Raw genomic sequence first — 576,716 nt, 5'->3', positions numbered from 1 at the left:
GTTGTTTTCTTTTATCATCCAGTGTGTTTACTTGTAGATTTATAGGCACATTCTAGTTGCCACAAATGTGGGAAACCATGCAGTCTATGTTTCTTAGGGTCTGGCTTATTTTCTTAATATATTTTTTTCTCCAAATCTTTTCAAAACTCTTTTATTTTCTAATTTTGAAAGTAGATTTTTTTATTCATTGTATTGTTAATATAAAGGTATTGTACAGAGGAATTACACGAGTCAGGTAATGAAGACATTTCCTTTCTTACAGTGTCTTCCATGTCATAGAGTGTCTTCCATTCCAAAACTCTTCACTGAAATAGAAAGGGAAAGATCAATACCAAACTCATTTAAATCCAACAGAACACTCGTTCCAAAATCTGAAAGGGACTCATGAAAGAAAGAGAACTATAGACCCATCTCTTTGATGAACATCTGTGCAAAACTGCTTGATAAAATTCTGGCCAACCTAGTTTAACAACTAACCAAAAAAATTATACACTATGATCAAATGAAAATCATCCCAGGGATGCAAAGCTGGCTCAATATAGGTAAGACAATATATGTGACTCAACACATCAACAAAAACCAGGACAAAAACCACAAGATCATCTCAATTGATGCAGAAAAACAAAACAAAAAACATCAAAAAAGCAAACACACACACACACACACACACACACACACACACACACACACAAAACAATAACAACAAAACCCCACACACATTTGACAAGATCCACAACCTCTATGTGATAAAAGCTCTGAAGAAGCTAGATATCATGGAACATTCCTCAAGATAATAAAGGCTAGATATGATAAACCTCCAGCCAGCATTGTACTTAATTGTGAAAATTTAAAATTATTTTCTCTAAAATCAGGAACAAGATAAGGATCTCCATTTTCTCCACTCCTCTTCAATATAGTACTGGAATTCCTAGAAGAAAAATAAGCCAAGAAACAAAAACATAAAAAGGATCCAAATATGGAAAGAAGTAAAACTATCTTTTGGAGAAGACATGATCCTGTATTTAAAGAATCCTAAAGATTCCTCCCTCAATTCCTTGAGTTGATCCTTAACTTTGGTAAAGCAGCAGTGTATAAAATCAACCCACAAACGGGGCACCGGTGACTCACACCTGTAATCCTAGCTATTCAGGAGATTGAGATATGAGGATTACAGTTCAAAGCCAGCACAGGCAGAAGAGGCATGGGACTGTTATCTCCAATAAACCACTAGAAAACCAGAAATGGCATTGTGGCTCAAGCGGTAGAGCACGCTTGCCTTGAATTGAAGAGCACAGGGACAGCACCTCAGCCTAGAGTTCAAGCCTCACAATCAACCAGAAAAAAAAAATCAACCCACAAAAATCAATTAGCCAGTGGCTAATGCCTATAATCCTAGCTACTTAGGAAACAGAGATCTGAGAATTGTGGTTCTAAGCCAGCCTGAGCAGGAAAGTCCATGAGACACTTATCTCCAGTTAACCACCAGAAAACTGGAAGTGGTGCTGTGGGTCAAGTGGTAGATCACTAGCCCTGAGCTGAAGAGCTCAGGGACAGAGCCCAGGCCCAGAGTTCAAGGCCTATAACCAACTAAATAAATAAATAAAATCAATGTCTTCTTTGTATGCTAAAAAATAAGAAAAGAGAGACTGAAATTAGGAAAACAATTCCATTTGTAATAGCCAAAAGCTCATACAACACACACACACACACACACAACAACAACAACAATAACAACAACAACAACAAAACACTAAGAATTAACCAAAGATGTGAAGGACCTCTATTGTGAAAACCTTAAAAATCTCAGCATTGTTTATCAGCAACAACATCGATGCCAAGTAGGCTAGTCTTAGTTACTCTAGGGTGTTGGTAAGGGAATATTATGGCTAACAGCAGTAAAATAGGAGAAACTTGATTAACCAGTTCTATGGGAACTTAAACTTCACTACGGGAAATGAATGGCATGCCATTTTGATTTTGCAGTCATTTGAAAGGTTCTTAGTGTGTTGCAAAAATGAATTACTGTTATTGCAAAGCTCATTTGTAAAGGAAGATAAGTTCATCAAAACATTCAGTGATCTTGACATGATTTTGCATTCAAACATGTTTCAGAGAAGTGGCTCTGAGGAGGCACTGTCCATAGAAGAAACCAAGCCTCAAAGGCAGGGCTAAAGGAGAAAGAAAGAGAAAATAAGATACTAGTAATGTTTCTGTAAACAATGTTGAATTTGATCTTTCAAATGGTCTAAACTAAGAATTGAGTTGCTTGGCATTGCCTTTCAAGTTTATGCATGTTTTTGAAGACACACTTATTTTACATACATCTTTATCGGGCCGTGGATGTATTATAGATCAGTGGTTGAACAGTAGCTTAGCATGTGCAAGACTTTGAGTTTTATCCCCAGAATGTCAAGAAAATAATTTCATATATGGATTTTCATTGCTTTGTTACCCTAAAATTAATTGCTACTCTTTGCTTATTAAATATTAATATATTAATATAACATAATACATTAGATATATGCATAGGATATAAATTGATTCTATACTTATAAATTATACATAAATGCCCTTCTAAACATTTGTAGTTAGAAATGAAACCCTTTAGTATTGTTTTTCAAAATTAGTAAATCTACTTCTAGTAGATAGTAGTTCAAAATAAATATTCTTTCATGTTTTTATTTTCTAAAAGAAATGCCTGAGAGTTCACAGGGGAATTTTTCATTTTACAATGAAAACCAAAAGACTAGGGAATTTTTGGCTTATAAACATTAATAAAAATGTGTATTTTGCATAGATTAGTTTCTGTAACAATAAAACAATTGATGAGCAAGCATTCCTTTGGAAAAGCCTGACAAAAATGAATTAACTTTTAACTTGCAACAATTTTAACATACATACTTACTGTTGGTTCTTTCATTTAGGAGAATCCCAGATTTCCTAGAGTCCACATAAAGAAGACGTCCTGGAAATGTTCCACACTTGGAATCTCATCCCTCATACATGTATTCTCATAAAAAAAATCTCACTATGATTCTCAGGTTGTTCACAGAGTGTTTTCAGTAATCATGATTATTTCCTAGCTAAAACATTGTGGCTTAATCTTTCTAAACAAAGTGGGATGTGTGCATGACTGGAATCATACATTCTGGAAAATCAGTTTGGTAGCTAAAAGGCAATGCAAAGGAACTCAATTGTTAGTTTAGACTATTTGAATGATCAAATTCAACATTGTTTACAGAAACATTACTAATATCTTCTCTTTCTTTCTCCTTTAGCCTTGCTTTTGAGGCTTGGTTTCTTCTATGGGCAATCCTCCTCATTACATATAATATCCCCTTCTTCTCAGTATACTACCAGTGATACTGCTTTAGTCTCTCTGTCTCTTTCTCTGTCTCTGTCCCTCTGTCTCTCTCTATCTCTTTCTCTTTGCAGGGTCTCTCAAGAATGTCTTCAGTCTCTTTTTCGCTATAATCACAGTTTTTCTCAGCCTCCCTCCCTTCTATTCACACAGTCTGTCTCTCTCCCCCTAGGCTAGCATCTGATGATGAATTACAGACACTATAGTTTCAGGAATGATTTGCCACCTCTACATGGGTATCATTAGCACCAATAAAATCACAATCCAATTATGTTAAATTATTGTTTTTCTAAACAATACTCATTCTTACTAATTAACGACTTGTGTTCCTAGAGATATGATCTGCTAAATGAAATTTACATTTATTCTGTCTCCTGTAGCATGTGTTTATTAAACTTTTGGATGTTTGTTTGCCCAGTTATGTGGGAGTTGGAGGTAGGAAGATGCAAATCTGGATCAATGCTGGAAAATCCAGTGGCACATCCTATCTGAAAAACAAAGCAAAAGGGCTCAAGTAATTAAGTTCTTACCTAACAGTTGCAAAGTCTTGAACCTAAATCCCAGTAACAAAGGGGAACAAGTTTTGTTTTGTTCCAGTTTGCTTGAATTGTTTATTATACAGACTCACTGAATAGCCAGTGCTGGCCTTATAGTCAGGATCTTCCTGCCTCAGTTGCTTGAGTACTAGGATGACAGTCATGCTTCACCATGTCGAGTTCTATTTATTAAGGTTTTGCAACTACAATCTAATTTTTTACACCTTGTTCACAATATTTTTCCCAGTTTTCAGACTGTTTTCAATAACACAAACAATGCTTCAGATGTATATTACTAAATATGCAATACTAGCTTACAGAAGACAAGGTTTTGCTGTTAAAGAGAGATAGAGAATAGGTGACCTTTACTATAGCTTTAGCTTTTCATAAATTTCTTACAGCACTATTATTCTATGTACTACTATCCTATAGTAGGGATAGACACTCACACAATGTCTACAACATTAAATTAAATGTTTGGTATTTATCAGATAACAAGAGAAAAAATGTGTCTAATGAATTCTTAGTTAAAAAACATATTAATAGGTTAACATATTCTATTGTAAATTAAAACGGTCTTCAACAATCAAATGCAGTGGCTTATTGTGATTCTAGCATTTGGGAAGCTGAGCCAGGAAGACTGCAAGTTCATGACTATCATGGGCTACAGAGAGAGAAAGATGGAAAGAAAGGGAGAAGGAGGTAGAGGAGAAAAAGAAGGAGGAAGAAAGAGAAAAAGAGTGAGAAAGAAGAAGAAAGGAAGGATGGAAAGAAGGAAGGGAAGACAAGAAGGAAAGAAGGATAAGAAAAAGAGAAACAGGGAAATAAGTAAAAGAAAGCAAGACTTTGTTTTTGCTTTTTTTTCATTTGGGAGTTTTGTCTATGCATTTCTTGATTAGAAAGATCATAGACAACTTAAGGTCATCAGAAGTAATCTAGAACCCATGAGAGGCATGAGATGACCTTGATATGACATCTAAAGTAATTTTAAGTTTGAAAAAATTTTTAAAAGGAATATAACTCATAGTTTATTACTACAACCCCAATATTGCTATCCCATCCAGGAGTATTAACAATGAATATTATTGAAATGGCAATAGCATTAAGTCTTTAGTATTATTTTGCATTTAATATTTTGACTAGTGTATTTTATCTAATGGCTATTTCAAAAGCTTTTTACCTGAGCTTCACCTTTATTTCTAAAGTTTCCCAATTTATCTGTGAGATGCCAAACTTGCTCAACAGCTTCGTCACGGCACCCCATATTTACAGACAAGCATAAGGCTTCCTCCAGGAGCGTAGATATTACACACTGTCTTCTAAGCACATTCATTCAGCACATTCTCTGAGGAAATACCAGTCTAATATGTTCTAGTTCAAGACAATATATCTTCATTTACAAAATCTGATTAAAAGGCTCAATAATGTTCCTTCTAACAAATCAATTTACTTTAAACAGATCCTTTGCTAAAACCTCTATAATCTTGCCTAAATTTTAAAAATATACTCACCCTAATACTGTTAATGCCCTTAAAGACTCCTATACTTTAGATGCCAAATCAAGGTCATCTCATGCCTCTCATGGGTTCTTGATTACTTATCATGACATTACATTGTCCATGATCTTTCTAAGCAAGAAAAACATAGAAAGAAAATGTGGACACTGCTGGCTACATACTGGAATCTCTTGGAAATCAGTCCTCTTATAGCTCTTGAGCCTGTTACCATGCATCTATTTTCTCATTATAACTTATGCCACGGAGTCAATGCCCTGTAATTTGGTTGTCACAATGGAGTACCCCTTGATACAAAATGGATTCCATGGCTAATTCGCAGAGTCCAATTACGAGAAGGAGTGATTTCATCAGTCCTCTGTTCCTTGCCAGAGACTCAGATGTTCACCCCCTTGGCTAGCTGGACTAAGTTAACACCTAGTGAACAACAATGGGCATTCACTGGCTGAACAAATGGCACTGAAGCCATGGTAACTGGTGATCTGTGGGATATTGCCACTCTCTGTTCTTAGCCAAGAAGTCCTTGATAAAAAGTGGAGTCCAATTGATCAAACTTCAGCACTAAATGCCAAAGGCAACAAATTGGCCCATCTGAATATTTTTTTTGGGGGGGAGGGGTCCGGTCGTGGTGCCTGAACCCTGGGCCTGGGCCTGGGTGCTGTCCCTCAGCTCTTCAGCTCAAGGCTAGCGCTCTACCACTTGAGCCACAGTGCTACTTCTGGCTTTTTTCTTTTTTGCTTATGTGGTGCTGGGGAATCGAACCCAGGGCCTCATGCATGCAAGGCAAGTGCTCTACCACTGAGCCACCTTCCCAGCCCTCCATCTGAATATTTTTACATATGACTAGTCTGTTGCTTAAGAGTGACTCATTCAGCACAAATAATTCAGAGACAATATTTTTCTCACAGAAATACAAAATACAAATTAAAGTTGCACTTATCTTTACATATGCTATATCTAAAATGGAAAGCATCACTGTGGTATTCATTTCCTTCTCAGATCTAGATTTACTACCATAGAAAGGGAACAAGACACATGGTTCATGCTCAGAAGGCTTTGGGCCTTTTAGACTTCTATACGCCTCAACCAGATGGTGTAACCAAGAAGTTTAAGGTTCTCTTCAAAACTTGTATCTTAGTTACAAAGTGACAAATTGACTTTTAATTAGGTGTCTATCTTGTCAGAACTTAGCGTCTTAATTCAATATATCTTGACCAACTCATACTCATACAAACTTTATAAAACCTTCCCATGCCATTTCCTAGAAAAAGAGGATATGTTTCACCTCCCTGTACATAAAGACTTTTATTTATGAGTCACTTTAATAATGTCTCTTCCTTCCTTTATAGCATTTCAGTTCTACCCCCAGACCATAAAAGCTGGAATTCATATGGACAGTGCAGATTCTCTTGGGATCCATTAGCCATAGACTACCCCAATGACCAGACACTTGAACATCTGGCACAAGACACAGCTGAACCTGAACTTCTACCTTTGAAAACACCATGTTCCATATTCTCATTATAAGAGATGGGTAGTTAACCTGGGCTCACCGTCTCATCTTTCTACTAAATTAAAATAAGTGTTTAAGAACCAACCGTACATTCAAAATAAACAAACAAGAAGATAGAAAAAAATCTCTTTAGTGAAGGGATATCTTATTCAGAGACAATAATAGAATCAATACTTCATTGCATAATAATGAAACCAGACAACCCCTCTTAGTAATAACAAATGTCAGAAGAAATATTTTGGCACATATTTCTAAAGACTATTGTTATTGTTACCTATTATTTCTTTAAGCAATTTCATCGCTGCACCATCTAGAAGCTTAAAGTCTAAAAGTTAAGCATTCTTTCAATTAAAACACGCAAATGTTGAATTTGATTGATATGGCTAAAGATCTCACCATGTGAAATGGAAAAAAGTGTTATATTTTCTATACGTCACTAAGTTCATGCTTTAGATGAAGCAAGAAGAGACAGATGAACAACAAAAAAGTACTATGAATAGTTATTTAATGTAAGTTTCAAATGACATGGATCTTTTGTAAAGGGAAACTCAAAGGAACAGGGAAATCTCCAAGTGATCAATGGTAAGAGTTTGTTGAAGATGTGGATAGTTGGATAGAAATACGAGTGGTTAAAAAAGGAATATGAGGACATATTACTAAATTATCCCGAACTCAGGAAGGCCTAGTTTTTCAGATCATTTTCTTGTATATCTTCAGAGATTAAAAAAAAAACATTTTTATGTAGCTATGAAAAAAAAACTACTCTGGAATTAAAAGTATTATGAACTGTTTTCAGAGAAGTCTACTTAAGAGGAAAAAGAGTGAGAGAATTCTTTCCAGTTTCTGTGACCTGTTTCAGGCATTTCTTCAGTTGTCATGTTCCTGTATTTTACAATAGTATATTCGGAACCCTGTGTGTGTTGCAAAGGGTCAATGCTAATTAGCTAATTAGAGTGAGACTCCACCTACAGGCTCTCAGGAGTTCCAAAATCAGCTGCAAATATTTCAGTTGGCAAACAACTGAACATGCTCAAAACTGCATGAAACTAAATCAAACCATGATAATTTTAAACCTAGCATTGATTCAGGTGATCAAGAGCTTGAGCTCACTTCCCAAGAATGAACTAAATGTGTTTCCAACAAAATACAAATGTGTATTCCAACTGATACATCAGTAGAAATAATTATATACACCAAAATATAGTTTATGGAAGAATCCCTCTTTTCACCCATGTGGAAAAAACTATGGACTCTTGAAGCCCTTCAGGCTGAGTCATGATCATTTGGAGCTTAAATATATCAATATTATATTGTACTGTACAGTTAACACTTTTGCACCTAAAAACTACTTGATTCAAATGATGTTTATAAATAAAACTTCTGGTCTAAATATACCACAAAAGCAAAAAAATTATTAAGACCCATACTGCTTGAGGTGTCATATAGAAAAGACTATCACAGTTTCTCTATCTAGGTAAGCTCCTCTGTTCAGGCATTTGCTGCCAGAGGTAATTTCTTCAAGGACAGAGACCATGACCTCACTGATGCCTTCTTGCTTTCCTTCATTTGATAATAGGAACTCTGTTATATGGCTGAGCTTACGGTTTTCTTAGCTACTGACCACCATACTCTTCCACAAGGCATAGTACATCCCTACATTCCTATAGCTTACAGGAAAGATTTGTGGGAGTTCAAATGTACATCCTTCTAAACATTAATGAGAATTAATATTTACTCTAGAAAGCTATTACCTCATGTTGACTCCACTGAAGAAGAATTATTCTTTCCTCATCTCCTCCCTTACTCCCTTCTACCAGCTATCCATCACAACCTGGCCAGTGCATCTCAGACTATCACTATTGTGACTGTATTTGCCTTGGTGACAGCTAACTTACCAAATACCTTACTAAACATTCATTGGGCTATAGCTTCATGGATTTGCCACCTTGTTCTCCTCTATAGTATTGTATAGTATTGCTGAAATATATATATATATATATATATATATATAGCTGACATTTTTAATACATTTTATAATACTCAATATATTGTTAGAAATGTCAGAAAATTCATACTTGTTTTCTTGTCTACTGTTACATAAATGAACAACTTGGTTATAGACAGGAATATTCAGACTTTTGCTTTGGCTTATTTTCTTACTTTTTATTGTTTCTTCCTTTTATTTTTCTATGAAATTAAGGACAGCATATTTCCTACTATTTAGAGGACTTTACTATTAAAGCCACTTAAATACTTCAAATAATTGATCGGAAAATCGATGCCAAGAAGCATCAAGGTATCAATTTCATGTAGTTCTCCTCTATATTGTTGTCTTTTGTTTTTCTTAATTCTATTGTCAAGGTGATGTACAGAAGAGTTACAGTTACATAAATAAGGTAGTAATTACATTTCTTGTCTAATTTATTAACCCCTCCCTTATTTGTCTCTCTCTTTCCCTCCCCTGCAATCTTTCCCACAAAGTTGTACTATCATTTCCAACATATTATCTTGTGAGTATTTCTGTTGCAAACGTTTCCCTTTTACCCAGTTTAGAATACTTAAATAAAGGCAAAGTCAGTTCCTCTTCATGAACAGAAATCTGTAGCTCAAACATTTGTTTTATAGGGTTCTCATAGTCCCAGTTCAACTATCAATCCATCTTAATTTCCAGTTACCAGATAGAAAGTGATTGCTCCTGTGTTCTGAGCCTATGAAATATCAAAGTATGTAACCAATTCATAAAGAGCTCTGAAACCCAATTAACTCTGTCCCATATGCCACAGTAAAGTGCCTGTGGATTGCTGCTATGCTGACCCCCAGCACAAGTCTTCATGTGGCCCATGCAGAGAGGCTTCTCCAGTTGGAGCCATAAATGCCAAGTGGCCTTTCAGCCACTTGAGTGGCATTGTGTTGCATATTGCCATCAAAATTTATGTTTAAATTTATAAAGCAATTGTAAATGTCCCATGTGTCTTGACAGACTAAGCTGTCAACTTAGGCCATCTGTATTTAAAGAATGAAAATCAATTAATGTAATCTAACCACGGTGAACACTAGAAAATTTATGCTTTGACTTCTTACTCAGTTATCATTCTGGTCACAAAATTACACTCTGATTTTTTCAGTTAGAATATATTACATATATTTGCATATTTACTGCACAGAGTAACAAAGGCATATGTGTTTATGTAAGAATTGGGTTATGGTATATAAAATAGAAATTACGTTTCAAAAATCTTCCTCTAATGGCTCCATAGATTGTATCTCTTCTTTCTACATTTTTTTCTGCTCTCACTAATAAACTCTTACATATGTCCCAGAAAGAATTATCTTACTGAAATTGCTACCTACTTTACAATATGGTTTATATTATAAAAGACTATAAAAGTCTACAACCAAATTTAACTCACAAATGTTTAGAAAAGAAGTAAAATTTGATACTGATTTTCTCTCAATTATTTGTGAGAAAACTAAATAGTTAACAAAAATGCTAAATTTATATGTATACCATATTTATAGGAGAATAAGGAAAATCAAGGTTCCAAGCCAACTTTGGGCAAAAAAAAGGTTTGTAAGACTATTTCAACAGAAAAGGTTGAGTATGGTGAGTATATGTTTATCATCTCAGCTGTGGCAGGGAGTACAAGCAAGAGTATTGTAATCCAGTCTGGCCCAGGCAAAAAACAAGATTCTATTAAAAAAATAAAAAAAGGAAAAAAAAAGACTTTGAAACAAGGCTCAAGAAATAGAGTGGCTGACAGTCATGCACTCTAATACACAGAAAAAAAATAAACTAATGCATTATAGACCATTGGATGGTATTTAGAAAAGTCAATAAAATGGGCAAATGAAAGATATTACTCGTATTGTAACTAATGCATTTATGATTTGTTTTGTGCTGATCCTGGGACTTGAACTCAGGGCCTGGGTACTTTCCTTGAGTTTTTTTTTTTTTTTTTTTTTTTTTTTTTTTTTTGTCGGTCGAGGGGCTTGAACTCTGGGCCAGGGCACTGTCCCTCAGCTCTTCAGCTCAAGGCGAGCGCTCTACCACTTGAGCTACAGCACCACTTCTGGTTTTCTGGTGGTTTGTTGGAGATAGGAGTCTCATGGTCTTTCTTGCCCGGGCTGGCTTTGAACCGCGATCCTCAGATCTCAGCCTCCTGAGTAGCTAGGATTACAGGTGTGAGCCACCAGCGCCCGGCTTCCTTGAGTTTTTTGCTCAAGGATAGTGTTCTACTACTTGAGTCACAGTTCCATTGTCTGAATTTTTGGTGGTTAAGGGTCTTACAAACTTTCCTGCCACTTCTGGCTTCCAGCCATGGTTCCCACTTTTCAGCCTTCTGAATAGCTACGATTATAGAAATGAGCCACCAGCACCTTGCTTCTTAACTTTCATAGCTTCTTGGCATAGATGGGGCCTTTAGATATGATGATCACTGAGACATTGCTTTCCCTCTAGCCCAGCTAAAGAAATAAAAGTGTATTTATGGTGTGTCATTATTTTGGAGCATTATTAGTGACCAATTTTGCCCTGCTGGGGACTGAATACCAAATGTACTTCAATCTCCAAGAATTGCAATCGATTGACTGGAATAAATTTAGTAGTGAATGAAGATCAGGGACATCATTCTAGATGAAGTCTTAATTTCCATATGGCCAAAAATCTCTATGCTTTTTGTTTTCTCAGTTTTCAAGATCTGTTATTATATTGCCTGGGCTTATAATTAACAGTGTTTCTTTTGTGACTTCTGACATAAACACATAGAAACATGTTGCTAATTCTTCTCAAGGACTGCCTGTCAGGTATTTCTTGGGGGTGCAGGGAGTGAGCAGGGTCTAGGCTCAGCAATTCTATAACAACTCCTGTGCTCCCAGAAGGCACTTTTACCCACAATAGAGATTTATTCACAAACTATATTATATTATATTGATATTCTTCATTCTGTCTAAAAATACTGACATTTGATACAATGGGTTTAAAGAAATGGTGATTTAATGGTACATTTTCATATGTAATTTAAGGAGAATTGACTTTTTAATGGATTTGTTCTATCACAGAAAATAAGTCTTCCAATGTACCCATGTATGTTTAAAAATTATATTTCTATTATCTGTAAGTAGTTTTACAAAAGGGTTACTACTTTGCATATCAGTTTGTGAGTATGATGTATCTTGATCAATGTCATCCTTTATATCATTCCAACCTCACCATCCCCTCCATTTTACTTGCAAACAATATGCATTGAATATTATGACTACATTCTGCCCTCTCCCATTCCTCTCTTCATTCTTAGATCCTCTCTCCTTAATTACTGCTCTTCTCGCAGCTCAAGTATCAGCTTCCTAACATTCATTTCCTTAGACTCTGTGTTAGTTGTTCTAAAGAGTTACAGCATTTAAATTCTCCACAAACTGAATACCTACCCATGTTTTTTTTTTAAATTTTATTTTATTTTATTTGTGAACATAGTGTACAGAGGGGCTACAATTACATGGGCAGGATAATGCATACATTTCTTACCAAGCATTGCAGCCTCCTCCTTTGTTTACCCTTCACCTCCCTTCCCCGCCTCCCCCCTCCCCCCAACCAATTATACCCCCCTCCCTCCCCCACACCGACATTGTAAAGCTGGTTTTGACATGACATTTTGTACTTCTCATTGTTGCAACAGGTCCACCTGAATCCTTAAACGACTTGTTTGTCCCCATCTCCTCCACATGTTATACTGACATTAAATATAGTGAAAGCGGGGTTACACTGTGGGGGAGGGACATACAAAGCAACAAAGAAATAATCTTATAAATGCGTTAGAAACACATGCATGAAAGAAACGAAAACATTAAAATACATATTTAAGGGTTCATTTTCCTAACATCACATTATCTGACCTTTTCCGCTTGACTCATACCTATACTAGATATTGCAAATAAGGGAAACCATGGGACCTATGCTTCTTTGGGCCTGGCTTACTTCACTTAATATAATTTTTTCCAAACCTTTCCATTTCCTAACAAATGGGGAAATGTCATTCTTTCTGATGGAGGCATAGAATTCCATTGTGTATATATACCACATTTTCTTGATCCATTCATCTACTGAGGGGCATCTGGGTTGGTTCCATGTCTTAGCTATGGTAAATAATGCTGCAATAAACATAGTTGTGCTGGTAGCTTTAGTGTGGTCTTGTTTGTAAACATTTGGGTAAATGCCCAAAAGTGGGATTGCTGGATCATAGGGGAGATCTATGTGAAGTCTTTTGAGGAACCTCCATACTGCTTTCCAAAGTGGTTGAACAAGTTTACATTCCCACCAACAATGAAGTAAGGTTCCTTTCTGTCCACATCCCCTCCAGCATCTGTTGTTGTTAGAGTTCTTGATTTTTGCTGTTCTAACTGGAGTGAGGTGATATCTCAATGTTGTTTTGATTTGCATTTCTTTTATGGCTAGGGATGTTGAACATTTCTTCATGTGTCTATTGGCCATCCTTCTTTCTTCTTCAGAGAAGCTTCTCTTTAAGTCTTTCGCCCACTTATTTATTGGGCAGTTGTTTCTTTGAGGATTTGTTGTTGGGGGGTTTAATTTTTTGAGTTCCAAGTATATTTTAGATATGAGACCCTTGTCCGTTGTATGGCTAGTAAAGATCTTCTCTCAATCCGTGGGTTTTCTATTGATCTTGCTAGCTATGTCATTTGCCCTGCAGAAGCTCTGCAACCGTATGCAATCCCATTTGTCCAACCTTTCTTTGATTTGTTGTGCTTCCGGGTCTCTATTCAGAAAATTTCGGCCTGAGCCAAGGAGACCTAGGGTTTCTCTTATTCCATCCTGTAATGTTTTCAGAGTGTCTGCTTTGAGTTCAAGGTCTTTGATCCATTTGGAGTTGATTCTGGTGCAGGGTGATATATAAGGATCTAGCTTTAGTTTTCTACATGTAGTTAACCAATTTTGCCAGCACAATTTACTGAAGAGGCTTTCTTTCTTCCATTCTATTGTTTTAGCTTCCTTATCGAAGATTAGATGGCTATAGGTCTGTAGGTTCATTTCTGGGTTTTCAATTCTATTCCATTGGTCCTGAGGTCTGTTCTTATGCCAATACCAAGCTGTTTTTATTACTATGGCTTTATAGTAGAGTTTGAAATTTGGTATTGATATTCCTCCAGCAGTGTTCTTTCCGTTGAGGAGCGTTTTTGCTATTCGGGGTCTTTTATTTTTCCATATGAATTTTTGGATTGCCTCTTCTATTTCCTTGAAGAATGAGGGTGGATTTTTGATAAGTATCGCGTTGAATTTGTAGATAGCCTTGGGAAGTATTGCCATTTTCACAATGTTAATCTTGCCAATCCAGGAGCATGGGAGGTTTTGCCATTTTTTAAGTTCTGTGTTGATTTCCTTTTTCAAGATTTTAAAGTTTTCATCATAAAGGTCCTTCACTTTTTGGGTAAGTTAATTCCTAGGTATTTTATTTTTTGTGGGGCTATTACAAATGGAGTTGCTTTCCTAATTTCAGCCACACTTTTCTCATTGTTGGCATATAGAAAAGCCATTGATTTTGGGGGGTTAATTGTATAACCTGCTACTTTGTCAAAGTTTTGAATCAGCTTGAGTAATTTGGGAGTGGAGTCTATGGGATCCTTTAAATACAAGATCATGTCATCTGCAAAGAGGGAGAGTTTTATTTCTTCTTTCCCTATTTGGATCCCCTTTATGTCTGCATCTTGTCTTATTGCTGTAGCTAGGCATTCTAATACTAGATTGAAGAGAAGTGGAGAGAGTGGGCATCCTTGTCTTGTTCCTGAGTTAAGAGGAAATGGCTTTAGTTTTTCACCATTGAGTATAATGCTGGCTGTAGGTTTGTCATATACAGCCTTTATTGTATTGAGGAATGTTCCATGGATTCCTAATTTTTCCAAAACCTTCATCATAAAGGGGTGTTGGATCTTGTCGAATGCTTTTTCTGCATCTATTGAGATAACCCTGTGGTTCTTATTCTTGCTCCTGTTGATGTGATGAATAATATTAATTGATTTGCGTATATTGAACCAGCTTCGCATCCCTGAAATGAATCCTGTTTCATCATGGTGTGTAATTTTTTGGATGAATTGTTGAAGTCGATTGGCCAAAATTTTGTTGAGAAGTTTTGCATCAATGTTCATCAAAGAAATGGGTCTATAGTTCTCTTTCTTTGATGAGTCCCTGCCTGGTTTTGGGATGAGGGTTATGATGGCTTCATAGAATGTGTTCGGTAGTGAGCTTTCTCTTTCAATTTCATTGAAGAGTTGGAGGAGTATTGGTGTGAGCTCTGCTTTGAAGGCCTTGTAAAATTCCGCTGTAAAACCATCTGGTCCTGGACTTTTCTTAGCTGGGAGGTCTCTTAATGCTGTTTCTATTTCAATGCTTGATATGGGCCTATTAAGCTGGTTTAACTCATCTAGGTTTAGTTTTGGCATGTCAATATTTGCTAGGAAAAGGTCCATTTCTGTCAAGTTCTCAAACTTATTAGCATAAAGTTTTGAGAAGTATTCCCTTATAATGTTCTGAATCTTGGTTGTTTCCGTAGTGATGTTTCCATTCTCATCTCTGAGTTTATTAATTTGGGTGTGTTCTCTCCTTTTTCTGATAAGGTTTGCTAAGGGTCTGTCAATTTTGTTAAGTTTTTTGAAGAACCAACTCTTTGTTTTGTTGATTCTTTCTATAGTTTTTTTGGATTCTAATTCATTTAATTCTGATTTAATTTTGATTATTTCTTTCCGTCTACTGGATTGGGGTTTATCTTGCTGCTCTTTTTCAAGGAGGTTTAGATGTGTCATTAAATTGTTAGTTTCCGATCTCTCCAATTTGTTGATGTAGGAGCTCAGAGCTATATACTTGCCTCTGAGTACTGCCTTTGCTGTGTCCCAGAGGGGCTGGTAATTTGTGTGTTCATTTTTGTTGAATAGCATGAACATTTGAATTTCCTTTCTAATCTCTTCCATGACCCACTCATGATTCAGCAGTGTGTTGTTCAGCCTCCATGTGATACTGGACTCTCTTCGGTGGCTTTTGGTGTTGAGTTCTAATTTTATTCCCTTGTGGTCAGAGAGAATGCAAGGTATAACTTCAGTGTGTCTGAATTTAGACAAGTTTGCTTTGTGGCCTAAAATGTGGTCTATTTTAGAAAATGTTCCATGTGCTGCTGAGAAAAACGTGTATTCTGATGCTGCTGGGTGAAATGTTCGGTAAATGTCTGTTAAGTCTAGTTGATCTATGCAGCTGTTTAGATCTGCGGTTTCTCTGTTGAGTTTGTGGCGAGTTGATCTATCTAGTGGGGAATGTGGTGTGTTAAAATCCCCAACAATTAATGTCTTTGGATCTATATGGGATTTGAGGGAAAGTAGTGTTTCTTTGATAAATTTGGGTGCTCCATTGTTTGGCGAATAGATATTTAGAATTGTAATATCCTCCTGAAGGAGAGATCCTTTAATTAGTATGTAGCGACCTTCTTTATCTCTTCTCACGAATTTTAATTTGAAGTCTATTTTATCTGATATTAGGATTGCAACTCCCACTTGTTTATGAGGGCCGTTTGCTTGGTAGATTTTGTTCCAGCCTTTAACATTGAAAATGTGTTTGTTTTTACGGGCAAGATGTGACTCCTGCAGGCAGCAGATAGAAGGGTCTTGTTTTTTAATCCAACTAGACAGTCTATGTCGCTTAATTGGAGAGTTCTGTCCGTTAACGTTAAGAGATAGGACTGAGAGGTATTTGGGAGTTCCTGCCATGTTATCCACCTTCTTGGGGGCTGTGAAAACTGGGTTCTTCTTAAGGTTCTTGGATTCTCAGTTTGTGTGCAGTTTCTTGGCCTTTGTTGCGTTCTTGTTGGTTTTCTATGTGTAGGACATCTTTAAGAATCTTTTGCAGGGCTGGTTTGGTGGAGATATATTGTTTCAATTTTTCTTTGCTATGGAAGGTTTTTATTTGGCCTTCAGTTATGAAGGAGAGTTTAGCTGGGTACAGTATTCTTGGTTGATAGTTGTTTGTTTTTAGGGCATGGCATACGTCATTCCAGGCTCTTCTTGCTTTGATTGTCTCTGCTGAGAAATCTGAGGTTATTCTAATTGGTTTCCCTTTATAGGTGATTAACGTTTTCTCCTTGACAGCTTTAAGGATCTTTTCCTTGGTCTGGGTTGATCCTGTGTGGATTATAATGTGACAGTGGGATGTCCTATTCTGATCTGGTCTATTTGGGGTTCTAAAAGCTTCTTGTATCTGAATAGGCCTATCTTTTTGTATGTTTGGGAAGTTCTCTGCTAGGATCCTGTTAAACAAATTTCCTAGACCATTAACTTCTGTTTCTAGGTGCTCCTCTACACCCATTATCCTTAGATTGGGCCTTCTGATGGTGTCTTCCAGGTGTTGGATAGATCTATCATTTTTCTTGGACTTGTCTTGGATGGTTGTATGTTCTTTCTCTATAATATCTAGGCTGTCTTCCATCCCTGAGATTCGATCTTCTGCATGGTCTAACCTGCTGTCAAGACTCTCTACTTTGTTTTTTATCTCTTTTCCTTCTAATTGGTCAGCTTTGATGGCTTCAAGTTCTTTGTTGAAGCTCTGTTGTAGGTCTTGTATGAATTTCTTTACTTCCTTAATTTGGTGTTCAGTGTTTGTGATTGGTTATGGTTTCTTTGGACTCCCATTCCTTCTGTTGGGTTCCATTCAGCATTCCCTTTGTGGTCTCCCTGACTTCCTTCAGCTCTTTGTTAATGGATTCCATGAATGCCTTTAGTGATCTTTGTGTATTCTCTACCTGGTCTCTCAATTCCTGAATTACTCTTTGATTAGCTTCCTCCCATCTGTGGGATTCCTGCAGTTCTCTTTCTTCCTGTTCTTGGGATTCCTGCAGTTCTCTTTGAGTGTTCTCTGCCTGCTCACGCCATTCCTCCCTTTCTCTTTGAGTATTCTCAAGTTGTTCACGCAAATCCTGTATCAGTTTTTGAGTAGCTTCCTCACGCTTATGATATTCCTGTATAAACTTCTGGGATGCCTCCTCTCTCTCCCTATCACGCTCATACAGAGTCCTTTGTACATTGTCAAACTTCTCATTTATCATGTTTGCTATTAGTGTTTGTAGAGCTATTTGGGAACTCTCCTCTGGATTACTCTTTACCTGTTCTAATCCCTGATTATCAAGATTGGGAATTGAGATACCCGAATTTGCCATTTTTCTTGTGTTTTTCCGGCTTACTCGGCCCATTTGAGATGAAGATTGCACCAGTTTTGTGCTAGAACACTATCTTAAGGGAACCATCAACCAAAGTTTGCATTTGTACAGTCAATAGTCTACAGATACAATCTAGTTCAACAGATACATCTATTCAACATCAAACAACTATATGTTAAAGGACTTCGAACCGCAGAAAAGAATTTGGAAAACCAGAAATTATTAGGATTAGGGAGAGATGTGGGTAAAAAATAGGAATAGATTGGTGTGGGGAGGCACAGGGAGAGTTAACTATGTCCTAATCACAATGCAGGAAATGGGTTGGGTAGGATGCAAGTAGAGAGAGAGAGAAAAAGAAGATACGGAAAGGGGAATAAAGAGAGACCAGAAAAAACATAGAAACGTAAAAATTAATGTTATTATAGAGGTTAAAAGACCATCTATTTAGAGAGGAATGTGAATATGTTCAGAGAAGGGGAGGGACATAGAGGAGATGTGAAAAACTTTAAGGATGGGAAAGGGAGAAGAAAAGATCAGAAGTTCAGTAGAGCTAGATAAAAAACAAAAAGATAATTAAGAAAGAAAGAAAAAGAGAAAGAAGACAAGAAAAGAAAGGAAAACGCTCATTCACGTATTCCTAAAATAAAAATTATAAGATGAGAAAAAAAAAGTTACTGGAAAACGATTATTTTTTCAGAAGAGGCAAAAATTAAAAATTAATAAAAGTTTTAGAAGGGAAAAAATTTATATATATATATATATATATATATATATATAAGGAAACAAAAAACAAAAAACAAGCAAAAAAAAGAAAAGAAGAAGAAGAAGAAGAAAAAAAAAAGTCTTTTGATTTTTTTTTGGGGGGGGGGAGGAGTGGGAAGAATCCTGTATCTCCCTTTTGTCTGTAACCAGTCTCTTGTTGGATTCTCTGGTCAGCTTGAGGTCCTGTGGCTTGATTGGTTTCTTAAGTCGGTTGGTTAGAAGAGGCAGAAAAATGCTCTGCTTTACCCAAGATTTTTTGAGATCCCCCTCCCAGGTTAGTTTTCTGGGAGGGTGATCTGCTTTGAGAATCACAAAAGAGGGGGATGTGGTGGTGAGGCTAGGTTCTGGGTAGAGTTGAGGCCTTTCAACAAACAGTAGCTTTTCCCTGGGGCTATTTTGTGATAAAGCTCACAGCGCCCAGCCTGGAGCCATTCTCAGGGTTTCTGTTTTTCAATTGATTGTGGTGGCTGCTAGAGGGAGGGGCAGCCTCTGGCTCTGGTTACCCAGTGAGGCAAGGCACTCCAATGGCTGGCACCTGAGCTGGGTGACTTTTCCCTGGATGGAGCTGAGTCTGGCAGGTCACTTCGCCGTTAAGTTCTTGTGACCTGCTAAATGACTCATTTTATTCCAAGGCCTGAGCTGGAGCTAGCAGCTCCTCCGAGCTTTGTCGGTATCCAAGATGGAGATCACCGGTGCTGGGGGGGGAGAGGTGGCCTTCCCTCCTCTGCTCCCTGAGGAGTGAGGACGTTGGGCTTGTAGTTACGCCGAGTCTTGGATCCTGGGTCGTCTCTGGTCTGCAAACAGCAGGATGAAGATTTCCGCTCCTTGTCGGTTCTTGTTGGTGTTGAGTAGAATCCGCTCGTCCGCTGCGTCTGGCTCCTTCGTCCCCGACTCTCTGTGTCTCAGGTATCCCCATGTTGTTTTTGAAGATGACTATTTTAATAAAAGTTTATACTCAGTTGTATATTTCTTCCTAAATACACTTGGTAAATTTCCATGTTGAACCAATGTGTTATTCTGTAGCTATTATGCTGGGTCAAAGTTTCCTTTGGTTCATTTTCAAATTAGGTAATGAAGTTATCTGCAAATAAGGACATGCATTTTGTTTTGTTTTAAAAGTAGAGTGGCTGCTGAACAAGCATGAAGTACTGACTTCAAACCTCAATACCATCGAAAAGGATGAAGCTATAGAATTTTATCACAATTCATTTTAATTTTCTCAAATATTTAAGTAATCTAAATTCAAGAAAAATTAAATCAGAAAGTGAGATAAGGCTTGCATATATATATATATATATATGTGTGTGTATATATGTATATATGTGTGTATATATATGTATATATATATATATATATATATATATATATATATATATATATATATATATATAGTTGTTGTTGTTGGTCATGGGGCTTGAACTCTGGGCCTGAACACTGTCTCTCAGCTCTTTAGCTCAAGGCTAGCGCTCTACCACTTGAGCTACAGTGCCACTTCTGGTTTTCTGGTGGTTTATTGGAGATAAGAGTTTCATGGACTTTCCTGCCCAGGCTGGCTTTGAATTGAGATCCTCAGATCTCAGCCTCCTGAGTAGCTAGGATTACAGGCATGAGCCACTGCGCCCAGCTAAGGCTTGCTTATATATTTCTTCCTTTGGGGGGGGGGGGCGGTTGTGGGGCCTAATCTCTGGGCCTGGGTACTGTCCCTCAGCTCTTCAGCTCAAGGCTAGCTCTCTACCACTGGAGCCACAGTGCCACTTCTGGCTTTTTTTCTTTTTGCTTATGTGGTGCTGAGGAATCGAACCCAGGGCCTTATGCATGTAAGGCAATTGCTCTACCACTGAGCCAACTTCCCAGCCAAGGCTTGCCTATATTTTTAAGAGGCAGAGATGAAACAGTTTATTGAGAAAAAATATCATTTGGTGCTCCTACACAAAAACATCGTGGAAATCCTAAACTTCATAAAGCTTTAGAATTCCCAGCATTCTGTGCCTTTACCAGATACAGATACCAACCAGTGCAGCATACTGGAAGAATGATAATTCCACTGGGATAGTGTGTGAAATAGCTTTCCTCTTCTGATCTTCCAATACCATTACTATTTACAAATTCCTGTCTTTCAGATTTAGTCAGGTATTTCTTAATTTAAATTTGATAATGATAAACCAAAATTGAAATGCAAAACATACTTTTTAACATATACCATATTACTTTGTTATAGATAACAATATAATATATGTCTATATATGAGATAAATGCAGAATACAGTTTTAAATACCATTGAATGTCTTAGAGGAAATATCTTAGAAAGCACTTTGAAATTGTTGCCTCTCCCTTTTTCATTCTGTCTTTATCTGTACATTTACCCTACTCAGGGACTAATATTCACCATCTTGTGAATTCCTCTTTTCTCATCTTATTTGACTTCTCAGTGTTTCTTTTCTTAATCTTTGTAGCTGATGCCAATTTGCTTTCATATTTTTAAATTACCAAGAGCCTCAAGGCTATCTTTGGCCTTTTTGTCTATTTTTATTTCTCCCTACAAATTTTATTTAGTAGTTTGGCTTTAAGTGCTACTTATAATTTTTGTCAGTCCTGAAGTTTGATCTTAGGAACTCACTTGCTAAAAATGTGATCTGTAGCCAGGTGCCAGAGGCTCACACCTGTAGTACTAGAAACTCAGGAGGCTGAGATCTGAGGGTAATGGTTCAAAGCCAGGGCAGGCAGGAAAGTCCATGAGACTCTGATCCCCAATAAATCACCAGGAAACCGGAAGTGTCACTATGGCTCAAGCGGTAGAAGGCTTGCCTTGAGCTGAAGAGCTCAGGGATGCCCAGAGTTCAAGCCCCATGAGAGACAAAAAAAATGGGAGGGTATCTGTAACTTGAGCCATATTCCCAGCCTTAGCTACTCATTTTTTACTTCTGTGTCTCTTCATGCCTAATATTTCTCTAGATTTTAGAAAGAAGTGTATCCAATTAGCTACTTTATGCTTCCACTTGGCTAAGTAGCAGGCACATCAAACTATGTGCCTGAACATTTCATTTTAATCTGCTTTCCCCAGCATTTATCCAAGCCAAAGAGCTAGAGATCATCCTCCATTTCTTTTATTCTATGTAATTTTTACTCTATATTATGTACTGCCCATGTAGTGAGTGCTTTCTTTTGTCTTCCAAATGAAGGATAATGATTAATATGACATAGATCCTTACTAACTATTCATTGAATGATGAATAAAAACAGAAGGCAAACCTGTTTCTATGTACTCTTAAACTATTGATGAGAGGTTTTGGCATATCATATAGCATTGTGTTCATATACTTATATAAAAGTGCTTTAGAATTAGCCAATTGAAATTATTCTTATTTGCATATTAAATTGGTATTATTATTCTCTATTTTTTCAGGTGTGTTATTTTTGGCTTTCCCTGCTTGGTGGATTTCCTGGCATTTTATGTTATTTCTCGATCTTTCTTTCCAGTTCTATGGATAATTTAAGAAAAATTAGCCATTTGTGGAGACACTAAAAGGTATCCAGAAAAAACAAAAGGCATATATAATTATTCCGGGTGGACTTTTAGTATTTCTGACAGCACAGGTTAAACAAATAGTTAACAAATTCAATATAAAAAACTTCAAATTGCTTATTGCAATTCTTCATGAATGTCTTCTGTGTCTGCTGAAAAATATTATAAAGTCAGTTGACTATTTTTATTTAAACCATAAACTTCTCTAATTAATATTAAGGAGTGAAAAGACACTTCTTCTATGAAAGAAAACATACTTTGATAAGTCCTGAAATATTTTAAATATTGACTCTCTGTCCTCTTACCTGACATATGCCTTAGTAGTAAGCACAATGAGTATCTGTTATTGCTATCTTCTTGGCATCCTCTCATATAAGAAGGCAGTTCTGTCTCCCACCTGGTGGAGCCTATCGTAACCTGGCTTCACTTTCTCAATTTCATGGCACATATGAACAACAAAAAGTCCAGTCAATTTACTTTTCAAGGATTGATATAAATCTTGGGAAAGTGATGCTATGAGCTTTCCTCTGGCATGGTTACATGCAAGTATAATCTATCTATATCTGATGATGGCAAAGGAACAAACTTCCTGAGCATGGAACCATCAGAAAGCAAAATTGAGCAAAGAAAAGGCACACAAAAAGAGACAGATTATATCATATTTGATTATATTCTTTGAGTTCCTGGATCCAACTATGCCTTTATGACCCCTTGATTTTTCTGTTTCTGAGCCAACATATTCTGTTATTCAAACACTTTAGATACTTGCAACTAAAACTTTTTTTACAAACACAACAAAAATAATGAAAAGTAGAAATTTGTGTAAATAGATACAGAATTATTTTACGTATTTACTGTTACATATGTTCACATTTTTTTCACAAATTGCATTTGAATTTTGGGGGGTTTTGCTTGGAACTAACTTTAAAATGTGTCATAAAATTGAAAGTGAATGACCCAAATACAATCCTTACATTGCTGCCTTATAGTCTAGGAATTGATATATTATGTTACTAATGGTACTAGTGAATGCACATAATTTTCTTAATACTCCTATTGTTTCTTCATCTACTTTGTGGTCCCTTTACTTCAGGCTATTGTAATTTTCTTTTTTTTATATTATTTATCTATTGTTTAATGCACATTTGTAATTTCACATGTGACCAACATGTTGATGACTTCCATAATAGTACCTTCTCCCTTGATTTCCAGAGTTCCATACACAATTACTACTCAATATCCTTTCTTACATAAGAGTATAATTTTGTTCCATTATTTCTTAGTCTCATGTGAAATCATAATTAACATTATTGGGTAAGTATCAAGAGAGAGGAAAAGTGAGGAAGTAGCAGCTTTAAAACCTATTAGTGCACAAAATGGTGCTCATTAGGGGTTAGGAATCCTACTATGTGCTTGGCTAATAACCTAAATAGCAACTCAGAGGAGATAGGGTTTATAAATTAACTCTTCTCCCCTTGGTCCCTTACTGATCTCCTTCCACCAGGTAATTAATTTTAATATAAATGGAATAGGCCTTAGGTGGCGTGGTAACTCATTTCCTATTTCCTCTTCTCCATATTTTTCTCATCTTTTGAAGCTATCTACATCAGAAGTCCCCATGCACAAATTCTTACAGTCATAGACATTCATTTCCCAAAGTACTGATAGTTAATTGAACAATTTCCCACTGAACTACTTCACCAGTCATTTTCTGTTGTGCATCCCTAATTTCACTAAACTTCTCATACTATTCCTGAAAATTGCAGTAATTTTCCTTTGATTGATGACACTTTACCAATGATGGCTTCACAGAGCACTTCCTGGGTATATTAAGAAACATTTTATACATAGTATCTCAGCTTACACCTGTAATCCCAGATACTCTACTTGCGAAGCAAAGATCTGAAAGATCAAGATTCAAAATAAGCCCGGCAAAAGTTAGAGAAATTTCATTTCAATCAATAAGCCAAGTGGTTCACATCTGTAATCCCAACTCAGTGGGAAGTACAGGTAGTGGTGACTTGATCTCAGACCGGAATAAAATGGAAGTCCATTCCAAAAAGTAACTGAATCAAAAATGGCTTGAGATATGGCTGTGGTGGTGTTGCTAGAGTGAGTGCCTACTATCCAACTCCATACCCTAAATTCAAACCCAGAATTTCCCAAAACAAACACAAGCAAAAACATCTTACATACTTCATTAATGATTTATATGGTTAATATTTTCCTATTTAAGCTCATTCCCAACAAATTTTATTTGATTTATGTGTTCACTCCTCCAGGTTAAGAGATACCTGCCCTATTCTTAATATCTTTAGCATGGTGATAGAAGAATATAGAAGATCCTTTCAAAATATGGCTGATTACATTGATTTTCTTTCTTTCTCTTTTCTGTTTCTCCCTTCCTTCCTTCCTTTCTTCCTTCCTTCTTTCCTTCCTTCCTTCCTTCCTTCTTCCATTCCTTCTTTTTTACTCTGTTTAAAGACACAGTCTCTTTAATCCAGTCTGATGCTAGATAATCCAGTCCTTCTGACTCTACCTCCTGAGGGCTGGGATTCCATACTTGTTTCACTTTGTTTCAACTTTTATTTAGGACCACCATAGCCTATCACCTCACCAGAGAATAATCAAGGAAATTATGCCTATTAACAGTCAGTTTCTCAATTTCAGCATTGTGTTTAGGAGTAAAAAGTTGCTTCATGGTCATCATCCTTTTCATAAAAGTATTCTTGAGCTGAGGGCTATGTAATGTTATCCTCCAATTCTATGCCTTTGTAAGATTCACAAATAATCTTTAATCATTTTAATTCACATTGTAATAAACCCATGCTGCTCCTTTTGAACCTCATGTATGTTCAAATTTAAGAAGCTGTGTACACATTGAGATATTCCTTCTATTTGGAATATTCTTGTCCAAGAATCTATTCCTCATCACTGTTTTACTCTGCTAAATCATGGGGTAACCCCAAAGACCTGCCCACATAAAAACAAATGAACAAACAGTAACTTTTCTATGTACTCTTCAATGTTTCCACGTAACACTTTGGAAATAGCTGCCAACATTCCTGCCCCCTGCGGTCTATAAATCCTTCTCTATTCTTTTACTTAATTTTAATAAATTTTAACAATTAAAGGATGTCAAGTTATACTGAAATATATCTATTTATTTGTTTTCTTATTCTCTTTCTCATTACTAAAACACAGCTTTTTGAAGAAGTAACAAATTTGTTTTTATTCTTTATTTTATTCCTAGAGTCTAGATTAGTAAACAGAACACAATATTCCTACCATAGTTATTTTTAAAAAAGAACAACTGAAACATCACACCCGCTTCTACATTGTTCATGAATACTGTGAACAATAACTTTTTATGTTTGAGTCATTATGTTTTCAATTCCGAGTTTCCAGTATACCACAAAGATATCCCTTTCCCTCTCTTACTTCACACACACACACACACACACACACACACACACACACACACACACACACACACACACATTCCTCTCTATTCTTAGATTTGACCTCTGTAGGTTCAATTTACTGATGAAAATTATTCGGAACAATAATTATCTTTTGTCATTATTCCCCAAGCAATATTTTATAATGACTATTTATAAAGCATCTATATCAAATTAGATATTAGAAGTAACTAGAGATAAAGTATAGAGGAGCATATGTGTAGGTTATATGCACAGATGACAGCTTTTTATAGTAAAGACTTTAGCAACTGTGGATTTTGGTATCACTGGGTTCCTGGGGAAAATCTCCCATGAATAAGGAAAGACAACTGTGTAAATATAATAAAATTCCAATTTCCTTCCTATTTTAATATACATGTTATCTTCTGAATCATGAGAGGAACATCGCTGATAGTTTCCGTAGCTAACTATTCTTCCTTTATTTATATAACTTACTTTTTGATATATCCATTTATATTTTCCTTATTAAAATTCTTCTTTCTTATTTTATTTCTTCAATATGATGATAGACCATGCAAAAATATATCCCCTCATTAGTAGTGAGAGTGACATGATCTCTAACATTCTAATAAAAGACTACAATTTTATTAAGAAAAATGTGTGCTCTTAGGCTTCATCCTATGATTATTGTTAAGATGAGAAAAAGAACTATTTCTTTTATTTTTTAAAGTATACTGCCTAAGTATGACAAGTATATCAAAGCAAATGATTCATATATAGGTAAAGAAATGACATTCACAGTCTATTTCAATAAATATGAAATCTAATGTAGAGAGACTGGAACTGAGCATGGTAGTTGGCAAAGTATTGGTCAAACATATCAAAGGTGATGAACTGGTAAATAGTAGACACATGTTATACTTTATACTGCATAGACACTCCATTCATCAGAAATTCTTCCTGGCATTTGTCTACCAAATTTAAAAATATTTTTATATATTTTGACTGATATTTGAAGCATAGGATGTAACATTATGAGTTATACATGCAATTTTAAACTAAATCTTTTTCCAAATTGGAAGTAGACTCTTATACCAATATTTTAAAAGTATCCTTGATATTTGTTAAAAAGTAAAAATTAGAAGGTGGAAGTGGAAATTTCATATATCCATATATAGAATTTGGAATCAGTCTTCTTAAAAAAAAATAAGTATTTCTGACTATGAGAAGTTGGCTAAAGCATGGATTGCCCAAAAAATATTTACTGTGTATAAAGAAGGCTTCTAATGATGACTGGTTTGTGGCTTCCCTATGCTGCTTTCTCTTCTGTTATAAAATATTAACAGTAATAATAATAATAGCATTTAAATAATACTGTTGTTGAAGGATGAAAATATGGTAAGAACTAGAAAATGAAAAGTGACAGATTAGGTGTAATGCAAGTATTTGAATAGAAAAAGTATATAATATGTGCCAATTAAGAAAAACCAGAACATAACAAACCATGCACACATATTAAGTTCAGCAGAATAGGGGAGTGACTCAAATTGTGAAACACCTGCGGAGAGTATAAGCCCCTGGTTTCAAACACCAGTTGTTTAAAAAAAAGACCATGAATTTAATGAATTATGTAAAAGGATAAATATTTACATGTATGTCAATTAGATGCCAAAATGAGTTATAGGATGCTGAAACTACTTATTGAGTATGCATCTTTAATGTAATTAAAATATATTACATTCATCTTAAATTAATTATCCCTCAAAGAACAGGACAATTAGTGTTTGCACATTCTCATATATCCATTTCTCTGCAATTTGGAAGTTTGCCTCAGTATGGTGATTTTTGTCAAAAATATGATCAAATGAGAAAAGAAAAGAAAGAAAAATGACATCAACTGACAAGAACCTGGAATTCATTGTATAAATCAGGCTGCTTTGAGCTCAGGATTCTCAGTCTTCCAGGGTGCCCTCAAACTTCGATGATTTGAATTGTTCAAAGAAGTTCAGTGGATTTTTAGCTTGTAAATAAATTCAAAGGTAAAATAAGTGAAAAAATTCTATCAATTTATACAATCAAATTTTGATTAAAACACTCTGAAAAATTTTTATATATGTACAAAATGCAGTTTCATTTAACATTCTGAAAACATAGGAAAGATCTGTAAAATGATAGAAAATGTTACAAATGAATATGTGAAGATTCAATTTTAAAATGTATGAAATTACATGTAGAAAATTATGTATCACAAATCTGAGTTTCAAGAGAAACATGCTCTAGAGAAAGAATGAAAGTCAATAGACTATAGATGACTAGGAAATCAGAGTGCATTATATGTATTTAATTCTTAGGTAATATTTTTTATAATGAAGACTTATTCTTTAAATAATCACATTTTTATTAATTAGGCTCATAAATTTAACCTTGTATATCTTTTTTTTTTTTTTTGGTCCCGTAGTGGGGCCTGAACTCTGGGCCTGGGCACTGTCCTTCAGCTCAAGGCTAACGCTCTACCACTTGAGCCACAGTGCCACTTCTGGCTTTTTTCTTTTTGCTTATGTGGTGCTGAGGAATCGAACCCAGGGCCTCAGGTATGCAAGGCAAGCGCTCTACCACTGAGCCACCTTCCCAGCCCTAACCTTGTATATCTTATCAATAAAAAAAAAACAATTTTAAAGAAACAAAGTGGTTTACTTTAGTCAAGGAACATTGATTCAAGTTACCTTGTATGGTGTTTCAAGTGGAAGGAATTACATGGGCTTATTTTATAATTAGAACAAAACAAAATCATGAATCAATGTATTTTACATTGGTGGAGTCCATTGGTAGGTAGGTGAAACCTTTTCTAGAGATTTCAGATGTTATCATATAGCCTTATTAGATTTACGGCTGTTATACACTATGTGGTAACCTATAGGTCAGTCAGACAAGTTTGGTGATACATCCCAACAGTTCTATCTAATTTTATCTAGTTAGGTCACTTACAGTTTGATAGCAATTGGCTAACAAAGAAACTAATGGAGGACTAAGGTAATATTAGTTCTGGAATGACCTTGTTTGTGATCATTTGGGTAAATGTCCAAAAGTGGGATTGCTGGGTCATTGGGGAGTTCTATGTGGAGTCTTTTGAGGAAACTCCATTCTACTTTCTGAAGTGGTTGAACAAGTTCAAAAACAAGGTCATAAAAAAGCTACCAGCAAAGGTCAGATAATGTGATGTTAGGAAAATGAACCCTTAGATATGTATTTTAATGTTTTTTTCTTTCATGTATTTGTTTCTAATGCATTTATAAGTTTATTTCTTTGTTGCTTTGTATGTCCCTCCCCCACAGTATAACCCCTGCTTTCACTATATTTGATGTCAGTATAACTTGTGGAGGAGATGGGGAAAAACAAGTCATTTAAGGATACAGGTGGACCTGTTGCAACAATGAGAAGTGCAAGTTGTCATGTCAAAAACGAGCTTTACAACGTTGGTGGGGGGCGGGGGGAAAGGATTGTGGGGGGAGGCTGGGAAGGGATGTGAAGGGTAAACAAAGGAGGAGGCTATGTACACATTATCCTGCCCATGTAATTGTAACCCCTCTGTACAGTATGTTCATAAAAAATAAATAAATAAAATTAAAAATAAAATTTAAAAAAGCTACCAGCACAACCATGTTTATGGAAGCATTATTCACCGTAGCTAAGATATAGAACCAACCCAGATTCCTCTCAGTAGATGAATGGATTGAGAAAATGTGGCATATATATATGCCACATATATATATACATATATATATATATATAAATAAATAAAATGGAATTCTAGGCATCCATCAGAAAGAATGGCATTTATGGTGCTCCAGTGGCGCAATCCCTTAGCGCAGTACTTATAAGAAAGAATGGCATTTGTTAGGAAGTGGAAAGACTTGGAAAAATTATATTAAGTGAAGTAAGCCAGGCCCAAAGAAACATAGGTCCCATGGTTTCCCTTGTTTGCAATGACTTGTTAGGAAATGAAAAGACTTAGAAAAACTATATTAAGTGAAGTAAGCCAGGCCCAAAGAAACATAAGTCCCATGGTTTCCCTTGTTTGCAATGACTAGTACATGTCTAGGACAAGCAGGGAAGGTCAAAGGCTATGTATATATGACTATATGAGATGATGTTAAGTGAAATGAACCCCAAGACAGGGACACACGTGTTTTGTTTTTTTGTTTTTTTGTTCTTTTTTGCTATTGTTTTTAATGTACTTATAATGCACTATGCAATTCTTTTGTTCCTTTTGTATCTTCTTCCCCGCACGGAATAACCCCTGTTTTCACTGTATTAGATTCCCGTGTTCTGCATCTTGTATATGCATTTTTGTAATTTGGGGAGGGAAGGGATATAGCGGAATGCTTAAATAGGGATGCAGATTGACCCATTGTAACGATGAGATGTACAGGACACTATATTGAAAACAAACTTTACTATGTCGGGGGTGGGGAAAGGAGGGATTGGGGAAGTGGGGAGAGATGGGATGGTAGGGGAAATACAAAGGAGGAGGTAACAATGCTTGATAGGAAATGTACTCATTATCTTACTCATGTAACTATAACCCCTCTGTACAGTATTTTTACAATAAAAATACATATAATAAAAAAGAAGAAAAGAAAGGAGTGTCACAAAAATCTAACAGAGGGGGTGAATTTTATCAAAATATATGTTTGGCAACCTCACAATATTAAAACCCTTTTCATAATTAGTAAATGCCAATTAAAATGAAAATTAAAAAATAGTTCTGGATCTACAATATTCTCTATCTCCACAATCACCCTGTTCTTCCATTTGGCTAAGGTCAAATACTTCCGACTTAAATAAAATGTGTCTTCTTCAGAGAACCTCAGTTTGCCATCTTATTTTTTTACCTTAACTTTTGCATTACTTCTCTTGTGTATTCATTTTCAACCTTGAATAATGAGCTACTTATCTCCAATAGTACTCCAACAAAATCTAAAATAGCTCCTACAGTTAGATACATTCCTGGAAACTCATAATGAAGAATTCCTTTAGTCTTTAATAAGTTTCTAGCCAATGGAATATAAGTAGAAGTATCTTGTGGAAAAATCCAAGAATTTTCTTGAAGGTAGGTATATAATTATTTCTTTCCAAGCATTTGCTTGATAGTATAAAATAATCAATTAATTAAACAGAAAGAATGACCTGGAATCTGATAAAAATAGATTGTGAGAGCAGTCATCAGATGTTTACAACTAAATGAGAAAGATTACAACTACATTAAGTCACTCCGATTTAGGATTTTCTGTTGATCATATATTAATTTTTATTCCAAAATAAAATTGGCTGGCAGTGTTGAAGTATGGGCAAAATTAGTCACACTGATAACTAAAATTGAGGGAAATTTATGGGAAAATAATTATTATAAGAAGTTTTTACCTTGAAAATTAATCAGCGTATTTGTCAAAACATATTTGTATCAATTTACTCATTCCATATGTGTGGTGCTTTCTGTTTATTTGTAGGCTTAAAAACCTTACAGCAAGAATTGCAATCGATAATTTAGAATACAGCAGAAACTAAGAAAAGAAGGGAAAGTGAAATACAGAAGAACAGCAAGTTGATTATAATTTTCCCTTCAGGTTTAGATATGCAAAATCATTCTTCATCTAGTGAAGTGTTTCATTCAATCTGTGCAATTGTGAACAAAGGAGGCAATGTAAGTTTTGTTGGTCTCCTGCACAAATAACCTTTGTATCCTCTTTAAAGAAAATAAAAACACAAATTTACAAATACAACATTGAGTGTTGGAGGAGTTCCTGAAGAGAGAAAACTATATAAATGTTTAAAAGGCTACCACAATCCGAGGTCTTTATTTCTCTCTGCGCCACCAAATTCCAGAGACAGAAGTTGATGAAAAAAAAACAAACAAACAGATTTACTTGTTACCAGATAGTCCCATCTTATTTTCCTGTCCAGTGTGAGAGGGATTCAGGCAAAATCTTTAAGCAGAGTTTACTAAGAAAAGAGTGACAGCAAGTAGTCTCTAGGGAGAGAAAAATGTCATTGACTTTAGGGCTTTAAAAATTCATTTATTTGAGTGTCTATGAGAAATCTCTGTCCTTAGCACCATATGTGCATATGTGTGTGCAGATCTATATGCATATATGTGTGTGTGTGTGTGTGTGTGTGTGTATTTTCTTACTTTACTACAGTGTCACAAGCCAAGGAATGTTTATAAAACTTCAATCTACAAGTACCTACCTGACCAATAGGTATGGTTTATGAGCTTGGTTCTTTGTTTTGTCAACTTAAAGATCTATGCTCTAACACCATTTGCAGGTTGCATACCTAAGTCTTGAATAGTGCCTCTCATTAATCATTATGTGGACTCAAAAAAACATCTTGTGACATCCCATTGATCTTTGTGGGCTGTTTTGATCTTAATAGATGGTGATCACCTATGAGTCGGAAAGTTTAATTGTAATGGGTTTCTCTCAGAGACCTTGTCACCCCTTCTTCCTTGGCCATTGCTTATGTCTACCTGCTACCTGTCATGTTCAAGGCCAGAAAATCTCCACTTTGAAAGGTTGTGTGAGTTTGAAGGGCTTTTAGGAGTTAGGCTAGGATAATGCAAGGGTAATCCCCTCCCACACACTGGGTGTAGAGATCAGGCTGTGATCTGTTCCAAAGTTATTTCTACCATAGAGAACAATAGTTTTCAGGCTGTGCCTTGCCCTGAGTGATTTCATTTTATAATATGACAGTTCACCCCATACTGAGTGCAAATGCTGAGGCAGAATGATTCTATGTCTTGCTTTTGCAAGTAAACATCTACCATCTGTCCAGCACAAATCATGGTACAGATTAGATATTTTCTTACACTTCTACATTTACAGTATAAATATGTTTTCTGCCTTCAAAGTTGTATTCTCCTCTATCAACCCTTCATTCTGTTTCCATGGATGTGATGCATTGACTCCTCTTCAACAAAAAAAGATTAGAGAAACAAAAGAAAAGGAGAGGAATTTAGAGACAGTGTAAATAAACCCATGACATTATCACCTTCATTACCTTTAATGGGAGAAAATCGTAAGTTATCAAAATCAATTATAGTAGCATTTTTGGCAGTAAACTAGAAAAGTTTCAGTGCATTACAATTGAACTATGGTATAACCATGAATACCCTTATTTAGAGTTACTGTATTAATTTCAAGTATTTTCATAATTGTGTTTTTGTATATCTATATTGCCAATAAAATACTTTTTTCATATATACTTTTATTGTAAAAATACTGTACAGAGGGTTACAGTTACATAAGTAGGGTAATGAGTACATTTCCTATCAAGCATTTTACTTCCTCCTTTGTTTTTCCCCTACCATCCCTTCCAGCTCCACCTCTGCAACTGCTCCTTCCCCCTCACCCTGAAGTGGTAAAGTTCATTTTCAACATAGTGTCTTGTACATCTCTCTGTTATAATGGATCAACCTATATCCTTATTTAAGCAGTTTGTTATACCCCTTCCCCTACCCAAATTATAAAATCTTATATACAAGATGCCAGACAAAGGAATCAGATACAGTGAAAACAGGAAAACAAAAGAATCACACAATGCATTATAAGTACGTTAAAAACAATAGCTAGAAAGAAAGAAAAAACACTTGTGTCCCTGTCTTAGTGTTCATTTCATTTAGCATCATCTTATATGGTCACATGTACATAGCTTTTGATCTTTTTTGCTTGTCCTAGACTTGAAATAGTTATTGCAAATAAGGGAAACCATGGAGTCTATGTTTCTTTGGGCCTGGCTTACTTCATTTAGTATAAACTTTTTCCAAGTCTTTCCATTTCCTAACAAATGGGGCAATGTCATTCTTTCTGATGGAAGCATAGAATTCCACTCTTTCTTTCTCTCTCTCTCTCTCTCTCTCTCTCTCTCTCTCTCTCTCTCTCTCTCTCTCTATATATATATATATATATATATATATCTCACATTTAGAGCCTGTTTATTAATAGTTTTTGTAATGTTTATCTCCTTAATAAAGTAGTACCTTTTAGTTCATGTGTAAAGGAAAAATAATACAAATGACTGTCACCATAGACTCTTTTATTTTTATATTATGTTAATATTTTGACTAAATTATTCTCAATTTTTTGATAAATTAACTTTAAGTAGCAAAAATGAAATTGTACAAAAAATAAAATGAAGGAGGGGGTAACAAGTTCAACAAGACATGTACTCACTGCTTGAGAGATGACAGAGTTGGGACAAGGGGAGAGCAGTTGAAGCATGAATCGGGGAAATGGGGAGAATTCAGGCAAAAATTCATTGTATATATCACAGAATTGAGAAAAAATACATAACCTAGAGTTAAGCTAAGTAAGGGAAGGGGTGGGTTGGCATGGTGTATGAGAATGCTGAAAGAGCTGACAATGATCATGATAAACTGTATTCATAACTGTTTTGGTGAATGACAGCTCCTTTCTACAACTATGTAATGGCCATAAAACGTTTCAAAAAAATGTACTCACTACTTTATGTATGGTAACTGTAACCCCACTGTCCATCACCTTGACAATAGATATTTTTAAACAGTAACTTAGGTAGTAAAGTTAAATGAATACATTTAACCTTCACACAATTCCCTATTTTCATAATAATAACATGATTATAAAACTTACCATGTAGTAATAAATTGATTTTCATTGTTTAAAACATAAATTCAAAAGTTTATGCATATGAAGACTTAAAGAACTCTTCAGTTTGGATTAATTTATATTGATTTGGCTTAAAAGATATAGTAGTCTATTTATTAAACAGTTTTTTCTACACTTGTAATCAAGTGACTAGAATAGAAACAGAATACATTTCTGATAAAAAAAATAAGACTGTGACATTCAGATCAATGTTTAACTAGTGAGCAAATGTCCTATATAATCCAAAAGAGAATATAACAAAACAGTTAAGTATATGAGCATTACTTGTATCAAAACTTAAATGCAGTTATATTCTTAAATTCCATATGAAGTTTATTAGACATAATGCTAGGTCTTCTTCAGTCTTCTTTATAAACATCTAGGAAAACATTAAAGATTGGTTTAAATGTGAATGCAAGAAGTACTATTATTCAATTAAAGTGAACATTTAGATAAGTCCATTGAATTCAAAGGGTACAATTAACTTAAGTTCAGAAAATTCAAACTCTTGGTTTGTCCAGAGGACCCTTAAAAAAAATTAAGCCGGCCATCAGTGGCTCAGGCTTTTAATCCTAGATACTAAGGAGGCTGAAATCTGAGGATCTTGTTCCAAAGCCAGCTTGGACAGGAAACTCCATGAGACTCATGTCCAATAAACTACTCAGAAAACTGGAAGTGGCACTGTGGTTCAAGTGGTAAAGTGCTGGCCCTGAGCTGAAGAGCTGAGGGATAGTGTCCAGGCCCAGAGTTTAAGCCCCATGACCAACAATTAAAAAATAAGTAAATAAATAAATAAATAACAGATTAAAAGCAACCATATACAAACACTGAATATAACAGATGTCTTATACAATACTGGTTGGTAATAGCACTCTGGGCCTGGGCACTGTCCCTCCGCTCTTCAGCTGAAGGTTAACACTCTACCACTTGAGCCACTGCACCACTTCCAGCTTTTTCTGCTTATGTGGTGCTGAGGAATCAAACCCAGGGCCTCATGCATGCAAGGCAAGCACTGTACCACTGAGCTACTTTGAAAGTACATTTGAATCACTAAAATAACTACATTAATAAAGTATTAACTAAAATAGCTAGTTTAATAAAAGATTAACTAAAATAACTAGATTAATATTTTAAGTAATTTGAGAAATAATTATCAATTTCAAAGAATATAATCCTTTGAATTTGTCAGTATTTTGAAAAGATAGGGAAAAATGTGACTTTCACTCACATAATTTAGGAAGACTTATAACAAAGTCTGCTGTATGCACATATCTGCTTGAATCAACTCACAAAAACATATTTAAATTATTTCAACTTAATTAGCAAGGAAGTTATGATACTGGCTCATACATGCAAATCAAAGTTCTATTTCAATATTCAGTGTGTTCAAAAGACAGTTTTTTAGTATATGTCAGTTGAATAAAGACATTTAGATAGAACAACAAACTTTTTTCTATAAACAAAATCGTCTTGAAATTCTAATGTAAAATACACTTCAATGTAAATTAAACTACATTAAATTAAATTCATCTAGAAAATCTAAAACCCTTATAATTAAATTGTCCTCCTCAGGATAGCTCTGATGAAACCTGCCTGCTATCTCAGTACTTAGGAAATATAGGCAAGAATGTTACCTCAGAAACTAACTTAGGCTACACAGCAAGATCCTATCTCACTAAGTATAAATAAATAAATACATAAATAAATAAAAAGAAAAAGGAAAAAAAGAGAAAAAGTGAACAAATGAATGAGTGAATAAATGTTCTTCACTTTAAAAATCATTTAGTGTCCCTTTTTTTCTATTAGAAATATAAATTTCTTTCTTTAAATTTTGGTCATATATTCTTTATTTTATGGCAATTAAGGATGAAGAACCACCTACCCCCCCTCCCACACACACACAGGTTAAATTCCACGTTAGTGAGAATGTTTCAGTATATTTTAAAAAAATATGCCCCCAGCTACTAGTAGTCCCTATTTTGTCTTCTGCAGTGACCTCTAAATATAGATACATTTTTCATAAGCCATATTTTAAATTGTTCCCTTTCAGATATACTCAGCTACTTGCTGTGACTACACACAGTGAATAATTGTAACACAATGTAAATTCCGCCTTGTCTGCTTTTCCAAATTTTGTGAAAGTTTTCATCCATGATCACACACACACACACACACACACACACACACACACACACACACACACACACACACACAGCTTTCATGGTGAGAAAGAGGCCTTATGAAAGAGAAACAAATAAGTACATTTTGCAGAAATATCATTCTGAAGACATTTTGGCAGAATGTTAAGGCTCCAACGCTTGGACAAGGAGTTCAATGGGAAATAGTAGCAGGGTGCAGTAGAGATGGATGGTTTTGAATAATGTGCACACTACATGACTGGCTGTTTCCTGCAGCATGAGAGAGGCAGAAGTAGCTAAAGGCACTCCCGGATTCCTATTTTCACCTATTTGGGAGGATATATTTCAATCAAGCACAAGAGGAAGGGCAGATTGCCCATCTTGATGGAGACAAGCCTCCTTTCAGACTTCCATTACCCAAGGGAGATAGAGAGGCTTGCTTTCAAGATAAGATATGAAATGGGAAGGTGTCACAGAGTTATGCTGCAACATATTTAAGACCTTAGCAAATTGGAATCAATTTTGGGATGAAATCAACATATTTTGCAAAACTTGTGAGATATATTTTTTAACAAATACTTTAACTTTCTACCAAATGATTAATTGTAGGTTCAGAAATTCTAGGCTTTTTCACAGAATTCTGTGAAATATTTGAGTTGTGGATTTTTAATGTGCTGATAATTTCTTAACGTATTATGAAGTTTTATGAAAGTTTTGTTTTGTTATGAGGGAGTACTGAAGTTTGAACTATGCAGAAACTAATCCTTGAACTGTATTCTCAGCTTTCTTTTGTTTTATTAATTTCATATATATATATATATATATATATATATATATATATATATATATATATATATATATAGTGTTTTAGTTTTGCCCAGGGCTAGACTCAGAGACCAGGATCCTCTTACCTAAGACCTTCCAGATAATTTAGGGTTATAGTTGGGAGATTTTTTAAAATTTTATTCTGTGTGTGTGTGTGTGTGTGTGTGTGTGGTATTGGAATTGAGCTTGGTACCTTGTGCTTTCACTTGGCTCTTTTGTTCACTTGAGCTATGCTTCCTTTTCTGACAGAGAATTTATCTCATTCGCCAGAATAGCTAGGACTATAGATATTGACCACTGGCACTCGCACTGTTTTTTTCCAGAGCTGGCGTCAAATCAAAATCATCATATTGATGTCTCTTGAGCAGTTGAGAATATACATTACACAACTCTGCCTGACTATCATTCAGTGGAACTCTAGAGATCATATATGGAACTCTGAAGATAATTTAAACAATTTTGAAATTGGGGACTACATTGATTGAATTATACTTACAAATACTAGAATTCTAGAAAACTAGAAATCAAATCCTGAAAGATAGAGAGGATCAAACATGAAGCATTCTATACTAATCATCTTAGATGCTTGGGGGTTTTCATACAAAGCCTTAAGGCTTCATGTCTGTCAGTAGATTCTCACCCTGCTTTCCTTTGTAATAAATACCCTTAAAGACAGATCAAGGCATTTTTGGTACCAAACAACATAATGTGATTGATGTTTTTCTTTATTAAATAAAAACCTTATAGCTATAAGGTCTGCATTTTAGGAAAGACTAATACTGGTGGCATATGTGACTGCAGATCAGTCTGTGTGGATAATAACCCTTACAGTAAGCATAATTCAGTCTTTGAAAACATTTTGTTTCCACAAGAATATAGGAATTAAGGCATGAAACCATTTGTAGAAAACATCAGAGTTGCAGACTTCTTACATTTATCTTCTTATTTACATATATCTGGAAGCTGATGCCTTCTCTGATGAGTGAAATAAACTTGGTTGGGACAGGAGAAAGTGATGGATACTGAGGACAAACTAAAGATATCACTGCCACACTCATTTTCAGTCATATGAGAATATAAACACAATGTTGACAAATCTATTTTTTTTTCATTTTTTCTCCAAGATGAATTGGAAATTCTAGGATTCTCTAAGAATATATAAGAGATTTTTTTCTGATCAAAAGTGTACTTCTTCAGCTCTGCTATATGAATCTATCAGATAGTTTATGAATTCATGAGATTGAGAGATGCATAATTAATATACAGGAACCTATGAGCGAAGTTTCATTTATGTCCATACCACAGTTAAAGGGAACACATCCTTCTAGATGAAATGGACAATTCATTTATGCACAATGGAGGATAGAGACTAGGAAATTGTGCCTCCAATCCAGTATTGAACTCCTTTATCTTGAATATTTCTTAGTACGTTAAGACCCAGAGTCAGTCAAATAAAACTGCGTTATCTCTCATGAACGGGAGTCAAGTTACTGGTCTACGATTAGAATCACAGTGATGCAGGCTATATGGTGAAACAGATGCAGCCCACTGGAAGTGAGATTAAGCCTGTGTTCCATTGCATAATGCAGATGAGACACCATGGAGGTCAAACAGAGGAAGAGAAGGAGCCATACTGGGCTCAGACTGAGAGACTGAAAGAATTTACAGGCAGATCATCAAAAGACAGCAGACTATCTGGAAGCTAGAGTACCTGGCAGGAAGCAGTGGCAACTCCCCCACCAAGTCTGCTTCACATTAAGATGCATGTTTCACTGTGCACATTTCCAATCCTGGCCGGGCAGGACAATCTCAGTCTAGTACAGAGGTTAACACGTGGCAATATTTTTATACTTTCTCTTAATACTAGGTTCTGAGAAACATATAAGTATGAATCTACAAATAAAAATCTAGGTCAGGGGCCAAGGACTGTTTTTTGTCTTTTCACTCTTCCTTTTTGGTTCAATTTATCATCAGTATATTTGATACTCTAAGGACTTAAAATAAAAAAGACAGTAGGTTTCCTTGTTATTTGTTATATTTAGAAAATATATGTTCAGAGTCCAGACTTTTGAACAGTTACATGTGTCTTGGATATGAACCAGTGTAACTATGTTGAGTGAAAAATTCTTACTTCATGGGACAATTTGCTTAATATTCTAAAGCATATTGTAGTGAATTTAGTTTTGTTGAACTTTGAAGATATTTTATGAACATATTCTTGTATCATGCACCATTGTTAAATTCTGAGATGGAGAAGTCATGTACTCCTAGACCTCTCTGTTTTCAGATCAATGAGATAATTAATCAGAAAAGTATGATGAAGCACTGTCAGCATGAGAATGAAATGAGTGTTGTTGGGGTCCTGAAAACTATATTCTTTTTTACTTAGTAGCCTTAGAAAATTCACAACGGCAATTAAAAAATAATCCTTCAATATTGTATAATAAATGTTTTATTTTCTCTTCATCATAATATTGTTTTTCTGGTTTGCTGCTTGATTTTGATGAACTCTACTATGTTCCATTAGGAAGAGCATAACACACATTATCACAGACTGAATACGTTAACCAGCAGAAATGTATTGTCCAGCAGATCTGGGACCTAGAATTCTGAGATCAAGATTTAACAGGGCAACCTTCTCTTGAGGGTACTGGGAAAGACCTGTTTTAAGCTACTCTCCCAGTTTCTGGTCATTCCACTGTTTGAGACAGCAAAACTCTAATATTTGCACAGCACTTCCTGTGTTCAAGTCTCTGTCCAAATATCCTTTATGTAACAATAGTGGATTGTAATCCACTCCACTCCAGTAAGGCCTCAGCTTAACCATTTACAACTGTGATGACCCACAATATTTACAAATAGGGTCATATTTTAAGATATTGGGATTTAGACTTCAATATATGAATTTGAAGGAGATAATTCAAACACAACCCTTGTCTAAACCCTGTTTGCTTTGTAAAATGGCTTAGTTCTCCCCTAAAATATCTTACTCTGAATCTGAATTTATGTGTAAATATTAACAGACAGATTCAGAGCCATGTATAATTTTGTAAACCCAGGTTACCTGGAAATTTTAATAATGAGGGAAAGAGTGTTCCAGCAATCTAAGTGATGCAAATAAGAGAAAGAGATGAGTATATGGTGTTACAAGATCAAGTTCAGAGAAGTTTTCTTATTTTTTTACTTGTGAAAATACCATACAGAGGGGTTACAATTACATGGGCAAGGTAATGAGTACATTTCTTATCAAACATTGTTGCCTCCTCCTTTGGTTCCCCTTCCACCTCTCCCCACTCCTAACCCCCCATCCCCAGGCCAAACATGTAAAGTTCATTTTTTCAACATAAGGTCTTGTACATCTTGTTGCAATGGGTCCACCTGTATCACTATTTAAACAATTTGTTTTTACCCTTTCCCACCACAAATTATGCCAACATCAAGTACAGTGAAAACAGGGGTTATACTGTGGGGGAGGGACATACAAAGCAACAAAGAAATATATAAATATGTTAGAAACAATATCAAGAAAGAAAAAAGAAACATTTGAGTCCTTATCATGAGGTTCATTTGGCCTAACATCAACTTATCTGACCATTTCTGCTTGTCTGAGACATACTAGTTATTGCAAATAAGGGAAACCATGGGGCCTATGTTTCTTTGGGCCTGGCTTACTACACTTAATATAATTTTTTTCCAAGTCTTTCCATTTCCTAACAAATGGGGCAATGTCATTCTTTCTGATGGAGGCACAGAATTCCATTGTGCATATATACCACATTTTCTTGATCCATTCATCTACTGAGGGGCATCTGGGTTGGTGAAGGATGGCCAATAGACACATGGAGAGGTTTTTTAGTAACAACAATGCATGGCTAGATTTATGATTTTTTTCAAAACTCACTTTAAGATTTGACTGAAGTATTTGTTTTTCAGTTATACTAGAGATTTGGTCATTCTTGCATGGTTTCTTGCAACAGAAGGTCAATGACAATACAAAACTATTCAGTTAGATTTATTCAGACTGAAAGAAGTATCAGTTCTCCATTGCTCATCTTGATTTGTCTGATACTAGGCATTATATTGAAATGGTTAGAAAAGTGAGAAAGACATACTGTTTTATTTATGTAAAAAAGGGGATAAACTACAGATCCTATACATATGTGTTGGTAAGTTACCACAAAGTGATTGACAGATGTTAATAAGAAACCTATGTTTCATTATGATTGATTTATCATACTGAAATACAAGACATAAGCTTTGCATTATAGCAAAAACATGTTACAGAAAGTATACCACAGCAGTAAAAGTGAAAGTTAGAGCGGATAGGTGGGAAAACTTGTTATTTTGGTTACTTTAACATGAGTGGCACATTTTAAGAGGTAGCATAATTATTAATAAAATTTATACATTGTTAAATATCATAAACTGTGTCTCTCTATTTGGTAAATAATATTTTGTACCCTACCATTTTTAGGTGCATAGTGAAGGCTGGTATAGCTATCACCAATTCTGTAGTTTGAGAGCAAAAATGATAAATCAAAAATTAGCTGTAACAAAGGCCTAATCAATCTGACATTTTCATAGAGATTATTAGAGTAAATAAATATAATTAGATACCCATATTTAAATGCATGAAAATGGTGTAGAAGATTTTTTTAAAAATATGTAGAGTCATAGACTTTGAGGAAATCAAGACAAAATGAAGATAAAATGTTAGAATTAGGGCAGAAGGGGACGAAAGAGAACCGAGTGAAGAGTGTAATATTGTTAGGGATAGTTAAAAACAAAGAAACAAAAATAAATGTAATCACCTCCATGAACAAACTAAAACAATCCTCTTGACATAAGCAAATTGTATTGGAGATTGACTTGATACTTTAGGATAGGTGAGGAATTAAGTAATATGGAGAGATTACAAAGAATGCAAAGGAACTAAATAGGTGCTTTGTGCCTGGCTTTTTTTCCAGAAGGATGAAGGATTATCTACCCTGGAGTTAACGTTTTTACAGAGAAGGAAGGTGAACAACTGTCAGAGAAATCAAAACAAAGGCCTGATTGAAAAAGTATGAGAAATTAAGTGGCCATAAATCACTATGTTCAAATAGGCTTCATCTAAAACTTCTGAAGGAGTTAAAGAGCAATGTAGCTAAGCTACCACAAAAAATGTATCAACACCTTCCATCAAAGGGGAGAGTGATGAATGCCCATCCATCCTTAAGAATAATCCATTTGTTACTTGGAAAGTTAGGATGTAATAAAAAAAAAACACAGACTTGTCTAGAATTATTCATACTCTTATATAAGAGTATATTTTCCCTTGTGTAAAATGTGTACTTTTATATTTAGTTTATTTTTTCTGGATTATATTCTTGTGTATATGAACGTTATTATCTGTTTTGTTGCTGTTGTTGTGTTTTATTTCTGAATTAGATTTCGTGTTTTCTAACCTGAATATTATTAAACATTACTTATTACACTGACAGGTTACCAAGGAGAAGATTGTAATCCAGCCTAAAGTAATTCATGGCCGCATTTGTTGTGTGTCAACTTGGTTTACTCCCTAAGCAATGACTTCGTCCTTATAACAAATGGTGGGGCTTGAATACTAAACACCACACTCTGATAAATTTGGTTTCCCAAAAGTCATGCATGTATTTATTGTGACTGAGAATTTTCTCACAGTTTAGATATCTTTTTGTAAAGTTAGGTCAACTCTATAATGCTCAAACAAATAAATTAATAAGTAGCCTATGAGCTTGTTAAGGTTTCTGTGATAAATTCAACCAATGAGTGTGCAAGCGATGGTAACTTTGTTCAGTTCCAAGCAGATGGCCACAGGCCAAGTCTTCTCATAGTGAACTTTAAATGTGAACTATCCAAGGAAGGAGGGAATTCTTTTATTATGTTTACTTTACATTGAAATTTTAGAAGAGGACTTATAAACTTTGATGAATTGTTCTTATTTAAGACTGTGAATGTATGGTATGGACTGGTGTTTCTGGCAAGTCTCATAAAAATTATTTCATTGGCTTCAAAGTCTATGAAATCTGTCTACCTCAAGAATGAGTGCATGTCAAAAACCTGTGAAATCAGATCTTTTAATTTTTTTTTATTTTTGAGTAGGCTTTCATAAAGCAATTGATTTTTAAAGGCTAAAGGATAAGAGAAAGGATTCAAAGTTCATTTCTCTTACTTATCCACTCAGGATTTCCAAGGACAGCAAGGACTGCAGGGAATCTCCACAGCCACTACCTCCTCTCAAGTACTTCCTCTGGGCCATGCCACAACACATCCTTTGTGCTGTTTAATGGTAAACAATTATTCCTTGACAATTTGGAAAATTCATTTTCACTTTACCTGGATCATATCTCTCTAAGTTTGGCACAACTTAAAAGATAATCATCAGTCTTGAGAGAGGAAGACTAAGCATGGGATGATAAAAAGGGGAAAATGCATCTGAATATAGTAAGGGTGGGTGTAAAGGAAACCTACTTTCAGCGTTTTTGTATTACTGACTACTTCGAAAATTAAACAAAGGAATTGACTCAGTTATCAGTAAAAGGTGTATATATTTTTGTATAATTTCAATTACTTATGTCTACAAATAACTATTTCCAAATTAAGAATCATTGATTGGCTAATATGTTATGCTAATAACTACAATTAATTTTAAGGTGATTGTGCTGGGAGTTCTTACTTTTAAAAAACAGGTATTTTGGAATGCTGGGTGTGTTCTTTGATATTTTATCCATTTAAATCCTTCTGCTTCCTTTTGTATCAGATGAGAACTGAATCTATTTCTATTGTTAAAAGCAAGTACAGAAATCCTAGTTATATTAAATTGGAGACCTGGATATTTAAAAAGAAATTTTGAAACTACTCTTATTTAATACTTTCATGAATTGATGTCTTCATGTACTATTAGAATTTATCTTTTTTCATTTTTTTATTTCATGAAGTTACTATAATATATATCATATATATGATTTTCATTTTGCTTAATTTTTAAAATATGTTACTTTATGAGTGCTTAGTGAAAAATAGAGAATAAATACCTTGAACAGACATAGTGAGTTTATTATTTTACTTTGTAAAATATGATTTCTAAGAAAATATTTTTCCCTAAATGTTGACCTATTTAGAGAGGCAGCATCCTAGGCAAGAGCAGAAACATGATGCACAGTGCTGGGTTCATAGCCTGACTCCTTCTCATCGGTCTATGACATTGAACTTCTAAATTGGAGCATCTAATTATAGGGGCTATCACTTCACAAGATCCTGAGTGTCTCAGGTGAGATACACACACTTTGCCGAAGTGTTAAACTACCTGAGATGTCCTATAAAAATGAACTTATTTTAATTTGAAAGAGTGTTTTTAATGAGATGGTTGTAGAAATACAATTATATCCATTAAAATTGATTGCAATTTCTCTGAGCAACAGAAAACCTTAATCTCCACATTTATTTCTTTTTTCTAATAAAGACGTTCAGAACAGTTAAGCTGAGGGGTGAGATCATGTCCCATGGGGTCAAGATCCTGGACATCTCTGTTTTTGTTAGCCATCTTCTGCTTTCACTTTCCACTGAATTTTCCAGAAGACTACTCCAGCTTGGGCCAGCTTCTCACTTAAGAAGGAAAAAGACAAGGATACATGCTATTGTTTAAGGACAGTACTTTTTGTTAATCTCCTAAACTCCAGAATTTAACCATGTGCCCATCTTAGCTGCAAGTGCAATGCCAGGTAACTATTATATTTTGGATCATTTGTATTTCATCCTCTCTTTTTCCTTCCTTCCTTCCTTTCATTTTTTTCCTTCTTTCTATTTTTTCTTTATTTTTTTTCTTTCTCTCCTTTCCTTTCTTTCCATCTTTTCATTTTTTTTTCTCAATGCTAGGGCTTGAACTCAGGATCCTTACACATAATTGTCAAGTGTTCTATCCCTAAGCTACCTCTCCAGTCATGCCAGACCTCTTTACCTAATTAAAATGTCAAGCTTCTTTAATAAGAAAAGAGAGAATGCATATTCAGTCAATTACCAATCCCACTAAAAAGATAAATACTTCATTTTGTAAAAAGGATTAACTAAATCTATATGAAATAAAATACGGTTACTTTGTGACTTAGTGATATATGAAAGAGCAGTCTTTTGTTTTCCCAATGGTCATTAATCCCTCTAATCACTTAATAACTGTGAAATTTTATGTTATATCTTTCTCATTATTCTCTTCTTTTATTATAAATAATTGAAATGGTTCATTTTTTCTGGAAGGCAAGCTCTCTGAGTCTTTCATCTTATTTAAAAACTCTTTCTCTGTAACTCAATATCTCTCATATCATATTCTAATCAGAACACTTATGACACTATAATCATTAATTATATAGCTTATATCCTTTATTAGAAATCCTTGAGGTAAAGTACTCCATATGACATGTTTTTGTAACCTCACACTTTAGCACATTCTTGAACCATGGTGCATTCAATCATTCTTGTCAAAAAAAAAAAAGCAGATGAATAGACTATGTGAGGTAATTTAATGTGAAGTAGAAAGTAGACCATTTATGCAATTGTTAAATGCATATAAATTAGGACTCAACTATTAGATACATCATATATATTTAAAGTATCTCATTACCTAACAAGTCTTTGAATTATTCTTTTAATTTGGTATAGACAAAAGAATGTAAGTAGATTAAAAATATTCTTGTTTTCTCCCTTCTCTTCCTCATCAGAAAGGAGAAGAATTTCAGTATCATCTGTAATTAAAGTAATTCTCCAATTCTATACCTTTGTTCTTACTTCTGAAAAAATGGACAATAAACATCTCAATACCCAGCTTCTTTCTTAACATTATATGAGATTGAAGGATTCACTTGTTTCAAGTGGCAAGAATGGTCATCCTTTTTCATTCTTGAATTTCGATGGAAGACTTTCAGGGTTTCACCATTAAACTGATGTTAGCTGTGAACATTTAATGGATTGCCTTTGTTTCCTTGAGGTAGTTTCCTTCTATCCCTAGTTTATGGTGAGATTTTTAACATGAAAATATGGCATCTTTTATCAAGTAATTTTTCTGTACTTATGAAATAGTCATGTGCTTTTAATAGCCTCACAGTTAATGCAGTGCATCATTTTCTATTGGTTTTCAATATTGAACTAGTCTTGCTCTTCATGGATAAAACTCATTTTTCATTGTGCATACTATTTAAAAACTTGCTTTTGGGTTCAGTTTTCTAATATTTTCTAAGGACAATAGGGTATAGATCTCTTCATAAAATGAGTTTGGAATGGTCCCTTTATTTTCATTTTTTCAAGTTTGTGCAAGTTTAACAATAATTCTTTTATTTAATTATTTTATTAATTGTGAAAATACCGTACAGAGGGGTTGCAATTACATGAGCAAGGTAATGAGTACATTTCTTATCAAGCATTGTTGCCCTCTCCTTTATTCTTTTAATCTTATTAGAACCCAGAGGTGACACTGTTTCTGAACTTTTCTTTGCTGATAAATTTAAATAATGTTACTAAATATAATGTCTTGTTGTTAGGACATAATTCTGGATATCATTACATAGCATTCTTTTTTGATCTCTCTCTCTCTCTCTCTCTCTTTTCTTTTTCTGTCAGTCATGGGGCTTGAACTTTGGGCCTGGGCACTGTCCCTCAGCTCTTCAGCTCACAGCACCACTTCTGTTTTTCTTGTGTTTTATTGGAGATAAGGGTCTCATGGATTTTCCTGCCCTGATCCTCAGATCTCAACCTCCTGAGTAGCTAGGATTACCAGTGTGAGTCACTGGTGCCCAACTACTTTTTCTATCTCTTTGCTTTTGGTCAATGTGTCTCTTTAAATCTAAAGTGATTTTCTTGTAGAACACATATAATTGAACCATATATTTTTTAATATATTCAGCCACTTATAAAGCAGATGTAGCTATACTTAGATGAAACAAAATACTTTGATAAGTCAAAGACTATAGTAAGAGTTAAAAAAGATGCTATATAAGGTTTTAAATGAAAATTCATAAAGACATTGCAATAGTATAAATATACATACAATTTATCCTTTGAGCACCTAATATATTAATTAATAATTGTCAGAACTGAAGAGATAGATAGATTAGAATATCAATATTTAGCTTTAATTTTTTTGCTTTGTTTGATTTGCATTTCTCTTTTTCCGTTTCTTGAAATCGTGTTTTTATTCATTATTTTTTATTCATGATATCCCTGAAACTGTCTGCTCTGTGTATAATTTCACTTTCAGCTTTTACTTTTGTGTAACACTATAAGTACTTTCTTCAAGGTTAATATAGAGCCAATATGAAACATTATAATTCATTATCATTTAAATATGACATAACATGTTCATACAAAGCTTCTGTGTTACAGGTTTAGTCCCTAGTTGATGGATCAAACCATTGAGAGTCGATTGGATCATTTGATCTCTGATCTAAGCAATGGATTAAACCCTTGGTGGATTAATACTATTAAAAGTTTGTTTGTGGTGGGGCTGGGAAGGTAGAAGGTGGCTCAGTGGTAGAGCGCTTGCCTTACATGCATCAGGCCCTGGGTTCGATTCCTCAGCACCACATAAGCAAAAAAGCCAGAAGTGGTGCTGTGGCTCTAGTGGTAGAGCTCTGGCATGAGCTGAAGATCTGAGGCCCTGAGTTCAGGTTCCATGACCGACATAACAAAAATTGTTTGTAGGACCTAGTCAGAAGTAGTAGATTATGAGGATGTTATTTCAACTTGAATTCCCTTATGGATTTCTTGTAAGGCAGATAAAGAAATGAAAAAAAATCTCTCAGTTTTTTTTTCTCTGGAGAAAAATCTTTATTTTTCCTTCAATTTGGATGGACAACTGAGCACTGTACTTTTAGGTATTTTTTTCTTGTTTCCTTCATTTCCTTGCTTCATTTCCTTCCTTCCTTCCTTCCTTCCTTCCTTCCTTCCTTCCTTCCTTCCTTCCTTCCTTCCTTCCTTCCTTCCTTCCTTCCTTCCTTCCTTCTTTCCTTCCTTCCTTTTTTTCTTAGTACTTGAACATTGTTCTAATTTCTGGCTTGCATCTGATAAGCATCTTGTTACTACTTGTATGGAGGATATTTTTATATTTGGCAAATCTTTTAACTCTTTCTGGTTTCTAATTTTCTTTTACTTCTTGTAGTATTATTTTATTGCTTCTTAGTGTAGATTTTTAAATTAATTTCATCTGTGGTCCTCTGGGCTTCCTGGACCTTAATATCTATTTCTATCCCCTGATTTTGGAAGTGTTCAGCCATTTCCCCCACATGCCCAGCTTGGCTTTGGTACTATCTTGTTTTGTTTGAATTGTGCTTTTTATTTTGTTTGTTTTGTAGTTCCTTGACTCTGTGTTAGGAAATCAATTCCCCAGTTATCATGAAGTAACTTTGTGCACAGGAAATTCTTCAGTAATCAATCTAAACATGTTATCTTCTGGCATCTCAAACCTTTTGGACAGCCCACTGCCATTTTATCCTTACCAGCCCCTAGGCCCCTAGAGTACACCCCTTTTGCTCACTGTTCTAAAACAGACAAAGGAGAAGCCACACTTGGTGAATTAGAAAGTTAGAGACTTTTGACTCAACTCCTTTGCCCATAGAGAAGGTGCAAGTTGATTTTTGATGTTTGTTTGTTTTAGTCTGATCACTCTGCACTTGGTAAGGTAATTAGAATGGAGAGGTATTTGTAGATACTATACGTACTTGTTCAAATACTCTCTTATTTCCAATGGTTAAAGACTTGTAGAGAATGCTGGGGCTTGTCAGTGCTGCAAGACAGGCAAGACAGAAGCCAGATCCTTGAGCAGACCCTCAATAATTTGGAACTTTGGATGTGTAGCTAACTTTTTTTTTCTCCCTAGAGGAGAGCAGTGAGTTCTTATTTCTTACCCAGATATAGGGCTATGAACTGGGATGAGAGCCCCAACAGGTCATACCCCTATGTATGTTTTCTTTAGCTCTTACAAGTACTTGCATGCAAGATCCTGTCAAAGTTCCTAGACAGGTGATACAAAAGCCATTCTTTCAGGAAATACCTGGAAAAGTTGGAATGCTTGAGGCAGAGTCAGCATTTTATCTCCCCAGGGAGAAACTAGTAGCTGAGAAGTTTTCTTTCCATCATAAAGGCCAATGTTGTGCCATAGTAAGGACTGTCCTGAAAGTATGTATAACTTATGATATATAAAATTATTTAAGGACTTCACAAATGGGACTTACACACACAGCAAATATAAACATGACCATTTTGTCTCAAGAAAATTAGCTGCAGAATATGACCCATTACCATTCATATCACATTCACACTTCTCTGTCCATATGCCCTTTCCTTACTACTCATTTGAGGGTTCTTGAACTAACATTACAAAGCTGTTTCTTAAATGTGTCTCAAGTTTCCAACTCCAGATAGCCAGCCCTGAGAGCCTTACTTAATCCTTTTGCTTTGTCCCAACACAATGTGTACATAGCTTTCGTACATATTTCCTATACTACCGTAATTTTTTTTTTTATCAAATCCAAGCCCTTTGGCTACTACATTTAAATCGTAAGTTTCTTCCTCCTCCCCAAGCATATCTTCCTCTTGTCCCCATGAATCCCTTCTGGGATATGAGTGTACAGAATGTTACCTAGTACCCACAATCCCTCATCCTCATATTAAAGTTATGTTTTATATGACAAAACTAAACTTTTTGTTCTTTTCTTCCTTTAAGTGTGGCAAAGTGTTTCCCTCAGATGTTAAAGCCATCACCTTCTTTCAGATAAGATGACTAATGTCTCACTCAGGAACGTCAACCCTTTTTGTTCTCACACTCTTGGAAATGAAAGCACACCCAGATCTCCTAGTCATTCCTCCTATGACACTTCTCGTTTTCACCAGGGGATAATGGGCCTGATACATTGACCTTGGGGCCACATAGGCATTTTCCTTTGTCTCTTTCAAAAAGTAGATCTAATTTAAAAGCATCCTTACTTGGAACAACACTGATTCACAATCAGTCCTAACTGCCCTTCAATTATCTCTTCTGTTCCTACAGAGAAGAAAACAGAGGAAGTACAATTCCCAGACACCTTCACACATAGGCTTCTGATTCAGGTACAATAATGGCCAGTGTTTATGCAAATCCTGACTGTCCCTAAACCTAGTTGAAACAATGGATATATGATATATGGGCATATCAAAACTACCAAGCTGTTACGTGTATTGTTCACATTTGGGAAACAGCATTTCAGAAATATGAAAAAAAGTCAAAATTACTAATCAGGTTGGTGAGTAACTTTCAATGTGGAATGGACCATAAGATTCTTGAATAGTCATAGGCTTGCTGGCATCCTGAGTAACCAACTGATGGCGTCGTGAATGTTTCTTTAAATAAAGATCAAAAACTTAAATCCATTTAGGAGTCAGACTGTAACATAACAAAATAAAATAGGCATGGTACACCAACAGACAATGGTAGTTCAATGACACATTGCACTGCTATGTTCAATGTCTGATAACTGCTTCCATGTAGCATTGTGGAGACTAAATTTTTAATGTACTAATATCAAGAATGTTATTTTTAAACGGCTTGTTTTTTCCCATCTCCTCCACAAATTATACCGACATCAAATATAGTGAAAGCAGGGGTTATACTGTGGGGGAGGGACATACAAAGCTACAAAGAAATAATCTTATAAATGAGTTAGAAACAAATGCATGAAAGAAAAAAACATTTTAATACATATCTAAGGGTTCATAAGGATACAGGTGGACCCGATGCAACTATGAGAAGTACAAGTTGTCATGTCAAAAACAAAATTTACAACTTTGGTGGGGGGGGGGAGTCAACTATGAGAAGTACAAGTTGTCATGTCAAAAACAAAATTTACAACTTTGGTGGGGGGGGAGTCGGTGGGGGGCCGGGGAGGATGGGAAGTGATGTGAAGGGTAAACAAAGGAGGAGGCTGCAATGCTTGATAAGAAATGTACTCATTATCTTGCCCATGTAATTGTAACCCCTCTGTACAGTATGTTCACAAAAAATAAAAATAAAAAGTAAAAAAGAATGTTATTTTTTAGGTAAAATCTTCAAACCTTAAATGTTAGTTAATGGTTATTCAACAAATTTTAACCATATGCTATCCTCAAAACTCAGCTAAATCTTATTTCTGGTTCATAAGTGATATTTTCTGGCCATTTGTTTAAACAGAATGGTTCAAATATAGAGATAGATATTATTTAAAGTTGAAAAAAATGTACTTAGTCCAAACAAGTTCCTTTTTTTAAAAAAAAAAGTATTCATATTACAAAATGATGAGTCAGGAGCTAAAACAGAAATACGAAGAGTCAGAAATATGAAGAGTAGGGGCTGGGAAGTTGGCTCAGTGGTAGTGCGCTTGCCTTGCATGCCTGAGGCCCTGGGTTTGATTCCTCAGCACCCTATAAGCAAAAAGAAAAAAGCTGGAAGTGGTGCTGTGGCTCAAGTGGTAGAGCCCTACCCTTGAGCTGAAGAGCTGAGGGACAGCTCCCAGGCCCAGAGTTCAGGCCCCATTACCAGACCCCCCCAAAAAAAAGAAATATGAAGAGTAGGTCCTTTTAGATAAAGTGTGTGTGTGCATATGTGTGTATGTTTTGTGCATTCTTATATGTTTATCTGCTTCCCGTTTACTATTGTGTGATCTATTCTGCTGGACCCTCTGAAATCCTGAGCTAAAATATTCAGCCCTTAAATAGTTTTGCTCAGGTAGTTGTCATGATGATGAGAAGTCTGATGTGGCAACACAGAAAATTGAAACCTGAGAAGCTGAGTCATTGAAATGATTATCTGATTAGGTGGCTAGAACCTGTTGGGATTGGCATATGGGAGATATTTGGTAAGTTTTATAATATTGTATATAGGGTTAATCAGATGATTTAGGTGGGAGTTCAGAAAATCCGAGTGCTAATAGGAAAGTAGCCAGTAAAGACTGTATTCAAGAGGTTTCAAATGGGAATGTGGACCCTATTAGAATTGGACTACAGACAATTCATATTGCCATGAGGCCAATAGTTTGTCTATATTTTGTCCATAACCTGTGCCTTTGTGGGAAGCTGAGTTTAAATTCACATAATCATGGTTATTTTGTTTTAAGTGATGAAAAATAGAAGCAAAAAAAATAGTTTACTTTAAAAACTAAACAGTGTATATACCTTTTAGGGACAAATATCTGCTTGTAGCTACATGCCAAACAGTTAACTTTTAAAGACTTAAATTTGTATATCCAGACTAGGAAGTGACTATTATTAAGTTCAACATTGTTACAAGGCAAATTATGCAATACCAAACATTACTCAATAATGACTTTAGAGTCATGATTTCCAAAAAAGTCGGCTTTAGGGATCATCATGACAACTGTCCTTTATTTGTACTTTTATTTCAAGAAACCAAATTATTATTTTAACTAACATAGAGAGGCCAGCCACATTAAAATAAGTTGTTGCAGAAATATTCTAAGAGGCAATATGGGGTGAAGATAGTGAATATATGCATTTGTTTCAAAGCAAATTATGTTTTTACTTACAGAACATGTCCACCATTGACAATGGCATAACATTGTAAATGTATACAATTAAATTACTAAACTGAAATCAACGTAATATGTTTAGTGAATCAGATTCTACTCTGTTCATAGCAGATTGACAAGAATATCTATAGAGAAAAGTGGTAACTTTCATATATGTGCACATAAAAATAAAATGATGTGTTTTATAAACTACTAAATCTATTTTCATAAAATTTGTAAACTAATTCACCTTACCACGGTGAAAGAGTATACAATTTCATTCTGCCTAGGACATCTAAAACTTTATATTTACAAGTGCAATATATAGGCCATGTACCTGTAACCCCTCTATACATCACCTTTACAATAACAATTTTAAAAAATGTGTGTTACTGATGAATTACTTCTAGCTCATGAAAATCTGAATACATAGAGAACTAGTCAGAGAAATGTCACTATTTTTTTAAATGATATATATATGTATATATATATTACGTAAGGAAATGAGTACATTTTCTACCAAGCATTGTTACCCCCTACTTTTTAATTTCTATGTAAGATTCACCTCAGAATCAATATATGGTTTTGTTTGCTCTGAGTATGTTTTGTTTTTCTTATAATGTCAAGATCCATGGACTCATAGTATTTGTCCCTTTTCCTACTCCCTAATATTTTCAAGTGGCTTAGTACAGTTTTATCTTAATTTTTGCAATGTTCCTCAGCAGAAACTAGTCTTGTTATCCTATTCTCTGACAACATTCATTGACCCATATGCTTTGTCAGTTCAAATAAACTGTTAGATCATTCTGTATAAAACATGTCTGCTATATTAAGACTTCATTGCTAGCTCTACAAGCAATGCATCTCCAAATGAAGAAACAACTTTTATTATTTTCCCACTAATGGTATTAGTTGAAAGATTCCCATCATGTTGAAATAAATCCTTTGATAACTTTTAGTGGCATGAATTTTTATTAATGTTCTTTTAAAATAATTTTTCGCTCTTTATTTTACTTGTTAGAATCCATAAAAAGTTTGTTCATTTTTTTCTTTTTAATTTTCCTTTGTTAAGATTTACCTATAAATATTTTTTTAATTTACACAAGAAGGATCTAGAGACCACACAGAGCCAGTATGTTTTCTCTGCATTGGTATTCCTTTTAGTCTTTACCTTGTACTTCATATCAAAGCCATAATTGTTTGCCAGCCAGCAAAATCTAATGGCTCCCTCTGGTCAAAAGCTGTCAACAGCAATCCATCCAGTGGGGGCATTGCCTGAAACAGAAAAGCATCACATATGGCTGTATTCCTTGATGAGCTATATTGCTTCTTTGTCAAGTCAAGACATAACAGTTTCAGAAACAAATCCATGGCTACTTGCACATAATAAAGGTAGGGCACAAATATATCTTTAATTCAGGCTAACATATCATTTCTGAAGACTCTTTCTTCCATTTCATTAGTGTTTATAATTAAAAAGATAACAAGATAACCCAAACATTTACAATGCATTTTTTTTCTCCCTTGGATTTAGCAATGTGGCAATAAGTCTCTTTCTTAGATGCCAGACCATGATTTATTAGGTGTCCAAAAGTAAACCCCAACTCCACAATGTATAAAGAAAACAGGCTTCAAATGATCAGTCCAGATTTCCTGCTAAGCATAAAGACTGCTAAATTCATTAGGATTCCAACAAAGAAAAACACTTCAATATAAGGGAAAAAAAGACACAATAAAAACAATATTCTGTAAGTATTAAAGTGCTATTTAGGAAATTCTGATGCGGATGATTTCTTTAACATTTGTTTTATCATGTTATTGTGTAATCCTACTGACACAGTCCAATATAATGACTCTTAACATCAGACCAACTATTTAGCTTCACGCTGTGTTTCCCATCCAAACTAATTAGAATTCTTGTCTTCTTAAAACATTTGCACTCTTGGCATTCCAGTGGTTTTTCCACTCTTGTCTGGGCCTTTTGGCTATTTCAAAGTCTGAATGCATTATATTGCTGCAAGGCTTTTGTGCTGGTTGGTTCACTCTCACCTGAATGCCAGAATTCTTTTTATCATTCCTCAGAAGGAAACCAAAGAAAAAATTTTCCTATTATCTAAATTTAGAGGCATCCAAATTTAATCAAATTGAAAACAGACAATTCACTCAGTAGTTTACATTCATGCTAGAATCCACAGCTTCTCAAGCATCTTTATAATTCTTCTTATACATCTAAGATTAGAGTAATACGTAAAATATGTGGCTAAACTTAATGCATCTAAAAAGGATGAAGAACAGGGTACAATGTAAAAATGGGAAGTTTCACTTTTCTGTCTTTACAAGACATAGAATATAGTGAGATTGACAGTTCTCCTGAAAAAGGCTTTTATAGCATTTTGCTCAGTAATTTCTTCATAATATAAATGCTGCCATATATCATGGTTAGGAAACTCATCTCCCATATAGATACATTGGAGACTTTATAAGACCTTTAAAAAATGCTTTGATTCTACTTCATAGGCAATTAAAAAAAACTGACAAGTCCATTTGGAATATGCCAAATTTTAATGGCACTAGTTCCCCTACAGGTAAATTAAAAATAGTAGAAACATACGGTCTCAATTCAAATTTGTTAAGAATGGTTTTAGCTAAGTAAAATCATGGCAACATACTTGATATTCCCATAGCCCATAACTCGAACAATTTTTTTATGTAAGGATTCTACTACTTGGATATAAGTAGCATGATTTTCTCAGAATTGTTTAAGTTATTTAGGATCTTTTGTGGTTCCATACAAATTTTAGGATTGATTTTGCTATTTGTATTGAAACATCATTGGAAATTTGATGTTGATCGCATTAAGTCTGTAGATCAGTTTTAAATATGTAGCTATTTTAACAAGATTAATGTTACAAGCCCAGAAAGAATAAAATTTAGTAAAATATAACTTTGAAAGATATCTAAGAAGTTTAGATAACTAAGACAGATTTATGCTTGAATTGTTTTATTACCATTTGTTTATTAAAATTATAAAATTAATTTCTTGCTATTTACATTTATAAAAATTTAAAAAAGGAGTAAACTTAAGGCCAAGTCTTGGGTGATTTTAGAAACAAGTTATATTATCCATATACACATAAAATAATAGAAAAATAAAATGAAGTATCTCATTATCAAAATGTATGTTATAGTTATAATGGTTTTTGTATTGATGATAAAGCTTATAAGATTAGAATACAGGAAAAATATTTAAAAATTGTACACATGAAAGCATTTATAGATGAGATTAATTTATAATAATTTGGACCAGATAGTTTATCATTATTTTATAATATAAGTTAAATTTTTAAAGAAAAAATAACTTAAAGTAAAAATTAAAATACCTTTTAAAAAGAAGTTAACTATTTTAATTCTGCACACTTTAATGTATTTCAGTGGGTTTTTTCTAAAATTTCAGTCTCTGCATAATTATGTACATATTTTCTTTAAGGTATTTCAGTAAGAAAATTTAGGATTGAATATCTTTTTTATTGTAAAAATACTGTACAGAGGGGTTACAATTACATGGGCAAGATAATGAGTAGGATTGAATATCTTTAAAATAAATTAATACATAGGTCATCTTGATGTTATATCACTTCGTTGTGCTTTGATTTACTGCATAATATTACCTACTATGAAGATGTAACTTCACCAATGATTATAATGAGAATATTCCATCTCAGTCAGTAATGCTTTTACATTTGACCTTTATGTCATTGAATATATAGAAAGCAGGAAGGAAGGAAGGAAGGGAGGGAGGGAGGAAAGGAGGGAGGGAAAAAGGTGTTAAAAGTATCATGAAGAAGCAAACATAAAATCAAAGGTCAGGATGCTCTTTCAGAAACTACTATAGTAATTTCAAGTCAATGCCATTAAAAATGATACCATGAAATAGAAATTTTAGAAACAGGCCACATAATGATTGCAAATTTGATGTAAGAAAAACAGCATCTTAAATCAATGAGTAAAAGTACTTATTCTGAATCATTTAAAATTCTAAATAGGTTAGAAACCTAAGAATAAAATACAAAAATCATACAACTGGAAGAAGAAAATGTAGGTGAGTTCCAGTTAGGAGTTTGCCATGTAGAACACTTAAAAATTTTACAAACAAATCTCCAACACTGCAAAGTATAAAATCAAAATAGAAAAAAAAACTTATAGTCTGAATAACAGAAAGAAGTAGTATGTATAAGTAATACATTAATGCTGTCCAACAATAAAGAAAAAAGCAAAATATAAACATAGAACAAAGAGATTATAAATCTAAAGGCATTTATATCTGAAAAGATGTTGTGCTTTCTCACAATAAAATGGCAAGTGAAGGCTGCACTAAGATCCAATTTTTCACATATTACATTGGCCAAAATCCAGACATTTAGCAACATCCCTGTGGGTAAGAGCAAACAAAGCATTCATACAATGGTGACAACATGTTAAATATAGCATGTTTCAAATCATGCGGTGGAAAAAAAATAGTAATATCTAACAATAGCTCTTCATGCCCTATGTCCTGGTAATTCTACTTACAAGATAACATCCCGAAGATACAATGATTATAAAGTGAATCATATGGTAAAATCTAAGTAGTAAAAACTGGCAAAAAAAATTATTAATATGAGACTAGAATTGGTTGAATAAAAGAAGTAAAGTAGGGGCTGGGAAGGTGGCTCAGTGGTAGAGCACTCACCTTGCATGCTTGAGGCCCTGGGTTCGATTCCTCAGCACCACATAAGCAGAAAAAAAAAAAGCTGGAAGTGGCACTGTGGCTCAAGTGGTAGAGCACTAGCCTTGAGCTGAAGAGCTGAGGGACAGCGCCCAGGCCCAGAGTTCAGGCCCCACCACCGGACCCCCCCCCAAAAAAAAGAAGTAAAGGAACAGAGTACTATATAATGATGAAATAGTAAAAGGAGGATATGATGAAGTAATGGGGAGTTTTATCTCTATGCAATTGTTATATAAAATAGACTCTTTTTTTTTTTTTGCATAAACTGTCCTTAAACTTTGATCCTCCCAATTCTGTTTCTGAAGTAGCTAAGTAGCTAAGATTAGAGGTTGTGTTTCTGTACCAAGCTATAAATCATAATTCTTTCCTATCTCATCACCTACCTTGGCAAACAAGAGCTCTTACTATTTTACTACTAGTTGCATTCATTTTCGACACAACCTCAGCATGTGTTTTTAGAACTTCATTCTGCTTAAGGCTTCTGCGTGTTTGAAAAGTTATTAGGTCTAGGTACTGTGATGATGATGAAAGTCAGTTTGGCAATAACTTTTTTATAGAGACTTTGAGAGCCCAGGTTTACTACTTACTAAATGGTGCTAAAAATGAAGTGTGTACCCTTTATAAGAATTACATCTTTTTGCTTAAAGTGTGATTCTTATAAAAATGATGCAAGTGATTTTAATAAAAAGGCTACAGAAAAGGGAAGCTATAATCAGCCCTCCTTTTCACTCTGACCCCATCTGTTGTAAATGAATAAAAGCACAAATTGGGTTTTATGCTGAACACTTTAAAGTTAGTAGTAGTTTAAAATTATATATAAGCAAATGAAAACCAGAAGGAGACTTGGAAACTATATGAGCCTATGTGCTTGAAGACACAAGTTTCTACCAGGTGACTTTGGTGAAGAAATATAGGGAACAAAGTGGCGAGGTTAGAAAAGACATGTTCCTGGATTGAAGATCACTTGATCAGTCTGTGGAACAGCCTATGAAGAGCTATCCATGAGTCCTGAACAAATGGAAACTAGAAAGTTGTATAATCTATGTACATATGACCATATAAGATAATGCTAAGCGAAATGAACTCCAAGATAGGGACACAAGAGGTTTTATCTTTCTTGTTGTTATTTTTAATATACTTATAATGTGTGATTTTTTGTTTCTTTTGTATGTTCTTCCCCCATGGTATAACCCCTGTTTTCACTGTATTAGATGTCAGTGGCCTGCATCTTGTATATACATTTTTCTAATTTGGGGAGTGGAAGGGAAATAACAGAATGCTGAACTAAGGATACAGGTTGACCCATTGTAGCAATGAGATATACAAGATACTATGTTGAAAACGAACTTTACAATTTCAGGTGGGGGGAGGAGGTGGGGAGGAAAGGGATGGTAGGGGAAAAATAAAGGAGGGGTAACAATGTTCAATAGGAAATGTACTCATTACCTTATTCATGTAGCTGTACTGTAACTCTACAGTATCTTTACAATAAATATATATATATTAAAAACTACACAAGGATAATTTTTATATAATAATTATAATTTTTTATATAATTTTTTATATAATGACTTTTTTCTTTTCATTGTTATCATTAAGTAGTTGTACAAAGGAGTTGCCATTTAACAAAACAATTTGTGATTACAATGCAGCTTAATAAATGTTATCTCTTTCAAACTTCTTACCTATCTCTCTCTTAACTATCCCTTCCCCCACTCTTCTTAATTTTGTGGGGTATATATTGGATTCTTTAACTGTTTTCTTTATTGTTTGTTTAAGAAGCTTTTCCACATTCTATCATGTTCTTATACTTCCTGTTTTGAAATGTTGATACTTTGATGTCAAACTCTAATTTTCTTTATCCTTAACTGTAATTAGGACTTATCAAAATTATATGAGTAAATAAAACAGGTTGAATTTTTAAAATTATACTGATAAGTTAAACTGAAAAGTAAGAGAATTCTGAATTTTTGTTTTTTGTTCTTTTTTTCTTTTTAAGTGGGCAAAGAGGGGCCTAGAAAGGGAGGAAGAGTGAACAAATGTAATCATGGTATTCGGTATACACTACACTATGTGGAAAATAAACTATGCAACTTGTGAGCAGGGACAGGAGGGGAAATGGAAATCCAAAGAAGAGAAGACACTGTCCAAAAAAGAAATATATTCATTACCTGAATTACAAAATGATATCTCCTCTATAGAACAACTTGAAATAACAATAAAGTTATATTTAAGAATTTCAGAGTATTCAAATTACTACCACCATGGTTATACCAATATATCCTTTGGTATTGTCTCTCCAGCATACCTGATTGAGATGAGCAGACTAGGCTGAGAACTATAAGGTGGAAGAATTGAGTTGATCACAATTGAACTCGAGCAGAGAGATAGAGAGACAGATAGAGAGACAGAGACAGACAGAGAGAGAGAAGTCTTTTAAAATGTTCTTCCACTATCTAGAAAGCCACTGGGTAAATGTCCATACATGTAGAAGTCCTATTCATTTAGTATCTCTAAGTGGTCTACTCTGTGCCTTTGGAGGTTATCTTTGACCTCTCCACACCACCTGCATGTCTGCATAAGAAGTGTGTGCTTTTTAAAGAGCTTGTCTTGATATGGACATATATCAAGTGCTGACAGAGATGAATTGAGTTTACCTTACTCATAATCAATTTGGCACCTGATCACAGTCACTATAGTTTGTATTTTTGTTTTGTTTTTTTTTTCCTATGTCTCATCTCACTTGAGAAAGAGGAAACTAGTTCAGAGCAGAAACCTGGGATCAGTTGCATTGGCCTTTTTTCTGCTGACATTAAATCAGGACATCTAAGTTCAAAAGGTGAGTGAGGCTCTGGTTACTGAATTCTGACCTAATACTTTTTCCTTCTGATTTAGGATAATGAGGAAAAAATACACTCACTTTTTATTTTGAAAATTCATGTAGCACTACTGTTCTTAAAGAACAGTATATTAAATGTATTAAAGAATTCTAAAGTGTAAGGAGGATAGAAAGGGTATTACTTTCAGATGTAATTAGTTGACAATCTTGGGACATTTAGCTTGTGGAAAAAGCACTTCTCATATTTTTCCTACACTAGAGAAACTGGCTGAAAAGGAAAAAGTAAAGAAAGTTAGTTTTCTCTTCAGAAATACACAAGTAACTGAGATAATTTAAACTCAGGAAGATGAATCTGAAGACCTAGAGGGAAAACAGTACGTAATTTTTAATTGCTGAAATTACTGCAGATTTACTAAAGGACCCTATGTAGTGTACATTTGAAACTCTGCTGCTAAGTTGGCAGCATTGTTTCTTGTGTACTGACTGTCTTTCTGTTCCATCTCAACCCAGTAGACAGCAACTTCTCAACACCCACTTAGAAGAGGAATATGTTCTATTTTGGGTAGTTTGAGAGAAAAGACAGGAGGAGTCATAGGTAGAAAGACTTGAAGGAAGTGGGAAGTTTGAAGAGAAGCAATTAATAGGAACTGTAGGGAACCACAGATGAGCAGACCCTAAGCTCAACCCCCTTACAAACCTCAGAAGATATTCTCAGGATCTTGAAATCTCTACATATGAAAGGTATTTCAACCCGATACTTATATCTTTTTTTTTGAAGGGATAATTTTGATAGCCCGGTCAACTTGAATCTATGTCATCCATACATATGTGTATGACATGAACTCCAAGAAAAATAAATGCAATAACTTGTTTCAACCGTCCTGCCTTGATTTGGCTTGTATTTTCTCTTGCTCATTCTAAGTTTCCTGATTTTCATGGTAAAAGGAAGATTATTCCCCCTTCTATTTTGTCCCATCTACTTTTAAATCACTGAATCTATTTATCCTTGTTCTATAAAAGTATACTATTGGGAATGGTATAAAGTGCTCAGTAATAAAGTGCTTGACTAGTATGCATATGGCTCTGAATTTAATACCCATCATTACTAAATAAATAAACAAATAGGACCCACTAATGCCAATAACAATATTGAAAACACTATATAAACTATACTATACACTTTATAATTATAGCAGTTCTTGTCAGATGTGAAAAAAATTTTCTTGAAGCTTACTCAAAGTCTAAATTTTGGGGAGACACTATAATCTGATTTCTTGTGTCCCTCCAAATCTATAGCAGGATTCCTAACCCCAAAGTGATAATATTAAAAGATGGGCCTTTATAGAGTAACTAGGTCAAAGATTATAGCCATCAAAAATAAGATTACAGTCCTGTACTTATTTTCCCTTCTATTGTGAAAGACTTTTGGGGAAGGAGCCATTTATGAACCAGAAAACAAGTCATCTCATACATCAAATGTGCTGAATCTTTCATCTTGAATTTATAGCTTTCAGAACAGTGAAGAAGAAATTCCTGTTGCTTATAAGCTACTTGTCTACCCCATACTTTGTTATAGCAACTTGAACAGTGTAAGTCATCAAAGTGACACTAGAACACATGCCCTGTACCAGCAAGGGAAGCATTCATCATAAACAGAGTAAGGCTCTGGTAATATCTATTTTAGGTTTCTCAACATTTTTTAATATCATGGCATGTTGTAATGAATGTTATCCTCCTGATACATCTTAAGCACCTCCCAATATTACCAAACTAAAGGTTAAAACTTCTTTTCTTGTGCCAGTGCACAAAGAAGATGAAGAATCTTCGAAGCAATTCCAGCATATTCTCAGTGAGGACAAACCTTAGAAATCAGGGCAGTTTCCCATTCCTTCCTTCCTTCCTTCCTTCCTTCCTTCCTTCCTTCCTTCCTTCCTTCTTTCCTTCCTTCCTTCCTTCCTTCCTTCCTTCCTTCTTTCCTTCCTTGCTTCCTTCCTTCTTTCTTTCATTTTGTTCTTGTTTTCTTTTGTTCTTGTTTTCTCCCAGATTTTACTTTGGATTGTGGTTTTTCCTATCTATAGGTTTCTTTTTTTTTTCCTTTTTTTTAAATTATGAAAATACCATACAGAGAGGTTACAATTACATGGGCAAGATAATGAGTACATTTCTTAGCAAACATTGTTGCCTCCTCCTTTGTTTCCCCTTCCTATCCCTTCCTATCCGCCCCCCCCCAACAAAAGTTGTAAAGTTCATTTTTCGACATAACAACTTGTACATCTCATTGTTACAATGGGTCCAACTGTACCCCTATTTAAACGATTTGTTTTTTTTCCCTTCCCCACCACAAATTAAACCAACATCAAATACAGTGAAAGCTGGGGTTTCTTTAGAAGCTGAGATTCTTGGTACATATCACATATCACTATGTTTGGCAGAAGTGTTTGTTGTTGTTGTTGTTGTTGTGTTTTGTTTTGTCAGTTATGGAACTTGAACTCTGGGCCTGGATGCTGTCCCTGAGCTCTTCAGTTCAAGGTGAGTGCTCTGTCACTTGAGCCACACTGTCACTTCCAGTTTTCTGATGGTTAATTAGAGATAAGAGTCTCCTGGACTTTCATGCATGGGCTGGCTTTGAACTGCAATCCTCAGATCTCAGCCTTCTGGGTAGCTAGGATTACAAGCATGAGCCACCAGTGCCCGCTCAGAAGAGCTTTGTTGTTGTTGTTGTTTTTTAATATAAAAGTGTTTCACAATGTTCCAGTTATAAGATATTGAATTAGGGTTTTGGTTGAACATGTGACCCATTATAATTTTCTCAATAGATAGATCATTAGTCCTACAATACACTGAAATATTCTACAAACACCTCATTCTAACATGTATGAACTGTAACTGTTTTCTTACTTTACAAAGGGATGTTTGCTGATGTGTGTAAGCCAAACATCTCCTTTCACATTATTTGTTTATATAATACATACAATCACATATATCCTTATAAAAGACAGATAAAGGAAAGTTAGGAACAGACAGGGAGAAGGAGGCTATAGAAAAACACTGACATTAGAGGATATAGCCATAGGTCAAGGGGTACTGACAAGCACCAGAAACAGAAGCAAGAAATGGCTGGTTCTCTAGGTCTCCACAAGAAGAACAATTCTGACAACACTTTATGTGTTTTTGAGCCAGTGGAGCTGATTTCTGACATTGGTCCTGGCAAATTGTAAAGAATGCATTTATGCTATTAAGAGCTAGTCGACTTGTGATAATTGATTACAATAGCTAAATGTATCTACGCCTTAATTTAGCATATTCATGCAGAACCTCTGAATATTCAGTAGATTTCTGATGCTAAGGAAGTTATATGAGGTGGGTATTTCCCAGTTTCTTGGAGGAAAGCCTATATTTATAATACAACTATTTGTATACATCCTCTAATTTGAGGAAGGTCAGGCACAACTGTTTAATTTTATATACAAAGTAAACCAATCCTGTTACTTTCTCCTATTGTGACCACTCACTTACAACACTGATTCGCATGGATCCTGACTAACCTTCTGTTTTTATCCCCTTAGCATCTATAACTGAAAAGTACCTGACTATAGGGTTGTGACTGGAGGTGGATACTGAATGTCAGCATTTCATGTTGCTTTTCAGTTGAAATCCATAACCTTGAAGAATAAGACAGTCTCTGAAGGGTAAATTAGACAACACCAGCACTTCATGCAAAGGATCCATAGTAATCTCTTTGGTAAACAGTCTCAGGCAGAATTGATTTACTGTTCTGCCACTCCTGATTAAATGTTGAATCTAGTCTCACCACTGACTCCTATCACCACCTCCTGCTCTATTGGTCTTTGGATAATTATGTTGACTTATCCCAGTTATTGGAATAGGTCCAGAACTCAATAAAGAACTGAGTATGTTCCCACTGGATCCAGAGAGAGTATATATCCTTCCTCACGTCGACAAAGATGCCTGCAGTATTCCTCATCATATCTAAACTCTTCCCAAACAAAATCCTCCTCCCCCATATTACAGGCCACTTTTGTCTCTGGGACTGAAATGGTAATCAGCAATAGCAAAGTTTTCCACAGTAGATGAAGCAGTTAGCACAGCAGCCTGCAAAGGCAGTTTGTGTGGGATTAGTCCACTAGCTGGAATCCCTATGAGATTCTGATCTGCATAGAAGAGGGGAAAGAAGACAAAGATATTTTGGCTGAAAGTAGAGTATAACTAAACTTCTTCTAGTTGGAACACTATAAGAAATACCATAGCAACAAAGGCATCATAAATTTGGAGAAGTAGTGTTAAAAGGCACAGTGGCACACATGAATAATATCAGTGACTCAGGAGATGAGAACAGGAAGGCTAAGCTTTGAGGTTAGACCCAGCAAAAAGCTAGCATGACTCTCAATTAACAGGAGAGGAATGGTGGATCACATTTGTCAACCTCACCATGCCCAAGGTATAAATAGGACAAGCATGGTTCTACCCAGCAAAAAATAACTAAAGTATAAAAGAACCGAGACTTGCCTCAATGGTAGAACTCTTATCTAGAATGAAGTCCTGAATTCAAACCTGAGTACAAAAAAAAATACATCATAATTCCAAAGAGAGGCTGTTTGATCAATAGAGTGGTTTATTCTTTAACCAAGTTATAGTTTCAGTAAAAGTAAAATCTACTTTATTTATCTTCATTTGTAATTGTATTAATATATTTTGGGTGGTGTTGTCCCAATTTTGCAATCTTTTAATGTTCCAGTTGCTTCCTGTTTAAAAATTCCTTTTTAAAAATTACGCGCAGGTAGTAAATAAAACTGACTAAAATTGTGAAAGCAAATAGAATTAATCACTGTGGCTGTTAATTTTCTTTTTTTTTCAGCCACCTCCTCATACCACAAAATAATATTATTTTATATTACTCATATTTAGTCTCACATGTTTGAAGTGTGAAATTAGTCAGAATGAGATTGAATTAAGGCAAACCAAGAAATTACAGCACATTTATCTTATATGAAATAATATATCAGAATTACCAAAAATGCCAAAGCTTCATTATACCATAAACAATCGATGAAATGACAAAATTCTTTGTAGGAAATTCAGGCTACAAGAATGTGATTATCAAATTCATGCCTTGGTTATGCATAACTAATTACACTTAAAAAGACTGATGAAAAACATATTTGATCTTAGTCTACTAAGAGCACTTAAAAAATACTCCTTTTCCCTGAGGCACAATAAGTGATAGATGTCTGTCAAAAAAATTATGTAAGCACCTTGAATACCAAAGGCACAATGACTACCAAAGAAAAAAAGAGGGTTAAATTGTTTCATTTTTACTTTTTTTTCTAAGTCTTTTATCTATGTCTTAGCTCTGTCATTCAGGGCAGAAAACAACTGTACTGAGATGTGAACAATAGTGAAAGAACTGGGCCACTTCACATTTTCAATGTATAGTTACACAGTATATAGTTACCTCATTTTGATTTGCAGCACGGGAGTAATGAGTTAGTTTTGTTAATGCCTCTGTTCTTCTGTTTTGTTTTCCTTTTCACACTTGAGTTTACATTTACCACAATGTCAGAAGGATTTCTTCTAACACTTCACTTTTTTATACTACTCAAGTGGCCTTCTGTATGTGATAATCACCATGTTATGACATTAAAAGTCTTTTCATTATATTTGATTATTTTATTTTTGTTCCTATAGTGAATCTTCTTTAACATGAGCTCTCTCATGGGCCTATGGTTAAACATACAAAATTCTCTTTGATTCAGATAAAATGAAATTGCCACAGAAAAAAGAATAAAAACATAAATGTGATAAAACTTCTTAAGATTTCATTTGAATTCTAATTTCAATTTTATTGACAATTTTACTGTAAAAAATGGCTTAGCATTTAAGTTTAGGCAATCAAAAAGGAAAGTTTTAGAAAAGATTATCCTAAAAATGGAAAATTTAGAAGACACATAGAATTATAGACAGGCATGACTTCTCAATATTAAATAAAGAAGCAATCATTAATTTAAATAATAGTAAGCAATATGATGGAAATGTCATTTTCAAACCTCCTAACAAAGAAACACGGAAGCCAGATAGATTCACTCCTAAACTCTTTGAAACTTTTAGAGAATTAATAGCAGTGCTTCTCTGGTATAACCCCTGTTGTCACTGTATTTGACTCCGGTGCCCTGCATCTTGTATATACATTTTTCTAATTTGGGGAGGGGAAGGGAAAAAAACAAAATGCTTAAATAGGGTTACAGGTTGACCCATTGTAACAATGAGATGTACAAGATACTATGTTGAAAACAAACTTTACAACTTTGGGCATGAGGGTGGGGAGGGAGGGAGGATTTGGGGATGTGGGGAGGGAAGGGATGATTGGGGGAAAACAAAGGAGGAGGTAACAATGCTTGATAGGAAATGTACTCATTACCTTACCCATGTAACTGTAACCCCCTCTATACAGTATCTTTGCAATAAAATATATGTATTTAAAAAAGAATGACTTACCCTTAATTTCTTTGCTCTATTCCCAGATGTGATTAAACTGAGTAGGCCCTCAGAAAAAAATTTTATTTGCACATCAGCCTGAGAGGACAATTATGGAATAGAAAAGATTTTTTTCAGTTGGAGAGATTTGTTTATAGTATTCATAATAGTAGACATGCTATATTCATAATTTGTTTTTTATTCAAAATAATTCTTCTTGAATAATTATGCTTATTTTTATGAATAAGTAAAATCATATCTGACTTCAGATTCTGAATTGATTTTATTCTGCTGAGATATTGCCCATCAAGGATTTAGAAATGAAGAATCCAACAAATAGATTATAACCCTAGGAGATCCTAAATTCTAAATGAGAAAAAAATCTTAATTATTTTTGAGATTTAAAATGGGCATTTATGTAGAAGGATTTCTAGAATATCAAGTAGATTGCTTTCACTAATAAATAAGCATTTCATTTTAGTTTTGAACATTGTATTATTTTCCCTCCTGAGACTTTCATAAGCTTATTTATTTGTGTGGTTATTTTAAAATGGATAAACTGTATCCTAGGGACATCTAATTTATTTTTCTTGATTTTGGGCCCCATGTTTATTTATATATCAAATCTGATTCTCTCCATTTTTTTTTGGCAGTACTGAGATTTGAACTTAGGGCCTGTGATTGGCAGCTGGGTGCTTTACCAATTGAGTCAAATCTCTGGTCCAACTGTCTCTTTTATCTAGATTTTTTAAAGATATGTTTTTCTAAAAATGTAAAAATCATGTCAGTTAACCAGAAAAGGAGAAGATCCTAGTCTATCTTTAAATTAATTGTTATTTACCATACAATTTGTGTTTACTTACTGTGTATAATATAAATTTACTGACATGTATGTTGTGTAATAGGAAGACTAATAAATTCGTTAGCTCATAGTTATCATTTTTATAGTAAGCACAATTTATATTTAAGAAAATTCCAGACAACAGGCTTTGAATTGCACCAATGGATAATGTCTTGGTGTGCAGTGTTAAGTAAAAAATAAACAGTAATATTTACATATCAAAGCAAGGATCAGTAAAAGTTAGAGATATGACAGATCTGAGAAAGTGTGTAAGAGTAAGAGCAATATAATAGTATTTATAATTTACATCAAGGGGTAGAAATGTTTATATACAATTGTGTGTGTATGTGTATTTTAATTTGGGTATTTTCCTTAAGGAAATCTGTAAACAGATTCCTTGGGTGAGGTTTCTTCAGTGACGTCCATGGGTCTTTCCTTTCAATTTCCAAAGAATATGATTTAAATAATTTGGTCAACTTGTAAGAAAGTTACAGCATCTGGTTTAAACTCATCTATCACGCATAGTAATGTGAATAAATGGAGACATTCATCACTATGCACACAACAGAAATTGTGTTCTCCTATTGATATAATTAAATACTCATAGAAGCCTAAATGCATAATAGCTTCCAGACCCTTTGTTTAATGCCAAAAATCAATGGTTCAGCTTCCAATGAACTCGATAGGCATATGTTCCTAGTCAGAACCATCATGAACCCTCTCCAGTTTCTAAACATTTATTGCTGGTACTGTAATAATAAACATCTTGCATTTATAAAATGTAATGTTGCCTAGAATTTTTCATTTTTCAAGAATGTGGAGCACAATATCTAATGGCTCTCATATGTCCAGTGTACCCTTGAACAATTTGTCTTCGGAGTGGAGTGTTAATCTGACACCTCAAGGACAGACCTGTTTTCAGAGGGACTTAAAGAAAAGCTAGAAACATTCATAGGCTTCAATAACTACTGAAAATCCTGATGAATTGTGCCTGGGATCACTCAGAGTTCTGGATCCCATTGCTTCATGCCATATTTTGCTTAAGTAAGAATTTTTAAAGACGCTAGTAGATTATTTTTTGGCTCAGTGCCAAATACATATATACTAAATACAGTTACTATATGTGCAAAAACACATAAATATAATCAAACTAACGTTGACATTTATAGTCCAATTGTTTTGTTTTCTTTTGAACTCAGAGAGGGTGTATGATAGTAATGGACTTTGTATTTGTTTGACTCAGTTGCATCTGATAACCCCATAGCCATGATGAAACTAGTAAGTACAGTCTTTGATCATGAACACAGAGGGGCAGAGAAAAATTTCTCCCGTAAAGACAAATCTAAGAAATGAATATCATGTCAAGTGTAGTACATTAGACATAGGATATTTTCATTAATTAAGCTATTTCTCAAAAAACTAAAACCAGAAAATGTAAACATTCTTAATGGTGTTATTCAGCTTGGAATAAAACTGCAGTATTTAATTTATTCAAAGGAATAAAATACTGCTGCCTGTAAAATAGACTTAATTGATAGAGAAAGGGGAAAATATTGGCATAAAGCTGAAAAGCACAACAAATAACATTCATACTGGACTCCATGTTTGCTTTCCTAATTTGACATGCATGATTCATCTTAGCATAACTGGGTAGCTTGAGTGAGGCTGAATATTCATATCAATATTTGACCTCTGGAAATATTTTATACAGGTGTGAGAATAAAACAAAAGGCAAGTGAAATCCATTTGGCTCACACACAAATTTTAGCCAATTTCTTTAGGACCTGTTTTTTATTTAAGAATAAGTTAGTCATCCAACTTTTGCCTTCACAATATTTTTTATTCATTCTCTGTTCCTTTGCCCAAAGAAATGATTCAATGCTTTGAAAAAAGTGGCAATGCCTTAAATGGAAAAATCATCATGACCACTAAATTTTTTAATCACAATAATAATTTCCAATACTAATATGCTAGGATATTTTATTCTAACCATCAAACATATATAGACACATTTATATAGGTATCAACTTATATGTATGTATATTATATATATAGACAACATGTATATACCTATGTACTTATATGTATGTATATTATATATATGTACATTACAATGTTTCCTAAGTAAACAAGAAAATGAAGAATGTAGAAAAGCCCTCTATGTGGACATTTATTCCAAAGAATTTTTAATGTTCTACATAACTATTCTGAATTTCCAGATTTTTTTTCTTGTTTTTTACTTGTCAAGAACTTCTTCTAAGGGATCTCATGACGTAACGGTAGTACATTTGATTCCAAGAACTTCATCTAGGCTGGGCTTGGTGGCTCATGCCTGTAATCCTAGCTACTCAAGAGGCTAAGATCTGAGAATCATGGTTCAAAGCCAGCCTGGGCAGAAAACTCCATGAGACTCTTATCTCCAATAAACCACTCAGAAAACCGAAATAGGTATTGTGGTTCAAGTAGAGCACTTGTCTTGAGCTGAAGAGCTGAGGGATAACACCCAGGCCTAGAGAAAAAGAACTTCTTGTAAAAGCCATATTTTTCTATATTCTTTCTATAATAATCATCTATTCTTCACCGTTGGTGAGGTGATTACTCTTGGGTAAGAGAGTAAACTGAATTGTTACATTTGCTGTCTTGATATTGACATACAATAGATGGGTATTTCACATTCAACTACCAAGCATTAACCTCCACCAAAAGGAAAAAGAAAAAGAAACACAATTTATAAAGTAAATATACAGTATCTCCCAGTTAAGGTTCCTAAGAGAGATGTTAGAACTAGGGTTAGAGGTCTGATGATCTGTTTTTATTTTTTTAACAGGTTGTGTTAAAATTTCAAAGATTCTTATATACATGTATATTTCACAAAAAATGAAAAATTATGATACTCATGACGTCCTAACACTTCATTTGCTTACCATTACTTGAATGTCCTAAAAAATGCACAATAACATTTTAGTGATCAAATAATACTTTACTGGCTCTTTAACCATTATTTATGTTTAGATTATTATCCACAGATTTGGTCCACTTACAGCTGATACTTTGAATCTTGATCACTTGCCTTATGCAGTTGGTTCTTTTCTTTCTTTCTTTCTCTCTCTCTCTTCCTCTTTCTTTCTCTCTCTCTCTCTCACTCTTTCTTTCTTTTTTGTCAGTCATGGGGCTTCAACTCAGTGTGGGTGCTGGGCTTCAACTCAGTGTGGGTGCTGTCCCTTAGCTCTTCAGCTCAAGACTAGGGCTTTACCACTTGAGCCACAGTGCCACTCTGGTTTTCTAGTGGTTTATTGGAGATGTGGTCTCATGGATGAACAAATTTACACTCCCACCAACAATGCAGTAGGTTTCTCCTCTGTCCACATCCCCTCCCCCAGCATCTGTTGTTATTAGAGTTCTTGATTTTTTTTTGGGGGGGGAGGGTCCAGTCGTGGGGCCTGAACTCTGGGCCTGGGCACTGTCCTTCAGCTCTTCAGCTCAAGGCTAGCCCTCTACCACTTGAGCCACAGCGCCACTTCTGGCTTTTTTTTTCTTTTTGCTTATGTGGTGCTGAGGAATTGAACCCAGGACCTCAGGCATGCAAGGCAAGTGCTCTACCACTGAGCCACCTCCCCAGCCCCTAGAGCTCTTGATTATAGCCATTCTAACTGGGGTGAAGTGTTATCTCAATGTTGTTTTGATTTGCATTTGGCCATTCTTTACTCTTCAGAGAAGTTTCTCTGAAAGTCTTTAGCGCAGGTATCTATCGGGCAGTTATTTCTTTGAGGATTGTTGTTGGGGTATTTAATGTTTTGAGTTCCAGGTATATTTTAGGTATGAGACCCTTGTCCATTGTATGGTTAGTGAAGGTCTCCCAATCTGTGGGCTTTCTATTGACCTTGCTAGCTATGTCCTTTGCCATGCAGAAGCTCTGCAACTTCATGCAATCCCATGAGACTCTACATAGAGCTCCCCTATGACCCAGCAATCCCACTTTTGGGCATTTACCCAAATGATCACAAACAAGACCATACTAAAGCTACCAGCACAACTATGTTTATTGCAGCATTATTCACCATAGCTAAGATATGGAACCAACCCAGATGCCCCTCAGTAGATGAATGGATCAAGAAAATGTGGTATATATACACAATGGAATTCTATGCTTCTATCAGAAAGAATGGCATTGCCCCATTTATTAGGCAATGGAAAGACTTGGGAAAAAATATATTAAGTGGAGTAAGCCAGGCCCAAAGAAATATAGGTCCCATGGTTTCCCTTATTTGCAATAACTAGTGTATATCTGAGACAAGCAGAAAATGTCAGATCAGATGATGTTAAGCAAAACGATCCCCAAGATAAAGACACAAGTAGTTTTTTTCTTGCTACTGTTTCTAACGTACTTATAAGGTACCATGTGAGCCATTCATCTACCGTGGGGCATCTGGGCTGGTTCCATATCTTAGCTATGGTAAATAATGCTGCAATAAACATAGTTGTGCTGGTAGCTTTAGTATGGTCTTGTTTGTGATCATTTGGGGTGTACAGTATTTTCACAATTTAAAAAAAGAAAAACAAATGACCACTGCTAATGAAAAATATATATATATATAAAGGTACCATGTGATTTTTTTTGTTGTTTTGTATCTCCTTTCCCCATGGTATAACCCCTGTTTTCACTGTATTTGATGTTGGTATAATTTAGGGAGCAGAAGGGAAAAAACAAATTATTTAAATAGGGATACAGGTTAACCCATTGCAACAATGAGATGTACAAGATGGGCGGATGGAAGGGGAAAAGAGGGGGGTTTAGTTTTGGAGATGGGAAGGAAAGGATGGTAGGGGAAAACCAAAAGAGGAGGCAACAATGCTTGCTAAGAAATGTACTCATTTCCTTGCTCATGTGATTGTAACCCCTCTGTACAGTATTTTTACAATAAAAACTTATTTTTAAAAAAGTCTCATGGATATTTGTGCCCAGCTTCGAACCGCAATCCTCAGATCTCAGCTCCCTGTGTAGCTAGAATTGCAAGCATGAGCCACCAGAGCCAGGCTAGTTGTTTCTTTTATATTAATTCTAAGGTGTGAGAATCTGGGTCAAGGAGAATAATCTCTTTTGCCAATGTTGGAAACTGAAGAGAGTGATAACAAAATGACAATATCATCAAGTCACATGCATAGAATTTGACTTATTTTGGAAGTATTCATTGCAATGAAAAATGCAATGGACTAGAAATCCACTATTATAAAGAAAATAGTCATATAAATGGAGGCTAATATTGGATGAATTCAGCAATTACTTTTTATTTTTGTTTTTTGTTGATCATGGGGCTTGAACTCTGGGCTAAGGAACTGTCCCTCAGCTCTTCAGTTCAAGGCAAGTGCTTTACTGCTTGAGCCACAGCACCACTTCTGGTTTTCTAGTGATTTATTGGAGATAAGAGTCTAAACGCACTTTCCTGCCCAGGCTGGCTTTGAAAGGCGATCCTCAGATCTCAGCCTCCTGAGTAGCTAGGATTACAGGCATGAGCCACTGGCGCCCGTCTTGCAGTTACTTTTTATATATTGCAGTACTTCTCAATCTAGCTCATACTTAGATCTTAAGTTTTTATGATGCAGTCCTCTGAGCAGAGGTTGCCTGCCTAGCCTCAGTAAGAAAGCAGTGACCGTGTGTCTGAAAGAACTCAAAAGGAATGTCTACCTCTTAAATTTCACAAAGGCAGGAAAGTCACTTGTAATATTTCCTACTTTAAAAAAAGTGATATGTCTGTCTGTCCCCAGAATTAATAGGTAACTTACTGCATATTAATATGTAACAGTACTTTAATAATTCTAATAGAAGGAAAAAACCTCAATAATAATATAGAAGATTTTTACTACAATTTATATTAAATTTTTTATTAAAAAGAAAGAAAATGACTTCCTAATATTTTTTCTTTTCCCTCATTGATTTTTTTCCTTTTTTATTGTGAAAATACTGTACAGAGGGTTACAATTATATGGGCAAGATAACGAGTGCATTTCTTATCAAACATTGTTGCCTCCTCCTTTGTTTACCCTTCCCATCTCTTCCCATCTCCCTCTCTCCTAACCCCCTTACCCCGTGCCAAAGTTATAAAGTTCATTTTCGACATAACATCTTGTACATCTCATTGGTGCAATGGGTCCACCTATATCCCTGTTTAAACAATTGTTTTCTTTTTCCTTCCCCTCCACAAATTATACCAACATCAAATACAGTGAAAACAGGGGTTATACCATGGGGGAGGGACATACGAAGCAACAAGAAATATGTTATAAATATGTTAGACACAATAGCAAGAAAGAAAGAAAAAAATATTTGAGTCCTTAACTTGGCGTTCATTTTGCTTAACATCAACTTATCTGACCATTTCTGCTTGTCTCAGACATATACTAATTATTGCAAATAAGGGAGACCAAGGGACTTATTTTGGGGGGGGGGGCCTATATTAGTTCACTTAATATAATTTTTTCTGAGTCTTTCCATTTCCTAACAAATAGGGCAATGTCATTCTTTCTGATAGAGGCATAAAATTCCATTGTGTGTGTATATATATATATATATATATATATATATATATATATATATATATATGTGTGTATATATATATATATATATATATATATATATATATATATATCACATTTTCTTGATCCATTCATCTACTGAGGGGCATCTGGATTGGTTCCATCTCTTAGCTATGGTAAATAATGCTGCAATAAATATAGTTGTGCTGGTAGCTTTAGTATGGTCTTGTTTGTGATCATTCAGGTAAATGCCCAAAAGTGGGATTGCTGGGTCATAGGGGAGCTCTATGTGGAGTCTTTTGAGGAACCTCCATACTACTTTCCAAAGTGGTTGAACAAGTTTACCCTCCCACCAACCATGCAGTAAGGTTCCCTTCTGTCCACATCCCCTCCAGCATCTGTTGTTATTAGAGTTCTTGATTATAGCCATTCTAACTGGGGTTAGGTGGTATCTCAATGATGTTTTGATTTGCATTTCTTTTATGGCTAGGGATGTTGAGCATTTCTTCATGTGTCTATTGGCCATCCTTCTTTCCTCTTCAGAGAAGATTCTCTTTAAGTCTTTAGTGCACTTATCTATTGGGCAGTTGTTTCTTTGAGGATTTGTTGTTGGGGGATTTAATGTTTTGAGTTCCAGGTATATTTTAGATATGAGACCCTTGTCCTTTGTATGTTAATAAAGATCTTCTACCAATCCGTAGGCTTTCTATTAATCTTGCTAGCTAAGACCTTTGCCATGCAGAAACTCTGCCATTTCATGCAATCCCATTTGTCCAACCTTTCTTTGATTTGTTGTGTTCTGAGTCTCTCATTGATTTTTTTTAAACGGAGTAAAGTATATGTGGTATATGTGAAAAAATATAAACTTCCCTCTATACATATAAAGGCCTGTACAATATCAGCTTTTCATAGAAGATGATGGATCCAAACATTGCATTTGTATGTTTTCCTGTAGACTTTGAATAGTAACAAAACATAAAAGATGGATTAAACAATGTAAATATCATCTTACTTACATTTATTTGGTATTATTCATCATTTCAAAGAAAAACTAGAAAGGTCAATTGGGAGGGCACAGTATTTTCTGGGTTTTAGTACTAGAAACATTTTTCTTTGCATTTTGTGCAATGTAAATAAGGAATTATCATCTCAATTTCCTTCTCCAAAGAGAAAGACATCCATCCCATAGCCTCATTGGCATTCAGGAAATAGCCCGAGGAAGAAAGAGAGAGAGAGAGAATAAGAGACAGACAGACAGACAGACAGTGATAGAGAGATAGTAGATCCCAGATTGTGGTTAAGGGACAGTAATAAATTTTCTATTATCTATATAACAAGCATTGTTAGCATAATTACAGAAACTAAAATGTACTTCATAAAGACTAATGTTCCTACTCTAAGATGGCTGATTGGAAAGTATTCTTGGCATCTAAGTGTTCTAAAAACTAAAAACTTTCTAATTTTTTGCTGTCTGTGTTTAAAACATTTTGTTGATTTGTTGTTAAGACATCACTATGTGTGTACTTCTATTTGATTCAATATAGTCCCAAAACTAACACTGAAAACAACTCAGCAAAATAATAGCAAATACTTCCCAGACATTGTGTTCATGTGAACCTTAATATTTATTACTAATAGAATGGAATATTTATGGCATCAAAAAATAACAATTGCTATTTGTTTATTTATGCTTACATAATACACTTATGAGTAAGTAATTAGCATGTTTCTATTTTTAGCTTTAAAACAACTAAAAAGCATAGTATCTTTACTTTGAGGGAAAATGAACATTTAGTCTATTTTCCAGTGTACTGACTTAATGACTTAACTCCATAAAAAGTGATAACAAATATGAAATATGAATATTCTTCTATGTAGATAATAATTATCAAAAGTCGAAAATAACTTTAATCAATTATTTTTTACTATACTTCCAATGGATGAAAACACGTCATTAATTCCAGTGAAGGAGTTTGACAGCTATTACAAATACACTATTATTCCATTACTATAACACATGCATTCAAAGACATGTCATTCTGTTTATACTGTTTACATTTAGAATGAAGATGTTTGCTACATAAGAATTATTTGATGGCTGTTCAATTTGTTTATACTCTCAAAGTAGGTCATTTCTTAAAATAATGTGCTTAAATTGTACAAATTTAAGATTACATTGTTTGAACGTAGTATTTTCAGTTTCCTTTATTTTGATGCTAGGATAACAAGCAATTACAAAATAATTTAATATAATACAATACAGTATGGTGCTTGAAAATTATACTTAGTACTTTTTAAACTTCTGCTTTTACTGGCAAAGGAAAATAATTCTCAAAACTACTCCCAAGGTAAACTAGAAGTCCAATGATTTTTAAGGAATTCTTAACATCCTCATTTTCAAGGTAATGAAGAAATACCAAACTAAAATTGTTCATGTATACTTTAATGTGGAAATGGATGGTGAGTAACTTTTTCCACAGGAAGACTTTTTGTTCAAAGACCAGCAACTATGTGTGAGGGAAAGGAGGCAGGCAAACAAAAAGTTCTTTCCTGTTTAAAAGGTCTCTGCTAGTAACCTATCATATATCTACTATAGACCAACTGGAAGGGAATGAACATTTATACAATATATATAATGTGGGGGTGGAACAACACCCACACATAGAACAAGTATAAAATAAAATAAGTGGGCTGGGAAGTTGGCTCAGTGATAGAGCACTTGCCTCACAAGCATAGGGCCCTAGGTTCAATTCCTCAGCACCAGGTAAGCAGAAAAAAAGCTAGAAGTGGCACTGTGTCTCAAGTGGAAAAGCATTAGCCTTGAGCTGAAGAACTGAGGGACAGTGCCAGACCCAGAGTTAATCCCCCATGACTGACAAAATAGATAGATAGATAGATAGATAGATAGATAGATAGATAGATAGATAGATAGATAGATTTAAAAAAAAAGTAATGACAGAAAACGTAGTCATCATGCTACTATAAATAACTAAAAAATGGCATTTCTGGGGGTCTTAAATAAAATTAAAGTTCTGTATTCTTAATTCTTTAAATGATTGAGCATATTAATTCTTGCTCAATAAAAACAATATTGTCTTTGACATTTTATTCAAATATTCCAATGTTTTAAATTGATTTTGTATAGTTAGTGTCAACTATAGTAATGACCAACCTTCAAATGTTTGTGATATAAACACGGCAGGGATTTATTTGTTGTTCAAAGAATGGTCCATAGTAGAAATTCCAGGAAATGATTTCCCTGTTGTGACTCAGGAAATATTGAACCTCCTAGGACATCATCATCTCCTCCCTCTCCACCAGTGTGAAGAAGGTTCATAAGACTCCTTTAGAAGCCCAAGTTTAGACACTGGAAGAACTTTGTAATATGGCCACATCTACCTTTAAGCAGGCCAAGGAAGCAATGAAGTGATTGGCTTCAATTCTATTCTGTGAGGAAAAAACAGAAGGAAACACACACACACACACATACACACACACAGGATTTAATTAACCAGTTTGTGATATTTACTACAGCTTTTATTAAAATTATTGTTGCCTTGACTCTCAGTCTCTGATATTACTGGCATCATTTGGCCTATCTTTGAATGCTTTTCGTTCTTTGTATAAGAAAGCTAAAATCTTTTCAAGATTGTTTAGTGAGTGAAACAAGTCCTAATGTTGCTGCATATCTAATAAAGATAATAAAATTATATATAGTCACGTTTTAGTTTTTTTCATTTTTTATTGTCAAGATGATGTACAAAGGTGTTGAAGTTGCATAGGTAAGGTAATAAGTACAATTCTTGTCAAACTTGTTTACCCCTTCCCTCATTTTTCTCCTACTTTCCCTCCCCCCCACAAGTTGTACAGATCGTTTCCAACATATTGATTTGTGAATTTCGCTGTTGCATTGGTTCCATCCTTGTCCTTTGTCTCACCATTCTGTTGTTCCCCTTCCCTTCCCTAATTCAAATAAATGTATATACACTACCAGGGCACCAGAATCAAATATAGTGACAATGGGGGATATACCATAGGGGAAAGAACATACAAAAGAAACAAAAAAAATCACATAGTACATTAAAAACAACAACCACAAAGAAAAACCTCTTGTGTCCATGTTTGGAGTTCATTTCACTTAGTATCATCTTATATGGTCATATGTACATAGCTTTTGAGCTAGACATATACTAATTATTGCAAATAAGGGACCTGAGTTTCCTTTGGTCTGGTTCACTTCACTTAATATGATTTTTTCCATGTCCTTCCATTTATTTACAAATGGAGCAGTGCCATTCTTTCCAATGGAAGCAGAGAATTCCATTGTGTGTGTATGTCTGTGTGTGTATAAATATATGTGTGTATATATATATATATATATATATGTATATCACATTTTGTTGATCCATTCATCCACTGAGGGGTAGCTGTTTTAGTTCTATGGTGAATAATGCTATGATAAATATAGTTGTGTTGGTAGTTTTAGTATGGCCTCATTTGTGACCACTGAAGTAGGATTGCTGGGTCAGAGGGGAGCTCTATGTGTATGTAGTCTTTTGCTAAACTGCTATACTGCTGAAAGCCATACTGCTTTCCAAAGTAGTTGAACAAGTTTATATGCCCACCAACAGTGTAGTAGTCTTCCCTTTTGTCTACATACCAACCAGCATCTGTGGTTATTAGATTTCTTGATTATAGCCATTCTAACTGGGGAGTCACATAAATTATTGTCACATAAATTATTCTGTCACATAAATTATTCTCTGTTAATGAAAACTGAATATATGGCCAATATACAGAAAAATCTTGTTATCCTATTTACAGATAACACATTTTTGAAAGAATATCATTTCATTTTTAATATGAAAAATTCTTTACAATGTCTCTTACTAATAGGGAGTTGGGGGCAGCATTCAAGCTTTGAAATGAGGATTTCAATCACAATTGCCCCAGATAAGTACTTTACCATTTGAGCCATACCTCTTTTTCTTTTTGAAATAAGCTTCCACTTTTTGCCTGGGCCATCCTGGAACCAATATGCTCCTCATCACAGACACCTGAATAGTTAGGATGACAAGTACACACCACCACACCAGGCTATTAGTTGAGAAGGGTTTCCATAATCTTTTTGCTAATCTCTTCTCCTGAGAAGCTGGGATTATAGGAGTTGACAACTGGATTTGGCAATAATAGGATTTCCAAAAGATATTCATTGAGGAAAATCTGTGTACATATGAGTTTCTAAGTTTGACACATAGTGCTTTGTGTATACATATAAATAAATTATATTGTTTGTAGTTTTATGTGCATATATATGTCTATATGTGTTTGTATGTGGGAATATGCACATATATATATACACATCTGTGTGTATGTATGTGTGTGTGTGTGTGTGTGTGTGTGTGTGTGTGTGTGTCTAGCTCCTAACAAGACTTCTACTAAACTATCTGGATGGAAATGCTACATTTAAATATATGTATGAGATAGCAAAATCACAAGTAGATGTTAAATGTGTATTTTAAGTGTTCTTATAATTCAGATATGAACATCAGACTCCCCAGACTTCTCACATACATACTGAATAATCTTGTATACAATCATAACATAAAGAAAGATAAGCAAAAAAGTCAAAGTATATGTGTAATTAGAAAACAATTTCTGGTTCCAAGGTAGAAAAGCTCAAGATAAGCCTGGAAACACAAATGTGAGGCAGAACAGTTTATGGCACTCCTTTCTGTACCATCTTGTTTTAGAAGACAAACAACACATTTGAGAGAATAACGGTGAAGGCTGGAGTAAAGTAGTGGCGGGTCAATCAAGGGTCAAGCTCTGAATTTCTATGTATTCAAGCCCTACTTCATATTACCAAGGAAACAGGAAAAGCAAATCTAGTGAATAGTGACATGAATACACACATAAAAATGTGTGTATATGTATGCGTGTGTGAAGTACATGCATCTCTCAGCATTTATCTTATAGTAGGAAAAAAAGGAAATCTGATAATCCCCAGAAGAGAAATCACTTTCACTTGATAGAAGTAAATCCTCAAACCCTTTTCCTCTTTTTCATTTTATTTTAAAATCGAAAGTAGCTGAGTAAAACTGAGTAAAATGTTTAAACTCAACAAGTCAGATTATGAATACAATCCTTTCTGATAAATGCCACGCCTCTCTAGTGATCACTCTTCTAGGACATCAAGAAATACTGAAACAAAGCAAAGCCAACAAAGAGATGTCTGGAGTGCTAACATCAGCACTGATGGATGAGAAAGGTTTTGTTGAAAGGTTTTTTTTTTTGTTTATTTGTTTAAAGAATGTATTTAGAACATAAAGTTCTAATTGCTGTAAAACAGCATATAAGGAAATTAAATTCCACATAGAAGGCTTTAACACAATGCTGACAATGTTTCTGCATATCCACACAATGTGGTAACATGGGATGACAAAAATCAAGTGGTTTTTCTCCTGCCAGACAAGACCTTGCTGACACATCCCACAGAATAGTAGGGTTTCTTTCTGGCTTATTATGCTCATTTGCCTGCACAATCAATATGTGGTCTCTGGTCTGAGTGCTAAACAGCAATGTCAGTGGAACGACCTATGGGAAAGCTTTTTACATTATAAAAATTTAGAGTTCATTGACAAGGCCAGACAAACAAGTTCTACAAATGATGAACACTGTATGAAAGGAACATACTGCAATCTGTGGCCAGTTGCAAGGTTTTGAAAGGTGATCACTGCTAAGGAGAAAATTGTTTCTCTTGCAGTAGTAACTGACTTTGAAGAGGTCACAGAAAAAGATAATAAAGTTTTGGGGTTTTTTCACCCAGAAAACAAGTATTACCATTTCAAACAAAGCCATAGTGATGAAGAGGAGTGAAAAAACTGGACACCATTAGATTCATTAATATCAAACACATTGTTCAACATAGATAGGAGACCCTCTCTGATGTCTCTTTTTACACCATTCAAAAAAATTTCAAACACAAAGATTCAGTATAATTAAAGTCCCGTTTTGCATTGATTTGAACATTTAAAGAGACTAACAGAGCTCCAAAAAAAAATGTTCCAGACTGCTCAGGATTGTCAACAGTGACAAGGAAATGAGGAAGAATTCAATTTCTCTGAAGTTAATCTCTTAATGAAAATCGTTCCACTTTTAGCTGTCTCACTGATACCATTGCACCCTGAATGACAATTACTCCTTTATTTTGTTTCTCTCACTGCTTCTAAATTTGTTTTTAGTTTTAAAATTTTACTTCAACTAATTACAGTTGTTTTGAAGAAAGGTTCAATAGACACGTGTGTGTGTGTGTGTGTGTGTGTGTGTGTGTGTGTGTGTGTGTGTGTGTGTGTGTGTGTTTTGGTCCTGAGGATTAAGCTCAGGGTGCTATCTCTGAGCTATTTCATTCAAGGCTAAAGCCTTGTTCACTTGTTCACCTCTTTTTGCCTTTTTTTTTTTTTTTTTTGGTGTTTAATTAGACATGAGTGCCATAGATTTCCCTGCCCAGGCTGACTTTGAACCAGGGTCCTCAGAGCTCAGCTTCCTGTAATTACAGGTGTGAGGCATAGGCATCAAGCTAATTCAAGAGACTTTAATAACAAAATACTTCAGATTCTGTGGGACATATGTTCTCTGCTACAGTTACTTATCTCTGCCCTTGTAGAGCAAACAGAGATAATATTGAAATTTATGTTTGGTATGGTCATAATAAAATTAGATTTTAAAACTGAGATAGACGAATGAATTTTTCTCTTCAAGATGTACTTCGCCAGCTTCTGTGATATACAATTTTCAAATATGGTCACCATGAATTAAATTACCTCACTTTCTACATAGGTGTGCTGTACCTGATGCTAACTGTAGCATCTAATCACTTTCTCCTTGAATCAGAGGTGTATTTAGTGATTTACTTTTCACTATGACAGTGCAACAGAAATCATGCCATGAGACCTCTCAGTCTAGATGATAAAAAGCTTTCCATCTTCTGCCTGGCCCTCTTGCTCTTGAATGCTTGCTATTGAATGCTTCCTACTTGAAATTAAGGATGCTATGATACATCCACGGATAAATGATAAAGTTACGCCAGTAGACATCTCCAGCTGCTGGCCATCAATGACAGCTATCTGCATGAACAATTTAGGATATCCAATCCAATCACCTGTTTAGCTAATCATAATTCCAGATTCCATTGGATTGTAATAGCATGAGAAATCCTTTGTTAAAACTCCCTAATTGGTCAAGACAGCCAAGAGGGTTGTAATAGATAATGGTAGTGTTATTTGAATCCACTCTTTTTACTCAATTAAATATAACTAGAACAACCTAACTTATTTTCTTAAAAAAATAGTTAAGATTTTTTCTGGTATTCAATTTGTTTGTTATATTGCTCGTTTGTCTGGCAACCAACCTTTTGAGCCCCACCGCCAGCCAGCCCTACCTTTTGCTTTGTATTTTGGAGAGCGAGTCTCTCAGACATGTCTGCTTGGATTGGCTTTGAACTAAAATCCTCTGGATCTCAGCCAGTGTATTGCAGGTGTGAGCTACTGGTAATCAGCTTTTTTTTTTTTTTTTTTTTTTTTTTGGTCCAGTCGTGGGGCCTGAACTCTGGGCCTGGGCGCTGTCCCTCAGCTCTTCAGCTCAAGACTAGCACTCTACCACTTGAGCCACAGCACCACTTCCGGCTTTTTTTCTCTTTTTTTGCTTATGTGGTGCTGAGGAATCTAACCCAGGGCCTCAGGCATGCAAGGCAAGCGCTCTACCACTGAACCACCTTTCGAGCCCTTAATCAGCTTTTTCTATAATCAGTTTTTCTAAAACTGTTTATCAGATTGCATTTGTCATTTCATATTATAAATTAATACATATAGTCAGGGTGAAAATTACATAATTTATACATTGACTTTTTTGTTTGCTTTTTGTTTTGTTTTGTTTTGTTGTTGGTCATGGGACCTAAACTCTGGGCCTGAGCACTGCCCCTAGCTCTTCAGCTCAAAGCAAATGCTCTACCACTTGAGCCACAGAGCCACTTCTATTTTTCTGGTGGTTAATTGGAGATAAGAGTCTCATGGACTTTCCTTTCCTGGGGGCTTTGAAAGGCGATTCTCAGATCTCAGCCTCCTGAGTAGCTAGGATTACAGGCATGAGCCACTGGTGCCTGGCTTCAGTAATCATTTTCATACAGAACTTCTGATTTTTAGAAAGGGATTATTAGCATTAGTGAAAGTGGCTACATAACTTATTTTAGGCTGAAACTATTAGGTGACTAAAAGAATATTCGATTTGTCATTACTCATTCTCCAAATGTGACTCTGCTTAAATATCATAATAATTAATATAATACAATATATTCAATTTTGTGTGTAAATGACTTCTAATAAACTTACTAAATGACATCCAATATATTTGAATTAAATTTTTCATTTCTACTATATTTCAGCTGAAGGCAAAACCTGTTATGAGTAAAACCAATCTCTTTTTCATCTGGTTTCTTTAGGTTTTAATTATGTGACAAACTCAAGAAATACAATTTTAAGTGATTATTTGCCTGTCTCAAACTTAGAGATAAACCAAAGAGAGTTTGAAAAATAAGCCACAAAGTTATTTTCATTGTTTTCCTGTTGCTTCCATTTGATTTCATGCCAGCAAAAATAAAGGAAGTTTGTATTTAAATGCAAACCATTTTAACTTAGACTAATTATTTGTTCAGTTATTCAAGATATAAAAGTAAAGACAAACATAACAATCTCATAGTAATAGCACCTTGAGCCAGAAAACTACAAACTAAAACCTTGCTCTAGAGCTGAGATACCTCAAGTATAAACAGATAGTGAACATATATACTGTTCCCCTGCATGCTGTTCTGGCACAAATAGGAGCAATTTTCTTTACTCCATTCTAGAGTTAAAAAAAAAAAAAAACTAAAAGAAAAATATGTCAGACTTGGCTTGTAAAATCAGCAGACACCTTTCCATGTTTGGGCCCCAAGCCCTTGAAACAGTTCCAGAGACAGTTCTGATGGGAGATTACAATATGTTTGGACATTCCATATTTCACTGTATATAGGAAGCATCTGAGTTATAAAACAATGTATACCTGTTTGAACTTGTTCAAACACCTAACCAGAGAACAGATGTCAGGTGTGCTTGGGTGCACTGCAAACAAAGGGAAAAATACAGCAACCTGGAGAAGACAGAATGCCATCACTAAGAAGTAAATAGTCATTTACTTATCACATTAAAGTTCTGACTTACCTACAAAGTCAAGTCACAGATATAATACACATCTGTGTAAAATATGGGAAAAAAATAAAGAAAACTATAAGCTAGACATCTTGGAAATGTGTTGTCCTGAGATGCTATTATCAATGATTGCAGAAGAGTATATTTTGCCAGCATTATTGGATGGATATCCCAAGGGCTGAATTAAAGGAGACTTACACCATATGTAGACATGCAAAGTCTTGCTTGTTGAACGCTGCCATAAACAATATCCTGTTCAACATCCAAAACTTTTGCATCTTTCTCTAGGGTTCCCAAAGGTAGAACAATATTCTTTTTCACAAAATAGATTTTCTTCCTAAGTAGCAGTACATACAGTAAAAGAAATGTAGAACACTGACAATAGTAGAAACAAGATCTTGGATGTCAGAAGCTATAAAAATGTTGTGCTTATGACATTGATAGAGTACCTAATTGGGAAGACACCTTTATAAATTACATGAGAAGACTCTTAAAGGTCACATGTATGTCTGAAGGAACTGATTTGAACAGTATATTTCTAGGTGAATTTCTACTGTATGTTTACTTTTGTTTTCACTGTTTTTAGTTTAAAAAAAATTGATGAACTCCAAAATTCTGAAATGATCATGTACTTGAAAATAAATCTGGAAATATGTAAAAATATACTTAATTTAAAATGCAATTAGATATTCAAATATATCTTTAGAATATTAAAAAAACAAGAATCTGGGTCAGTTAGTTTAACTGATGATAGTTTAATTGCCATGCTTGTATGTCTAATGTATGTAGAGGTTTATTGTGTTATAAGGATAAAAGACTTTCTTAAAAGAAATTTACATTATCTGAATCATATTTACCATTTCTCATATTTTCTTTAGTAGGTGATGAGTAAATTATATATAATACTTTAACACTGTTTATTTTCCCTGAATCTTTTAACTAAGTGGTAATTAATATGTTCTCTTCTATAGAGATATCATGCTAAAATTGCATGGTTTTACTGTTCATGCAGTTATAGACTGCATGAAGTTACAGACTGTCCAATATCACTTATCCTATTTCAAAATTGATTAATTAATATTTGCTTACTTTAGACAAGGAAGCATATCATTGACAGGTTTGCATTAAAGAATTACTTGGCTAAAACCTCTTGGACTCATTGACCCAACAATTTTTCAATTTAAATTAGACAACAACTTTTCATTTCAAGTTAGAACAAAAATAAGATCTGGGCTAGGATATTGAGGATCAAAATGCATTGGCTAGCTTTTTTTTTCTTTAGCTGGAAAGATATACCAATGATGTATTGTCAGTTCAAGTTCACTTTTGAAGACTTTCAAATGGCTTGTATACACTTACAAGTGGAAAACCATAGCAACAGAGCAGTAAAATGTAACTGCAGATCACTTGAGATTTGGCAAGAGCCTTTTATAATATTAGGTAACCTCCTGGAAATGTGATTCTGCTCTACCTTCCTTCGGTCTAAGATACACTGTAAAGATTCAAATCCCTGGAGAGCTACATGTGGCCATAAACAAAACCCACAATTATTTTTATGAAATGTGTTCCATCATTCTTGAAGGAAGAAAGAAGATTGTTTCTTATGTATTCCTTATATATTTAGTACACATATGTATTCTTTCTTGTGTATCCATATATATTTAGTACACCTAATGGAGTTAACACTGAATTACCTTGAGAAAAGCCATCTTAAATGTATTATTCACACTGAGAATCTTTCCAGTTAAAGTGAAAATCAAATGGGTTTACTTAGCTTCAGTGGGCTTTATAAATTTATTTCTCAACTATTCATATTTTCAGAGAAAATTTTACAAAGTTATATGGTTATTGTGTCTATTAAGAGCATTTTACTTTGAAATTGTGAAAACCATATTCCCATTCCTGTTGGCAAATAATTAGTCTTTGTCAGAGAACCACGCAGACATCCAGGTACAGAGAACAAAGAAAGGTTTATTGCCAGGAAAGGGGCCGGCAAGACCCCTTCTCACAAGGGAGGAATGAGAAGCAGCACAGGCTATTGTGAGGTGACCTATATAACCTAGGAGGTTTAGGAGAGGCTAGAAGGGGCTAGAAGGCAGAGACTCTAATGTGGACGTGTGGGCCAGGGGCTTCATCATGTCGGACTAGGATTTATGGCTGCTATCCAAATAATAGATAAGGATCCTGCAACTGCCCAGGCCTGAAGGTCACTCTAAGGGGCTCTTGTTGCCTGCTATGGTGGTAGCTGCCCCAGAGAAGTGCCATCCCAAGGTAAAGGGGGGCTGCCTTTACTACATGGGCCTAGTGTTGCCTAGGAAGGGAGCGTGCTAAGCTGTGGAGAAGGGACCAAGTGGACCAAGCTATGGGAAGAGACTCATCTCGCTAACAATTCCTACTAAGAGTTTTTGAACAAACTTGTTAACTTCCTCAAGACTTAATTTTCTAATTTCCAAGGTAGATCATAAGGTTTCTTATTATCTTCAACACCAATCATTTTCTCAGTACCTTCTCTCTGTCCAGGCATTGAGCTCAGTTCAATACCTACTGAAAAAAAGGGAGTTTTCATTCATGTAACTCATGTGCATTATATGATATATAGTAGAAGGAATATGGAATTGAGCCTCTTTTTTTTTTTTTAACAGAATCTTATCATGTAGCCTAGATTACATCAAACTACCTTTTGTCTGATCTTCCAGAGTGCTGGAATTATAGGCAGGTACCATCTTTCCCAGCATGTGACTGAATTTGAAGAACACATTTCTGAAATAATAGAGGCCAAAAAGGAAAAGTAGGTAATAGTGAAAAATTAAGAGAATTAAAGATTAACTATAGCAATGAAAACAAAAGTTTTTGCTTATGTTGAATTAACACATAGTTTTCCTTACATCATTATGATTTTGTATTTTATGAATTTTTGAAAATGTTTCTTTTGGTATTTGCCATTTGCCAATTCAAACCTTACTTTATATAGCATTCCATTCCTTCTTTTCCCTGATGGGTCAGGCTTCCTGATCTATCTCTCCCAACACCCTATCTGACAACTTCCAACTCTCCCCATCTTTCTGCACCATCTCTCTTGCTCAGTATGGCAGACACAATTCCTCTTAACACCATATTGGGCTAGAGCACCCCCAATCTCCTGGAAAGATTGCCTAATTGGCGATAGTTCCACCACTAGATTCATATTCCATGTTTTGATTTACAACGTACTTTGGAATAGCATTTAATCTGTTATGTCAGCATATGGCCATCAACCAGATGAAATTCTGGCAAGAAAGCCTGTGATGGGTTACATCTATCTTTACATCTACCAATTACTACCTTTGTCCTTGGTAATAAAGGGCATATCTACATGGACACTGGAAATAGCAGCCTCAGAGGCAGCAAGAAATATCTGTCAATCACTTTGCTAAGCATTTGGCATGCTAGTCTTATATATGCGTACAATCTTAGTTGTGGATTTCAGGGCCAAGGGAAGAAAGGCCTATTAAAAACAAAGCCCACTTTACAGGTAAAATAAACCAACAGCTATACATATTGTGAGGACTAAAGTTTCTCAGTTACTGTTGTTCTTTTAAACATTGCCATTGGGGAAAAGTCATTGCTTTTCTTTCTTTTCCTAAAGAAGTTCTGCCAGTGTTTTATAGAAGCGCAGGAAAAGTTTCCTTATAATAAATCTGTTTCATGATGCAATTAAATGTAACTTTTTTGAGAAATATAGTCAATTGTCATTATTCACGCTACTTATGTTCTAGGAAGTTTCTACAAGCACTGGATTTCCTAGGGGAAATACAAAGTTAGGTTCCTATGAACATCTGTTCACAAGGTTTTTCTCAAGCAATTAGTACAAAATTTTGCTTTGTTGAAGTGTGTGTGTGTGTGTGTGTGTGTGTGTGTGTGTGTGTGTGTGAACTTCATTCAATGGCATCAAATACGTACTTTGTACTCATTAATACTAACCCTGGGACCAGCAGAACTGTAACTTGTGCTTGCTTATCTGACATATATAGTCTTCCTTGGAGGCACATCATGGCCATCTAGTGCTTAAGAATGCTAGGAAGCCTTTCAGCACTGTGCTTCAGAGCCACTTTAAATAGTGAATTCAGCAAGGAGAAGCTTCAGAAATGGGAAGTGGCTCCAAATATAACACAAAAGGGAAAAGTACTAAGTATGAGATCCGAAAAAAGGAAGAGTGGCACATGGGCAAGAAAAATCCATATTTTCACTGCTGTGTGAATGTCTATAAATGATTGTAAATGTGCTGTCAGTATTGATGAAGAGAGTTACACATAGGTACATTCTCAAGGACAGAATCCAGAAAAGGAATGATGTCACGTCTTCTTAGTCTGTTTGGAGTAAACACAGTCTGTTTAACATGATATGCAAGGCCCTGTATTATATGACCCTGCTTACTTTTCTAGGTGTTTGTTATTTTCTATAACTGTGACAAAATATCTGCGATAGTCAATCTATAAAAGAAAAAAAAGACGGTTTTGGCTTACAACTTTTGAAGTTTTAATCCACGGTGAGATGGCTCCATTTTGGCAAGACCTATAGTAAAGCTAAACAGCAAGGTTTGGAAGAGGGTTGGAACAAGCTTGCTCATCCCGTGGCATGGAGAGAGAGAGAGACAGACAGAGAGAGAGAGAAAGAGAGACAGAGACAGAGACAGAGAGAGACTGAGACAGAGACAGACAGAGACAGAGAGAGAACACAAGTGAAGCCAAGAATGCCACTATCCCTTCAAAGGTACTCATTCCAATGACCTACCATCCTTCCACTAGGGTCAGCTTCTTATAGTTTTATCATCGCCCATATGACCACAGGGTGATAACTAAAACTTCAGCAGATGGGCCTTTGGAGGCGATTTCAACTTTAAAATATTTTGATACCCCAGACTGTTCTTAGTTTGAGCCACAGATTCATATAATCAGTTCCATCTCGAAATATTTTGGCTTCAGTTTCCTAAGAAGCAACATAAACTTAAACCCAACTAAGAAAGAGAACGTATGACTTCCTTTCTCAGTTCTGCTCCTCCCTCAGTCTTGTCCATCCCAGTAAATGTCATCATCCACTGCCTTCTGCCCCTCAATTATGCCACGCTTCTTCCCACTGCTATAGCCTGGCATGGGTTCTTTGCTCTGTCAGAGCTCTCTTCAGGGCTTCCACATCTGTCTCCTTGTTTGCATTCAGGTCCAATGTCCCATCACAATGGTCCCTTCTCTCCAAATCATGTTATTATATAATATCATATATCATATGATAACACTATTTTCTTAATAGGGCTTTTTGCTATCTCAAGGTCTCTGGTTCCTTTTTGCACTTACGATTCTTTTCAAAATGTCCTCCTTCTGTTGGAATAAATACTTTAAGTGCAATGAGTTTTGCCTTTTCCATTTCATTTTCTCTTATAGAGAATAGGCCTAGCAACAGCTGTTGCTGCCTGGCTCAGTAGGTATACATTACTTGAACAAAAGCACTTTTGCTCCAGATCCATTGCCCCCACTGTTCCCTCCTTGTGGCCTGGCCAGACTTAATTTGCTATTCAGGTTTTTTCCTCAGTAGAATTTTCCCAACGCACTCATGCTAGTCACCTTGCCCACCTTTCAATATTTTCCACACGACACTGCCTGTTTGTATTTATGTCAAGTTTTCACTTGTCTAGTGTATATCTTATCCACTAACACAGAATTTGGCAAACTAAAGCCCATGGGAACTTCCCTGGGAACATGGCCACACCTGTGTCTGGTTGCTTTTGTGCTACAGTAACAGAGTTGACTCACAGAGACTATGTGGTCAACAAAGCATAAGATATGCACTACTTAGCGCTTCACAGAAAGTTTGTTTATTGTTGCCCTTGTTTGGTGAGATTGTCTTTTTGCCTATATTCCTGAATTCCTGACGTAGGGTTGGGTTATGATTTCTTGAATGCCTGGTAAAATAATATTGGAAACACAGCAAGTGAAGTTTCTCTAGTTGACAATATGAAAATTCTGTGTATTTGTATGTGTTTGTTGTATGCCCATATGTTTTGTTCTGGTGATGGTGGTGGTGGTTGTGGTTGTGGTTGCTCTTCTTTTCTAAACTGCTTGATTCCAATTATATGAACAAGCATCAAGAATTGTCATGTAGTATAAAAACATCAAAGAGAATTCCATCTAATATGCCTAACTATATTCTAGATAGATTTCTGTATGACTATTTGGGGTTCCTTGATTAAACCAATATAAAGTTGTAGAATGTGGTGAGGTTAGTTCTCCTCTGCTTCTTGTCATATAAGTAGCATCCCTTATTTTTTTAACATATTATTACTAACCAGAGTATTTTATTTTATTTTTGTATATTTTCATTATCTTTAAGTAATTGTAAAAAGGAATTGCCATTCAACAAAGCAGTTTCTGAATACAGTGCATCTTGATCAATGTCACCCACTTAAGCATTCTCATCCACCTCTCCCAATTGACTCCTTTCCTCATTTTTCTTAATTTTTAAAGCCAGAATATGTTTATTTAAAACCCCTCTCTCCCAACACACTGGTATGAAGAGATTATTGTGTCCTTAGACATTTGGTCTTTCTCTTTATTGCACTAACTTGAATCTAATCTTTTTAAACTTTGTTCAGTTCATTTCTCATTGCTTTTCCAGTTTGCCAAATTCATTTGAATATTGCATTTATCTTCTATAAGTAATCCTGTCCTTTTTCACTTCAGAAGATTGAACTCATCTACAAATTTGATGAGGCTATTCTCTATTTCATTTTCCAGGTCATTGAGGAAACACTTCAACAGTGCTGAAACCAAAGGTGACCCTTCGGAACATCCCTTGTATGTCTCCCCAGGCGGACAAAATTCATCAGTAACATTCTCTGGGTACAGATAGCCATTGGGTTCACAGACTACTGTTGGCACAAAGTAACAGAGCAGTAAATATTTCACTTAAAAGTTTTTTTTTTAGAAAAAACATTTTGCCTTCTGCTTCACTAAAATAATGGAAAACAGCAGCTGATTCTGTTTAGAAATCATTCTCTTTTGTATATAGAAAATAATAATTTTGGTTTGTGTCCTAACCTTGTAATGTAACCTTTCATAAACATTGAGATTAAGAAGATAGTCAGTCACCCTTTTTTTGGTCACCAGGCAGTCTGTATTTATTTTCAACTCTTCTTGGTATCTGTATTCTCTGTCCCCTGTGTTGATTAACTATCAAATCCTGGTCATCTTGCTATTTCTGGGAATTGTTCCTTTGCTCTATTGTTACAGTTAGAAACTCAGTTCGAGTCATCACTATGTGTCACTGTCACAGTAGTCAACAGCTGGAAAACATTTTTGTTTCATTTCTTGCCCCATACTTTCGTGAAGCTTCCAGAGAGGAATATTTTCTGAAAGGTTATATTGGTTTCTAGATCCCATCTTGACTCTCTGCAAGGGATTTCCATTGAGACTCAAAATAAACCCCCTTAGATTGGTTACCTTTAAGGCCTTCTCCTTAAAAACTTTACTCTCCACAATGTATTTTTCCCTCTTTTTTAAACCAGTAATGGATCTTGAACTCAAGGCCTGGGCATTGTTCATAAGCTTTTTTACTTAAGGCTGGCACTTTACCACTTGAGCCACAGCTCCACTACTGAATTTGTGTTGGTTAATTAGAATAAGAGTTTCTCAGACTTTCCTTCCTATAGTGGTTTTAAACCATGATCCTCAAATCTCACCCTTCTGAACAGCAAAGATTATAGCTATGAGCCACCAATGCCTGGCTGCCACAATCTTGATAATAATGTAATTCATGAATGGTTTTCTGATAATCACACTGATACTGCACTTTGAGATTACTAAGGCAATGTCTTCATAAGAATAGATACCATTCAAAATAACATTGGCTGGAAAGTTAAATATGGTTTTGTTAGCAGTAGTAGTACCAGTTTCCCTAACTGATCATCTTCACCAATACACTTATGCTTTCTTAGTTTTCTGAAGCATTCCCACAAACAGTAGTGTTCTTTTCACTTCAAGTGTTCTGTACATTCTCTACAATATTACAATCATGTACATACCTTCATCATTGGTGAGTTGTACACTTATCTATGATTTTTTATTATCATCTTTGGATTCATTGGTATTATGTATAAAGCCAAATAGACCCTTGGGAATAAAAGAGGTTTACTAATTAAATAAATAAGCATAATAGCACTATTAATAACAATATAACAAAGAGGATATGGCAGGGATATTTAAAGATATTACCTAATATGCTAACACATTTACAAAAACCCAAACAATATTTATTTATAATTAACTTTAGTTTCTTTTTGAGAATAATGTTGAAAATGTTTCAACTTACATTGCCCTAACTCCATCTATTGTAATAATTGCTTTATAGGAAGCAGTCAATAGGACTATGAGAGTATCATTTGCTTGGAAGGCTAAACATACACAGTAGCCCCCTGTTTATAAATATGATCAGTGGAAATGCAATATTTAACTATAAAACTTTGTACCTTGGGAATATAACAGACAATTCACAAGTACTTAAGCATAATTAACTGACTGAATGTGGAAGGATACATACAAGTCAATGGAGTGGCTTCTAATTTTAAAGGGCCACTTTTTTTTGGGAAAATATTACTTTTACTCATTAAGCAACAAAAAGTACAAAATAAAATTTACCTTCTGATACATACTAAAGTATTTGTCAGCAGGGCACCAGTGGCTCACATCTGTAATCCTAGCTACTCAAGATGCTGAGATCTGAAGATCAAGGTTCAAAGCCAGACCAGACAGGAAAGTCCTTGAGACTCTTATCTCCAGTAAACCACCAGAAAACCGGAAGTGGCCCTGTAGCTCAAGTGGTAGAGCGCTCTCCTTGAGCTGAAGAGCTGAGGACAGCTCTCAGGCCCAGATTCAAACCCCACAACTGACAAATAAATAAATAAATAAATAAATAAATAAATAAATAAATAGTCATCTACTATTCAATAGATATTTTAAGGTATTATAATATATAAGAGCACATTTATAATATGAAAGACAATTACAAATGTATACATTATGGGTTTATCTTGGCAGTGAGATAATTTGTATTGAGTGCCTACTTTACATAAGTTTTTATACTAGAGGCTACATGGCGAGTATACAGTAAAGCATTATCAATATTACCTGTCAAATTATTTGTAATCTGAAACATTAACAAGTGATTAACTTTTTATACAACCATTCTGTTGTTGAAATAAAGGTTTGAGGAATTTGAATTTATGAATTTAAAAAGGGTTTATTAATATGTGATTTGATTCAAGAATGGTTTGATTATTATTAGTAAATCTGGATTTACTAAGTAGGACAGATTGCCTTTTACATTGCCATCACTTAAATGAAATTCCACATACTCCATGCCACTGTGAAATGTTGAAGTATTGTAGAATGATTATTTGAGCAATGAAAACCAGCTTTTGCTACTTTGATACTTCCTGCCTAAGGGATTTGTAGCATTTGCTTTAGTGTTCAGATTCCTTAGTCCTGTTTAAAAATTGCCATCTAACTATGTATAATCCAAATGTGCTACAGTAAACTCACACTATGTCATAGTGACAAACCTTAAATATCTTTTTTTTTTTTTTTTTTTTGGTCGGTCGTGGGGCTTGAACTCTGGGTCTGGGTACTGTCCCTGCGCTCGTCAGCTCAAGGCGAGCGGTCTACCGCTTGAGCCACAGCTCCACTTCCGGTTTTATTGGAGATAAGAATCTCACGGATTTTCCTGCCAGGGCTGGCTTTGAACAGCGATCCTCAGATCTCAGTCTCCTGCTTACCTAGGAATACAGACGTGAGCCACTGGCACCCGGCTAAACCTTAAATCTTGATGGTAGAAAAACAGTTGCTTTCAAAAATTCCTGGGGAATTATTTTTGGATCAAGTAAATACAGTTAGTAACACTTGCCCCATATGTCTAAGTAGAAAGCAAAAATTTACCAATTGTTTGAATAAACCAATCACATGTATTTGAATGTCCACAATTACTGAAATTATACTTAGTTATGAGACAATGTAGCTAACATGTTTCTGTGAAGTTCTGTCATCACCCCTGTTGAGTTTCATGACTTTTGGTTAGTTAGTAAATGATAGCCTCAATTTCCTATCCGTGAAGCTGGGTTATAGTAGGATCTAGTTCATATAGTTATGAAGGAGAAAACAATCAATACTTGTAAAATGATGTATTTGCTTCTTAGGTTGTTATAGCCAATTAAACCAAAATTAAAATGAAACCCAGATATGGTTGAAAATGTGGTGGAGTATTTGTTTAGCAAGCACATGTCTTAACATTTAAATTACAGTACCACTAAAAAAAAATAAAGAGTAAAAAGTAAGTCATACATTTATGATTTCATTATTTTGGATACCAAAGTCCAAAGTTCAGATGTTGCATGGTAAGTTTCTCATGGAGTCTCTGGAAGAGAATCTGTGCTTTCTCTCTATTTCTCTTGGCTAGCAGGCACTATGGACACCCTTGGCAAATAGAATCACCATTCCATTCTATGGCTCTATCTTCACCAGATTTTCCTCTGGTCTCTCTTTTTACTTTTCCTCTTTATAAGGATAGTAATGATTGGGTTTAGAGCTAACTTTAAATCCAGATTGTTCTTACATGACATTTGACTTGATCAAGAAAGGTACCATTTTCACTTTTTTTTGTTTTTATTTTTTGGTTGGTCCTGGGGCTTTAACTCTGGCTTGAGCTGTCCCTGCGCTCTTCAGCTCAAGGCGAGCAAGCGCTCTACCGCTTGAGCCACAGCGCCACTTCCGCCGTTTTCACTTTTGAGGTTCCTGGTAAACACGAATCTTTGGGAGAACAGTATTACACTCACTGTAATTAGTTAGAATGGGATTTGATACAGAATAAGTGTTAACTTAAATAAATAAAGATAAAAACATCTACATTATATTAATCACAAATGTGGAAAGGATAGTCTATCCATTGAATACATTAACAACTCTATTTTTTACATGCAGCAGAATGTATGCCAAAAGCAAATCACAATGGATCAAAGCCTTAAAATGAGAATTGAAACAATAAATCTCCTAAAAAGAAACATAAGGGGGAAAGTTCCATATCATATATTTAGGCATAAATGAAGTCAACTATGGTAATTATTGGTGGTGTTTTCTTGTCACTTAGATACGACAAAAAAGGCAAAACTCATCAGTGAAAATCTTTTGAACAGAGAAGTTAGCAATTATCAAAGAGAAGAAATAACTTGCAATAGGAGACAGCATTGGCAACCTATATACCTTACTATAGTTCCATATTCTAAACTTATAAACAACTCAATAGAATGAAAATAGATATTTCTCAAACAAAAACATACAAATTGACAACATATATTTGAAAAATGTCCAACATCACCAAATATCAGGGAAATAGAAATTAAAGCCATATTAGATTTGACTGCACACCTGTTATGGTAGTTATAAAAAAAATGAGAAAAAAATGTTGATGAAGACACAAAAAAGGTGCCTTCATACTTGGCAGAAATGAGAACTAGTACAGCCATCATGGGAAACTATATATATAATTTCCTCAAAAAATTAAAAACATAATTGCTATATTATTACAACCACATCACTGGGTTGATAGCCAAAGGAAATAAAATCAATAGGTTGAATAGATTTCTACACTCCCATATATTCACAGCAGCATTACTCATAATATCTAAGATATACCAAAGATATAGATAAAATCAATTTAACTATCCATGAATCAATATATGTATGGATAAATGAAATGCAGTACGTATATACAATAAAATATCAAACTTTAAAGGAAATCTTATCATTTGCAGAAACACAGATAAACTTATCAGACATTATGTTGAGTGCTACAAACCAGGCACAGAAAGCTTAATCGCTGTGATATGAAATCGAAAGTTTAATTATAGAAGGAGAGATGAAAATGATGGTTTCAGTGGCTGAGGTGGTTGGGAATGTTGTTAAACAAAGGATACAAAATTGTATGTAATTAAGAGAAATAAGTTCAAGAAATCTAATACACATGGTACTTACAATAGTTAATAACAGCATATTCTTGGAAATTGTTGATAAGTCTATTTTGAGTGTACTCACTATAGAAATGGTAAATGTATGAGGTTAAGCATATATAACACATCAAGTTTTATATATATATATATATATGTATGTATATATGATAACTATAAGGCTATAGTAATTAAACAATGAAAACTGACATTAAAAACATATATATAGGGCTGGGAGGGTGGCTCGTGGTAGAGCGCTTGCCTCACATGCATGAGGCCCTGGGTTCGATTCCTCAGCACCACATAAGCAGAAAAAGCCAGAAGTGGCACTGTGGCTCAAGTGGTAGAGCGCTAGCCTTGAGCTGAAGAGCTGAGGGACAGAGCCCAGGCCCAAAGTACAGATCCCACGACCTGCCAAAAAAAAAAAAAAAACATACATATAGACTACCACAATAGAGTAAAACACAAAGAAATTTTCATTATGTGGTGGTCAAGTAATATTCAACAAAGATGCCATGATCATTCAAAAGAAAAAAGATTAAAGTTTTCAATAAATAGTGTTAGGAAAGCTATGCATATACATGTAAAGTATTGAAGTTTGACTCTTACTTTCTCTCATTTACATAATTTTAAAAGATATGGCCAAACAGCCCAAATGTATGTGCTAGCAGAAAGCTATCTGTTATTAAATTTGGCAAGGATTTCATGGCTAGAACACCAAAAGCAAACATAATAAAATAGAAAGATAGCCAGGCAGAGGTGGCTTACACCATTAATCTAGCTACCCAAAGAACCTGAGATTTGAAAATCTTGGTTTGAAGCCAGCTCAGGCAAGAAAGTCTCTGTGACTCTTAACTAGAGAAATAGATAGATAGATAGATAGATGATAGATAGATAGATAGATAGATAGATAGATAGATAGATAGATAGATAGATAGATAGATAGATAGATAGATAGAGATAGATGATAGATAGAGAGAGAGAGAGAGAGAGATAGATAGATAGATAGATAGATAGATAGATAGATAGATAGATAGATGATAGAAGCAAGCTCAAGGATAATGCCAAGACCCTGACTTCAGGCCCCATAACCAGCACACAAAAAGAAAAGGAAAAAAAATAAAAGGAAAAAAAGATAAGTTGTAACACATCAAAGTTAACAAGTGTGTGCCTGAAAGAATAAAATCAATAATGAAAAGGCAATGGACAGGGTAGGGAAAATAATTTACACATTCACATAATTCAAATATACATCTCTTTCCTAAATTCTAAAAGTACTTGCAGCAAATTAAGAATCTATCCTAATATTTTAATTAGATTCAAAATTGGCACAGGTTATATAATTAAAAATTGAAAATAAATTAATCTTGATATAATGTGTAAATTCGGTAAAATACTTTCCTAAGAATAATTTTTATACAGCTTTGACTTATTAAAAAAATAAATTCATAAACCTGGGCACAGTGACATGCATCTGTCATCCTAGCTACATGGTAGGTTAAGTTCAAGATGATTACAGTTCCTGGACAGCCTTGAGAGAAAAGTCCATGAAACCCATGTCTGTGGAAAAAACTCTGTCTCTGTGGTTTCATGTGTCTGTCATTTATGATACAAATAGCCTAAAATAGGTGGATTAAGGTCCAAGTACACTTACATTCCTGGGCAAGAAGTAAGAGCCTATTTGAAAATTAATCAACATAGGGGCTGGGAAGTTGGCTCAGTGGTAGAGTGCTTGCCTTGCATGCATGAGGCCCTGGGTTTGATTCTGCAGCACCACATAAACAGAAAAAGCCAGAAGTGGTGTTGTGGCTCAAGTGATTGAGCACTAGCCTTGAGCTGAAGAGCTGAAGGACGGAGCCCAGGCCCAGAGTTCAGGCCCCATGACTGACAAAAAAAAAATAATAATCAACATAAAAACAGTTGAAAAATGGCTCAGCAGTAAAGTATCTGACTACTTAGAGGCTTTAAGTTCAAATACTGTGTATTTCCTGAAAAATAGTTTAACCAAATCAATATTTGGCTTAATGATAGGCATATATCTATACATGTGTGTATGCATCTAACATTGCATGTGTAATTAAAATATATAGTTACAAGACTTGTATATTATTAAAAATTAGTCAGGTTTAAATTAAATTTGGGTGCGTATTAAACTGACACATATTTTATTTTACCTTACTCCCTGTTTCATAAATAGATCTGAATCATTTCCTTTTTTAGCAACATCATAGGCATCATTTCCTTTTTCTAATTCATCCTTTATTCATCCATTCATTTTTATTTATTTAGTATTTATTTAGTTATTCTTAGTATGGTTTCATCTATCACCAATAGCAAAATACAGTTAGCACAAATGAAAAATTTGTTTTTGTCCAGTCAAGAGAACCATAAATTTAGAGATGGAATATTTAATCTTTACAAAACCTAGCATAGCCCTTTGAATCCCTCAGTTGGAAGTACACATGTTTATAGAACACAAGGTCCATAAGAATAGCTGATTTACAAAGGAAGAGGCAACAATGCTTGATAAGAAATGTACTCATTACCTTGCTCATGTAATTGTAACCCTTCTGTATGGTATTTTCACAATAAAAATACTTATTAATTAAAAAAAAGAATAGCTGTTTCTTCTGAGAGGTCAGCTAAGAAAGACTGGCTTGTTATAGGATATTGAATCAAAACAAAGAAACATCAATTTGTTTTTAAAGTAAATACTTTATAAATGCTAAGCTAGCATGGGTCCTTCTCTGAGAGTCTTTATACTTTTCTCAAATCTATTCTTGAATTCAAATCTCTGGGCAAGTTCCATCTCAATTCAGCAACTGCAACAGACTTATCTTTATCCTTTCTTCTATTGTTTTGCTTTTTTCAGAAACAATTATCAGAATCCCAGCAACCTTTTACCCTTAATAATGAAATCCAGCCAGATGCTAAATGTCTATGATTCTATTACTTGGGAGGCTGAGAAAATGAAGATTTCAGTTCAAGGATTCCTGGACAGAGAAGTCCACAGATCCCTACTCTACTCAACCCCCCACATCTGGGTGCAGCAGCACACCCCTGTCATTCTATGTAGGAAGACTGGGAGGATCATGGTACCAGGTAAACTGAACACAACAGTCTGTAAGGTTTAGTCTCTATGGAAGGGAAGCTGGACTCAGTGACATGCTCTATGATGGCAGGGACACTAGGAGGCCTAAAAGTAAGAGCTCAAGTGTGTATCTTCACAAGAAGTGAGACCTTATCCTAAAAATAACCAGTGCAATACAAAGCTGGAAGAATGGCTCAGGTCTATCACACCAGCTTAGCTAGCATGATGTCCTGAGTTCTAACTCCAGTGCCACAAAATCAAAACAAAATAGTGGTTTTGTAGAAATCAGTATATATCTAGGATAGGCCTAGTAGCTTAACAGATATGTACATGTGACCATATAAGATGATGCTAATCAAAGTGAACTCCAAGATATGAACAAGAGGTTTTTTCATTGTTGTTGTTGTTTTTAGTGTACTGTGTGAAGTTGGTACCCTGTGTCTTGTATATGTTTATCTGATTTAGGGAATGGAAGGAGAACAACAAAATGATGAGACAAAGGACAAGGGATGAACCAATGCAGCAGCGATACTCACAAGACAATATGTTGAAAATGAACTTTACAACTTGGTGTAGGGGAAGGAATTGGGTGTAAAGAAAATAAGGGAAAAATGAAAGAGGGGGAAACAATGTTCAATAAAAAATGTACTCATTACCTTACATGTGCAACTATAACCCCTCTGTACATCATTTTGACAATAAAATTAAATTAAAAAATAAAAATGACAGACTTGGAATACTTGTTCTGGATTTCTCTTTCTCTCTTTCTTTTTTTTTTTTTTTTTTTTTTTTTTTTTTTTTTTTTTTTTTTTTGTCAGTGTGGGGCCTAAACTCTGGGCCTGGGCACTGTTCCTGAGCTCTTCAGCTCCAGGCTAGCACCCTACCACTTGAGACACAGCGCCACTTCCGGCTTTTTTCTGCTTATGTGGTGCTGAGGAATCGAACCCAGGGCCTCATGCATGTGAGGCAAGCACTCTACCACTGAGCCAACTTCCCAGGCCCAGGATTTCTCTTTTTTGAACAAGGACAACACACTGAATTAATATTGACTTCATTTAATCTAGTTATTTTCAGCGTTGATTTTGATTAGTTAATCACCAAATGTTTATGTTAGTATTAAAATTTCATATGGATCCAAGTTGTTTCTAATAACATTATTGCTTATGGATGCATTTGATCATCTTACAAAATTAAATTTGTTTTCTTTTGTATTTCTTTAAATAGTATGAAATATATTAATATATATTTGAAAGGTTGTATTTGGCAACTGCACAAGCATATATTTTTGACCTGGCAAATTGGAGATACAGAGGGCATTATTGAACCAACCTCAAAATCAGATCCATCCTATTTAATAGAGTTGAGTTATTAAATTTCATAAGCAGGTGTTACCATTCCACGTATTGACATGTTTTAATGGAATTAAATAACTACTGATTAGAAATTACTATTAGAGGGTAGAATTAGGAGTTAGTTCACAGACTGTTTGAAAATTCTGTTCTTTGCAGTGAACCACAAGCACATGGCATGGTGCTGGAGCAGAAATGAGAATCGGATGTCTACAAGGATGTATCAGTCTGCCCGGATAGTTCTGTGCTGAGGGAAAAGTGATGATCCGATGAGAAATGTGAGTCAGTTCCTGAGTTACTGCAGCAGCCTCAAAGCCAGTCTTGCCTTTTTCTAATCCTTCCCAATTAATCTTTCCAAAACATGATATTTATCATGCCAGGCATTGCCAGAAAGCGTGACAATGTTCCTTTGTTCTACACATATTTATCCCTCCAAACTTTCTGCATGATTCCTCAACTTGAGACTTTTCTTTGACAGAGAAAGATTTTTGTAATAATTTCTGAACCACACAATGTCCTCACTGACCTCTGAATTCATGCAACACACATTGGACTCTCATTTTTCTGACCTCTTATTAAATTTACTGTCTGTATCATTTTTTTCTAACCATGAAATCTTATCTAATTTATCGTGTGCATATATTTCCATTCCTACTAGTTTATGAAATGTGGAGGTCATAGACTAGGTAATGCCATGAAATTTAGATCAGTGATAACTTACAAGAAATATTGCTATTAATATTAAGATTCCTCTAGCAAAACTTGAATTTCTTAAAAATAATTTTTTTTGGTTTTTAAGAATTTTAATGCTTGGATTGATGTGCTTTTAACTATTCTGCAACTGATCTAACTTCTCTCTCTCTCTATATATATATGCCTAAGCAGAAATTGCCAACATCAGTAGAATTTTATTTAGTCCTCTTTCCTTTAATGGGAATTTCCCAGCCTACAACATTTGTCTGATTTTGTCCTCACACACATATATCTTTTACTAAGAAAAACTTTCCTAGGCTTCATTTCTCCTGGGAGCTTCAGGGTTGTTGTTTCTTTTTGGTTAAGGGTATCAGGAAGAGTACCAGGAAGTCAGTGGATTTGTGGTTGTAAGGCTTTGAATCTACCTGGAACCTTTTTGCTCACACTTCCTGTATCATTGTTAAGCCCTCTAAACTGTTCATATTACCCCATGGAAATTCTTTTTTAATACACTTGTCCTTTTAAAAGTATAGTGTATCAGCCATCTAGTGACTACTAGCTAAATTCTAAACTAATGCATTGGATAAATAATAAATAATAAAAATATTCCAGCTAGTTCATTCATTTATTATATTTCTAAATGAAATGTAATTTTAATGAAGTAAAATTTAGGGTGAAAATATTCTTTTGTTTGGCCAGACAGGTGAGTGTGTATGTATGTGTGTGTGTGTGAGAGAGCGTGTCATGTGCGCACATGCATTCACGTATGTGCGTATGTCTGCTAGCAGTAGGGCTTGAACTCAGGATTTGGGTACTGTTCCTTAGCTTGTTCTCTCAAGGCTGGAACTCTGCTCCTTGAATCACAGCTCATCTTTCACCTTTAGATAAGAACTTCATGGATTGTCCTGCCTGAAATGGTTTCAAAAACCATTATGATAGCCTACCTTGTGCGGGTGACTCACACCTGTAATCCTAGTTACTCAGGAAGCTGATACTTGAGGATTGTAGTTTGAAGCCAGCAGCAGCAGGAAAGCCTATGTGACTCTTATTTTTAATTAACTACCAGAAATAAGCAAGAAGTAGAGCTGTGGCTCAAGTAGTAGTGAATTAGCCTTGAGCAATAAAGCGCAGGGACACTGCTCTGGCCCAGAGTTCAAGCTACAGATCCAGCACCAAACACAAAAGCCATAGCAAAATGATGATGATGATGATAATAATAATATATCATCCTACATTACTTGTTATAAAGTTTTTGAGTGGTAGGATCACAAATATGAGCCACTGATATCTGGCCAAAGGCCCTTTTAAAGAAGACATTGAAAATTGAACAGAAGATGGTCAATCGTGTGTCATATGATTCTATGAAAAATCAATGCCTATTCTCCTAAGAGCCATTGCCCTCAAGTAATGACTGAATCAATAATTACAACCAATTGGAACTTCTCTGAATAAGTTTTTCATATTGACTCATAGAAGTATTTCATCTACTCCAATTCTGTGCCAGTTTGTATCTCATGGAATAAATGTATCATCATAAAGTTGACACAATATCAATTGTTTAATACATTAACTTTCATTTTGTTCTGTTACCTGATTTATTTTGTAGTTGAAGAATCAGTAACAATGAACCACTTTGGTCTCATAGCAATGATGGATCAATGAGGAAAAAAAAATTTGTGTTTAACCTTATATTATTGATCTGTACAATGATATATACCTTCCATTTCACTGCATACACCTGCACCATATAGGGGGAAGACACAGCAGTATAAAAAAGATGTTGACCTCATGCTTTATTAAGTTCTGTGTTTTATAGCCTTAGGTTAATGAGGTCCAATGAGATCATGGTGTAGAAAAACAGAAGACTCTGGAACATTTGCGAGGAGACTCATCTAAAGTTTACTTACATATAAGAACTGAAGCACTTTTTCTTCAGAAATGTGACTATTGGAAATCAGCATAAGGTTCTTTGATCACTTTCATTCAGTAATAAGCTGTTTGAAACACAAACTACCATTGAAGCTTCAAAATCGTACCTAGATAAGAAAATGTTTAACAGTTAACCAAATAACAAAGCAGATGGACAAAAATAAAGAGAATCACAAAGGTGCAGTGCCTAAGCACCTCTTCGTATTCATATAAAATAAAATGCATAGTGAAATGAACTCCTAAGATACAGAAGCAAAATACTTTTTTAATTTGTTTATTTTCTGTTTTCTGATGAGTCTGCATTCTTTATCTTATATATGATGGATACACGTGTATGTGTTCAGGAAGGTAGGGGTGGACACAGAACTCTAGGAAAAGGGGTGAAAAAGTTCAGCAGTGGGGCACACTGGACACTGATGAAAATTAACTATACAACTCATGGGTAGAGATGGGAGGGAGGAATTGGGAGAGAATGAGGGAAGAGATGACACTGTATGAAAAGAAATCTACTTATTATCTGACTTAAGTAAATATAATCCCTCTGTAAATCACTCTATAATAACAATAAAGTAAATTTGTAAAAAAAAAAAAACCTTGAATCTTGGTTCAGTGATCTACTATCTTAAATACTTATATTAGACAGAAGTACTTACTTATTTTAAATAAAATGTGTTTATATTAAATTCAAAATGACAAATCATATTTGCAAATTTATCAAAATTTTCTTTTGAACAAGCACTTCATTGTTATTCCTACTGTAACCCTTATTAATGAAAATAGAGGCTAAACTGTATATAAATTAAATGGGAATAAACACGTGAATATGAAGTAACCAGATATTTGCTGGTAGGGAAATTCTGATTTTTATCTTACTACAATACAAAGTATACCCGGCCAACATTGCATCATTAGTTCATAAATTAGATAACATTTGTTAGAGAGAATTCTCTTGAGTATAGACTTGCATGATGTTTTGTGAGTAAAACTAGAAATAAATCAAAATAAAATCTGTATCCTTCTCCCTACTTTTATATAAAAGTTAGAATAGAAATTCCTCAGGATATTGTTTTTTGGGATATTTCCAATATATCCCATTTTCAGCCAAGATGAAAAATAATATAATGAGAAGTTTCATGTTATTTAGAAACAAAACTATGAAAATGAGGAAGTTTTACTTACTTTCTGAAAAAAAAAAAAATTTTTAAAATGCCCACATTTGTCTAAAACTGATAATATATTTTAGACAGGCATAAAGTTCACTTGATTTAGTTAAATCGAAGTAAAATTTTAAGATTAATTGTTCTCCTCTACGGTATTTCTACAGAAATTCAGTGTTCTTTCAGTAGTATGTTTTTTCCTTACATTTTATTGTCCATCTAAGCTTGTAACATATTTGAAATATAAAAACATTTATGTGCACATATAGATATATGCATACACAATCACTCTAAAATCGCCAAAAATTGTTATAACGAAGAAACAATTAATCCTCATATCACAGCTAAATGCAAACTGTAGTTTACCACTTAAACCTCTCCAAGTAGCCCTGGCCTTTTGGATTACATTACAATTGCAAACTGTGTTTTACTTTGTGTTTATTTGCTTTGTTGTTTTTTGTTATTAATGGTATTTATTATTTACTTATTTTAGGTTCGATTATCTCAATTCCCTTCTTCTATTTTCTTCTTGGTGTTCTATCTATATCCCATCATGTCTGCAGTTCTATTTCATTAGTCTTTAATTCTTAATTTATTGAAAATTATTCTCACATTTTGAAATGTGTCATGTTTATCTTTAAGGTGATAATAGTAACGCTGACCTCTCTGTGTCCTTGTAGGACTCAAAGGAAATAAATGTCTGGGAAGGCTTTTAACATAGATTCTGGCATGAAGTCACCGTCCAATCACCATCATCATTATCTGTAATGCCTCTAGCTGCATACTATTTAACACATAAAAAAGGGAACTCTGGCCAACACAGAAAAATAGATCAAACAGTTCTGATTCCTGAAAATAAATTATACTCATTTGGATTGTTTATGCATTTTATTGTCAGTATAATGACATAGAAAGCCCGAAATTTTCCATGGGTGAAGTTACCTGAGATAATAATAAGTGCTGTGCAGAAATACTTGCAATGAGGACATTTTCATGAACAGTTGGTTTCAGCCACATTAAAAAAAAAAAAAAGCCCAATTATGGATTGTCAATCTGCCTGACAGTGTAAATCTCCTTAAAGCAATTTAATTCAGATTAAAAAAGATAACCTTGGCTTATGGAGCAGAATAAGGAATCTGTTTCAAATCCATCATGTTAACACTATCAATAACCCATTACGACCCATGATTGAAGAGTTTTAATTAAGTTCCGTTAGAGTATTGGGGGGGGTCATTTATTACTAGTTCAAGTGAATATTAAAAATACCTTCATAACTTTTGTAGTTTGAGCATCCTTCTCTTTTCTTGTATTTATTGTTCGCTTTGCTATAGAGCAGTACCATTTAGGGAACCTTGCATCCCAGGAGCCTTAAAGCTACCCCACTTCCAGCACTATAAAACAGAGGCCTGCTGTTTTAATCACGCCTCTCTCTCTCTCAATGTTGTTTGCGCCCTGGTACAACCCATCTGCCTTGAATCTAGTGCTCCGCTGGGGCTGCACACATCTGCCAGCCAGACTACCTTCGTACACAATTACTCAATCCACCGTAAGGCTCTTTAATAGGAAACAAGTGTGACAACGGCAAGCCTCACTCACTCTCTCTCTCTCTTTTCCTCTCTCTCCCTCTCTCTTCTTCCCCCCTCCTCGGTCTTAAACCACACAGTCAAATAGCTCTAATAGAGATGAAGCTTGATAGATCCGCCCAGGTGTAGGTGAAATGGTAGAGCCTCAGGGGTAATAGATGCTGGGCTCGAATGCTGAAGTTTAACACTTTGTCCTGACCGGCTCTCCGGCAGCAGTGAGATGGGCTGCTCCTTGTACAGTTATAAAGTCAACTCGCTTCTTACGGCTCACGTTCATGCCTAATCTGGAGTACAACCTGGAGCTAGGTAAGAGCAGCAGAGCAGCCCTTGGGCTCCAGTGCCCGGACAAAGGACAGCAAAAGCGGTAAGTGGAAAGTGTACTTTTTCTTCTTTTATTTGGGAATAAAGGGTGTTTACTCTCAGACAATCCTCTAACGACTGTGCAAAAAGTGAACTAGCTTAAAACCCTGTGGTCAAAACCCTGTGGATTTTCTACGGATTTGCTCCCCGCCCCCCCACCCTCAGTTCTCTGGTACTGCCAGGGAAGCGTAAGTACTCCAGGAGTCCCTCCTCATTCAGCAAGGTCTCAGAACCGAAATGTGGTGCTAATAATCATGCTAATTCAATCCTGAAGCTTCACATTTTAGCTGCTATTTCTGGGTGAGATATCCTTTATTACTGTCAAAAATAATTGTGACAAGTGTTTTGTCACATTTCTTGGAATAGAAAAAAATAATATCTGTGAGGTAGATAGCGTTCTTGAATATGTATTTTAATGTTTATGCATACAGTGTTATATCTCTGATATATTAATGTGAGGAATTTTCTTATAATTTTGATTTAGCCAATTCTGCAACTTTAACTCTGATGAAAGAAATGATTCTGGAAATAAAAGGTGGGTTTAGATTGCAGGAACCATGACAATGATAATGAAGTTTTAAAACAAATGAAATACAACAAAAGGTCATTTGTCTAATAGACTAGAAAGAGATATTAAGAACAGATGTAGGAAATCTCAACTTTGACTTTTTGGATTTTCATGCTTGGTTTAAACCAGCCTTCACATTGCGTTTACTTTGCATTTACAACTTTGGATTCACCATTAAACTGTGTTTGAACTTGAAGTTCAGATTTGATCTAAGTAGAGTCATGTTCCTTGAGCCCTCAATTCTGAATTTTACTTGACTATGGGGAATCTTTTTACTACCACACCGTATATCTTCAATTGTGTTAACAAGCTAACTGTGGTGGACTTTCAGGTGGAATGTCAGTCAGTGTAAAAGAATGCTTGCTGTTCAAGTGTTCGATGCCCCATGTAGGAAATAAACACATAGAAACCATAGCCGGATTGGGATTTTTATTATGATTTTCAAATTAATATCTGAAATAATGCAAAAAAGATGACGTGATCAAAAAGAATATAAAGGAAACTTAGAATATTATCACATTATTGATTCATAATACCTTGAGTTGGTTTGTTTTGTTTAATCTTTATAAATTTGAAAAAGTATTCTGAGGGGGTAGTCATCTCAAAAGACAATACACACACATAGACAGAGCATGGACAAGCAAATGTAGACAAAACACATTTGCATTGTTTAAATAAGTCCCCATTGGCCAATGTTTTGTTTTTGTTTTCTATTATAAATGGACTTCATTGAAAACGATGGCTTAAAATCCATGACAATAGAATCTTGATGACTCCTTTGTGTATATTAAGAAATGATTTAGCCCAGATAAAGTTGCTGCTATGAGAGGTTTAATTAATTACTACTAGTTAAATGTATTTTTTTAAGAATTGCTTTTGACATTACTGATAGTGGAGTAAATGCAGTTTAAAAGTCATTCTTCATGAAATACTTTAACGGCCAATTGTTGGCATTGAATAGCGGTCAATGTCTACCCCCTACAGGGAGAGATTCTAATTTCACTATGCCTTCCTTGTATATGAATACCACAGAGTACAGTTCACACGTGTGGATGCTGTAACCGTGTCAATGACTCCAACAAGTGCCCCTTAATGAAAAGGTCACCCTGTGATTAATAGGAAGCTGGTTTCAAAGGCTAGACCTCCCTTCAGCACTGAATTTAGATTTTTTTCTTCTTGATTTATTCCTTTGCCTTTCTAAGAAGAATAAAAACTGAATAATCCATCTTGCACTTTTTTTAACACTTTATGTTTTTTTTATAATAGGAACCTACAAATGTATCTGTTTTAGTAAAGAAAAAAATGAAGCAAATAATAACATTCGAGCTAAGAAAGAACATAAAGATGATGAATGGACATTTTACTTTATCCAAATAGAATTTACAACCCTTTCTTAAGTTTCAGCTAATTTAATAAACTTCTAAGAGGCACTGTGAGGGTGAAGATGGTGTTGCAGAGAAATGTTTGATGTCTGATCTAAGCATTTTATGATGAAATGCTAGCTATGTGAAAGCAATAATCACAGGTAATTCATGAACATAATGGTTTTCGACACTGTGAAAACTCATTGATGAGTATGGCTGAGATAAAACAAAGACACAAATATAAGCCTACTGACAGCCTCAAGCAATTTAGTTACTTAAAATTGCTAATGGTGATTTTATTATAATTTCTCCACATAAGGCTTAGGTGGAATAAGCACTAAGGATAAGTCCACCCCAAAACTGTAAAATACTTTCCACTTTAGTAAGTATGTTAAAATTTAAGCAATTTGTGAGATGATTCTTAAATAGAATATTTGATCTTTTCATTTATATAAGTGTTTTATGACCCCATGACTTTATTCATACATGCTTTCAAATAAAATTGTGATAGGAGAGATTTAAAAATACAAACATATAGTGCATTATATTTATTACACATAAAAATTTCAGTGTGAGCCTGGCGCCGGTGGCTCACACCTGTAATCCTAGCTAGTCAGGAGGCTGAGATCTGAAGATTGCGGTTCAAAGTCAGCCCGGGTAGGAAACTCCTCCGTGAGACTCTTATCTCCAATAAACCCCTTGAAAACCGGAAGTGGCGCTGTGGCTCAAGCGGTAGACCGCTCGCCTTGAGCTGAAGAGCACAGGGACAGTGCCCAAGTCCTGAGTTCAAGCCCCACGAGACCGACTAAAAAAAAAAAATTCAGTGTGGTCATCTCTGTGTACAGAACACCATAGTTCCAAGATCAGTTCATATGTTTCCCTGCCTACAGTTATATCTGGCAGGTACTCTTTTATCCAAAGTAACCTTGTGCTCTGCAGTGGAAACTGACTACTCCCAGATGAAGTTCAAAAAACAACATTAGATGCATAGAGAATGCTCCAGACATCAGCTTCTGAACTTCGTATGGGTTATTTATTTAGTCCTCATGGTCAATAGAGTGTTGGTGCTGCATCTCATATTTATAAATGTGTGCCCTGGGTGGTTAACATACTTTCCCAGTGTTGCACAGCTAGTAAACAGTGGACATGACTTCGGATTAACTTTTCCTGAAGGCAGATTCTTCCTCCAGACACTGGTCTGTACCACCTGCCTCTCTTGTAACTGGTGACCTCAATCTCACTACAATGTCAACTTTATCCCCAGCCACATTATCAAGATTGAATGAACTGTGTAAAGGATTAGTAAGGGAAAGTTGGTGGGATGCCCACTCAAACATAGCGTAGATGTTTGAATGTCAGGAAGTGATGATATTTTTGCTTTAAATGGTATCATCTTTCACCACTTGCAGACCCTGATACATTTTAGAGGTTTTACTGTGGGTTAAGAAGTTGGGGTTGAACCTTAGAAATGTGAGGAAAAAGTGATGTTTTCCTCCTCCCTCAATTACTAAGTTTGCTTTCCTGTTCATTTTTGGTCTGCTTAGAATTTGTCTCCTCAGGGTATTTCTAACCAGGATACAGCTCCTGTCAACAAGGGTGACAGATCATAGCCCCTTGATGGGAGTCATCTAAACACATTCCCACCTCAAGGCAGCGGGAGAAAAAAAATGAGCTGTCAGACACTTAGAGGATATTCAGGCCTCAGTAATTCAACAGAGTGGCCTGGACATTTTAACAGTTACATGCTAATTATAGTTTCCTTTACTGACAGATATGCACACATATGTATAAACATATATATGTAATCATGTATAATATACGTCACATATTAATATGTGTATATGTGCAGTATATAGCTTGGAAAAAACCTTCTTACATTATTTTATTTGAAATATAAAATTTTGGATTTCCTTACTGTGCACACCTCTCTGATGAAATACTTTTTGTCTAAGGAAGAAACAGAAATATCATGGACATTCTTTGTAGAGAGACTGAAAGCACAGTATTTAAATTAGATCTTCCATATCACGGGATACTATTTGTTTGATTTTCCAGAGTAGCACTTAGTACCCCAGGCAGGCCTTGATTTTGAGGCATTCCTGCCTGAGGACTGAGTTTATACATGTATATCACTGCACCTCACTTATATAAATAATTATAATTTCATCATTGTGTGTCTGTCTATTCTGTCCCATATGAAAATAATCATTTAAAAAGTGTTTCATCTCATTTTTTCCCAAAGATTTCTTCATTGAGATTAAGTAACTACATAAATTTCATAGTACTGTGGTGTAGTTAGCTGAAGTCACAAACACATTTTAACCTTCACAGTGATCATCATCATTCTAATCAACAAACCTTATGAACTCTACAAACTTTAAAAATAAAATTATTTCTTCCAGATCGAGTTTTCATCTCATTTTTAATGGTTCACAATACTATAATTTTAAAATTCAGATATTGTTATTATAAACATAGGATATTTATACAATGGAAACCAAGTGAATATGAAGAATTAGCTTCAAAATTAAGAAAAGCTTCCTAATTTTCTAAAAATGGTATATAAAAACAAATGCTCCCTTAATTCTTACATTTCCTTGGGTTTTAATGAAAGGTATTTCATGGGGATATTTAAATATGGTTATCATTTGTAAAACCCTCCATTATTCTTTAATAAAAAGAAGATAAAGAAAAAACATATTAAAAAACTAATCTTAAGATCCTGGAAGAGGGGGGGCAGGGGGAGGATGGGAAGGGATGGGAAGGGGAAACAAAGGAGGAGGCTACAATGCTTGATAAGAAATGTACTCATTATCTTGCCCATGTAATTGTAACTCCTCTGTACAGTATTTTCACAATAAAAAAAAAAGAAAAATTGCTATGCAGGGATGATTAAAATTTAATGTCATTGTGAAAAAAAAAGATCCTGGAAGAATGAATATATGCTGACAGGTTATGAAAGCTCTAAATACTTTGAGGATTGATGATAACTTAAATGCAGTGATCCAAGACTCCCTCTACCACTATCATTAGTCAAAGGGATCAACAGGCTAAATTCTTGAAGTTAATTTTATCCTCATAAATCCTTTTTAAATTATCTAGCAAACTTCTTCATGCTCATTTGTAGGATTCTCTCTCCTCCTTTTCTTCCCCCTCTCCTTTCTTTCTCTCTTCTCCTCTCTTTTCCCTTTTACCCTCATTCTTTGATTCTCTTTTCTCCTTCCAAATAAATATTCTAAGATTTCTAACAGGGCACTAGTCTACAATGTAGAATCAGTTCTCAGGATGATTACTTCAGGCTCATGTTCCTGAGAAACACTAGAGCAGCAGACATTATGCTGGTACACAATCCCATATAGACATGGAGAGTTGGCTGTCTACTCTACAGTCTCCTACATTCTAAAGTCTAAATCACAGTCACACTTATCAAGTCAATTCATTCTCCACTGTTTGAATCAAGAAGATTTAGTCCCAGTTTCCTTATATGAATCAGAGTCTTGGCCATTTCTGCAACCAAAATCTACAAGTTTTCATTTCTATTACTGCTTAATATTATTTCTTGCTATTTTTGAAAAAGAATGACTGAAGACTTAGTGTTTTGGCTCTTTGTCATAATTTATGTTATATGGCATAAAAGCAACACACACATTTTCTCCCTTAGAATAAAACATGTCTTAATTGGTATTTGATTAAAAAACAACATTTTACATGAGTCTGATTTCACTTTCATAAATTATGGAATGTAAATGATGTTTCAAATTAAAGAAACACCTTGTAAATGTTTCCCCAACTTCTAAACTTTGATCAATAATACTTTCGATGATATTTTCCCCAGCCCCAGTTTTGAATAATTTAAAAGAAGGACATGAAGTTAACAATAGAAGTCTGATATTTTTATAATATTGAACCCATAAATTAGACTTGGTTTTGATATTCAGTTCTGATCTATATTGTTTTAAAGCATGGTAAAGAAGAGGAAATTAGTACTGGCAATTATTTCTCAAAATTCACATGAAATATTGCCTTACATTGTAATGTTTTCTCTTAATTATTTCATGAACAAATAGTTAATACTTTGATAATTTTTACTTACTAAATAATGATTGAGGTACATGTTATCATAACTGAATTTGTGACTAACATGAAGATGTAAGATGAATTTATATGCAAACTGTTCCAATTCCTTTAAGATATAGGACTCCTGTATGTTGATAAACATAAGAAACTTTAATTTTAATTCCCTATTAAGTGGCTGCCTCCTCCTCCTCCTCCTCCTCCTCCTCCTCCTCCTCCCCTTCTCCTCCCCCACCCTCCTCTTCCTCCTCCTCCTCCTCCCCCCCCCTCCTCCTCTGCTAAAATCAATGCCTAGGTGCTGTCCCTGGGCTCATTTGCTCAAGGTTACTTTGAGCCACAGCTTTACTTCCAGTGTTCTGGTGGTTAATTGGAGATAATAGTCTCATGGACTTTCTTTTCCAAGTTGTCTTTGAACTGTGATCCTCAGATCTCAGCCTCGGGAGTAGCTAAGATTACAGGTATATCTGAGCACCAGACTAAGGTTTACCTTATCTTAACCTTCATATTGACTGGCCAAAGAAGGTTTATCATTTCCATTACATAGATCAACAATATGTTTTGTTTCTGGCTCTGGATATAACTCACCTGTTAAATTATTTTCAATTGACATATTTAAGATTGAAAGCAATTAATGTATGCAAACATGTATGTCTACATGCTACATAGGTTTTGACAGATAGTTTATTACATTGTAGTTTGAGTCCCCTGAAATGGAATTTAAAGGTTGAAACTATTTTAGAAAATTATGAAGTTCAATGATGAATATATATAGTATATATGCGAGTCATTCCTGACTTAAAAGTATCATCAACCATATTTCCCATGCCTATGAGAAGACGAAGGAACAGAAAAGAAGAAGAGCACAGCAGTGAGCTTTGAGGCACCTTTTGGGCATTGTTAATGACAATCTAAGAGGTCATGCACAAGCAAAGTCAATACTAAGCAAATGCAGTGAACCCTTCTTTTAAAACTTCCACCATATACATAGATACCTTTTTAAATAAACAATAGAACACAGCTACTAGAATATGGAACTGCTTCCGTGAAAATAGACTTTGTATTTAGAGAAACTTAAAATTAGGGCAACTATCAGGTGATTACAGTTCTCCACGTCCCAATTCATTATAGCATTTAAGGGTAACTTCAGCCATAGATAAATTTTCCTAGAGAGGAAGTGACATTCTGATTTTTTAAAATTAATTTGCAGGAGGAATAGGTCATGTTAAATGCAATTGTCTCTGCCTGGCACCCAGTAGTTTTGGGACAAAAAGAGAAACATGGAAAATTTGATGTCAAGAATGCAATGTAACAAGTTCAAGGACAATCTGAACTTCACAGGAAGGTCCTGTCTCATGATAAAAAGAGTTAGGAGTGGCTCAGTGGCAGATCACATGCCTTACATACACAGGACTCTAGGTTAAACCCCAGCATTGACAGGGAAAAAAATAATAAACCAAAAATAATTCTACACAGTAAATAAGCCTGGCCCTGGTTTTTCACTCCTATAATTCTAGCTACTCAGGAGGCTGAGGTTTGAGGATCATGCTTCAAAGTCATCCTGGAAAGTTTGTGAGACTATTATCCCAATATATAACAACAACAACAAAAGACCAAAAGTGGAGCTGTGGCTAAAGTAGCCTTGATCAAAAGAAGCTTAAGGACAGTACCTAAGCCTTGAGTTCAAGCCTCAGGACTGGCACTGGCACATGCACGCACACGCATGCGTGCACACACACACACACACACATCAGCAAATATAATACATTATCATACGAAGAATGTGGTGTATTGGTAGATAGCATGAAGTTTGTGAAGATTAATTTAGAATAGTGTTAAAGTAATTACGTATAAACTGCCATCATTTACAAGTGATTTTTCAATGAAGATAATTTTCAGCATTTCTTACCCACCTGAAAACTTTAAAAACTACATAAAATGGAAAAAGACACAGTTTTGTTATTTTAAAATCCCAAAGGTAACTGATACTGCATCTAAAAACTAACTTTGAGAGAGTTTTGTAATTTCTGAAAATATCTATGGCTTCACAGAGAATAAGAACATAACTCCTGAGTTTGACATGGGAAAAATCTGCAATTAGATCCAGGAGTTCAAAGGCAATTTGGGCCATAACACTCTTCTACAGCCATGCCTTTGGCAGCCAGAGGGCCTAGGCCTTCCTGGAGGGAAAAATGTTAAAGTCTTGGTATCATGAATCAATGATATCAGGTGAGTTACAACAACTAGGAGGGATGATATAGATAATAAGGTTCCAGCTATTTTTTCAGTAAAGGGCTATTTGTTGAGCAGGTTTCTAGCATTTTGGGTGCATTTACTGCTATTGTTACCAATGTTAACTACTGAAACTTAAAAGTACAACAAAAGCTCTAGAATACCAAGAGTAAGCAAATGAAGACTTAAGTTTACATATTATTTCAAAGTGAAAATATTAATTTACTGTTTAACAGTAGATATTCAGTACAGAATGGAAAAATTGTGTGTGTTTATGTATACCTATCGCCAACAGAGAATTAGTTGCAACTTCAGAGATTCTATTTGCAGCAAAGACCTAATAAGCAGGATGGGCCTGATTGGTCAAGTACCACAAGTGGAAATTATTTACTCAATAACACTAATGATCTTAGCAGAACTACCTCTGTATTTTCACCTATAAATTGAAAAATTAACAAAAGATTCATATACTTTTCTCACCAATTTAAATGTAAACATGTATACAAATTTATGATTAAAACAGAATTCATCAATCGTAGGACAAAAAGTTTAATTTAAACAAATGTTAAGTAGAAGATATATTATCCTCTTGAAGATGTATTCTAATATTTAAGTGACTATTATTTTTATAATGTATTTTAATGACAAAGTCAACTGTGACAGAATTAATATACTACTCCTGAGGATAATTAAATATCCTCAAGTTGCTTGAGTGTTGAAAAATGAGGGCATCGATTCTCTCATTTAATTTTGTTCCCTTCTGTTAAATGCTTATGAATTAAAGAATTAAAGTGCATTTCTTGAACTTTAAATAGCTAATAATTTGTCTTTTTTTCTTTCAAAGATAATGTTTTATTCTGTCAAAGTAAAGACACCACAATAAAATTGAATTTTATTATGCAATGCAATTAGCAGAATAGAGTGCACCTAATTCATCTTGAATTGTGTGTGAGAAGAAAAAAATGCAACCATATCAAGCATTACTTAAAATAGACAAAATATAATTATTTCATATTGCTTTTAAAAAACAGAACTATATATCATTGGAGAAACTGACAAAGATAAATGAAATTTTCCACTGGGTATTTTTCATTGTACATTAGTTTCTTATTTAATAGGTGTTTAACATCAGTTGTGCTGCCTGTCTTCATTTGTGTGAATAATATACTAAAGCATTTTTATAATTATTTCCTTCTTGAATCTATCTCCAAATTCTTGAATCTATCTCAAAATAATCAAACTTGGAGCTAATGTTTATTTTTAATTAGGTATGGTCTCACCCTGTGTTGCACAATCCAGTCAATAATGGATACACATACAAAAGATAAGAGTAAAGAATATTTAAAAGCTTGATGGCCACTGAAGATTTAGATGTATGGTAACTAGTTCAGCCGACTATAGGGTAGATTTTAACCATTTTAAAATGTGAAGAACTGGACAATACAGGTAACAATGTTGAATGACATAGACCTTACCTTTGACTCTTCCATCTCTCACAACATTTCCTATGGAAAGGCAGTTGAGTTCATATAATTATCTTTCTGCTGTCTTTCATTTTCCCCAAGGTTGATCTTTTGTGCCTGAAAAGTTTTCCATCCAAAATGTCTCATGCTCCTAAGTAGTTTTCATTTTTTATACTTCTACCCACCTCCCCATTATTTCCTAAATGAAAAGCCATCCTTATTGGTGTAACCATTATTGCTAGGTTCTGAAAGAGAAGCCAGTTAAACCTGACAAGAGGAATAGGTCATATATAAATGCAGTAGTCCCTGCCTGACACCCAGCAATCTCAGGGCACAAATAGAAATTTGATGCCAAGGACGCAATGTAATAAGTTCAAGACATAACAGGTCTAAAAATAAAATTTGATGTGATATCTTTTAATATATAAAGCTCCAGCACTTAGGGAATGTTTACAGTTCAGTAAGATAATCTAATTTTAAAAAGGGGAGGGAGTGGTTTTTAATGACTCAGGATAGTTACAGGATAAAAAAAAAAAAATCACAAAGAATTAAATTTCAGTCCATGGGCTGAATGCACCAGAATCTAACCACTAATCTGTGATCTGTACCTTTGGCTTCTCTAGGTGAGCCACTTAACTTGCCTAGCATTTGGTTTATCAGGAGATCAATATCTACGAAAATTCACTGTCAGTTTTTGGTGCCTATTCAACTTTGCTTAATTTACGCAATGCACATTTTGATAGTAAACAATAGAAAGACCATAATGAAGGAAAATACTCTTTAACAGCAGTTTTAAATTTACTTTTAATAAATATGTGTAACTTGTCTTTTTTTTTCTTACCATCTTCTTCCAAGTTGATTATCCTTGACTCCTTAGATGCATGTCCCCATCCCTAGAGCACCTTCCTTCTAACATGAGTTAGAAATTCAGCGAGAGTGATAAAAGCAAGAGACCTAGAGAGTCCAGGCTACAAGATGCTAATTGAGTGAAAGTAAGATTGCTCCAAGTGCTTAGCTCAGCTCCCAGTAGCTTCTGCAGAGAACGTTAATCTTGTTTTAGTCAACTCCTTCTACACAGTTAATCACATTGTCATTTAGTGTACAGTTTCCTTTGTGTGGCTACCAGATGCTCCAGATTGTTACACTAGCCTAAACTTTCTGGTTTGCCTAGTCTAAAAAGATTTGCACTGAATTTTATGTTAATCAACTAATTTAACTTTTTGTTAGCTATTTGACAGTGTATACTGTTAATTATTTTCTGCCTTTGTAGTTAATAAGAGTTATTTGGAAATCCTGCATTATTTTATGTTTTAAATACCTTAAGTAGTTGTACAAAGGAGTTGTCATTTAACAAAGCAATTTATGACTATACTATATATTGATCCCTCCACTATCCACCTCCTTCCCTCACTCTTTTAATTTTGTACATATACATTGGGTTCTTGACTACATTCTCCCCCTCTTCTCCTCTTTACTTCTCTACCCCTTTTCCTCTGGACCCCTTTTGAGTACCCAGTTTCTGGTGTTTTGCTGAACTTTGACTTTGCTTTCCTAAAGAATTACACTGTTTAGTTCTCCCTTGAATCTAACTTATTTCAGTTAATACATTTGGATATACTTGCATACCACCCAACATATTTACTTAAGTTTAAAAGCTAACTTTAGCTTCCATTTAGAAGGTAAAACCTATGTTCATTGTCTCTCTGGGCCGGACTCACTTCATTTTAAAGTTTCATTTAAATACCTTTCCTGAGTCCATGAAATCCAGAGCAAGAGAATATTGTGCCCTGTTCTGGGTTATGTAACGTGCCTTTTCTGTGCAATTGATCTGAAAACGCCTGGTTCTGATATATTGTCATATCTAGTTCCATTCTTGCCTAGGTACTAAGCTTTTTGAACACAGATGTCACAATCTCTACTTCTTCATGGGCAACATAGCCATGACAAAGTAGATGTTCAATAAATACTTCCTGATTGGAAGTTGACAGTCCTACCCTGTAAAAGCAGGTTGAAGGGTCTTTACCTTTGTTTTCTATACTCCATTTGCTGTTTAATTGCCTATTAGCTGGAACTGATTGATAGACATAAAGACTTATTTTTTTTTAGGAGAATTGGCAGCTATGTAAATATAACACTTAACCTTAAGCACTCAGCCATTAACCTTAATCACTGTCCATTAACCTTAAAGCACCCCTGGTTTCTCCCCTTACAGTCCCCCAAAACAGACCCCACTCAATGCATTTTTAGCAGGAAAAAGAACCCTAGAAGAATGTTTTTATTGTTCCGTGAGTGATTGTAAAAAAGGTATTTTGAAAGAGAACATTTGACTCTATTTCTTATTGTAGATATTAATTAATTTTCCAGGTTTCTGAAGAGAAGTAAGACATTAGAAATTTATTTTGAGAAGAATGTTAGTATATATTTGATAAGGGAGAGATCAGACAATGCTTTTCTAAATTACCTTTTTATATATGGTTTATAATCACAAAAGTTTCTTACTGATTTCCATAGAACCCTGCAAATTTATGAAAAATAAAGAGGATTTTCTTCTAAATTTTGCTAAAATCATATTTAATATGAATTATCTGTATCTCAAAACAGCTAGTTATGAGTAGACTTAAGGTTAGGTTAAAATTAAAACAGAGAAGATAAATAAAATTTATTTTGTTAAACGTACCACTTAAGATTTTTTAAATTATCTTTCTCTCTCTCTCTATATATATATACTTGAAAAATGTTTGCTTTTTTGTAATCCTTTATAGTCTACAAATCTCTATTTTTGTTTATTTTTTGTATGCTTCAAATATACTGTAAACAAATGTTACATTAATGAAGATATTCAAATTTTGTAAGCATTTGTTTTATATCATGGTTTTATTTTCAACAAGATATGTTTACTACCAAGGTAGGTAGTAAAATAATACTACGAACTTACAAAAAGGTTCATCTGTAATTTCATATGCAATTATGCTTTATGATCCCAATCCTTGGAGTGAAAACACTGAGTTAAGCTCCCATTGTAATTCTGAACATAATAGATCTTAGCATGAGGTGGAAGTATGGCTGGGGACTAAGGAGAGAGAAAGAATATCTTGATATCTGTGTGTGTGTGTGTGTGTGTGTGTGTGTGTGTGTGTGTGTGTGTGTGTGTGTGTGTGTGTGTTCAGAAAAGCAACTTGATACTAATGGACTGATTATTTTTAGATTTACCAAAGTGCTCATTTTTGCTCCACGTCCCAGTGGGAACAGACACTAGAAGGTGAAAGTAGCTGAGGGAATGGGAGTGTCTCTTACCGTTGATTTCAACGTATATTTTAACAAACGTGAAATTTCCCTGGAAAAACAAGTCAGTGTAACACAATGACTTTAACTCTGGAAAGATGTTGCCTCAACTCCATCACTTAGAATTTTATATTATTACCTAACTGAGGAGGAAGGTGTTAATAAAGGTGACTTGACAAGATACGTCTGGGCAGAACTACCTTGCCTCTCAAAGGCAAATCAAAGGCTAACATTGCCCATGTGTTTACAGCATAAATCAATAAATGAATAGGTTACAGAAACTGCTGTCCATGTTTATTTTAATCCCAAGGTGATGAACAATATGGACAAATTGAGCTCACATTCTGAGAAAACCAATGGAAGTTAATTTCTGACAATCTTTGTAGGATCCATCTTTTTCTCTAACATGTCCATTTATGTATTGAGTCAACGTGGCTTGAGGAGCTCTCTCACTTCAGTAATATTTTAAGTCATTTTTGTTATTGATATGGGTATAGACCTCCTAAGGATGCACAGGAAAAACTAGAAATAGTTTCTTTCCTTTAATAAAAGTGTTAAACCGGGCTCTGGTGGCTCACGCCTGTAATCCTAGCTACTCAAGAGGCTGAGATCTGAGGATCATAGCCAGCAGGGGGCAGGAGAATCCGTGAGACTCTTAAAATCTCCAATAAACCATTCAGAAAACTGGAAGTGGCACTGTGCCTCAAATGGTACAGTGCTAGCCTTGAGCAGAGGAGCTGAGGGACAGCGCCCAGGTCCAAGTCCTGTGACCGGCAAAAATAAATAAATAAATAAAAATGAAAGTGTTGAGTTAGGATAGAATTTAGATATTGTAAAACTTGTCCAAATGTTATCTCCTGTTTTTTTCAGAACGTAGCTATGAAAAATGAGCAATTATAGTCATGTTCTCTACAAGAATAATAATACAGTTAAGAACAAAGTAGCTCACTGACATTTTGTAAGTTCATTATTTTGGGTTTTTTTTTTTGCAGTTTTGTTCTCAGTTGCAGCTTAAAATCTGGATTAAATAAAATAAGTAACATTTCTAGCTTTGTGTTTCTTTTATTTTTATTGTTTTACATTTGGTACTTATCAATTTTATTTATTGTATATAAGGAGTCTAATAGTTTAAAATCTTATTTTTAATATTAAACTAGCAATATGTTCAAAATAGTGGTTATATATTATAGTTGATACTGGGGTTATCTGTGTTGGGTCCTTTATCCCCACCAAATAAATATCTATGATACAGGTAACATTGGAGCAGAGGCAATTTATCTGAAATAGAGAGTGAGGAATCAGAGAAGTAGGGATCGACTCTTAGCTATTGAAAGGTTGGAATACACCTCTAACCAGGCCTCCTGGCTTGGAGGGCCATCTGATACTTTATGAGGTCTTGTTCACCTGCTTCTGAGGAGGAGTGTAGGGAAGGAAGACAAGGGGGAATAGAAGAGTATAAACTTCTTGGTGTCAGAGTGAGAAGTGAGGCTAAGAAATGTGTAACCTGATATAATTTTTTCCAAGCCTTTCCATTTCCTAACAAATGGGGAAATGTCATTCTTTCTGATGGAGGCATAGAATTCCATTAAGTAAGCCAGGCCCAAAGAAGCATAGGTCCCATGGTTTCCCTTATTTGCAATATCTAGTATAGGTATGAGTCAAGCAGAAAAGGTCAGATAATGTGATGTTAGGAAAATGAACCCTTAAATATGTATTTTAATGTTTTCGTTTCTTTCATGCATATGTTTCTAACGCATTTATAAGATTATTTCTTTGTTGCTTTGTATGTCCCTCCCCCACAGTGTAACCCCCGCTTTCACTATATTTGATGTCAGTATAACATGTGGAGGAGATGGGGGCAAACAAGTCGTTTAAGGATACAGGTGGACCTGTTGCAACAATGAGAAGTACAAAATGTCATGTCAAAACCAGCTTTACAATGTCGGTGGTGGGGGGAGGGAGGTATAATTGGGTGGGGGGAGGGGGGAGGCTGGGAAGGGAGGTGAAGGGTAAACAAAGGAGGAGGCTGCAATGCTTGGTAAGAAATGTATGCATTATCCTGCCCATGTAATTGTAGCCCCTCTGTACAGTATGTTCTCAAATAAAATAAAATAATATTAAAAAAAAAAAAAAAAAAGAAATGTGTAACCTGACTTAGGCTCATCCTCCAATCTTTTATAGGCCTTTTGGTTGAGTTCCAGCTCTTCTGATATCTGTTTGAGTCTCTGTTCTCTTGCCCCCAAGGGAAGGGCATTTTTTCCTCCTGTAGGTCTGCTCCAGTTTTTTCTTCCCTCAGGGTTTATCCATACTTCCTAGGGTCTGTAGGAAGAGGAGGAGGTATTATCTCCTTTTCAGGAACTAACTAACACCTCTCCCTATCTGCCTAATCTCTTCCCCTTTTCCTCATCAAATACCTAAAATATGTTCACATTTGTGTTATTTTTCTTAGAAGTTTTTGAATTCTGCCAAGTCAGTACTAATTTAATAATACTAACTTCAAGTGTTGCTCCGGTTGAGAACATTTTGCAGGGAAAAGTGGGAGAGGTGACCCATCTTGATTTGACCCAAATGTTTCAGAATGAGAAAAGGGACAAGTGTGACATTTTTGGGGGAATTCTGTAAGTAAACCCATATTTCTGTGTTTATTGTCTATCATTTAACAAAACATTAAGTATTTTTTGTTACAAAAATTTTTGGGGAAAAAAATTAGAAAATGGTTAAACTCCCACTTTCCCAATTAAGCCATCAGGTTGCATATGATCTGAATATTCTTCCTTATCTCCTCTGGAAATTCATTTTGATCTTATTTTAGGTCAGAGTGTCAAATGCAACCCAATGAAGTATATCCCAACATCTGTACAACTGTTTTTCTCACTTGAGATTTATTTTTCAAATAGGAAGCAGAGAATAATTTAAGGAAATGGTATCTGTTTCATATGAGTCTTAGGCCTTAAAAAAAGCAAGCCCACAAACTGCCACCACTCCAAAACCAATGACAAGAAACAGCATAGCCAATCATCATGTCCACACACTCTTACACAGTTAATCAGATATAGGAAAAACACAACTACAGAAACAGATTCCTTTGCTAACAATTCATTATTGCAAAGACATGTTAAGTTTGAAAATTCATGGGGAAAAAAGAGGTAAAGAGAAGGGAAAGGAAGGAAGGAATGGGAGAGAGAGAGAGACAGAGAGACAGAGAGATAGAGAGACAGAGACAGAGAGATAGAGAGACAGAGACAGAGAGACAGAGAGACAGAGACAGAGAGACAGAGAGGAAAAAACAACACACATTTTCACAAGGGAATATAGGAGAGACTGTGCCTCTTTCCCTAGTCCCAGCACTCCTGAGATCCAGCACTCCTGGGGGAAAGAGGAGGATGGGGGAGCAAGAATTCTGGCGCCTCTAGCCCATCTGAGACCTTAGGTAAGAAAAAATGATGTCACAGATGATTCTTTGGCTTTGTATTCCTCCTTGTTCTCTCTATTCCCTTCTCTTTGCTTATGTGTGCAAGGATTTCTTTTTCCTCTAGCTACCACTTTCCTTCATCTTTTAAAACCTTTAACATTTTGTCTAATCTCTCTGAGGTCCCCTAAACAAAAGCACACTTCTTACTGGCTGTGAACAGTTATTTACCACTCTCTCTTTGTATCTGGTCTCCATTCTTGCTGTAGATGAGACTTCATCTTTCTCAGGGTAGAAGAATGGATATGAGGATCATCCCCTACCTTTGCCATCTCTGGGGACCTACTGAAAAACTGCTGGCTATTAATTAACATTTTACGATGTGCTTCACACTCTTTGGAGGAAACATTCTATATAAATGCCACACAGTAATAATCCAGCTCGGTTCTCTCCTCTGGGTTCTGGATATACTAGCTCTCAACCTCCTGAGGGGAGGAAAAAGAGCCAACTTTCTTATTACACCTACCTAGAGACTAAAATGTCAAGTGTAAAAGCTGCTTCTATGAGGAATGGCTATATTCATTTCAAAAGGATGTGACTGTCTCTGAAAAGAAGAAAAGAGCAGTCGTTGGCTGGGGAATAAAACTGCACCCCAATACTATACAACCAAGTAAAGAAACCAAGATCTGTGGATCACCATCTTAAGTTTACTCCCCCACCCCCACTGTGCTCATCCTACAAGAAGGTCCTGCCCTTGATGAAGCTTCTAATTAATGCTACAATTAACATATGCAGGATTTTTATCTTCCCATCCATCTGCCACTTCAAATATCAAGAAAAAAATATTTCCTTAAGTAAAGTTTAGGAATATTTCCTCTGGTTTTATTTCTTAAAAAAATATTTTTTTTTTACTTTCTCTAAGCACATCACTTTGTAATATTGTATCATATGCAATGAAATGAGAAGAAACAGCATTCTTTTTCCAAGGCCCAGAGATAAAGAAAGTGAAAGACAGTATTCTCACACTTTCTTAGCAGAGGACACAAAACCATTTTTGTAGCCATGGGAAAACACATAGCCATGCTGAGCTGAGCTGATCAAAATCTTCAAGAAGGTCTTCAAATGTGGGGCCTCAGATTTCCAATTTTGCCTCAATAAAGGTAGGGAAAATAGAACTGTAGTTTATTTTTGTCTGCCTTTTAACTGCTTTCATGTAAAGTTTTACTCTTAGAACCAGTATTTATTTATTTTAAAAAAATCCATATTTGGGGGATGCTAATTATTATTCAAAGTTTCTCACAGTTTGATGATCAGATATGTGTGTCCATTTATTCCCATGTAAGTTATTTATTATGTTTGACTTTAAATGGAATTTTAGTCTTTTTCACTTACTTTGTTCTTTTAGACAATTTTGTCCACATCTAAGTTATAATTATAGGAAGTGGTAAAAAGTGGTTAAGCAGAAAAATTCAGAGTCAGACCTTCAGAATATAAATGGGTATGATACTGAAAGCTGCACCTAGATTCTCTATAAATGGGTATGATACTTAAAGCTGCACCTGGATTCTCTCTCACTTGTTCCTCCACGCATACATAAAAACAGGTATTTTATTTATTTATTTTTAATTAAACCCAATCAGTGAGTGAGTAAAACATATATGATGGTCTTAGACATTAAATGAACAGTACAGACTCACATACAGAGCTAACTATCCAGCTATGATTCAAATGCATATCTGTTCATTTCCCCATTCTATTTTTTTTGTTTGTGGGGGGAGGGGAAGGGGGACTGGGGAGTGTTTGCGCCAGGTCTAGGGCTTGAACTCCTTGCCTGGGTGCTGTCCCAAAGATTTTTTGCTCAAGGCACTCTACACTTTGAGCTACAATTCTATTTCCAGCTTTTGGTGGTTAATTGGAATAAAGGTCTCACAGACTTCTGCCTGGGCTGGTTCAAACCATGATCTTCAGATATTAGCCTCCTGAGTAGCTATGACCATAGATATAAGCCACCAGCACCTGGCCACACACTTCAGTTTTATTCCAATATAAAATCCCCTTCCCATGATTACCATCCAAGTCACTGACTGCTACTCCAAACTGAGAGCACTGTTAGAAGTGGTTGTTAATCACATCTTATATCACACTGGATACATTGTATAAATTTACTCTTGAATGTCATTTCATTATATTTTCCATTTTCTTTGTTGCTTTGGTTTAGTAGATTTAGGTTCCTATGAATTTATATGATGAGGGTATTATGGTGAACAATTAAGAGCAGAATTTGTTAGTGATTGGATTTACATCTTAAGTATTCCTTTGAATCATGAATGTTTACATTAGCCAAAATGTTTTAATTATCTCTAAAATACTTAAAGGTATGCTGAAATCTGAAAATCATTGAACATTATCTCCAATTTGAATCGGGACAGTGGTTTATGTGAAGAAGGATGGCAAGCATGATAAGAATTAATAGAAAAATACAGGTTGACAATTGGAACCAACATTGACAGACTATTTTGGCAGACAAAAATGCAAGCATTATGAGTCTTGGTTTCCTTATTAAATAATTAAGATGCATGACTATACATCTTTATGATAATTCCTTCTTGCCTAAATATATACTCCATGAAAATCCTTGGCCTTTGTCAATGTATCTCCATCAACCAGAGGTCCATGTTGGAGTGGAGAAATTATGTAAGATAACTTCAGTTTTTCCTTGTAGTCATACTCTAAGCTTGGGTTGCCTTAGTTCATGAATAGTTTTACTATTTTTGTCTTTTTTTAATTATACAGATATGTAATCACATATGAACATCCATACATGCATTTTTTTCCTTTTATGACCACATATATTAATATTTTATTATACATTGGGTACTCAATTTGAGGTTAAGTAATCCCCAGGGCTACTCACTACTGTTCATTGAGTTAGTCTCTTAAAACTCTATTAAATTAAATTTAGCTAGTGATCACTGGCAGGTCAGTGCAATTAATAACGATCATAGGCATTAACCTAACATATTAAGGGGGGGGGCAAAATCTGAGTGTCAGGCGATTCGGAGGTCCACTAATCTTAATGTGTTCTCTTTCAATTATAAGGAGAACATTTTTACTGGAACAAGTGATCTATAAAAAGATTTCCCAAGTCAAACTTATGTATAAAAGCATGTTTCCCTAGAAACCAGGGAGGAAAAAAAAAGCATGCATAGAAATATGGATGCTTCAGACTTCTCTATTTGGCTGGGAGCATTGGGGATTTTGTTTGCACTCTAGCAATTCCAGGTCCAGATTTCATAACGATTTCATTCCCTCCTTCTCTCATGAGAATGTAAAGCCATTGGGATAAGTTGCTAACACAATTCCTATTTTTATCCTTCAAAAGAAAGGAATTATTGTCCTGTAAAGCCAAGCTTTTCTTTTTTAACAACAGTATAGTTTTCAAGATTTCTTTTGATTCTTCCGGCATTGGTTTGTCCACTTGTGCTATGGAAAAATGAGATATATTACACGTGCATAATTCTACTAAAGAACTTGAACTGAAAAATGATATCTAAAGACCCTCCTTTGGGGATTTCCTAGCACCTTTTTAAAGTTTCAAGTCTGTCTTTTTAATAAGAAAAAATAAATATGGTGAACCAAAAAAACTTATTAATCTTTTAAAGTGATAGTGTGTCAAGCAGTCACAACTGCTAACAGGAAATACCATGGGGGAAAATCATCCACATATCCACACAACTTACTATTAATTCTCCTGCAGGTCTATTGGTAAGCTTTAATACTTAACAAACCCGAACAAAAAAGAAACAGCACAAAAGAAAAAGGGAAACAGTGTACTCCCTGGAGATTTCTGGCTTGAAAAAACTGTTTTTAAGCAATTAAAATACCATAATTGCAATTATAGTCTTTCTACATGATTATTGGGAGGCTAATTAAACTAGAAGCCCCTTCTTTTTCTTCCTGTCTGTCTCCTCTTCTCTCTTCCTCTTCCCATTTTTTTCTCCCTTTACTTTCAGTGTTCCTATCTTTATTGCATGCAATCCAGTAGAGAATCATAATCTATTTTTCTCTCTGACCCAAATAATTGAATATGTGAAATCCAATTATGAAGAAAAGATGTCAAGTGCTGTCTATAAGGAAAAGAATTAAAATCATAGGCAACTGAATGGGGGATGGGTCTGAGGTTAAGATGAGTCTACTTTAATTCTATATTGTTCTATCTGGAGCTTTTGCTAAGAAATAATGCTGACTAAGAAATGTTAAAAATATAATTGGAAAAGAGTTCTAGGATTTGCATTATATGAACATTGCTGTATATTAAAATTACTAGCTCTTAATTGTACATGGGCTGTAAGATTTTAGTATTAATTGGTAGTCTAATTCTTAAATTCATTGGTGGTGGTAGTGTGGCATATATACATACATACATATATATTATATATTATATATATATATATATATATATATATATATATAATACTGAATACACTAAGCTAAGACCTACTCAACAAGTCTCTGTCTGTACCCTCCCAGAGTTGTATCTATTTGCTGCTGGTTTTATGAGTGCTTTGGAATTGTTATTCTTTTCTATATTAGAGAGGATTGTGTAAGTCCCTAGACTTGCTTTCTCATGGAGCCATTTCTAATATTGAATAAACCATAATTTTGATTTGGAGTATAAGTCTGGCTTACTTAAGGAAAAAATATCTGATAAGAATACTGTATACAAGGAAAGCAATTCTTATTTAATTTTGATCCTGAAAATAAGATCCTGGAAATAAGAGAGGGCATACACATTTTTTTTTTTTTGTGAATCCTAAGTGTATTAGGATCCCAGGCATTTAGCAATCTCTTTTTGTTCTCTCTCCTTGGCATCCTTTGGCAGATTATCTAAGAGTAAAGTTAGTCATTGGCACATATTGATTAACTGTGCCAATCTTAAAAGAGATTAAACTATTTCTGCATTGTATTTGTTCAGTATATTCAATATGCTTTATATACAATAAGCAAATTTAAAGAATTAATAGCATATACATCTATCATTTTTCTGTTATTTCAGATCATTTTTAAGTCTGTATTTTTCCATCATTTACATTTTCTTTTTTTTTTTTTTTTTTGGGTCCGGTCATGGGGCCTGAACTCTGGGCCTGGGCACTGTCCCTCAGCTCTTCAGCTCAAAGCTAGTGCTCTACCACTTGAGCCATAGTGCCACTTCCGGCTTTTTTCTTTTTGCTTATGTGGTGCTTGGGAATCGAACCCAGGGCCTCATGCATGCAAGGCAAGCACTCTACCACTGAGCCACCTTCCCAGCCCTCATTTACATTTTCATAGCAATAACTTATCAACAAGATTGGAAAATAAAATTAATTACTATGGTTATATGTAAGAACTTCTTACTTTTTAGTAATAACAACAAATTTATCACTAAGACACCTCATTTTCACAAGTAATTGAACTGCTTTATGGAAGAAATCAATTATAAATTGGAAGCCATAGATTTTGATCCAAGTCACAGTCATATTTACTCAAAGAATGTTTGTATTCTTTTCAAAAGCACTTTCACATCTATCCCATTTAACAAATGTGGACAAGGATTTAGGTTAACCAAAAATGTTCTTAATGACCATCGGTTACCAAGTGAAAACAGAAAAAATTTTCCTTATGTTTTGAGACCCAAAAGACGGATGTAATGTAACACAACCTGTACTTTATTATTTTGTATCAGATGCAAAGCTTTTTCTAAACTTTAAATCCAACTGAAAGCAGCTGCTGGAAAAATATCATTACACTGTACCTTAAGCTACAAAAAAACAATTTAATGGTGACATTTTATTTTGTTCAGATGGCCTGCTCTTTTCTTCTGTTTAAAGCAGTTAAGCCCATGGAAACTGTATCTGGATGAAATCACTAGAAGGTGAGGGCCCATGACTAAAAACATTCTTTAAAGATTATGCAGAGTTACAGTCCAATGGGATAGCAGCACTAACAAGAGCAAGGGTCCCCCAAAGAGAGGAAGTAATATTACCTCATTTAGCCATCATAGGCAGGAGTGTGATTCCTAGAAGAGAGATTATTATTCAAACATGTCAAAACAGAGAACACAAACATTACTTTTAAGCACATGTGGTATGCTTCTCTGTTGAGTCTATTTTTTATTTTGTTTTAAAATGATCGCTCTTATACCCTGACTAGTTAAAATAATTTCCTTAAAATTTACCATTTTATTTACTTTCTTGAAATGAACAAAACAAGTGAGAATCATTGCAAATGATCTTACTCCATATGAATATGATCACTAGCTAAACTTGAAAAAGAAGCAAAATTTTACACTAATAATGATGCTTCAAAAACAAGAGTACTAAGTCATGTTTTAAAAAATAGAAAACAATAACTACTGTTGATATGAATCCAAAGTCCATAAATCTCTTTTAGAAAAAATTTAGATTGCTTAATCTAGTACCAGTTCACTGAATATAAAGGTAAGAAAATCTGTCTTTAATCCATCTTATTTTAAAAGCAGCCATCTCAACTGATAGAAGATGTTTTGCTCACTCATTCACTATTTATATTTTATCTTTTGGAAGGACTTATGGTAGAATTATAGATAACAGAACACTATTGACTTAAATAGTTAATAAGAAACAGAGAGAGAACAATTCAAGTTAACGTCATTACTGTGAAGTAAGAAGTAAGATCCAAACTGAATTGCAACTAAGAATCTAGCAAAGTGCCTTTGTAATGACCTTAAGTGCAGTAAACTAAACACCTGCTGTGGATTGTAGTTATAACCTTACATAAATAAGACAGTCTTACCACTTAGGAATGACTCCCAGGTGGTCCTGGCACAGCCTGGTCACATCTGCTAAATTTTAGGAAGATGGGGGTGAGGGCTCTGCATGCTGGCATTGTGCCACGTGACCTTGCCCATAGCTCTGCACAAATAAGGGATTCAAAAAATCTTCCAAGATACTAGAGAGAGAGAGAGAGAGAGAGACAGACAGACAGATAGACAGACAGACATACACACAGGCAGGCAGGCAGAGAGACACAGAGAGAGAGACAGAGAGAAAGAGAATTTAAAAAAATAAGGTGCTTTCACACAGTAACTTTTTCTCTAGGCCACTAATTTCTCGCTGATTCCTTAATAACATTCCTGGACTAGTTAATTTCTCAGTATTTACATTTACATTTACCTAGGAAGCGTATGATCTTACCAACTCAGAACTTGCATAGAGTCTACCCTTTATTCATTCAACAAATATTTTCTCAAGGTCTAGATGAACAGAATGTAGTCTCTATTTTCCTTGGTCTCAAAGGAAACATTCTTAGAAAATAGACCAAAAATGAATTAGTATTTTATACCAGCATGTCAATAGGAAGCACTCCATGTAAAACCACTTTGGGTGAAGAGGAAAAGCTCTATGTAATATCCATCAAGGAAAAGAAGTGCAATATTATTTCTGGTCTATATGAGGGAAGGAGTTGAGAAAAGTTGCTAAAAAAAAAAAAAGAATTCATATAAGAATGAATTTTGGAACACACTAACAATCTTTAAATGTAAGTAGAGGCAGATAATAAATACCTGTTTTGCTCAGTGATCTGGGTCATGGCCTCAGAGTCCAGTACATGGCCTTAATTTCTAACTCAGTTATTTAGGAAAGTTGTACCTTAAGAAAATGTGTTAATTCCTTGAAACCTGAAACTTTCCCTTCCACAGCATGTAAAGTAATTAGATTTCACTCTCACACATTTTACACTGGGAAAAGAAATAGGTAATACATATAAATATTGAAACTTCAACGAGATATGAAAATCCAAAGCATCATAACATATAAACCATTAAATGCATTGTGCACACATTTGAAGGGAATTTCTGACCACTGATAATCTGTTTTATCCTTGAACCTACTTCTGGGCTAAGAGTAAAGAGTGAGAAAAGATTACGAAGAGCTTTATGCAGAAAAGTAATTGACAGCCTGAATGCATCCTCTCTCATAGGCTAAAAAAGATGCTACCTTTGCTATATTAAGTCTAGGAGGACTTGCAGGTAAGTCCTCCCTGCTGAGGACTACCTAATCCCTCACAAAGGAACTCCCACAAAAATAATCCACTTGCCCCTGTGTTTAAGGTCCAAGGAACACCTAGTCATCTACCCTAAAACTGAACTGAGAAGGCAGGTGAGAGAAGTGTTGGTATTACATTCATTTCTGGCAGAGATTTATATGCTACAATTAAATTTAAGAGTGTTTTGTGACTTCAGAGATCTTAAAGAAGGATCTAGAAAGGTCCTTTAGAATGTATCATCCTGATAGTTTTCTTCCAACAGGGAGGAAAACATAATCTTCGAAAATAATTTGGAAAGATGCTGGGAGCCTGGAATGAAGCTGCATCTTGCTCGTGTCACAGAGTAACGTGTTCCACATACCCAATTTCACACTACAATGCCAAAAGGATAATCAGTATATAATGATTAATAATCAATCATTGAGTTGCTGGCAGCCATGCCAAGCTCTGAAGTGTGTCCCAGATATATTAGGGAATAATATGGATAGAACAATTACTTCATGGAGCAGAAGATTTCTTTGAAAAGAGGTTTGCAAAAATGTAAGGAGGAAGGAAGAACTTAGTGGGAGGAAGTCATTTAAAAGCTATTCAATATCCTCCAAAGAAATGTTGATGCCTGAAATGAAGAGAGTTGTCAAAGTGGATATATAAAATTGATAGATATTTAGAAGGTGATATAAGCCCCAAGGACATAATATTTGAAATGAAGAATATTGGTTACTTTTTTTTCCAGTTTTTATGGCTTGAGTAATGAAAAATAAAAAGATATTAAGTAGTTTATATGGTGAATTTAAGACTTTTATGAAGTTGCATACAACATGCACATTTTATAAATAGGTATTCATGAGAAAAAATGCTGTGTCAGGAACAAAATAACAATATTTTCTTTATCTGGTAATTGCATGCATGAGAATAGGCATTATAATATTCTTGAATGAAAAGAAAGCTGATGATTGATGTTTATATCTATAGATATATAAACGGATTATAAAGATATATTAATATATCTACTGTAAACTACATGGTGATATGTGTTATAAATAACATGCGATGTATATGTTACATGTGTGTATGTATTTGTGTTCTTCCATAGTTTTTAGATTTTATTTAATTGAGTTATGAGTTTTATGTACAAAATAGAAAAATGAAGTTTTGGGGTTCTGAGGCAATGCTTACCTATACAGTCAATATTATGTCTTTTCTATACTCCATAACTCCTGTGCATCAACTAGAATTCCTAATTAGGAGCAATTTGATAATTGTTTATATTATATAATTTTCCAAATGTCATTTACAAGGAAACAAACATAGGAAAATTTATACATCTAAAGTTGCACACAAATTCATACTCATGTACACATAACTAAAGGACTCAATGCAGATGATTTCTTATCCTTGAGCCTCTTTATCTCTACAGACTCACATGCCTCACAAAGCTAAGTTGCCTGTTTAGACTTAAATGGAAGGTTTCCCATTTTTTATTATTATTAAGTTTTGTTATTGTGAAAATACCATACAGAGGGGTTACAATTACATGAGCAAGGTAATGAGTATATTTCTTATCAAACATTTTTGCCTCCTCCTTTGTTTCCCCTTACCATCCCTGCCCTCCCATCCCCCCCCAAGTTGTATAGTTCATTTTTCGACATAACATCTTATACATCTCATGTTGCAATGGGTCCACCTTTATCTCTATTTAAACAATTTGTTTTTTCCCTTCCCCTCCACAAATTATACCAACATCAAATACAGTGAAAACAGAGGTTATACCATGGGGGAAGGACATACAAAGCAACAAAAAAATCATCTCATAAATATGTTAGAAACAATAACAAGAAAGAAAAACCATTTGAATCCTTATCTTGGGGTTCATTTCATATAACATCAACTTATCTGACCTTTTCTGCTTGTCTCAGACATATACTAGTTATTGCAAATAAGGGAAACCATGGGACCTATGTTCTTTGTGCCTGGCTTACTTCACTTAATATAATTTTTTTCCAAGTCTTTCCATTTCCCAACAAATGAGGCAATGTTGTCGTTCTTTCTGATGGAGGCATAAATTCCATTGTGTATATATACCACATTTTCTTGATCCATTCATCTACTGAGGGCCTTCTGGGTTGGTTCCATATCTTAGCTATGGAAAATAATGCTGCAATTTCTTATCAAGCATTGTTTCCCCTTACCATCCCTGCCCTCCCATCTTCCCCATTCCCCTCCACATATTTAGTATGTGTTCTCTCTACAGTCTAATTACATGCATCAATTGCAATTATTTTCTTTCCTTTTTTTTCCTTTTCTTTCTTCTTTTTATTTTAGCATTGCTTTTTCTTCCTTTGGGCTGGAGGTCCACCACTTGAAATAAGCAGTAGAAATAACCCTCCTTCCTGCCTCCAACCTGTGGGATATTCTTCTAAAGCAAACAAAAACATCTTATCTCTACTCATCCTCCAACCTGTGGGATATTCTTCTAAAGCAAACAAAAACATCTTATCTCTACTCATCTCAAAGTGTTTTCATGCATCCTAGGAGCATTTATTGAAAAAAGATAAATTTTGACTGTGAATTTTAAGGTTCTAAATGATGTCTTTTTCTTTACTTCTTTGGTATTGTATCACTCTGTGGGTCACCTATTTACTGCTATTTTAATTGTAACGTTTAAAATTACCATCTGTTAATTGTACAAAATAGTTGGTTCCATTGCCTCGCCCAGAACCTATGACTATAAGTTAATTAACTAATCCATCATTCTTTACTCTGTATCAGATATTGACCTTGATTCCTGGAAGAATAATTGCAGTACATATACTTATAGAAAATATCAGTCTGTAATTATATTGTAATATGTAATTAATACAGATGCCTTAATAAATAAAGGAAAAGGGGAAGGAAGGAAGGGTGGAAAAAAGGAAGGAACTAAGGAAGGGAAGGAAGGAAAACAGAATTTATATTTAGGTTTGGTTGGAGTTGAGTTTCAGAGGGTGACCAGGTGTTTAACATGAAAAGGGAAAGTTACTCCAAACAGAATACCAAAATATTGTTACACTGAGTATGCTGGAAGGTTCAGGAATATGTTCATTTTGTTTTGAGATAAGGTCTTTGTTGTAGCCTAGGCTGATCTTCAACTCATCATCCAAAGAGATCCTCTCTTAGTGTTGAGACTACTGATGTATATAATCTTACACCTAGTGAGAAGGTGAAGTTTAAGGATAAAGGCTGAATGGAGTATAGGTTTTCAGGATTATATTGTTCAAAAAAATTTAATTGGTTGAATATAAGAATGTCATAGATAAGCTTTCAACTTTTATGGACTTTGTTATAGAATGCTGAGGAACTAATGGAGTTAATAAATGAAACACAGTATAACTATAACCCAAGCAGGTTGCTGATATTACCAGGAGACACATTGGTGAAAACTTATAGATAAGAGACTATAGAAGGACAATGCATTATGATGGAGGAAATGTTTGTCTGGTAGAGAGTACATTAAAATGTAAATCAACTAGCTCAATTACCTAGATGCCCTTTTATCTTAGGAAATTAGATAATTTTCAAGTGCAAGCACTTACACTCACACGCACATCCATCCACATGTCTTTCTTTCTCTATGCAATTTTTGCAAAACCCATCTTGTCATTTGCAGTGCGGTGCCAACCTGATCATTGTTTTAAAAATGAACTGTTTTACTACAGGAGATTAGGCATCCACACATTTGTAACCTGCTTCTTGATTATGACACACTCACTGAAAATTAAGGTCTGGGGAACATGACCAATTAAGAATGTTAGATTGTGAAGAAGCAAACATGTGATTTAAAGGAAAAGCCAGATAAAAGCACAGACCATGGCTATTCTAATTTCAAACTAAGAATCATTAATGATCTGTTGGAGCATATATCAGTATCAGTGATCATGGAAAATTAATTCCTCACATTCCTTCTGGGATACTTTGTCTTCTTAAAATGAATTCCTTGGGAAGATTCCAGAAGTCACAGTTGCAATATGTAAAATGTTGTCATTTCTTGTTGCATGATTAATATGCAACTCCTGTGTGATATACTGTCTTATAAAATATTACTGCAGTGGTAGCCTCAAAGTGTAATGTAAGCTGAAAAGTAGGCCATACATCTTTTGTTAATTCCTCAGCATATGTCCATATTAAAGTACATTTTGTAAGAAAAGCATCCTTCAATATGTAACATGATAATGTTTAATAATACCACAATGGGAAATGTTTTATAAATTGTAAAGTGCAAAGTTTCTAGACCAATTGGTTTAGAAATTGCAAAGTGATAGTTATAAAAGAGAGCAGAAATTGAGGTACGTTGATTATTCCTAACTTTTTTAAATAAAATAATACAATAATAAAATAAATAATAAAAATAATAAGATATGTAATTAAAATTATCATCAATATTGTTTGAAAGACTGATAGTCTCATCATTTCAATATTGTTAGGAAGTAGAATCTTCTATACTCTACCTATCTTATTATTAAAACACACATTTTTATGTCCAAGAAATAAACACAAATTAGGAAAGAGCTTAATAACCTGGAATTAGATGAAAAACAAGAGTCAATCATTGACCGGACCATAAATTCATTATAAATAAACTTGAAATGAATTCACTTTCACTGTATGGTTTAGTTTCTTATATTTGTAGCAACTCCTCCGTTATATTGTTTGAAGTAGTTAAACAGCAATAATTTATGTATTTTAAAGTGAAATTAGCCCTTCTATGAATCTCACTACTAGTTTCCCAAAAAGCCTTTCTAATACAATTTAAAGAAAGATGTGACTGGCATATAATCTTTTTTGGGGGAATGGGAGGTGGTCTTGGTCTATGCTTGATTATACTGCAAGAAATATTATGTCTTTATCTATAAATATCCTAAGTGATGCACCCTATGTTTGTCTTTCTTAAAAAAATGAATACAGGTGTAAATAAAAAGAGCTTTCCCAGTATTTGTGTGTCAAAAATATATATTGAAAATGGAAAAATCACCTACCGCACACGTGTTCTTTGTAAGGGGCACAAGATTTTTAAAAAGTTAAGCCTTTTTTTTTTGCATGCTTACATTATCCCATCCCTAGTGGAACCCAGCAGAATAGTCACTAGAGATCTTTTAAATTTTGCTCGATTTGAGTGTTTAAACATATTGAATGTAAAAACAGAATTTAAAGATGCAAATGACTTAGGCATAAGGCAGCTGCAGATTGCTCACTAAGAATATTTATCAACATATTTAATCTGCAATTCATTTCCCATCTCATGTATAGAGCACTGTGTCTATCACATACTGGTTAGAATGAAGTATACTTGAGACACATCACACTTTCTTGAATAAGCAAAATTGCAGCTACTCCATGCATTCTAAGTTTCCATTTGAAATGCTAAAATAGTTTTCAAGACATGAAAGCATTTTAAAAGTACTGGAATAAATAACCCTCCTTTTTCCACTGCACATTTTGGGGATTCTCTCGGTTTGCAATTTAATTACAGTGATCTGTGCCTGTAAGAGGAGGAATTTCAATGAAGCTGCGACTTAATGTTTGACTATGTACTTGAGTGCAAAAATGCAAGGAGTCAGAAAAACAACACCTGAACCCAGGAGGCCAATGCTGAAGCTACTGTGATTCCTTCATCCAGTTCCTCTGTGAGATTCATCTTCCTTATTCTTTTTTTTTTTTTAATATTATTTTATTTTATTTGAGAACATACTGTACAGAGGGGCTACAATTACATGGGCAGGATAATGCATACATTTCTTACCAAGCATTGCAGCCTCCTCCTTTGTGTACCCTTCACCTCCCTTCCCAGCCTCCCCCCTCCCCCCACCCAATTATACCCCCATCCCCCCCCACACCGACATTGTAAAGCTGGTTTTGACATGACATTTTGTACTTCTCATTGTTGCAACAGGTCCACCTGAATCCTTAAACGACTTGATTGCCCCCATCTCCTCCACATGTTATACTGAGATCAAATATAGTGAAAGCGGGGGTTACACTGTGGGGGAGGGACATACAAAGCAACAAAGAAATAATCTTATAAATGCATTAGAAACATATGCATGAAAGAAACGAAAACATTAAAATACATATTTAAGGGTTCATTTTCCTAACATCACATTATCTGACCTTTTCTGCTTGACTCATACCTATACTAGATATTGCAAATAAGGGAAACCATGGGACCTATGCTTCTTTGGGCCTGGCTTACTTCACTTAATATAATTTTTTCCAAGCCTTTCCATTTCCTAACAAATGGGGAAATGTCATTCTTTCTGATGGAGGCATAGAATTCCATTGTGTATATATACCACATTTTCTTGATCCATTCATCTACTGAGGGGCATCTGGGTTGGTTCCATATCTTAGCTATGGTAAATAATGCTGCAATAAACATAGTTGTGCTGGTAGCTTTAGTGTGGTCTTGTTTGTATACATTTGGGTAAATGCCCAAAAGTGGGATTGCTGGATCAACATCAAAGAAAGGTTGGACAAATGGGATTGCATACGGTTGCAGAGTTTCTGCAGGGCAAATGACATAGCTAGCAAGATCAATAGAAAGCCCACCGATTGGGAGAAGATCTTTACTAGCCATACAACGGACAAGGTCTCATATCTAAAATATACTTGGAACTCAAAAAATTAAACCACCCAACAACAAATCCTCAAAGAAACAACTGCCCAATAAATAAGTGGGCGAAAGACTTAAAGAGAAGCTTCTCTGAAGAAGAAAGAAGGATGGCCAATAGACACATGAAGAAATGTTCAACATCCCTAGCCATAAAAGAAATGCAAATCAAAACAACATTGAGATATCACCTCACTCCAGTTAGAACAGCAAAAATCAAGAACTCTAACAACAACAGATGCTGGAGGGGATGTGGACAGAAAGGAACCTTACTTCATTGTTGGTGGGAATGTAAACTTGTTCAACCACTTTGGAAAGCAGTATGGAGGTTCCTCAAAAGACTTCATCTTCCTTATTCTTGAATAGGGGAAATAATCCCTATCTATCCCTAGAGCTTTGCAGTGTCTCTTACTACCTAGCATATAAATAAGCTTCAGGCACTAAGTTAAGGCACAAATCATATTACTGGTTTCCAAATGATGTCATCAGGTTGTTTGAAAGGGATGCAAAAGCTGTAATACCTGTACATCACAAATAATTCTTTAGCTCAGTTTACTGAATGGCAGGACTTGAGGAAATAAAATGAGTTGACAACTTTTGTTTGGTGAGTGGATGACAGAAAAATAGTTTCATGGAAGTGGCACTGTGACTCAAGTGACAGAGTGTTAGCCTTGAGCTGAAGAGCTGAGGGATATTGCCCAAGCCCAAAGTTCAAGCCCCATGACCAACAAAATAATAATAATAATAATAATAATAATAATAATAATAAATGAATAAATAAATAAATAAAAATAGTTTCATAACAATCTTTACAAATGATTATTGCTATTAGTATCCCTAATTATTTTTCCCTAGGAGTGATTAGCAAATTATAGTTGCCATGTTTTATCATACTTCTGGAAATGCCTTAGTATATAAGTTCCAAAACAAGCATGAACACCATTTAGCTAGTTCCTGAATATGTTCAGAAAACAAAAGGCAAACTTTGATCCCATTGCATTGTTTTCTTTGCATTTGCAGGATTAAAAATTCCAGCCAAGGGGCGCATTGGGGATATTGACAATTACTTTGAATCGTATTTATATTTTTTAAGTCCAGGATTCTCGACATTTTAAAAAAATTAAAATTAATGACAATGTTGATTTGAATTGATGACACTCTCCCTAATACCTTTGAAAGTGTAAATAAAAAATAAATGTGAATTAAGTCAACATTAATTTGGAGAAAGTTTTATTTATTTATTTATTTTTTAATTGTATTTTATTTTATTTGGGAACATACTGTACAGAGGGGCTACAATTACATGGGCAGGATAATGCATACTTTTCTTACCAAGCATTGCAGCCTCCTCCTTTGTTTACCCTTCACTTCCCTTCCCCGCCTCCCCCCTCCCCCCACCCAATTTTACCCCCCTCCCCCCACCCAATTATGGAGAAAGTTTTATTATCTTAAGATTGCTAACATTGTCTGAAGAAATCACAAGGTACCTATTGAATGCAAAATTGTTGCAATTTAGAGTGTCAATGAATTATTTAGGGAATGTATGTTTGAAACCCTGTATGTCTTTCTAGTACTCTGTAACTATTAAACTTTCCTCACACTATAGACTTGAATCTTTTTTTAATTTTTATTTATTTTTTATTGTGAAAATACTGTACAGAGGGGTTACAATTACATGGGCAAGATAATGAGCACATTTCTTATCAAGCATTGTAGCCTCCTCCTTTGTTTCCCCTTCCCATCCCTTCCCCTCCTCCCCCCCGACCCGCACCCAATCCTCTCTGCCCCACCCACCAAATTTGTAAAGTGCGTTTATAGACTTGAATCTTATAGGATACCTTTCATCTTGCCTGTTACACACACACACATATACATATATACGTATCTATATTGTTTAATCATTATCCTGCTTGAGAGAAAAAACCCTTGAATTTATTGAAATGTCACCCATCCTCCTCCTCTTCTTCCTCCCCTTCCTCCCCTCTCTTCCCCCTCCTTCTTTCTCCTTACCCCTCCCTCTGTCCTCTCCTTCTTCCTTTCCTCTTCCTCTCCCTCCTCCACCCCTTGTCCTCCTCACTTCCCCCTCTTCTCCTCCCTCTTCCCTCCCCCTTTGGCTCCCTATAGAAATATATTTTAGCTTAGAAAATATCTTGGATTCAATGAATCTTTTGAGCATTTCTACATATGAAGCAATATGTACTGGAATGCATCTTCCTCTATAAAGGAAGTGGCATTACAAATATTAAATAGGAATAGCAACAAATAACCATGTTATTTGTAGAGATTGTATGAAAAATGATTTACTCAAATTACAGCTGTGGAACTTTGACTGGGTTTGAACTTGTGTTCCTCCCACTCAATCACCCACATGCTAGGCTTGTGGGTGTGCACCCTTATACTAGCAGTCCGTTGAATTGTAGTCAGATAAGTTAGTCTGCAAATATATTTTCCAAACATTTTAACATAGAATACATACAATCTGTAGAATACTAAATCAATATGTTAACATATACCTATATGTATGCATGCATATTAATATGTTGTATATATTTCATATATGCTATACTATTCTATATGGCATGTCACAAACATCAAATGTTTGTAAATTGAGTTATTTCTGTTTGGCTAATGTTAGGTTCAATTGTGTATGATAATTTTTTTTTATCATTTGATATGTGGCCCAAAGTTAAAAGGTTAAGGGGATATTGTGACTTCTTTCATTTACTCATAGGATCTGACACATGTTCAAAACTTTGAGGAATTTTTTTTTCTTTTTACTTAGGATCCCATGAGTATTATAAACTATATTTTTCCTTTTGTCTTCAAAATGGAATAATAGATTCTACCATATTAAAACTTCCATTTCCATTGACTTGATTTGATACTAGAAGCCTGAATATCTAATTTTTTTAATTTAATTTAATTTTTAAAATTTAATTTCTTTTTTATTTACAACATATTTTAATATATATTTTATTGTAACGATACTGTACAGAGGGGTTGCAGTTACATGAGTAAGGTAATGAGTACAATTCCTCTTGAGCATTGTTACCCCCTCCTTTGTTTTTCCTCAGTGATCCCTTCCCTCCCCACCTCCCCAACTCCTCCTTGCACCCCCCCCCGCCCCTAAAATTGTAAAGTTCATTTTCAACATAGAGTCTTGCACATCTTATTGTTACAATGGGTCAATCTGTATCCTTATTTCAGCATTTTGTTATTTCCCATTCCCTCCCCAAATTAGGAAAAAAATGTGTATACCATGGTATAACCCCTGTTTTCACTGTACTTGAGTCTGGAACAGCATATTTTTATAAGCATAGCAAATTTGGAAAAATATAAAAGGATATATTCTACTTTCAAAAATGTTTCCTCATAGGAGAGTTTAACAAGTTGTGAAGTGCATGAAATAATTTTAGGATATTATCTCAAACATCTTTACATTTAGTTACCTCATTCAGAAGTGTTAAATCTACTTTAGGGTCTGAATTGTCAAGGATCACATATACTGGGTAGCTGCCAAATTTCCATTTGAGTTTATGCTGTGTAGACAGAATATGTATACATATGTCCTGCATGAATCAGCCACTCAGCTGTCTCATAGTTATTCTAGCTCCAGACTATTGCCAACTAGGTGAGAGTGTTCCTTACTGTGAGAGTGGGGAAATTTTTAGCTAGTTCACTGATTAAAGCTTTTCATAACTCTTCTTCCTTCAAGCAGACAGTACAGATGTTTTCCTCTTGAAAACACTTCATCTTATTACTTTTTAAAACTTGTTTATAATTATGCATCTAAAAAGTTTACATGTTAGTACCAAACCTTATGACCATTTTTTTTTTCTTTTTGTCAGTTGTGGGGTCTGAACTAGGGGCCTGGGTACTGTCTCTAAGCCTCTTGATGCTCAAAGTTAGTACTCTACCACTTGAGCCACAGCACCACTTCAGGTTTTGAGTGATTAATTGAAGATAAGAGTGTGTCATGGTGAGTATTCTGCCAGCAATGGCTTTGAACCATGATCCTCAGATCTCAGAGTCCTGAGTAGCAAGGATTAGTGAGCCACCAGTGCTGGGGTCTTGGATCATTCTTAACTACACACAAATGTGTTGATAAGAAGCTTCATACCTAATTGCAAAAATTATTCGTGTGGAAACTTGGAATGTTATTCTTCTCGGATTGGGAGTCCTCAAATGAAGAGGACTCTAACTAATGCTGTCACTTACTCATATTTGACAATATATATGTTCTGCTTTTTAAATTATTATGAAAACACACAAAAATATTTTGATCATTTCAACATCTACTGACCATTTAGTATTAATAAATTATAAAAGTCTAACAATTTTGGTTCAATAAGATGGAGGATATTAAAGTAGTTCTCTAGGGCTGGGAAGGTGACTCAGTGGTAGAGTGCTTGCCTTGCATGCATGAGGCCCTGGGTTCGATTCCTCAGCACCACATAAGCAGAAAAAAAGCTGGAAGTGGTGCTGTGGCTCAAGTGGGAGAGTGCTAGCCTTGAGCTGAAGAGCTTATGGACAGCGCCCAGGCCCAGAGTTCAGGCACCATGACTGGCAAAAAATAAAAATAAAAATAAAGTAGTTCTCTAGTTTAAAAAGTTGTAAAATATGAGTATTCATTTGAAAAGAATGATTTGAAATTATTTAATTTGTATATTCTTATTATAAAACTTTTATTTGTATTCATCTTGAACTGCCTGTCTGAAGTTTTGGATATTTTCAGAAAACGTTCTTCATCCGTCAACTTCATCAAACTCAAGAGCAAGAGATTTCATATCTCTGCAGTGCTCATATATGATGGCATTTCAATAAAATTATACATTGCAATCAAATTCAACTTTCTAATCATATAAATACTATCCAAAATCCATAGTATGTGTTTAACATTAAATGAGATATACACATGGGCAAAATGTTAAGAGCTTCTTCAACATGTTTTTTTGACTACTGTTTCCAGCATTTGTTATAATTTAATTTAAATGGCCATGTTAATGATTGATGTGCTACTTATTAATATAATGAAAATAATTTTTATTTGGATTATACATGAATTTCTAGATTTATTTAAACAGTTATGGGGATCCTATAAAATTAATTTGTGCATGCCTTGTTTGGACATGGTAAAATACCTTAAATCAAACAGATACTTTTTTTGTATTGTTGAATTTATAATATTTGAATTTTGATCCTGCCACCAGATGGCAGAAAGATTCAGAGTCAAATAGTTTTTGTTAATCAACTTGACCAAGAGACTTATTTGTTGGGCACAAGTATACAGATTTATGTGTGTGTGTTTGTGTATATGTGTGTGTGTGTGTGTGTGTGTGTGTCATATTAGGTGTTTTGTTGTTGTTAATACTTCGCATAAAGCCAAGAACATCATAGTGTGAATACACAATAATACATTATTTTTAAAAGTTGGTGTTTTCATTCTATTCATGTTATATTATACCTTTTATTGTATTCTTCTTTTCACTAGATTCCTGAGTTTGAAACTATAATTAGAGATACTGTTTTAGTAACTTAGTCAAAGGATGGATAGTAGAATTCCCAGACTTTGAATGATCAAATAATTGAGTTTTTAGCTCTTTAATATACAAATATGTGCTTAAAAGAGTGATAATATTTTAAATTGTATTATCAATAAATTTCAACAAAGGGCATAAAAACCAAACAGAAAAGGAAGCTAAGTTATTGCCTTAAAGTTAGTTCCATTCTGGTCAGAGCCAAGTAGAAACTTATCTGTGGCTTATATCTGTCTTACAATTTTACTCATTAAAATTTGAACATCTTAGTGTTATTCTACTTGACATCTCTGTAAATAAAAAACATTGAACTACAAAATAAACTCCAGGTTAAAAAGCAAATGTCCTTCCAAACTGCAATAAAATCCCACTGTTCTTTTATTCTTTTTTGTTGTTGTTTATTTTGTTTATGAATGCTGTTTTGATTTAAATTTTTTAAGGATAAATGTAGACTTTTAACACTATGATGACTTTTTTTAATTTTAATTTTTTGTGAACACACTGACTTTTTTTAGTTAAGTACTATATACTTTATGCATCTGGAGTAATGCAGAATAGATGCATTTTTCCTGGAAGTGATAATAATAAGTATTAATGGCAATAACAATTATTATTATAACTATTGATCATTTTCTTAATTGAAAATAAAAGTCTCATGGACTTTCCTACCAGGGCTGATTTTGAACCATAATCCTTAGATCTCAGCCCCTGAGTGTTAGGATTACAGGCGTGAACCACAAGCACCTGGCTCATTTCATGTTTTTGGTGCAGCGATTTTCTTGATCTTGGTTTGAAATAGCATTGTCCTATCAAGAAGGGAAAACAGTGTCTCTCCTTCCTCTACTACATTCTGCTACTAGAAATAACTCAATTAATATTCAATTCATTGACATGATCTTTATACAACAGCTTTCAGTGTCATGTGGACAACTTTAGACCTTTTGTTCTATTTTTTTTTTTGCAAAAAAATAAAAATCACAAATTATTCCTCAGTGGAATAATGTGAGCAATAGGCTTATTCCTACTACCAAGTGGCCTCTGGGTAGAGATAGAGAGTATGTCCTTCAAGTGACTTCCTTAGATGTCAGTTCCTGATTGACTGAATGGAAGAATGGATCATTGTGCTTTATGAATTAGCATGAGCTCCGTCACTCAGCTGAAACTACATTTCATCAACCCTGACTTCCTCTGGAAAGTGATTCAAAGGATGCTTCTTTCTCTTTAATTTTAATAGCAGCAGGTGTTCATGATATGTAAGAGTACAACTATTTTTCCTCTCTCCATATTCTTTTATCTTTGGTAAAGATAAAACAAAATCTGACAGAGTTTGGAATTAGGTGAACACAGAAAATGTTTAAGCTGTTGAAATGACCTTTTGCAAACCTGTAGGATGTTACCACATATACACTTCAGATGCTAACTAGAACAGAATGGGAAAGACCCTGACAGTTTACAAAGATTTACTTCCGACCAAAAAAAAGGTCCTTGTTTGCTTGCACAAATGGTCACACAGAACGACTCAAGTGACCCGGTGCACCAAGTTCAGACAAGTTGCAAAAGAGAAAGAAAAATGATACCTCTGGCCCAGGACAGATGAACCTCAAATCCATCATGCTGCTACAAGGAAATCAGCTAGGTAGGTTGTTGCTGCTGTCTCCACGTTTTTCATTGGCGGCACCCCATGGAGCTATGCCTGGGGCATAATACATAGTTGCCCTGGGAGTGCCCCACTGCAATGGCTGCTTTAGAAGAAAAACAAAAAAACTTAAATAGTAATGCAACAGTATAATAGGATGAGAGTAGTTAAAAAAGAATCAGTAGACTTGGAAAGCAATACATTATAATATGGAAATTATTATCCAATTTACATGGGCTTTGATAATAGCGTGTTTTTATTGTCAGATGTATTGCTACAGATTATGATACATATTCTTGCAGATCACACACAAAAGTTATATAAAAGCCATGCCATACTCCATACACGTTTGTGGCAGAGTCAACTGTAGGACTGGGTTCTTCACCATGATAACACAACCTTTTTGGTTTGTTTAAATCATACTGCTGAGCCCAAGCACATCACTCAACCCGGATAAACTGCCAAGTGGTTTGTGTTAGAAACTCAGTTAGTTGAGCTATTGACTGTTATTAAATTGGCATGTAATTGTTCTGTTTTCCCAAATCTTGTCCTTTTAAGCTCTGCAAAAATGAAGATCAAAAGTATGAACATGAATTTGATCATTTTATTTAGATTCCTGCTAGATTACTGGAAAATAGATGAAAAGATAGATTTTTATTTTCATGTTAGAAAAGATCTCTCTCTCTCTCTCTCTCTCTCTCTCTCTCTGTGTATCCTAGGTTGACCTTAAATTCATGATCATCTTGCCTTAGGTGGAATTACAGGTGTGTACCTGGTCTGTAATAGAAATAGAGAATGTATGGAAAAATTGAAAAAAAATATATTTGACACTGGCAGATTAAACAAATGATCAAAGGTTTATTTATCAAGAGGAAAATAAAGATTTCAAACTTAACTCAAGTAATATTTCCTTTATTTGAGGACATCTAAAGATATTAGCTGAGGTAATGAAGGCCACTTATTAAAAAGTCTGATTTTGAACATGTCCTTCATTAATTTAACTTAGAAGGAAAGCTAAAGGGAAAAAATGTACTTCAAAAATTGTAATTAAGTTCCTACTTGAAATAAAAGTTAAATGAAACATAAACTCAGCGTAAAATAGGGCCATTGATTTTCCAACAGGAGGTTTGCCAAGGAAAATTTTGTGTGATAAATTTGTTGTAAACTATACAGCCAAGCCACTTTGTAAAATAGTGCTAGGTAGGAGGGAATCACAGGGCCATAATAAACAGGGGCCTTGGCTTCTTCTGTATTAACTGTTTATCCGTAAGGCAACTTTCTATTTGCTGTCATGCTCTATAAAAATTACTATCATCAGTACAAGTAATCTGAATCTCAGGTTAATCACTTAGTTTTGCTTATTCAATAATATTTCAGGGTTGTAAGCATCTGTAATCAATCCAGAAGTTATTTGTGATAGCTGGGCAAAATTTGTTCCAGAGGGATTCAAAATTGACAACAGTACTTCCCTCTATGACCTAGTTTGCCCCTGAAAATGATTTTTACAATTTACCAAAGAAAGAAAATCAGTTTTTATATAGAGCTAGAAATGACGTTGTATGCAGATATTTTTAGTGCATGAATTTTGCTTCAGGAGTATACATTAAAGATATATATCTTCATATCTGAGCAAATATATTCACCCAGAAAAATGCTGAAATCTTTTTCCCTTAAGTTAGTAGAACAAGGCAAGAACCCACATTCCTATCTCCTTTTTTAAATGCAGAACTGGAAGTCCCATCTGGAACAAGCAATTAAGGAAAAAAGATACTTAGAAGTATACAAATTGCAAAATAATTTAAAGTAATTCAATTTGCACATGATATTACCTTATTTGTAGAACAAGGCTGAGAAAAACATCATTATTAGGGAAGATAGTTCTATGCATGCTTATAATCCAAAGTACACAGGAGGTGGATATGGAGAGATCACAATTCCAGTCTGTTCTAAGCAAAATGTTAGGAAGTCGCTATCTCAAAATCCAAGTATTGTGTGTTGGCATACTGTGTATTTTCAGCTATTTTGAAAGATGAAGTAGAAAGTTCATAGTCTAAAACTGACCAGGACCAGTTTCAGACTTTAAGCCTGAAAAATGAAAATAAAAATAAATAAAAAACAACCTTAAGTACAAATGAATATGAGAAAAAATCTGCAAACTGTGTATATAAATGCAGATTACCCAAAATATAAAAATATTTCATAATTCATTATAGAAATAGCAAATAACCAACTATAAAATTGCAAGGTATATAAAGTAGGTATGTTTCATTAGGTAGCAGATGAAGAGAACCCCACGTGCTATTTAGGCAAGAAAAGAAGTTTATTTACTGAACTGCTGCCCCTACCATGCATGGTGGAGAGGCATGGCTGAAAAAGGAAGGGGTGACCCACCCCCAGGCCAGGACTTATCTAGGCCAGGGACAGGAAGAATTGTAGCCAGGTGGGGGAAAGATGTGGCCACACTGGATCTGAATGTGACCTCAGGACCTGAGATCCAACTATGATCAGATGGAAGGCCCAGGATGTAACCAGAGGTGGCCCAGGATATAACCTAGCAGGAGGGGGAGGTGACTGCTTCCAGGTGTGCCAGTTACCTAGGTAACAGATACAGGGTAGAAACTTAGCCAAGAGGTAGGGAGGTGTCTGCACTGGGTCTGCATGGCCTGGGGGCAGATCTTACAAAAATGAATTGGCAAAGAACTTAGAGATTTCTCCAAAGAAGACGTGAAGCTAGGTATGTAGCTTAGTGGTAGAGTGCTTGCCTAGCATGCTTGAAGCCCTGGGTTCAATTCCTCAGTATCACATAAACAGAAAAAGCTAGAAGTGGCACTGTGGCTCAGCTCAAATGGTACAGTGCTAGCCTTGAGCTCAGAGAAGCTCAGAGACAGATCCCAAACCCTGAGTTCAAGCCCCACGACCAGCAAAAAAATAAAATAAAATAAAATAAGATAATCAGAGAAATACAAAGCTGGTAGCAGACCAGTGAGATACTAGTTTCTACCTGTTAGGGTATTGCAGAATCCTTAAGTCTAGACTAAGGACACACAACATTCCTACAAGTCATTCCAGTTATTATCAGCAGAAAAGATAAACAGTAGCCTAAGATACTTGATAAGCCAGTTCCTCACGGCTGTGGAAAACTGCCCAAGGTAATGGAATCTTATCTATACTATGCCAAGCCTCACCTCAGCTGAGGGTTTCTGAGAGCACTTCACTCTTGATTTTATACCATGGGCACAATTGCTGAGATCAAATATTAGAAGTATAATGACATCACAATCTGGGTCATTTCAGACATTCCCTTCTAATCTTAAGATGTTGCATTCTTACTAATGTTTGGCCAAAAATTTGCAAGTGAGAAGAGAAGATCTGGTTTGGTCAAGGTTATCTAGAGACCAACCAATGCAGATATCTCTTGTTAAAGGGGAAAACAAAATGGTAGAGAAAGTGTAATTCTTGAACAACTGTTGGTGGAAATATAAAATGATATAATTACTATGGAATATAGTATGTTGCTTCATCAAATATTCTTTTAATATAGAACTACCAAAGAAACCAAGAATCCCATTTCTTGATATTTATCCAAGGAATTAAAGTCAGGTACTCAATGAGGTATTTGCATTCTCATGTTTATTTCACTACTATCCATAGAGACCAAGATGTGGATGATAACTTAAATATCCATCAACAGAAGAATGGGTAATGAAAACATGATATATACACGTATGGTGAAATATTCTTCACTGTTAAGTAAAACCCTGCCATGCATGAATGCATATCGAAGACTTTAGTACAAGTGAAATAATCTAGCCCCAGAAGGACAAATACTGTATGGCTTTACTTAGAAGAAATATCTATAATAGTCAAACTTAGAAAAGTGTAGGTCAGTGTCCTCTGGTGAGGGAGGAAGTGGGGAGCTGATATTTCACAAAACACTTTATGTAACAGGCCTAGAATTTTCTTCATATGAAGGAAATTTAAGAAATTTAATTACTGTAATTGGACAGGGTTATTTGAGTTTTCTATTTCCTCTGTTATCACTCTTGATATGTTATGCCTAATAAAGAGTTCCTATTTCATCTAAGATTCTAATGCATATCAAAACAATTTTGAATATTGATATTTTTTATAAGTTTCTGATCTGTAGTGATATCCTTTCAGTCTTGTTTGTATTTTTCTCCCCATTCTTAATTCATTTAGCAAAACATTAAAAATATATAGTCAAATTTGTAATCTATAGTTAATCAGTAGTTATAATTCTGTAGCTCTTCTCCCTATTTATTAGTTTTTATCATTTTATTTTATTATTTTTTAATTTTTAAATTATTTTTATTATTTTTCTTCTACTTAATTCAGATGAAGTTGGTGTTTCTTGAATAGTATCCTAAGAACTGTGCTGATATATGATTTCAAACTTTTGTTTTTTGTCACTGTTATTATATATAAAATACATTTGTATACATATATATATAAAGTTTTAGTTATGTATATATGTATAAATACATGTATATATATTTACAGGAGGAGGAGGATTTCATAACTCTCCTTATTCAAAGCCTATATTATCTATGACTTGAAAAGAAAATTCAGGTCTTTCATTCAGCTGTTGTAGGATTCTAGTTGAAACTATAGCACTGGCATATTGTAGCTAGGGGATAGTCAGTTACTCATAACTCTTGATGGTCTCAGAGTTTTGTGAACACTTCACATGAGCTAATTTAAAATTCCTTTTAGCACAGATAGCAAGACATTCAGTCTGCTTATGTGGTAGTTCAGGATTGCAAAAGCAAGAGTCCTAGAATGCCAAGTGAGAGGCAGATCAGCCTTACAGATAGAAGGTCCAATGTTACTGCAGCTGTAGTCAAAATCTGTTTGGATTCAAAGACTGCTAGAAGCTGTAAAGTTAAATTGTAAGAAAGGAATGTCATTGGAAGATCTAGTTGTAGCTGTTTGAAATAAATATTCTGGAGTACTTTTGTCCCCAATTTGTTTTATTATGGCCACATGCATACAGGAAGTGCAATGTTAACTATTTTAAAATACCTAGCTCAGTGGTATAAAGTACATTCATATTGTGCTACAACCACCATTATACTCCAGATCTCTTTATCTTGCAAAAATGAAACAACACAAATGCAATGATAATTTCCAATTCCTGCCTTCAGCTCTGGTATTCATGGATGCAGTTTCTGCTTCATGGTTTTAGCTATTCTACACACTCTTCATAAGTCTAATGAGGTAGTATATTTCTATGACTGTCTTATTACACTTAGGCTAGTATTCTCAAATCTTACCCAGCTGTTGCATACAGCAGAATTGTGTTCCTTTTTTAAGGTTTAAGATAATAAAATCCATATATGAATATCTGTTAACATTATGTTAAATAATAAATTTAGGTCAAATATCTATGGCTCATGCCTATCTATGTAGTAATTCTAGTTACTCAGGAAGCTGAGATTTGTGAATCAAAATATTTGCAGCTAGATTTGGCAGACAAATTCTCAATACCTTTATCTCTAATTAACCTGCAAAAGACATTAATAGAAAACATTATTCAAGAAGTAGAACTCTAGTTGTAATTGAAAAAGTTGAGTGAGTATGAGGCCCTGATTTCCAGTCCTTGTACAGGCACACACACACACACACACACACACACACACACACACACACACACACACGTGTGAATATGAGCACGCTTGCTTCATTCTTCATCTTAGTTAGAGGGCAAGCTTTCAGTCATTTACCACTGAGTGAATAGTCAGTGTGGCTTTCTATATGAAATATTTTATTAAGTTTAAGACATTTCTATTCTTAGGAAGGTACTGTTGCCTTTTAAAAAAATTCATCATAAAAAGGTTTCTATCACGAAAGAAGAATGTTTTTCCTTTCTCAATTGAGACAACAATGTTATTTTTATCCCTTCATTCTATTAATGTGGTAAATTCCACTGATTTGTATGTATATGTGTGTTCATGCATGCCTATATGGTCATAGTATATAATCCTCTTAATATGTTGCTTAATTTGGTATATTAGTAAGTGGTTTCAGATTTTTTTTCACGAATATTTATAAGAAATGTTTGTCTTCAGTTTTTTTTTTTTTTTTTTGGGTCCGGTCGTGGGGCTTGAACTCTGGGCCTGGGCGCTGTCCCTCAGCTCTTCAGCTCAAGGCTAGCGCTCTACCACTTGAGCCACAGCGCCACTTCCGGCTTTTTTCTTTTTGCTTATGTAGTGCTGAGGAAGCGAACCCAGGGCCTCGAGCATGCAAGGCAAGCGCTCTACCACTGAGCCACCTTCCCAGCCCTGTCTTCAGTTTTTTATTTCTTTTACCTCATTGTGTCTTTGGGCTTGGTATAACTAGTAAATGGGACCATCAGATTCATAACTTTTCTTTATCAAAACATTTTTAATAAATCCAAATTCGTTATTATTTAATCTACTTACATTGTACCTAAAGCACAAAGACCCAAGCTACAAGAATCCCTAGTCTCAGCCATTCCAATGCCAGCGAGAGACAAATGATGGCAAAGGGCAGAGAGAAGAGATTTAATTTCATACAGCCATGTCAGGAAGACAGACAGTGTGGTCCAGGGACCCCAAGACTGTCATCAAGAAGCTCACAGGAACTCTAAAGTTTTATAGACAAGGAAGACAAAGGAGAAAAAAAGGAGTGCTCAAAGCTGACAAAGCAGGTAATCTTAGCCAGTTTAGTGGTTTGACAGATCATTGTATCAGTTTTGGTTCTGTGAAAAATTGCTGTCATCACCTGAGAGTATCAGTCTGGCCCCAGTGAGATGACTGCTTCTACTTTTAGGGTGCAGCCTCATCATTACAGGAATTGCCCTCAATTGTCAGGAGCGGTCTTTCCCTTGGCATTCACTGTTGCCTGTTATAAAGTTGTTTATTAATCATCCCTGCCATCTATGGATTTCAAGGCGATTGCAGGAAAGGGAGAATAAGAGAAAAAAATATTTAAGAGACAAAAGTAGACCCAAAGAGAGATAAATGGGGGCAAGTTAAGCTGATGACTAGGACTCTCCTTCAAGGTCTGTGTTCCTTCTTGGTTTGATTTTGGTAGAAGTGTGTATCTTAGGAATATGTCTGTTCATCTAGGTCATCTAATTCTCTGGATCAATTCTTTGCCATGTAGTTTTTAATTAAACTCTCACAAAATTCTAAGCTTTCCTAATTAATGTCATTAATTTACTCTATTTAAATATTTGAGGTTTCCCCCCCTTTTTCTTTTTCTTTTTTTAATTTAATTTTATTTTATTTGAGAACATACTGTACAGAGGGGCTACAATTACATGGGCAGGATAATGCATATATTTCTTTCTTTTTTTTAATTTAATTTTATTTTATTTGAGAACATACTGTACAGAGGGGCTACAATTACATGGGCAGGATAATGCATAAATTTCTTACCAAGCATTGCAGCCTCCTCCTTTGTTTACCCTTCACCTCCCTTCCCAGCCTCCCCCCTCCCCCCACCCAATTATACCCCCCTCCCCCCCCACACACCGACATTGTAAAGCTGGTTTTGACATGACATTTTGTACTTCTCATTGTTGCAACAGGTCCACCTGAATCCTTAAACGACTTGTTTGTCCCCATCTCCTCCACATGTTATACTGACATTAAATATAGTGAAAGCGGGGGTTACACTGTGGGGGAGGGACATACAAAGCAACAAAGAAATAATCTTATAAATGCGTTAGAAACACATGCATGAAAGAAACGAAAACATTAAAATACATATTTAAGGGTTCATTTTCCTAACATCACATTATCTGACCTTTTCCGCTTGACTCATACCTATACTAGATATTGCAAATAAGGGAAACCATGGGACCTATGCTTCTTTGGGCCTGGCTTACTTCACTTAATATAATTTTTTCCAAACCTTTCCATTTCCTAACAAATGGGGAAATGTCATTCTTTCTGATGGAGGCATAGAATTCCATTGTGTATATATACCACATTTTCTTGATCCATTCATCTACTGAGGGGCATCTGGGTTGGTTCCATATCTTAGCTATGGTAAATAATGCTGCAATAAACATAGTTGTGCTGGTAGCTTTAGTGTGGTCTTGTTTGTAAACATTTGGGTAAATGCCCAAAAGTGGGATTGCTGGGTCATAGGGGAGTTCTATGTGAAGTTTTTGAGGAACCTCCATACTGCTTTCCAAAGTGGTTGAACAAGTTTACATTCCCACCAACAATGAAGTAAGGTTCTTTTCTGACCACATCCCCTCCAGCATCTGTTGTTGTTAGAGTTCTTGATTTTTGCTGTTCTAACTGGAGTGAGGTGATATCTCAATGTTGTTTTGATTTGCATTTCTTTTATGGCTAGGGATGTTGAACATTTCTTCATGTGTCTATTGGCCATCCTTCTTTCTTCTTCAGAGAAGCTTCTCTTTAAGTCATTAGCCCACTTATTTATTGGGCAGTTGTTTCTTTGAGGATTTGTTGTTGGGTGGTTTAATTTTTTGAGTTCCAAGTATATTTTAGATATGAGACCCTTGTCTGTTGTATGGCTAGTAACTCCCCCCCCTTTTTCTTAATCCATGTAACAAAAGGTTCATTGAAACTTTCAAAAAACCAATTTTTTGTTTTTGTTGATTTTTCTGTTATATCTCTATTTGCAATTTCTTTTTTTAAATATACAATCTATTTTTTTCCTTCTTTCTGATAGTTTTGAATTTAGCTTTATCTTTCCTCAAATAGGTTCGTATTCTGTTACATTAGGTTGTTTATTGGAGATATTTAAGTTTTTAAACTATTGTTTATAGCTATGAATTTCTCCTTTGTCACTTATTTCAATATGTCCCACAAGTTCCAATACATAGTGTTTAGTTTTGTTGGGTAGGCACACTCACATTTCCTTTCTAATTTCTTCTCTGATCCATTGATTGTTTAGGAACAACTGTTTAGGATCCAGAATGTTTTTATATGTAACTGATTACCAATTTTATTTGATTCTGCTCATAAGAATCTTTGTATGTACCTATCTGTTTTATGTATGGTAACTCAATTTGTCTATCCAGAGGATCTATATTGGAAATGTTCCATGTAAACTTTAGGAAAATATATAAGGTGTAGGTGTTTGTAGAGCAATCTACCCAACATGCAGGCTGATATGTGTGTGTTTGATAAATGTAGTCAGTTTATTGTGCAATTTAAGCCCACCAATTTCTTACTTATCTTCTGTTTAGTTTACATTAATGACAATGAGATACAAAAGTGCCCAATTATTACTGTAATATTGTTTATATATAAAATATACTGTATATAAATATATAGTAATATTGTTTATATATAGTCTGTGGATGAATTAAATAATTAGATGATTTTTTAAATATTGCATATCTTTGTGTCCAAACATTTTTTAACAGATATGACTATTGCAACCATTTTATCACTTTGTGGGCAGCTGAACAATCACACCACAGATCCTTGATATTTGAAGTACAGATTCATTTTTGCATACCCTCGTTCTCCCCCACCCCCACCCAAATAGTTCAGACAGTCCTCTCCCCCAGTAGTTCAGGCAGATCCAGAAACAGATACATTTCTACCTGATGTGGAAAAGGTGGAAAAGATTGAGTAGCTGCTAATGTGCTCAGAACTCATATTGGTCCAGATTTCCCACAGTTTACCACACAAACATTCCCTGGAATGATGCACACCTTTAATAGATTCTAGAGTTCCCAAAATGATTATATCAGCCAGATTCTATTATTTTAATGTGTTCATATTCTTTCATTTTCATAAAAAATGTTTCCCTGTGTATTGTCTTATGACATATATTTACTTGTCTCCTTTATATGTTCAAAATGCATTTTCCATGCAAATTTATTTAGCTGCCACATCCCATTTCCAAATAGAGCACCTACTACATGTTGGGACACATATTTGAATGCATAAATAACATTGATTGACACTATTTCTTACATTGTAAATTTACTAATTATATTTGAATGTGAAAACATTTATTTTAAAAACCAACTATTTTTATTAGCAAATGTTAATGGTATAGAGGAGATTTTTTTTCATAGTATTTTATACCTGCATATAAAATACTTAGATTAAACCCACCCGCTCTTTTATTCTCTTATCCTCCTCCTCCCCTTTAACTTAAAATTTTTAATAGGTTTCATTATACAGCTTTTATACATGGGTACAAGTACTTCAATCATATTGACTCCCCCATTCACCCATTTCTTTTACTCTTGTCCCTTTCCTGCTGTATATTTTTTATCATGTAAATACTAATATATTCCCAATTCAATGATCCAGTGGGAATTCTATTTGATTTGTTTGTATTTTATGATACTTAATGGGGCATTGGTGACCTTGTCACAAATTTTCATGTGCACTATCATCTTACCCATTTTCTTTTGTGTTTTACAGATTTGATTCCTTTTTTTCCCTCTCTTTCTAAAAGTGAATAATTCTGCAAGCAAGCTTTTTATAGCCTTAATCTAAATCATCTTAGTGGGTGGCTAACCTTTAACAATCACTGTTTGAAAAGTCTCATCAGAAATATCTATTTTCATGGCTCTGTCTTAATATCAGACAGAAGCCAGAAATTTTCATAGCACACATATTTGCTCTGTCAAAATAAAATAGTCAGGACTTCTGCCTTGCTTATGCTCAATAGAAACATTGTAAATAACACTAGCATTACAGTCAGCAATCTAAAATAACAAAAGAGTTTTGTTTCTTGAAATATAACCAAGAGTTAAGTGAGGAATGAGTGTAAGGTACAACTTGTCCATGTAGGTACATGGAATTCACTTGACCTAAGCCTTTCATACATTTGAATATTTTTTATCCTAACACAGACAATCATTCCTTGGTTAAGAGAAGAGAGGAGTAGGAATGTGTATACTTTATCTCTTTAAATTCTGAACTATGTTTAAGGTTATAAATAGCAACAAGAAAAGCCATTTGTCATTTTGCTATTTTTCAAGTCACTAAATCATAATAGTCTAAGATGTACATTTGCTTAATATTCATTGTCTTAAGTTCATACTGTGTTGGTGGGAGAAATCACTGATAAGGAGTAGACTACTCTGGCTATAACCAATTAATTTCTTTACTCCTGGGGATTGAGCTCAGGACCTGGGCACTGTCCTTGAATTTTCATTTCTCAAGACTACTGCTCTACCACTTAAGCCACAGCTCTACTTCTGGCTATTTTGTAGTTAATTGGAGATAAGAGTCTCATGGACTTTCTTTCCTGGACTGGCTTCAAATATCAGTCCTCAGATCTCAGCCTCCTGAGTAACTAGGATTACAGTTGTGAGCACTAATGGGTGCCTAGATTTTTATTTTAAAAAATATTTTTCTTACATTTTTTCCTTTTAAAGATTTTTACTGATAAAGAATAGGATAATCATCAATGACAAGCAAGAGCTGAACCATGTATTTACTCTCAGTCTTCCTAGAGTTCATCCTCATGTTGCCACTACCACACCTCTTCAGGTCTCTCTGACACAAAAGTCTCTAAAGGATATTCCTTCATGCTTCCCCCCCCCTTCTCTCTTTCTCTCTCTCTCTCTCCAATCTCTCACCCCCCCTCCTCTCTCTCTCTTCTCCTAGTACCAGTTTCTCTTAGTATCATGGGGCCTGGGCTCTGTCCCTGAGTCTCTCTGTGCTCAAGGCTACGGGCTCTACCACTTGAGCCACAGCACCAATTCTGGCTTTTTCTGTTTTTGTGATACTGAGGAATGAAACCCAGGGCTCATGCATGCCAGGCAGGCACTCTACTACTGAGTCACATTCACAGCCCTGCCTGATGTATTTTAAAAGAATATACTATAATAAGGAAAAACCTTTGTGGCTGAGCATGTGGGAGACATTCATTATCAAATCATAATGCATTATGGTCTTTGAATTTTTTTTTTTGTTTTAATTCTGTTAATCTACTTACAGTATATTTCAAGATATTTTCTTATTGGGATTGCTGATTTGAGAATTCCACTTTGCTTAAATACACTATTGTCATGTGTCATGATATAATATCCAGTTAAAAATATGATTATATATGTATGCACATGAGCCAGGCCTGGGTCTTTAACTCGAGGCCTAAACAGTTTCCCTGTACTTGTTTTGACCAAGTATAGCACTCTATCACTTGAACTGCAGCTCCATTTCTCAAAGTTTTTTTTTTAATAGTTTATAAGAGATAAGAGTCAAATGGACATTCCTGCCCAGGCTTGGTTTTGAACCATAATCCTCAGATCTCAGCCTCCTGAGAAGATAATATAACAAGTATGAACCACAGGCATTCACCTATCTTATGTTTTTTTTAAAGTAACTTTCTTCATTTGGTAAAAAGAAATAAAATGATGATAGAAACAAAACAGCTAGTGATATAAAAGAGATACATTATTGCAATCATAAATTTATCATGTTTAAATGATCAGAAAGGAGCCAGGTACCAGTGGCCCATGCCTATAATCCTACCTACTCAGGAGGCTGAAACCTGAGGATCATGGTTTGAAGCCATCCTGGGCAGGATACTCCATGAGACAATTATCTCCAAAAAATTACTTAAAATATCTGGAAGTGGCACTGTAGCTCAAGTGGTAGAATACCAGCCTTGAGCATAAAAACTCAGGGGCAGCCCCCAGACCCAGAGTTTAAGCCCCAGGACTGGCAAAAACAAAATAAAAGCAAAACCAAAAAAAAAAAAAAACAACAACAAAGAACAAAAAAACAAAAAGAAAAAGAAAAACAAAAATCAGAAAGGCTACTAAAGCAAAATGTAATCTTCCCACAATCTTAGAAGTTAACAACATTTGATTAACTTACTAATCATTAGTTTATTCCATTGTACCATCATCTAGAAAGAAGTTCTCAAAAGAATTGTCCAAAGGAGAGAGTTACTTTTGATATTATCCAATAAAAATTAATAAGCAGGTCAAATGACATTATGTAACTTACATTTCTGTTGATTCACTTTACCCTATTATTCTTCTTTCATTACCACATCTTACAGGAAGGAATAGGAACTAATGATAACATTCTTTTGATTAATCATTTGCCATTGTGTATTTGACTCCATTGGCAATCCAGCTCAACAATTCAGAGATCCTCCTGTGAAACCCTCTTGTGCACTTGTATCCTGATGGATGATATGTGACAGTAGACATACCTGAGAATCTATTTTGGATAGCAGGCACCCAGATGCAGTGACTGTGAATTTGGGGCTGTGTTATGTCAATTGAATTAGCAGTACTTGACATTAAATGGCAGGTTAAAACTAATTGAGAAAGCTGAATGAAAAGACCTTTGAACAAGAGAACTATTTCTCTTGCAGAATATGTAATTATTGTTGTTTCCATTTTCACATAAAATCTACTGTTTAGACCTTCAAAGAACATAGGGTAAGAAGTTTATGAAGGAAAATTTAGGTCCAACACAATCTCTATAAACTGATATTATTTTTTTTACCACCTTTTCATCAGAGAAGCAGAATAACACCAATTCCTGTCTAGAATGACCACAAAAACATTATTTTATAAGTTTATTTCTTATAAGAAAATTGTCTAAACCCAAACTAATGGTTAATCCCAAAACAAATATGAATATAATAAAAACTGTATCATAAATAAATTTGAACTTATATCTGAAAAGCCCAAAGTAATTTTTAAAAGTTTTGTAATTTTTATTTATTTAAAAAAGATGAAACTGAAACACCAAGTATACTACATCATTCATATTCTAGAAGCCTTGGAAATACTTTTAATAGATGATATGTTGAAAATAATGAAAAAACAGAATAATGAAGTAGGATAGACACCTGATTTATAGCATTTCAGTAACCCTAATGGAGATGGAATATTGATCTTAACTATGATGATTTGGATTTTCTCTGTCACATATCTTGTCATGTCACTTCTCCATTAAAACATTTAATGGTGCCATCATCATTACTTTAGACTTTATGTAAAAATCTTCACAAGTTATCAGAGGATCTTGTCCATTTTTGACTATAATTTCCATTTTATGTGGTTAGATTAGTTTTGTTTCTGTGTGTGTGTGAATATACATGTGTGTGTGTACATGTGTATAGCTTCCTTCAATACTTTTCATCCCTTAGTATCTCTTCCTTTTCCCCTCTTTACTCCCACAAAGAGGGGAGTTATATAATATAGTGGAGAAACTAGTAGAGATAGAAAGGAAAAAGAAAGAAAAAAGCAGACAGAACAAAGAGAAAGGATGAAACAAAATAAAAGAGAATAAAGAAAGCAAGAGAAAAAATGGACAATAATAGATGCTGGTGAGATTTGGGGATAAAGCTGAAACTTAAATGCACTCTAGCACAACCACCATAAAATCACTGTAGAGGGTCCTTAAAAATCTAAAAGTAGCCGGACACTAATAGCTCATGCCTGTAATCCTAGCTACTCAGGAGGCTGAGATCTGAGGATCCTGGTTCAAAGCCAGCCTGGGCAGGAAAGTCCATGAGACTCTTATCTTCAATAAAACACCAGAAAACCAGAAGTGACACTGTGGCTCAAGTGGTAGGGCACTAGCCTTGAACAGAAGAGCTGAGGGACAAGCCCTAGACCCAGAGTTCAAGCCCCCCCACCCTGAACAAAAAAAAAAAAAAACTAAACTAAAAGAAGACTTGCTTATAATTTGGTCATATCACACTTGAGTGTGTACCAGAAGGAGATTAAGTCTGCTAGTTTTTTATCGCAGTTGGTCATAGTCTTTTGTCTGTTTGAAACTCTATTCTGCTTAGTACTCAAATACAACATAATGTTTTATGTGCCCTTGACCCTTCAAAGATAACTTCCTGTTCTCTCAGCATAGAGATCAATTAGTTCACTTACTGTAATTATTTGTTTACATATAAGCCAACTGTAAGCCCTTTGAAGCCAAGGTGCTCAAACAAATTCACTTTTCTTGTTATAAATATGAACACATGTATATTGATTAATTGAGTCTTACCATACTGCCTCCTGTTATGAGATATTAAAACTGGCTTTGTCCATTATTCTCTAAAGCTTACATTAAAATTTGATGCAATAATTAATCTAATTGTGCCATAAGTTTTACTATCCTCACTATAAATACGTTTTTAAAATGATTTTCTCTAGCTTCTTTCAAACAACTTTTATTTTCTTTTCATATTAGGCAATGGAAATAGCAACAAAATGTTTTTACATGATATTCAAGTTTGGTGAGTTCTGACAAAAGATGAATGTAAGTTTTCCGGAAAAGTAGATGCTGTACTTGGAAAAGCATGACTTCATGATTCCAAGAAGAAAACTTTTAAAAGGTTACTATGTTCATGAATTTCCTCGAAAATGAAATGCCATTTGTAAGTTTTCAATTGATGAATTAGATATTTATGGGTCATAATCATGGAAAAGTCATTGCCCTTTAAATGCTATTGTGAAAAAGAGGTGGTTTTAAATGTACTTAGATTTAAACTACACATATACAACCTTGAAATTAAATATTTAGATTTTTTTTAATTTAGGGCTACCCTTTCTGTGATACATTAGAAGGTAAAATTTAATAGCTAAATTATTTCTCTAATTTCACGTATTATCTGTTAATTCTAAATTTCATCCTATCAAGTGACTATAGAAAAATTAAGTTGAAGTATCATATTTTGAATACCTGAAGATTTTAGAACTTTGCACTTTATAAACTTCTTCAGTGTCATATGGTTTATAGTATATTGTGTGATACAGGATACATCTCTTTATCTTTCTCTCAGTTTCTCTATGATGTTAGAACTTCTCTACAAATTAGATTGTGAGAAGCTATGGCACATACAATTCATTTCTTTTTCAAGGAAAAAGATTAACATCTGTATACTAAAACTCACTGTTATGGTATTTCTAAGATGTCTATCTCCTTAACTTTTTTCTTTAAAACAATAAAAAAAAATGGGTAAGATGGCTTTAGTGCAGTCTTGGTTGTGATCATTTGGGTAAATGCCCAGGCGAGGGATTGCTGGATTATAGGGAGGCTCTATGTTTAGTCATTTGAGGAACCTGCGCTTTCCAGAGTGGTTAAGTAAGTTTGCACTCCCACCAACAGTGTGATAGCATATTATTAGTTTTCTTGATAATGGTCATTCTAACTGGAGTGAGGTGGAATCTGAATGATTTTTTAATTTGCATTTCTTTTGCCAGAAATGTTGAACATTTCTTCATGTGTCTAGTGGCCATTCTTATTCCTTCTTCAGAGAAGTCTCTCTTTAAGTCTTTAGCCTATTATTAATGGTGTGGTTGTTTCTTTGAGGATTTTTTTTTGCGGGGGGGAGTTAATTTCTTGAGCTCTAAGTATATTTTTAGATATGGGGGCACTTGTCTGATGTACAGCTAGTGAAGATCTTCTCTTATTCTGTGGGCTTTCTATTTATCTTGCTAGTTATGCCCTTTGCCATGCAGAAGCTCTGCAGTTTGATGCAGTCTCATTTATTCAGTCTTTTTTTGATTTGTTGTGTTTCTAGATTTTTTACTTAGGAAGCTTTGACTTAATCCCGGGAATGCTAGTGTTTCCTCTATCTCTTCCTGTAATATTTTCAACGTATCTGGTCTTACATTGAGGTCTTTGATCCATTTAGAATTGATTCTGGTGAAGGGTAATACGTAAGGATCTAACTTCAGTTTTCTGCATGTGTATAGCCAATTCTGCCAGCACCATTTCTTAAGAAATATAGGCTGCATGTTTTCCCTCATTTATAATAACCATAATATGTCTACAATTCTACAAGTTAATCCAAATAACTACACTTGGACATGATTAATTAAACAGACTCTAAGTATGGACACAGTGAGAACAAAGGAGGATATTCTTAGGAGAGAATAACAATTGCTCAATAACTATGTGCATATGACCACATAAAATGATGCCTATTGAAATGAACTTTAAGAAATGGAAATAGGTGACGTTTTATTGTACTGTTTACAGTTATTTCTTTTTTTTCTTTTTTTCCCTTTAGTTTACCTTTTGTCACTTTTTAAAATTTCTGAACCCTTTGTCTTGTATATAAGTTTATCTGATTTGGGAGGGTCAGGGGAATCACAGAAATGGTGAGACAAAAGGTGAACTTATTCAATGGTAATACTCACTAGCTGGAAATGAATTTTCAACTTGAGGGGAAAAAGGGGTCAGCAGGGGAAAAATAGGGGAACTGAGGGAGGGGTAACACTATTCAAAATGATATGTATACTCATAACCTGACTTATGTACCTGGAATCCCTCTGTATATCACCTTACAATAAAATTTAAATTAAAAAAATGGGTTAGTTTACTAGGTTGCATTAAAGCCTTAGAATTATTATTTATTTTACACATTAAATGGACTCAGTAATGATAATATATATAATTTTAAAAGCATGTGACTAAATTGATCATTCATAGATCCTTATAGTAACTAGATGTTGCAATAAACATTTTTGTCTATTTTATTTGTTATCTTACTTATTTTATATTTTAACAATCATGCTTGTTTTCAAAAGTGTACTATCAGTTGTAGCATTGTAAAAATTTTATAATTCCTATACAAAATTCTCTTCTTGATGGGAAACTTTTTTATTTAATTTGATATATATATGTCAAAAATTATTTTGCTTGTCTAAAATCAAGTGCATACCATTTTAGCAATTCTAATAACCAAAACTTCTTAAAATGTGTGCATTTTCTTTGAATCATGTTGTGTTACATATAATTAGAGCACTCTGGAATAATAATTTTTGACATGAAAAAATGAATGGATTGCATATTAATGAAATAAATGAATTATTACAGATACAGTTCCTATAATTGAGTTTAAACTGTTTCAATTTAAAAAGCAATACTTCATACTTCTCAGTATTTTATGTATTAAATATGAAGATTAATGATTGCTTTTACTTTTTGTCTCTATTTGCAAGTAACTTCTGCAATAGCATAAAATTTCTGGTATACAGGGTTCATGCATATACACAAAAATAAACTGATGACAAAGGAGGAGGCTGCAATGCTTGATAAGAAATGTACTCATTAGCCGGGCGCTGGTGGCTCACGCCTGTAATCCTAGCTACTCAGGAGGCTGAGATCTGAGGATCGCGGTTCAAAGCCAGCCCGGGCAGGAGAGACCGTGAGACTCCTATCTCCAATAAACCACCAGAAAACCGGAAGTGGCGCTGTAGCTCAAGTGGTAGAGCGCTCGCCTTGAGCTGAAGAGCGGAGGGACAGCGCCCAAGCCCAGAGTTCAAGCCCCACGACCGACCAAAAAAAAAAAAAAACAAACAAACAAGAAATGTACTCATTATCTTGCCCATGTAATTGTAACCCTTCTGTACAGTACATTCACAAAAAATAAAAGTTATCTGGTATAGTTAAAGGAGGACTCCAATGGTATAACTCCTCTGCACAACTAACACACTGTTTAATGAAGTGCATACCAGGAAGTGGAAACAAGTTGTGGTAGAGGTGGCATTGAGGGAGAGTCACACGAATGGAGGGAGGAAGGGTGAGCAAATACAGTCATTATATTCAATGTACATTATGTACAAATTGAGCTACATAACTTGACTATAGGGATAGGAGTGGGGGGAAATGACGAAAGAAAGAATGTTAAAAGGGGAAAGGATCAAGATGAATTGTTCTTATAACCTGACATATGGAATTGAAACCCCTGAACAGCCATTTAATTAAAAAAATAATCTTCTGGCAGAATATCATGATGGTATTTTTATATTGATTGTTTTGGTTGTTATAGTTAAAATATACAATGTTCTCCACAAACTCTTATATTAAAAACTTGATGTTTAACTACCTTCCCTATTTGGGGAGGTGGCTTGGGGAAAATGGATATGAAAGAGATAAATTGAGTCAAAACATGTAAACAAATATGTATTACAAATATTGTAATAATTCTATCTGTCTCTCTTCTGATCTCTGCTCTAGATATGCATAAAACCAAATATATATTTTACTAATTCAAAGGTCATAATTTATTGATATTATATATAATATTATATAGATATTACCTTATTAATCAGATATATTAAAATGTCCATACTCTTATTTACACAGTTGTTACAAATGATAAAAATTGGTGTTATGAAACTTTAAGTATTTACTTGGTTCCAGTTTGTGGCTAAGAAATTCAGTGGAAAAGCACAAAAATGTTTTGCACTTCCAGTTAGATGCATTTAGTAGATAAAATATAAATTATAATATTATTACTTTCTGGAAGCACAAATGAAATAGAGATTCTAATTACAACCTTAAAGTACACAATTAATCTCATATTCTTAACTAAAACTATTTTCTAATTGGTCAAATCCAGTTTCCCTTTTCTTGGGTTCCTCATGACTTCTTATTGTAGAGGAACATGACTCTAGATTCCAAGGAGCTCCTCTTTCTTACTTTACCCTGGACTTCACTGTAAAATCCACATTGTTTTGAACAACCTATACTTTGATGCAAATGAAACATTCTTCGCACAAAGAGTTTTGAGTCCCTTAGACCAGATATGGGAATCCTAACTCTATTCCTTTCTCCTTCTTTTAAATAATTTTTGTTCAGGTAAAAAACAAAAATCCCAGATAAGTTATTTTTAGCCATTTTGCATATGTTAATTTATAGTTACTTTATCTAATTTATATCTATCAGGTTAATTTTTTAAAAGAAATTGATAAATTATGAACAGTAGGGTTCAAAGTACTGAAAATTATGTTAACAGAAAAATAAGGCTGAAAATTTTACACTAATGTATTTCACAGATCACTATCAAGAAGTGCTTAGAATACAGGTAATGTTATATAATTAATATTTTTTAATTTCATAAATAATTAGCTTAATGATTAAAATGTATAACAACTTTATATCTTGTTTTTGAACAACAAAAGTAAGCATGATGGATTTGCTGGGCATCAGTGGCCCACTCCTGTAATCCTACTCAAGAGGCTGAGATCTGAGGATCGCGGTTCAAAACCAGTCCAGGCAGGACTATCCTGAGAGACTCTTATCTGGTAATAAACTGCTCAAAAAAACCGGAAGTTGAGACTGTGGCTCAAGTGGTAGAGCAGTAGCCTTGAGCTGAAGAGCTGAGGGACAGCACCTAAGCCCAGAGTTCATGCCGCATGACAAAAACAAAAACAAAAGAAAACAAGAAAGAAGGAAAGAAAACAAGAAAGAAGGAAAGAAAGAAAGAAAGAAAGAAAGGAAGGAAGGAAGGAAGGAAGGAAGGAAGGAAGGAAGGAAGGAAGGAAGGAAGGAAGGAAGGAAGGAAAAGGAAGGAAGGAAGGAAGGAAGGAAGGAAGGAAGGAAGGAAGGAAGGAAGGAAGAAAGAAAGAAAGAAAGAAAGAAAGAAAGAAAAGGAAAGAAAAAAGAAAAGGAAAGAAAAAAGAAAAAGAAAAGAATGATGGATTTTTACTAAATGAAATCATATGATTTTTGCTGTTCTAACTGGAGTGAGGTGATATCTCAATGTTGTTTTGATTTGCATTTCTTTTATGGCTAGGGATGTTGAACATTTCTTCATGTGTTTATTGGCCATCCTTCTTTCTTCTTCAGAGAAGCTTCTCTTTAAGTGGAAATATCAACTATGATGTAAATTTGAAAGAATATGAAACTGATGTAAATGTGACAGAAATAATTTTCTCAACAATATAAAATAGTATTGATTGTTCTTTTTATAAATTATACTGGTTTCATATTTTAAATGATTACCAAGCAAAGTTTGCAAAGTTTTTAAAAAGCAAGGAAAAAATATCCAATTCATTTCACAGATGTAATAATACAATCTTCAAACATATGTTAATTGAGTAAATTGCTTGATTATCTATATCCATACAGATTTCTATAGCAAAGCAGTTATTTATGGAGTGAAACTGTAATTAAAGTTATCTACATTGCATTGTCACCATATGCTCTGAAGACTAAAATATTCTTATTGTAGTTCATTAAACTAATCTGAATTAAGTGTATTTTACATGTTAAATTACTTACATTGGATAAGCAGAATCTCTGGCTTCTGCATTTCTGGTCATTGTTAAGCCACCATGAAATGTTGTGTCTAGTTGTAATTGTTTCATGTAGCAGAAGAGAAGGATGGCAGTTTTTTTTTTTCCAGTTTTATGATCACCCTGTAATGATTTTAGGAGAATTTCCTTTTCTTGAGTGAGATGTAACTACTAGCATCTTCTAAATAAGATGTTATTCAAGAAGTAAATGAAAATATTTATTACTTTAGAATTTTTGTACTCTAAAATGTCTAAATTAATTCTTCTGTATCAGCCTGACAATGGGAAATAGTAATACATTATGATTAGCTGTTTTATAACTATTTACTCATATACATTTTATTAAAAATATTACATCTATGGTTTGTAAATACAGATGACCAAATGTGTTGGCATTTGTCATTTATTCCCATTCATTTAGGACTGAATGTCATGTCTAGTGCAACATTCACAGAAATGAATACATATTATACAAATAGCCATTCATTGCTACATAAAGACATAGTTCACTTTCAAATAATAATTTATTTATTTTGAGTCTCCATTACATCAAAACCATATGTTTGCTTCCAGACATTAGGAATCTTAGTCTGAGCTTTTCTTAGTTTTTGAAATAATAATATGGTAAATATCAACTTACAGATATCATTCCCTATTTTGGAGGGGGTAGAAGAGTTCATATAAGTAAGCACAGCTAATAATACTGAATATATTATGAGAAGTAGAGAAATTAGAGCATATTTCTTTAGTAGTTGAATATCTTACCATCCCAGAATCCCTCTAACATGATTTTCTTCTTTGTACTTTTATTCTTGTTTTTCTGACTACTAATATAATTCTTCATTATTATAAAGGCTCTAAAGATATATTAATAAAATATCCATACAATGTTTATTGTCATAGATTTTATATTTACTTCAGTGCAAAGGATATTGAACAAAAATATAGATATTTTTCATAACTATAAGTAAAGATAGGGCATAAAGAGAAGTTGAAAATATCTGAGGAGAAACGCAACTCCTTTTTATAAGCTTTTCATAGAAAATTTCTTTGGTGAAATACATACTAGAGACTAGACAAATTCAGGTTTTTCAGAGGAACTGTGCTGTAGCTGAAGGAATAGACAATAAAAAGCCTTCAAGGAAAAATTGTGCTTGTTGCTTTAAAGAAATAGCTGGTAGATCAATGTGGCCGCATAAAAGCATGGATAGGAAGTGGAGCCTGAGGGATATTCAGGTAATTTGAAACCAACATTTGCATAGTGATAAATTCACATTCTATTCTAATACTAATACATCATTCCACTTTTTTCCCTTAGAATTCTAATAGTGCCATGAGTACACATAGATCTTCTTTTAGCCTGTATTCTGGAAAAATTGAGAAGTAACTAGTGTTTATTTTTGTTGGTATGTTTGCTTTGTTTTTTTACTGTTTGTTTATTAAGCTACAAACATTAAAATGTTACAATAATTTTAACAATGATTGACTAAGGATAAGTATTCTACTTCTTCAGCAGTATAATGGCAGAGTTCATAATATCAATGTTAATTAATATTAATATTAATTAACTCATGATACAAATACATTATTGCTCAATGAATGAGTGAATGTATGCAAAGCTCTCCTAAAATGAGAAGCAGTATATATCTTACTGAGTCTACAGTGAATTAACACTGTATTTCTTGGGTTACCATGGGATCACAATTAGCGTGCTAAATTTGTAGCTCAATAGTTTATGGTGATACCAAGATAGCATAAAATTCCTTGACAACTTTCCTCCTTCCATTATGTTGATCTAAATCACTTTTTTTGCATTGTTTGTTCAATAACAGATTTCTAGCATTTTTTGTGTTTGTCTTTTAATTACCTAAGAAATGGTAAAGCAAATTGTGAACCCCAAAATAATACCTGATTTACATTTACTTATGTAGTTATTTTTACTAAGTCTTCATTTTCCTGAGTGTCCTAAGTTTTCATTCTTTGTTCCAACCTGAAGGAATTTGATAGCATTTCTTCTGATTATTGATAATAAACTCCTCAGCCTATTAATATGAAAATGTCTTAACTTTTATTTATTTTATTCCAGTACTAAGGCTTCAACTCAGAGTTTAACTTCTTTCCTGAGCTTTATCTCTTAAAGCTGATGGTCTACCATTTGAGCCACAGTTCCCCTTCATATCTTGGGGTTGATATTTGAGGTAAGAGTTTCACGAACTTTGCTGCCCAGGCCTGACTTCAAACCAGAATCCCCATATCTCAGCCTGAGTAACAAAAATTACAGGAGTGAGTGAGCCACAAATATATGGCTGCTAACTTCTTCTTTTTCAAAGGATAGTCCTTGATTTTTTTTAACTTCCCTACTGAAGTTTTTGCAGAAGATCTCAGTAAATTTCTAATTTTAAGGTTCAGAATTATAATTCTCTTTATAATTCCTATATTCTTTTGAGTACTACCATTTTTATTTATATATACTATTTTTTCAGTTATTAGTCCATGGTTTCCATTTGCCATTTGAGAGCATTTAAAACCTAAGTTCAATTTATAGAGATACTGAATACTAGCAGATGACATGACAGAGAAAATAAAATAGTATAAAAGAGTCTCAGTAACTATCATTCACTAGGCTTGACATGAGGAATAATATTAATTAATATTAATTGGTTAATATTAGTTATGTGATTGGAATAATAGTAAGGCCTTGTATTTACAGTTGTTGTGTATGTATTATCAAATTCATACATTTAATATTCAACCATAATTTGGGACCATTCTATGTGTGATTTCAATCCGTAAAGAGACTGCTTGTCTATAAGGCCATTCACATTTCAAAACTTAATTATTGCAGTGTCTTTAGAATATGGGTTAATTTCAGTTGTTACTATATTTTTATGCCTAGCTTGATATGTAAAAGCAATTATTAAAAAACAATATCTAAATAAAAAAAACAATATCTAAGAAGTGGCACTGAGGCTCAAGTGGTAAAATGCTAACCTTGCATACAAAGAGGCTCAGGGACAGTGCCCAGGCTCTGAGCTGAAGCTCTACAACTAACCCCCCCAAAAAAGAAATGAGGATAAATAAAAACTATCTACTAAAATATTCAAAGGAAATGCCTTATTTAAAAATCACAATTTCTTTTTTTTTAATTGTGAAAATACTGTACAGGGGGTTACAATTACATGGGCAAGATAATGAATACATTTCTTATCAAGCATTGTAGCCTCTTCCTTTGTTTCCCCTTCCCATCCCTTCCTATCCTACCCCCGTCCTTCAGTCCTCCAACCAATCCTCTTCCCACCCCCACCAAAGTTGTAAAGTTCGTTTTCAACATAAAGACTTGAACATCTCATTGTTGCAATGGGTCCACCCTGTATCCCTATTTAAACGATTTGTCTTTTTCCTTCTCCTCCACAAATTATACCGACATCAAATACAGTGAAAGCAGGGGTTATATCGTGGGGAAGGGGCATACAAAGCAACAAAGAAATAATCTTATAAATGTGTTAGAAACAATTGCATGAAAGAAAAAAAAAACATTTGAATACATATCTTAGGGTTCTTTTCCCTAACATCACATTATCTGACCTTTTCTGCTTGATTCAGACATATACTAGTTATTGCAAATAAGGGAAACCATCGAACCTATGTTTCTTTGGGCCTGGCTTACTTCACTTAATATAATTTTTTCCAAGTCTTTCCATTTCCTAACAAATGGGTCAATGTTGTTCTTTCTGATGAAGGCATAGAATTCCATTGTGTAGGAATTTTCTTGATCCATTCATCTACTGAGGGGCATCTGGGTTGGTTCCATATCTTAGCTATGGTAAATAATGCTGCAATAAACATAGTCATGCTTTTAGAAAAAAAGCAAATAAAATCACAATTTCTATTAACAAATTGATAGTTATGAGCAAATTCTAAGTAAGCATTCCCATAGTGTTATATTAAATCACTAAAATATTTAGAGCTTTGATCAGCAATTTGAATGAGAGTGAATAGCCAAAATAAAACTTCAACTATAATTGTAGACATTTTGAATTTTAAAATACATATATATATATAAATATATTCTTTTCAAAAGCTTTAAAGCAAATTTCCTTGTTTTCTATAATATAAATAAATATTTTACACAATAATACTAATTAATTCAGTAACTTAAACAAAGGTTTTCATCACCTTTCCTGTTCTGGACCAACCCACAGAGTAATTCCTTCTAAGTTTACATTTGTAGCCAGTCTTAGAATCAACACAGACTATTCAAAACAGTTTTGAAAGGTTTATTTGCAATAAAGCAGAGCACAATCAACTGACTTTATAGGTAAAATACTTTCTGTTTTTGGTTGGAGCAAGGCTTATCTGCACTAGAATTAAAAATCACTCTACAATGGAGCCAAATGAAACAGAAGTTTAACACAGCATCTATTTTTTAAACATACTTTGGCTAGTCACAGTAATCAAGCAACTTAAGGATTTTTTTTAAAGTACCATGACTTAAAATTTTCAAATAACCTGGGATCTTAAGTGAAAAAGCTGGGAATTGAATTTTATCCCTCTATGGAACACAATCTTTCTTTTAATTAGCCTACTATATTGGAGCTGTGACTCCTTATGGATTAAAACATAATGAGTAGCCTCTGTATCATCTTTCTCTTTAGTGTGTCTTTTACTCTAAAGCCTCTTTCTCCAAATATCATTTTATGTCATACTTTTCCAGTTTTTAAAGTAAAGGGTGAAAAGTTGAGAGCAGTCCATATTTTCTTGGATCTCAAGTTTCTACAATATTTGCAATCTGTTTTCAAACAGTGAAATAATCTAACTGAAGTAGGCCTCATCTTTAGGCCCTAAAGTCAACTCAGTGTGGAGTAGCTAAATGTATGTGAAGACAGTTGCCTCATAGAGAGGCTGATCAGCAAGGGTATTGGATATTAAGATGAGCTTCTCAATGTCTAGCTAATCACAATAGATACTGTAAGTCAGTATAAGTAAGTCTATAAACATATATTTTCAAGCTGTTTTTTCATCTTCCTTTTAAAAATTATATTTTATTGTAAAAATGTTGTACAGAGGGGTTACAGTTACATGAGTAAGGCAATGAATACATTTTTTGTCTAGCATTGTTACCTCTTCCCTTGTTGTTTACCCACTATCCTTTCCCTCTGCCACCTCACTCACTCCTCCCCACCCCCCAAGTTGTAAAGTTCATCTCCAATATACTGTCACTGTCTTGTGGGTATCATTGTTGCAGTGGGTCATCCTGTGTCTTTAGAATGGTTATAATCAAGAAATCTAATAACAGATGCTGGAGGGGATGTGGCCAAAAGGGAATCCTACTGCCCTGATGGTGGGAGTATAAACTTGTTAAAACACTCTGGAAAGAAGCATAGAGGTTCCTCAAAAGACTACACATAGAGCTCCCCTACAACCTAGCAATCCCACATTTTGGCATGTTCCCAAATGATCACAAGCAAGACCATACCAAAGCTACCAGCACAACCATGTTTATCGCAGTATTATTCACCATAGCTAAGATATGGAACCAACCCAGGTACCCCTCAGTAGATGAATGTATCAAGAAAATGTGACACACACACACACACACACACACACACACACACACAATAGAATTCTATGCTCCCACTAGAAAGAATGACACCATCCCATTTGTAAGGAAATGGAAAGACTTGGGGAAAAAAATCATATTAAGTGAAGTAAGCCAGACCTAAAGAAATATAGGCCCAATATTTCCCTCGTTTGCAATAAATAGTACATGTGTAGGATAATTATATCAGATGAGCATAAAAGCTCAAAAGCTATGTACATATGACCATATAAAATGATGCTAAGTGAAATGAACCCCAAGATAAGGACCCAAGAGCTCTTTCTTTGTTGTGGTGTTTTAAATATACTATGTGATTTTTTTTGTTTCCTTTGTATGTTCTTCCCCCTATGGTATGTTCTCTGTTGTCACTCGATTGTGGTACCTTCATCTTATATATACATTTGTCTAATTTTCAGGCTTTTTAAATTAGGCCCATATTATGCTGATATATTACAAGGTGAGTCAACTAAATAGAGGCTATTCATACAATTAGTCCAGAAACATAATTCAACAGTGTAACTTAGAATTTACTGAGTAAGTATTTAATATGTGATGAATAATGTGGTTGCCAGATCTTTCATACAGCTGATTAAAGTTAGCAGGGAGATTGAAACTAAATTAACCAAAGGTCTATAGCTTTAAAGTAGCAATTTTGAGTCTCAACACCACTAAAAATACCCTTTTACTTCAAAGCCGGTACTTCAAAATCTATAGGTTCTTACAACTAGAATATTGTGTCATAAATTTGAACAAAATGATATTTATTAACTTAAAATTTGGAAAGGAAGAAAAATATGCCCAAAATTCACTACTTATGTTTCAAAATCATTATTATGAAAATTCCAAACTCATAATGAAATGAAAAGATTAGAGAAAACCACACCAATACATCATTACTTACATTCATTGAGTGAAATAGTTTTCTCATGTTCGTATTTCACATTTCACAAGTAGTTTGTTTGTGTGTTTGTTTTTTGTCGGTTGTGGGGCACTGGACATTAGGCATTGTCCCTGAGCTCTTCAGCTCAAGGCCAGCACTCTACCACTGAGCCACTGCACCACTTCCAAATTTCTGGTGTTTACTTGGAGATAAGAGTCTCACAAACTTTCCTGCCAAGGCTGACTTTGAACTGCCATCCTCAGATCTCAGGTTCCTGAGCAGCTAGGATTACAGGAATGAGCCATTTGTGCCAGTATTATTTTTGATCCATTTCAAAGCAAATTACTGTCATTATGAAATATAATCCCCAAATAATCCAACATATAGATTCTCAATTAAGATAGTCTTTTGCAAGCATGAAACATACCTAAGAATTATTTATTAATTAATTTATTTAATTTATTTGTCAGTGGTGGGGCTTGAACTCTGGGCCTGAGTGCTGTCCCTAAGCTCTTCAGCTCAAAGCTATCACTCTAGCGGTTGGGGGTTTAGCCCAGTGGAAGTATGCCCGCCCAGTGCATGCAAGGCCCTGGGTTTGGTCCTCAGCCCTGGAAAAGAAAAAAAAAAAAAAAAAGCTAGCACTCTACACCTTGAGTTACAGGGCCACTTCTGGTTTTTGGTGGTTTATTAGAGATAACAGTTTCAAGGACTTTCTTGCCCCGGCTGGCTTTGAACCATGATCCTCAGATCTCAGCCTCTCGGGTAGCTAGGATTACAGGCATGGGCCACCCATGCCCAGCTCATATCTAAGAATTTTTAACTCTGATACAGTAATAGTAATAAAAAATATCTACTCATCAGAAGGCAAAACAGATTTCTGGCATCCCTTGGTCAATCCTTGGGAGCTAGGGAAGCTAATTATAAATTTTCTATCAAGTGGTGATAACTACCAGTCAGATATCTGCCACTATGTTATTAAAATAAACAGGGAGGAAACGTTAGTTCACTTTTGGCTCATGGTTGCTTGTAGAAGTTTCAGCCCAGGGTGTGTTGACTGCATTTCTTGTGGGTCAGTATTAAGAAGACCACAGTATGGACTGAAAGTAGAGTTTCTGCTCAAGTCATAATAGCTGGGAACAAAGAGAGAAAGAGGACCTTCCAGGACAAGTTCCAAATGCTTCATTTCTTCCTACTGGGCCCCACCTCTTACAGGCCCCACCTACCATCCCAATGAGTTTTGGGGAGAAATGCAGCTTCCAAATATTTGCTAATTTTAAAAGAGAAGCATATGTTCTACAGATAATTGTTCTCCTTTCATTTCTAATCCAGCTATGTCATCTTAATATTTTTTGTCAGTCTCTAAACCTAACTTCCTTATAGTATCTTTAGGCCAACTTTACTATGTGTGTGTGTGTGTGTGTGTGTGTGTGTGTGTGTGTGTGTGTGTGTGTGTGGTTGTGGGGCTTGAAGTCTGGGCCTGGGCGCTGTCCCTCGGCTCTAGAGATCAAGGCTAGCACTCTACCACTTGAGCCACAGCTCCACTTCTTAGACCAACTTTAATAGCACACTGATCCCCTTCTTAATTGATGAGCTAGTTACATATGTTTGATGTATTTATTTATATCTATACATTCTGTTTTCTCCCTTCTGAAAATTAAACTGTAACAATATTTTTATCAAATTATATTCTTTTTTCAAATTTCTCTATAGGACTGAAAAAATATTCCTTTATAAATGTGTCTATTTGTTTTGATATTCAAATCAAATCTTAATTCAGTCTGACACTCTGTGTGGTAATTCCAATACAGGTCTCTTTTCCTTCAATGTGAACATAGACTACCTCTATTTTACCCTCGTATATTTTTCATGATGTGAAGTTTAAAAATAATATAGGCTAATTATCTGATAAAAATTATATTGTCTGATTGTGTTTGAGCATTTAATCATTAACATTAAACAACTTGGACCAGAATGCTACTAGTGATATGGTGTCCTTGTTTTCTAACTATATCAATACTTAATAATTACTTCACAGGCCAAGTTTTGGAGGTTCACAGATTAAGGACAGCCAAATAAAAGTTAATCAAAATTTTATTTCATCGAAAAAAAAGCTGGGTATATTATCCTACATCTGTAATTCAGCTACATGGGAAAAGGTAAGAGGAACAATATCTGAGACTAGGTATGGGCAAAATTTTCGATCCTTTTAGAAAAAGAACTTAAAGTAGATGAGTGGTTGTCTAGTAAGCATGAGACCTTGAGTTCAAACTCCTGTACCACTAAATAAAAATATTAGTTATTTTTACTACTATTATATCAGATTGTCTTACTTATATGTTTGCATTTTTTTTCTACAAAGGGAGTTCATTTTGACATGTCCAAATATGCATATGTACCTTTATCAGACTTATCTCCTTTCATACTCTCCTTCCTGCTTCTCAAATCTATCTCAGCAATTTTGTCGTTCCATTCTACATATGTGCTTAAAGTATTTTGGCCATATTCATCCTTCTTTACCTTCTCTGTTTGTACCATCCACCTCACTGGTACATCTCAAGCATGCCGTGTTTGTGTTTCACTTCTTTGATATTCATTAATCTACATGTTAATTGCATAAAGGAGCTTCATCATAGTTGTTCACACACACATAAACAATAATTTAATCCACGTGGCTTTTTGCTAATCTTACTTTTCTCAGCCCCAGTCCACTTGTTATTCGATAGCTTCCAGTGAAATTTGTGTTGCCATCTTCACAGGTGCAATGCATTTTCATATTCTTCATCCTCTAATTTTCTCTTTCTTTTCTATACCCTTTAAACCTTTCCAACATTCAAACTCCAAATATATAATTATATATATATATATATATACATATATAATCATATACACAGACTTCATCTTTTCAGTCAAACATTAGCATGTGATCTTTGTCTTCTGGACCTTTTGAGCCTGGCTTACTTCACTTAACATCATGAAGTTCCTATCGATCTATTTCCATGAAAAGGACAGAATCCATTTCTCTTTATGTCCAAGTAATCAAGTAATGATCCATGTGTTATGCACATCATATTTTCTTTATCCATTCCTCTGTTGTAGGCAATCTGGTCTGTTTCCACAGATTTGTTGTGAGTAGTGGGACCTCTATTGTATCCTGACTTACATTCCTCTGGATAAATGCCCAAGACTGATATCCCTGGATCATATAATAGTTCTATTTTTAGTTTCTTTTTATATCAGAACCCTCCATACAGACTCCATATTGTTATTAATAGTTTAATTCTAACAAATGTTATAACAGTTCCTTCCTGTTCCCCATTTTTGTCATTATTTATTCTTTTTTGCCTTCTTGGAGATGTCATTCTGACTAGAGTTAAGTGAAATCTCATTACAGTGTTCCTTCATGTACTTATTGGCCATTGATATTTCTTCAAGAATTGTATGTTTATCTTATTTGCCTATTTATTTTTTTTTGCATTTTTCTTATTGTGATTAAGTGATTACATAAATTTCACAATTTCACAGTGTTGTGGGATAGTGATACTAGTTAAAGTCCCAAACACATTCTAACTTTCATGGGCAAATTGTCTTTATCATGGTCTATAAAGTTTATGAGTTCTATGAGCTTTGACAATACAGTTTCTTCTTCCACACTGGGTGATATGTACATTTCTTTTCTTGTGCATAGTGTCAGCTGTTTCCTCTTTCTCGCTCCCTTCCTCCCTCCCATCATTGCCATTGAGTTGCTTAGTTCATTTAGATCAATGTCCAGTGTAGCTGATGGGTCCCACTGTTGTATGTTTTCCCCCATTTCCCTCTGTTTCTATGTCCTCCTAGTTTCCCTCCGATGTGCACATATATACCACATAGGGGTCAGCAGCATGGAGTCATTTAGTAATGATTTGACCAGATGAGTGGGAGTCCTTTGTTTCTTGAGTCTTGTTTACTTTGTCATATCACCTTACATTTTGGTTTTAACATCCACTTATCAGGGAGACCATGTGCCATTTGTCTCTTTGCTCTTGGCTTACAACACTCAACATGATTTCTTCCAGTTCTATCCATTTCCCTGCGAATGCCATTATTTTGCCCTTCCTAAGGCTGCCTAATATTCCATTATATATAGGCACCACAATTTTTGGATCCATTCATCTATAGTGGGATATCTGGGTTGTTTCCATATCCTGGCTATTGTGAACAGTGCTGCAATAAACATGGAGGTGTGTGTCACCTTGTATCCTGGTTCCTGTTGTTCAGGATAGATGCCTAGGAGTGGTATGGCTGGGTCATAAGGGAGGTCAATATTTAGCTTTCTGAGGACCCTCCAAGTTGTTTTCCAAAGTGGTTGTACATGGCTGGGGGGAGGTAGGGAGGGGCGGGGTGGGGGAGTGGAGATGGGAAGGGATGGGAAGGGGAAACAAAGGAGGAGGCAACAATGCTTGATAAGAAATGTACTTATCTTCCTCTTGTAATTGTAACCCCTCTGTATGGTATTTTAACACATACAAAATAGTGTACATTCCATTCCTATCAGCAGTGTAATAAGGTTCCTCTTTCTCCACATCCCCTCCAATATTTGTCATTGGCTGACTTTAAAATGTGGGCCATTCTGAGTGGGGTAAGGTGGTATCTCAGAGTTGTCTTTATTTGCATTTCCTTTACAAAGAGGAATGGTGAACATTTCCTCATGTATTTCTTTGCCATTTTTATTTCTTCTTCTGAGAAGTCTCTCTCTTTAGTTCCCTTGCCCATTTAGTAATTGGTTTGTTGGGTTTGGGAAGGATTACTTTCTTGAGTTCCCTGTGTATACTAGATATTAACCCCTTGACTGATACATTGCTGGTAAATTAATTGGCTGTCTTTCTAGTTTGGTTGTTATGTCTTTAGCTGTGCAGAAACTTTTTATTTTAAGGTAGTCCCATTTGTCGAGTCTTTCTCCAATTTGTTGTGACCCTGGAACTCTGTTCAGGAAGTTCTTACCTATGCCTATAAGTTCAAGTGTTTCTCCTACTCTGTCCTGCAATAGTTTCAGCATTTCAGGTTTGATGTTAAGGTCTTTAATCCATTTTGAGTTGATATTAGTGCATGGTGACAGGCTGGGGTCCACTTTTAGTCTTCTGCATATGGCTGCCCAGTTTTCCCAGCACCATTAGTTGAAGAGGCTGTGCCTCTTCCACTGTATGTCTTTGGCTCCTTTCTCAAATATCAGCTGACTGTAGGCATGTGGTTTTATTTCTGGATCTTCTATTCCATTGGTCTTCAGATCTGTTTTTGTGCAAGTACCAAGCTGTCTTTGTTATTATGGCTCTATAGTAGAGTTTGAAGTCCAGCATTGAGATCCCTCCCATGTTGTCCTTTACACCTAAAATTGTTTTGGCCATTCTAGGTCTTTTGTTGTTCCATATGAATTTTTGGACTGTTTCCTGTATTTCAGTAATGAACATCATTGGGATTTTAATAGGAATTGTGTTGAATTTGTGTATCAATTTTGTTATTTGCCTATTTTTTATTGGGAAAATACTGTACAGAGGGGTTACAATTACATGGACATGATAATGAGTATATTTCTTATCAAGCATTGTGGCCTCCTCCTTTGTTTCCCCTTCCCATCCCTTCCCATCCTCCCCTCCACCCCCGCACCAAAGTTGTAAAGTTCATTTTCAACATAACAATTTGTACACCTCATTGTTGCAATGGGTCCACCTATATGTTATTTGCCTATTAATTGACTTGTTGATTCTTGGGGTGTTTACTTTTTGACATGTTGAGCAATGTTCTGATCATTTATGCCTTGTCAGATGTGTAGATAACAAAAAAGTCTGTCCCACTCTGAAATCTGTATCTTAAATCCATTGATCATTTCTTGTTTTTGTGCACAGAAATGTTTTAGATTTTTTGCAATCACATTGTCTATCATTACTCTGCATGCTAAGCCATCGAAGTTCTATTCAGGAGGTTACTGCCTATGTGTCTGTATCTTCCAGAGTTTAACCCATGTTTACTTTTAATAGTTTCAAAGTTTCAGGTCCTACATGAAGAACTTTGATCCTGTTTGAATTCAAACTAATATAGAGTGATGGATAAGGGCCTTGTTTCAGTCTTCTTCATTTGTGTATCCAATTTGTATAGAGTTTCTTTTCTCTAATTCTTGTTTTGGGCACCTTTGACAAAATCAGGTGCTATGGCTAAATGGTTTTATTTCTGGATCCTCTAGTCTGTTCCATTGTTTTTTCATGTATGTTTTTGTGTTAGTATTATACTCTTCTTGTTACTATGGCTCTGTAGAAAAACCAGGAGTCCAGTTGTTTGATGTTTCTAGCATTCTTTATTTTACTCAAGATTGCTTTAATTAATTCAAGGTATTTCATGCTTTAGTTTAAAATCTAGAATTGATTTTTAGAATGGAATTTTCACTCTCTGTGAAGAATGACATTGGAGTTTTAAATGGGAATGCATTATTGATCATCTGAGTTAGCATTTTTATTCTTTTAAAGTACAATAGAATAAAAACGTACGCATTTATAAAAGTTTTCTTATGTATGTAATTTACACAGATGAGTTTGCTTTCTGATCTATGCCTTGAAACCCTTGTATATTTTTTTCTCCAATAGCTTTTATAAACCCCTTAGAAACTGTGCCTTTCTTTATTAGGTGTCTTCACTGAGAGTTTGGTAACAACATTATTTTGCACTTGGTAACACATTCTACGCCACGGGAGTGAAACTGTTATAATGGACAGGTTTCCAAAGGGATGATAATAATAGAAGAGTACTAAAGTAACAATTGTAAGAAAATACATGAAAAATATTAGTCAAATGAAAGTCACTAAAATGTTTCAGATGTTTATGAGTAGTATTTTCTTTTAAGTGTACTAAAAGTAATATTCGTTTACTTTTATTTGCATTGAAACAATTAAGAATTAGAAGTAGAAGTTTAATTTATGTTCTGAAAATGGAAACATGCTTACATATGTATTCATACATATGTCTATGATTGTGTGTATATGTACAACTGTGTTTTGAAATTCAGATATGCTTTGTAAGATTGAATCATATCTATCTGAGAACAATAGTTGGGAAAAATTACCATTACCTAGAATGGGTTTACCATTATATTAGCTTCTTATGTTTTGAATTACCATGGAAGAAGCCAGGAAAATACTTAGGGATCTTTAACAATTCTTTACTGACATATATAAATCCTTGCTTTTGAAACAATAAATCCAGTAATATCTTTATACCACCTAAAACACAGCCTCAAAGATTGCTTTTCAGGAAAAGATATGTGGTGGTAGTTCCCTATAAATGATCAACTTGCCTTTTTCTTTGAACCACTTCTGGGTCAAATTCACATTTAGTACTAAAGGAATTTTGGGGGTCATTTGTGAGTGACAGGTAGCATTACTAATACATTGCTTCAGAATGTAAAAATGTGACCCACTGGGTAGTGTTAACCACACTATTTTCCAACTGTGACTCAGGTCAAAATTCTAGCTCTTCTGTTAAGCACTCACCATGGAACAATGTGCCTCCACATTTTGGGCCTTTAGCACTGACTGTGTGGGTTATAATAAGAGATTCAGCTGGAATTGAATGTAGGAGAATGTAGCATGCTGGACCCTCACTCCTTAAAAATCTGACTTTCTATATCCTCTTGTGTGGTCTACATATGTGCGCAACACTGCCTGCCTACCAGTCTTTCATCACATACATTTCAGTTATTACTTTGCTATGTAGCTTTTCTAAGTATTGGTTTTGAACATTCAGTGGCTCATAGCTTGCCTGGTACAGAAAGAAAAGTCACTCTAGTTATCTTAGAAAAGACAGCAAGATTTGAATAAATTATATATTTTAAAATAAATGCATATTTAAATTCAAAAAGACCATAGAGAATGGAATGATGGGAAAATACATTTAATAGCCTATACATCTATATTTAAAGATCCAGTTTCACAAATTTTATTTAATTCACAAGGATTGAATTTATAGGTAGTCCCTGACTTATTGAAAGCAAGAAGAAGAAAAAGTACAAACTTGTCTCTAGAATATTGTTTGCCTTATTTTTGTATGTGTTGACATGAAAAGAAATGGAATAAAATGGAAGAAATTTGTCACTGTATGTAAGAATGAAATTTTGATATCTGTTGCTACACTTTAGAAACTTGCTAAATTTGGTCTCTATCACAATTGGTTTGTTATAATAATAGAATACTGCCATACACATTCATATGCAATGTCAGTTTTCCAAGAAATGAATATAATTTCCTAGTAGTTTTTTTTTTTTTTTTGGTCGGTCATGGGGCTAAAAATCTGGGCCTGGATGCTGTTCCTCAGCCTTCAGCTCAAGGTGATCACTCTACCACCAAACCACAGTGCCACTTCCTGTTTTCTGGTGGTTAATTAGAGATAAGAGTCTCACAGACTTTCCTTCCTCCAGCTGGCTGGCTTTGAACTGTGATCCTCAGATCTCAGCTTCCTAAGTAGCTAGGATTACAGCTGTGAGCCACCAGTGCCCAGATAGTTTATCTCTTTTTTGAATAATTGTTCTACAAAACATATTCTGGAGCCATGATAATGAAAATAATAGGTCATAAGAACAGCACATGCACATGCATATATATACATGTGTGTATTGTGCATGCATATGTGTGTACATATAGATATATATGCTTATCTTTTAGGTCTAACATGAACATATGACTATATGATTCAGCATCATGGCATCCATGAAAATTAAAATATTCCTGACAATAACATGTTCTATTGTATCCCATCCTAATTATCATCTGATTACTCTATTTTCTACTTTATCCACTAGTATAGTTATTTAATACTGTAGAAATTAATAATCACAATAATCATAAACATTATTAAGTATTACCAAGTAGATTTCAACCAATTTTCTCCTATTTTGTAAATCAAGCATCATCTGAGAAGAAATGGCTGTTTTTTTCTCTACCCTGATGTTTCTTACATGCAATTAACTTTTTCTCTATAACTTCAACACATGCCCACACAGACAAATATACAAATCTCATACAAACATTACTGGCTATACTAAGCTACTGGAACACATTTTTTTCTATTTTAAGACTGCAGATCCATGGCAAATGGAAAGTTGCAACTCTACAAGCAAAACTGAGTGAAGTCCTACCTTATGATCGCTACTGTGTCAGTATAAAGCTAGTCTCACAGGTGCAAATGTCCTGGGAAAATAGTCAAATAGTTTTAAAGAGTCCAAGTGTAGAGAAACACAAATACTTTTGAATGCTTTAAAAGTTCAAGGTTAAATGCTCCCATAAGCAATTTGCCATTTCCGTGTTAATTCAGTTTGTAGAAACATATAATTAGAATCTCTAATACTTGCATTCTTTTTTTCTTTATGAGAAAAACATGTGGTATTGCACAGAGCAATGAGTACAATGGGAAGGGGGCCTTTGCATGATGTCTTTACATTCCCTGCTGAAATGCCAAAACTACTGAATTTCCAATGGAAAGCAAAGAAAAAGAACACTTTACTCTTTATTGGAAACTAGCACCTCTCCTTAAAATGAAAATAGGCGCTTTCATGTGGCATAGTAATTTTCTTCTTTACAGGTGTTGAACAAAGCTGCCTGGGGAGTGTGCAATCTGGGCTGGGAATTAAATCCAGCTTGCTTACTTAATCATATAATACATAGCCAGAAAGGCATAAGGCCTACATTAAAGAAATGTCTTTTATCTTGAAAATTAGTGAAGAAAAGTGCCTCTGACAAACAACCACAAATACTTCTCATAAATAAAAAAAACAAGGTTGCGGGTGTGTATATCCATATCTATTAAATGATACATAAAAGTTATAAAATTTTCTATGAATTTGTATTTTCTTTTAATAGTAACTGCCATATACTGTAAGATAAAACTTATTTATATTTTGTTGGTTCTTGCATTCAAGTTAAAAGTTAAGAATCATTTATTTTTTAAGCTATAACCTTCTTTGTGGGACAAATTGTCTATAAAATTAATTTCAGTATGCATGTGATCATTTGTTGAAAAATAATTCAATAAAGCTTTCATTTTTCAAAATAAAAGCAATGCTCATGCACCGTTTAACCACATAGGAGAAGAATCTGGGAAATTACAGTGTGTGATTATGCTTCTGTTTGAGAGGTGAAATTAATATATAATTTTATAGTTTCCATCGAAATTATTTTTTCATGAATACCTGTTTCTACAAATTGAATACTCGTATTTTTTTTCTCTCTAAAGTAATTTGATCCAGGAAGGTTGGTGACTGAGAAAACACATTTGCTTTATTCCTCTCATTTGGGAGCCATTAAATAACACACAAATAAAGTGGGTCTTTTTATTTATTTTTTTATCATAGATTATTAAATGAGTTCCAGAGAACAAAGTAATCTCTCAACATAAATCCTAAGTAAATATTAAATTAAATGTTAATTGGAAAAGTGTCTGTCACCCCCCTCAAGTTTTGATCTAAAACACTTGGGCAATTGTAAAATGCAAAGAAGTAATACTAAAGGGTGTGATGTAAAAGGTACCATTGGGATTTGCATAGTGTGCAGACCTAGAAGCAGAACTTTTTCATTTTAGAGAAAGAAAATGCCATGATGAGGGTTCACAACTCTCCACTACGACTTTTAAGCTTGAATGGAGATGTGAAACATTTTGGAAATGTAACGTGAAATGTTTAAAATAGGTAATGCCTCTGAATCAAGAGAAAACACTTTTCTAAGTAGTGATAAGTAATGTCACATGACACAGTAATACTGATCAGGAAAAACAGTGAAAAAGAAAATGAGGCTCTTTCACAGGAAGTGCAACTGTTCAAAGGCACTGGCCCGGCCTTGGGCAAAATATATGGACACAATGGGTGTTTGTTGTTACTTCTTTCAATTATGGGGATTGTGATGAAAGTTAATTTTAGTCTTCATGGAGCTGTTGGGTAGAGTGATAGGATTACATATGTTTTGAAGTCAAGAGAAAAGTGGGGGATGGGGGGGTAGGGGGAGGTGGTGATAGGTGGGTATGGGGGTGTGGGTGGAGAGGGGAAGGGATGGGAAGGGGAAACAAAGGAGGAGGCAACAATGCTTGATAAGAAATGTACTCCCTATCTTGCCCATGTAATTGTAACCCCTCTGTATGGTATTTTCACAATTAAAAAAAAAAAAAAGTATTGGAAAGGAGCCGATTGCCGGTAGCTTAGGCTTGTAATCCTAGCTACTCAGAGGCTAAGATCTGAGGATCATGGTTCAAAGCCAGCCCAGGCAGGAAAGTCCATGAGACTCTTATGTCCAATAAACCACTAGAAAACCAGAAGTGGTGCTGTGGCTCAAGTGGTATAGTGCAAAACAAGAATTGGAAAAGAATTCCATTCAAAATGTCTTTTGGTTGGTTGGTTTGCTTAATTTCATTCTGCAAAATCTGACCTCCTTGACCATTGCAGAAGCAAATAAAAAAGATGTAAAACACAGAACAATCTATAGCATGTGGGCACAAATGGGCACAAATTTTTGTTTGCCACCTGTGTGCTGCACCCAATTTTACAAGTTTTTAATGATTTATCTTAGTTGCCACAAACACCATTGCCTGAGTGTCACTCAAATATGTCAGTTGTATATATAAGGAAACTGAACTCCACTGGGTTAATTGAGACTTTCAAAATGATTTACAGGGAGAGTTTGGTCTGACTTTTCTTCACAATGCTTCATCAAATATTAGAAGCCATTTATGCCTATAGATATATGAAATAAAAAAGGGACGACATTTACAAGCAACAATGTGGCAGTTTACATAATATTATCATGGAAATGTAAGAAATTTCTATGCAAAATAAACTCTCTATGGGTGTTTGTTGAACTGTTGACGGATGTTTTTCCCATCTCTTCTTATGTGTCATAATTTTACTCAAGTAAGATAAAATAACAACACCTAAATCATTATGAGTGATATTACAAGAATATAGAATTGTCCTAGCCTTGTAATTTTCTGACCTGGTGTTTTCATATACTTTCCAAAATTTCTATTTTAAACTTGAAATAAAATCAACATTTTGAAAAATATCAAACTACAAGTATCACATTTTGTATTCTAGTTTCCTTGCAAAAATGTATATATCATATGCACATTTATCCAACTCTTTTAAACAGAACCAAAGTAGACACATGTATGAAGTTAAGATGTTTGCATATATATATATATATATATATATATATATATATATATATATGATGGCTGCTTAGGATTTCCCTGTAATTTGTATAAAGATGAGGATCAAATGAAGACATATTTCAGTTACAAATTTCTAGGGGATAGTTATTTCCTTCAGACATTCCCAGTGATATAATAAGAAAGTTTATTTACTATCCTACCTATAGTACAAATCCAGTTTTAGAGAATAATCTCCTATTACCCCTCCTAATTTGAGCATGCCCAATGATTTAATCTCATACCCAATCTACTGTGAGTGGCTATTTATAAGAATAATTAAAATCACCTAAATTTGATGTATCAACAGGGGGTTAAATCTGGCTGTGGACACACTGAATTTCTACAGTTGCACTTTCACTATTTTTAGCTTTCATGGACTTTTATATTTATTTCCATAGCAGATAAACATTTAAAATATACTTGATGTTTCATATAGTTCTATTAATAGTTTCCTTGGACATTTTTTTCTGTAATTTTGTCTAATAATCACTGGCAATAAATGTCCTATTTAGACTATTTGGTTTTTTTTAATTTTGTTTTTATTTTTTTAGTGTTATTCCTAGGGGATGAATTCAAGGCCTATGGACTGTTCCTGAGCTTTTTTGTTCAAGGTTAGTGTTGTACCACTTGCTCTATAGCTCCATTCCTGGCATTTTAGGATAGGAGTCTCATAGACTTTCCTGTCTAGGCTAGCTTCAAATTATGAGCTTTAGTTCTCAGCATCTTGAATAGTGAGGGTTAAAGGCATGAACCACAGGTGCCTAGCCTACACAACTTTTAAACATGTAATTACACATGCTTTATCATGTTTATGCACATTAATTTTTAATGTATTAGAGCTGTAAATTTTAGTCTAAGACAAACAACAATAAAAAAAAAAACCCACTGCCTTTAAAAGGAAAGCCTGGTGATGCATGTCTGTAATCCTACCAGTTCCAGACACAAGAAAGAAAGATTATCATTTCAAACTAGAAAGATTATGGTTTCAAGGTAGCCCAGACAAAAGTTAATAATATCCTCTACAAGCCAATGGTTCAGGATCATAATCCTGAACTGTTTTAGTATCTTTTCTTTTCATTTTTTTCCATTGTGGCAAGTTTGAAGGTCCAGAATTTCCACAGATGTTTCCCAGTCAGGTTTAGTAAACTATTGCTAATACATGTCCTTCGAATTTTAACATTTTCAAATCTGTAAAATAGGTATATAGGTATTTAGAGGAAATTAGATAGCTAGAAGTATAAGTAGTAAAAGTAAAAAAAAAAGATGAAGAAATATAATTAAATTAGGCCTTTTTTCATGGAAAATGGCAGAGAAAACAAACACAAATACAAGTTCACTTTTCCACTACTACAAATTTTCAAAGAATGAGGATGGTTTCTCAGTTACCCTTGAATGAAATCAAGAGTACCTGTCAATCAAGAGTGCCTGTTCTAAGTCATCTTATCTTTCCTCATCACATTGAAGCTACTTACTGAGCCTAACTTCATTATTCTTTTTTAATGCCCCCATCCTAAAAAGTAACTAAACTTCAGCGGACATTCTGAACTTTCAGTGTTCATTAGCAGTATGGACATATTGTTTATCTCTCACGGTAATTCAGGCAATGGTTTGATGAGATGTTTCAACAGAAGGCAGAGACTGATGTTTGCTTGTTTACTCTTCAACCTACTGTCTACATTATAGGCACACCTATCAATCCAGTTCTGCTGCTCTGTTCCACTCCATTTGGAATAGACACTGACATGGAGGTTTATTAATCATTCAATATCTGCATTAGAATGTCAAGTCAAGTGTGACCTTGAGCACTGAGTGGACTGAGTCAAGTAGCATGATCACACCTCAAAGAGCTAACCGAGAGCAAACAGCAGAGAAGCTAGATGGTGTTTTCACAAATAAAATTTATGGCCGGGAGGACTATTTTTTATTTCCCCTACTAAAGGAGTTAATACTCTCAATGTCATTGGAAATTGATTCAGTAATTGTTCCTCAGCTGTTATAATGATAATTCTTAAGGGCCACCAGCTTTGTTTTCACTTAGCACAATATATTAAAAAGTATCAGTAAAAAAAAGTTCTTGCATGCCAGATGTGCAGGAGGGTTCTTACTGCAATGGTCTTGGGGATGGGAACATCATTACAAGCCTCAATGGGACATTCAGGACAGCCAGTGGCTGCATTTAGCTTCCCAATATAAAGTGTCTGAGAAACACAGTCCTCTATTTTATTGTATATTTATTTGCTTTTGCTTTATGCTGAGGATACTTGTGGCTGTTCCTTCTGGTAAAAAAAAAAAAATGATGACCAAATCACAACCAACGAGGTTATACAGGAATAAGATAGGGAAGGGCTGAGAATTAAATTGGCAGTTTCCTTTCATCTCAGCTTGCATCGGCACTCATCCATTATATAAATTGTGTTTTACATATATTGAAGAACATAATTTTTCTCTCTTTTCTCTCTCTCATACTCCTTTCTTCTTCCCATCTGTCCCCCACAGTCTCAACTTTTTTTGTGTGTAAAGTTTTTTACATGGCCATGATGCAATCTTCTTTGTTTCAAACAAAGCATCCCTTGATCATGTATAAATTTGTTGAAATGGTTTTCTTAGAAAATTGTTGTTGATATATGGCAGTAAGAAACTAAGGGAAGCACATTTTTATTCAAATACACTTAATGTCTTTCCCTGTCATTTTGATGACTTTTAAAATTTCTAAGTATAATTACTTAACTAAATAATATGTTATATATGGAAAGGAATGTATGACTTGTATTATACATAGATGGTATCTCCAATCAGCATTCAGCAGGTATGTTTAGGGTCTCTGTACAATTTTATTAAATTTGACATATTAATGTTGCCAAAGCTTCAGAGATTTGTGGATTGTTTTCCTGGCAGGCTGGGTTAGAATATTCAGCATGCAGGTGTGTGCCATTGAGTTACACGATTACATACTTGAAAATCAAAAGGGGGAAATGAACTCATAAAAGTTACATAGACGAGAAAGCCAAATGTAGTCTCAGGATGCATCATTACATACTTCAGACTTAAAAATAGGCCTTCTTCCTGTCAACAATAGAAAAATCAGAGTAGCTTACATTGACACTTGGGGAGAAGTATAGATAATTGAGATTCAGACTAGCATTTTCTACAAGTATGCAGCAACTCCAATATGCTTAGCAGGTCAAAGACAGAATAAGCTTTGATGGTACTTTACCCAAATAGAAAAAAAAGAATGACCAGGTACCAGTGGTTCATGCCTGTAATCCTAGCTACTCAGGAGGCTGAGATCCGAGGATCATGGTTCAAAGCCAGCCTGGGCAAGAAAGGCCGTGAGACTCTTATCTCCAACAAACCACTCAGAAAACTGGAAGTGGCACTGTAGCTTAAGTGATAAAATGCTATCCTTGAGCAGAAGAGCTGAGGGACAGCATGCAAGCCCAGAGTTCAAGCCCCACGACTGACCAAAAAAAAAAAGAATGTTCTTTTTTCTTTTAAAGTTGATTTTATATTTGACACTCACCTAGGAAGAATCTTTTTTTTTTAAATAGAGAACCCCTCAACCCATATTTTGAGTACTAACAACCTGAGATACAGAAATATGTCCCTTCTCATAATGTATTCCACTTGTTATTTGTTCTTTATAATTATGAAGGTCAGATTTTGACTTTGACTCTAGATTGTCACGTCTTTTCATTACAGTAAAGGAGTGTTCCAATTAGCTTTTATAGTTTTATTTTCCGAATTTTACTAATGAAGCTTTGTTTCTACATAGCCCTTGGGAACAGCTAGGGAAAGTGGAAGTTTTCCTAGAATCATACCATTCTTTGGGGAAATACTCCTTAGCCTCATAACTGAAGCTGAACTCTCCTCAGATAATGCAATCCTTCTCAGAACCTTCATTATGTTACCATTATTTATAGTTCCCCTTCCTGAGTTTAGTATAATTTCCCACCTATAGAAGGTATTTAATACAAAAGAGTATATTTTTCCCCATAATCATACAAAAACAAGAATTAATGGAAATTTTTGTGGCAGAAACAAGTTATGGGGAAATATAGTAGTAGTTTGCAATTCAGATGTTACAAATTAACAAAAATTATGAAAGAATTCAGTAATAGTTTTAAGTGTAGTATACAGAATATGAATGGAATCACTGAGCTAAAGTAAATGTTCTTTAAAAACAGTTTGGATTCAAAAGGAATTATCCTATAATTCTTTTAATCTTCAAAAAGCAGACAAAAATTTCTGGCCTTTAAGGAGAAGTATAGACACAATGAAGTTATGGTTACTTAACTACCAACTTCCCTGGAAAACATCTAAATCCAGGATAGTTTTAGAACCAGGTGGATGTTTTGGAAAAGCTTTTAAAGCTCGGATTTCTTGCATGATCTAAAATTCTGCCTATCCAGTAAGAGAATTTTCCAGAGACACTGAAATTCAAGTTTTCTGACATCAGGAAAAGCTGTTTATTATATTTTTTGAATTTGCAGTTTATAATGTAGGTATTAGTGCCACATCATTCTTTGTTTTAAGGCAATATGGAGACATAGGGAGTGAATGGAATTACATCTTATCTCTTCATTTAGCCTGATTCCTTTAAATAGACTATTATCATTGTACACAGATAACTAACCTATGTAATAATCTGGATAGTTAGCTCTGAAGAGTAACAGCTAATGGTACCTCTGAAATAATTCCAAACATTTCTGTGTTGTAGACATGACACATGTTTATAATAGTATACATTCAAATATTAAAATTGTTAGTTAAGGTAACAAAACTGTAGCTTTTCTTTTCCTTTCCTTTCTTTCCTTTTCCTTTTTTTGTTAGTACCAGAGTTTGAGCTCAGAACCTCATGCTTGCTTGGCTTGCTTGCTCCATTTGCACTCTACCACTGGAGCTGGATCACCATTTTATCCTGTTGTTAATTTTGAAGATGACTTATCTGTCCAGACTTACTTTGAGTCCCAATCATCTGGATTTCAGACTACTAAGAACTTGGATTACAGGAGTGAGCTGCCAGCCTTCCTGTAGAGTTTTAACATGTCAAACATGGCTCGCATTTCTTTTCTGGACTAAAATTGAAATATCTCAGATCCATTCTTCAGGATGGCTCTTATCCTATTTGTTGTAGACCCAAAACAATAAGGAAGTAATGGATTGTGGTTTAGTGAGTGGCTTCAAGGAGCATGCTGCTTAGAGTGTTATACAAATGCTTAATAGACTTGGAATTCATTAGCAGAAATAAGCCTTTGTTGCATTAAGCACTAAATTGCATACTTTTTCCTGTATAATGCACCCTAACTTGGTATTGTATTTGTTAATTTTTGATGTTGTTATTGTCTGATGGAACTGTGTTGGAAGACAAGACCCCAGCACTTTCGTAGCAACTCTCATCTTTTTCAGAGATAGTATGCATCTGTAATCCCAGTTCCTCAGGGCATAGGGATACTAGGGTTGTGGTCCTATATCACCTAAGGCAAAACCATTAAACCTTATCCTAAACTGACGAAAGGAAAGTAAAAAAGGGGTTGAGGGTATGGCTCAAGTGGAAATACATCGCACAACGACAGAGAATCATTACCAGAAATAATGCTAATTTACAGTCAAGTGTTTGGTGAACTTTTCTCTAAATGGTATCTGTTTTGTTTCAATTCAATTTTAGTGACAATTTCTCCATGTTGGTAAACCTGTGTTGGGAAATAGGAGATTCTCTAACTTGTCTCTTTAGTTTATTTACATTGGGTAGAAGTAAAGAATGATAGAGCACTTCTCTTGCATATTGGTAAGAGCCTTGGTTAACCTGGAAGCTTGGGTTCCTTTCCTAACAAAGAGAAAGTGACTGTGTTTCTATTGAGTGAAAAGGATGTTTGGTGATGAGGAGAGTATCAGAATAGTAATCATTTAAAAATATTTTTCTTTAAATAGTTATACAGAAGGATTTCAACTTCATGTGTCAATTTATGTGAACAATGCATCTGGATCAGAGTCACTCTCTCCATCATTCTTTCCTACATCTACCCCACCCACCCACACACCATCTCAGACTTCTAGTTCAGTTTGCATGAACATACATCGAGCAAATATTATTGTATGTAATATATAATGTGTATTGCATATATATATTATATATTCAGCAACCATTCCTCTTATCATTTGTCTGGCTCTCCCCAAATAAGATTCTTCTAAAACTCTTCTACATTTGCCAGCCACTAGTCTTTGTCAAGACTTGTAAACAGAAGTAGCACATATAAATTTTACGATGTGAGGTTGACTCATATTTCATTCTCCAGTCTCTGCCTTTCCCTAACTGAGCCACAATGAAGGCTTGTATTGAGATGGCAGAGTCACATGGTTGAAGCAGCCTGCATCACAGTTACCATACAGAGGATAACAAGGTTGGGGTGTGATGGGCGTGCCATGATGCACATTGCTTGGGTGGGAGCTTGTGCTAGGACACTGATATTTTGTTGTTTTGGCTGTATAAACTCACATTTCTTGACTCGAATATCACTTCAAACATAGTCAATGTTAATTATGGAGGAACAATATTTCTTGTTTTTAGATATAAAATGCGTTTGACATTTTAATAGATTTATATTTGTTCAGTTTTACATATATTATTATGAAATCAAAATTTCTTCTACTTGCTAGCTATTACAAAGCAAAAATTGTGTTATATCTTTAAAGTTTCATAACTACTCAGACCTAAAATAAAGTTTAACACATTGACCAAAGTCAAAGTGGTGTGAAAAGCACAGATGATTATTTTTAAATTTTCTCGTGTCATAGAAAAGCAATCCCTGCCCTAACATCTTCACAGAAATAAATGGAACAAGGAACCAATGAGTTATTTAAAGGACTCATTAACTTTCACATGACCCTATTTGTAATTGAGACAGTTGTGTCCTAGAAGTACCCTACAAGAAATGATTAATGAAGTTTCCAAATATTCTAAATTGACTGACATGGAAGGAAGAAAGCCTGTGCTTTAGCCAAACCTGTGAGGACCAGGCAGGAGGGTAGGCTTATCTCCAACCTAATGTACAACAGTGTCTAATACTGAGCATTTAAAAATATTTTATTTCCTGTTGAAGAACTCAGTATACAAGGTCAGTAAGAAGTTACATTTCTGAAAATGTTCTGTCTAAAGTGATCAAAGTTAGAGCAAGTTTAGATATATAAATCTCTCAGCCTTTCATAGTGCAGTAATATTTTTTGCTAATGCATTGCTGTTGGTAAAAAATGAAATTATGAGATATCTTCACACATTTTCATTTTATAAACTAGTTAAAATCCCATACAAAGCTAAGTGTCATTCTATTCTCTTTGATCACAGTATATGGCTCACAGTTACTTATTATTAGATCTCTTCATATGTTACCTAAGGATGGAACTTATCCTCATTTAGTGATTAAATTCTCACTTTCCCTAGCAGAAACTTGAAATGATATGCTAAAAGTGAACTAAGAATATGTGAATTGCATGAAAGTCATTTGGAGCAACAAAGACAAACATCTCTGTAACATTTCAGTTTTCAATTACTGTGTCATCTTTACTATATTTTTATAATGTAAAGAATTGAAGTATATTTCAGAAGATTAGTATCTTTGCTTTGGGAACTTAAACTACACTAAAAAGGTTGAAATGTAAAATTTCCTCTGTATGTCATGTACTTCATAGCACTAAGCTTTCCAGAGCCTAATAGGATAAACTCAATCTCACTCCAAACATCATAGCTTTCATTTACATTCTTAACTTTTGAATTGAAATAGCCTCTATTTGGTTGTCAAACTAATCTAACTCATGTGTTTAGTCATTGTGTGTGAGTCATGCTGCCAGTTGTTTTTGCCTGAATAATTACAAATCATCTGTAACTTGCAAATACCATGAGCAGTAAAATGAGGACAGAAAAGCCACTACTACTTTGAAGTTTATTGGTTACAAAAATTGGATGGGTTGTCCCATATTAATTTTCATGTGTGTAGGGCTTAGTGTTTCTCCAGCTTCAGTTTTGTCACTTCTTTCTAGTTACGGAATAAGCTGGTGATTTAGTGGTATTTTTGAAAACCAGACCACTTCCTCAAATTGAAGCTTTATTGTTAAAAATAGAGACAATGTTCATGTGTGTGTTAGATGAATCCAGTAGAGTGCGTGTTGGAAATAATTTCTCATGAATAGTTCACCCGGTGGCATGGAATTTCAGTCCTTACTTCTGTCAATGGAGACAATTCAGTTTGAAAAAAATATTCTTCATTACAATACATTTGGCTCATGAACATGTACTTCACTGTGCATGCATGATCTTCCTGATGTTAGACAACTCTGGATATATTAACATGGAACTACAAAAGAACACTGTTAAAAATAACTTAAAATTTACCTTGATTTCTTAAAAATTGAGACATATATTTGACAATATAGTCATTAATTTTAAATCTTCTATAATATGAATGTTGAATTTTTAAATGAATATATTGAAAGTTATATAAAAACTTATTTTTTTCTTTTTTTGGTAGGTGATGGGGCTTGAACTCTGGGCCTGGGTGCTGTCCTTGTGCTCTTCAGCTCAAGGCGAGCGCTCTACCACTTGAGCCACAGTGCCACTTCCTTATTTTTTTCTTTCTAAATTCACTACAATATACAATATTTAGTTTCTGTATATACTAAAAAAATTTGCATTGCTTTTGAATAAACTAAGGGTAGACTGCTGTTAGTATGAAATATGAACAATTCCATATACTCACAAAATCAGATCCTGTTCCACACTGCCTGGAATGATCTGCTCTCAATACCACATAGAACTGAAATTTCTCTCACCAGAAAACTCCCAAAGAGAGGGACATAGGGCAAAGCATTGGAAGAAGTGATTGAATGATTCCAGGGGGACTTGTATAAAGTAATTTTGCTAAGAAAATACCTTCTATTAAAGGTAACTAACCAAAATTCAGAGAAATACCTTTGTTCAATGATAATTAGAAGCGATTCACCACTGAAAACATGAGGCTACTGCAGATGTGATTGGTCAATCATCCAGAGTTTAGTTGGTTCTTCCACTTTGAATCAATGCCAGAGATATCACCATGTGACATAAAGTTTTGTCTCTGAGAATGAGTAGCAGAAACCAGTAAACAAAAATCTGAGCTGATGGTTTAGGCTGGTAATTCAAACTACTTAGGAGGCTAAACTCTGAGAATTACAGTTTGAAGTCAGCCCCAGCAGAAAAGTCCCTTTAAGACTGTTATCTCCAATTAACCACCAGAAAACCAGAAGTGGATCTGCGGCTCCAAGTGGAGCTCAAGGAGCTCCAAGGAGCTCCAAGGAGCTCAAGGGCAGCATCTATACCCTGAATTCAAAGCCCATGATCCACCCCCCCCCCAAAAAAATCTGGCCTTTAATAATTATTAAACTATAGAGATTCAGCTACTAGCTGTTTGTGACTAACATGCAAACTCAGCAAGTTATTTCACTTCTCAAAGAATAACTTCTTCATTATTCACAAAACAAGGGTAAGAGTACCTGCCGTTCTGGCTTGAGGTATAGATTAAATGAAGTAAATCCTTTCAGTATTCTGTACAGATCTGACACTAAGAAAATTCTTAACAATATTAACTGCCCTCACATAGTGTTAGAAGGCTAAGCAAGTCAACAAGGTATGGCTGGTAGTTGCCACAAATAATATCCTCAATATGTTACTTTTCACCTTTGCATTTGAAAGTACCCATTCATCTTTCAAACATTTATGTACCTCCCCAGGATTACAAGACCTATTTAATTCTGAAGACACCTTTGCTGAAATTCTTGTCCCTTTAAGCCAAGCTCACAGTAATTTTTAGTGACTACTTTTAAAAGATATAGTAGACCATAAGTGTTGTACATCAGTGAATATAATTTAAATTTTTTGAAAATAATAATTCTAATAAGGCCATATAATACAATAATACTGTATACAACTTATATATAATATGTATATATGTTGTATATGCATACAATGTATGTACATACATATGTATGATGGATGTATATATGATATACATATCTCTGTATATAATATGTAATACATATATTAAATAACAAGGCTACTATTTTCCTCTGAAGATCATAAAGCTTTAATTATTTTCCAAAATCAGCGGGCCTATGGGTAACATAATTGGCCTTTTATCCATGGTTGTATGCTTCTAATTCTACTCATAGGCACTGTATGCCTTTGCATTTAGAGATTTAGAAATAGAACTAGGAATTTGGCAGCATCTCAAAAGCATGATTCTGGAAAGACTTACTAATAAAGTACATAGTGATAAAAATACAAATTCTGGCTGATTTTATATTTCTTCATAAAAATTGTTTATCACAATCCATTATAAAACATTTTCCTCTTTTTTTATTATGACTACAGATATTCTCCAAAAGATTCCTGGTGAAAATTATAATCTCTTATCACCATAAAGTAACATTTTAGTTAGACTTATAAGAAAGTACATAAACTAATCTGTGTTGAGAAACTCTTACATTCTGTATGTATTAATAGCTGGTATGGCTATACCAATATGAATTTGTAGGGCCATCTGACATAAGCTCCTGTAGCTTCTGCAGGTTGCTTGGGGATCACTGATTTTTTTTTTTTGATTCAGTTACAGCGCTTTTAATGAGAGTTCAAACTTCTCTTCCATTTTGTGGGGAGCAGTGGGTTATCCCAGGCAGGTACATTTTCTGAGAGAGAATAGAAGCACACAGAGTCAAATGAAACACCACATTTCTTTTTTTTTTTTTTTTTTGAAACACCATATTTCTTGATGCTTGGAACTGCTACAGACAGTTTTTTTGGTAGCAAATAGCACAAAGATAAGAAGGTCATGGATGTAACTTCCCACCACTGCAGCTGAACTTCTATTTGCAAATATATCCTATTTCACAGATAAGATGTCATCCTTTCCTCCTAACCATTTGATCATGGGATGCAGTGAAACTTTCTGCTTTTCTGAGATGGGAAGGGATGTTGCACTTGGGTCAGGTATTTTCTTCCTGTGAAATAATATTGCCCATGTTCACTAGAAGCCTCTCATATGTCTCCTTGGTTTCAGTTTTCAACACTAAAACCTTTCTATGTGTGACTCATTAAACGAGGTACCACTATATCCACCCAGTCATTCAACCCCATGTCATAGTCTCCAAGCCTGTGGCTGCTGTGTCACCTAAGCATGGAAACTGGAGAATCCAAATGTTTTTAAAATTCAGCTTGTGACAAAAGAAGGAAGAAAACAACCCCCTAAAAAACCCCCCAAAACAAAAAACTTTAAGCTCCAGATTTAAAAAGAATTTTTGAGAGAGATTGTCTGTCAGAAAAATAGCTTGCTTGCTGGGGAATCAGATCCTAAGGTGACTATTACTGACAGGGCACTAAGTGGAAATTGGAGGAGGAACTCAGAGCCCAGGAGCATGGCTGAAGATAGAAAGCCGGAAATGTCTGAAGCAGCTGAGGAGGTGAACAGATTTTTGTCTAAAAGATAAGTCAGCTAAACAGAGAGTGAGAAGACACGAGCCAAATTTACACACACACAAATGATGGAAATAATCTCTGAGGACCCGGTTTGGGAAAAAGAGAGGGAGATAAGGAGACCTTGAGTGGCTGGTGATGAGAGAACAAAGCGGTTAGCAGTTCCGGAGACAGATCGGTAACATTTCCAAATGTCACAGAATAGCTCATTGGCAAATAGGAGAAGTGATTTTTTCCAACCAGTCTATTAAGAAATGCTTGGTTTGGGGAAAGTTCAAATATAAATTAGCAGTGTTACTTGCTTTGCTTTTCAGACTATATTAAAGTGTAGCCCATAGGACAGGCTGTAAAGTTATAAAAGGATGTATTCATCAAGAAGAGTCCCTTTAGCTGGTAAGGGGGAGGGAACTCTTTGAATAGGTGAATGGCTTTGACTTTAATGGAACTAAAATAGTTTAGAGGAGGGTTTTTAACTTTTACATTTGTATACCACAAATATCATGGTAAGGATTTGAAAGCACTTAAAATATCCATTCAAGGAATTCAATTTCAAAGTTCAAATACACACAATATTGTTTCTTTTTTAAAATTTTTATTGTGAAAATACTGTACAGAGGGGTTACAATTACATGGGCAAGATAATGAGTACATTTCTTATCAAGCATTGTAGCCTCCTCCTTTGCTTCCCCTTCCCATCCCTTCCTATCCTCCCCCCCGCCCCCCCACCCAATCCTCCCTACTCCCCTTTCCCCCCTCCCCCCACCAAAGTTGTAAAGTTCGTTTTCGACATAACAACTTGTACATCTCATTGTTGCAATGGGACCACCTGTATCCCTATTTAAACGATTTGTTTTTCCCCTTCCCCTCCACAAATTATACCGACATCAAATACAGTGAAAGCAGGGGTTATGCTGTGGGGGAAGGACATACATAGCAACAAAGAAATAATCTTATAAATGTGTTAGAAACAATCGCATGAAAGAAAAAAAATCATTTGAATACATATCTTAGGGTTCATTTCCCTAACATCACCTACAATATTGTTTCTTAAACAGACAGTATACCTTGATGTAAGTAATTAAATATATGTCACAGTTGTATGTTTTAATAATTTACTTAAACTGCTTATAAGTTGATACTGTAAGCTGAAAAGTTAATACATAAAAACTCATATGAAAAGGCAAATTCTATAAGGAAATACTATTTTTAAATATTAAATTATTCAACACTAGTATAAAACTAAAGATAATGCTCAATTCTAGTTATTAACTTGGGAATATATACTGATACCTTTTTAGTTTATGCAAATAACAAATATCAATAATATAAGATTTTTTAAAGCATAAAGTTACTAAACAGATTTCACTTGTCTTAAATTTTTTCTCTACCTCTCTTATACTACATTGTGTGTGTACCATATATATATATATATGGTACATGTTGTTTAGCAATAAACATCAACTTTCCTGGTTTCATTATACTTTCTCCAGGGACAAGACAGATAATAAGGAAAAAATTACTAAAAGGTTCTTCCAAAAATGGTATAGTTATTGATGCATGGCTTCCTTGTGGAAATTAAAAAAAGAAAACTCGCAAACTTGCAAAGATAGGTATTTGTATGCATGTGTGTGTGTGTGTGTGTGTGTGTGTGTGTGTACCATGACATATACATGTGTATTTAACTTTGATATATACACAATTATGTATATATATGTTTATATTTATATTGTCCAAATACATAATGTATCCATTTCCTTACATTGTCTACCTCTATGTATCAATCTACCTATTATCTATACTTCTATCTATAGCTCTCTATCATCTAACTAATCTATACGTACTCATTCATTTATTCATCTAAATGCCTGCCTGTTAGCTAGCCTTATTATTTTTTTAGATCTAATTATGAAGTAAATTCTTCTTTAAGTTAAATCTTTATACCATATAAAATAAAAATGTAAAATATTTCTTCTGTGAAAATAAAAACATATAAAATAACTTTATAAAATAAACTTTCAGAAAATATGTCTTCCTTATTAAAATATAAATTTTGGGGTCTAAATAAAACAATATACACAATACCTGAAAAGGATATTTGAAAATGGAAATGGAGAATTGAGAAAATAAGGGTAAATAGGGTTGACAATTGCCTAAACTAACAAGACCAAAGAGTAACCAATATGGGCTGGACACCGGTGACACCGGTGGCTCACGCCTGTAATCCTAGCTACTCAGGAGGCTGAGATCTGAGGATTGCCCTTCAAAGCCAGCCAGGGCAGGAAAGTCTGTGAGACTCTTATCTCCAATAAAGCACTAGAAAACCAGAAGTAACACTGTGGCTCAAGTGGTAGAGCACTTGCCTTGAGCTGAAGAGCTGAGGGACAGTGCCCAGGCCCAGAGTTCAAGCCTCACGACCAAAAAATAAAAAGAGTAACTAAGATTATTTTTTCCCTTAAGTTTCTTTGTAATTATATTAAAGGATTATATAATTTCTAGGAGAAATTATAACTTCTCTAAGATTTCCATAGATATTTCAAATTTTATTTTTGGAAATGTTCATTTAACCACGTACATCTGAGGAAAATTTAACACACCTATTGTACAACAGTTCTTGATTCTCTGATAAGGCAATTTACTGTTTAGGAACATATTTATGGATATCTCATCATATTTCATCCTCATTCATTTCTAAAACTTTTATCAAGGTTTGCTTATTTTCTAGGTATATTCCTTTGCCTGCAGAGTAAAGTCTACTTCTTTAAATCATCATTCAAGATTCTCAGAACTTCGTACAGAACTTGCCTGTCTGAAATTATCTAGATGTGTCCAATAAGATGGTGTGCATCCAATAGCCCAGTCTATTGTGCCATTAACAATCTCAGGCTGTTAGAGTTCTTTGTTTTGTTTTGGTGTTACTGTGACTTAAGCTCACAAACAGATGATGAATATATGCATACATGCTGACATGCAAGTCAAATTCTATTGGCTTACACACAGAAGCAGCGTGATATATTATAAAAAGTTAATCCTGCCAAGCACTGGTGGCTCACACCTGTAATCCTAGCTACTCACAAGGCTGAGATCTGAGGCTGGCAATTCAAGGCCAGCCCAGGCAGGAAAGTCCATGAAACTCTTTTTTCCAATAAACAATTCAGAAAACAGGAAGTAGCTCAAGTTCTAGAGTGTTCTCCTTGAACTGAAGAGCTGAGAGACAGCACCCAGGCCCAGAGTTCAAGCCCTGTGACCACCACCACCAACAACAAAAAAGTTAATCCTAGTCAAAACTCACCAGTTGGGTGGATTTGATTATAATAATGAAAGCTTACTATTAACATTTAATTTGTAAGAGAGTTATTAAGTTTTCATATTATTCTCAAAATTTTGAGGAAAATTAGACTTTTTCAGTTTTATACACTACTTTAATATATTGCTGGTCATTGCCTGTAACATTAAAAATTAATTTTTATAGTACCTTTCAATTTATACAAACCATAAGTACCCCCACATTTTCGTTTTTTTGGACTTACCATGAGGTATGTATAAAATTATATTTATTGAGTATATTACTTGGAAAACCTAATACTTAATAAACCTAGTATTTCATTGAGATTCCCTTGAAAAACAAAATTGTACATTTGGCTAAAGGATGTTTTATGACTCTCAAGAATTAAGTCCAGTCTATCGCACACTCTTTAGGACCTTACATAGTTGCATTTCAGACTTCATTGCTAACCTGAACTCTTTAATTTTTTTTTATATATAGGTCTCACTATCCTACATTCACATCTAATTTCTAATCTAATATCCTCTCTATTCTATTTTCTCTTTCTGTAATGTCGGTACCTTCCACAGGCTCTATCAACAGCTGAGACTTGTATTAAGGTTCAATTTTCAACCAGTTTTCCTCTTGAAATAATTAAAATAATTTAATATAACTGTACTGGATCATCATATATGCTGAACATCTATAGCAAACATTTATTTTAAATATCCAGAGAAGTCTTAAGAAAACAATTATTATTAAGGTTTAAAACTATTTGACATATGCATATGCCTCATGACTTCAAATGTGTTGTGGGGTAGATTATGAAGGCTCAGTGTAAAATCATTACATATAAACCTAATTGAATATAACCTGAAATAAACCAAGGAGAATTTACTGACCTCTGTTTTTTTAAAATGCAAATGTATGTAACTAGAACAATTTGGAGACATGTTCACATGTGGTAATTCTACATAAATTCTAACAAAAAATATTTTTCATTAGAAAATATATCTCTTTGTTGCATTCCATCTGTAGTTTCTAGTTGGCTGTTGTCAATTGCTTTTTATTTCCTGTGGACCAGTTGATGAAATACAGAAAGAGAGAGATCCAGGTTAGCAGATTCTAGCAAAAGTAGTGTCAAGACTCTGGACAAGTTGCTAAAATGCTAAGAACCTCGATTTATTTAACTACGAAATGTTTCTTTTTGTTTAGAACACTGAACTGCTTAGAAAAACCACTCCCAATCCCCCCACCCTGCCAGTCTGTTTATAATCAAATGAGATCACACAGGCGAATTTTGCATAGCTAAGTAACTCCATTTGATGATTTTTCTCTTATGGCTAGTTTTCAACTAACTATTTACTTTGGGGTCTGACTGTCACCTTCAAATGTCTCAGAAAATGATGTAGATTTTTATTGCACAGACTGATTTTTTTCCCAGTTGTTTATAGATGAACTAGATGAACCTCTTGGAGGAACTTTGAAGTAATTGTGCCTTAGGGTGCTCATCAATTGAAGCAGAAAGAGCGTGTGTTCCACATTCTTGCCTGATGGCATGTGAAGCATGGTTGAAAGCTACAGACCCATGCAAAGTGAAGTGAGAATTGGACAACTAGGAGCATTGAAGTTTGTTTCAATACCTAATTTGATTCTAAGAGACTTAAAAATTAGGGAGGTTAATGTTCTGTATTTTGAACAACTACTATGCATGTCCTTATTTATCTTTTTGTTATCATACATTTCCCCCCATTTTTATGCTGGTAAGTCTTGGTTTATTGCTTAGGATCTCCTCTAGATTGCCAGCTTTATGAGATGGTATCTTTCTGCATTAGTCAAAATAATATTCCATAGACCTACTTTACATCCATGGGATATATGAGGCTCATAGTAAATCTTCATTGATGAAGCAGGATAATGTTCTTTTTTGGCTCACTGATAAAATTACACCACAGAACAAAGGGAAGTAAAGCAACAAGAGAGAAGGTCTTTTGGATACAATGACAAAATGCTTTGAGGTCTTCCCAACAATGATATATCTGTTTGTGACAACTTTAATGTAAACGTTTCAAAAGTCCTATAATTCAGTGTGAGCTTTTGCCATGCTTGGTAATTAGAATAATCAAATCAACTGGTTGAACAGTAGTCTTTCTAATTCTATTAGCCTAAGTTTTCTTGACTGTATTAAATTAGTCAAATATAAATTATAGTAATTTAAGTGTCACAATGTTATATTCTTCCATATAAAATGTTCCAAATATGAGTTAAAAGCATATTACTGGATTACAGATGTGCTGTCCACTCACAATCTGTGTGAATTGCTTATTAAACTTAGTGAAATAGTACCTCTTGGTGTCGTACATTCTCAACACATCAAAGTTGTGTCTGCATTTGGTTTGGAATAGAATAGGCTGGTGGCTCATGGCTATAATCCTAAATACTCAGGATGCTGAGATCTGAGGATTGCGGTTCAAAGCCAGCAGGGGCAAGAAACTCCGTGAGACTCTTATCTCCAATAAACCATTAGAAAACCACAAGTGACGCTGTGTCTCAAGTGGTAGAGCACTTGCCCTGAGCTGAAGAGCACAGGGACAGTGCCCAAGCCCAGAGTTCAAGCCCCACTACTGACAAGAAAGAAAGAAAGAAAGAAAGAAAGAAAGAAAGAAAGAAAGAAAGAAAGAAAGAAAGAAAGAAAGAAAGAAAGAAAGAAGAGTACCAGAGAGAGAGAAAGAAAGAACAGAAAGAAAGAAAGATGTTGACTATATAAATTGACTTAAGACTAACCTCAATATAATTCTGAAATTGTAACCGAAATTATAGAATAAGAAGTATATGATGAATAATGTTTTCTCAGTTTTCCATTCCTGTCCCCAAAATCCTGAGACTTCATGAAGAAAAGAGATTTATGTTGCAGACAAATTTGGGTGCTCAAGGACATCGAGATGGCCTTAACTCACCTGATTCTTTACTATATCATATGGGAACAGATAGAAAACACAGGGGGATTTGGAGGAAGGACACAAACAAATGTCAAAAACTGAAGCAGAGAAGAGGGAAGGATCAACCTCAGACTTACACAGTGACTTGTTGTACGTAGAACTGTCTCCTTGAAGCATTATACCCTTCCAAAGGCTGCATCCCCAATGAGCCACAAGTTAATCACTACATATTTCCTTAAAAGAGCATAGGCCTCCAATAACAGCACATCCAGGACCTTTGGGAAGCAAACTAATTTGAAACTGTACCAAGCAGTAAGGAATATCTGGAAATCACCAGTTAAAATATGATTACCAAGACAAAGTGAATCGGTGGAATATGTAATGGAGGACAAGGCACAGTCAAATTGCATTTGGGAAAAAGGAGTCCTTCCAAAAGTAAAGGATTGGTTTAAGGGATGACTTTTAGAAAATAAGAATGAAAGCTTTGAGTCCTGTGTTCAAGGTCTGTGACATTCACCATCTATTTCTGTCACAAAATGGGATGTAGTAATAATAAATGTAACAAGAAATCAGCAAGGTCTTATAACTAGAATATTCAGTGTCATTTGTTTCTAAAATTTGTGAGTCATGGAGGGTTCCCTTCCTAGCATGAAGTATTTCATAAGTGCTGGCTTTACTGCAGGCTTCTTGAGCGGAAATCATTTGTCTTCCTATGCAGGAATCACTCAGCATTTTCTCACCAATGTTGAATTAACTTTCTAAGTTCTGATCATTATTTCTAGTCACCCTTATTTGTCATGTTTTGTTGTGTTTGTTCTGTTACAGAGGACTGAGTTAAGAGTCTTGCCTTCTCAGAGATGGCGTTCTACTCACCCGCTTTAGCCACATCCCTGGTTCAACATTTTACTGGGTAATTGGAGATTAAGTCCCATCAACTTTTCTGCCCAGGTTGACTTTGAACTTTGACCCTGTTGTCTCAAGCTTGCTAAGTAGCTAGGATTGCAGCCTTAAGCCACCTGTACCTGATTTGTCATGTGTTTTTTGTTCCCTGTGTAAATGCCACAAACACAAGTTAAATAGTAAACAAGATACTATTTTCTGGGTTGTTGGGAAAAGAGTAAAATTTAGCTTAATCAAGGATTATAACTTTATTCTGTGTTTTAACTGTTCTCATTCTTGTGGTTAAAGAATGCAAACAGTTCTATGGTCCTTTGTTGCACATGCTGATTTTTATTATAATTATTTTTTGCTATCTTTTGTATTTTTCCCTTTGTCTGTTTTAAACTTTGTTCTGTCTTTTTTCCCTGATTTCCTAGTCTGTGTCCTCAGGGCCTTCCTTGACCTGCATAGTTTCTTTGACATTTGCTGTCTTCCTTTAGTTCCAGGAATCACTCAATTCATTTAATTTCCCTTTTCTTACACAATGAACGTTGCCTCTGATCAATAGAGTAATGAAATATAGTAATGAAATATTAGAACAGTTTTGCCATTTTAATACTGAAATTATTTTGTCATATTAAAAAACAAAAGTAAAAACATTTAATTGACTATGCTACACAATATACATATTTATGGTTTAAATAAGAAATATAAAAATTTCAAATTTTCCAAACAATGGAAAAGTAAATACAGAACTAATCAAAAAAAGTGATGAACTTAATGACAAAAATAAATTATTTAAAAATATGTCAATTCTTGATAACAAGAAAATGTAAACTTTTAAAAAATAATGTATTTTTTCTATGCTTTATAAACCATTTCAATGTATTACTACAACTCAATCAAAATATTTTCAGATAATATAAAAATGATTATTCTAGTATGCAAAACTAACGTTTCAGAACCTCATCTATTCCTAAAAGTTATTAAGTACTGTCAAATATTTTAATTATGCTTATTTGTATTTACTAGAAATTGAAATAAATATTTCAACATGTTTATTACTTCTCATGTTAACATTACTATGTATTAAGGTAAAAATGTTTCTAAATCAAAAAACAATAATAAGAAGAAGGTGGATGCTGATAGCTCAAGCCTGTGATTCTAGTAGCTACTCAGAAGACTGAGATCTCAGGATTGTGGTTTGAAGCCAGCCTGGGCATCAAAGTCAATGAAACTTGTATCTGTAGTAAAGTACTCATAAAAACCCAAATGTGGCACTGTGGCTCAAGTGGTACAGCCTTAGCATTGAGCAAAAAACGCTCAGGGGCATCACTGAGACCCTATGCTGAAGTCCCAAAAGCAGTGCATGTGTGCATGTGCACGCGCGTGCACCCACAGACACACACATAGAAGTAGCATTAATTCCTATTTTTTTTAAACATCTCCACACAACTGCAACCATACTGGATGTGACGGCATCATATCTCTATAACTGCTGGAGAACAAGAGCACTATTCACACACTAGGAAAGAGAATAAAACAGGAAATTATCACTTGCTATTATTTGCATTAGTTTTTTTTATTGTGAAAATACTGTACAGAGGGGTTACAATTACATGGGCAAGATAATGAGTACATTTCTTATTAAACATTGTAGCCTCCTCCTTTGTTTCCCCTTCCCATCTATTTGCATTAGTTTTAACATTGAAGAACCTCTGCAAATCTCCTGAAGAAGTTTAGGTCTCTCTATATCATGTCACACTCTGATAAACATTGGCCTAAACCACTCAGGACTGTACTAGCAGTTGGGAGTAATAATACTATCGTGCATTGATCAAGATGAATTATACTCATGAACTGACATATTAAATTTAAGCCCTCTTGTGCAGCTTCTTAAAGATAATGAAAATTTATATAAATAAAACAAAGTCACAAAAACAGCATGGCTGGCTGGTGTGTATGAGTAAGGAACAGAATGAGTGTGGAAGTGATATATTTTCTAAAACATAAAACTTACCATTAGACATCAATCAAATTAAGGTTTATAGTTTGTAATAAAATAAAAACATGTTTAATCAATAAAATGTAATATACCTTCTATAAAATGATATGTTTTATATGGCCAGTTCATAGTTGATTATATGACTATTAGTAACTGAGTTTGTATGTATATATGCTTTTCAATTACCAAATTTTGCCTATGTAAAAGTATTAATTTTATAAACTTTTAAAGAAAGTATTCTAAAGGTTTTTCAGGGCTTGCTTAGTATGTGAATATGAATTTCCAAATTTCCAATCTTGGAAACAGTGACAATGTAGTTTTTTGGACAAATGTGGAAGTTTTTTCTTCTAGGTTTCCTATTTCTGTCACTTAATGAATCAACTCTTTGTGGGTTAGAATTAGGTCCAGAATAGTTGTTTCCCAAATAATTCATTTCCTTTATCTTTGTTGAATGGAATGTTCAATAACCTGTGTCAAGGATTTGTCAGATGATATGACTTTGCTGAAAGAAAATTTCAGCAGATGTCCATGGACTGTCTCCCATTGCTACTTTGTTTGGCTTCTGAGGCAGCTTGATGATCTATGTCAGAACACATCATCTATTTTATTTCTCCAGCTGGTCTACCAATTTTACCCTCCTCCACTGCTGTTCACCAGGTAACAGTTCCACTTTCCCCATTCATTAATTCTGTAGCATGTTCCTATACATGGATTAATGAATGAGCACCAATTATGGGTAGACAAAATGAAGTGTTCTAGGCAGAGCCTAAAAAGTCATATTTTGCAGTAGCCCTGAGTTCAATATGCATACTACATTCATTACTTTAAATTTATTGTTCGAACTGCAGTTTTATTAATGTCATATTTTTATGTGCATTTCTATTATAAGTACATAGACCCATTTTTCAAAGTTAATTGACAGAGACAGACAATTGCAAGTAAAAACATTAGAACCTCAGGTAATATAAATATTAATGGTTAAAAGAAACATGCTTATTACCTTACATTTGTAACTGTAACCTCTCTGTACAGCATCTTGATAATAAACAAGAAAAAAAGATGAAAATTTTCCATACAACTTATTGCATTTAAATTGATTTAATATTTAATATTAGAAAAAACATTTGATATGAATAGCCATCATAAATCATTACAAATATACTAAAATGTAATTAAATGACTTTTTTCTTAAAAAAAGAATGTGTTATAAATATAGCAAAATAATCCATGTGCAGGAAACTTCAAGAATGTTGACTTTTACCCTGATTGAAAGGTAAGGCTTGAAAGGGCAGCAAAGTTGATCATGGCGGTAACATGATTCTACACAATCACCACCATAAACTATGATACACCTTTGAAGATTAGGGTATTGGATCTGTCTGTTAGATGTAGAACAAATTCTTAAAAATATCTTCCAATGTTATTGCTAGACATTATCAAAGTCTAGATTAAAGACTTCTAGAGTAAGAATATTAGAAGTAGTTAGGTGCTATTATGTGATTGAATTTAAGATTTATATTCACCTAATTCTCTCAATAGCTTTGTGAGGAAAATACTATTTTTTATTGTGAAAATACCTTACAGAGGAGTTACAATTGCATGAGAAAGATAATGAGTACATTTCTTATCAAGCATTGTTGCCTCCTTCTTTGTTTCCCCTTCCTATCCCTTCCTGTCTTCCCATCTCCCTCCCCCACGCAAAGTTGTAAAGTTCGTTTTTTGACATAATGACTTGTACATCTCATTGTTGCAATGTGCCCATCTGTATCCCTATTTAAACGATTTGTTTTTTCCCTTCCCCTCCACAGATTATACCAACATTAAATACAGTGAAAGCAAGGGTTATACCGTGGGGGAGGGACGTACAAAGCAACAAAGAAATAATCTTATAAATATGTTAGAAACAATCACATGAAAGAAAAAAAAACATTTGAATATTTATCTTGGGGTTCATTTTACCTAACATCAACTTATCTGACCTTTTCTGCTTGTCTCAGACCTATGCTAGTTATTGCAAGTAATAGACACATGAAGAAATGCTCAACCTCCCTAGCCTTAAAAGAAGTGCAAATCAAAACAACCTTGAGGGGGCTGGGAAGGTGGCTCAGTGGTAGAGCGCTTGCCTTGCATGCATGAGGCCCTGGATTCGATTCCTCAGCACCCCATAAGCAAAAAGAAAAAAGCCGGAAGTGGCGCTGTGGCTCAAGTGGTAGAGCACTAGCCTTGAGCTGAAGAGCTGAGGGACAGTGCCCAAGCCTAGACCGGACCAAAACAAAACAAAACAAAACAAAAAAACAACATTGAGATACCACCTCACCCCAGTTAGAATGGCTATAATCAAGAACTCTAATAACAACAGATTCTGGAGGGGATGTGGACAGAAGGGAACCTTACTGCATTGTTGGTGGGAGTGTAAACTTGTTCAACCACTTTGGAAAGCAGTATGGAGGTTCCTCAAAAGACTCCACATAGAGCTTCCCTATGACCCAGCAATCCCACTTTTGGGCATTTATCCAAATGATCACAAACAAGACCATACCAAAGCTACCAGCACTACTATGTTTATTGCAGCATTATTTACCATAGTTAAGATATGGAACCAACCCAGATGTCCCTTAATAGATGAATGGATCAAGAAAATGTGGTGTATATACACAATGGAATTTTATGCCTCCATCAGAAAGAATGACATTGCTTCATTTTTTAGGAATTGGAAAGGCTTGGAAAAAATTATATTAAGTGAAGTAAGCCAGGCCCAAAGAAACATAGGAAAATAGTATTGTAATTATAATTGAGTCTTAGAGCCAGTTGCTGGTGGCTCATGCCTATAACCCTAGCTACTCAGGAGGCTGAGATCTGAGGATTGCGGTTCAAAGTCAACCCTGGCAGGAAAGTCAGTGAGACTTTCCACTCCAATGAACCACCGGAAAACCGGAAGTAGCTTTGTGGCTCAAGTGGTAGAGTGCTAGCCTTGAGCTGAAGAGCTCAGGGACCGTGCCCAGGCCCAGAATTCAAGCCCCACTACCGACAAAAGAATAAAAGAAAAAGAAATTGAGTCTTAGGAAGAGAGGAAGTAACTTAATCAAGACAATCTAATACTTAGTCATAACCAAAGAACTTTTATTGGAGTGAAATTTCTTCAGGCTTCTCATTCTTAACTGATAAATGTACTACACCAAATTATATAGGTACAATTAAAAGCTATACTTAATGTAATTAAATAATAAAACAAGTGAAAGTTAAATGGTTTTCAAGTAACCAAAATGGTCATAGAAAGGAAAGATGGCAAGGTTGAGTTTCATCTGTTTCTTTGAGAATCCTTCATAAGAAACAATGGTGATTAAAAACAGGTCCCCTTTTTCCAAGTCCTTCAGTTACCACCCCCATGCCAACTCTAGATGTTTTGTTGTTGTTGTTTTTTGTTTTTGTTTTTGTTTTACTATTTGGTAATATCATTTTTAATCACGTAAATGAACAATAGTATGTTTTCTTAGAATTTTTCTTGTTCAATGCACTCATTCATGAGATTCTGGCACATTGTAAGTATTAAACAGCTTTTCCTTAATTCTTACATCATTTTAGTCCTCCCCAATTTTTATTCATTTTTAATACAATATTACTTCCTATGTAAAGGACATAATTCTAAAGTACAATAGATACATTTCTTTTGCATAAGTTTATGAATCTGTAGCTAATTTAGCAGCATTTCCCAGGTCATAGCATTCCATATTGTTTTGTTTGTTTATTTGATATCTCTTGCGTTTAGGAAAATTGTAGCCACTGTTTCTATGTTGCATCATTTCTTTAATTCAATAGAAAATTTTGAAGTCTTCTAAGTCTTTCAAGTCCAATACCGTGTACTACTGAGGAAGCAATCTTCTTAACACATTATGAGGACATCATGAAGACATTTTTCTTTCTTTGGATTAGAATCTCCAGTGGAGTCCAGTTACTGTGATGATTACAGGAATTGTACAATGGTTTATTTCATCCTAAAAACATGTCATTCCAAACTTAAAATGTTCCTGCTTATTTTCATATTTGTTGTTTTATGATTTCCTGATATCTACCAAGAACCAGTTGATACCAATTAGCACCAGCTTTTGAAAGTCGAAGACTTATCATTGAGCCAAAAACATAGTAGATCTCACAGAAACATTCATATTGAAATAAACTCACAGTCCAGTGAATTTCCTGAAGGAGACTGTGGATCAGATTATCTTCCTGTTCGTAAACTGATCATTCTGCTAAGGAAAGAAATTACATTCATTTTATTTTTGTGAAAGTATCCCTTGTTCTCTGTATGATTTCACTGATTAATTAACTTTCTGTTTCATTCTGTCTACTTGTTGGAGAAAACTTTGTGTTTTCAGTTATGCTTCTTTTCTAGTATATATATATATATATATATACACACATATATCATATATACATATATCATAAATCACATATACACATATATATGTGTGTATATATGATTAACAGTGTATTAGCTGTAATAGTATTATCACAAACTCCATTTTGATATTTTTATATTGAGTTATACAATATCTTTTCAGTTGTTTTCCCTCCTGCCCATTAACTTTCCTTTTATTAACTGCAATTTTGTTTACGGTCTCAAACATTGATTGTTATTTACATTTGTTGTGAGAAAGAATGAGAACAGTGAAATTCTAGTTTTGCTTTGAACAATTGACTCTCATTCCCTTATTGTTTAGTAGCTGTCACCTTGTTTACCTCATTCCTATTTTGCTTTCTTTGTGCCTTATCACATTTTACAACAGTATTAACTTGTTTATGTAGATTAAAAACGTATTTCTTATAAAATGAATGGTAAATATATAAAGTTGTTTTCAAGTACTCACATGAAGACAAAAACATAGAAAATCAAATGTTTAAACTTTAATTCATAACACAATTGCTAAAATGACATTTATAGTTATACATTTTAAATTTCAAGACTAAAGCTGCTAGCACAACTATGTTTATTGCACTATTATTTATCATTGCAAAGATGTGGAACCAACCCAGATGTCCCTCGGTAGATGAATGGATCAAGAAAATGTGGTATATATACACAATGGAATTCTATGCCTCCATCAGGAAGAATGACATTGCACCATTTGTTAGGAAATGGAAAGACTTGGAAAAATTATATTAAGGGAAGTAAGCCAGGCCCAAAGAAACATAGGTCCCACGGTTTCCCTTATTTGCAATAACTAGTATATGTCTGAGACAAGCAGAAACAAGCAATCAGATAAGTTGATGTTAGGTAAAATGAACCCCAAGATAAGGACTCAAATGGTTTTTCTTTCTTGCTATTGTTTCTAACATATTTATAAGATTTGATTTTTACAATAGGAATTTTTAATTGCAATTTTTAAAATAATGTTGTGGTTTTGGTAGTTGGTCAAATATATAGTTTTGTTCTCTCTTTTCTTTTGATGTAGAGTACACTAGCAGCAAGCAACATAATGGACTATGTTGTAGACTCATCTTCACATACTGAAGTAAACTTGAAAAGGTGAGAAATAGGTTAATCATTTTTAATTCCAATCTCTTTCGAAGTTACAGTTTCCAAATCTAGAAAAGTAAGAATACTAATTTTGTTATTTTATTCAGAATTTAATTTTAAACATGAAGTAGAAGAAAAGCTTTATCATATGCAATCTTCTAATAGACTTAACCAAACTGAGTACAACAGCTTTCTGTGATCATTATGCTCACAGAGAAGTACTTTCTTGATTCATTTCTAAGTTATAACATGCTACCCATATCTCAAGATGGCAGCTTATTATATTTGCAAAATAGACAAAATTATGATTGCAAAGGCTTACCAAAGGATAATCTTACATAATTTAAGAACCTTGACTTATAATATCATGACTGTATGTATTCATTTAAGTTGAGGATAATTTATAAAGTCAAAATAAAATAGTTAAACTTGAATAGATCATTTGAGGTCCTTTTTGTACTTATATACTTTCTGTCAGATGCAAAGCTTACATTATATGGAAAAAAATCACTGACTATTTCAAATGGCATGTATTTCTCATTAAAATACATGTAAGGGTCTTGATTTTTTAATGACTTGATTTTACTTTAAAGAATTAAATTTATACTCATTTAATTAATTTTTTTCTTCTGCTATAATTTAAAAACATATTTCAGAACTTTTACATTTAAAGTTTTGTGTAAATTTAACCTCTAAGATTCAGTCTATTTTCTCATAATAATAGCTTTGTTCAAAACCTGGAGTAATATTTATACTTTTGGGGTAAGCATAATTTAATAAAGTCTGATTTTGGACTTGTTAGATTTTTTTTAGAAATAAAATTAATTAGAATTAAGGTGTAACAAGCAACTGTCTTACTTGTAAATTATGATTGTAAAAGAAAAGGTAAGGTCAATAAATAAGTTACAGTATAACATCAATAAGACTCAAAGCCCTACTTATAAACAAGTTGTTCAAGACAATTCCAAACTGATTTTTTTAAAAAATCATTAAAATAATTTTCTAAAATAACACATGATTTTTGTTTTTGAAAATAGTATGGTTTGGTCTCAGTACTTCTTGCTTTCCAGTTGGATAGTCTACCACTAAAGCAATGCCTTAAGCCCTTTGATCTTAGTTACTTTTTTTAACTATGTTTTTTTATTATAAAAATACTGTACAGAGGGGTTACATTTACATGGGCAAGGTAATGGGTACATTTCCTATTATTCATTGTTACCTCCTCCTTTGTTTTTCCCCTACCCTTCCTTCAGGCCCACCTCCACAACTACACTGCCCCCCTCTCCCCTCCCCTTTTCTTCACCTAAATTGTAAAGTTCATTTTTCAACATACTGTCTTGTACATCTCACTGTTACAATGGGTCAACTTGTATCCCTATTTAAGCATTTTTTTTCCCTTCCCTTCCCCAAGCTAGAGAAGTATATATACAAGATGTAGAGCACCAACATCAAATACAGCAAGAACAGAGGTTATACCCTGGGGGAGGAACACACAAGGAAACAAAAAAATCACATGGTATATTATAAATATGTCAGGAACGATAGCAAGAAAGAAAGCAAACAAGCAAAACAAAAAACAAAACACTTGTTACATTCTAACAACTTTCTAGAGTCTTTGGTTTTGCTTAGGGCTGTCCTCATATCATTGTTTTCCTACTTAAGATTCCCAGTACCTGGTAGTACATTCTTTACACCACAAAAAGTTACTTGTTGACATAGAGTCTGACTAGATTTTTGACTGGGCTCATTTTAAACCATAATCATCCTAATTTGTGCCATGGATATATTATGAGTATAGAAGCAAGCCATCGTGTGTGCTCATATTCAAATATCTACATTAGTTTTCACAATGGGTAAATGGATCTGTATGACACAGTGCGTGAGTTGGAAATGTGGCAAAGATTAGTGTAACCCTCATTTCTCAAAACAATTTCTGGAGACGTTTTCAAGTTACTTTATTCAGTCTAAGATATTTCCATTATGTCTATTTATATCAAGAAAGCCAGAGGCACATGATATCAAACAGGCTCTCTTTCACATTTTATTGTTCAAAGAATATGCCTTGAAAAATAACATTCTCAAGCATTTAAATTGTTCTTTTATTACTGGTCTTGTGTTTAAAGCATATATATTTGGTTCATATATTCTTCAGCTTTCTTCAATTTACTCTTGTTTCAATTATCTGTATTCAGATGACAGAAAGGTTTTCAAGTACAAGTAATATGATTTGGGCCCTTGATCAGATAAAAACAAATTATGTTAAAAAATATGGTGGAAGCTAAGTAAAAGTTACTCATTCACTTGATAAGTTTAGACTTTTAATAAAATATTCATGTGGGTTTTTGTTATCAAAATATTACAGAGTCAACCTCTTGTTTTTAACCAGAACTAGCTACCTGAATTTGGATATCACATGATGTGTGTCTTCATCTTTATATAATTGATCTTTAAATAGCTAATGCAGTTATATATTTCTTGAATGGGCCATAGTATTTTCCTCCTAAAACAAAATAACTAAAAGCTTTTGTGTGTTTAATACATCATAGCTATAGCAATAACTGAATGAAAAATATAGTGATAGAAAATTTCCAAACACAAGTAACAGTTTCCCATTTAAGAACTCAAAGGCAAATAAGAGACATTGTATTTCTCTCACCCAAAGGCTAGGCAAAGGGTAGAGATGCACACTTGATTGTAAGTTGCAACTCTGTAGTATAGGGCAAATGAAATAAACTCCTACAAAATGGTTAAGAAATTAGCAGAGCTCAAGACTTCAAAGGCAAGGTTGTTTTTGTTATAATAAACTTGTGAAACACTGAAGATTTGGTTTCTGGTCAAAGCAGTTCCTGTTCTCATATTAAGGGCTTTCTGATTTAGAGAATTCCATTCTGTCTACTTAATTTCCCTGAGAACCTTAACTGGAAATGATCTGTGTTGCTCTTGTCTAGCCATGAAAGTCTGGTATACAGATGTGCAGCATTTCATTTTGAAGCAGTTAAAATGGCACAACAACTGATTTCGTGACTTGGTTAGGAGAGTAAACTTTTTTGTTTTGAGAATAAACTTTTTGTGATTAAAAAGAGTAAGAGCCGGGCGCAGGTGGCTCATGCCTGTAATCCTAGCGACTCAGGAGGCTGAGATCTGAGGATTGCAGTTCAAAGCCAGCCCCTGCAGGAAAGTCCGTGAGACTCTCATCTCCAATAAACCACTCAAAAAACTGGAAGTGGTGCTGTGGTTCAAGCCTTAGAGTGCTCTTAGAGCTGAGGGACAGTGCCCAGAGTTCAAGCCTTACAACCGACCAAAAAATAAGAAAATAAAAAGAGTAAGCTCTCATCACATTATTGTTTTTGGAGGCATGATCTGCATTTAATACTTTATGGGTAGTTTTTAATGTATGCCTTTCCCTACCAAACACCAACTCTAGCTCTTTTCCATCCTTGTGGCATTTTTACATACTCACAAACTTAGAGTTACGGACATGTAGGAGGGACGACCTGTAAAAAAACCTCAGTATCAGTTATTGAACTACCATGAAAAAAAATCTGATAAGATAGAATATGTTTTTATTTTCTACCCTCCAAAGCAAATACAAAAGCACTGGAAGTATTGTTCTCTCTCTAGCACTACATGGTTGGGCACACAACCTATTCAACAAATGGTTTAATATGAGTTAAGATATGAATCAACGATTGTTTGGTTATACACATATTTACTTTAGAAAAATTATTTGCTTTAGAACCTATCCAAAATGTTGGTGACTTAAAGGAATAGGTATAGGAAAAGATATGATAGAAAAGATATGATAGAGAAAATGGAACTTGATTATGTAGCTAAAAGGTCTTTTAAAATTAATAGATAAATCTGTTTTATAGTTCTTCTCTTATACAAAATTGGAAATGAGATGTGGTTTGTGTGTAAAAATAAGGAATCTAAAACTATCTTACTACTTAGAGAAATAGAATTAGTTAAGTAGAACACAAATTTTATTCTAAATAGTCTTAGGTACAATTAGCAAATAATTGATGTTCTCACGCTGTGGGAAATGAGTGACTAAAATCTTCAGTGTATTCCTTGACATACAATAAATTTGTAAAGTTGTGTATCATTATATAGTTTACTTCAATTTTTAAATGCTTATAATATAATTGTGATAAAGAATGAGTGAGAACATGATGATATTTTTATCTCATATTTTCTAGCCTTTGAGCTTAAAGTATACAACTTGAGACAAGCATTAGTGTCTAGAGATAACTTTTGTATACAACAGGTAGCTGACATGTAAAAGAAGAAATATGATTTAATTATAAAATTTCAATATTTTAATTTAATACTTGGTTTGGATATATGATGAAATTATTAATCAAACTGGACCTTAAAGGTTGTGGACAAAAGTACTGCTTAAATGACATATAATTTAATTTTTAATGTTGTAATTATCAAGGCTTTCTTAGTCTCTCCCAAAAAATATACTATGAAAAAAAGCAACATTTCAGAGTTTTATTTCAGAGTCTGTAAATAGCATAACATGTCACTTTCTGTTTTAATGGGATAAAGAAAATGAAACACTTTTTTCTGTATTAGCTTACTCATCTATACTGGGTTTTGTTTTACCCATTCAAAAATCTTTATATCCTTACATAATACATAGTATGCAGGGTTATAGAAATACAGTCTACATCTGGAAAACATACAAAGGAATAATTTATCTCACAGAGCCGAGGTTCTTACATTAAAACTTATTTTTCAGGATCACATTTATTTAATTTCAGTCTTTTCTGAGATGTAAAGCAATTGATCTAAAATACCTGTATCATATTCAAAGAGAAAGATTTGTGTATACTGCAAATATATTGCATATGTATAATAAGCAATTACTAAGATTAATTTGAGGCTAATCATTACCAATCCAAACAATTTTGCCATAGCTTTCTATAAGGTACTATCAGTCTTATTTAGCTGGATTCTTTTTTTAAAAAATAAGATTTTTATTTTATTGAGAATACTGTACAGTGGAGGGGTTACAGTTATATGAGCAAGGTAATGAGTATATTTCTTATCAAGCATTGTTGTCTCCTCCTTTGTTTTTACCTTCCCATCCTTTCCCTCCCATCTCCACAACTACACCCCTCCACCCCCTGCTTAAATTGTAAAGTTCATTTTTCGGCAGAGTCTTGTACATCTTATGATTGCAATGGGTCACCCTGTATCCCTGTTTAAACAATTTTTTTCCCTTCCCCTCCCCAAATTATACTAACATCAAATACAGTGAAAACAGGGGCTATAGCATGGAGGGACATACAAAGCAACAAAAAAATCACGTGGTACCTTATAAATACTTTAGAAGCAATAGCAAGAAAGGAAAAGAAAAAACAACACTTGTGTCCTTATCTTGGGGTTCATTTCGCTTAACATAATCTTATCTGACCTTTTCTGCTTGTCTCAGACATATATTAGTTATTGCAAATAAGGGAAACCATGGGACCTATGTTTCTTTGGGCCTGGCTTGCTTCACTTAATATAATTTTTTCCAAGTCTTTCCATTTCCTAACAAATGGGGTAATGTCATTCTTTCTGATGGAGGCATAGAATTCCTTGTGTATATATATACCACATTTTTTTGATCTATTCATCTACTGAGGGGCATCTGGGTTGGTTCCATATCTTAGCTATGGTAAATAATGCTGTGATATACATAATTTTGCTGGTAGCTTTGGTATGGTCTAGTTTGTGATCATTTGGGTAAATGGCCAAAAGTGGGATTGCTGGGTATAGGGAAGCTCTATGTGGAGTCTTTTGAGGAACCTCCATACTACTTTCCAAAGTGGTTGAACAAGTTTACACTCCCACCAACAATGCAGTAAGGTTCCCTTCTGTCCACATCCCCCCCAGCATCTGTTGTTGTTAGAGTTCTTAATTATAGCCATTCTAACTGGGGTGAGGTGGTATCTCAGTGTTGTTTTGATTTCTTTTATGGCTAGAGAGGTTGAGCATTTCTTCATGTATCTATTGGCCATTCTTATTTCCTCTTCAGAGAAGTATCTTTCTAAGTCTGTAGCCCACTTATTTATTTGGCAGTTGTTTCTTTGAGGATTTGTTGGGGGATTTAATTTTTTGAGTTCCAGGTATATTTTAGACATGAGATCCTTGTCTATTGGATGGCTAGTGAAGACCTTCTCCCAATCCGTGGGCTTTCTATTGATCTTGCTAGCTATGTCCTTTGCTATGTTATGCTCTACAGCTTCATGCAATTCCATTTGTCCAACCTTTCTTTGATTTGTTGCATATACTCTGATTTCTCTACAGATTGTATAAATCTTTCACCTTTTTAGTTGGATTCCTTTTCCTAAATACTTGAATAAATTACAGGGCAGTGAGCTCCATTCTTCTTACTTTATGATACTCACATATTTTTTAAGATGTAGAAAATACTAATATAGAAATGTATCTCTGTTTTCCTATACACAATAGTCATATTATATTTCCCTATTGGTGAGACACCACATGACTTATGCCCAGTCTCCTCTCAGTTAACTATCTGCATGAGTGAGTAGCTAGGTGTATTATTTTAAAATGCTTCTAATTTAGCCAGGTAAATACCAGGTATTCAAGTGGCTGAAATCTGAGGATATAGTTCGAAGTTAGCCTGGAAAGTCTTGAGATGCTATCCCCAGTTGAACACCAAATCCCTGGAAATGGTGCTGTGGCTCAAGTAGTAGTGTACCACTTAAGCAAAAGAGCTATAGAAATCATGTTTTAATAACCTGGACACAAATTCTAAGGTTGTTTTGAAAATAATCCATCTCATTGTACATCTAGCCTTCACTTTCTTAACTGTGTCTTCAACTGTGTCTTAATTTTTCAGTAAATTCAAAAATTTTGTCCACTGCCTCATGTTCTAGGAGGGTTTTCCACTGTGGTCAATGGAAACATAAACTTCAGTTGTTTAGGATCAGAAGTGTTTCAGCCTATTCCTTTTTTTTTTTTTTTCAGTCATGGGGCTTGAACTCTGGGCCTGGGTGCTGTCCCTCAGCTCTTTAGCTCAAGGCTATCAGTCTACCATTTGAGCCAAGGCTCCACTTCTGGCTTTTTGTGGTTAACTGGAGATCAGAATCTAATGGACCTTTCTGCCCAGGCTGGTTTCAAACCACAGATCTCCTAAGTAGCTAGAATTACTGTTTTGAGCTACCTGAACCCAACAAGAATTATTCTTTTATTTATTTATTTATTTTTGGCATTTTTTTAATTGTGAGAATACCGTACAGAGGAGTTACAATTACATGGGCAAGCATTATCAAGCATTGTTGCCTCCTTGCAAGAATTATTCTTTTAAACACTTTTATTGTTTATTCTTCATACATGATATAAAAATATAAATATATAGGTACAAGATACATCCATCATAAAGATTAAACTAAGATACCCTAACAATAAGAATTGAACTTTCAACTTTTTTATATTTAAAAACTGCTATTTTGTTCATATGTATCTTTAGTCAGTAAGAAATTTAAATATCCCTCCAGAAACAGGTATATATAGTTCACTATACTTTTTTTAACCAGAAATATTAAGACAAGTATGATTTTATTAATATTACAATTGACTTGACCCAAATATTCCCAATATATTTTTACCTTTTGAATTCATTTAAAAATAACACATATTCCCGGATGCTGGCGGCTCACGCCTGTAATCCTAGCTACTCAGAAGGCTGAGATCTGAGGATTGAAGTTCAAAGCCAGCCTCAGCAGGAAAAGTCTGTGAGACTCATGTCCATTTAACCTCCAGAAAACTGGAAGTGGTGCTGTGGCTCAAGTGGTAGAGTGTTCACCTTGGGCCAGCTCAAGGACAGAGCTCAGGCCCAGAGTTCAAGCCCCACAACTGAACACCCCCCCCAAATTATTTATGTAAATATACAATTAAAGACCTAAATGATTCAATTTAATTATTTTCTCATGTTCAAAATTGTAACTAGCTGCTTCTTTTCCTTTATAATATTTTGATTATCTGACTACAATACTGAAAATACATATGCATTTTTGAACAAGTTTTTTTCTGGGCAAAGCTAAAATGCTTTGAATTTTCTTTCAAAAATGATTTATTTAATCTTCTATAATTCATTTCTTTCTAAAATAACAAAAAATTCACTGTGATGATTTGAAGTTTTAGAATTCCCCCCTAATGGATATGTATTTTAAAAATTGACCTGTGAATTTTTATATAAATGTTTATAATAGGACTTTGAACATTTCTGGTGAAATTGAGAACATAGGACGCTCTTTAGACCTACCTCATGAATTTTTTGTTTTTCTTTACTGCATGTATCAAAGAAAAGCCAAAATGTAAGAGTGTCTCAGAATATTTTAACCTCATGGTAATAGTATGAATGGCTTCCAAATCCCAAATGAAAATAACCACTCTTATATTCTTCGACCCCATTCCTCATGAGCTCAGGGCCACAACTATGGAAAAAAGTTTTATAAGCATTATTTAAGTCACCATAGCCTTTCCACAGCTCTTGCCAAACTGCTACACAGTAGGAACTATGAAAATGAGTGCCAAACCCTCACGTTCCTGATATAGCTTCCAACAGCTGCAAACCCTTAAGCTTCGTGTGCAGCTGCCTTGAGTAGAACTATTGAAAGGGCCCACAAAGGCAGATACACACATTACATATGTTCAATAACTCTAGAGCAATAATAAGAATATGTGGTTATATTAAGGCCATTAGACAGGAGGGAAATTGCACCAGCAGTCTCTAATTGACCTTGCAATGGAGAGTCTGATCTCCATTATTGTACCTCCATTACACTCCAAATCATCTACTTTTGTTAGGATTAAATGTTCTTTCAACACACAAACCCACACCAAATAGCAGCAATTACACTGGTTTAGTTAGTGCCCAGCCTCTAATTTGTAATTTTCCAAAGAAGCACCATTTGAACAGTTAATTCCTGAAAAGTCTAAAGCAATTCTTGGCACCAAATTATTACTAGGAATCCTATATATGTGATATATATATATATATATATATATATATATATATATATATATACACATATATATGTATGTATACCAAATTGGAGAATGAAATCTACCACAGACATCTGAGCTATAACCACGTAAAAACAAAGAGCAAATTCAAGTAAAACCACACATCTAATGAAAATAACATAAAACATGCTTTTCTTCCAACTTTTAGAACTATTTTTGGCCATACAGTATTCTTATTTCATCAAAGCTCAAAACAAGTCTAGTTAATATTTTTATGTTTTTATATGAATGTTAGAAAACTGGACATGGGCAAACTGCTCTTCTGGGCTTCTAACTTTTCACAGCTGAATGAACATTATTGGGCAGGACCATGTGAAGATGGGCATTCCTATTGCTGCTATCATAAATACAACCCTTTTTGAATTCTTATCTGTGTCTTTTTGTCCACATTCACATTTTTCCAAATAGCCTGAGAGGATAAGTAAGGCATGGAAGTACCTTAAATGTGATGTGATAGGAAAGTCTTTTTAAGCTTTGTTCTCACTAATTCCCATTTTTAAAATATAATGGATATAATTATTTTAGTAATGTGCATTGCTTGCTCTTATGCAAGGGAAGCATATTACAAAAATTGGAAGACATTCAATTCTAAATAATTATTTCATTTATGGTTTGACTAATTCCTCTAAATATTATAATTCAGATGAATAGAGGAGCAACTATATTATAGCTATGTTAATAAATTTCTATTTTTCTTATAATACAAGCTCATAATTATCATTATATTGAGTTGCTAAACATTGGGAAACATAGAACATATTCTGCTTTCATAGTTTTATACACACATATATGAAATATTTATGTAAATATAAATAAAGAGATATGTACAGATATAAATATATGTGAATGTATGTAAATAAGTATATATAGTTAAATATAATTTTATATATACACTACATAAATTGCACAATTATAAAAAGGTATATATGTGCATGCATACATATATACATTTTATTCTATATTTTTATATGTGAATAATATTGTGGTGAACATCTTTGTGAGGAAAGCTTTTGTGAAACTAGAGACCATATGAATCTTTTGTTAAGCCTATGATATTTGTTATCCTTAACTTGTGAGATTCATCATTCGACTTCTAATAAAACCTCTCCTATTCTCATTGTTGGAAAACATGACTTTTTAGGCAATTATGCACACTTTTATTCTTTCTCTGAGAGAGCTTGGGACCACAGTAGGTCAAGAAGAGTGTGTGTTAATCCTCTTCCTACACCAACTACAGTGAGAAGTATAGCCTCAACACTTCAACTACACAAGGCATTATGGAGCTAGGGAGAATATATATATCAAGGAATTTCCAACAATTAAGAATACAAGTTTGTTTTATTGAGATCTCAACACAATAATTCCTCTCTCTAAAGCCTTTTACTCTTACATTAAATTTGAAACCATTTCTTAATGAACTTTAATGTTAATCTAATAACGATTTATTGGTCCTTGGGCTGCTCCTTTGGGTAGATTATTCTACACCAACTACAGTGAGAAGTATAGCCTCAACACTTCAACTACACAAGGCATTATGGAGCTAGGGAGAATATATATATCAAGGAATTTCCAACAATTAAGAATACAAGTTTGTTTTATTGAGATCTCAACACAATAATTCCTCTCTCTAAAGCCTTTTACTCTTACATTAAATTTGAAACCATTTCTTAATGAACTTTAATGTTAATCTAATAACGATTTATTGGTCCTTGGGCTGCTCCTTTGGGTAGATTATTCTGCAGAATAGGACATGTTTGAAACACTGGTTGTAGAATGAAACAGAATATGACACACAGTAAAATTTTGGTCAAGCACATTTCTGAAGACAAGATGAGAACTATCTGTATCTGCCTTGTTCAAGTATGACTTCATTGTTTTCTCCTAAATTACCCATTTTAAAGGATTAAATATATATTCCACATATATATGGAGATATATTTTATATGTGCCTTATTGTGTTTTTTATGTATTGCATATCTATTAACAAAATGTGCAATATATATAAAAACATAGATTTAATATATTTCTTACCATATATTTTGAATTTAATAGCAATAGTATAATTTATTGAATTCGTAAATAATAAAATTAATAGAAAACTAATGCTATACTTTGGAAATTCAAGTTTCCAGCACATAACTTAATGGTTCTTTATGTTAATTACATCAAGCGCATGCAGTGCCATTGTTTAATTTCATTTTCTATGTAAGCTACTGTGTCTTAAAAAGTTAAAAATTACTTTGTCCAAAGTAATTTGGACAAAGGATTTTAACCCAGGCACTCTGTAGAAAACTCTGTGTTCTTAACCACCATGATCCAATACTGTTGCAAAGATAATTTGAAGTTTAGGGAAGGTGTTGGCATGAAATAGATAACAACTGTGCTATTTCTAGAAAGATTATATTTAGGTTAGGCTTTCTGAAGCCAATTGCGATGGTACATAATTTTTTTTGAAATGCTTCAATCTAAACAAGACTACTTTCCAAGGCAGTAAGACACAGAACTCTATTTAAGAAGGTGTGTGCGTACTTGCAAGTAATGGAAATGTTTATCACCTTTCTTGGGGAGGTTGCATTCTACTAATGGAAATCCAGATCTGTTTGCCTGTGCAAATAACAAGGCATTGAGGATGCTTCGGCTCTTCCTCCTTAGGCACATTTCTCCCACAGACACTTAGAACACTGTCTCACTGTATGTAGAGAAAATGGAGGTTGTGAATTGCAGTTCATGTTTTCATTCTTGCTTTGACTGAACATCTGCTCACCCAAGACCAGCTATTTTAGTTCCATCTACTCATTACTATGGTTACCATGGTATATGCTCTATTTTAGTCCTGTATCTGTTGGCTTGTGGCCATTCTCTTTGGGGGGAAAAAGAAGTTTTCCAGAGCCAAAATGGCCTTCTATTCAATAAATATGGTAATTTTTGCCTATTCTGGGTTTCTACCCATCCCCTTTCCTTTCATGCTTGGTGTTCCTCTGTTTGGAAAAGGATCTTTCCCTCCAACATTTTTTTGTGTGGATTTAACTACACATTTTCTACTTAATTACCCTCTCTGTTTTAAAAAGTTTCCCCTTAATTGCACTCATATAGGACTTGTTTCTATAGACACTGTGATATTTAAATGTGACAGTTGCCTGCTTATATACCTCTAAATATGGTATCTAGGAAGAAGATGCTCATCATTTCAATCATGATTATACTGTTACTTAGTTTGAGTTACCTTGTGCACTGTGTTGTCCAATATGATAGCCCACCAGCACCCATATTTGGTGACTAACGTCTTGCATTGTGTAGACAGAGTTGAAATATACTTATTTAAAGACATGTTAAGAAAAATAATGTAAATTTTCTAAAAAATGTTATATACTAAAATGTTTGTTCTGGAAGATAAAAACATCTAAATTAATTTTACCTTTCAGAAGTTTTACTCTTCTAATGTGGCTGATAAGAAAGTTGGAATACAAAATGTGCTCCCACTATAAGTGTCAATCAGATAAGGCTGGTACAAATCCATTTCTGAAATTTGAAGTGATAACAGTAAACAAAATCAATAATCAGTGCATAATATTAGTTTGGTTATATATGCGTTCTTTTTTATTTATTTATTTATTTATTTATTTATTTTTGGTCTACCACTTGAAGCCACAGTGCCACTTCTGGTTTTCTAGTGATTTATTAGAGATAAGAGTCTCACAGACTTTCCTGCCAGGACTGACTTTGAACCTCCATCTCAGCCTCCTGAGTAGCTACGATTATAGGCATGAACCACCAGCATCTGGCTGTATGTGTTCTTAATATGATAATCAAGAATTGTTGTCATTTAAACATATCACAGTTTAATTCTAAATCTTTAATTTAGATCTTTTAATTTAGATCTTCTCTCTTCCCCCACTCCCCACCCCCGCCCCCCACACCCAACGCACACACTTACTGGGGTTTGAATGCTGGGTCTCAGGTTTTTGCTTGGCATTTGGCATATGTCTAGAGCTCTACTTCTTGAGCCATGCTTCCACTTTCAGTTTTTACTGGTTAATTGGAGGCAAAGGTCTTGAATATTTGTCTTCTTGGGCTGGCTCCAAACTGCAATTCACAGAACTCAGCCTCTTGAGTAGCCAGAATTAATAGTTGAAAGTAAGCCACCAGCTCTCTGCTATAAATTTTACTTTCTAACAAATAGTTATTATGCTTATATGATTTGAAATGTTGATAATATATGATAACTAGATATCTTTGTCCCTTGGCCTCTCATACATATTTATCAATCACACAACACCTTAGTTGACCTAATTAATATCTTTCATATATATGAAATACATTTACATTGTAAAAATATGGCTATAACAAGAAATATGTTTTTATAGAGATATAAAGAATAAAGAGATAAAGAAAAAAGAGATAAAACATTATGAAAGTGGGCTATAATCATGTTGAAAGATTTCAATTTTGTATAAAGGTCAACACATTGGCTTTTTAGGCCTATCACTTAGGCTCTGCATGTAACCATCATAAGCTTCATCAGAATCTGCTGAGTAAAGGGAAGAGTCTTAATTTTGAGTTTCCTTCCTAACCTTAGTTATCAATTTAAGGTATAGAAGTTATTTCAAAAAATGAAATTTTTGAGGCTGAATTTCTCTCAGGAAAAAAATATAAAAATGTTAGGAAATAGTTGCTAAATATTAGAAATTGGTAAATTACTTCAGATAGGCTTTCAGAAGTCAATATAAAGTATTCTTTTTATTATAAGCTGTTAATTCTAGTTTACCTTGTTAGCTTATTTGCTTTGGTTTATTTATTGATATGGTGCCCAGGACCTTATAATATTCTTGTCACGCTATCTTCTATTGAGCCTATATTAATTCAAATCTGTTCATTTTGTATTTGTATTTGTATTTTTTTTGGTGTGTGTGTGTGTGTGTGTGTGTGTGTGTGTGTGTGTGTAGCTTGAACTCAAGGGTCTGGGCACTATCCTTGAGCTCTTTCACTCATGACTAACACTCTACCACTTTGAGCCACCTCAACACTTCTGGGGATTAAGTGGAGATTAGGAGTCTCACAGACTTTTCTTTCTGGGGGCTTTGAACTGAGATCCTCAGATCTCAGCCTTCTGAGTAGCTAGGGTTACACCACCAAGGTCTGGGTCATTAATCTTATTTGTTTTGAGTAAGAGTTTCAGTAGAGTTTCAGGTGTAAGGTTATGTGAAACTCTCTATATAACATAGACTGGTTTGGAACTCATGATCCTCTTGCCTCAACTTCCCAAGTCCTGAGTTTACCACTGTGTTCCATAGGACTTAATCTGAGGGGAAAATGAATGTAAATTTTGGTATAATTCCAACATTGTAATACAATTTTTACCAAATTATATATATATATATATATATATATATATATATATATATATATAAATTAAAGCCAGGTGGCTCACGCGTGTAATCCTAGCTACTCAGGAGGCTGAGATCTGAGGATCACTGTTCAAAGCCAGCCTGGGCCGGAAAGTCCATGACACTCTTACCTCAATAAACCACCAGAAAAACAACAACAACAAAAAAAACAGAAGTGGCACTGTGGCTCAAGTGGTAGAGCGTTAACCTTGAGCTGAAGAGCTGAGGGACAGAGCCCAGGCCCAGAGTTCAAGCTCCACGATTGACAAAAAATAAATAAATAAATAATAATAATTAAAGTAAAACTTAGAGAATGACAAATATATAGTACATTGTGATTCTGAATTATTTATATTTATAAAAGATCAATTGCACAAAAGAGCCACCATTAAACAAAGTTGTTTATGAATACAATGTCTTTGTCAATGTTCTTCTTTGAACATTCTCAACTACCCTCCCTCCCACTTCCCCCCTTCCCTTTTTGTAGGATATGCAGTGAATTTTTACATGTAATTGGAATAAAATAGCACTGTCTTAAGTTTAGTCTGAAACTGTGGCTTTTGAAATTTAATCAATTTTATGAAATGGAATGTATAACTATATATCATTTCCAATATCTATCTATCTATCTATCTATCTATCTATCTATCTATCTATCTATCTATCTATCTATCTATCATCTATCTATCTATCTATCTATCTATCTATCTATCTATCTATCTATCTATCTATCTACCTACCTACCTACCTACCTACTTACCTACCTACCTACCAATGGAAATTCAATATGGGAGAGAATACAACCCAGAACCTGAAAATTACATATTCTAATTCCATGGCATTAAGTTTAAATTTCTGACAATGAAGCATAATCCAGGATAGGGGGTTGGAAAGTCATTTTGTTTGAATTATTTTTTTATAGGGGAAAGATTTTTATTAACATATGTTAGTAGTACAAAGGAATTTCATTTTGATGATTTCATACCTATGTACATTGGACTTCGAATGAGTCTTAAACATCAGATTTAGTTTGGATTTATTATAGATGAAGACTCTTTGGGAAGAAAATATGGTTAGAGATAGTTTCAAGAAATTCATATGCTGATTCACATTTAATTAGAACAACCCAAACAGATAGATACTGCCACTATACCTATCCCCCAATGAAGAATTTTAGATTTTAAGGAATTAAGTCTTTTCCCAAAGATTACAGAGCACTAAATACCAAGCATAGCTTGAACCCAGTGCAAACATATATATATATATATATATAATATATATATATGTTATATATATATACAACTACTTGTATATATGTACAACTTATATATATAATATTCATGAACTATTTTGGTGAATGGCAACTCCTTTGTACAACTACTTAAAGATTATATAAACAGTTCATGAATATAGTGCCATGACTAGTAATTTATGAGCATTGTGTCACACAGATCATCTTTTAATGTTCAGCAGTTGTGATATCTTTCTTTTTCTTTTGGAAGTGATCTGTTTAAACTTAGAATTATGGGTATATTTGTAGTATCTTGATAAGAACATCTGTTATGAGCCATTTCATATTAACTTAGTGTCTAATTCAATGACTTATGTAGTCACTGGATCTCTTTTGTAGAAATTGTTTCTAAAAGAACGTTGAAAGGTTGGGTAATGGAAAAATAATTAAATGAGAAAAAGAATATTACTGAGTGCTGTTTATAATAATTTAGTTAATTTCAAATCACAAGAAGTTAGAATCATTTTCAGCTCTGTATGTTTGTTTATATGTTTTATTTTCCTTTGTGTATCAGAATATTTCATTAGCATTAGCGAAGTATTTCATTTCCAGTGGGGTTGAACAGATTGATACTCACATTGCCACTTCATTTTTGTCATGTTGGACTGTTTTGTACCTTGTACTTTTTTTCCACCCCTAAAGGCGCATGCACACATGCACAAGTGCGTTATTCCCTCTTACTACTTACCAGCTGTAATGCTAAAATACCAACCTCCCTTATTTTATAAATGGCAGCAGCAGCTACATCTGGACTTGTGAAACTTTAATCTTGGCTGCTTTCCTGCCTTTGCTTCTTGGCCTTTCCAGCACCTGTAAGCCTCCAGTACACACATAGTGACATCAAACCATAGTTGGAAATTTGAGTCTCTTGATATAATGAACAATGATTATTTTGAAGCCCATAATACCACTCAATATTAGTAATAAAGAACATTCAATGCTCTGTAGATAATAGACCATAAAATTTTAAATTTAAGAGAATTTAAAACAGTCAAAGTAACTAGAGTTACCTGAATCGTTCTTCTTTCTCAAAATTTTATTTTATTGTAAAGGTGATGTAGAGAGGGGTTACAGTTACATAAGAAAAGTAATGAGCACATTTATTTTCCAGCAGTGTTACCCCCTCTCTTGTTTTCCCCCACTTTCCCTACCCACTGACCTCCCCCACCAAATTGTAAAGTTCATTTCCAACATAGTGTCTAGTAACTATCCCTGTTACATTGTTTCACCCTTTGTCCCACCATTTCTGTGATTCCTCTTTCCTTCCCCAAATCAGAGAAACTTATACTACAAAAACCACCAAAGTCAGAAACAGTTTATTCCACAGGGAATAAACCAGGGAAGAAAAAAAAAAAGAAGACTAAAGAAATAACTGTGAACCCTATACTTAAAAAGAAAAACAAAACAACAAAAACCCTCTTGTTTCCATATTGTGGAGATCATTTTGATTAGCAGCATTGTATATGGTCATATCATGATCCTCTGCTAGAACTATCCTAGACATATACTAATTACTACAAATGAGGGAAACCAGGGACTGTATGATTCTCTGGGCCTGGCTTATTTCACTTAATATGATTTTTTCCCGTTTTTCCATTTCCTTACAAAAGGGGCAATGTCATTCTTTTCAACGGAGGCATATAATTCCATGTGTATGTAAACCAAATTGGTCTTTGGCCATACCAACCTGAACGTGTCTGATGTCATCTGATCTCAGAAGCTAAGCAGGTTTGGGTTTGGCTAGTACTTGGATGGTAGACTTGAGTCTTTCATTTTCAAACATTACTGTAAAATTTTCAGCTGAGGTTAGGAGAAACTGAACATGTTTTATCTAAAGTAGAAGGCTCTGGCCCTAACATATTACATACTGTTTTTAAACTAAAAGAACTTGGAAGGAAGTTATAGCTCTTCCAAACAGCTCTAATATTTTTAATTATCTTACATGTGTCCACTTTTATTTCATACTCTAATGTTCCTAATATCTTTTTGAGTTCCATATGGGGTGATTGCAAAGTCAGATTTGGCGGTTATTCAGAAAACAGTCAATAGTTGAAAAGAAGAAAACTGTATCTGTCATAGGTATTGGCTAGTTGAAATTCTGTTCTATAAGTTTCTACGAAGGTTATGACACTTAGATATAAAATCTGAGATACTGACTTTGATCTATACTACCTAACCAAATGAATCTGCCCTTTCTTTCCATGGCTCTTCTCTAACTACCCTTGAAAGTAAATATCAAGGAGATTTAGGTAGTAAGATACATATCTGTTCTTTTTCATCCTCAGTAATTTAATTAAATCAGTCATTTTTACCTCAAAGTATAAAAGAAGGATTGTTGAAGTTAGCATGAGTTTCCTCACAGAAGTTATATGGGAAAACATCTAGTTATTTAAGTATGCATATGCAAGCTAAACTACTACTAAAATAATTTATACACCATCAAAGATAAAGTGATAGAAAATAGTGAAATCCATGATTATTTTGGGTGGCAATGGAAAAACAAACCAGATAATATCCTTTCAATGATAAAACAAATAAAAATAGTCATATGTCTGCATACTGTAAGTCATCATAAACTCTACCTTGTGTTTTTTTTGTATTTATAATACTTAAATAAAATAAACAGATGCTCTTCTTTTTGAAAATTAATAGATCTTACTGCTTAACTATGTGGGATGATTTATTAAATATGCTTCTATTCAAATTTTCTTTAAGATTTCAAAGTTTTAAGATTATATGCTCTTATATATACATTTTAAAAAGTAATGAATGATTTGTAACATCTCCACTGTGTTTTTGAGATTCAAGATCATTGTCATCTTTAATTGTGATCTGAGTTACAATTTTTATGGTAGAACCTAAATAACCTTAATAACATATATAATTTACTCAGACCCATTTTGGCTGCATAGTTTAGTATATTTTAAATAGATAAATTACAAAAATTGCAAGCAATTCAAATGCACATTCAGTTTATTGCTTCTCCATATGATCTAGTGATATCTTAAAGCAAATTGAACATAAGTATCTTAGTATTACTTCTATTGAGACACGTCACAAAACTCTGAATATTCTATAGTATGTCTATTTTTGGTCAGTAGATAACCCTGAGGAATTTTATGGTGAATATTATTATTAGGCCCAAATCACTGTTATTGAAGTAATCATATAATGGAGCATATTTATCAAGCCAACTGAAACAATCAAATTAGCCAGAAAAATAATATAAAATTATATGTATATCAATACCATATAGGACAAAATTAATTTTAAAGCCACAAAATCTCTATGTTTAGGAACAAAGAGAAAAATAAAAGATAACATAAAATAATGTGACATGGAAAATTACATACAACATGCATTTTTGTTTTTTATTAAACTATATATTATTCATTTTAGTGATTAGCAATCAGAAGCTATAGAATTAAAATGTATTTGGGAGTGTTTGATAGGCAAAACCATTGTATTTTGTATTCTTCTGGTTATTGAACAATTACAATTTTCAGATAATATGGTTTTAATACCGCATTCAAGTTCCAGATAATATTCCTCCAAAAGTTATGTTACCTTCATGTTTCTCCTCTGATTAGAATTTCTTCAAAACAAATGCATGAAAACCACTTTAAAAAGTAATGAATATCTTTGCTTATTTAAAGGTATGCTTTGTGGCAAATATGTAAAACACTCTACTGTGTCCATTTATGCCTTTATTCAAAATATTATTTCTCCTGGAACGACCTAGCACATCCCGAGTTATTCTAAAAGGTCCAGTTTAAAAATAACTTTCTTTTCCACATAACGACTTGTACATCTCATTGTTGTAATGGGTCCACCTGTATCCCTATTTAAACTATTTATTTTTCCCCTTTCCCTCCACAAATTATACCGACATCAAATACAGTGAAAGCAGGTGTTATACTGTGGGGGAGGGACATACAAAGCAGCAAAGAAATAATCTTATAAATGTGTTAGAAACAATTGCATGAAAGAAAAAAAACTGAATACTTATCTTAGGGTTCATTTCCCTAACATCAACTTATCTGACCTTTTCTGCTTGACTCAGACATATACTAGGTATTGCAAATAAGGGAAACCATGGGACCTATGTTTCTTTGGGCCTAGCTTACTTCACTTTACAACTTTGGTGTGTGTGTGTGGGGGACATGGGGGGGGGACGGAGGAAGGATGGGAAGGGATGGGAAGGGGAAACAAAGGAGGAGGCTACAATGCTTGATAAGAAATGTACTCATTATCTTGCCCATGTAATTGTAACCCCTCTGTATTTTCACAATAAAAAAAGAATAAATGGAATATTTGTAAGTAAAAAAAATGACTTTCTTACAGGATACGGTGGCTCACATCTGTAATCTCTGGTTTCAGAAGCTGCTGGCAGGAAGATCATGATGTAAAACTAGTCTGACTGGCACAGGGAAATCTTTTCTTATAAAAATAAGACACATAATAATAAAAGAGTACTTCACCATTCTCTTAGGAGACAAAAAGGCACAATGCCTATATGTATCCGAGCATTCAAAGAATATTTATCAAAATGAACTCCAGGTAATGGAAATAAGAGGGTTTTTCTTGTTTTGGTTTGCCTTTTTTGGGGGGGTCTTATTTGTTCATTTATCTATCTATGGTAGTATAAGAGGAGGCAGAGAAATGGAGGGACAATGGGTAAACAAATTCAGCAGTGGTACTTTGTAGTCACTATGGTTGTGGGTAGGGATGGGAGGGAAAAAAACTGGGAAAGAGCAGGGAAAGGGATGACACTGTCCAAAAGAAATGTAGTTTTTGCCTCACTTATGTAACCCCTCTGTATATCACCTTTATAATAGCAACAAATTTTCAAAAGAAGAGAGAACTTCTCTAGGAAATTCCAGGAAATATTCTATTAAACTGACGTCAAGTTACTGTCTACATTCTCCATACTACCTTAAGATTTTCTGCTTAGTTATTGCTTTGGGTTTTATTTTTAAGTTATCTTCTTATGTAAAGATTGTTATCCTAAAAGTATCTTATCTTCCCATCTTTCTTCTGTGCTATCCCAGTTTTCTTTCTTCTAAGAGCTACTACACATTTATTTCATGTTAGAAACTTTAGGACATGGTGTTAAAGGGGTTGTTAATTTTTATTTATAGTTACCATACTGTCATGACAATATAAATGAGATTTTTTTTGGAAAGTAAAGATGAGGACACTAAAATATATTTTCTGTACATGATGCCATATAAACATAACTATTGTCTTTATCTATAATCATTCTGCCCTTGACTCATTTCTGGTTCTCTAGATAATATGCTTAATGATTATATACCGGCTCATTTATTCATTTATAATTTATGTGTACTAAAAGAATTATATACAGTTCAATAAAAACAGACTGCTCAAAGATAAATAAAGCCACCTATCAATAGAGACTTAATTCATGAACTGAAAACCATAATTTATCAACTATCATCCCATTAAATTAGAAGACGCTATAAATTACCCTTGTGCTTTACTTAGTTTGTGGTAAATGCAGACATGTTATCATTAATCCTGGTTTGAATTTTATTTCAGACTAAAAGTCCTAGAAAAAAGTCAAACAGCCTCTGGGCTATCCATTCATCAACAAGTTCATGTTCCGTAACTGCTTTTCTATATTGAAGTTTACTACATTTGCATGCTTTTAAGCTTGAAATCTGTGATTAAATGCCACATTCTTTGTGAAAGCTAGCAGTGAGGAAAGATATGAAACTGGAACTTGTTCTAAACAATGACACTTAAAAAATTAAACTCATACATCTATCAATTTATACAAGTACATATACAAATAGTAATTTCATATATTTTAAAAGAGATCTATTCTATAACATTATTCCAGTAAGTCTGACAAAAATCAAAGGTATTTTTCTTTTTGTTGTTGTTGTTGTTGGTTATGGTGCTTGAACTCTGGGCCTAGGTGGTGTCTCTCAGCTCTTCAGCTCAAGGATATTGTTCTACCACTTGAGCCACAGCACCAATTCTGGTTTTCTGGTGATTTATTGGAGAAAAGAGTCTCAAAGTCTTTCCTGCCTGGGTTGGCCTTAAACCTTGATCCTCAGATCTCAGCTTCCTGAGTAGCAAGAATTAAAGGCGTGAGCCACTGTCACCTGGCTCAAGGATATTTTTTTATGCTTCATACATTTTGTATAAGAAATTACACATGATCTTATATACTACTTTAATTCTATGTGAAATAACTTAATATAATTCTTCACATAATCAAAGTTTGGGTATTTTCCCATTTTGTCTGTTTACTTTTCTTTTCCCTCTTTTCTCCTCTCCATTTTGTTAGATGTTTTGAAAATTGGATATATATAAGTATTTAGCTCTGTGGAAAGGTTGCAATAATTATTTAGATTAGAGATAAACTCGCTATAGACTTTGTACATTTCATACCAACTATCATTTTTCAAACTGGGAGTATTGTTTCTGTAAAAGCTTCTGTAATAATTTTCAAATAAAGAATAAAATGATTTTATATAAATTTCCTCTAAATGGAATTTCAAAATCTAAAATACATGAGAAAATTGAATAGGTATATATTATAGAGTCTGTTGTTCACCATGAAATTTAACAAAATAAAAATAAATCTATTTACATGTTTCTTTAAAAAATTATAGAAATTTGTTCATTTGTTTCCTTTCTATTTCCCAAAATGAAATAAATTTAAATTAAATAATTAATTTGGGGAAATATTTTGTTTTATGTTTATATTACCTCCCTTTATTAAAAAGTGGCCAATTTTAAATTTGATTAGAAACTTTCATTTAATCAATGAACTATAAATGTCTTTGCATAGATAACCAATCCCTTTCATCTAAACTATTACAAAAAACTGGCATAATAAGCTCCAACCATCTATCCTTCTTTCAGCTTCCAGAGTTTTCCAAATCACAATGCAAATATTTTATTTTGAAAAGGACATCTTGCCATTTACGACAGCATGAATGAATCTGGAAGGTGTTGTGCTAAATGATATAAACCAGATAAAGAGACACAAATACCAAATAATGTCAGTAACATGTAGAATCAAAAGAAATGCCAATCCCATAAAAGCAGAGAGAGTGTTGGTGATTGCAAGGACTGAAGTTTGGGAAATGTAGAGATATTGGCTGATAATTAAAAAATGTTTAATTATCAGCTAAACAAATCCTGGGGTTTAAATTTAAGAAAAATCGGAAAGTCTGAATTTCAACATGGGTGATGATGGATGTGCTAATTGATTTGGTTAAGGCATTTGCATAATGTACACATATGTCAAACTTAATACATAAGTTAACCTTAAACATGTTTTATTTTTACTGGGCAATTAAGCATTTTGTGAATTCAATAATAAATGAAATATGTCAGATCATACTATGCTGCTCAAAACCTTCTGATTACTTACAATCCTTCTGAACAGGATTTTCTGTTCCTCCAAGGTTTACCTGGCTCCGATGGGTCAGATTCCCTCAGTGCTCTCTGATCTGGCTCAGGACATTGCAACCTCAGGTTTCCTTCATATTTTCTGCTAGAGCATCACCACTTCAAGTCCTTTTCTCAGCTTTGGTGGTCCTGAGGCCAACTCTCTTTCTTCATTCAGGTCTTTGTTGTTGCTATTGTTGTTGTTTTCAGATATGTCCTATTAGAGCAGTTCTTTTTTTAAAAGATTTTTTCTTATTTTCTTTCATTTATATATATATATATATATATATATATATATATATATATTATAAAGATACTGTACAGAGGAATTACAGTTATATGAGCATGGTAATGCATACATTTCCTATCGACCTTTGTTTTTCCTCTACCATCTATTCCCTCCCCACCTCCCCAACTCCTCCCTCTCAGCTTCTCCAACGAAGTTGTAAAGTTTGTTTTCAACATAGTGTCTTGTACATCTCATTGTTACAATAGTCATCTTGTATTCTTATTTCAGCATTTTCTTATATCCTTTCCTGTCCCCAAATTGGAAAAATGTATATAAAAGATGCAGGGCACTGGAATCAAATACAGTGAAAACAAAGGCTAGACCAAGGAGGAAGAACATACAAAAGAAACAATAAAAAAATCACATAGTACATTATAAGTACATTAAAAACAACAGCAAGAAAGATAAAACCTCTTGTGTCCCTATCTTGGGGTTCATTTTGCTTAGCATCATACCTAAATTTGCCATCTAAAATAGTAACTCTCTTTATTCTCTACATTGCTCTACTTCTTTATTCACTTAACTCTTCTTGAAATATTATCTTTTAAAGCAGCAAGTAGTTTTGTTATCTTTATGCCTTTTCCAGTGTTTTAATTCCAAAGTTTTCAAAGTGTGCCTACCATATAGCTAATAGATATTATTTGTTTAAAATTGATAGATAGATATGTACTACTTATGTGTAGATAGATAAATAGGTAGATGATAGATGACAAGTATATGCATACTCATTGTGTAGGCATATGAATTCATTAAATAGATAATAAGCAAATATAAACTATTTCATATAAGTATATTACATAGTAGCATTGTTAATGGTTAAAATTTTTTTCATGCTGCTTTTTATGTCTCATTAACCACAAATACAAGAACTTTGATGGAAAAAATTTTCCTTTTGAGTTACATTATGCTTTATACATCATATAAATCATTTTTTTTACTTTTGAAACACTGAAATTTGACATTGTCAATTATTATGTGATTAAGCCTATGTTGATTTTTTCTTACCATTTTCATTCATTTTATAATCTATTGAGCTAAATATATTTTGATTTATTTTCACAAGACTAGTTATGATCAAACTTCACAATAAAATCAAAGCTTTGAAAATACATATTCAGGAATTATTTTGACTTTACTTATTAACAATAAAAACTTTACATTTTGTTATCTATAATTCTAATTTGGTAGAGTTTTGTTTCCAATGAATACATAACTACCATTTTGTTACTTATATGCTGCCAAAAACAGCATTTGTTTTGTTTCAACCATATGTTCTTTTCTCTTTGCTGGGTAACAGTCTCATTTTTTTATTTAGTTCGAGCACATAACTACAAGGATTGGAATTCCAAAGCTAATTCAGCATTAACTTTATATCCATGACCAATGTCAAATCTGAATGCTGTCTAATACAAATATTGAGTAATCTCATGTTAATCATCTATGTATACCAGTTCTGACTTATGCTAATGTAGATTGATTACTGATAAATTACCACCATAGATTTAGCCCACCAAGCTAAGTCAGGCTGCTTTATCTTACCAATATTTGAAAGTTCTTCAAATGCCCTGTAGCTACATGTGTATGTATATATCTGTCTGTGTATATACTCATTGTGCCAAGAATATAAACTAGTTCAGCCAACATAGTAGTAAGCACTAGTGCTGATAATCTTTTATTTACACATTTTCACATTGTGCTTACTTGCATTCAATAACACAACATGGGAGAGTCATTAATAGAAAAACAATTTAAAATATTTTAGTTTAAGCCACATTTAGAAAACTAAGATAGACTACCTTCTGAAGAAGAATAAGCAGATATACATGATTTTGAAGTCACATTTTAAATAAAAGTATTTAACATAAATATTTTTATCATGCAAATGGGCTGTAACAAAGTAAAATTCATGGAATATTACTTTTTGTCTAATATGATACCAGAAAAATTAAATATTAAATTAAAAAAAGAAAATCCTTAGCTTATGTTTCATAAATCTTGAATGATATTAATCAACCATGATGCATGACTAAGGCGCACATCTGTCCACGTGATTTATGAGAGAATATATTCAGAGAATAAATTCTCTTCTAGTTCATTGTAAGAAATGATCATGCTTAACATGGAAACATGGAAGTATTTTTTTATCATATTGTTTGGATTGTATTGTTTTTTTTTACTCACTGAATATAAGTACCTGCTTGTGAACTTCCACTAAGAAAATCACATGATTTCTTTGTGTCACACATTTTTTTTAAAAGAAGAGTAATTAAGTTTTGCTTTATCTGAAGATGTTCTGTCTGGCATAAATGGCCTGTTTAATTTCCTAGTTATTTGTGCCAAAAAAACCCCACATAGGTGAAGAGCTTTGCTAAAATGAATATCAGCAAATTTTAGCAAACATACTATAGTACATAACATCTTGAGGAAAGAAATAAAGTACTAGAGTACTGATCCCCTTGATTGACTTGAATATTACAGTGTATAGTAAAATGCATAGGTTAATGTCAAGTGATTGGCAGCTATGTTCAGATTATTAACAAATGTCATAATCTGTTGTCAATGCTTACTGACATTTATAATACATTACATAAAATCATAATATTTGTACATGATTATTTAAAGGTCATTCCAATTTATTATGATAACAACAAAGAATACTGTTTACCCTCACTTTATGTATCAGTGCTAGGAGACTAGGGTCATAGTCATATCTGAGTTTTCCTAATGAATAGAATGATGGAGTCAATTCTCCAATCAAGCCATATTGGCTGGAATCAATTGGATAATCCAGCCATATTAGCTGTGGAAATATGGTCAAAGCCTGCTCAAATTTCTGGAAACAAAGGCATAAACAAATCTTTATCATGAAGATTAGAATAAATGCTTAATCCTTCAAGTTTTAAATGTGTTTTTTTTGTGGTGGTGATGGTGGTGGTGGTGATGTTTCTTTTTGCTTTTTTTCTTTTTAGGGGGCTTCTGGGGTAGAAAGGAGGGAGGAAAGGTGAACAAATACAATTATACTATTTAGTATATTCTAAGTGGAAAATGAACTATGTAACGAAATCAGGGACAGGAGGAGGAAACTGGAGGAAAGCAAAGAAAGGGGTGACATTGTTCAAATAAGAAATCTACTCATTACTTGACCTATGAAATGGCAAGTCCTCTGTACAACACAATAATGATAATAATAATAATAACAATAATAATAATAATAATAATAATAATAATAATAAATTTACATTTAAAATGTTTTCAAAAAATGATTACTTTACTTTTTGTCCAATAAAGGTACCAGATGCCAACCAGATAATCACGTATATGAATAAAATCTCAGATGGGGAATTTTTATAAAAGTTCTTTGAAGGAAACTTAATGAGCTTCAAGGAAACACAGAGAAAATATTCAATACTCTGCCAAAGAAATAGCATAGAGATGGAAGCAATTTTAAAAATCAAACAGAAATCCTTCAAGTGAACAATCCACTAGGTAAAATTAAAAATGTAATAAACAGGACAGAGGGGATGGCGGAGAATGATGGAAAGAGTGACTCTGATCAAGAAATACCGAACACTTAGATGGACAGGTTAATTCCAACCCCCTTTTACAACCTTTTGATGTTCAGGGAAAAAATAGAAATAAGTAATAGTCAATAGCAGAAGAGATCAAAAGAAAAGTAAATCCATGAGCTTAGAAGAAGGCTGTTTGAAAATATACTGATTCAAGAGAAAGAAATGAATACGGAGAAATAAAGAAAGCTAATGGAAACTTTGAAAGAACATTAAAAGGGAAAATATTCAGGTTATTGGAGTTCAAGGGGGATAGAAAAAAGAAGGATACAAGTATTCAAGTTTAGGAAATTCAAAGATAAGCTGTCAGAATATATATGACCCTAACAATCCTATAATTAAGTTCTCAAATTAAAAGGATAGAAAAGATCTCAAGATAGCAAGAGAAAAAAATAATTAGGTAACTATCATGTAGGGCTATCCAAGGCCAAGGAAACACAGCAGAAAAGTTTTTAACATTATTAACATTAAAAATCTGTTAACCAAAAATACTATACCCAACAAAGCAATCTTTTAGAAACAAAGTAGGAATAAAGTCATGCTTAGCTTAAACAATTGCTGAAAGACTGTACTGCCTGAATCCTTGTTACTGACTGGATCAGAAAGAAAGAAAAATATTTGAGAAAGGAAAAATTATCACAAGGTACAAAGAGCATTTCTAAGAGTCACTATGCAGACAAATTCAGAATACTCCAATATTGCTCATTGGTATGGCAAGCATTATTAATTTTATATGAAGATTAAAATTTAAAAAGTGAAAATAATGTAATTACATTAATGTGTTCAGAGCAGGTAATAACCTAAAATGGGAAAACAAAATGTATAATGTATACAAGCATGGTAAGCAAATGTAAAAATTTGTATTAACTTATTTTCTGGTTCTTATTTAGTTCTTTTTTTACCCTCATAAACACATTCTACCACAATATTTTCAAAATAACTTGTTATGGAAAAAAAGATACTTTGTAGTAAACTTCTCATGGAAACAACAAAGCAAAAATCTAGTATAAATAATGATAAATGCGCATAGAATTTCTAGTGATTTCCTTATTTAAATTGGTCACAATTAATTAGTTGGTACTTATCTGTTTGGTATTTATTTAGAAGACAAATAAATCATGGTCTGTGTACAAAAATACACATTTCTATTCTGAATTACATATTATTTTTATATGTCTACAAGCAGAAATTTTATACTAAATTTCCAAGAGTTGGCTGTTGATTATTTATTTAAATAGATGAGGAAAAGGAGTTTAGACATGACCTGTAAAGCATTTGCTAGAGCATTCTCCCTCCCCCCCTCTTTCTCTATCACTCTGTTTTACTGGCTTCATCATTTTATGGTATAAAAATGCAGCAAATACCTCTGGATCAATTGAATTTGAAGAAACAAATGTATCTTTTTAAATCACATTTATTTCACTGTTGATTTAGAAACCTGTCATTTTTAAGCAGAATTGTACAGGTGCAGGTTTTCTTGGAGTAGCTGCATTTTCATGGAGCCCATGCTAAGAAATGCTGTCCACCAGAGAATATTTATTTCAGTTAAATAATTTATTGGCAACTCAGCAGCCCTAACAACTGATGAAATCTGTTGAGACAAGAAGTAGTCAAGTATAGTGAATTTGTAATGTGCTGCAAATTTTCAAATAAGAAGAGTAGATGCCATGGAAAAGAAAGAATACTTCCTATTAAATAATAAGATCATATTTACTTTAAAATATTTTTCATATCGAAGACCATAGTGGTATGTAAGTAAAGAATAACAGTATCCTCTGATACATGTAGACTCCAAAGCATTCCACACAAAGAAAAAGGATTAAAGGAAAAGACTCCCAGATAGAGTGGGATGCCAAAATGAATGAACTATAAGACGAGGCTGTCCTTGTTACAAAAGTTCACTGGTAGCTATCATGTATTCCAGATTTAACTTTCTGCCCATTCAACTCATATCTAGTAAATCAGAAGACAAAAACAGAACATTAAAGGAAGAGGAATAAGTAAAAGGACTTCCATGAATTTATTGTGCTAGCCATCACTTACACTGACCCAGTTTTGTTTTGTCTTGTCTTTTTCTTTTCCAAGGAAAGAATCTATATATTACTCCTGGAAGTTTTGTAGATAAGTCGCTTAAAGCAACTTGTGGTGAATGCTTCTTAGGGACAAATCCAGCCTGGGGGAAGCAAACAAATTTTAGGGTCCAGAAGCTGAGTCTTACATGAATCCGGAAAACTATTCCATAAGAATGATGAGTACCAGCTCATAGTAGGATTTCCTAATGTGAGAAAAAAAATATTTTTTGCTGGCATCACGAGCTCTGCGATGAGCGTACTGTGTATTTGGAGCCTGCTATGTGCGAAAGCTTCACCTTTTCCATTTTTAGAAAATGTGAGGCAGTAAAATGTTTTTGACACAGTGCAGGTCCTACAGTCTAATCAGTTTAATTGTGGGCAGCCTACCACCAGTCCTGTCTTTTATTTCATTGGGCCACTAGCAGTTTAGAAAGCAATTTGTACTTCTGGATTATAATTTCAGGATAAACTAAAAGGAAGAGATTCTGAAAGACTAAAAATCATTTTATAAAGATATCATCATTAAGTACTACGAAAGAAGACCCCAGGAGCTCCTAAACGGTAATTCTCCTCGGTCTATCTCTTTCTCGGTCAGCATGACACTCTGTGTGTGTGTGTGTGTGTGTGTGTGTGTGTGTGTGTGTGTGTGTGTGTGTGTGTGTGTGTGTGTGTGTGTGTTTGCATGTGTGTGTGTGTTTCTTCTGAACTGTGTCTCCCTCCCCTTTTTTCTCTCTTTGTAAAAGTTTTCTTAAGGTTTTAAAGTTTTAAAATATAGGCTTTGAGATTCTCTTTTATCTCACAAATGACATGATGAGATAGTGATATACTTTAATTCAGAAACAAAAGGGTATTTTATATGTGGGTAAGTTACTGGATTTTTTTTTTTGCTTTGTGATTTCATTCTTTTTCAAATAAGCCTTCTTTATAAGGGTTTAAAACTATGACTATTTAAGAATGTTAAATGATTTATCTCCAAAGAGAATCTTATGCCAGTTTTTAATTTGGTTTAAATTCAGTTACAATGCCACTGCAAATTAAAATGACATTAAGGAAGTAATTTTTAATCAGAATAACTGTCTCAGTTAATGTCTCTCAGCTTTAATTGGAACAATTAGATGGTAATGAAAAGTACAGACCAAAGGAGCAAGAAAATAAAGTTAGAAGATAAAGTGTAAAAACTACAAAAATGACATGAAGACATATTTGTAAAACTATAATAAATTATGAACAGGATTTATTCTTATAATTTAGTCAATGCACTGGTTTAAATTAAATGATTGGATTATTGGGCCAGTTTGTAATTAAAATTGCACAGGTAAGGTATACCTTTGGTATACATACCAGAGTCGATTATTTGAATGTAATAAGAATCATTTTTTTTCGCAAAAAAATTGTGAAGGAATTCTTAACCATAAACTCACTGAGATGTTAAATAAACTTAGTTAGCTGGAATATATAATATAACATAATATCTACTCTATTCATTATTTTCACCTTATATTATTTATTATACTATTATAAGATGTAAAAAAGGTTTAATCATTGTGAAAATTATTGAAATTTATTGAAAAATCATTGAAAGAGTTAAGCTGCTAAAAGGCTGGGCTTAGCACATAAAATCTTAAATTTTCCATTGTTTCTATTCTATAATTTGATGATTTAATTTATCATAGCTGCTGTTTTAAAAATAGAGCTCTGATTCCTAGTTTTATTGTACAAATCTACAGATCAACAGAAGGAAGTAGAAAATGTAGAAGCCTTATTGTCTTGTGAGCTTTTTCCCCATAGGACCTGTATATACATAGGAGCTAATATTTGTAAAACCAAAGTTCTCAGCAGTTATAAATAGTGGAGAACATTTTGTGTCCTCTCCATTCTATTCATCAAAATTTGACTATTCTACTTGTTTAGAAAACTGGCAAATTTACCACTCATAATTATGTACCTTTAAATTTCAACATGATTTTATTTTGCCTAGGATAGTGATTTTGGTCAGATTAACTACCTGTTTGTAGAGGACTGATTAGGTGATCCAATTCCATCTGGTAGAATTGATAGTAGAAAATTACTCATAGTAAACTCTTTGACTAAATTGTTATTTATGCTTTATCATTCAATCAATAAATCCATTATGATGGACTTATGAAATTAAAAAAAGAACATCTTTTGTATCACTCTTTTCCTTTAATATTTAAGGGGAAAAGCAATTTCATTTGGTAATCTCTTTTGATATTTATTTATTTTATGTGTATGTGTGTGTGTATGTGTGTATGTATGTGCCTGTGTGTATGTGTATTGTTAGGGATTGAATTTATAGCTTCAAGCACACTAGAAGCACTATACAACTAACCTACACTCCAACCTACACTCCTAACCTTCAATATATCTTTTACTTAGAAAGATAAGTCTTAACTGCTGGTTTCCTACAATTCCTGCTGCATTTCAGATGATAAGCACAAAATAAGTCATGTCTAAAGCAGGCTTTGCTTGGCTGAGCAAAAGTGAATATAACTTCTGACATGTTGTTTTCTCTACATCTTTTGTTTCTGTGTACTTTCTATTGTATTGTTCTACTGGGGAGGCTATAGTAAGCTGTAGTATGGTAACACCTGACCTCAACATCTGTGGGCTTATAACAATGAAGTGTGTATTCATTGCACATGTTTGGCATTCATCATGGGCCAGCTTATTCCCTAGTGCCATTGTTCTAATGTCAAGGGGGAAGACCCATCTGAGACACACAATCTATGGCAGAAGAAAGAAAGCTAGGGCACAACTATGAGTTGGTTCTTCATGATTCTGCAAAGATGTGGCATTAGTTACTTCCTTTCATGTGTTTACCTAGTGCAAGTCAGAATGCTAAGTCTAATGTCAGTGTTGTGGGAAGTACAAGCATCCAACAATAGAGGTGTATCTTCAATCTCTACATCCCTAATATTTCCTAATATCCCTAATATTTCACGATTCAATTACAATCTCTAATTTTAAATCTTTAACTGTAAAACTGTACAGTCTCACTGAGTGTATTCTTAGGTATTTTCATAGACATCAGTCTATCAGAATGTCCTTTTTCAGAAACAATATTGTTGTTGTCTTTTTAATACTGGAAATAGAACACAGGACATTACCATAGGTAAATGATCTACCGATGATAATATCACACAATATTACTTTAAAATAAAAATATTTTGATTGATACTTAACATGTAAAAATTATACAGATAAATGGAGCAACTAGTATGATGTTTTGGTATATTGATACATTGTATAGTAGTTAAATCAGGCTAAGTCTATTCATCTCTTCCAACATTTATCATTTTCTATATTTTTTGAAAGTTTTAAAAGTCTTTTCTTCAAGCTTTCAGAAATGCCTAATATATTACCATTGATATTCATTGTGCAGGCAATATAGCCCGCCAGAATTTCTTGCTTATTGCTAATGATAACTCAGCACCTATTGGCCAAACTGTACTCATTTCTTCCTTCCCTCTTCCTTTAACCAGTTCTGGTACCACCCTGGTATTGTTCACTTCTCTACCAACTTTTTTAACTTCTATATGTGAGTGAGATCTTGTAGAACTTAAGACAAGGACAAAGCTGAAAGTGAGCTTGAGAAGGTATGGGACTATATTTGAAGACTAGAAAACTGAGTATCATGATATCATATTTATAAAAAGAGATATTACCTACTTTCACTCAGCCTAAGCACACATTGAGAACATAGCATATATATATATGTATGTATGTTTATATGTGTGTGTGTGTGTGTGTGTGTGTGTGTGTGTGTTGCATTTTTTAATGATTTCTTTGCCAGTCCTGGGACATGAATTCAAGGCCTGGACACTGCCCCTGAGCTTCTTTTGCTCAAAGCTGGCACTCTACCACTTAAGCCACAGCACCACTTCTGGCTTTTTCTGTGTATGTGGTGCTGAAGAATCAAACCTAGAGCTTCATGCATGTTAGGCAAGCACTCTACAGCTAAACTGCATGCCCAGCCCTGTTTTTTATGATTTTAAATTTTACTCTCACGCATGGATACTTTTAAGTGTTAGTTATATAAGGTTTATAGATATGATTGAAAACTAATTTAATTAACTAAAGTCTGATTTTGGATTATTTAGAACAGGAATTCTAGAGATGTTGGTGGTAGTAAACACTTGGGTGATTTAAGTTGAAATTTAGTTTAATTAAAATGAAAACGAAGTATGTGTAATCCAGCTATATGTTCTCCAAACTGGGTGTACAAATGTGTCCTTGTGGGTGTATACAAACATACATGTGTGCACATGCATTTGTTGTGCATAGATGCTGAATATATGAAATATAGCATGCATTTTATAAGGTTCACATGCATTGACATAATGTACATGTAAATGAAAGTAGGAAATATAATCATATGAGTAAAATTAAGAATTTAAGCTGTGGATGATTACTCTGTAATCATTTGTAGAAGTTGAGTTTGTCTCCTAAAGGGAAAATGATTTTAGTGTAATTTTTTAAAAGCTTTGTTATCCCTGGGGCTTCCTTTCTGACTTTTGACAGACTACAAATTATCCTAAGAAGTTTGTCCAGACTTATATGAAGACTTCTGAGAAAGATAGAAGAAAGTTCATTTAAAGCAGTATGTATTCTATCATATCTTAAAGTTAACACAAATATATTATTTTCTCTTCATATGTTGTTTGCAATGTCAGTGTAAAATAAATCAGTAAAGTGTTTTTTGTCTCAAGAAAATCAAATAGCTTTAGTATGGTCTTGTTTGTGATCATTTGGGTAAATGCCCAAAAGTGGGATTGCTGGGTCATAGGGGAGCTCTATGTGGAGTCTTTTGAGGAATCTCCATACTACTTTCCAAGGTGGTTGAACAAGCCTACATTCCCATCAACAATGCAGTAGGGTTCCCTTCTGTCCACATCCCCTCCAGCATCTGTTGTTATTAGAGTTCTTGATTATAGCCATTCTAACTGGGGTGAGGTGGTATCTCAGTGTTGTTTTGATTTCTTTTATGGCTAGAGAGGTTGAGCATTTCTTCATGTGTCTATTGGTCATCCTTCTTTCCTCTTCAGAGAAGTTTCTCTGTAAGAGTTTAGCCCACTTATTTATTGGGTAGTTGTTTCTTTGAGGATTTGTTGTTGGGGGATTTAATTTTTTGAGTTCCAGATATTTTTTAGATATGAGACCCTTGTCTATTGTATGGCTAGTGAAGATCTTCTCCCAATCCGTGGACTTTCTATTACTCTTTCTAGCTATGCAGAAGCTCTGCAGGTTCATGCAGTCCCATTTCTCCAACCTGCACAACTATGTTTATTGCAGCATTATTTACCATAGCTAAGATATGGAACCAACCCAGATGCCTCTCAGTAGATGAATGGATCAAGAAAATGTAGTAAATATACACAATGGAATTCTATGCCTCCATCAGAAAGAATGACATTGCCCCATTTGTTAGGAAGTGGAAAAACTTGGAAAAAATTATATTAAGTGAATTAAGCCAGGCCCAAAGAAACACAGATCCCATGGTTTCCCTTATTTGCAATAACTAGTATATATCTGAGACAAGCAGAAACGGTCAGATAAGTTGATGTTAGGAGAAAGGAACCCCAAGATAAGGACTGAAATTGTTTTTCTTTCTTGCTCTTGTTTTTAACATATTTATAAGATGATTTCTTTGTTGTTTTGTATGTCCCTCCCCCACGGTATAACCTGTTTTCACTGTATTTGATGTTGGTATAATTTGTGAAGGGGAAGGAAAAAACAAATTGCTTAAATTGGGATGCAGGTGGAACCATTGCAGCAATGAGATGTACAAGACGTTATTTGAAAAACGAACTTTACAACTTTGGCAAGGTGGAGGGGTGGGGGTAACAGGGGCGGGGCGGGAAGGAGATGGGAAGGGGAAATAAAGGAGTAGGCAACAAAGGTTGATAAGAAAGGTACTCATTACCTTACTCATGTAATTGTAACCCTTCTGTATGGTATTTTCACAATAAAAATAAATTTTAAAAAATTTCAAAGAAATGACAAATATATTGGAAAATAGTTGCTAACGTATTTTTACCACATTATATTTATTTTCAATTAGATTTGAACAAATAAATAAAGCATAATAGAGTCCTTGTTTAGATGTTTTGAAGTTGTAGGTATAATTTCTGTAATTTGGAGACCTCACATTATAGCTTTTACATGTTTTATCTACTTTTGATTTAAAAATATCCTAGTGTTTCACCAATTTGTACAATATAACATGTGCCAGTAATCCTTAAAATAAATACTATCTGCCATAGTAGCTTTTCTTAATTAGAAAAGACTTACTAATTTGTCCTTTTGTTTTATTATGTTTCCTGTGATTTTTTTCTTGGTAATGATCATGCATTTTGGGGAAATTTCTAAAGAAAAATATCTTAAAGAAAAACATCCTTCTGGCAATTAATAAAAATTAATGAACAAAATATGCATTCAGATAACAATTGATTAATTTTTATTTGCATATTCTTTCTTCTTCTACACTATAAGTCATTAATCTTTCCAAAGTATAAATACTGTCTCTTCAGCTTGGAAAAGTATATTTGAATTTGCTGAGTAATGTACCATGATGCCTAAGTTAGCTTCTTATGTGCACTCCAAATCTTTACAGGCATCTTTAATCTTTTCATAGACTTGGGAACATGAACACTTGGCATCTGTCTTGGATTCTTGCCTGTGTGTCCTAAGCATTGAATATACCTAACCATCTGCATACTCTTCACATTATACCACAACCATTAATCACTTGTGTGACCTCCCCTGTAAAATAAAGGTTAGGGTAACTCATTTCTTTGCTTACTCCAACATACATTATACTCCATAGGCACTACCTTGAAATATATACTCCTTGTGTAGGATTGAGTTCTAATCCACAACAGGCATTTTTTAATTACAGAGGATATAATAGCAAGAGAGTCCCAGTCACATGAATAGGTTATGTATTGGTTGTATGTGTGATTAAATGTTTCACTGAAGACATTTCCTAATATGTTTATTAAGGATTTGAACTGTATTAATTGTATTCGTTATGTAAATTGTATGTTTAAAGATAAAATGTTTGAAATTACTAAAATCCATGCACTTTTAATATAGATTAAGTATTCAGGACAACACACAGATTCAAATTATTACAGATATAACACATCTATTAAGTCTAATCAAAATAAGTCAAAATTTTGAAGCTTACACCATTGATTATTTTTAGCCTATTTATATATATTTCTGAAATTACTCATCATCTCATTCTCTCATAAGTGACAGAAGTGTTGGAAGGGAGGAATAAGGTACTGAAAAAGAGAGAGGGAGATATTTAAAAGGTGGAAAAATTTTTCTAGAAATATTAATGACAGCTTTAAGTCTTTCCAATAAATTCACTGTAATTTTTTTAAAAAATGGCCAATGTCACTTTTGATTCTGCTGACTCCTAGTAAATCACTGCTTAATGAAAACAGGTACAGCACAAAGTAGAACGTTTTATTTGTTCTTAGTAGTTCCCTGCAGGACTAGCTGACATCACATTTGTCAAAGTCACAATTCCTTTAGAGTCTCCAGAAGAACACCAGGATTAAAGAAAAGAAATAGATAAGATAAAGAATTGTAATATATTTACAAGAGGAATTTCCCATTTCAGGTTTACTTCTTACTATCATTTTCGAACATGTTAAAAGTATGCTTGTTAGGAATCTTTACCTGACACTAATGGAACCCCTTTTGACAGATTTTTTTTCATAGAAAAATTATATGGTGTGAACTGAATAAAGGAACTGTCAAGTTGGATCAGTTATTCAGTACATGCAGGTGCCTAGTGGGCTCAAATAATCCTCCCAAAGAAAAATGGAAAACGTCTTCCACTCCAGGAATCTTTATATTTTTAGAGAATGGGAATATTTTTATTCAGTCAAAAATATACTTTGATTATAACTTAATTACAACTGTTGAAGTTTCAATGTATTAGATTAATATTCTTGTGAGTAAATGATGGTTGTATTTTATTTAGTTTAATAGAGAATTGGCTAAAACACTTAAACATCCATTGTGAGAATTTCCTGTTTTAATTATATTATTCGTAAATGTATATACTTTGATTTAACCTGTGTATTGCTTTCATTTGTGCTGATAAGGAGTCTTGAACTTAGGGTCACATGCATTTGCTTAGCTTCTTTGCTTAAGGCTGGCAAACCACTTGGGCCACACCTCTGCTTCTAGTTTCTTCCTGGTTAATTGGAGATAACAGTCTGGAAGTTTTGTCTGCTCTGGCTAGCTTCAAACTATAGTCCTGATAACAGCCTCTGAGTAGTTAGCATTATACGTGTGAGCCCCCAGAGTCCATTCAGTGAATTGTTGTAAACTAGGAGGTTGTGAAATTGACATAGCTCCTATATAAACTTGTAGTTTATTATCTTGTCGATTGAAATTTGGTTTGTATTTATAACCACAGTATATTTTGTGATACCACCCACCCATCACTGGCTCTTTCTTCATTTACTACTTAGTAAACTAATTGATGTTTTCTAGACTCTTCTGGGAGACTTTGCTTTAGAACATTTCTCTCTTGCTCCTTTAATTTAGAAAACACTTTTTCAAGGTATCCAAATAGTTTCTTGTATAGCCCTCAGAATGTTACCAATTTTTTAAAAAAAAAAAGACTTCCTTGACCATTTCAAATAAACGAATACACCCCCTGTTATCTTTTTATTCCATGCCATTTCTTAGTTAAAAGGGATTATACATGCTTTTATGGGTCAGCAATGATAATATTGGAAAGAGCAGTAGTGCCTTTCTGCTTCCACAGAAAGATCCATGTTAGAAGTATAGAGGCCCCTCAGTAGATGAATGGATCAAGAAAATGTGGTATATGTGCACAATGAAATTCTATGCTTCCATCAGAAAGAATGACATTGCCCCATTTGTTAGGAAATGGAAAGGCTTGGAAAAAATTATATTAAGTAAAATAAGCCAGGCCCAAAGAAACATAGGTTCCATGGTTTCCCTTATTTGCAATAATTAGTATATGTCTGAGACAAGCAGAAAAATTCAGATAAGATAATGTTAGGTGAAATGAACCTCAAGGTAAGGACACAAATGATTTTTTTTTCTTGCTATTGTTTCTAATGTATTTATAAGGTGATTGGTTGCTTTGTATGTCCCTCTCCCACTGTATAACCCCTGTTTTCACGTATTTGATGTTGGTATAATTTGGGTATGGGAGGAGTAAAAACAAATTGCTTAAACAGGGATACAGGTGGATCCATTGCAACAATGAGATGTACAAGACGCTATGTCAAAAAGGAACTTTACAATTTAGGCGGGGAGGGGAGGGGAGGGAGCAGTGTAGTTGGGGAGATGGGAGGGAAGGGATGATAGGGGAAAAACAAAGCAGGAGGCAACAATGCTTGATAAGAAATGTACTCATTACCTTGCTCATGTAACTGTAACCCCTCTGTACAGTATTCACAATAAAAACCTTATTTAAAAAAAAACAAAAGTATAGAGGAACTTGCCCCTCTTTGCTCAGTCATCGATCACCTTTCCCTGGTCAAGGGTGTGCCATAAATCCCTGAAGGCTCTTGGCAAGCCCTCACTGTCCTCCGTTTGCTTCTGCTGACACTCAGAGCCTTGTTGCTATTGTCTGTCTTGAGGAAATCAGGATTTAATTGGTCATGTCTACTTTCTCCTCTTTGTCACTACCAACAATTCAGAACTAAAAAACTATCCTTGGCCCCCAAGACTCAGCATCTTTTCCCTCCAAATGTCTATTGCCTGATACCCTTTTACTCTGTTCTCCAGAGTTCCCCAACAATGCTTCCTTATCTTCAAGTACTCTGTGTATTTTTTTTCTTATCTTTTCTCCAGTTGAATCCTTATGACTCCATTTCTTTCACCATGTTTCAGAAAGTGACTATTTTCCTTCTACTCAAATCACTGTGATTGGAGGTGATGTGTTCTCTAGCTCTACAGTGTCACTTGCCTCCTCTGTCAATCCCAAAGCTGTGCTCTTATGGCATTTGCAGGTAGTTCCTGAAACTTGACCTTTCTCATTTGCTTTTTGGTTTTGCCTTTTTCAGGCTGGGGATTAAACCTAGGGCCCTGCACAGGCACATGCTAGGCAAGCATTCCAACACAGAGCTTTTTTGTTAGGCTAAAGCTGCTACCAACCTTTGTCATTTGCCCTTTTAGATTGATAGTTGAGTTTTCAATATTTGTGTATATGTTATGGTCATAGATCAGAGTTCAGTTCAATCCTTTTAATATGTCTCTAACATATCTTATTATAAGGGGGTCACTAACTGTCAGTCAAATTACTAGATACATAGTAGTATATAATATTTTTCAAAATAATTTTATTATCTATGTTCTTTAGTAAAATGAGATAGTTTGAATCATGTTTTAAAATGTATATTTGAAAAAAATGTATATTTGAATAGTACAGCTGTTTGAAACTTCTTATTTTAAGAAAAGCTTTTGTTGAAGTGAAATTCAATTACTTGTTAAAAGTGCCATGACATCACTTCTTAGCTGGCAATCAACAGTAGTAAGAAATATCAATGATATCATAGCATTAAAGCTAAATCAAAAGAGCATGCTAGTGTTTCTTTTATTTCTCAGAAAATTATTTCTTTAGAAGAGCAAGAGCCCAAACAATGAATTATTTGAAATACCTCAGATCTAATTATAATTATTGAATTTGATGCCTGTCCCCTGTAATACCATTTCTTTCCAACATTTTAATTTTTTACTAAAAATATTGAACTGGTTTTTAAGATTTTTGTGTGGATCTCTAATATTGTGAAGCACAAGTAATACATGAATAAATGTTTGGTGAGCATTGAATTCTAAACATAAACTTGCTTGCTTTTATAGGGTAATTAAAATGAGCAAGTCCTTAAAAATATCCAGTTGAACTGAATGAATGTGTTTCAAGAAATAAGAAGTTTTCCAAAAGGAGGTAAGATATTTTTTAAAATATGTGCTTTGGAGTGCTAGTTCACTTGGATGCAAATTTAGATATACTACTATTTTTCCTTGGCATAATTTAGAGATAATTTTAAGAGTAAGAGCACTTTGGATTTTCACTCAGTCTTCTGTTTTGTGGAATGTTCTGGACATTTGACAGGGATCCGGTATTTAAGAAAACATTTTGTCAGAAGCCACATTGCTACTTCAGAGTGTCAAGCAAGAAGTTGAGTGCTGCTATTTGGCATTTGTTTAAATCTCTATACTTTGGATGTTTCTGTGTTGGGCATGTTTCTTAGGAGTCATAGAGTAGAAGTAGCTGATAGGTGGGTGGACTGCTGTCTAGGAAGACTGGCTAACTGGCCTTTTCTACACTTTGTGGACTATATATGGTTGCTCTCAACCTGCATCCACACAAAGTTTCTAGTATCAAGCTCAGGACAGAAAATAATTTTTATTGTGCTATGCTATCATAATTTTAACCAAATTTGTGAGAATGAACTATGACCTAAAACATAGTGAAAAAGTCTAAAAATTTGTGTACTACTTATTTATACCATTTAAAAATATTTCTCAAAATTTAGGCTATTATATGAACTAGAAAGACAGTTCAGCACCAGTAGGGCTTCTATTCTGATGTGTTACACACATTTGTGTATGGAATGGATGGAACTAAACACCTATTTGGAGATAGCTATATATAGTATATGGAACTGACAAGCAATAAAAGTATAAACCTAATCTTTAATGTTTCATTATACCTTATAAAAAATTAAGTAGAATGATATGTATTGATCAGTTATATTTTGATTTTTATTATACAGTGTTTCTAAATTTATTGGATTTCTTTGAATTTAATTGGATATTTTTCTATTTTATGTGAGTGAAGGCTGACAGCATTGGATATTTCATATTACTGTCAAGAAACATAACTATCATATATCAAAATTGCTACATGAAAGAATAATTTGCATATGAAAACATTTATCACAAATGTGAAAAATCACAGATTTAAGAAATATCTTGAAATTGTTAACAATGCTAAGACAATATGGATTTGATTTTTTTCTGAGAATTTACCTTATATATTTACTATTAGAATGGCAGGGTAGTAAAAACAATGGCAATAATATGAGTTTTCTAGCACATACTTATATATAAAATTATTATTTGATTAGATTAATTTCCAGCCTTTCACTAAACTTATCTACTACATGATAATTTCTCTTAGTGCATCATTTCCACAAATGATACATACTTTTTAAGAAAATCATTAACTTCTAACTTTCCAATTATAAGGTGTGTGTCCTGGGTCCTAACTAAAATCTGTTCTGAATTTATGAAGGACATATCTAGGTGTAATTTCAAATAATATTGATAACGTTACTGTCTTTCAATGTTTACTTGAAGATTTTTAAAATAATTAATGAAAAAATATTTTTGAAGGTCTATCTGATCCTCTGTTTCTTTTTCTCACAGTCTTCTATGTTTAAATATAAACTATGTATTTTCTTATTTCTGGAGAAAATCAGTTATAATTTTGACATAGTTTATAATTTCCTTAATGTATATATTATATATATGTATATTATAAATGTGTATATATAATAATGTATATAATGATTATAATTTCCTTCTAATTGATTAAGTTGGTAATTTGATTTTAATTTGGTTATGTTTATTATTTTTGTTGTCCTCTTTTCCATAATCTCAGTAACTCTAGATTGGCCATTTATTTTTAACAATGAGGTATCCAGCCACGTTTGAAAGTATTATTATTAAGTAATGATTGGAGTAAGGGTAGAAAAGGCTTTATAGTATTTTGTACATTATTATTGATTAATAAGTAAATCTTTTAATAAGTTTTTATTGTAAAAATACTGTACAGAGGGGTTAGAGTTACATAAGCAAGGTAATGAGTACATTTCCTACCAAACATTGTTGCCTCCTCCTTTGATTTCCCCTACCACCCCTTCCTTCTCAGCTCCACAACAGTCCTCCCCATCCCCCCCCCCCCACCTAAATTGTAAAGTTTGTTTTTCGGCTTAGTGTCTTGTACATCTCATTGTTACAATGGGTCCACCTGTATCCCTATTTAAATATTTTGTTTTTTCCCTTCACCTCCCAAAATTAGACCCACATCAAATAGAGTGAAAACAGGGGTTATACCGTGGGGGAGGAACATACAAAGCAACAAAAAAAAAATCACATGGTACCTTATAAACACATTAGAAACAATAGTAAGAAAGAAAAAGCCACTTGTGTCCCTATCTTGGTATATGTAGAGTATGTTAGTGCTTTTAAGTTTCTGCAGTAATTGGGAGAGGGAGACTATGTTGATTTCTGGTATCTTGAAAACTAAGTACAGGAAATGTTGTCCTATCCATCTCCACTAATAATATTTGCCAACTAGTGCTAATCTTCTCTCAGTGTTGTTAGGATGATGTTTTGAATGCTACTGAAGGACTCTGAGACAACTTTTCATAGTTAAAGAGTTTTATAGTAATTTGTAGACCCCCAAATTCCTTGAAAACTGTATGAAGTCATCCCTTAAATCATTCTATTGGCTTTAGCTGATATATAGATTTCTCTTTGTGTTAATTCTCTGTTATATTTTTATTTGGGGTTAAAGGAAGGGAAGATGACCTGATTTCATAGGAATTGACATTTTAACCAATAAGCAGATACATTTTGTGTGTGACCATACTTTGAGTACGAATTTATAATCTGTTGGCACCTACAACACAGTAAGAGAAAATAAAAAACCTACATCTGTCTATTTTAATACATTTTAAGATGGTCTAGCAAGAAGCTTGTTGGAGGAGGAATAGGAAGTTGTTGGCTAAAATGATGCTTTGGGATTATCTGCTGATTTTATACTCATGTTCTACTATTACTGTAGGTAATTGACAAGAGTTTGAGTGGGAGTACAGGCTAAAATACAGTTGCAGCTCATCTGGGTTTCATCAAAATGATATCCCTGTTGGGCCACAACTGGCCTTTAAAACAATTTATGACTACAGTGCTACGCAGTCACCAGGGATTTGCCTGACGATTGAGACAGTTGCTATGGAAATTGTCCCACTCCATTCTGTTCTCATGAAAATGTAATAGAAGTTAGCCAAAGCAGAAAAGAACAATGAAAAAATATATACATAGACAATATATGCAGGGTATCTGGATTCATAGACTATTGATCGAAGAAGATTAGTTATTTTGGATAGAATTTTGACAGCTATTTATGTAATTTCAAAAGTCGAACACAAGATCCTCAGATTTTTAAGAACTTTTATTCTACTTTATTCTAGCCATACGTACATGAGTGAGCTTTCTTTAATGTCAGCATTTTTTGTTTGTTTATTTTGTAGGGAGGGTTTTTAAATTGTGAAACTAAGTGAATTCAGACAAAAACATAGAACTTTTTTTTCAGTCAGAAGAACTTTCCTTAATTCTATATTTTCTTTTTATCTGTTTGGAGAAAATCTGACCTTTTAGTTTATTATTATTTTATTTATTATTATTTATTACTATAATTTCTTAACAATAATTTATTATTATTATTGAATTATTATTATTTAATATTTATTATTATTTAATTTATTATGTTGATTTATTATTAATTAATTGTCCAAAGGTTATAAACCAGATTGTGAGTACATTACTTCTTTGTCAATGTGACCCCTTCCTGCATTTTCCCCATTATTCTCCTATCCCTACCTTTTCCTCAATACATTTTGTATTTTCAATATTACTTTCCCAAATATTGCCAAGTATTTCAAAGGAAGATTCAAATTGTATTCAGAGAGTAATCTTAGTGAATAAATTGACAAAACTTGAAGTTATTTTTGAGTGAAAACATCATATTGTGAAGCTCTGGCTTTTTTTTTTTCTTAGTACTGGGGCTTGAACTCATGGCCTTGCTATTGTTTGACTTTCATGCTCAACTTTAGCCTGCTACAACTTGATACATATCTACAGCCTGGTGTTTTGCTGGTTATTTTGGAGATAATATCTCACGGACTTTTCTTCCTTAACTATCTTTCAAACTGTGATCTTCCTGGGCTCAGGATTCTGTATGATCTTGAGCTCATTTGACTTTGATCATCATATCTGCACGTCTCAAACTTCTGAGTAGCTGAATAACTAGGACTATAGGTATAACTACAGGTGACCTGTTGGGGAGGGGGGTTCCGGTCATGGGGCCTGAACTCTGGGCCTGGGCACTGTCCCTCAGCTCTTCAGCTCAAGGCTAGCACTCTACCACTTGAGCCATAGCACCACTTCCGGCTTTTTTTCCCCCACTTCTGTGGTGCTGAGGAATCAAACCCAGTGCCTCATGCATGCAAGGCAAGTGCTCTACCACTGAGCCACCTTCTCAGCCCCTACAGGTGACCTGTTGAGATTCTATTTTATTTACAGTTTTACTTACTAGTAGTTACTCATTTAGCATGTTTGATTGCACTTTCATGTAAATATTATATGATTTTCTTAATTACTTTTATGGTTTCTTGTTTCCAATAAAATGTGAGAATGTTTATTAAAAAATGTCTTTGGCTTTGAACATGGTAGGATCATTTATATCAAAATTTTGACTAGTCATTACTGTCAACATGTTGGTTGCTTTGCTTGTAAGGGCATAATTAAACTCCTTAGTTAAAATGAGCATGATACACTTCTAAGAAATGGTACTCCTAAGAGAAACAAGAGGACAAACAGATAGATACAGAAAGACCGACAATCAGTCTAACAGACAAAGAGACAGGCGGTGCTAAATATCTCAAGATACAATTGTAAACTTGTTTACATAATATTGGCTTGTTTTAATTAAAAAGAAAATTAGAACTGTGAGACTTTACAGGGGTCATTCTGCCCAACTTACTTAAGTATATGGACACAAGAAATGAAGAGTGAAATGGTAAAATAATTTGTTCAAGTCATATAGTCAATGTGAAATCTACTTAGAGAAATAAAATTTTTACAGTATAGTTAGACAGTGTTTCTACTGCAAACATGTGGTATTCATTTAAGATATTTTTCAAATTTATAATGTATTTTAAACAAAATTTGCCTGAAGCAAAAGATAAATGATGACATTCACATTCTATGAATGAAGTATATCTTTATTTTTACAGTCTGCTTAACTTACTGCAAAGATATCCAACAAAAATAAATGAACCGAATGTCACTCATTTAACAAAAAAAGATACAGTCCTCATTTTGATTAATGTCTATTTTGAATCAAGAGGCCATTGTGTTCTAGTAGTATCCTAAGCCAATTGATAGTCTGGACTCTAATGTTAGATGAATGTGCCTTCTCAATTAAGTCATTTCATATCTCACAAGCTGAGTTCATACACATCTGAGATGTGTTAGTTGAAATTCCACATAATCCACCAATGCCAAGTCTGAATGGAATGATCATAGTAGTAAGGTAGAGAAATTAGCATTTAAAACTGTATATCATCCAAAGGCCCTGCAGAGAGCAGCAGCTAAAGAAAAACTCCAACATTCAACACTTACTAGTTTACACATGCAGCTGACCAATTCTTCCCTCCAGGGACAACTTGGGATAGTAGAGGGAAAGAGTTTCAAAAATGAGACACTAGTGAATATTAACTCAGAAAACTTATTTGGACAGCTTTCTGTGGAGGACATAAATACATGTTGATTTTGTTTGAAAATATATGATAAGAAATCATGGAAAACTGCTATAAAATAATGAAATGAATGTATCTAATTTGTAATTCATGTACTTAGTTCTAATTTATGGATCTGTGGACTTGTTGAGAGTATTGTTCTTAAAATTGAGAATAATTTCATTAACAAAAGTATGATTATTAATTTTCCTTTTCACCTGGTAATCAATTTAGTGTCTTTCATCCTGTGTGCTAACAAATAGGAAGTATTATTTTACATTATAAATGACTTTTCCAAACCATATACCATTGACTAATATTCAGAAGGAAACCCTTACATACTTGTCTCATTCAAGACCGCTGTGATAATGCAGTTTCAGTTCTTTGGAAGAGATGGTCTATCAAGCACTGAAGAGCTGTTAGCTGGCTCTGAATATGTAATTATGTCAGTCCATTGCACAGAGGACTGAGGGTAGAGCAGCTAGGAAGATGCTTCACAGCAATGATTGGTCCAGATGTTTGAATTTTGATTATGCTGGTGTTAGAAACCTTCAAAAATATGTGCTTTAATTATAGACATGGAAATAATTATTTCTATGCCTCATCCATCACCCTGACAAGACTGAGAATTTTGTAACTAATCCTTTGTCTGTTTACATTTGTAAACAGACATTCTATCATTTTGCCGGAACTGTTTTTAAATTATCACTTGTATATAATTTTCTTCAAGAAACATGCGAATGAATATTCTCATATGAACATTAATATATACACCAATTAGATTTCATCACATTGATCAATATGCATAGCATGCACAGAACAGACTCAAATGTTTTCCACAATAAACCAACTTACAAAATATATGGTAAGTTGTTGACCTTAAAATATATCCAACTTGGTGCCAGTGGCTGCATACCTAGCTACTGAGATCTGAGGATCATGGTTCAGAGCCAGCCCAGGAAGGAAAGTCCATGAGACTTTTATCTCCAATAAACTAGTAAGAAAAAGCCAGAAGTGATGCTGTGGATCATGTGATAGAGCACAGAGTGATTCAGGGACAGATCAGGCCTTGAGTCCAAGCCCAGGATCAGCACCAAAAAGAAAAAAGAAAAAGAATATATATATATATATTTTTATTATTTTTGGAAATATATATACATATATGTAAAACATAAAAAACAAACATATAAAAACTACTGTTTTCTAAAGAAATAAGGTCAATATTAGTTTTCAGTATACTTTAGATATATATTATTGGAAATACCAGCTTTTGTGGGTCTTAACTTCACTAGTATATGCTTTTGTGACAAAATTTGCTGTGGATAAATTAAAACTCAGACTTGATCAAGTCTAATTTCTAAATTTTCTGCCTTCTAAATATTTTCTCCTAATATCACCTTCAACCAAGCAAACTTTTGAGCATTACTTTAATTTTTTAAATAAAGATTCTTTGTTGAGTTTCATCTACATTGTGTCCCAGGATTTGTATTTTTCAAAAGAAAAAAACTCACAAAAAGAAAACAAACAAACAAAAAAAAACCATTCAAACCCCCAAACCATATATTGTGATGTTATATCTTTTCAGTTAGCCATTCAATATCCATCATCCATAAATAAATTTATGAAATTAATCACAACTTGTTTTAAACTAAATATATTATACCTGTCACATAGTCTACTTTCTCCTTTTTACCTTCTAAATAAACATGGACAATTATGCAGCAATTAACATTCATCATGCTTATCTTCCCAGCTGCAAAGGTACTGCAGGGACTAAGAATGTCAAAAAAGAACTTTGTTTTGTAAAGAATTGAAAATAAAGGAAAATAATGACTGATTCTTTTTGCTTGCTGAGTGGGTAGAGATAGATAAGCAGATTTGTAGTGAGGTCATCAGTCACAACTGGATGGTAATTTGAAAATGGATTAGCCTAGAAGTAGCAATTTCTGCACCATGGGTTTCAGTGAAAAAGTGTGCCTAATTCTGTAAGAGACCTCATACACTGGCAGAGATCAATGCCTACCTAATGTGCCATTATGCACTGGGCACACTTTAGTGATTACAGCACAGCTGTGACAGGGCTTTGTTTGATATTTCTTTAGCACTTACACCACAGGTGCCCCCCATGATTATTTGGCCCAAAGGAATAAACTCTTCAGAGAATTACATGATGAAGGTTTTTTCCACCTAGAAGGTTTTCCAGGGCCTTACTGAGGACTGGCCAGTGTCAGGTGTCAGTATCATGAGTCCAATAACAAACAAACGCTAAGCATCTTAAGTAAAGGGAATCAACTCTGAATTGTCTGGGTGGTGCATTTTTACTTTTAAGTTTGACGACATAAGACTGCCTGCTGTTACAGCTTGGAAGAACGTGGTAATCAAGTTCTTATCTGAAAATATATCTGATTTTAAATATTAGAATTTTGTTCTAAAATTGAAGGGACCGCTTATCTAATCAAATAGTTTTTAATATTTAATATAGCAATGAATAATAAAAGACAGTGTAGTAAAACAAATTAAAAGTGAATTTTGACTATAAGATGCAGCACTGATAATATTTGCAAGCTTTGGGTGGATTAAAAGGAAAAATAAATGCAGGGAGATTTTCTTTTAAAATGTCAGATAGATAACATGAAGTGAAAATCTGTATTCTGTAATTAGATTATAAAATTCTACCTTATAGTTAGACAAAAATATGTTAGTAATATATTAGTAATCTGAACATTTTAAGCTTTATCTCAATAACTATGAAAAATATAGAAAGACATAGTCTAAAATATTCTGGGATAATGCAATACACAGAAAGAAATTTACTGAGAATAATTTACAATTAATTCCCTAACACTAGTCTATGTAATATCTGGACTATGTTGTGGCTTATTTTAGTTTTTTTCCTATTTTTTATCAAGTTGTTTCCCCTATTCATTTCTCTCACCCTCTCCCCTTGGCTCCACACCCCTCTTCATGTACCTATTTCCCAGTATTGGTGCTGAAGGGCTTTGACCTAGTCTTTCTGAGAGATTATACTATTTGAACTCTCCATACTCTATCATACTTCTGCTAATTTGTGTTTACTAACAGATTTATAGGCACATTCTTGCTACCAAAAACGAGGGAAAACATGCAAACTTTCTCTGGCTTACTTCACATAATATAATTTTATATTTCATTATGAGTTTGATAAAATTAACTGAGTTAAATAGTCTCTTTCCATAGCCAATTTTAAAAAAAAACTTTATGTCCAATCAAAACTACCAGGGTACAAGGTTACTTTGCAGATCTTCAGGTAAATGTCTTGGGGAAAACACAGCATTTAGGCTAGGGACAAATGGTTCATGTATGATTCTAGCTATTCAGAAGGCTGAGAACTAAAGATCACAGTTTGAAGCCAGCCAGGTGAGAAAAAATCAGTTATTTCCAATTAACCACTAAAAAGCTGGAAATAGAGCTGGGTCTCAAGTGATAGAAGACCAATGTTTAACACAGTGTTCAAGTTGGGAATTCAAATCTCAGAACTTTCACACATGCACACACACACACACACACACACACACACACACACACACACACACACACACACACACCAGCATTTAGAATGCTTGGTGTGGTTCACTTACACATTCATATGAAGGACAGATTGTTGGAGACACTATTCTCTCCAAATTCTGCATTATTTGAGGATTTAAAACATATAAGAATTGCAATGCTCAGTCTGCTTTCATAACCCATTTTACTTGATATATATATATATATCTTGAAATTCCAGTTTTCTAGATGATTTGAAGTTTATACAATATATGTACCAAAGCATTATAAGTTATAGTATAAATATGCATATACATCAGTCAAACATAATTTGTAAAGCCAGGTGCCAATGGCTCATGCCTGTAATCTTAGTTACTGAGGAGGCTGAGATCTAAGGATCTTGGTTCAAAGCCAGCTCAAGAAGGACAGTCTGTGAGATTCTCATCTCCAATTATACATGAGAAAACTGGAAGTGGTGCTGTGGCTCAAGTGGTAGAGCACTAGCCTTGAGCTAAAGATTGAGGTACAGCACCCAGGCCCAGTGTTTTAAGCCCAATGACCTACTATATATGTAATGCAATTTTTGCCAATTGTTCGTCCAATTAGAAAGTCTTTTCAAAGATGTTCTTATGGACTGATTGAAAATCAGAAAACCAATACATAATATTCAAGCAAATAAAATTCCCTTTTAAAAAAAAGAAATGCTTTAAGAGAAGGCAATAAATAAAATAAAAGATAAAAATGAACAGATGTAGGAGGTCATGGGTACTCAGAACCAGGAGGGTGGGGAAAATGCAGAAGTACAAGCTTGGTGGTGTGAATGAGAAACAGCAGCTTTAGGAGTGTATTTTTGATAGTATGTACTTCAAAATGTATCTTGTGAGTAAAGTTTGTATGAAGAATAAAAATGAGATGGTTATTAATTGGTTGTTACAAATACATTATCTTCTACAGTTTCAAAAATCTGTGTTTGCAGGGCGCTGGTGACTCACACCTGTAATTCTAGCTACTCAGGACACTGAAATAGAAAGATAATGGTTCAAAGCCAGCCTAGTCAGTAGTGTTCCTTATCTCCAATCAAGCTCCAAAAATGGAGCTGTGGCTCAAGTGTTAGAAGACTTGTCATGAGGAAAAACCAAGTAAACAACAACAACCCTTAAAGATACCACTTAAGCCCTGAGTTCAAGCTTCAGGACCAGCATGTGCACACACACGCGCGTGCGCACACACACACACACACACACACACACACACACAGCTGTGTTTGCTTTTAATGTAGACATTAACTATTATTGATATACAACAAAGTAAAAGGTAGCAATTTCTTTGTGTGAATTGATGGATGTGTTAATTATCTTGGTTGTAGTAATCATTTCACAGTTTGGAAGTCGCGAAATCATGGTTGGCATCTTAAATGTAAATAGTTTTATTTGCCTATCACATATCAACAAATTAGAAAAATGAATATTGAAACAAAAACAAAATGCTATGATTCTGGCTAATTTGGAATAAAAAGTTAAGAAAACATGGCAACTCTGCCTATTTATAATAAAATATCATAATGTAAATTTTGAATTTTTGTTTTAATAACAGACCAAAATAACCATGACTATGATAATAACTGAGTTGGTACAGAACCAGAGACTGGTATATCAGTCAATATTTTAAGTTAAATTGTTCTACAAAATTTCATGGACGTTCAACAACTCAGGACATTTTGCTCAGTGTTTTTGTTAGAGAAAATATATTTTCTGAACATTACATAGTGTTGTATATAAAATATAAACTTTTAAAAATTGAATATAAATTATCAGTTATATGAATGTATAAAGTATTAAGATCTTTGAAATACATCATTACTACATTTTGTACATAAAAGCAGTCTATGACTGACCTGTAACTCCAGCTTAGTTATACATTCCTAACTAAATATAACTATTGTAATAAAAAAAAACCCAATGTATAATACCCAGTCATGTCATAAAATAATTAGGGCATACTATTGGAAATCTGGGCTGTGGGAGGGTTGTGGGACATTTGATAGAATATTGCCTATTTTTGAATTCTGACTTCATTCTCTGCTATATCTCCAAATTTGTACTAATATTTCCTATGCTTTATATTAAAAAATGGGGAGAAACAATAGTTTCTATATCACAGAGCAATTCTGAAGGTAAATCAGATTCAGGGTTAGCCTAGTTTAAATTTAAAAAATATTAGCTATCATTGGTTAACAAAATAACAATCTTATCAAAATGAAGGTGGTGCTGCTTTCACTGTATTTGATGTCAGTATAATTTGTGGAGGGGAAGGGGCAAAACAAGTCGTTTCAATAGGGATACAGGTGGACCCATTGCAACAATGAGATGTACAAGTCGTTATGTTGAAGACAAACTTTACAACTTTGGTGCGGGGAGGAGGGGGAGGATTGGGTGGGGGGAGGCGAGAGGAGTATGGGAAGGGATGGGAAGGAGAAACAAAGGAGGAGGCAACAATGCTTGATAAGAAATGTACTCATTATCTTGCCCATGTAATTGTAACCCCTCTGTACAGTATTTTCACAATAAAAAAAAAAATGAAGATGGTGATTTCAACTGACAAGAAATCATCAAGAAACTTACTTTTTTGCCCCTTCTTCTCTCCTATAGTCTTATATTTGCTAAATTTATAGGGTTTCAGTCTTCTGTGTTAGATAAAAATCTTTTGGCAATTCTTGAAATAATTTTTAAAATGAAAGACATTATATTCCAAAATGAAATTGGAAACCCTTTCCTTCATTTGTCCACATCACTTTCTATCTGCTCTGCATTCCTTCACTGTCTGGCATTGAATTTAATGAAAACCCAAGATGTGAATGAAAGAGTATGGTTTGGATGTATGACAAACCAAACCCTCAGCTTCTACATCAAACAGCCTCACATTTATTTATTTTTCTTCAGGAAAAAAAAAGGATGCTATTTTTGGCTGAGATGGGGAAGAGAGGGTATGAAATGCACTGTTTTCAACAAAAATTATTTCAACAAAAATGCAAAATTTTTGAGAGATGATGCATTTACAAATGTAAACGCTATTTTTCTTTCTTTCCCAACAAATAATCTCTTATCAGAAAAAATTCCTTTGTACTAAACTGTTAGTATAAAAATGTGTAAAAGGCAAATATGAAATCATTTAATGAGACTCTCTGAAAATTAACATATAATAAAGCTTTTCTTGCTAACATTTGTGCCAGTTACTATTGCCAGCATCCCTGATTACTTAGTAACTAGTTGAAAAGGAAATGCAATAATCCTTATTAGTGTCTGATCTGCTAGTTACAAATGCCTCTATTGAATTTTTGAGGAATTCTACAGTATGTATGAGTGTTTGTGCATAAATGTACATACATATTCTTTCTGTTCTTAGTTTTGTTATATGTGTTGTTTTCATTTCCTGTAAATCATCATTGCCTTGCTTAATGTCTTCCCACAGGTTTTTAGGCACCTTTCCTAAACAGTAGAAAAAGTAGATTCATTATTGAGGAAAAAAACAATGTTCTTATCTGAAACTATTAAGGTTTGTAGATTAACAGTGCTAGTAAAGTGGGAGACATTTTTTTCAGACCACCACTACCACAACTCAAATAATAATAAAATATAAAATAATATAAAATAAAGCCCCTATATATATCAAAATAATGAAAGAGGACAAGAGAATGGGAGAATGAACACTGCCAAACACACATTGAGACCTGCTGTTTTCCCTGTTGGTGGACACATAGCTTTGATTTTTAACTAATTGCAAGAAAGCACAAATATTGGCAAAGGCTTTATTGGATGTTTAGTGATCCTCCTGGGCTAGGTAGGATTTGAATTTGTGTGCTTAGAGAAAACCTCTGTAGATGAGCTTGTCTGTTTTTTTTTTCCCCAGAAACTTAATAGACTTACCAAAAACAAACAAAAACATCATCTAGAAAATTTGGAAATGGTTTTACCTGTGAGGTGAAAAAATAAGCAAATTCTCCTCCATCATACCTGTTACCAATAACTGAAAAAAATATCATTGAGAGTGTAATGTCTGATAAAGATCCAGCATTCTATTTAAAGTGCTTGATATTTATTACAAAATGGAAATTCAAGTTGAAAGTACAAGTTTCCTCTTAGGATTCTTTGTTGTTTTTGTTACTGTTGTTGCTTATTTGATTTTTGCTTTTATTTTTGGTACCAGGATTCAAACTTTGCACTTTTTTGCTTTCTTGTTCACAGCTGATGTTCTATAACTTGAGCCATACCTCCACCGTGGCTTGTTGCTGATCATTAATTACTATTATCATTATTTCATGTTTAAGAACTTCATTTAAGTGTTTGAATGGGTATAAACACTTTGTCTTTTTGACTTTTCTAGCTGACATGAATTGATATATAATCCTTCAGATCTCAGGTTCCTGAGTAGCTAGGATTACAGGTATGAAACACCTGCTTCCAGCTTCCTTTAAGTTTTTGATAAATGGAAGAAGTAGAAGCAGTTTGTCCTCCTAAATTTCCCATCTACCTACTGTTATCCTCACATTTATAAAGGTTCGATGACAGCTAGAATAACCGTAGGAATATACTTTCTTTTCTTTTAATAAGTTTTTTATTGTGAAAATATTATACAGAGGGATTATAATTACATGAGCAAGGTAATGAGTACATTTCTTATCAAGCATTGTTGCCTCCTCCTTTGTTTTTCCCCTACCATCCCTACCTTCCCATCTCCATGACTACACTATCCCCCCCTCCACCAAAGTTGTAAAGTTCATTTTTCAACATAGCATCTTGTACATCTCATTGTTGCAGTGGTATATATACACAATGGAATTCTATGCCTCCATCAGAAAGAATGACATTGCCCCATTTGTTAGGATATGGGAAGACTTGGAAAAAGTTATATTACGTGAAGTAAGCCAGGCCCAAAGTAACATAGGAATATACTTTCTGTTTTGTTTTATTTATGTTTTAAATCTGAATAAATTTTTATGATTATTAACTGAAATACATTTCATTTGCATATGATAAAATTTCATAATGAAACTTACTGAAAGCTGTTGAATGAGGAGGAAGGAGAAAGAGAGAAATAAAAAGGGTTAACCTGACTAAAGTATTATACAATACATTATATGTGTAAGTAAAATAACATGGTGAAATTATTTTGAACAGTATATACTTTAAAAGGATACGATTGTAAACAGGTCCGAAGGGTAGGATGAATGGAGATGAGGAAAACAGTGGACATACCCACATATGAAAATAAAATAAGAAAACCTGATGAAACTATTTTAAGAAGTAGGAAATGAGGGGGGACGTGGAGAGCAATAGGGTGATTCTGATAAAGGTACATTGTCATCATATATGAACATGAAACAATAATCACCCTTAATGCTGATAATGTACTCATCAAAATGTTTAAAATACATAAATAAAAATATTCCTCATCAGTAGGAATTGTTCAATGCAATTCTTAGAAAATTATAACAGAACTTTGCTTTCTCCAATCATGACTATTTGGTTAGTTTGATTATTTCCTTAGTGCATATTTCCTTTGCTGCTTCTACCAATGTCAAAGTGCTGAACTAACACTTGTTCCAGGATAGATACCCATAACATTTACTTTACAAGAAAATGTAGATGCATAAATTCCACTTCAATTTAAGCATAAGTATAAATTGCTTGTCAGATTTCCATATCATGTGACTATCTAGATTTAGCAAAGCAAAACAATACTAATATCGACAATGTTATTTCCTTTAGCATTCTCAAATATTTTGTGTGTTCTTTATCATTATCATCTGCAGTCTACTAGTGATTCTAAATTTAGCCAAAATATTTAAATCAAGTAAATCATAAATAAGTAATAAGCTACAATCAAGAAAAAATGACGAATATATTTTTTCAAAATAAAAATTTTCAAGAATACTGACACAAATAAAACAAAATTCAACACTGGAACTTGAAATTGTGCTGACTTTGGTAAACTTAAACCTTAACCAGTCAATGAACACATACATAGTCCATCTTTTCATACAAGTAAATCCCAAATATCTTCTTATTCTATTTGTTTATATGTCTAGCAATATACTCACTTGTGAATTATATGAAAAAAAATCACTTGTTCTCCTCAATGAGCAACTAAGAGATAGGTACTATTTTGTTTCTATTGTGACAGTTTCAGTATTTTAAAAATTGAAGTGCCACATCTAATTAATTCCTAGATTCTTTTATATTGCTCTGTTAAACATTTCTTTTCCTCCATTTCCATTTATATCATCTTTCCTTGGATTTATTTTACCTTTGTCTTTATAAATTGAGGCACAAAGAAGAACATGAGATTAATCTGAGAATATGGTGTGTGACTTAACAGTAATATTTAAACAGGAAAGTTCAGGAGAATGCTGAGATCAGTTTTGATTTAACTTGATATGTTAATCTGATGGATTTGTATTTGTTTGTGTCCTGAAAACGGTATAGAGATTCTGCAATAATATATCCTTCATATCCTGAAGACAAAAATTTAAGTGTCTACCAAATGTTCTATTGACATCGATAACCCACACATCCTTAAACACAGAGACAATGACAGGTTTAAAGATGACAATCGACATCAACCTTAACAGATTCAGGATAAGTTGATGGAAATTGTTAACATAGTTTTACTCACCATTCCCCCAAGTTTATTTCACTTAAGGAATTTTTGTCTTGTTATTGAGAAGAAAGGACAGTGCACTCTGAACTGTAGAGAAACATTTCTCTTAAGAAAATGGTCTGTAATAGTGAGTCAGTGAAGGTCATAGAAAAAGAACAAGAGGCTCAGTTTACAGAAGTTCAAGATGAGAAGATGATAAAAATGTTTGGGAATTGGAAAGACAACTGTTTCTTATTAAATGGGCTAGTGTGATTAAGTATAACATAAAATCTCAAGAATTAAGAAAATAAAAATCACAATATTGACAGTAGGTATATTTAATCATTTAGCAATGAGGTTATGACAGCACCAGTGGTGCATAACTGTAATCCTAAGGAGGCTGAGATCTGAGGATCACTGTTTGAAGCTAATCCAGTCAGGAAAGCCTATCTCCAATGTCAACAAAATGCTGGAAATGGAGATATAGCTCAAGTGGTAGAGCACCAGTTTGAGCAAGCCTTGAGTTCAAACCTTTTCAGGGGTGAAGAAAAATTTTCTGCCAAGGTCCATGTGAATAATTATGACATAATTTATGGGTCATTAAAGTTATGAACATAGTCACATGGGCCACAGACAGTCAAGGAGAAGAATACATTGCCAATAATGTAACAAATGACTTGGCAGGATTTTGTGACTGATTTCATGTCAAACAAGCCTTGCCATATATACCGGCTCAGTATCTTTAGAAATATTTTACTATTATCCATGTTTTCCCATTATATCACTAAAGAAATTGAAGTAGAGAGGTAAAGTAGCATACTCAAAATCGTATATTTTTGAACAACCGAGTTGAGACTTGAACATATATGTGGCTCCAAAGTCTTTCCTAATTGTGACAATGGAATATCAAAACCAAGTGAAATTAATAATTATTTCAAGTTGGTACAAATTAAAATAGACAGTTTTGATGAGATGGACTGCTTTTACTATTTTATTGACGATAAAATTGAGTCATCTCTTTCATTCCTATACAGTATAGTTCATGAGTCATCCTCACTCATTAATTCACACAACTTACTTCCTGTCAACTTCCATGTGACTCCTGAGACTACAAATGATTCATGCCATCAGTTTCCCAATCACTTCCTTTTATTCAAGTGGTCACTTTTGTGATGTAATTTCCAGCTTCTTAACCTGATAAGCACTGAGAAGTAAGGAGGCAAAGGAATGAACACATTATAATTGAGTTTACAATGACATGCTACTTTGCAGAGCTATAAAAGAAAATGCTATTGGTTTAACAAAAATTCTTTCGTGCCAAACACCAGTTGTTTAAATGTGTAATCTTAGCTTCATAGAATCATGAGAGTACTTCTCTTCCAATAGTGGCATATGCCTATCATTCCAGCTACAATGGGATTCTTCAAATAGATGCATCATGATTCAGGCATGGACTAGGCAGAAAATGATCCTATTTCAAAAATAACAACTACAACAAAGGGCTAGAGGATTGGTCAGTAGTAGACTGTCTAATAACTAGTACAGGGTCTTGAATTCAACCACCAGCACCTCACCCAACCGCCCCCCCCCAAAAAAAACTTTGTAAAACTGAATATCAATAATGGCAGATTCAATATGAAATAGAAAATGACTCATAAAACAAATATAGAGATGTGAGGGAAACATGAAATTAAGGAAAAGGATGGAACAGACTCATCTCATATAACAATACACTAAGTTAGAAAATTCTACCATGAAAGAGGCATTCTCTCATTTAAGGCCAAAAAAAGAAAACTCTAAACTTAACGATATTCCAGTACAAATTTACCAGTTTATTAAGAAATGATAGGAAAAATTATAATGGAATATTGGTGCCAACATTTCTCCATAAACATTTTAAAGAAAAATATAATTTACTAGATTAAAACTGCTTCTATTTTTGAAATAAAAAGATATGCAAATAAAATAAGGACAGTGTAACTTTGATCTGGCATGGATTACAGTGGTAGAATGGTCTTTTATAGTAAAATTCCAACCACCAGGGACTCAAGGAACTTGTATTTTGAGCTTAGCAGTCTGTGCAATTGAACAAATGAGATACACAGAGAATGCCACAGAAATATGGAGGGAATGTAGGAGGCCAAACAGTAACTGAAAAAGCCTTTCTTATAATAAGCCACATACATGTGAGATTACTTGTCAAGAGACTTGAAAGGAAAATACAACTTTAAAGCATAGGCCTGGTCAATATCACACATTTTTCATGAGTACAGTGGCCTGAGATTGACCTAAGAAAAAATGTTTTCAGCTATTTTCTATAGTGTTTTTTTTTTGAAACACCATTTGTCTGGTTTTTAATCTCCTGAAATTTAATTGTACTTGGAAAAATAAAACCTACAGAAACACTAAAGAATCTTATTAAGAATCTTCACATGGCCTTTATCCATCACTGGATTCTACCCACAGACTCAAGCAATGATCACAATTAATTTACCCAGGATTGCATTACTTCAATGACCTCTTTTTTAATATTTTCATTTTTCTTAATTTCCAGGGTGTTTCAGTGATTGTAGAGACTTCTTAATGTAGGATGCTTCCTTTTTTCTCAAAGTTAGACATATAGATCATGAATTTGGTCCAGGGATGTATAAGAGTGAAACACTTCAATTGCATACTTTTGTTGAATATGGATAGTGGTATCAATTTGGCTATGATTAATTCATTAAAATATATCATTTGTTATTTCCTTTGTTTTAAATTTTTATTTTTTGAGACAGGATCTTACTGCTGACCCTAGGCTGCCACTGAAATCATGATCCACTTGTCTCTGCCTCAAAAGTGGTAGGATTGCAGGTATGAACCACCATACCTGACTTTTATTCTTTTTAATCATACACACACACACACACACACACACACACACACATTTTATATATATATATATATATATATATATATATATATATATATATATATTGTCCATTGTAGGGCTTGAACTAGGGGCCTGGGTGCTGTCCCTCAGCTCTTCAGCTCAAGGCTAGCTCTATCACGCTATCACTCTATCACTTGAGCCATAGCACACTTCCAGTTTTCTGATGCTTAATTGAAGATAAGAGTCTCATGGACTTTCCTACCAGACCTGGCTTTGAACTGCCTTCCTCAGATCTCAGCCTCCTGAGTAGCGAGGATTACAGGCATGAGCCATCAGCACCTGCTTTAATCATAAATATATTTGATACTAAACAGATATTCTGTTTCTTATGCTATATTGTTGTAACAGTATTGCCAAGTAATTATTTTCTAAATTATACTTACCTGAATGCATTAGTTGATATTCTGTAAAGTTTTATAACTTGCTTATTCAGTTAATCATTTATATTCACCAGTGTAAACTAATTCCTATTTTGTCAATGTGTAAAAACATAGCTGTCGGGCTGGGAAGGTGGCTCAGTGGTAGAGTGTTTGCCTTGCATGCATGAGGCCCTGGGTTCAATTCCTCAGCACCACATAAGCAGAAGTGGCGCTGTGGCTCAAGTGGTAGAGCGCTAGCCTTGAGCTAAAAAGCTGAGGAACAGCATCCAGGCCCACAGTTCAGGCCCCACGACAGACCAAAAACAAAACAAATCAAAAAACAAAAAAAAAAACATAGTTGTCATAGATTTGGTAAATGGTTGTTCTTTATCTAGGTGTTTTATCATTCTAGCATGTCTAAAGTCATTCTTTGAGGACTTTATTACTAACTGGTATTGCTCAATATTCCAGGCTCATCTCATGCTTTTTTAGGTACAGCCAGCAATTGTGCTTTAAACTCAAGATGTAGATCAGATACTTTTCCAAGAAACATTGATTTCTCTTAGTGGAAAACTGCACATAAAAACCAGAACCGAGTGTTAGATGCACTGTCTGTTATTGGGGTTATGTACTTACAGATCCTTATACAAGAGAGAGAGACAGAGACAGAGACAGAGACAGACAGAGAGATAGAGAGACAGAGAGAGAGGGAGAGAGGGAGAGAGACAAAGAGTGAGAGGGAGATTAAGAATGCAGAAAGATAGTGATAGAGACAGACACAGAGACAAAAAAAGAAAGACAGAGAGCATGTATTAATTCACGTGTACTCAAATAACTTTTCATATCTAACCCTATCTGTACCTGCATCTACATTTAGATATTAAACCATGACTTTCCAACAATACCTCTGGTCCTAATTAAGTATCACTCATGAAAAACATATGTATATGTATATATATATATATATATATATATATATTAGAAAATATTGTCCGTCTCTACAAAATTTTATTGAATTTTAGATCTGTGAAAGATGTAATTTTGCCTACTTTCTGATTTTATACTTTGAACAATTAAAATGGAAACAATACCACTTGCCAAAGCAGCATATTGAGATAAATGTAAATTTGTAAATTTTATTACAGTTCATAAGTTAGAAAATGCTCCACTCACCATAAATGATTTCACAACCATAAAGGAAGTAAAATGTCTAAGAACTGACTATCTTGATTTTATATGTATTAAAGGAGTACTATGAACTATACACTTGTCATGAATGGATTCTGCAATATTTTCAATAGAAACATAGCAGTAATTTAAAATCCACTTTTACTAATGAGGCCAGTGTTCACGAAGACTAAATCAAATTCCCTAAAGTGTAATAAGGGTACCAAACATGGCTCAAATTTTGCTGAATTTGTTTTAAAACTGCTGAGCCTGATAATACTTTAAATACAAATTATTTTTAATAATAGAAGGAGGGTTGGAGTGAACCATGCCAAATGGAAATCAAATTAAAATCATCATTGCTTCTAAAAATTAAATTAGTCTAAGGATATATCTTAGTAGTGCAACACTTGATGATGCTCTATGAGTGTTTCCTATTACCACATAATAATAATAATAATAATATTGAAAAATATATTCTGAAAGTAACCTTTATCTTGATGTTTTTTATAATATATAATAATTAATTCGCTCATAAGTTGATTTACTAAGTGCATACTACATGCTATAAATCATGCTGTGTGTGTGTGTGTGTGTGTATGTGTGTGCCTGTGTTTGTGCACGTGTGCACAGGTTCTGGTGCTTAAATGCTAGTCTTGTGCACTGTCCCTGAGCGTTTTTGCTCAAGGATAGCACTCTACCTCTAGATCCATAGCTTCATTTTCAGATTTTTTGGTGATTAATTGGAGATAAGAGTCTCTCAGACTTTCCTGTCTGGGATGATTTAAACTATAATCCTTAGATCTCAGCTTCCTGAGGATTACAGGTGTGAGCTATCTGGTGTCCCAAAGGTATTGTACTTTTAAATTGTACTTTTTTTTTTATTAAACTGTACTTTAAAAAATATAAATGTTTATATCAGACCATAATCTTATTGAAAATTTGCAGAAAAGCACATAATTACTGCTATATATATATATATATATATATATATATATATATATATATATATTACAATAGAGGGAAGAATTTTTTTCAAAGTAATATATACTGAGCAGCACTGATTAAGGATTCACAAATAATAGGAGATGTAGAGAAGAATAGCAGTTTTTCTTTTGTAAAATTAGTGTTTAATGAAACTAGAATCTCTAAGGTCTCAGTCAGCTTGCCAATTAAAACCCTGTCCTGTGTCCCTACCTGTTTACAAAAGTCTGTTAAGTTTCTATTTCCTGGATGCTGAGTGTTTTCCTGGTGGGACTACAAATTCCTGCCCCAATTGCAAGTTTCCTTACACTATTTCCCAGAATGTGCCTTCCCTCCTTCCTGTAGCCCAAGTAACACCTTCATAATACCTCTTCTCAGAACTGACCTTACCCCCAAATTCCCATAGTTTATATAATCTGAACCATGTAACTTCCCATGTGGCCCATGTAACTGCCCCCTAAAATTTTGTTTAAATTCAGCTTACATCTGTCCATGGCTACTGCCTCCATTCCTGCTGGTCTGTCCCCCTCATATTGATCAATCTCACTCGCCTCTCATTTCTTACAGAATCATTGGTTTTCGGAAGCATTGCCCAGTGGAAATCTAATGTTAACAAGATAAAAAATATTAAATTTCCAGCAGTCACACTACATATTATATCTTGAGTGAAATGTGTGTGGGTCAAAATGATTTAGCATGCAATCAATATTAAATTATTAATGAAATATGTTACTTTTCTTCTGTTGTTTTGGCATTGTTGTACTTATAGTAATTTCCAATTTGATATAGTTTATGTATAAAGGAAGTTAAACCTTACTGATATTTACTGTAGTCATATGGGGGTCTTTATTTGATCTAAGTACTTCACTGATTCTTGTCATCAACATTTAGTAACTTGGATTAAGAACTGAAGTTATACAGAAGGTAGAAAGGATGCATTACCTGTTATCTGAACCTAGTGAATGGATTTTTGGAATTCAATATATTTATTATATTCTAGAATTAAGCTAAGTCTTAGAAGAACAAGTCTATAAAATAGTTTTGCAAAAGTCAAGATTTTAAAATGGTGTAAGTAATTCTAATCCATCTAGAAATTCTTTCTCAGTTTCAATTAGAGTTTTAACCAATGATATTCTCAAATCTAGTAGGTCAGAGATTAAATCTGACAATCTAAATACCTTCTTGATCTACAGAATAAAATCCCTATAATTAATGGCGAATTTAGCCTTACGAATATACTGTATTTGAGATAACAACAATAATAATATAAGGCAATTCTAACAAACAAGCATTTACAATTTTACTTTCCTTGCTATGTCTTTCCCAGATACACTAACAAGTGAAATTTTGATTTACATAAATTGTCTCAACATAATTATTAATAATATAGCCTCTTGCTCTTAAAATGATATGTGTTTGAAAGATAAATCACTTTATTACCACTTTGTCACCACAAGCAATATATATATATATATATATATATATATATATATTTGTTCTATGTACAGTAACTTAGAGTACTTAGCTTTTAAATGAAGGAAAATACATCTTAACAGAGATCTCATTTTTTATTGTCTTACTTTGATAATCCCATAGTATAATAGAGATCTTGTTTTTTATTGTCTTACTTTGATAATCCCATGATAAAGACTTGACTTGCTAGGAGCTGGAATATTTCCCAGGTTCAGTCTTTGCCTATGCTTAATTGTTCCCGGCAACTCCTTTCAGGCTGGGAATATGCGTTCCTTCTCAGACTGATGTAAAGTGACAGTCCAAGCAGAACTGTGTACTTTTCTCTACTCCTTTTCCTCTCCCTACTCCCTTAATTATGGGAAGAGGGGGAGAAAATTGTTAGGAATTTCAGAGTTCTTTCCTGCACAGCAGATTGTTTACTGACCTAAGGAAAAGCAGAACCAACAGAAGGCAGTCACGTAACCAAATCAAGAGCAAGTGGACTCTGAGACTTTGAATGTAGCTCAGTAAACCCAAACAGTGGATCATCTGCTTATGATTCACCTGCCATAAGTCAAATGCATGTTTGATATAGAAATATTAAGCAGAAAGAATAAGAGACAAAACTTAAATGATTAAAATGAACCTGATTACATTATCTCAGAAAAGACTTTGTAGCTCATCTATCTATATTAGATATAGATATAGCTATGTTAGGCATATTTTTGCAATTCATATAAATATACGGCATTTTTTATTTAAATTGAGAATTTAGAAGGTTTGAAGAATTCACCATTTTATTTGTGTAGCTTATAGAGTTAAGAGGCAAGACACTGAGAGAGTAGCCAATTGAGTATGTAGCTAAATGACCCTGAACTGGGAAACAACAGAAACAATAAGATTCTCTGTTAAACATGAACTCACAGTAGAGAGAGGAAAAAAAGGAGAGGGACACAGGTCTTACAAAACTATAGCAGGCATTTGGCAGAGAATATAAAAAAATAAATCTCACATATGTATATTATACTATAGCATGTACATTCTTATGCAGCTGCTCCCTCAGCATCCCTAGGAATGCCTACAACATATTTTAGTGTTTTCACATAATGATGGTTTAAATAGAGGCAACATTTCTCAAAATGTGTTCCTTAGGAGCACAGCTTTTCTAGTATGCCTTAGGGAAATGTGTCATATTTAGATAATTGTGGGAGAATTTACAGATTTAATTCCTACCCTAAATTTCACTTTACACGTTCACATATGTAATCAACTTAGAGATTGTTGAAGTAGCTAAAGAGATATTTAACTCTTTTTTATTCCACTCTTAGATAGCATATAGTGTTTTTTTTAGTGAAAACTGTTAGTTTTGCATGATACTAGTGTCCCAAAGAAAATCTTTTGGGAATTTTTAGGAGAGTGCCTTTGGTGATGTATGATTGATCCTAGCATGCTGTTTATCATGATTAACTAAGTTGAAAGAAGGCCAAAAACAGAAGGTAACTTTGGACAAATGTTTCAAAATATTTTAGATGTCTTTAGATGACCTCTTTTTGGTTATTTGTGTCTTCAGTTGTGTTTAAAATGGTGATATTATTTATATGGTTTCAAGATTGTGTTAGAAGAAAAATGATAAACAAAGACCCTAACAAGGTTCCTTAGTAGACAATGCTAGGCTGTACATGGACATATTTCATTTTCAATAATGTATGCATATCTGAAAGAAGATAGATTTACTTTCAAAAATATGTAGGAAATTACCATAGTTAATTTTTGGATACCATAATATTCCTTTGGAACAAAGTGCATTTATATTTCAACTCATAATTACTATTTATTGCTTATAATGGAACAAAATCTGAGCTAGCAAACAGAATTCCCTAAAGATTTGCTCGTTAGTGCCTCGGGACAAAATAGTATATTTTTCCAGATGCCCAAAGATAATGGTGTAACTTGACCTGCTTATAGGAGACTACCTTAGTGGAAGTGTGGGAAAATATATTTTAGCAATTAACTTCATAATTAAGTTCCATTTACAATCAATATGAGCAATACAACTTAAAAAATAAAGTCAATATGATTTGTGAAACTAAATGACACTAAAAAGGAAAATAAAAATGACATAATAGTAATATAAAATGTTTAAATGTTAATTCCAGTGTAACATTATTCTGTTGCTTACTTTGTAAGAATCGAGATATTTGCATGAAAATCACAACCTTTTAAACATAACAGATTTTTTGTTTTGCTTGTTATTTTCATTGCTCAACTGGATTATTACTAATAACAATAAATATGAATGGAAAGTTATTTAATAATAAATGGCCATGTGACAATTGGGTTGATAAGCCAACAGAGGTAAGCATCTCAAATTATTATGTCATGAAAACAAACTACATTTTCATTCCATTGACTCTGCAACAGGTGCAGGTAGACTTGTCTTACTTGCCGGCATAGCTAGCTGTTTTCTTACAGATTCCTAATTTTCTTTGCTTCTCAGTTCTTAAACATGATTAATTGCAATGCTTCTATTGCTATATAATATGTGACAATATTTTATCCAATTATCATTTTGTTCTATTTACTTCAGCCACTCATTGTATCAACTACTAAGTTTTGCCAGGTAAAGATTTACACACTCTGAGCATACCTAACCAGAGAACAGACATAATTTCAGCCTGCAAGAAACATACAAACTTGCAAGAAAGACAGACAGTTAAAAAGTAAAAGAAAAAATAATCCCATTTAGTAATTCAGAAGAGTGTTATGAAATAGATCACTTAAATCAAATGTAAAGGTTAAATTAGGAAAAATATGTTATAATCATTAGTTTTGTACTTTCTTTTATCTTTGGGTGATTAATTGGTGATAAGAGTCACAGCGATTTCCTGCCCACCCTAGCTTTGAACCATGATCTTCAGATGCTGGCTTCTGATTAGCTGTTACTATAGGATGGACCACTGGCACCTTGCTAGTTTTTCCTTTGTGTAGGGTGCTGTCCTGAGCTTTTAATAATTATTTTTTGACTGATTTAAAAAGAGCCTGACCTTGAAGGAGAGCTGACAGATTTGTGCCCACTCTACTAGCCTCCCCTGTATCTTCAATGGTTAAAATCAAAGGAGAGAATCACAGCTGTAGAATAACAGGCACTCAATGGTTTACATAACTGTAGTTATTGTGTTTGTTAGTGTACCCTTCTGGTATCAGAAGTAGTTGGACACCTGGCACAGTGAGTCTAAGGCAGTAGTCAGGAGCCAGAAAAACAAATGCCTTGTTAAGACTAATTGTTGGATATTTCTCTCATTTACTTTTATTTTTCTCTTCAAGAGTGATTTGCTGACCTAATTTTAACTATTGAGGTTCATCTCAATGGCTTTAAATTTTCACATATATCTTTGAAAATAGTAGACTCAGAGAAGGGATCTAGCCCAACAATTGAGCTAAATAATTCCAGAAATTAAGAAAAGTAATCTGCCTAAAATCCCTTTAAAATAGTCATTGATAGAATTGATGAAAAATAACATTCACTTATACGTTCTTTATATCAAGAAACATCTCCTATCAGACTATTATGTTTTAAATTTAATATTCTCCTTGTTTTATATCTATAATAAGTAGTGTTTAATCCTAATGGATCCCTGATATTTACTGAGCAAGAAAGACTGCAAATAAATGTAAGATAAAAGTATAAGAATAGAGTTTAAAAAAAAGGATACAGGGTTAAAGGTCAATAAATACTGCATGTACAGAACTGCCAGGGCTATTGACTAAGCTGTAATATCTTGGAAAGTGGGACTTGTTTTCCATTTTGTCATTTTTACTTGATTCAACCTCATCATCTTCCTCCTACATGAAGGCCTAAGTTGTAGTATATCAAGAATAGTTTGCAAGTGATACAGGTATTTATACTTGGCTCACAGGTGCTTCAGTTTTTAATTTCCATAATGCCCAGAGCAAAATAAGTTACACACATTCTTCTACCTGGTTCACAGAATTAAGCCCACCCAGGCTGCAAAGTAAAAAATAAGACTGTGTGCCACTCCAGCTCTTATGGCCAACCAGGAAAGTAAGTAAATCATTTGAAAAGATTTCTAAGCTTAATCCTTTGAAAATTGATATTGCCTCAAGGGAAAACCAAATCATATCCTCCATCTAAATTTTCTTTCTTTAAGCCATACTGGTTCAACAAGTTTTGTAAGGGAGAAAATATTTGTATGTGTGTGGAAGTAAGTAATACATTTCATAAGAAAGAAAATGCTTTAGTTATGTTTTCAGAGTTAAATTGCTTTCCTGTTAAACATATGCAATGCAGTATAAAAATAATCATTTTTATACTGTAATATGTTTATGTATTCTATAAAAATTAATAAACATGCTTATACTAAAGACACTAAATATTATAGTTAATGTTAACTTATACAACAAGGTTAAGCATGTAATGCAATTTAAATCAATCAACAATATTTAGAGAAAAGTTCTGTATGCATCGTCACTCATGCAAACCTAAAACAAATAATAATAATATAGTAATATAATTATTTTACTATTAGATGAATATAGAATATATTGCAGACGTAAGGTGTTTGGTGTATGGGATAGGTGACCCCTATTTAAATATGTGCTCTACTATCAATTAGCAGGTCTATCTTTTACAATTCCCCTACCTTCTCTTGTTTTAAATTCAATTATCCTTAAAATTAGAGAGTTGCTGCATTATCTCTTAGGTATCTGTAAGTTGTAAAATATCTGTGATGCTAAAAGGTTAACCTTACACAATTCCCATCTTTATAAATTCACATGGCCCACTTTTTATCAGAGTTCATTTGGATTAGTGACATGGGTATTATGTCCAAGGAAAAAATTAATGCCAAGATATGTAAGACTTCTTAGATTTTGTTATAATATATTAATGTATCAAGAAATTAGCATTTAAACTACAGCTATTAAATCAGTATACTATGGAACAGTATTCAACTTTTATAGGTTTTATATATATCCATACATATTATTTAGTAATATATTTCTATGAGTTAAGATATTTGAGCTGTTTAATAATGCAGTTTGGTGGAGAACAAGATAATTTCCAGAGAGAAAAAGAGAAGGGAGCAGGGTACAGGTGGCTCAGGCCTGTAATCCTACCTAGCTACTCAGGAGGTTGAGATCTGAGGATCACAATTCAAACCAGCCCTGGGCAGGAAATCTGTGAGACTCTTATCTCCAATAAACCACTAGAAAAAAAAAACAACTGAAGTGACGCTGTGGCTCAAGTGGTAGAGTACTTGCCTTGAGCTGAAGAACACAGGGACAGTGCCCAAGCCCAGAGTTCAAGCTCCATATCGACAGTGAGAGAGAGAGAGAGAGAGAGAGAGAGAGAGAGAGAGAGAGAGAGAGAGAGAGAGAGAGAGGGAGAGGGAGAGGGAGGGGAGAGAGAGAGAGAGAGAGAGAGAGAGAGAGAGAGAGAGAGAGAGAAAGGTAATGGGAAGGACAAAGATAGAAGGAAGGAGGGAAGGAAGGAAGGAAGGAAGCAAGCAAGGAAGCAAGGAAGGAAGGAAGCAAGGAAGCAAGGAAGGAACTGTCAAGAAGACAGGAAGGCAAGAAAACTATTCTTGTAATTTTACAGGAAAGTCCATTTTGCTAGCAAGTAGTGTCACTGAGTATTCAATGATCAGACACCAAGAAGCAAATTAGTACCCCTCATTTTCCTTGAACTCTAGTAGCAATTCTCAGACGTGGTGTGGATATACTGATGGGTCCTGATTAGTTAGGAGGTAAATTTCAAGAAATTTGATATTTGCTAAAAAAGCAAAGTTTGCAAATGATTTTCTTTAAAGTAAATCAGAACACATTTAGCTTAAGCCTATAATAATAACCTCCTGCTTTTACTCTGACATCCTATCTAGAGAGGAAAAAAGGGTAGAGTAATAAAGAGCTGTAAATTGTTCATACCCTTGAGAGTGAGAGCTTCTCTAGTAGCAAGTCAGTATAAGTCTACAGGAAAAGGTAAAATGCTGGTAAGGAAAAGATTAGACCTAGCCTCCAGCTTACCTGAAGGAGAAATGCAAATATTTCCATTATACTTCATGTCCTATTTTCACCATTGGTCTTCTTTACTACAGACCAAGCTGGAAGTGAAAAGAAAATAGTACAATCGCCTGGTGAATTTTATGGGAAACGTAGGCTCTCTCAACACATACACACACACATACCCCACTCCAATCACCACATCACAGGACAGGACTCAGGAAAGGACTCTGTTCACACAGTCTATTGTCCCTTCTACCTTACAGTAATGGTCATCAGGAAAATAGCTGTATTCAGTACAAATGTCAAAGACATACAGCTCCACCAAAATCAAATAGTGTGGATAAGGAATAAGTGTTCAAGATCAATGATTCTTTGCAGAGTTGAAAACATACAAGTTTGGAGGGTTTCCTACTTAATTCACTTAGTTCCTATAATAATACTTCAAGCACCACAGGTGCACAATCATCCATTTTATTTTAATACCTGCCATAATGTAACATCAAGTAATCTTTGCCAATTTATTTCTATAAAATATTTGTAAATTAGAAATTAGTACACCAACAAAACTGTTAGCCATGAGAAATATATACAAATATTCAAAAATATTTACAAAAATACAAAGAGTTTGCTGCTTGGAAATGACAAATTCAATTGTGTTTATGTCTAGAGTCAATGTGGGATAGAGTTAATTAGTTCACATGTGATGTTTATATGTATATGTTTAAGAATATTTGATGGATTTATTAAATATTTTAGATATTAATAAAAACGCAAAATTTGTGCTTTACCAGCCAAAGCAACTGTTTTGTTTTGTTTTGTTTTGTTTTGAATCTGGTTGTGAGGCATGAACTCTGGGCCTGGGCGCTGTCCCTCAGCTCTTCAGCTCAAGGCTAGCGCTCTACCACTTGAGCCACAGTGCTATTTCTGGCTTTTTTCTTTTTGCTATGTGGTGCCGAGGAATCAAACCTAGAGCCTCATGCATACAAGGCAAGCACTCTACCACAGAGCCACCTTCCCAGCCCAAAGCAACTGTTTTGTATAATAAATATTATCACAAAGTTACAGATCATGTATGTATTTATATTTTATGAAGAATTTCTCAATGAAAGGGTATATATATATATATATATATATGCAAATGTAGGTCTACATGTGAGGTGATATGATACTTAGTCAAAAATTCATTTTTAAAGACTCAATATGTACATTCTAGATAAAATAAGGAACGTTAACACCATTTACTGACAAATCTAGTGTCAGTCAAAATAACTAGTGTCTGGAAATTCAAATTCCTTTTTTTTCATGATTTTTTTTATTGTGAAAATACTGTACAGAGGGATTACAATTACATGGGCAAGATAATGGGTACATTTCTTAACAAGCATTATAGCCTCCTCCTTTGTTTCCCCTTCCCAACCCTTCCCATCCTCCCCCTCCCCCGCCCCCACACCCAATTTTCCCCGCTCCCCCCCCCACGCCCTCCCCACCAAAGTTGTAAAGTTCATTTTCTACAAAACGACTTGTACATCTCATTGTTGCAATGGGTCCACCTGTATCCCTATTTAAACGATTTGTTTTTCCCCTTCCCCTCCACAAATTGTACCGACATCAAATACAGTGAAAACAGGGGTTATACCGTGGGGGACAGACATACAAAGCAACAAAGACATCATCTTATAAATGTGTTAGAAACAATCGCATGAAAGAAAAAAAAAACATTTGAATACATATCTCAAGGTTCATTTCCCTAACATCACCTTATCTGCTTGACTCAGACATATACTAGATATTGCAAATAAGGGAAAACATGGGACCTATGTTTCTTTGGGCCTGGCTTACTTCACTTAATATAATATTTTTCCAAGTCTTTCCATTTCCTAACAAATGGGGCAATGTCATTCTTTCTGATGGAGGCATAGAATTCCATTGTGTATATATACCACATTTTGTTGATCCATTGAGGGGCATCTGGGTTGGTGCCATATCTTAGCTATAGTAAATAGTGCTGCAATAAACATAATCGTGCTGGTAGCTTTATTTCTTAAAATAATTTCTACTACTGAGAAGTTGATAATTATGTGTTTGTACACATGCTTATATAGAAAAGACAGATAAGGGTAAAGGCTATAGAAATATGTTTCAGAAATGTACCTAATAATATATACATATTTCAAAAGACAGTATAGCTCTCTATTCATCCACTCTCTTATTTATCCATCTATGCATCCATATATCATTTATCTAATCTTTGATTAAAAAGATAAAATTGATTTAACAGGTGCATTAACCCAATATATTGAAAATAAAACTAAAGAATAAAAAGAATTATATAAATTTTCATACAATTTATAACAATAGCTAACGTTTCTGAAATTATGACAAGCAATATATAATTATAGCTTAATAGACATTAGTGATTAGGTAATGTTTCCATTTAAGGTTTTAACTATTCTCTATGATATTTTTGTGTAAGGTTCACATTGTTGGGGCTGGGAAGGTGGCCCAGTGATTGAGTGCTTGCCTTACATGCATGAGGCCCTGGGTTCGATTCCTCAGCACCACATAAGCAAAAAGCTGGAAGTGGCACTGTGGCTCAAGTGGTAGAGCGCTAGCCTTGAGTTGAAGAGCTGAGGGACAGCGCCCAGGCCCAGAGTTCAGGCCCCACAACCGGACCCAAAAAAAAAAAAAAAAAAAAGGTTCACATTGTTCTTTGGGTCCCAAACTTCAGCTAGTTCATTATCACTATTTCCTGACTCAGAAGTTAAAGCAATTTTACTTCCATTTGTGTACAAGTTGTCAAAGTTTTTCAATACACTTGAGTTGCATTTTACCTTCCATTTTACTGTCATTATGTTTTATACTTTTTTCACTAGATGACTCATAGCCCAGCCCCTTAAATTCTTCACAGCCTTCTTAATTCAGAAAGGTAAATTCCCAAAACAATATAGCAAAGGATATGCACAGATATAGGACCATGCAGGTGCTACATCATTTTCAAGTCATTCTCTCATATCTAATCCCAACTGTACTTTGTATTGTTGAATTTTTTTAAATTTTTTCTTCTGACTCTGATACTGCTAAGATCTAAAATAAGCAGTGAACCTTAATTTCCTGTTAAATCATAATCAATTATTTTTGTTGATATTGGGCTTTGAACTTGTTCAGCTTGCTAGCATCTGATACCTGTTTCCAGCCAGATTTTTTTGCCAGATGTTTTTGAGATAGGCTCTTGAGAAGTTGACTTCCTAGCCTGTCCTTGAGCTGCAATTGAGCTTCCCATTCAGTCTTTCAATTAGCTAGTCTTTCAATTAGCTAGTATGATAAGCATGAGCCATGGACACTTGGCTATATATACATTCTTTGCAATGACATCGAAAGAAAATCATGTATTCTGTGACTCCAATAATTTTCTATCTATTGTGGATAGGCTATACCTAATATGTATTGCTTTTGTGTTTCAGATGTACTGTAGGCTTTGTGTAAGCAAAGATATTTGCTCACAGGAGACAAAGTGTTCAGCAATGTAGAGGGCAGTGAGGAAGTGGCATGACTCACATCTGCCCATTTTGAACTAATAACTGTGAAGGAAGATGTTCATAGGATGGCTATGAAATTAGAGGAACAGTTATGGATCATTCAAACTATCTCATAGTAGAACACTATTAACTTTCAAAATAAAGCACAGCATACAGTTCCAAGGGAATACTTGACTCCAGACATCCTGCAGTGTCTAATGTACCATCCGTGTGTGGCTTGGCTTTGTTGTGGGATTCAATTTAGACACCTGTTGCCTTTACTCACACACACACACACACACACACACACACACACACAAATACAACCTGATGTAAAAGTAATAGCTTGAAGAATATGTAAATGAGCACAATGGTGATGATAAACCTTGCTTTGCTACATAGGATCTAAATTTCTGCAAACCAGTTAGCTTATGCTGAGAGAGCCTTTATCCAGTTCAGCAGAACAGTGATTGGTTCCTATCTTGCTAATTCATAGCAATGAAAGTTGGAAAGGAATGAGTGTGTTGGGGCTCAAGTCAGCTCAAAGGAGTCTACAAAACATTTTTCAAGCTCTCTCTACACTCCACCCCAACTTAAACACGATTTCATTTTATTTTTAGGAAGGGTGTATTCATGCTTATGATTAATAATGCTGCAGGGCACTGACATTCAGTTTGGTTAAGTTGAGTATCTCAGATTTGTGTACATGAATCTATTTATCTGAACCACATGGATGCAAAATTGGGTTAGAAATCGAATGAAAATATGTTATCTTAATGTATCTGCTATCCCTGAATTTATTGCTAGTAAAGGAGCCAGAAATAAAACCACAGCAGTAATTTTTCTTATAGATCTTTGGCATCTCTACAATCATCTTTAGCCAGAAGCAGAATACACAAAATATTCAGGAAAATTAAAATGTACAGGGGGAAGGGAAAGCAGCCCTATTGTTGTAGGCCCCCCAAGTAGTTTGCTTCAGGTTACTATTTATTTTCCTCAAATATTTACATTCTTCCCTAACACGTTCTGGAATCTTCATGTTGAATTGTCTCAAGTATGCCATCTATGTGGATAGCTGAGAAAAATTTGTAAACGTACTTTAACAAGAAGGCAACGTAAGAACATTTAAAACGTTCTTGAAAACAAAAATAAAGCAGAATTAATACAATACACAGAAAAGGTGATACAATGTTATAAACAGTAGTGCAAGGTCAATCATCCATCTCTTTCATGGCAGCATTACTGAGCCATAATTTCTTACAACTAATATTTAAAATGAAATTCGTTTCTTCTATGTTTTACATTTAACAGTTTGAGATAGGGCAGAAAATATTTTTTGTTTCCCTTTTCAATTCTCAGTTGTAACTTTATAAACTGCAGGTTCATTAATTGTAGTACGGTTTAGATTATGGCAGGATTTTTTTTTTAGGACCGAGAGTCATAGTCATGACTATTAGTGTTAACATGTAGGAGACCTATGCTACCCTCAATTCTGAATAAGCACTACAGAGATGGTAGACAGAACTTGTGTTTTCAAATACTGTAAGCACTGATTTGAAAAATAATGAAAAAGTGTATGTGACTATATGTGTGTATGACAGAGACAGAGAAAGATTGAAAGATAGAAAAGAGATTGTGAGAGACATTGAGATGGAGGAGACACAAAGAGACAGACAGAGAAAGTAAGACAGACTCAAAGAAAGAGAATAATGAAGTTATAGTGCATTATAATTTATGTTACTAATTTTTATGTGTATAAATGTAGATAGATATGAACTAATTTAATACCCCAAACATTATGTGTTATATATTTCTCACTTTGTAGACACAGAAAGGCATATAATAATAAGCATACATATTATATATGTATATGTGTGTAATATATACATATATAATATAAAATATATTTCTCAATTGGAGAAACTAAAAGTAATACAAAGACTGGCTGCATAAGTTATCATCTTTTTAAAAAATGTTTAATTGAATTTATTTATTGTATGATCACATATTTAAATACAGCAATACTTACATGTATATGAAGGCTATATGTAAAAGATATGCATGAAATTTATAGATTACGTTCAATGCAAGTGTAAAAGGACTTTGCAGATGTCAAAAACATTGTTTTGTGCAAGCTTTTTCTCCAGAGAACTGAAGATCTGTTTAAAAATAAAGATGCCATTTATCCAAAAGATAGTAATAATTAGTGTAACGAGTTGTTGGGAGGACTGTAAATAATATTAATTGTGCATCTGCAACATTGCTCAGTACAGACCGTTTATTAAACATATTTTGACATTATTACATAATTATATTTTACTCATCCTTCTATAAACCTATTGAAAAATATTCAGAATTAAGCATTTCTGCCATTTACATAACATGTTATTCCTTCATTTTTACATTCATTTCCTTCTTCACTCAAGAATTATTTATCTCCCACTCTCTATATGCTATGCACTGTTCTATTTGTTGTAGATGCTAGGATGTATAAAGGGAAGTCTTGCTGGTGGCAGCTAAAGTGAGCCTTGCTCAAGTTTAACTGCTTTCACCAAGGAGCACAAAGATCTTAGGACATATGCTGCTTTCAAGTGTTTGGCTTTCATTTTACACTGGGCCAATTCCTCAGCTCATTCTCAGTTAATTTAAGGCTCCTATATGATGTTTAGCTCTTCTCCTGAGTGTTATTCATTTGATCCTAGCAAGGGAAGGTTTATTTTCTTCTGCAATAGCATAATTTTGTTTTTTTCCAAAATAGATCTCTAGTACTTATTTGTAAATAAGTAAATATTAATCGCTTTCGTGTTCTTTTATTTTCTCACAAGCAGATTCAGATCATTCTTTCTTTAAACCTTTCCTCAAATCTTCCCTGCCCCCACATACACAAACACACTTCTTACACACCTAATGACTAAGAATCTGTTCATCTCAGAATGGATGGAGTGGAGTTGAGGAGGAAAAAGAGAACAAACTCATCTTGTTGCTTATCATTCTAGCTTGGAGGTGGTATATTCTCCAGAACATGGATATGAAAACCAAACACTCTTTAAAAAAATCACAGGGTCATAGGCAACAGAATTGTTGAACTTTTGAAATCCATAGTTTTCTACTAATCTATCCTTTAAAATGGAACATCCACAATCATCACCGACTAGTTAAAGATATATTGTGGATCAAATGTTGTAATGCTTTATTTTAATCTTCTTGGATAGATTAAGTCTTAACTATATATAAAACACAGGTATCTCAGTTTTAAAGTTGTTCTAATGCATTGGTCTTAAAATCCAAAGATCACTATAAGATACTCTATTTCTTTGCCAGAACTTGAGTTTATTGGTCATAGAATCCAGTTTTGTGGAACAAGGAAAATGAAACAGATGGCAAAGCCACAACTCAGGAAAAAAAATCCCTTTTGGTTTAGCTATCCCTGGGGTTTGGCTAGTTTCCTATAGCAATACCTTAGAAGAGTTTGGTTTTGTGGTTGGAGGTTCTGACTTGCAAGGTAAGGAACTCTTGTTTATAATTTGAGTTGTCCCATTTACCAATTATCTCTAGAGCTGTAAAGTAGCACTGGTTAGTAAATAAATATTGACAGACTGTTTTCAGGGCTCTGTGAAAAGCACACTAAGCAAATATTCATCAGCACCAGAAGTATTTAAAATATTGTTATTCAAATATCAGATGGCCAAAAAAATAAGCATTAGAGAGATTATTTTTAATAGCCTGAAAATGTGTAAAATCCTGCAGAAACCAAAGTAATCTTCCCAGTATTTCCCCCACCAAGTTAGACATAATATTGAAAAGGGTAGAATTATCTTCTCAAAATACAGTCTATAAATCTTGCTTTGGATTACTATGTCACATTTTCTCTTGCCCTTGAACTTTTACATGTTGGAAAAAAAAATTCCTCAAGAGTTCAATGGAAATGGCGCATTACTAAATATCTACCTGCAAATACCATGCTAACACAGGAAGTGAGGTACATTTAATAGTAATCACATTAAGCAAGGGTGGCATCTGGCCTGTACCAATAGGTGCCTATAATCAGGAGAATAGTCTGAAAATTGAAGTTCTCATCCATCCACTAACCCCCACAAAGGATTATCTTCAGTAATTGAAGGCTGGATAGGAATCTTCATAATAAAGGTGGGATCAGCTATGTGCTAACCCAATGTAAGAGATTGTTTTCAGAAGGAAGCTAAAGATCAATTCTTTGAAGATACAAACAGTGACTTGTTGGGTCTTCCTCCGTCCCATGAAAGACGGATGGGGTCCAAGGAAAGGTAAGTGTTCCACTGGCCCATTCCCCAGCCTCCCTTAACCGGGGAGACAATCAGAGGCAGCAGGGAGTCAAGTCAAGCAGGAACTCGTTTATTAACACACAGCAAGCACTTTTTAAAGCAAAAGTGACCGGGTGGCATGGGGAGGAAAAGGAACCAACCAATCACTGTAAAGGTCACACCCTATCATGCACCTAAGCTTCCAGGAGCTGTTTACTCACTGAAGGTAAACAAATCGGGCTCTGCCCACTCAACTCCCTCTCAGCGCCATCTTTGCTGCCCATGTGCCCCACAGTGACTCTACCTCTCTCTCTCTTTTTTTAAATTGTGGAAATACCATACATAGAGGTTACAATTACATGGGCAAGATAATAAGTACATTTCTTATGAAGCATTGTTGCCTTCTCCTTTGCAGCGACTCTATCTCAAAGTGATTGTTCCCTTTGCGTCAGGTCAATCACAAGAGAATTTGCATTTGTATTTGAGTTATCAAAGAAAAGATACAAATTGCATATACAAGGTGCAGAACACCGGCATAAAATCCAGTGAGAACAGGGTTATACTGTGCGGGAAGAACATACAAAAGAAACAAAAGAATCACATAGTGCATTGTAAGTAAAAACACTAACAAGATAGAAAAAAAACCACTTGTATCACTGTCTTGGGTACATTTTGCTTAACATCTCATGTGCTCATATGCATTTTTGTAATTTGGGGAGGGAAGGAATACTGGAGAACACTTAAATAGGGATGCAGGCTGACCCATAGTGACGACCACATGTATGTTGAAAACGAACTTTACAATGTCGGGGTGGGGGGGGCAGGAGGAGTTGGGGAGGTGGGGACGGAAGTGATGGTAGGGGGAAAACAAAGGAGGAGGTAACAATGCTAGCCAGGAAATGTACTCATTACCCTACTCATGTAACTGTAACCCCTCTGTACAACATTTTTACAATAAATATATATAAAATAAAAAATATGAAATGCAGGGATATAGATTTCATTCTATTTAATATGTTAGAAATTTAAGGTCAAATTTGTTTTTGCCCATGTTTTCCTTTCATTGAGTTCTTAAATCAAGTCACATTGCTTTTCTTTAGAAAATATGCACACATTAATTTTTGCCATAGATAAGTACAAGCAAAACTTAGAGCATTTACTGTGTTCTGTTTTTAGTCTTTGCAGCTTTTCAATTTCAGTGAAGGAGAGCCAGTTGTTGAAAGAGATGAGGGAAATCCTATCAGGTACTGTTAACATCTATGGGACTCTGTGGGTATAAAATTTTTGGAACAAGTACACACATTCTTTTTTTCCCCTAAAACAAATGACTTAAGTGTTCTATCTAGTGCCCACATGTTTTTGGACCTTGATACTTTAAATGTTACCTGATTACATTGCATGGATTCATAAGTGCTTATTAAGAAAAATTAAAAAGAACAGAGAGCTCTACTATTAATGATGTACTTTGCTCCCAGATTCCTATTCTCCTGGGGAAGATGTAAGTTTTAAAGCAGGTAGTTTGGTACACCAGCTTTACAGTAGATTTAAACTACAGATGGGTTACTTGCTATAACTTTAGAGAACTCCAGTAGAGATTGACATAAAAATAAATAAATAAATAAATAAATAAATAAATAAATAAATAAATAAATTACTTGGCCTGTTTTTGATGAGTGTTTGACATTTATTGCTTCCTTTGGCTTTTTTCCCCCTTAATAAATACCTTGTGTGATTTAGGAGGACAGAGCCTGTAGCTGTAGAGTCAGAAATTAAGTTAGGCAGAAAATGATATTCCCTTGTTACCTTTTGATTCATGGAAAATTGTAGAAGCACTTTCTTTCTCCAAATGAGTTTTGACAGTTCTTTAAATCCCCTTTTCAAGAATCTTAGCTGTCTAGGTCTGGTGTACCTATACTGTGGGAACACTCCAAGGGAAAAAACAACCCAGAAGAGTAGCAAAATAATATGTCACCTTTTAGAATTTGAGTTATCCAGTGTCCTTTCCTCTTTCATCAGACAAGCATCTCAGATAATACTTACAGCAGTACTATAAGGCTGCATGCCCAGTATTGTTGAGTTTCCATTCAAGGAAAAATGTCATTACAGGATTCAGAATACTTTTCATTTATGACTCATAAACAAGTTTAAAAATAACACCAAAAAAAGGATGTTAACCATATGCTGTCTCACAAGTTCTGACTAATGGGGATAAAGTTACTAAAGTTCCCTCGAGCTCTTTGAACTTGACAGCCAGTGTGAATTCCTTATTCTCTCATAAGCTATGATACACAGTAACCCCTTCCACGCTATCCTACCATGTGTTATGGGGTCCCTTTGTTCATCAAACGTATAATCTCATATCATTCTTATTACTGTAGATGCTCAGATTCCCTAGGTTTGGTTTCCTTTCTTATCTTTAGAGATAATATTTTAGATACAATTATAACTAAAAATAAAGGCTTAAAAATACCCAAAATATTTCTGATTTTCAGAACACTAAACAGTGGTAATGAATTTCAACATTTGAAAGATACATTTATTTTTCAAAAGATGAGTAGTCTAGCCAGATGCTGGTGGCTCATGCTACTCAGAGGTTGAGATCTGAGGATCACGGTTCAAAGCCAGCCGAGTCAGGAAAGTCCTTGAGACTCTTATCTCCAATAAACTACTCAGAAAACTGGAAGTGGTGCTGTGGCTCAAAGTGTTCGCCTTGAGCTGAAGAGTTGAGGGACAGGGCCCAGGCCCAGGGTTCAAGCTCCACAACCGACAAAAAAAAAAAAAAAAAGATGAGTAGGTGAGTAGTTTAAGTGCAATCATTGCTTTTAAATAGTGACATAATTTTAGTAGCACAAAAGATAATTCATATTTCTGTGTTACTCCTTTTTCACAAACTCACCTATCATTTATTGAATGCTTACTATGGTAAACCCACATACTTCCCATTAATGGAATATATTACTTCATGTAAAAGAAAGTCATATTCATATTTTTCTCTATGCTTGTATACACTTAAGCAAATATAAGTGCTGCAAATATGCTCATTCTACCACCCTAAGATTTGAGTGGTATTTATACCATGACGTCATCTCTGTCACCCACACACAAACATCAAAAGATTCCAAAGACTAATTGCATATTACATTTTAGTTTTGTGCTCTGGAAAAGGATTATAAATCTCTAAATACTCAGTAAATCTGAATTTAAAAAGTGATACAAGTGAGATTGTTTCATCTGCTATCACAATAAAAGGGACATTAAAAATTTTAAAGTCTTGCCTATATTACTAGCTGGCAATTGTTTAAAGAATCAGAAAACATCAATACAATGTTAGCCAGGGTATCTGTTTTTATTTTGGGAAGTGATTTTGAGGTTCCTGCTAACCTATACGCCATCTTTCCTTTTGTTGTTAGCAGCATTGACCCTTATAATGAGGTTGATGATGAATGTAACCTTAGGATAAAGGAAATAGGAATTTTCAATTAAAATAAGACAAAGGCTCAGAAGATACCAACCTCTGAACTTCCTAGATTAAGCCAAGAAGGGAAAATGTAGACTCACAGATACCAGACTTGATGAATTTGAATAGTTATTCAGGTGTCAAATTTGTTCAGATTGCTGTGGATTTGCAGATGTGTTCTTTGTGCCTTTTTAGTCAGAATGTAACAATACTTACCAGAAGGTCAGGTTCAAGTTTGAAAAGAGTCTGGCCAGTCTTTGAGACAGAATCTATATGAAAATCCAATATATAGAAAAGTGTGCATTTTCTATTTGTTTCTAACGCATTTATAAGATTACTTCTTTGTTGCTTTGTATGTCCCTCCCCCACGGTATAACCCCTGCTTTCACTATATTTGATGTTGGTATAATTTGTGGAGGAGATGGGGAAAAACAAGTGTTTAAGGATACAGGTGGACCCGTTGCAACAATGAGAAGTACCAGTTGTCATGTCGAAAATGAGCTTTACAACTTTGGTGGGGGGAGGAGGGTGGGGGGGGGGGGCGGGGGAGGGTGGGAAGGGATGTGAAGGGTAAACAAAGAAGGAGGCTGCAATGCTTGATAAGAAATGTACTCATTATCTTGCCCATGTAATTGTAACGCCTCTGTACAGTATGTTCACAAAAAATAAAAAATTTAAAAAATTTAAAAAAAAAGTGTGCATTTTCTGCAAGCTCACTTCTTTCCACCTCAGTTTAAGTAGTTATAAAATGATGGTAAAAAAAATAAAATTTATCATGAAGATCATGGAGATAATATATATATATTTATATACAGCTATGGAAAGAATGCTTTACACAGATAGATGCTTAAAATTAACTACAATTTCTATTTGTTCATCTATTATCTTTGTTGATTATTAGTCTTTGAGACAAGGCCTATCTGTGGAAAAAAGTCTTATAGACATAACCAGATACTTAATGTCCTAAGATTGTTGCTCCATCAGAGTTAGTTACTTCCAAGTAAAGCTTGAAATTCTAATCTTAATTATGTCAACCTTTTACTTAGACTTTGTTTAGAGTAGAACTTGAAGATAATTATGCTTTTTATATAAAGCATGTGCCAAAGTTACTGCATTAACATTTAAAGACAGGTGTTTTAATTAATAACATCAAGAACTTCTTTTAAGGGATTTTTGGCACACATATGAAGGTCAATATATCTAATCTAATTTTCATAGAAACCTGCACAAAGAGAAAAAAATAACCCTGATGAAGAAATGATTTTGTAATTGCCTGTTTTGATGGGCAGAAGAGGACACAACATAAGCTGTTGATTGGGTAAAAGTTATATAATATGGACATTTTGTAAGGATTTTTTAGCGGGCATTTAAAATATTAGTCCTTTACAAGTATGATACAATTTTTTTGTTGTTGTTGTTGGTCATGGGACTTGAACTCTGGGCCTGGGCGCTGTCCCTAAGCTCTTCAGCTCAAGGCGAGCGCTCTACCACTTGAGCTACAGCGCCACTTCTACAAGTATGATACTATTATAAGAGTATTGCTTAAAGTAAATTGCTTAAAGTAGAGTTATCTACAATTAGGGAAATTCATGGCTTGTGTACTATATACAATTTCTCTCTGAATATTGCAGCTTGTTATCCTATGATTCAAAGTTCAGGAAGTCTCTAAACCACTGTACTTCAACTCCTAATTACAAACTTATGTCTTGTTCCATCCATAACACTCAAATCTCCTTTACTCTTCAGACTTAGTTTTCTTCACATTAAAATAATTCCTTGTGATTTATTGACAAATTGAGCACCCAAAGCTTTGTTTGGCATCATCAAAATAAAACTATTGCTGCCTATGGAAAAAAATAATGTCTTTGTTCTTTCACAGATGGTGACTTGCCCTTCAATTTTTAGTCTCACATCCCCTTGACTCAACCTCAAATCCCATAGTCACATCTGGGCCTTGTCACCACCACAAAGAGTTTGACATGAAGACTGAGATGACTAAATCTATCACAGTTTCCTTCATTCTAGTTCCCTCATATAGTTGAGCAGAGAAGTTCAAATTTGACTCATCCACACATCCAAAACCCTATCTCTTTATTTTTCTATGGGTTTCATCTTTTCATTTTCTTGACCATGTTGCCTTTTACACTGGAAATCATGTTAATAATATCTCATTTCTTCAACTCAGTTTAAATTCTTTGGATCTTTCTGCCAAAATCTCATTTGGATCATGTAACTCAGTCTGTAATCTTCATGTCCACTCTAGCTCCCATTAGTTTTATCAGAGAAAAATCACAGACCAACATAGTTGTAAGAACAAATTTACAAATGGTATGCTTACCAGTCCTGATGCTGCCCAGTATCTCTTTGGAGTGTTCTTTAGTCCCTCAGTTCTCCAAAGGTGCTCATTTTTAAAAAGTCATTCTCAAAGCCTTCTATGTCCCTCCCTGACAGAGATAATTATTTCCTAATGTAAGGGAGAAAGTAATCATTAAATGAGAACTATCCAAACCTGTTTCCCCCTAATGAGTAAATGAAACTCTCTCATTACTTAATATTTTTTAAATCATCTCTGTATACCAGGGGTCATTTTAGTCTTTCTGTTTAACTTGTATTCTGAATCTCATTCTCTCTTTCTATGGGAGTTAACAATCCTTCCTGAATATTAATTCTTCCTTTTATGCAAGATACATTTTATAGTCTTTTCACAATGTTTATTAGTCCAGCTAAAGCTTTTCTCTATCCTACAATTCCATTTTTATCAACTTACTTTTGTAATGGAATAGCTATATGCTATGTATAGATATCTATTTACATGTATTATATATATATGCCATATATGATACATAAATATATACTAAATAAAACCTTGTAGTAGTTCCCTGTAAGTTATTTCCTGTGTGATTTAATATTATAAAAATGTCATATAAGTCTTTACCAAAATTTATATTTGAAAAAAATATTGTAAAAAATCCACAATTCTAAGTTTCTAAAGCACAAAAGAAATATTCACTAATCCCACCTCACCTCAGTTAGAATGGCTCTAATCAAGAAATCTAATATAAACAGATGCTGGAGGGGATGGTGACAGAAGGGAACCCCACTGCACTGTTGGTGGGAGTGTAAACTTGTTTAACCACTTTGGAAAGTAGTATGGAGGTTCTTCCAAAGACTCCACATAGATCTCTCCTATGACCCAGAAATCCCACTTCAGGGCATTTACCCAAATGACTACAGACAAGTCCAAACTAAAGCTACCAGCTCAACCACGTTTATCACAGCATTATCCACTATAGCTAAGATATGGAACCAACCCAGATGCCCCTCAGTAGATGAATGGATCAACAAAATGTGTTATATATACACAATGGAATTCTATGCTTCCATCAGAAAGAATGACATTGTAAAGAAATGGAAAGACTTGGAAAAAATTGTATTAGGTGAAGTAAGCCAGGCCCAAAGAAACATAAGTTCCATGGTTTCCCTTATTTGCAATAATTAATATATACCTAGGATAATCTTAGCTGATGAACAGAATCGCTCAATAGCTCTGTACATATGACCATGTAAGATGATGCTGAGTGAAATGAACTCCAAAGTATGGACACAACAGGTTTTTCTTTGTTGTTTTTAATGTACTATGTGATTATTTTGGTTTCCTTTGTTTTTTCTTCCATCTATATCCTCTGTTAACACTGTGTTTTATTTTGGTACCCTGGTATTATATATATGTTTATTTGAATTAGAGAAGGGAAGGGGAACAACAGAATGGTGAGACAAAGAACAAAGGTAGAATCAATGCAACAGCAATGCAACACAAGACAATATGTTGGAAATGATCCGTACAACTCGGGGGGGGGGATGGGGAAGAGGGAAAGTAGAAGAAATATTAGGGAAGGGGTAACAAGTTTGACAATAAATATACTTATTACCTTATTTATGTAAATGTAACCCCTCTGTACGTTACCTTAACAATTAAAAAATCAAGAAAAAATAAATGCACTAGTTAAATAATCACTTTTATACACTAGCTCTCTTAATATTATAATTTATATTTTACAATATTGACATCCTGAACCAAAGATTTTATGTAATGAAATTTCTGTAAGTAAATAGGAGAGTAAGTAATGCATTTTAGAACATATCATCAATATACTTTCATTGTATAGAAAAGACTCCATATTTGTATATCATCATGTATAGGAACATGGTTTGCTAATTTACTTACGTGACAAAAATTGGTTGTCCATAAATAATAAATGCCCTTACAACACTAGAAAAATATCTCCTGGCAAAGGGAATCATAGAAATAGCAGGAGAAAGGATGAACATTGATACTCACTTGACACTATGTTGGATATGAACCTTACAACTTGGAGGGAGGGAAGTAGGGAGAGGTAAGAGAGAGAACATGAGGAATGGGGTAACAATGTTTAAAAACAAATGAACTCCTTACTTTACTTATGTAACTGCAATCTCCCTGCTTATCAGCTTCTCAATAAAAAAGAAAACTGTCTACTGAAAGACATAAGATTTTCTGCCAGATTTATAATTTATGAAGAGTTCACATTCAATGAGCATGATATTATATGTGTGGTATATACTACTGCAGATTAAATATCACATTTGGAAAAATAATTCATTCCTTGTGAGTTATTCTGTGGTTTATCTTCATGTGGAGGCATGTTGAATATGAATTATTTTTCCATCTTGCATTATTGACAAGTGATCATCCATTATTTCCCAAGGCTGACAAATTATGTGATGCTATACTTTAATAAGAAGACAGAATGATAGAAGACCAAGTAAAAGTCCTACAGACTAATTTAGATCTTTTGTCTCTTTCTCAGTATTACCAAGATCTCCACAGGGAATGTCATTCAAGGCAGAGTTTTGCTTAGACCATTTTCTTTCCATCAGTTTTGGACAAGTCTATTCCTGAATTCAGTTGGCTGCTCAGAGTGACCTAATTTGACATTTATTAAATTACTTCTTTTTGGATTTTATATTATTTTAAAATCTGTATCATTCTTGTGGCTTTACCTATACTACAATTCTGTGGCACATTTTCTAGACACCCTTTTTCCAGAAAAAAACATCTCCAGTCATAATAAGTATATACTGTCTGCACTTGGTTCTTTTTTTATTTTTTGGATCTTGGATGACATTTTTGATTATGTTAAACCTCGTTGTCTATTCAGAAGAGGTTTAGGTTTCCTTATTGTTCTGATGTTATTCAGCAGAGAGTTCCTAGTTCTTGAAGGATTTCCAGACTCCACAACTGAGAAAAACAAACTGCTCCTACTGCTTAGGGGAAGCCCTGTGTGTGGAGAACTGCATGAGTCACATAATGATATTATGGAAAGGGTCACTAAATGGTTAGCATGGGTTCTGTGGGACATCCATCCCATGGATCTTCTTTGATGGTTGAAAGAACTGAAGTTTTCTTGAGTCATCCTTCTGGCTCATGATAGTTTCCCTGTCTTCACTTAAGAATAAATGGGAAGACATACTTATTCTGGAGTCATTTCTTTACACCATGTGTACTGGCTTAGAGTCCTCCTGTCCACTTGGAAGTAGACTTGGCTTCAACTCCTCCTGGCTTCTAACCTGTTCTCAGTCAGAAAGTCCAAACCAACTGCTATCCTGAGTCCTTCCAAAGTATACCACCTTGGATCACAAATTATTCTTTTTATTTTAACTAATATTTCCCAAAAGCCAAAGAAACACAATGCTGATAGGATTAAAGACATGCAGGGGCATAAAATAAAGAAACAAATAGTGTTATTAAAGCCCCAGACAGGTTGATATCTGGCATAAATTTATTGATGTATAAATGGTGATGAGAACAGACAATATTCAATTTTATTTTCACAGTAAAGCTCCAAAGAAAAGGTGATAATCTTCATGAGTTTATTACCTCATTTTCATACATTATAATAATTTAAGTTTGCATGAGATTATTTATACCTAGACATAGACTTATTTGCATGAATTGAAAACTATAATAACTATTAGTTATCACATAATTAACTGTTAAGAATTTATTCCTAATCATTTTGGTAGCAAATAATAGAATCATAATAAGGTATTAAATTTTGATTGTTTCCTTCATTGTGCATTTTTTAAGTACCTTATTGGTGGATGTAACCATTTTAAAGTTTCTGTGATGTAGAGAAAGTAAGCTGTCAACTTACAATGAATTGTGAAAACAGATTAAAAAGAAAATATAAAGTGCCAAGCTTGTTTTAGCATTTAAAAAAAATCATGTTGGCTTGTAGCCAAAATACTTGCCTCCCAAATGTCATCTTTTGAACAAGTTTTTAAACCCACTGTGATTGCTTCTCCCTCCTCTCAACTCCCAGCAGGCTACAGCAGCCCTCACATAGTCCCACACAGATGCAGACAGAGAAACTGCTCATTATCAATCAATGGAACACAAACAAGTTGAAGACTTCTCAGTTCCCTATGTTAAAGGTAAAGAGGCTTGAAATCCCAAAGAGTTTATTATTCTGGGACCAAGATCGTCAAAGTCATTTGATTTTGACTTGCACAGTAGCCGTAAAGGTTAAACTGAGGTTAAGTTTCCCAAACAAAATGGAAGCAATTAAACAGTTAAATAATGTTTTTATTTCTTGAGATTCCTCTCCTCCCAAAAAGCCTTATTGCAAACAAAAAGTGAATTCTTACAGAGCTCTAAGTAATAAACTGCTATATAAGAAATTGCCTATTATGCATAATTAGAGGCAATCCTACCCTATTTTTTTAAATAAAATCACATAAGGGTAGATTGTCTATATCTAGTTAGTAGATGATCATAAGAATTCTCTCTTTATAATAAAACATGTCAGGACTCCAAAATCTATCATTTTTATTAAGTAAGAAAGAAATGAATCTTGTTGGAATGGAATATGTCATTTTCATGACTTCTATTTGTTTGATTAGTAATTAGAAAGAAAACCCAGGTCAGAATCAAAAATCCTTCATTTTTCTTCTCTTAAGGAAGTGTGCTAGCATAACCTGGTTTGATTTATGCAAATAATGTTCACACTTATTATCTCATATTTCTAAAATAATTACATATGGGAAAGAGAGAGAGGACACTTAAAAAGAAAGAAATGGAAAATCAAGAGATTGTGTGACTTTCCAGAGACAAAATATTTCATAAGATTGAAGCCAGACCCCAAATAACTTACAATTCTACTCCCTCCAGAGAACAAGACATGAAATCATATTCTTTTAAGAATCACTGTGCTTTGTTTCATTTCTAATGAAAAAAAGGTTAGGTGGTATTCTTAAATAATAACTTCTTAGCTTTATAAGAATTTTACAGTAATATTTATTGAATCTTACTTGTCTGATAGAAAACAATAACAATATTCTGCTATCATGGGCAACTAGAGATACCTGCATATATAGATGGAAAACAGTAAGATGTATGAGCAACATGAATTCCTTCCACAGTAAATTCCTTTTTTTTTATCATGGGCTTAGCTGCCATTTAAAGAACAAATACTCACTGTCTGAAGTTCATCTAAAAGAGTTTCTGTGTAGATGGGTAAATAAACCAGGAGAGGTGTGTGTGAAGAATGACTCCTTCAGAGATTCTTTACATTCTGTGAAATTTTCAGACATAGTAGCTGGGAAAGAACTATGGCCCTTTGAAAAGCCAGAGAATTGGATATCAACAAAGTTGTTCAAAAATACATGGAAAGGAAACATTGGACTTCATAAAATACTGCATATGATTTTTCAAGTCTGGACATACCTAGGTCTCCTGTACTATAGGAGGTGACATTCAGGCTTGGGTCACAGAGTCGAGCAAATGTGATTTCCATTGACCCAAATCACCCTACAAGGGTGAAGTAACATTCACTCTGAGGGGTTCTTTCTTTTTGTTCCATGAAGTTTACACTTCTTACAGTGGGGAACACTGGACTATTAAAGGTCTTAGAAAACATTTTATAATCTTTCCTAGGTGGAGATATTCCCCACATACTGTGCAATTAAAAAAGAGAGAGAAAGAGACATCAAAGAGTAGATTATTTTGTGTGTATTGAATACTTAGAGAGAACCTTTTAGCATTATAAACAAAGGTTGACATGCTGTTTATTGAATCATGTGTCTGAAAACATATTTTAACTCTTAGAGATAAAAAGGCTAAAGAATGCAGCATTTTATCATTAAGCAGAATAAGTAGAGAAACATTTTGGAGAAAGCTAAAAGTATATCTGCTGACACTCATGGACAGATAAGTGAATACTCAGACTGTAGTGAACTTTTTGGCCACTTGCCACAATGACCAAACAAAACATTACACTTCTCAAGGATCCTGGTTCCCATTTGTTAGTTATTTTTGTTTTGTTTTGTTTTTCGAATTGCTTTCTGGGCATGAGACATGTTCACAAGGAAGGCAAAATGAATAATTGTGCTTTCCTTTTTGCCATAAAGGTGTGGACATCAATTGGCAGTTCTTATAGCTTCCACTTTAAAAACCCATATTCTATTACACCTGTTTTAATTGACTAGACAGACTACACTCATTTGAAGAGAAACCAAAATATTAACAGGAAAACATGAAAATGAGAGAGGTAGAATGACCTATACTTTTAATATATTCATTACATGTATCAATTACTGGAAAACAGACAAGGAATGCCTGTTTTCTTGAAGCGATAAGCAATAGGATAAAGGTAGAGAGAGTAGGAATGTTTGATTATTTGTATGTTTATTTATTGGGTGTTGACAAGGATATGACTATACTGCCTGGTACAGACCAGAAACTAATTTATTACATAATTCTGTCCTCATCTACACCCATCGTACTCAGACCATGGAGATATAATCCCCAAAGTAAATCATGCCTACAGGACTTGGAGATACAATCTAAATCCAACACATATTTACCTTCTAAACATTGTGTCATCACCATCTATATTTATGAAGTTCTAACTCTTATTTCCTGAGCAATAGCACTTTTTTTTCTAGACAGCTTTCATGCACTTGGAGGCTCACAGAGTTTATTCAAAGGTTTTTGAAGTAGAAACAGCTAATCATTCTACCTCTTCGAGATAACTTCCTTTTTTTCTTCCTTGTTGACTAGTCAATCAAAATACTTGGTTGTAAATATTAGAAATATTTATTACTATTTATTTCTTTTCCTCATTTTTACCAATGGACTTATATTGTTTTGTTTAAAAAGTTCATGTCTTTCTTTTCCAATTACAATTGTTATCTATAACAACTTTGAACTAAACAAATCCAAAGACAGACTCCACAAAGATAATGAAAGTTGATAATACAGTTTTATCTTTAAACAAACTTCTCAGATTTACTGTTTTAGCTCTCACAGAATTTTTTTAAATGTGCAAAAAGTAATCTAACTTCAGTTATTTTTATAACCCAATTTTTAAATTATAAAAAGCAACTTGAGCTGATTCAATACTTTGGCAAAGTAGCAGGGTATAAAATTAACCCTCAAAAATCAATGGCTTTTCTGTATGCCAACAATGAAAAAAGCGTATCTGAAATCAGGAAAACAACTCCATTTGTAAAAGCCCAACAAAAAATAAAATACCTAGGAATTAACTTAACCAAAGAAGTGAAGGACCTCTATGATGAAAACTTTAAAAACTTGAAAAAGGAAATCAAACCATAATTTAGAAAGTGGAAAAATCTCCCATGCTCTTGGATTGGAAGGATTAACATCATGAAAATTGGAATACTTCCAAAGGCTATCTACAAATTCAATATGATACCTATCAATATTCCAACCTCATTCTTCAAGGAAATAGAAGAGGCAATCCAAAAATTCATATGGAACAATAAAAAACCCCAAATAGCAAAAACAATCCTTAACAGAAAGACCAGTGCTGGAGGAATATCAATACCAAATTTCAAACTCTACTGCAAAGCCATAGAAATCAAGACAGCTTGGTACTGGCACAAGAACATACCTCAGGACCAATGGAATAGAATTGAAAACCCAGAAATGAACCCACCCAATAGCCATCTAATCTTCAATAAGGGAGCTAAAAGAATAGAATGGAAGAAAGACAGCCTCTTCAGTAAAGGTTGCTGGCAAAATTGGTTAACTACTTGTAGAAAACTAAAGCTGGATCCTTATATATCACCCTGCACCAGAATCAACTCCAAATGGTCAAAGCAGACACTCTGAAAACACTACAGGATGGAATAGGAGAAACCCTACATCTCCTTGGCACAGGCCGAAATTTTCTTAGTAGAGACCCACAAATGACAAATCAAAGCAAGGTTGGACAAATGGGATTGCATGAAATTGCAGAGCTTCTGCATGGCAAAGGACATAGCTAGCAAGATCAATAGAAAGCCCATGGATTGGGAGAAGATCTTCACTAGCCATACAACGAACAAGGGTCTCATATCTAAAATATACCTGGAACTCAAAAAATTAAATCCCCCAAAAACAAATCTTCAAAGAAACAACTGCCCCATAAATAAGTGGGCTAAAGACTTAAAGAGAAACTTCTCTGAAGAAAAAATAAGAATGGCCAATAGACAGATGAAGAAATGCTCAACTTTTTTGGCCATAAAAGAAATGCAAATCAAAACAACATTGAGATTCCACCTCACCCCAGTTAGAATGGCTATAATCAAGAAATCTAATAACAACAGATTCTGGAGAGATAAGGCCAAAAGGGAACCCTACTGCATTGTTGGTGGGAGTGTAAACTTTTTCAACCACTTTGGAAAGCAGTATGGAGGTTCCTCAAAAGACTACACATAGAGCTCCCCTATGACCCAGCAATCCCACTTTTGGGCATTTACCCGAATGATCACAAACAAGACCATATACTAAAGCTACCAGCACCAGTATGTTTATTGCAGCATTATTTACCATAGCTAAGATATGGAACCAACCCAGATGCCCCTCAGTAGATGAATGGATCAAGTAAATGTGGTATATATACACAATGGAATTCTATGCCTCCATCAGAAAGAATGACATTGCCCCATTTGTTAGGAAATGGAAAGACTTAGTAAAAATTATATTAAGTGAAGTAAGCTTGGGCCAAAAAAATAGGTCCTTTGGTTTCCCTTATTTGCAATAACTAGTATATGGCTGAGACAAGCAGAAATGGTCAGATAAGCTGATGTTAGGTGAAATAAATCCCAAGATAAGGACTCAAATGGTTTTTCTTTTTTGTTAATGTTTCTAACATATTTATAAGATGATTTCTTTATTGCTTTGTATGTCCCTCCCCTATGGTATAACACCTATTTTCACTGTATTTGATGTTGGTACAATTTGTGGAGGGGAAGGGAAAAAACAAATTGTTTAAATAGGGATACAGGTGGATCTATTGCAACAATGAGATGTACAAGATGTTGGCAGGTGAGGGGATGGGCAGGTTAAGGGGAAACAAAGGAGGAGGCAACAATGCTTGATAAGAAATGTACTCATTTCTTTGCTCATGTAATTGTAACCCCTCTGTAAGGTATTTTCACAATTAAAAAACATATTAATAAACAAAAAAGTACTTACTATCGGTACTAGGCACTGAGTCAAAAAGATAAGCATATGATTTTTTAAAAAGTAAGTCTATTTTGTAAGATTTTCAAAAAGCATTCTATAATAGTTTCTTCAGTTAAGAATTTCAATATTTTTGCCGGGTGCCAGTGGCTCACGCCTCTAATCCTAGCTACTGAGGAGGCTGAGATCTGAGGATCACAGTTCAAAACCAGCCGGGGCAGAATAGTCAGTGAGACTCTTATCTCCAATTAACCACTAGAAAACTAGAAGTGGTGCTGTGGCTCAAGCTGTAGAGCGTTCGCCTTCAGCTGAAGAGCATAGTGACAACGCTCAAGCCCAGAGTTCATGCCCCATGACTGCAAAAAAAAAAAAGTATTCCAATATTTTTACGATACTATTTTTACCCATTCATTACACTTCATATTTAAGTTCAACAAAAGTATATTTCATTGCTATATAAAGTATTATGACAAAAGCTATAGTGGGGACAATTGTAGGTAGGCAAAGATTCAATTTATTTACAAACAATTGCTCACATTTTAGGTAAAATATATAAAGGCTAATAAATCAAGAGTGGTTTTGCAGTATTACTGAAAGTTAACCTTGGATTAAGTAGATAACTAACAAACTGTTAGTTTGAAGAATTGCTTTTTATACTTGCTTCTTAAGCAAGTAGGCTCTGACACACAGCAATCTTAAAGATTGCTCTGAAATATGTTAATCTAAACATTATATTGAAAAAAGCCTTATTTTTTCCATGTTGGGATTATAATGTATCTTTATGGTCTACATCTTAAAGCTCTTGGGTTTTATGTATGGATTTAATTTTATCGCCTACATAGATATAATTAAATGATATTCCTATATGTATACTTCTACAAAAAAAACTATACATGAAATGAAATATTTAAAAGTAGTTTTTGCATACTGAACTAGTATAGAAAGGTTGTACACTCATATTTACTTCTACAAATTTTTCCAATATAATATACTTTTGTTACCAGAAATACAGTGTCTAACTACCACTACTCCCCTCTTTTCCCCCAAAAAAAGATACAAGAGATGTGAAGCAGATAACTCAAATACAAAAATAAAAATAAATAAATAATAGTGACTTTTACTTTGCCTAGTGTAGATTATCCACTACTTGGACTCAAGTTCATTTCACAATGGAATCAACATCCCCACTAGGCAATCTCATCATCTGTTCCCTGGTTGACCCATACTCTACCATTGCTCCCTCAGTACTTCCTGTCCTCCATCCGCTGACCTGTGTTTGTATGAATTTTGTGATAGCCTATCAGTCAGCAGTAACTCTTATCCCATAAGCATTTCAATAGAATTTGAAATGCCTTCCTGAAGTATGTTTCTATTAATTGGTTGTATTAAGTGCAAGAACAACATGTTAACTCTTCAGTGATTAAGATCCACACTGTGGATCATGAGGTGTTTCCCTGGACTGCAATCCACCTCAGATACTTTGTTGTTGGATGAGCTGGATAAGATATTATTAGCCATATTATGTGAGACAATTTATTTCCACATAAAAATTATTATATAAACTACCATACCAGGATTATAAGTTCTTATAAATGGCAATGATAGGTTGTAAGAATTTAATTGTATGTGTGAAATTTCATTCTCTTCCTTTTTCCTTTTGCTACTCCTTGATTTCGTACTTTTTCTTTTCTGTTCTTCTTTACCTCCTCCTTCTACTACCACTTCTTCGCCAATTTCTTCTTCCTCATCCCCCTTCTCCTCTGCTTTTTCTTGATTACGAACTCCTTGAAGATTATTTTCCTGAATCAAGTGCTTTGCATACTATCTTCACAGCAGTAAATTTGAGTGAATGTTTATTTACAATGTTAAGCAATTTATCAATTGTTATGGACAATATCAAATCTTGGTACTCAGTATATAACCTTATCTTAAGTTGATTCAAGGTTGCTTCTCAGAAATTCCACTGTCTCTGCTACATGTATTTGTCTTCGTAGAAACACAAGTGCCCAGGATGAAACAGGCACTTTGGTTACTGTCTTTTTCAGTGTCTGTATACACTCAGTTGCTAGTTACAATTTAAGTGTGTATTATTGTTAAAGAGATGATCTCATTGCTGGTTATTATTTAGCCTGACTTATTTATTCTGCTATTATAACTGAGTACCTAAATACATTCTTGGTCTTCAACTTTATAACACTAAATTTATTTTTAGCACTACTGTATGAAAAAAATTTTGAGCCAATCAGTAACTGTCATTTCTTACAGGGCAATGTCTAGGCTATATTGTTTTGTTATATTTTTTAAAGCAATCTCCTCAAGCCAGATGTCAGAAGTTCATGCCTGTTATTGTAGTGACTCACAAGGCTGACATCTGAGGATCTCAGCACAAAGGATCACAGTTCAAAGCCAGCCAAAGCAAGAAAGTCTGTGAGACTCATCTCCAATTAATCACCATAAAACCAGTGTTGGAGCTGTGGCTCCGTGGTAGAGTACTAGACTTGAGCAAGAAAGCTCTAAAACTCAACAATTCAAGCTCCAGACAAAGAAAGAAAAGAAAAGAAAAACAGCTCACTATAAAAGATTCATACCTGAAGGTTACTCACTTATAGAATTAAATAGAATGTTTGGGAACTGTTGTGTTTTCCATTAAAGGTAGGAAGGGTATTTGTTCTAGGTAGTGGAAAAGTACATACTTGATTTTAAAAGGTGAATATATCAAGAAAATGGTAAACTTAATGATTACTTGTATTAGAAGAGAACTAGAAACACTTAGGTAAAATGAAGGTGAAAGATAAAATCATCATATGTTTTAGGGAAATGAGGTAAGTTATTTGTACATAAATTTATATTGGAGCAATGAGAATGAACTGTGTTTAGGAAATGAAGTTTCAAGGGAAGTTGAAATAACATCTTGAAAGAAGGTCTTCACCTGCCAAAATAATGTACAAATAATAAGCTTTTTCTCTTACATAGAAAGGATATCATAATCAGAACTTTTCCAACTTAATCAAGATGGTCGTGGGGCTGTAAAGAAAAAGAAAAGCTGTAATAGGAGGGTATTTGGGATATCTGGGACAGAAGTGATTGATGTACACATTAGTTCAGTACAACTGGGATCTGAAAGGAAATAACACCTCATTCACGACTGTGGTTCCTTTGCCCACTGACAAATATGTGATAGGCACATCATCAATACAGATGTGCTGACCAGCTATGAGGCATGAGGGAGGAAGTTCAAGAAGTCTGAGGTTTTAAATCCAAGCAAGGGAGAGGAGAATGGTATAATTAAAGCTGAAGGCACAAGAGAAAGAAAGTTTGACAGAGAAAGGAGCGAATTCTGTTTGGAATGAGAGGACATCCTTATTTGTGCAGCAAACAGCAGGCAGTTAGGCAAGTGCTTTGATGTTTAGATAATAAATTGAGAATGATCCAGGAAGGGTGATATTTGGAGTTGTGAGAGGGAAGTAGATTAGTGAAGAATGTATGAGGTGGAAAGGAATAGAGCCTGAATTTAAGACCTTAGGAAAGTGTGCACTTAAGAGAACAAGTGAAGGGAAAGCAACCTTGGGGTATTAGCAGAAACTAGTTGGCATTTTTTTTTGCCATAAGTAACAGTTACATTTGTTACATGATCTTCTTTAACAATGGCCAATGCTCAGGAACAAAGGCTAAGAAAAATTCTGGATTTGAAAAATAAAATGCAGTACACATTGTAGTCAGAAGTTTGAAGTTAATGAGAATCTGTACACACATAGGAAAATAGTGTTGAAACTACTAGTTATTAAATTGAAAAAGGAAATTCTGTAGGGAAGAGTGAAAAATCATAAAACAGAACATGCTAGAGGGAAAAACTACAAATGTCAATATAAAAGAAGGCCTTTGGAGTTGAAGAGATCTAGGTCTTGTACTGATTTTAATATCCTTAATGCCAGCATTAAGAATCACAGTAAAGAAGGGCAATCAAAGAATACTGTAATCAAAGTAGAGTTAAATCTGTGAGCAAAGGAAGACAGCCCAATAAAGTTCAATAAATAATTGACATAATTTAAAAAAAAAAGAAGGTGTCTCAACTGAAAGGATTATGTGTCAGATGCACAGTGGTTGTTGATAAGTGGTAACAGGACAATGGTATCAATGTTCTATGTGCAGTACAAGAAAACTGTCCACTCATGCATTCACTAGTATGAGAGGAGTGTAGGGATTCAGAAAAACATAGTATCATAAAGATTAGGTCAGATTATGGTTCAGGTGAAGAAATAGAATATTCTAGAAGACAAAAAGAACAAAAAGAGGGCTGGGAAGTTGTCTCAGTGGTAGAGTGCTTGCCTTGCATGCATGAGGCCCTGGGTTTGATTCCTCAGCACCACATAAGCAGAAAAAAAAGAGCCGGAAGTGATGCTGTGGCTCAAGTGGTAGAGCGCTATCCTTGAGCTGAAGAGCTAAGGGACAGCACCCAGGCCCAGAGTTCAGGCCCATGATTGGACCAAAAAAAAAAAAAAAAAGAACAAAAAGACTGGTAACATCAAGCCACAAGTGCCATCCAGGATGGAGAGAGCTGAGCCTTGGCTTAGTCTGGTAAAAAAAACAATCAGTAAGAAGGTACTGAGAAGGCAAGGCACTTAGGAAAGTGAAGATGACTGTAAACTAAGAAATGTTAGTGTAAACCATTCTTTTGTATTTAAAGAAAGCTTGGAGACAATTCAAGGAATGAGCACAAGTAGGAACACTGTGGGTTTTGTAAGCAAATTAGGAGAAAATAGTCTTCAAGTTTCCTCTGAAAAGTTATTTGAGCTTGAATTTAATGTTTCCTTAGGTGTTGGGTTTAAAAATAACAGAATCTCAGAAAGGAAAGCATCACCATATTTCCAAAGGCAATACCTCGGTTGTTAGGTTAAAGTCTGTCGTTTTGTTCAAAACTTCTGTATCTCTACTGATCAGTGCATCTGAGTGTGTAGGGATGGAGTCTGAATAATCTATCTGTGAAGAGTGCTAAAAATCTGCTATTTTGAGTATAAGTTGTTTCTTTTTTCAATTTCTGTTTGGAAAAGTGGACACTTTCCTTTTTTAATTTATCAACTATGCTTTTGATTATAGTCACATCTAAAAATATTTTATCTGTTGAATTAAATGTTTTGTCATCTTTGATGAAGCACACTCTTTGAAGAACATTTTAATTTGAAGACTACTTTATAATAACAAATATCTACCAACTTTGTTTGATTATCAACTTCATAATTGGCTTTTTGTATGAACTAGGTATATATATATATGTGTGTATATATTTACATATATAACTTATTTATAGAATTTAGATTTTTTTACTCCTTTTATTTTCATTCGTCTGTTTCTTTGTCCTCTCTTATTTCTGAGAACCTAGTTAAGATCTAGGAATAAGGCTTAGAATTTTTTTATACCCTTTCTGTGTCAAGGATATTTCTTTTATTTCCAAAGTGAAGGAGTCATTTTCTGGCTACACAGTCATTTTCTACATCATTTCACATGCATTTTGTCTCTTGTCACTTTTCACCTTGCCCATAAATTCATGCTTTTGTGGAGCAAGTATCAGTCAATGGCTGTCCTCAAGGTGCTCACTTGCCTTACTGGATTTATATTTTTCAGTAGTTTAAGTCTTCAAAGACCTGAAAGACGTGTCTTACCTACGAGAGAAATTCTCTATCTATGACATAAACAAAGCATCTTCCTCTGAATTTCTGGTATGGCATGTTAATTAATAAATATTTTAAGAAATCACTCATTAAAGTTGAAACGAGAGAGTTATAGTCTCATTTCATTTTATTGTTTTAGGATGCTGTTACTATGTGTTTTATAGTTTACACTTTCAAATAAATTATGTTCACATCTACTTTGTTTTTAAGGTGGCTTATGCCGGTAAAACTAGCTATTTCAAGGCTGAGATATGAGGATTGCAGTTTAAAACCAGACCAAGCAGGAAAATCAGTAAGACTCTTATTTCTAATTAACCACCTAAATCAAGACATGGAGCTGTAGCACCAGCTTTGAGCAAAGGACTATCCCCAGCCCGGAGTTCAAGCTGCAGTACCATCTAATAATACACATATATGTATATAATATACTTATACATTATATATTACATATATGTGTATATGTGTGTATGTGTGTATATAAGTGTGTATGTGTATATATGTATGTGTGCATTGATCTTTGATCCTTCTCCATTGAATATTAACTCACAGTTTTTCTGTTTAACCTATGGATTCTTATTTTTACCTTCACCATATACTGTTATGAAATTGTCATCTGTTTCTTTCTACTACCTCCTTATCTTGTGGGTGGACACACATGTATTGGCCTCTTGCTATGATTCAGACAGTATGCTAGGAACTGAGAAATGAAAGACAACTAAAGCACATTTCCTGTGGTTAGGATGGCCACAGGATGAATGAAACACATATTTCCCGTTGAGCCATTTTACTTACAATAGGAGATGTGCAAATATATGTGAATGCTCCAAGGTTGTTATGACTCACTGGTTTTGTGAATTGGGAATGGTTTCAAGGAAACAGCATTAGGTGAAGAGATTTTTGACATAGAATGATGGTAGCCTCTCAGAAACAGCAGAAGAGCATTCTGGCCAACATGGGCACATTTTCCTTGTGATACTGGAAATTTGGTTTGGATTGCAAATACCACTGGAAAAACTGGATAGACAGCTAACTGAGAGATACTTGATAATTAAACTAGAAAATACTGGGAGCATCTGATTTACTGAAAGTCATTTTACAATGTCAAGATATAGATTTTAAAAATATACTAGTACAGTATGAACAATTCCATTCAAGGTTATAAGTGTGGGTATGTTACTGCAACTATATAATCAAGAGAAATTGAGACACCAAACCAAGCTGATGGAAGCAGGAATAAGAGCAGAATTAGGAAAGGAATGGGTAGACAGAAAATATGATGATTAGCTTAAAAAACCAAATCATTAACAATCAAATATAAAATTGAAAATGTACTATCACGTAAGTCAATCATGAAAAGATATGATTCATGATTATGGTAACTAAGAAATATGCAAATGAAAAGTGGTATTTTGTTTTCTTAATTTATTTTTTGCTATTTGTAGGATTTGAACTCTGAGCCTGGATACTATATAAGCTTTATTGCTCAAGGCTAGTGCTCATCTACTTGCGCCACAGCCCTACTTTTGGCTTTTTTGTGATTAAGCTGTGATGAGCGTCTCATGGACTTTTCTGCCCTGGATGACTTCGAACCTTGATCCTCATATCTGTGTAGCTAGGATTACAGGCATGAGCCACCAACGCCTGACTGGGGTATTTTATTTTGAAGAATATGACTTCTGTTGACCCTGGATTCCACTAAGGATATCTATGTAGATAAGACTTCAAAAGGAAATGAGAGGCTGAAGGACTTACTAGAGAGAATGATTTGGATAACATCTGAATGCATATAATAGGTGAAGCTATGAACATGAAGTAGGTTTTTTTTAAAGCATTTCTGTTTGAAAGAGAACAGGAATGAAACTGTTATATGTAAAACAAAATGTCCATACAGGGCCAGGTCTGCTTCAAAAAAAGTTGTGGAAAGCACAGATATGAGTATTATAATCTAAGCTGACCCTAACAAAACAAGTCTTTAACCTAAAAAAATAAATAAATAAAATTAAGGGTCAGAAGGGCTAAACCTGTGGCTCAAATTGTAGTACTCCTGCCTAGCAAATACAAGGTCCTGAATTCAAAATTCATACTACCAAACAAAAATACTGTACAAAGAGTGACTCAATTCATAAAATGGGAGATGGTTACAGATCCATGATGCAAAACAAAAAAGGAGAAATACAAGCATGAATTTACATTGATCCACTATGACAAATGCTAGAAATTTGAAATCAGATGATAGAAAGTGAATTAGGAGTACATTAGTGATCTTCTTGAGGCATTTTGTTGATTGATGTGAATTTAGTAGAATTATGAGCCAGGGTAATACTGGACATAGTCCTAGTTCCTGTACAGGGAAATACAGATTGGTTTGTAGCAAAAGTGTAGGTAGGAGGGACAGAAAGTTTTTCTTCATTACACTTGTTTTACCTTTCAAAAGATCAAAATACTGATTTGAAAGAAAATAACCAGAGAAAAATGAAAAAGAGGAAATATAACAAACAAATGGAATGTGAATTCATTAATGTGAATTTATTCTATAAGCATCATTTGTGGGTAAAAATTAATTATTTTGTATTGTTGAACACAGATTATAGCTGTTACTTTATTTCCATTTTACACAAAACCTTCAACTAATATTGACTAAATAATAGACATATAAATCTAGAAAGTATTGAAAAATTAGAGAATCCATAGACTAAATTATGTTAGTTACTAAAAAACTAAAATGTATTTTTAAAAAATAATTAATTTGGAAACCAAATTTGCTATATGACATGTTATGCTTAGTACGGAATCCAGGATTGAACTGAATTGATCATGAAATTATAAAGGAAATGAGTATGTTAATATATGAGATTTGCCAGGGATGAAAGTCCATAAGTCTCTTATCTCCAATAAACCACCAGAAAACCAGAAGTGGTGCTGTAGCTCAAGTGGTAGAGTACTGGCCTTGAGCTGAAGAGCTGAGGGACAGCACTCAGGCCCAGAGTTCAAGCCCCACAACCAACAACAACAAAAAAAATCTATAAGATTATAGTAACTACTGTTTCACAGCTTTACAAAGACTTACTAGATGACCTCTTTTTGTGAATTTCTCCATTTGTAAATTTAGAACTACCAAACCCTGAAGAGTGCTTTACAACTAACCATGGCCAGTAAGTGTCTTAATTCTTCAGTTTTATTATCAAGTGAAAATGATATGGCATAGATAAAGATGAGAACAAAAATAGTATAAATATCTTTTCTTGCCAAATTCAGTAGAGGATTTTATGGCAACTTTATGACTATATCCACATTTAATTCTCCATTTTTTGGTATGAATGCTACTTACATAAGACATTGGGGGGAAAAGTGAGATGAAAGACAATCCCAACTAAAAAGGCAATCCAGATATAATGAAGGTACTCTACCCTAAGTTCCATGTTCCTGGAAAGAAACAGCTGGTGGATGGGGGATTTGATGAAAGTTTAATAAAACTTTACAAAAGTGGGCAGAGAATAGAGAAATGAGAGCACTTAGTGCGTATTCTGGTGTTTTAATAAAATCACAGTTCTTAAGGGGTTGAAGGGCAGGAAGTATTTACAGAACTTAAAAAACAGACAGGAAGGATAGAGCTAGCCCATAAAGTCCTTCAGAAGGAAGTCAGAGTACAAAACACAATACTTTACTCTCTTCCCTTCCTTTCCTCACCTACTCTGAATCTGATTCTAATCCCTGTTAAAATACTCCAAATAGAAATAGAAGCCAGAAGAGGCACTTGTGGTTTAAACTACTGTTTTAAGGAACCCTGAACTCAGAGAGTAAAATGATGGTAAAAGGACTTGGAGAAGCAAACAGAAAATATTCAATACAAAAATAGTTTTATTTTATTTATATTTTATCTATTATATTTTTTTTAATTTATATTTTGACTGGTCCCCTGTAGCTCAAGCTTTCCTTAAACTACTAACCTCTGGGCTAACCTTTCTGAAGGGGTTCACCACTGAGCCCAAACTCACATAATTAATTATCAGAATGACAAGTAACGTAGTACGTTATGAAAAGTAATTGGGGTTTTAGTAGTCTTAATCAATACACAAGAAATCATTAGTTAGAGAATATTAGTTTAGGGAGATGTCATCATAATCTCCAACAGATCTAAATTCATACTCCAAACTTAAATAAAACTTTACAGCCAGCCGGGCGCTGGTGGCTCACGCCTGTAATCTTAGCTACTCAGGAGGCTGAGATCTGAGGATCGCAGTTCAAAGCCAGCCCAGGCAGGAGAGACCGTGAGACTCCTATCTCCATTAAACCACCAGAAAAACGGAAGTGGCGCTGTAGCTCAAGTGGTAGAGTGTTCGCCTTGAGCTGAAGAGCTGAGGGACAGTGCCCAGGCCCAGAGTTCAAGCCCCACGACCGACCAAAAACAAAACTTATGTGCATCATACTCCATTCATAATTCCAAGCTCTATCATAACTTGGGCTTCTATTTATTCCATGCTCTACTATCTTGTGCTAACTGTGATAGATGCTCCTGAGATTTTATGGCTTTCTCTCTGCCTCATTTTAGGGTGCATCTATGTACGGCATCTCTGAGTTTAGCCACCCCAGCCATATCTTGCCCTCTATACATAGAGAGCAGAAAACTTGACCAAAGGATTAACAAGTGATATTAAGACTTTTTTTCTTCATTTCTCTCAGTACCTGTTCCTTTTTCTAACAGATCCTGAGAAAGCTTTTAACTATATTCTATACACTTAGATGCCCCTTCCCACAACACACACACACACACACACACACACACACACACACACACACACACACACACACACACACACACACACACTCACTCACACAGAGTCAAATACATCATCTACTAACCCTACTCTCCCTAGCTAAAAAAGAATGCATTACTTAATGGTGAGAATTTCACACTAGGAAAAATAGGAAACTTTCTGTGGCATCCTGGTGAGAAAATTATTTTGTGTAAGCATCATATTTTTATTTTATTCAAATGTTATTATACAGATATTCCTAGTCAGTTAAGAAACATTTTCTAACACCCTAGGACTAATCCTGTAAAGAGAAGTATGTGTAGATCTTTACTGAGCATTATCAGGAAAAGGAGATGGCTATACTAGATCTATTTTTAGAATCATTATTTTAATAATAAAGTAGCCTTGACTTACCATCATTCAATTGAAGAAGAAGAATAGTGAATGATTTGTCCAGGCAACTATTTTATTGCAATGCATATTTTAATTGTTAAACAAAACACATTTAAGGCAAATTGAAATTTTGGCTTTGTGGCTGTTTTAGTATATGAGAAAGTTACTAAATGTATGCTGCATCCAAGTTATGTTCACAAACCTTGTCTTATTTGTGATTTAATTTTTCTCTGATAACAATTTTATTTTATTATTTGTCTCCACTGCTAGTGTTTCTCCCCATTCTATTTAATCTTCATAGATAGATAGATAGATAGATAGATAGATAGATAGATAGATAGATAGATAGATAGATAGATAGATACATTAGTATATCAATATATAGACAGTAATATAGGTACTAATATTACACATATAACATGTACACACATATATGCAAATGCCAAAATGAGCAGAGAAAAACTGGCTTTCAAACAAAAGCTGTTTAAATTGTTACCTTCAGTTCATTCTAAAACACTCCTTTATCATTCACAAATTAGACTTGTACATATAGCTGCTCTCATTTTCATTGTCTTTTCATTCTGCAAAGAATGAACTTTAAGCATGAAACAAATAATGAGGGTTAAATCAGTGAGGCATACTTAATGCAAAGAGGATTTTTAATGGCATTTGTATAATTATAGGCAATGATAACTGACTATAAATCTTCATTTCCCAAAAGCCACAGCTATTAGGAATAGAATAATGTGTAATTTGTGCTAGATGTTTTATAAGAACCTTTTGCCCAAATCATCTTATTTTATTACAGCTTCAAGTATTGGTTACAAAAAAACTCATATCAGATGTTTAATATAGAACCTATCTTTGATTATGTTTTATGGAATGATTTAAAATGTTTGGCTCTTTTGTTTTTGATTGCAATATGATACTGTCTTTATTATATTGGCTGGGAATCTTTGCCCTAGTATTAGATTTCATTTTAAACCATCCTTACAAGAAACAATAATATAAAAAGTCTCAGTTACCATAATAAACAGTAAGCTACATTTCAAGGTATGATAGATATGATTTTTATTAGAGGAACACTTATTCTTGTAATTTTTAAAGTGCTTCAGAATTTTATAGGACATTTGTAAATCTAGGTTGTCCAAGATTCTTTATTTTTTTAACTGTATGGGTTCTGCTTACGTATTAAAAGACATGCAGTTTAAGTTCTTGGTTAGTCCATGGCAAGCTGTGTGAATTCTAACGCCTTTTTGGTTTCCAAGAGTGCCATTCTGAATTTATGTGTCTTCTTCTGAATCTTGTTCTCTAGGGACAGAGAAAACAGACTGTTGTATATAATGGTTAATTTCTGATTCTTCATCCCTTGACTACTAAACACTCTTCAATATTTGGAGGATATTATTTTTTTTCCTTCGATTTATTGAATGATTTAGAACTTTTCTCTATTTTCTGACATTGTTAAAAATCTCTCTTATATGTAATATGAATATTAAAGTTAAATAAAAAGATGCACTTTTATATGGCTTTCAATGAAGCTCTCAGGGGAAATTTACCACATAGCCAACTAATAAATACTAGTGCTTATAATTGGCACCCGTGACTGTATAAGTGTTTCTCAGAAATTAGCTGATTAATCTTCATGCAACAGCTTTTAGACAGCAAATTGTCTCATTTTCTCCACTTTTATCTCACACCAGCAGCTTATTTTTTTCTGTTACTGTTATGCCATGTCCTATAGGCATCTTCCCTGAATACCTCCACATAAAGGAGAGCATATACATTTTGTGACTGTCTTGTGTCTCTTCAGACCCTTTCCTGATATGCTCTGGGTACTTTACACAGGCACAGGGGTCAGTTTTGAAGGTAAGGTGTGGAGATGTAAACACATTGCATACATTGCAAGAGCCTTGAGATGTTAAGAGACAGCCCCTATTTGTCTAATAAAGCTCTTCTTTCTAAGGAAATTCCAGTGATTGTGATAATTGTGAAATGATATTCCACGGGTGATAAAAAATTAGTCATCAAGGCCTCCTTCATTCCTTTCTTGAGGGTCATTCAGAAGACCAAATAGACACAGTTGTTTGCAATGTTTGCTACTTTTCTACAACTCTATACAAATTTCCCTTTTCCCAGAAGAAAAGCCCACAGCAGTTCATGATAAAGCAAAGTATGCAAAATCGGATTAAATTTTCAATTGCTTAATTACGTGCCATTTATATGGTACAGAGCTATGACCACAAACTTAGATCTCCCGATCATAGTGTATATAGAATATATAGTGCTTTTCTAGAATTAATTCAACCGTAACAAAGAATCATGCAATATGCAAATAAGTGACTCCCACTCAGAAAATTTAATTCCAATTCTTCTATGAAGCACACACAATAGGTATGATTTTAAATATTTTCTGGTAAGCCTACCAGAAGCTCTTTTTATTTCTATTTTTATGGCACATATTTCTACATCATTGTGTCTTTCAAAGACTTACACAGTTCCATTTGGCATACTGAGTAGAATATTAAGTGGGCTTCATTTATTTTCATTTTCATAATAGTGCTTGGACTTCTACCTTATTACAGACACTGTTGATAATTTACAACCCAAACATTTGAATGGTTCAAGAGGGAACCAATGACTCAGTTAGCTTCTTCTATGTGGGCAGCTACCAGTTCTGGGAAAATATCTGTGTACTAAATGAGGCATTATTCAATCAGAGAGTGATAGATGGATAAACATGGAGTCACACCCACCTCCCAGTGGGTGACATGACAAGAAATATTATTGATATCATTGGTGATACTTGAAAGGGTGTTCAAGATGTCCTAAATATCTCTCTTCAATATTCACAGTGCCTGAGCTGGGAAAAGGATGGAATGGCTTTGTCTTGCTTAATGGATTGTGTGTAGTTCATAATGTATATTTTCATGGGAATGTTTCTGCTCTGTGTCAAAGCTCATTCATCATGATATTGTTTGTTTTCAAAAACCTAAATAGAACAAATACCCTTTGGTGTATTTACTAGGAAATTTCTTATAAGTAACTAAATCTAAGGAGTGGTGAAAATCACCTAAAGTTCTTGTCTGAAGTATTTCAGTTTTTTCCTTAATATTCTGTAATTTAAACAAGAGCAAACTTTAATTACATATACAAATGATGTACTTTCAGTTAAGCCATCAGTTTTTAAAAAAAGATGAATTATTTTATTTAGGTGTCTTTAAGGCACCAATCACTATTATTGTTTCCTACATCCTATATACTGATTATTTTAAATTGAGTAGAACACAAAAAGTAAACAGTAAATATTAAAGAAAATGCTTAAATTAATGGAATGATGTATGAGAATATAGTAACACATTTTGTTTATTAACATTTGAACAATGTACACTTTTGGTAAATCATTCTTGTTTTATTTTTAACATATTTTTATAGAAACTTTTAAAATGTGTGTTTTTTTTCACTTATACTTATGTATACACATTGGGCCTTGCTTTTGGCAGGATTTCAATCTTGTAATTAGCCCTATGTGTACTCTCCTGTTTATTTCAATAGGAGTTCACCATTTTGTTCTGGTGAACTCAGCAAGTGGGTTCAGTTAAGATAAGATTTCTATTTTATTTCTAAACTATGATATCATCTTATCTTTCCTAAGGTTCAGGACATATGAAATTCTCTAAATGTCATGTTAATTTTATTATTTTTATTTCCTATATTGGTTTCATATGTTGAAGACTTAGTTTTTCATATACTGAAAGTATTGCCCTATAGCACATAAGTTATTAAGATTTAAAAATCCCCCTTTAACTGGCTAACAAACAAAACCACACTACATTTGTACACATTTTAAAACACAGGTAACTGAAAGCTTACTACTAGTTTGTTTGTACACTTTTATGTATCATTCCATCAAATACTGTTTATTTGGATCTAAAATAGTAAAGAATTGTGACACTGGAAGCAAATATTTAATAAGATTTTATCTCTACCACCTCTACATTAACTACAATACTGACAGTACAAATCAATGTAATATTCATGTGTGCATATACACATATATACATGTATATACACACATATACATGTACACACATAATGTGAACACACATGGGCACACATACACACCTTGATATATGCAGAGAGACTAAAAAGCACTCATTTATTGTCTATTGCTATTACAAAATCCAAGAGGCTTAGTATTTTATAAAGGGATGAGGTATATTTAACTCACAGTTCCAGAAATCTAAGATGGTGTCCCTGACTCCCATTTGATGTGTTCTGGCTACAGGCTACAATATGAGAGGGAAGAGGGCATTACAGGGAGAGTTAATACAAGTATGGTAAACAATGCATTTGGAAGAGAGAGTGATCAGAGAAGGGGACAAATTTCTGAGTAACAATCCATCCTCACAGGAACTAATTTCATGCTACCTGTGACAGATAAATAATAGATGTATATATACATACTATTTCTATATTATATTTTATTTATGTATTTTATATTTCTCTATCTTACCAACGACTCATTTCTTTTAAAGAATAGTTTCCACTCTCATTATTCAATGAAGACAAATTTAGATCAAATATTTTCATTGAAAGTCACTAAATAATTATTCAAACTAATTAATATTTAGTTTGATGATAATGGGAATATTCAAAAAAATGGAGAATTCATAAAAATGATTTTTAAATATTTTGAACATTTATTAAGTTATTTGCATGTGTATATAGATAAGAAATTTTATGAAGTTATCTTATAAAATTCTCTATACTGAGAATTTAAAATTTGATTTAGCATGTTCTTATTTCCTCCTCCTTCCCACTGTGATTCTCTCTTTGTATCCTTCTCCTCTCCCTTATGCTTTAAAAATGTAGCCCATTTCAACTGGCACATGTTGCCTTTGCAAACCATATTGTAACGTAAAATTAGAAAGGATTCTGGAATTTTTATATAGGGTCAAGTGTACTCAGCATCATAAAATAGGTCTGTAATTTAAAAAATAAAAACTTTTCCCCCTTTTAATCGTATAAAATAAAGTACCTCATCATGTCTCATCAACATACATTGAGGATTCATTTTCGCATTGATAAATTCATACAATTTGGAAATATTTTGATATTTTTAATTTATTGGAGGGGAGGAAATTGCAGTACAAAAGATTTAATTAGGTTTTTTTTTTGCTTGAAATACTTATGAATGAAATCTAAATTCCTTCTGAGTCTACCAAAGGGAGGCATTCCTTTCTGCATTGAGCATTGGTTTCAGAAGAATATGGAATACACACTGAAAACATATTACAGCTGTGCCAGGCTTGTTGCAATTATTTTGAATAGTTGGCTATTTGCCCCCATTTGACAGTTTGTGAACATGATGAATAATTTAACATTCATGCTGCTGCTGTTTTGGCACAATTAACACAAATCTCATATCCTTGTTATTCAAACTGATTGCAATATGTGGGGGGGAGTGAATCCATGACTTCATGTTGTATTTGTAGATTGTTTTTCAAAAATGGTTTGCAAGACAGTGCTAGATGGACCACAGTGAAGACCATTTTGTGTGATGACCTAAAAGCTTCTAAGAATATCCCTTCCCATTAAATCACTGGTATCACTTTAGATCTGGTCTCTAATTTTAAATCTTTCTTGAAGAGTCAATTGGACATCAATTGGACATCCATGTGTTCCAAGAATGTGAAAAATATATATGGTCCTCTGTGCAAAGCCAAAGATTCATATAGCATTGTGTATATCATTCAACACTTGTCATTCTACTTAAAGTGACTCAGAGGCCTGACTGCTACAAAATTTCTTTCTTATGCTTAGTGGTATAACTTGCAGTTTGTCATCTGTTACATTCCTTATGTGTAAAAAGACATCAGTTTAGTTCAGATAGAGAGAGGATCAGGCTTTAACAAATAAGAATATATGTACTAGAGATGATCAATAGCTAAATGAGGAAAGTTTCTTTTATAATTGCTCCTATGACTACAAAAAACTGGAACTGATTATTTTCTACTACCAGATGACACATTTTTATATAAAGGACAAAAGGCTCCTACCTTATAAATATTTACTCAATGAATAAATACCAATGAATAACTTCATCTGTAAGTTATATATATTTGTGTGTATATATATACATATATATGGGTATACATACATATATATGAGTATATATGTATACTTACATATGTGTGTGTATATAACACTACAACCTTCTTGGAACAACAGAATGGTGAGATAAATTACAAGGGGGGAACCAATGCAACAGTGATATGCACAAGACAATATGTTTGAAATTATTTGTACAACTTGGGGATGGGAGTGGCGGGGAGGGAATGTAGGAGAAAAATGAGGGAAGGGCTAACAAGTTTGACCAGTAACGTACCTATTACCTTACTTATGTAACTGCAACCCCTCTGTACATCACCTTGACAATAAAAAATAAATAAAAATAAAAGGTTAAATGTTTAACTCATTATATAATAATTATAATTTTGTATCATAGTCATACTAATTAAGTCCATTAGTTTTCCAGGTACACCACTAAAAATTCATTCGTTTAATAAATATTATTGATAGTTCCTATGTGGCAGGTCCAATCGTAATTTCTGTTGACATGGAATAAAACAGACAAGATATAGGGAATGATTTTTAATTAAAGACAGATTGCCTATGAAAGTGGTGGTGGAACCACAAAGAGAATAGAAGTCGTAAATTACAGTCACAGTTTTAAATTGGATTAATGAGGAAACATGCAGCATTATTCGACATGCAGCCATTGTGTGGAGGCCTACAACATTCAGGAGCTAAGGCAGTGAGCAACATCAACTCTCTTGGGGAAGAGCGTATGGGGAAAGTGAGGTATCAGCTCTTAGCCTTGAAGTATAACATGTGAAGCCGCATAGCTGTACTTTATATACAAGAACTCTTTCTGGAGTTATCTTTCAAGAGAACATATTCTCCATAATTCCGCTAACCTTTGTGTATATAAAACCAAAATAAAATGTTCTCTCACTATTCCAGCTTTGGAAGTGGAGAAAACCATATTTGTTGAAAATGTGTGCAGAAGAATGACAATGCACTGAGTGCTGGTAGCTCATGCCTGTAATTCTAGCTACTCAGAAGGATGAGATCTGAGGATCATGGTTCAAAGCCAGCTTGGGCAGGAAAGTCTTTGAGACTCTTATCTACAATAAACCACTAGAAAACTAGAAGTGGCACTGTGGCTCAAGCAGTAGAGTGCTTGCCTTGAGCTGAAGAACTGAGGGACAGCATCCAGACCCAGAGTTCAAGCACCACGACCAAACTAACCAAACAAACAAACAAATACATAAAAATCGTATGCACTGGGTGCATAGTTAAAGTAGTGGAGGGCTGGCCTCACAAGCACACACCTTATGTTCAACTCCAGTGCTAGCAAAAAGAGAAGTAATTCTATATATGATATATACATATATCTGTATGTACATTAAATATACATATATGTATCACACCTAATATCCTTTTATCTCTATTCAAACACAGATTAATGTAAGTTGAACTGAGTTGTAATGCTATACAGAAATACTCTAATAGTATACAGAAAAATAATACTATACAGAAAAGAAATCAAGTGTAATTTGTGTTTTGTTGTCTGCTATAAATTGTCCAGGACTCAGTTTCATAATTGACAAAATATAGGTTGGGGAGGGGTAAATTACTATTTCAAATCATGCCTAGTCAAGCATCTGGCTTACTGTGGGCTTAAGAACTATGGAATAACATGTTGGGAGTTTTATCATTGGAATATAATGCCAAGCTTAATGTCATAGGACCTACCCTGCACATATTTTAAAGGCAAACACATATCTTTAGTAGCAAATTTGACTTGGAAGGGTATTATGTTGGAGGTCATGGCTCTATGCTTTTATTTCCTCAGTAGGGTAGGGACAAACTTCCCTGTTTCAGAAATGAAATATGAATGGAGATGAGGTATTCCGCCTTGCCAAGAGCTGGCTCTGAGTTTTCTCTTCTGCTGTCTCTGTGGCTGTACTATCTCCCTGTGATTTGCACATATGTGCTTTCACAATGCCAATACATTCAACATCAGATGAAGTCTTTTCCTTGTGGTAGATATTTCATCTTTTGGAGATGATTTTCTATGACTACTCCAAAACACTGTGTGTTGATTTAGCACTGAGGTCATAGAAGCCAATTTTATTTCCCAAGTTTCCAAATTCTTGCTGTTACTTTCTCTTGCTACCTCATGTCATCCATAGAAATATCACTGCCAATTTTACAATCATATTTAATATCCAGAACCTTAAATGCCTAAAATCAACTATTTTTATTCCTGCCTTTTTCTGTTGCTTTTATCTAAATACCTGACTTATTTACTCATTCATTTGTATATATCCTCTTTTCTAAAAAAAAAAAAAAGAAAAGAAAAGAAAGAAAAAAACCAAAACACCACCACCACCAACAAAAATCCCAGCCTTTATAGCATGTTTACTGTATATTTACTCTTCATTTCAAAAAGATGAAGAATGTACAATTCCACCTTGTGAGCAGAGTATGGAACTGATTCTCAAACAAATATACAAATCTTTATTTCTTTAATGCCAGTATTAGGGCTTGAACTCATGGTCCATGTGATATTCTTTAGTTTATATTTTGCTCCAGGCTAGTACTCTACAACTTGAGCCACAGCCCCACTTCTGGCTTTTTGTTGGCTAATTGAAGATGAATCTCTCAGTTTTTTTCTGCCTGGGCTGGCTTTGAAATGTGATACTCATTCAGATACCTAATGACTTAAATCTGAAGAATACAGGCATGTGCCACTGTTGCCTCCACAAAGAAATCTTTCTAATTTATTCTGGGATTGCATTAGAATCACTAAGTACAGAATGCCAAGAACCCAGAAAAAGGAACAGAGATAACTGCCTAAAGTTTTAAGAAAGAATTCAAAGAGAAAGTAACATTAGAGATGGGTCATGAAACATTAGGAAGAAAAAAGAATCTACCAAGAATAAGATTTCCTGTACTAAAGAAGCAGGTTTTGTTAGTTTGCATGTCAGATTCCTCTGTGATTCTTACGTCTTTCAATTTGCATTCCTTCCTTTATGTGCACTGGCTATTTTATTTTTTATTGTGTCAGTGTCATTTGGACAATACCATTAGTTTTGTTTTGCTTAGTTTTTCAGATAGAGTCTAATGCTTTTACTTGACTCATCTTGAATTGCAATCCTCCTACCTATATCTTCTGGGTAACTGGGATTATAAATATGCTTCAAATGCACCAGCCTTTCTTTGTACGGCTCTTCAGAAATTCTTTCTGGAAAACATAAGATTTAAGAGAAGCACACATTAGCAGGATGTTACTAGAAGAAATTATCATAGAATCTGTTTGAAGAAGGTTATAAACTTTAACGTTTTAAATGCAGCTAAATTTCTTATTAAAAACTCATCACTGGTTTTTGTAGTAACTGATACTGGTTTACTTTTATAATTAAAAATTAGAAAAAAACATAATAAATTAATGGGGAATGGTTTTCAATCTGCATTAAATTTTATTGATGTATTCCCTTGGAATTAAGTGTATAGAAAAATAAGTGATAAAAATTGAAACATATAAAACTTTATATTAAATAAAATTCCACAGAAATCATCACTTTGTCTTCAAACAATATACTTGTAATTTTGTGTCAGAAGGAAAAAAGGTTAAATTAATAAAGAGAAATGTTAGATTCTAATTTAATAGTTTATTACTCTTTTAATTGTTATTATTTTTAATATATTTTTGATTGATTTGGAAAATACACATAAACATTTGCTTACATATATAAGTAAAATGCTACAAAATGAGAAAACAAAAAAGTAAGAAAATTATAATCTACAATTGCCAACTAGAAAATAGAAAATGGTGGTTTCCACATCTGAGCATTGAATTTCATTTAAAATTTCCCCTCTGACAAGGTGAAAAAGGAAATATGTTTCTATTAACTGATAAAACAAAACACATCAACTCTTCACTAGGAAACAACAACAATAACAACAACAATAACAAACACCTTTCCAGGCATTAAATTCTGGGAAGAAAGGGCTGGCAACACAATTTAGTGGCAGAGAGCTTGCCTAGCATGCACGAGGCCCTAGGTTCAATTCCTCAGTACCACATAAGCAAAAAAGAAGAAGAAGAAGAAGAAGAAGAAGAAGAAGAAGAAGAAGAAGAAGAAGAAGAAGAAGAAGGAGGAGGAGGAGGAGGAGGAGGAGGAGGAGGAGGAAGAGGAGGAGGAGGAGGAGGAGGAGGAGGAAGAGGAAGGAGAGGAAGGAGAGGAAGGAGAGGAAGGAGAGGAAGGAGAGGAAGGAGAGGAAGGAGAAGAAGGAGAAGAAGGAGAAGAAGGAGAAGAAGGAGAAGAAGGAGAAGAAGGAGAAGAAGGAGAAGAAGGAGAAGAAGAAGAAGAAGAAGAAGAAGAAGAAGAAGAAGAAGAAGAAGAAGAAGAAGAAGAAGAAGAAGAAGAAGAAGAAGAAGAAGAAGAAGAAGAAGAAGAAGAAGAAGAAGAAGAAGAAGAAAGAAGAAGAAAATTCTGGGAAGGATTTATCATATGTACCACTATTTCAGATGATGACTTGTGTAATGAATCCTAGTTTGCAGACATTAAAAAAAATTCTTCACAAAATATTTGTCATATCAGCCTACAATAAAAGCTAAGGGCATAAGATCCCATTGTCATCAGTAGATCATATGCTGTTTGGAGATTTCTTAAACACGTGAGAGGAAAATGGTAATATAAAAGAAATCTTCTAGAAACAGAATAAAGTCTCCAGTGAAGATAAACTGTTGTGTGTTTTAAACAGAGTGTTTGCTTGTTTCATAATTGTTTGAGTAAATGCTTCCACTTGTATTGAGAATTAAAAGTTTTAGAAAATTGTGAGAGTGTGAGGGTAGAGGAGACACAGTTCAAAAAGAAATACATTCATTACCTGATTTACTGTAACTGTAACGCCTCTGTACACCACCTCTGTAATAATAATAAAATTTATTTTTAAAAATTCTAAGATAGAAAAAAATACTTTTTAAAAATTTTAGTCCCATTTTATTCTTGAAAATAGAAGAGCTATTTAGATGGTGGCAACTAATTATCATTTAGTTATTTATCATTCATTTGGTCTTTATCACCATCATCTTTTAGTTGTTCTTCCTGTCACCAATTCTGTTATTTCTAGAGATGTTAACTTTCATCCTCCTGCTTCAAATACTACATCCACTGCCCAAGTTCCAATGCACTTTTAAGCCTTCTTCACATTTGACTGACCTCCTTTGTTGTATCTAACTGGATGCCCAGGACAGTACTTTCACCAGCTCTGACCTGGTTTGTTTTCTTTTCCTATTTGAGTTTCCCTTTTTCTGCCTATTCTTTATTGCAATATACAGTTCTGTCCTCAGCCCACTTTTTCTATCTTAATCTTAACTCCCACATACATTCCTATTTTAGCCTCTGGCATTTGAGCTTTCAACTAATTTATGGAACTGCTTACGTGCAGCTAAAATACTACTTGGTAATCTTTTCCAAATAAACAAGTTCAACAATCTCTCCTCTCCATTCTCAGTAGTAACTGCTCATCCTTCTTTTTTACTGATAACAATGGTTGTTCTTCGGTGCCAGGCTCATGAAAATCCCATGTTTTCATCTTTTTCTTCTCCAACCATTCCCCAAGATTAGTACACTTAACCTCTTTTATATTTCCCTAGTCTGTCCCTCTTGTCTGTTTTCATATTCCACTGCCATGTTGGGGCTTAGTTACCCTTATTCTAGACCATTAAAATAAAACCTACATGACCTGCCTACCTCCTACTTGCTTCACTAAATGCATTCCTCCTCTGCGACAGGACTCATTTATCTACAAAGGAATTTTTTTTTTATGGCACTCTCCTGTTTAGAATCCTTCCGTGGTATTTCATCACCCATATTAGGATTACAAGCATGACTGTATAGATGCTTTTAGATGTGGCCCCTGCTGGTTGCTCCTTTCTCTCTTCTCTTTGCAATTTACACCCTTTTATTGACAAAATTGCTCCCATTTCCTGCACTCACACATGCGCTGCTCTTTTGTGGCTTTGTGATTTCGTTGAAGCCCTGTCACGACCTCCTCATCTTTCTTCACCTGCACTTACTCATCCTTTAAAACCAAGCTCAAGCACCATCTCTCACAAAAAGCCTCCTATAAAACCCCAGTTGGGCTAAATGCCTGTCCTTTAGGTTAACTGAGTAATTGGTGCAAATGCTATACATGTATCTTCATTTTTACTGTAGCTGTTTCACCTCCGATTGAAGCTATTTAGAGTAACAACCGTATTTTGTTTTTTTTTTTTTTTCCACACAATAGCAATTAGCTCAAGGTCTAGGAAATATTCCAATGTCCAAAAACTATATTCACTTGTTACTATCAATATTATTGTTTTTCAGTGAACCAAATGCATCTTAATATAGCTAAATGAAAAGAATATTCGTTGAACATATTCATTATTCAATAATGATGTGAGGAGAAAAAGCTTAATAGTGAACATTCTCTTAACAACTCAACTTCAGCCCAATTCTTCTCTACCATCCCCATTAAATTTAAAATCCCAAGCATGTAATTAAATAATTTGTTGATATTGAGACTATTGGACATTATTGATTTTGAATGACAAACTATTATAGAACTGCTTTTGTTATAGGCGACAACTAATATGATGTCATTTGGAGCAATGTGAATCACTAAATTCTTATCAGTAATAGAAACAATTTAATGTGGGTGATATGTTAAATGATAAATTTTATACTATGTACTAGGAATCTGTGTTAGAATATAATGTTTTTAGCACTAGAGGGTAATGAGTATGATATTTATCTGCTTTACCTAACTTACCTAGAAATTCACACAGGTGGAATTTCCTTCATGACATATTTCTATTTTTTTTTTTAACAATTCAGTACAGGCATTTGGGTTAAACCTGAGCCTGCATAAATATATGTACACATACATCCCCCAATGTGGAGTACTTACAAAGTAGAATCTTTTTGGTTTTACTATATCCACTTGGACCATTGAGGAATGTAGAAGATTCATTTCTGAAATTCATAGAATCCCTATGAAGTTGTTATGGAGTGTTCTTTTCTGTTTTGTAACTTCTTTCCAAACTCCATCTAGGAATATGTAAAAAAAATCAAAATCTGAAAAATAATTTCATTTCTAGTATATTTGAAATTAAACTCTCAGAAGAAAAAAATGAAATGCAAATAGGAGTCAAAAAGAAACTTTCTTGATAGTTGAAATTGAATCAAGATGTAAACCACATACTATTTGTAAACCACATACTATTTGGATGTTATATTATCTTTAGACTATTGAACTACATAGTATCCGTTCCTTGTAATAAGACTCAGGTGATGGTGTTTACCTTTACACTCACTTAAAATGCAGAAATCAGAATGCTTCAGTTTTCTATATCCCAAGAGTCTGATTTCTGAAAATAGCCTTTATCGCTTTTTCCAAGTCTGAAATCTGAGAGTAGTTCCTCAGAACAAGGAAATGGGTCAAAGCCAAGTGTTCACTTCTGCCCAAGATGCCAAAAATCACATACGAATTTGTATCACTGAAGAAGAGGAAAAGTATTTTGTGGTCCAGTATTGGAAAACTACCTCAGTTTAGCTAAATAGTTTTAAATGAGAAGAGTACTTACCCTGTTGCATATATAGTTAAATGTCATATATAACTACATACAGTTAGTTAAATGTCATCAAGAAATTTGTTTCTGTGTACTCCTGAAATTCTAGTTGGGAATCCTTGATGATAGGGAATGTTTGTCTTTGAGTTCTTACAATTTTAGTATAGTTCATGGTATAAATGTCAAATACTTACTTTTGAACAATATTTAATGTGTACATATGTCTTTATATAAAGAACCCATGGGTCTGTAAGTATTTGCATATACAAAAACACATAGGCATGTGTAAATATGTAAGTATGCATATGTATGCAAGGTACAGAAAATCAAGCTGCTTTGTAGGGACATTCACATAAGTTCAGTTTCCTTACAGCCTCAGTGTTTAAGGTCCTTGTTATATATACAGCTCAATTCTCTCCAATTGCTGTTATTCTACTGAAGAGCAATTGAAAGGAAACCCATGTCCTATGCCACAGTCCCATTAACCTGAGAAATAGAAGACAGATTTTCTCACACCAACTTATGCACGAAGAAGACTTACCTCTTAAGTTTTATAACACTTGATTGTTAGTTGTTAGTTCTCAGGACTGGGAAAATGAAATTTATATTTAAAAAATCCAACTATGTAAGAGTATTTCATTACCATACTACAAAATACTTTTCTACACATCCCAAAATAGAAAAAAGTAAATTCTTCAAGTGTTTTAAGCAAACCTGTTTGAATTTTTTTTTAATTAAAAGCAAGTAAATTTGGCAGTTTGTCTTAATGGGTGCAGGAATACATAGAATACTTTGGATTTGTTTGGGATCAGCTTCTGACAAAATTGATGACATTTTTTGAAACAGTATTGACGGTTAGTTTGGTAATCTGCTGTCATCCCCATATAGCATCTCCCAAGAACCACAACAGTCAGGAAGTCATTCTCTGAAAATTATTATTATTATTATTATTATTGTCGGTCGTGGGGTTTGAACTCTGGGCTCTAAGCTCTTCAGCTCAAGGCGAGCGCTCTACCACTTGAGCTACAGCGCCACTTCCGGTTTTCTGGTGGTTTATTGGAGATAGGAGTCTCAAGGTTTCTCCTGCCCCGGCTGGCTTTGAACCGCGATCCTCAGATCTCAGCCTCCTGAGTAGCTAGGATTACAGGCGTGAGCCACCAGCGCCCGCCCATTCTCTGAAAATTATTGAGGACCATTGTTTGGAAGCAGTTGTACCAGGATAGAGTTCATATGAGTTTCACAGAAGTTAAGTAATTAAATCAGTATTACAAAGCAAAATATTCAGGAACTATGCATTTAATGTATATTTAATATATTCAATATATTCTACATATAATATGTATTACACACATATATGTATATATATATATATATTTCTAACATAATCTGTAGCTAAAGAAATTTAAATTCATAGCACATGAATTTTAAGGTGCCTACATTTAGGAAAAGATATTTTACAATATATATAGAAAGATGAATGAAGAGAAAGCAGTAAACAGATTAAAGATAAAGGGAGCTGGACAACGGGATCTTCACTATAATATAATAATCACTAAATTAAACATAGAAAAATATATCTTGCCTATTCTGTTTACTTGAATCCAGTCATTCATTTCTGCAGTTGAAAGTAAGTTTTGTAGAATGTATTTCAAACTCATTTAATGAAATCAAAGAAAACAGAGAAGCAAAAGCAAAACTTATAGAGTAAATAAAAGGTCATCTAATTTCTACAATAAAAAAATGAGCTCTTAAAAATTCATCAAAAGTTTAAGGTTGGCTTATTTTTCTTGCCTTTTAAAACATACTTTGAAACTATACATTTATTGTGGAGGTATTAACATTTAAGTATATCAGAGTGGGAAGAATGCCATAGTGTCAATCATGCAATTTTTATGAAAGTTTTCTGCAATTGAATGGGGCAGGAGAAACCTGATCTTGCTTCTGGGGTGGCAAACAGCCCACCACTGTTAGATAGCTAAGTGCCATGTCCTGCATCTTGTTAAATGTAACTCAATCATCTTGACTTCAGCAGAAGGGGCTTTATTTTCATCCTGGCACTCCAGTCTTAAAGGAGACTAAAGCTCATGTTTGTCTAAAGCTATGACATGACTATTCCTATAAAATAATTAGTGACATTTGAACCCTTTTCTGATAGACTCAATTTAGAGGGAGACTAAGTGGCTTTCTAAATGTATTGAATTCACATTTTAAAATGCTGTTGAATGCATTTGAAACAGCCTGTTTAAGGAAGTACAATACTACGGACTTTAAAAATCCAGTATAGGTTTATAACACATGATTCTTTCTATAAAATCTACTTTGCTCCACTATTTATGTCAAATATGGTTGGAAAGTTTTGCTGTAGACTGACTCTTATGCACAGAAATTATTGTCCTATTCATACTATAATACTCCTATCTTCACACATTTGTTGTTTAAGGATTTCTGATAACCATTATGAGAAATAAATGTGAACATACATTATTGTATCAATTATGAACATACGTTATTGTTTCAATAAAAAATTAAACTATTGATAAAAATATCTGCCTGGGGCCTTTGTGCATTGCTATTGATAAATGTAAGAAATTGATGATTATATATTAATCATTTTCAGGCAATTTCAACAACGTATTTATGTGGTGATGTTAAATGTAAAGGGAAAATGTTCCTGTTGAAACTATTACAGTATACATTCCATCAGGATGTGAAATTAACTTATTTACCAGCCAATCAGGATTCCCTGGTGATCTGAACACAGCATGAAACAAAACTTGTTGAACAGTTAAAATAGTAAAGAGACTTGTTGACCTGTGAGATGTAATGACTTAAAATATAAATAGTAGCAGGAGATATTCCCATAATAATTGTACAGGTGTTTCACCTGCTGACCTTAACGTCTCTGCTTCCTAAAGTTAAGTACGACACTTATATCTGGGAAAATAATTTGCTCTGAAACATAAATACTAACTCATGAAGCTCATACCTCAGGTTATTAAAACCTACTCGCATGTGGAGGATTTAGTACTAGTAATGGATCTTCATGTAATTTAAGGCCTGATTTACCATGAAAGATGCCATTCCTTCTATGCTGCACAAGTAGCGAGGGGCGGTGGATCCGAATCCACATCTGGCCAAGTGAGTCACCAGCAATTTGTTAAGTGGCAAAATGCTGCTCTCCCTTCCTTCGCAGCTGCCTGGAGGTCAGGGCTGATTAACAAGGCTGCTTCATGCTTGGTAGTCTAAATCATGGTTTTTTATGATGCTTACTACCCTCTCGTCTCTTCATGCTTTCAATAAGATAATCTTACATTTTATGCTCAAATTGACTGTACTAGATGATGTAAACTGAGTGTACATATCATCTAAAATGCAATCATGATGGGACAACTTTTCAAGCTACAAAACTAATAACAACCTATTATTTCTTTCTTTGACATCGTTTTTGGTGTTAACTTCAAATTAGCAATGACTTTCAGAAAATTGTTGCCTTTCACTCCAAAAGGATATTCCAAAACCACTATCTTCCCAATATCTACATTTTTCTTTCCAGTACTTGCATTGACCCTCAACTCCATGATCAGTTCTAATGCTCAGAGGCTCGACCACAGGCTGTGATTTTGTTCAGGTTGTACACATTTGGAGGTAGAGCTACCTAGTAACCCTAGTCCTTGGATGTCCTTGTATTAGCCAGTGATAAAATATAAATATGATTTGACAAATAGGATGAGAGCGAGGAGCTCCATTTCTTAACAAAGAAATTTAAATTTATATCACACTGTGACCAATTAGGATATTGAGCTTTAAACCTAAACATCTTACCTCTTTGAATGCATGTATTTTTACAAATTGTACTGTCTTTGTTACAAAGACTTGTATAATCACCATTCTTAATTTTTAAAATAGAAAAGTGGAATTATCATTTGTAACACTATACATTTAGAAACTTTCCCTACATTCATTTTGATTAACATCTTTATTAATAACACATGGCAATCTTTAGCAACTATAGTAAATAAAATGAGAATTCTGCCATGTCAAAAGACATTTAAAATGATACAAAAGTAATAACAGAAAAACAGTGAATTTTCTAACTACTTTTATGAACTATAATAAGGTTACTTTGCCACATTTTAAAAGAATAGAACTCCCTTTATCTGTTTTTCGATGCATACTTAATGTAAGAGTATTAAAATTAGTATAATTATTTCTGTCAAGGAAGAATTTATACCAAGCTACTTATTAAATATGGGAGATTTCTGGGGTGAAATATTTTCAATATAAGACCTACATTTAGCTTATTCTTTAATTAATTAATTCATTAATAGGTTAAGTTTTCCTCTCAGCCTAATAGAGAAAAATAGATTTTGTTCTCTTTGAAAATATAATCTTCTGAGAAAAATTATGATTATATAAAGCAATGAGTTATAATCTTTCTTTCTTCCTTTCTTTCTTTCTATAAACCCCAAGCACTGTTAAAAACATGGGTACTTCAGAATGTGTATAAAGTATTGTGAAAAAATATGCAAGAATATATAACACACACAAGTATACACACAAAGACAGAGGAAGAAAGAGAGAGAGAGGAGAGCGAGAGAGAAAGGATACACAATCATATCCTGAGACCTTAGAGCAGATTAGCTATAGTAGAAAACAACAGCTCACAGTCATGATTAATCCAACAAAATATGTGGACAATCTGTCATCAGCTAAAGTCTTCCTTGATACAGGAGAATACATTACTAGAAAAAAATGGAAAAAAGATACAGAGATGGATGAAAAGAATATTGCCGTAGAGATGTATAAAAATTATTCACCACACCAGCCAAAATAGATATAAAGATTTATAGATGGCTTACATGAATTGTGGCAGAAAAACAAAAAGATAAATTGGCACTTGGTTACTCATTGCTTGGAATGTTTACCATTAGCCTCATAACCTATAACCTTTTTTCATTTATTGTTTATTTGTGTGTATGTGTTGTATGTGTGTGTGCCACTCCTGGGATTTGAACTTAGGACCTGGGTACTGTCCCTAAGCTGTCATGCTCAAGACTAGAGTTCTATTATTTGAGCTACACCTCCACTTTTTGGTGGTTAGTTGGAAATAAGAGTGCCATGGTCTTTCCTGGCCCACCTGGCTTTGAATCATGATCTTCAGATCTTAGCCTCTGAGTTACTAGGATTATAAGCAAGAGCCACTGGCAATCAGCTATAACTTGTTTCATAAGTTATAAAACAAATAAACCGGGCGCTGGTGGCTCACGCCTGTAATCCTAGCTACTCAGGAGGCTGAGATCTGAGGATCGCGGTTCAAAGCCAGCCTGGGCAGGAGAGACCGTGAGACTCCTATCTCCAATAAAACACCAGAAAACCGGAAGTGGCGCTGTGGCTCAAGTGGTAGAGCATTCGCCATGAGCTGAAGAGCTGAACGACAGCGCCCAGGCCCAGAGTTCAAGCCCCACGACCGACAAAAAAAAAAAAAAAAAAAAAATTAAAACAAATAAAAATCTTAAAATATTGTTGTATGAATGCCTAAAAGTGAAGAAGTGCAACAAGTATTACAACAAAAATGTTTCCAAATATTACTAGATTTGAGAGTAAAAATAGAGTGCCAACTTTGTGTTGCTGAAATCAAATTAAGTATCCTACATGACAGCCTAAGAAACAACCTACCACATTTAGCTTGATTTGTTCAATTGAGTTTCATTTATCTAGGTTTTATGGTTTAACAGGATTGAAATAAGTTTTACACCATCTTTAAATCTACAGAGATTATTTTAGAAGATGAGAACACAAAAATAATTATTTTTATTAATATGTAATTATAGAAAAGTTTAATGTACAATGTAAAATTTTAAAATATGCATACATTGTAGTATACAAAATTAACTAATAAATACATGTATTACTTCATGTAATTGTTATTTTTGTGGTGACATCACTTTATATCTATTTTGTTAGCATTTATTCAAAGTGCTATTTATTATTAATTATAGTTACCATGTTGCACAATTCTAGTAAAATAGATACTACATCTCTTCAACAAAGTTATACAATGAAAAATGTATTTATCACTTAAAATAATAAATAAAACAAATATTTTCCTTATATCGGTTAGCACATTATGTCATTTCATTTGCAGTATTAGTTGAGATAATAAAGTAGAATATTCAGAATACATTTGGTTTAAAGTGGGCATTACTTTTTATCAAAAGAAGGATTATAGAATTCAATTAGCTACTAGGAGTTTCTTTAAGTCACTAAAGTAATGTATCAATCTACAGAAAAACAAAAGCAGGAATAGATATATTGTCACATATGTCCTCAACCCAAACCTTTCCCATTCAGTTCTGTAATTTAAGAAGATGAAAAGTTAGACATCCTGGATTTTCTTTCTCTTTGATACAACAGGGAAAAGAAAATGAATTCATGTTGATTGATTTTGCAAAGAGATTAATTCTATGGATGTGCCCTAAGGGGGAAAAATGGAAAATTGAATTTTCCCTACAAATCATTGTTAATAATAAAAACTATTGTTAACTAATAAACAATGTATTTCCTAATCTCTCCCATAAGGTGACAGCTGCTCCTATAGCCAGGACAGTGAAATCAAATCCAGAATATAATTTTGCACCCACACCACAAAAGAGAGTGAGAAGGAGAATGTTGTAGATTTGTTCAAATGATGTGTTTTACACTGGAGAAAATATAAAATGGGAAAGAATCATTGAAGTATTTTTTTCTTTCTTTCTAGTTCTTGACCTTTGGAGAAATCTGTGCTCTTAAGAAGCAGTGCATACTGTGCGTTTTGAATATCTATCACTAAAGAGTTGTACTGATCATTATAATAAACCCCTATAAGGAGCTTTAATTCTAGCGATTAACATTCCTGCTTCTTATTGAAATCTTTAAAAGCAATTTTTTGACTTTTCCTAGAATATAGAGAAGGTAACAACACACTAGATTGGAGGTGTAACATTTTCTCTGTGGTTAACTAAGAGAAACCCATGCCTCTCTTTGTCAGAATTAGATATAAAGGAATCCTTCAGACAATATTGCCAGTTTTTTCACTGTGTTTATTTAGAATGGATATGCTTATTTATATACCCAGTGAGAAGGTGTGTGAGGTGCCTTTACTGAATGCAAATAACTAGTAAGTTCACATCCTGGAACACTCAGCAGCCAACCTGAGGGTTTCATTTGTATTCCACAGATGCTTTGCCTTCCTGCTCACTGCCCTCATCAGCATGAACAATGGGATTTTTGTCTCACTTGAAAACTTTCTTGTTCATTTTAAGTTGAGGTGGAGACAGTCACTTACAAACAAGGCAGGTATTCTCAGTGTGTTGTTGTTTGTAAAATGTTCCCGTACTTAGGCACATTGAAGTCACTTACCAAATAATCTAATAAAGAAGCCAAGGTAGTAACAAACTCATTGAACAGAGAAACAAGCCATGGCAATATGACCATTTTAAGCATTTTTAAAGCATTGTTATACATGATTGATTTAAGAAGATAAATTACAAAAGAGTATATTCACAATAAAAGTGATAAATCCTGTATCGAAGTCTAGATTTTAGTCACTTTTGGCAATGTGGGACATGGACCTGAACTGACACTTCTCTACTCATTGTCTTCCATCCCCCACTCCAGTGCAATAATCTAAACAAAATGTTACTACTAACTGAACTCAAGGAAAGGACAGTGCACAACTTAAAAAAAAAATCTCAGTAATTTCTTATATCCATCCTTATCTTCATGTTTCTTAACATTTTCAGTCACAATGTGATAGTTTCCAGTCTCCTTTTTGCATTTGCTATATTTATTATTTCAATTCATTTAAAAGCAAGCATCCCCCCCCACAAAAGCATTACAAATATCAATCAAGGGAGATAAAGTTACTTTGTGAGTTTCTATTCCAGAGGGAATTGACCGGAAAGGGAAGGGTTAATGATTTTTATAGCAATGGAATTCTGCTTACATTTCACTGATTCCTTCTCTCAATTCATGCTTTCACACATTGCTTATACTAAAAGAATCCATAGGGTCAGATTATGCAAAGTATAGCTACATTTCTGAAGCACTGTTTTAACCTGCTGCTCCCAGTTCTCATCCTTGCTGCAGTGGTGCTTACACTTCCTTATCACTCTTGAATAGGAAAAAATATATACAAAATATGTAGTATATCAAATATGTAGTATACTAAAAATGTAATATATCAAATATGTAGTTCTGTCCATCAAAAAGATATGTTCTGATCCCCTAAAGATGTTTTTTTACCCATGAAACTCTTTTTGAGATAAAAGGGTGAAGGTTCAATTTCCCTCTATGAAAAAAAAACTTATTAAGAATAAATTTGAACATGGGAATGAAAAAAGGCAAATGTTTGAGTATTACTATAGTGAAGTTGATCTTAGTCCTTTATCAACTACTAAGGAAGCATTACATTGAAAAAAGAATAGCAGAACATAACAACTGTCAGATAGAAATATAGAAATATAATATAAAGATATATATTACATGACTCAATCAAAACTCACCTTGGAAAAAAATAACCTAAACTTTATTTGTAGGATTTATTAAGTTATTGGTCATGTCTTTTAGGTGAATTGATTCACCGTGGTACCCTGAAATTCCTAACTGAATAATTTCCCTTAAAGAGGTCATCTCCTGCTGTGGGCCACCAAGGCTTCTGGGGAATTACTTCCTCTAATCACAATACAGTGAGGGTTGAGGAAGAAGTAAGCTTGTTTAATCAATTTACCATAACTTTGATTGCATTTTATATATGTTATGTTTTAAATACATCTAAAAATATGTTCTCTTTATATTCTCTTATGTACATACACAGCAGATGTCTTTACCTGCTCTTCAGCCTGATTTCAGATATTTATAACTTAGTAATTGGAATGTCATCGCACCAATTAGAACAACAATTTATTATTTTCATTTCAAAATCTTCATAATAACAGTTCATAGCAGGTATTATACATACATACATATATCTCCATTCTTTTCATCCAGTAAAGGTAACTTTCACATGTGTTATCTCTGAAGATACAGGTCTTTATTGAATGAGATAAGAGTTGCTCGTCCTGTTGAGAAGTTAGAAATGCTGTTTCTCTCCAAGTACAGCATCCAGAAAGTTTTCATTTTTAGTAATTCATGTCACTTTGGAGAGATGTAAAATTAACAACTTCTGGTTTATTTGACAAAAATGAACACAGCACTTGCTCACACTGGACACTGACAAAGATAATTTCATGCTGAAAACTTGGAGACATAGGGAGCTCATTGAAATTAGTCTTGATTATCACATGCTATGGATTAGAAATTGAAAATTGAAAATTAAATGGTTAGAAGAAGAAACAACAATTATTTTATGTATAATTTAAACAAAATTCTTTACAGAAAGGTCAATTTAATTTCTGGATTTTTCAGATACACAGGCTTTTTATTTTTTTAATCATAGTTAATGTATCTATTTGTGTGAACTTCTAAGTACTTAGAATTAATCTATGACACTTATTCATTAAATTTTATGACTCTTGCTTTGAAAAATTAAAGCAAATTTTAAAAAGATATAATTATGTTCAAGTCTTTCAGGGAAAATATAAAAATAATAAAAATGTAGAGGGTAAGGGAAACAACCAAGCTAAAATAATATAGCGAAACTTTTTGCTTCTTCAAAATCTTTGTGTTTAAAAGTATGGAAGTGATTGTGTTATCCAATTCCAAGCACCAACTTTAAATTACTACAAAATAAGATAACTGATTTTGCAGTGAAAAAAAATCTAGATTGAGCCTTTCTTTTCCCTTTGGAGTTTGTAATTATGGCCCTGTTTTATATGAATTTGCTTTCAGCCTTTTACTTTTTCCTGGAATATATAGATATAGATATATATGATTAGTTCAAGATTAGTACCAGGTAGAACAGATGGGATTGTGAGATTGCTAATCCTGGTGAGTTTTGACAAAAATAAAAGATAAACTCATTCTTCTAATTATCAAGAAGTATAGTTATAAATACATTAAGGCATTTAAAGTTAATGAAAATAGTGGAACTATTTAAAGCCCTTAAATAATAATAGATGATGTTTCAAAAGGACAATTCATTAGCTGGATGGTCTAAATAATCCTGGTGACATGAATTCTTCTGCAGAATGAGTATCTATAGAGAGTAATCCATGGAAGACAGACAAGCCTCTTGTCCTGAGCAGCCTTAATCCGTTGCCCAGAGCATGAAAAGTGCACAGGATAACAAGTGTGGGAATCAGTAAGATCAACAGTATTTTTGGATTTTATTTTCTTAACAATGTTAACTGATCAATAGGCTTGCAGAAACTGACAAATACAATAAGATCTGTTTGACAAATCAATCTAGTGAAGTAAAGACACTCTCCCCTTTCACCCTCTCTATCCCTATAGGTCCATCTCCTCCACCTACAGGCACATAAACAAATAGAAAGGAGGGGGGGGAGAGAGAGAGAGAGAGAGAGAGAGAGAGAGAGAGAGAGAGAGAGAGAGAGAATTGTGTACCTTGTTGGTCTGTATACTTTAAGAAGTGAAGGCTGAAGAGACTTAGGACTTTTGATTGTTGTTTTTTTTTTAAATTAGAACTTGAAACTACTTCTGGGAAATGTTTTGTTTTTTAATTGTGCTGCTGAGATTCAGCTTCTCTTTTCTGTCAAGAAATGCCTATATATAAAATGCCATTATTTCTTATATATTTCAATGCTGGAGTAGGGGATTAAAGTGGGGGGGCATTAAGAAGGATAAGGCAGAGAAAGAAAAGGAAGGTCTTTCCTGTTAAGTTTTATACAACTTCTCCTCCCAAAATTGCATAATAATAACAATATCAGTTCTAGGGAAGAATAAGGGGAAAAATAGAAGAGACAATTTAGACACCACAGACACAGCCTATTTTGGAAAGAACTAATGATGTTTGTATAAAAGTCTAAAAACTTTCATGTGTTCCACAAAAAAAATTGTTAACTATTATTCACCAGCTCATGAAGACATAGGAAATATTCTTCTTCTTTTTTTAATGTTGGTCTTTGACACTCAGCAGGGACTTTTGTGAACTTTGTCATCTTCCTCTGCCCTTTAAACCAAAACTAGGGAAGTGGCTTTAATTAACGAGATGTGGTGCATTAAAAATGTAAGCCAGAGCATTCCAGAAGCTGGAAAACCATAGATGTTTTTAAATTCTGAGTATCCTTTTGAGAGTCCCCTGTAGTAATTTATAATTCTCAGCGGACCTATATTTGTCTTGAACTGATTGTTGAAATGGGCTTTACTAGGAATTTCTTCACTGAAATTGCACTGGGGCAAGGGAGAGCGGGTGGTTGAGCCTAACGGGGTTGGGAGGAGGGAGTGATCTCCACTAACAAGGCTTTAAAACCTTCAGTGGTTAAAGTTATACTGATGAGAAGGAGATACGTATTCACACACGCATGCACACACACACACAAAACACACAAGTTCAACAAGATTGTATAATGAGCATGGACTGTAAATTACGTAGGTAGCAGAATTCAGATTTTTTTAATCAAAATTGCACCCCCCCCGCAAAAAAAAAAATTGGCTATAAAACAACGCTTGCCTTGGGAAGTAAATTTATAGCTCCATGCCTTTCACAGGCACGCTGGAGGGTTCTGCTCCCGGCTCTAATCTCTAGGAGATGTTTTTTGCATATGTTGCATGACAGAAGAGAAGGGGAGTGGGTTGAGCTGCCTGCTCTCCCATTGTCAGCGGGTCTAGTGAGTGTTGGGGAAACCTGTCTATGGGATCCTGTGTCATCTCTCCCTGCATGTGTAGAGGAAAAGTCCGCTCTGCTCACGGGGTTGCTTTCTCTCTCTCTCTCTCTCTCTCTCTCTCTCTCTCTCTCTCTCTCTCTCTCCCTCTCTCTCCCACTCTCTCTCTCTCCTACTCTCTCTCTCTCCTACTCTCTCTCTCTCTCTCTCTCTCTCTCTCTCTCTCTCTCTCTCTCTCTCTCTCTCTCTCTCTCTCTCTCTCGCTCTCTCTCTTACTCTCTCTCTCTCTCTCTGTTTCCCTTTCATTCTGCTTCCCGGGAGCCGAGTGGAGCTGGGAGCAGGATTAGAGCCGGTACCAGCTATCAGAGGAGCATAGATAAAAGGAACTGCCCCTTAACCACCACTGCAGCAGCTCTTGTTATTTTTTTTTCTTTCTTTTTCCACACAACAGTTGTACCTCATTATCCGGTGCCTGGCTCGATTTTTTTTTAAGGGTTTGAAGTTTCTGTGCTTCAGTGACTGTTACAGAAGAAGAGGTGCTAGTGTTGCCGTGAGGTCTTGATTGTCAGCATTTATGAATGAAACTGACCTAAATCACCTGTTACCTCCAGTTTCCAGATTCTTTGAACTTCTCTGGCCGCACAATACAGGAAGGAAGAAGACTAAAGCAGCAGAGAGAACGGCAGCTCCTGCAGCATGGGCTGGTTCACTGGGATTGTCTGTCTGTTCTGGGGAGTATTATTACTTACAGCAAGAGCAAACTATCAAAATGGAAAGAACAATGTACCAAGGCTGAAACTATCCTACAAAGGTAAATATTTCTTTCTTTCTTTTTTCTTTTTCTTCTTCTTTTTTTTTCTTCTTCTTTTATTTGACTAGCTTAGTAATGCCTCCCCCCACCCCTTTTTCCCAACCCAAACCATCAAAGCTTTAGTTGAACCTGGACATTCTATGTGATCCTGTGTATATGCCTTAGATATTTATTAAAAGAAAAAAGTCTTCTATTTGATATGTGACAATTTAAATGCAAACAAAGAACATTTAATCACATTTGCAGAGAAGAGCTAGCTGCATGCCCTGTACATGCTGATCTGTATATTTTATGATGTCTTATATGCCATTAATTTTTATGATTTTACTTTTATTAAAATATGTCTTAACATGATGTTAATGTTAAAAACATAGTTTCCTTATAAAAGTACATACCTCACCTATACTAATTGGCATTGGGTTTTCTTAGTTTTAGACACTAAATGGTTAATCCTCATCATGAATATTCATTTCGTTCAAATCTGACAATCAGATGCCTAACATAAGCAGGGGATCATGGTTTGCCAAGAGAATATAAACTGAAGAGAACAGACTAGTTTTTCCACAGTGTGTTATGATTGTAGTAAAGGCTGTATATTTGACTAATTGGTGTAAAGCTTGCCTTTGAAATATAATGTTATTTAATTTGATTTGTTCTTCAGTGAGAATTGAGGAGACATTCTTTTCTAGCTGCATAGCTACTTATGTGAACTTCTTTGAAAAGAAAAAGTATAAATTTAAGGAAGAAAAAGACCAGCTTTATCACAGGGTACTTTATTTGGTTACAGTTTCATATATGTGGTCCTTTTTGAAATGAATATTTTAAAGGAAATATGTGATCCACATGTATTTGTATAGAGTTCATAGACTGATCTGTCATGAAATGCTAAAATTATTCCAAAATGATATTATCACTTTTAATGGCAATAAAAAGAATTTCTGTAACTCAGGTGTTGTTAAATGGAGTTTAACATTAAACTGTTCTAACTCAAGGAGTTTAACTCCCTAAGGTGTTGATTTCTTATAATTCTCAGGTTTCAAGAATTGGGGGGTGGGGCAGTGAGAAGCTTTGATTATGTTACATTTCAGTTATAAGATAAAAGAGAACTACAGAAGATCTGTAGATATGTCTGTTTACTATACATTGTTGTTCAGCCAGAAACTATATATATATATATGTATATATATATTATATATAATTTTCACATAGTGGGGACATTCTTTCTGAATGATCTAGTGTGAATGAGGTTGTCAGGTAGGAAGAGAATGTAATTATCACACTCTGGATTAGAAAATTAAACACCTATTAATTATGGTTTTTTGGATTTAATATGTACCAGATAAAATATACTAAATCAGAAAATAAATTTTTGCTCTAATATTTCTCCAATTCTGAATAAATCCTTAGCATCAATTAGCAGTTGCAATTTAACTACAAAACCTTTTCACTGTCATACAACATCAATTAATTAAATCTCTATTTTGTTTTTCTATAAGAATAGTCCTTAATAAGAATACATAATGTTATGGAATTCATGTTTTGTATTAGTCTTTTATTTTTCAGATGTCATCAAATAAGTCTTAAGTTAATGGTTCACTTTTTCCAAGTTGATACTCCCTATAAATAAGTTTTCCATGTTACTTTACTTTTCAAAGATTTGAATGGCTACATATATAATATTGGTTACCAAGAATGATAGAAGTACATTTTGAAATTCTTCCGAATTTAGAGACAGTTGTCCACATGTTAGGTAACCTGTCAAAGAAAAAAAATAGAAAATTATAGAATTATGCTTCCTTATTTTGTGAGAGTTTTATTTCCATGGTAATAGATTATTCTGCATTACAGATGAGGCATTCATACTGTCTATACATTGATCCTAAACATTGCATTTAATTGAAATCCTCCTTTGTTTAATACATATACTTCAAACTTGTCTATTGAAGCAAGCTGTATATGTTGAGGAGATGTAAATATTTGACAGTCCCTTTGTAAACCTCCTTGAGCAATGGCATCCATCCGAGTCATTCTGCTTTCCTTTAAATCAAAAACTACTCCCACAGTTATATGACAACTGTATTGATGCTCCAGGAGCTAGGCAATTTGGCAAAACAACTGTGAAATGAACAACAACAGAGAATAAAAGGAATGGTCCCAGTAGTTTTTTCTTCTGTCTTGTTTTATTAGTTTATCATTGTCTTTTTCCCGTCCTTTCACCACATGCCTGCTTGTTTTACCAAAGCAAATGTCTGGTAGCCAATTGTCAGTATTTAGTTTCTAAAACCATAATGTGGATTTTTTTTTAGCTTTTTCCTTTTCCTCCTGATTTAGATGTCAAACACACTTAAAACATCCTTGCATTGCCCTTAAACATACTACAGCATGACTCATCAAGAGTTAAATCCCTGCCAACCTTAATTTCCCATGGTCACTTGTTTTCAAAGATCCACCATTAACTCTCTCATTGCTCAGGTTGCCAAGATGAAGTTTCAGGCAATTACTGTGCTCACTTGCTACTTGTCTTCCTGGCTGGTGGGAGATGAGAGAGATTTGGTATGTTAAATGAGAAAGAAAAGGAAGTAAAAACAAGAAGGGAGCCTTTGTAGTGGATGTACACAGCACATATCTAGTAAGATACCTCTTTACTTTCTAGGAAAAAGGAATTGAGTAGATATGTTCAGGACCATCTGGAGAAGTGATAATATTAGAAAAATAGGGTATGCTAGATTTTCCTCTAAACCAAACTGATTTAGAATCCTTGTGGGGGAAGAAAATGTGAGAACTCTGTAAATCTCAGCAGTCACTTAGAAATTATCCTCAAGAAACATCCAGTCAGAGGTACTTTTGTTTTTGTTAAATGTATGCAATATAGCTGAAATACTTTTAAAAGTTGATGCATAACTCTTCAGTAACTTGATAACACAAGTCAAGCATGTCATTTTTGTCAGGAAATGTTAAAAAAATCATTTGATCTTTCATTCAGGATTTGTGGTAAAATATAGTCTTCAGAACAACCTATGTGAATCATACACACATACAAAAATAGGTTTGGGGTTTTAAACAAATGACAAATGTTCCATCATTCAATGTAATGGGCTTTTCCAAGACTCTGTGAACTTCACTTTACTGGAAATCAAAGACATGTGTAAGTCTCAATGCTATGGTAATCCTGTGAATCCAAAGGTTAAATCGATTATTTTAACCTTCCCTCTGTAGGGTGGAATTCGTAAATAGACCTTAAAAAAAGAGTGGACATTTAAAGTTTTTATTTTCATATTCCAGGAAGTGTTTTTTATTCTTTTCCAAAATCAAGTTAATTTAACCACTGTAAAAATGAATTAGCAGTTAATTCAAAACTCTCATCTAAATTTTCCTGTAACTGCTTGACAATTTATTTAATCAAAAGTTTCAAGTAAAATTTCTGATTTTTTTCTTTACATTTTGCTCAATTTACATAAGGGATAGTTTAGTAAATTTTACTTCTGGTATGTATATGTATATATCTAGTCACATATAGTATTACACATGAAGCTTAAGTACATATCTTCCTGTTGTGCTTTGTAGTTGAGAAAACAGATTGCCAGAAATTATAGTAAAATTCTTTACAAAAAGTAATACTGGCTTAAAATAACATTCATATTTTGAATTATATATATGTCATATAATAGAATGGGCCCATCTTTTAAGTCTTAAGAAGAGGTCTCAAGACTATTTTAAGTATTCCTATACTAATATATTATGAAATTTGTCTTATACTACAAATTTTCTGACAGTTTCAATAGCACTTATGTAGGAAAATTCATGCACACACATATGACACCACACAAATGCACATAGCAACACAGTTATAGATTTGTTACTATGCCCTTCACAGTATATATCTTGCCAGATTATCAGTTTTATTGGGTGTTTCACTCTTAAACATTATGATAACTAACAGTTTTTATTCACCTGTTTAACAAATAGGTTTGACAAGTACACATAGTACAAAATACTGAAGTCTAAGCATGAAATAAAATAGTTGCATTTCTTATGATTCAACTCCCATCAATCAAATGAGAGCTACTGAAAGCCACTAACCTGTTTCCCCTGTTGAAGCTGCCAATCAATTGACATTTGAAGTAATAATATATCCAGAAAAGACTAGCAACTAGAGAAGATAGCCAGGACCATCTAACCATTCCATATAAGTTTTAGCCCAAACAAGCCTTAAGTTTTATAATGATATTCAGTCACCACCAGCTCAAAGAAATCTGAATAAGTAAGAAATAAATTTCCAAAATTCTAATCTTAATGTTGCTTTTCCACTTGATTTAAAAACCAATCAATGGTATAAAATACACAGATAATTAGTGAATTGACAAGATATATATAAATCTATAATTCTCTTTTTCTTCTTATTTTAAATTACTAAACAATGTAACTGATAAATATGTTATGATTTGGAATCAGTTATAATTAAATATACTATTCTGGATTTCATTGAATGGAAATATTTTTCAAAGGAAATTTAATTAGAATTAATATGGTTATATATGTCCCTATTGACAGAATAAATTTGTTGAACGATTGGTTATACTGGATATGATCTTTAGGTGTAATTCACAAATTTCATTAAGGACTTAGGTTTTCATCACATTTTCAGATGTGTGCATCAAGAAACATGTATGTCATATTTAAAATGCCCATAGTAGATTATAGATATGGTTTAACTCTAATGTGCTCACTTAAACATGAATGATACATATCGAAAATTAAATGTCACATATCTCCATCTCTTGAAGAACTTTGAAAATCTGAAGTCAGCACCACAGTTAATAAGATTTATGAATTATTCCAAGGATTCCAAATATTTCAAATGTCCTAAATATTCCTGTGACTAATATTACAATAAATTTTGTATTGAGAATTGTCTAACAAGCTTTTCTTTACAAAGTTCTGATATTATATCTAGACTGTTAGTCTAGTAAAAACTATACTCCCTATCAGAACTTGTTTGCCAAGTGTCCACAACTCTTGAACTATTGAACTAAGATTAAAAATAGGTTAGGTTTTAATTTTAAAACACCAATCAAGCACAAATCTGAACAGAAGTGCATCTTGGATGGTCTTTGCCCCTTCATGACTTCTAGGGAGCTATTTAAGGGAATTATCATGATTTGCAGTTCTATGCTTCCACTAATAGGTGGCACTAGCAATTTGTGACAGCTCTTTCATTAGAATAGAATTGGGCAGGCTGCTAGAATAAATATACAGGATAATGTGTGGAGGTCAGGCTTGGGAAACCTGGCTTGAGAATCATGAGATATAACATGCACAACACAGAAGCATTAGTTAAGATGGAATTCACTAAGGATTCTGAGGTCCTCCTGGGATGCACTTATGAATATTTTAACCCTGCAAAAGTAAATGGTTATAGGTAAATAGATAAGTACATCTGAAATGATATTTTTATTTGTGTAATCATTTTGTAAAATATAAAGCAAACTAAATCATGAAATAGTGACACTAGACAATTAGAATTCATCCTATAAATATTTTGTGAAAAATAAAGTATGTTTATTAGGGAATGAATTAGCCTACCTGTCACATATTATTGCCTTCTTTTATAATTGGAAAGTAGCTAACCGAGAAGATAAAATGTTGATACAATTCTATTTGTCATAATTTTCAAAAGAATGTATCCCGATTTCAATTATTTTTGTAATTAAACTTATGGAAGAATCAATAAATTCTATCTAACACAAATAAGACTGGATGTCTCCAGCTCCTATCTCCTTCTACTGCCAAGACATAAACATCAGTACAAATAGTTAGTTCACACACTGTTTCTAAACAGTAACCAAGCTGCACTCTGTCAGACCCGGGATAAGAAAATATACAATTTATACATGAACTCGGGAATGAATATAAGCAGAAATAAAATTTTGTTGATAAATATGAAGATTAGTTGGGTTTGACTATTTTCTGCAAACTGATAGTAAAACTTGCGGGGATTACAATTTTGTTATCTTTTGAATGAGTCATCAAACCTGCATTTCAAGGTTTCCCTTGCATAGAAAGATGTGATGTATGATGTAATATTTGACCAAATCCTACAGAAACTACTCTGCTACTACCATAGCAAATATGCCTTTAGATAAAATATAATGTAGTCACTTAGATCTTTATCAGCAAAGTGGAACAATTCTTTAGAGTACATGAATTGCCTTCTTTTGGCGTGTACAATGACTTTAGTGGATTGCTTTAGCTGTTTAAATTCTGAAGTTTGTGAGGTAGGACGAAAATTATTTATTTTTATCATCTCAATAGCTACAACAGACTCACTGTGACTAAGTGACTGTTTTATTTGACATACCTTTCATGTTTTCATTTTCTTGATGGCATTGAAATTGAACTTAAAGCTGTGAACTTGCAAGGCAGGTGCTATACCATTTGAGCCACACTTTCAGTCCATTTTGCTTTAGTTATTTTCAAAGGAGGCTGCTGTAGGTTGATACTCCTACCTAGGCTTCTTTTGTCTCTGGGGATCACAAGCTTATGTCATAATTGCAACACAGATGGGATAATAGGCATGTAACACCACACTTAATTATTGGTTGAAAGAGAATCTTGAAAATTTCTTTTTATTCTTACTTTCGTTAGACTGTGATCTCCCTATATCTGTCTTCCAAGTAACAAGGATTAAAGAGTTGATACATACTAACCCAGCTATATTTTTTTTAATGAAATGTGTCTCATTGTCTTCACTTTTGGGTACAGAAAGAATGCAAGTTGATAATTAATCAATTACAGTTGAGGAATGCATTATAATGCTGCAGAGAAAGCAGCATTGCTACTTGCTAGGGTCTAGTCTATGAGGTCAAAGGCAGCTTCACAAACCACTGCTCCAACCCTATTCTAGAAATGGATGAAAAAAATTAGGCCATTTTTGCCTGCAATTCATAGATAAAAATATATAAAACTGGGGTTAAGGATTTTGTTCAGTGGAAGAGCACTTGCCTGGCAAGTGCAAGGTCCTGAGTTATGTCCTCAGCTGCCCCCCCCCAAAACAAAACAAAACAAAATGCATTGAATTTTTGACTGAATTCTCACCTTATTCATTAGAAAACTCATAAACTTTTAAGTAAATATGTTGGGTGGACTTGACTTTTTGGAGAATAATTGATGTGTCCAAACAAAGTTGTAAGTATATTTATTAAACAATGATCACAGATCACTTTTATTGGGCATTTTGGGGAGAATCCTAGTTTGTCCCTTATCAACATGCTAAGATGCAGCATTTCAGAGCTCCACCCCCTACCCCTTGCTTCCTCTCTTACTGCTTTCAGGAAAATAATTGCTCACTGCCCATGACTTCATTTTCAAGACAGCCTCTTGCTTCCTTTGACCTCATGCATTACAGCATGGAACAGAACCAGCTTCTCTACTTAGCTCCCTGTTGCTGCTGAATGTCCACTTTCTCAAGAGAGCAAATGTGACAGGAAATAGCTACTGGAATCTTTGGTGAAGTGTGTGAATACACAAAATATACCTGGAGTTCTTTGCGGATTCTGATTCCAAATAAATGAGAGGGTCAAGGAGCTTGATAGCAGACCAATTTTCTCTGGCTTCTTGGACATCTATAGACTGACATTTGGAGTATAAATTAATTTACAAAACTTGCTGGAAAAAATTAAAAGTATATACTCTGAGAAAAAATGAAGACGTCAATTGGAAAGGATAGCAAGACAGATAGATAGCAAGTGTAATGCTATGTACAAATCATACCTACTATGTGATAGTAAAACATAACTAATCCAATTCTTTTTTTTTTTTTTTTTTTGTCGGTCGTGGGGCTTGAACTCTGGGCCTGGGCGCTGTCCCTCAGCTCTTCAGCTCAAGGCGAGCGCTCTACCACTTGAGCTACAGCGCCACTTCCGGTTTTCTGGTGGTTTATTGGAGATAGGAGTCTCATGGTCTTTCTTGCCCGGGCTGGCTTTGAACCCCGATCCTCAGATCTCAGCCTCCTGAGTAGCTAGGATTACAGGCGCGAGCCACCAGCGCCCGGCTTAACTAATCCAATTCTTAAGCTACATAGTCATGCAAAGCTAAAGTAAATTTATTTACACTTGAGGTCAAATTTAAATTGTACAAATCCTTATGGCTCTTCAAAATAAGTGCCAGGACTTTCTTGTTTTCATCTTGTAGTTAGAAAACTCAAGAAAAAATATCTCTGCTCTTTGTTGTCATCTTCTGAAGTGCTAGTTTAAAGCAATTACATTTTTTTTTTTAATTTTTTTTATTGTAGAGATACTATACAGAGGGTTACAGTTACATGAGTGAGGTAATGAGTACACTTCCACTTCCTCTTGAACATTGTTACCCCCTCCATTGTTTTCCCCCTACCATCCCCTCCCTCCCTCCCTTCCCCAAGGTTCTTTTTTTTTTTTTTTTTTGATCGTGATTAAGTGATTACTTAATTTCCGGAAATTCACAGTATTGTGGAATAATGATGCTCATTTAAAGTCACAAGTTCATTCTAACTTTCCTGGAGCAAATTGTCTATCACAGTCTGTAATATATAACGGTGCTCATATGTTATATACCATATATGTGATCAGCAGCATGGGGATATTTAGTAGTGGTTCAACCAGAAAGCAATTACATTTTTATCAGCTTTATAACTTCATTTATGTTACTCAGTATTTCTTACCTGCATTGCATGTGTAAAATAGACAAATAAAGCCATAGAAATCCTCTGCCACACCTTTTCATGCACAAGTAGACATTTACATAAATAAAATGAATATTGTGTGCCTTCTGAAACAGATATGATTACATCAACAAAATAATATTTAGGGAGCTTTTAAACTCAGAAGAAAGGAGGACCTGAATTTCAAGGAGAATGCAGAGAAAAGTAGTGGTTACTATTCTTAAAACTGTTTTCTTAATGATTTGATGATTAAATATATTTAATACACTTTGTATGGTTTAAAGGTGCAAGCTAGCAGGCTTAGAACTTTTTGGAAGGGTGTCTGTGTTTTCCTGAAACAAGATAAGAGAGACAACAGGCACTCACTTGTAAGGACTCAGTGTCATTTGTACTGACTTATCCATCTCTTTTCGAAATGCGCCCTGTTGAATACACGTGCTATGCTTCCTTCTAACCAAAAGAAAATTAAAAAAAAAAAAAACCTGGGCTTGATAATCCAATGTAACAAATGTGTGAGTTTATAAAATATGCTGATTTGTATTGCTAGCTTCTTTTTTTTACTTCTTATTTGTTCTACTTTAATATTTCACCAACAAGATGCTAAACAGAGAAGTTCCAATTTCACAAGTATCTTTTCTTTTAATATGAATCTCTATGTTGAGTAAGAGGAATAAAAATTTCTCATCAATATAAGCATGTTATAGGCCACCAGTATCTTCAAACAAAAGTCATGTATTGCTAATATTTTAAGGAACACAATTCTTTGCTATAGTTTGGGGTGTTTCTGAGTCACCTAGAAAAGTTAGCTTCTACACAATCAGGCTGTTAAAATCTTGGAACATTTCACAATACTTGAAATAAAGTTGTAGGTTCATTCTGTTTTATGACACACACAAAAACAACCTATCTCTGGCATTTCTTGTACTGCTGAATTGGACATAAATGAAGAAATGTATTTTTGATGGGTTTATACTTAGTACATATTTCTGTGTTTTTATATACATCCACAATGCTAAAACACAAGAAGGATAACAAACTGTTACTGTCTGTCTATTTTAGAGGAAATTGTTTTTAGCTTTTCCTCAGTTTGATTTGGCTGTCAGTTTACTACACATAGCCTTTGTTCCGTTGAGGTACATTCGTTCTATTCCTAGTCTTTTAAGAGCTCTTATCAGAAAACAATGTTGAATTTTGTCAAAGGCTTTTCTCCATTAAAAAGGATGTGATTTTTTCCTTGATTCTGTTTATATAATGTGTTATAGCTATTGACTTACTGATTCTGAACTGTCCATGCATCCTTCGAATGATTACATCATGATCAAGGTGTAAGATGCCAGTGCTGAGGCTTGAATGTGGGGCCTCTCATTCTTGCTGGGCATTTTCATTCCAGACTGGTACTATACTACTTAAGCCACATCTCCACTTCCAAAATCTTACTAGTTAATACTGGAGATAAATTAGTTAATTTGTTTGTCTGCCTGGGAAGTCTTTTGGAATTACAGGCATTAGCCACTGGCATCTAGCTAAGATCTTTTTTAATATGTTATTGATTCAGTTTGCAAGTATCTTATTGAGAATATATTATGTATGTTAATAAAAAAGATTGCTCTATAATTTTTCTTTTTTTGTTCAGGTCTTGTATGGTTGGAAAATAAATGAAATAATAGTTTTATAAAATAAATTTGAAGCATTTCTTCCCTTTCTCATGGGAAAAAATGTGGACTTAAGCTTGATAAAATTTGGCAGTGAGTCCATAGTTTTTTGTTTGTTTGTTTTGTCCGTTGTGGGGCTCAAACTCTGGGCCTGGGCACTGTACCTGAGCTCTTCAGCTCAAGGCAAACCATCTACCACTTGAGCCACAGGGCCACTTCTGGCATTTTTAGCTTATGTGGTGCTGAGGAATCAAACCCAGGACCTCATGCATGCAAGGCAAGCACTCTACCACTGAGCCACCTTCCCAGCATTCCATAGGGTCTTAGCCTTATTATTGGGAAAGGTTTTTTAAAAACTGCTTCAATCTCATTGCTTGTTATAGATCTATTTAAGTGATTTTTATATACTTGACTCTGTTCAGTTTTAGTCGTTCATTATTTCTTATAGTTTCCAATATATTTGAATATATTTTCAAAGTATTCCCTTATAATCCTCTGGTTTTCATTGGTATTTGTTATGATACCTCCTTTTTATCTCTAGTTTAACTATAGATATTTTTTATCCCCTTTGAGAATTCAGATTACCTAAGGTTTTATCAATCTAATGTATTCTTTCAAAGAACCACTTTGTTTTGTTGACTTTTTTTTTGGGGGGGGGGCGGTCGTGGGGCCTGAACTCTGGGCCTGGGCGCTGTCCCTCAGCTCTTCAGCTTAAGGCTAGCGCTCTACCACTTGAGCCACAGCGCCACTTCTGGCTTTTTTCTTTTTGCTTATGTGGTGCTGAGGAATCCAACCCAGGGCCTCGAGCATACAAGGCAAGCGCTCTACCACTGAGCCACCTTCCCAGCCCCTTTTGTTGACTTTTATGATCTTCATTTTATTGATTTGTGTTCTAAACTATATTATACATAATTTTTTGAATCTACTCCTTTTAGTATTGGTCCTTAATATTTTCTAGGAGTTTTAGGAATATTATTAGTCTATTTATTTTTGAGATCTGTCCCTTGGGTTTTGTTATTTTTTTTTCCTTTTTGTTTTAGTGTAGGTTTCATAAAAATAAATTTTCTTAGTAGTAGTACCTTTGCTGTATCCCAAAGGTTTTGAGGTTGTGTTCTCATTTTCACTAAATTCTAGGAACTTTTATATTTCTTTCCTTACTTTTTCAATGATCTACTCATCATCCACCAATTTATTGTTCAGTCTCCATGTATTTGAACATTTTATGCATTTTCTTTTGCTATTGAGTTGTAGTTTTATTCCATTATGTTCTAGTAGAATATAATCATTATATTTGTAAGAGATTTGTTTTTATTTTCTTAATCTAGGATTTTTTTTTCAAGAAAATTCCTTAGACTGTTAAGAAAAATGGATATAAGGCAGGTACTTTATAGAATGTCTGCCAAGTCCATTTAGTTTATAGTGCAATTTAATTCTGAGGTTTCTTTATATTGTTTGAATGACCTATATATTGTTGGGGTATTGAAATCTTCTGCTATAATTTTATTTGGATTTATCTGTGCTTTAGTTTGTTTAATGATATCAAGTGCATCAATATTTGGCACATGCATGTTAAAAATTACTATTTCCTCTTGATAAATTATGTCCTTTCTTTGTCTCTTCTGGTAATTTTTGTTTGTAATCTATTTTGTCAAATAAGATTATAGCTACTTCTGTTGTTTGGGCAGTTGATTTTCTAAGAGGATCATTTTTTTCCTACCTTTTTCCCCTAATCTATTGTTTTTTTTCCCTCGGTGAGATATGTTTATGGTTGGCAGTAAATGGCCAGGGTCTTTCTTTGTAATCCAACTCACTAGTCTATGATTTTGTTTGAGATAATTGAGACCATTAACATTCCCTGTTAATACTGAAAGGTATCTAGTAATTCTTGAGATTTAGATGTCTTTTTAGTATGTACTTCTTTTTTCTATTCTTCATTGCTATCTACTGATCTAGTGAAATGTATTTCTCTCATGTATTTATAGTTTGGTTTTTTTCTTCATATTTTACCTGTAGAAATCCTTGGAGCATCTTGGGAAATAAGTTTTGGTGGTCATAACTGTGTTTATGCTTTGTTATTAGTCTTTTATTTTATTTATTTATTATTTATTCCTTAATTTTGATTTTTGTTATTAGTCTCTTAAGTTTTCCTTTGTTTATAAATGTGAGTTTTGCTGGAGAGTAAAAAAGGTGAGCAGCCAAACTGTTTTTTCTCTATATTATATTATATTTCACTTGTAATTATGAAACATGGAATACTAGTCTTCAGATAGAGCAATTGTCTCTCTCTCTCTCTCTCTCTCTCTCTCTCTCTCTCTATATATATATATATATATATGTATATATATATATATATATATATATTCTTTGCTTGATTTCAAGTGTCTAGTAGTTTTCTGATTGGTTATCATCTTCTTTTCTTTGTGGTTAGCCTTCCTAGAGTGCCATCTAGCTGCATTCTCTGTTCTAGCTCATTCATAACTGTCAAGTTGACAAGATAGTTGCCAAGATGCCCTTCTAGGCCTTCCCATTGAGTCTGCTCATTATCTTGGCTTCAGACCAAACAACTTAGTGTAAAACATTGACTGGTGTGCACATTCTTTTTTCACTCCTGGGGTCTTTTATCTCAAGGATACAAGGGTCATCAAGGCACAGATTCTTCCAATATCTTTTATTGTTTGAAGTCCAAAATATAGGATCATCCCCCTCTGAAAGTACAACTCTTCAACCTTATCCTCTTGACTTGCATATATATATATATATATATATATATATATATATATATATATATCATGCTTTTTAGATTATCTTTTTGAAAGCAAAATTCTGTACCATACCCTAGGGGAATAGAAATGACTTTGCTTCTCAAAATATCATAATATAAGGCCTCCAGGTTCTTTTTGGGATAAGATTATGAACATTAATTTGGGGAAGATCAATCAGTAACAGAAAAAATATTTTAAAAAACATTTATTGAAATAAACAACAATAATAAATACATTTATTGAAATAATGGTTTTAATTTTTCATTGATTTATTCCACTCCTTCTGACTTGCCCATTAATATCTAGGCATCTCAGTGTTTTGTGATTCTACCTTTTTAGTCTGATCAGTCAGTCTGCTCCTTGAATCTGTCCAATTCTCTCTTCCAGGTAGAGACAATCTCCTGTCATCACTTGACCTATTACAGCATCAGCTACCTATAATTATATTTCTTCTTTCTGTTGCTGCTGGCTAAAATTCTTTCCTTACGTCTTCATCTTCTTTAAAAATTCAACTTAGTAAAGTCTGAACTTCTAAGTAAGGAATAAATGGAGTTGAGTGAGTAGAATTCACTATAGGAGTTCCTTCAGTTGTTCATTCATGAGGAAGTAAATATCTGGATAAGGATAGTATTAATGGACAATAAAATTAAGGCTGAAGTGGAGACACATGGAAAATATAGAGAAAAAATAACTTGGAGAAATAACTGATGATGTGTGAGACCAGGAAAATTCAAGAATGATAATAATGTTAGGTTTTCATACTTGAGTGTGATTCAAAGATTGATAATAACTGAAAGGTGAGGTTTCTTCACCATTCAGCCTTGATCATATCGTAAGACCATTCTACCTTCTACATAGTATTTTCTTTCTGGGTATATTTTCCCCAAATAACACACTCTCTGTCTGTTGAGGAGATTCTGATTCTCTCCACTAAGTCATTACTTGATTATCTCCTTCATCTTCTCTTTTGAAAAGACCAAACGTATGAAACACAGTCTAACAAGTTCTGAAAAAAAATTAGTATATCTGAGAGGAAAATTCACAACAGTCAAAATGAAATTTGTTGTGTTTCCATTTTCTCTTCTATTCAGCATAAGTAGATTCTTAGGTTTGACTAGCCCTCATTAAATACTCCTTGAAAAAGGAATATAAAGAATAAGTGAGGCGATAGCACATAATCATTCCAGGTGAAAAGACTGAGACAAAGCAAGTAGGAGAAACACAGAGTGGTTTGGGTTATAAAGAATGGTCCAATTAAGTTTTGTGAAATACATTAGTGAAACATTTGATTGGAAAAAATAACATTTAAGGTCACAGACAGAGTTTAGATATGGGTAGTGGTAGAGAAATTTCAAATAAAATTTAGTGAGTTTTTTAAAAAAATTTATATCTAAATGAGCTATACAAACAATATGTAGGCTACACTTGCCTACAACCAGAATGATCTTCTTGCTTTAGCTTCCTGCATGTTTGAATGTCAGGTGGGCACCATCCTGCCTAGTTCTCAGTCTACCATATTGAGATGTACAAATGTAGCACACATAAGGGATCATATCCCCAATGTGTGTGCTCTATTGTTCCCATTCTTCTGGATTACTTTGCATGCATGTGCATGTGTGCATGTGTGTGCATGTTAGTTCTGGAGTTTGAATTCAGGGTCAGTGACAGGGGGAGGTAATCCCTGAGCTTCATTGCTCAAGGCTAGTGTTCTACCATTTGAACCAAAGTTCCACTTCTGTCCTTTTGATGGTTAATTAGAGTTAAGAGTCTCAAAAGCTGTCCTGTATGGACTGGCTTTGAACTACCACCCTTAGTGATCTCAACATTCTGAGTAGCTACAATTGCAGATGTGAGCCATCAGCATCAGGGTTTGTGCTATTTGCAGTTGAGGTTTCTTTATGGATAGTAATAGTTGTTAAATGATTTTAGTTATACCATATGTGTTGCCTTTCAATTGTCCAAAAGAATGAACTTTGATGGTCTTAGATTGTTGAAAAATTATTGCATATCTTCAACTAAAATATATATTATTAGATAAGATACACTGCTGTTATTCAAAATTACTGAATGTTAAGTCATATTGTGCTGACAACATTCAAGTAGCCACTTGTTGGCTTACTGAATATTAGACTAGGAGTTGTCAAATTTATCTTCTACAATCAAAATTTCACATTGATAAGCAGAGTCTCAGCACAGTGATGTAGACATCAGATTGGCTCAGGCACTTCATAAGTGTAAATTGGCATGGCATTCTACTTTCCAACTTTACATCCTATTCTGCAGTGGTAGGGTAATAGCTACTTCTGGAAAGCTATTATAGAAACCATGGCAGTATTTGTGAAAGGTAGCCAACCAGTACTAAATTACAGAAAATAATTAATAACTATTCATTACTTGAGGCAGATTAACCATTGCATGGGTCATGAATTAGTTTGTTGTTCTCTTAGAGAGTCTTCATTATCTAGGTTTCTTTTAATTAGAATATGAGCAATAATATAAATTCAAAATTATAACATTTGTTATATTTTATTTCAGAGATAGCATAATAGTATGAATATTTGAAAATATGATATTTGTCAAGCTTAACTAGTCTGTGAAGATATGAGAAGCCTTTGTCAAAAGATATTATTTTACATAAAGAATTGGTGGTGAGCCAGGTGCCAGTGGCTCAGGCCTATAATCCTAGCTACTCAGGAGGCTGAGATCTGAGGATCATGGTTCAAAGCCAGCCCGGGCAAGAAACTCCGTGAGACTCTTATCTCCAATAAACCACTAGAACACTGGAAGTGACTCTGTGGCTCAAGTGGTAGAATGCTTGCCTTGAGCTGAAGAGCGCAGGGACAGCGCCCAAGCCCAGAGTTCAAGCCCCACAACCAAAAAAAAAAAAAAAAAAAAAAAAAGACAAAGAAAAAAGAATTGGTGGTGAAGTTAGCTTAATCTGGTGTCAGACATTTCAGTTCTTCATCTACATGTAGGTGAAGTGAACTCCTTTGGCCATGGACTTATTTCCTGGCATGCTTTTAAAATTAATAGAAATGGCATCTGTGTACATAAAACTCATGATAAGGATGAAAGGAGACATGAACTTTTCGCTTTTCTGGCTGTGAATAATTATTGGCCAGGTTGAGTAAGGAAGCACCTGCTTTCCAAGGAAATTTCACAGACTGTAAGTTCCAATATGTGTTTTCAACATGAAGTCAAGTCTGTCATTTAATATTCAGTAAAAATCACTAGGAAATGACTAGGTTTATTTGCTTCTGAACTTACAACATATCCTCTCAAATGGTGTAATGGTTGCTGTGAATATTATTTTGTTATGACTTGGTCCATGAAGACACAACATCTTTCATGACAACTTAAGGATTATTGAATCCACATAGGAATTAACACAATATTTCTTTAAAGTACGCTCCTAAGTCTGAATGAAACATTGTAGATACAAAATCTGAGCCTTTCTGACCAATTCTCCAAGCCACCTGTGATCACAAATAACCCATTTGCAGGAAAGAGGATATTCAGTCACTCAAGAAAATAAACTTACAGTCTGAAGCTAGTAAATAGAATGAAGAACATGTTGAGAGTAACTTAAAGGGGCTTTTGTCTGAGAGAAGACACTTGGAAAGCAGACTGGGAAATCTAGACATCTTTAGAAAAAGAGGTGACACTAACCACAGTTGGCTTTTAAAGGATTTTTCTAGGAGACAGAATTCTTTCTTAAAACATTTTATGCACTAGAATGAATAAATTTCTGAGGTACTCCAGACAAAGATGAATTTTATTTCATTGTGGCTTTCATTGTATTACAATGCTCATAAACTATTTTACTTTATGCCAGACATGTGGAAGCAATCAGGGTATGTAAATGATATGTGAAGGTGAGGTATAGTTTTAGCCTAAAAACTTAGACTGTCTGTGGTTATAAATTTTAACCACATCACAAAGAGCAACTTTCATTTTAATAGGAACTCAAACATAAAAATAATCAGTGATAAGTTCATACAAACTACTAATGTTTTCTTAGCAAAGTCCAATAAATCTAAAATACAGTGTTCCTTTTTGTTGCTACATTATTTGAACAAACTATTCAAAGGTAAATACCTTTTTGCTTTAAGTATTTGTTAAAATTGAAGTAGCTGAAACTACTCATAATTATCAAATCATCTACAAAAAACTGCTTTCATCAACAGTTGGATTTTAAACTAGCCATGTTATCTTACCTTAAAATAAATGATCCTCTCCTCATATCCTCTAGCATCATATGAATTTGTGAGGGTTTCTTATAATATACTCCTTTATGTATATGTGTGTTTCTCAATATATGTCTCATAACATTTCATAAATTTTGAACATATACAGGGAATCAAATATTCTAAAGAGGAAATAGATATAATAAAAGTAAATGTTTTCCTTTCTTGAAATTTATAACAATGAAACTTTTAGTCTCTGAATGATGATGTTGTAACTCTTGTAAAACATTTTTTATCAGGTGCTATATGTATGCCGGATATTAAAATAACACAAATTCAATATATCGTTACTAGAAATGCACATACACATACATAGAAACACACAAAAATTTGAAGAGAAAGAAAAATTTAAAAATCATATATATATATATTTAATAAGGATTATCTACCTTTTTTCCTTGATGTTTTCCAAGATCAGCCCCAGAACCCTACACATGTTACAAAAGTGTTCTCCCACTAAGCTATATTATCAATCCTCTTACTTTATTTCCAGTAATGAAAAACCACCATTCTATAATTTGTCTAAGTCAAATCAGTCCCATTGTAGACTGACTTTTCTCACTTCAAAAATTAAAACAAAACTTTACACATTGTAATATATTACCTAAGAGAACTTAGAAGTTAATTATTATATGCATCAAGATAAAACTTGTGAGGTATTTAAAGAAGTAATCTCCAAACTTTGGCAAAAAACAAAAATTCCTCTTTCATTCAAGGAGGATCTTCTGGGCCAGGACCTTTGAGAAACTGGCACAGAAATAAAAGTTACAATCTCGGTAGAAGGGTCCTACGCTTACTTTGCTATCAGACAATCTGAGGTTTAGTGAATCATTAGGTTGTAGTTTTAATGCAATTAATGGAATTTAATGGAATTAATCTTACAGTCAACAAAACAAGAGTACATTGTGAGCTGGAACTTATTTCCTACAGCAGGAAAGGGAGCCAAGAGATTGACAGGGAAGAAAGGTGCTGAGCAGAAAAGCAGTGACTAAACATACTGCATGCAAGCACTAGAAGAACAAAGGCAATTCAACTGAGGGCTGTGTGTGTGTGTGTGTGTGTGTGTGCGCGCACGTGCTATTGTTGTGTTGTTTCAGTTTGGTCTAGGTTCTTGGGTAGCTCTGGCGACTCCTGGTATATATCTCCACAGAACTGCACTTGGACTCCTTATCATCCTCTTTCTCATCCAGGAAATATTCTTTTGAAAGTTTTAAATCCATTTCAAATGAAAGACTATTTACTAAGCATGATTTTATACCAGGCATGGTAATGATTACTAGGAATAGAGAAACACATGGGATTGATCCCTGTCCACAAGAATACTTCACAACATAGTGCTAGGGAGAACATACCACACAATCATAAAGCAAATTGGCATGTCACTCAAACACAAAACAAAATACTATGCTGTTCAGAGGTGACAATGATTTGTTAACTATACTGTGGTCTGCTATTGGGCATGAGAAATACAGGTTTTATAGGGAGTAAAAAATTAATATGTGACTTTAAAGCCATGGAATATTTTGCCAAGAACATCTTTCTACAGAAGCATACTGTCTGTACACATGAGCCCTCAAATATCTGAGAAATAGCCAGTTTATTTTAGTAATTTGAAAGGAGTGGAAAATTTGAGGGTCTCAGATCATAACGTAATGAGAGCCAATTCTAGAAATCTCAATGGATCAATGATCAATGACTCTTTATAACCTTTAATAATTTCACTAACAAGTACAGTTCAGTGTAAACTAGCTTAGTTACTGTGCACAGATAAATATGGCAAGCCCTCTAACTCTAACAGCTTATGCTTCATTGAGGAAGGTAGGCAAGTAGATTAAAGTGCACAGTATAGGCAAATGCACAAAGAGCAGTGAATCCTAACAAAGGACTGTGAGGATTTAGAAAATTAAGGCATCACAATAGGCCATGAAAGGCCTATTGATTCAGGTGTCAAAGAGCCTTATGACAGGCATGGAAAGGAAATAGAATATGGTGATCATTTAATGTGGAGTTAATGGAATAGATAAAAAGCAGAAGAATAAGCCTCAAAGACATCTCATGAGATGCTTAGTAGTTTATTTAGGCCTGTGGAAATGAATGTGTCAGATTTGTTCATGTGTTAAGTAAACAATTATGGGCTTGATTTCTCTGAGCACATAGTGCCTGCCACAGAAAGATACTCAATAACTGCTCTTTCTTTCACATTAGCTCCCAATGAAAATGATTAAATAATTAATACAAATTGTCATAATGGTTTCTTGATTGCTATATTTGAGTATATTTCATGAGGAAGGTGTCAAATTTGATTGTTTATAACCACAATCTAATTGGAATGAGTTGAGCTTCGTTGTGAGGAACATGGTTTTAGTAACCAAAGAGATATGAAGTCATTTTTGACATAGTCTCTGTCACCAGGTCACTCTACCACACTGAAATATAAAGTTTACTTTTAATAGCAATTTATTGCATTTGTGTTAAGTTATATGAGATAGTGTTTTATGTCAATGAATGGTACACATATCAAGCAAACTCTTTAGCATGATAAATGCTGGATATGTTAGATATTAATAGAAGGTGTAAGAATTTTTTTTAAAAGTTGGTCAAAGCAATCAGACGAAAGTACTCAAAGATTAGAAAAGAGGTACAAAAATTTGTAAATACAAAACTATATGGAGGAATAAAAAAAAAGAAGATTTTACTGCCACCACCCTGCATTGCACTATTTCACTAAATAAATCATCTCCATCAATGTGGTTACATGTGGTGAAGTGGATACTGTTTGCTGTCTGTGACTTTCTATTTTCCTTGTCCTCAGAAAGCGTTGATAAAAGTCACCAAGGCAGCAGGGCACCAGTGGCTCACGCCTGTAATCCTAGCTACTCCGGAGGCTGAGATCTGAGGATCATAGTTCAAAGCCAGTCCGGGCAAGAAACTCCATGAGACTCTTATCTCCAATAAACTACTAGAAAACTGGAAGGGGTGCTGTGGCTCAAGCAGTAGAGCTCTCGCCTTGAGCTGAAGAGCGCAGGGACAGTGCCCAAGCCCAGAGTTCAAGCCCCACGACTGACCAAAAAAAAAAAAAAAGTCACCAAGGTAGCATGTGTGTAACAGACTGTGTTGAAAACCCAAAAGTCTACATATTACAGTAGTTACAGCCAGCAATTCATTTGTGTAACCTAACAAATTTATCATTTACCAAGGCAATTAAGGGGACAGGAGTAAATTAAATCAGAAGGGTAGAATCCAGGAAAGAACAAAGATTCTGTTTGATTGGATTGGGGAAGAGAAAAGAAAAACATATTTAAAATAAATAAACAATTTGATTATCTCTGAAGTATAATATGTAAAAGATAATCTATATTGTGAAAATAAAGTGATCATCACTACTAAGTTATACACTGTTACCTTCATCTCATTGGATTTCATGTTATAAAAACTTAGTTCAACAATATATAGTTTATTTTAGCCCAGGAAAAGAAGTTTCAGTCTGAAGGACAAACAGCACTTTTTCACCAATGATTGTTTGACATAAGAAAACCAACTTGAAAACTGACATTTCATTGGTTTATTACATGTGTCTTCTGATGTACAATAAATTAAAGTATGCCTCATTGAGTGGCATGTATGCTACTTCTATCCTGTCCTCTGACATCACCATTGTAAGGTATCTTACAGATTATTTTCCTTCAGCCACTTGCACTTATTTGGAAAAAAAGAACATTATTTGAATGAACACAATTCATTAATCTGTCACTTTTACTTGAAAAATATTACTAGAGATTGACTTTAGACTTCACATACTTGCAGGGCAAGTATTTTAGCACTTTTTTGACTACCGTTTTTCAGATAGTGTCTCATATTTTGTCTAGGAGCACCTTGTGGCCCTCCAACCTCTGCCTCTCAAACCACAGACATAAATCACCATGCACTGCTTATTTTTTGAGATGATCTCTTACTAATTTTTGTCCAGGTTAGTGTCAAAACACGATCCTCCCAATTTCTGTCTCCCATGTACCTTGGATTACAGGTGAAGAGTGTAACTTCATGGGGTTTCCCTTTTACTTTTGAAATAATATTTTCTTAACTTTTTTCCATGGATAATTCTAAAATTAAAACTCTTCTGAAGGTATTTCCAAGAAACTTAAAAGCATGATTAAAGTGGCCCAGTTTTAAAGCCCAAGGCTAGACATTATTATGTAAGAAAGAAAGCAAGCTTAGATGGCTCCATTTTTCCCAATTTTCAGAGTCTGTTATCTTTGCTACTAAAATTGAATGTTGCATGAGCCAAACTTAATGCATGCTCTGAGGATAAACGACTCCAGACTGAGTCTCCTGAACTACTTACTTTCATCAAAGTCATTGCTTCCAGTTCACAAATGAGTATCCATCAGAGTGCTTTGGAAATTCAAACACACTAGGCATGCTAGGAATTGCTCCCCATCATATCTGAAGGTCTTATATGCCTAAAAAACATTTTAAACTTCATATACAGTACTCTTATGTTAATTTAGTCTACTGGGTCTATTTTTTGTTATGTTTAAGATTTTAAAGCCACTTTTATGCCACTGCTCTAGACTCTAACAAGCATCAATCAGGTACACTAGTGGTTTCTCATGCCATTTTTCATAAATAAATATGACCATATAGTTTAGAAGATAATAAATGGGTGTTTTTTTCCTTTTGATAGGTATACATCAAATTCATGGTATGTTTTCCATTAAATAGAGGAAGAGAGAACCGTTTGTGGTGGAAATCCCAATAGAAAACATATTTACACCCCTCTGATCTTTATTTCAGTCTGGATAGTAATTTATTTACTTGGCTGGTCCTTTTATTCAAAGATCTTACTGTTCACACTAATTGGGACTTTTTTTTAAGTTGCTTCAACAATTTTCAACATGCCAGACAATAAACCACTGCATTTGTGCTTGATACTAAAATATTTATCTACTGAAATATAAAAACTGCATCCTAAGAATTTATAAACTCCAAGCAATAAGTTAGTATATTGTTTAAAAAAGTAAGAACTAAACAGAAAGACAACTTGAGGGGGAAATATTCAGAGAATTTTAACTCAGAATTGTATATCTAGCCTTCAGTACACTTACCATTTTCCTTGCCAAATCAAGTGATTGGATTGCTGTGAAGATTTTATGCTTGTTAGTGTTGGTGAATCACTATGACCATAAATAAAAACTGCCATAAAACTTCAGAGCATTCCTTTGTGGGGCAAGCAAGGTTCACATAGAGTTTCCTCCTGTGCCTATTTCCAGACATACAGAGTTTACATTTCAGACTTGTACATCCACCTGATTCAGTGTTTATTAAGTTATTTCACTTAAAATAACAGATTTGGTAATTTGAGGCAAGTAAAAGTTGTATGCTTCCAACTGAAGCAATTTTCATCTTTCCTTTAAATAACCCAATTTATTTATCAACCCCTACATACTCAGTCTTTCAGAAACCCAAAAATGTTGAGTGTAGAATAAGTTCACAAGAAAATTCCTGGTTTTAATCCAAGAACCAAGTGCTCCTAGTAGATTCTGGTAACTAACTTTGGCCTTATACTTCCTAGTGATGAGCACTCAAGACGAGGTAAGGTGGTCTAGTACCTCAGTGAAGTGCCACCTTGAGATCAGTCTTCCTAGTCCTGTCTTACTAAGATAAACATGGTCATCGGGAATAGAACTGCTTTGTTGATATATACAGCAATAAATGAGGATGAGAAAAATCATATCTATAATCATCTTTGATGAGCATTTCCTAGACAACCAGGAGCAGTGTGATATTTTGTGTAGACTATCCTATGTAAATGTTACAGGCAGTATCATTGAATTCCATGATATTACAAATGAAGAAACAAAAGACAAATTTGGAAAAAGTAGTGAGAAAAAGCTATAATGTATATGTCTATTAGGAAGCAAAATTATAACTTTCAGTTAGTGCTCTGACTGAAGATCTGATTTTTACCAGCCAGATGGTCGGTCATATATGACCATTACTCAAAGGCTATAACTCCACAAATGTGTATAATTTTTGCAATAGAACAATGGCATTAAGCAATATGAGATTAGTCTTTATATATATATATATATATATATATATATATACACACACACATATTTATATAGAGAGTGAAAGAGAAAACACTTAAAAATACTAAAAATGCTAATAAGTTAATAAGCAAATGAAATAAGCAAATTCTTTTTTAAATGAAGAAGAATATTCAACAAATTTAAATGAGTAAATAAAGAAAATGTTACAGATAGATTGATTGCTTAATTGATACACACAGTGGAGTATTATTCAGCTAGCTATTTAGAGGACTAAAATAATACTTTTTGCAGAAGAATGGATATTAAGTGTAATAACACAAGCTCAAAGAGACAAATATCATGTTTCCTTTCATGTGTGGAAACTGGAAGAAAAAAATTACATGAAAATAGAGGCAGAATTACCCATCAGTGAATATGAAGGAGAAGAAGAAAACAGCAAATGTTTATGGAAAGAGTAAATGTAATACACAAAAAGCAATTTTTATAAAACCAACGACTTCTAGCCTCTCTTTTGATTCTCTTATTGTCCCCAAAACTGCATCATTATAATAAACTTCAAGAAATTTTTATGTAAAAGTCAAATGAAATTGGTATGCCATAACTGTCTAAGGCTGAAATAATGCAAAACTTCCATGTCCCATGCCCTTAACTCTCCAAACCATGAAGTCCTTCTAACATCTAAATTCTTCCCTAGTATTGCTGGCAGCATAAACCTACTTGATATAAATGTTCTGATGCTCTGGCCTAATTCCAGACAAATTAAGGAAATTGAAGACTGGAATAAATTGAAAGTAGTCTCCTCAAGTGCTTTGCTGTAAGAAGTACTTTTCAGCATATGTGAAATGGATAGTCATTATAAAATGCAGAGTATCATCAAACTTGCCAAGCAAAAGAGAAAATATGTTCAGATAATGCAGCTGCTTCAGTGTATCAGCACTGAGTTGTCCTTAGACAAGACATATTTGGCATCTATAAAAACAACAGGGTATATTTTATTTGAATTTACATCTTTTACATAATGACTAATTTTAGTGTTGATGAGATGAGCAATGAGAACACTTGCTTGACTACTATGATCTTAGAAACTTAGCAGGGAATGAGAGTAACTAATTATGCATGATCTCTGAATTTGTGCTGCCAGTAAATTTCAGATACATGCAGCTCTTTGTATCTTTAGTCTCTGTTGAATTAATGTCCAATTTCATTCATTAGGGCTTACTCTTTCACAATGGTTCGTTCTCAGGATAAGGTACTGCATTTATAGAACTGAATAGAGAACATGAGTCATGCTGAGCTTCTCTGTTACAATGGAATACACACACATACATACACACACACACACACACACACACACACACACACACACATATCACGATCCCTTTCCAAGATGTAAACCAGCAATTTTTTTATAAGAGCTGCTAAAATAATTTAGAGTGTTCAGTGGAAGATTATATATTCTTTTTCACTAGGATGGCTGGGAATGATACTTTAAAGATGATAAGAAAAAAATGGGCCAAATGGAGCCATGAGTTTACCTAATAATTAAAATATGATGAAATGGGTATGCTTTTAATACAAAGAAATAATAGAGCCATAAAATATTGGGAAAAATAAAAACTCCTTCCTCTTATGAATGGTAATAGGAGAAAATTCAGAACTCAGTCGTAGTAATGAGGAAATTTACTATGAAACTTTTCCAGGTACCTCAAAAACAAAAATCCTGTAAAGAAACTTGTGCTTTCTCCAATAGAGAAATAAATATTTTCTTTAAAATATGTTGAATCCACAAGTTTTCTCTCATATATAGAAGCTAGATCTAAAATACTGGTACATGATAAATTGTATGTGTCTCTAGGCATTTACACACATTGAGAACAAAGAAGGATACTCTTAGGAGAGGAACAGAAGGCATAATGCCTATGTGCATCTGATCAGACAAAATATTTATCAAAATAAAATCCAGGAAATGAAAACAAGAGGTTTATCTTTTTGTTATTTTTGTTTTCTTTCCTTTTAATATGTCTTTGGGAGTATAAGGGGAGGCATAGAAATGGAGGGACAAATGATGACTAAATGCAGCAATGGTACTCACTGGACACTATGTTGAAGATGAACTATACAATTGTGAGTAGAGATGGGAGGGGAAAATTGGGAGAGAGCAAGGGAAATGGTGACATTGTCAAAAAAGAAATTTACTCCTTCCTAAGTAAGTGTAACCCACATATATCACCTTTATAATAACAATTTTTTAGAAGTGTGCCAAATCCAACAAAAATAGATGAATATGTTGTCATATTACGGACTGTGCAGTAAATGCATACATTTGTTATTGTTTTGCACATCTGCAATCTATCTCTGATGAAGAATAGTATTTTGTGATCCAATCATTATATCAATTCAGACTTAACTTTTATAAATAAAATATTGAGACCTATAATGCTTGCAACTCAGAACACTGAGAGCTGAAAACTGCACTTTGAAGCCAGCCTGGGCAGAAAAGTCCCTGAGACTCAGGATAAAGCTGGAAATGGTGCTGTGGTAGAGCACTAGCCTTGAGCACCAAAAATCAGGGACAGTGTCCAGGCCCTGAGTTCAAACCCCAGGACCAGCAAAAATAAAAAATAAAATAAAACAAAATGTTAGATTTTATCCAGAAAAGATGCATAGAAAGATATTTTGTTTTTACATATGTATGTGTGGATACATACATATATACATACAATATATTGCTTCATATACCATAAATATTTAGATAATGTAGCAACACAATATTATACATATTCTAGATTGTTGTGTAAATGTTTTATATATATATATATATATATGTTTGTATTTGTGATTCACTTATCTCAATGCTGCCACCTTAATAGCAATGCAAAAATATTCATATAACGTTTGTCCTAACTGAACTAAGTATTATTAGAAAATGACCATAGTGCTCATGTTGTTCTGTAAGAGATGAAAAGTTAATTTTTAATTCAATGACTAACATTGCAGAGAAAATATAAAATCAGTGCACTTGTTGGTCGTGTCATAATAATATACACATATTTGAATTCAAAATTTTAAAAGAGGATGTGTTTGATTAAAAAAAACATGCAATGAACTCTTGCTTTTGGTCATAGGTATGTTCTTCTACCACCAAACATATTTATTAATGACTCTTTTCTTTTTGACTCATGTTTGGAACAGACTGATAGGGCTTTAATTGTTTTTCTCATGTACAGCTAATTCAGAGCACACACAATTTTTCTTTTTCTTTTCCTTTTTTCTAATTCATTTGTAAAAGTAACTTTTTAATATATATTTTAATTGTAAAGATACCAAATAGAGGGGTTACAGCTAGATGAATAAAATAATGAGTACATTTCCTATTGAGCATTGTTACCACCTCCTTTGTTTTTCTCCTACCATTCCTTCCCTCCCCACTTCCGCTACTCCTCTCTGTCTCTGCCCTAGAGTTGAAAAGTTTGTTTTCAACATGGTGTCTTGTACATCTCATTGTTAGAATGGATCAACCTGTATCCTTGTTTCAGCATTTTGTTATTTCCTCTCCCCTCCCCAAATTAGAAAAATGTATATACAAGATGCAGGGCACTGGAATCAAACACAGTGAAAACAGGGGGAAGAACATACAAAAGAAATAAAAAAATGCATAGTACATTATAAGTACATTAAAAACAACAGCAACAAAGATAAAACCTCTGTGTCCCTGTCTTGGGGTTCATTTCACTTAGTGTCAACGTATATGGTCTTATGTACATAGTTTTTGATCTTTTCTGCTTGTCTGATAAGATTATCCTGGACATATATCAGTTATTGCAAATAATAGAAACCATGGGACCTTATGTTTTGTTGGGCCTAGCTTACTCCACTTAATATAATTTTTTTCCAAGTCTTTCCTTTCCTAACAAATGGGGTGGTGACATTCTTTCTGATGGAGACATAGAATTTTCATATATATATATAGATATATAGATAGATAGATAGATAGATAGATAGATAGATAGATAGATAGATAGATAGATAGATATAGATATAGATATAGATCACATTTTCTTGATCCATTTATCTACTGAGGGGTATCTGGGTTGCTTCTATACCTTAGATATGGTCAATAATGCTGTGATAAACATAATTGTGGTAATAGCTTAGTATGTCCTTGTTTGTGATCATTTGGGTAAATGCCCAAACATGGGATTTCTGGGTCCTAGGGGAAGTCTATGTGGAGTCTTTTGAGGAATCTCCATACTGCTTTCCAAAGTGGTTGAACAAGTTTACACTCCCACCAACAATGCAGTAGGGTTCCCTTCTGTCCACATCCCCTCCAAAATCTGTTGTTACTAGAGTTCTTGATTATTGCCATTTTAACTGGGGTGAGGTGGAATCTCAGTGTTGTTTGAATTTGCATTTCTTTTATGGCTAGGGAGGTTGAGCATTTCTTCATGTGTCTATTGGCCATCCTTTTTTCCTCTTCAGAGAAGTTTCTCTTTAACTCTTTAACTCACTTATTTATCGGGCAGTTGTTTCTTTGAGGATTTGTTGTTGGGGGATTTAATATTTTTAGTTCTAATTTTAGATATGAGGCCCTTGACATTGCATGGATAGTGAAGATCTTCTCCCAATCTGTGGGCTTTTTATTGATCTTGCTAGCTATGTCCTTTGCCATGCAGAAGCTCTGCAGTTTCATGCAATCCCATTTGTGCAACCTTTCTTTGATTTGTTGTGTTTCTGGGTCTTTATTAAAAAAAATTTCGACCTGTTCCAATGAGCCCTAGAATTTTTCCTATTCCTTCCTAATGCTTTCAGGGTGTTTGCTTTGACTTTCATGTCTTTGATCTATTTGGAGTTGATTCTGGTGCAGGGTGATATATAAGGATCTAGTTTTAGTTTTTTTTTTTGTTTTTTTTTTAATAAGTTTTTATTGTGAAAATATTGTACAGAGGGGTTACAGTTACATGAGCAAGGAATGAATACATTTCTTATCAAACATTGATGCATCCTCCTTTGTTTTTCCCCTCCCATTCCTTCCCTCCCACCTCCTCAACTCCCTTTAACCACTCCCCAGCCCGCCTAAATTGTAAAGTTCCTTTTTTGACATAGCGTCTTGTACATCTCATTATTGCAATGGGTCCATCTGTATCCTTATTTAAACAATTTGTTTTTTCCTTTCTCTTCCCAAATTATACCAAGATCAAATACAGTGAAATACAGTCCCATGGGGGAGGGACATACAAAGCAACAAAAATCACATGGTACCTTATAAATACGTTAGAAACAATAGCAATAAAGAAAAAAAACACTTGCATCCCTATCTTAGGGTTCATTTCGCTTAACATCATCTTATCTGACCTTTTCTGCTTGTCTCAGACATATACTAGTTATTGCAAATAAGGGAAACCATGGGACCTATGTTTCTTTGGGCCTGGCTTACTTCATTTAATATGATTTTTCCAAGTCTTTCCATTTCCTAACAAATGGGGCAATGTCATTCTTTCTGATGGAGGCATAAAATTCCATTATATATATATATATATATATATATATATATATATGTCACCTAGTTTTAGTTTTCTACAGGTATTTAAGCAATTTTGCCAAAGCCATTTGCTGAAGAGGCTGTCTTTCTTCCATTCTATTTTTTAGCTCCTTTTTGAATATTAGGTGGCTATACATCTGTGGGTTCATTTCTGGATCTTCAGTTCTATTCTATTGGTCCTCAGGTCTGTTCTTGTGCCAGTACCAAGCTGTTTTAAATGTTATGGCTCTGTAATATAGTTTGAAATTTGGTATTGATATCCTCCAGCCTTGTTCCTTCTGCTAAGTATTGTTTTTGTTATTTGGGGCCTTTTATTGTTTCATATGAATTGTGTTTTTGCTATTTGGAGTCTTTTATTGTTCTATATGAGTTGTTCTATTTCCTTGAAGAATGAGTTTGGAATATTGATAGGTATTGCATTGAATTTGTTGATAGCCTTTGGCACTATTGCCGTTTTCACGATGTTAATCCTCCCAACCCAGGAGCATGGAAGGTTTTTCCCCTTCCTTAGTTGTGGTTTAATTTCCTTTTTCAGCTTTTTAATGTTTTCATTATAGAGGTTCCTCACTTCTTTAGTTAACTCCAAGGTATTTTATTTATTTTTTGTAGGGCTATTACAAAAGGAGTTGCTTTCCTGATTTCAGCAGCACTCATTATTGGCACACAGAAAAGCCCTTGATTTTTGAGGGTTAATTTTATACCCTGCTACTTTGCCAAAGTTTCAGATCAGCTCACGTAACTTGGGAATCGAGTCCATGTAGTTCTTTAAACACAAGATCATATTATCTGCAAAGAAGGAGAGTTTTATTCATCTTTCACTATTTGCTCCCCTTTATACTCAAAATCAATACTTAAAAATTAATCAAACTTAATCTTTAAAATCATTCAACATTAGCTGGGCGCTGGTGGCTCATGCCCTTAATCCTTGCTACTCTGGAGGCTGAGAACTGAGGACCACTGTTCAAAGCCAGCCCAGGCATGAAAGATCTTGAGACTCTTATCTCCAATAAACAATCAGAAAACCGGAAGTGGTACTGTGGCTCAAGTCGTAGAGCACTGGCCTTGAGCTAAAGAGCTGAGGGACAGAGCCTAGGCCCAGAGTTCAAGCCTCACAACTGACCAAAAAAAAAAAAAAAATCATTCAACATTAAGATAATTTGGTTTCTTATTAAACATTTCTTAATAAAACTGTTGAAGTATAAAAAGTTTATTTTCTTCATTAACATTTTGTTTAATATTAAAAATTATACATATAAAAACAATGTAAATGAAAAATAAAAGCAACATCTATAGGAAGTTATTATCTTACTATTCTAAACTGAGATCTTTATTTTATTTTGAAAAAGATGATTTTTCTATTGCTTTTGTTTACTTGAACCTAGTACCTTCTATAATGTTTGTTATGCCAAAAGTATTTATTTATATGCTTGCTCAAAATTTGCATATATATGTGTTTTAGCTGTTTCCAATTGTTATAAATCCTTCTGAACCAAACACTCAAATTTGTCATTGAGAAAGTAAAAATCTCCATTTTCCAGCCCAAAAAGGGAAATACATTTTTTTTTCATTAAGCCAACTGCAAAAATTCTACCTTTCTCTTTCATATGATACGATTTTTTAACACCAGGGCTCATTCTAACTTGTAAATAAATTCTGTATTCATCCTTCTGAAAATATCCTGGTGCTTCAGAAACAAGTAGCATATAGAATTTAGACTCTAATTGGAATAACTATTCAAAGGATTGGATCACCATCCTTTATAATTCAGTGTGATAGTGTATTCCATCACCAGCAGCTCAATTTCTTTTTTTCACCATCTGTTCTTTCTTTCTTCTCTCTTGCCAAAAAAAAAATCAATACAACTCAATGAGCGAAATTGAACTGTTCCATAACCCAACCATATTGGGATTCTGTTCACAATACATTGACCTCGTTCTTACACTGGTCCGGTTTAATTAGGTAAGCCCAGTGTTTATAAAAATGCACATTTATCAAACTGTAAACATTAAATGAGTGTTGTAAAAGCAGCCAAAATGTTATTGTTTCAACAGTGGAGATTTTAAGATGGCAACATTTGGCAGACATAAAACTACAGACTGTCTGTTTCCAGTTTGGAAATCCTTTTCTGTAGCAAGAGATTTTCATGAAGATCAATTGTACTCATTCAAGGAGATGTGATCATTAAAATTTTAAATAGATGAAGAGTCTGAAAACATTCTCAGAGACTTTCATATACAGAAAAATTTCTGTATGAAAGCAAATTAACTACATTATTGAAAATATTTTAGAAATATTTCCAGTAACACTACCCCACTTGAAAAGCTTAACTTTTTGCACATATATCATTTTAAATAGCCCAAATAGTCACACAAATTATGCTAATAAGCAGCTTTATTAGCATCAGAAGCACCACAGAATGCTTTTCAAAATATTTCAAATGCTTTTCAAATAGAGGGATGGGCACGATGTAGAGCAATGCAGACAAAAATATTTCATCATCATAGGGGAGTGAGTCTTTGTAACTGAGAATGGATCTGTGTTCTGCATAAGCTATAGCAGTGCTAACTGAGCTGTTTCTGCTTCAAGTCTCATTCATTTTTGCAACCCGAAAGTTGAAATTGCATTGTGCATTTTTCATGTACTTTCTTTTAATTTCCCTTTTGATATTTATTGTTCTTGCTGGGACTTTCAGACGTTTAAGATTTTATTTTTAAATAAAGGAAGACAAGGAAAACACAGCTTTTAGGTCTCAGTCTTTATTAAGTATAAAGCTACTTATTCAAAAGAATAATACATACAGAAAAACTTTAAAGACATACAAATTATTACCATTTGTACTCATTTACAATTGAGAGTATCATATTTTTAATTGATTTCATGTTTATTATGTGCATTAACAAACTAATGCCACTGGACTTGCTATTTGAATTGCTTCATTTTCCTTCCAAAGAGTGTCGTCATTTGTCATAGTTAAAAACAAACAAACAAAAAAGGAGAAGAAACTTGAAATTTTCTCCTACTGTAACACATGAATCTTAGTTTAATTATTGAAAATATAAATTATTTAATTATTCCTATTAAAAATCAGCAATGTTACCAAGAACTGGTGCCTAACATCTATAATTCTAGCCATTCAGGAAGCTGAAATCTCAGTGTTATGATTACAAGCCAGACCAGACAAAAAAGGCAAGAGTGTAAAGTGTTAGATAACAAGACTTGAGCAAAATAATCTCAGGTACATCACCCAGACCTTGAGTTCAAGCCCCAGGATTGGCAACATACATACACACACACACACACACACACACACACACACACACACACACACACACACACACACACACGACTATACTGTTATTATAACTAATAAAAACATCTCTGTTTACTTCCTCTGTCTGTGTTCTATGACTGGAGTCTAAGATCAATGTCCACCACTGCTCTGTCAGGTGAGGCATAACTCCACTTTCAGTCCTCTGCTGATTATTTGCCCTGGCTAGCTTTTAATCACCATATTCAGACTTCAACCTCCTCAGAAGCTAGGAGTGCAGGTGTGGGTCAGCAGGCCTCAGCTCTCACTATCTTTTATAATTTTCTTTTAAAAAAAAATCGAACCCAAAACAACAAATCTTACAATGGAGAACATTTAATATGATACGTAAACAATGATTATATTCAATGTCAAATTCTGCACAAATAATTAATGCTAGATATCTTGCTTGCCAACTTGCCTACTTTATCACTATGAAATTATAGCCTGTCCATTGGCTTTTACTTGGTAAACTTATGGCAGAGAGAGGACTGCTTTACAGCTCAGGGCTTGCATCTACATAAAGACTTTAGCATATTTTTGTCAAAACCACTAGTACATGACATGAATAATGGAGGGATTTCCTCTGTTTTCTTTTCCATATTAGGAAGCACTGTTATTCAACATCAGTAGAGGTTTTCTTTATTCTTATCAAAATAGTTAAGATGTAGGATGCTGGTGGCTCACTCCTGTAATCCTAGCTACTCAGGAGGCTGAAATCTGAGGATCATGGTTTAGAGCTAGAACAGGAAAACTAGAAGTGGAACTGTGGCTCAAAGTGGTAGAGTGCTAGTCCTTAGGAAAAAAGAGCTCAGAGACAGTGCATGGGCCCTGAGTTCAAGCCCTGCAACTGCAATAAATTAATTAATTAATTAATGGTAATATATTTGTGAACAATTAGAGTTTCAAACATTGATTATGTATTAGAGTTACCCAGTAAGACTGTAAAAGAAATAACATAATGACATATGACCTTAACTCAGGATAAAATATATTATCCCTAAAAATTTTTAAAGCTTTTAAGGATACACTAATGTACTCAGGGTTTAATGTAAACTTTTTTTATTATTAAGTTTTTTTTTTATTGTGAAAATACCATACAGAGGAGTTACAATTACAGGAGCAACATAATGAGTACATTTTTTATCAAGCATTGTTGCCTCCTCCTTTGTTTCTCCTTCCCATCCCTACCCTTTCATCCCCCTGCCCCCCCCCCTCCCGCGCGCCAAAGTTGTAAACTTCGTTTTTTGACATAACATCTTGTGCATCTCATTGTTGCAATGGATCCACATCCTTATTTAAACAATTCGTTTTTTCCATTCATGTCCCCAAATTAAACCAACATCAAGTACAGTGAAAACAGGTTATACCGTCGAGGAAGGACATACAAAGTAACAAAGAAAGAAACCATCTTATAAATATGTTAAAAACAATAGCATGAAAGAAAAATAATTTGAACCCTTATCTTGGGGTTCATTTCGTCTAACATCAACTTGTCTGACTGTTTCTGCTTGTCTCAGACATATACTAGTTATTGCAAATAAGGGAAACCATGGGACCTATGTTTCTCTGGACCTGGCTTACTTCACTTAATATGATATTTTCCAAGTCTTTCCATTTCATAACAAATGGGGCAATGTCATTCTGATGGAGGCATAGAATTCCATTGTGTTTATATACCACATATTCTTGATTCATTCATCTACTGAGTGGCATCTGGGTTGGTTCCATATCTTAGCTATGGTCAATAATGCTGCAATAAACATAGTTGTGCTGGTAGCTTTAGTATGGTTTTGTTTATGATCATTAAGGTAAATGCCCAAAAGTGGGATTGCTGGGTCATAGGGGAGCTCTATGTGGACTCTTTTGAGGAACCTGCATATCGCTTTCCAAAGTAGTTGAACAAGTTTACACTCCCACCAAAAATGCAGTAGGGTTCCCTTCTGTCCACATCCCCTCCAGCATCTGTTGTTATTAGATTTCTTGATTATAGCCATTCTACCTGAGGTGAGGTGGTATCTCAATGTTGTTTTGATTTGCATTTATTTTATGGCTAGGGAGATTGAGCATTTCTTCATGTGTCTATTGGCCATCCATTCCTCTTTTGGGAAGTTTCTCTGTAAATCTTTAGCCCACTTATTTATCGGGCAGTTGTTTCTTTGAGAATTTGTTGTTGGGGGATTTAATTTTTTGAGTTCCAGGTATAGTTTAGGTATGAGACCCTTGTCTGTTGTATGGCTAGTGAAGATCTTCTCCTAATCTGTGGGCTTTCTATTGATCTTGCTAGCTATGTCCTTTGCCATGCAGAAGCTCTGCAATTTCATGCAATCCCATTTGTCCAACCTTTCTTTGATTTGTTGTGTTTCTGGATCTCTATTAAGAAAATTTTGGCCTGTGCCAAGGAGACCTAGGTTTTCTCCTGTTCCATCCTGTAATGTTTTCAGGGTGTCTGCATTGACTCCAAGGTCTTTGATCCATTTGGAGTTGATTCTGGTGCAGGATGATATGTAAGAATCTAGCTTTAGTTTTCTACAAGTGATCAACTAATTTTGCCAGCACCATTTACTGTTTTCCTTCCATGCTATTTTTTTAGCTCCCTTATCGAAGATTAGGTGGCTATAGGTCTGTGCAAAATTACATATGAGAGTTAAGTAGGAAAGCAGATTAAGCCACTACCTTAAAATAAAATAATATAAAATACTTTAATTAGAAATAATTAAAATGTGAACATAATAATAATCCTGAGTAGCTAGTACTACAGACTTGAGCCACCCTGTCCAGCTTAAATTTATTTTACTAAATAAATAATTTAATGAATAAAATATAAATATTTTGTATATTCATATATACAATATGATGTTTACTACATGTATACATTGTATAATATTTATTTTATTATTAAATAAAATATTTATTTGGAAACAATCATCTGGTTTCAAAAAGTTATCTTGTAATCCTTTGCTTCCAACAATAGGAAAAATGTACCCATTTAAAACTTCTTTCCTGGAAAACTTAAACCTTTTAGAGTTTGGTGAACTTGTGCTAATCATTTGTTATGTTCTTTGGGGCAAACAATATTAGTTTCCAATTTACTTTTAACTGGCACATAAAAGGTAATAATTATATGATAAGACACCTCATGATGTTTTGATATTTATGTACCTCTTGTAATATGTCATCAGGTTAAACATCTCCCATTTTTTTAACCTTTGTGATAAAACACTCAACAATGCCCCTATTTTTGAAATTCTCAGTACATAATTATTGTATATAACATCATTCTCAGTTTTGTACTCATTGATCAACCCTTATTATAAATGTTCATCCTTAGTTTTACCATGAAATATTTCTGTTAAAAATAGAATTATATGAGCTGGACATGGTAGATCACATCCACAATCCCAGAACTCAGGTGGATTGAGGCAGGAAGATAGAGAGTTGAAGACCATCCAAGCTTCATAGCAAGGTACTGTCTTTAAAAGATATTATATACATACATAGTATCATGTAAAGTGAATTGTATTTTTCCATGAAAATGATTTGTCTCGAGTATGGTCCAGCACAAGGTCAGGTGGGTTACTGCTTAAACTAGGAGGAACCAACAAAGTTCCTCCAAATATTACCCCACCTGAACTTATAAAAATTAAGTTCATTTAGAAATACACTGAAATAATTCATTTTATTAACTGAGGTTTACTTAGGAAATCCGATTGAAGAATATTCACTTTTTCCAGTTTCTCATTTTGTGAAAGAATTTCATGCAAAGTGTTTTCATACATCTTTGATATCAGAGGGCTCATATTGCTTAAATTTAGAATCATCAGCATTCATATTTCAGTGTTGTTGTCCCTGAAATTTAAAGGTCAATCTATAAAATACTCATATAACAAAAATCCAGGTGATACTGTATTGAGTCTCTTGATATATATTTACACTCTACACCCACTCAATGTTACTTATTTAAATGTAGTTTTAAAAGTGTATATACATGCATAACATCTGTGTGTTCCCATAGGTACTCACATACACACATGTACAGCATTGTGAACCATGTATTTATGTACCTAAGCATAAATTATAGAAGCATACAAAATATGCAGCTAATAAATTTATGTATTAAGGCATAACTTATAGTATATGGAGCACAAATGTAGAAAGAGCTTATATTTTGGAACTGACAACTTGAGCAAATTTTTGGCAAGGTACTTTAACAACAGCTTTCCTTTTGCTCACCTCCAAGTTAAATTTTAGTTATCATTTTCCTACACAGTACTAAGAACTCATGTTTTTGAAGAACTTACCAGTAAATACAGTAATTAATCCCTTGTATTTCCGTGACTTTAGTATAAAACTCCTAATTCAAGACCTCAGCAGCCATGAAACAACTATCTTTTCTTATATAATGAAAGTTTTAAGAGGCAGTTTCATGAATTTCAAGAACAAATCTAATCCAGGAGTATTAATTATCAGCCTGGTATTGCTGTTGTTCAACTGTGTATCTCCAGTGTCTGTGGGTTTTGCAGGTCAGCGCTGGCATAGTCACAGCTGGGTGAAGCCATCAGTTTCTAACACCTTTTCTGAAACTTCTCAGAGAGGCATTGCTTCTCAGACTCTAAGGTGCCCAAGTTCCTTAGGGTGTTGTTAGATAATTAAAATGTGGTTCTCCCCAAGACTGTGTAACATTTTGCAATAGAAGGAGAAATCTTCCTATTTAAATGCTGAATGCTTTAAAGCAACAGTTTAACATGTCTCCATTAAAATAAAAGAAAGCGGGGGGGGGGGGGAAGCAATATCAATCTAAAATGATATAAACCCAAATCAAATCAAGTGATATTTGGCTAGACATAGAATCATCCATTGATTTTTATTCTTGTTACCCTGTTACACAGTTTTGCTCTTGTGTCCCCTTCCCAGGCTTAGCCCAAGTGTGAGGTCCTCAGCTCCAATTTTTGAAATATAGTTAAGTCTGATTCCCAGGTTTGGCTCCAGCTGGGCATTCTGCTTCTCTCCCTCCCCCGACATACTCTCTGTAAAATCCTGCTAGTTTACATATGGCTCCAAGTCTGCTAGCTGTTCACAGAAAGAAACACTACCTAATTATTGCTATAGTGACTTTTTAATGGCAACAAAAATATGAAAAAAATGACATTTAATCCAAATTCCAATAATACAAGAACTTCTGTATAAGAATACAGAAATAAATTATTAAAATACATACATTCAGCATTCAAGACATTTTATATGAAGTTTGATAGGTTTGTTCAGTAACATTAAACTTGGGATATAAACATTATTAAGCAAATACCATAGATCCTATGTTACATATTCTACATAAAAGAAGGCTTAACATTCAAAACTGAGAAAACTATGGCTAGGATATAAATTAATATTGAACAAAGCAAGATTTTTTTACATGATTTTGCTTTTATTGAATAATAAACGTGGATCCATGTAATACAGATCTGAGGCAGTAATACATTAAGTGCTAATATTCTAGCATATTTAAAATACTCATATATTCATTTTCTCTTCTAACAGTTGGTTTATCAACAATTTACATATTCATTTGTTTTGACATTAAGATCCATATGCAAAAGCATTTTATGTATGAGTTAGCATGTCTATCCTATGTCTGCTCTGTATCAGTTCCAAAATCAGACCATAGAGATCTAGCAGAAATTCTCTTCATAAATCAAAGTATTTCTATAATCTCCAAAGCAGAGTAAAATATACACTGTACAATGAAATCATTTCACACATCACTTCAAGCCACATATTTCATTGGCTTGCCAACTACTTTTATATTTTGGGAGTGTATAAACCTCACATGGTTCCCCTAACAAGAAGGAGCCAGGGCGCCTGACGCCTCCTGAGCATGCTAGGGATGATTTGTGCTGCAAACAGTGTTTGTGGTTTGAGACTACATTCTCACATTTAAAATTTCGGAGTGAATTTTAAAATTCTTTAACAACAACAAAAAATATTCCCCTCTTCTACTCATAAAAAAGAACAACCATTTTTCCTATTTTTTGTGACTATGTTAGAACAAGGGGGAAGAACAGTTGTTTTAATAAAATTCAAATGACACTGAGTACCTGAGATCTTAGTCATGTTCTTTTTTTATTGTAAAGATGATGTACAGAGGAGTTACAATTATGTAAGTCAGGCAATGAGTACATTTGTTTTTGAACAGGGTCACCTCTTCCCTCATTTTCTACTAGTTTTTTTTTTTTTTCCCCTCGCAACCCCTGCCATCCCCACAAGTTGTATAGTTCATTTTCAACAGTGTCTAATGAGTATCACTGCTGCACTGGTTCCCCATTTGTCTTACCATTTCTGTGCGCTAAAAACAGATAAACTTACATTTAAGACAAAAGGTACAGAAACAAAAAACAGCGACAAAGGAGAAAAAAATCAAAATCACAAAACCTCTTGTTTCCTTTCTTGGAGTTCATTTTGATAAATATCATTTTATATGACCATATGCACATAACTACTGAGTCTTTTCTTCACATCCCTGAATATCAATCAGTCTTGTCATCACAATGTTATCTGTATAAAGAAGTTACAGCAAGAATATTGTATAGATAGAATATAGGATATTAAAGATCACCTGGAGTGAAGTAGAACTAAATAAATACTAGTTATTCATCTGATGAAATCACCTATAATGGAGAGTTTAAGTACCAAATATTGGTACAGCATTGTCAATGAGAATAATTGTTCACTCACTATATTTCTTAATTGTATTTATTCAACTTTTAATCCTAATGCTTACTTTATTATTTTTCTGGTGTGCGTATGACCTCTTTCCATTGTGGAGTTTGTTCACAATTGTTTCAATGTGCCCCCTATACCCCCCCCCACACACACACACAGAGCATCATTCTAAAAGCAAAGCATCCAAATTATGAAATTCACTATATTAAGCCATTTGAATGCAATTTTTCACCCCCAGCCAGCATCTAAGTCATTATCTCAAGCTAATGGCAAAATTGGATCTTTCTAGTCTTCAAATTATCTGAAACACTAATGCTTAGATTGCATCAAAAGCTAAAAGAATCTAACCATATTTTTGACAGTTTATTCTGTGATTGAATTATAGTATCGTTAAGTAACACACTTTACCATCTGCAAATTGCCTTAATGTTGGAATGCTTTTCTCTAACTGGTGTGAAGAGGTGGTGTTTTAATTTTATTTCCCCCACAATTACTATGTCAGCTTCCTTTAAAATAAGGCAAGAGGAGACTGACCCAGCTTTATGAAGGAGTTTTGCATCTCAAGTGTTTTATTATTTTGCAGAATTCACATGTGATATTTCTTTGGGGGAAAATATCAGTGCTTCCAAAAAACATTGCCCCGACTTCTTACAAATTACTTTAGAATAAAAACTGTATAGAAAATACCCATGCTTTCCCTTATTTGCAATAACTAATATATATCTGAGACAAGCAGAAACGGTCAGATAATTTGATGTTAGGTGAAATGAACCCCAAGATAAGGATTCAAATGTGTTTTTTTCTTTCTTGTGATTGTTTCCAACATATTTATAAGATGATTTCTTCGTTGTTTTGTATGTTCCTCCCCCACGTTATAACCCCTGTTTTCACTGTATTTGATGTTGGTATACTTTGTGGAGGGGAAGGAAACAAAACAAATTGTTTAAATAGAGATACAGCTGGACCCATTGCAACAAACTTTACAACTTTGGGGGGGGGGAGAGAGGGGAGGAAGCTGGTAGGGAAGGTTGGGGGAGATGGGAAGGGATAGAAAGGGGAAACAAAGGAGCAGGCTACAATGCTTAATAAGAAATGTACTCATTACCTTGCCCATGTAATTGTAACCCCTCTGTATGATATTTTCACAATAAAAAAAAGAAAATAATTTTAAAAACACTAGCCTTGCAAGATGTATCAGGGTTGTATAAACCAACCACTTCTATAGGTATAAAAACCATCTTTCAATATAATAATAACTGTAACAAACATTCTATTACAACCTAGGATTTTATTAATATTTTATATTGAGCATCCTGGGAAGCAATTTGAAGAGGTTTTTTTTTATTATGTATGACGTTCATATACAAAAGGTATCATTCTGAGTTAGCAATATTATATTATAAAGCTCAGCCATCAAATGAGGTGTTTTCTGCGCAACTAAAACATTCATAAAATTTGGAAAAAACTAATGTGCATTTTTTCTTTACTGCTATTTTATAGAATTATTTATCTGCTATAAAAGCATAAAATTAAAGATTTCTATAAAAATTAATTCAGGTTATCACAATCATATTAATGATCAATGAAAGAATGGTCTAAGAAAAAGAGTCTAAGGATGCTGTGGGAAGAAGACATTTTACTGGCAATAGCATGGTAGGAACTTGAAGACCACTGAAAATATTGGGAATTTTAGGAAGTTTGAGCAAGGGAGTTGCATGACATGATTCATGTTTTAAGACAATCCTTTGATTCTTATTTATGGAATGCATTGAAGAGTAGATTAAAAACTTTATTTAGAATTCTTACCCTATTGTAGGGAACGACCACTCAGATGGTCTTGGTAGTAATTGAGAGATGTGTGTAGGTTTGAGATACAAGGATAGAATTGACTATGACCTTTAAGTTAGGTAATTGCAAGAACTATGATCTTTCTATCAATTTCCTTACAAGTTAAAATGGGACAGCAACAAGGGAAGGGATAACAACAATGGACAATGATGTACTCATTGTCTTACTCATGTAACCATAACCCCCCTGTTCAGCATCCTTACAAGCAAATAAAATTTGAGTGAAAAAAACTACAAAGATACCTTGCAATACTAGAATTGTTTGAACTAGATTTTTTAGAAGGACTATTAGTTATACTTTCATAATTACGTAAAATCAATTAAAGGGAATAGGAATGGAACATTTACCTTTTTAATTTTTCCCTAGCAGATCTGTTTCCCAGAGTCTCTGGAACTTTACAGTTATTAACTTGTGTATGTTTATCAGCAATACCAAACTAACCTTTCACATGAATTCTCAAATTGTTATTCAACAGATATCTGAACTCAAGGGATGTGAGGTCTCTGAAGATAGTTATTTATTTCTCAACAATGTAGTATGGTATTGTAAAAATGTGTCATTTCACTACATGGAGAACTATCCATAGGTAATAGTTATACCTGAATTTCATCATAAATATACACATTGTGAAGTACAGTAACAATTTTGGAGAAGTAGAAGTACCAAGTGCAAAGGAAAATCATACATTTTAATACTCAGAATTTCAACTCTCAGGATTGCTGCAACTGCAATCAGAACTGTACTATTGTTACTGGTGTGTATATTTCATTCAATGGTGACATTGCACAGAACATTCAATCACTTGAAAATGTACCAAGCTTCAAATTACAATTCTGATTGCTCAGGTTTTAGGAATTGAAAGGAGAAAGATAAAGATTTGTACACATGCATTTTAACTTGTGCTGTCATGAATAAGACATTTCAAGTCTAGCCATAATACTGTAGGTTAAAAGGTTAGTCACAAATAAGAATCTGATAATAATGCATTGTGAAGCCAGCTCTGTGATAATATTATACAGAACACGTTTAACAAAAGAAATGGAAATGTTCTTGAAAGGATTAACATTTTATGGGTCAGGATGGAAGATTGTGATTTCTATTCAAATAAATATACAGAGTGAGAAAAATCTTACTATTAGAACACACAGATGTTAAAAACATAACCTTTCCACATACATTTCATGTCTTTTTGACATGTGTATCTTCAATGTATACAGACTTAGATGCATGCAAACTTTCCCACAGAAGCATGCCACATGCATAGAGAAGGAATGTACATTTTAGAAATATTTTTTCATGAACCACTCAGCTAATAAATATGAAGTGATAGTACTATCTTTGTAGCCTACAAAAGAGAGTGTGATTTTACCCTAAATTGTATAGTTATTTTTTTCTAATGGAAAATTTGGAAGATAACTTAAAGTCACAGGGTAGCCCAAGATGCTAAGTACCATACTTTCTGAGATTCATAAGTAAAATTTTAAAAGACTAATTTTGTAATATCAGGATGACTAGGGGCAGTTTCAAACATAATTGAGTCCAAATAACTAAGTAATTGCTATAGCAGAAACAAAAATTAAATAATGGTGCATTTTGTTTAAATATATACCCAAGGAAATCAGAATTCAAAGTCTTGTCATCTTTCCTTAAGTCTTTGCTGTTTTCAGATGCATGCATTTTATTCAGATAATGAAATAAAAGAAAATATGCATTGGTATAATTTGCAAAATCCCAATTAGCAAAAGTTATGTAGAAAGTTTAAAAAATACAATCATTATAGCATTTTCAGAATAAAAGGGCTTAAAAGTATTCAGACATGACATCATTCTTTTTCTTTTAAGCTTGTCTGAGAAATATTTAGGGGCAAGTATTTTACATGTGTCTGACAGAGGCAGAGAAAGAAAGAAAGAGGAGGGTGGGAGGGATTCTTGTCAGTAGCCTTGTCATAAATCACATGGAGGGTTAAATACAGTGTTCAGAGTAAAAACTGAACTTTTAAAATCTTGCCTATCTTTACAATTATACTAGAAATATCCAAAGTAAAAAATATTGTTGTTTCAATTACAAAAATCATTAACATAATGAACAAAATCTTCAGATATTGTTAATACAGTGTATATTTTATAGATTATTTTATTTGAAAATGTAGAAAAGAAATATATGTCATTTTGACCTTCTAACCTTTCTTATCCATCTCTACCAGATTAAAATTAGATTATAAGTGTACAGAGAATAGAGTACCACAAACCAAGAAGATTGCTTTTTGTAACCCCTTAAACAATGTTTCGTGTAAGTTGAAACCATTCAAAATCTAACCAAGGGATATTCCCAAAGTGGGAAAAAAAAAAGGCCTATCCAAGGTCATGTGTTGTTGCCTTTTTTTTCAGTTTTTTTTTTTCACTTTTTGTGTCAAGTTATTTCACAAGAATGAAGCACACCTGCTTCATAGCCCCATCAACTTCTAATTATGGGTAAACTATATACTAGTAATGTACAGGGGTTGATGAGAGTTATAATACATCCCAATACTTCCTGCAAGTACGGAGTAAATAAAAACATAGCTGTAGAAATCTAATGGGAGTTGAACACATTTGAATTTAATTAAAAGAGACACCATTTTATGTAGTCCTGGATATGGTGATCCAACCCTACGAGGAATCCTGTGTAATGAAAATCTTGCATGGGAAAGAGTGTTGATAGATAGGTCTTGAGTTGGAAGTATGAGGTCACTGGTTTATATCCTGAGGAGAAAATCTGGACTTATTCCATAAAAAACAGCTGCTTTTCTAAAATGTAATGTCTTCTACACAAATGGAATTAAACTAGCTACTGTCATTTTAAGGATTCCACAACTCTCAAGGAGAGGTACACATTTGGATCAAGCATTTCAGACATGCTGCTTCAGCATAAAACCATATTTTTTTCTTACAGATAAATCAATAGCAGAAAGACTGGATCCCAAAATATATTGATTTAGGTATATTGTTTCATTTAAAAAATAGCTCTTAAAAGTGACATAAAACATAAAGTGGCTCATGCTTTATTTTTCAGTTCTAGTCATATGATTGAGATTCTAGGAAACCATCCAATATTTAAATTCAGACAATATGAATTCATTAATTTCAGCTGAGTCAGAGATTAAATATTTGTTTTATTCATTTCATCATCGTGGCTCACTGCTCTATCATTTTATTCTTTCATTTGGACACTTGTACTTCAAAAACATGAGTTGAAACAGCATTAACAAATCTACTAAAAATGAAAGGCATGATTATTGCAGTACTGTTACTTTCCAAATTAAAGAAAGTATTATTTTTTGGGGGGGGTCCAGTTGTGGGGCCTGAACTCTGGGCCTGGGCGCTGTCCCTCAGCTCTTCAGCTCAAGGCTAGTGCTCTATCACAGCTCCACTTCCGGCTTTTTTTCTTTTTGCTTATGTGGTGCTGGAGAATCGAACGCAGAGCCTCATGCATGCAAGGCAAGCGCTCTACCACTGAGCCACCTTCCCAGCTCCAGAAATTTTTTTTTTTAAGAAAAACTTAAAGAGCCTGATGCTGGTGGTTCACGCCTGTAGTTCTAGCTACTCAGTAGGCTGAGATCTGAGAGTCGCAGGTGGCAGGAAAGTCCATGACACTCTTATCTACAATAAACCACTCAGAAAACCGGAAGTGGCACTGTGGCTCAAGTGGTGGAGCACTAGCCTGAAGAGGTGAAGAGCTGAAGAGCTCAGGGACAGTGTCCAGGCCCAGAGTTCAAGCCCTATAACTGACAAAAAGAAACAACAACAACAACAGCTTAAAGAAATCTAAGTATAGTGGCTCACATCTGTACTTCCAGGTACTTGAGAGACCGAGATCAGGATTGTAGTTCAAGGTTACTCTAAGCAAAGAGTTAGCAAGATCTCATCTCAGTTACACCACACATACACATACATGCATGCACACACACAAAAACTGACTATGGTGATGTGTACCTGTCATCCAGCTACTGCAGGAGATTTCAGTAGTGGGACTGTGAATTGGGACAAATAATACAAGACCTCTTTTGAAAAATAACTAAAGTAGAAAGTGGTAGACTATTGCTACAAGAAAATAAGAAAAGGTTTTACATTATACACAGTTCAGAAACACTCTGGGCTTAATAAACCTTTAAAATAAAAATTTTGTTCAGCTAGAGCTCCCAAAGTCTGTAATATGTTAATTTATAAGATCAGGAAATGAGCATTAATACTTTAAACTCATTTTTACCTCATAGAACTCTTTCTTCTATCAAATGGTCATAAAACTAGTGTTTTATGAATGTGTGAGCCAAGAATCATTTATTCATTTACATTTATGTTTACTTTCATCCACTAAAGAAGCAGAGTCAACAGATCATAAATTCTCTCTCTCTCTCTCTCTTTCTCTCTCTCTCTCTCTCTCTCTCTCTCACACACACACACACACACACACACACCATATGTTACATGAAAAAAAAGTTCTAAATTTTATTAGGGATATTTCAGATTTTATGCCAACATAATTTTTTTTTTGTTGAATAACTATACAAATAGGCTTGAATGCAGAGAGGAGGTACAGATAGAAATAAATAAAATTTAATTCCACAATAATATCTTAAGTCTTCACTTGTGCATCTTAGTAGATTTAATTAATAACAACAAAAGTTTAGGAGCGGAAAGGCAAAATGTAATGTAAGGCCAACTATATGAGCCCATTTGACACAAAGATTAAAACTCATTAGAATGTACTTTATGATCGTTCTGTGGAAAAAAATCATGTTTTTCTATTGTTATTTCATTGCTGTGATCATAAGGAGAGTGCTCCAAAGTCAAGGATATGTCTGCTTCCACTGTATTAAATCCACATGTACTATTTTCCTCTGAGTCCTGCAAGTGACCTGACCATCCCACAAATGCTCCCTCTTTCTTTGATGTCTACAAAGATGTTAACCAATGGCTTGTTTGTGGCTGATGGGCTTTTCGTGATACACCACTTTAACTTCAAGTCTGCTGATAATTGGTACTTCTATAACCAAAGCATTTTCAGCTCCCTGAATCAAAGGTTTCACAGAAATATCACTTACTTGTGCTTGACAGCCAAGGCAGTGGCAACACAGAGTTGATAAACTCCAGAGCTCAACCAACAGTTAGTTACACCTTCTTTTAGATTCTGCTTTGCTGGGTGAGGTCGAAGTCATTAAGTTTATCGAACAAACTCAGCTATGAATTAATTGTTAAACTGATTTCTTAAATTTTTGGTGAAATAATAAATTCAGCTTCAGTATTTGGAAATGATAAAGAAAAAGGTTACAAGTAACTTCACTTTGAATATGTACAAATGGTAAAGTAACAGTAAGATAAGGGTAGATACTTTTTTCTCTTAATTATTTAATTCTACTGGTTTCCAAAAATGAGTATTTTAAATTATTTCCTTATATAACATATAATTTCATTTTTTAATCTATGAAATTATAAACATGTATTGCCACTTAGGGACACAACAAAATAAAAATATCAGGTTTTAAAACAACTTTTATGAGATAGATGCATATAGGTTTTTATTTTAATAGTAATTTATAATTTCAGGAGAAACTTAAAATATGCCCACCAGTTTTAAAAAAGCAATTATTTCAATTTTATCTTTTAAATTTACTGTAAAGGTGATGAACAAGGGGTTACTGTTACAAAAGTAAGGTAATGAGTACATTAAAAAAACAAAACAAAACACTGTTTACCCACCCCCCTCATTTTCTCATACTTACCACTCCCAACCCTGGCCCAAGTTGTACAGTTCATTTCCAATAGTGTCTAGTGAGTATCATTGTTGTCTGAGTTCATCCGTTTCCTTGCTGTTTCTGTGATTCCCTTTCCTTTCTATGGGCCAAGATAAGATTATATACAAGACAAAGGGTGCAGAAAACAAAAACAGAAAAAAAACTGCATACAGGATATAAAAAGAACTTCTTGTTTCCAATTCTTGGAGTTCATTTTGATATGATTCATTATATATGGTCCTATGCACTTAGCAATTGGGTTATTATGATCTCCTGCTACAAATATGATAAACATTTTCTAGTTATTACAAATGAGGGAAACCCAATCTCTTGTTATAAAGAAGCAATTGCCAAATAAATTTATCATTCTTTGCATTGAAATGATCAACAAGTAATGTACAACAAGTAATGTCCCTTACTCATGCAACTTTAACCCCTCTGTGCAGCATCTTTATAATTAAAAAAAAGTAACAAGTAACATGGAATGAAAGAACTAAGACTTCTAGACACTTTAGTTTTCCATAGTTGCTCACTTTGGATGTTTAGAGAATCTATTAAATATGGTAGTAATAGCAGACAAACACTCTTCTGTCATATATAAGGCAAAATTTTACACTGTTCTTTCCTTCCTTGATACCTATGAGCATGTCTCATTTACTATGAATATTGGGGTCAACAGGGATGAAAGGATCATATTTCACTCTAAACAATCATTACTTATAATTCTTACACTATTGTCAGTGCTTTATTTTTGTAAAAGATACATAATTACGTCGTTAATGAAATACAGGAAGAAGTTTAATCAAATAAAACTATACTACTTTCTCCTCCCTCTTAAAGTAGAAGTAAATCTGTTTCTGAATTTGTCCTTTGCCCTTTGAGAATAAATGCCTATATATGTCTTGCACTGCTTGAGAATCTTTCCTGACTATTGCCCTGTCTAGCGCAGAGGTGTGCTTGATTTAATGGGCCCTGGGAGAGCTGAGATTTTCAACAAACTTAGCTGGATTTTTAGTTTTATTCTGGGGAATCATGAATTGTCTTTAGAGGTCATAAGCTAAACCTGGTTCACATTATATATTTAAATTTCCAAACATTTCTAAACATCATTCAATTTTTGAAATATTATGTTTACTGTAGAAAATATTTGGAAAATAAGATAGAGCATATATATATATATATATATATATATATATATATATATCTCATTTGCTACATAAGATAAATGCCTAAATTGTCTATCAAAATATCAGGAATTAATTCAACCAGATGATTTTTGCCAAAAATTAGACAGAGCTAGATATATAAAAACATAATTTTATTCAAATTATTTATATGACAATACCAATTCTTCCTTTTATTTGTGTATAAATTATATACCAGTGTATGATACAGTGATTTTATTAATATACATATACATGTATGTATATATAACTTTAATTGCTCATTAGATCATGCCCATTTCAAAGTTAAAATGCATTATTATATTATAGAAAAACTTATAATGTGTCATCATACCTAGGACATTATTGTCACTGGGATTACATTGTACCTAGAATGCAATATACAATTTCTTCTAGAGGGGTTTTTGTCTCACTGATTTTCCCTACACAACCCTTGACCACCTTCCCATTCTTCAGAGAGCCTTCATTCTGCAAAATCATTTTATGAGTAAGCCAGAAACCTTCATAATTATCTAGTCTAGGTAGAGTAACAGGATAAGACTCAATATGGCTATTATCTGCTTCCTTCCAGAAAAAGAAGCAAAGATGGAAAGGAAGAAGGAAGGAAGGAAGGAGGGAAGGAGGGAAGGGAGGAAGGGAGGGAGGGAGGGAGGGAGAGAGGGAGGGAGGGAGGGAGGGAGGGAGGGTGGGTAGAAACTCAAGCCCTATCCTTGTGATTTGGTTACTTTTTTGAGTATGTCTGTATGATCTCCTAGGTGTTCTATGACCAGTTCCTCATCTTATAACAAAAATTTATTAACGGAGTCATATAAAATCAATTGTAAAAAATTAGCTATAAAATCAAACAGAAGCACTTACAAACACTGAAATAAATGTGTCATCCAGTACTTTTTTAATTTAATTGAGCTAGATTGTCAGTAAAGGAAGACTTCCTTTCATGAGGCAAATGTGTTGCATGAATGGAAAAACACTGGATATATATTCAGTTCCCTTTCTTCACCAAAGCTCATTTTATTCAACCTTTTAACAATTTGAATAAATCATTCCTAGGAAATGTTTATAAAAGTGATTGAACAAGACATAATGGGTGACTTAGTAGGTTACCCTATATGATTTTCCCTATGTGAATTATTTCCCACCCTTATTCCTGGAAAATGTAGTATACAATTTGAAGAGCATGGAAATTTCACAATGAAAGTCTTTACTAAGTAAAATTTAACATATGCCAATAAAAAGTCCATTTTTTATAGTCATATGAAATCCTGTTACTTGGAGGACACACATGTTCTGTGCCATATATAAGTGGCCAAATCTGTCTGAAGAATTTGATTTTAAGCTGCATGAAACACACTACCCCTATTTTTCACTTGATGAAGGTAACACAATGCTCACTATCACTGGCATTTGAAGATGGCCTGAGTGATACTTAAAACAAAAGAATCTGAAACAAAGTTTGGTGTTTGGATTACTGGCCATCTCAAAGAAATAAAAACAAAAGAGATGAGTTTTATTTTTCTCAAGAATCTGTAATTCAAAAATTTTTATTGGCTAATAATTTCACACAGAAATGAGTGATTGATAATTATGCTTATTTGAATTGAACATATTGATACCTGTTAAAACATTTAGTTGTACTTAAATTATGTCTATTTTCTAATAAACTGTTTATTCTTTAAAATTTGTTTACTTACATTGTATGGATTATTTCAATAGGAATTTAAAATATATGTCACACATTAGTTATTTTATAAATTGTTTTCAACGTTAATATTTTGCCTATATATCTATGCAAAAATTATCATTAATGAAAGGGATCAGGCAGATCCCAGAAAGACAAAGGCATGAACAGAGATGGAGAGACAAAGAATCAGACAATAAAAGAGGGAAGGAGAAAATTTAAGATAATTTTTTCAAAAATATTCCTTGAGAAAGAATATGGAACTCAAAGATAATGAAGCTTATTTTTTTTTTCAGCTACAAATGGTAAAGTCAGTTTGTACTTTGCAAAAGCCAAGTAGTCAGACTTTTAGTCAGTAGGCATAAAGATCCTTCCCGCTCTCAGATTCAGTGATTGATTATCTACTTAACCACTTCCTCTATGTATAATTTGACTCATATGGCACTGGGCTAACCTTTATATCTAAGACATGTCCCTAATACTCCTGTAGCAGACCTGCATGCAATTAATTTATCTCTATGTATTTTAATTGAAGCACTATGGGACATCAAAAGAGAGAATAATATCTGCTAATTCTCCAGCTTTTCTTGTGAGAGATGTCTTCTAATTGTTCCCTGAAGCAAAAACGTGGGAAAATGAACTACAAGTAGCAGTGGCAAGCCCCATTTACAGAAGAGGCAATTGGCCTTTAAAATTGAATTTATAGGAACTGATATAAAATAAGATATCAAGGGAAGACTAGGGTCTGCATGTTTTGTCAGATGGTATTAAGGTAAGGCAGCTGGATGTGGGTACCGGTGTCTTGTCTTGTTCTGTTTGCATAAAAAGTACTACATTTTAAATATGGCCTGGTTATTTGTATTGGGATGGAGAGACTACATGAAAGGTGTAAGAAATCATAAACACTGGACTAGAGAAAATGGGTGATAACTTTAGGCTCAATGCTGCTGGCAACCCTGAATTCTCAAACAAATTCCGATCTTATGACAATTATATAATACTTAGCATGTAGATTTAGAAATAGGCATATGTCATACTGGGTTTGTAAATAATTGAGAGTTTAACAGTATAGTTTTTACCTTCTTATTACCTTTAAGTAGTTGTACAAAGGAGGTCCCATATAACAGAGCAGTTTATGAAAACATCTTGGTCAGTGTCACCCCCTTGGACACTGCCATTCCTTTGGCCTACCCCTTCCCTTAGTTTTCCTAATTTTAGGTATATACAAAGAGTTCTTGACTGCGTTCTCCTCCTTTCCCCACCCATTCATCTATCCACTTCCCTTGTCCATAACCCATCTTCCCTTTGTATGTACCTTTTTCCTGATAGTATTGATGAGTCACTTGAACGTAACGTTTAACTTATTAGAAAAACTAATGCACAGCTTAGCATATGATTGTTTCAAGTACCTTTCCCTACCTGTTTCATATTACATTTGAGTTTTTGTTACACTTTAAGAAAACTGTGTTTCAAGCATTATTTGTTGAGAAACATGCGTCTACATGAAGGTCAGGAATAATTTCTAAGACAACTGCTACACAAAATAAGGAAAATAGCATATTTTTACTTAAAATTACAGTTAAGAAGGGAAAGTAAGTCTGGGGCATTGTGACAATTTGTGACACACTGCATTCACAAGGGAGGCTAGATCTAAATCCTAAAGCATGATTCTAATCACCTCTGTAGGTAAGTGGGGAAGCTGAAGAGTATTTGGAAAATAAAGGGAAAGGATCATCCAGAGGTGGGAATTAAGGCCTTGTGCTTACATTGCTGGCATTCTGCCACTTAAGGCACACCTGCAAGCTGTAGTTCTACTGGTTATTTTAGTTATTTTTAATGTTTTTATTGTGAAATACTGTACAAAGGGGTTACAGTTACATGAGCAAGGTAATGAGTATTTCTTATCAAGCATTGTTGACTCCTACTCTGTTTTTCCACTACCATCCCTTCCTTCCCTCCCACCTCCACAATTACACCCCTCTGCCCCCCAGGCTTAAATTGTATAGTTGTCAAGTTCGTTTTACAACAAACTTTGTCTTGTACAAATCATTATCGCAATGGGTCAACCTGTATCCCTGTTTAAACATTTTGTTTTTTCCCTTGCCTCCCCAAATAATTCCAACATCAAATACAGTGAAAACAGGGATTATACCATGGGGGAGGGACATACAAAAAAATCACATGGTACCTTATAAATACGTTAAAAACAATAGGAAGAAAGAAAAAAAAACATTTGACTTCCTATCTTGGGGTTCATTTCACTTAACTTCATCTTATCTGGTCATATGTACATAGCGTTTGACTTTTCTACTTGTCCCAGACATGGTTTCCCTTCTTTGCAATAACTAGTATATGTCTACTGGTTATTTTAGATGGGGTCTTAAGGATGTTTTTTAACCCTGACTTCCCTGGAATGGCAATCTTCTGAATCTCAGCTTCCGAAGTGGCCAAGATCTAAGGTGTGAGCCACTGGATCCAGATGTTAAAAAAAACTCCCTAATCTGTGGGACCATAAATAGCAAATGTTGAGTTACTTGTAAATAACCCTGTGTGTGTAAACGTATGTTCCTGTTTTTGTATATATAAGTAAACATACATGCATGTGTTCATGTGTATGCACGCACAAACATGCACACACACACATACACATACTTCTGGTTCAGGACCAACAATAAAAATGAAATTATGGAAATTATGCAGAGCCCACAAAATTACGAAAATATTGAATATTTCCAGGCAGGTAGTAAAGTGATAAAATTTCCATGATCTTTTGACTTAGGTTTACTTCCACTTGAGTAACTTTCATTATTAAGAAGTTAAATGTTTGATGATGTCTCTCTTACTGAAAACGTGCATCTGCATACAAAAATATTGTGTAATATTTTGTCACTTGGGTCTACGTACAAATAGTTCTGTTTCTTAAATTGTTTTTTTAAACAATGTTAGACCCACCTGATTTCCCTTATGTGTATGATTCAATATTCTTCATGTTTCCTATGTAATCTTCCTGTATTTAGTATACTACAATCGTTACTTCTGTGCAATAAGATTTCACTAGAAGAAAGTGACCTTCTTTCAATCTGTAGGTTTTAAGAGTATTTTTATACATTTCATTTCCCTACCTAGCTTTAATTTATAAAATCTCATTAATAGATCTCATCGATTTTGAACTTCCTTTATTAAGTAGTTTGAAATTTTGCCAACTACAATTATTACTTTGTTCCCTGTGTCAATTCTTCTTCCCTATGCTGGTTATTTAAATTTTGGTGACCTTTATCTTCTTCTGACAATGAGCGGTTACCTGGCAGACCTCATAACCTATTTGTGTTGTGTTTTGGTTTGAAGACATATAACAAAAATCTTATATGTATATTTCCTATACTGTGAATATTGGTGCATTTCACATGAAACTTCATTAAAAATATCATAAAAATTATCTGGGATTCATTTCTGCCTGTACTATACTTTATGTTACAGATAACCTCTTTTAGAAAAATAATCCATGAGCTAGGCACCAGTGGCTCATGCTTGTAATCCTAGCTACTCACTTCGACGTGAGGATTAGGCTTCAGCCAGCCTTGGCAGGAAAGTCACCATGAGAATCTTGTCTCAAAAACCACACAAAAACTAAAAGTAGAAGTGTGGCTCAAAGAGGTAGAGTGCTAGGATTAAGCAAAAGAGGTAAGGGAATAGCTCCTAGGCTCTGAGTTTAAGACCAATGATCAGCAAAAATAAAATAAAATAAAATAAAATAAATATGATACATGCCTTTTTTCTAACAATATTAGACTCAGATATTTTGAGAGGTTAAATTTTTAATAAAACCACTTGTGGATGAAATATTTATGATTTTTTAACCTTTGTTCTACTAATGCTCTCTTACCTGGAATATATAGTGATTTCTATAATACTTCATCATCTGACATCAAAATTTTTCAAGGTTCTCTGTATTTCATATATTCTCCTAATAGTATGAAATTCCTTCGGTAATTTCTTCTCTTTGTTTACTGTGCAACTTTTCTTTCTGGTTCCTGTTTTCTTTCCATTATCTTCCCCATGAGATCAGAGAAGAAGATAGAAGAAAATGGCCTCATCACTGTATCACCTGCTCATTGATGTAACCCTGTAGATGATGTTCTATTAGAAGAGAGTCACTGAAGACTTACAAATGCTCGGGGAAGATATTGTAGAGAGTTAAACTAGGATACTGGCAGCGGTTAGGTAATCAAAAGAAAATTCAGGACAAATTATTGTGTTAAGCAAAAGTATAACAAATGATTAATTGGATCTGTGGGTGAAGAAGAGGCTCTAGATTACACACATCTCTATGGATGAGAGGAAAGTCACAACCATCTTAAAACACATGGAAAGCTAATGATGTCAATAATGGAAAGAAAAAAATTCAGTGAGTTTTGTTTGTCATGCAGACATGGTGATGTTTGTGCACCATCTAAATAGAAGTTTCTAGTAAGTCTTTGTTTGGTCTTTGGAGGAAGTCTGTCTTGGAAGATATACATTTGGCATATGTCAGAATACTTGTAATGGTTAAAGCTATAGTTTTAGATGAGATTGTTCCCAGACTTACTGTTGTTCAAAAAGACCAACTATTCTGAACAACAGCATATAAATATTAAAGAGTCTAACTAACTTCATTGTTATATGGTAATGAGTGATAATCAAACTTTTGAATTATCAGTTTTGAATATTCTATAGTTCTGAAAGACAATATGAAGGAAGCAGAAAGAATCTCACCTCTGATAAAGTATGGAAACATATCTTTTGTCAATACCAGCGTTTAAATTCAATACTTCATGCTTGGCTAGCTTGTTTGCTTGGCTGGTACTCTACCACTTGAGCTGCACCATCAGCCTTTTTGCTGGTTATTTTGGTGATGGAGTCTTATGGATTTTTTTTTGTGCCCACGCCCCATGCTAGCATCAGACAGAAGCATTCTACTAAGTTTACCATGCTAACTTTTTGCAATCCTTTTTGCTCTGGTTATTTTTAAGATAGGATCTCTCTGCCCACTCTACTCTCCATTTTCCCTCTACCTTCTCCCTTCCTGCCAGTCTGGGCCCTAAGTCCTCTATCTATCATTCCTGATGTAGCTGCGCTGAAAGGCATATCACCACACCTGGTTTTCTCTGTTGAATCTGGGTCTTGTGAACTTTATGGCCTAGGCTTGCTTTGAACTGTAATCCTTCTTCTCTCTACTTACTGAGAGCTAGGATTATAGGCAAGAGCAACTGTCCCCAGTTTGAGTAGTAGAATATTAGAAACTAGTACTTGGTGAGTTAACAAATAAGGTGAAAACAATGTGATTTTTCTCATTATGAAATTTTATTCACCTCTAAATATTTTCTGTTTTTTTTTTCTTTCCTAACGGTCATGGGGCTTGAAATCTAGGCCTGAGTGGTCTCTGAGCTCTTCAGCGCACAGCTAGCGCTCTATCACTTGAGCCATAGCACCACTTCTAGTTGACTGGTGGCTTATTGGAGATGAGTTCCACAGACTTTCCTGCTGGGCTTGGCTTTAAACTGTGATCCTCAGATCTCAGACTCCTTTGTAGCTAGGATTACAGGCATGAGCCACAGGCACCTGGCTTCCTTTGTTTTTTGATCCCAGCCTTTCTATTTTAGTAGAAAAATAAAATGCTCTTTCTTCTTGCCATTTTGTATAAATTATAATGACAATAAAAATTACTTTATTTTCTTCAAACAAAAATTTGTGAACTCTGCTTTGAAACTTTTTGGGCACTAAAAGAGACAAGACAGAAAGAGAAAGAAAGAGAAGGATCTAAGAAGTACTAAAGTATAAGATGTAAAATTCTTTGAAACTTACAGAACTTTCCAATATTTACAAATATCTAGTTGTGGTTATCATTTAGTCAGAATGTTTTGCCATATTATAGACCTAGTCTATGACTGGATTAAGCGGGATGTTTGTTGCAAGAAAAGGACAAAGTTCACATCATGAGAAAAGGAAACAAGTCTAAAGTCATCAATGAATGCAGGCAATTCATTTGAGCCCTACAACTTGTGAGGTCCTATTAACTTTCATACCATAAAAGTTGAGAGATGTGTGAGAGAGCCAAAGAGAGAGAGTAGCTGAAGTCAAAAATAAAAAGAACAGAATGACTCTTGTTTGAAGTTGAAGGTCAAGTCTATAGGAGTCTCCATCCTACTATAAAAATTTAGTTGTGGACATTCCTGCATTCTATAATGACTGTTCATTTCACCACCTTTTGGGGCATTTGTCCTGGTCACTGCAATGTAATCATCTCTTTAAATCTGCTTACCATTAAAATAATCAGAACACCACAGGAAATATACAATTATATTTTGCAGAAGTGAATCATCATGCCTGATGATGATGTAAATTTTCCCATCTATGTTCTATGTGTTGACATGACTGTTTAAGAACATTAGTTTATAAAATAAATTTAAACATCTTAAATAGTGTAATGATAATGATGGTACTAAGAGTTTCTATTTCCTCTCTCTTATTATTTTCCAAAAGCATCTACATTAAAGAACATAGGAAGACAAGGAGCATCTGAACATCTACAAGTGAATTGACAGAGTAACATTATAACTGACTCATTATAAAAAATTAGGCTTCTCCCATGGTTACTTTGTTGCATATTTTGATTACAAAATAGTTCTATGATAATTTATTATTGTGCTATATGTTATTAGACTAAAATAAATCTAATTCAAAAGTTTTGAGTTTTATATGAATATATAAAACTTGAAACTTTATTTTGAAACTTTATCAAGCAGTGATAACTACTGCTTGAAGTTATATGCATTGTAACCTGACCTTCAAAATTGTAACCGTTTGTACAACTACTTAATAATAATAATAGTGAAGAAATATGAATTGATTCTTTTCTAACAAATGCATGTACTCTTATGCTTATTGCCTATATTTTCTTATATCACAGCATAATAATAATGATGATAATAATAACACTGGGAAGTAATTACTAGTCTTCCTTTACAATTAGTACATCTTTCATTTAGTCACTAAGCAAGTCGTTAAAACATTACATAATTTGTAAACCATGTAAAACCAGAATACTTGTTTGATATTCCAAATTTGAGAAGATAGCTGGGAGTATAGTTCAAGTGGTAGAGGATCTGCTAATGTCTCAAAGCAAGAAAAAAAATTAAATCATTTTTTACAGAGACACCACTGATTACATGCCCTTGAAGGGATTACCTTGCCCATGGGTCCTTTTTGTAGTCTTTTTCTGCTTCCTGGATGTTATGTGATGAACATCTTTTCTCTGCTGCTCCCCTCCCCCAGACTCTTTCTACCTTTCTGCCACAAGCCTTAGAAGCAGTGGAATTATCGTCTGAAACCTCTAAAACTGTGAGCCAAAGTAAATACTCGCTACCTTAAATCATTTTCCACATGGATTTATCAGGGCAATGAAAAATGTCTGACCAACAGCACTCTTTTAAAAATAACTTTAAAAAGTATACAACTGCTTTCAATATCCTCCATCTGGACCCTAATTTCCTATGTCTGGTCAAACAGTTCAAACATGCTTGCATTTTACCTGTACTTATACAAAGAGGCAGTCTTTAATTCCGTGAAAATTATTAGTATGCAAACTATTGTCCTAGACACTATATTCATTGTCTAATTTTACTTTCACACTAACTCTTATAAAATAATTCCCCAATTTGTAGCTAAGGTAGTTCTTTTTCTATACTTTCTTCTATCTGATGCTCAAAGCTGTTTTATGTGTCTTCTGGGTGGTTCAAATGAAAATTCACTCGTGTATCATGCATAAGACTTTTTCAGTTTTTAATTATTCTTTTAACTTTTCATGATTTATTATGAACTAATATTGTTTTTGTCTTTTTGGATTGGTTTGGTTCAGTTTTCATTTATTTATCTTTCAATTTATTTGCTTATCTAGTTTGATTTCTAAGGTAGATTATAATTTTTAACAATATGAATAGGAATGATAGCTTCAATATGATACATAGCTCTCTTTTAATCTATCCAATGGCATAACCCCTAGATCTGTAGAGGCAGCTAATTTCCATCCCTTTATAGTCAGGGTGCCTTGTTACACACTTATGCTTAACCTACTAGCTTGAAACAAATGATTTAAAACAAATAAAATAAACAAGCATAACATTAAACACATAATATTAAAGAACATGATAAATATAGTACTGGCCATTCAGATCTATTGCTACATGTGAATAGATTCTTCTAAATCAGCATGTGTAGATAAGTTATTTCTCCCCCTCTGTTCTTTGGGTATGCACATCTTGTGTTTGAAATCAGCAAATGGATGTAGATGAGTCCCATTCAATGAAATGTAACAGTTTGATTCCTATGTATCTTTCAGTGCCATGGAACAAGTTCTAACTATTAACAACAGAATGATCATATACCAATAGTCTCTGTTTATGTAGAACTTCACATTAATGTCAGTGCCTTGTTTTGTTACTTTGCAGAAATGCTGGAATCCAACAATGTGATTACTTTCAATGGCTTGGCCAACAGCTCCAATTACCATACTTTTCTTTTGGATGAGGAACGGAGTAGGCTGTATGTTGGAGCAAAGGACCACATATTTTCATTCAACCTGGTTAATATCAAGGATTTTCAAAAGGTATATTTATTCTAACATATACACTACATATGTTTTATAGAATTTTCTAGTATTTAACTCCAGGACAGACAACTTATAGAAAATTGTTTTAAATAAATACTTTCTCAATTCAGATGCAAATAAATTAATGACAATAACAAATGTATGTTGTAGGTAATAAAAATTACTAAGAAATAAATGATAATTTTGAAAAAACTTCTCACTTTTGTACATCTGTTCATTATTATATATTTTTCTTACATATACTCAAATACCTAAACTATTATAGAAATATGTCAGAATTGAGTTCATATACTACTTACATTTATGTGTGTGTATAAATTTCTGCCTCTCATGATATTGCTATCATGTATAAAATTAGCAAGCAATTAGCCACATGTATGAACTGATGTGCCACCTAGTTTAGGAACAAAAATTTACTGGAACTTAGGCACTTCTACTCATTTACATATAATCTGTCAGCTTTCCCTTACCACTTAGCTTTCTGTGGAAGCTATTGGCTAATTTTACTTCTTAGCAGAGACGTCAATAAAGTGGTATGCCTCAACCACTCATACATTAAATCAGGTTGGATGATAACCTTCAAAAAGTGGCTAATTGTGCCAATGTTTTGTCATTGTTGGAGAATGCTGCTTTGGAGATAAAGATTTGTTTGTATTCAAAGTTGATTTATGTATTCAATAGGTGTAGCATTAAACATAAGGTTCATCTTTTTCTTTCATCATTGAAACAATTAAACTTTATTATATTTAGAAATACAAAATGGCTATGAGCTTAGGACATATTTATTAAGATATGCTACTTGAAAAATCTCCATAAATTTATTCTTCTAATTTTTGAAGTTCATTGATTTCTAACTTTCTTCAGTTGATCTCCATGAGTGTCTAAGATTATCTATTTTCTGTGAAAATTGTTATTCATTTGTTTTGAGGGTTTTTCGGGAATTGTAAAATCACTTTTGCTCAGGACTGGGCATTGTGGCACATACATATAATCCCAGTTACATGAGAGATTTCAATCAGGAAGATTTGTAGTTTGTAGATTGTAGATGGCAGTGAAACCACTGTCAATTCAGACCGGCAGATTCTAGGGCAACACATGAAGAAAGAAAGACCATGCAGTGATATTTCAGTATGTTGTTTATCAAATAATTAATATTTAAATTATCATCATGGGGTGAAGAAGGTATTTAACTGACAGATATGGGTTAAACAAGAAGAGTTCCAACCTCCCTTCTCTTTCTCCCTCTCTGTTTTTCCCTCTTGTCCCCACCCACAAGTTGTATAGTTCATTTTCCACATAATGTCCAGTGAATATTACTGCTGCATTTGTTCATCCTTTGTCCTAAATTGTAATAAAAGTTTTTTTTTAACTTTCAAAAAAATAAATAAAAATTCAAATTAGCCCAGACAAACCTAAGGCTGTTACAGGAAGATAGACTAAAGTGTACATTCAAAGAGATAAAGGACAAAAAAAAAAATCAGGAAGTACTTCAATAGTCTCAGTAAGGAATCCGCACGTAGTTAAATATGTACAGGAACTCTTCCTTTTGACAGGAATACTGAAAAAGGCCAAAGACTCACAAGCCTGTGTCTTTAGGCATAGGATTTAAAAATAATAATAATAATAATAAATACAAGCAGAGTTTTCCACGGGTATCGTTCATACTTCTAGCACACAGTCAAATCTCCTGAAGCCAGCCGCAGTCCCCACAGAACTCTAGAGTTCCCACACTCCAGGAAACAGGAAGCCAGGTGCAGTGGAATGCATCTACAATCCCAGCTACCAGGAAGTAGGAGGATTTCATTCCAAGGAAGATTTTACTTACAACATTGGTCCCAAGTAAAATAACAGATCTTTCATGAAGAATAACTAAAATAAAAATAGGCTTGAGGCATGGGTGAAGTGATAAAGCATTTGCCTAATTAACTGTGGGACCCTAAATTCAAACCTCATTACCACCACCATAACCAACTTCTTCATATGTCGATAGATAGATGGATAGCTAGCCAGCTAGCTAGACAGATAGATGGATATTTATCCACACACAAAGTATTCAAAAATACTTTCTGGAGAATGACATCTTTGTTATCTTTGCCTGTCATGAGGCTTGAACTCAGGGTCTGGGTGTTGCTCCTGAACCTCTTGGTGCTCAAGGCTAGCACTCTACCACTTGAGCCACAGAGCCATTTCCAGCTTTTTCTGGTTAGTTTATTGGTGATAAGAATCTATACTATACAGGCTCATGCCTGTAATCCTAGCTACTCAGGAGGCTGAGATCTGAGGATCGTGGTTCAAAGCCAGCCCGGGCAGGAAAGCTTGTAAGATTCTTATCTCCAATAAACCACCAGAAAACCGGAAGTGGCACTATAGCTCAAGTGTTAGGGTGCTAGCCTTGAGCTGAAGAGCTGAGGGACAGTGTCTAGGCCCAGAGTTCAAGCTCCTTGTCTGACAAAAAAAAAAAAAAAAAAGAATCTATACTATCCTGCCCAGGGATGGCTTCCAGCCATGATCCTCAGATCTCAGCCTCCCGAGTAGCTAAGATTACAAGGGTGAACCACCAGTGCTGGCTAAGAATCCAGTCTTACAATGAATTCCACGAGATATTTTGCTGTATCACAAATACTCCTTCTTGACTTTTCAAGGTAATAGAAACAATAAATTATGTGAACTTAAAGGTAAACAAGGTATTAAGCCAGAGGCCAAACACATTTTTATGTTTAGAGGAACTAGTGTTCTGAAAAACACATTTATTAAAAACATGAATGGGGGCTGGGTTGCAGCTTGCCCATAGAGGGCTTACTTAGTGTTCATGAAGCCCTGGACTTGATTTCCCAGTATCAAAGACAAACAAATATGAAAAGAAGCCTTGCCATGAAAGAAGCACAGAATCATTACAAAGAACAATTGAAAAATAAATTGTGATACTCTGCCAGAAATTTAGGCTTCATTAGCTAATTGGAATTTTTGTGAGCAAAGGAGAAAAAGAGAATGTGGCATATGTGGCATATGAATATGTGGCATAAAAGTAAATCCACATAATGAGGTCAATAATAGCAATCAAAAACTAGGAAACAAATGGGAAAACAGCTTGTTTTTTAGAGGGAATAAATTTCCCCTCTGCCATATATTATTATGGTATCTTAGAGAAAAGTTTGCAGAACAGGTCACTTGAATTTCCACAGCCAACCTGGAGACAGAAATGGAGTGGGAGGGGGTGAAACTCTCTTGAACTCACTACAGTATTTTCTGAATCAGAGTAATGTGGGTTGCAGGAGGACTCATTTACTATGCTTGAATGTTTTTATTATGTGACTACTTGGTAAAAAGCTTATGAAACATGGTCAATGATGACAGTTTTAATTTGGACACATAGGTCTATTTGGAAAGAAAAGAATGTTAAAGAAAAGAATATACAATTCAAAAGCTTAATGACAAAAAGAAGCACCTACCCAGTTATTCTTAAGCCTCTTGTATTTGTGACATGAACTTGAAATTCATTTATTCAGCTATCATATGTTATTTCAAATATATCTCAAATTCTTGTTCATGGATATGATCTATTTTGGCCTTAATTTACTGGATTGAATATCACAACTTTTGCTAAAGTTTATAAACACTGATATTAAATTATATGAAGGTTTTCCTGTGAATAGTAATCAATCATTACAAAGCTAAAAGCTTTACTGAACCATGATGGATTATGGATCATTCTTTGACGTGGATGTTTTCTCCCCAAACTTAACTATTGTTCCGAGAAAAAGAAGCTGAATAACAGTACAATAAATGGTTTTGTCCAATGCAGAGAACATTCATTTGAATTGTTCAGGATATTGGTAAAATTTTGTTAAGATTTAGTTAAGTGTATTTGAATTATTATGAAGAGAAATATGGCAAACTGTCCAAGACACAAGTATCATTTTTGGCCCATCTAACACTGTCACCATATTCACAAAAATACCATTTGGAAGAATGTAATCAAACATTAGAATTGAAAACATAAACACATATTCAACTATTTTAAGTTTTGTTCATAGTAGGAGGGTGAATTTTTTGTAGGGCTATGCATTTGTGGCTTCATTTCTGCCTTTATCTTTCCAGAACATACAATGCTTCAGTTAAACATCTACTCCCTTAGGAAGCAAAGAAAGAAAGACAGACAGGAGGGAGGGATGGAGGAAGGGCAGGGACCAATTAATGGATGGAGGGATAGAGAGAAGAGGAGAAAGAGAGAAAACAATGCAATTAAGATTCTTGAAGAGAAAATTGGAGGAAAATAATGTTTCTTCTTTGTCCTTAGATTGTATGGCCAGTATCTTACACCAGAAGGGATGAATGCAAGTGGGCTGGCAAAGATATCTTGGTAAGTACTAATCTACCCAATTATTCTTAATTTTTTTTCACAACCTGCTTTGTGGATTTAGTCACTCCTGAGGACTAAAACATCAATATTTTGTTCTAGAAATGCTGCCAGTTTAATGTAAAGAAAGTAAATAACAATAAAGTATTCTTTAATAAAGCAGAAACCTAATCCCTTGAAGATTTATATATGTAAAGAATAATTAACCCAATGTAATTGTGTAGTATATACACTTACATTAAATGTCAACTTCTTTATGCATTAGATTTATATAATTTAACTCCTGCTGAAAGATGTGAAATGTTTCTATTTCAAAGTCATCATGATTAAATTCCATTTCTTTCTTTACCCTTAGATTCCCTACTCCTTTCTTTCCTACCTTCCTCCTTCTTTTCCTCTCTTTCTCCCTCCCTCCTTCCCTTCTTTCTTTCTTCCTCTTGCTTTATTCTTCCCTTCTTAAATAAGAATAAATATTGTTGAAATTGTCCTGGGCATTATGGAGATCAAAATGGATAATATGGACTCTAAAAATAGGGGAGATCATTTTTTCCTGAGGTAAAATATGACATTAGCATAGATCATTTTATTTGCTTGTTTGCTGCCTAAAATGTACTGCATCTAGATATTTAAGCATAAACAGAGGACTTGATTGATTAAAAGCAACTATCTGAAATGATATTTGAAAGTTAGGTTTAGAGATGGCATTTAAATTCATGAGAAAAAAGTGTGTCTGCCTGGAAGCACTGTGGCAATAGATGAAGGAAGGTAGATTATGGTACACAAAGTATAGGGAGCTCCTATCCTTAAATTGTCTACATGTTCACAATCATGAAAGATTCATTCTTGAAAATTACTTATAAAAAACTGCTATTATATTAAAAATTATCCAGCACACTGTCTAAATGTAGTTAATTCACACTTTACACAGGAGTGGGTTTTGTGTGGGTTTTGTGTGATGATGAAAACATTGGATTTCATTCTAAAGGACCAGTGGAGATGGAGAGCCAAGGAACAGATTGAAGAGAATGAGTTGTTTGACAATTGCTAACAGGAAATGTCAGAGATGAGGAGAATTCTGGGTAAACTGATTTGAGAGTATTATACATTTTCTTAACTGCTGAGCAGGATTTTTGATAAAGTTGAAGGAAGCCTAAATCAATATAGAAACCCTTTAAGAAGACTATTCAGAGGAATTCAGCTAGAGTTAAGTTAGGGCAGAAAACTGAATATGTCAAATATAATAATCCTATAATTTCAGATTGCCATAAACTTTCTGGTTATGTGAAAGCCGATAAAATAAAAAATGTCCTACAAATTTTATGCTGTCTCAACTGATACGTATGAGCTATTTGGAAATGAATAACTAGAACAATGAAGTTCACTGACTTATTTTATTAAATGAATTGAGTAATGCCTATGGGGGCCTTGGTATCTCATCTATTAAATGGAAGAATATGTATTATGTAGATGTAAGGAAAAGGGTTATTAATTTTGTGCCAGTTTAAGAAAAGTAGAAAACAGGATTGATTGCATTTGCTAGTTATTTCAAAACTTTCATTAATAGATCCAGTTTTTTTCCCTTTTATTCATTATATTGATTTTCAGAAGAGGGATTAGATGACTTTTTGAATTTTGCAAAATTTTCTTATGGATAAACTGAAGGAAAGAAATACCATAATTTAAATATTGAATTTGGACAAAAAGATCAAGAAGGAAGAGGTTTTTTGTTTTGTTTTGTTTTTTAATTTTGTTTCAACCCCATAGGCAGTCTGACAGAAATTCTGTACTGAATTTTGAGTAATTAGTAGCTGGTTGGATTTGTGGGCAATAATTCCTTTCAAAGAACTCATGAGATCCTGGAAACCACAAGAAACAGCCCTGAGTGGATATTGCCGCCATCAAGACTCCAAGATAGACCCATAATGAAAACAAGAACTGACCTGAGCATTTATACAAAGTAAATGAACAACCTCCTGACATGTTCTCCCTTTACTTTCTAAAAGATGGCTTTACCTTTCCCTACCAATTTAACTGCAAATGAAGGGCCTTTAAACAAATTATTCTGGGGAGATGGTGTCTTCTCATTCAATTCAGATGTAAAAATGCACAGAATTGGAAAAAGTCACTTTGAGAATAGGTCACTCTTCAGTTTGTTAAGGAAAGTTGGCTTTTTGTTGTTATTTTGTTTTGTTTTTGTTTTTTCTTTGTTTGTTGTGGTTTTTTGTTTGTTTCTCCATAGTCACTAGGAAGGGAGGACATGCCATTGCATTGAACTCATGTCGTCTGTCACTGAGTATGGTCTCATAGAGAAAAATAAACCCTCTCCCCATTCTCCCATGCATCTGGGAAACTCCAACCCACAGTACCCCATCATTACTCTGCTCAGCTTTGCATGAACCTATATATTAAAGCAGCAGTTGGAATTTGAGCAACTATTATTCCACAAAGAATGAACTTTGTGGTGAAGAGGGAATCTGTAACCTAACACACACACACACACACACACACACACACACACACATTACACATGCACCCAGACACCATCCTTTGCTACAAAGAACATTTCTGACATTGAATTTATATTTTCTTTTGTAGAAGTGAATATATATTTAAAACACATCCTCTTGGATATCTTTTATTTTCCTGGTGTTGTAGGTTCTACACCTTAATGTTATTCTAGCAGTAGAGGTAAAAAGTTCTCATTAACATGTACATTATTGTTACTTAAGTTATTTGAAAAAATATGTTACATATAATGCTATTAGAAAGAAAGCCAGATATCTGTATTCTGACTATGTCTATCTACTCTCATGTTTTATCTTTTCCTAGGGCTTGAAATCACAATAGGGCTTTATTCACAATAACATTTCTATAGATGGATTAACTTCTTTGACCCTCTTTTGCAAATGAAAACTGAATTCATGCTAAACTGGTAAAAGAATCTGTTTTGAATCAATAGCTCTCTGAATATTCTCTATTTATCCTACTAAACCATCTCTCTCAGCACTGAGTTTCAATAAAACCAAATGGCAACCGTATGACTGCTCGAAATATTTTGAACTTCATTGGAAATAAAAATTTCAAACATCTGAGGGGAACCAAAAAATAAAGCGATTCTCTTTCCTGGTTGCATTTCAAAGTGCAATATCCTGCACCTGAACTTTGAGACAGTTTTTAAATTCTGTAAGACTTACTTAACTATTATCTATAGATGTGTTTTCTTTTTAGCTTTTATGATATACTATGGCATAGCTCTCAAATTTATCAAGGTTCACATGTCAAGAGCTCAGTAACACTAATTTTTGCCAGGTAAAGCAATTAAAACCTTCAAGCTGCACACTTGTGTTAAGTTGTGGCACATTCCAACATGTACATGTCCACCTTGAATTTCATTTACTTTTCAATGCTCAAAGTTTAGGGTTTGTTTTATTTTAGGCATTTGAAAGCTTGATGGGCTTTTGTTAAGTTAGTATCACTTTCTAATTTAGGAACCTACAAAAATTATAAGGTTTCATAAAATCTCAAAATCCTTCCAAAATATTTGTTTCCCATCTTTAGTGCAGTGCCTTTGTTGACTAGTTTTGTATAGTTAAGAGTCTTGGAAAAATAGTATCTTCCTCTAAAGCAAAAGACTTCTTTGAAAATAGTTTTGTAGCAGTGATAACGTGTCTCCTGCTGAACCAAAGGGCAGGCATGTTTATTGTTTAGTATAGTGGGCATTCTATTTGGAAAGATCTAAAAATGCCATACCTATTTAAAAATACTCACGCATATGAAACCATGGTTCCTCTGCTATCCTGGAACTCACCAAGTTTAGGTGTGACCAGGCCTTTTCTCCCTGCCCAAAGACAACCAGAGTAAAGGCTGATGTTCTGCAAATGGCATTTCTTGTATAATAAAAACTCTTACCCATGACTCCGTAGCTAAATGGTTTTGTTGTTGTTATTGTTGTTTTGTTTGGTTTGGTTTTTGTTTTAAAGAGATTTCCACCATGATCTAACCTGTTATCTGACAAAGACTAGAGATCACACATACTTTGAAGTTTTTGTGGACAGTCTAGATGATCTCATACATGAAAGATGATGGTCAGTTTATTACATGGTAAAGTTTGACGGCACTTCATTACATAGATGACTAATTTTGCATGGTAACCAGTAATAGATGGCTTTTTTTAATGCCACAGAAGTGTGTCCAGCTATACACATATGTTTATATTTTAGAACTTTTTTTTTTTGCTTTTGTTGTTTGGTTTTGATTTTCTTTTTGAGGCAGGTTCTAACGATGTAGCCTAGGCTAGTTTCCTATTCATGATAGTTTTGCCTTAGCTTCAAGGGTGCTGGAAATATGGGCATATGCCACAATGCCTGGGAAATCTTTGAAATTCTTTTAACTGGATATTAATCTTAAAAATACTGTGTTGATTTGCTTAAAAATAAGGCTAGTATTTGAAATAGAGACGCTTTAGATAAAATTTAAGAAGGACTTTGAGGCTTTTGAAATGTATTCATTTTTAGAAATTTCAGTTTAGTTCTTAAATGGTTGAAGCAAAGGTCAAATATTCGTCAACAGTTATCAAATTATTATTTGGAATTGAATGGACACCATTAGTTATCCTTAAATCAGTGAACATACTTTTAGAGTTCAGTCAACAATTTATGCTCTGTAAGGTCTGTTAGTATGATTTGGATAAGTCCACTGGGAAAAGGATTTTGGATAATATTTTCAGAGTTCATAGTCAGCAAGTTTTTCCAAGTTCTCTGGACATGCAGTTGCTAATAGTTGGCATTTGTAGTTTTCTTTTCTATATGATTTAATCTTTATATAATCTTCAAGTGTGTGTTTCTTCTTAGTTCTGAGATTCCACAGAAAATCATATTATACCTTTAACTTGAAATCTCAGAATATTTTCCTTAGAGATGCTGTACTCTGTCTCAAGATAAAGAATTCTGTGTTAAACTTTTGGCTGTTTATATTTATTTGATTTAGAAGAGTGACAATAAAAATTCCATTACTCTCATGTCCAAAAGCTATCACTAAAGTTTACAAAGTTCTATTTGTATGATTTCATCGCAGTATATATCTATTTTTGATATTATTAGGGACAGTGAGACAAAAGCAATGCATTCTTTTGACATTATTACTGGAGATTGGGAATAGTAACTTTATTTTTGCCTTTATGTGTTAAGAACAGAACATTATTGTAGGTCCTTATCATTGTATTCAAATAGGTGCTAAATATATTAAATATATCTATAGTATAGTAAATATGATATATGTTATTAAACATGTATTTCCATTTGTATTTAATATTAAAATATTCTAGTATTTTTCACATCAAGTTAATATAGTTTATTGATTTTAGATTTAATATAATGTAAACTTATGCAGTAAGAATCATCATATTTAGAAATAAATAATATTATCAACAAATAACCATGTATATGTATGTATGTAGGTTTTAAATAGATCTAAACCATAATCCCCTTACATACGGATTGTAATGAGCTATTTGTCCTATTGTAGTAAGAGTTATTCACCTGATTTGATCACAGGTCAGAGCTTTTCTAAATTATTTAGGAAAAAATATATTATGGAGATTAGACTTCATTTAATGAAAGGATGTGGAAATGCATCCATGGAAGACCTCTGACACAGAGGGTGGGCCTGAAGTTTCTAAGGAAACCACATTTGAATTTAGGAAGGGAAGGCTGAATGTGAAGTGAGAAGAGCAAGGAGGAATAAGGACCATTGTCTGTCCTTCTCTTCTTCCAATTTACTACCTCTGGTAGATTGATGTGATTTACAGACCCTGGTATGTTTTACCATGGACACAGATAAAGATCAGAGCCTTGAGAAACTAAGGAATAAGACTGCAGTAAGCTGTATGAGCTTGTTGGCCATCAGTTAACCTGCTGGCCAGCAGACCAGAGTTTTGCATGTTATGATTAGAATTTAATTCTTGCCTCCCAAGACTCATGCACATTTCCTATGTGACCAACGTTCACCAACCTTCAGAACCAGGAATTTTGGGGCATGTAATTGCAGCATACTTAAGTTGACACAGTTCAATTCCTCCACAGTAATTGAAGGGCCATTTCTGTACTTGCTATTTGACTGGAACAATGAATCTTGTCATTTTCCACAAGCAGGATCATAATTTATGATCCTCACCTGTTTTGGGACTGGAATTTCATGGAACTTCTAGTGAGCAAAATAAAATCTGCTTCTGTAACAGAAATGGATACAGATTAATATTCAAAACCAATTTTCTTAAATTCATCACTGCTTAAACTCAAGTATGGGCTTAAATTCTCTTAACTTTGTTTTCAGAAGAAATGAACTATTTATAACTGAGTTCCTAGCAGAATGTGTGCAATTTACAGTATGTGGAAATCTCTGACAGTTATATGTCAAGAAAAATAGTAAAACCAATGAAAAGATGATTATTTTAAGATAGGGTAACCAGTTCCATGACCCACTGGTGGTTCAACAGTGTGTTGTTCAGCCTCTGTGTGTTACAAGACTTTTTTTGGTGGCTTTTGGGGTTGAGAAGAGATTAGAAATGAATTTCAAGTGTTCATGATATTCAACAAAAATGAACACACAAACTACCAGCTCCTCTGGGACACAGCAAAGGCAGTATTCAGAGGGAAGTTTATAGTTCTGAGTTCCTACATCAACAAATTGGAGAGATCTGAAACCAACAATTTAATAAGACATCTGAGCCTCCTTGAAAAAGAGCAGCAAGATAAACCCCATTCCAGTAGATGGAAAGAAATAATCAAAATTAAATCAGAATTAAATGAATTAGAATGCAAAACCATAGAAAGAATCAACAAAACAAAGAGTTGGTTCTTCGAAAAAATTAACAAAATAGACAGACCCTTAGCAAATCTTATCAGAAAAAGAAGAGAACACACCCAAATAAATAAACTCAGAGATGAGAATGTAAACATCACCACAGAAACAACCAAGATTCAGAACATTATAAGGGAATAGTTCTCAAACCTTTATGCTAATAAGTTTGAGAAATTGACAGAAATGGACCTTTTCCTAGCAAATATCGACATGCCGAAACTAAACCAATATGAATTAAACCATCTTAACAGGCCCATATCAAGCACTGAAATAAAAACAGCAATAGGAGACCTCCCATCTAAGAAAAGCCCAGGACCAGATGGTTTTACAGCAGAATTCTACAAGGTCTTCAAAGCAGAGCTCACACCGATACTTCTTTAACTCTTCAATGAAATTGAAAGAGAAAGTTCACTACCAAACTCATTCTATGAAGCCGTAATAACCCTCATCCCAAAACCAGGCAGGGACTCATCAAAGAAAGAGAACTATAGACCCATTTATTTGATGAACATTGATGCAAAACTTCTCAACAAAATTTTGCTCAATCGACATCAACAATTTATCCAAAAACTCATCCACCATGATTAAACAGGATTCAATTTAGGGATGCAAAGCTGGTTTAATATACACAAATCAATTAACATAATTAACATAATTCATCACATCAACAGAAGAATAAGAACCAATAAGAACCACATGGTTATCTCAATAGATGCAAAAAAAGCATTTGACAAGATCCAACACCCCTTAAGAATCCATGGAACATTCCTCAATACAATAAAGGTTGTATATGACAAACCTACAGCCAGCATTATACTCAATGGTGAAAAACTAAAGCCATTTCCTCTTAACTCAGGAATGAGACAAGGGTGTCCACTCTCTCCACTGCTCTTCAATCTAGTATTAGAATGCCTAGCTACAGCAATAAGACAAAATGCGAACATAAAAGGGATCCAAATAGGGGAAGAAGAAGTAAAACTTTCCCTCTTTGCAGATGACATGATCTTGTATTTAAAGAATCCCATGGACTCTGCTCCCAAATTATTCAAGCTGATTCAAAACTTTGGCAAAGTAGCAGGGTATAAAATTAACCCTGAAAAATCAATGGCTTTTCTGTATGCCGACAATGAGAAAAATGTGGCTGAAATTAGGAAAGCAACTCCATTCGTAATAGCCCCCCCCCAAAAAAAATACCTAGGAATTGACTTAACCAAAGAAGTGAAGGACACTTATGATGAAAACTTTAAAAACCTGAAAAAGGAAATCATAACAGAATGTAGAAAGTGGCAAAACCTCCCATGCTCCTGGATTGGAAAGATCAACATTGTGAAAATGGCAATACTTCCCAAGGCTATCTACAAATTCAATGCAATACCTACCAATACTCCAACTTCATTCTTCAAGGAAATAGAAGAGGCAATACAAAAATTCATATGGAACAATAAAAGACCCCGAATAGCAAAAACGATCCTTAACAGAAAGAACAGTGCTGGAGGAATATCAATAATAAATTTCAAACTCTACTACAAAGCCATAGTAATCAACACAGCTTGGTACTGGTACAAGAACAGACGTTAGGACCAATGGAATAGAATTGAAAACCCAGAAATGAACCCACAGACCTGTAGTCATCTAATCTTCAATAAGGGAGCTAAAAAAATAGAATGGAAGAAAGATAGCCTCTTCAGTAAATGGTGCTGGCAAAATTGGTTAACTACTTGTACAAAATTAAAGCTAGACCCTTATATATCACCCTGCACCAGAATCAACTTCAAATGGATCAAAGACCTTGGAGTCAAAGCAGACACTCTGAAAACACTGCAGGATGGAATAGGAGAAACCCTAGGTCTCCTTGGCACAGGCCCAAATTTTCTTAATAGAGACCCAGAAACACAACAAATCAGAGAAAGGTTGGACAAATGGAATTGCATGAAATTGCAGAGCTTCTGCATGGCAAAGGACATAGCTAGCAAGATCAATAGAAAGCCCATGGACTGGGAGACGATCTTCACTAGCCATACAATGGGCAAGGATCTCATATGTAAAATATACCTGGAACTCAAAAATTAAATCCCCCAAAACAAATCTTCAAAGAAACAACTGCCCAATAAATAAATGGACTAAAGGCTTAAAGAGAATCTTCTCTGAAGAGGAAAGAAGGATGGCCAATAGACACATGAAGAAATGCTCAACCTCTCTAGCCATAAAACAAATGCAAATCAAAACAACATTGAGATACCACCTCACCTCAGTTAGAATGGCTATAATCAAAAAATCTAATAACAACAGATGCTGGAGGGGATGTGGAAAGAAGGGAACCCTACTGCATTTTTGGTGGGAGTGTAAACTTGTTCAACTACTTTGGAAAGCGGTATGCAAGTTCCTCAAAAGAGTCCACATAGACCTCCCCAATGACCCAGCAATCCCACTTTTAGGCATTTACCTTAATGATCATAAACAAAACCATACTAAAGCTACCAGCACAACAATGCTTATTGCTGCATCATTCGCCATAATTAAGATATGGAACCAACCCAGATGCTCCTCAGTAGATGAATGGATCAAGAAAATGTGGTATATATACACAATGGAATTCTATGCCTCCATCAGAGAGAATGACATTGCCCCATTTGTTAAGAAATGGAAAGACTTGGACAAAATTATATTAAGTGAAGTAAGCCAGGCCCAAAGAAACATAGGTCCCATGGTTTCCCTTATTTGCAATAACTCGTATATGTCTGAGTCAAGCAGAAAAGGTCAGATAAGTTGATGTTAGGGGAATGAACCCTAAGATAAGTATTCAAATCTTTTTCTTTCTTTCATGCAATTGTCTTAACATATTTTTAAGATGATTTCTATGTTGCTTTGTATGTCCCTCCCCCACGGTATAACCCTGTTTTCACTGTATTTGATGTTGGTATAATTTGTGGAGGGGAAGGGCAAAAACAAATCATTTAACTAGGGATACAGGTTGACCCATTGCAACAATGAGATGTACAAGTCTTTATGTCAAAGAATGAACTTTACACCTTTGGTGGGGGGGAGAGCGGATTGTGAGTGGGGGAAGTGAGGACATATGGGAAGGGATTGGAAGGGGAAACAAAGAGGAGGCAACAATGCTTGTTAAGAAATGTACTCATTACCTTGCCCATGTAATTGTAACTCCTCTGTATGGTATTGTCACAATAAAAAAAAAAGAGGTTAAAACTTCAGTTTACACTTTTGAAAAAAAACAGATTTCAGTCCCTAACTCTCTAGATTTTTAACAATGGGTATTTTCAACAGTTTCTTATGGTAAAAAAAAAATCCTAATATTTTACTTTTAAAGGTGCTGTAAGGCAAATTAATTGTATATTTTTTATAAAAGCAAGAAAAGGAGAGAAAACATTTAGATTACCTTTGAAGAATACTAAATTGTACTTGAATATTTCAGATACATCAATATCTATATCCAAGTACTAAACCTGATTAGAAACTTTCCATTTATTAGAAAATATGTTAAAAGAACACTTGATAGCATTAATTGTATAGTGCTCTCTAGTACTTTGAGGACTGGTGATGCTAATCAAAACCAATGTTAAAAAGCACAGGCAGCAAAAGGTAGGCTTGTTTGAAAAAATTCAGACATTTCTCTAGAAAAAAAAAAGTCTGAAAAATTTAGATATTTCTCTAGAGCCTCCTTTATCCTCTACTTCCTCATGTATGAGTGGAGATATCATTGGTATCTCTGAGTAAGGATTACTATTATGATAAAGGCATATCTTAGAATTAAGTATGCAAAATAATGCTGTCCATAATAAATGTTTAGGCTGTAAATCTTTCTACTAGATGTAAATCAATGTCATAGTACTGTATGGCATAAACATAAGAACTTAGCCCCTTGTGTAAAATTGAGAGCCAGAAGAATGTCACTTGAAATCACCTAAGTACTGTGACTATTACAAAGCTTCCCTAAAGGAAACATATTCAAGCAGACTCTACAAAACATTTTATACCTTTTTATATTCACTGGAATATTCAGTGAAGAAAGCCTGTGCTAGCTAAATGCAATGGACTCTAATCAACAGGTCACATTCCTGCAAATGTGATGATGGGATTTTTGGTACGTTGTGGGAATAAATGTAACAGGCTACTCTAGTCCACATGCCGTTTCAAAAAGAAATTGTTCTGAGCTCCTTTCAACAGTAGAAGAAAATGACAGTGGTCAGCTTTTGCTTAAATCCTGGTCTTCAGCCAACCTGTTATAATCCTTTTGACCAAGTTTGAAAATTTCAAACAATGTAAAAGAAAATATGTATATAGACTCTTTTTTGTTTTATTTTTTTGTCATCGTGGTGCTTGAACTCTGGGCTTGGGTGCTGCTGTCCTTGTGCTCTTCAGCTCAAGGCGAGCACTCTACCCCTTGAGCCACAGCACCAGATCCAGTTGTCTAGTAGTTGATTGGAGTTAAGAATCTCACAGACTTTCCTGCCAGGGCTGGCTTTGAACCATGATGCTCATATCTCCGCCTTCTGAGTAGTCAAAAATAGCCGGTGAGCCACCAACGCCTGGCTCGAAACAATATTTTTATATTGGAGAGGGAATCATAATTCAAGCAATGAAACGAGTATTTGAGTAAATGATTTGGTGTTGTAGAGTCTTCATCTAGTTTATTATATCATTCAAAGCATTTTAAAGTTTATTTTAAATTAAAAGTATAATAGTAATGCAATTAAGAAAATATGAGTATGCTTACAGACTTAACTACCTATGAAATGACAGTAACTTTAGTTCTATTAGTAATATTTAAGTTTCTGAAATTAAGTCAGAAAACAATGAGGATTCTTTTATGCCATGATTTCTAAATAACAAAGGTAAAAATATCTTCCAAAATGGACAAAACATTTTACTGACTAAAGGGAGACATTAAAAAGGTAGACACTAAAAAAAGTATCATCACACCTACCTATAATCCCAGAAATTGGGATGATCTGTAGTTCTTGGCTAGACTGGGTTAAAGTTCAAGACCCTGTCCCAAAACAATCCCATGTCATATATTCAACAAGAGATGGACAATGTGATAATTATAAATGGACTGTATGTTAGTTTTAGTAGACAGATCTCTTTGAAGAAGAGATTTCTAATAATCTTTAGTGAATGATGAAATATTAGGAATACATGATTTTGAATGGTCAGATCAAAGCTGTAACAGCACATTGGAAAGACAAAAACGAAAACATTATTGTCAAATAAGTATGATACAAATTAAATAGAGGGAAAGATAAAATGAGTGACAGGAACAATCTCATGGATTACTGGTTTGGCATGAGCATTCAAGTATTCAGCTAGCTTGCCAAATAAATTGGCCATAGGGGGAAAAAAAGTCAACAGATTAACTACAGGAATTAAGCCTATTAATGGATTTTCCTGCAGAAATGTATCTACTCATAATAGAAAAGGTTCCCTTTGCTTTCCCAGCTGCTAATATGATGTTCAACTATTTCTATAGGAACTACTGATGAGCTAAAAACTTTTTTTTTCTTCTTTTAAAATGAATTCTCACTGACCTGAGGCAATGCAGTTCTATGCCCATTCATTTAGGGTCGAATTATATTTGAACCAGTACAAATTGTTGGATTAATCTTGAACTTGAATGCATGTAAATACAAATGTTCTTGTTCACAATCTTTTCTCCTATCTTCCTCTTCCTTGTTTAGAGTAAATTTTCATTGTTCTATCCATAATTTAAGAATAGGCAAGGAGGTAATTGAAATTGGAGGTAAAATTATCTTCTTTTTGTAGAAAGCATATAATGATCGGAAGTTAGTTAAAAACACCTCGAATTCTGTTTTAATTTTCATGCTTGGAGCAGTTGTTTTGACAGATGGATGGACTTTATTTTTGTAACCATCCAGGAAAAGTCTGTGTAACACAGTTTAATCATCACTAGATATCTGCAATGTTTGTTTTTGAATCAGTGTGCATTTGGCTCTTGTGTATCTATATTTTCTTCTGGTGATAGATACTCCCTTAAATTTATTTCTTCAGGCTAATATTTTCATGAATACTTCCACTACCCACTAGACTAGACTAGAAACCCTTAAAAAGGAAGTATAGCAGGTTTGTCAATAAGGAAAATGATCAATGCTTCTCAGGTGTGGCCTTAGATTTTACTGGATTATAACTGCCTTTACCTTTACTTCTAAACTAATAACACCACAGTCTTGTTGATGTGGAATAAATTGTAGTAAAATGAGAGGTAAGTTTGCCTGGCTTCCGGAAGCCAACTTGTTGTTAAGCTCATCTTATGTATACCAACGTATATTCCAGAAAGAAATGAGGCTTGAATAATGAATTCATTTCAAACTGATTACACTGTCTTTATTACATTGTAAATCCACCAGAGCTGAGCAAAGCAGAGCAGTAGTTTAATGCCAAAAAGTACATTACATTCTGAGTTTTAAGAAACGTCATGGTTCAAGCAAAGGTCAGAAACACTCTTCTTCTGTCTCCCCAGAGCAGAAATGTGTGAAGTGTGTTTCCTTTTGCTGCCACGTTTCCTTCTTTTTTAGAGGAAGGTCCAAGCTGCTTCCAAATGAAATGAATATCCTGTTTGGGAACACTCAAAAAACCTTGGCAGCCACAAACCAGAAAGTAAAGGCAGATGAATGAAAGGATTGATACTCCTTTGTGTAGGCTTTCTGTTAAGAACAAATCCTTAATAACATGTCTCTTTCAAGTTTTGGGTCCTTCTCTGTCCAGTCCATTCAATTCCCTTTCCTCTTCCATTGTGGCAGAGAATTCTTCTCTCAGCTATTTTTAACCCATTTTGAAAGTATTTCCTTCCATACTTTTGTTCCCTTTCAACATCTTTTCACCCTGGAAGCCCACAGAATTGCTCCCCACTTTATTTTCATCAGCGTTCACTTTCAAAATAATATTGAGGTAGCCCAGGGGCATGGCAGCTAAACAACTTGCTGCCAACTCGGAAAGGAGATCATTCCAGGCCTTAGGCCAATAGGGTGGGCCTAGTTGCTTTGTAACACAGATAGACTCTCTTGTTATCAGCATTCTCAGTGGAGCCCTTTGCCAGGTTTCACAGCTATAGTCTGGTGATTGATTTTGTTCCAAAGGCTCTGGAGAAGAATAGTTGTCATAGTATAGTGGTTCTTTTTATAACTGTTAATAGAGAACAAATTGGAAATTTGATGTTCAGTGTGGTCCAATTTTGTGGCTCTCAAAAGCTTGGAGAGTTTCTGTGCATTAATTATAATCTGCTAAGTTTCCTTGAAAGGACAGACTTAGTCACTGATAAATTGCTAATTAGCTATCTAATCTATTAGAACTGAAAGGCTCATAATATCTATAACATTTTCAGAGGTGGCATGAGCATTCCTATTGTTTTGAAGTTCTTATACATATATATTATTTTCTTTTATTATTATGCAGAACTGTGTTCTGTTATTAAACTTTTTAGGAGGCACTTAGGTGTCACTGATAGAGCTAGAGAAATTGGAATGGTGTATAAAATGGCATGCACATCATGACATGCATGGTAGCAAGCTAAAGTCCTATTCTTTTCTAAAATGAACAAGACATCCATCTGGGTCTGCCACTTTTATATTTATTAGAATATCCATTTGCTTACCAAGATACACACAGCCAATATCATGGTTTTGACATATGGTGCTGGAACTTGCTATTTATCATCTTGTATACTTCAATATGGAGCCCACAATGAGAGATGATTGTCTTTATGTGAAAACAAAATGTGTGACCACCTACATGTTTCAAAGTAAAATATTCCTGAAAAATGGCTTCTTTACACGTGATTGAATTTCGAAAAGAGTACAAATGTATCCTTTGGGTTAGATTCATGAATGCCTCATTTATAAATGAGTTTATCAGATGTTTCCCTTCCTTCCGCAAGTTCCTTCCTCTGCCCAAACTTTCATGCCCTATCCTCCAGGGGAAGGAGGAGGAATTTAAGAGAATGAAGAGTTCCGAAGAGTAGTGAAAGTTAAGTTTTATTTGTTGCATCATTTTACCTAAACTATAACCTCTTCGATGTGAGAAATGAAGGGGATATGTACATAATTAGAGCTATGGAATTTTTCATCATATAGAACAACTTGTAGTCATCAGAATTCAGGGCATAATTTTAATTGTTATAATGCTTTAACAGACAAAAGAAACATTTGGGATTTTTTTGATAGAACAGTAGAAAAAATATAAATTCTAGTTACCTCTTCCCATATAAATCACTTATGTTAAGAAAGGAGATATCATTATGTTAAGAAATGAGATTTTCATATTTTACTTTAAGTAGAATTAATTCTTCTTTATATAGTCAAAGGATATGAATCTATTTAGTCTTAGAAAGATAAGTTCTGCTGAAAAGCAGTTCCTTGAATTTAAATGTCAATTATTCTGCATAGGTTTGGTTGTCTGGTTCTTATTTTATGGGCCAGTGGAGTTATGAACAAAATCATCAGCTGCAAAGACAGAATACAAAACTCATGTGGAAATGTACTCAAATCATTATAACACTTCAGTTATAAACTCCAACTGACTATATAGGTGCAAATACACTCTGACTAGACACCTGAGAAGTCAAAGGTCGTAGAGAATACTTTACAGACTTAGAACAGTCACAAACTTCCTGACTGACCCAGTTCTCTGATAAGGTTTGTCTGTCTCATTTATGTTCCAGTCTTCTCTGCATGTTTACCTTTATTTACAGTTACAGATTTGCTTCTTTATCAAATATTTACAGGCAAACAAAAATAAAACTTAAGGAAGCCTAATAGCAAATCAAGAGAAAAAAATTCACTTCATGCTATGGAGAATGTGAATACTTATTTGAAAATTTAACAAATTACTAATAATGTTTGGTTTTTCTGTTAACTGTCATTTTTGTTTCTTTCCTAAAACTCATCACTAATTTTTGTAGGGAAACTTTTTATCATTATCTTGTTTAGGTAATTTATTGTGTAAAAACTTTGCTTCTCTCCTCATGCCTAGAAAAATCATCTTATTGATTATCTGGAAATTTTATTCATCTCTTGTACAAATAAAATAGTTTTAGTGAAGAGTAATGGAACATCATATCATTGAATATCATTTTGTTACATCCCCAAGAATAAGGAAAATGTGTGTGTGTGTGTGTGTGTGTGTGTGTGTGTGTGTGTGTGTGTGTGTGTGTAGAATGAGACATATATAAATATGTAGATACACATAGATATAAATAGATAGATATTGATATAGATATAATAGATATTTATGCCAGGGAGTGGTATGAACTTAAAGCTTCACATTCTTGCTTGGCTTTTAATGTCAAGATGGCCCTCTACCACTTGAGTGACATTTCCACTTCATGCTTTTTGCTAGTTTATTGAAAATAAGAGTCCTATGGACTTTTTCTTCCTTGACTTTGATATATTATCCTCAAATGTCAGCCTTCCTAAGAAGCTAGGAATACAGGCATGAGCAACAACACTTGGTAAAAGTTTATATTTTTAATACATGCAATAATAGGTGTAAAACAATACAATGGTAAATAAGACCTGAAATAGTTGAGAAAGGGATGAATGATCCAAGATACCCAGCACCTTAGACAGTACCTCAGTCAGGCCAACTGCTAGAGCTCACTGCTTGTCTTTTATTTTGCAGAAAGAATGTGCTAACTTCATCAAGGTCCTGAAGGCTTATAATCAGACTCATTTGTACGCCTGTGGAACTGGAGCTTTCCATCCAGTTTGCACCTATATTGAAGTTGGACATCATCCTGAGGTAAAGCTGCCTTTCAAAAATGCTATTTATTCATGACCTTTCCTATTCATAGGCTTCATTACTAACTTTTTCAGCTCATTTAGGGCCTATTTGCTATTCAATGGGACCTATTTCAAATTCAGATGCTGTTTTTAATTTTAATCTGTGAATACAAAAAGAATAAGGCCATCACTCAACAACAACTGTGGAACAGGAGGAAGGCAGAAGAAAACATTTGTTTTCACCCAGCATTACAGAGTCCAATCCATTCTGCAAAAGCAGCAGATGTCAGCAGGCTGAGCTTGCACTGTTTTCTCTTTCATTTATATACTGCCAGCTTGTCCTCCATTTCCACACTCAGCTAGAAGTGTCTACTATCTAGTGTTTTCTTCTACCTAAGAATTAAGAAAAGATGTCATCCATGAGCATGATGATTTGATCTGATTTTACATTTGACCTCCCAATTATTAACATTGGAGTTCTGTTTCAGCTAAGCTTTGCTTTGATTCTTGATTATTATCTTGACACACAAAACAAAGAGAAAATGTTTCTTTTATTCAACTACTACTGCTAAAAGATGTTTTGAGAGAAAAAATTTAGTAAGGAGATTCTAGTTAGGTAAATTTTAACATTAAAAATTTTTCAAAATTGCTAATGTTGAAAGCAGAGAGTTGGGCTTATCAATTACCTTTAATTATAAATCTTTTTATAACTTTTGGCACTAAGTCATGAGAAGAACCAAAATGTTCATGTGGTAAGAAAATCATTTGTCACAGAGTTTTCTTCCAAGTTGGAATTCAGAAATGTTCGAGAAACAAAAGGATTTGTTCACACAATACTTCTGGGAATCCTAAAGATAAGATCTAATTTACATGCTAGCCACTTCACCACAAATCCTAGAATTTAAACTTTCTTAAAATACCTGAAAGTCTAATATCCCTCTATTCTTTTTATTCAAAAGATGTAGTATCTTAGTAGAGCAAGTCACATTTCCTAGGTTAAACACAATTCCATTTATCTCCCCATGAGTCTAGAAAGATAAAATACTTTCTGAGAGTTTAACAATTTTGGCTATAGCCCTTGGCCATCCAATTCTCATGCATGCTTCGTTCTTTGCTTCCACACAAGCACATTACCTATCCCTGATGCTACATTCAATAGTTACTAATGAAAAGTGATTTTTAGGAAAGGAAACCCAAATATTTGTTTTCACGTTTATACACAGATTTTAGCACCTCTGATCAAACCATTTCTTCATTGCTACCTCCCCAGATATTTTCTTCAGTAGTCAATCAGATATTCTAAAACACAGACACAATATGATTGTTCCACTTTCTGAATTGTAGAAATAGTTCTGCAGAACTCTGTCCACATTAGATTGTGCCATCTGTCAGGAATCATGCCATCTATGGTTGGTAATGAAGTTTGCTAATTGCAGATACGTAGAGAAAACATAGGCTCTGGTGTCACATGAGGGTTCCAACCTTAGAGATCCTTTTCTGCAACTAGCAGCAGAATACTGGAAAATTTGCACATGCTGTCTAAGACTGTCTCATTATAGATAAAATAAATTCGATATTTGGGGACCTAGGTATCCCTATATACAAGTGAGATTTTGACTTATTACTACCTCCCTTTGCCTCCCATGCCTTGAAGCATTGCATGACTCATAGACCTTTTTGGGATAGCCACTGGAAAATTCTAATCTCATCCTTGGACTGTCCTCTCAGACTGTAGGGTTTTTGTCCAACCTTAGCTCCATATCTACTGCCTGTTCTAAAGTAAGTTGTTTCTTTTCCTATACCTATGTCTCTAGTCTGGAAAGTTCTACGAGTCTATACAGCTGCTGTGAGAATTAAAAATGGTCTGATAGGCAGCAGATGCTGATCAAGAGCAATTAATATTAGAAAATAAAAGTATATATTTCAAGTGAAAGTTATTGCTCTTTTGCTTAATAGCAAAGGTTACTTTACTCTTTAAATGTCCCTCATTTCATCTGAAGCTGTAAATTATACCACACAATCTTTCCTTTATGAGGTAATTCTGCACTTACTTTCATCCCTCCTTTTTAAAATTTGAGGCTTACACAATATTGATGACATTTCAAATAAAATCCCATGTTTCCCCTTAGTTTTATCAGTTTTTCCCATATATTTTCCCACTCTGGTTTTCTATTTAATCAAAGTAACAGCACATTTCCTATTTCTTTCAGCAACTATTCATCTCTACATATAGATGGGCTGGTAAAGGAATGCTTAGATCCAGGCTTAGTCCACAATGTCTTCCTCTGAAATATTAAATTGACTTTACCATACAGACTTCTCCAGTGAGTGGGAATGATTTGAGATGAAAGTATTTGACTGAGAATCCGAAACTTAGAGCCTTTAAGAAAGAACTCAATGATTTTTATGTTCATGAAAACTGTAAATTAGGAAGTCCCATTTCAGACTGTTTAGGAGGTCAGAGAGAAGATGATTATGCAATTACCTGGGGAACTTAGAGCAGTCTAGACAGGCAATCTACAAAACTCTGGAAAAGATATTATCAAGATAGCTTGTCTAGACTACATCAAATTTAATTTTCAATGCTTAAACTGCCTTCTGAGACAATCTGCTTTAAATTGATCTATACTAGTACTTAAAATACTACCCTTGGCTTTAACCGATTATGCTGTTTGTGAAGTTGAGTAAAATAGACAGTATGTACTTTATACAGCTAGAAAAAGAATGGCAATAATGGAAATCTTGGAAGAGTATGAAAGAAAAGAGAAATTAAGACAGAAGCTGGGTTTTTGGGATTTTAGTTAATAACTCTTGGGAAGTTCAGATCTACCAACTTACATTTTTACTTGGGTAACTTTTCAGATAAAGAATCCTTTGTCCTAAATTGTCATTTAGGAAGTGCATATATACTCTGCAAATTCCTGCCCCAAATTACATGAAATAATAGAATATAATGTTCTTTTCAAAAGATAGTCCAGCCTTTTGCTATTATAAATGATTTTTGTAAGAAAAAATAAGAAATTTTGGTTTTTGCTTTCTCAAGACTTTCATCAATATTTTAACAATCACCTTTTTCTTAGCAGTGTTCTTCCTTTAAAACACCTCATTGTCTTACATTGAATTTCTAAGATTTTTAAAACTTTAGTGATAGAAAATAACATTATGCATTTAACATTCTAGATGGCAAAATGCCACAAAAATAAAGACATTACTTTTGAAGCAAATCAGGGCTCCATTCATCATTTTATAGCTTCAGATCTTATAAGAGAAAATTACCACTTGCTTTTAAGTAATGATAAAACAATATGCCAAATATCTCCTAGTCTATTCTTTCATTTATGAAAAATGACTTCTTTTACTTTTCTAGCGTTTTAATAGCAGCATATAGATTCTTGAATACATTCTCCAAAAACCTAGTCTTACTCTATAGTGAATGCCTTTGACCACACACAGTATGTCATTGATTGCTGTATTAAACAGATTTTCTGTTTCCTGTGGTACATTGGGGAATTGGTAGACATATTAATTAACTCCAGTTCTGTAAGATATATGTCAATCAATTCTTGGGTATCTGCCAATAGCTCTTGACACTACAGATAACTGCCAATGAGGTCACATACTTCATACACATGTGTATGTTTGTCATAAAATGCCTGCAGAGTTCACTGAAGGAATGATTCAGGGCTAGAGCACAGATGAGTTTTGAGCTGAAGCTCTCAGCATCTCTTCCATTCAAATGAAAATTGTAAGTCATCCTTAAGAGTCAGACTAGTCCCAAATGGCTTAAGGTATATGGTATTTCCCCTTCAAATTTACATCTGCTAATAAAAGAAGTATGAATTTAGGAAAAGTAAAGCTTTACGAAGAAGTCTCTGGATGTTTTCTCAAATTCCAAATCGGCCTCTTGCATGTACTGGCAGGGAACTTAAAAAATGAATGGACCCAGATGAGAACTGGAAAGTATTAACTCTATAAATACTCTCATAATGTCATGATCTCAATTTATGATAGAACTTAAGGGACATTAAGAAATACAGTGAGGCTTAATGGCTATCTCTTCAGTCAGTTTTACAATGACAGTCAATATATCTGTATATGTAATAAAAAGGTTTGCGATTTATCTTTCCCACTAAGAACAGGAATTTTACTCTTTTGCAAAACTGCATCAAATGATTTTTGGTAATAAATCTCAATACCAAAATGTTTTTTAGGCAGTAGGTAGTATTCTGTCAATGAACTCATACCCATTTATTCTAGTAAAGTGTGCATTTATTTATAAAAATGAAATATTAGTATTTAGCCATTCAGATTTGTTTGCAAAGTAATGAGGAGTTGATTCTGGATATGTGGTACATTTCCATCTTTTATAAGTCATGCGTTGGAGCATGAATTTGCTTTATAGTAACCTAAGCAAGGTGAGAAAAAGTCAAGGTTCATTGGCAACTTCTTCCTCGTTGTTCATTGTCTTTACCAGAGGGAGTCTATCACTCATTTACTCTGCTAACCTGAGCCAAGTGTAGTTAGAGTTAAGTCCTTTGTGGTGTCTGGGGATTTCTTTTCTAATCTATTGAATGCTTGAAGCACATTGGAAGACTGACTTTATATGAGTCGTTATGCTTGATAAATAATGTTACCATATATGTTGCAAATTAAAATTTTTAACAATCTGCTGTTTGTATTTGAGAATAAGCTTCACAGTTCATAAATTCTAAAAGGATGTAGCTCAACAGTGGATTTTTCTGTGGATTATTAACATTCTAAACTGTACATATTACCAATCAAATCAGTTCTCAAATTTAATAGAATTTTTAGCCATGTTGGGTAGAAAGGGCAACGAAATTATGTTTAGAAACAAGACTATAGCAAACACTAAAAACTTATTAAAAATGAACAAAGAGAAACATAAAATTGAAAACTATATTCTCACACTTTATTTAAAATGTTTCAAAACATAGTTTTGTATTTTGACTTGCTTTGACTTGAATAGTTTTTGCACATATATAATAGTTATGAGATTAACATTCTTTTACTTACTCTTACTTTCCTGATTCCTTTGTAAAAAGTTTTTTTCTCATGCTATTTCACAATATTTTATTCCTAAGAACAGTGGGAGATAAAATGGAAATGTTAACATGCCATTCACAACTTGCATATCCAAAAGTTACATAGTTACATGTTTTAGCTCTTATGGTTCACCTGTTGCCAGAAAGTGTTTGAACAAAAAGAAAGGTTTCCTGAGGCTATGATGATGCATTGATACCACTCTCAATCCCTTATTAAAAGGAAAACTGCCTCTTAATCATGCACAATTTGAACATTTTAGTGCCTTCATTAGCATGAATGAGGCTTATGATCACACAAGTGCCAAGATTATTCCTTTCATTTTCTTGGGTTAATGAGGACCAAAAGCTAACTCAATAGGCAAATATATTCCACCAAATAAGGGCCAAGATAGGGTCAGAGTGTAATATGTGAAAGAAAATTTTGCTTTGGTTAAAATAGGAAATTTGTGAGAGAATTAAACCATCCCAGAGAAGCAAGTAGCATAGGTCTTTCATCCCAGTGACTAGCCTGGGAAAATGAGGACCAAGATCCCATTACAAAAAGATACGTTTTGGAATACACAGTAATATCATTTTCACATGGTGTTACCATTAATAACTTTAATAATTGTTTTTATTTCTTGGAGTTTTGTTGTTGGTTTGGAGGGATTTTTTGTCACTTAAAATTATGTATGAGAAGTGTACACGCAGATTTGTAGTTGCAACCATTTAGTAACTGTTAGAAAATACACACTATGGGATAACCTTGGCTGTATACTGGAAAACCTTCAGGGGATGGTTTTTAAGAAAACATTTCCTATGTTCATGCCTGAATATATCTCCTTGCCCTTGTTCTAAAGCCTCAGATTCCTGGTCTTCATGGCTCTCAGCTGCAGCAGCATCACCACACATAGAATGTTTGCAACTCTGCTTCTCTCCTAGATAACAGTATCTCACTGCCTTACAGCATGTCAACCATTCCAAACTTGAGCCAGCTAACTTGAGGTCTGAACATAAGTAAATAAGTAAATAAATAAATAAAACATTCATTTTAAAACCTTATCTTGACAGAGATAGGTCAAGAAAATCTCTTATGGCATATAAATAAGAAGGTTACTTTCATACTTGCATACAAATTGACTTCATAAGCCCCAAATCAGATTATTATTGATAAGGCTTGATTAAAAAAACATATTTGAAGCATCTTTTGAACATCTTTTGATGTATCCTCAATCATTTAGAGCCATTAAGGACATTTCTATCCAATAGAAATAGGAAAAAAATCCATTTATCTAGTGGCCACATTAGAAAGAGTGAAAATAAGCACACAGGCCAGGCGCCGGTTACCTACTCAGGAGGCTAATATCTGAGGACTGCAGTTCAAACAGCCAGGGCAGGAAAGTCCATGAGACTTTCATCACCGTTAGCCACCAGAAACATGGAAATGGTGCTGTACCTTATGTGATAGAGCATTCACCTTGAGCTGAAGAACCAAGGGACAGCACCCAGGCCCAGAGTTCAAGCTCCACAACCAACAAAAAACAAAACAAAACAAAACACAGAATCAAGTATATTGTTACATTTAACAATGTATAATAATATATAAAATGCAACAGAAATTTAGAGAAAAAATATATCATGGGATGCTACAGAGAAGTAATTAGCTTATAACATGGGAGGAGGTAAGACTAGATCTTAGAATTGTACTATAAAGCAATCAGTTCAGCAAAAAGGAAAGTTGAAATGAGTAGACTGAACCTTTTGCAATAGGTGTTTTATTTATTAAAGAGATTTAAGAGAACAGAAAGGGATAATAATCTGAGTTGATTCAAGTTTGAAGTGACCTTGGAATCAATTTGTATTCAGATAAATGATTTTATAGCAATAAAATTGACTTTCATGCTAACAAAAGTAACAGTGTTTTTGTAAGTGAGATGCTAATATTAATGGTGAAGAAATGCAATCAGTAAAAGCCCAATATACACATAAAATATAACTTTAGTAATTATAAGAATTATATTTCCAACAACTAATATTTCTTGAATAAGTAATACATGTGTTCTACTTTGCATCAATATATTCATTTGCTTTATCAGCAAAAAGTCAAATGAGATAGTTTGAACCAGGTTATGATTATAAATCTTGAAACATTTGATGAGTAAATAAGTGTGTTCAATTGAAACTGACATTGAAAAGGGGAATGTGGGATAGATGAATGTTTAGGAGACAGTGGAAACAATTAGTAGTAAGGCAGACAGAAAGATAGTCTAATAGAAGATGGAAAATAGCCCAGTGCACAAAGAATATACTGCTTTTCCAAAAAGGATACTGAGAAGTACGAAATAAGTTGAGTTTAAAGAAATTTATAAAGAACTTTATAAAATGGCATTTTGCTGCTTAATTGGAGATAACAGTCTCACAGAATTTTTCTGCCCATACTGACTTTGAACTACAATCCAGTTCTCAGATCTCAGCCCCTCGAGTAATGAGGATTACAGGCATGAGTTAACAGCATTCTGCTTCAAATAAAACATTGTTTGAAAAGTCACTCCAAACAAACCAAAAACCAAACAGAAAGAAATGACATTAAACATACAGCACCTACAAAGAAGCATTTTACTATTAAAAATACCACTAAGCCTTGCTTTATTTTTGTCCTAAATTACTACATTAATTGATGCTGGTTGTGTGGGATTTAAATAAGGATATTATTTGTAATTTTCTGCCCAACTTCCCTCCCTCGATTCCCTTCTACATCCCATGAATGTTGGCATATTAGACATTCTCATCAAGATTCTAGCATGTGATTATCACAACTTTGTGAAGTAAACATTATCTTTTTTGTGGGGATGGGGGGGGGGAACAGGGCTCAGAAAGCTTCAAGAAGTTACCTATCATCACACAGTCAGTAAATCTGTTCACATAACCACACCATAACATATGGCCTTTCTAATGACATCAATATTATATCCCATTGGAATTATACTGTACCATGTGTTTATTAATATTCAAGTCTAAACAATTTCAAAACATTGAATTTCCAGTTAAGTGGATTATAAGTTGCCTTACCAAGATCCTCACTGGAAGTAATATGAAATTCTCATTACTAAAGATGTGACAGTACTAATCAAATTGGTAAAATTCCATGGCAATGACAATTTCTCAGAGTTCTTTAAAATATTATGATAATAATGTAACCAGAGAGTGCTGTCTTGATTTAAAAAAAATGTTTTTGGATAGCCCAAAGAAAGTTACATCTGCTATTGATTCTCTCTGCATATAATCTGGAGACTGAACAAAGAAAACCCACCTATTCTTATCTACCCAGACACAGGTGGGGAAATTGTTAATAGTTTTTATGTCTGAACTGAAATTCATTTTGAGGGAAAAGTTAGAATTCATTTTGAAGAAAATTATCCAATTATCAAGTAACAATAGACGGGCATAATCATCATTCTATTATATTTAGTGTAAAGGGACCTTAGCTAGTATGCCTACTGAAATATTATTGTGGGGGGGGGGATGAATGTACAATTAACTCAAGTTCAAACTTCTGGATACATTCTGTTATTGTAAGGCAGGGTCTCACTAGGAGGCTCAGGATGGCCTTGAACTTGTGATTCCCCTGCCTCAGCCTCCCAAGTATTGGGATTGCAGACCTATGCCATGACATCTCTCTCTCTCTAATTAGGAAGCTTTAAAGATTTCAACTAAAACAAATATATTTATGTGAATGTTTTTTTTCTTTTTATTTCCGTCATGGGTCTTGAACTCTGGGCCTGTGCATTGTCCCTGAGCTCTTCAGCTCAAGGCCAGCTCTCTACCACTTGAGCCACAGCACCATTTACAGTTTTTTTTCTTGTGGTTAGTTGGAAATAAGAGTCTCATGGATGTTCCTGCTAGATCTGGCTTTGAACTTCAATCCTCAGATCTCAGCTTCCTGAGTAGCTAGGATTATAGACATGAGCTACCAGCACCGGTTTCTGAAGGATAATTCTTTATTCAACCATTGCCTTAAATACTTGAAAGACCTAGACTATCAACATTCAATTAGGTTTTTTGGTTTGGGATTTTTGTTGCTGTTTTGGACAATACTGTCATTTGAATTCAGGGCTTTAAATTTGCAACCCTGGTGCTCTCCACTTGATCCACACTTCCAAATTTTGCTCTAGTTACTTTTTGAGATAAGATCACTGTCTTTAATCCAGGCCGAATCTAGAACCATGATTCTCCCAAACTCAGTCTACCACATTGCAAGGATTGCAGATGTATGCCATCATGACTAGCTATTTCGGTTGAGATGGAGTCTTAAAGACCCGGCGGGTCTTTATCCATGATCTTACCAATGTCTGCCTCCTAGGTAACTGGCATGATGATGCTGAGCCACCAGCACCTGATTTTTATTTTGATCTTTCTCTAAATCATCTAGAATTCTTTATATAACTAAAAATTGTCCCAAATTTATATGTCTTAGTCTCCTTAGTACTGGAATAACAGGCATTCACCAACATATCTTACCACAGTTAATTTTTTGTCATATTTTCTTAATATACCTAACAATTAAAAAAGGTTCTGATGGGCTGGGAAGGTGGCTCAGTGGTAGAGCGCTTGCCTTGCATGCTCAAGGCCCTGGGTTCGATTCCTCAGCACCACATAAGCAAAAAGAAAAAAGCCGGAAGTGGCGCTGTGGCTCAAGTGGTAGAGCGCTAGCCTTGAGCTGAAGAGCTGAGGGACAGCGCCCAGGCCCAGAGTTCAGGCCCCACGACCGGACCCAAAAAAAAAAAAAAAAAAGGTTCTGCTACCACAGTACAGCCTTCAGACTTATAAACTTATAAGAAGGAACTAATATTATTTTGAATTGTCAGAAATCAGAACACATAAAATAACTACTGTCCATTTTCATTTTATTTTTATGCTCCAGCCCACCAATGTATTTTAATTGTGTATCTTTAGTCACTGAAAGCAATCTCAGGAAATGCTGAGCAGCTTTAGAAATGGGATCCACAATCAATTCACAAGTCTGCCACCAACTTATTGTGTGACTTTCATTGCCACTGAAATGACATTAATTGGTCTCTCAAAAATTTCACACCTCAGTATTTGTCTCTTGATTAAAAATAAATACTTATCTAATGCATACTAAGCATATACACCTAAGTGAAAAAATTGCTAATTAAGTGTTTCAAGACTAGTTTCTATTTCAACTAGTTATCTCAGTGGAGCTGATCACAACTGGAGATTTTAGCCTTTACTTAAAGGTTAAAAGTCTGTATCTTTCTAGTGTTACAAGTGTGGTTTTGTCTATGTGCCAGAGTTCAAGTTGCTCTTTAAGTGCTTTTATCCTGGCATTTTTTCCTCTGGATTTAAATTTTGTTGGCATTGCATAGCTGCCTTACCTCATATTTAAGTTGTTGAACTTGGAAAGGGTAGATGCCTACTGTCCTATATTTACTTGCCCTGGACTGGCCTAAATCTCAAGGACAAATGGAAGATTTGAAGTACGGAACACCTATTCCTTTTATAATGCTATGCCTGACAATCTATAGTCTCCATTTTCCTGAGGAAATGAGATGCAGAGCTTGGTAATAAATGACATCTAGTTATTAAAGACATTTATTTTGGTGGGGGAGGAGGAAAGAAGCTGGTCCTGGGGCTGGAACTCAAGGCATGAGCACTGTCTGTAAACTTTTTCTAGTGATCTACCATTTGAGCCACAGATATATGTGTTCACATCCAACAATTTGGTGGTTAATTAGAGAGTCACAGACTTTCCTGTCCAGGATGGCTTCAATTCATAATCCTCAGAACTCAGCCTCCTCCATAGCTAGGATTCAAGTATGAGCCACCTGCTCCACTGCTTCAAAGGGTGGATTAATTTTTAAGTAAAATTTTTAATTTTTAAATTTTTTTTATTATTTTTAAGGAGTTGAACAAATGAGTTGCCATTTAACACTGCAGTTTATAAATACAGTGCATCTAGATCCACTTTGCCCTGTCAACATTCTCACCAATCCATCCGCTACACTACTATTCCTTCACTCTTCTTTTTTTTTTTTAATGTTTTTTTATTGTGAAATACTGTACAGAGGGGTTACAGTTACATGAGCAAGTAATGAGTACATTTTTTAAAATCAAGCATTGTTGCCTCCTCCTTTATTTTTCCCCTACCATCCTTTCCCTCCCATCTCCACAACTACACTTCCCCCCTCCCGCTCTTGTGCCTAAATTGTAAAGTTCATTTTTCGACACAGCATCTTTGTACATCTCATTGTTGCAATGGGTCAAACTGTATCCCTATTTAAACAATTTTCTTTTACCCTGCCCATCCCCAAATTATACCAACATCAAACACAGTGAAAAAGGGAGTTATACTGTGGGGGAGGGACATAACACAAAGCAACAAAAAAATCACGTGGTACCTTATAAAAATGTTACAAACAATAAGAGGAAAGGAAAAAAAAACCCACTTACGTCCCTATCTTGGGGTTCATTTCGCTTAACATCATCTTATCTGACCCTTTCTGCTTGTGTCAGACATTTACAAGTTATTGCAAACCATGAGGGAAACCATGGGACCCATGTTTCTTTGGGCCTGGCTTACTTCACTTAATATCATTTTTTCCAAATCTTTCCATTTCCTAACAAATGGACAATGTCATTCTTTCTGATGGAGGCATAGAATTCCATTGTGTATATATACCACATTTTCTTTCTTTCTTTTTTTTTTTTTTTGTCGGTCGTGGGGCTTGAACTCTGGGACTGGGCGCTGTCCTTCAGCTCTTCAGCTCAAGGCTAGCGCTTTACCACTTGAGCTACAGTGCCACTTCCGGTTTTCTGGTGGTTTATTGAAGATAGGAGTCTCACGGTCTTTCCTGCCCGGGCTGGCTTTGAACCGCGATCCTCAGATCTCAGCCTCCTGAGTAGCTAGGATTACAGGCGTGAGCCCGGATATCTACCACATTTTCTTGATCCATTCATCTACTGAGGGGTGTCTGAATTGCTTCCATATTTTAGCTATGGTAAATAATACTGCAATAAACATAGTTGTGCTGGTAGCTTTAGTATGTTCTTGATTGTGATTATTCGGGTAAATGCCCAAAAGTGGGATTGCTGGGTTATAGGGAAGCTCTATGTGGAGTATTTTGAGGAACCTCCATACTAATTTCCAAAGTGGTTGAACAGGTTTACACTCCCACCAACAATGCAGTAAGGTTCCCTTTTGGCCACATCCCCTCCAGCATCTGTTGTTATTCGAGTTCTTGATAATAGCCATTCTAACTGGGGTGAGGTGGTATCTCAATGTTGTTTTGATTTGCATTTCTTTTATGGCTAGAGAGGTTTAGCATTTTTCATATGTCCATTGGCCATTCTTATTTCCTCTTCAGAGAAGTGTCTCGTTAAATCTTTAGCCCATTTATTTATTGGACAGTTTTTTCTTTGAGGATTTCTTCTTGGGGTATTGACTTCCAAGTATAATTTAGATATGAGACACTTGTCCATTGTATGACTAGTGAAAATCTTCTCCCCGCCCATGGGTTTTCTATTGATCTTGCTAGCTATGTCCTTTGCCATGTAGAAGCTCTGCAACTTCATGCAATCCCATTTGTCCAACCTTTCTTTGATTTGTTACGTCTCTATTAAGAAAATTTTAGGCGGTGCCTAACAGACTTAGGGTTTCTCCTATTCAGTCCTGTAATGTTTTCAGGTTGTCTGCTTTGACTCTGAGGTCTTTGATCCATTTGGAGTTGATTCTGGTGCAGGTTAATATATAAGGATCCAGCTTTAGTCTTCTACAAGTGATTAACCACTTTTTCCAGCACCATTTACTGAAGCGGCTTTCTTTCTTCCATTCTATTTTTAGCTACCTTATTGAACATTAGATGGCTATAGGTCTGTGGATTCATTTCTGGGTTTTCAATTCTATTCCATTGGTACTGAGGTCTCTTCTTGGGCCAGTACCAAACTTTATGATTATTATGGCTTTGTAGTAGAGTTTGAAATTTGGTATTGATATTCCTCCAGCATTGTTCTTTCTGTTAAGGATTGTTTTTGGTATTTGGGGTCTTTTATTGTTCCATATGAATTTTTGGATTGCCTCTTCTATTTCCTTGAAGAATGAGGTTGGAATATTGATAGGTATCGCATTGAATTTGTAGATAGCCTTGGGAAGTTTTGCCATTTTCACCATGTTGATCCTTCATATCCAGGACCATGGGATAATTTGCCTTTTTCTAGGTTCTGTTTTGATTTCCTTTTTCAGGTTTTTAAAGTTTTCATCATAGGGGTCCTTCACTTCTTTGGTTAAGTTAATTCCTAGGTATTTTATTTTTTGTGGGGCTATTACGAATGGAGTTGCTTTCCTGATTTCAGCCACTCTTGTCATTGTTGGCATACAGAAAAGCCATTGCTTTTGAGGGTTAATTTTATACCCTGTACTTTGCCAAAATTTGAAATCAGCTCGAGCAATTTGGGAGCAGAGTCCATGGGATTCTTTAAATACAAGATCATGTTTTACTTCATCTTTCTCTATTTGGATCCCTTTTATGTTTGCATCTTGTCTTATTGCTGTAGCTAGGCATTCTAATACTAGATTGAAGAGACGTGGAGACAGTGGACATTCTTGTCTCATTCCTGATTTAAGAGGAATGGCTTTAGTTTTTCACCATTAAGTATAATGCTGGCTGTAGGTTGTCATATACAGCCTTTATTGTATAGAGGAATGTTCCATGGATTCCTAATTTTTCCAGAGCCTTCATCATAAAGGGGTGTTGGATCTTGTCAAATGCTTTATTTGCATCTATTGAGATAACCATGTGGTTCTTATTCTTGCTCTTGTTGATGTGAATTATGTTAATTGATTTGTGTATATTGAAACAGCTTTGCATCCCTGTAATGAATCTTGTTGATAAAGGTGTATGAATTTTTGGATGAATTGTTGAAATCGATTGGCCAAAATTTTGTTGAGAATTTTGCATCAATGTTCATCAAAGAAATGGGTCTATAGTTCTCTTTCTTTGATGAGTCCCTGCCTGGTTTTGGGATGAGGATTATGATGGCTTTATAGAAAGAGTTCAGTAGTGAACTTTGTCTTTCAATTTCATTGAGGAGTTGGAGAAGTATTGGTGTAAGTTCTTGGTAAAGGCCTTGTAGAATTCTGCTTTAAGTCTATCCAATGCTGGGGATTTCTTAGATGGGAGGTCTCTTATTGCTATTTATATTTCAATGTTCGATATAGGCCTGTTAAGTTGGTTTAACTCATCTTGGTTTATTTTTGGCATGTCGATATTTGCTAAGAAATTGTCCATTTCTTTGAGATTCTCAAAGTTATTAGCATAAATGTTTGAGAAGTACTCCCTTATAATATCCTGAATCTGGTTGTTTCTGTGGTGATGCTTCCGTTCTCATCTCTGAGTTTGTTTATTTGGGTGTGTTCTTTCTTTTTCTGATAAGATTTGCTAAGGGTCTGTCAATTGTGTTAATTTTTTCAAAGAACCAACTCTGTTTTGTTGATTCTTTCTATGTTTTTTTATTCTAATTTGTTTAATTCTGATTTCATTTTAATTATTTCTTTTCATCTACTGGATAGGAGTTTAGCTTGCTGCTCTTTTTCAGTGAGGATCAGATGTCTCATAAATTGTTGGTTTCAGATCTCTCCAATATGTTGATGTAGGAACTCAGAGTTATAAACTTGCCTCTGAGTATTGCCTTTGCTGTGTCTCAGAGGAGCTGATAATTTGTGTGTTCATTTTTGTTGAGTATTTTGTTGAGTATTTCTAATCTCTTCCATGACTAACTGGTGATTCAGCAGTGTGTTGTTCAGCCTCCTGTGTTAAAGGACTTTCTTTGGTGGCTTTTGGTGTTGAGTTCTAATTTTATTCCCTTGTGGTCTGAGAGAATGAAAGGTATAACTTCAATGTTTCTGAATTTTGACAAGTTTGCTTTGTGACCTAAACTGTAGTCTATTTTGGAAATGTTCTATGTGCTACTGAGAAAAATGTGTATTCTGATGCTGCTGGGTGAAATATTCAATAGATGTCTGTTAGATCTAGTTGATCTATGAAGTTGTTTAGATCTGTGTTTTCTCTTTTGAGTTTTTGCTAAGTTGATCTATCTAGTGGGGATAGTGGTGTGTTAAAGTCCCCAACAATTAATATCTTTGGATCTATGTGAGATTTGAGGGAAAGTAGTGTTTCTTGGATGAATTTGGGTGTTCTTTTTTGGTGAATAGAGATTTAGAACTGTAATATCCTCCTGAAGAAGTGATCCCTTAATTAGTATCCCTTTATCCCTTTATCCCTTCTCACTAATTTTAATTTGAAGGTATTTCATCTGATATTGGAATTGCAGCTCCCACCTGTTTATGGGGTCCATTTGCTTGGTAGATTTTATTCCAGCCTTTCACTTTCAGAATGTTTGTTTTTATGGGGAAAGTGTGAATCTTGAAGGCAGCAGAGAGAAGGATCTTGCTTTTTAATCCAACTAGAAAGTATATATGGCTTAATTGGATAGTTAAGTCCATTAATGTTGGGAGTTAGGACTGAGAGGTGTTTGGTAATTCCTGCCATGTTATCCACCTTCTTGGGGGCTGCCACAGCTGGTTTCTTCCTGTGGTTCTTAGTTTCTCATTTTGGGTGAGGTTTCTTGGCCCTTATTGTGGTCTTATAGGTTTTCTATGTGTAGAAAATCTTTTGTATCTTTTGTAGGGCTGGTTTGGTGGAGATATATTGTTTCTATTTTTCTTCGCTATGGAAGTTTTTTCTGTGACCTTCTGTTATGAAAGAGAGTTTAGCTGGATACAGTATTCTTGGTTGATAGTTGTTTGTCTTTAGGGCATGGCATACATCATTCTAGACTCTTCTGGTTTTAATGGTCTCTGCTAAGAAATCTGAGGTGATTCTAATTGATTTCCCTTTATAGGTGATTGATCTTTTCTCCTTGATAGCTCTAAGTATCCTTTCCTTGCTCTGAATTGATCCTGTGCAGATTATAATGTAATGGTGGGATGTCCTGTTCTGGTTTGGTCTATTTGGGGTTCTAAAAGCTTCTTGTATCTGAATAGGCCTATCTTTTTGCATGTTTGGGAAGTTCTCTGCTAGGATCCTGTTAAATAAATTTTCTAGACCATTAACTTCTGTCTCTAGGTGCTTCTCTACACACCCATTATCCTCAGATTAGGCCTTCTGATGGTGTCTTCCAAATGTTGAATAGATCTATCATATTTCTTGGATTTGTCTTGTATAGTTGTATGTTTTTTTCTGTGTAATATCTAGGCTGTCTTCAATCCTAGAGATTTGATCTTCTGCATGGTCTAACCTACTGTCAAGACTTTCTACTTTTTTTTTTTCAATTTTATTTCCTATCCTTCTACTTGGTTGGCTTTGGTGGCTTCAAATTCTTTGTTGGAGCTTTGTTTTAGATCTTGTATGAAGTTCTTTACTTCCTTAATTTGGTGTTCAGTGTTTATTCTCAAATCACTTAGTTGATTGGTTATTGTTTCCTTGGACTCTCTTTCCTTCTAATGGGCTCCATTCAGCATTCCCTTTGTGTCTCCTGAATTCCTTCAGTTCTCTGTTCATGGATTCCATGAATGCCTCTATTGATCTTTGTCTATTTTCATCCTGCTCACACAATTCCTGTATTACTGTTTGATTAATTTCCTCATGCTCATGCAATTCCTGTCTTTCTCTTTGACTGTTCTCAGCCTGCTCACACAATTTCGGTACTAGTCTTTGAGTAGCTTCCTCACATGAGATTCCTGTCATAATTTTTGGTTAGCCTCAACATGCTCGTGAAGTTCTTGTATTAATCTTTATTTCACTTCGTCTCACTCTCTATCACTCTCACACTGAGTCCTTTGCAGGTTTTCAATCTTTTCATTCACCATGTTTACCAGTAGTGTTTGTAGAGCTTTTGGGGGACTCTCCTCTGGGTTATTCATTAACTGTTCTGTCACTGATTATCATGATTTGATGCTGAGATACCTGGACTTGCCATTTTTCTTGTGTTTCTCTGGCTTGTTTTGCCATTTGGTATGAAAGTAACACCAATTTTATGCCTAGAACACTATATTAAGGCAAGCATCAACCAGAGTCCTGTAGTTGCACAGTGGAAATGGCTGCAGATACATTCTAGTTCAACAGATACAATCTATTCAACATCAAACAACTATGGATTAATGGGCTAAGAACATCAAAGAGGCATTCAGCAAACCAGAAATGATTAGGTTTAGGGAAAATTGTGGAGAAAAAATAGGATTAAGAGGGATGTGGAGAGATAAAAGGAGAGTGAATTTAACCATGTCCAAATCTCAGAGAGGGGAATAGATAGGACAGAATGATAGAAAGATTAAAAAAAAGAAAAGAAAAAAATGGAAAAACAAATATTTAAATTTAAAAAAATGAAACACTCAAAATTATGCAAGTATAAAGAAATGGTATTGAGAGAAGAAAAGAATAGGATGAGAGGAGGGGAAAGATAAAAATGAAAAAAATAAAAAATTCTTAAAATTGGAATACTTGAAAGTTATATAGGTATAAAGAAATAATACTACTATTAAAGAAGTCTAAGTGGTTGTGAATTAAGTAATAAGTTTCTGGATTAAATATGTATACAATGAGGTGTAAGGTCTAATAATCAATGACAAGTATATCTGGGGATGAGCAGAACAGCAATTAAGTCACGCAAAAAAAAAAAAAAAAAAAAAAAAAAAAAAAAGAAAAAGAAAAAAGGACCAAAAGATCAAAGGAGATTTAAAAAAAGAAAAGCATACACACTCACATACACTCCTAAAGTAAAAATTATGAAAGAAAAAAATAGAAAACAATTTAAAATAATAATAATATGTAGAGAAAAGAGTTATTTGATTTGTTTTGTGGGGGGAGGAGATCTTGTATCTCCCCTGTGCCCATAACCAGTCTCTTAGTGGAGTCTCTGGTCTGCTTGTGGTGTTTGGTTTTCCTGTGCCTTGATAGGTTTCTTAAGTCAGTTTGTTTGAGCAAGCAGACAACTCTGCCTTACACAGGACCTTGTGATCCTCCTCCCAGGCTAGTTCAGTGGGAGAGAGATCTGCTTTGATTATCACAAAAGAGGGATATGGCTGTTTCCTCTAGTTTGGAGTTGCTGTGATGAGGCTAGGTTCTGGGTAGGGTTGAGGCCTATCCACAATCAGTAGCTTTTCCCTGAGGGGATAGCTCCTGAGACACTCACAGACCTCAGCCTGGAGCCTTCTCAGGGTTTATGTTTACTGAGTTTCAATTCTTTTTGTAGGCTGCAGTGGGGAGGGGCAGCCTCTGGCTCTTTTTACCCAGTGAAGAAAGTCACTCCTCTGGGGGTAGAGCTTCTTCTTCCTCAGCTAGGTAACTATCCCTTGGGTAGAACTGTGCCTGGCAGGTCAGGTGAAGTTCCTGTGACCTGATAATGGCTCCAGTTGTTTTCTTCCAAGGACAGGGTTGAAGCTAGCTACTAGGCCCTGCCTTTGTCAGTATCAAAGATGGAGATCTTCCTTGGTGGTTGAGGAGGGGCTACCTTTTCTACCATGGCTCTGGGAGAAGGAGTGAAGATGTCAGGGTTCTACTCACACCAGACTCTTGGTTCCTGGGCTGTCCCTGATCTGCGATCAGCAGGATGAAAATTTCTGTTCCTTGTCATTTCTTGCTTGTAGTAAGTAGAATCTGCTCACATGCCACATCAGGCTCCTTTGCTTTGTCCCAGACTTTCTCTGTTGGTAGAGCAGCTGCGGCCACAGCTGCAGCCACCACAGCCATGGCTACTGGCAAGTGCTCAGTTCTGTCTCCTTGAACAAGCTGCCTGGATTTTTCCTCTTTGGCCAAACTCTCTGTACTGTGATGCCACACTTGGTGGGATTCTCTAGCCTAGGACTGTTCAATGGAACACTAAAACTGCTTTCTATATGAGAGCTTGTTTAGCCTCCAGTTTCTCGTCTGGTCTATCTCCTTCATTCTTCTTAATTTTGTATGATATATATTAACATTTTGACCATATTTTTCCTCTCCTTTGGATTTTAAAACATGATAATCTTGTAAGACAAACAATAAAAATATTTTGAAATTAAACACTCTATGCTTTGGAAATGTTTAATAAAAAATGAATTTGGAAGATTTTAACCATTTCTAACTTCACTAAACTGAACAAAGGCTCAACAATAGCTATTATTTTATTTGTTGAGAACAAATACATACATAACAGTAAGTTGTGTCCACAACTTTCAAAATTTCTTGCTTAAGAATATATGTTTAATCAGGCATCAGTGGTTCACACCTGTAATACTAGCTACTCAGGGGGCTGATATCTGAGGATTGCCATTGGAAGCCAACCTGAGTGGGAAATTCTATGGAGCTCTTATCTGCAATTATCTACCCAAAAAGTTAGAAATAATGCTGTGGTTCAAGTGCTAGAGTGCTAGTCTTGAGCACCACCAAAGCTCAAAAGCAGCACTCAGGCCCAGCATTAGAGCCTCAGGACAGGCACACACACACACACACACACACACACACACACACACACACACACACACACACACACACACACACACACACAATATGTTTTTAAAATACTATAGCTGATAATTCATGTAGAGCTTTTCTAATACATCTATACTTCAGAATACAGGAAATTTAAGCAAAGATTGGTTGAATTGCATCCTGAGATCCATAGTTAACTTGTGATACAGCTGAGTTCAAGGTCAGTCCAATCAACAGCTAACCCAGATTCCTCTTCATCAGAGTACATTACTTTGCTTTTTTAGTGCTCAGTATGTACAAGGAAATGAAAGCTACACTCTTCATATATAGCAGACTGTGAAGAATATATCAACTTAATTAAATATGAAAACAGACCCATATAACTTGAGGATATGAGTAGGGATGGGAAAGATGGGAAAAAATGATGGACAATATGACATAGATAAAGATACATTGTAATTTTAAACTGATTTATTGAAACCCCTTTATACAAGTGCATAGAGATAATACTTTTTTAAATAAGTTTTTGTTAGAAACATTACAAAAAATGAGTTAAAATATATCTATAGTTTTCCTGTATTTCTCTGGTCATTAAGTATATCTTTCTGATTATAAACTACGTCATTCTGGGAAATTTTCATGATTGTGTTACAAAAATATATTTGTTTATTATAATGTGCTGACTGCCTCTATAACAGAAAATATGTATATTTTTCAATATTTACTATTTACTTTCCTGTTCATGAAAGTAGCTGGATTTAAGATGATTTTGATTAGTTGAAGCAGTCAACACACATCAAATATTATCAAAGAATATAATTCAAAGCATTAGAGAAGCAATGTGAACACAAGAATCATGCAAAATTTCAGCCACACACGTCTGCACACAAAAGACAGGAATGGCTAAAACCTTTGATCTCCGTGGATAACATGAAAGAAAGGGAATGAAACATCTGTTAGAAAAAAAATAAGTTTTAATGAATAGGGTGGAGACTAGTTGGGTGTTGACACAGAGCATGAGAAAAGAAAAGAAAGATAAAATGCAGAGACAAAGTTCTTTATACTCAAAGACCTCCAAGGTCCAAAGAGATAAAATGTGACTTAGGAAAAAGATATTAAAATAACTGTACTTGGGCTTATATTTAAAGTTCTTAAAAGACTATAGTTAATTTTCTGCACATGTTTTCAATGGGAATATATGCATAGATACATATAGAGATATATGCATTTTTGGATATGTATATATATGCATATATAAACTATAACTTTATATAGAATTATATAATATGCTTGTATTTAAATTCATAGTGGTTGTCAATATCTTAGACAAAGTTATACAAATGGAAACTTGAGAATATAATTGCTCTTTGAAAATTTGTAAATGTAAAAGTTAGCAAATCTTCAGTTTAAATTAAGAAATCAAAATTCCTATTATGACAAAGTTAAGTGAAGAGAGTCATCTTTATGCATAGATAAATTTACCTGTATATTGTTTATCTCAACTAAGATGAATATTCAAATCAAATAAACAATTCATTTATACTTAAAATTTGAGGTACTTTCAAGTTTCGGAGTATTTATATATTGAAGTGTGTTATCATTGTTGTTGATGTAGAATTAGTACCCTATCAAGCAGAGATTCCCCTATCATGTGGCTTAATACTTTCTCCAGTTCTGAATGAAATAGCTATATTTCCTAGTTTTATATCTGGTAAATAGCATATAATGTTCTCTCCTGTTCACAAGACCATCATTATAGACAAAAATTATATTAATGTTGGGTACCAGTGGCTCTCAGCTATAATCCTAGCTACTCAGGAGGCTGAGATCTGAGGATCATAGTTAGAAACCAGCCCAGGCAAGAAAGTCTGTGAGATGCTAATCTCCAGTAAACTTCTCAGAAAAAACTGGAAGTGGTGCTGCGATTTAAGTGTTAGAGCATTACCCTTGAACATAAAAAGGCTCAGGGACAGTGCCCAGGACATATGTTCAAGCCCCAGGATTGGCAAAATAATAACAATAACAACAATAATCATAATCATTCTATGAAACAAATTGGTAAATTAATGATATCTGTACACTCATCTTGGCTAGAACATAATGTTAATATAGTGCTAAGATTCAAAGAAAATTGAAAATATGTATAATTTAAGCTCAAGGAAACAGTAAAGAAGAGTAAGTGTAGTGAGGACAAGAATCTATTGTCTTAGGCATAATGTGTCAGTAAATAAGTCATATATGAAGACAGACATTTGCCTCTAAGGTGGTGCCCACATGTAATAAACAAGCTGGACTTTTTTGCTGGGTACCAATGTCCAGGAGTAAAGGTCACCAAGGCTATGATTTCAGTTGAAACAATGCTCAAAAATTACACTGCGCTCCTTTCATTACTTCATCCACTTCTCTGCTTGTCCTATCCAGTCACATTTCCACACCAAAGCCAGAGCAATATTCTCAAAAAGCAAGAGTATCCTATTATTCCAGTTTAAAGACATCCCTTTGTCTCCTTTCATTCCTATCATTCCTAGGTTTGTTCCTTCCTTCCTTCCTTCCTTCCTTCCTTCCTTCCTTCCTTCCTTCCTTTCTTTCTTTCTTTCTTTCCTTCTTTCCTTCTTTCCTTCTTTCTTTTTCTCTCTCTCTTGCTTGCTTGCTTGATTTCTTGCTTGCTTGCTTTCTATTTTATTAGTAAGTTTTTTTTAATTGTGAAAATACCGTACAGAGGGGTTACAATTACATGGGCAAGGTAATGAGTAATTTCTTCTCAAGCATTGTTGCCTCCTCCTTTGTTTCCCTTACTATCCCTGCCCTCCCATCTCTGCCCCCCCACACCAAAGTTCTAAAGTTCGTTTTTTGACATAACGTCTTATACATCTCATTGTTGCAATAGTTCCACCTGTATCCCTATTTAAACAATTTGTTTTTTCCCTTCCACTCCACAAATTATACCAACATCAAATACAGTATAAACAGGGGTAGGTTTCGTTAAACCTTACTATGTTCTGAATCTTCCTTAGGGAAACTCTCTACCAACACCTGAAGGCTTTTACTCTTCTTTCATTTCCTTTCTATTTCTCATCTCTCTTCCTGTTTGTCTTAGTGGTTTGTTATCCGGGCAGATATTTCTTCAGATATTTGCTTTTGTCAGTCCATCTTCTCCTTTGTTATCAACTCATGCATTCCTTCCTCAGAGCAGTGTAATGAGTAATAAGAGATAGCAAATATGTCTTCAATATAATATACATGTAAATATTATTCAAGAGAATATATTGTGTTTGAGACTTTAATATTCTGAGTTAAGTATGTCAATGATTTGGGGGTCTTCTTAATTGCTACACTGAAGAAAATGCAGCAGGTCTACCTTAAAGTGTATAGTGTGTTCCTGAATATTGATACATAGCAAATAAAAGCATTTTAAAAAATTAAGTGAAGCTGGGTGTGGGTGTCATATCTCTAATCCTACCTACTCAAGAGGCTGAGGCTGATATCTGAGGGTCACCATTTGCAGCCAGCCAGGGCAGAAAAATCCATCAGACTCATCACAAATGAAATACTCAGAAAAATCCAGAAGTGGCACCATGGCTCGAGTGGTAGGGCACAAGCTTTGAGTACAGAGAGGCTCGTGGAAAGCACTCAGTCCACCCCAGAACTAGCATAAAACAAAAACAAAAAGAAACAAACAAGCAAACAAAAAGGACGTATTGTTCAACACAGGGATGTAACAGTTTTAGGCCAAGAACCAAGGAGGTGGAGATCAAATAAAGGGAGTAAAGGTTCATACTGGCACTCAAAAGATAACAACTTGAAGGGGCCTTTCAGGAAAATTAAGGTCCATTGCTTGAACTTTGAATAAAAGCCCTATGACAATAAAGTAAAATTTTATTTTGATGAAATAATTTCCTTTTATGTTCCTCCAACAAGTAATTTAATTGGCAGGAGATAACACAGCCTAATTTAAAATCAGGTATTTAAATTTATGTGGAAGTAAGTTTCCCTGTACTCTCTCTAGGTAAATTTTTCTCCTTCTTTTCAGTCAGTAAATGAATAGCATGTATTTGACACAGCAAAAAGATTAATTTACTAATATTCTCAAGGAGAATACTGTGAATTGAATAAAATTCAGATTTTAGCAGTGTATTGAGTTATATGAAATTCAAGCTGTGTGTCTATTAGAAAAAAAACTGATGATGTCTTATTAAGGAAAATTGATTTCTTAATTATTGGTTTAAATTGTAAATATTTTCTCAAATTGCTACAGTGTTTTGTAGTATGAAAAACTAAATATGTTCAAACAAAAGTTTTTCTGTCACTAGTTTTAACAAATTGTTATATTTTCAGATGATCATATTGAGAGAAGAGACTAAATGAAAAAAATGTTAAGAAATACTTTGAAGTGATCTTTTTTCAACATTCACTCAATGATATTACTGTTATTTCTTATGTATTATTTCAGTTGTAGACTGTTAAATAGTTGTCTTCAAATTTATAATCCAAAATTAAAACTATAATGAATCTAGCAGTTTTAAAATATAAAATGTTATTTGAAATATGGCATTTGTCAAAATGTGAATAATTGATGCTTTACATATTTATATCCATAAGTTTACTATTATTGAAATATTTGCATTTAGTAAGGACTTGGTTCTATTTCAGAAAATTTGGACCACTTCTACTAATAGAAGTGGTTATTAGTTTAAAGGAATTCTACAAAGGGATTTCCTTCTTATATATATACCATGAACACACATACACACAATGCATATGAAAGTAAGTTTTCTCTTGCAAATAGAATACCACAGAGGAAAGTGTTAGCTGAACTGAGATCCTGAGGTTTTATTTTCTATTTAAAGAGAGATGTTTTACACTGGTCCTCTGAAAATATGCAACAAAAACATGCTTGAGATGAGTGTTTATATGTACTTTTTCACTAAGGAACATTCTTTTCCCTAACAGCTCTTACTATTCATTGAGTCATCAGAGGAGTATTACTTCAAAGCCTTTTTACTCTTCTTAACTCTAAAATGTTAAGACAATTATTGTGATTTTATGAAACAAATAAATGTCCTTTCACATTGTTGCATATCTTGAAAAAATATTAACTAAAGATTTTGAAGCATCAATAAGTCCTTCTTTAGAAAGAGTATAATTTTGTGTATTAACTGCTGTAAGTGATTTAAACATCAACTAGATCAAGTTACAAGCAATTCATGCTTGAATTCTCAAACTAGTATTCATATTGCAGTGATTTCTATCTTGCTGTTCAAGAAGCTGGGGAAAACAAAATAATGGGATAACTAACACATTTTTCTAATCATTTTAAGATTGAAATAACATTATATATTTACAAAATAAAGATAAATTTAATGTTTTTCCTTCGAAAATGTATGCCTATTTAGATTTAAAATTACATGCAACATAAAAGAAAGACCAGTATAGAATACTTACATATGAGGTACCACAAAAGTTCCAAAATAAGACTGAGATTATTTGATCTAGCTCCAAAGAAGTTCAAGGTAAGTAGGAGGTTTAAGATAGAGAAGAAAGAAGTACAGAGGAAGGAAAGTTGAACAAAAGACAAAAAATGGACAAAGGCCAACAAGTGAAAACTGAATATAAGACTCTATATACAATAGGTTCTCCATGAACAGAGGTTTCATAGTTATAGTGTAAGGAATGGATTGCATAGGACAACACCACAGTGACTTATGAACAGCTAGTATTTATACCATTACTCCTGAACACTTTTCTTACTAATCTGTTTTCCTTCTCCTACTTGTCTTCTTAAAGCAACATGAAATTTAGTACAAATGAAATCAGATTCAACCTAGTGTAGGTCATCAAGCAAAAACAAATTGTGCAACTTGATAAACTCTTCTTTGTGCTTCTGAAATACCTTTTCCAAATAATCCTTCAACAAAAACCCAGAATTAAGTTTCTAAAGTCTGTCATTTATTACACATACCCCTGGTTATCATTCAGTGAGAAAAACAAGTTGAGACAACTGGTGACAGAGAAATACTAGAAATAATAAGTCCTTGTTCTCAGAGTATTTCCTCAGTATCAAACCACATTGTTATTATTTGCTATTTTTTTTAAATCTGCATTTCATGTAGCAGCAACTTGAATTGTTAAGCCCACTATCCTCTATCATAATACCTTGGTGATCCATATAATTATTGTAAGCTCCAGCTCTGTTAATTATTAGTTGTATTCCCTGGAAGATAAGCAGCCCTCTTAACTGTAAGATGAGATAAATAATATCTACTTTATAGAGCATTTGTGAGGATTATAAGAAAGAACGATAAAAATCATAGGAAAGAGTTTATATATTATTAGCACATAGAAAATAACCCTAGGGCGATTAGAGAGAGGCCCATACCAGGCAGCAGCTCCTAGAGTCAACCAGTGAGGAACCAACTCAGACACAGCAGTGCAGTTCAGAATAGAGCCTCCTATCTTACTAGCTTCTTGTTTTGCATTCTGTGATTTAATGTTAACACTGGGGAGAGTGTTGGCATCAGTTGACAGCAATAATATTTCTTGTGGTAACCACTTAGCACACTTTATGTCTTCGTGTACAAACTCTGATCACATAGCACATCCACAGACAAAACAAAACAAAACAAATGACAAAGACATGCTAAAGTTATAAAATCAATTAAAATAATAAGATAACCAGCTTTATTCTAGCTTCGTCCCTGTGGTTACCTATCTTTGAGAGCTGAAATTATTATAAAATGTCCAACAATGTCAAAAAATAAAAACCTACATGGAAGACAAGCAGTAACTGTTTTCTTACCTTTACAGTTCAGTTGCATTAAACTTTTCAAAACCACAGATAAGGCAAAGTGTCTAACTAAAAACAAGAAAGCTTTCCTTCCTGATGACCCATCCATATTCACCCTTTTCTTTTTGCTTTATTTATTTTTAAAGTGGAAAATGGTACAGAAGACAATAGAAGAGAATAATATATTGATTTATATTCCAAAAAGCTAAATAAAGTGCCACAATGTTAGAGGAAAGTGAGAGAGGTGTTTATGATGAAATTTACTTTCTGATGTAAGTAGTGCAACAAATGTATTCCATATTTTGTATGTTTCCTGTCTAATATTAGGTTATGTTTTTACTTGTAAACAGAATTCAGATTGTAATGATATAGTTATGCTACAAGGTGTACCTTTACCAAAAGCCAGGCAAGCGCTCACCTTAGTGGCTATCACATTCTCTCCTCCCTGGCCTTGCAGCAGTTTTCATTTCCATCTGCCTTCACTCACTGTCTTAATCACAACCCACCAGTTACTTGTTTGTTTTTGCTTTTTTTTTTCTTTCTCCCAGGGCATTGTCCAAGATTTTATGGTCACTTTCAAAGCTCTGTGTAATCCAATATCCTCCTACATCTATGTTCTCATTTCCTATGACACCCCCTCTCATCCTCCCTTTGTCCCTCCTGAACTTCAATAGAACCAAAAAAAAAAAAAAGTTTGTGGCAAAAGTAACATCCTCCTTCACTAATATTGACACATGCTTTCGGTATCCCTTGAAAGACCCACATTAATAGGTGTACAATCACATTTTGTGTAGGTATTTGGGTTTCAATATATGGCAACTTCATTCTTCCTAATGTCATAGATTTGACTGTGTAATGAGAGAACTTTTACACAAGTTTTAAATATATTGGGCTATAATTGGGAAACATAATTCACTTATTGTTATGATTAGATCTCTGCTTTGTTTTGATGAAGGTCGGAAATTTTGATTCAATCATTACGATACTTGAAGCAAATAGATGTTATAGTATTTTCTTAAAGAACCATAAAGCTGTTAGAATTTTTTTTTGTTGTTGTTGTTTTTCCTTACACACATTACCCTGACCTCAGTGAAATTTGAGTAACTTCAAGTAAAAAGGATGAGCTGCCTAATGTACCCTTATCCCGGACCATAAATTTCACAGATGGGACACTAAGCTCAAATTCCAGAAATTTTCCTTTTGACTTTTGAAAACCACAAAATAAGCAGCTCGCTAAAGAAATTATTTGCCATTTTTTAATAATACCACAAAGAGGAACAACATTTATATCACTAGCCATTTAATGTGTTAAATGTATTTTGCTTATAAATACTTGTGATTCTTAATTAGCTATGAAGTGCTCAAGACAAAATAGACTTGGGGAATTATTTAGTGTTTTATGCCAGAGAAAATGGGCACAAGAGTAGTATGTTCTAAGTCATTTTACATAAATCTCTATATGATTGTTTCTTCTCATTATTTTATTTATTTGGCAGTGCTAGGGTTTGAATTCAAGGTTTTTTTTAATTTGGCGGTGCGTGTTCTATTAGTTGAGCCACATGCTTAGCTGCTTTTGTTTTCATTATATTGTTGAAATAGAGTCTTTTTGCCCAGGCCAACACAGACTCAGGTCATCCTATTAATTTTTCTCACTGGGATTACTTTTTAATGCTGGGCAACACCATGCCCTGTCTTTTATATTGGTTGAGATGGGGCTGGGTGAACATACCTATGCCTGTGCTGAATTTGAACCACATTCTCTCAATTTCAGCCTCCAAAATAGCTAGGATTACATGCATGATCCCTGCCCATAGCTCTCTTTCACTCTGTGTGTGTGTGTTGCGTGCCCGCGCGAGCGCTAGTCCTACAAACCTCTTTGCTTTCACTTTACTCCTGGGAGGCTCTAGCACTTGAGCAACACCTCCATTTCCTGCTTTTGTGTGCCCAAACTGACAAATTTTACTTCCCCACCCCTCCCCCGTTTAAGTTTTTGTTTTTTTGTCTCTCATGGGGCTTGAACTCTGGGCCTATGTGCTCTTCAGCTCAGGTGCTCTGCCACTTGAGCCACAGCACACTTCCTGTTTTCTGGTGATTAATTGGAGATGGGAATCTCATGGATGATCCTGCCCAGGCTGGCTTTCAACAGTGATCCTCAGATCTCAGCCTCCTGAGTAGCTCGGATTACAGGCGTGAGCCACCAATCCCTGGCTTCCCTTTCTTTTTGTTTTTTTCATTAATCTAAATATACAGCCCAGCCGGGCGCCTTGGCTCACGTCTGTAATCCTAGCTACTCAGGAGGCTGAGATCTGAGGATCACGGTTCAAAGCCAGCCCAGCTTATCTCCAATAACCACTAGAAAACCAGAAGTGGTGCTGCGGCTCAAGCAGTAGACTGCTCACCTGGAGCTGAAGAGCGCAGGGACTGCTCCCAGGCCCAGAGTTCAAGCCACGACTGACAAAAAAAATTTTTTTAAATACGTATATATATAATAAAAAATAAATAATAATAAATCTAGACATCCACATCCAGGTGATTCAACTATTCTTTATCTCTTCATTAGGGTCCAGTTCCAGAAGTGAAATAATCAGGTTAAGTGTACAGAAAATTTTAAGATCTTTTTTATTCTATTTAAAGCATCTTCTAAATGTGTTTTCATCAAGAATTAATGTAAGTTAATTTTGTATACAATACTTTTGTATACAATACAGTAACGTTGCCAAAATAATAATTACTATTGAATTCTTTACTAATTTTCTAAAAGGAATTCACAGTTGCATCATATCATTATGACAACACTTGAATGATAAGCTTTTGCAGAAGCCAAGCTTATTATAAATATAATGTTAGTCCTTTTGGCTTCTTCACTTCCCAGATGGCATCTTTGAAAAAAAATCTTGAAATGTAAAGAAACCATATGAATAGATTCCAGTTCTCCTTGTAGTACTTAGTCTCCTTTCTCTTAACATATTTACATTTAAGTTGATAAGATTTCCCAGTGGTGTCTAAACATGGATGTAAGAAACACATTTAAAAGAGAAGTGGTACAAAATGAAAACTGCACTTCCACAAGTTAGAATGAAACTCTCCACACTTTAGGGAATTCTAAGAACACAAAAAGTGACTGTGATTTGAGTGTAAACATCTGAAAATTCATATTTGGAAAAATGTTACTTTTTTCTCACTTTGCATTATAGATCACTGATTTGTCTGTTGATTGAACTTACTTTACCAGTTTGGACTGGGGCAAAATACAAGAGTAAATTGTTCATGTTCTGGAATTTCTCATACTAACCAAGCTAGAATTTTCTCTTTTATTGTTGTATACCTTGGGAGTTAACAGGCATTCATAGTTGAATAATTATACCATGACAAGCATGTGATATCTGCCTAAACTCAAATTAAGCTCCTATTAAAAACATAATCTGCATGAAGTATGAACACATATGCTTTCTGTTTTCCTTGGTTTATACTATTAATTTTAATGATGACAAAAATGGTGAATTATGGCCCCACTGTTTGTGGGAAATGCCCAGATGAATTCAGATCCCTTAACTTAAAAAAGAAAAGCCTGTTAATCCAGCTATAAGAACTGTGTGTCCTCCTTATTATTAGGAGGGGAATGAATAAAAGTATAACATTTTCCTAAACTTGGAAACAAAGTGACTTCAAACATCTTCTGCGAATGATGTTTGAAATACGTTATTTCTTTCTTCTTGTTCCTAGTATTTTCACAGGAGACTATGAAGACCACACTAACAGCATCATCAGTCATGATCAATTCAGTTAAGAATAATTCATAAACAAACAAGTTGCATGTAAATGTATGTGCATAACAATCCTTTATGTATAGTGTATATTTCTAACTTAATAATGAGCAAATCAAGTAGAAAAGCAGGTTGGAGGATTTTCAAGTTTTATTTTTCATATTTAAGTAGTTGACAGAGGACTTGTTCAAAGAAATAGTATATGAATATGACACATCTTGATCAATGTCACTCCTTTAATTATTTTCTCCTGTCCTTCTCAATCTCACCCTTCCCTCATTTTTCTTAATTTTGTTGAATGTGTCTTGGATTTCATGACTGCATTTTCTCCCCTTCCTTTCTATAGTCATTGTCTACTCCCTCCCTTTACTTTCAAGAACCCATTCCTGGTACTTATTTTGTTAGATTGTGAGTTATCCTTTCTAAGGAATTTCATCATTTCAGTTTTTCTTTAATATGTGGAAGCTAAAATAATCTATTAATATATGCATATACATGTCAGGTTGATATCCAAGAGTATTAACTGAAATATGATAGATTTAGGGGAGGAAAGAAGGGTTTTCATCAATTCTCTATATCACTTATTCTATAAACAAATTACCTTGTTTGGCTACATACTATCTGCCTTAAGCATTTTATCTCCTGTTCTTTGTAATTTCATCTTCAAGTAAAAATAGGGTTATTTATATGGGTTATTATGTGGATATAAAAATACAGAGTATTCAGGAAACTATGGCTAATCATTACTTAACATATTTTTTTACTATTATCATAGAAAATGAATTTCTTTGTGCTATCAAAGAAAAAGGTGTATTTATGATAAATAAAATTAAAATGAAGTCAATGTTTTATATTCCTTATATTAATACATGTTGCTTCTTTTTTTTACATGTTGTTTCTTATTTAAAAGAAATGAGGAACAATTGTGTCCTCTATTTCCATTTTATAAACAAAATACATTAACACCAGATTTTTTAAGTGTTTCTAGGAAATGCACTAAATATTTAGAACAATGAGATAAAATCTAGATTTCAATATCTAGAATTAATATTTTTGTTACATCAATGGTGAAAGTCAAATAATAATTATTTGTATAATTGTATAATTTGTATAATAATTATGGGTAACTGAAAAGCCATATATAATCTGTAGAAGAGGTTATTAGTTAAAAAATAGTATAGCAGGCAGTAGACATTGAAGTCAACAAGACCAGGTGCAAACTACCACAATAGAGGTTCAGACTAGTTGGGAATCTTTTCTTTGTGTTTATATTAGATCCTACTAGAAATTCTCCAGAAAGAAATAACCAATTCAATGAAAATAAAACTAACAATGGATCTTGTATCAATGAATATTAAACACAATTATACGTTCATTAATATACCAAAATATTTTTTTTAATAACTAGAATGCATTTCTGTTAAAACCATGATTGTCTGTTTAGTTTTGTAACCAAACTTACTGAGGAAAAATCCTTTCCAAGTTGTATATATTTTCATAGCCTTCATGGCAATAACTGATTAGGAATAATAATTAATGATGCAAAATATTACAGCTTCTGAAGTTATTTTTTAGGGTCAAAACCAAACATTATAATTTTTATACATTTAAAATTATTCAAAACTACCAATTAATCTGAAAGGAAATTATTAGTGTCTTGTATGTTTAGAAATTTTACAAGTGTATATTTCCAGTTGAACTTATATTTTAACAAGTTGCATTTCAATTCATAAGATTTTACTCATAGCAACTTTTTTTGCTTATTTATATAGAAAAATAAAATTCTAATGTGATATGGCTCTAAATCAGTTAAACCTAAGGCAAGACTAATATGTGGCAATCAAGGAAGAAAATTATACCTGCTTTATTCACAAAGTATTACATTTTATATTTCTCAGAACTCCTTGACAGAGACCAGGCTTACATTTCTTTTGTATCTTCCTGCAATGTATATTGTTAAATAACTGTTTCTGACAGAGTAATTTTTTATGAAGCTTATTATTTGTAATTGCTCTTATATTCTTTTGAAAATCCAAGGACTCTTAATAGCTCTCAATTTTGAAATAACTATGGAAAATAAGATTTTATATGAACCAGGAAACCAAGTTGAAGCGACCTGATCAGCAGAGGGATGGAGGCTGAAGTTCAATCGCTGAATTTATTAAAAATAAGAGGATTCTAAATAGTAGCAACTTGAAAACAAAAAGTGAAATATGCTCTTGACATATACCCTGTATTTGTGTACTTACAAGAAAAGAAATCGGAAAAGGCAGATGTAGAAACTCAGTTACAGAATCCTAATGTGAGAAATAGAAAGCTCTGCACAGTGACTAACTGGAAATGCTTTAAATAGTTAAAGTAAGCTATATAAGACTTATTGTAGGCCGGGCGCCAGTGGCTCACACCTGTAATCCTAGCTACTCAGGAGGCTGAGATCTGAGGATCGGGGTTCAAAGCCAGCCCGGGCAGGAAAGTCCGAGGGACTCCTATCTCCAATAAACCACTAGAAAAAGGGAAGTGGGGCTGTGGCTCAAGCGGTGGAGCGCTCGCCTTGAGATGAAGAGCTGAAGGACAGCGCCCAAGCCCAGAGTTCAAGCCCTATGACCGACAAAAAAAAAAAAAGACTTATTGTTATATGACTATATAAAGTCCATAAACCCTTAGGCTTGCCCAGAACTTATCTGTATGCTTTCCTTCAATTTTCTTGAGGGGAGACTTAACAAGTGAACATCAAAGAGAATTCTGATTTAACAAAGGTTAAAAAACATGAGCTACAAAGAAGCTAAGTGACTCTACCAAGTTACCACATACATACAAAATTCCTTCACACTGCTATAATGTGCAATAAGAGCTGATTCTTCCCTCCCCAGGCTATGTCAGTAGTTTTTTACCTGTCACTAGGTTCATGTGTCTGTAAAGCTTCCCACATATCCCTGTCAGATTTGCCAAAATACTGCTTCTCTTTGATGCTGTTGCTCTCCAACTAAATTGTTAATGACACCTGAAAACAGAGTAAATTACTTAGTTGACATGAAAAACTTTCTACTGCTTGGTTCCTCCCCCAATTTACTTTTCAGTTTTCTCTTAATACATGTACATAGGCTCTATTGTCTAAAGTCAACTTTTGGCCATTACTCAAATATGAATTATATTTATTTTCTTTTCAGGGATTTTCACTAATAGCCCAAGTGGGTTGTTTGCCTCCTCTTTTCCACAGCTTTCTTCCTGAACTACCCATGAACTACCAATGCTTACTGTTTCTGATAGTTCAGGTTACATCTTACAGAGTAATTGTGGTGAGCCCATGCTGTGATTGTACTAAGATATTTGGAAACAGTTATGTTTTCAAAATTTTCCCTCATCATTTATTAGCTCTGAGCTTTAAGTGTTGTGTATACTAATAGGAGGATTATTGTAAAATTAAGTAAAATAATATACACGAATTCTTAAGACACAGTATTTAATACATATTCTATGTTAATATTTTTTAAAATGGACCAAGTGGTTCCAAGCTTTGTAATAGCTTAGTTTCCGAGCTTTGTAATTATGTAACATAATACTATTAAATATTTCTGTTTTGTTTTTCCATGCACTCTATCAATTTGATAAACACACCTTTCAATTTCAGATTCCACCTTCAAACTCATGTGATAGTTTTCTATGTATATTTACTTGTTAAATTAATACTTAGTTACATTTAATATATTTTTAAATAAATATACATATGGAAAAAACAATAAGAACTTATATATGCAGGGAATTCTATTTAGCAAGTCTTAGAACTATTTCTATTGGGTACAATTAATCAACAAAATAGCTTCATTGCCATGATGGGATGACTACATGGCACAACTATGTGAGAAGCTTTTGAAGTTCTGCAAAGGAGTAATCTGAAAACCTTAGTTCCTAGTGAAGTCAGCATTTTTAAGAAGGATATTATTTATTGACATATATTATGTAGATAAATGAACAATTATAGTACCCAATAAAACAAAGGCTAAAAAGGCATGAATGTATTTTTAGGTTAAACTGCTCATTTGTTTTTTTTTTTTTTTTAATTTTTTTTTGGGTCCGGTCATGGGGCCTGAACTCTGGGCCTGGGCACTGTCCCTCAGCTCTTCAGCTCAAGGCTAGTGCTCTACCACTTGAGCCACAGCGCCACTTCCGGCTTTTTTCTTTTTGCTTATGTGGTGCTGAGGAATCGAACCCAGGGCCTTGAGCATGCAAGGCAAGCGCTCTACCACTGAGCCACCTTCCCAGCCCTGCTCATTTGTTTTTATAGCACATTATTATGGTAACAAAACATACAACACTAAGATACTAAAAGCATAATATTTCCCAGAACTCAATCTGTAACTTGGTTTAATACTTAAAGTTTGTAAACAAATATTCATTGTATAACATTTTTCTCCACATTTGTGTCATTTTCTTAAGTTATTAACTCCTTGAGGTCAAGGATAGATCCTTGTGATATGTTTGCAGGGCTGTAATTTCTTGAAGCATCTCCTTCTCTAAATCAGTGGTCACACATTTAACTCTTTCATTCATCCTTCTATTTGTGTAAGCAATGCAGTAGGATTTTCCTCAATCAATAAATAATCGAAATACAAGAGATGAGAGAATGCATATATCTTGGAATACCACAGGTTAAGGTCAAAAAATGAGAAAGAAGAGGAAGTAAAAGGGTTTTTATGATACTGTTTGTGCTTTTTCTCCGTCGTTGTCTCTTCTTCTTCTTCTTCTTCTTCTTCTTCTTCTTCTTCTTCTTCTTCTTCTTCTTCTTCTTCTTCTTCTTCTTCTTCTTCTTCTTCTTCTTCTTCTTCTTCTTCTTCTTCTTCTTCTTCTTCTTCTTCTTCTTCTTCTTCTTCTTCTTCTTCTTCTTCTTCTTCTTCTTCCCTTCTGTCTCTGCTTTTGATTTCTGCACCCTTTGTCTTGCTTATAGGTTTATCTGATTTGGGGAGGGGAAGGGGAAGCACAGAAAGGGTGGAGCAAAGGGTGAACCAATCCAGCAGTGAAACCCACTAGACACTTTGTTGGAAATGAACTATAGAGAAGTCAGGAGGGGAAAAAAATGGGAGAGAATGAGGGAGGGGGTAACACTGTTCAAAAGGAAATGTACTCATTACTTGACTCATGTAACTGTAATCCCTCTGTACATCAGCTTTACAATAAATTTTAAAAATAAAAAAGAAAGTATAAATATACTGCTGTACATGCATCTATTTTCCTTGCTGGAAAATCAATGCATCCAATAAACTGTGTATCCAGCCTAACCTTGGATAAGAGATAAATATCTACCTGAATAAATGATGGAAATGTGAATATGAAGAAGAATGATACACAGAAATATGTGTTTGTAATGCACTAAATTCTTTTTTCAATAAAAAATAGTTTGCAATATCATCTCTTATTGAAGTCATTATAATTTTCTCACTATGCTTGTGACATGTTGTGCAAATATCTGTTCTTGGAAGTCTAGTTAGTGATTGACAACTCAACATCATGGTGTTAAGGAAAAAAAAAGATTAAGAATTCAAAGCCATGTTGCCTAAAGAAATTCTATGCCACTTGAAATGCTCAATATTTGCCTCTTTACAATACTGTAATCACAAGCTACTTGCCAGTATTGAATATTTGAAATGTAACTAATGCAACTGAAGAATTGGTGATTTCCTTTTAATTGAGTTGCATTAAATAGTGTTGTGACTGATTGCTATCTAGTATTTCACTCTGTAAATCTAGTCTCCCTTTAAGGAAAAGAAAATTCCAGATGAATTTGATACTCACCAGGATCTCCTTTGGTCAAAGTGTAGTATACTACTCTATTTCCTGTGATATCCTATTGCATTCTTTCTTTGATGAAGCCAGTAGATTTGCCCTGCGCAGCCATTGCCTATTTTGTTAATTACCATTTGCACAAAAGGACACTAATAAATTATATCGGCAGAAACCTCTAATGACTTCTCCTAGGAAATGGCTTTCAATTTAATCTTTAAAATAAGCAAGGTCAACCTGGGGTTGGAGACCCAGGGTGAATGAGGGAGTAAAAATGAGCTTCAGAAAAAGATCAGGAGGAAAAGCAGGATGAAGGAATATTTAATTATTTAGAAAACTTGCACTGAATATCTTTTGTAAGAAGGAGGAAAATGAAATTTGAATAGCTCTAAACACATACATTGTTTAAATGTTATCCCAAATACTGCCTTTTACATAATTTTGTGTAACTTCCCTTTGCAAATGTTCATTCTATCTCATATATGTAGGGTTTTATTTTATTCCATTTTTAAAATGTCATTTATGTTTTAACCATTAAATAAAATAACTTAAATTACAGCATTGTTGCCAAAATTTATTGCTTAGACAGGATTGAGATTTAAGAAATTTATTGCCATGAAGTCACCAATGGTTTATAATTTATAAGACTTTGGATTAGACATTAGCACAGTTATTATTTCCTCTAATGCCTTACCTCACCAGTTAATAACATTCAGGAAATCCAAAAGACAAAGGGGAAAGAGTAGTCTTGAAAGCTAAAAATAGTCGTTGAAAACTGATGCAATCATGCAATAAAATATGGCACAATAACTTACATGATATGTTCATGGTATCTGCTAAAGCAATTAGAGTTCATGAAGTTAGAATTTTGTTCCTGTATTACTACTATAAATGAAAACTGTTTCAGACCAAGTAAGGCATATAAACTGTATGGTTTATTGTATAAGTGGGTCCTAGGATTTTTAGTCTTAATGTTTTCATATGTGATCTATTTAACATTCTCCTAAGGCAGAGAATCATTGAGTAGCAATCAAATTTCAAAATACTTTTCAAGCAGTGCCAGTGACCTGTAGGATTTAGTCCATATGAAAACAGAGTATTAATATGCAGTAAGGTTAAGTCATAGTAAGTGAGTACCTTCACACATCTTGATCTTTGGAAAGCAAAAGCATCAACACTGAAGTTTCTATCATCAACAGTAAATGTATCTTGTACTAAAGGTACATGATAAAAGAGGTCTCTTTTTAATTTTTTTACACATAATGCAAAATTTTAAGAAATTCCAAGTTAAATGCATGAATGGATTGGCAGTTACAGTGATTTTAAATCACATATTGATAAGATCGGTATGTTTATATACTTATTTTAAAAGAAAATCACATATTCTGAAATTTAATATTTTATTCTAATTGAATAAAACCTAAAGTTATGAAAATATTTGAAGAAAACTTCTCAATTAGTCTTTTGTGCAGCTATTGGAAAGACCCTCAATGCCTTATGGAAGGTAGAAGCATCTACATATATTTTGAACATCCATATATCTTTTTCAATTTTATTGTTAAGGGTGATGTACAGAGGGATTGCACTTACATGAGTAAGGTAATGAGTACATTTCTTGTTGAACATTGTTAGCCTCTCACTCTTTTCTCTCACTTTGCTTCACTCCCACTGCCCTCCCTCCCAAGTTGTAAAGTTCATTTCCAACATAGTGTCTTGTGAATATCACTGTTGCATTGGTTTGCCCTCTGTCGTTTGTCTCACCATTTTTTTGTTCTCCTTCCTTTCCCCAGATCAGCTAAATATATATACAATTTTTGCTCATGGATGCAAAGGCAGGCATTCCTAGTGTGGGAGAAGAGATTTTAATCACAGAGAATGATTTCACTATAAAAATATAGTAACAATGCAAAATTGAAAACCCAAGTGAAGATTTTGTGTGTGTGTGTGAAAATACCGTACAGAGGGGTTACAATTACATGGGCAAGGTAATGAGTACGGTTCTTATCAAATATTGTTGCCTCCTCCTTTGTTTACCTTACCATCCCTGCCCATCTCCCACCCCACCCATTCTTCGCCCTTCTCCACCACCCCCCCCAGCCACGCCGCTCCAAAGTTGTAAAGTTCGTTTTTCAACCTAAAGATTTGTTTTTTCCCTTCCCCTCCCCAAATTATTCCAACATCAAATACAGTGAAAACAAGGGTTATACCGTGGGGGAGGGACATACAAAGCAACAAAGAAATCATCTTATAAATATCTTAGAAATAATAGCAAGAAAGAAAAGAAAACATTTGGGTCCTTATCTTGGGGTTCATTTCACCTAACATTAACTTATCTGACCATTTCTGCTTGTCTCAGACATATACTAGTTATTGCAAATAAGGGAAACCATGGGACCTGTGTTTCTTTGGGCCTGGCTTACTTCACTTAATATAATTTTTTCCAAGTCTTTCCATTTCCTAACAAATGGGGCAATGTCATTCTTTCTGATGGAGGCCTAGAATTCCATTGTGTATATATACCACATTTTCTTGATCCATTCATCTACTGAGGGGCATCTGGGTTGGTTCCATATCTTAGCTATGGTAAATAATGCTGCAATAAACATAGTTGTGCTGGTAGCTTTAGTATGGTCTTGTTTGTGATTATTTGAGTAAATACCCCAAAGTGGGATTGCTGGGTCATAGGGGAGCTCTATGTGGAGTCTTTTGAGGAACCTCCATACTACTTTCCAAAGTGGTTGAACAAGTTTACACTCCCACCAAAAATGCAGTAGGGTTCCCTTCTGTCCACATCCCCTCCAGCATCTGTTGTTATTAGATTTTTGAGGGCATAATAAGTTCATTGTTATTACCATATATTGTGTTATTACATTTTCATGTCCGCTATAAGACTTTCTTACCTTATTGCACTTGGGGAGTCTGAGATTTTAGGGAATTTCAAGAATTGCCTGAGGCCCAAAAAAAATTAAAGGCAGAAAGAGGGAGCACTACCTCACTCTTCTGTCCAGTTTCAACATCCCTGGACTCCAAAGTTGCTTGCAATAAATATGAAGTGTACACTAAAACATTGTGTTTTAAAATGTTATTTACCTTTTGAATGCAAACATCAAATCACAATTATTTTGACTATCTTATGTCACTGAGCTAGGAAGAATAATCAATTTGTTTTGCCCCTTTGTATAATCATATAAAATATGAATTTACATGATATACAATGAGATATTATGGTAAGAGTTACATTTAGAGTAAAAAGATTGTGTATCAGTTAAAAAGGGGTGACTCACTTAGTATATATTTTTGGAGTTCAACAAAAATGAGGAAAGGTTTGAGGATATTGCCTGACACCATGACAAAGGCTAGTTTTTCATCTTCTCTTGAACCATAACTGGTATGCTTAACCTCTCTTCCTATGAAGTCTAATCCTGTACCTTGTAAATCATGTACTACATGAAACTGGAAGTACTTCTCATTTGTCATGACAATGTGTGTTTAACTTGGCTATCAGATCCCAGATATTAAGTGTCACATGCTTTGAGAGAACAACTCCTATTTGTCAGTGTTACAAAACATTTCATGAGAATTAAAAAATGGTATTTTTACAATATTCTCTACCATATTGACATTACATTTATTTCCTTTGTTCTCTAACCCACAGCAAATAAGTATATGTGAATTTTAATCATAATTACCAGGGTTGTGGTAGAAAAGTATATTTTCATTGCTAGGGACATCTAATTACTAAATAGAGAATCGATGCAATGAAAAAGTAGACTTGATAATTCCCACTCACAGTAATAAAACTCAAGAACTCTTGGTTTGCTTCCTTTTTTGCTTTCCTCCCTAATTCAAATGAATTTTAAGATTCATAACTTGAAATCCTGCCATTAGCTCCATCAGAAATATTAAATGTTAAATAAAGTGATCTTTACTGACCATAAAATGAATGTCATTTACTATTCTAAGATAGAGAATACTTTTATGTGAATAGCAGAGAAATTGCCAAAAAAGCTATTTTATTTCCGACTATAGACAAGTTAATGTGCTACTGGAAAAAGCATACATATTCTGCCTTAATTAATTCCCAGAGCTCCTGGATCTGAAAAGAATGCTCAGAAATGATGCCAAAGTTATTCCACTGTTACATATAAGTTGAGGTAGTTACATTTATAGGCTATATACAGATTATAGAATTTCAGCAAGGCTTCAGGCAGGAATGCACTTCATTGAAGATTGGGGTGTCATGCTTTCCTGCACACATACCAGCTCAGAACTTGAACGAACATTTTAAAAAAAATTTTAGAACATGAACATTTTCATATGTAATCAGAAGTCCATTCCTGTCTCCACAAACTGGGGCAGAGGAGAATTGCCTGTTCTGTTGATGTAACCTCAAGGCATACCCCCTTAATATATAATCTAATATTTCTCTCTTAGACAGAGGAGGAAGAACTTCAGACATCTTACATGTTGTTTATCTATCCAAAAATTTCATGAGTAGCACCATGTATAAAGGACAAAGTATGGGATGACTCTTTGAACATTTTTAGTGGAAATCACACACAGAAGAGTACAAGAGTTGATTCCCCTTTTTCTCTTCTATCTAGAAAAACAAAAAGACACACTCCTTTACATCTAAAATTATTTCAAAAGTCACTATGATACATCTTGGTATAACTATTTAGGAAATAGATTAATTCTAGCTATGACATATTTTGCTCTTTAAATTTTGGGTCAACAACATTACCTACAACATGCTAAAAGGCACTAAAAGCTAAAAAAGCAAGGAGTTCTTTGGTTAGATCCACTTCTTTTAAATCACTTAATGTATTTTGTGGTCTCTAAAGTTTGTACAAGCTAATGCACTCTCTAAGTGATATGATGGAAATATCCCTTTTTTGTGAACAAACGAAAAATGACTTCTTTTGTTTTAATCTACAGGACAACATTTTTAAACTTGAGGACTCACATTTTGAAAATGGCCGTGGGAAGAGTCCTTATGACCCTAAACTTTTGACAGCATCTCTTCTAATAGGTATGTAGACAATAATTAATCAAAATAATTAATCTCTTTTAAACAGTAACATATTATGTGTTATATTTATCTGTCTAGATTTTCTATTATTAATCACTAACCATTTCATGAGTAGAATATCAGAAGTGATATATTTGAATATTTGAAGGTAGAAAAAAATACTAAATGCTGTTTTGACATTGCACTAACTTATCTTATTCTTTTTTATCAAAATAATTTAATAATATCTTTAAAATAGCTCTAGCAGTATGCATCCTTATTTGAACTTTAATATTTAACATTATAAGAAATTTCTCTTGATTTTCACTTGAGAGATAAAAAGTACTTAATGATTTTAAAACTGACATTTATTCTCATCTATAAATTGTGGTCTGAGATCTATCAATTTCTCAACATCTGGACGAATTTATCAGTACAGTCATTGTAAGTAGTGTAAAAGTTAACTAAACCTTGACTGTGATATATTAGTCAGCTTATTCTGATGTCCTATTAAATAGATTGGATGAAGGAATGCTTTTTGTCTTCACCTTTTGTGAGGCCTCTCATTTTTGTTTTGTTTTTTGTTTTGTTTTTTCTTGAAATGCAGCACAGTATGTTTTTGTGATTCCTTCTAGGTGTTTCTCTCACCATCATTTCTTATTTACAAGTTTTTCTTTTCCTTTTTTCCCTAAGCAATGCAGATTTTGAAAGATAGATGTAGGAAAATATTATATGTAGAAGTAAAAGTGGAATACTTTAATCTGCATTGCAAGTATTTTTACAAATCCTTTCAATCATCTCCACAATGGGATTCTCTAATAGACAAAAACTAATAAATCTAATAAAAAAACTAATAAACTAATAAACTAATAACTTATTCATCTTCCTTTTGTCTTCTTCCTTCTTGCCTCTCTTCATCCTTTCTTTCTTCTCCTCCTACCTTCCCTATTTCCTTTCCTCCCTCCTTCTCCCTTGTTCCCTGATTCCCTCATTCATCCCCTCCTTTCTTTCATCCCTTCTTCTGCTCTTCCTCCTTCCCACCTCCTCACTTTTTCCCTTTCTCTGTTCCCCATCCTTCCTTCCCTCCCCTTATTCTCTCCTTTCCTTCTTTCTTTCCTTTCTCTCTTCCTCCCTCCCTGTCTCCCATTTCTCCTCTTCTCTCCTTCTCTTTCTCTTTCCCCCATTCCTTCTCTCACCTCTCCTTCCCTCCTTTCTTTTTTCCTCTCTCTATAAAACATAGAAAATCATTTGATAGCACAATAAAAATGATGGTAATTTGTTCTCAAATTTCTAATTGAATTTTCAATAATACATCTAGATTTTAAGAAAGCAAATTTGTTATTATCTGCTTTGTAATAAATTTATAAACTTTCCATTTTTATTCATGTATTAATAAGTTTGTTTTCTACTCAAACAACAAAACATACTAATCATGTAGACAGCTAGATTAACTATGAAGTTATACTTTTCTACTATTGTTTAGTGTTTACTACTAATCCATGTTCCATTAAGAACAAAAGCATTGCAGCCTAAGATATCTTCTCTATTGCTTTTCAAATGCATATAATTTCATTCCATTTGATCCATTTATACAGCATTTAGACAAAACTTTAAGACCTGTAGGAATTCAACACACTTAGCACACTTATAATTTCCTTATTCATAGGTAAACTAGTGATTATATGTGGATGCCTTCCTCAAAAGTAATGCAGACATTTGAAAGTTGTCTTAAACAAAAGGGAGGAGCCATGCATTGTTCCAACTTGCAACCCATACTTATTTAAATTGCACAGTGAATAAAAAAGTTAGGTATTATTCAAAACGCAAAACACAGTCTGTAAAAGTGAGCCTCCAGCAGCTTTAGTTTGTGGTATGTTTCACAGTTGGGATTGGTTTGATTATTTATTTTAATATTCCATTGAGGGAAGATGATGACAAGTAGGCATTACCTAGTTCCTATGGTATGCAACCACACAAAGTCCACAAACAATATAGTTTAGAGGTTATATTAGAATTTATTTGAAAAGGCTATATAGGCTTATGAAAAGGAAAAGAACATGAAGGAATTACAGTGAGCCAAGGAGGGGAAATGTGGCTGAGAAAGAACTATAGACATTTCAGAAAAGCAAGCTTCTCATAAAGTTCAGACCGAATAAACCTTATATAGTAAAATAATTTAGTAGCTTTCAAAGACATAAAGTGCTTGTGGATAAGACTGGAAAACTTAAATTCTTAAATCAATTAACCAGAAGAACACAGAATAAGAAACAACTCCTCTTACAGCTAATAAAATTGCAGAATCCCTGCAACACTTTTGACTCAAGAGTTTTAACTCACTTTACAAAGTTGTTTCCTTCATAACCATGTTATAAATTTTGCTTTTCACAGAACATTTAATTCCTTGCTTTGGGTTTTTCTTGGCATTTTGTGTTATACTGCCTTAGGTAGAATGCTCACTAGTTTAATGGGCTTTTGAACATAAATAATTTCTATCATGTTTTCCAAACAATGCTATTTACCAAGGGTAACAACAACCATCTATGAAATATACAGGCAGTAAGTACTTTATACTTCAGAAATAAATACTAGGATATCCGATCTTCTCACATAATTTGAATATATCCTCTTTATCTCAGCCTGTAAGAGAGAAAAACAATGTAGGTGGTTTCAGGCTTAGTTCACCAGCACTGGGAAATAAAATTCCAAGTTTGGTTCAGATCATCTCTAAAGTGGCAAGATGGATTCTGGCAATATGTACTTTTTATACTACCATCTCCAAGACAAAGCAATTTCAGCCAACAGAAAATTATAAAACTATATGCCAGCTTAAAAAAATAATTTATTGCAGGGCTTCCATGACTTACGCCTCTAATCCTAGCTACTCAAGAGGCTGAGATCTGAGAATCCAGGTTCAAAACCAGCCCAGGCAGGAAAGTTTGTGAGACTCTAATCTGCAATAAACCACCAGAAAACCGAAAGTTGCTCTGTGGCTCTACTTCACTAAATTATCGTGATTTAATATAATCTCTTTCCAAAATGCTTGTTTGTTTGTTTGTTTTGTATTTTTGTCAGTCGTGGGGCTTGAACTCTGGGCCTGGGTGCTGTCCCTCAGCTCTTCAGCTCAAGGCAAACACTCTACCACTTGAGCCACAGCACCACTTTCAGTTTTCTGGTAGTTTTTTTAAAAGAAGAGTCTCAAGGACTTTCCTGCAGGGCTGGCTTTGAACCATGATCCTCAGATCTCAGCCTCCTGAGTAGCTGGGATTACAGACGTGAGCCATCAGCACCCGGATGCTTTTTTTTGTTGTTTTGGTAATTTTTTGTTGTTGTTGTTGTTTTAATTAACCAGAGATAACACGTTTTCTCTCCCTCGTAAACATAATCCCTAAATTCCCACATCCTTACATATGCCTTAGGTGTCTCAGATCCTCTTTAAGAAATGTACTAATTATCTTGCCCATGTAATTGTAACCCCTCTATATGGTATTTTCACAATAAAAAAAAAACTTGATTTTTACCAATCACTTTAGTAAGGATCATTTTGTCACAGGAAATTTTCTGGAATTTATTCTTTAAGATATTTATAATTTCTTTACATGCTTTTTTTTTTGTATCAGTATGAGAGCTTGGACTCAAAGCCTGGACCTTTCACGTTAGCATTTTGTACTCAAAGCACTGGAGACACACCTTCACCTCTGGCTTTTGCTTATTAATTGGCTATAAGAGTCTCAATTGGGGCTGGGAAGGTAGCTCAGTGGTAGAGCGTTTGCCTTGCAAGGCCCTGGGTTCGATTCCTCAGCACCACATAAGCAAAAAGAAAAAAGCCGGAAGTGGCGATGCGGCTCAAGTGGTAGAGCGCTAGCCTTGTGCTGAAGAGCTGAGGGATTGCACCCAGGCCCAGAGTTCAAGCCCAATGACCGGACCCCCCAAAAAAAAGTCTCAATCATTTTTCTGCACAGTCTAGCTTTGAATCTTCATCCTCAAATTTCAGCCTCTTGAGTAGCTAGGATTACAGTTGTTTGCCACTAGTTGCTAGCTAATATTTTTATGGCTCAGGGATTTCTTGATACCAAATAGCAGTCACTCCCCTGCTCAGAATAAATGCCAGCTGCAAAGGGAACACAGGACTAAAATCTAGTATCTTTCACATGAAGTAAATACCAGCTCACATTTTCATGATGTGAAAGGAATAGTCAACTTCAGAGTAATTTTATTTCCTCATTGAAATCTTTTCCAGGCAATGCAGCACTAATAGCTTAGCAATATTCCATTATTATGTGATATTATTGAGATCTATTTCAAAGACCTGGGATTTTTGTTAAGGTTTTAACTTCAAGCTGGAATTCTGTCTTGCACCTAGAAAGAACATAATTTGACACTAAAATGCTCTCACTGGGTTTTTAGAAAAAGCTGGGTCCTTCCTAAATTAATTAAATATGATTGAGAAAATTATTTGAGCCTCTTTGAAACTCAGTCCTCTCCAATCTAAAGTGGTATGTCATATTATTTGCTTTTGTAAGAATTAAAGAAAACAGTGCATCTCTGAACCACTGTTTTGAGTATTTGCACATGTCAGGAATACATAGATTTGATGCAGAAGCAAAATGAACTATTAGCAGGAGCTTCATGTGAGGCAGCTGGGAGGCAGATTTAGTAATTTATAAATTTTGTATTATTAATTTTGCACCTTATGCACATTTTACTATTGATGTAACAATATTTTAAAAAGAATAAGTAATAAAGCCAGTGTATTATATTTATTGATATGGAAAAGGAACTCAATAAGTGTAAAATTATTTCCACTTGTCTCAAAGTTAGGTTTATATATGTACATATATATGTATTCATGTATGAGTGTATGTCTGCAAGAGAGAGAGAGAAAGATATCTATTTTCCGTTTCTCATGACTACTCTATGAGTAGAATTTACTTAAGATGTTAACAACATAATGATTTATAATGAATTGTTCTTTGGTTTGTTTGATTTGGGTCACATCTATGGCATACTTTCACCTGTGCAAGTAATGCTGCAATTCCATCAAAAACATTTCCCTCTCCTCTCCTATCTCCCTCACCACACCTTTCTTAGGAATTGTAATCTGATACCTTAACTGATCTAAATCACATTCTTTTCTTTCACTTCATTTAGAGCTTTGGCAGAAAGTCTAAAGTATATATGAATTTTTGTTTTTAATGCCAGTTTCTCAGGAAACTTGGTGTTAATATATTTCATAAAACACTTTTTGTTCATTCCAGTAAAAGAACTATTTTCCAAAAAAAAAAAAAAACAGATTTAAAAAATCAAATTGTTAAGGAAGAATCTTGGTATAGTCAAAATAACCAGTTTGGGCCTTTTTACTCATTCTAGGTACTTAGTTTTGTCTATTAACCATTAGCATTTCCTAAAGGAGGAGGCTGCAATGCTTGGTAAGAAATGTACGCATTATACTGCCCATGTAATTGTAACTCTTCTGTACAGTATGTTCACAAATAAAATAAAATTAAATTAAAAAAAAATGTCAAACCACCCATGTGATGTTTTTTGTGGAGACTGTGAAAGATCTTGTTGGACAAGAGTATCCACATTGTGTAGCAATTCCTTGAATATATAATTCTACCATCGATTTAATAAAATTGGGCAAAGGATATCATGTTTCCTTTCACTGGCCTATTAGTATATGTAGAAAGCTCAAAAGTGTGGATAACATCCATAATGTCATATATATCAAGGCAGAATAGTATTTACTAATATGTTTGTTCCAAACAATTTGTATTCGGGTTTAGAAAATGATCACAACACTATGCACAAAAATCAACATAATAATTTGATCACTCTATAAATTACATAGAAACTACAAAGTAAGTTTGACTAGGGAGCATTTTTGTTAAATTGCTAAAATAATACAACTTATACCAAAACTCTAAATCATTTTGGATACTCACAGGCTATATCCTATTTTTGGTGGATAATTAAAGTGTTTGAGTATATTAATTTTCATATGCTTCTGTTGTTGTATTCACTGTTTAAAAAGTAATAAATGATAGTATGCCATTTTGATTCCTATTTTTTACCTCTTGTGCATTCATGCAAAAATAACAAAGATGTTATATTTTACATGAGACAATCATTCCCAATAAGAATCCCTGTTGAAAACCAGCAGAAAATCTTATCTAAGTTTTGGTGCAAAGAAACAGTTGCTGCCATACAACAAGGATAATATAAAACATGGATAAAAAGTGATCATTGCTACCACCCAATCATCTGGACCCCTCTGGCTAGAGAAAATCACTGTCTCTTGCCAAAAACAGTAATTAGGTGCAAGATAATTTTGCATGGATGGAGGCAATCAGTGTCTAAGCTGTAGCCTTCTTTTGATTAAAAAGTCCATTTTAAATTTAATTCTCTTTTTAATAATAAGTCAACAGCTCTTCTGAATAACTTTTCTTTGTCTGAATGAACTTTCTATCTGTTATGAAGAAAAAGAAAAGCAGTCTCTTCTTGCCTTTAGTTTCATTGGTATTGACTTTACCAACCTCTTATGTGAGTGAATAAAAAAATAAAATAAAATATAACAAAGCAAAGGAGTAAAAGCGACAGATTCCTTTCTATCTCCAAATTACAATTGCACTGTGAGGGTTATTTCAACTTCTTCCTGAACTATTTATATACATAATAGCAACCATAATTATGGATTGCATTCACTCTTAGAAAGCTAGCAGACCAAAAGTGATTAATCAATATTACTCTATCATTTCTGGTAATTCTGCTTGGCATAGTCAAGCTAATATTAAATTTATATCCTGAGATGAAAACATTTACCTCTGACTGCCTTTATTTTTATGTTCCTAATCAGTGGATTAAAAAAAACATTAACTCATCCAAATAATCAAAAATTAGTGTTTAGGATTACTGTAATTAATGTGGACTATTTAGAAAAATGATTTATTATTCGTTTTTTCTTTTCTTTTAATTTGTAAATATATTATTTCGCTTTGTGTTGGCAGGCAATTAAGTTAACTGGAGGAAATAATAAGCACTTTCTATTGCAAAGTCAGAAAACATAATTTTCCAAACTTCCATCTATTGAAAAGTGGTCTGATTTAGTGTAAAAGTTTTTGAATTAAATGAGCCTAGGTTTAAACCTTCACCTTGACTTGTCTAACCGCTATGCTGAGAAATACTGAATTTCTTGGGTTGTAAAATTGGGATAACATTATTTAGGTAATGCAATGTTGACATAACTATATGAAATAATTTGAAAGCTCCAGTCTAGAACCTGATTGTGTAGAATAATAGCAAAAACAGCTTCTCCTTTTTTTTTTAACCTTTCTTCTTTCGCTTTCTCTTCTTTAGCTTCTGATTTATATTACTTCTGTTGTTAAACCCTGATTGAGAGTCATTTCAAATTGGGTAAAAATGAGTCAAAATGTAGTGAAATCTTGATCCACAGTGATAATGACTTGGGTTTGCCAACATTTCCTCTTCCATGCACATTTATGTTATATATGAAGTTCTGTAGTGGACCTATGTTTGGGCTGAATAATAGCTAACCTCAAATTAAAACTCTTCTCTGACTAGACCCTTATAATTAAAATACTTAAAAATATTATCAGAGAAAATAATGGCAAGAAAAATATATTTTCTAATTTTAAAAAAATCTCATTACTTCATATTCTACAGGAATTTAGTTGGCACTAAAATATATGATATGAAAGATTTTACAGTGATATTTTAGTCTATTAAATTAGATTATTAGAGCCACAATAGTTTCACACATTTTGTAAATCTATGTATAATGACTATTGTTTATATCTTTGAATACTGAATGTTTGTCACTGTTCATAGCAGGAAAGAATGAAATTTCATGTTTTAGACACCACCAGAGAATCAGATTTTACTTGCATTCCTATGTTTGTGTTCAGTTAATAACCTGACAGCATGTGAATGAAAATGTGATATAACCCTTTCAATACAGATGTAAGATGAAATCTATATAGTTTGGGGTAATGAAATAAATGACAGCCTTCTTTTCACTCAAATCATCATACAAACTTTTTCCCCTTTTGCCTTAATTGAATTAAATAATATGTATGTGGTCTTATTTTTTCGCAACATAGACGGAGAATTATACTCTGGAACTGCAGCTGATTTCATGGGGCGGGACTTTGCCATCTTCCGCACACTTGGACACCACCACCCAATCAGGACAGAGCAGCACGATTCCAGGTGGCTCAATGGTAGGTGGTGCCTGCGAACCCAGACATACAACATTCACCACTGCATGAAGTCATCAGAGAACTCTCCATTCATAGGATGTACATATGACTTGGGATTCAGTATGCTGTAGCACTAATGGTGATGACTTCATGACTGTGGGTGTGAGAAAGTTAGGCAAAAGACAAAAAAAAAAGGAGATTACAAATTCAGGAAATACTTGTTATGTGCCAAACTCGAAGTTTCTCAGTAGTTAACTATGGAAAGAAAGAGATTTAGGCTTGAGTTACGGAAGGGAGGTAATGGGAAAAGATAAGATGACTTAACTATCCTGTGTGACACAGAACCACAACAAATCTCACAATGCAGTGTTTTCTCCTCCCAGCTCTCATTACTCCTGAGAGCATCATAGAGGGTACTGAACATTAGAAAATAACTACAATAACATCACATTGATATTGCTCTTAACATTTCAAAGGACTTTAATAATAATGTTTCACTTGATTCATTTACACATTTATCAGATATTTTTGTAGTAGTCCCTATGATAACACTTGATAATATTAATTAATAAGCAATATACAGATTTGCCTGCAATCTATTGAAATAAAGCTGCCCAGACACCATTCTCCCATCACTGAACATTTTCTTGGCCCCCTGTTATTCATTGGCATGACGATTACAGTTCACCTATGTTCTCATTAGGGTCCTTGATCATCTCACTCTGAATTTCTGCTACACTTATTTTACTGCTCCTACTTCTAGAAACTTCAAAGATTACTCAATCATTACTATTATCCATTACTTAATTATGGGGAAAAAATCACACATCTGCCTCTAGGCCTCAGTGAAACAAGAATATATATATATATATTATATGTATAGTATATATACAGTAAAAATACTGTACAGAGGGTTACAGTTATATGAATAAGGTAATGAGTACATTTCCTATCGAGCCTTATTACCTCCTCTTTTGTTTTTCCCCTACCATACCTTTCCTCCCCACCTCCCCAGCTCCTCCCTCCTCCACCCAAAGTTGTAAAGTTCATTTTCAACATAGTATTTTGTACATCTCATTGTTACAATGGGTCAACCAGTGTCCTTGTTTTAGCATTTTGTTATCTCCCTTCCCCTCCCCAAATTAGAAAAATGCATATACAAGATTCAGAGCACCTGAATCAAATACAGTGAAAACAGGGGTTATGGGGGAAGAACATACAAAAGAAACAAAAAAATCACATAGTACATTATAAATACGTTAAAAAACAATAGCAAGAAAGATAAAACCACTTGTCTCCCTATCTTGGGGTTCATTTCACTTAGCATCTTCTCATATAGTCATATGTACATAGCTTTTGACCTTTTCTTCTTGTCCTAGACATGCACTAGTTGTTGCAAATAAGGGAAACCATGGGACCTGTGTTTCTTTGGGCCTGACTTACTTCACTTAATATAATTTTCTCCAAGTCTTTCCATTTCCTAACAAATGAGGTGGTGTGATTCTTTCTGATGGAGGCATAAAATTCCATTATATACACATCATATTTTTTTGATCCATTCCCCTACTGAGGGGCATCTGGGTTGGTTCTATATCTTGGCTATGGTAAATAATGCTGTGATAAATACTGTTGTGTTGGTAGTTTTAGTGTAGCCTTGTCGTGACTTTTATATAACAGTCTTTGTTCAAGATTGACCTCAAGCTTCAAAGTGACTATTCAAACAAAGCAGACCTCAAATTCCCTAACTAGACATATCTTTCCTCTTGTAATATTTCTAACTGGTCCATTATTTTTCATTTACTATGAAGCAAGTCATGCATCTCACCTTCCTCTTCTGACCTTTCTACCTGGGTTCTTCATATGACTGAATTCATAGTTCTTTTGGTTGTTCTTATGTCTTTTTACCAGGACTTTCCCCCATGAAATCCTTACCCTCTTATCCCAAAAGATAAACCTTTACTAAAGTCATGGTTAATCAGGGTTTCATTTGTAATCTGAGTAGGAATTCTCTATGCAACATTCTTATCCTAGTTGGCCATGTTAAAATTGAGCTTTATCTCCTAGTCTGTATTCTTGACACATCTTCCAAAGGTCAGAAATGTGATTTCACAGATTTTAATCAAATTTCATGTGTAAAATATCTCCCCAAGGTTCCCCCAGGATTTTCCACTGTTACCCATTTTATTATTTGTCTTTAAATTTGTGCTGATTCTGGGTCATCTTACACTTGGCCTTTTCTGCTCACAGCAGGTACTCTACTACTTGAATCATGGCTCCATTTCCAGCATTTTGCTGGTTAATCAGAGATAAGAATCTCTCAGATTTTTCTGCCAAGACTGGCTTTGAACCTTCATCCTCAGGCCTCTCAGCCTCCTGAGTAGCTAAGATTACAAATGTAAGCCACAAGTGCTTAGTTTATATACCTCCTTTTCAAAACACTCACTTCTTGAGCTGTCCTGATATTTTTGCTCTCCAAAGAAGTTTCCTTTAAACTTGATATCAGTTCCATATTGCTACTTTAAAGGTAGATTATGCTTTGAATTGGGCACAAACACTGTGGTATCCAAAGGATTTTGAACAGGCTGACAAATCCCATCCCTTATTTGGTAAAAGAGGTGCAGTGATACTTGAGTGACCACTGAGAATTTGGAAGTCTCACTAATGAAAGAAAAAATGCATAGTCAAAAAGAAGGACATGTGTAAAACTTCAAAAGACCTAGAAGACAATTATGGAAAGTCTACTGTCAAGCATTAAACTTGGAATGTTTGCAGTGGCAAAAACAATAGCAAAAGCCCAATTTTTGCATTGCTAGCTAGTCTGCTCTCAATCGAAAATTATTTATGTAGGAGGGAAAATGTATGCTTTATATTCAAAGAGGAGGTGACTTTGATCTATGAAGAACTCTAAGGGGGTATAGAGGCTTTCACTGTCCTTGAGAAACAAAATCTCATTAGAAGATGAAATGGCACAAAGGAGAATCCATTTCATTTTTATGACCCTGGAGGAAAAAGCCATCAAGAGAAAGCTGCTTTTGTGCTGCACACACACACACACACACACACACACACACACACACACACACACACACACACACACACACACACACACACACACACACACACACACACACATGCTGACAGCTGAGTCTGAAGAATTTACACTGTGGGAAAACAGTCATTGTCCACAACTCTGTACTTCATCTCTGAAAATGGGCAGTTCATTTGAGAATTCAGTTATCAGTCTCTCAGCACCAAATGTGAGAACTGATTTTTACCAAATTAGCACAAAGGTCCCATCTGACAGGGTACAGAAACCAGACAAATGCATGACAGAGGATGCAGACATGTTTGAGATATAACCAAGGGACCGTGAATCTCAAGCCTGGAAAAATCAGATACTATTTCAGAATCAAATTGGAAACATAATGTTTACATGCTCATGCATAAAATAAATGAGTTTGGAGGCATCTGCATAGACTACACAATCATTTGTGTTGTCTAAAGTAATACATTGTTTTATAAAATTGTTATTCAGGGTCTTTGAGCTACTAAATTAATTTTGGAATTTGCCTTAAGTTACTTTTTTCAAAAAGCTACATGTCTTTTGGGAGAATCAGTCCAATTTATGTGGCTCAAGTAAATTTATAATTTATTTTAAATAAGTTCTTTTTGGTTCCTTCTAAAGAGAGCAAAGAAAAAAACCTTCATATACAATTAGATCTTAAAATACCTTGATTTTTTAAATTATAAAATTTCATTATTTTGTAATTTATATTACTTTTTTATAATAGTGTCAAATAATAATCTCAGTTTTAGTGGGAATAAATAAGACTGGATAACCTTTTAGCAACTTAAACTAATTCTAATTTGTTGTATTATTTATAAATTTGTATATAACAATTAAAAATATGTTGATCATTTCTTAAACCAGAGGTTAGTTTAGCTTTAGATTTTAAAACTATACCAGTATTTGTTTGACACCATGTGTTAGAATTTGCTGCTTTTATTTTTCTTGTGGTATATATATTCTCATCATATATAGATTTATACATATGTATATGTCTTTAAATTTCAATTCAATTGTTAATTTATACTTAATTTGAAAATTAAGGTTTTATTTTCCTCTGTGACTTTTTGTTTATTTGCAGTTAGAAAATAAATAGTCATGCTACTGTACAGTACTCATTTCTCCATATTTATATCTATATTTATAGAAGTACTGATGTCTAGTCCCTGGGTGCTTGGTATTCATTGGAGCAGATTCATGAGCAGCCCACATTTATTTTTCTGTTTGAGGAAAAAACATTTTCTCATATTGTTTGACTCTTAGATTAAAGCTATATAATTTGAAAGACCACAGTCTTTAAAATGAGATAGTTCACCTTAATTTTGGTCCTTGTATGTGAGGAAAAGATAAGTTAATTACCACTTATAGTTACTATGGAAAAAAGAATACAACCACTTATTAATGTATAAAAAGCTCTGACGAGGAGTTTGGCCTTAGCAAGTCCTTGAAATGTTCACTCCTGGGTCCTTTATCCCATATCTATTAGGTGGAGCATACTTAGGAAGCTTTGTCAGGCTCATTCTGTGAATGATTATATTTGAGTCAGGGTGAAAGGGCAGCCAGAGTTGGGCTTAATATACAAAACCACATGAGCCTTGAGAGAGTCAGGGCCTGGTGAACACAAACAGACCTAATTACAATGCCCAGAGTGTGAGGCCTTCCCACTCATTTCAGGAAGACCTGTTTTCTTTTAGTGGAATTTCCTAAAAGGATCATGCCTGTGAATAAACCCACCTACTTGTGTGTGTGTGTGTGTGTGTGTGTGTGTGTGTGTGTGTGTGTGGTTTGTATTTATTTTTCCTGTAATTGAAATGGTATGTAAGTCATCATTCCACTTCCTCTCCTTTGGAACATTCATGCCATGATGATCTACCCTTCTTTCCATCAGCATAATTTCCTCTGTGGTCATGTTCTAGGGTATTTCATGTTCTCTTAAGATTCAAGTTACTCCACAGGATGCATTTTAAGAAAAATAAAACCAAGGAACATGACTGAAAATAAATTATGAATGAGCACGTTCCTATGACAAGGCACTTGCTTGGGTCTTGTAATAAGCTGTTTTCATTCTTTTGTGTTTGGAGGCAGAAACTATGTCAGAGTATCCAGTGGCATTTTCCTTTGGAAAGTAAAATGAGTTATTTGTTGTGCCTAATGTCAGACTTCTTAATGATGTCATTTTGAGTTATTTCTGTGCCTCAAGTAAATTAATAATATTTTGCTGACTTTTGGAGAAAAGCCTTCTATAAGCCAAACCTTATGTTTTTTTGTGTAGATGAATGGAACAGAAGTCAAGTATATATTTAGTTAAATAAGAATGACAAAGGTCCTTTTGTTTTTTGAAGTCTATAAATGAAGTAACAATGATGGAGGTTGTTGTTATTGTTTTTAATTTGTGTGCATTAAGTGGATTTCCCCTGGAATCTTTATTTGGCAATTCAGTGGATGGACTCACCCATAAAAATGACAGTTCTGTAGCTTATTTTTCTCAAAATTGCTTTAAAACTTGCAAATGTAGTATTCATTTTTAGCATTTTCACAAAGAATTTAGAAATCCAAGAGGTAAATAAACAACAAAAACAGAAAACTATAAAGTTAACAAATGTAATACTTTCATTTCAATATTTATTTCTTTATCTTAATAGTCATCCTTTGTTTTCTTACAAATTTATGACTCAGAAAATTTTTTTCATCCAATAAAGAATGCATACCTGAAAATAATATAAGCTTCTTAATAAATAAGTATATACCATAAAGTCATTCTGGTCTCTAAAATGGTGATAAAATTTAAAAAGCCATTAAATATACTACGTTTTATAAAACTCTATAAAAGTTACTCAGATATACTTTGACTACATTCTACAATCTTTTTAGGACCTGCTTTCTATGTCTCATCCATCCTAAGACATATTATTACTTTTGTTTGAAATTAAATTACACAGATAAGGAAAGAAAATTCGTCTTTGGAATAAACATTAGCTCATGAGTGCCCATAGTGTTGCAAGGTGACTTATTTTCTTGTCAGACTTCTGCAAAATGTTCTGAATAATATTTTTATGATACTTTATTTTAATAGTTTTGGAATGATTCGAATAAAACAAAAAATAGAGTTCTCAAATGAAGCATATTAGTCTTGAGTTTTGAATTGCTTATTTAAGAATGAAGTGAGTGGAAAGAGTAGAAAGTTAACATAAACAGAATTGGATTTATTTCAGGCAAAGTTGCTTTTAAAATATATTATAAAAAGGAGGAGATAGTTGGGAAATTCTGTAGAATGAGATCCTCTTGTCCCCTTGTTTTAGGCATTCTTTTCTCTCTTGTCTCACTGTCAGTTTAATGAATTCAGAGCCTGTCTATACCAATTTCCTCTTCCAAAGTCAGAGCATTCAGAGCCTGGTGGGCCTCAATAGGGATTTACTGCTGACTGGGTAATCTGGGTTCCTATGTGCAATGACATCAAGAAAAAGATTTACCAGAGAAGTGGATACCATGACAATGTGTGTAACCATGGCGTGACCAGCCTCCCCGACATGGCTCTCAAAAGCTTTCCCCCTGCGAAAACAGAAGCCTGTTTGCAAATTAATTAGTTTCTGGCGGCAGCCTGATTGTTGACCCAGAGTTTGTAGAGTGGAAAAACAATCAGATTAGTGTGCCGGGGTAAAGGACCAGTGTGCACTTGCATGTGGCTTGCTCAACTATTGAATCTATGAATGGAGTGAAACAAATTCTATTCTGAGAATTCTAGGCAGAGGTTAAGTATGATGAGCCTGGATATCCCCAACAGCAGGGGCTGAGGAATTAAAGGATTTTAGCCAGATAAAGCTGAATGACTGGAAGCAATGTCATTGAATTTTAATAGCATGGATAATTTTGACTGAAAATGAAAAAAAAAAACACTTGTTAGTTTCTAATCATGATGTCTGTCAGGAATAATTTTGCAATATTATTAAATATTTTATGTAGACTTAAAAATACTTTCAGAAAGGAAGATTTCAGATAGTCTCAATAAAACAGATATTTATTATAATCTTTCAAAAGTGATATCATATTTAAATGAAAGTGATACAGTGCCCATGTTGAAAAAGTATTTTTTATATATTTACTCCAGTATTAGATGCATGGAAATTTTAACGTGAATAATTAATCCGAAGTCAAAGAGAGTTATTGACTACATATGTGTGTATATATATATATATATATATATATATATATATACTCTCTATACAAGTATATATGTATACACACATTCATATATACACATATGAATAGCTAGCTAGATAGGTAGATAGGTAGATAGATTCTGCAACTTATTTTAACACACTTTCAGTCCAGGGAGGATTATGCCTAAACATGCTATTTTCATGCATTTGATAAAAATTCTAGATGTGATATTTGATAATTGTAATTAAAATAGGTAATCATCAAAAAGTCACTGATGATATATTATTCAGTAAAACTGCCTTACAGTTGAAACTACTCACAGTTTTTGCTCACACTGATAGCTATTATAGTATTTCCCATTTAAATATTGCCTTTTCTTCTCAATTTAAAAGAAAATCGAATCCAGATTTCCTTGCCTGTCAAGTCCTTCATCACCTCATCCTAAGAGGCTTCTCTTCTATTAAACACTGTCCTAATCAATTCAAATAGAGTTAATGGTTTTTTATTTACCTTTAAATGTACTATTCACAGAATAAGTTTTCAATATTTTTACCTTTGATTCCCAAGAGCACATGGATGCATGTTGGTATTTATCACAGGGCCTAATACCCTGTTCCCTACTCTGCTAAACTTACTTGTAGGCTCAGGAACTGGGCTGATAAGGTCAAGTCTTTCCCTGACTCCTTTTGTGACTTTTGGGAATAATTTATTTTGTCATGTAGTTATATCATATAGTCATGCTTTAGAAAAAAATAAGCATTACAACTATCTCCTACTACTTTCTAGGATGAATAATGCCTTCTCTATCAGGCAATTAGAATAGTGTATAATGATAAAGACATACAAAAAGTACTTGTATTGTAGCTGCTGTGATTACTTTTATACTCTTAGAGACTCAGTACCTAACATGTATTTGGTAAATTAACATAAGCCAGGTGCAAGTTAATGTCCCACTGACTTTGCTAAATTTCAATCTGTTTTTGTTTAACTGATAACTATTGATACCTGAGGTACTTTATTGAGTTAGAAAGATATGTGATATTTAGCGTTAATATCAAAATAATAGAAAATTTTTCTTTTCCATTATGTTTAACAAGATTTCAAGAAGTCATGCTTTCATGTTTATTTAGCTCTAGAGAGTTAAGTTTCATTCCAGTAATATCACTTAAATATCACTTAAACTATTTTAGTACTCTTTTAAATAATGGCTAAGAAGGATACATGGATGTATGCATGCATGTATGATTAGCAAAATTGCTACTCCTGTTATAAAAGTTTGTTTCTCAACTTTTTCACAAGCTGTAACTATAATCTTCAGGATAGTGGTTTAATTCTGGGGTTCCTTTGCCCTGTGCAGGCACTAGTTGCGCCTGCAGACAGATGAAAGTCGCTTTTGGTGCTCAAGTCCCTCTGCCTATTTTTAACATATAAAGTAATTCATGAACCACATATGTAAAATTTACCACTATTGCCCTATACAAATGAACAAACAAAAAATTGAGTTGATATTAGCTGGTTTCGTATTCATTTGTAAGACATTCATATTGGAATAATAGAAATATACACACTTATCCAAATTACTCAGAATGTAGCAAACTGCCCTTTCTCACTACCTGAGCAGCCACTTATCTCTAGAAAAGCACAGAAAGCAGATTAAGGAAAACAAAAACAGAAGAAGTGACTGTGATCTATGCTCTTTCTTTGGGCTGAATCTCTACTTCAATGATTTCTTTCCTAACAATAATTATTATGAGGAAAATACATCTTTATCTTTTCATCTATAAAATAGAAACATTTTTTCTGATATTAGCTGCATACTTATTTCTAAGTTACACTTGACAAAAGACATTAGAAATATCCTAGATTTTATATATCAGCCAAAATCCATTTATAAAATAAGATTCAAGGCTGTAGTATTTAAATTGTTTTCCCAGTAGTATTAGGAAGAAAGATTTAAGCATGTCTAGAGATCCTGAAAGGAAAATGCTGCAAGTAGAAGTGTTCCAGTAACCTTGTGATATCAATAAAACAAAACAAGATGAATTCAAAAACCTCTTCACTCTTACTCCTATCTCTCAGCAATGCCCTGATGCCTTGTGACGCTTTTGTAGCATTCTTATAGTTCCCATATTAAATTACATATCACTGTGTAGTGGATACATACTGATTTACAAGGGAAAACATAGTTTGGGAAATTGTTAGTAAGTTCCATGGATCCAATGTTCTTAATTAGAAGCAAAGTTTTCATTATTGCTCTTGAAGATTCAATAAATTAAAACTATTTTTTAATTAGTGTAGACTGATAGCATAAGGAACCCATCAAAAACATATTCATTCAATATACTTATAATTTGTCTAAATTCTTGTAAATCCAAATACTCTATTTTCCTCATTTAGTTAACAATTTAAAAATATTCCAGGACTTCAGTATCAAAGAAAATGTTCTCATTGTATATCTATAAAATTTGATCTAGATTGTGTATAGGAAATTGGTGACAGCAGATTTTGTTTACCATTGGAATTCACACAACCTTTTCAACTCACTAAACAGGATTTAAATCACAGAGTTGTGTTCTGAGCTTATACATTGTAATATGACCCAGCTAAAGATTAGTGACCTCTTATATCATAGATCCTAAAAGTTAAATGAAGACAGGCTTATATCAGATATTTCTTTGTCTTTTAACTACTTATACTCATAGAGCCACTGTTTCTTTATAAGCTAGGTTCTCTGAACATAGTTAAGAATGAATGCGTAAATTGGGCTTATATTCTGAAGTAGAAAAGAAGAATCTTGTAAGTCAAGACAAGTTCTGAAGACTGAATACAAAACATAAAATGCATTGATAATCACAAACTCTTACTTGCTTTTGGATAAAATAAAGAGAAAGACTACCAATTCATATTCCAGAAGATTTAGAGGGAACATGTTGAATCAACAAGACAACAGATCACTTAATCAGTAATTTGATTAATTGCTTTTGATTTGATAAATGTATTTGTATACTTACTGTAATCACATCAAGTATTTTAACTGGAGAACAATTATTGGGGTAGTGACACTGTGGCATCTTCAGAAGTCTGATTATCTTCTCTATTGTGTTATTTCTGTTCATATTCTTTATTAAGAAAAATAAATCACATTCTTGATACATCTGATCAGACATTCAGGTAACAAATACAGAGTTACACTGTAATTCTCTTTGAATAGGTGAGTAGTGACACTGCAGAGAAAGTACCAATGGAAAAAGCAGCCATATCATGAAATTGTGCAAAATCTCTACCAAAATTATCATTCTTTTCCCCAAAATTATCATTCTTTGCATTAATTTTGTCATCTTTACTTTATATAAATATTCTGCAACTCTCTTTATCAGTGTTGATATGATACATTTTAAAGATTTTTTCTATAGTGTCAGCGCTATCAAAAATTAATTGGAACACATATTAATTCCTAAAATTTCTCAAATTGTCATCTTATATTGGGGCCATATGGTTGGGAGTATAAGCAGTGAAAAATATAATGAAATACGATATGACAGAGGTAAGAATGCTACATTATTAATGGCAGTTAAGTGTAGTTACTTTTTAGCAGGGATTAACCTATTTCTACTACTGTTTATCAGCTTAAAATCATTTTAAAGAATATTTTTGGCATCAGAAATTATTCAACACTATTCAATACAATTTATATTTATCTGTATATTACTTAAGTTTATCAATTGCCTGGAAGTCTACATATAGTTGGACAAAAGACAGTATCCCTATATCTCTGAGATTACTTACATATATTTCCAAGATATCATTATATCTAAAACACACATCTTAACTCAGAAAGTAAGGAAGAAGATGCTATTCATTTTCTCTTGAATGAAACATTTAATTCAGTTGATTTTTTTTTCAGAATTTCAGAATAATAGAACCAAAACTGAGGCTCTCCCTGAAAAATGATTGTAATTCTCTGCAACTTGTAAGGGATACTTATTTGTCCAAATATGTGCAATCTTCTCTTAGAGAATATATGTAGAAGAGACTTCAAAAAACAAGAAATTAGAACTCTGGTCTTAACCTTTCATACTGCAGTCCTGTGATCAGGAGGCTGAAGCAGGAGGAGTATTAATCTAGGCCTGCCTGGGCTCTATAGTGAGTTACAGAACTCATTAAGCTTCAAAAACAATGTCACGTACTAATAAGTGTATAGATTTCCATTTTTTTCATTAAAAACAAATAACATAGTAAGCCTCCAAATTTCTGGACTTTATTACTTACACTGGTACATTGAACTTTTTGTATTTTAACTGCTTTTTTTTAAATTAAATTTAATTTAATTTGTGAACATACTGTACAGAGGAGTTACAATTACGTGGGCAGGATAATGCGTACATTTCTTACCAAGCATTGCAGCCTCCTCCTTTGTTTACCCTTCACATCCCTTCCCAGCCTCCCCCCTCCCCCCAATCCCAATCCTTCTCCTTCCCCCCCCCCCCACCGACGTTGTAAAGCTAGTTTTGGACATGACAACTTGTACTTCTCATTGTTGCAACAGGTCCACCTGTATCCTTAAACAACTGATTTTTCCCCATCTCCTCCACAAGTTATACTGACATCAAATATAGTGAAAGCAGGGGTTATACTGTGGGGGAGGGATATACAAAGCAACAAAGAGATAATCTTATAAATGCGTTAGAAACACATGCATGAAAGAAAAAAACATTAAAATACACATCTAAGGGTTCATTTTCCTGACATCACATTATCTGACCTTTTCCGCTTGACTCATACATATACTAGATATTACAAATAAGGGAAACCATGGGACCTATGTTTCTTTGGGCCTGGCTTACTTCACTTAATATAATTTTTTCCAAACTGCTTTTTAATTTACATAGAATTTGTAAATTTTTCTGAATCAATGAAATCTTGAGGAATATAATTGTAAAAGATATAGAAATTTCCCTCAATATATTCAAGTAATGAATATATATTTCTTTTCTTACCATTCCAAAATTCTAAACAATAGGTAGTTATAGAAAACTCATAGATTAGTGCTCATAAGTTGTGGTTCCAGTTTTTTTCCCAATATTTATTTCACGGAAAGATATGGAAATGGATGCACTAGAAAGTAAGTTGTTCTTAAATTTTTAATTTTAGTGATGCAATAAAATTATAAAATGTATTTGAAATGGTTTTCTTATAGCTAGAAACATTAGACATGATTTCTTTACATATATAAATATGCATATATATCTTTATTGTAATGGTGATGAAGAGGAGTTGTTACATAAGTAAGGAAATGAGTACATTTTTTTGAAACACTATTACCTCTCCTTCATTTTCATGATCAAATTAACTGATTTTAAATAAATAAAATAACAAAAATAGAAAACAAATTCTCTATGAGTATGCTATTATTGTCAAAGAGCTTTATACAGAATCTCTTCAACTTTCCCAAATCCTGTGGAATAAAAAACTACAAGTAATAGAATGGGAGCAACCTATAAGAGATTAGTACTAGCAATTTATGGACTAAGGACTAAGACCAAATCCAAGTTACTGAACTTACTTTTAACTTTTCTCTTTATTATCTGCAAGTAGTTGTACAACAAAGTTGCTATTGAACAGCAGTTTATGAATACAATATAATTTAATCGATATAACGCCTTTCAACATTCTCACCCATTCCTCCCCTACCCACTCCTTTCTTCACTCTTCTTTATTTTGAAGGATATACAGGAGTTTCCTGACTGAATTCTTCCCCGTTCTCTTCATTTGTCCACCACTTTTCCCTTGACCCCAACCCATCCCTTTCAACTACCCATTTCCTGATGTTATTTCTATTCTGTTGAATTGTTATTTTGCTTTTCTGCACTATTTGGGTTCTCCCTTGAATCTACCATATTTCAGTTAGTACATTTGTATTGTATTGACTTGCAGTTTATAAGGTAAATCTAGCTTTCACATAAAAGGGAAACATGCTTCCTTTGTTTCTCTGAATCTGACTTGCTTTACTTAACAATATTTTTTCCAGCTCTTCCCATTCCTTTACAAGTGTTACAATATTCATTCTAATGGATGAGCATTGTGTATATATATGCAGCCGTTTTTCTTGATCCATTTGCTTATTGAGGGGTACCTGTACCATATTTTGTTTTGTTTTTGTTTTTTTTATTGTGAAAAAACCATACAGAGGGATACAATTACATGGGCAAGGTAATGAGTACATTTCTTTTTTTTTCAAATTTTTTATTGTAATTAAGTGGTTACATAATTTCCCAAATTTCACAGTATTGTGGGATAGTGATGCTCCATTAAAGTCACAAACACATTCTAACTTTCATGGAGCAAATTGTCTATCACGGTCTAGAACATTTATGAGTTCTATGAGCTTTGCAATACAGTTATTTATTCCACATTAGGTGGTATGTACATTTCTCTTGTTTTGCATAGCATCAGCTGTTCCCTCTTTCTCACTTGTTCCCTCCCTCCCATCATTGCCATTAAGTTGCTTAGCTCATTTTGGTCAATGTCCAGTGCAGCATATGGGTCCCGCTGTTATATGTTTTTCCCTGATTCCCTCTAGTTCTGTGTCATCTTCCTGGTTCCGCTCCGGTGTCCACATATATACCATACGTGTGATCAACAGCATGGGGTTATTTAGTAGTGATTCAACCAGATGAGTGGAAGTCCTTTGTTTCTTAAGTCCTGTTAATTTTGTCACATCACCTGACATTTTGGATTTAACATCCACTTATCAGGGAGACAATGTACCGTTTGTCTCTTTGCTCTTGGCTTACCTCGCTCAACATGATTTCTTCTAGCCCCATCCATTTCCCTGAAAATGCTATTATTTTGTCATTTCTAATGGCTGCATAATATTCCATTGTGTATAGATTTTTGGATCCATTCATCTGTGGTGGGACATCTGGCTTGTTTCCATATCCTGGCTATTCTGAACAGTGCTACAATAAACATGGAGGTGCATGTGTCCTTGTATACTGGTTCCTGTTGTTCAGGATAGATGCCTAGAAGTGGTATGACTGGGTCATAAGAGAGATCAATATTTAGCTTTCTGAGGAACCTCCAGACTGCTTTCCAAAGTGGTTGTGTAAGTGTACATTCCCACCAATATAATAGGGTTTCTCTTTCTCCGCATCCCCTCCAGCATTTGTTGTTGGCAGACGTGAGGATGTGGGACATTCTGACTGGGCTAAGGTGGTATCTCAGGGTTGTCTTTATTTGCATTTCCTTCACAACCAGGGATGGTGAACATTTCCTCATGTATTTTTTTTGCCATTTTTATCTCTTCATCTGAGAAGTCTCTGTTTATATACCTTGCCCATTTAGTAATTGGTTTGTTGGGTTTGGGAGGGATTAGTTTCTTGAGTTCCCTGTATATACAGGATGTTAACCCCTTGTCTGATATATTGCTGGTAAATATTTTTCCCAATTAGTTGGTTGTCTTTCTAGCTTGGTTGCTATAGCTTTAGCTGTGCAGAAGCTTTTTATTTTAGGTAGTCCCATTTGTCAAGTCTCTCTCCAATTTGTTGTGACCCTGGTATTCTGTTCAGGAAGTTCCTTCCTGTGCCTATAAGTTCAAGTGTCTCTCCTACTCTGTCCTGCAGTAGTTTAAGAGATTCAGGTTTAATGTTAAGGTCTTTAATCCATTTTGAGTTGATGTTGGTGCATGGTGATAGGCTGGGATCCACTTTTAGTCTTCTGCATGCGGCCGCCCAGTTTTCCCAGCACCAGTGGTTGAAGAGGCTGTGTTTCTTCCATTGTATGTCTTTGGCTCCTTTGTCAAATATCAACTGATTGTAGGCATGTGGATTTATTTCTAGATCTTCTATTCAATTCCATTGGTCTTCAGGTCTGTTTTTCTGCCAATACCATGCTGTCTTTGTTATTATGGCTCTATAGTAGAGTTTGAAGTTCAGCATGGATATTTCTCCCATGTTGTCTTTATTCCCTAGAATTGTTTTGGCTATTCTAGGTCTTTTCTTGTTCCATATGAATTTTTGGATTGCTTTCTGTATTTCAGAGATGTACGTCATTGGGATTTTTATAGGGATTGCATTGAATTTGTATGTTAATTTTGACAGTATTGCCATTTTCACTATATTAAGTCTGCCTATCCAAGAGCATGGGAGGTCTTTCCATTTCCTAGTGTCTTCTGTAATTTCTTTCTTTAACTTTTTATAGTTTTCATTAAATAGGTCTTTTACATCTTTGGTTAGGTTAATTCCTAAATATTTTATTTTGGGGGAGGTTATTGTGAATGGGGTTGCTTCCTTTATTTCCCTCTCTGCTTGTACATTGTCAGTGTACAGGATGGTGACTGATTTTTGTGGGTTGATTTTGTATCCTGCTACTTTGCCAAAGTGATTTATGATTTCTAAGAGTTTGGGGATGGAGTTTTGGGGATTGTAAAGTATAGTATCATGTCATCTGCAAAAGGGATAGTTTAACTTCTTCTTTCCCTATGTGGATCCCTTTAATGTCTTTTTCTTGCCTTATTGCCCTGGCTAAGGGTTCCAGGACTATATTGAAGAGGAGTGGAAACAGTGGGCATCCTTGCCTTGCTCTGATTTTAGGAGAATTGGTTGTAGCTTTTCCCCATTAAGTATAATATTGGCTATTGGTCTGTCATAAATGGCTTTAATTGTTTCAAGAAATGTTCCTTTTATTCCTATTTTCTCCAGAGCTTTTAGCATGAATGAATGTTGAATTTTATCAAAGGCCTTTTCTGTATCTGTGGAGATAATCATGTGATTCTTGACCTTAGCTCCGTTGATGTGTTGGATTACATTTACTGACTTACATATGTTAAACCATTCCTGCATCTCTGGGATGAAGCCTACCTGGTCGTAGTGTATGATTTTCTTTATGTGTTTCTGGATTCTGTTAACTAGAATTTTGTTAAGGATCTTTGCATCTGTGTTCATCAAGGAAATTGGCCTGTAATTCTCCTTTTTGGTTGGGTCTTTGCCTGGTTTGGGGATGAGTGTGATATTGGCTTCGTAGAATGAGTTTGAGATAGCTCCCTCCTTCTCTGTTTCTCTGAAGAGCTTGAGGAGTATGGGTATAAGTTCTTCTTTAAAGGTCTTATAGAATTCGATTATGAATCCATCTGGTCCTGGGCTTTTCTTTGTTGGAAGATTTTTGATTGCTTCCTGTATCTCGTTATAGGATATTGGCTTATTTAATTGATTTACTTCTTCTTTGCTCAGTTTGGACAACTTACATTTCTCTAAAAATGCATCCATTTCTGCATGGTTTTCTTTCTTTAGAGAGTATAACTTTTGAAAGTAATCCATTAAAATTGTTTGGATATCTTGGTTACCTGTTGTGATTTTTCCCGTGGCATCCCTAATCCTGTTAATATGGGTTTCCTCTCTTCTTTTTTAAATTAATCTTGCCAATGGTCTATCAATTTTGTCTATTGTTTCAAAGAACCAGCTTTTTGTTTGGTTAATTTTGGCTATGATTCTCCGATTCTCTATTTCATTAATCTCCGCTCTTAGTTTGGTTATCTGGCTCCATCTAGTAACTTTAGGTTCCATTTTTTCATGTTTTTCTAGCTGTTTTAATTGCAACATGAGATTTCTTGCTTGGTCTGCTCTATTTTCTTGATGTGGGCACTGAGGGCAATAAATTTGCCCCTCAGGACTGCTTTTGCTGTGTCCCACAAGTTTCTTTGTAATATGTTTTCATTATCATTGAGTTGTAGGAATTTTTTAATTTCTTCTTTGATCTCTTCCATTACCCAGGCATTGCTTAGAAGTGTGCTGTTCAATTTCCATGTATTTGAGTAATTTCTGTGGTATGCTTTGTTATTGAGAACTAGTTTGATTCCACTGTGGTCAGATAGGAACAGGGGATTATGTCAATCCCCTTGTATTTGCTTAAGTTCCTTGCATGAACTATGATATGATCTATTTTGGGGAAAGTTCCATGAGCTGCTGAGAAGAATGTGTACTGTATTGTTTTAGGGTGAAATACCCGGTAGATGTCAGTTAATTCTGCTTGAAGTATGGCCTCACTTAATTCGGTAGCTTCTTAGCCAATCCTCTGGTTTGTGACAGTCTTTTGGTGACAGTGGGGTGTTAAAGTCTCCTAGTGTTATCATATTGGGATCTATTTTATTCTGTAGGTTTGAGAATATTTGCTTAATATATTTGGGTGCACCAATGTTTGGGGAATATAAGTTGATGATGGTAATATCCTCCTCTTGGATTGTTCCCTGTATTAATATGTAGTGTCTGTCCTTGTCTTTTTGTATTGATTTTAATGAAAAGTTTATTTTATTTTGTCAGATATCAGGATTGCTACACCTGCTTTCTTACTGGGGGCATTTGATTGTAGAACTTTTTCCAACCCTTCACTCTGAGTTTGTTTGTATGTTTGGCTGAGAGATGGGTCTCTTGAAGGCAACAGATGGATGGGTCATGTTTTCTGATCCAATCTGCAGTTCTTTTTCTTTTGATTGGTGAACTAAGCCTGTTAATATTAAGAGAGAGTATAGAGAGATGCATTGTGGTCTCTGTCACTTCCTGTTTTCCTAAGTTGTTCTTCTTTCCTTTCCCCCTGTGCTTGCTCAGTTAGACTTCTATTAATGCCTGTCTGGGTGCAGGTCCCTGTTCCTGATTGTTTCTTCAGGTTGTGTCCCCCTTTTAGTGTTCTTTGTAATGCTGGCTTAATGTTTATGTATTCATTTAGTTTTTCTTTGCTATTAAAAATTTTCAGTTCTCCATCGAATGTGAATGCTAGCTTTGCCAGGTATATCAGTCTGGGTTGATAGTTATTAGATCTCAGGGCTTGTATGGTACTTTCCCAGGCCTTTCTTGCATTCAGTGTTTGTGTGGAGAGATCTGCAGTGATTCTAATTTTTTCACGTAGTATAACTCCTTCTTCATTTTTGCTGCATGCAGGATTGTTTCCTTATTATTCAGATCTATCATTTTTACTATAATGTGTCTAGAAGTGTTTCTCCTGGGATCTTGCTTGTTAGGTGTTCTATATGCTTCTGTTATGTAGGTAAGATGTTCTTTTTTGAGATGGGGAAAATTTTTACAGATTATCTTGTTGAATAGGTGTTGCATTCCCTTGCTTTGATATTCCTCACCTTCGTCCACTCCAGTTTTACAAAAGTTAAATTTCTTGGCACTATCCCCTTGCTCTTGACTTTCCCTTTGGTATAATTTAAGTGATTTTTCCATAAGTGTCATTTTTTGGTCCAGTTGGTGTGTTCTGTCTTCTGTATCTGACACTCTACTTTCCATTTCATTCACTCTGTTAACTGTGGCTTCCATTGTGGTTTGGAGGGAGGAAATGGACTCATTTATGGATTCAATGTTGGTTCTCAAAGTACTGATCCCACCTCTTAATGATGTATGTACTGCCTCTATTTTGTCATTTATCTCACTTCTTAGTGAGGTATGTACTGCCTCTATTTTTGCGTGTACCTCGTGTTTGAGATCCTGCATCTCTTTCAATAGCTCGTCCCTGTGTTCTTTCAATTTCGGGTCTATTCCTCACTTTATTTCTTGAGTCATTGCCTCCAGCATCCCTTGGATGTAGCTTTTGTCTTCCATTCCTGCTTTGCTCCCACTGGGGCTCTCCCCTGGGTGGCTGCTGACTTTTGGGGATAGGTGTTGTCCTGGGTGTTGATAAACCTTGTAATTTCTCTCTGTGAATTTTGCATGGGGATTCAGAGATTATTGGAAACTAATCTGAAATTTTGTTTTGGTCAATAGGTGTCTGTCTTTACTTGGTTGCTATTTCTGTGATGGTAGAGAGAGTATGTACCTGATCTCAGTTCTGTTGGGGGCCAACCTCCAGCTGCTGGTCTGACCCACATAGGGTTCTCGGCTATCTGCTGTAGATCACTGGCAGTTCCACTTTTAGAAGGGTTGAACAGCCTAGACTGTTCCTGTTTGCTCTTACAGGTGCTCTTGGAGAGATCATTCTCCCAGATGCTGGAGTCTGCTATGGGCTCCTGATGTTTGTTTTTTTGTTTGGGGGGGAGGGGCGGTTGTGGGCTTGAACTCTGAGCTTGAGCTCTGTCCCCCCGCTCTTCAGCTCAAGGCTGGCGCCATACCATTTGAGCCACAGCACCACTTCTGGCCTTTTCTGCTTATGAGGTGCTGAGCAATCAGATCCAGGGCCTCATGCACCCAAGACAAGCACTCTACTGTTGAGTCACCTTACCAACCTGAGCTCCTGACTATTATCAGGTGCTGGTGGCCTGTGTTGTCCAATTCCCAGCCTAAAATATATTGGTCGAATTTTGGTGGGGTTTAGGCTTCTCTTGTCCTTAACCCCCAGGTCTTTTGCTGTCACAGGTGTGATTCCCAGGGGGTGCAGTTTCGTTTTTCTCCCCTCTGAGACATATGCTCAGCTTCTGACCTCAGTTGGGAGGAATTGGTTGTGTTGCTCAGGCACGGATCCCCCGGCCTGGTCCCAGCCCCTGGCGTGGGGCACGCCGGTTGGTTGGACCTGTGCTGCTGTGTATCGCACATAGGTTACACAGCCTAGAGTACATAGTTCAAATTTCTTCCACTGTTGGGTGTCTTGACCCAGGTGTGCTCTTCCTGCTTGGGTGTTTAAGCTCCCTTCTGGGGGAGCTTTTGCTCTAGCATGGCCAGCTGAGTGTGCTCCATGGGCTGGTGGAGCTCTCGAACAGTTCCCAGTTTTAGTGGGTCCTGTGGACCAGGTGTTGGGGTAGGGAGTCTGGGTTAGGGTCTGGGGGTCTTCACTAGCTCTGGTCTCCCTTGAGGGATACATTGTCCCCTGTGGGGTACTCAACCTGGAGCTAGTTGTTGTTTCTGTGTGATGTAGGGTGTTGATTGCCGTTGCATTCAGAGTTCAGTTGAGGTGGTTGTGGGCTGGGCTGAACAGTGGCGGCTCTGCTTGTTTCTCTTCTGCCTCTGCATTAGGGTCTGGGATGGGCCTCTGGTCTCTGCCAGATGGGTGGGGGTGGGGCCTCCGTGCAGGTTCTGAATGCTGTGGTCTGTCTCTGTTTGCGCTCTACGGGTCAGCACCAGTTCCTTGCAGGTCTGCTCTGGTGTTCTGTGGGCGTCCCGTGTAGCTCTGGGGTTCCCGCCATGGGGTTGAATGGCTTTGGCGGGATAGAGCCTCTCTGCTCTGATGGAGAGTGAGGGGTGGGGGTGGGATCTTTGTGTAATCTCCCGGCTTGGTCTCCCGGCTTGGAGGTTTCTCTGTTCGTAGCGATCAGCAGTCCGACACTGGTACCTCAGGTGGCTTTAGCAAGGGTGATCTGCAGGCAGCCCCCTGTATCTTTGGGACTCCGGCAGCCCCCTCCGGTCCTGGGCTGGTTGTGGCTTGCCGCGTGGCCAGTAAAGGCTGGGGGAGGGGTCTTTGCGCTTCTCTGTTCTGAAAGTCTTCTTTTTCTCTCTTTCTTTTTTTTTTTTTTTCTGCCTTCTGTTTTTCCCTGGGTGTTCGTCTTTTTTGTTGTTGTAGGTCTCTTGGGGAGATTAAGCATTGGAACTGGAACACTCTTTTTGGTTGGGGAGAGCTGTGGCATTTCCCTACTGCCCCGTCAGCATCTTGGTCCTCCTTCCTCCAGATTCTGAGTACATTTCTCATCAAGCATTGTTGCCTCCTCCTTTGTTTCCCCTTCCCATCCTTCCTCTCCCCCCCACCCTCACTCCCTCCACCCCCCTGCCAAAGTTGTAAAGTTCGTTTTGGACATAATGACTTGTACATCTCATTGTTGCAATGGGTCCACCTATATCCCTATTTAATCGATTTGTTTTTTCCTTTCCCCTTCACAAATTATACCGACATCAAATACAGTGAAAACAGGGGTTATACCGTGTGGGGAGAGACATACAAAGCAACAAGAAAAATCACCTTATAAATACGTTAGAAACAATCGCAAGAAAAAAAAACCTTTTGAATCCTTATCTTGGGATTCATTTCAGCTAACATCTACTTACCTGACCTTTTCTGTTTGTTTCAGACATATACTAGTTATTGCAAATAAAGGAAACCATTATTTGTACCATATTTTTGTTTCCTATTTTTAAAATTTGCCTGTTTCTGCTGTTTGCAAATACCATATATGCAAACATTTATCAAGTTATGTGTGGATTGTTGTAAGATGAGGATCACACTTTATAAAAGGCAATGTTTTGCCAGAGTTAAAGGATTCAATCTTAAAATGACTTAAATAATGAAGAATTGTAATATTTTCACATAATTTAAATCCCTGAAAACTAAATGTGTGCTTCATGGAATAACCTTCCCTTGAGAGTTTGTTCAACATAGAGCATAAAGAGGCTCCTTGATCTATTGAATCAGAAGCTATACTTTATGAAGATCTTAAAGACAGAGTATAAAACTAAATCACCAATATTTTCTTTCAATGTATTCTATTTTAAACTTTAATATAAAAGTTTTTATTATTAAATAAGACATACAAACAAAATTGCTTTTGTTCCATTGCACTTAAGTAAATAATGTGTGACAACTGTTAGCACCCAAGATTGTGTGTGAAAAAAGGGAGATAAGAGGAGTCAGGAAAGATCATCGTTATTCAGATTCAGTTTGCTTTTCTTGGGACCTAGTTCAAACTCTCCTTGTTTGTATTAGCCCTCTTGAATTAGTAAGTTGTTCATTTGTCCTGGGGTGATAAAAAGAGAGTCTCAACGTGTCCTTTGAACAAGGAGGTTGGACTTTCAAGTAACAATTGTAAAGACACACTTTACACTGCTTGAGCCTTTGCTTTGAGACAATACTATTGTCAGACAACTGGAGGCCCCTTTACCATTACTAGGAAAATCTTCCACAAGGATAATAATGTTTAAAAATGTGTTTAAAATCTAGTGACTTCTAGGTTTCAGGAGAAAATTCAAGTACTAAAACGTTGTTCGCTGAAAATATTAACATGAGTTAGTGTTCTTATACTGAAATTAGACAAGGACTGATACTTTACTTTAAAAATAAATTCAGCATGCAACTTATTTTCCTGAAAACTTTATTTTTATCTAAATTCTCAGTAGAGAAAAACTCACTAGACATTTTATGCAATAAAATGGATCAAAGCTCAAATATAAATCCACATTTATATATTTTGGTTTAACATTAAATTTTATGTCTCAATTTGAAATTTCCAACAATAACTATGTAGTATATTTATATTATATGTGTAAAACATGACCTTTCCAGTATAAGACATAATAGATGTCCAACTTTTATAGCAAAATTTTGTAAGTGAAACTATTGTCTCATTTTTTGTTTATATAGATAGAATTCTGTGAAATCAAAACAAAAACTGTTTTCAAAATTTAAGATTAGGGAAGCAAGAAACCCCAGTTTTCTAAGAAGAAATTCCAATAATTCTTTCTTAAAAGTCAATTGGGGAAAGTGGAAGAAAAATGAGGGAGGAGGTAACAAGTTTGACAGTAAATGTACTCACTACCTTACATATATAACTGTAACTCCTCTGTACATAACCTTGACAATAAAATTAAATTTAAAACAAAAAGAGAGACAATTTAAAAAAATGTGTATACAATTAGAATTACTATCCACAAAATCAAATTACTGTGAAAACTGTGCAACAAATTGCTTTTCTGCCTTGAATTTTCCCCCTATATAATTACATATTTTCAAGAATCCAAACTATTATTGTCTCTTAAGAACAAAAGCCATAGAAACTGCTAATTATATTGCAGCTAAACATGTTTTTCTACTGTGAAGAGATTGTGATTTTGTGGTATTTTTGAGGAAATTTCTTTGACCAGAAAATGATAAGGTACTGAAATGTATCATGTTCTAATTGAGATAAGTAAATTCTATGCAGAATAGTATCCATGATATTTTATGTTACCAAGGTATATGCCAAATATAGTTGATCTTCATCTTTCCCTAAGCTATTAATTTAAGAATCATGCATTTCTTGTGGTTGTCTCCCTTTTGGAAGAACCCAAGAGTCCAATCAGGGTCCAAAGAGGGTAAGCTTCACTGTGAGTGACATGCTTTAATGAGTGTTGGAATGTTATCACATGTTATGAATGGACAAACATTGGAAACAATGAACATATTTCTCATAAAATTCATCGTATGTTTTCACACAGTAAAATATCTTCTGGAATGATGTACTCAGAAATATTTTTAGGCAGGATTATAATCTATAAGAAAATTGAGGTTTTCTGAATAAAATTCACTGAAATTCACAAATACCAGTTATATTATTAGAAGATTCTGACTGATTTTCAGAGAAAGAAAGATAGAGAAAAATATACCTGGATTTTAAGAGCCTTCAGAAGAAAAAAAAATAAGTTTACATATATTCTTTTGGTTTTGCTTGGTTGTTTGGGGACTACAATTTTACTCTTCAGTTTATCATTGAATCATATAAAATTCATGAACAAGAAAATAGCAATGGATCCTTAAGCTATATTTCAGAACATAGACAATGATAGTGAAGATTTTCAGGTCATTAAGTTGTCATCAATGATGGTATTGGGGGAAAATAGAACTATAAATGAATATATTTATAAAACTAAATAGTTTATGTTAAAGTATAAGATCAATTCTAACATTACTAGAGTGGTTCACCAATAGAAATCCTTTTAGCTTAATTCATTTCCTTAATATGTTAACATACAATATATTCATTTTCTTGTCCAATGTTGAAAAGTAAGGTGAAATCAAATGACATTTTTCTAATTAACTTAAATATATTGGCTAAGAGTTTTTAAAAAGTTATTAAAACATCCTACAAGAAATGACTAAAGAGGAGAAGAGGAGAGAAATGAAAGGGGAAGGGAGAAATGCAGTCAATAAATTAAGAAAAGTGAGGAAAAGGTATTAGTTGAAGGAGGTTGAGAATGTTAAAAGGGTTGACATTGATCAAAAGGCATTATATTCATAAATGGCTTTGCTAATTGCCAAACTGTTTGTACAACTATTTAAACATAATAATAAAAAACAAATAACTGAATAAAAATGTTCTTGGCACATATAGGGACACCATTTATTCAAAGAATGTTATTATAATTATACATATATATTCTCGAGATGTGTCTCTAAACTTTTCTAGTTTTCCTTATTTTAAATATTGCTAGTGGAAGAGATTTGGCTGTAGATGGGAGGAAGAGATGGAAGGAAGTACTGGTATATTTTTCTTGTTTCTCAGAGAGATTTAAATCATGCCTGCACTATGTCTCCTTGGTGTGTTGACTTTTTTTAAAGATCCTTGATTAAGCACTGAAAATTTTAGAAAATAAATCACACACACTTAAATGTGCTTGTTTTTTTTTTTCCTCATTTAATAAAGCAGAGTAAGCATACTGTCTAAAAATGAGATGAACTTTCTGGCAAGGGGAAGAAAACGTGCTTTAATTTCAAATGAGGTGGTTTAGGAAATACCATATTTCTTGAAACACTACCAGTTTTTCCTTTTTAAGAGAAAGTTTTAGAGTGAAGTCATTGATTAAGTAAGATCTCATAAATTACTTGTTATCATGAAGAAACAGCTTTTCTAAATAGAATTTTCTATTTTCTTTGGATGTAAGAAATGAAAGTTTGCTGCCTTGGTTTTCTTCATGTAAGTTCAAAAGTTATTTTAAATTGATTACGTGAAAAATATTCTTCTTTAAAAACATAGACTACATTGATACCATGATTTTTAATAAACTTATTTTATTTCCCTTCAGATTTATACCACTATATTGACAAAATATAAAAATATACTCATCTTTATCTCTAATATTTTTCAATGTTATAGACATTCTTTAGCAAAAACTTTCTTAAAATCTTTGATATATTTAACTGAGATAAAAATTAATGCACAGAAAGAATGTGGGTATGAGTGTAAATACTATTGTGAGTAAATTTAAAAATACTCTTCCTGGTGATTATTTACTGCATGAAATTCTATCTGATCTTCTCAAATGAAAAAACCATCCAATGTAATCACAGTGTACTTCATACTCAGCATAACTCCAGGGCATAATAATGTAAGTGATGAAAGGATACTTGATAATGGATGAGTGTATTTATAGCATGGATTTATTTATTAAAAATCTAATAAAAGGAAGCATCTGCAAATATGACAGCTTGCTGCTGTTAAGAGAAAATAAGTAAGCAGAAGTATATAAGAATCTATAACCATTACAGTTGTTTACATGCTTCACTACTTAGTCCTTAAGTAGTTATTTTACCCTCTACCACATACTGTTGTTTTGAGCACTGATAAGGTACATATCAGAACTTCTTCTTTTGTTTTAATGAACTTTATCGTTATTATAGAGATGATCTACAAAGAGATTACAGTTATCTGAGTCAGGTAGTGAGTACATTTCCTTTCATACAGTGTCTTTTGTTCCCTCACCCTCTCCCCCTCCTTCCCTCCTGTCTCCACCCACAAGTTGTATATCATCATTGTCCAGTGAACTCCACTGCTGAAATTTTTCACCTTTTTCCCTCCAATTCTGTAACTTCCTCCCACCCTCCTGAAGATGTACTCTTGAATACACAATACATAAGGAAAAGAAAACCGAATCATCAAAAAATCATAAACATTAAAAATGAAATAACTAAATCAAAATGAAAAGAGTAGTCTCTTGTTTCTGTGTTTTGGAGTTAATTTCTATATGTATATTATTTTATATAAATATGAAGAGGCACTTAGGCATTGAACCTTTATGTTTCTTCCCCAAGAATATATTCTTTCAGTCTCACTGTGTGTGAATATGTAGAATCCTGTATAATTTCTCTTATCCCAATGTATTCTAGATCTAATTTACACACATCAGAGAAAATACATGTCCTTTGTCTCTCTAAGCATGGCTTATCTCATTTAACATTTGATCTAGTTACACCCATTTCCCTGCAGATGACATTGTTTTATTCTTTCTAAAGGCAATATAAATTTCTGTTGTGTATAGGTAACATATTTTTTGGTTCCACTCATTTGTGTGAGGCATCTGATCTGTTTCTATATCTTGGCTATTGTGAATAGTGTGGCAATGAACAAAGATGCACAGGTGTCTTTATCATGTCATATCCTAGCTCAGGATATTCAGGGTATATGCTGAGGAGTGGTTTCTGGGTCATAGGAAAAATCTATGTTTAATTTTTTGATGAACTTCTAGACTGCTGTCCAGAGTGGTTGTAAGAGTTTATATTCCTACCGGCAGTGCAGTAGGGTTCCTTTTTTCCCCACATCCCTTGCCAACATTTGCTGTTGTTCAAATTCACAATGTGGGCCAATGCAATTGGGGTGAGATGGAATCTTAGAATTGTTTTGCTTTGCATTTCCTTTGTGGCCAGGGATGGTGAGCATTTCTTTTTTCTTTTTCTTTTTGCCATTCTTACCTCTTCTGAGTGATCTCTCCTTAGCTTCCTTTCCCATTTAGTGATTGGTTTATTAGGCATGGGAAGAGATAGTTTCTTGAGCTGCTTGTATATATTGGATATTAGGCCTTTGTCTGATATATTGCTGGTAAAATTGTTCTTGAAACCTATTCCTAGCTGGTGCTGGTGGCTCCTACCTGTAATCCTAGCTACTCAGGAAGCTGAGATCTGAGAATTTTGGTTTAAAGCTAGCTCTGTCAGGACACTTGTGAGACTCTTATCTCTCACAATCCACTTCAAAAAATGGGAAGTGGAGTTGTGGCTCAAGTGGTAGAGTGCTGGCCTTGAGCAAAAGTAGGTCAAGGACAGAACCCAAGCCCAGAGTTCAAGCCCCAGGACAGGCAAAAATTAAGAAATAAAAACAAATGAACAAAACATTGATTCCTATTTTGGCGGACCATATACTCCTGCAATTTGTTGCACTCCATAAGAAAAACTGTTTTTACACATAAAATGGTCAACAAAATAAAAAAATCAAAATAAAAAAATTAACTATAGTTCATTTCTCAAAATGAATTTTGTCACGTATCAAAAGATAACTGGCAGAGTATACACTTAGCACGCACCCCAATGATTAGGTAAAATATCATCCTTGCTATCTAGATATAGAATGGATGTATGTGTGTATGTATGTATGCATGCATATATCTATAATTATAAATTGATATTTTACCATACCAAATTTGAACTGTGTAGCGGGGCACCAGTGCCTCATGCCTATAATCAATCCTAGCTAATCAGGAGACTGAGAGCTGAAGATCACAGTTCAAGGCCAGGCAGGTCAGGAAAGTCTGTGAGACTCTCATGCCCAATTAATGACCAGAAAACTGGAAGTGGTGCTGTGGCTCAAGTGGTAGTGCACCAGCCTTGAACTGAAGAGCTCAGGGAGAGCACACAGGGCCAGAATTCAAGCCCCATGACCGACCTTCACCCAAAAAAAAATTGCAGCTATAACAATCCATAATGTTGCTTAGAGTTCAGGTTCAGCTAATTGCTTGAATTTATTGATGAATTATGATTTATTGACTTACTGATTGCATTAATTTTATGATTTATTGATTTGATATTGCTCAAGTTTAAGATTAAATAAAATGATTAAATATTAGGAAAATATAGCAAATAATATCATATTTATAGATTCATCCATCATAATTTCTTAACTTTGTCTTATTCTTATATGTATTTAAGTGCAGTTTGACTTAAAGATAAAATAATATATTTTTGTTTTAAAAGTCATAGGATCACTAATGTTAAAAAATAATCATAACATTACTTTTTACATTATATGTATATCAAAAATTGGGGGCAGAAGAAAATCCAAATAATTTTATAGAAATTCAAATTTTTTTCCTGAATCTAGATTTTACATGTTTTATCATTTATTACAATAGATCTGTGTGGCAAGATAAAGATGAAAGAAAAAAATAATGAAAAACTGAAAACAGTGGAAAACTTCAGCACCAATATTATTATATAGATATGAAAGTTGTGGAAAAGGAAGATGAGAATTAAACTAGATAAGGAGTAGCAATTACCAGAAAGGCGCAGTCAAGATTTACCCTTAGATTCTGAGTTCAACTACATATGATATCACTGAGGAAAGAGTTTCATGGGAGGAGTGGGTCAAGAGAAAATGGAGATAGAGAGTTATTCTTGAGCAAGTAAACATGTAACATTCAGCAATTCTTCACATTCAGAGGAAAATAGCTTTCAAATTAGAGATGAGGATTAAAATAACTCATCTTCACTATGGAAAAGGGAAATCGACAGAAATTGTACAATTATATTGTATGCTTTCAAATGAGGAATTTTTTTTCTCTCAGCTTTCTTAAGTTCTTCTAATACTAAAGAAAAGAAATTCTCTCCATAATTTAATTAATAACAAATAGTGAAATATAATGATCAATAAATGTATTCATCATACAAATTAATTTACAGACAAGCAAATAAAAGTAATCATTTGTAAATATTACAGAACACCATGAAGACCAAAAACATAGGTATTTAAGCCCATAAATTGAGAGTAAATTTTTTTTGTATTCTTTAGTCTATATGTCTTTGTCTATGTCAATATAGAAAATATTGTCGTTGCTTTTCTTTTTTGGTTTCTGAATCACTTTGATATTTACTTCCATTATGCCCAGCACAGGCAGTAAAGTAGCTTTTGTGTGGTTTTGTTTTTTAGTCTTACCATTCTGTTTTCTAAAAAGATACTTGTGTTTTTTTAAATAACTTTAAATATCATCTTGTAAAATAATTGGTTGTAAGACTCATTATTTAATATTAACATAAAAGTAAACAAGGAATGCCATGAATATTGTATATTTCAATTTCTTTTTTAAATTAGTGTTATTATTGTGAAAATACTGTACAGAGGAGTTACAGTTGCATGAGCAAGGTCATGAGTACATTTCTTATCAAGCATTGTTGCCTCCTCCTTTGTTTCCCCTACCATCCCTTCCTCCCACCTCCTCACTTACACTCCCTCTTTTCTTCTATTCCCTCCTCACCTCCCCATCCCCACCTGAATTGTAAAGTTCGTTTTTCAACATAGTGTCTTGTACATCTCATTGTTTCAATGGGTCAACCTGTATCCCTATTTAAACAATTCGTTTTTTTTTTCCCTTCCCCTCCCCAAATTATATCAACATCATATACAGTGAAACTAGGGTTATATTTCAGTTTCATGATTGCATATTATTCTAAACTACTTATATTGTCTGTTAAATCATGTGATAATTATAACATTCCTTTATTCTCATTTCATGAGTAAGGTCTCAGTAAGATAGAGATACTAAGTAACATGCACGTGGTTGTGTAGTTAGTGGTAGAGCAGGGCTGGATACTGTAATAGACTCTTTACCAGTTATGCAGTAAACACTGCCATCATCAGTGAAAACAGTTTGTACACCCTAAGACAATTATCTGATTATATTATACTGAGTTCAAATTAGTGAGCTTCTTAAGATATATCCAGAGAACGAGGGAAGATTCAAAAAGGAGTACAAACCTGGCCTCAGATTGCTTGTGAAGAAGCACAGGGCCAGTCATTGTAAAGGATAATCCAGGGCAAAAGAGCATCGTGACTCTCATTGAAATAAGCAAACAAAAATTATGGAAATGCAGAAGACTTTCCATTTGAACAATTTAAACTCCATATTTTTGGAAGGTACATGGGAAAGATCTTGAAAAACTTTGGTAATCCAGAACATTAGTATAGAAATGTACTTGGGGAATTTCAATGGGAGATGAGCCTAGAACTGTATCCTGAAAAGGGAATAAGGGACCTTACAAATTTCTGAAAGTCTTCAAACTTTGTGTTTATTTAGAAATATAATTATCAACATTTTAAAGTGAGGATGGGAAAAGATGATTTGGAGTATGAGATCTTTGAAAAGCACAGAGCAAGACATGAGGAAAAAAGAGAGCTTCAGAAAGGACAAAAGTCAGTGCCCATGGACTGGGAAGGTGGCTCAGTGGTAGAGCGCTTGCCTTGCATGCCTGAGGTCCTGGGTTCGATTCCTCAGCGCCACATAAGAAAAAAGAAAAAAGCAGGAAGTGGTGCTGTAGCTCAAGTGGTAGAGCGCTAGCCTTGAGCTGAAGAGCTGAGGGACAGCGCCCAGGCCCAGAGTTCAGGCCCCACGACTGGACCCCCCCCCCAAAAAAAAGTCAGTGCCCTGCATCTTGTATATACACTTCTCTAATTTGGGGCGGGGAAGGGAAAAAACAAAATGCTTAAATAGGGATGCAGGTTGACCCATTGTAACAATGAGATGTACAAAACACTATGCTGAAAAAGAACTTTAAGCGTGGGGGAGGGGGTTCCCGGTAAGTCGTGGAGGTGGGAGGGAAGGGATGGTAGGGGAAAAACAAAGGAGGAGGCACCAATACTCTATAGGAAATGTGCTCATTACCTTGCTCATATAACTGTAACCCCTCTGTACTGTATTTTTATAATAAAAAACATACAAAAATAAAAGAAAAATGCACCCAAAATGTGTCTGGGAAGAAATGACAGAAACTGCCCACTAAACAGATGTGTTGATAAAACTGGGAAACATGAAAAATATTTTCTCCACATAACAAGGTTTATAAAAGACATAGGTGACTAATGTGATCTGACACACAGAGTCAAACATCATAGTGCAAATGAGGTTTGTGATTACTTCACATGTTTATGCTAATATGTCCAATATCCCAAAGGCTTTTCTTTCCTGTTCAGAATTTTTCTTCAGCTGGGGAATACTATGGTTATGACCTTTTAGTTTAAAATAACCTTATTTTGTTATAGTAGAATGTAGTAAGATGTTCCACCAGCATTTTATGAATGACAAGAAGAAATATCTTGATTAATATAGTCAAAAAATACCCAAATAGCATGCACATGATAGAATACATTATATATAAAGATGCATAGTATATAACATGTATGAATGTTTATTTCTATAATCTCCACAGTACAAGCAGCTGTTGTGTCCTGGCTCTGCTAAAACCTAGTTTGTATTTATAGCATTTTGTGAATCTTAATCTCAGGATTCTTTTCAGGATGAGTGAGCATTCCCATAATGTATGTAAAACACAAATAAGTGGTACCATCACCAATACCTATTACTTCCATTTATATTCTGTGTAACCTTTTATGCTAATCCATCCTTCATTCCTTCCTCAAGTCACTCCTCTTGAATCTCTTTGAGGTTAATCTATCCCAAGGATGGTTCACAGTTTCCAACCAGCTAAGCGTCAGATTTTTCCAGTCCTTTTTTTCTTGGCAGCCAAAGGTTTTCCTATTCAGCAGCCAAAAATAATATCTCTACTCCATTTGGGCATTCACTAAAAATGTGAGGTGACCTTACTCTACATTCCTTGCATTCTTAATGTGTTTGAAGTTCTCCTTCATGGTCTATTGACACTTTGGGTTGTTGTTTCCCTTGTATTTCCCCAATACTTCTTGTGGCACCATGCTGAGGTGCTGGTTCTCATCTGATGATGATTTTTCACTGTTTCCTGGATACTTACTTTGGAATAATGTTGAAGCCCAAGGCATGGTATTGGCCATATTGGAAGAGTTTTTCCATTTACATAGTTTATAACTATTTAATTGTATACTAGTATGTATAAATGTTATGTATATGTATATGTAATGACGTACTAGTTTATAACTAGAGTTTTTCTTTTTTTTTTTTTTTGTCGGTCCTGGGGCTTGAACTCTGGGCTTGAGCCCTGTCCTTGTCTTCTCCAGCTCAAGGAGAGCGCTCTATCCCTTGAGCCACAGCACCACTTCCGGTTTTCTAGCGGTTTATTGGAGATAAGAGTCTCACGAACTTTCCTGCCGGGGCTGGCTTTGAACCGCGATCCTCAGATCTCAGCCTCCTGAGTGGCTAGGATTACAGGTGTGAGCCACCGGCGCCCGGCTTATAACTGGAGTTTTTCTTTTCCCAATTGACTTCAACAAGTTCATAGCTTCTTTATCATCCAGCATCTAATTCAATTTGTTTTCTGTTTTCACTAGCATTAAAAGGTTATCGCTATTCAATTTCGACATATTTACAGATATTTCAGAAAGTTTTATGAACATTGAATAAATAATAGCAGCTAGTAATTTCAAAAACCTATAGAAAGACAGATGTAGAGGTACTTTTTTCTTTAATTCTCTCAATACTCCACAGAGAAATATGTTTTCTGTCAGACAAGGACACTGTCACTCTGTGACATTAACATGTTGCTTATTATCTCAGACAGAGTCTCACTTTATAACCCAGTCTAACCTAGAAATTACAATCATCCCACACCTGTGTTTCAGAGCCAAGATTACCAGACTGTAGTGCTACACCAGCCTTAATGAACTTTGGGTGTGTGGGCATGTGTGGGCAAGTACTGTATCTTGAACCAAGACTCTTACTATCACTATTTTTCTCATATAGGGTTGGCACTCTACCATTTGAGCCATGCCTCACCTTCAGGCTGTTTGCTGGTTAGTTGGAAATTAGATTTTCCAATATGTGAGTGCCCAGAATGGTTTGGAACCTTGATCCTAAGCTCTACCACCAGTGTACTTAGTTATCCAAGTAAGCTAGCAGCACCAGGGCTTGTACTGTGAGATTTACTGTGATGTTACACATCCACTGAGTGCAAGAAGCATGGTTTCAACCCATTTCTGACTCTTTTCCTATTACAAGGTAGTTTTTCTGTATGTTCAATGAAAGTGGGGCTTGCTTTTCATGTACTGTTTTTTTTGTTTGTTTGTTTTTTGGGATCGGTCATGGGGCTTGAACTCTGATCCTGGGCGCTGTCCCTCAGCTCTTCAGCTCAAGGCTAGTGCTCTACGACTTGAGCTACAGCGCCACTTCTGGCTTTTTTCATTTTGCTTATGTGGTGCTGAGGAATCAAACCCAGGGCCTCAGGCATGCAAGGCAAGCTCTCTACTATTGAGCCACCTTCCTAGCCCATCATGTACTGGTTTTTAAAGGGGGTTCCTACACAAATAGTCATATTAGTGGGATCACTTTTCTAAGTGTGAAGAACATGAGAATGCGCATTTGTATGTTGTGACTTATCTACATTTTAAAGTCTTCTGTTTCCTTAGGTAGACAGTTCTGCCTTTGATTCAGAGATTGTTGGCTTAGGCTCTTTTCTGCAATGGGATTATCTCCTCCTACTCTGCCTTGGGGCTTACTGATGTGCTCTAGCAGAAGAGTGTATGAGTGTTTTATGCCCTGACCCTCACACAGCCTGTGACACTTGTGCAAGAAAGATTGCAATCATGAATTCCATCCTTTTTAGTCTAACTAATGAACTATGCATAATTTCTGCCCTATAAAACTAAACCTGCCTGATTTCTGCATGTTTTATTTTTCAAAACTGCTTAATAATTATTTAATGCATTTAATTCACTTTCAGAAACAAAATACATATATAGGTGTGCATTAGAGGCTCTTGGTGGAAGGGGTATGTCCAGTCAAATGCTGGCCAAAAAGTAGGGATCAAACAGATTCAGATCGATTCTAGTGCTGAGAGCAGCAAACTGTGTTCATTATTTAAATGAGCCTGAGCTGCCAAATGAATCATGAAGGTAACGCAGCACGAGTCCTGTGCCAAGGTGTCATTTTCATTAAGTGTGAGATTGCACCTGAAGGACAGTTTAATTTGCAGCTGCTAAAAATATTTCAACAGAGTGGTACTGTTACAAGTGGCAGGTGGTGCCAAATGTGGATTTTGCAAGAAATGCCATGTGTGGGAAGAGATGTGAGGGAATGTCAGGGGTTGCAAAGGAGATACAGAGGAGGAATGAGGGGCGTATTTACTCAGTGTTTATTGCCATTATCATGACTGAGGATTCCAAGCTTCAGATGATAGCCTTGGCCCAGGATTATTAAATGTGATTATTTGTTTAGCTTCCACCCTATGCTCAGGGCATTGGAAAAGTACCAAAATATCTCAGAAGACAATGTCTCTTCCCCAGAGGCATATAATTTAAGTTATCAAGATGAGCAAATCCTTTCCAGCTCTATTTACCTTGCATAGTATTTATATTGCAATTTTATGCTGATGCAAGCACTGCACTTTGATCTTGCTCGAATGGATCCTACCATTTTCTTTTGATGTTCAGCTTTTCATAGGCATCCCTATTAACTTTCTCCTTCACATAACTAGAAATCTCAAATTCTGCAAGCTCATAGGTTTTGTTAAACTGTTGTCACATAGGATTTTGCAAACTTCATAAAGTAAAAAACATTTCAATATGGGAAAGTAGATTAGAGGTGCTGTAGCTGTTTGCATTACTAAACACTCTGTTTATTTGTGTGTATTCATTTCAATGGACTTGACCACACTGAAGTGGAGAATTTGTATCTGGAGACTGGAAATAGGCATTCTGCTTAAATGGCTTATAAGACCAGATTTTTAAAAGAAAACGAACTAGTGACTTCTAGTTATTTAAACTCTGCAAGAAGACTGATAGAAGAAAATGGGCATAGAATAATTTCCAGTGAACTTTACTAAATTTCTTTTTCTTAATTAAGTTTTTTATTGTGCACACAGGGGTTACAGTTACATGAGCAAGGTAATGAGTACATTTTTTTATCAAGCATTGTTACCTCCTCTTTGTTTTTCCCCTACAATCCCTTCCTTCTCATCTGCTCAGCTACACCCCCTCCACCCTGCCTAAATTGTAAAGTTTGTTTTTCAACATAGTGTCTTGTACATCTCATTGTTGAAATGGGTCAATCTATATCTCTATTTATTTTTTTATTGTGAAAATACTGAACAGAGGGGTTATAATTACATGGACAAGATAATGAGTACATTTCTTATCAAGCATTGTAGCCTCCTCCTTTGTTTCCCCTTCCATCCCTCCCATCCCCTGCCCCCCATCCGATCCCCCCCAATTACCACCCCCCCCCCCGCACCAAAGTTGTAAAGTTTGTTTTCAACCTAACAACTTGTACATCTCATTGTTGCAATGGGTCCACCTGTATCCCTATTTAAATGATTTGTTTTTCCCCTTCCCCTCCACAAATTATACCGACAACAAATACAGTGAAAGTAGGGGTTATACCATGGGGGAGGGACATACAAAGCAACAAAGAAATAATCTTATAAATGCATTAGAAACAATCGCATGAAAGAAAAAAATTGAATACATATCTTAGGGTTCATTTCCCTAACATCAGCTCTGTATCCCTATTTAAACAATTTGTTTTTTCCCTTCCCCTCCCCAAATTATACCAACATCAAATACAATGAAAACAGGGTTATACCATGGGGGACGGACATACAAAGCAACAAAAATTTACATGGTACCTTATAAATTAGTGTTAGAAACACTAACAAGGAAGAAAAAAACCACTTGTGTCCCTATCTTTGGGTTTATTTTGCTTAACATCATCTTATCTGAGCTTGTCTGCTTGTCCCAGCCATATCATCGTTATTTCAAATAAGGGAAACCATGGAACATATGTTTCTTTGGGCCTGGCTTACTTCACTTTAGTAAATTTCTAAAGAGAATTGATCACAGAGGATGGTTAAGTGAACTTGAGTAAACTTCTTCTGTGGAGAGTTTTTGATGAAATGAAAAGTTACTGAGTTGCTTGTAGTTGCTCAAGACTATGATAACCTCTTGTCTTTATTTTTAGTTAAATGCAACTAAGCGAGATGGTTTCTTTATTTTAATGTTCTTGATGGATTCTCCTTCTGAAAAAAAATCACAAATAGAATGTTAACTTTACCAAATTAATTATTGAGTACAAAAAGAGAAGGAAAGCTTCTTCTAGATTCAAAGACTATAAAAATCCAGAAAAAGGCTTTGAAAATTATTGCAGAATAACTTAAAAGTAGTTTCAATTTAAAGAGACATGTATGAGTATTTCTTTACCAAAAAACCTTTTGAATCTACAATGAACCCCACCCATCCAAAACATTTTAGCAACTCATGGCAAAACAAAACAATAATTGAGATTACTTATTAAAAATAAATCTATACTTTTTCTGAATACTTGTTTATTCATTAATTCATTCGTTTATACATTCATTCACTTTTTTTTGAACTTCATATTATTCCTAACACTATGCATATAATGGAAGCAAACGCAGGGAGATCAGTTAACAAGTAGAGAGGAGAAGACAAACAAGTGATTAAAATAGTTTTATAGGTTCTACTAATAGTAGATGCTCCAGGTACCAGGGAATAGTTGTTGTGTTAAAAGGTGCTAGACAGTACAACATGCTCTGTGGAAGGTGAGGCCAAAGGCAGGGAAAACAGATTGAACACGTCTGCCAGGAGGGAAGAGATATGCATTTGTTACACTGGGAAAGATGAAGAATAAACTTAGAGGAAACTTTATTATATGCAGAAACTGAAAAGGAGAGAGCTGGAAATATAGGAAGAAACATGTCTATCCTAAGGCAGGTATGAAAATGAGGATAATATAAAAAGAAGAAAATTTTCTTTCCCTGTCATACACACAACATATATCTGTGAAGGTAGGAAAAGAGGTAATTTCCAGAAAGGTAACATATTTATAGAAAGATGAAAGGAAAGGAACTCAAAGGAAAGAAAATTTGTGGAAAAGTTAGTTAACATTAGTATGACAATTATTAGCTTCATTTATTTTCTACTTTAGGTATACTGTGAATAATGTAATTGACAACAAAGTTTCCCATTTCTTTTCTTTTTTTTTCGGTTGTGAGGCTTGAACACTGGCCCTGGGCATTGTCCCTCATCTCTTTAGCTCAAGGTGAATGCTCTACCACTTGAGCCACAACTCCACTTCCAGTTTTCTGAGTGGTTTATTGGAGATAAGAGTATCTTCTATACAACTGCCCAATAAATAAGTGGGCGAAAGACTTAAAGAGAAGCTTCTCTGAAGAAGAAAGAAGGATGGCCAATAGACACATGAAGAAATGTTCAACATCCCTAGCCATAAAAGAAATGCAAATCAAAACAACATTGAGATATCACCTCACTCCAGTTAGAACAGCAAAAATCAAGAACTCTAACAACAACAGATGCTGGAGGGGATGTGGACAGAAAGGAACCTTACTTCCTTGTTGGTGGGAATGTAAACTTGTTCAACCACTTTGGAAAGCAGTATGGAGGTTCCTCAAAAGACTTCACATAGATCTCCCCTATGATCCAGCAATCCCACTTTTGGGCATTTACCCAAATGTTTACAAACAAGACCACACTAAAGCTACCAGCACAACTATGTTTATTGCAGCATTATTTACCATAGCTAAGATATGGAACCAACCCAGATGCCCCTCAGTAGATGAATGGATCAAGAAAATGTGGTATATATACACAATGGAATTCTATGCCTCCATCAGAAAGAATGACATTTCCCCATTTGTTAGGAAATGGAAAGGTTTGGAAAAAATTATATTAAGTGAAGTAAGCCAGGCCCAAAGAAGCATAGGTCCCATGGTTTCCCTTATTTGCAATATCTAGTATAGGTATGAGTCAAGCGGAAAAGGTCAGATAATGTGATGTTAGGAAAATGAACCCTTAAATATGTATTTTAATGTTTTCGTTTCTTTCATGCATGTGTTTCTAACGCATTTATAAGATTATTTCTTTGTTGCTTTGTATGTCCCTCCCCCACAGTGTAACCCCAGCTTTCACTATATTTGATGTCAGTATAACATGTGGAGGAGATGGGGACAAACAAGTCGTTTAAGGATTCAGGTGGACCTGTTGCAACAATGAGAAGTACAAAATGTCATGTCAAAACCAGCTTTACAATGTCAGTGTGGGGGGGGAGGGGGGTATAATTGGGTGGGGGGAGGGGGGAGGCGGGGAAGGGAGGTGAAGGGTAAACAAAGGAGGAGGCTGCAATGCTTGGTAAGAAATGTATGCATTATCCTGCCCATGTAATTGTAGCCCCTCTGTACAGTATGTTCTCAAATAAAATAAAATAAAATTAAAAAAAAAAAAAGAGTATCTTCTATGCCTCCATCAGAAGGAATGACATTGCCCCATTTGTTAGGAAAGACTTTGAAAAAAATTATCTTAAGTGAAGTAAGCTAGGCCCAAAGAAACATAGGTCCCATGGTTTCCCATATTTGCAATAACTAGTATATGTCTGGGACAGGTAGAAAAGGTCAAAAGCTATATATGTGTGTGTGTGTGTGTGTGTGTGTGTGTGTGTGTGTGTGTGTGCGCGCGCGCGTGCATGTGTGTGTGTGTGTGTGTGTGCGCGTGCGCACGCATGTGTGTGTGTATGGTTACATATATATATATGACCAATATGACCAGATAAGCTGAAGTTAAGCAAAATGAACCCCAAGATAGGGACACAAGTGGTTTTTCTTTGTTGCTATTGTTTCTAATGTATTTATAAGGTACCATGTGATTTTTTTTGTTGCTTTTTATGTCCCTCCCCCATGGTGTAACCCCTGTTTTCACTGTATTTGATTTTGATTTAATTTGGGGAGGGGAAGGGAAAAAACAAAATGTTTAAATAGGGATATAGGTTGACCCATTGCAACAATGACATGTACAAGACACTATGTTGAAAACTTTACAGTTTAGGAATGGAGATGGAGTGTAGTTGTGGAGGTAGGAAGGAAGGGATGGTAGGGAAAAAACAAAGGAGGCAGCAATTCTTGAGAGGAAATGTACTCACTACGTTGCTAGTGTAACTGTACCCCCTCTGTGCAGTATTTTCACAATAAAAAAATTATTTAAAAAAAAAGAGTCCCACAGACTCTCCTGCCCAGGCTGGCTTTGAACCATGATCCTCAGATCTCAGCCTCCTGAGTAGCTAGGATTACAGGCGTGAGCCCCAGCGCCCGGCTACAGTTTCCCATTTCTTTCTTATGCTAGAAAACTTGAAGCCAAATTTGTGACCTAGATGAAGTATAGTATTGATCAATGTGGAAAACACTTTTAGCCTTATTAGTCACAGTAACATCATTCTTCTTGCCATCTTAGCTTACCCCAATTTAACTTATATTGCATGATCATATTTTGACACTTGGATTTTGTTCAGCAAAATTCATACACTACACACATTTATACTTATTTCATTAACATTATATATGTATCTTAACAGAACAGTTAATATAAGTTGAAGAAAGGAGAGATTATTTCAAGAAAAAAACTAATACAAACATGAACAATGTGTGAAAGGAGCATGTAGAACAGGAAAGAGAGTGTAAGCAACAGCGTTGTCAGCCTGTTGGGCTCCAATAATCCTTGCCTGTAGCTAGTACATTAAAAATGCACCTCCATATCTAAGTCTTCTTTGAGAAGAGGTTTTGTGAAATTCTCTACCGAGGATGGCTTTAAACCAAAACCTTATCAATTTCAGTCTCCCAAGTAGCTAGAATTATAGGCATAAGCCACCACTTATAAGTGAGTTTGAAAGAAAGTTGATGATTTCCTTACTAAGCATCATGAATTAGTTTCAGTGAAAAATTTAGGTAGAATTTAGGTAGAATTTTGAAGGGCACAATTAGACAGAAACAGAAAAGGAAGACTGATCATCATTTGCTGATTCTTGCATCTGCAGGACTAAATAATTTCTCAAAGAGAAATAAAGCTATAAGAACACTGAAAATACTGAAATAATAGAAGGAAAACTTGAAGATGACGCCATTTCTAGGAATGAGAGGAAATAACAAGTGACCAAAGACAAATTTAGGGATTAAGAGAAAAAAAACAAGGAAGTCAGGGATGAAACAGTGATCATTAGAAAATTCTCAGTTAAAGAGACGCTTTTTGTATTGTAAAGATACTGTACAGAGGAGTTACAGTTACATGAGCAAGGTAATGAGTACATTTCCTATCGAGCATTGTTACCTCCTCCTTTGTTTTTCCCCTACTATCCCTTTCCTCCTTACCTCCCCAACTCCTCCCTGCCCCCACCAAAGTTGGAAAGTTGTTTTCAACAGTGTCTTATACATCTCATTGTTACAGTAGGTCAACCTGTATCCTTATTTAAGCATTTTGTTATTTCCCTTCCCCTTCCCAAATTAGAAAAATGTATAAACAAGATGCAGAGCACTGGAATCAAATACAGTGAAAACAGGGGTTATACCATGGGGGAAGAACATACAAAAGAAAAAAAATCACATGGTACATTATAAATACACTTAAAAAATAGCAAGAAAGATAAAAACCTCTTGTGTCCCTAACTTGTTCATTTCGCTTAGCACCATCTTGTATGGTTATATGGACGTAGCTTTTGACCTTTTCTGCTTGTCCTAGACATATACTAGTTATTGCAAATAAGGGAAACCATGGGACCTATGTTTCTTTGGGACTGGCTTACTTCACTTAATATATAGATATATATTCCCAAATCTTTCCATTTCCTAACAAATTGGTGGTGCCATTTTTCTGATGGAGGCATACAAAAAGTGATATATATTTTTTTTTCTTGGTGCATTCATCTACTGAGGGACATCTGGGTTGGTTCAATATCTTAGTTATGGAGACTCTTATCCCCAATTAACAACCAGCACCAGAAGTGGTGCTGTCGGTCAGGTGGTAGAGTGCTAATCTTGAGCTGAAGAACTCAGGAACAACACCCAGGCCCAGAGTTCAAGTCCCACAACTGACAAAATAAATAAAAAAAGAAAAATGAAAATTCACAGTTAAGATTCAGGTTTATGTTATCAGCAGAAAGTCAGAATATAGATGGAAATTTTAGAAAGATTTGAATATTTTATTGTTCCAATGGTAGTAAAGAGTAAAGGAATGATGGTCAATATCTGAACTTATCTCAAGAAATAGGAAGTTGAATGCAGAAGTTCATACCCATCACTCTAGAGCACTTCTGGTCCTTTACGGGACTATCTCACAAGGCGCCACCTTTAAATGCTTTGAAATTCACTCATCTTCATTCATGCATGCCTGCCTTTCCTCTCAACTTCCCATCTCAGTAACTGATTCTTTTTTCAAGAATTGTTCAGATAAAACATTTCATTAATATCCATTTTTTCCTCACCACTTCATACAGTCAGCATCCCATTACCAAGTGAAGCTCACTTATTCTTCTTTCAAATGATTCCTTGGTGTGCTCCTTCTCACCATGAATACAGATCCAAGTCACCATCGTCTCTGTGACTGCCTGTAGAGTGGTCTTTCTACCTCCATTCCTATCTCATTGCACTGTTTTATTGTTGATTCATGTTTTCAAAATTAAATATCTGTTTATACTTCACCACTTCTGAGAATTTTTAACTTAGAAAATCCTCCTCTTAGTGAAAACTTCTACTACTTACTACTTTAAAGTAGTTGTTGGCAGTCAATCGTTTGTGAGAAACTAAAAGTAACCCAAAAATTCTTTAGCTACATGTGGGTTTGGTATAGTAAAAATCACTTGAATTTATAACAGAACTATTCACTAGGTTTATATATTTTCTTCATCATTGATTGGGAAGTAGGACAAAGGATATTTTTAAATAAGTTTTTTTATTGTGAAAATACTGTACGGAGGGGTTACAGTCACATGAGCAAGGTAATCAATACATTTCTTATCCAGCATTGTTGCCTCCTCCTTTGTTTTCCCCCTACCATCCCACCTCCTCAACTACACCTCCACCCCCACTTCCCACCCCCAGCCCCACCTGAATTGTAAAGTTCGTTTTTCGACATAGCGTATGGTACATCTCATTGTTGCAATGGGTCAATCTGCATCCCTATTTAAACATTTTTTCCCTTCCCCTCCCCAAATTATACCAACATCAAATAAAGTGAAAACAGGGGTTATATATACCCTGAGGGACAGACATAAAAAGCAACAAAACTCACATGGTACCTTATAAATAGGTTAGAAACAATAGCAAGGAAGAAAAAAACCACTTGTGTCCCTTTCTTGGGGTTCATTTTGCTTAACAGCATCTTATTTGAGCTTTTCTGCTTGTCCCAGACATATACTAGTTATTGCTAATAAGGGAAACCAATGATCACAAACAAGACCATACTAATGCTACCAGCACAAGTATGTTTATTGCAGCATTATTTACCATAGTTAAGATATGGAACCAACCCAGATGCCCCTCAGAAGATGAACTGATCAAGAAAATGTGGTATATATACACAATGGAATTCTATGCCTCCATCAGAAAGAATGACATTGCCCCATTTGTTAGGAAATGGAATGATTTGGAGGAAATTATATTAAGCGAAGTAAGCCAGGCCCAAAGAAACATAAGACAAAGGATTTTTGAATCCAATTTTACTAGAGGTTCAGGAGACCAGAAGATTCTAAGAGGACAAGGGATGAGCAATTAGAATGTGTTCGGTTAAAGAAGGAAGAGACTAACAAGAGAATAGGAGACAAACTACTAGATGATAAATATTAAGAAGTGATGGAAACCAATTTTTTCCCACTTATAATGTAAAAGATGAACTGTAGCATTTGGTATGATTTATTAACCTTGAGCTAAATTGTTTGCTGTAATTCGCCTCTTAGATCCAAGATTCATCAGTGCCCACCTCATTCCTGAGAGTGACAACCCTGAAGATGACAAAGTTTATTTTTTCTTCCGTGAAAATGCAATTGATGGAGAACATTCTGGAAAAGCTACTCATGCTAGAGTAGGTCAGATATGCAAGGTGAGCTAAAGAGAGGAAAACTTGTGTGATGTTGTCCAAGTTTTATTTACTTTCGTTTTCCACCTAGGCACCATTTCAATGGAAAATATACCTGAAATGGATGAAAACATATCATAACAAGTACTTAAATATTTAAAAGTAATTAAAAGTACATCACCATAGCTTTTAAATAGGTCTTCAAAGTTGAATTCCCACATAGATTTGGTGTGATAACACCTGTTACTTAATTACTTTAGAATGACATTAAGTGATTTTGTCCAAATGATATTCTAGCATGTAAAAAAACCATTTTCCTGGTTATAAAGATATAAAATATCATTAGGTAGTCTATACCATTTGATATTTTCAGATTTAGTATAATTCCTACATCTAGTCGATTTTAGATGAATACTCATTGAAATATTAATTTAATATTAAGAGAGAGAAAATCACAGGTTATTTTTTTACAAGTTAACTGTGCTAGTCTATATACTTGTGTGTATTCATACATAGACACACAAACATAAAATTTTAAACCATAGAGCTTTATCCTTCTGAGGTAATTCAATTGGGTGACAAGGCATCAGGATTATTATTGCATTAGATACCTAAACTAAATACCTAGAATAAAATTTTCTCCAGACATACTTAAGGATGAATCAATATTATCAATGAGAACAGATGATGGAAGTACTACCTCATTCTTTGCAGTACAAAGAGTGGCAATATCCACACTGGGAATAAAATAAACTAGTAAGGTGTAGTAGATCATCTTTCAACTAATAAAAATCACAAAGCCAGCTCCATTAAAATATGATGTTGTCTTTATTTAATATCCATTTTTTATAAATCTGTATTTATGGTGACTTCTTTCCTGACCAATCATGATCCAGCTATCTCTAGGCTTTTAAAATTTGTTGGTAATATATAATCACTAGGTAAGAAATGAGAGTCTTTTCCTCAAAAACTTTCAAACGTTTAAAAAGTATTATTTACAGAGGTTAAACAGATTCATAATATAGAAGAAATTGGGTAAGTAAAATATAAATCAGCGTTCTATTTGTGAAGGACATATGTTTCTACATGCACATAAATACCATTTTTAAAGACAATAATTGCTAGTAAACATGTACCTTGTAATAGAATTTATTGCTACCATTAAGCTAAAATTAAGTTTTATTTGCAGTGGGTAGAGACACTGTCAAAATATTTTCTCTGGAATGAGATTCCTTTATGAAGGTTTGTGCAAATATTTTCCTAACATGCTATTTGTAAAGTATAAATTGCTTCAACACTTTAAGCTTTAAAATTACTTGATGCCAAGATGCTTTATTGAGGGGATATATTTTCAGAATATTTCAGAATATAAAGCATACCTTTACTATCCACTCAATAAATACTAAATGCCTATTGCATTACAAATACTGTGAACCAGGCTGCATAGGTTGGTTAAGATTTCATAAAATGACTAGCAAGTAGGAAAGAGGGAAGAGAAAAACCAAACCAACACAACAGCAACAGTTGCTCATCAAAACATAGTAATAGAATGAAAAAGGAAATGAATTCTAATTCTTTCATTACAATAAAAATTGCACATATTTTTCATGTGCATGCTACTTTAAATTATGTACAGATTGTGGTATGGCTAACTGAAGCAAATTAAGATATTACCTCACATAGTTATTATGATCCTTTGTGGTAAGAATACTTAAATTCTACTCTTGGCAATTTTAAATAACATAACCAACTATTATGAACTATAGTCACCATGTTCTATAATAGATCTCTGGTTTCCTCTCCTGCCAGAATGACTTTGGAGGACACAGGAGCCTGGTGAATAAATGGACTACCTTTCTCAAAGCCAGGCTCGTTTGCTCTGTGCCAGGTCCCAATGGCATTGACACCCACTTTGATGAACTACGTAAGTAGCTGGTGGTTTTTCCACAGGACTTTGTGCAGACTTTGCCACAACTACAGCAAACTCAATTCTCCCTAATTTTGTTTTCAAACAGAGGATGTATTCCTAATGAACTCTAAAGATCCCAAAAATCCAATCGTCTATGCAGTGTTTACAACATCAAGGTAAAGACCTTTCACTACTATGTTCATGAAACTGCATGTTATTTACTTGTTTTCCAAGTATCTGAAATTTGTGAAAATGAAATCCTGGAAAGAATGCTGCTTTAATCATCTTTGAACTATCATACACATTTGGGTGGTTAAGTCAGTTATTAGGAAATGTTTGTCTCATTTTTTTCATTTTCTCCCTACTTTAAGCCCCTTATACTAATATAAATCCTTGTTAAAACTTTCCAAACAAAGGAACATACAAAGAAATTATTTCAGGGAAGAATGTCATCAATCTAACCAGAAAGAAAGATGAAGCAATTTAGAAAGAATATGCCATATTCTATGCATGGTTACAGTTTAAATATTTGAGTTAAGTATAGAATTTAATAAAAATTGATATTTACATTTGTACAAGTTTGTCGTGACATGACTACAGAAATTAAGTGGGGTGACTTAATTTAGAATGGATTTATAATACACATATTTTATAATTATAAATAATGAGCACATGCACAATTAAAATGCCTTGTCATATATTTTTTTCTTAATTACATGTTATTACAACAAGCAAAATAACAATATGTATATACACACATAATTGAAAGTTTCCTGTCTTCATATCTTCATTACTTACCTCAATAACTAAATGGAAGAGATGAAAGGCAAGTAAGATGTTCTTAGACACTAACAATGTCACTGAGAAGAAAGTCCTCTTTCAAACCTAATGGTTTGCATGAGTACCCACGGAGAGAGTAGATAGGGAAACATCAGAGCAACTTCTGGCCCTTTCTATTCATTGTGCTCCACTTTCCATAGAGTCAGACACATTTTCCTGCATTGAACAGACTATAGAATTGCTGTACACACTTTTAGGCTTACTACAAGTAAAATGATCTCAAGTGAAACTAATACAAAGACTATATTTTAAATATTTAGTTGTTTTTTGTGTGTTTTTTTTAATTTCTGTTTTTGTCAGTCATGGGGCTTGAACTGAGGGGGTAGGCACTGTCCCTGAGCTCTTTTGTTCAAGGCTAACACTCTCCGACTTTGAGCTACAACACCACTTCCAGTTTTCTGGTGGTTAATAGGAGATAAGAGTCTCACAGACTTTCCCACCAGAGGTGGTTTTGAACCATGATCTTCAGATCTCAGCCTCTTGAGTAGCAATGATTACATGCTTGGACTACTCTCCTGGCTATATAGCTTTTAAAGTTGGTAAATAGACTCTCTTTATAAATCCAATTATTCTCTCTTTTGAGCCACAACTTAGCTTTTACTGGCCACCTTGTAATCCAGATGTTATGGTATAAAAAGTATGCATATTGGATGCCCGTAACTCATGCATATAATTCGAGCTACTCTGGAGGCAGGAAAGTCCATGAGACTCATTTCCAATTAACCACCATAAAACCAGAAGTGGTGCTGTGGCCCAAGGTGGTAGAGTACTAGCCTGCTCAAAAGAGCTCAGAGACAGTGCCCAGGAGTTGAAATCAAGCCCCACAAATGCCACCACCACCACCAACAACAAAATCTCATAAAACCAAGTAACACAAATCTGAGCATTAAGTTTATACAGTTTTTACAATGCATTGTTTAATACACAGACTTCATTTCTTCCTCCTCCTGCTCTATTCATCCTGCTGTTCATCTCTCTCTCCTCCTTCCTTTCCCTTTCCTTTTTAGCAGCCTGCTCTTCTTCTTCCCAAGATTTTTTCCCGTTTATCTCTTCACCATTATATATATATATATATATATATATGTTTTATATTGAAAAAATATTATACGGAGGGCTTACAATTGCATGAGTAAGGTAATGAGTACATTTCCTAGCTAGGATTGTTACATCCTTCTTTGTTTTTCCCTGACCATCCCTTCCCTAACCATCTCCCCAACTCCTCCCTCGCCCCCTCCCAAGTGTAAAGTTCGTTTGGGACACAAGTGTTTTTTTCTTTCTTGTTATTGCTTTTAACGTATTTATTAAGTATTATGTGATTCTTTTTGATCTTTTGTATGTTCTTTCCCCACAGTATAACCCCTGTTTTCACTGTATTTGATTCCGGTGCCCTGCATCTTGTTTATACATTTTTCTAATCTGGGGAGGGGAAGGGAAAGAACAAAATGTTTAAATAAGAATACAGGTTGACCCATTGTAACAATGATATGTATAAGACACTGTGTTGAAAACGAACTCCTCATCATTATTTTCAGCATAAATTTCACATTACCTGAACTTGTTGAAATAAACATGTGTCTTCATACGAATTTAGACAGGGCTATTGGTGCCATATTTTAAGTATAAAAAATAACTTGAATTAAAAATCAAAAGAACTACAGTGACCCCCATGTCCATGAGAGCATACAGAGAACATTTATCTGCAGTGTCCAATACTGGTTTATTCTGTGACCATTGGAGCCATTGTAAATGCTTAGATGTTTTCCTCTAATTTAAACTTTAATACTCTGGTTATGATGGTTCATACCTGTAATTCCATCATGGGAACTGCACACAGAGCCCCTGTCTTATGAAAAGCATTTACATGTACAATTAAGAAACATATTTTAATTGATTCTATATACAAGATATCTAAAGATTGTGCAAATTAAGCATGTGTTCATTATTCCATTTCCTTTTACAATGATTCTTAAATTTGAGTATGCTCCTGAACCACTTAGAGAGGATATTAAAGTTCAAGTCCTTGTATTTTGTAGCCAGCCAAAGAAGTCAATTTAAATTAGAAAAATAATGCCAACAAAAATTCATATTTATCCAATGATCTCCCAGAATGTCTGATTCTATAGATTCTGTAGAATTGTTCTATAGAATTCTATAGATTATATAGGCTAAATTTCCAGTTTTCACAAGTCCTATAGTCATGTTAATGCTACACCAATTGTAAGGATCCCCAACTTATTTTCCACTGACTTCATGGATAAGACAGTGTTACCTCTCCAATGGGTGTGTATTGGTGAACTAGTTATAAAAGCTATACATGATATTCAGAAAGCCTTTGGATGCTGTCTGATTTTAACAGTGTACTAGCAAAATATAGAGTAATAAGGGGTATCTACCATAAACATTGGGTTAAAAGATGATGAATCTAACAAAGGTTAATTTGTTATTAGAACCATCATCAAAACATTCAATCCTATTACTATTTATTGTAAGTTACAACCTTGTGCTCAGTAATTGATACAGCTGGAGAGAAGCTAGCCTGACACAGCACTTACAAGCTCCTTCCCTCAGGACACTTGTGGTCTTCCTAGCAGCACCCACATGGAGCAGTTTCAAATAATAAACTCTTAGGAACACATGGTTTTTATTTGGTCTGATTTATAGGCAGTTTTCTATGGGGAGAGATCAGTTAAAAGATAAGAATTCCATATTGTCAATGTGCACAGCTGTTTAATATCTTCACATAAGCTGTATTTGTCTTACTACATTCAAATGCAAGCTGTGACAGCTAGACTTTCAGTTTACTTCACTTACCTGATGTTTGCTTAGTAGAATGATGTGACTAATTGGTATAATTATCCACTTTTACCAGGGCATAATAACTACTCACTTAAAGTTATTGTCTGGATTGGAAGGAGATAATATTTGAAGTGCCTTCACAAATGTCAAACTTAGTTATTTGATCTAGTATATTTTTGTGACTTTAATGCTTAAAATGGTAAAAAGGTAAAGCCAGGCACTGGTGGCTCACACCTTTAATTGTAGATACTCAGGAGGCTAAGATCTGAGGAAAGAAGTTCAAAGACAGCCTGGACAAGAGGTCCACAAGACCTAAAACAGCACCAAAAAGCTGGAAGTGGACCTGAGGCTCAAGTGATAGAGTGCGAGCCTTAAGATACATACATACATACATACATACATACATACATACATACATACATACATACATACATACGTACATACATATGTACATACATACATACATACATAATCAGGTACAGCAACCAGGCCCTGAGTTCAAAACCCTTGTACCAGCACACACATGCATGCGCGCGCGCGCGCGCGCGCACACACACACACACACACACACACACACACAAAATCACACATACTTCAATTCAGAAAATTCATTCTCTATCAGGTTCAGTTTACAAAATCTCTACTTAAAACATTTTGTTTAGAAGTTCACCAGTTTCAATAATTTTGATTAAGAATTATACAAAGTGTGTATTCTATTTTCATAGTACAACAAAAATCAAATATTAATTTCTCCAGTACATAGTTTGTTTGATGTGAGCCTATATATATGTATATTCTTTGAGCAATAAATATGTCACTCATGCTTTCTAGTTCTGAGAAATCATAAGCTTATTTTCTTGTGCATTGATACAATACAAATGAGCTAATATCATTCCAAACAATATCTTTGATAAATAGAGTTCACATATATGTGTGTAAACTCTATAAGGGGAAACTAAGGAGGAGGCAACAATGCTTATAAGAAATGTACTCATTGCCTTGTTCTCGTAATTGTAACCCCTTTGTACAGCATTTACACAATTAAAAAAACTTATTAATAAAAAAGAAAAAATATACATGTTATGTTTATTAATACCTGAAAGTTTATAACCATTTTCATGCCATATTGAGTACCTTTTTGGGGTTTCTTTTCCAGCAACATCTTCAAGGGGTCGGCTGTGTGCATGTACAGTATGAGTGATGTACGGAGGGTGTTCCTTGGCCCGTATGCTCACAGAGATGGTCCCAACTACCAGTGGGTGCCATATCAAGGGCGAGTCCCCTATCCACGGCCGGGAACTGTAAGTAGTTTGGACATCTAACAGATGAAATGAATATGTTTTTCTGCCAATGTAACAAACAAATGCAGGTGAAAACATTAACTACAGATAATGTCAAACAAAAGTTCCATGATTATAAATAAAAGAGAAGGATTTTGTGTGTGTGTGATTCCATAGAATCTCACAAGTTCTTTGCTGTTTTGAGTTATCCGTTCAACATATTAATTTAAATGTTAATGCTTGCCTTTATTAGCAATAGATTTTGGGAAATAGAACCAAATGGGCAGACTTCTTTTATGAGTGAGATGTAGTGGAAATGTGCTCCATAATGGTTGCTTCTAGCTGATTAATCTTGTAACCAAAGCTAAAGTAGAATTTCAGAATAATCACTAAGATGAAATATCTATTGGTTACAAGAAGACAAATCGGTTTTGTATGAAAAATAAATATTAACTCCATATTAATGGCAGATTGGTTTTACTTCATTAGTAACAGGTTTATATTCCTACTCTTGATTGGTGAAAGTAACTTTGTGCTAAATAGGAATCAACTTCACTTCATCATGCTTGGTAGAACTCCATTTGCTATTATTTTGAGAAACAGATATAAATTCAGTGTTTTATCTGAATCTAAACAATGAAGAACTAAAAATAGCAAGTAGAACTAAGGTAGACATTGCTATTCTGTAGATTCTAAAGACAATTTTATAGGGAGATACAGATATAGTCAAAACTTTATTTATATAACTACAGATTTCAATGGCCAGTATTGTATCTCATCAGTGTAGAGATGCGAGTGTAGAGAGGTAAGTAGTGGCTCTAGTAGTCAGTTCAGGAGGTTCAGTACACTCGTGTTATTCATAGGTACTTGTTATGAGACATAAATCAAAAACACTAAGTGTTAGAAAGAGGACAAGGGAAGAGTTACCTAATCGAGGAGTCAGAGATGACATCTCACTCTGAATAAAATTCACTTGGACAGGCTTATTAGTGCTAAAAGGTGCCAACTGAGAAAGTGTCATTCCATCAACATGACTCGAAAAAAAAAATCACAGGCTTCTGAAACGATGTTATTATTTCTGTATATTAGTTAGGCTGTATTGAGTAAAAAGACAGTAAAGTAAGAAGATAAATTGTACAGAGAACTAAAATAAATCCCTTTGCTTTATATTTTGATAATAGAATATTAACATTTTGCAACCTATTTTTACTACTTGATAGTAAAGATGCACACAAATAATTTTAAACATCATTAGATAGGTTTTGTTGCTTCTTTAAGGGTTTTCTATAGTGATTTGATATCATAATAAAGTTAAATGATTTGATAATCTACTTAAAAACAGAAGTAAATTGTTAGGTTTTTATTGTATTATTGTATTGTATATATTCTTAGAAAAATACATACATAAATATAGATGCATATATAATTTCATTTCAAGCAGATCTACTTCATTCCTCATGAATTATTAATGTTTTTTTCAAGGTAATGTCAGAGACAATTGATTTCTAATTCTAAGCTTCTTGTAAGATCAGTATCTTCTCTTAATTACATTTTGTCTCTCTAGCTCTTATATTAAATGGCAGAAATTATTTAAGTGTGAAAGCACAAAGCATGAGATTGGAGATACTGTATCTATGAATATGTGTACCGCATAATTAAATGTGGAGAAATGAGCCACATTACATTTCTGCTTGGCTGCCTTATATTGAGTGCTTCTCTCCTGAAATGACATTATGCCAGCACACAACAATGAAGTTTTTATGACTTGTAGGGCCGATATCACTTTGGGTTAATCATGATGTCCATTCCATTCTAGTTGGTCATCACAGTTACCCTGTGATGCAGGTGTTTGCAGGATTAGAAAATCATTCTGACTTTCTCCAATCCAATCATTACTTCCATTTAGTTTTTATTTTATTTTATTCTATTCTATTTATTATATCAAATACCACTGTATATATACAACTTGGTTGTGTAGTTATAAAAGCCTCAGGCTTTTCCTATACACTGATTCATGGGAGTAATTTGCAAGTTCTTCAGAAGAAATGGTGACATAATTCCTTTCAGAAGTTATATACTGGAAGTGGCGCTGTACTCAAGTGGTAGAGCGCTAGTCTTGAGCTGAAGAGCTGAGGGATAGTGCCCAGGCCCAGAGTTCAAGCCCCATGACCGACAAAAAAAAAAAAAAAAACAGAAGTTATATGCTTAAGAAATAAATACTGATGTTTACATTTACTAATTTCAGTTAATATTAACTATTAATCACTAATGACTGTTGATTGAATGTATTAATGTAAAATATAAGTAACACAATAATCACAGGTTAGATTCCTAAACCACTGAGGTCATGCACTATTATGTAATTCCTGGTCCTATTCATTAGTGGTTAAATAAAAAGTATTCTCTTTGTCTTTTTCTTCATAGTGTCCAAGTAAAACATTTGGTGGATTTGACTCGACCAAGGACCTTCCTGATGATGTTGTAACTTTTGCACGAAGTCATCCAGCTATGTACAATCCAGTTTTTCCTATTAACAACCGTCCAATAATGATCAAAACAGATGTCAATTATCAGTTTACTCAAATTGTGGTAGATCGAGTGGATGCAGAAGATGGCCAGTACGATGTCATGTTTATTGGAACAGGTAAAGGTGTAGCTTCTGTTGGGCATTTTCTTCTAGAACACTATCTTTTACTGATTAACCATATTAAATATTGAAGGTAAGTTTGCTAGACATTTTCAAGATATAGTTCATCTCTCATCAAAGGCTAAAAGAGTATTACTAATTCATTATCCTTTTAGAAAAGTAAAGACATATTAATTGAAAATACCTTTCAGTTTCACAGAATTACATGAAAATCAAGCAAAGATTATGTGAACAATTATTGTTGAGAGTTGAATTAAACTCTTGTGATCAATGACTTTTGGGAACAAATTTATATTGCTCTAACCATATCTGAAACTTTAGTCATCGAATGCAAAATTGTCTGAACCTTAAAATTGTCATCTGATGAGAACTTCCAAAAAACAAAATTATCAAGATTTGTTCATTTTTTTCTACCACTTAGTGGAGAAAAAGAAAAAGAAAAAAGGATCAATCTATCATTAGACATTTTAGTAACTATAATTGCAAACAAAAATTTCTGAGTGTTTTCAGAATTGATTATATTATTACTATGATGTATTATTTTATTTTCCTTGGCTCCTTTTACTAGTAATACTATTTTGGAAAGTATCGTTTATAAATCTGAAACTTGCTATTTAGGGTCAGATTTCAAGGTAGTACATTTCTAGCATCCATTAACTTGTTAACTTACATAAATCAATGGGAAATGAAGTGATTTCTCCACTGGAACCTTATATAATAATGTTTATTTTTCCTTGGTGAGAAACACAAAAATAATATGTTAACTACAAAAGAATGTCAACTGTGCAGTGCTTTAAAGAATTAAAGTTTTATAACAAAGTTATGAAACACTTATGCTATCAGGTTTAACAGTGTTAAATTCTGAGCAATACATTACAGTCTATTTTCACAGGTAAGAAGCTCTCTCTATGAAATAAAAGACTCCTAAAGAGATTCAAGGCCCCATAAAAGTCAATGGATTATTAGCACCAACTTCAGATTGCTAGAAAATATATGATTATATAGTATTTCTTCAATAAACATTATTTTATCTGCCAATGCAAATAAAATTGAATCTTTCTATACAATAATTATAATTGATGGTCAGTTTCTCATATATATGTATATATACATATATATATATATATATATATATATATATATATATATATATATATATGTTTCTTCACTTTTGGCTTAAAACTTCTCCAAAAACCTCTTACCCACCCTCAAAGCAACAAATTTGCTTTAGGGAATTTTACCAAAGACAGCCAGTCACAAGCTTTTAATCCTTCTCTGACACAAACTGTCTTTAAAGGCACCAATTTCATGAGAATGTTGAAGGTCTGATGGTGTGGACGGCTGTAGGTCAATACAGATCAGGGTCAGTTGTCAGCAAAGTAAATTGATTACAGTAATTTTATCTCTTAACTAAGTTTCACATCATAGCATATTGATCTTAGTTGAGTAATCTGATTCAATTTGTGTGAAAATGTTTGAAATATTACTCCATAAAACTTGATCTGAAGTACAGATAAAGTTGTGTTTAGACACTAGAGATCTGATCATAAGCACTGAGTAGATTAACCTAATTTCCCTTTAATCTTTGGTGTTATGAGTAGTCTAGGGTCTTGTAAACATAGAAGGATCATCTTAAAAGAGACCTTTAAAATGTACAAGGGATAAACTGGTAGCCTTTATTGATCACCATAAAAATCATTGTCAAGGGTATAAGTACATTGAGTTATTTTTATTATGGTAACTTGTTCTTTCTTGTAAGGTGTCCTCAAAAATATTCTGTTAAATTTGATGAAAATAAGCCATTTGAAGCTAATAAACAATTGTTGATCAAATTTACCCAGAAATGGGATATTGAAAAGTCAAATTTTTAGTTTAAAAAGACCCTTCTGTCAAGCAGTAGAATACACAGACAATTTGAAAAATTAATATTGTTTTAAGTAGCTGAATAAATGTGATAACTCCTACCATTAAAATGATCAATAATGAAAATTTTTAAATTGTTTGGTATATCTACAAAATGTACTCAACTATGTGAATTTGAAATGTCTTCTATGCCTTAAAATTGATTTACCATTGGGTGCATTAGTGAAAAATTACTGTAATACATAGTGCTGAGTGGTTATCTTGAGGAATCATGTTATTGTCTTTCCTCACTGTGTAATTATTGAGCTCTCTTTAAGGGCTTCCAGTGTTATAGAGTTTCAGGCGACAGGATGAGCAGCCAGGCTCTGACTGCCCAGTGCTAAACAACATTCCTACATTTTTTCATCTATATTTCATCTTTAACAGAGCACAGTCATTTCATAATAGAAGTGGAAAAACCTGTTACCACATCAGACTGATATAGCTAGTTTTCTTTTCTTCTGAGATACTTCACAATTAATGAGATTTTGAAACTAATAATACAGAAATTCACTCCAACATGCCAATTTCTGGAGTGCTAATAATATTTTACAATCACGTGGTTTCAGGATAAAACCTTCAATAAAATATAGTTCTTAAAATTCAGGGCTTTTAAAAATACCTTTTATTATCTTTAGGTAGTTGTACAAAGGAGTTGCCATTCACCAAAACAATGTATGAATCCAGCATATCTGTCTTTATAGCTGATCACATGTAGAATTGCCTGAAATGCATTCTAATATTTTGACAAAACAAAACAAATTAAAAGGAAGACGCAAGTCAAAATGTTCTTTTTTGGGACACATCTCAATTTCTTTCATTAGCTCTAACTTCTGTTAAGATCTATTTAAGTGATAGCCTTTATTTTTCCTCTCTTCCAAAGATATTGGTACCGTTCTTAAAGTAGTCTCAATTCCTAAGGAGACATGGCATGATTTAGAAGAAGTTCTGCTTGAAGAAATGACAGTTTTTCGGGTGAGTGCTGCTTAATTTCAAGTGTCAACAAGTTCAAGTGTGTATCTTTCCCCCAGGACAACTGCATGCTGAATTTGGTATGGACAAGTAATCTAACATACCTTTCTAATTAGCTTGTCAATTAGAAGCCAGACACTAGTCAAAATAAACCTTGAAACTTTCAATGTACTTTAAATCTAAATACATGAAAAAAGATAGTATTGGCTCAAATTTTGTTTTCTTAATGATAAAATATATGTTTTACCCTTTTATATTATTTATATACATTACTTCAATGAGTAAACTCCTCCCCTTTGCAAATCTTCCCCCCCCCACACACACACACACACTTGATGGTGTAGCTGGAACAAAATGTAGCTTTTGTGATTTCATTCAATGAAATACATTCTGGATGACAGAGTAATAAAGACATTTCAATCACATTCACAAGTTGTTTCATCGTATCTTCTTAAATCATTTCTTGGCAAAGGTAAATTTGAAGATTTCATATTAGTATTAGCAAATTTGTTATAAACTCCTAGTCTGCACACTTAAGAAATATAGAGATGTTTGTCTCTTTGTGTTCGGTGCCATAGAATACAGGTAAATTTCTGAGGTATTGAAGTTGAAGCTACAGAAAATAGGAAATGAAAGAACTGAAGGGGTGTAATGTAGAGATTATATCTGATGTTTCTTTTACAAAGCTAGACAATAGGTATCATTTGAACTGACATACATTTTGGCATAAAATATTTGTGAGACTTCAAAGAGAAATTATTTTGGGGGTCAACTCATATTGGGATATTTATAACTGCACAATAAATTTGAATTGGCAGAAAGTAAACAACTCATTAGGTCTAGTCTTTCAACTTCAGTGGTATATATTTTTAAAGATTTGTATTAGAGAATAATTTCATCTCCAGGCAGTTCAGATAGCTTATCTATAAAATGAATGTGTTGAATTACGTTTTCAATGAATTCAACATTAATTGATAAGCAAAATCTTCCCAAAACTTCTCTTAACCCTATATTTCTAAACCAGGGCATCCACATTGGCTCAGTATTCAGTAATAATGTGAAGACAAAGTGAAGTAAAATGTGACAGTTTCATATATATATATATATATATATATGATCAAATTTTGATTAAATAGCTTGGAATATTTAACAGACTTTCTGAGTTTCCTATCAGCAAAGGAACAGGAATAACCCCTAATTCACCAAGAGATTAGAGAGTTAGAGATGGTCATATAATGAAATAGGATAGTGGAAGCTCTGTGGTCAACCTATTATTGTTAATAGTATTTTATTGATTTCAATTAGCTAAGCTCAAAATGAGATACTTTAGTTGGTATGTCTACAAACCCTTGATTTAAAAACTCCAAATTAGTAAAAACTCTCATTCTGCCTTCTTAAACCCAAGCACTCTGCCCTTATTTATAGTTTATATTGGATGTAGGGTGAAAACTAATTCTTAGCCTTTTCCATAACACATGAGTTCCCTCAGGGAACAAGCACATTGAAACTTCAGCCTATAAATTTTAGCAAAACAATTATCCAAATGGACTGATATCCACTACAGAATGGACGTAGTTTCCATAAGCAAATTGGCATTGGGGAGTGAGTGGATTTATAAATTGCTGTTTTGTGTTCATTTTCAGAGCCTAAGGTTTATTTGTAATCAACATTTATAAATGAATTAATGAAACCATATTAATACAAAATAGAAATTGGGGACCCTATAGATTATAAGGGCCTTCCACAAGATGTCCAGGATTAGAGTATGCACCTAGAGAATGGGAATATAAATTTGTAATGGCAGCAGTTTATCCTGCTAATCTGGTACCCTTAGTAGAAAAACAAAAGGTTACCAGTTGTGCACATTTGAAGATGTATATTGCCACCTGTTACTAATACAGTTATGAGACACAACAGTATACTACCCTGAGAAATGTAAAATTATTTTTAGACTTTCTTATTCAAATTAATCTGGATTTCTTTATTTACACCCTTCAGTTGACAGACATAATCAAACAGAGCCCATTTATCAGGAGGAGTTGCATATGCGTGTCTGTAGGTCATGGGACAAGGATGGTACTAACTTTTGGTAGCACAGAGATAAATCTTGAAAACCTTACCCCTGAGAATATGTAAATTTCAGGTTACTCTGTGTTTCCAGGACTGAGTTATTATCTATTAGTGTAATTAAAGTTTACTTTAATTCTACTTTGTAGAATTGTTTAAAGTCTAGGGAAGACATTTTAGAAATACTCTCTCTCTCTCTCTCTCTCCCTCTCCATTTTTCAGGGATTTAATGAACAAAATATGCATATTTTTGAGTTAAACTGTATTCTAGTAAATTTTTATTCTTCATATCTCTAGATTTTAAGTTTATGTATCCTATCTTGCTTTTGTACTTTGATATATTTTTTAAAAATCCAACAAGGTGCTAATGGCACACACCTGTAAATCCTAGATGCTCAGGAAGCTAGGATTGCGATTTAAAGGCAGCCAGGGCAGGAAAATTCTTGAGACTCTTACCGCCAACAAGCTTGAAAAAATAAAAGTTTGAAGAGAATCTGTGGCTCAAGAGGTAGAGCTCTAGCCTTAGGCAAAAATTTCAAGGACACTACTGAGTCCCCGAATTCAAGCTCCAGAACCAATGTGTGCATAAGCATGGCATATACATGTGTGCACACACACACACACATACACACACACACTCCAATTTATAAATAGGAATTTTATTTAAGCTGAACTGTTAAAATGACCTTCAACAAAATCATGAAATATTGAAAGCCAACATTCTTGCCTGTAAAATATTTAATCTCTATTCTATTTTGTTAGTATTTTCTGCTTTCCAGAGAAATACACAATCAACTTATATGTGAGATTTCTGTTGCAATATATTTTTGGTGCTGGCACATGTTCTAATCTTAGATGTTCAAAGTGAGTAGATGATGATGATCACAGTTCAGGACAGCACAGGCAAAAAAACTTAGAATGATATTATGCAAACAAATAAGTTCAACATGGTGTTTACAACTGTAAACCTAGCATAGGTGGAAGGCAGCGATATAGATAGGTTCATGATCTGAGGCTGGCCTTACCAAAAATCAAGACCCTATCTGAAATAAACAAATAGAATTCAAGGTATTGCTTCAGGAGTATATAATTTGTTTAGAACATGTGAGTCCCTGAGTTCAAAACCACTTACCACTAAGAAAAAAAAGAAAGTATCTTGAAAAGAATTCCTTATCAATCCCAAATATCTAAGTATAAGTAAATAATATTGTTCTAGGATAGAAATAATTTCTTAGCAATCTTCAGTTTTGTGAAAAGTTTGTTTGCAACTAGAAATACCTCTCCTTGCACAGAAACTGCCCTAGTTTTTCTATGTTCTTTGCTATGCATATTGTCATTATAATATCGTTGACACTCAAGTAAACAAAACATATTTGAACAGAGTTTAGAGAATTATTTACTTTCAACTATTCTATCAGGAAAAGTTCTAGCAATTGGAATATTTCATTGTCAAACTTTAATTTTGCAGAGAAGAAAAAAACACAACACAACATAATAAATACATACTGTGAAAACAAAGGAATGTAATTATTTCTATAATTTTATTTGAGCCTTTTATTATCTCCTTTAAAATAGAATACAATAGAAAGGTTAACTTGGACACTGTGATACTTTTAACAAGGTCAATAGGCAAAGTTCAGAGTTAGGATCATCCTTATACCTGACACCCTTGGATAGTTTTTTAAAGACATATATAATGCTAACCAACCTGTTAATTTCCCATGTTTTCTTCTACATTGGACCATGTTCATTGTGCTCTTAATCGACTGAACATACAAACTTTATATCAGTTCTTGAATTTCAACCTGTCCAGTCCATCACCATTTCAAGACTAATTAATTAATCTGTCCAGTTGTATCACCATCTCAAGATTAATTAATTAACCTGTCCAGCCCATCACCAACTCAAACAACAGGACCCCCTCTTTTCAGGGGTTTCTCTCACTTCAAACACTTTTTTGTTCTGGGTAAAATTAAATCCCTATCAGTGCAGAGAAAGAAAAGTGTTTCTTGGCCATAAAATTTCCATTTTAGAGTAAAAATGTTAGTAAGCAATAAGAGGTGAAAGAAAGTTGGCATTTGAATCAATGTCAAAAAATTCTGACTTCAACCTAATGCTATTCAAAATAGCATTAAAGAGCTAAAATGTAGCTGATAATTCACTGTGAGTTGTAATCAGATATCTGAATTCGGATCTTATTTTTTTCTGATTCTGAACCAGCTAGTTAAAGTCAGTAGAGCATCAGCTTCTCTTTATCATGAAGAGTACACTTTTTAAAATGTTTTCTCAAAAGTTAACCTTGCAAGTCAGTGTTAACTATTGTCAACTAGTTATAGAAATAATTTGCTTTAAAATGATTGAACCAAATTCTGTGTCTTAGTTCTTTGTTATTGCTGTTGTTGATTATTTATCTTTTGTTTTACGCTAATATGGGGGCTTGAACTCAGGGCCAGGACACTGTCCTTCAGCGTCTTCATTTAGTACTGGTGCTCTAACAATTGAGCCACACTTCCACTCCTGGCTTTTGCCAGTTAATTACAGATAAAAGTCTCACAAACTTTTCTGCCAACCTAGCATTGAATTGTGATCCTCTGATCTCAGGCTTCTGGGTAGAGATTATAGGCATGAACTACCTCAGCCCTGTCATCTTATTTCTTAAGATAGCTTATCTATAGCTTGTTGAATATTCAAAAGACATAAAAGCCTGACATATGCTGATTTTTTTACATGAACTCTTCAGTATAGGGTTATCTTTCCAATCCTGTTCAAAAGGGTTTTGCTTTTGAAACACTTTAGTGCTAAATCAACTTGCAGTGCATTTAGGAATAATGGGCTTATTTAGAGTAATACTGCCTGTAAAGGATTGCAAGGCAGTTACATCAATAACACATGCATTTTAGACCCAATTTATACAATATTCCAGGAACAGCTGAGCAAACAAATGAAGGCATTTAATTTTCATTCAGATGTAAAACATAATTGATACTTTCCAAAACCTACTCTATCAACTCATTCTAAAGGAGCACTGTGTGCTTAGCATCCACTGAGCTATCTCAGAATCTCCTAGAATCAGCGGGTTGAAAAGCTTTGCAAGTGCAAAAGTTTAATAGAGACTAGATTAAAATATCTGGGAAAAACAGGATAAATTGGAGTAATAGAAAACCCTGAAAAGTTGCTAAGTTTTTAATTTCATTTTTACTTGAACACCAATTAAATTTGCAATTTAAGCCAGTTTCATGAAAAAAAAATGCTTATGAAGCTACATCTGTTTTAAATGTAAGTCATTTCTACCATCAGTGAGCTCTCAAGAAAAAAAAATATAGCTCATTTAAACGCATGTCATCTTAATATATTGTCTATTAAAATTCAACCGCAGGCAGTATATAACCCATATTATTCCAGATTGTTATTAATCTTGTGATCTAAATAATAAATAAGCCTCTATTAATTAAGAAACTCTAGGACCATAAGAATGTTGAATTCATAATCTGGAATGTGGTGTGTATTAGGGTTCATTTCATGTTTTGCTATTTGTAAATTAAATAATTTATTTTCATTGGCCTTATAGATGTTTGCTGTTTTGCTTAGTCAGTGGATATGAAACAAATGAATACAATTAATCAGGTTCATTTTAAAAAGAATTTGCACATAGCTAATTCTTCATTTACATTAGTTTGTTCTGCCTAAGAAGTTGTTGTGTTTTTTTCATGCAAATCTACAAGATGCTAGCTGCTTATTTAGCCACATTATTTAGACTATTACCATGTGAGGTTGTTATAAAAGACCAAATTGCCATGGAATTTTTTCTGCTCTGGTTTGTTTATTATAATATCACGCAAACCCACATATTATTTTCAGCTTTTCCTATCAAAAGTGAATGTTTGTGATAAGTTATCCTACTGAATTTTATGATGTGATGTTACAAAATGCTAAAGGTCCGATCTTGGCATAAATACAATTCAAAGTTATTATATTCATCATTATCTTTATGGTGGATCAGTACTATATTTGATAATGAATATTATTTGTTTAAGCTATGAAATGGAAAACTATTGGAAATCTCTAAATTGCCTCCGTTAAATTAATACACATCCTACATCCTTTGTCCCATTTGTGTCTCAGGCAAGTTGTCTTAGATTTGTGAAGAAAACCTTTTGCTCAGTTCAGACACAGGGCTTGAGTAGATTCTTTGCATCCCTGAAGCAGCACAGGGGTAGCTAGCAACTCAGAGTTGTGATCTGAAGACAAAGGAGTCAGCATGAGAAAAAGAATGGGGGGTGAGGGCAGGTAAGCTTGTGAAGCATGGCTGCAGGATAATATGATTAGCGTAAAGACTAAGATGAAATAGCATAAGGGGAGTTTAATGGAAGTTTAGTCAAGAAGAAATAATAGTGGCATATGAACTCTAAGACTAAAATTCAGGTAGAAAGATATCCCTTCAGAAAGGCAGGGGCTATCAATAACTTCAGCTCTTGAAACAAGTAGACTCTCTCTCTAGAGGAAGGTCTAGACATAGAGACTCACAGGAAGAGAGCAAAGGAAAATGATATATAGAATATTTATATTATTTTGAAGGAAGTTCCAGGTAAAGTCAAAGTTGGGGAAAGATACTTTAGGTGATGATTGGCTTTGAATTATATACAAATAAGACAGGAGGAATGAACTGAGTTAAATAACAAGATAAATATGAAGAGTTCATTCACTTAAAGTAATATTTGAGAACTTTTCATTGTTAAGTGTAATGGTAGGCACTTGCAATATGTCAATGAAAACAGCCCAAATGACTGTGTCAAACTAGCTAGGGAAACAATGGATAAGTCATCTGAATTTCTTTTGCTTGTCCTCCTCCTAACCTCTCAGTCCTGAGTCTAATTCCTATTGTGGATCTTTCACTTTCTGCTCTAGGATTTCTCTGTCAAGTTGACAAAAAAAATCCAGCAAGAATTAGACTTAGGGTAGACTCCCAGAAATATCCAGTGAGTAATGAAATGAAAATATAGTTTTTGGTGGGTATGTCAATGCTCAATTTTGAAAGTCATCCTCTACTATACTAAGAATGTCTTGTGATGATGAGTTCTATAACATCATCTTCGTACCAGTCCTAAAGACCTCAGTTTGGGATTACATCACATTGTACCTTGAAATGGAATTGGAAAACTCAGAAGAAAAGAGATAAATTATAGTGTATATATGTATAAGCATAATCCACCTGTATATACATAAAGTTATAAACACTATAAAAAGCAAAGATGATATTGAGTGTATATGTGAGAGAGAGAGAAAAAAGAGAGAGAAATGAGAGTAATTTGAAAGAACATTATGCACAAAACCTATTTGTTAAGTGTTTTATGTATAAAATCATGAGCAATGTCCAAGTCACAAGAATCTCCTCATCCTGCCTGAAGAAAGGGGTTCAGTGAGGGTATTTCTACTTCAATATCAATCACTGGATTATCCTATTTTTTCTTTGAAATGGCTTATGAAGATAACTAATCATAGAATTATCTCTGCAATTTAACAGCAACCAGAATGAAACAAAATCTAACATTTCTGTTGTTATTGTTCTTATGGTGGTACTAGGGTTTAAGCTCCAGACTTTACACTGCCTGAGCACTCTACCACTTTTTGCTTTGTTTTTGAAAAAGGTCTTACATTTATACCAGGGTTAACTTGCACCATGACTTGGTTTTTCTATTTATGCTTCCCAAGTAGCTATGACAACAGGCAACAACACCATTTCCAGCTTTTTACTGGTTTTGATGGAATCTTGTGATCCCTTTGCCCTGGCTATCTTTGAATGAAAAATCATCTTGGTCTCTATCTCCCAAGTACCTAGGATTACAAACATGAGCCACCATGTTTGACTATAAAGCCGTACTTTTTTAAAATCCCTAATCACTTAACACTCTCACCTCCAAAAAGAAGTACTTTTCAATACACTTTTACTGAGTTGTCTTTTATTGCAATGAGTAACAAACACTACTGCGTAACTTTCAGGCACTTTGACCTGTTGATACTGATGTTGACTTTTTATCCACTCCACATTTTTTTCATATTTTTTATTGTGAAAATACTGTGCAAAAGAGTTACAATTACATGGGCATTATCAAGCATTGTTGCCTCCTTAGTTTCCCCTTCCTATCCCTTCCCATCTCCCTCCCCCTCACACCGCCCCCCCCACACCCCAGCCAAAGTTGTAAAGTTCGTTTTTTTTGTTTTTTTTTTGGGGGGTCCGGTTGTGGGGCCTGAACTCTGGGCCTGGGCGCTGTCCCTCAGCTCTTCAGCTCAAGGCTAGCACTCTACCACTTGAACCACAGAGCCACTTCCGGCCTTTTTCTTTTTGCTTATGTGGTGCTGAGGAATCAAACCCAGGGCCTCATGCATGCAAGGCAAGCAATCTACCACTGAGCCACCTTCCCAGCACTGTAAAGTTCGTTTTTCAACATAAGGTCTTGTACATCTCATTGTTGCAATGGGTCCACCTGTATCCCTGTTTAAACAATTTGTTTTTCCCTTCCCCTCCACAAATTATACCAACATCAAATACAGTGAAAACAGGGGTTATACCCTGGTGGGATGGGGGGGGGACATACAAAGCAACACAGAAATCATCTTACAAATATGTTAGAAACAATCGCAAGAAAGAAAAAAACATTTGGATCCTTATCTTGGGGTTCATTTCACCTAACATCAACTTATCCAACCGTTTCTGCTTGTCTCAGACATATACAAGTCCACTCCACATTTGACAGCTACTTATGCATGTTTCTTTACTGTATCTTATTTCCCAGTTATAGTGTTCATTGTGAGCACAGAAATTATCTATCTCTCTAAAAGCTTATTATGGTGCCTTGGGCAATTCATTAATGACTAATGATTCTCAAACACTTTCATTTTGTCTTCTTTAGGAACCAACTACTATCTCAGCAATGGAGCTATCCACTAAACAGGTACTGTCATCTTTTATTACACTCAAAATTATATTTTGTTAATTTCCTACTGAAGATTGATAAATCTTATTTTCTACCATAATTCATGGATTTTTTAACAATCATATGCAATAGCTAAAGGAAAATAAATGCCACTCATATTAACTAGAAGAATGAAAACAAATGGTATGTTAATTGTCCTGACACTTTTTTACTCATTTGCATTTCACAGTAATATTTCTCAAATCATTACTTATTGCAAATGTCAATTTATAGAATTTTATTTTTGATTACTGAATAGAAAATTCTTAAAGCTAACTAATAAATAGCTTTCACCTTTTGTGAATATTAAAAATTGAAAACAAATGGTCCCAGATATTTTAGAATAAAAATAAATTTGTAAATTAATTTTACTTTGCATACAGGAAGAAATACATGTTATAGGCTAAGAAAATAGTATTTATATGTCTTTAAGAATATTGGCATCGAAGTCAAAATATTGTTTACTACTGATTTGAAATTAGTTACTAGCTAACCTATCATAAAACTCAGAGTGAAAAGTAGGGTGACACTCACTGGTGTAAAAACTTATTTGCGGAACTGTGAAAAATAGAAATGAGTTGGCTCTTCTTCTTCCTGAACTGTTTACATGTCTTAGACCAGCTTTATCCCTTGAACAAAACACTAACTTACTGTGCCAATGAAATTCAATGTGTATTCTTTCCGCATAGATGGATTAAAATAGATTGATAATCTCCAAGCTATTTAGACAACTTGGAATGTAGATATCATTGACCTGATTCTGGTATCTCACACTTCAGAAATATGTGTTCACCTGTTCTTGTTATCTAAAAATTGTCACATGTTGGCAAGGAAATATGGGGATTTCCAGGATGGAAATTAGACAGGGATAATCTTTCCTATAATGATTTTTTAAATTAAATGTTTATTCTCCATTAGACCTCAGAGTCAATCCTAATTGCATCACCTCTGTACCTACTTTAGTAAAATATTTTAAATTAAAGAAAACATTATAAAAGATTGTCTACTAATGCACCATGTCACCAACTGACCAAGAAAATAGTATCAATTTAAAGTCTTCTGATAGAAGTAAGTGTCCGTAACCTACATTTTCTATCTCTGAGAGGAAGGTGGGTTTTATTGAACTATTCAATCTCATTCATTCTTAGGGGCTTTTATTTTATTTTATGCTGGTCCTGGGAGCTGTCCCTGTGCTCCTTTTTGCCCAAAATTAGCATTCTACCAGTTAAGCCACAGTGCTACTTGTGGCTTTTTCTGTGATTCATTTTAGATGAGTCTCACAGGCTGGTTTTGAACTGCCATCCTTAGTTCTCAGCCTCCTGTTTAGCTAGAATTACAAGCGTGAGCCATTGGCATCCAGCCTTATGGGCATTTTTAAAGTTGTTTCAAGTGAGATGAGTAGTGTTATAACTCATTATCTGGATAAATAGAGTGATGACCTGCTCAGGGCCTCTGACTTGTTAAGGAGGACCTTCAAAATGCCTGTGGTGATGTTAAATTAGGCAGAAAAAGCACAGTGGGTTCTTGCTGGTAACTGGATTGTACTCATTGATGCCTGCAAACTTCAACTGTATTTCATTGGGAGAGCATAATTACTTTATCTCATCGTTAATAATCCTATGGTTTTGGTTAAAATGAATTGTATTTAATTTTGGCATTTTGTTATATTATAGATTCTCATTTCAATATTTCACTTTTCATATTTCTGGGTTTCAATGTACTATATCTGCTTTTCTCCTAAAGAAATATGCCAGATTTAGATATTTTATTTAGCTCTTTCCATGCACAGATTTCACATATCTAAAACTGAGCATACATGAATCTTGCTTAGGCTTCTTCAGAATTATTAGTTTTTTTCTTATGTAACTCGTATGTTCAGTAGTTGTGTATGTTCGCGCATGCAGGTTGTGTGTGTGTCTGTGTGTGTGTGTGTGTGTGTGTGTGTGTGTGTGTGTGTGTTCATGCATGCAGGCCATGGGGTTTGGACTCAGGGTCTGGGTCCTGTCCTTGAGCTTTCTTTGCAGAAGGCGACTATTCCGCCGCTTTAGCCACAGCTGCACTCCCAGCTTTTTAGTGACTATATTAATTGAGTTTCACTAACTATCATGTCCTTGCTGAATTTGAACTATTATCCTAAGATTCCCCAGCCCCCCAACACCCAAAAGGCTACATCAACTTTTTAAAAATGGATAGATCAAGACAGGTGCTGGTGGCTCACACCTGTAATCCTGGCTACTCATGAAGCTGAGATCTGAGGATGGTGGTTCAAAGCTAGCCCAGAGAGAAAAGTCCCTGAGATTCTTATTTCCAATTAACCATCAGAAAACCAGAAGTGGCGCTATGACTCAAGTGGTAGAGTGCTTGCCTTGAGCTAAACAGCTGAGGGACAGCACCGAGGCCCAGAGTTCAGGCCCCCAAAGAGTTCAAGAGGCCAAGAATTCAAGTCTCAAAAATAGTTCAAGACTGACTCCCCCCCCAAAAAAAATATGGATGGACCATTTCATTTGGCTTGGTGTGTTCGTATACACTAAGAACATTCATGTGTTTGTGTATTTGTTACAACACTCTAAACTGTTTTCTTGTTCTTCATAAATAGTATATTTATTTCATTATTTTATCCTGTTAAAATTGCTTCCATTCAGTTTTTAGAAAGATTTTTTTAAAAGAAAAGCTACTGGAAGAATGGACACATTTTCATTCTAAGCATCATTTCTTAACCTTTGCTGATTTTTAACAGCATCCAATACAACATTTAAGTTGATTATAGTAATATGTTGAGCATCTTGTAGTATATATCATAATTTTATTTTCCCTATTTATTAAAGTAGCATTTACCAGGGTGAGTGCTTCTACAAAGGTTTAATTTTAGTTACATTATTTTAACCTTTTACTTTTCTGATTTCAAACATTCTGCAACATTTGTTTGTTTGTTTTGCATGTGATGATACCAGGGTTTGAACTCAGAGACTCATTTGCTCTTGCTCATATTTTCCAATCCTCTCTGGCATGCTAACATTTGAGCCATGCTTCTAGACCTCTGATATTAAAATATAAGTATATGGTTATCTTTAAGCATTTTCATAAACATCTCTTATCCCCTTAATAATTTCTTACATTCTAATAGATACTTCAGTCTGCATTCAAATTATCTCTTTTTATAATTCACAAATGAAAGTCTTTGGAAACACAATTTTAACTATGTCAATTTAAGTGTAACTTTAAATTCTCTAACGTTAAAAGAGCATACAACTGTAGACTTTTCTGAAACTTGTTCTACATCTACATACTGGAGACATTATAGCACCCTTTTGAAGTCTTTTTACTTGTGTATTACCATTACCTGTTTCCACATGTACATAATTTTTATTTAAGGCTTACTCTAATTAATCAATTCTCTAGTTCAAGTAAAAGGAGTGATGGAACCAATTAGGATATGCTGAGGATAAATCAGAAAATAATTCTACTTTTTATTTTGTTTTTTGTCATGCGACATATGTTATATAGTTCAACTTTGTTCAGGGAATTTTCAAGGGGGTATTGAAATCTTAAAGTAATAGTTGCTAGAAATGTCCTTAATATTCTGTACTCTATCTCATTCAATGGCTGCAATTTCATGGTTTATCTGGTGACTCCATAAATGAACTCATGCAATGAATTAAACTCATTCTTTAGATAAGGACATTAGTCTTCAGAAAAACCTATGTGAATGTGTGCAGAGCATAGAGTTAAGGTATGGTAAGATCAAGTTGCCAAGCTCACTGACACCAGTGCTTAGTACATACATATTAACTTTTAATTTATAAGTGGCACCAATAGTATCTGTTTCCCATCTGATGATATTTTCCATGTGATGTAATTTGTAGTGCTATTTAAAATTATTTTCCAAGACAGTTTTTTGATGTTGAATCACAAATTTTTCAAGTGTCACCCCCTAGTTCTACCTTACCCTGCTCAGTAGAGAGTATTATACTTCCCTGGCAATGTAATAGGGCACCCGGGTATCAGGATCAAAATGTGTTTCAAGACAGTCCAGAATGCATAGCCAGAATGATGATTAAACCATTGATTTGGTTCATCTATTGAAAAATAGAAGTAGAAAGAAAATTATTAAGAACATAAAATGGAGCATCTAAACATGTATTTTTCTTTATTTTTAGGATTAATAAAAATATCTGGTTTAAAATTTTTTAAATAGGGATACAGGTGGACCCATTGCAACAATGAAATGTACAAAATGTTAGGTTTAAAAATGAACTTTACGGGAGGGGGGTAGATGGGGAGATGGGAGGGCAGGGATGGGAAGAGGAAACAAAGGAGGAGGCAACAATGATTGATAAAAAATGTACTTATTACCTTGCTCATGTAACTGTAACCCCTCTCTATGGTATTTTCACAATAAGAAAATTTTAAAAAATCTGGTTTAATCAAATGCTTAAGAATTTGCTCTTGCTCCAATTTAAATTGTCATATTAGAAGGCTTTTAAGAAGCTATTAATAATAGCCTTTTGAAATTCATAAACATTATTTGTTTATAAGTCTATGTAGCTCCTACAAATAGCACGTTTTCTCCATATGTAGAATCTAGATTTAAAGAAAAGAAAAGGAAGCAAAAAGGGGATAGTTTGGGGAGAAGAGGACTAGCAGGAGGAAGAAAAGAGGGTAATGGAGGGGTGAAGATGATGATAGTACACAACATAGACTTGCATGAAAATATCAACATGAAAGCCACTGTTTTGTACAAAAAATAATAAACCTATAACTATAGATGTCGAACTCAAGATTTCTTTTCTTCATAAGAGTAAACTCTCTCCTCAGCAACAACTGTATGTTGGCTCAACTGCTGGGGTTGCGCAGCTGCCTCTGCACCGGTGTGACATTTACGGCAAAGCCTGCGCGGAGTGCTGCCTGGCTCAGGACCCTTACTGTGCTTGGGATGGCTCATCATGCTCTCGCTATTTCCCTACTGCAAAAAGGTAGGCAAAATTAAACATGAAATAGATGCTGCTAAATGTATAGGATTCCACATTTTAAAACAACTTTCTTCAATAAAGCACATCAACTTGTGTTTCTGATGAAAGAAAGATGTGGGGAGCTGGTGGTAGAGGTTAGCTGTTTTATTTTTTATTTCTTCTTCCCTTAAAATGGACAAAACAGCTAGAAAACATGTATAGTAGAAAACCTAGATACTAAGTGAAGGGGAACAAATGGCTTTCGTAAACGAATGAAGGACATGTATGACAGCACAATGATGGACTTGGTAGCTTAATTTCTCCTGGAGGATACAAGATGAAGGTCACAGGGAGGTCGTAGACAGAATTGAGACGAGGCCTAGTACTTTTTAACTAAAACATGGTATTGCCCTAAAATTCTCCGATTTCTCAATGCCACCCCATTGTATATTGTGCTTAAATTTCCATAGGACTTTTTTTTTAATTGGTTAAACAGAAAATTCTCAGACAAAAGTGCTTTGTTTCCTTTGGAGTCTTAGGAAATGTAAATAAGCAGAGCTCTAGTTTTGGAAGTGCTGCTGTGGCTCAAGTGGTAGAGTGCTTGACTTGAGCTGAAGAGCTTAGGAACAGCACCCAGGCCCAGAGTTCAAGCTCTATAACCAACCAAAAAACAAAAAGAAAGAAAGAAAGAAATCTAGTTTTAAAAATGTTTTATCCCTTCCGCTCCCCAAATTATACTAACATCAAATACAATGAAAAAAAGGGGTTATACCGTGAGGGAAGGACATACAAAGCAACAAAAAAATCATATGGTATAAATACGTTATAAATATGTTAGAAACAATAGCAAGAAAGAAAAAAGCACTTGTGTCCTTATCTTGGGGTTCATTTTGCTTAGCATCATCTTATCTGACCTTTTCTGCTTGTCTCAGATAAAACAAATCGTTAAAGTAGGGATACAGGTGGACTCATTGCAACAATGAAATGTACAAGAGGCTATGTCGAAAAACGAACCTTACAATTTAGGCGCGGGGGCGAGGGGGTATGTCAGGGGGTCTGGGAGAGGGAGGAATATAGCAGTGGAGATGGGAGGGAGGGATGGTAGGGGAAAAACAAAGGAAAAGGCAACAATGCTTGACAAGAAATGTACTCATTATCTTGCTCATGCTATTGTAACCCCTCTGTACAGTATTTTTACAATACAAAACTTATTTAAAAAATAACCTCCCCGCCCCCCCAAAAATATGTTTTAGCCCGGTGCCGGTGGCTCACGCCTATAATCCTTGCTACTCAAGAGTCTGAGATCTGAAGATCGCCAGTCCCGGCAGGGAAGTCCATAGATTCATTCATTTATGTATATATTTATGTATTTATTTATTGTGAGAATACCGTACAGAGGGGTTACAATTACATGGGCAAGATAACGAGTACATTTCTTATCAAGCATTGTTGCCTCCTTGTTGTTTCCCCTTCCCATCCCTTCCCATACTCCTCCCCTCCCCCCAGCCGATCCTTCCCCCACCCACCACCAAAGTTGTTAAGTTTGTTTTTCGACATAACGACTTGTATGTCTCATTGTTGCAATGGGTCCACCTGTATTCCTAGTTAAACGATTTGTTTTTTTTTTTCCCTTCCCCTCCACAAATTATACCAACATCAAATACAGTGAAAGTATGGGTTATACTGTGGAGGAGGGACATACAAAGCAACATACAGATCATCTTATAAAAATGATAGAAACAAATTAACCACTAGAAAACCGGACGTGGTGTTGTGGCTCAACTGGTAGGATGATCACCTTGAGCTGAAATGCTCAGGGATAGTTAGTGCCCAGGCCCAGAGTTCAAGCCATGCAACCGACACACACATACTCACACACACACATACACACACCCCTTATGTTTTGTATTTGATACATTAAGACACAATAGTGTTGGTTAATTAGCCTCCCCAGGGGCTGGGAAGGTGGCTCAGTGGTAGAGCGCTTGCCTTGCATGCCTGAGGCCCTGAGTTCCATTCCTCAGCACCACATAAGCAAAAAGAAAAAAAAAGCTGGAAGTGGCACTGTGGCTCAAGTGGTAGAGTGCTAGCCTTGAGCTGAAGAGCTGAGGGACAGCGCCCAGGCCCAGAGTTCAGGCCCCACGACCGGACCCAAAAAAAACAATTAGCATCCCTAAATATATCAATTTTTAAATATCATTCTACAATTATTATATTTTCTTATGTTTGCAAAGTTGGAACCTGAAATATAAAAACATGTACAACATGTCCATCTATCTGTGTGCATGTAATATACATTTTACATATATTCTTGGCAACACTTAAAACTACTGGGGGATGTTTGAATAACAGTTCCTTATATATACCTAGAAATTAATGGATAGTGTATTTAGATTAAATATACTGTGAAATATTGTATGATTAAATGCAGTAGGAATAATTTGAACTTTTAATACAACATTACTTTCCAAAAATTTCGTTATATACAGAAAATTCCTAAACTTATTCCAAAATTTATAAAAGTTATTTCACTTGTGCTTTGAAAAACAAAATTCCAGATGGGTGTCAATAGTTTATGCCTATAATCTTACTACTCAGGATGCTGAGATCTGAGGATCACAGTTCAAATCCAGCCAGGACAGGAATCCATTAATTACCAGAAAATCAGAAGTGGAGCTGTGGCTCAAAGTGGTAGAGCACTAGCCTTGAGCATAAGAGCTCAAGGACAGTGTGCAGACCCTGATTTCAAACCCCACTACTGACAAAAAGAAAAAAAAAATCCTTCCCTCATTTTGCCCAATAACCATCTAAAATGTTTTCTATTCTTCTTTGCCTTTCTTTGTTGATATTTAGCAGATTAAGAGTTTAAGCAATGAGAGAAACAGATGAACATAATACATAGGGCTTATTAAATAATGAGCGCACAAGTAGTTATGTCGAAAAACGAACTTTGGTCCCCCACAGTATAACCCTGCTTTCACTGTATTTGATGTCGGTATAATTTGTGGAGGGGAAGGGGAAAAACAAGTCGTTTAAATAGGGTTACAGGTGGACCCATTGCAACAATGAGAAGTACAAGTCATTATGTCGAAAACGAACTTTACAACTTTGGTGGGGGGGGGGGGCGGGGAGGATTGGGTGGAGGGGCTGGGGGAGGATGGGAAGGGATGGGAAGAGGAAACAAAGGAGGAGGCTACAATGCTTGATAAGAAATATCATTATCTTGCCCATGTAATTGTAACCCCTCTGTACAGTATTTTCACAATAAAAAAAAAATGTTAAAAAGAAAAACGAACTTTGGGAGGGAGATGTGGAAAGGGATAGGAAGGGGAAACAAAGGAGGAAGCAACAATGCTTGATAAGAAATGTACTCATTATCTGCCCATGTAATTGTAACTCCTCTGCACGATATTTTCATAATAATTTTTAAAAAACAATAAAAAATAAATGGAGGGAAATTTGAAAAAAAAATGAATATGAGCCTAAAAATTAATTGCATGTATATCAATGTTTTGAAACATAAAATACAAACTAGCATTAGCAAGCCTCCTTATCTTAGAAGCAATGTAAATTATTTTATTTTTATTTATTATGGCTAATATTCTTTAAAAGAGTTATGTATTCAAGCCTCACAAACAACAAAAAAAAAGTTACACAGATTTATCACTCTAGATCTTTAATATCATGATAAAAATATGGATTTGTTAAACTAAAAATGAAAAATATTTCCTGGAAAGAAAAATTTGTAGTAATGTTTAAGTTAAAAATCAATTTTAAGTAAGTCTTACAGGATGAAGATAAAAGTAAAATCACAATGACTTCTATAGCAAGCTAAAACCTGTATGTTTATTGTGTATACAATTCAAGATTGAAAGAATCTTCATTAACACATTTTTGTTATGCCTTACAGATTTCACTTAATCCAATTTCATGTGTTTTTTGAAAAGATGTTTAGAGGCCTTACAACTTTTATATTATTTATCATGGCACTTTTCTAAAGCATAAATGGCAGTGAAAAAATGTCTTTCCAAATGCTTTGTGGTTCATATTTCATAAGTTCTCTTGTTGGTTCAATTTTGAAATGTGCAACATCTGTTTGATAGTTTCACTAATTCTACAAATAGAAATCTATAAATACTTTAGACTTCTAAATTTATGAACACAGTAACAACTTCCATATTTCCAATTTTCTATGGCCTTTGTGAGATCTGTAGGGTTTTTTTTAAAGATGATAACTAGTTTTGCGGCCAGACAATACCCATTAAAATAGCTGCAAAAAAACAGTCAAGTTTTTCCACTCTTTGTATATTACAGAAAGCCAGTCCCAATATATGGCATATTACTCAAACTATAAATCTATTTTGCACCATAATTGCAAGAGTTTGCCTCCTCTTTCTCAGTTAACCATTAAGATTGGTTAATAGAATTGGCAATTCTTGATGATGGTTGACAATTAGAATGCTCAGCTGTATGGAACCTATCATCCTCTTTGAGCTATAGGATATAAAAAGAAATTTTGATTTTTATAAACAAATTTAGCTTTCTGTTAAAAATAACTCATCAATTCTCTCTTACCTATCTTTGGCTAACGGGGAAAAATTCAACATGTAGTGCTTTTCACTTTTTATTCATTCATTAGCAAATCAGTTTATAATCACAACCATTTGTTAAAATTAAAGAAAAAAATTAAATGTTGGTTAACCAAAAGAAAAATTTTAAATCAAACTTAAATAAAGAATGATCAGTCTAAATATTTTAACATTTTGGACTGGGAAGGTGGCTCAGTGGTAGAGTGCTTGCCTTGCATGCATGAGGCCTGGGTTCAATTCCTCAGCACCACATAAGCCAAAAATGCTGGAGGTGCCTGTAGCTCAAGTGGTAGCCTTGAGCTGAAGAGGTGAAGAACAGTGCCCAGGCCCAGGCTCAGAGTTCAGGCCCCACAACCGACAAAAAACTTAATTAATTAATTAATTAAACATTGATATAACCAAAAGAAAAATTTTAAATCAAACTTAAATAAAGAATGATCAATCTAAATATTTTAACATTCACAAAAGCCTATTTAAAGATTATGTATTCGCACAAGGAAAATGTGAAATTCATGTGAAGTTTAATCTCTAAGTTTAGACATAAGAATCAGAGAAAACTTGAAGTCTGTTTGTTTAAAAAATATGTTGTTACCCAAAATTTTTGTGCCTTTTTCTTCAGAAGATAAGCCTAAAACTTCTAAGTCTTACTTTGTGATTGAATGTGCTCTTTTAGCAAAAAGACTTATATCCTATTATTGATTATCTCAGATATTTTAAATCCATTCCTAATATGTTGGTATACTTGCTTCTCAATGTTGGAGAATACTTTTGTGTTACAAAAAGAACTGTCTTTTAAAAGTATTTCAGTTGGGTATAAATTCATCTCTTCTAAGTTCCTGGAGTCTTAACATAGATTTTTTTGACTCCTCTTTATTCTTATGAGAAATTCCTAAGAGGAAAAGTAGATATAAAAGACATAAAATAATACTTTTTAAATAATTGTTTTAGACGTACAAGACGGCAAGATATAAGAAATGGAGACCCGCTCACTCACTGTTCAGATTTACAACACCATGGTAAGTCACTACTTTTAGCCTGTTAATACCAGGCTACAGTCATAAGCAAATATATATATATATATATATATATATATATATATATATATATATCATGTACATTTGGATTACATACTTAAAGAACCACAGCTGGGGGCTGAGAGCCAGTGTCTCACATCTATAATCCTAGATACCCAGGAGGTTGAGATCTGAGGACCACAGTTCAAAGAAGCCTGGGTAACAAAGTTTGTGAGACTCTTATCTCCAATTAAACATCAAAAAAGCTGCAAGTAGAGCTGTGGCCCAAGTGTTAGAGTGCTAGTTTTGAACAACAAAACTCAGAGACAGCACCCAGGTCCTGAGTTCAAGCCAGGTCCTGAGTTCAAGCTCCAGGACTAGCATTAAAAAAAAGAAAGAAAGAAAGAAAGAAAACAACAAACAAGAAAACAAGAAAGAAAGGAACAGAAAAGAAAAAAAATACATCTAGAGAAAAGAAAATGTATCTGAACAAAAATACTAAAGAACACAAACCATTAACATATACTTTATGATAACAGGTATGATAAATTTATGACTTTGGATAGCAGATTTACAGCTCAAATTTCTTATAGCAAAAAAAAGCTACAGTTTTTTGTTTGTTTCTTTCTTGTACTACAAGCCATGAAAAATAAAAGGCAGTAAGGGGACAGACAAGATGGTCAAGAGTATGCTATATAAGCAGTTCCAGGCTTACATGGGCTATAAATATAGAAGGTGCTAAATAAATAAAAGAACTACTCAGATACTTCCTTGAACTGGGCTGTTTGGACCATATACCTTTCATTTATGAAACATCAAGATCTATATATGTTAAAGTAACTTATTTAATGCTGAAACATCAAGTGCTTTGATTTAAAATGCAGTGCCGTTGTATTGTATGCTTACTCCCCTTCAGCCATTAATGAACACAATAATAATGAAGTTATGCTTCCCTCTGCTGGGCAAATTTATCAATGATGTAGCTAATGAACAATTCAAATAACAATGCTAAGAACAATTCAGTTAACAATGCTAAGAGTAGAAGGTAAATACTATGCATAATTCTCCTATTGACTGTTTTAATGCCCTTTCCTTAACTTTTATCTGCTACTAGTGTGTAGAATGTTCATGTTAAGAAAATACTGCCATCTGGCACCAGTGACTCACACCTCTAATCCTAGATATTCAGGAAGCTGGGATCTGAAGATCCTGTTTCAAAGCCATTTGGAGCAGAGAAATCTGAGAGACTGTTTATCTCCAATTAACCATGAAAAGACTGGGAGTAAAGCAATGGCTCAGGGACACACTTGAGAAAAAAATCCTATGGGACAGAATCAAGTCCCTGAGTTCTAGCTCCATAACTGGCACCAAAAACAAAAGCAATGAGATACTATCACAAGTAGTACCACCCCAGCTTTCATTCCTAATGGTAAAAAAACACATTTAGTTAACATCCTCTGAATCTGTGTGTAAGATGAGTGTGTTGGTATCCCACTTGTAATCCTAGCTATTCAGGAGGTGGCTTGAAGCCAGACAAGTTAGGAACGTCTGAAAGATTCTTGTCTCTATTAACCACAAGAAGCCAAAGTGGAGCTATGGTTCAAGTGATAGAATGCTATCCTTGAGGAAAAAGCTTACAGACAGTTCCCAAGCCCTGAGTTCAAGACTTAGGACTGGAAAACACATGTGCACAGCATGCACACACACACACACACACACACACACACACACACACACACACACACACACATCTTATAAACAAGCATTGATTATACATCATCATATGGAGAACACTAATGTTTTTGAGAATTAGTAAAGATTGTATGTATATATCATTCTACTAATAACTTCCATTGATTTAACAATCCACTCAATACATTCAACTACTATTGCATAGTAACATTTGTGTCCAAAATAGGCATGTCTATATATAAAAATAAAGGAATTCTCTTAAAAGTGAGACACTAGATAAACAGGTTCTTTGATTACTGAATGGGGTTTGAAGAGTATTTCAGATGTTGATGATGTGCTATGGATAAATAAAAAAGGAAATATTTGTGAAAAATGGAGTCACAAAACTGTTTAATTATAGACAAAATTTTGTCCTGTCTTTTTTGTTGTTGTTGCTGTTTTGCGGGGCGGGGGTTTGGTTGGTCATAGTGCCTGAGGTCTGGGCCTGGATGCTGTCCCTCAGCTCTTCAGCTCAAGGCTAGCGCTCTACCACTTATGCCACAGCACCACTTCTGGTTATTTCTGCTTATTTGGTACTGAGGAATTGAACCCAGGGCTTCATGCATGTATTTGTTGTTTGTTTGTTTTGTTTGTTTTGGTTTGGTTTTGGGGTTTTTATAACTAGGAATATATAATGAGTGAATGTAGGATATTTTCCTTTTCTTTTTTAGTGAGGAAATGACACAAGTTGGATGCTTATGATAATTGGGAAGGGCAAAGAAGCTAAGAATTTCCACAGAAATAAAACTCCTTTAGTGAAGGCCCGTTTGTTCCTTGTCTACTTGTATTGTTAATTGGCCAAATAGAAAACATACCCACACCCACAGATTACCGTGAATTTCAAATGTTTAAAAGGTTAGTCAGGCGTCTCACTTTGCCAGGCTAAACTTACCATTCTAATCTTAAAAGAGCTGATGTCAACATTTGAAAGTAAAACAGGCAAAACTCCAGAGCCCAGCCCTGTTAAATCATGGATGTTGTCTTGCTAATGTCACCTCTCACATTTAATAAAATATATGTATTCATACGGAAACAAATAAAGAGATGAGAGTTTTCATGGAAAGCTCCTAAGCAACACAAAACCAAATTATGCACCTCAGTGTGATCATTTCCAGCTGTAATGGTAAACATATTGTATAACACTCTATATTTAACATATCCTGAGGTTTCAGTAGACTGGTTATATATAAAGCAACTCAGAATTAAGGTGGAAGAAATTCCCCTTTAGATGTAACCTTTAACATTCTCTTGCTACACTTCACTACTTCCTCATATGAAGTAGCAATGGCAGTGAATCAGTCCTGGTAGAAGAGAAAACCTTTTCCAATTCCCTTTCGTAGGAGAATTCTTTTCTCCATCCCTGCCTGCCAGTCACACAGAAATTTCTTAGACTCAAACCCTAAAAGTGCATGTGTGCTAGCAGATTTTCTCATCCTAATCACACCTCATACAAGATGCTAAAGGGAAATCTCAGGTTGTTTCCAATCTGTTCACCTCCCTAAAATGACTGCTTTGGATAAAATTGGAACTTGGCCAAATTTGCATTCAAGAAAATGACTGGCCCACTCAATTTCCCTCCTAAGTATCTCTGATTCCCTCTTGCTTAGAAACCAAAATGAGCTATACTATGATTTATGTGTCCAGAAAGGAAAAGCTACATCATAAGTACCAACATTATTTTAAATCATAACATCATCTTAGCTTTCTGGATCTTTGAAATACTTCATGTTCTATCTTCTACTTTAAAGGCTTCATTGAATTTCACTTCCTAATAGTTTTCTTGGCTGTTCTGCATGCTGGCATTTCTCTTTTAGCATCTCACAGTAAAATATTCATAGAAGTCAATCTTCCAAATTGTCTCCACAGCAAGTCCATATCGATTTATGTCATGGTTGGCATCAAAATAATTCCCAAATTTCATAAAGTATCTTTGGCAGTGCCATCTTTATGGTCCACTAAGCTATAAATTTAGTATTTTGTAGCAGTGTTATAAAGGCCTGTGTTTTACCCTCTTCCAACTACAAATCTGAGCATTTCACCCAGAGGAACTTTAAGATATGATGAATGAGCTGATGTCATCCTTAATAAAATCCCCAACTTCAATAAATTACCAAATTTTGTCAAGTCAGAAACGAACACAGAATATAAAATGTCTCAAAATTTTATATGCTGTTAAGCAAGAAAAACTCCTCAGGATGAGTAGTCTAATAAAAGATTGTGTCATGGGGAGAAGAATGAAAATGATTCAGTAGTAGCTAAATGATAAACTCCCATACAAATGAAGATAGTAAGGAAAGTTGTCTGCTTTAATAAAAATCATGGGAGAAAGGAAAATGGGGAAAATCCACTACTTAAAACATAAAGTAGTCCTTAAGAAAGTTTAGTTTTTTAGTTCCCACTACCAGGGTAGACACAACTCTTTAGATAGAAGGTTTAATATACGTAGGCATCAGGTTAGTAGTGTCACATATGTGGCAGAAATAAGGAAGAATTTCTTCTGGAAAAAGTAACTTCAACCCAGATCAAGGGAAATTATGATACCTTTTGATACCAGAGATACTAAAATGTAAATGGCTGTGCATCCTAGAATCAAGTCACTATCAGTATCATCTGTTATGATTGTCATCAATACTTTTGATGCTCTTCACTGGGGATGAGCAATCATTGTCTTCTGATGTTACCAGAGGCAAACAATCCATTTACACACATTAAATACGTATAACGTATAAACACATGTACATACAAATGAATAAGAGGTAGAATTATTTTGCTCTTCTTACTCCTTTTGGAGTTAAATATCTATTATTCCTTTTGGATTTAAATATCTAATCAGCGATCACCTGATTACACACTTAAAAATTAACTGTTTAAAAAGAAAGGATTTTAAGCTTGCAATGGTTTTCTTTAATTCCTCAAGTTATAAGGATTGCATACCATTAAAATACATATGCAGTTTTTAGTATTGTTTATGGGAGGATTCTGCTTCAGCAAATGGGTGTTTCTATTTCTTAGGGGGAAAGTAAATAAAATATTAAACTCTGTGTTTCCTGGTCTCTTTTGAAGTAAATGTTTCTATGATAATCTTCCTCTGTAATATATATACATTTTATATATATATATATATATATATATATATATATATCATTTGTGCTTTGTTTGGTAATCCATTGCTATAAAATCATGAAACTAAAGTATTCCAGATGCTCCATCCAGACAAATATTACATAAATACATACATACATTCATATATACATACATACATATATTGATGTATGGCTTTGTAAGTAAACAAGCCTCTGTTTGTCCTAACCTAAAAATTATTACAGCCTATGGCATCAAAAGATATCAAGTACAATTATTCAAATGGTTTCAAAGTTTGTTTTATTGCTTTGTTTTGTTTTCCTGTCCTGGGGCTTGGAGTCAGGGCCTAATCACTGTTCTTGAGCGTTTTGCTCAAAGCTAATACTCTACCACTGGAGCCACATCTCCATTTCTGACTTTGTGGTGGTTAATTGGAGATAAAATCTCATAAAATTCAAGCCATGATCCTCCCATCTCCACTTAATAAGTAACTAGGATGATAGGAATGAGACACTGGGGCCTGGCTTCACAATTCATTTAACAACACATTGGTTTCATCATTGTATTTTAAAAATAAGATGCTAGAGAATCTCACCAATAAAATAATTATGAATAATAAAATTTAAGTTCCCTGCTAATTTAAGTTATCTCCTAATATATCTATTGAACTATATACAGACAACCATATCTGAAGAACAAATTCATAAGAACCCATGAGTTCAAGAAAGATTCTAAAGTTCTAAATGATGTATCCTGATTGATAATCCCAAATACCAAAACATACCTTAATTTGGAGATCATAACAATATACATTGAATGTAACAAATTGGTATTTGTTGAAATTTTCTATAAGGTTTAATTGAGTCTTTTGAATTTATAAGTTGCTGCAACTTATATATATATATATATATATATATATATATATATATGTATATATGTGATATATATGTATATATATCACATTCTAGTAGGCAACTTAAGTCATAGACATTTATTGTAGAATCCATTCACAATCAGAAGAAACTAGTTGGAAGCATTGGAAAACTAATATGTTAATCATTATCTTGAGATACACACAGACACAAGATCCCTGTATATACGGTAATGTATTTAGTTCTTCTAAAGAATTTTAAATTATTGAATATTTTAGTAAATTTCTAAAAATAATACCTATTATATGAGAACATTAATTTGGTTGTTAGGCATTTTTAAAATAGGTAAAATATACATGGATGCCATTGATGAATGACATTTTGTCTTTCTTTAAATTTTTTCAATATTTTATTTTATCTTAAGAGGTACTGGTTAATCAGAAAAATGTCTTTCAAGTTATTGCTACTTAAATATATGTTTTTCATCCACTTGAAGTTAAGCAACAGACTTTTTTATTGATAAAACTCTTGTATTTATGGAAAAAAGGATCTAGAATCTAGTAAGCAACACTTAAATGATAATATTTTTATTTAAGTAGCACATTGCTACAACCTTTTAATTTTACCAAGACTTCATAGGCAACATTTGTTTTTCCTCTTTGCTTCAATAGTTACACTAAATATTATGGGGAAAAATATTAAAGGCAAAGCTCTTTTTTAAAAAAACTACCTGGAATTCGATTTTTTATGTAATTCCTATATTTTGTACATGACTCAAATATTTTAAAATAATTACACCCAGTTACCTCAATCTTAAATTAAGTTTAACTTTTATATTTATTATTTATAAAATTTAACTTTTAATAAGAGGGAAGACTTTAAATTCTAATATTAAAAGTCAGAAATTGAATGAACATAGGGTCTCCTACCTCATTCATCTCTGTCTTCTATCTGAAACTGAGTAGCCTAAGATTGTGACATTATTCAAATTTCAATCTTGGGAGACATTTATGGGGTTAAAATTGAGAATGAAATGAATGGAAAGCTGAAACATGATGCCTCTATTTTAGCTATAATGGGCAGGGAATCACATGCTAAATAAGGCCTTTAGCAACATGATATTTCTGGCCAAATGATGGATATCATGACTTTCTGTTGTTACAAAAGGAAGCAATTTATTTAACTTCTTACTTTCCTCCCATTCTTTCTGCTTTATTAGCCTCATTTAATTTTCATAAATTATCCCACTAAAAGAGGAAATGATTAATTGAAGATTGCTTTCTTAAAAACTTTTCTTGTCATCAACAGCTGCAACATATTTTAACATTCTTATCCAAGCTTTTAAAATAATTTTAATATTTAGCTGCTTTCTATTATTTTTAACTATTCAAACCCTGGAGAATTCATTATGTAAATTTTAAAACTTCACCCTTTTTTTGCTTACCCGTAGATTCCGTGATGAAAGATTAGATACAACACAGTTATAACTGTGAAACATATTTTGGAATTGGTTTTGATTGTGGATGCTTTCTTCCTGGATAGTTACAAACTACCTTTATACCTTTATTAATGTAGCTCTCTGGAGTTGTGAGGAAATATGTATGCTCCTTTTCAAATCTTTTTGTTTTCATTATGTGATATTTGGATTTTTTATTTTGGGTTTTTAAGTCATTTTCTGTTTCTCCCACATCTCAAATATCAACTTTGTAGCATTATTATAATAAATTTGTTGAAATGTCTCCATCCAGCAGTAGTTGGAAGAAATATTTTATCACAGTCAAAGATATTATTCCTATGCTTTATGACTAAACTTTAAAGTAAGTCTTATGCATAATCCTGATGTCTCTCTGTTTTGTGGATGGTGGTTACCTGAGATTTCATTTTTTAAACCCAGTGCAGTTATCTGCTTTGAATTCATAACTATCTTTCGCCTGGAATTACCAGAGCACATATTATGGTGGACACAAGTGTAACAGTTGTTGAATGCAAAATTCCATGTTCTGTAAAGAGATATGCAAAAATGGTGTTTTACTAAGTATTGAGGCAGCAATATTTTATTTGATGGCTTGAGATAGTATGATTAATTTTGGAAAAGATGCCACAATTGGATTCAGGCAAGGATATTCAATAAGAATCTTATGATGTGGATTAGCAATTTAAACTCACAGAAAAGCAATGTCACGACTGACATCCAACATGTGTATAACTATTACTGTGATTAGATGTTGTGCTAATCATTGATGTAGATGACGGTAGAGTGATAGAATGATAGAGTAGATACTAGATAGCTAGATACTCCTGACTCATCCAATGAAAAGGAGAAATGGAACCATAAAGTGCATTTCTGAGCTTCGAATCCATTGTTTAAAGAGAACCTCAACTATTTCTTAAAATTAAACCAGAAAGAATGTCCCCCAATGGGGAACATCAAGAAATCACTTCAGTGCAATGGACAGCACTCTCCAAAATACTGTGTTATACACACAGTGCCTAAGCCATGAAGTTTGCTTGTGGGCTCCCTTAGCATTGGCTAAAGAGAACAAAATAATAGCCATTTTTCATTAACACACTGATCCTTAGCAACTCCTTTCAGGTCAACTGATTCAATTCAGGGGGTGATTTTAGATTACACTCACCCTGAAATGTAGGATTTCACCTCTTTCAGAATATCTTTAATTAACAATATATCCTTGATTAAACTTTTTATTTGTATTGCATAACCATGGATTCAATATACAGTAAGAAAAAGTGCTTAGAGTACAGTACACTGTTATATGATGGTATATTTGAAAAAAAAGCAAAGACTTGGCATATGAGAAGACATTGCTGAAAATAATTCCCATTTTGAATTTGTTTTAAAAGAACGAGGAGTGTTGGAAGCAGAGAGAAGAAAAAGGAGAGAGAGTGAGCCTTCTTTTATTATTTTGAAATTTTTTATTTAGAAGTTATTACAATTGATACAATATTATATTTGAACAACAAAATATGAGGTTGCTTGTCTAAGGCAACTTGAAATAAGTCCTGATTCTATCTAAGTGCAAATATAAAGAATGTACAAATGTTTTGCTACACAGATATTAAAATGAACAGCTGAATCCAATGGAAATTTATTTTTTATGTTATGGCTGATGTCAGCAAATCCTAGCAAAACATAAAAGAGGAGAATCTTTAAGTAAAGAAATAAAAATAGTACCTCTGTGGGCTTACTACGATGCACAATTGTTATGACAGGCATGCAGCTTCACCGGCTACTAGCTAGAAGATATTTTTGTTTTTGTTTATACAAAGGAGAGAAAGGAAGCGCACACTTAAGATAGAATGAGATCTTAATGCATTAGCAAGATTAATCCCCAAAGCAAATTAATTGACACTAAGCCAATGAACCAAATGAAGCAACTGTAGTTACTTTGTTCATATAAGGAACAGTCTTAATGCCATTATATTTCTCAAAGAAGATCATAAAACATTAATACAATAAAATAAGTTTGTATAGATTCTTGTTTAAATCACTTATAACAGAATCAATTATAGAGATGTAGAAGATGAAATTTGTTTTAATGTAAGAAAATATTCTGTAAGAAAATGATTTTTTTCATTATTCTGGGAAAGGTTTGCTATCATTGAAAAAACTTTTAAAGAGAAAATTAAAAACAGAACAGGTTTTCCCTCTCAGAAATGTTTGGTTTAATTGGAAAGAAGCTCAAACTGTGGATTTTGAAAACAATGCACTCACTTTTACTGAAGGCCTCCTCTTTCTCACTATTTAAGGTACATGCTCTTTTTAGCCATATGTCTTGATGGATTTCAACAGATTTCTCTTTGAGAGAACTAACTTATGTGATAACAATTTAAACAGGTCAGATGGAAGACAAGTCAGTTATTACAATAAATTTCAAGATAAGGAAGACAGGCTTAGAGACATGGCTCCTGAGAGAGAAGAAGTTTGACTATTTCTGAATCTACTAGAGTTATCTCTAGTAACTAATGTTAAATACATTTTTAGAGAGACTAAATGAAAGGTGTATTACTAAGAAGAAAATCATTTCTTGTTCAGACAAATGAATATTATGTAAGAAATTTAAGAAAAATGTTTTCCATGTAAATAGTATGGATGACAGGACATTTTAATTATTATTCTAATAATTATATCTAATTATTCTAATTATTCATGGTATTTCCTGAACCAGAGAAGACTTTCCAGACACTGTTGGACACGGTTACCCAATTCACCTGGGAATAGTTGTCTTGCAAATGAGCACAACAGCATGCAGTATATTTATTCAAGTTAAGACACAGTAAGACTTTCAGAGGGGTCGTCATTGTAGATGATATATGTATCCAATATTTTTTTAAATGTGACTTAAGATCAGTATAACATTGCAATTTCTTTGCATTGCATTATTTCCTATTTCCATGGGATTTATATTTTCAATAAGAAGAAAGAGCTAATTCCCAATATTAGCCAGTTTATTCTATACCCAGGGCAACTTAAAAGCAGCCTCTGAAGTTGACATTCCTGGAGATAACAAAGGGTGATCTGGGGAAAGAAACTGCAGCAGGTGAGACTTAGGAGATGAGGGCTAGAACTGGATAGAGGCAGCCTTTTGGAAGGCTCTAAACCTACTGATAGCAAATCCTATGGGACCTGCTAGACATAAACATTAAGGTTATCAAGATAAGAGTAAAACTGTCACAGTGATGCCAAGAAAATGGTGGGGATACATTATTTAAATTAAAAACCTAGCTAGAGTTTGAAATAGAGAATAAACTTTTTTTATCTGTCTACACTGTCAGTTTTCTATGTATGTGAAATCAATTTATTATCTTCTAAACTAATTTAATGAGTTCCAGATTGTACAAGATGTCATAATGGAAACAAGATTACAGAACATAATGTGGAGTTATGTTCTCCAGAAGAGCTTTACCTAGATTCCCTGTGTCTTACATCTGATCTGAGCTCTGTTTCACTTACCACATTGTAAGAGGTTACATCAAGGGTAAAATAATAGAAAGTTAATCAGGAAACACATTTTGGTGTTGCTGCATTTTATTACATATCAGAGCATATTTGATGGCCTGATTTCTGAAAATAATAAAAGATGTGTCCTTTTCAAATAAAAACAATTGAAACCACATTGCATGATAATTATGCATCATTCTTCCAAGTGATCTCAAATGATTTGCACCAATCAACCTTCAGGGGGAAAAAAGTTGTGAATTATTGAGAGGTTACTGGTGGGAAGGATAAGCTTCCTGATCTTTCTCTTCTGTAAAATACTAGATAAATATTATTGATTTTTAAATTTAATTTTACAGATGAAGAACAAAAACACAGAAGCAAATTCATTTTTCAGAAACAGGTCCTTCTTTCCCAAAGTCCAATCCCAACCCTTTTCTTCTTGAGAATAGCAAACTACACACTGGCCCCATTATTCTGAGCATAGGGCTTGGGCTAAAAATAATCTATTAAGAGTATGTTCGTGGTGTAGATCCGTAGTCATAATATACACATTGCTGATTTTGTTAGTGTAATGCTATTTACTGGTAAACTAAACTCTGCATATGCTTTCTACAGTTTATTCTCTTCAGGTAGGCATTTGGGATCTGAAAGCTTATGTTTTTGACATTTCTGCCATCTTAAGTCAATTTGAAAACAACTTCCAGTTTTGAAATAACTTATCTCTGGCATTTCCATATAAATATTTTGGAAGGTTAAGATAACTTCTCTGACATTTCTTCATTTCATTTTCTTGTCACTGTCCAGATAATCACCATGGCCACAGCCTGGAGGAGAGAATCATCTATGGAGTAGAGAATAGTAGCACATTCTTGGAATGCAGTCCAAAGTCTCAGCGAGCTCTGGTTTACTGGCAATTCCAGAGGCGAGATGAAGAAAGAAAAGAAGAGGTACTGGACTATAATTCAGTCTGTTGTTCCAGTGTAACCTATACTGTTAAATAACCCTAGTATTGCTGTCTTGAAGGCAAGAAAACTACTAAAAACTCTCATCCTTATTCTTAACCAATCAATAACATATTGGTTACAAACATATTCTCTATGGACTGATTACATGAAAGATATGTGGTAGGAGTTAGAGAAACAAATTTGACCTGGTCAGAGTTTCTGCTTCCCAAGCAGTTTGGGAATACAATGTGGAGTCTCCTTATCTCTTAGTATACTTATTTCTTAGCAGTCATATAGACAAAGCAATTATTTTTATCTCTATTTCTGCATTTTAAAAATGGAATCTGTCCACTAATTTTAACTTTCCTTCAATTAAAAATTTTATTCTAAATTATTTTCCTTACCCACAAATTATTCCTCAAACGGAAGAATATGTCTTAGATTTAGGATAAATCAGTTGAGGTCCCAGTAGTTTAATCAAAGGCAGATATTTCTCTACTACAGATATAGTTTTCTCTTAGAAGTAAGCAAGTGCATATCAAAATTACCTGTGCAAGAGCTTCAAGTCTTTAACACCATTTTAAAGGCATTGAATAAGCTGGGTGCTGTGGCTCAAGACTGTAATTCTAGCTACTTGAGAGGCAGAAATTAAGAGATCTCAGATTGAGACCAGACTGGGCAAAAAGAACTCTTCAAAACTCCATCTAAGCCAGCGATTGGACACAATTAGTTCAGCTAGAGAGAAATGATCACAGCTGGTAGCAGTGACCAACAGATCTACAAGATGCTATGTCGAAAAATGAACTTTACAATTTAAGAGCATGGGGGGAGGGTGGTAGCTGAGGAGGTGGGAGGGAAGGGATAGTAGGGGAAAACAAAGGAGGAGGCAACAATGCTGGATAAGAAAGGTACTCATTACCTTGCTCATGTAACTGTAACCTCTTTTTACAGTACTTTCACAATAAAAAAAAATGTAAAAAAAAAAAGAAAAGAAATGTTGGTACCTGCTAAAATTTTGCCTGAGTCAATCTAAAATTTTACAGGCGTAGAGTTTCAGACTGTATATTTCTGTCAAGTATGTGTCTTTTACAATATTTTTTTCTATTAGATCAGAGTGGATGATCATATCATCAGGACAGAACAAGGACTCCTACTACGCAGTCTGCAGAGGAAAGATTCGGGCAAATATTTGTGCCATGCAGTGGAGCATGGGTTCATGCAAACACTTCTTAAAGTGACCCTGGAGGTCATTGACACAGAACATTTGGAAGAACTTCTTCATAGAGATGATGATGGAGATGGCTCTAAGACCAAAGAATTGTCCAACAGCATGACACCCAGCCAAAAGATCTGGTACAGAGACTTCATGCAGCTCATCAACCACCCCAACCTGAACACCATGGATGAGTTTTGTGAACAAGTTTGGAAAAGGGACCGAAAACAACGTCGGCAGAGGCCAGGACATTCTCAAGGGAACAGTAACAAATGGAAGCACTTGCAGGAAAATAAGAAAGGTAGAAACAGGAGGACCCACGAATTTGAGAGGGCCCCCAGGAGTGTCTAAGAAGCATTACCCTTGGAAACCTCAAACAAGTCGAAACTTGCCTAGACAATAACTGGAAATAAAATGCAATATACGTGAACTTTTTTTCATGGCATTATGTGGATGTTTACAATGGTGGGAAATTCAGCGGAGTTCCACCACTTATAAATTAAGTCCATGAGTTACTTTCCTACCAGGCTTTCTCCTTAATTCCAACACCTAATAGAGAACACAGGTGAGCTCGAAAGTTTGTTTCAGCAGACTTCATGTTTTCCTGGGAGATTTCATTGTACAGGTTTCATGTTCTTCTTTGCCTGAGAAATAAAAATGTCATTTGCCATATTGACATGAAAAAAAAACTGCATCAGCAAAGCCATTTTATTGAACTAGAATTTCAAAATAAACTGCATGGATTTACTAACTGATGAATATTCCCAAATGTGATTGGATTCAAGGATATTTTTGTCTACCAGCACTCGTGTTTGTATGTACTGGAGGAGTAACATAAGTAAAACGATACTGAATGAAATGGTCTGTGGAAATATTTTTAAAAAGGCATAAACCATCCATCATGCAGAAGAAAAAATGGAATACACTGATCTACTACTGATGTCTTCTTTCAGCTTTGACCTAAAGATGTATTTTATTAAAACCATAATTTAAATGTACCATGACAAATATGCAGTAAAAAATAGTTGTTTTCTAAGCTAGAGTAGGTTTCTTACAGTTATCGTGCTATATAGTTTGTTTTAAAAATTCCAATTGTATGCTGCTTTTTTCCACTTTTGTTTTCAGTTCTGTAGGTGAGATAACTGATATTTCTCTAGAGACACATCTACATCATTAACTGTTAATTCCTCAAATAAAGATATGAATTATACTTTATTTCTCTGAGGAAATCAAAGAAAAAGAAGCTGTTCACAACTCCCCTTCTTCAAGTATTATCTAAGTTAATTCTAGCATGTGTAATGTTCTTAGAAAAACCAGAAAATTAAGACAACATGAAAGGAAAGAAAAATCAGTTTATTAAATACATTTTATGACATTCAGTGGATAAATGAAAAGAAAGTTTCATCAGAGTTATAAGCACTGTCTTTGCATAGTATTAACAGAAAACATCTCTTAATTCTGTGCTTGAAATCACACGTGGTGGTTTGAGACATAAGACCTCTGTAATAATTCCAATAGAAATTATTTCAGTCAATATTTGATTTCGGAAATGAGAGAGGAATCAAACCTATGCAGAACATTATAAAATCATATTCCCCAACTGTTCCTTTCTGAGTCAGCTGCTTCTTATCTAACTTTGTTTGAACAAATTATACACACACACACACACACACACACACACACACACACACACACACACGCACACACATATATAAAGGTTATATGACTCTTCACATAAACAGGAGTGACACTTACACAAACTATTTTCCAGGACATAACCCACATTTAGAAAATGTAAACTTCTTTTCCTTTTCCCATAATAATTTAGAAAATAAAGTTTTTAAATTAAGAATCTCTTTGTTATCTGAAGATGATTCCTTGAGAATCATTGACGTCAAGATAACTATGATTTTCAGCATAATCCATTTTGTGCTCCGTGTTCACACTTCAGATATTCCTACCTACATCTTCACCAAGCACAAAAATGAAAATATATTATTGCTAATGAATGAAGTGACATTGAAATTTTAACTGTGGTGTCTTGGGATTTTAATTAACTCAGCATTAATTTCTCACCTCAGAACATATTGAATTGTTATTCCCTCTCAGCTGAAATGTTTCACAGATGGGAGTTCATGTTTCAGTTTTAATGACTATTCAAATAAACAATTTGTTGACATTTATTTCAAATAAAAACCTTAAAATTCATCAGATTTTAGGTTCAATTGACTAATCAGGGTGTTGCTTTGGGAAGTGTGTCCTCAAATGAAAGATGAATTTTAAATTGTTTGAAGAACACTCACCTATAAATAAAATAGTGCTTGAAATATAAATCAAAGAACAGAATGCTTCAAATATAGGGCCTATTTTTATTTTGGTATATTTGTCTTAACGATACTAAAATTCAGTGTTGTATTTCATTCTAAGCTAATTTCATTCCAAACAAATTTGTTTGTAATAGAAATATCTTATTTCTTCTGGTCCTTAACAATGAAGGATTTGCAGGGATAGAGATTGTATGACACCCTCATGGAAGCCTTCCAAAATCTAAATGCATTTTGTTTAACATTATGGAATATCAATAGAAAAATATCCTTCAATTAAAAGTATCAGAAACAAACAAATCTATTAGCATGTCTTTATAAACCATGAGGTCCACATTTTTAAAGAAAATTATAGAAGTAACTTACAGACAAATAATTCCCATTACCATCATAATCTTCTGCCAATATGTATTGAGAGAGGGTAGTTTGCACGAAAAAGAACTAGTGTCCCATTAAATAATTCAGTTTTCATAGACTTTGGCATATGCATGTAAAATAAGAACTTGGCTAAGAGACTCAAGAAGTGAGTCTTGGGCAGTTTATAACAGCCATCTTCATGTATGAAAACGGTGTATCACAACTGAGGAATTGCTATGCCCCTTTGAAATCAAATGTAAAATGTTAACGCATGCAAATGCACACACTTTATGCTTATTTTTTGTATGATTTAGTGACTTTTAATGGTATGTGCTTAATACATTTGCTACCTACACATTAGGCAAAAGAAATGTAAATAATTTTGAAAAGAAGAACAGTGTAAAATACAAGTCTCTCTAAACACTCCATTTTAGTGTATTGAATCTTATTTTAAATGCAAGATTTGCCCACACAGGGGACAAAAGTGGCTTCTGTACTATTTAGGGGCAGAAGATATGTGCCCATTCAGTAAGCATGCTTCTTGCCAGGTAGCAAGTATGTTCCATATCTGTATCTGTCACTGCCTTTCAGATGGGAACGAGAAAACTGAAGAGAAATGTAATGAAACTGCTGCTGTAAATTATTCCTTCTAGCATGTATTCACTTGCTAAATACACATTTCTTCAAAATATTTGAATTCAGATGTCTTTACTGTTCCCTGTACCATATGGTGTTAAGGAACATAAGCTTAGACAAATTTGGGAAGCACAGTCAGGTTGCTGCATAATTAGATAGCAGATTTCTTCATTGTAGTCATCTGTATACTGGATTCTATATTTATGGTAATGATGTGAATTTTATGCCCTTTAAATTAAATATTGCTTGCTTTATGTCATACCAGAAAAGAAAATATGGGGATGAAGCTTTATAGTGTTATCATTATAATAAACAGTTTGCTTTCATTCAGGAGCTAAGAAATGCTAGATGATTAGCACAGGGAAGCTTTTACTAATATGGAGTCACTGCTATAACTTTATTTAAAGAATTCTATATCTCATGAATTCATTTTTTACATAATTTCAATTTAATAGAAATCTGTTCATTTTCAAATCTATTATATTTCAACTTAACAGAAATATACCATGGTTTCAAAAATGAACTTAACAAATTGAATTTAACATCACCTCGTTGTATGATAAAATGTTATCAATAAGCTATCCTAATGCCAATGGCACCCATGGTTTTACTTTAACCTTCTCCAAAATAGTTATTTCAAAGTCGATGTTAATATTTGCAAAAAATGTTTTCATACAGAAGAAAACATTAATCTATTCATAATCTACTTAATTCATTGCTGCATGATTGCTTTATTAATGATACTGTATTTTATTAATAAAATTATTGATAGATTAATTGCTGTATTAATTAAGATAACTCTAATGAGCTAGACAATAAAACTGCCATACATAGTAAGGGCAATTCCACTACCAGCCTAACCAAAGAAAATATTCATTTCCAACATGCAGATGCACACAGCTAGAGGCAAAAGTATCAAATAGTACCCAATCATACAAGAAAATAATGATTTTGAATGTAAAAATTCAAGCATCTATACATTATATCCTATATAAGCAGATGCATATCTGTTGAGTTTTACAGATCTTGATAATTATGTCAAGATCAAACAATTGCTAAGATTGCTAAGCGATAAGGATGCTGAAATGTATAAGTCATATTTCCTACTCTCAAAGAGCTCACCTTGAAATAGGAGAAATAGTGACATGATTTATCATTATTATGCATGGCAAATCTTTCCTGGAAAACAATAGCCACATTTTCTGTGCTGAATCTGTGCCATATATTTTCTTTTTTTTATTTCAATTGTGGTGATGTGATTTCTTTACTTCCCTATATCTCTCTTCCTAGACTATAAGCTTCATGAGGATAGTTTCTGTCCAATTTGTTTCTGCTCCCAAGGCCTACCATGACAAGCACAGAAAAGGCACACAATAAATCATGGTTGAAAAGAGCCATTTTGCAATTTAGTAAGTGCCAAGTTGAAATTCAGAGAAAATACTGCAGGTTCAAAAAGAAGAGAATTAATGAGTGTAGAGAGATCATGGAATGGTTCAGCGGGAAAGTGACATGTGAGTTATGATTTACCCATCCACACCGTTTTGTCATGAAGATAAAAAGAGAAACATAATTTGGGTGGAGAAAATAAGAAGAAAGGAGGAGAGGTGTGAATTTTATTTGCTTCCCTACCCCAACAAGTATTCCAAATAAGTAGAGCACAGTGTTTAAAGAAGTCACATTGCTTTGAATAACTTATTTGTTTCCTTTATCCCAAAGTTTTAATTATTGCACTCTATTTTCTCATCTTGTTCACAAGGCCATATGTAAACATTCTACCTCCTACTCACACCCCACTCCCTCCCCTCTCATCTTCCTTCCTATTGTTGACTTTATTTATTTTTACTCACTTGAAGAAACAGGATTGAGCAGTATTCCTATAACTATCTTCAAAGTTATCTTTCTGGTAAAATGTTTTCTCTAGTTTAACCTACAATGCTGCATCTATAATTGATTCCACAAATGAGTAGTTGGGAAACTAACTTAGTTGGTTGATCCCTTTGTATTCCCAGTTCAAATGAAAGTTTCATTTATAGTTCATTTGTCCCCAATATGACCTCACTCATATAATTTTAGAATATTTAGCATTGGATTCTAGTATCACATTGTTCATTATGAATGTGGCTTCCAAAATCATCCAGTTAAACTATGAAGTCTATTTAGTTCAAGGCTGAATTTGTATGGATAATCATAGCTGAACAATTTTACAGGTAAGATTATCCCATATGATTAAAAGGCAAACTTATTTTTTTTTATGGGAGAAGAGAGACCATGGAAGAGAAAGAGGGGAAAGAGAGAAGAGAATAAAAGAGGAAAAAACAAAATAGAGGAAGGAAGGGAGGGAGGGAGGGAGGGAGGGAAGAGAATGAAAGGGAAGGGAAGAGAAAGGAAGGAAAGAAGGAAGGAATGGAAGGGAAGGCATGAAGGAAGGAAGGAGGGAAGGAGGAAGGGAAGAAGGGGTGAGGAAAAGAGGGAAGGAAAGGGAAGAAAGGAAGGGAGGAAGGAAAAGAAAGAGAAGGGAAGGGAATGAAGGAGGAAAGGAGGAAGGGAAAGAGGAAGGGAAAGAGGGTGGAGGGAAGGGAGGAAGGAAGGAAGGAAGGAAGGAAGGAAGGAAGGAAGGAAGGAAGGAAGGAAGGAAAGGAGAGAGAAAAATATATAAAAAAGGAAGCACAAAAGGAAAGGAAAAAAATCTGAAAAAGAAAAATGATGCCAAGCTTCTTCCTGAATCTGTCAATCCCTTACCAATAATGCATTAAGGCTTTAGTTTTTTCTTACATAGTTAAAGAATGTATTTTATTTCTTTTAATCTAAACATTATACTTATGGATACAATGTTTATTTATATTATACTTTAGCCAAAGTTCTACGAAATGTGTTCAAGTCATCACAGCTTGGCTAATTTTGAAGTCTCAATTACCTCTACTTTGTAAGGACTCTGGAGTATTAGACCACAAGTAAATGCATCTTAATCCATGTTGTTTGTGTAGCCTTGTTCTTAATGTTTTGTTTCGTCGATAGCTAAGTCTAGGGAAATTTAAAGTTTTTTTTTTAAAGTTTGAATCTACAATCAAACATCTTTCCCCTTTAGAGTTCTTGTTTTGGTTTGTCTTTTTAAAGGAACTTCAGTTTTCAGAAAAGCTTGTATCCTTACATTTCAAGTAAGAGTGGCCCTTCTAATACTCCTCAAATACTTTTGTTTTGCTCATTCAGTGTTTTAAGTTGTGGCTAATTATGAACCATTTAATTTAAAGTCTAGTTCTCTACATGGCTTTCAATAAATTTCACTTGAATTGAGCTACTGACTAAGCTTTGTGCATCTGTCTATGACCTTTGCATCTACCAATTTCACAATTGTTGCTCAATCTCCTCTTCACATTACTTTGATCCCATGAGCATGTCAGCTGACATTATATTTTACTTGGTTTGAGATAATTATTACCCAATAAATATTAAATAGGACCAGAAAAAATATCCAGTATCCACATGAGATTTACTGTTACTGAATCAATGGAATCTTTACAAATATGAGATTATTTACTTGAGAGCATGAGAATATGCTATCCTAGGATTGCTTTATTTTTTATCATACACTGTCTACTCATTTACTTTAGAAATATACTATTAATGAATTTTCTCCTTGAGTTTCCTAACCCTTAAAAAAACTAAAAACATACAAGTACCTTAGAGGACCAAAGTTCTCATTATTCAGACTAATATATTGGCTTCTCTTCTGTGGAAACTGGAATATGATTTGCAATTATTTCCATTCTAGTCCCTTCTAAACTCTTGTCATTAAATATTGTTGTTGTTGTTTTAATTATATCATAAAGGTCTATATTCATTACCAATAAGTATCTATATTTTCAAATGAATTATTATCTACATTTCTTATAAAATTATGCACTTGGTGATAAATATTAATGTTTAGTGCAGAAATTATAACATTGAAATGTATCATAAATTAATATTGAAATGTTAAATAAAATCAACGTAAATCTTTATAGACAAATATTACTATGCATAGTACTAAATTACTCTTGTGATAGTAATGTAAGAAAATGGTATCTATGGTAATCAAGATGAGTCTCATGACAACCTGACAGCTCTCATACAAAGTAAGGAAATTTAATTACCTAAAGTTTATATACTAAAATTTAACATGCATCTTATCACAGATTTGACATTTTGAAAATATTTGAATTCCCTTTTATCATTATGTCATACACATAGGACAATAATCTATCAAGTTTTTAAATAAATGACCATGGTAGTAGTATTATTTAGCTTATAATACACCCCAAACAATGTATATTCAAGGAAAATAGTTTCCTGATATACTTGAATATGAGGAATCAGTAAACTTAGCCAAGAGTTCCATTAAAATGTAGCAAGAAGAAAAGAAAGGTTTGAATCGAAACAAAATAAATTATTAGGTTCCAAACTAAGAAAGAATCTATAATCATATATACTTATACGTAATATACTTTTTTTTGGGGGGGGGTCCAGTCGTGGGGCCTGAACTCTGGGCCTGGGTGCTGTCCCTCAGCTCTTCAGCTCAAGGCTAGCGCTCTACCACTTGAGCCACAGCGCCACTTCTGGCTTTTTTCTTTTTGCTTATGTGGTGCTGAGGAATCGAACCCAGGGCCTCTGGCATGCAAGGCATGCGCTCTACCACTAAGCCACCTTCCCAGCCCCACGTAATATACTTTTAAAGTGGAAATATTTTATTGGTAAATGTATCCATTTTAATAATACTTTGAAATATTGCTTTTATGAGAAACATATTTAGTTAAAAGTTCTGCATATAAAATATAATGTCACATAAACAACTTTTTTTACTTTAAGTATTAGTTGTACAAAGGAGTTGCCATTCAACAAAACAGTTAATGAATGCAGTGCATCTTGATCAATGTCTCCACTTCCCACATTTTCACTCCACTCTCCCAACCCAACCCTCCCCTCACTATTCTTAATTTTCTGGACATGAATAGAATTTTTTTTTTGCCATTTAACAAGGAAGTGTATGTATACAATGCACCTTGATCTGGGTCATGCCTTCAACATTTTCAACCCCTTTTGACCCATCCTTCCCCTATTTTTTCAAATTTTGTGGTATACACATGACTTCTTGACTGCATTCTCCCACTAACCCATTTATATTTTTTAACATTCTTGTATTTTAAGACTAAATATATGGCTAGAACAACTTTATAAATACTTTCATTGATAATTTCTTAGCTATAGTGGTTATCAACATCTTCTGTCAATATGTGCCAGAAAGAAATCTTACGCTGGTTCTTCAAATTAAAGATTGCACCCATACGTTTGTATTCAGCCCCAGTATATGAAACTTCCAATTGTTGCTTAATACATGTCTAAGTAATTTAAATTAAAAGCATTGAAGAAGTATAATAAAAAAATTAAAAATTGTAATGAGGACTTGATTTTCTCAAAACAAGTCCTCCAGTGTACCATTGTTTTGTAAAGTTTCCTGATCTCTTATAACACAGTAGTCCTTGGTTCATGTACCAGGCCATCGGAAGTGAAGTACAATAGCCACAATTTGTTTTAGAATTAAACGTCAGGTCAACTTCCACTTAAAAACTGTACTTCGGAAAATAAATCTGTTCACAAGGGTATACAAGTTCTTTCTAAATTTATCTTAATATCTAAAATTTGTTGTTAGATATACATTAGAATTTTCAGCCACATGTAGTTATCTTTTCTTACCAGTTGTACTGTTATATCATTTTACCATAGCCTAGTATATTCAATAATATAACATTTAATTTAACTATTTTTAAAAAAACACATCAACATAGTACTTTCTGTATAGTTCAATATCTTTTTTTAAAATGATACTGAGTATTGAACCCAGAGCATGTACCTGCTAGGCAAGCACTTTGTTACTGAGTTACACATCAGCCCAAATGTCTTTAGTTTTTGAAAGAATAGACTCCACTGAATAAAAGCATGCTTCTTCCCTTCCTGCCACCATTTCTGAATTTTTGTAATTATAAACTCATAAGAAATGAAAACAAAAAAAAAACCTGCATTTTTGAAGATCAGGTCATCCTCTTATTTTTTTCTTCTTATCATTTCTTGAGTCACCTAGCAATCCCCATGAATCTTTTGTCATCTTCTGTAGTATCTAGCACATATTTCTATCCAGTAAGAAATCCATCGTGAAATTCAGCATTCTCACCAATGACCTATACCATCCAAGTCTAACTTCATCAGCAATTCATTTAGCTAATACACCTTTAGTGGTTACTGAGAAGGGTAAGAAGTTGAATTCATTATTATCTTGAACTGCTCCAAATATAAACAAACTCAAAGTTGAATTGTGAAGTATAACATATCTAAACCATGATTATAATATATGTACAGTTTAAGATAAATAAAATGGATACTATGTGTTCTCTATTCTCTTGAAAAATGTGATCCTTTCCTTCGTTTTTGAAAGAGCTTCTCTTCATGTAGCCACCTTCTGCAGAACTATGATTATAAGACTGTGCCACAACATCAACCTTACCAGCAATAATTATAAAATATCTAAACAATTTCTGATTTAAAAGAAGTTATGTTTTTGCCTTTAAATCCTTCAAAACCTCATTGTGATTCAACATCTTAATGTCTAGCCACACCTCCTTCTAATTATTAATTTAGTGTTACTGTATGCCATCATGACCCTCAAGGATATGTTCTAAAAAGTAAAGTAGTCAATCGGCACTAAGTAATCACTTGTATATATTCCAAAGTTACTATTTTCACTGAAAAAATTAAATTTCTGAAACATCATTTTATAGGATCCTTTGTGCATATTAAAATAATAGTCTATCATTTGATATATTGTGTTAGTGCAATATATTGCACTAAACTCACTGTGTAAAAGCTAAGGGCCCATGAAGAATTTTCCAAGTGAAATCTAACTGGAGAAAAATATAGAAGACACATCTTCTAAGGAGTTACAGCTCACTAAGCAAAATGTAAGGTCAAATATTATACATATGCTCTCTAAAACACATATGGAAGAGACCACAACATGATTCACACCTAAAAAGATTAATTTATGCAAAATTGTTCCTTTTAAAAGTTAAGAGGAAAAGAGACAAGACACCTCAATGACCTGTCAAGATTCCAATAAACACAGAAACAAATCAGATTCATTGTTGGAGACAAATTCACAAAGAAACTTAGGCAAAAATCAGTCTGAACTATGACATAATCCAGATGTTCCCTCATCTGAATGTCTCAGCAAAATCTGATGGTCTTCAAAATATGATAGGGAAGAATAAAAGTTTCAAGAGTGTGAATGTGAATGGGCTTCAGTTATTTGGCAATCTTTTTAATAATTGCTTTTGTTTGAAGTGCTGCTACATTTCAGCATTAAATATCTTGGATATTGATAAAAAGCAGCCTAAAGAGATGAAACAACAGGCTTTGAAGTATAATCATTCCATTCTCAGGAATGTTAAGAGACTATTAGGAATGATCTATAAGGAAAGGCTATTGTGTATACTAGACTACGTGAAGGAGGAGAACAGAATAAGGACTAAGCCACATGTATTTTATACTGTCCATAAATAAATGTAGCACCAAAGTAAAATCTTAGTAAGCATGACACACATTCCTAGTTGACAGTGTTGAACACAATTTTCATAGAAAATTAGAATTTGGTACCCTAAACCATAGATGTCCTTCAGTTACTTAGTTATAAGCTCTGTTTCTCAGGGCTTAGGTCACTCATGTTGTAAAGCTTGAACAGAATTGAACACAGTTTAGGTTCTACATGTCATTCTTGTTAGCTACATGACAAGATAAGTGTTTAACATAATTTTAAAGGATTGAATAATTATTAAAATGGGTGTGGGGTGATAAGAAAGAGCAATACAGGGGTGAATTTGGTTACAGAACATTACATGCATTATGGAACTTTCATAATGAAACCTTGTTATGTAATTATTACATGTTACTAAAAAGATAAAAAAGAGATTTGCAAAAGGGAGCAGAAAAATACCATATGTTGTAGAGTAGGACAAAAGACAATAAGGGTCATGAAATGCAAGGGAAGAAAACGTATTGATCTTCAAAGAAAGTCAACATATAAAAGGTACAGAGAGATAATGTACTTTTCTTGCCAATGCAAATTATTGATTTTCTATCATATTCTTCATTTTACCATCCTGGATGTCCTAATCCCATGTGCTATTGATCTATACCTTGTCTATCCTGCCCAAATGTACACTTAGTCCAGATTACTCAAGCCATGTGGTGAACATGTGGATTGTGGACGGAGGCATCACCTGGGAGCTCATGAGAAAGAGCTAAGTAATATTCCCCTTCTGAATCTGAACCAATATTTTAGCTCAATTCCCAGATCACTCTGTGTGTGTGTGTGTGTGTGTGTGTGTGTGTGTGTGTGTGTGTGTGTGTGTGTGTGTGTGTGTGTGTGTGTGTGTGTGTAATAACATTGGCATTTTGGTGTTGTTATTCATTAATATAAGTTTGGGTTCAGTCTCTCTTCAAGGGCCATGGGTTTGGATTGTTCTTTCTGTTTGATGAATTGTTCGAGTCTCGTGTCTTACTCCATACAAGACAGGAGAAGTCTAAAACCCAAGAAGGAAAACTGCCTCCATAGTCTAATGACATTCTGAGAGAACATAGGTAAGCACTTATCATTAGACCTCCGATATGAGGGCCCCTCAATGTAAGCTTAGTCAAAATAGAAACTATTGTATATTTTTTAAATTGTGATTGAAATTGACCAAAATAATAGTTATATTTTAGTAATAGTTACAGTAACAATAATACAACCTAATTTAGAGGTAAAGGATAATTCTACTATCCAAGTTTTAAAGTGCCATGTCCTATTGAAAAAATAATAATTTGGATAAAAGTGCATGTGGAAATTCAACTATAGCAATAGTACTAGTTAGCTGCTAATAATTTTCTTAGGAAAGATAATGTAAAACAATGAGTTATACTTTACATATGTTATTGCATTATTATTTGCAATTTCTAGGATAATAAATGTATGCATTTTCCTGGACTTTTCTATTATTAAGTTCCAACAGTTTTGCACACCTGTGAGAATTACTATTTCAATTTCTCCAACAATGTTCTCCAGTAATTTTCTATTGTTTTTATTCTGCAGAAGAAAATATATCTTATAAATATATCTTATAAATAGAAGTATGTAGATTATTAACAGAAAGGCTTTCTAAATGCAATATTAGCCAAAAATAAGTGAAAGCAATTTTCCCAAAGTGTCTTGGTGTCATTAAATCCTATCAATGTATAGTCTGTATATACAACATTTAAAATGACAGCATAGCAATGTACAAATGTATATGTGCCATACTTTTCAAAGATTAGATTATTTTTCAGTTCATCCTGGGTGGTCTTACTACTGACTTTTGCACTACAATGAGCTGATTCCGAGTTCAGGGTTATTGAAAAGCGTCATAAATAAATTCCATGTATGAATTGTTTTAGTACCAAACAATATTTACAAGTTTTAGCAACTCTGCTTTCTCATTGCAAGTGAAAAAGCACCAATGTCTACCATTAGTTATTGAGTCATCTATATTTTTATAAAGTTGAATACATACTGATAATATCTCCTGGAAAATTCAAGTATGACTGTGAAGGCAGAGAGTTATGTTTTAGGTTGTATTCACTCTTGCCTGTCAAAGCAAAGGCACCATCTGTTTAAGGTAGTCTGCCTACTTTTTATTGGCTAATCCACTGTCATGATTCAGACATTCCATGTAACAGTGTATCTGTTCTAAAAAAAAATTTTAAATGACATCCAAACATGCCTCCTTGTATGAAAATAACATACTGACCAGGAGCAGTCCCATGTGCCTATGAGAAAAAAATCACTCAACAACAAAAGAAAAAAACATTTAAAACTGAAATATTGGATGTTTTATGTCAATGAGATTTCAGGAAGCAGGGACTGTAAATTAAAGCTCAAGGGAGTTTCCAAGCATAGCGTTTGAAAAATACAGTTTTATCTTAAGCCTTCTGTAAATCATCTTAAAATTTGTATGATTTGTTAATACAGATGGCTATTGTTTTTTCGGGGGTTGGAGGAAAAAGATAAATTAGCAGAGATGGGGATGGAAGTCTCAGGGCAAACTGAGGTACAAGAATGTTTCCATGTTGTAATGGTACAAGGGTTTCAGAACAAATTAGAGTCACTGACAAAAAGCATCTGGAACATAAGCATTTCACTTATACCACTAGAAATCTACATTGTTAACATGAGTTATTAGATTTTAAATTTATTTTAATATTAAAATAAGCTTTAGGCTGGGAAGGTGGCTCAGTGGTAGAATGCTTGCCTCACATGCATGAGGCCCTGGATTCAATTTCTCAACACCACATAAACAAAAAAAGCTGGAAGTGTCCCTATGGCTCAAGGGTTAGAGCACTAGCCTTGAGTTTAAGAGCTGAGGGACAGTGCCCAGGCCCATAGTTCAAGCCCCATGACCAACCAAAAATATTAAAAAATAAAATTAAAAATAAAAAATAAGCCTTAAACAAAAACTGTGCATAAAATCCAAAGCTGCATCATTCAACATAAACCCAGTGCTACTGAATTTTAAATTTCAAATTTCCACAGACAAGACATAATCAACTTTCTGTATAGCCAGTAATCATTGCATCCTGATATACCTATATGGGAATTTCCTTGAAGTCTAAAGAGACATTAGGAGCTATTTTCTTGACCAGGAGCAGTGGGAAATTACACTCCTGTCATGGTTCAATCATTTGGCACAGTGGCCAAACAGTCTGACTAATTAATATCATGTATATTGAGAAAGTTTTTAATTGGCCAGAATTTCAGGACAATTGGTCTAGCATAAGGAAGAACTGTATTTTTCAGTGATGTCCTCATCTTTCCATTTTGAGGCTGAAGAGAGGGCTGTACAGTGTACTTTGAGGATAGAGGACATGGACAGGAGGATTACTCCATTTTTAGAAAGGAGGGAGCCTCTCCAAGCTAAAGAACACCAACTATCCACAGGTAGAAGCCAAAGAATAACCAGAAATTGTAAGTTGGGACATCAATGGGAGAAAAGACAGAATAAGTTTTACTTTCTTTAGGAAAGTAGAATTTTCCTAAGAACTTTAAAAGTACCACTAGGAAAAGATAGCTTTAGAGCTATTTGGGCTATTCTCAAAGAGATTGTGATTGTTAGTTCAGAATTTGTTTATTGACCTGGAGATGCAGATTTTCAAATGTTAGAGTATTTCATGTAGTATTAAAGAGCTGTGATAGGCATACACACGCATGTGTGAGCATGGTTGTCTATATGTGTTTTAAATAATTCCAATATATTCACTCTTAACTAATAATCTTCTATTCATTTATATTCTAGAGCAGGTGATTGTGGGTATTCTGACTTTCAAAGCTAAAATATCTTCCTGGGAATAAACAAACTTTACATAATAATTACCTCATCATTTTTCTCTGCTTTTCATGTCTCATTAACTTACAAGAATGGGTTATAATTCTTCTTTCACTAGGATTGTACCTTTCAGTAAAGACAATCCTACTCTTTTACACCAAATTCAAGGAGAGCCCAGAGAAATCCAATGCATCCTGGCCCTCATGGCTTTAGGTTCCTACTACAAGCATTTCACAGATTTCTGCAGACACTCTGCAGTCAACTTCAGGTTCTGCAACAATTTTACATCCTCCTCTGTTTCTACATGAGTGCTGTCTAGGGAACTATTGCTCGAGCAACTCAGACCTGGGCTCTGTGAATCCTCACATAACTGCCAGACACTTGTTACAGAAAGTCCAAAGGTCGCCATTGGCATCCATGGGAGCCATCCCAATTCCTGACTCACCCCTCTTAACATTGCTTCTCTGGAATATTCTATCGACTGTTTTATTCCATAAAACTGAACAATAGCAATAAATTTACTCAGTTTTAGTACAATTTATTAAGTCTTCTTGGTCCCTTGGGTGAGAGCATCCAAGTAGTATTGTTTCCCTTATCTCCTTAGAGGATATTTTTCAAAAGAAAACCTGAAAATAGGCCTCCACATCCCTAAACTCTTGCATAAAAAGTAAATGAGGCAAACTTTATGCTGTAAACATCACAGCAATCTTCCAAATCTATCTGAAGTGGGGCTCCAGCCATCTGCTAAGTTGGGTATATTAATATATGTAGGATAGTCATTATGTGTGAAATTTAAGAATCTTAATGACAACATAAAACACAAAGAGTAAACTACTTTGGAGGTAGGAACGATTTTTTCCTTAAATTTTATCACTCAGATTACTACCTCTTCTAGCAGTCTACCTTCACTTTATCCATCTCTGCTCAGAATTATGGGCACTCTGGCTTCTGGAGTATGGGGAAAATGCATCTACATTAAAAAATACTTTTTCTTTCCTTTATAATCTATCTATAGCATTGCTATACTCCGGGTTATTAATCTTCAACTCTATTAATCAGAAACAGATGTAGATGACAGATAATCATCTATCCCTTGCACGGACACAAACTTAATAAGATAGTTATCACAGAAAAAAATGTCAATGAACTCAGGAAGAACTCAAAGATTAATGTATCTCATTTATTCGCTTAAAAAATTCACCAAGTCCTTATTATGTGTTCAACACAAGAAATTCAAATCCAACTTCTAGAAAATTACAAGGTATAGGTTGGGATAAAATAATTGATATTGAAATATATAAAAAAGAATGATTAGTATTTTAAGACAGGAGATAAGCAGGGAAAGGCAGTTTAAAAAATAAGAAAGCCTTACAGACAGGTGAAAAGAGTAAATACTCTTTTGCAACCCAGAACTCATTGATAATATGAGATTTAGGGGTGGGCGATGGAGGGGTGAGGGTAGAGGTGTAGCTGAGGAGGTGGGAGAGAAGGGATGGTAGGGGAAAAACAAAGGAAGAGGCAACAATGCTGGATAAGAAATATACTCATAAGTCCTATGGTTTCCCTAATTTGCAATAACTAGTATATGTCTGAGACAAGCAGAAAAGCTCAGATAAGTTGATGTTAGGTGAAATGAACCCCAAGGTAAGTATTCAAATGTTTTTTTTCTTTCTTGCGATTGTTTCTAACATATTTATAAGGTGATTTTTTTGTTGTTTTATATGTCCCTCCCCCATGGTATAACCCCTGCTTTTATTGTATTTGTTGTTGGTATCATTTGTGGAGGGGAAGGGCAAAAGCAAATCCTTTAAATAGGGGTACAGGTGGACCCATTGCAACAATGAGATGTACAGGTCGTTATGTTGAAAAACTAACTTTACAACTTTGGCGGGGAGTGGGGGGGAATAAAGAAAAACAACTAAAAAAAGAAATGTACTCATTACCTTGCTCATATAACTGTAACTCCTTTGTACAGTATTTTCACAATAAAAAAAGTTAATTAAAAAAAAGAAAGAATATGATTCCTACAGCTATTGGTAATGTGAGGTTTGCTTAACTCACACAGGTTGCTCTGAGAATAAAATTGAAGTAAAAGAAAAAAAAATGAGCCATAGAAGTAAGGGATGGATGAGAATGTTAAAGTGATGACCCTGATCAAGATATATTGTCTTCATAAACCGCTTTGTTCAATGGCAACTCCTTTGTACAACTACTTAAAGGAAAGAAGGAGGAGGACTAGAGGGAGAGTGAGGAGAGGAGAACAGGGAAGAAGAAAGAGAAAGGAAGAGGGAAGGAAGAGGGAGAGGAAGAAGACATCCAGACTTACTCCTGAAATACTAAACCTGCTTGTAGGCAAGCCCAGCCTGCATGATGCTATCACACTGAGAAACGGACACCTCTGCTTTGCCTGTGTGTTTGTTTTGCAGTGTTAGGTAGCTACCCATATTCTCATGTAACTAATTTAGTTAGTGGCTGATACACTGTAATGCCTAAGAAATGGAGGCTAAGTGGAGGTCTCTGAATAATATGCATGGATCCTTATGCTGAGCTCCATGGATCCTTATGTAGAACTCTCCATACATCAGAAACTTTCTGCAAGGTCCATGATGCCTTTCCTGTGCTTTTCCATTCCCAGGTGCTTTTCACACAAGAAAAGTACTGTATGAATAAGATTGCGTATATCTACTATAGAAAAATCCTAAATTATGTGATGGTAATTGAAACCTTCCCCTCCCCCCCAAAATGCATGCATATCAAATGCTTTGTCAAAACATTTCAGCATGGTTTCTGTTTTTCAGTTTATTTAGTAGTAAATTGTCTGACTTCATACTGAATAATTTTATTTTATGTAGAAAAATTCAAGGATTTCAGGCTACTTATTTCTTTCATAATATTACTCATAATTTACCTCTCAAATATGTACTTCAGAAAGACAATCTAGAGAATGGGTTTGTGCTGGGGAAGGAATCAACAGGTTGGCAACTTTTCAAATCAAGACTTCTCATTATATGAGGATCTAGGGTTTTCCACAAGCTATTTTCACATTATGTTATGACTGACTTATTTGGCAGTTTGGGGTTTAGATAGTTTATTTTTCAATTCAAACACACCTTAACCTGTCATTTTCCTGAATGATGTAACATTGTTGTAAGTTGATATAAAAAGAAACAACAAAAAAACATTATTTCTTACATTTGCCTATCTTTTGTCCTGGAGACCTACTCCAGGGCAACTTACTTGCACAAGGTAAAAGCCTTCTATAGATTTTGGTTATATGTGAAGAACATTTTTACATTTTTATTTTTTATTATTATCTTTAAGTAGTTGTACAAAGGAGTTGCCATTTAACAACACAATTGATAAATATAGTGCATCTTGATCAGTGTCACCCCTTTTAACATTTTCACCCACCTGACCCACCCACCCATTTTCACCTGACACACCCCTTCCTTACTTTTCCTAGTTTTATAGAATATGCATTGAATCCTTGACTTCATTCCCCCATCTTCTCCCTTCATCTTTTCATTCGCAGACCTCTCATCTATTAGGTTAGACTAATAATCTGCCTGCATCAGAATGCAACATGAAGAATATATAGTATTCTTTTCTCACTTCCAAGCATTGTATCTGACTAACAATTCTCAAATCTCAAAAAGATATCCAAGAAGAGAGATTTGAATCAATATAAACAGTGATGGTGATCACTCTGCCAAATGGCCAACAGGGAGAAAAAGTGAGAAGGCCAAAATACCCAACCAGTCTTGCAGCTATGGCTGAAAATTAAGTCTTTTCCATGTGGCTTTAACATATACAATTAAATGGAGAGAGTACTCAGGAAGGCAGGAATGTCAAGCTGGGAAGGTACCAGGTTACAAGAACTAAAACATATGTGTATATTTTTTCTGATAACTTTTGTGTTTGTGTTGTAATCATTTCTTTTGAACTGTGATACCAGAGAAAAACACTCCAGTAAGAGAGCGGAACCTCCCTGTGTTATCAAATTCTTTAAAACACTGTCATTTAAATGGATGCTTCTTGAGCAACCATGTAAGCCCTATCACTTGCACCTTCACTTAACCTTCTCAAGGAACAGAGAGTAAAATTACTTTGAATGGAAAAATGAAGTGAAATATCAAATGAATCCATAGGAGAAATGCAGTCAATCCATTAATCCAGGGACATCTTTAAGATATCACTTTTCTGACATCATCATAAACCTACCTAAAGGAAGGTATGGGACCAGTGAGAGAGAGATACATGAATGAAGAAGGGAAGGAGAAGACAGGGGCAGAATGCAGTCAAGAACTCATTGCATACATCACAAAATTGAGAGAAGAAAGGAAGAGGTAGGTAGAAAGGGGGTGAGAATGTTGAAGGGGTAGCACTAATACATTGTATTCATGAATTGCTTTGTTATATGTCATCTCCTTTGTATAACTACTTAAAGATAAAATAAAATTAATAAAAACATTTGCAATCTCACTGGAGTTGAATGTTATATTTTTTATTCAGATCAATTTTTCCCACTTTCATTTATCTTTGTTATGTTTTATATAAATTTCCAAATTGTTGTGGCTTAAAATGTAGCATATTAAAAAAGAATTTTACTCTGTTTTTTAAATATAAAGGTTCATTTATTTATTTTTAAGTCAGTCGTGGGGATTGAACTCTCAAGCCTTGCCCTCTACCACTTGAGCCACAGTGCCACTTCCGGTTTTCTGGGGGTTTATTGGAGATAAGAGTCTCACAATCTTTCTTGCCTAGGCTGACTTTGAACTGCGATCCTCAGAACTTAGCCTCCTGAGTAGCTAGGATTATAGGTGTAGGCCACCAGTGCTAAATAGAATATTTTTATCTTACATATTTTTATAACATGTAGTATTTAAAGCTGAAATATAAGTTTAGAAAAAATAAAATCAAAGATAGACTTTTTCATTAAGATATAAAAAAAGTATCCTTTAAACATGGTGAATTTATCTCCAAATAGTTTGAATATTTCTTAATTGTTATTATAACAACTGAAAGTTAGGCAGTTAAAGACACATTATTTACCTACCACTAAAATATTTGGGCAAAAGTTGACTCTATAATTTAATTAGCTATTAATATTTTTTATTCATAATTTTTCAATCATCTCTCAACTTTATCAATACTTTCTCATTAATTCAACATATTGTATTAACCATGATCATATTTATAGCACACCAAGTACACAAAGGCTATAACCAGAAAGAAAAAAATTTTTTTCTTTTATTTTCTTTTTATTGTTAGTGATGTATAATCACCTTCATACTTAATCTTGTTAAATAGTTAAAATGAAAGTTTTAAATATTAATGAAAATATATCAGAAGAATTGCTGTTTATCAACCAAAATTTAAAAAAAAATAAAATAAAATGCCATAAAACGCATCAATTTATACTGATGTTATGTAAGTAATTTTCACATGTCTCAGTCACTATCTAATGTAACAATAATATGCTAGAAAAAGAACTATTAAAATAGTTCTTTATGAAAATAGAACTATTTTAGGAGCTGGGAAGGTGGCTGAGTGGTAGAGCGCTTGCCTTGCATGCATGAGGCCCTGGGTTCGATTCCCCAGCACCACATAAGCAAAAAGAAAAAAAGCCGGAAATGGTGCTGTGGCTCAAGTGGTAGAGCGCTATCCTTGAGCTGAAGAGCTGAGGGACAGCACCCAGGCCCAGAGTTCAGGCCCCACAACCAGACCCCCCCCCCCCAAAAAAAAAAAGAAAAGAAAAGAAAATAGAACTATTTTAATAACTTGCTACAATTAAATAAATAATTTTAAAATACTTTTTTTCTCAAAAAAAAAAAAAACAAAAACAGAAAAAGATAAAGTTCAGCATCTAGATTTGGCTAAGGAAATTCCATTTTTATTCAATAAAATTAGGATAATTTATTCAAGCTTACTATGGCTAGATATTTTTTAAAAGCCATGCAGAATTTCTTAAATCAAATATACTACCCCTGACAGAAAAGAAAACAGTAGTACCATAAATACTTTAGAAATAATAGCAAGAAAGAAAAAAACCATTTGTGTCCCTTTCTTGGAGTTCATTTCGCTTAACATCATCTTATATGGTCATATGTACATAGCTTTTGACCTTTTCTGCTTGCCCCAGACATGTACTAGTTATTGCAAATAAGGGAAACCATGGGACCTATGTTTCTTTGGGCCTGGCTTACTTCACTTAACATAATTTTTTCCAAGTCTTTCTATTTCCTAACAAATGGGACAATGTCATTCTTTCTGATAGAGGCATAGAATTCCACATTTTCTTGATCCATTCATCTACTGAGGGGCATCTGGGTTGGTTCTATACCTTAGATATGGTAAATAATGATGCAATAAGCATAGTTGTGCTGGCAGCTTTAGTATGGTCTTGTTTGTGATCATTTGGGTGAATGCCCAAAAGTGGGATTGCTGGGTCATAGGGGAGCTCTATGTGGAGTCTTTTGAGGAAACTCCATACTGCTTTCCAAAGTGGTTGAACAAGTTTACATTCCCACCAACTATGCAGAAGTGTTCCTTTTGGCCACATGTTTCTTTGTACGTTCCTCCCCCACGGTATAACCCCTGTCTTCACTCTATTTGATGTTGGTGCCCTGCATATTGTACATACATTTGTCTAAGTCTGGAAGTGAAGGAAAAAACAATGGTTATATAGGGATACAGGTTGACCCATTGTAACAATGAGATGCACAAGATACCATGCTGAAAAACAAACTTTACAATTTAGGGAGGGGGTGGAGTGTAGTTGAGGAGGTGGGAGGGAAGGGATGGTAAGGGAAAAACAAAGGAGAAGGTAACAATACTTGATAGGAAATGTAGTCATTACCTTGCTCATGTAACTGCAACCCCTCTGTAAAGTACTTTTAT

The 576,716-nt window shown here is 34.3% G+C and overlaps 1 protein-coding gene across 3 annotated transcripts; it reads left to right on the top strand.

Annotated features, from left to right (window-relative positions):
* Nucleotides 1-240,388: 240,388 nt before the first annotated feature.
* Nucleotides 240,389-558,804, top strand: Sema3a (semaphorin 3A). Of its 3 annotated transcripts, none has more exons than XM_069996371.1 (19): nt 240,389-240,587; nt 250,911-250,995; nt 339,356-339,555; nt 397,494-397,651; nt 401,952-402,014; nt 418,521-418,640; nt 459,405-459,498; nt 467,595-467,714; nt 510,225-510,367; nt 512,153-512,267; nt 512,359-512,428; nt 517,045-517,189; nt 519,593-519,812; nt 522,601-522,692; nt 531,665-531,706; nt 536,543-536,700; nt 542,214-542,281; nt 553,727-553,869; nt 554,975-558,804. In XM_069996371.1, exons 3-19 carry the CDS (start codon nt 339,441-339,443, stop codon nt 555,428-555,430), a joined length of 2,322 nt encoding a protein of 773 aa, XP_069852472.1. In that variant the 5' UTR covers nt 240,389-240,587; nt 250,911-250,995; nt 339,356-339,440; the 3' UTR covers nt 555,431-558,804. The 3 variants fall into 3 exon arrangements, with proteins under 3 accessions (XP_069852472.1, XP_069852471.1, XP_069852473.1); XM_069996370.1 differs by lacking the exon at nt 240,389-240,587 and adding an exon at nt 244,630-244,647; XM_069996372.1 differs by lacking the exons at nt 240,389-240,587; nt 250,911-250,995 and adding an exon at nt 338,665-338,750.
* Nucleotides 558,805-576,716: the final 17,912 nt, after the last annotated feature.

This window comes from Dipodomys merriami, unplaced genomic scaffold (genome assembly GCF_024711535.1).
Source record: "Dipodomys merriami isolate MVZ:Mamm:240054 unplaced genomic scaffold, mDipMer1.0.p SCAF_5, whole genome shotgun sequence".
Lineage (NCBI taxonomy): Eukaryota > Metazoa > Chordata > Mammalia > Rodentia > Heteromyidae > Dipodomys > Dipodomys merriami.
The sequence above is the reverse complement of the archived record's forward strand: the minus strand, read 5'-3'. Positions and strand labels throughout refer to the sequence as shown.

Coding starts and splice junctions, on each gene's coding strand:
- Sema3a (XM_069996371.1), top strand. CDS start 339,441: ATGGGCTGGTTCACTGGGATTGTCTGTCTGTTCTGGGGAGTATTATTA. Junction 418,641..459,404: donor AAGTTGGACATCATCCTGAG/GTAAAGCTGCCT, acceptor TTTAATCTACAG/GACAACATTTTTAAACTTGA. Junction 519,813..522,600: donor TGTCATGTTTATTGGAACAG/GTAAAGGTGTAG, acceptor TCTCTTCCAAAG/ATATTGGTACCGTTCTTAAA.